This window comes from Ochotona princeps, chromosome 17, assembly GCF_030435755.1.
Source record: "Ochotona princeps isolate mOchPri1 chromosome 17, mOchPri1.hap1, whole genome shotgun sequence".
Classification (NCBI taxonomy): domain Eukaryota; kingdom Metazoa; phylum Chordata; class Mammalia; order Lagomorpha; family Ochotonidae; genus Ochotona; species Ochotona princeps.
The window spans coordinates 46,931,191-47,497,192 of NC_080848.1; the positions used below are offsets into that span (position 1 = coordinate 46,931,191).

General features: G+C 48.6%; 13 protein-coding genes and 11 non-coding genes across 44 annotated transcripts in view; 17 read left to right on the forward strand and 7 right to left on the reverse strand.

The window, feature by feature from the left end:
- Positions 1-5,185: 5,185 nt before the first annotated feature.
- On the forward strand, positions 5,186-27,957 carry ADORA2B (adenosine A2b receptor). The gene is made up of 2 exons (XM_004599304.4): positions 5,186-5,648; positions 27,107-27,957. The coding sequence occupies exons 1-2, from the start codon at positions 5,314-5,316 to the stop codon at positions 27,771-27,773; spliced, it is 1,002 nt and encodes a 333-aa protein (XP_004599361.2). The 5' UTR covers positions 5,186-5,313; the 3' UTR covers positions 27,774-27,957.
- A 3,402-nt stretch (positions 27,958-31,359) lies between these two features.
- On the reverse strand, positions 31,360-44,285 carry ZSWIM7 (zinc finger SWIM-type containing 7). Its single transcript, XM_004599303.4, has 5 exons — positions 44,163-44,285; positions 41,671-41,692; positions 38,106-38,208; positions 33,042-33,146; positions 31,360-31,639 (listed from the first exon to the last, which is right to left on the reverse strand). Exons 1-5 carry the CDS (start codon positions 44,236-44,238, stop codon positions 31,523-31,525), a joined length of 423 nt encoding a protein of 140 aa, XP_004599360.2. The 5' UTR covers positions 44,239-44,285; the 3' UTR covers positions 31,360-31,522.
- Positions 44,286-44,385: 100 nt separating this feature from the next.
- TTC19 (tetratricopeptide repeat domain 19) lies at positions 44,386-69,757 on the forward strand. The gene is made up of 10 exons (XM_004599312.2): positions 44,386-44,583; positions 44,728-44,858; positions 45,916-46,026; positions 46,893-46,931; positions 47,542-47,598; positions 48,172-48,233; positions 49,674-49,768; positions 67,685-67,839; positions 69,125-69,287; positions 69,600-69,757. Exons 1-10 carry the CDS (start codon positions 44,427-44,429, stop codon positions 69,731-69,733), a joined length of 1,104 nt encoding a protein of 367 aa, XP_004599369.2. The 5' UTR covers positions 44,386-44,426; the 3' UTR covers positions 69,734-69,757.
- A 2,519-nt stretch (positions 69,758-72,276) lies between these two features.
- NCOR1 (nuclear receptor corepressor 1) lies at positions 72,277-219,364 on the reverse strand. 20 transcript variants are annotated; one of them, XM_058676510.1, is made up of 48 exons: positions 219,232-219,364; positions 188,159-188,336; positions 182,522-182,649; positions 178,167-178,359; positions 172,838-173,020; positions 166,558-166,671; positions 159,363-159,419; positions 158,799-158,851; positions 158,438-158,464; positions 156,353-156,419; positions 154,083-154,255; positions 152,948-153,038; positions 148,120-148,298; positions 147,533-147,587; positions 146,525-146,626; positions 139,867-139,991; positions 136,410-136,627; positions 135,047-135,109; positions 132,924-133,063; positions 131,215-131,352; positions 130,380-130,506; positions 122,985-123,537; positions 117,255-117,384; positions 115,910-116,105; positions 107,613-107,773; positions 106,172-106,292; positions 105,992-106,093; positions 104,478-104,578; positions 102,591-102,759; positions 101,458-101,598; positions 99,002-99,085; positions 97,900-98,156; positions 97,254-97,611; positions 94,971-95,198; positions 92,264-92,473; positions 91,719-91,868; positions 91,251-91,400; positions 88,989-89,157; positions 88,300-88,793; positions 85,898-86,026; positions 85,323-85,480; positions 84,662-84,885; positions 82,224-82,364; positions 80,194-80,336; positions 76,162-76,215; positions 75,277-75,498; positions 74,011-74,190; positions 72,277-73,343 (listed from the first exon to the last, which is right to left on the reverse strand). In XM_058676510.1, the coding sequence occupies exons 2-48, from the start codon at positions 188,264-188,266 to the stop codon at positions 73,156-73,158; spliced, it is 7,554 nt and encodes a 2,517-aa protein (XP_058532493.1). In that variant the 5' UTR covers positions 188,267-188,336; positions 219,232-219,364; the 3' UTR covers positions 72,277-73,155. The 20 variants fall into 20 exon arrangements, with proteins under 20 accessions (XP_058532493.1, XP_058532501.1, XP_058532496.1 ...); XM_058676518.1 differs by lacking the exon at positions 219,232-219,364 and adding an exon at positions 218,599-218,803 and having other exon boundaries at positions 122,985-123,489; XM_058676513.1 differs by lacking the exon at positions 219,232-219,364 and adding an exon at positions 218,599-218,803 and having other exon boundaries at positions 92,264-92,470.
- A 456-nt stretch (positions 219,365-219,820) lies between these two features.
- PIGL (phosphatidylinositol glycan anchor biosynthesis class L) lies at positions 219,821-286,116 on the forward strand. Its single transcript, XM_004599302.2, has 7 exons — positions 219,821-220,180; positions 232,053-232,152; positions 270,360-270,450; positions 280,270-280,337; positions 282,210-282,241; positions 283,076-283,209; positions 285,577-286,116. Exons 1-7 carry the CDS (start codon positions 219,937-219,939, stop codon positions 285,673-285,675), a joined length of 768 nt encoding a protein of 255 aa, XP_004599359.2. The 5' UTR covers positions 219,821-219,936; the 3' UTR covers positions 285,676-286,116.
- Positions 286,117-297,211: 11,095 nt separating this feature from the next.
- CENPV (centromere protein V) lies at positions 297,212-308,467 on the reverse strand. The gene is made up of 5 exons (XM_036496130.2): positions 308,046-308,467; positions 305,184-305,282; positions 303,043-303,112; positions 299,373-299,487; positions 297,212-297,524 (listed from the first exon to the last, which is right to left on the reverse strand). Exons 1-5 carry the CDS (start codon positions 308,450-308,452, stop codon positions 297,400-297,402), a joined length of 816 nt encoding a protein of 271 aa, XP_036352023.2. The 5' UTR covers positions 308,453-308,467; the 3' UTR covers positions 297,212-297,399.
- Positions 308,468-329,561: 21,094 nt separating this feature from the next.
- Positions 329,562-332,195, forward strand: UBC (ubiquitin C). The gene is made up of 2 exons (XM_058675597.1): positions 329,562-329,682; positions 330,227-332,195. The coding sequence occupies exon 2, from the start codon at positions 330,233-330,235 to the stop codon at positions 332,060-332,062; it is 1,830 nt and encodes a 609-aa protein (XP_058531580.1). The 5' UTR covers positions 329,562-329,682; positions 330,227-330,232; the 3' UTR covers positions 332,063-332,195.
- A 20,881-nt stretch (positions 332,196-353,076) lies between these two features.
- Positions 353,077-373,283, forward strand: TRPV2 (transient receptor potential cation channel subfamily V member 2). Its single transcript, XM_058675973.1, has 15 exons — positions 353,077-353,119; positions 354,249-354,564; positions 355,981-356,114; positions 360,980-361,270; positions 361,631-361,929; positions 365,198-365,371; positions 365,831-365,986; positions 366,524-366,622; positions 367,187-367,257; positions 367,689-367,854; positions 370,088-370,154; positions 370,273-370,601; positions 371,537-371,664; positions 372,247-372,329; positions 373,144-373,283. Exons 2-15 carry the CDS (start codon positions 354,365-354,367, stop codon positions 373,233-373,235), a joined length of 2,289 nt encoding a protein of 762 aa, XP_058531956.1. The 5' UTR covers positions 353,077-353,119; positions 354,249-354,364; the 3' UTR covers positions 373,236-373,283.
- Positions 373,284-374,601: 1,318 nt separating this feature from the next.
- Positions 374,602-374,678, forward strand: LOC118759716 (small nucleolar RNA SNORD49). Its single transcript, XR_004996369.1, has one exon. It is a non-coding gene; the product is annotated as a small nucleolar RNA SNORD49 (small nucleolar RNA).
- A 555-nt stretch (positions 374,679-375,233) lies between these two features.
- Positions 375,234-375,304, forward strand: LOC118759715 (small nucleolar RNA SNORD49). The gene has a single exon (XR_004996368.1). It is a non-coding gene; the product is annotated as a small nucleolar RNA SNORD49 (small nucleolar RNA).
- A 395-nt stretch (positions 375,305-375,699) lies between these two features.
- LOC118759728 (small nucleolar RNA SNORD65) lies at positions 375,700-375,773 on the forward strand. Its single transcript, XR_004996381.1, has one exon. It is a non-coding gene; the product is annotated as a small nucleolar RNA SNORD65 (small nucleolar RNA).
- A 1,006-nt stretch (positions 375,774-376,779) lies between these two features.
- On the reverse strand, positions 376,780-412,567 carry LRRC75A (leucine rich repeat containing 75A). The gene is made up of 4 exons (XM_058676264.1): positions 412,154-412,567; positions 383,695-383,823; positions 378,865-378,983; positions 376,780-377,360 (listed from the first exon to the last, which is right to left on the reverse strand). The coding sequence occupies exons 1-4, from the start codon at positions 412,403-412,405 to the stop codon at positions 376,832-376,834; spliced, it is 1,029 nt and encodes a 342-aa protein (XP_058532247.1). The 5' UTR covers positions 412,406-412,567; the 3' UTR covers positions 376,780-376,831.
- Positions 412,568-434,874: 22,307 nt separating this feature from the next.
- Positions 434,875-444,642, reverse strand: ZNF287 (zinc finger protein 287). The gene is made up of 5 exons (XM_004599301.4): positions 444,066-444,642; positions 443,337-443,434; positions 441,563-441,689; positions 441,043-441,129; positions 434,875-436,440 (listed from the first exon to the last, which is right to left on the reverse strand). Exons 1-5 carry the CDS (start codon positions 444,466-444,468, stop codon positions 434,879-434,881), a joined length of 2,277 nt encoding a protein of 758 aa, XP_004599358.3. The 5' UTR covers positions 444,469-444,642; the 3' UTR covers positions 434,875-434,878.
- A 26,100-nt stretch (positions 444,643-470,742) lies between these two features.
- LOC105942558 (zinc finger protein 624) lies at positions 470,743-493,136 on the reverse strand. The gene is made up of 5 exons (XM_058676464.1): positions 493,088-493,136; positions 483,156-483,277; positions 472,263-473,019; positions 471,679-472,010; positions 470,743-470,802 (listed from the first exon to the last, which is right to left on the reverse strand). Exons 1-5 carry the CDS (start codon positions 493,134-493,136, stop codon positions 470,743-470,745), a joined length of 1,320 nt encoding a protein of 439 aa, XP_058532447.1.
- Positions 493,137-497,967: 4,831 nt separating this feature from the next.
- LOC101535086 (zinc finger protein 286A) lies at positions 497,968-516,220 on the reverse strand. 2 transcript variants are annotated; one of them, XM_004599300.4, is made up of 5 exons: positions 516,131-516,220; positions 515,208-515,296; positions 507,771-507,885; positions 506,839-506,931; positions 497,968-501,580 (listed from the first exon to the last, which is right to left on the reverse strand). In XM_004599300.4, the coding sequence occupies exons 1-5, from the start codon at positions 516,183-516,185 to the stop codon at positions 500,358-500,360; spliced, it is 1,575 nt and encodes a 524-aa protein (XP_004599357.4). In that variant the 5' UTR covers positions 516,186-516,220; the 3' UTR covers positions 497,968-500,357. The 2 variants fall into 2 exon arrangements, with proteins under 2 accessions (XP_004599357.4, XP_058532252.1); XM_058676269.1 differs by having other exon boundaries at positions 501,481-501,639.
- A 12,206-nt stretch (positions 516,221-528,426) lies between these two features.
- Positions 528,427-528,617, forward strand: LOC131482480 (U2 spliceosomal RNA). The gene has a single exon (XR_009247037.1). It is a non-coding gene; the product is annotated as a U2 spliceosomal RNA (small nuclear RNA).
- Positions 528,618-533,116: 4,499 nt separating this feature from the next.
- Positions 533,117-566,002, forward strand: part of LOC131482428 (spidroin-1) — a 65,067-nt gene continuing 32,181 nt past the window's right edge. The window contains exons 1-8 of the mRNA XM_058676466.1: positions 533,117-533,247; positions 537,982-538,173; positions 542,186-542,358; positions 543,147-543,201; positions 546,381-546,557; positions 551,292-551,468; positions 556,201-556,377; positions 561,110-561,282. Of these exons, the coding sequence (XP_058532449.1) occupies positions 533,117-533,247; positions 537,982-538,173; positions 542,186-542,358; positions 543,147-543,201; positions 546,381-546,557; positions 551,292-551,468; positions 556,201-556,377; positions 561,110-561,282 (1,255 nt within the window). The remainder of the gene's footprint in view (positions 533,248-537,981; positions 538,174-542,185; positions 542,359-543,146; positions 543,202-546,380; positions 546,558-551,291; positions 551,469-556,200; positions 556,378-561,109; positions 561,283-566,002) is intronic.
- On the forward strand, positions 533,350-533,540 carry LOC131482469 (U2 spliceosomal RNA). The gene has a single exon (XR_009247026.1). It is a non-coding gene; the product is annotated as a U2 spliceosomal RNA (small nuclear RNA).
- LOC131482470 (U2 spliceosomal RNA) lies at positions 538,276-538,466 on the forward strand. Its single transcript, XR_009247027.1, has one exon. It is a non-coding gene; the product is annotated as a U2 spliceosomal RNA (small nuclear RNA).
- LOC131482481 (U2 spliceosomal RNA) lies at positions 542,465-542,655 on the forward strand. The gene has a single exon (XR_009247038.1). It is a non-coding gene; the product is annotated as a U2 spliceosomal RNA (small nuclear RNA).
- Positions 546,660-546,850, forward strand: LOC131482482 (U2 spliceosomal RNA). Its single transcript, XR_009247039.1, has one exon. It is a non-coding gene; the product is annotated as a U2 spliceosomal RNA (small nuclear RNA).
- LOC131482471 (U2 spliceosomal RNA) lies at positions 551,571-551,761 on the forward strand. The gene has a single exon (XR_009247028.1). It is a non-coding gene; the product is annotated as a U2 spliceosomal RNA (small nuclear RNA).
- LOC131482472 (U2 spliceosomal RNA) lies at positions 556,480-556,670 on the forward strand. Its single transcript, XR_009247029.1, has one exon. It is a non-coding gene; the product is annotated as a U2 spliceosomal RNA (small nuclear RNA).
- On the forward strand, positions 561,389-561,579 carry LOC131482473 (U2 spliceosomal RNA). Its single transcript, XR_009247030.1, has one exon. It is a non-coding gene; the product is annotated as a U2 spliceosomal RNA (small nuclear RNA).

Consider the following 566,002-nt stretch of genomic DNA (forward strand, 5'->3'; position numbering starts at 1 on the left):
GGAAATTAAAACAGACTTCTCAAAGACTGGATGGGCAGGAGACCCACAGGTGGCAGAGTGAGATAGAAGTTGACCCGCCCTTGGCTTGAATGGTGACATCCTGGAGTAGCACCTTAGGAGATGCGTATTTCTTCTGTCTCTTGTTTGCTAAAAGACAGTTGGATTGCGGGTATATGATGGACCAAACCATGGGGTAGAATGAGCAGAATTCAGTACCATCTTGGGACCACATAGACAGGAAAGAGAAGAGGAGGTAGGCTGGTGTTCAGATTCAGTTTCTATGTTTTCTTCTCTGGAACTTCTACCATGTAGCCTCTGCCTCTGCTGAGGACTTGAGAGCACCTCTGTGGCAATTGTCAGTCTGATTCCGGGAGGATGAGGACTTCAGTTCTAACATCTTTATACGTGATGACAGATCTAGATGTCCTCAAAAGCTATCACCATTGAGAAGAAATAGCATGTCTAAAAAGGAGTTCCATGCCCTCCTGTGTACCAGAGAGCCACCAGCAAATCTGTTCCTGGGGTGGGTATGGGGACGGGGGCAGCTCCAGAGGGCCAACTAAAATGAAAACGGAAGAAGTTGATCCAACCCTTCCACTTCACCGCTCCATGTGGGGCTGAGAAAGTTATCTGGTTACTTTGAACCTCAGTTATTTTAGCTATCTACACAAAATCAAGTAACTATGTGACTTGTTTATCTTGTTTGGAGAAATGTCCACTTAGATCCCTTGTCCCTTTTAAGAATTGATTACATATATTTTTTTATCACTGAGTTGTAAAAGTCCCCAATTTTTGTGGATACTAGATACACTTGTGTTTGAAGGATGTCTTTTCACAGTCTTGGTAAGTGCCCTTTGTTGTAAAGTTTGAAAATTTTTTGATGAAATCTAATTTTATTTTTATTTGGTTGTTTGGGTTTATAGTGTTCTAGCCAGGAAATTGTTGTTTGAAGTGAGGCTGTAAAAATTTTACACCTGTATTCTGTTCTTTAAGCTTAAGTTTTTGATCAGTTTTGAGTTAATTTTTGTGTATGGGAGAGACCCTGTTTCTTTTGCTTATGGATATCCAAATCCCAGGACCATTTATTGGAGAGCCTGTTCTTTCCCCTGTTAAATTATATGGAAGTCTTGTGAAATATCAATTGACTATAAATATAAGGATTCATTCTAGAATTGTAGTTCATCAGCCTATATGTCTATTTTAAAATTAGGATCACATTGTCTTGATTGTCATAGCTTTGTAGTAAACATTTTCTAATTTACTTACTGATTTGATATTTGACCTTTTGGTTAATTTGCAAATATGTTGCTTAATTTTTAGATATTTGAGGATTCTCCTAAATACCTACTTATTCTTGATTTCTAATTTCATTCCATTATACTTTGTATGACTTCAAGTACTTTTAAATTGATTAAAGCTTGTTATATGGCCTATCTGTAGATACATAGATCTATATAGATATCTGTTTTGGATTCTGCTTCATATGCACATGAGAAAAATATGTATTCTGTGGTTGGATGTGATATTCTAAAGATGTCTGTTAGGTTCTTCAATTTTTTTTTTAAAGATTTGTTTATTTGAGAGGCAGAGTTACAGAGTGGAAGAGAATTTTCCATCTGCTGGTTCACTCCCCAAATGACCACAATGGCGAGAGCTGAGCTGGCCATGAACCAAGAACTGCTTTTGTGTCTCCCATGTGGGTACAAGGGACCAAGGACTTGGACCATTTGTTGCTAATTTCTCAGGCACTTTATCGGGGTGCTGAATTGGAGGTGGAGCTGACAGGACTCAAGCCGGCACCCCTATGGGATGCCAGTATTGCAGCTGGAAGCTGTATCCTCAAGTCTTCTATTTTCTTGGTCTGCTGTGTAATTAGTCACCTAGTTGTTGTATTCATTATTGAAAGTAGAAATTGACTTTCCAACTCTTTGTTTTTTTTTAAATTTCTCTTAATTGTTGAGTTATATATTTCTCCCTTCATTTCTTTCTCTCTTTTTAATGAGATATATTTATTTTTTTATTGAAAAGGCAGATTTACAGAGAAGGAGAAGCAGAAAGAGCTTCCATCCGCTGGTTCACTCCCTAAATGACTGCAATGGCCGAAGTTGAGCCAATCCAAAGCCAGGAGCTAGGAGCCTCTTCTGGGCCTCCCATGCTGGTATAGGGTCCCAAGGCTTTGGGCTATCCTCTCCTGCTTTCCTAGGTCACAAGCCAGGAGCTGGATGGGAAGTGGAGCAGCTGAGGCCTGAACCGGCACTCATATGGGATCCCAGCACTTGAAGGGGGAGAATTAGTTAATTGGGCCATTTTGGTGGACCCATATATTTCTCCCTTCATTTCTGGAAATTTTTATTTAATGCGCTTTGGAATTCTGTTATTAGCTACACTTACAACAGTGATTTTTTATTATTTCAAAATACTTATCTTTGCATTAATTTTTATCTTAAACTATTTTGTTTAATATTGTAACCTTTTCACTTTTGTCTTAGCTAGTTTTTTATGGTGTATATTTTTCCTTTTACTCTCAACCTATTTGTACCTTTAAATTCTTTTAAATTGTGTGTGTATTTGAAGAATAGAAAGATGGGCGAGAGTGAGAGATCCCCCACCTGCTGATTCACTCCCAGATGCCCATAACTAGGGCTTCGTGTGGCTGAAGCAAAGAAAGAGAAATTTGAGGTTTTCTGTTGAGAGACAGAGACCCAAACCCTTGGGCTGACAGGTGCTGCTTTGGGGTGTGTGATAGCAGGAGGTGGCAGAGGAGACTGGCCTTGACACTGGGCACTCTGATATGGGCTGTAGGAGTCACAGGCGGCAGTTAACTACTGCACTAAATACTTACCTATATTTGTGACTTTGAATCTAAAGTGTATTTCTTATGTACAATATATATTTAGTTCTGCAAAAGCCACCACCCCAGATGCCCTCTCCAGCTCTCTCAGCCCTCCCCCACCCTGTGCTAAGAAGTGCTTTTAGAGAGGGTCCTTGATCCCTGTAAGATTCCGGTTTGTGGCAACAAAAGTTTGGGTCAAGTGCTACAGGAACATGGCAGTCGAACAGGTGAATCAGAACTGAGGGGCCCAGAATGGTTGGGCCTACAAGTATTTTAATACACGAATCTAGTTTCTTTCAGTCTAGAGGTTAAAAAAAAAAAAGCATCATGAAAAAAAAGGTTTTTTTTAAATCCTGTATGGTAACATCACCCAGGGTCTCACTCCCTTTTCTATTGCTATAATCACAGACCGAGTACTTGCTATAGAATGAAGGCTTACTGCTCTCTGCTCCTGAGGCCGGCTCAGCATTGGGGTCCCCCTCCTGTGAGGTCCCTCTCGCTGCAGAAGACTCTGCCGAGTCTGAAGGCTTAGCGAGGGCAGCACGTGGCAGGGCAGAGACTCAGCTCGCTCTTCCTCTTACACAGCTGCAGTTCCCCAGGGTTATAAGGCTCCAGGCCAGGGCCCATTTAACTTGAATTGACTCCCAAGGGTTCCACTTCCACATACACTTGGCAGTTTAAGTGTCTGTCCTCCTTGTGTTTTCCAGTGGAGATGAAGTTTCAGCGTGATTGATGGGGGCCTAGACGGTGGGTGGTTCAGCCAATCAGGTTCTCTTTGGCACTCGTGCAGCCCAAGAGAGTCCTGGCTCCTCTGCTTCCCGCCAGCTCCCTACCAGTGTGCGCTCTGGGAGGCAGCACTTGATGGCTCGCATGGCCAGTCCCTGCCACCCAAGGGGGAGACCCAGACTGCGTGCCTGACTCCTGGCTTCAGCCTGGCCCAGCCCTGGGTGGTGGTGTCACCTCGGAGAGTAAACTCTGATTTTCAAATTAATTCAGTGAAGAATCCCGACTCCCAGCTAGAGGCTTCAGCAGGACTCTTGGTGGGGGCATTTGCATCATTGCCCCCAGCTAGAACATGGATTGCGAGTGACCTCTGCTTTGTTGTCCTTGTTGTTAGATGGGTACATGTTACTATGCAGGCCCGCTGGAGGCTGAGGGCTTTCTGTTGTTATAGCTACATCCATAAACCATGCAGTTCACCCACATGAAGCCTACAGCTCAGTGGTTTTCTGGTATATTCACAAAAACGCGTACCATATTTAGAATGTTTTGAGAAAAGAAATCCTGTACCCTGTTAGCGGTCACGCCCGTGTTTTGTTTTTTTTCCCTTAACATCATTTTGCAAGCATGTTTTCCTGTTGCCCAACAGTCTCCTTTAGCCATCCTGTTTGATGACTCCTAGCAAAAGGCTTTCGGGTGGAGAAATGGTACTGCCAAAAGTGCTCTAGAAAGATGGCGTTGGTGAGAAGCTTGAGGGATCAGTGAGGACCAGGGTGGCAAGAGCAGGTGGTGAGCCAGGGACCTGGGACACGGCTTCGCTTGGACTCAGGAGCATTTGGGCATGGGGCTGGCAGAAGCTGGGTGTAGTAAGCTTGTCAATCCCAGACGCAGTAGCACGGGTGTTGGGGGCATGAAATGGAGGGGGGGGGGGCAAGCTTTGGGGGATGTTCAGAAGCAATTAGGGCTGGAAGGAAGAGAATTGAGAGTTTAGGATGTGAAGACCGCAGTGGAAGCCTTTGCTGATCCAGGTCCTGTTAAGGATAAAGGGCGAGCCCCAGGAACACTGATATTTAAAGGAGGTAGGCAGGAAGTGAAGGACGGGGAGCGTGTCCTAAGGTCGGAGGGCGAGAGTAAGCCTTCTGGATTGTGGCCATAAGCAGCACCCGCTCCCCGGGATCCTTGCAATTTGGGTGCAGGCAGCCCGAGGGGAAAGTTGGTAAGTCAGTGTGTAACCGTCAGAGCAGAGCCCGGGTGCGTAGGCGGCGGCACCGGGCATCAGTGGCTTCGCGCACCGTGCCTGGTGGAAGAGCTGCTTTACTGGGGAGCTGCGTCGGGAGGCAGGCAGTGCGGATCTGTTGGGCATCCGAGTTCCAACTTGGGGGAAAAAGTTGGGGGTTTGTCCAGGTTAGACGTTCGCTACCGCAAGGACACCGCCCACTGCCAGATCAAGAGTGGTCATGTGTGGGCGTAGACTTGGGCTTCAGTTAAGCAAAGGCGTTTGGCTTGGGAGTCCGAGAGGAGCGGGCATGGCCACCAATGGGCGCCGCGGTCTTCTTGGGTCCCGCCCACCCTCCCGCCCCCTGCTTCCCCCGCCCCTCGCCCCTAGAACTTGGCAGTGAGCGCGGGAGCCGGCAGCTCACATCCTGAGTTGGAGAAGGCGCGGTCCGGGTTCTCCGGCCGTGCCCTGCGGGGCCCACGCGGCTGCCCTACGCCTGGCTCGGCACTGATAAGGCAACGTCCGAGGTTGGGGCTTTCCTGCCATGCAGCTGGAGACGCAGGACGCGCTGTACGTGGCGCTGGAGCTGGTCATCTCCGTGCTGGCGGTGGCGGGCAACTTGTTGGTATGTGCCGCGGTGGGCATATCGAGCGCACTGCAGACACCCACCAACTACTTTCTGGTGTCCCTGGCGGCGGCAGACGTGGCCGTGGGGCTGTTCGCCATCCCCGTTGCCATCACCATCAGCCTGGGCTTCTGCACCGACTTCCACAGCTGCCTCTTCCTCGCCTGCTTCGTGTTAATGCTCACCCAGAGCTCCATCTTCAGCCTCTTGGCCGTGGCCATTGACAGGTACCTGGCCATCTGCCTCCCGCTCAGGTGAGGCGTGCGTGTGGCGTCCCACAACCCTGAAGCCCCTCTCCTGGCCCAAGTTCCTGCCCTTGGGGACCCCCAGTGGGCAGGGTCCTAGGAGTTGCGCCTCCCAGCCTGGAGGTTGCTGACAGCCCTGCAGACCTTGTGACTGAGCTGTCCAGACCTTGTCGATGACCCAGAGCAGGATCCTGTTGGCTTCTGTGCTTCCCGGAGTGTGCTGACTGCACATCCCTCTAAGAGAACCGTAGGGATGCCTGGGAGGGCAGCACATGGCGCCAGGAGAGATGCCCCATGGGTTGTGGGTGGTGGGCATTGGTTGTATATCGCATCTCCACTCCTGTGCGGAAGGCTGTTTTCTCCTAGCCCACACTGGCCACTGCACAGCACAGGGTCAGGAGAGCCGCTGAACTGTGGCTCAAGTGCCGGGGGTCTGGGGAGGTGGAGGGAGGGAATCCCTCCAGTCGGAGTGAGTACTGCTGACAACCCAGCCTCGGGGTGTGCTGATCCGAGAGAAGGGCCTGGGTAGCTTTGAAGAACGCTACTGACTCCTTGCATGTTTAACGGTGACTTAAATCACCGTGTGCACAGGCTTTTAAAAGAGTTACAGCGCTTCTGGGTTTGCCAAACACTGTCCGCCAGCCTCAGTCCGCATGCTGTTGTGTGACTTAGTTTATCTCTGCTGCCCTGTCGCAGTGAGCTGAGAAGAACTGCCAGGATTTCCAAAGTTACCTGTCCACTCTTGCTCCGGCACTGAAGAACGTTAGTATTGGAGGTTGGAGCCAGCCAGCAACAGGGTGTGTGGATTCCCGGGCTTGGCTAACAAGTTAAGGGTTTGTTGAAAGCCTCCTAGGTGCCTGGTGCCTGGCACCCCTTTGGCATTTCAGAGGTGAGCTCGGGAGTCTTTAGATTTAGAGCTGAGACTGGGACAGTAATTCCTAGCAGCCGGAAGGAAGGGAAGGGCACTCACTGAATGCCAGCTAAGTGCCAGGCAGTTTATTGTAAATGATCGTGGCAGTAATCCCAGAGGGCAGGTGCCGTTACCTCTGTGTTTCAGATGTGGGAGTGGCAGCTCTAGGGAGATTAGTTTTGCTCAGCATGATACATCTGGAGTGAGTGGCAGATCTGGGACCTGAGCGAGGAGCTGACGCCTTGCGCCCACCTGTGCCACCAGCCATGCTACAGGGCTGTGTGTGGAAGTAGCATTTGGGGCTAGGGAGGAGCACCCTGCCTGTAGTCTTCTGGTGGCTGTGAGGGAAATGCGTTTGTTGGGAACTGAGCAAGGGAGTACTCCCACATGCCTTTTCCAGAGGCTGGTCTCTCGGCTTATGTTCTGAGTCCTGGTGAATAGGAACCTCCTGCATGGCCAGGCTGAGGGCCGTGTGGGCTGTTCTGCATCCTGCGGCCTCTGGCATCTGAACACCATTAGATGGCAAGTAACTTGTCAGGTATGCTGAGAACCCAGGGATTTCCAAGGGTTGGGGCATACAACACCCACCTCTCCTCTCTCCCCCATCCCTTCCCTGCTTATTGGATCCTAGTGGATACTTGTTGGCCTTTTGGCAGTCACCTGTTCCAGGATAGTTGCCCATCTAATGGTACCCCCTGGACCTTTTCCCTGGTAGAGACTCAGAGACACCCCGGCTCACTTACGAGTTCCTGGAAGGATCTGCCATGCTGTACGCAGCAGGAAATTTCATTAATATTTAAATCTGCCCTAACAGGACTGGGCGGGATCTTCAAACAACTGGTGTAGCAGTGGGGAAAGAGGAGAATCACAGACCCCTAACTTCTGCTTTGCGTTTGCTGGGAGGGAAGAATGCCCTCGGGGTGGCCAGGAGGCTGAGAGGTGTGGAAGAGGGGTGTGTGTGGTCAGGCCCCCGTGTCTGAGAGTAGGAACATGTGAGCTGCCCGTGGCACTACCACCCACTCTGTGGACCAGAGGAAGGCCTTCATAGCTTCGCCCTCCCGGGCTGGAGCCTGGGCAAGCCTTCTGCTCCCAGCGATTTCTCCCTTTCCAGTTTCCAGTTTGTGCGCCCCACGAGCCAAGATGAAGTGCAGAGCCTGCCTTGCCAGGTGCCAGGGATTCCCACCACACTAGTATCTCTAACCAAGGATTTGGGTTTCACTAAAGTTTGAGATCACTAAACTGTGACTTTGCACAGTGGGAGAAAAGTCAGTAGGGCCCCTTTTGGGATAAGTCATCTCCCGTCACAAAGCTTAGCAGAGAGAAGGGTGAGGCCTAGGGAATGAGGGTCCCAGGTGTGAGGCCCTGCATCTCCCCCAGGCAGAATCAACCCTAGAACTGGCCCTGTTCACTGACCCCATATGCCCAGGAGGCACCCCCAAGGCTCCCCTGTGATGCTCAAGATCACAGCTTGTACCTGCCACTCAGCTGACCAGGTGTCTGCTAACCTGGGGGAGGTGACAAGGTAGAAGGAAAAAGGAGCCCTCAGGTGATGCTGGGCACAAAAATGACATCCTGACTTGAAAAAGAAGGGTCCCTCTCCCATCAGGGTGATGGGGGGTCTGTTTATTCTGATCTTACGCACCGCTGGTCCCTGATGTGGGTGCTGGCAGAGAGTCCAGTTCCAGTCCTGTCACCAGGAGTGGATGGTATTAACGTGGAGCCCCGGGTGCAGGTGTCTGTCCCCCACAAGCACGCTCTCATGTCACTTTCTGGCTGGTCCAGACAGGAGCACGTGTTCCTGCCTCATCTGTCTGCTCCTCCCTCATTCCACGTCCACAGCTGAGCTGAGGGCTGACCTTGACTTGTTCTGTCCTGCCTTGCCTTACCTTGTCCCGTGGACTCAGTTTCCTTGGTGGTATGGTACTAAGTTTTCATTGGGGCTGAGGCTGGCTGCTGTCCCCTCTGGCAGGAGAAGGGAGTCTTGGGGAATGCGTGGCTGGCTGGGTCCATAGAAAGCAAAGACATGTCTGTGGACCTGGAGTGTCCCCCTCGCTTCCCGCAGGGCCTGCTTGTCCCCTCCTGGAGGTGCATGTTAGAGAGTTTTGAACAGACTCTAAAGTCAGTAAGCATGTGACCTCCACAGGGAGCTCTGTGTGTTTTTATAAAACCTTTTTTTTTTTTTTAAAGATTTATTCATTTTATTACAGCCAGATATACAGAGAGGAGGAGAGACAGAGAGGAAGATCTTCCATCCGATGATTCACTCCCCAAGTGAGCCGCAATGGGCCGATGCGCGCCGATCCGAAGCCAGGAACCTGGAACCTCTTCCGGGTCTCCCACGCAGGTGCAGGGTCCCAATGCATTGGGCCGTCCTCAACTGCTTTCCCAGGCCACAAGCAGGGAGCTGGATGGGGAGTGGAGCTACTGGGACCAGAACCGGCGCCCATATGGGATCCCGGGGCTTTCAAGGTGAGGACTTTAGCCGTTAGGCCACGCCGCCGGGCCCCAAAACCTATTTTTGAGCAGCAACCCCTATGCCATGAAACTCACCTTTAATGTTGTTTTAAAGGAAAGCTGGGTAAGAAAATGTTTAGTTCTGGATTCCCCCCACACACACCCAGCCTTCCGAGGACTCCCCTCCTTGAGTTCTGCCTTCCTGCCCCTGTGTCAATGGCCATTTTCCTCTTCCAGAGCCTTCCTGTTGCAGTGGGCTGAATGATGGCCCTGAAAGAAGGATGTACTGGTTTGAAATCCCAAAACCTGCAGAAAAGAGCGCAGCCTATGGATCCCCATGGGAGACGCTCTCCGGATTGTCTGGGCGGGCCCCTCCTCTCTGGGGCAGAGCCTGGGGTAGCCTCGAGATCAGCAGAAGCTGGCAGTGCTGCAGAAGGAATTCTGCCTGGAGCTTCTGGAGAGCGTGCATCCCTGTAGACTTCAGCCTTCAGAGCTTTCTGTGCGTGTGTTCATTTCTCTAAAGATTTACCTGTTTGGGCCCGGGGTTGGCCTAGTGGCTAAATCCTCACCTTGCATGCCAGGGATCCCATATGGGTGCTGGCTCTTATTCTAGCTGCTCTACTTCCCCTCCAGCTGCCTGCTTATGGCTTGGGAAAGCAGTGGAGGATGGCCAAAAGCCTTGGGACCCTGTACCCACATGGGAGACCCGGAAGAAGCTCCAGGCTCCTGACTTCGAATTGGCTTGGCTCTGGCCATTTTGGCTACTTGGCGAGTGAACCAGCGGAAGCAAGATCTTTCTCTCCTTCTCTGCTTCATTCTGTGAATCCAGCTTTTCAATATGTTTCAGTGTTTACCCGAAGGGCAGTTACAGGGAGAGAGGGAGAGCTTGATCTTCTAGCTATTGATTGCTTCACTATCCCAAATTGACTGCATCATCGCTGAAGCCAGGAGATAGAAACACCGTCTGGGTCTCCCATGTGAGTGGCAGAGATCCAAGCATGTGGGCCAACTTGCACTGCCATCCCAGGCACATTAGTAGGGAGCTGAATCAGAAGTGGAGGAGGGGCTAGCACTTGGCGTTGAACACGCTGGGATCCCATATGGGTGCCTGTTCTGATCCCAGCAGCCCCCATTTGTCATCCAGCTTCCAGCTTGTGGCCTGGGAAAGCAGTCAAGGATGGCCCAAAACCTTGGGACCCTGCACCTGTATGGGAGACCCATAAGAGGATCCTGGCTCCTGGCTTCTGGCTTTGGATTGGCACAGCTCTGGCCATTGCAGCTATTTGGGGAGTGAATCAGTGGACAGAAGATCTTTCTGTCTGACTCTCCTCCTCTCTGTATATCTGACTTTGTAATAAAATTAACAAATAAATTTTTAAAAGTGGAGGAGCTGAGACTTGAACCAGTGCTTATATAGGATGTCAACATTACACGTGGTGGTATAACTGCTGTGCCACAACACTAGGGTTTTGTTTTATTTTGTTTTAGGATCCAACACTTACCTCGATGCTTGGCTGGATGGTAGGGACCCACGCCAGGGATAAAAGCAGGAGCGACTAAATGAAGGAAGCATGCATCAGGGTGGGCATTCCAAAGGGCACAGCCAGGGTGGGGTGGGTGGACCATGTGGAAAAGGATATGGGGAGGGAGGGCCTGAGCTCTCTGGCGCATGATGGCAGAAGGAAAGCTCATCCAGTCAGTCTTAGATGAGGAAATGAGAACTTCTCAGAGTTCTGGGCGAGTTGAGGGAGGACGGGGCAGATAGGGGCCCGAAGGTATCCTGGGACTGCGAGCCAGCCAGCAGGGGCCAGGGCCGGGCTGAGGACAGGTGTCTGCAGATGCTCACGTCTGGCTCCTCCTGTCGTGTGCGGGTCCTGTTACTTCCATCAGGGAGTCACTCTGCTTGTCATTTGCCCTCTGCTGTTGGCACACAGTCCTCTCAACTCTGCCTCCTAGCCTGGAGCAACAACCTTAACCCTGGCACCAGGTGGCTCTCGGGTGTGGCCACGTTTATAACAAAAAACTTCAGCCTCCAGCCTGGCTGGGGGCTGTTGCTAGGCACGCAGCTTCCTTGGTGGGCATGTGCATGTCTGGGCAGGAGCGGAGATCCTGCTGTGGTCACTCGGGTCCTTTTGGACCTGCTGAGCTCTGACATCATCCACTGTGGAGGGCATCAAAGGTCCTGTCCCCTCCCTGGGGTAGAGTCAGCCCAGTCCTGGCTGGCTGCTGATTAGAAGCATGTGAGGACTGGGCAGGGGATAGCCTGGGGCGCATTCCCTCTGAAAGGTGAGGAAGGGGGACCTGGTCCAGAGCCCCCAGAGAGCAGGAGCCTGCTCTGTAGATGGGGCTGTACCCACAGCCACCCAGCGGGCCCAGCTGCCCTCAGTGTGAGCAGGGAGACGAAGGTGAATGGCATTTTTGTGACAGTAATCTGGGTCCAAGGGATCTCCGGCTACAGCGGGCTCTGCCTGCTGGGCACTAGGGGGACATCTGTGTACCTTGCTCTTCTGCTGGCATGGCTCTGCTTGCTAGGACAGGAATGGGGAAGGATCTTCTCAGACATTGGGTTTGCAGTGTGACTGTGAGTGGCTGCCGCTGTTTTTGAAGCCTTTTTGGTGTGTCTCACCCCTGCCAACCACTCATGGGGTCAGACGCTTCACAGACCCGAGGAGACAGAGGCTTGGGTATGGTTAGTCCCAGGCCACATGCACAGAGGCCAGGAGCAAAGACCCCTGTGTCTCCCCAGGAGCCCCCAGCAAGTGACACTCACCCCCTTCAGGAGTGGTCTGCCCTTCAGTGATGGCTGTATGAGTACATTGGCACTTTGGATGGGGGCCCTTTAAATGTTCGAAAGGACACAAACCAGTGCAGCTACCCCGTCATGGGCTCTGCCTCATGGGTGGTGGGATGTCCCTTGGACCTGACTGAGGGCAGCGGGGACCGCTGAGGCGCCCAGGCCTCCACCTCCCTGCTTGGACAGGGGTGGGAGGGCCCAACCCTGGAAGCTTCAGTTTGAGCCTTGCTTAAGCTCTTGATCTTGAAGTAGCAGGCTGGAGACACTGAGAGCCCTAGCAGGAACTTGGGGCAAGCCTGCTCAGTCTCTCACAGGCCCTGGAGGGCAGCTCCTCATGCAATCAGAAGGGGTGGCGCACCTTTTCTAGAGGGTCCATGGTGGGTGGGAGTGAGCCTGTACAAGGGAGCAGAGACTCCACGTGGGGTTCAGGGCCAGAGTGGATTAGATGGAGCAGCAGGTCCGCCCTGGAGGCTTGGAGCTTCGCTCTGGGGCTGGATTTTGTCCTCCTGGCAAATCTGTGAAGTATTGTATGTTTTTCTGAAGTAGAGGTCAGCCAGGAGGCACAGAGGTAAACTTTCCCAAACACCAAAGGGTGCAGGAGGAAGAGTGAGCTTCTCCCCCAGCCTCTCAGCAGCCTTGTGCTGGGGCATCCCCAGCATGAGCTTCTCCCGGTGGCCCCTGCCTTTGAACCGCCTCCTTGGAGCAGCAGCTACTGCCTGCCTGCCCTGAGTGAGCACTGGGCTCAGCCCTAGCTGCTCAGCACCAGTTCCTTCCGATTTCTGTCATAGTTTGATTTTTCCAGAGACTATTTCAGTCTGCTGTTCTGGTTGTAGATACCACTACTTACTGTCAAGAAAAATAGAAAAACATGTGTTCCCACCTTGCTGCCTTTCCAGGTCTCTACTTTTGGTTTTTAAAAATATATATACATTTTATTAAAAATTATATACTTAAATATTATATATTAAAATACACACAATCATATTTATATACTTGTGTAATATATTGAAATTATTAAATTTTAAAATTTTATGTTTATATTTGTATATGTATGTATATGAAATAAGTATATGTATATATATTAAACTTATATATGTTTGTTTGAAAGGCAGAGTTGAAGTGGACAGCCGGGACTTAAACTGGCACTCAAATGGGATGCCAACGTTCAGGTGGCAGTTTAACCTCCTGCACCACAGTGCCATCTCCTACTTCTGGTTTCTATCACCCTTACTGACTCTTTGCGTAATAGAGATTTACCTAATAGAGATCTTGCTTTCAAGAAGGTAACTCGTGGACTGGCATTTGACACCACAGTTACAGTACAGCTTAGATGCCTGCATCCTGTACTGGCCTGGTACGAGTCCTGGCTGTCTGCCTGACCCTACTTCCCATGCGCCCTTGGAGGCAACAGTCAGTGGCTCCCACAGTGGGGTTCCAGACTCCTGTCAGCAGCCTGGCCCAGCCCTGCTTACTGTGGGCATTTAGGAAGTAACCAGTGGATGGAGGTCACATTCCTCTCTTTCAAATAAAATGAAAGTAATCAAAATTTAACATCATAATTCATGATGTTTTAAAAAATTGAAACTCTATGTACAGACTAAGTTGTGGATGGAAAGTCGCCCGTGTCTGATTTCCGGGTTCCCAGTTTGCCTGTGAGAGGTGTTATCTGTTACTTCTTACATTATCTTCTGCAGTGTATTGAGCATGTACATATTCCTCTACTACTTTTTATATTGTCAAGGTTTATGTCATTTGCATTTATTTTGTAACTATTATAAAACTTTCTGAGCTGTATGTGGCGTTTCCAATAGCTAGAGCTTGGTTACCAGCATCTATGGTATCTTATTTCTGCACCTCTTAGGAGAATTTGCTCCAGAAAGGAACAGAGTGCTTGGTGGCCAGAAATGTGGTCCTGCTGCAATGTTCCCCAGGCTGCTGAAGGAGACAGCTCTGTTGTCCATGTCAAGTGGATTCTATTTCCAGAAGCAATCTGTTGCTGAAAAGTATACACAATTTAGTCTGCTTCCTGTCTAGATCACAAATTTTCTCTGAAAATTAAAATTAGAGATGGAAGAGACGTGACTTCCAATATCGTGTAGATCACCCAACTTTTAGAGCATGTTTAAGTTATTTATTTGTGGTGAGAATGACCAAGGGAAGGATGGAGGGAAGAACAAAGAGAGAGAGAGAAATATCTTCCATCCACTGGTTTATTCCCTGACGTTTCCACAACAACCAGTGGTCCCCCATGTCAGTTGTGGAGGCCCAAGTACTTGAGCCGTCACCTGCTGCCTCCTGGGATGATACTAGCAAGAAGGTGTGTCGGAAGTGGAATAGCCAGGACTTGACCAAGGCACCCCAGGTACCAGCATAAACTATACAAACATCTGCCATAGGCCTTTTAAAGTGGTCATTGTGGGCAGCTGGCAGGATGTTCTCCTTGGTTGTTGTCCAGGAGAGAGGGAAGAAAGTAAAGGCTGGGGTAAAGGTGGTGGGATAGAAGTGGAGTCTGGGGGCCTCTGAGATGGGGGCAATGTGACTTCTGCCCCCAAGGGCTGGTGTTTGATATCAGCCAAGAAGTCTGCTAGGGTCTGGAGCAGAGGGGCCTCCAGGAAAGCCACCCAGCCACCCAAAAGGCCAAGGCAGGAGTCTCAAGGAGCAGAGGTCAGTAGAACTCGTCAGTGGTGGGAATTTGGGGTGGGGTTTATTCCAGACCCTAAATAATTGTACCATAGAATTAAAAAAAAAAAACTAGTCAGTGAATTGACCCAAGAAGTGTGGCTGCCCAGGACCGGGCAGAGCAGGGATCAGTGGGCATAGGTCCGCCTCTGTTCGTCAGCTCAGGTGACTGGCCAGTAAGTGGGCATGCTGAGTGATGTGTTTCTGGCTGCTAGACATGATAGCAGGGCACACGTGGACCTGGTAACTTGGGTAGATGCTGGACTGAGGGAGAGGGAAGAGTCCAGGGTGAGTCCCTGAGTTGTGGGCAGCTGGGTGATACCATCATGAAGGCTGGGCATTTTGCACTAAGTGGGACCTGGGTTGTTTAAGGTCCCTGTGGGTGAGGACTATAGTAAGTTGTGGGGAGTTGGGATCAGTGCTTCCGCCTGGTTGCGGACCCAGCTCCTTTGGCCTCTGCACACACCTTCCCTTCCTTTTTCCATCTGAATGTGTTAGAGTGCCTGCGCCTCCCTCAAGCTCTGCTCTCTGCTTATCACCTGCTATGCTTGACGCCCGCCGCTGAGAGTCCTGCCTCCTAGAGCAGCTTCTGTCCATGTCTCAGTTTCCACTGCTGCAGTGTAGTATACAACTTTCTGGCGAGACCTACAGAACCAGGTTCTGTGAGGAGCACTTTGTAAACCGTCCCCACCCCATCTCTGTGGCTCCAAGCCCACCTCCACCCAGCACTGGGGAGCCACTCTTCTCTGAGCTGTCTGAATCCAGTTACCCTTGTAGCCTGCTCCTCAGGTACTTGCCATCTTTTTGTCTTCTTAAAGCTTTCTTTGATATTTTTCAAGAATTACAGAGTGCAAGGGAGACAGAGAGATCTTCTCTCTGCTGGTTAATTTCCCAAATGACTGCACTGACAGGGGCTGGGCTGGTCTAAAGCCAGGTACCAGCAGCTTCTTCTGGGTCCCCCACGTGGGTGCAGTGGCACAAGAACTTGGGCCATCCTCTGCTAGTTTCCTAGGTGTATCAGCAGGGAGCTGGATGGGAAGTAGAGCTGCTGGTACTTAAACCGACTTCCCTATGAGATGCTGGTGTTGCAGGTGGCAGCAGCCTTACCCGTCACACCATAGTGCTGAATCCCATCTTTCTTGAAGATGTATATATCTGTTTCTTTGAAAGGCAGAGTGATAGAGAAATATGGGTAATGGTGGAGGAGAGGGGAGAGAAAACAAGGGATGTGTACGTGGTGGAGTAGGGAGAGAGGTCTTCTGTCACTGGTTCATCCCACAGATGGCTCCACACTTGATCTTAGCCGAAAGGCCGAGAAGCGATCCCAGATGGCTTCAGGAGCTGGGGCTGTTGTATATATACGCACGCACACATGCACCACACTCATATATATTGTATATATATATATATATGCACACACATGTACCACAAACACTCATATATATGCACATACACACGCTTGTGTATATATATAAAACTTGACTAACTGAAGACAGTCTGTGGGTTTAAAGATGAGTCATTCTGAAGCAGTGTGTTTTTTTCACAACTTGTAAGTTGTAAAATGCGTGCAATGAATTCCTATAGATCTTTCATGTAAATTCACAATATTTGCTTTTTACTTTCTCAAAAATAGGAACATCCACTATGCAAAACTATCAGGCTCGTGACTTTTTCCGTTGAAAGGCACAGTGACAGATCTTTCCAAATGGCCGCAACAGCTGTTTCTGAGCCAGGCTAAAGCCAGGAGCCTACAGCACCAGCCTGGTTTCTCACAAGAGTGGCAGGGGTCCAAGTACTTGGCCATCTCCTGCAGCCTTCTTGGGTAATTCACAGAGAGCTGGGTGGGAAGTGGAACATCTAGGAAGTGTAAAATGAGGTGCTGGCATTGCATTCAGCAGGTGAATCCTCCACCACAAAGCCACCCCCCATGCTCAGGGGTCCCAGCAGACGCTACCGGCTACAGTCAGATGTCCCCAGTCATCCTAGTTATAGATTGGTTTTATTTTTTTAAAGATTATTTTAATTGAAAAGGCAGAAATACAGAGAGAAGCAAAGACCAAGATCTTCCATCTTCTGGTTCACTCCCTAAATGGCTGCGATGGCCAGGATTGTGTTGATCCCAAGCCAGGAGACAGGAGTTTTCTACATGGGTACAGGGGCCCAAGGACTTGGGCCATCCTCTACTGTTTTTCCAGCCATAAGGAGAGAGCTGATGGGAACTGGAGTATGAAGGACATGAATTGTTGCCCAGATGGGATGTTAACACTTGAAGGGGCAGGATTAGCCTGTTGAGCCACTGCGACAGGCCCTTAATTGGTCTTTTTTTTTTTTTTCCAATGCAGGTTCCAGCAAAAGACATGTTTGCATTTAACAAATCTCCTTAATTTCCTGAGGTCTGAAACAGAATCTTAGTTTTATGTGTGTGTTCTTTAGTTTTGGTCTTTAAAGACGTTGACTTCTTTTTTTATGTATTTCAAAGTCTGAATTATGGGGTCAGAATTTGGGAAGCCTGGGCTTGGCCCCTGCCCTTAGTCTGCTGGGTGAGTTAGCTTGGCCGTGCTAGCAACCGAGTGCATGCTGTCTCTGTGTCCAGCTGCCTGCGTTCTGCACCCGCTGTCCTCAGGTGGCTGCAAAGGACAGTGACTTTTTTGCTGCCTGCCTTTCCCTGTGGCAGTGGGCAGAGCAAAGTCCACCATGAGGTCTGACAACACCTGCATTTGTTGGAGTAGCTCAGAGTCCCTTAGGAACCAATGACCTCCCCAGAGGCACTCAACCTGACCTGAGAGGAGGTCCTGGCAATTCACCGTGGCCTCTGGTGGGGAGCAGAGAACACTTATAAAGACTTACATTGCACACTTGTAGAAGTTTGAAATAAATAATGTTTCATTGATATAATCGCAGAATTGAAAACTTGGGCCTTAATTGGTGAATTCTACTTCTTCATTAGAATACTAGTTTAAATTTTTTGTTTATTTTTCTGTTCATGAATATTTTTTTTAAAAATGAATGCTGTATCTTTGAACCCATGCACATTAGGCAGGAGAATCCACTTATGTGTGTCTTACACAATTTTTCATTAATGTCTTTTCATTGAAGTTCACTTCCTTGAATAAACTTACTCTCGCTTTATTTTTTGATTATTTTGATTTTTTTAAAGACAGGTTTCTTGTATTAGTTTCTCCTAAAATTACGTCATGTTTTCTGCATGTTTTACTTAGAGTGAGAATGTGAATAGGAGTCTTTAGGAAACCAGTTCATAATGCAGCCCCACTAGTCTTTGCCATTGGTGATAAAGTGACTTGTATTTAAGATCAGGGAGGTCTACTTTATGTCTGGTCAGTCAGTGAATGTCATTCATTTGGGGAATTTAGCTTGTTTAAAAAAAAAAAGAAATGAATGCTTTAAGAACATTCTGGTTAATAGTCTTACCTACTTTCTTTTTTTTTTTTTTAAAGATTTATTTTATTTTTATTACAAAGTCAGATATACTGAGAGGAGGACAGATAGAGAGGAAGTGGAGCTGCCGGGATTAGAATCAGCAGCCATATGGGATCAAGGCGAGGACCTTAGCCACTAGGCCACGCTGCCAAGCCCTTACCTACTTTCCTATAGCCCTTGACTGTTTGTGCCCTAATCAACTATGTAAGGATAATTATTATATATATTTATATATATGTATATATGTGTGTGTAAACCATAAACCTTCTGGTTTGGTTCCATGGAGAATCTGAACAGGAGGCAAGTGCTGATAGTAACGGTGTCCCCTTGTGCCCTGGGAGCATCAGGTAGTCTATGAACAGAAGCTCACACCAGACTCATCACGCCCCCATCCTCCACCGTATGTATCTTGCTGTGGTTAGAGCTGTTGAGAGGAGTGTTTAAAAGAATGACTTATTTTTATTGGAAAGGCATATTACAGCGAGAAGGAGAGAAAGCATAATCTTTATCCGCTGATTCACTCCCCAAGTGGCTGCAATGGCCGGAGCTGAGCCGATCTGAAGCCAGGAGCCAGGAGCTTTTTCCCATGCAGGTGCAGGGACCCAAGGCTTTCGGCTGTCCTCTACTGCTTTCCCAGGCCACAAACATGGAGCTTGATGGGAAGTGGAGCAGCTGAGACACAAAACAGTGCCCATGTGAGAGCCCAGTGCTTGCAAGGTGAGGATTTAGCCACTAGGCTGTCTTGCTGGGCCCATGCTGAGAGGATGTTTATGCTCAGCCACACAGTGTTCTGATCCTGTTTTATACATGCAGGCTTTCTTCCCCTGCCTGCTGGCTGGGCAGGAGTAGAGCAGTGAGCAAGGCATGGTCTTCTGTTGGCCTGCACATTGGGTGGCTTTTCCTTGGGCTCATTAACTGAAATACCTGAGGGGAGCTTCTTGGGCCAGAAAGGTTGAAAAAGTTGATTCCAGCTAATATGTGGGGGTTCCTAGTTCAGGGTGAGATGGCCCCATGCATCTGGTGACTGGCCATGGTGGAGCAGGTGCAAAGTTGCACGGCACCATGAACTAGGAAGCAGAGCAGAGGAGCTGGGCCATCCTCAGCTCAATGTAGCAGCTCCCTCATGAGAACCACCTTCCAAGGGCTCGCCCCCTAACACACACATTGCTCACCAGGCCCACCCCAGATGCCATCATTACATCAAGTGTCCACCCTAAACCAATCAACCAATAGCATTAATCAGTGAGCTGTTAACTTGGGGGTTAAACATTTGCATGAGTTTGGGGAGCTAAGTCCTATCTAAGTCATAACAGGGCTCACTGGTCATTCAGGGGGAAGAGACAGCATGGAGTTAGGTGATGGGTGGTAGGTGGGACAGGTGCTCTGGGCAGCCAACCTGGTGTACTTCAGTAGAGACTGCACTGCCTCCAAATGAATTCCTGTGGTGTGGACCAGATCATGAGTGGTGGGACCAGGGGAAGGGTGTTGGTACAAGGCAGGCGTTGCTTTTGCGTATCTGGTGTTGCCTAAGCAAATGAGGTGGAATAGGAGGAGTATAGTTCCAGTTTTCAACAGCAAAGGAAAAACCTTTGCTGTGACTGCTGTGCAAATGAGGTCCCGTGGGTTCCCAGGGACAGAGAAGACAAAAACAGCTCCCGTCCTCATGTTGGCACCCCTTCCACAGAAGCTGGGTCCAGCCTTTGGGGATCTTGGCTGCAGCAGGTTGCACTGCTGCTGTGCCCAGCATGGTGACAGCACCCTGGCTGTCAGCTCTCTTTGGTGGCACTGCTGTGGCACTTATTGCTGTTGGTAACATTTTGCCAGTATTTCTAGTAGATGTTTTGGGGGTATGGTTTGATATCCACTGGGACAGCATCTGTTCCATTGGACCACTTGCCTGGGTGACTTTGTTGGTGCTATAGTTACCAAATTATGTAGTTTTGAGTGATCTACCCTTGCCCCATTTTAACCCGAGTCTTGTTGTCTGTGTGCAGTTTTAAAGAACATGAGGTTTTTCTAAGAATGTATACTGTCCGCTGGCATGAGGGAAAGGCAGAATGAGTGCTGGCCAGCCAGGTTAGGCTGCAGCACCAGCTGGCAGGTGCCAAGACTGGGTGTGCATCATGTCAGTCTGGACCAGTATCCCCTGACAGGTGCAAGATCCAGGGCTAGGAGCATACCTGGCAGGGAAACTGTGGGCACTCTCCTGGTAAGCTGTACCCACCACTGGTGAGCAAGACAATCAGGGCCGGGAGTGGGCCAGGCTGGACAAGGCCATGGTACCTGTCAGCATATGTGAGGACTAGGTCTGGGGGCAGGTTGGGCTGAGCTAAGTTGCAGCACCCATGGGTGGGATGTGAGCTGGGCTGGACTAGGTTGCAGCAGTGAAAACTGGGGGTGGACCTATTGGGGGTTATTGGGGGTGACCCTGAGTAGATCATGACACCCACTGGTATATGTGAGAACCAGGTCTGTGGTGGTCTTGTTTTGCTGGGCTGCAGAACCCATTGGTTTACATGAGAGGAGAGGCTGGAGTAGAACTGACCAGGCAGCTTCATCTACCAGTATGTTTGTCAGCTCATGCAGGTGACAAACCAAACCTGATTGTGCACTGGCTTGCACATGCAAGAATCAAATCTCAGATCACCTCAGGCTACTGGACTCACACCCCAGCCACAGGAAAAATCACAAGATGTGTGATCCCCCCTTGAAGTGCATGTATCAGTATTGGGCCTCCTTAGTTGCTAATCCTGGGCAGTGGACAGCACGTCCAGTTGCACATGGGGGACATGATGGCCAGTTCATCTAGGCCAGCAGAGGACGTCATCTGCCTATGGTGCTGGCATCCCATATGAACGCCATTTTGAGTCCTGGGCTGCTCCACTTCTAATCCAGCTCCCTGCTAAGGCTCCTGGGAAAGCAGTGGATGCATGGCTCTGGTGCTTGGGTCCCTGCACCCATGGGAGACCTGGATGGAGTTTCAGGCTCCTGGCTTCCACGTGGTCTAGCACAGGCCATAGCAGCCATTTGGGGGAGTGAAACAGTAAATGGAAGATTTCTGTCTCTCTCCACCCCCACCCTGCCCACTCTCTCACTTTCCCTTTTTTCCTGCAACTCTGCATTTGAAAATCAGTAAAATCTTTTACAAGGGGAAAAAAGCAATCCCCAGCTTCAGTGAGCAGTGGCAGCTCCGTGTGTGGGTGCCACATGCCAGCCCTGCGCAGTTGTTAGCGGTGGCTGCTTGACGCTCTGGGTGTGAGGGGAGCTCAGCTCTTTGCAGGCCCTGGCTGAACAAGCCACGTTCAGTGTCCCTGCCCAGAGATTGCCCTCGTGAATCTTAACTGAGAGCTAGGAGTTAATTTCTGAGGCTGAGAAGGTGGCCTGGTTAGAGCAGGAGACCCTGCCTGGGCAACAGGCCAGCACTTGTGTGGCCCTTGGCCATAGCCCCTTGTATTATGTAATCCTAGCACTCACACTGTGCCTTTTGTTGATTCCCTCCGCATGACTGTTTTTCTGTTGATCTCCTTAGCTAACGAGCTCCTTATAAAGAGAATGGATGGATCAGAGTTCAGATACACATGCGTGTGTGGGCACACACACAGTGTATTGGGGCACTGCTACTTCCCAGAGCCCAGGTTTTCCCAGGACACCCCCTTTTGTGTAGACCTGCAAAGGCTTGGCTTCTTCTTGCCCTGGTTTTGTGTTCCCTTCTCTGCTGCCCGGCACTTAGTCCGTTGCATGCCCGGCAGGCGTCACGGCCAGGCTCAACACCCTCTGCAGTGGAGGCCTGTGTCTTTCAGGAGCCTTTGAGGATGTGGCCCCATGCATGCAGACAGCAGGATTTTGAGGGTACAGAGCCTGCATCAAGGGCGGAGCTGCGGGGGGCATGTATTTAGGCAAAGGGCTGAGCCTAACTTGGGGAGAGAGGTGGGAGGACACACGGCAGGGGCAATGGGGAGGAGAGAAGCAGAGCCTTCATGAAGTGCCAGGGATCTGCACCAAGGAACTGCTCAGTGCAGAGGCACCTGCCCACTTCCTGCTGCAGCCCTATCTCCTCCCATGCCCGGGGTCAGTGGCATGCACTCCATGGGCGCCAGCTGCCCTGTGACAGTAGAGCAGTGTCTCCAGTGTGGGTCCTGGAGTGAGTGAATTTGGTGTTCAGCAAATGCATTCCTGCGCAAGCCAGGCCCGCAGAATCTGGCTGTGTCCAGCAGCCAAAAGAGCCAGCACACGTCTCTCTTGGTCTGCCTCCCAAGAGAGTAGCAGGCAAGTCCCTTCCTCCAGTTCCCAGTTCCCATCCGGCTGCCTTCCAATTAGGGGCTCCCTGGAAGCGGCCAGCAACTCTGGCAAGAACAGATGTGTCTGAGGGGACAGCATGAAGCCCAGCCCATGGGCAGGTGACCAGGGGAGCTGGGATTTGTCAGATGGGCACTGGAGAGCCTATAGCTTCTTAAGCAGGGAAATGTCTGCTTGGGGCAAAGTGAGAGGATCTGTGTCTGACCGCAGGTGATGGGCAGCTGTCAAGTTCTAAATCTCTGGTGGTGGTGGGCAGCTGTTGTCTTGCGAGGCTTGGGCTGAATAGGAGAAGGCACACAGGCTGCAGCTTCCCAGAGTGGGGATGTAGGTGCTGGGGTGGCTGTGCTGCGAACGGTCTAACACGGGGACTGCAGTGTCTGTTTCTAAAACTTGGTGTTTGGGTCTGTGGCTCAAAGGCTGATAAGCGTGAACGCCCACCTGCCAGCTCGGGAGAGGTTAGAGAGCATAACTTATTCGCGATGGAGACCTGGGTCGTGAGCTCTGTTTTTATCCTTTACAGTTTGAAGAACCAAGAGTCTAGTGTTCAACCAGTTAAGGGGCCTGCGACTCACCCTGTGTGCCCTACCTCCTGACGACAGCTGCCTGCTAATGCAGACCCTAGGAGGTAGGGTGATCTCTTAGGAAATTGGGTCCCTGACACCCACATGGGAGACCTGGATTGAATTCCAGCTCTGGACTTTGGCCCAAGCCCAGCCCCAGCTGTTGCAGCCATTTGGGGAGTTGACCTGTGAACAGGAACACTGGCTCTCAGTTACCTAAAATGCTTTCAGTGTCACTGGGACAGTAGGACAGAGACATGGGTCTATGTATTTCAGCTTTGACTACAGATTGGGGTTCCCAGAGAATGATTTCCAGTGCTCTGCATGCTCCCCTGGCTCGTTAACCTTGAAGTCCCACCTCCACTTCCCGAGGCTGTGCTCTGGGGTGACCAGGACCTGTGTCCACAGCCTCCCCCCCCCCCCCCCCGTGGCCCTGGTGCCCAAGCTCTTCCTCGCCCCCAAACTCCCACCACTCCCTGCACCTCACGCTGCAGCCTGTCTCTTGGCTCCGTCCACCTCTCTTTCTAGTGTGTTTGCTCCTTCCCTCCCCCTGTCCCCAATCATGAAAGACCCTCATGTTTCAGGTTCTTGTTGGCACACACTGGCCGCCACCTCTGCTGAGCTGCTCTCATTTCCTTTGGCTTCTTTAGGGAGGGACCACAGACTGTCCTGCCTGCGCCTCAGCGTGTCCTGCCCACCAGCACTCCTCTCTCCTCCTCTTGGACTTTTCCACTTCCTATCCAGCAGCTTTTTGCTTCCTGCCATTCGGGATCGGAATCTCCTTGTTTCTCCCTCATTATTGCAACCTGCACATTTGGAGAATTCACGATTCATTTGCATGTGTTTGTTTTCCAAGAGGGCAATGACTAGGTGTCCGTGCCTCACAGAGCCTGTGGCACCAAAGACCTCTAGGTGTCGGGGGAGGAAGAGAGGGAGAAATGGAATTTCATTGTATTCTTAGAATTGTATTTATGAACCATATTGAACCTGCTAAAAACTAAAAAAACAGTGCAACAAAGAAAATGTATGTGAAATACAAAAACGAAGCAAGCAAAATAAGAAAGGAAGAAATCTGAATGAAAGCATGAAGCAGGGAAGTGAGCCGATGACGGTGTGCTAGCCAGAAGCAGGTGTCCACAAGTGCAGGATCCAGCTATTTTGAGATGTACAGATGTGGGTGGATTCCAGTTATGAGAGGCAGTGTGAAGCCAGCAGCCTGTATGTACAGGGCATGCAATGTTAAATAAGAGGTGGTGTTGGCTGGCCGTGTGGCATATCAGGTAAAGTGAGCACCAGTGACACCAGCATCCCATATGAGTAAGTTAGGTGCCTGGTTGCTCTGTTTCCAGTCCAGCTCCCTACTAATGCACCTGGGAGAGCAGAAGAAAAATGCCACAAATGTGTAGGCTCCTGCTTACCCACGTGGGAGACCCAGAGAAAGCTCCTGGCTTCATCCCGGGCCATCCCAGGCTGCTGCAGCCATCTGGAGAATGAACCAGCAGATGGGACATGTGTTTCTCCCCCACTCCCTCTAACTATAGCTTTCAAATAAATGAATTTTTTTTTGAGATTTATTTTATTTTTATTGCAAAGTCAGATACACAGAGAGGAGGAGAGACAGAAAGGAAGATCTTCCATCCGATGATTTACTCCCCAAGTGACTGCAACAGCCGGAGCAGAGCTGAGTTGATCCAAAGCCAGGAGCCAGGAGCCAGGAGCCAGGAGCTTCTTTTGGGTCTTCCACACTGGTGCAGGGTCCCAAGGCTTTGGGCCGTCCTCAACTGCTTTCCCAGGCCAAAAGCAGGGAGCTAGATGGGAAGCAGGGCTGCCAGGATTAGAACCGGAGTCCATATGGGATCCTGGTGCATGTAAGGCTAGGACTTCAGCCGCTAGGCTACCGTGCCAGGTCCTAAATGAATCTTTTAAATATGGTGTAGTGCAAGGATCACACCCCTGTGAGCGTGCACTCAGCTTCTGGTCTTTGAATTGTATGCTGACTTGGTTATGTGTCCTCCTCTGTGAAATAAGTTGATCAAGAAAATATAAAAGTGTCCACCCTTCCCGTCCACCCCCCCTCCCGTTGGTATGTTTTGGCTGGCAGATAACAAAGTACCTGACAGTGTCGTAAGCAGTCAAGATATGTAATTCTCCCTGGAAACGATAGTATGGAGCCATGGTGGCCACAGAGTTGGTACCTCAAAGATGTCATCAAGGACCTGGGCTGTTTCCTTCCTTCTGTCTTGTCCTTGGCCGTGTCTTCAGGCTTGTCCCTCAAGGTCACAGGATGGCTGCTGCAGCTCTAGGCAACACAACATTTGGAGCAGACACAGATCAGAGTGGGGCAGAGTTCCTGTGATGGATCTCTCTCCATTTATCATGAAGTAAAATCCTTCCTGGGGTCCACTAGGAGACTCCCGTTGAGGTCACACTGTCTAGAACCACCTCACATCACCACCCTGGACAGTCACACAAAGCGGCGATGTACCACTACTTGCCTGCTCCAGACAGAATCCATCTTCGAGGCCTGACGTGTAATCAGCCATTGTCCATGTGCTGAGCGCTGTGAGTGGTGCACGAGGGAACAGGGCCGGGCTGGGGGCAAGCAACCTCCTGGACCTGAAGTCCTGGGACTCTGCATGCTTGGCTGTGTGACAGACAACAACCTGTTGCTGACAAGAACCCAAATGGGGGCAGAGGAGATGCAGGGTCACTGAGTGATGTGGCAGGACCTCCATTAACTTCTGAGCAAACAGTCAGCTCTTCTGCCTGTCCCAACGACGGCATCATATACTCCTGACAAGTAGGACCTGGCTGTGAAGCTGCTAGACAAGTTGGGTGACTCATGAGGATGGAGGAATGTGTTCATGATGCCCACGGTGGTATCAGTAACCTCCTGGGTGCAGGCACTGTGCCAGTGTGAAGGGACGAGGCCCAGTCCTGAAGGGTTGATGTTGTGGGGGAGGGGAGGGGACATACGTAATTAGGATCCATGATACGTGTGTGCATGGGCCAGAGTGGGAGTGGTCACCTGTGCCTGAGAGGTGACCAGGAAATGTGACCCTTGAAGAGGAACAGGTGTCTGTGAGATGCGGCGCACAGCATGGGCACCCAGGGAGGCACTGGGCCTGTGGTCCATGCTGACAGACCTCATTCTGCAAGCAAAGGAGGACTCCACACAGACGGGATGTGTCCTAAGGTACATCAATCAGATTATATCCTGTCTTCCAGGAGACAACAGGAAGATTGATTTAATTCACTCAACGTCATATTAGATTGACTGCATTCATTTATACAGCACTTCATGTACCTGTGATGGGCCGGTTATTAATAGCAAAGTTTATACTCTGCCTTAAACATATGTAGACTAGTTCATAGTGAAATGTTAAAAAGGTACTTATGCTTTTTAGTGGTTTTAGATAATATTTCCTGGTTTAAAATATTTGCTATTGCCCAGTTTTGTTTTAAAGATTTATTTGAAAGGTGGAATGACAAAAACAAAAGGGAGCTCTCCCTGCTGACACTCCCCAAATGGCCGTGATAGCCGGAGTTGGGCCGGGCTGAAGCCAGAAGCCTGGAACTCCATCTGGGTCACCTGTGTGAATATCAGATGTTCGAGTACTTGGGGCATCTTCTACTGCCTTCCTAAATGCATTAACAGGGAGCTGGCTGGGAAATGGAGTGCCCAGGACTAACAGGAGTTCGAATAGGGATATTATAAGGGGTGGTTTCACCTGCGCACCCCAATGGCAGCCTCCTGTTTCTGGACTGTTACCCACTCTGCCACTGGCATTTCTCTACAGGCAGGGCACCTGCAGGATGACACTTCTGCAGCAATGCAGTTATTCAGAAATGACTGCCTGTGAGCCAAGCCACACCACGGCTGTTACCTGGGGCAGATGGGAAGACCACTGCCCAGAGCCCCGGGCAGTCTGCCTGACCCCAAGGGCCTCTGTCTGAAACCCGTCAGGCCTCTAACACTGCAATCTCTGCCAGTCCTGATGTTCCTCTGTTAACTTGTTCACTTGTCACACCATCCCTGTCTCCATGCTGTTTGCTAACTAAGGGACTGTTCTGATCTGAATCATTGTTCATCACTAAACAGAGAAGAGTTACCAAGTCAAGTCTTCCCAAGCCTGTTTGAGCAAAGCTGCTTGTATCTGCTCACACGTCCTCAGTGTGGAGGGTTAGGCCCTGGTGCCAGGGAGGGGATCTCCACGGCTGTTGGGGCTAACTGACTGTGAAACAAAAGCAGAGGTGGGCCATTGGACTGTGGCGGCAGGGTCTTCCTGACTGCACAGTGGACTGACTAAAGCTGTGGTGTTGTCCTTCTGAACAGGTACAATGGCTTGGTCACTGGGACTCGAGCAAGAGGAGTCATTGGCATCCTTTGGGTCCTTGCCTTTGGCATCGGACTGATTCCATTCCTGGGATGGAACAGTAGGGATAGTGCCACCGCCAACTGCACTGAGCCGCCTGGGGACAGGGCCACGAATGAAAGCTGCTGCCTCGTCAAGTGTCTCTTTGAGAACGTGATCCCCATGAGCTACATGGTCTATTTCAACTTCTTCGTGTGCGTCCTGCCTCCGCTGCTCATCATGCTGGCCATCTATATCAAGATCTTCATGGTGGCCTGCAGGCAGCTGCAGCGCACTGAGCTCATGGACCACTCGAGAACAACCCTGCAGCGGGAGATCCACGCGGCCAAGTCGCTGGCCATGATCGTGGGCATCTTTGCTCTCTGCTGGCTGCCAGTGCATGCCATCAATTGCATCACTCTCTTTCAGCCAGCTCGAGCTAAGGATAAGCCCAAGTGGGCAATTAACATGGCCATTCTCCTGTCCCACGCCAACTCGGTTGTCAACCCCATTGTGTATGCCTACCGGAACCGAGACTTCCGAGAAACTTTCCACAGAATTATCTCCAGGTACGTGCTGTGCCAGACAGATGCCAAGAGTGGGAATGGGCAGTCCAGAACCCAGCCCGTCCTCGGCATGGGCCTATGACCCAGGCTCCCGCCTCTCTGAGAAGGCGCGGATTCACAATAAACAGGACAGGATACGACTGGCTGATTCTCCTTGTGAAAGGACAGGCCAGCTTCATGAGCGTCTTCCTGGAGTTCCCATGTATCCAGTCATACGTACCTAGCAGACTTGAAGGGTGGACACGTACAGGGATATTTATACTTCTGTTCAGTTGCTGTTACTCTGTGGATGATGCCAGTGACTTGGATAGATTCTAAAAGACTCGTGAGCATCTGCCTCATTTGTGGTAGATAGCAGACCATTTTACTGTGAAACACTGTGAATTACTATAATGCATTTTTTTTTAGAAGCAATGGAAAAAGAAAAGTTGGCTGTACTCAAAAATCTTCTTCCTAGGACAACTAGGAAAATTAAATAATTCTTCAACCAAGAAACCGCTGTCTTAATTTAGGGAAATCCTATTCTTGGAAGTTACTGAGCAGAATTGTCATCAGGTAGCAATTTTAAGTACTAACCTCTCACAAATACAGTTAACTTACCCTAGAGAAAGACTGGGGAGATGGGCCCCTCCTCTACGAGCCTCCCTCTCAGAGAGCCTATGCAGTGAATTGTGAGTTTGGCCGAGCTGAGGGAATCAAGACTGTGAAAATTTTACGAAGTCAAATTTGGCTTAAATGTGTATATTAGGTGAAGAGAAAATGTTAAAAACAGAGCAGCTTAGGATATGGCACAGGCTGCATCTGCTTCCTGTATTTCAGTCTGCTCAGTCCAAGTTTGTTATGTAGCAGACACCTTGAAAGGTGTTACCTGCATTCAGGTTTTGGGATCACAAGAATGGGGACTCACTTCCCGAACTGGTCTCCTACTTCAGTTCCTTTTGTGGCACCCTTAGAGGGACCCCACTGGAGACAGGGGCTCCTGCCCCTCTGGGATGCTCTCCTGGCGGCGAGAAGCTCCTGTTCCGGGGTGAAGCCTCCCGGTTCCATCCTCTCGCCACACGCTCCCTTCTCTCTCGGGCTCCAGTGGAATCTCTGCTCAGTCCCTGCCAACATGATTGTCTTTTCTTCTTTAGACAGAAACTCCTTAACAGTACCCAGGACAGGATTTTCAGTCTGCTCCTTAATGTGTCCTATTACAAAACCCAGAAATGCATGCAGCGCAAAACCAGCCCTTGCTTTCTTCTAGGCATGATCTGAGCACACAGCCCATTTGAGCTGCGTGGCACCAGCATAGCACAGAAGACACCAGTATACTGACACCAGGAACCCAGCTTTTCCACACTTATGGCTGCTTAGCCACATGTTTGCTCTCATCTTTCATTACTGCAGAATAATTTTCTGAACCCAAGGAGAAGAATCTGTACCCATATAAGCTTTCCTTACTCATCTGGGCTATCATTCCATTCTTTAAAAAGAAAAATTAGTAATTCAGTCCCCTGAGAAATCTAATGGTTGGAGCAGTATTACGTTTTATTTGACCCCACAATGCTTCATTACTTCCAGGGATATTTAAAAACTTTTATTATTTTAGATGATGCTTACATAGTTGGTCAGGGTGGGAAGGATCTAAGGTTAGAGAAAAGTGGGTGTGATCATTGTTTCCAGCCTTTGTCTCTTCTTCCCATTTCTGGGGAGAGGGGGCAGATAAGTGGAGAGCCCATACCCAGCCTCCCAACCATCCCAGTACCTGAGGAAAGGGAGCGTCCACCCGATACCAACCCAGGGTCACCATGAGGAATGTGCTGCAAGGGTTCTTTCAGGTGGATGTGATAGTTCTGAAAAGCTGTCAATCTTGCCCATAGAATGGATGAGGAATCCCTTCCAATGTCCACTGGCTGGTCCAGTCGACCTCAGAGTCTCCATTCACCCAGATATCTGCTGTCAATGTCTGGTTGGGGTAGTTGTCCATATGCTCTGTTCTGCATTCTCTGCTATGGTACCAGCTGTCTTCTGCAGGTGGCAGTGGGCTACCATAACCTCTGTGTGTACAATGGTGGGCCATCCAGCACACCATCCTTTACACTGAAGAGGACCAGTTCTCAAATGTGGGCCCATGAACTTGGACCAGGCGACCCAGGCCCAGCCAGACCTCCCACCCTGGGGCTTATTGACTCTGCACCCACCATGCAGGTGGGCCCAAGAACCTGGGCCCCCCAGAACTCCACCCCTGGGGCTCACAGATCCAGCACCCACCACACAGGCAAACCTAAGGACCCAGGCCAGGTGACCCAGGTCCCCCTGGACCCGCACTCCTGGAGCTCTCGTACCCAGCACCCACTGCACAGTTGGGTCCAATGCCCCAGGCCATGTGACCTGGGACCAACCAACCCCCCCCCCCCCCGCCACCTGGGACTCACAGACTACCACTTGGGCAGATCCAGGGACATGGGCCAGGAGACCTAGGCCCCTTCTGATCCCCTGCCCCTGGGGCTCATGGACCCAACCCCCACCACACAGGTGGGTCCTAGGCCCCGTGGCCAGGCAACCCAGGCTCTGCCAGAGCCCTCCACCCCTGGGGTTCAAGGATCCAGCACCCATCAGGCAGGCAGGCAGGTCCAAGGACCCAGGCTAGGCAACCTGGGCACCGCCAAACCCCTCACACCTGGGGCTCAGAGACCCAGACCCCTCTGGACTCCCAATCCCTAGGGCTCATGGATCCAGAACCCACCATGTAGGCAGGCCCAAGAACCTGGGCCAGGTGACCCATGCCCTGCTGGAACCCCACCTCTGGGGCTCTTAGACCCAGCACCCATGATGCAGATGGGCCCAAGGACCTGGGCCAGGCGACCCAGGCCCCACCAGGACCCCCACCCCTGGGGCTCACAGACCCAGCACCCACCACACAGGTGAGCCCCAGGGCCTGACCAGGCGACCCAAGCCCTGCTGGACCCCACCCTGGAGCTCATGGGTCCAATACCCACCACACAGGCGGGCTCAAGGACATGGGCCAATGACATGGGCCATCATGGACATCCTGCCACTGGGGCTCACGAACCCAGTACCCACTGTGCAGGCAGAATGAAGATCCCAGGCCAGACTCCCCGGGATCCACTGGACCCCCTGCCATCGAATCTGGCACTGCACAACAGGCCCCAAGGGCCTGGGCCAGGTGATCTCCACCCCTGGGGCTCATGGATCCAGCACGCACCTTGGAGGTGGGCCCAAGGACCCTGGGCCCCCCTTCCAGGGACATTTTTCCCAGGAGGCTCAGAGATGTTTTTTAGGCTTTTCCTGACAAGATTGTTGGGACTTTTTTTTTTTTTTCCCCAAAGATAGAGTTACAGAGAGGAGGAGAGACAGAGAGCAAGAAAGGTATCTTCCATCTGCTGGTTCACCTTCCCCTAAGGCTGCATGGCTGGAGCTGGGTCAGTCTGAAGCCAGGGGCCAGGAGCTTCTTCCAGGGCTCTTCCACATCATTGCAGGGCTCGAGGACTTGGGGACCATCCTCCACTGCTTTCCCAGGTGCATCAGAAGGACGCTGGATGGGAAGGGGACTGTCTGGGACTCAAACTGGCACTCTTGAGATGTCGGCACCCACAGGCTGAGGCTTAACCTCTTAGGCCGCAGCACTGGTCCCATGGGCCGTCTAGCCATGTGCAGTAGCCATGTGCATAGTCCCACACTCACAGCCTGTCTTGCAGCCCACGAGGGACTGGACAGTAACAAGTCTTGAAGAGCCATGTCATGTCTCCTCTCCCGTGTGAATCAACGTATGTTAAACGCATTTCTTGGTAGCACTTCTATCTTGAAAAGCACAAATCTCAGTGCGTTTTAGGCTTCTTGTCTCTTCTCCATCAACAAGATGTCAGTGAGTTGCTTGTCAGAGACACTCAGTTGCTGACAGGTCCCCATAACCTGAGTAAGATAAACTGCCAGGAGATGTTTGCACTGGAATACAAAACATACAAAGCAGTTAGAAACAGGAGGCCTGTCTAACCAGCGCCCCTCGCTATTCTCTGCGGCAGGAAAGGATTGGGTGCACACATTCTGGGCCTTTGGCTCACTGCCTACACTGCAGACAGGCAGCTGAGACCGGTGTGTCTGGGGCACAGACTGGCTCACTTTGCCTTCTGCTCTGGGTGAAGCACACGGCTCCTGTTAGTTCTAGTGTTATGTTTTTCCTTCTGTGCCTCCAGAGGCGCTCACAGTGATGGTTTACACTCCAGGAAGGAGAATGGACGGACACCATTGTTTTTCTTCTTTTGCAGGATCTAAAAAGTAGCACCTGCCTGTTTGAATTCCAGCTGCTCCATTTTCTAATCCAGCTTCCTGCTAATGCACCTGGGAAGGCAATAGAGGATGGCCCAAATACTTGGGCCCCTGCCAACCACATGGGAGACCAGATGGAGTTCCAGACTGCTGGCTTCAGCCTGGCCCAGCCCCTGGCCTTTGCAGCCATCTCTCTCAAATAAATCTTTTTTAAAAATCGTTACTATTCTTAGGACAGTGCCTTTCCCTTTGGAATAAGGAATGTCTTGGTCCTGGCTCCGTGCTCTAGGTTTTGGCAAAATTAGCCAAGGCTTACAGGGCAGGCAGAATCACTCTTATCCCATGTGGAAGGTTGTCTTTTCCATGATGGGGAGGCACACCTCCTGGCTGTGGTTGGGGACAGGCATAGTTACCATTTAATTTAGTTACTATTTCTGTTGGGCATCTACCCAAGGTCAGCCTCTGTGGCTGCCCTGTTGTCCTCCCTTAAGTTTAATCCATGAAATGTTAGTTTTTTATTCCTAGGATTTTTAAGAAACTGATTTGAAAGGCAGAGCTACAGAAGAAAAGAGAGAGACTGTTCCATCTGCTGGTTCGCTCCCCAAACGGCCATAATGGCTGGAGCTGGGCCAATCCAAACTCAGGAGAATCCTCTGTGTCTCGCATGAGTACAGGGCCCAGGGACTTGGTCCCTCCTCCGCTGCTTTCCCAGGGCACGTGAGCAGGAAGCTGGATCATAAGCAGAGCAGCTGGGACACAGACTGGTGCCTCAAATGAGATGCCGGTGTCACAGGCAGAGGTTTAACCGGATCTGCCACAACACCAGCCTCAACCCATGACCTTTTTTTATTTAAAAGGAATCTGCTGTGGTTCTAAAGATGATGTTACATTTTGGGAGTTTAAACCCTGAGAGATGATCCATTGAAGGTAAGAACAGTTAAATTCTTGTCAGAGATAAGACTTGTTTGTTTTAAGACGTAGTACAACTTCCATTTTTCATAACTTTTAAATGATAAAAAAAAAAGGGCCATATCAGACTCTCTCCTGATTGGTTTGCAGGTGTAAGAGCCCTCTTGCTCACCAGTAGGCTGTCACTCTTCCGTAGCACCGAGAAGGCGAACGCAGGGCATGAGCAGTAATGACAAGAAGCCAAACAGGTGTAGGTTTTCCCAGAGCTTCCCAGGACCTAGGGAGAAGGACAGAGGTGGTCAGGCCTCACATGGGGTGCAGGAAAACCGCTTCTTTCCCTCATGACCGAGCCCTGCTCTGCAGTGTGCCTGGGGAAGAAAGGCAGTGATGTTTGACACAGAAGAGGAGACTCTCTTCCTCCCCGCGTCCCAGTGCTCTGCCCTCTAGGACTTCATACAACAGAACTCAAGAGTCACAGACTCCCTCCGCTGTCCGCACAAGTCGGTCTGTTCCTGACGGCAAGCATCTGTCATGTCCATTAACTGAGCATGTGTGAACTGCCTGAGCCGAAGGCTGGGTGAGAAGAGGCAGGAGTGGAGGGCAGGAGCAAGCCAGACAGCAGAACTCAGAGTGGGATGAGGCCCCTGAAGAGCCTCTGCGAGTGAGGCCGAGGGAACAGAGAGCGATGAGCTCTGCTGAGGGATGACTCAGCACTCGCTCAGAGTGGAGGTCTCAGGAAGAGAGGCGAGCCCAGATCTGCCAGCTCATCTCGCAGGACACAGCAGTGGGGGCTGGGGAGAGGCGCGGCCCAGGAACAAACGGTCTTGTGGCACTGGAGTGCGGTGAGGAGAGGTACCAGGAAGTGAGATGTGTCTGCAAGATAAGACTGTGACTACACACATTTTTTCAAGCCCTTCAGCCCTGCCACCAACTGCCAAGGTCTTTTTGCTGGAGGCTTCATTCTGAAGAGTTACTTTGCAAACTGCAAGTCTGAGGTTATTATTAGTTACCACGGGAAGCAGAAACATCCTGGGGTTATTTTATAAGGAACTGTCCTTTAGCGCCATCAAATGAGGTTTTGGCTCCAGGATGGTAATCTAAACTAAATAGCCAAGCCCCTTTTTGGGGGGGGCTTGTTTTTGGAATTACGATGTGTCGGCACCCCAGGATCCTTTCTTGTTTCCTACAGAGATTAAAGCAACAGATGAGCCATAAGCTTTAGCCAAAGCGGTAGCAGCAGAATTGAGGGGTGCTTCTGTGTGTATGTGTTTAGTGGGTCACATGACGGACCCACCTCACTATGTGTTTTTTTTTTTTTAATTGCAAAATCAGAATTTCTTGAGGTTGTGGGATTATCAGAAATGAGCAACCAGTGGGGTGAAAAGATGCCAACCCATTAAGCATTTCAGTCAGAGTTGTAAATTCGGCATTGAAAAGTCACATCTCATTTCCTATTTAGGGCAATGATGTGGAAATATCAATTGCCAATGAATATCAATGGGAAAATGTCCCAGGGGGTCCTGTTAACAACCAGAAGGAGCATGTTGCAAGACTGTTCTGCTTACTCCTGAAGGAAGCTGCAACAGCCAGCAGTTCCTAGGTTGTCACCAATGAATCAATCCCCACCTTTTTTTTTCCCTCCTCTGCTTACCTCCCACGTCTGTTCTCTCTAAATTCAGCCAAGCATAGTTCCCTGAGTGACTCACGGGTTCCCTCTCACCGTGGAGTCTCTCAATCCTACAGAATGTGCCATGGCCAGTGCTGAAATAATACCTGGTGACTCAGAATGGGGAGCAGTCCTATACAGCTTCTCTTGTCTGACCCTTTCAAAGGCTGGCTAAGACAGCAAGTAAAGTTGCAGTTGTCCAAGGCAGTAAAAAATACAAAGGGTACATTCCGAGGTTGCTTCTTCCTAATTTAGCAGTGGGTAACAGATATATCTAACCATCAGGCAATAATCTTGGAAGCTTCTGGAACTGGGAATTGACCGTAGAGACAATCTGGTTCAGATATCATTTCTTCATCCTTCAGTAGGGAAGTGGCCTCCCCTTACAGGAACTGCTCTATAGTCTGGAATTTTTATCCCCAGGAGGGAGGTTTTATGTGTGTGTTTTTAAAGAGACACACAGGAAGAGGCCAGTCTGACTGGGACTGCCTGTTAGGGATTCCACTGGCAGGTCTGTTAAGTTCCCCAGGGCTCCCCGCCTGGATGGTCACCCCTTCGCAAGTAGTTTTTTTCTGACCATTCCAAATCCTGGCAGCCTCATGCCAGTGATGCACTGTGTCATTTATTGCTCCTGTGTTAGTGGCTCTCTCTGCAAAGGATCCTGCATTCCTAGTTTATTAAAGCACAGGCTAGCTTGGGGCCTGAGGTAGCCAGCAGAGGTGACTAGCTAGGCAGAAATGTTACAACATACTGGGCATACCCTGCCCATTCCTCTCTGCTGACAGGTCCCTGGAGTCCCAGGTTGGGACTGCTGCCAAGTGGGAGCACCGAGGGAAGGCGGCAGGGGGACAGGGCTGCAGTTGTCTCCTGGGAGGTAAAGCTCAGCATCGGAGGTCACTGTCCCCACAGCCCAGCCCAGCCTCCCCTGAATGAATGACACCCGACCCGCAGAGAACCTGAGAACTCAGGTGACAGAAAAGGCAGCTGTGGGACACAACATCAGGGTGACTGCATTACCCCTGAAGGGCTGCAGGAGTACCAGGGTGGACCAGTGGAAGACTGGTCTATGGAAACACCAGCTGGGTATCAAGCCAGTGTCACGTTATACAACTCCTGAATCAAGCCAAATCCTTACCATAATACTAGATAGTGCACCCATTAAGGTTAATTTGAGGGCATGTAAGATTTCGATAGGCTCAATTCAAAGTCCAAGCTGGTGGCCACGGATCTATTTTTATTACTTATAAAGCAGTGCAATGTCTTACTGGACGTGAATGACAAAAACAAGGCACAGTGACCAATGGCAGAAACAAAGGTTAACAATAATTAAGATATTCCAAACAAGCTTTTTTCAAATTTTATAAGCTTTAGTTTTACATGAAGGGCGGAGTTACAGAGAGGAGAAACTGAGAGATCTTCCATCCACTGGTTTACTCCCTAAATGGCTGCAGCGACTCAGACTGGGCCAGGCTGAAGCCAGGAACCAGGAGCTTTCTTTCTGTGTCCTGTTGGTGCAGGGGCCCAAGGACTTGGGTCGTTTTGCACTGCTCTCCCAGGTACATTACCAGGAAGCTGAGCCAAAGTGGAGCAGCTGGGCCTTACAACTCATGCCTACATGAGATGCCAGCACTGCGTACTGTGGCTTGACTCCATGCACCACAGCACCATCCCTAAGTTTTTTTTGTTTTGTTTTTTGTTTTTTTTTAAGCAACAACTAGATTACAGAATAAGAGAACAGCTGGACTGTCTGCTTGCCTAGGTCAAGTGTTAATGTAAGGGTGGGACTGAGAATAAGAACCCAAGAGTAAAAAATCACAGGAAAAACTTGAAGGCCTCTTTGGTTTTGGGCATTTTCAGCTCATCAAAAATCAGGGATAGTGTTGTGGCACAGCTGGTAAAGCCACCACATGCAATGCTGGGATCTCCTGACACCAATTCCAAGTCCCAGCTGCTCCACTTTCAAACTAGTTCCTGCTGATGGCCTAGGAAAAGCCGTGGAAGACGACTCAAGTGCTTGGGCATCTGTCACCCAAGTTGGAGACCTAGAAGAAGCTCCTGCCTTCAGCTTGGCTCAGCTCTAGCCATCTTGTGGGCATCTGGGCAGTTAACCAGCAGATGGGAGAACTCTCTCCTCTCTTGGTTGCTGCTTTTCAAATAACAAATAAATTTTAGAATAATTAAAATAGGAAAGAAAACACTTCCTCGGGTTTACATAGTGAGTATCACCCTGAGTACAATTAAGTGAGTGAGAAAATTCTCCTAAAAGGCAGCACAGGAAAACACCATCTGCAGCATTCCACACCATGTCCTTAGTGAAGAAACACTTTGCCAGGTCAGCGAAGTTGGGCAACAATGTGGAATGGCACATTCCCTAAGCTCGGCTGGGGTCATTCATTCCCTGAGGATGAATTCACCTGGGGTCACTTCTGCTCAGTCCACTGACAGTAAAGCAGAATTACAAACAACCTCTCCTTTCCTGGTCCTTCAGCAGAGCCCGGATTACATACGACGGCTGATGGCTTATTTTTTAACCTTCCAAACTAGGCACAAAACCTTTGGCCAGGACTGCCAGCATTTCTGTTTCATCGCAAGACTCCCCTCAAGCCTGGTTGCACTTAGCAGCGTCTCAGATAACTCCACAGAGGGAGTGGGCGGCCAGAGCTGGCATGCAGTTCACACCCAGTCTCTAGTCAAGCATCGGAGGCGACTAGAGTCAGGCAGTGTGGGGCAGCCAGATGCCACTGTGGTTGCCACAAAACAGATGGCGCGCTACAGCCTGCTGGGCTTTCGGTGAGCATTTACCCATCAAACACAAAAGTAATTCAGAGTACCTCACAAACCTACCCGTCTCTGTTATAAGCGCTCAGGGGGCAAAAAACAAGCTCCAAGGAGACTGCCCGTGTTCAGCGCAGTCTGGCAATGAATGCTTGTCTTGCTGGTAGTTTAGGAAGATGGTTTCTGAGAGGTAAGCCTGAGCGTGTTGGAAGGCTCTCAGGACACATTCTGGCTGCTGTTGTGAGCATAAAGTAATGAACGGTGAAAATGACAAATGCCTCCCATCAAACAGCAAAGCAAAGTGGGGGGTAACTACACGTCAGACTGGTGACTTCACAGCACACACATGCACACACGCCTGGCATGGAATCCAGCAGAGGCAGAGAGCAGGGGGCTGGGGGAGGGTGAGGAGAAGCTGGCCAGAGCGCAGAGCGTCTCAGTGAGGCAGGAAATACAAGCTCAGGAGACCTACACACTGCACTGACAGCATGGTCACTCCGCTTATTCACAATGTATTGGAAACCTGCAGATTTCTGAAACAGCCAATTTTAAGTGTTGTCACCATAAATGTAACAGATGGTAATGAGCCTGATTTAGTCATTCCACGACATGTCTATATCAAAACATCATGTTGCACACCATTGATATACATGTCAATTTAAAATACAAAGAGCTTCTAAAAATTGTTCATAATCTTACTGTTGGGTAAGAAGCTTTTCAGTAGTTCAGAAACTGCTTGATGGAACGTTTTGTCCTAGGGGTTTCTGCTAAATGGGATCGTTTCTAGACATCTACCTGATAAACCCGCCTTCCGCTGGGTGATGAGATTAAGGTGACAGATTGTCGATCGACGAGGTCCAAGGCCTGGACAGCCGATGCACCAAAGACAAACTTCAGCCTGGGAAAAAGAAAGGTTTCTTATCAGAAGCACTCCAGGTTACCTCAATAACTTAACCCAAAGGACAACCGTTTCCCACCGCTTAAAAGAAAAGTTTTAGGAATGGTAAATAATACTTGGATAATTTTGAAAAATCATCTTAGGAACCGGCGTGGTGGCAGATCAGGCCCATCTTTCCCTGCTAGTGCACCAGTCCATGTCCCAAGTGATCCACTCCTGATCCAGCTCCCTGCTAATGTGCCTGGGAAAGCAGCAGAAGACAGGCCAAAGCCTGGGAACCCTGCACCCATTGGGAGACCCAGGAGAAGCTCCTGGCTTTGAATCGCCTCAGCTCCAACTGTTGCGGCCATTTGGGGAGCGAACCAGCAGATGGAAGATCTTTCTCCTCTCTGTTACTCTGCCTTTCAAATAAAAATATTTTAAAATTTTAATTGGAAACAAAATAAATAACATGTCAAAACTCATAGACTAAAAAAAGAAAGAAACATGAAAACCTTGTTCATTTACTTCAGATCTTGCATTTTGATGAAAAGGGAATAAACTATTCCAGATAAGCCCTCTCTGCAGTGTATTTCTCCCGACTTTTCCTTCGTCCTTGAGGGAAGCGCATGCATTCATGCTTTCCTGCCAGCTACTGTTGTCATGCTTGATGACGCGGAGTACTGTGCATGTTTTTCGTGCAGGTACGTGTGTACAACATGTCTTTAAGAAGTTTCTGAAAAATGTACATTTTAAAAATTTAAAAAAAAAAAAAAAAGCATTTGAGAGGGACGAAGGAAGAGAGAGTATGAACCGTGATTTGCTGATCTCATTCCCCAGTGGCCACAACAGCCAGGGCCAGATTCAGGTCTCCTTGGAGTGTGTGTGGCAGGAGCTGGGGCCTCCCAGGATGCGCGCTGGAGGAGGCTGGAACCGGAGCCAAGACGGACATGGCACGTGAGTGTCTTAATCAGGTCAAAAACCCACCTCAAAAGCATACTCTTTTAATTCCACTGTCTAGGAACCTTCTGAAGCCAGCATGTTTATACGTGTGAATTGTTATGAATTTTGAATACAAAGTATTCTTTCAGCGACTTGGATTTGTTTATACGACACATCTTTTAAGGCAGTGAATGCTGCTGTATTATATACATATTTTTACTTAACTTCACTGTATGTAAACATTATTTTAATTCAGTAAGCACCTACGTTTGGGCAGGCCAAGTGTTTCCATTTTATTCTATTGTAACAATGCTTGATGATCACTGTACACATCGATTGCTGTACATACATGGAAACTCCATTTCCTAACCCAGAATAGAACTGTCTGGTTTTAGAAATGTACACAGGTATTGCCAACAGCTTTCCAAAGAGGATATGGCCCTCCTACAAGCACTGCTTAAGAGCTATTTTCCTCCATTCTCTCGCCAACACCAATACTAATCAGATTTTTTTTTCATGTTTGAATGCTAAATTTGTACTTTCAGGTAAGGAGTAAGGATATCTAGCTGTGGAAATGGTGACTTCAGAAAATACTGGTATATGGGAAAATTCTTTTTTAAAAAAATCCACATTTATTTATTTGCAAGCCAGAGTTACAAAGAGGGGAGAGAGGTCCCTCATCCACTCACTGGGTCACTCCCAAGAGGGCCACAGTGACCGAGGCCGGACCAGGCTGAAGCCAGGGACCAGAAGTTTCTTCTGAATCCCCCATGTGGGCTGTGGAAGCACTTGGGCCAGCTTCTGCAGCTTTCCCAGGTGCGTGAGCAGGGAGCTGGATCGGAATCGGAAGAGGTCTTACCTCAGTGCCCAAGAGACACTGGTATCACAGCAGGCTTTACCTGCTACATCGCAATGCTGGCTCCAGGAGAAGTCTTATGATGGAAGTTTTTTCTTACGGATATCTACAATTATCTCAAAAGGCTAATTTAAAAGAAACTTCTGACCCAAACCTAAGAATAACTATCTCTGGGTGCTGACTGTTGTGGTTTATTTGTTAATGAAGGTTTTTTTTTTTTTAATGTATGAGAATGTGTTATTGTTATAAACTGAAAAGCAACTGGCTAGGTTGGGCTAAAAGTAAAAAGCTAATATTTTACGAAACTCACACGGCTTGACACACACACACGCAAAGACAGCAACTAGGAGGGCTTTTGAAATGTTCAACTTCCTCATTGTCCAACAACTAGCCTCGTGTGGGACAAACTATTGAGGGAATGGCAAAGAATACATTTGGTATTTTGCAGATTTAACGTTGGAAAATTTAGTCCACAAAAAAACTAAAATTTGGTAAACATTTTACCTGTTGGGTAATAATAGTTAACTATGAATTTCTTTTCAAATCTCTGTTCACTTAATGGCCTACAGTGAACATCGCTGGAATGCCTGAAGCATTTTTGGTCATTTTTTTAAATGGCTACAAAGAACTTCATAAACTAACTTTATTCTCTCCAAACATAGACAGTACTGGATGAACATGCTGACTACAATCTATATGAACACTCCTGATTCTTTCCTTGGGGTGTGCTTGTGTAAGTGGAATACCAGGGTAAAGCGTGTATGCTTTAAGTTCCTGCTGTCTGTGCCTTTTAATTCACATTTCTCCCAGCTGGGTATCTCTTATTCCTTTCCTCATATTCTTGCCAGTATATTTTCTGTGGCTGCTAGTTGTTTTTAAGATTTTATTTACTTTTATTGGAAAGTCAGATATACACAGAGGAGAGACAGAGAGAAGAAAGATCTTCTGTCTTTGGTTCACTCTCCAAGCGGCCACAACAGCTGGAGCTGAGCTGATCTGAAGCCAGGAGCCAGGAGCCTCTTCCGGGTCTCCCATGCAGGTGCAGGGTCCCAAGGCTTTGGGCTGTCCTGGACTGCTTTCCCAGGCCACAAGCAGGCAGCTGAATGGGAAGCAGGGCAGCTGGGATTAGAACCTGCGTCCATATGGGATCCCAGAACATGCAAGGTGAGGACTTTAGGCACTAGGTTACCATGCTGGGCCCCTATGGTTGCTAGTTTTACAGATGAAAAATTATTTTTGTAGTCACTAGTTGGAATTATCATTTTGCTCCCCAAATCTTAGCTGTCTCTATCCTGTTATTATTTATTCATTTTCTCTGTTTTTAAAGTAGTAATTGGCGGTGGAAACTTGGAGTGGTGGTTAAGCCACAGCGGGGACGCCAACACACTGTTTTCTGAGTGCCTGGCTGGTGTCCTGCCCTTCCACCTCTGATGCTGCTGATGTATTTAGAAGACAGCAGGTGGGGGCTCAGATGTCCAAGTCCCTGCCTGCGCCCCCAGCAACCCCGCGACATAGGAACCTGGACGGAGCTCCTGGCGTCTGGCTCAGCCTTGTCAGCCCAGCTGTTAACAGGCATTTGGGGAGTGAACAAGCAGCTGGCAAGTGTCTTTCTCTGCCTTTCCAATAGGTAATGGCCCAACACATTTAACAGTTAAAAAAAATGATACAATGGGATTTGTACTTACGATAATAGGTGCTCATCAGGAACTATAAAATAGAAATGGGGATAAAAATAATCATGTTAGACTGGTGACCATAACAAATTGTGTAAAATCTTCACAGCCCAAAGATTTCTGTGTAAGGTGATAAACTGAACCCCAGATCCCACCCTAGTTCTAGGTGATTGTCTCTCCCTGCCTGCCTTGGAAGTTTCTCATTTCAGACACAGTAGATCTGGACTGGGGGGAGTATCAGGCACAGAGGAGCAAAGCATCACACTGAAAACGAGGTGTCTGTGTGTGTGTGGCAGGGGTGCCTCCTGCTCTTGTATGGCAGGACATTAGAAGTCCAAGGACATTAGAAGTCTCCAGTGCTGAATCTGACCAGCCCAAGCTGGAATGACCTTTTCGACTAAACAGCTTAGAACAACTACAGTGACTGTCACGGTCCATAAGCTCTGTTACCAATTAGTTTCCATTTTTAAAAAAAGGCGAAATAATTAAAGGTGATGAGACATCAGAAGGACACAACAGAAGACATCTAATTAGAGCAAAAACTGCAGACAAGATAATTTCACACATCTGTCGTTTGTATCATCAGAGAACACGCAAGTCAGTGAAGGAGTTGTAAAAAGAACGCGTGACGGCAAAAATAAAAAGTTGAGTAGAAAAATCTAGAAGGTGAGGTGGAAGAAAATTTCCAAAGTTGAGAAATATAAGAGAGAGAAGTCCATTAGCAGAACAGAGGGAATTCAGAACTAAGTAACAGGAATACAAGGACAAACAATGGAGGGAACTCATCGAAGACATAAACCAAGAAAACATCCCAGGATCTAAGGACACGCATTTCCAGCCTGAATCGATCCACTGAATGCCCACGTGCTGGAGTGGAAAAACAAAGCAGACTGACAACCCTGGGCAATACAGCCTACCTCCCATGCCCATGGGTTCTGCATACTTGAATTCAGTGGATGAAAATATTTGGGGAAAAAAATGCTGCAACTGTACTAAATATGTACAGGGGTTTTTTCTCCTTGTCACTTCTTGAGCAATACAGTGAAACATTGTCTACACAGCTTTTAGATTATACTAGGTGTTGTAATCTACAAGTGATTTAAAATACTTGGAAGGATGTGTGTAGGTAAGTTTGTTCCAAGGGAGGCCCTGGGACTAACATCCCACAAGTTCCTCAGGAGTAACACTAGAAACTAGAGGTCATGGAATAGTGCTTTCAGTTCCCTGAAGAAATACTTCCAACATACAATTTCGTACCTATTCATCAATGGAGTGTGAGGGCAGGAAAAAGAACTATTTTGACATGTAAATTCTCCAACGGTACATCGTATCGCCCACTTTGGCAGAAAGCTGCTACTGGCGGGTGCACCATTCAATTATTACACTTGAGAAACAGGAACCCAAAACAGATAAAGAGAATTCCCAGAGTAAAGAACAATGAGAGAGTATTTCAGGAGACAACCGGAGGACCTGACAAGGAGGATGCAGTTGATAAAGCACTTTGTGTGTGTGTGTGTGTGTGTGTACCTTGTGCGGGGACACAGCACATTTGTAATGAGTCTGAGGTCGATGCAGTCAAAAACCTAAGACCATCACTACCCGAGGGAAACTCAGAGGTTACACAAGACAGGAAGAGGCCCCCTGCTTTTCCTGAATTGCTCATCTGTGACTAGTCTGCCCATCACACCAAAAATGAACTAGTCTAAAACTGTGGGTGGGTCTGGGCTGTGTGGCTACAACAAAGATCCTAGGGATGGCAAGAACAGTCCTGCTGAAAAAACCATGCAGCCGAGGCACAGTCTCTGTGTGAGTCATGGTTGGTCCCCAAGATGGTCAGCGGGCATGGCCACTCAACCGGAGAGAGCAGCCAACCGTGTCCACCGGCCCATCCTAACATCAGAACGCAGCGGAACAGCCGTCTGCCCTCCACCTTCGAAGCATATATATGTGGCGCCTTGGTTTTGACTTGCAAAAAAAAAAGTTTTGTTTTTTTTTAAGACTCCACAGTGGCCCTAACTTTCCTCCAACCTTTAAGAATAGTTCACTCAAAAACACTGTCAGGGCGCCTAAGTTCGGAGGCCTTACTGGCAGCCACTTTTATACCGAGTCGTGCTCACCGAGCCCAGCAGCAGCTGATCCTACCGCGCGCCAGGCAAGGTGCTGCGGACAAGCGGACACACAGCATCCTCTGCCGGCCCGAGAAGGAAAGCGGCTCCCTCCCACACAGGGTCTGGGTTTCCTCCAGCAACTCCATGCGTGAGCTCAGGCCAGCCACCCCAGCGACTGCAAAGGCGGGAATTCCAGCATTCCCCGCGAGCCACCCCGCACCCAGGGCCCCTTCCGTGCCACGCACGCTGCCCGTCTGTGCTGAAGGGAGCGTCTAGGATGACCGCCGTCCAGTTTACACACAGGGAGACAGGATGCAGGAAGAGAGAAGGGCGAGGGGCGCAGGGGCGGATCGGGAGCCCGCCAAGCAGCCGCCCCCACGCCCTCCGGGCCCGTACTTCGCGCGCTCTCCCGCACCGCCGCGGCCATCTCGCTCAGCAGCTCCTCCACCACAGCCGGCAGGCACACAGCCATGTCCTCCCACCGGCGGCCAGCCACACCTGAGGCGCAGTGGAAGGCCGGGCCGGGCTGGACGTCAGCGTGCGTCACGGCGCGTGCCCGGCAGCGCTCCTGGCCAATCCGGCGAGCGCTCGGCGCCGAGCGGGGCGGGCCGTGCGGGAGCTGGCCCGGCCTGCAGTGCGCAGAGGACGCGCGGCTGGACCATGTACCGGCTGCTCGGCCGGAGCCTCGGCCGGGGCCTGCTGCGGGCCGCGGGGCGGCGGGCTCGGGGCTGCTGCCCGCGCCTGCTGCCGGGGCCCGAGGCGGAGGCGGCGTCCGTGCCGCGCGCCAGGGCCCCGGGCCTGCTGCCGCTGCTGGCAGGTGAGGGGCGCGGGGCCGGGCGGGGGGTCGGCCGACAGGGACGCGCGCGGGCCGGGGACCCCCCGTGACTTCGGAGCTCCCCGTGACTTCGGAGCTCCCCGTGACCTCGGAGCCCCCCGTGACCTCGAAGCCCCCTTCCCGCAGTGCTCGCTTGGTTCTCGAAGCCCGCCGAGACCGAGGAGGAGGCGGCAGAGCAGCGGGAAGCGACGCTCGGCGCTGAGGACGCGAAGGACGGGACGGAGGCCCAGATCATCTGGCTGCTGAAGCGGGCTAAGGTGAGGAGGCTCCGGGGTTGCTGTCTGCGACGGGCTGGACACGGTCCAGGCGGCTCCGAGCCTGAGAGCCGCGGCAGAGGACGCGCACGGCTCCCCCTCCCCGGGCCTGGCCGTCTGCACCTGGGCCGCACTTGCTGTCATTCTTTGCAGCTGTGCCGGTGTGGCGTCCCTGCGGACGGGCTCTGCCTCAGACGTGGTCTGGTGTGTTCTCTGTCTCTGTCTCTCTGTCTCTCTGTCTCTCTCTCTCTCTGTCTCTCTCTCGCCCAGTTCCCGACCTGCCCTGCCCCCTCTTGACCCCGTCATCTCAGATGTCCTCGCGGACACATGGCTTTCCACCTTCGGTGTCTGGCTCGTCCCTTGCGTGTCGCCTGGCAGGCCTGCTTGGGCAGCCAGCGCGGCCACAGGATCCAGCTCTGCCCTCCCGCCGTCTCTGTGGGCTCTGGTCAGCAGCCTGGTGTGCAAGCCATTGGCTCCTGCTGCCCAGCTCCCCGGATACAGTGATTTAACAAAAATCCATGAGCTGGATGACTTGGCCTCCTTTGCTGGAGATCTTTGGAGCGGCATACCGCTGAGTTGATAAACCCCAAACGCCTTCCTGCGGCGTGCAGGACCCCAGCTGACCCATAGCAGCCTCATGGCACACCCGTTTGGCAGTAACCCTGTGGCTGGCCATCTTCCCTTCGTTTCTCCCAGAGAACATTCTGCTTGGCCTGAGAGGCGCCACTCATTTTTGCTCACTCATTTCTGGCTGGGTGATTCTCCCCCACACTGCTTGGTTTTGTTGACTCTGCCTCACTGCCCTTACCTCCCTAAGCCACTTACTTGCTTAGAAAGCTTCCCCTGACTGCCGGTGGAGGATACTTCCCCCCATCATGCCTTTCCCCGGCCTCCATTGCCCAGTTTTGTCACGTGGCTGTAGAGGAGCCGACCGGCCTGGGGAGAATCCAGGGAGTATCTGAGGAAGCAAGGACTTCCTTGGCTGTGTTGGGAACTGCAGCCAGGCCCCACTGGTGACGGCCGGCCCACTTGACATTCCGTGTTCTTGATCTTTGTCCAGCTGAGCATCATGAAAGACGAGCCGGAAGAGGCTGAGCTGCTTCTACACGATGCTCTCCGTCTTGCCTTTCAGAGCAACAACAAGAAGGCCATCACTTACACTTACGATTTGGTAAATTTCTAACCAATCTCAGCTGCTGATGGGGAAGGGTGGATGGAAGGGAAGAGCTAATTGTTTTTTTAATGTTCTTGACCTTCAAGATATCTTTCCTAAAACTCACTTCTTAACAACTAAGTTGTTTCTTTTCTTTCTTTTTAAAATAATGTGTTATCACTTATAAGATACTTGAGTGCCAGGCCAGAAAGAAACAGCTGCCATTATTATTTGCTTCTTCATTCATGGGTGTCTAGATCAGGTTTTATTATCAGCAAAGTAAACGCAACCAAATACTCACTTTAAAAAAAGATGTATTTATTTGAAACATGAAGCGACAGAGAGGGAGATACAGTGAGAGCTCATCCATCCACTGCTTTACTTCCCAAATGACTGCAGTAGCCTGGAACTCTAGGTGGGTCTCCCCTGTGAGTGGCAGTGGCCCGTGGCTTCCCGGGCACGGTAGCAGGGAGCTGGATTAGAAACGCAGCAGCTGAGACTGTTAACTGGCACTGTGGTGTGGGGTGCTGGCATTAGAGGTATAACTTGCTACATGACAGCACCCACCCCAGAATTCACTTTTTACGTCATTTCTGTACTATGCTTCTAGCTGATTAATTGTTAACACATTGTATTTATTCAGAGCAGGGGCAAGGACCCTTTTTGCTTATTAGGGCCATTGGATATCTATAACATCCCTGAGGCCATACAAAACTGGAAGCTGAGTCCAGCCTGCAGTTGCCTTGGCCCGCAGGCCTGGATGATTTCACAGGATGTGCCCCAGCCGCTGATTGAGAGAGCAAACATCTTTGACATAATGGTTTTGAAATGAGTAAGCGCCCGGTGTTCAAAACTGAAAAAAACAATGTGTAATTTGCTTTCAGATGGCCAACTTAGCATTTATACGGGGTCAGCTTGAAAACGTAAGTAACATCGTGTTGGGTTAACATTTTACACTTGAGAGGAACTAACTTAGGGAAGTGGGCTCAGCTGCTGTAACAGTGAGGCCTCAGAAGACAGTGGCCCGTGGAAAGGTTCATTTCTCCTTACTGCAGCAGCTCCAAGGTGCAGGCCAAGCCCTGAAGGCACGGCCGCTGGGCTGGGTGGGTGGGTGGCACGGTCCCCTGCAGGAAGGAAGGGAGGATGAAGGGTCAGCCGCTTTCCTCTGAGATGTGGCTTTAAAAAGTTGTTCCCGTACTTTGGGCCTCCACCTTGTAGCTAGAACTTTGTTGTCATGTGATGACACCTAGGTGCAGGGAAGGGTGATCTGCTAAAAACTGGGAGGGATTCTATAACTAAAAAGGCCGAAGACTGAGTATTAGACTGCTGGGATGAGAAATAAGTCTATGAAGCTGGGTTCGACTTGTCAGAAGTTGAAGGTGCACGCAGTGTGTGGTGTGCTGACACTTTGGTGTCTGTGTGAGTGTGTGTAACCGTCTCCTGAGGGAGGAGGCGTCCAAGCAGCGCTTAGCCCCCAGGCTCACACAGATAGTGAGGCCCAGGAAAAAGACAAAATTGTCCTTGTGCTTTTAGGCGGAACAGCTTTTTAAGGCGACCATGAGGTACCTGCTTGGAGAGGGCATGAAGCAGGTAGGAACACTGTCCTGTCGTTCACTGAACAGTTTTTCTTCTGTTGTTTTGGTTTATTGTGTTGGAAAGGCAGATGCAGAGAGGAGGAGAGATGGGGGTGGGGAAGGTCTTCCATCTGCTGGTTCATTCCCCACATGGCCGCAATGGCTGGAGCTGAGCCAATCCAAAGCCAGGAGCCTCTTCTGGGTCTTCCACGCGGGTGCAGGGTCCCAGGGCCTTGGATTAGAACTGGCGCCCATTTGGGATCATGGCACGTGCTGCGAGGCAAGGACTTTTGGCCACTAGGATACCACACTGGGCCCAGTTTTCAAAAATAGTTTTGCTTCTAGAAAATTTTTCCCAACTCTTAACGCACTTTGGCCAGAAAAAGTGGATTTCCCCCGCACCCCCACGTGTGTAAAGCCACCAGTCTTTTCACTAATGCATGAGCAGAGTTACTCAGGAGTTCACATTTGACCAGTTCCTCTGAACAGAAAATAGCCCTGAGACCTAAGTCAGATTAGGAGTTGGTTTTGAAATATTTTGTGCGGGCGTTTTGCTTGTCTTGAGTTTCCTTCGTTTCTCTTTCAACAGGAAGACAATGCAATCATCGAAATCTCCCTGAAGTTAGCCAGCATCTATGCTGCTCAGAATAGGTAAGCCTAGTCCGACGCCTTGGCGTGGCAGCAGCCAGCTTTGGGGCTACGGGTGGGAAGCTCTGACCCTGGGGTGTCCCAGCGCCTTCATTTGCCTAGAAGTCATCAGACTCTACCAACAATTGGATGGTCACACTCCAGCGTGCACCATCCCTCATCTTTGTAGTCTTCAGTTCGTTCATGCTTCTGCCTCTGCGCTTGCTGAGTGGAGCGCACGGCCCTCACACCTCGGGCTGCTCCGTGATAAAGCTGAGTTTTCTGTTCTTGGCGGTGGGAAGGGACGTTACAGTCCCGGTGCAGTTTAGCTTTTCCTGGTAGAGGAGGGGGCATATGGAAAAGCTGCTGGGGATAACCTGCCAGGGTATTAGGAAAGTTCCTGGGAAAATGGAAGGCAACATTTATTTTGAAATCCATGCATAGATTTTTTGTATAATTTTCTCCCCATGAAAGCTCTTCTTGTTTTTGAAGAAGCCACTTTCAGGGTGAGAGTTGGCACCCGAGGACTCACGTGGCTGCTTCAGGAGACCTTGCTTTTGGAGCAGATAGAGGCAGGAAGCTGGATCCAAGGCAGAGTCAAGGCTGCAAGCGAGTGCTCCCGACATGGGACGTGGGCTCCCAAGCAGTGTCCTAACTGCTGAGCCAAATGCTTGCTTCCTCACTTCTTGTTAAGAGAAGCATGCGACCAGAGAAGACAAGGCCAGGTTCTGAGTGTAGAAATGCTGATAGGAGTTAAAAGGGGAGTTGTTCATATACTTCTGGCTCTGGCAGCGAGTGTCTCGGTGGCCTCTCTCCCCGCCCCCTGTCCTGGCTTGAAAGTGTCCCTGCTGGCCAGGCTTGGGTGTGAGGGAAGGAGGGGAACATAGCAGAGCAGTGGAGCCGTCAGTTCTCCAGCAAAGCATGCGGGGAGGAGAGACGAGCTGTGTAGTGCCGCTGCTGCCAGGAACTGGGACCTACAGAGAACAGCAAATCTATGTAGCCAGAGAGGGAGAGTTTCTGGCATGTGCTGTCAGCAGTCAGTGTCCCTGCCCTGCTCCTTTGCTGTTGACTGCAGGTCCGTGAATGCCTTCCGGCTAGGAGCTGGCATTGGGGACTTTTGATCAGAGACCTGCAGCTGGGGAGAAGTGTGTCACAGCTCAGGTTTCTGGAAGGCGAGGTCTGGGCAGGAGTTGTCAGGGCAGGGTAGCTGAAGTCTCAGGGACATAGCTCAGCGTGTCAGGCTGTCACCACTCACTTGAGGAAGACTGCGGGGCTGTTGGTGATGGAGGTCATGGCAGTATGGATGACTTCAACATCTAAGAAGGAGCAGATTGACTCTGAGCAAACCCCTCTCCTTGTTTGCACTCCCTTCGCTGGTCTTGCTTAGACCTGTGCTGGAAGGACCAGGAGAGAAGAGGAGCTTGGGGAGAAGAAAATGACTAGCGGTGGACGTTTGCCTTACAGACAAGAATTTGCTCTTGCTGGCTATGAATTCTGCATCTCAACTCTGGAAGAGAAGATCGAACGAGAAAAGGAGTTGGCGGAAGGTGTCATGTCAGGTAGGAAGCCTGTCTCTCTCCTGCATGTGCCGTTCGTCTGAGGAGGGCTCTGCTGCTGCACCGCAGGACCAGAACATCTGTGCGGGCTGGGGAATGCCCAGGGAGAAGCAGAGGGTTAGGGTAGAAGTATGTGTGTGTATGTGTGAGATGGGGATGTTTAGCCTGTGGGTGGCATGTCCAGAATTTGTCAGTTAAGTTTAAATTACATATAACCTCTGGGAAATTGGGGAGCAGGAACTAAAGCCAGTCAGCATTCCAGGTAATAGCCTCTTGGCCCCAGGTGTAAAGTAAGTAAAGTGGTTGGTGTCCTGTTGTCCATCTTTACTCCCTATGGCAGACAGGGACAGGGAGCTCTTGACACTGGCATACTGGGAACCTTCCTATCTGACACTCAGGGAACTTGTTTTGGACCTGCCCAGTGTCAGGAGCCACCAAGGGCAGCAGGGTGGAGTGGTCCGCCTTGGGAACCTGGCATAATTCACGTGGGAAAGGCCCTTGTCTGCTGTTCCATCCTGTGCAAACATTGTTTTCTTCTCTGTTGCGTCCTTGAAACTACCTTTATCAAGTCCCCAAGTGCGGCGGTTGTTTCTTAGTCCTTACCTTACTCGTTGGCAGCTTTTGCTCAGGTGGGCATTGTTGCCGCTGGATGACTTGGGGCTGGCTTCTGGGCACTTCTCTGGGGCTCGTCTGGGCCAGCTGCTGTGTGTCAGTGGGCCCCAGGATGGCTTCAGCCCTCTTTCTCTGCCTTGCCTCCTAGGAGATGGCCTTGGGTTCAGTCTCCTTAAATATTAACACACCTTTCTGTGTCCCTGCACATCACAGATGGAGTTGGTTGCACACCTGGCATCTTGATATGCATGCCGTGCACAAACTTGGCTTCCACCACTTGTGTGACAGCAGCATCCATCCAGTTGCTGTGCCCCAATAACCTAATAGTGATCGCCCATCATTTCCAACGCATTTCTTGAATTGAATCCATCAGCTGCTCAAACTGGGTTAACTCTCAGTGTGATTTGTATCAGACCGAGTTCTATCGCCTCCTTGACCAGATTTGGCCCAGGCTGATGTGCAGCCTGGGTGCCCACAGGAATCTCACAGGTTCTCTTGCTCCTGTAACCTGTTAGCCATGCATCAGGTAGAGGCCTTTTTAGCACTGTGGTGTCTTTCCTTTATCTGTAGAATGAGCTCAGCATCCCCACGTGGACTGACCGTCTCCATGGTCTGGTTCCACTGACTTCCGTGTGACTCCTTGCTGCTTTCCCCTGGCTCCTCCCACTCGTCACATTTTTCTCTTGTTGTTTTTGCTCCTTAGCCACTCCAGATTCCAAGGCCATTTTACTCAGTATTCCTCTGCCAAGTTTCTTGAGCCAGATCTTCCCAAGGGCAGCTTCCTTCCTTCACTCGGGTCTCCGCTGGAAGGTTGTTTCCTCTTGGAGGCCTGCCCCAACTAGCCGATACATCTTCCATGCACTGGTTCATGCCCCAGATGCCTGCAGCAGTCAGGACTGGGCCAGACTGGAGTTTTGGAGTCAGAAACTCAATCCAAGTTGTTCACAAGGTGGCAGGAACCCATATACTTTGGTATCCTCTGCCTTCATGGCACGTTAGCAGGGAGCTGGACTGGAAGTGCAGGATCTGGGACTCAAACCGGACTGCACTGTGGGATGCCGGCGTCCCAGGTGCTGGCTTACCATGCTACGCTCCCGTTAATTCTGCACAAGTATCCAAGATCAGATTTATGTCGTTTTCATGGGCATGGACTGACTATCCCCATGAAAATATGACCTAAGATATAAGAACTTCACTTAGGGGATTTTGTTCCCTTTGTTGTGGATATGTGGATTTTCTTATGTGCCCTTAAAAAAAATTCAAATGTCAGTTAACAAAGCAATACAGTTGGGGTTGCCACATGGCTCAGCAGTCTAATCCTCTGTCTGCAGTACCATGTGTGCACTGGTTTGTGTCCCAGCTGTTCCACTTCCGATCCAGCTCCCTGCTTAGGGCCTGGGAAAGCAGTGGAGGATGGCCTACGTCCCTGAGCCCCTGTACCCATGTAGGAGACCTGGAGGAAGCTACTGGCTCTTGTCTTTGCACTACCCAACCCCTGCCTTTGCAGCCATTTGGGAAGTGAACCAGCAAATGGAAGATCGATCTCTCTCTCTCTCTCTCTCAGTCCTGCCTCTCAAAAATAAATCAATCTTTAAACAAACAAACAAACACAGTTAGGAGAAGCCTAATCTAGAATCTGCTGATTAAATATAGTCATCTTGTAAGGGTTAATGTCATATATCGGAATGTTACAACAGTTCTGTGGTACATTTATATTCACTTTTTATTTGTATTTTTTAGAATATGCTATAAATTTTTACAAGTTCACATTTGTATTTTTGTAATTAGTATCTAATATTACCTGTGTAGTATTAAAAATAACTAGTATTATATGAAATAGCATTTCCAATGGCTAAATCACCACTTTGGAATGCTCACATTTCATTATCAGTTTCATGGGTTCAAGTCCCCACTCTGCTTCCAGTCTAGCTTTCTGCTGATGCCTGTTCCGGGAGACAAGAAGATGGGTCAAGCCTTTGGGTTCCTGTCATTCTTATGGGAGATTCGGATGGACTCTGGGCTCCTGGCTTCAACCTGGGTGTTCATGAGCGTTTAGGAAGTGAACCCACCGGTGGAAGATCTCTCTCTCTGCCTTTCAAATAAGTAACATAAATAAACTTTTCAAAGAATTTATTATTTCTTTATTTGGAAGTCAGGGTTATAGTGAGAGTGTGAATAAATGAATGAATTGGGAGTATCTTCCATCCTTGGATCACTCCTCAGATAGCCAGAGCTGGGGTATTCCTGTTTTCATCTGGGTCCGTCATATGGGTGCGGGGGCCCAAGGCCTGTGCCATCTTCTGCTTTCCCAGGTTGTTAGCAGGGAGCTGGGTTGGAAGTGGAGCAGCCAGGACTCAAACCAGCACCCACATGACATTTCAGTGCCACAGGTGGAAAACTAGAATCCTACGCCACTATGCCAACCCCTCATAAATAATTTTTTTAAAAGTAATTGTAATACGTATTTGAAATATACTTAGTTATTTGAAAGGCAGAGTTAGGGGGCGAGTTCTTCCATCGCTGTTTCACTCCCCAAATGCTGTGATGGCTGGAGCAGGGCCCATCAAATCAGAAGCCAGAAGCTTCTAGGTCTCCCATGTGGTGCTATGCCACCACACTGGCCCCTCCCACAATTTTTTTTTTTAACATGTCTCACCTCTGTGTCCCTAGGAAGACAATGCTTAGTTTTACATGTGTCTCGCTCAGATGTATGCATGGGGCTAGTGTTGTGGTTCCAGGGTTGAGCATCCCTTGAGATGTGGTATGCCGTGTTACAGTACTGGTTCAAGTCCTGGGCTGGCTCTGCTTCTAATCCACTCCCTTACTAATGTGCCTGGGAAAACACCAGAAGATGACCCAAGTGCTGGGGCTCCCGGCTTTAACCTGGACCATTTGGAGAGCGAATCAGCAAATACAGTCTCTCTTCTTCTCCCCTCCCTACTCCCCGCTCCTCACCTCACCTCTGCTCTGCCTTTCAGATAGAAAGAAAAGTGAATAAAATGTTTAAAATTGTATAAATGAGTAAACACAGAATATATTTGTTTTCGGGCCCGCCTGAGCCTGTAGACCTTCCTGGGATTAGATTACTGTTGCTGGCCTTGCAGCTTTGTATACCTTCAGCGCCCAGCGTCCATGTTAGTGGTGTTCTGTGGGAGGAGTGGAGCTAAATGCCCAGGTACAGGACGGAACAGTGCATCACAGTTGTTGATTTGAAAGGCAGAGAGAGGACAGCCGCTCTGCGTTCACTGGGTCAACCCCCGAGTGTTGCCAGCGGCGGGGGTGGGGAGTTGCATCTGGCCCTGGCACTGTTTGGCAGGCCCCCCGTGCTCGAGCCTGCCGCCGTGCAGAGTGTGTAAGTCACACGAAGCTGGAGTTGGGAGTGGAGTGAGGTGTTGAACCCAGCTCTCCCGTATCGACTGTCAGCGTTGGCGATTGTGTCACACACTCACCCGGGACCTGTTTTTTTGTTTTGTTTTTGTTTGTTTGTTTGTTTTTTTAAGGTAGATTCTCAGTGTCCAAGTTGCTGGGTCAGAAGCAGCACACGTGTAGCTGCTGTTGAGTAGTGCCAGATGGCCCTTTGAAGGGACTGCCAACTGCGGCCTTGGCTTTGTGGCCTGGTCATGTCAGTTAGGGTGTGTCTGGGTCCTCAGTGTGGGAGTAGACACTCCAGTTGGGCCTTGCCGAGGGTCTGGTTTCTGTTTGAGATAAAGCACGGGGGACAGTGCCGTCTTCGGAGCAGCCGCCCAGAGCGTCACCTGTGGCGGGTTTTTACAACCAGGATAAGGCTGTGTGCCCCTTCCTCCCATAGCTCATTGACTTTCATAACCCTTCGCTTGTTAGTAATGATGTTATTATCTAGCATTGTTCTTGTTAAGCAACTGTTTATAAGAGACTATTTATTGGGGCTTTTTGTAAGAATCTTAACGCTTCGTGATCTCCTGGGTTTGTGTTCATACTGGTTTTCTGGGTTTGTTTTTTGTTTTTGAAGTGGCAGTGTGAGATGGACATGTGTGTAGTTTAAGCAGTTGGCAGAGGAGCAGGTAGGAACGGCCGTCCAGCCCTACTGCCCAATGCCTTGTGGACACTGTACATGTACCCCAGTCCCATTGTTATCAGTGAAGTTTCATGGGTTCAGTGCAGAATCTTCACTGGCAGCAAAGCGACAGGAAAGCTTGGCCCATGAAGAAGTAGGGCAGTGGGGATCCCGCCGACTAGCTTTAAGAGAAACGACTTAGGGCCCAACACCATGGCTCAGTGACTAAGCACCAGGATCCCATGCGGACACTGGTTGGTGTCCCAGCTGTTCCATTTCCCATCTAGCTCTCTGGGAAAGCAGCAGTGGATGGCCCAAAGCCTTGGGACCCTGCACCCGTGTGGGAGACCCAAATAAAGCTCCTGGCTCCTGGCTCCTGGCTTCAGGTTGGCTCAGCTTTGGCCATTGCAACCACTTGGGGAGTGAACAAGCAGATGGGAGATCTTTCTGTCTCTCCTCTCTGTAAATCTGATCTGCATTTCTAATAAAAATAAATCTTTTTTATTTTTATTTTTATTGGAAAGTCAGATTTACATAGAGGAGGAGAGACAGAGGAAGACCTTCCATCCAGTGATTCACTCCCCAAGAGGCTGCAACAGCTGGAGCTGAGCTGAGCTGAGCTGAAGCCAGGAGCCAGGAACTTTTCCCGGTCTCCCACGCAGGTGCAGGGTCCCAAGGCCTTGGGCCATCCTTGACTGCTTTCCCAGGCCACAAGCAGGGAGCTGGATGGGAAGCTAGGCTGCTGGGATTAGAGCTAGTGCATATATGGGATCCCGGCCTGTGCAAGGCAAGGACTTTAGCCATTAGACCACTGCACTGAGCCCTAAAAACTAAATATTTTTTTAAAAATTGGCTTGGGATTTAGGCTTTTGAAGAGATTTCCCCCCATCCTTTCTCACAGTTATGAGCATAGAGGAGCACAGAGGCACTCGGGTGTCTTCAGTGAGACACCTCGCCCTGCTCTGGGAGCGTGGCGTGCAGGCTCCCGCTCCACCGTTGATGGTAGGGTAGCAGGAGGGAAGCTTCCTTTGCCTTGGTTGTCTTTGCAACACCATGGTTTTCTTTGAACATCTGGCCTTGCCACTGCAGGCAGACGGTGGCCTGCGAGGCTGGGCCCCGGGGGCGGATGCTCCCTCTGCCTGCGGGCTCCTGGACCCAGCCTCGTCTTCTGCTCTCACACTCGGGATGTGCTGCCCTGTGTCTCCTCTCTCACTCTCTGCTCTGTCGTTTTACCTTTGTAGCCATTCAGAAGACACTGTTTCGTTTTTGCAGCTTTGTTATTAAAGTTGACGTGAGTTACACAGTAGGCATCCAGGGTTAGGGCATTTAATGAGTTGCCTGAATCTTTATCCTTATGAGAATTAGATCTGAATTCCTTTCTGTTTCTTTCCTTTGTTTTTATCATTCGTTAGTGTACGCTGATTGTCCAAGCTGTTCCGTGAGACATACTGATAGGTTTGGAAAGCTGCTCGGGGGTAGCCCCTGCTTCGAAGGATCTGGTCACTGTGCGAGTCAGAGACCACCAACCTTCCTTCTGGCTTTCTCTTTAGAATTTACTTTTCAAAGATTTATTTTTATTTCAAATACAGATTCATAGAGAGGAGATTCGGAGAGAAAAATCTTACGTATGCTGGTTCACTTCCCAAGTGGCTGCAACGGCTGAAACTGAGCCGATCTAAAGCCAGGAGCCACTTCCGGGTCTCCCATGCAGGTGCAGGGTCCCAAGGCTTTGGGCCGTCCTCGACTGCTTTCCCAGGCTACAAGCAGGGAGCTGGATGGGAAGCAGGGCCACTGGGACATGAACCGGTGCCCACATGGGATCCTGGTGCTTGCAAGGTGAGGATTTAGCCACTGAGCCATCATGTCAGGCCTTTTAGAATGTCTAAAGCAGTTTCAGTGTGCTGGGATTTTTTTGGTGTGATGTTGGTAACTATTAGAATGTAATCATTTTTTTTTTTTGTAAAGATTTATTATTATTGGAAAGCCGAATATACAGAGAGGAGGAGAGACAGAGAGGAAGATCTTCCATCCGATGTTTCACTCCCCAAGTGAGCCGCAACGGGCCGGTGTGTGCCGATCCGAAGCCGGGAACCAGGAACCTCTTCTGGGTCTCCCACGTGGGTGCAGGGTCCCAAAGCTTTGGGCCGTCCTCAACTGCTTTCCCATGCCACAAGCAGGGAGCTGGATGGGAAGTGGAGCTGCCAGGATTAAAACCGGTGCCCATTAGAATGTAATCATTAAGAAACTTGGGCTGGGCCCGGCGGGGTGGCCTAGTGGCTAAAGTCCTCTCCTTGAACTTACCGGGATCCCATATGGGCGCCGGTTCTAATCCCGGCAGCTCCACTTCCCATCCAGCTCCCTGCTTGTGGCCTGGAAAAGCAGTTGAGGACGGCCCAATGCATTGGGACCCTGCACCCACTTGGGAGACCTGGAAGAGGTTCCTGGTTCCCGGCATCGGATCGGCGCGCACCAGCCATTGTGGTCACTTGGGGAGTGAATCATCGGATGGAAGATCTTCCTCTCTGTCTCTCCTCCTCTCTGTATATCTGGCTTTCCAATAATAATAAATCTTTAAAAAAAGAAAGAAAGAAACTTGGGCTTCTTTTAGTGTTTTCCATGTGAATCTGTTCATCTGCTGAGTCTTAGCAACAATATATGTTTGAATCATGAGGACCAAATGTTCAGATTACAGAGTAATAATGCATAAACACCTTGTAAAATTTCTCTGCATTCTTCAATTTTCACTTGAATTTTATGTTTTCCACATGGATCCTAGTACCTCAGTCAGGTTCCCAGGGTGCTCAGAGACCACCTTACTAGATTTGCATTATGTTTGCATGTTAGTTGCCCACCTTAGTTAACACACCTTTGTCTGCAGACGTAGTGGGAATGTCGCCCAGGTGAGTTAGCAAGGACGCTTCTGCCTTGGAGCTGGCTGCTTGGCAGTAGGGGCCTGCTGTGGGGTGATGGCGGTATCGCCTCAATGGCCACATTATTTGAATTCTTCCCCACCGTCGCCTCAGTCTCTCCTTTGACTGAAAAGTACCAGAGTCAGTCGCCAGAATCTCATCTAGAAATGTCAGTGCCCAGCGGAAAAGGAAGCTTTAAAAAATCTGATTTCCATTTTTCCTTTGAGAAGCCAATAGAGATTTTCCATCTGCTGATGGACTGCTCGAAGGCCCTCCATCGGCAGGGTCAGGCCAGCTGGCTGCCAGGAGCTGAGGACCCTGTGGCAGGGACCCAGGACAGCCCTCACCTGCTGTGACCAGGGTCGGCCTCACCTAGCTGCCTGGGAAGTGGAGTACCTGGGATTCAGACCACGCCCACTGCTGGAGGGTCCAGTCAACTTAAGCCACAGTGCCAGAGGCCCACCCAAAAGGAGTCAGGTGTTACAGCATGAAGGTCATGTTTCCTGCAAGTCCCTGGGTGGATGCAGCCTTCCCCTCTTTTGGCTGGAATTGAATCGGGTGGTGTTTCTGAGTCCCTTGCCAAGTCCTTGGTCAGGATCTGTTCCTGAGGGTAGAGGTCCCCTCTGCCTGAGCGATGTGAGGAAAAATGGACAGAGGGCCATAACGGCTGCTCTGTTTGCCAGGGAAGAATCTGGAAGGTCTGGGTCTTCCCACTGGGCAGCCTGTGGCTCCAGCTGCCTGTGTTCATCATGTAGATGTGACAGTGATGTCATTCGGTTTGGTTCTAAGTAACTGTCGCTTTATATACTATTTTCATTACATCTGGGAAGTCAGGCAGTAATATTTCCTTTCAGATATTTCTTCAGCCTCTTTGTCCCTTTTATTAACTAGTTCATTGGCTGTAACTTCAGAACAACATTAAGTAATGGTGGTGACAGACAATTTATATATAAATATGTTCACTGTTATATGTTAGGCTCAAACCAGCATGCTTGTAGGTTATACTGCTGTGTAGTGTATATTGTTACACATTTATTTTTTTTTTATTGGAAAGGCAGATATACAGAGAAAAAAGAGAGAGCTTGAATCCACTGGCTCACTCCTCAAATGGCTGCAACAGCCAGAGCTGAGCCGATCTGAAGTCAGGAGCCAGGAGCTTCTTCCAGATCTCCCACATGGGAGCAGGGTCCCAAGCACACTGTCAGGGAGCAGATTCGAAGTGGAGTAGCTGGGACTCATGTAGGTATTGCAGGGGGCAGCTGAACTTGCTGTACTACAACCCCAACCCCATGCTGGATAATATTTGATGCTCAATTATTTCTAGAATTTGTGTTTTTTTAACATTTTTATTTGAAAGGCGGAGTCACAGAGGACTAAGATCCAGAGCTTCATCTCCTTGTTTATGCCCCGAGTGGTTGCAGTGGCTGAGCTGAGCTGACCAGGAGCCATGAGCTGCTTCTGGGTCTCCCGTATGGGTTCAGGGGCCAGTGGCCCAAGGCCCTGGACCATCCTGTCTCTTCCCAGGCCAGGGGAGCTGGATGGGAAGTGGAACAGCTGGGACATGAACCAGTGCCCACATCAGATGCTGGCACCACAGGTGGAATCCCAGCATGTAGTGCCATGTTGGCAGGCCCAAACTACTTCTGCATTTTTCAGTTCAAAAATTATGTCTGAGAAACTGCAACAGTATTCGTCAGTTTCTTCTTAAATGCCTGCAACATAATAGACTGGGCCAAGCTAAAGTGGGGAGCTAGGAACTCGGTCCAGGTCCAGGTGGGCGACAACAGCCCAGCTGCTGAGTCATCACTGTAGTTTTACAGGCTCGCTCGCTCGCTCGCTCACTCTTTTTTTTAAAGATTTACTTATTTGAAAGAGTTACAGGGGAGAAGGAGACAGTGAGATCTTCTACCCACCTACTGATGCACTCCCCAGATGACCACAGTGGCTAAAACTGAGCTAAGCCAGAGCCAAGTCAGGAGCTTCCTTCTCCAGGGCTCCCTCAGGGGTGCAGGGCCCCAGGTACTTGCCATCCTTGCCCGTTTTCACAGGCGAGCAGCAGAGAGCTGGGTTAGAAGAGGAGCAGCCGGGGCACCAGGCGGCACCATATGGGATGCTGGCCCCACTTCTTAGCCGCTAAACGGACCAAATGCTCCACTGGCTCTTTTTTCTTATGTGGAAGCCATAACTTGTTGTATCTACTTGTTGTTGCAGGATCGCATTGATGTCATCTAGTGAATTGGGAGACTCTTTGTGTTCTAAGTTGGGTGTGGAGCATTGCCTCCGGGTGACTTGTTGCCTGGAAGTGCCAGACTGCACGGAGCACTCAGAGGCCAGCTCTCCTTTGGAATTCATTCTCTGGCGCTTTTCTCTTAGCTGTTGACCCCTCAGACATTTAACTTTGATTCAGGCTTCCCGTGTGGGTGTCGGGGCTGAAGTGCTGGGGCCATCTTCCACTGCTTTTCCTAGTTCATTAGCAAGGAGCTGGATTGGAAGTTGGGCAGCTGAGACTCGAACCTACATCCAGATTGGATGCCAGGGCTGCAGGTGGCGGGTGCCCTGAACACCAGCCTTGAGGAGTTACAATGCAGTACTTTCTTCTGTGTCTGAAATCACATTTTTCTAAATTTGTAAATCTTTGAATTTATGGGGCCTGGCGAGGTGGCCTAGTGCCTAAAATCCTCACTTGCCTTCAACATGCCAGGATCCCTTATGGGCGCCGGTTCTAATCCCAGCAGCTCCACTTCCCATCCAGCTCCCTGCTTGTGGCCTGGGAAAGCAGTTGAGGATGGCCCAAAACCTTGGGACCCTGCACCCATGTGGGAAACCTGGAGGAATTTCCTGGCTCCTGGCTTCGGATCAGCATAGCACTGGCCGTTGCGGCTCACTTGGGGAGTGAATCATCGGATGGAAGATCTTCCTCTCTGTCTCTCCTCCTTTCCATATATATCTGCCTTTGCAAAAAAACAAAAAAAAACCCCTTTGAATTTACATATTCTATTGAAAGCAGTAGGTGTTTCACGTTGACTGCCCTGCTCCTCACTGAGTATTTCATCCATGGTGGGAGTTATTGGGGGTCGCCCCACTAGGCTGGAGCACCAGCTGGTGTGCGTGAAGACCAGGCCTATGGTGGGCTGGCTTTGCTGGGCCACAGCACCTGGCAATTCGCATGAAATACGGGACTGGGACACAACTGACCAGGCACCTCCATCTACTGGTACATACATTGGCTGGTGCAAGCGACAGACCAAGCCTGGCCCTGCACTGGCTGGCACACACAAGTCAAGTCTGAGGTCACCCCAGGTGAGGTTTCTTGGGGGACTCCCCAACTAGACCACTGGACTCAGACCCTGGCCCAGGAAAAAATTCAGGATGTGTAATTAGAGCGCATGTGTCAGGACCGGGCGCCCTCAGCTGCTGATGGCTGTGCAGCAGACAGCATGCCCGGATGCACACAGGGGACATGAGGCCAGCTCCTCTAGGCCAAGCTAGCAGCATGTTCCTGGGTCTGTGGGTGCACTGAGGTGGATTCTTGGCAACCAGTACCTTGGAAGTTGTCTCCACTTGGAGCAATGAAACTAACAACTTCTTTCAGAACTATCAAAACAATTCAAGCAACACTTTCGGAACACTCTTGGCCCACATTGGGGTCTTTAAGGAATCATGAGATGACTGTCCCCCATCCCTGGGTGCTAATACAGTTTGACAGCAAGGAGCAGGTCCCTCCCACTCCTCCCCTGGGGACACAGGAGACAAAGAAGGAAACATTTGTCCTACCCACTTTCCTCTGTACCTGGCCCCTCCGTTTCCTAATCAGAGGGCCACATGGGTGTGCATCCCTCTCAACTATGTAAACAGTGTTAAAAAGAAAATTTAAGAGCCTGGCATGATAGCCTAGTGGCTAAATCCTCCCCTTCCATGTGTCAGGATCCCATATGGGTGCAGGTTTGTGTCCATGCTGCTCCACTTCCCCTCCAGCTCCCTGCCTGTGACCTGGGAAAGCAGTCAAGAACAGCCCAAGGCGTTGGGACCCTGCACCCATGTGGGAGACCTGGAGGAAGCTCCTGGCTTCAGATCAGCTCAGCTCCAGCCATTGCAGTCATTTGGGGGTGGAATATCTATCTTTATCTCCTTTGATATAAATCTGACTTTCCAATAAAAATTAATCTTTAAAATAAATACATGAAAATTTTTAAATGTTAAAAAAAATCGAAGGTTTCATCCATTTTCATATTATAAAGAAAACATTTCTGGAAGGTTGAAGTGTTTTTGGCGGCATGACATCACAACTTGGTTCTCTGAGTGCCTGAACTCGAGAGCTGGAGTTGTGGTCCTGCTTCGGCTGCTTGCTGCCCATCTGCCCCGGACGGGTGTCCTCGTGTCTGTCACAGCTGCTTCTCCAGGGAAGTGAGAACAGTGGGCCTGCGTCACAGGGTTGTCAGGAGAGCCAGGGGCTCCGAGCTGTGCCCAGTGCTGTGCGGGCACTGAGCTCGCAGGCTGCAGTCTGACCCTGACGTGTTGAGCGGCGTGGTGCCTGTGTGACGTTCACCTCGCCATGTGTCCAAGCTGTTCTTCGCGATTCACAATTTCACCCTTTTGTCTTTCCTTTGGAAAAGGAGGGGATATTTTCGAAGTGCCAGCTTTTATTTGTTTTTCTCTAAATTCTGCTCTAATATATATATATATATATATATATATATATATATATATATATTTATATTGAAAAAAATCTGTTTAAAAAAGGCAGAAGGAGAAAGATCTTTCATGGGCTGGTTCACTCCCCAGGTGGCCACAACAGCCAGAGCTGAGCCAATCTGAAGCCAGGAGCTTCTTCCGGGTCTCCCACATGGGTGCAGGGTCCCAAGGCTTTGGCCCGTCCTCCACTGCTTTCCCAGGCTACAGGCAGGGAGCTGGATGGGAAGTGGAGCTGCCGGGGATTAGAACCGTTAACTCTGGGATGCTGGCCCTCTAGGTGGCAGATGAGCTCGCTGCACACCATGTGTTGGCTTCTCATTGTATTTTCCTGCTTTTCTTCTTAGACCCTTTTGGATTTGTAAGTGTGCTGATTAATTTCCAAGAATTTGTGAATATCCCATATTTCTGTTCTTGATTTCTAATTTTGTCTCACGGTTGAGTAACACGCTTTGTATGGCTTTAGTCCTTTTACATTCTGTGGCCTTGTGTGTGGTTTATCCTGGAGAATGCTGCCATGCTGTGGGAAGTGTCCATTCTGTTGGTGGCAGCACCGCTGCGGGTGCACCTGCTGGGCCCAGGGCTTGGCAGTGTTGTTCCGATCTTTTACCTGGTTATCCTGGGCAGAAGCTTGCGGTTAACTTTCCTGTGTCTCTAGCTCTCTTTGAATAGTCCAGATATTTGCCAACTGTCACTTCATTGAGAAAAATGATTTTGTCTCGAGGTATTTGTCACAAGTTTAAGTTTGACATTACACGCTCATTATGTACTATGGAGTTTTCAGTGTGCCTTTTCGAGAAAGCTGTGCTTGGGACTTTGAAAAGTTGGAGTGTATTTCCTTGTCTCTTGATAATTTTAAAGCTTTCTAAGATTAGCAGTCAAGGTGACAAGTTCTGTAATTCCTGTTATCGCTTCCCTTCTCAGTCCAACAGGCTGATTTCTGATGTGAGGGAAGGCTCTTCACACGTGGCGCTGTGCTGGCAGTCAGGCTGCCCTGGCAGCTCACGGCGTGGAGTGCCCAACTTTGCCATGGACGCAGCAGTGAGGGGACATGGGTGGGAAACCTGGGTGAATCCCGCCTCTTGGCTCCTGCCTGGCTGTCACGGACATCTGGGATTAAATCAGAGGATAGGTGATCTCTGCTCTCACTCTCTGTATCTGTGCCTTTTGAACAAATAAAGTTAATGATTCTGTTAAGAGTATACGTCCAGACAGATTGATTCATTAGAGGGAAAAAATTTCCACTTTGTTTCCTCTGCAGGATGAGTGCAGTTTCAGCCAGCTTAGTTGTTTGCTTTGTAAGTAGCCCATTTTCTTCTTCTTTTTTTTTTTTTTTTCAAGATTTTTTGTTTGAAATGAGAGCGATATCTTTTTCACCTGATGGGTGGTTCACTCCCCAAGTGGCTGCAGCAGCCAGAGCCGAGCTGAGCCAGTCCAGTGAGGAGCCAGGAGCCTGTTCTGGGTCTCCCATGTGAGTGCAAGGACCCAAGCTCTTAGGCCACTCTGCTGCTTTCCCAGGTCACAAGCAGGGAGCTGGATGGGAAGCAGGGCAGCCGGGACAGGAGCTGGTGCCCATATGGGATGTTGGCATGACAGGGTGGAGTAGTGGTCTGCTGAACCAGGGCGTGGCCCTGTGTCTTGTTTTCCTAAGTGTGAGTGTTCTCTGGTGTCTGAAGTGCCCGTGTGCCCCAGGGAGTGCCCTCTGGCACCGCCTTGTTTCAGGGCCTGGCTGTCCTCGTATGTCACTCCAGCTGCACCTGCTTGTGCCCTTCAGGGCTGCATTCACCCGTGTGGTCGCTTCCTTCTTCCTCACAGTCATCCTCTCTTCCCTTGGTTTTCCTGTCTATATTTGGGGGTATTTTTTTCAACATATTCCGCATTACTGCTTGGTTTTTTACAAAGTCAGCTATGTGCTTCTCCTGTTTTGTGTTAAGAGATTTCAAGCAAAAGGTTAAAAAAATTAATACCTGCTTATTTTCTCTTTCCCCTTGCAAGTTTCAGTATTCCACCATATTTATTTTTTGTAAGTTTGACCCCCAAAATACACTCCGCCTAACAACCACTTAAAGTTTGGTCTTGTTGGCCTGTTGATTGCACTTCTAGACATTAGTGAATGCACACAGTAGGGCTAATCTAATGCCACATTCTGTTGCGCATGAGAGGTTGTTCAAATTGTTTTTAAAGGTTTTTTTAGGATCTGTTTTTATTGGAAAAGTAGATTTACAAACAGAAAAAGAGGAACATCTTCTATTTGCTGGTTCATTCCCCAGTGGCCAGGACCAGGCCATTCTTAAGCCAGGAGCTTCTCCTGGGTCTCCCACAGGCCACAGGCAGGGAGCCAGAGGGCAGGTGGAGCAGCTGGGACATGCCCATATCAAGGTGGTTCAGATTGTGTGGTGAGAAATAATACTTCACTGATCATTTGTGGGTCTGTAGCTCTTTGCACATACAAAATATTTCCTGCTTGATAGAAACAAGGGTAGAATGGCTGGGTGCACACAGTAGACATTACCAACTGCATACCAATGTGGTCTTCTCAGTTCATGTCCCCGTTACTACTGTGGAGCATTCCCGGACCTCCCTGATGTATTATTATACTTAAATTCCTGGTAATGAAGAGGTGTCATTTGACTTAAATATGAGATTCGCCTTACTAGTGAAATAGAGCATTTTCATGTATACATTGACTAGATTTCTTGTTTTGAAAGTGATCTCTTCGTAGCCTTTGCTGAGTTTTTGAGGGGCTTTTTCTTAATGACTTAAGAATTCTTTGTATATCTTTTAAGGAAAAATATTTGAAAGAATCACAGGGCAGGTGGGTGAGAGAGATCAACTTGCTCACTGGTTCACTCCTCATATGGCCATGACATCTAGAGCTGGGCCAGGCTGCAGCCAGGAGCCAGGGCCTGGATGGGAGGGCCTGAGCACGTGGGCCGTCCTCTGTGCGTTCGCAGGGAGGCTGGCTGGGCAGTGGAGCCGCTGCAATTCAAGCTGGTGCCCGTATGAGACGAGATGCTGGTGTTGCCAGCGGTGCTTACTTGCACGCAACATTCAGGAATTAAATTTGGATATTAATCAGAATCTTCATGTTTTCCAGCTGATGTATTTTGTTAATAAAATCATTGCCTTTTTAGATAAAAATAGATGCCCTCTTCTAAACATTTGGATCTTTTACTGGTGGTCTTTATTTAAAGTTTGAAATGGCAGGAAGTAGCACACCACTCCCCCCAAACAGAGTTAAGTCCGTCCTTTTTGCCATTTGTAAAGTTTTCATAGACACATGCCGTGCTGTTAATTGTTTCTTTATATTGCTTTAGCTCAGCATTCTTAGTTCAGATATTGAGTGTCTATGTGCTGGGCATGCTGCTAGGTACGGAGCTGCAGCTCTAAGCAGTCACTGCCTCGTGGACAGAGCGACATTCCAGGAAGGACCCAGAGTGCAGCGTGGACACGCTGGACACGCTGGACGTGACATCCTGTAGTGGGTCTTATTTTCCTCACAGACTGACTGTCGGTAGCCCAGCTCTACAACTAGAACCAATTTATGACAAATAACTATAATTGAAGTTTGAATTAATATGTTTCACGTGGTTGAATGAATCTTTGAATGATTTGCAAAAATGACCCCTACTACTTAGCTTGTTTGTTTTTAAATATTCTTATTTGAAAGGCAGATTTTACAGAGAAGAAACAGAGGTCCTCTCTGCTAGTTTACTCCCCACATGGGCTGGTCCAAAGCCAGGAGTGTTCTCTGGGTCTAGTACATGGGTGCAGGAAGACTTGGGCTAGCACAGCTTTCCCAGGTGCACAAGCAGGGAGCTGGGCTGGAACTGGAGCAGCCGGGACTCAAACCGGCACTTACAGGGTAGCCAACGCCGTAGGTGGAGCATTAACATGCTTCCCCACTGTATGGGTCCCTAAGCTTTCTGATCTGTAAAAGTAACAATTTTTGTATTAATCTTTCAAAGACCAGTGTTTAAGCAGAGCAGAAATTCTCTGGTATTCCATAAAATCTAAGGTTTTGTCTTAGCTGGGTAGTGTGCTGGATCATTTTTCCATTGGTTTCTATAAGGTTTTTTTTAATCAGGACTGATTTTCTAAAAGTACTGTAGCAGTGTGTTTTTTCTCCTTTGGCCTTAATTTTGTAAGTTTTTCAAAGGATATTTTTCTTTCTTGTGGTCAGAAGGTACTGTGAATTTAAAACATTTTGAAATGCTTTATAATCAAGTTATTATAAGCAAGACTTGCATCTTACTAATCTTGTTTTCCGTGTTGCCTTCCACTCTGTTCTCCGCAGTTAGTCATGGGCGAGGATTCCCACTGGAATTTGTTACTTTATTCTCTGCTTCTTAAGTTATAGCATTGAGCATGTTTTCTGATTAGAAAAATGTTTTTAAAAGTTATTTTTCAAAGATATAGAAACATCTGCAGAAAATTAGCACAAATCCCAGAAATAAGCTTCAGGACTCGTTTTTAGAGCAGACAGGATCCGGGATTGGAATAATTGGAACATTGTTTTTCTGCGATGTTTTTGCCCGGGTAGACAGTGGTCCTTGGCTTTGAGTATCCTCGGAGAACAATGGATTTTAGCATCCTGTGTGGGATTCTAAGTCTCAAATTTATTGCAAGTTATCTTCTGGAACTTGTTTGTCCTTGAAAGGACAGAAAGCTCAGTTGTTCATTGTGTCTCAGCCTGTCTTCATTAGGTAATTATTAATTCATAATATTTTCAGTATTACATGGCTAGTTGATTTTACAGTTTTTGCTCAGCTTTTTGCTTAGTGAGCTTGTAGTTAAACCTGCCTACCTTTACCTGTGGTGCTTGGCTAGTGCCATCTTGTTTTGCCATTTTAAATGGGGTACAGCCACAAATTAACACTAAAAATTTATAATCTTTGTTGTAGTGCTTTGAAAACAAGCCTGTAAGTCAGTCTATTTTAGACTAAAATTAAAGATTTTTTAAATCTCAATTGTTTAGTCACAGTCCTTTAAAGGATTCTGTGTGCCATCTACATTCTTGGTACGTGGACAGTTTGGCAGGAATGCGGGATGGCCCGGGTGATGGGAGGGCTGCTGTTGAGCACTGTCTGCGGAAGCCTTTGTCCAGCCTTCCGTTTGCAGAATTTCCATCAAGTTTTGCTCCTTGCTGAGATTCAGATCATGTCCCAGAAGCTGTTACTTGTTGTGCAGGTTTATTGGTTCGTGTTCCCTAGACCTGGACCTCCTAACCTTCATGTTGCCTAGGTGTGGCTCAGACACTGTGTAGCTGATTCAGCAACATGTTTTAACAGGTGCAGAATCCCTCCAGTCTTCATTATTTTCCAAAGGAAAATAGAAGTGTTGTTTAAATTTGATGTCCGAGTCTGCATTTTAGGATTCTGAGTGTTGTTTCCCCACTGTCTTTTTGAGCCACATCTTCAAGATTTTCCATCAGCTTTTTGTTCATTGTCTGCTGCTGCTGGCTAGTGAGAGTTTCAACTAAAAATAACATTCCGCGTAACTGCTGCCTGGGCTGTTAATCTGCTTAAGATGTACGAGGAGGTTCCATGGCTCTGCTGGTGCAGAATGTCACTTGCATGGATCTGAAAGATCATTTAGGTGACCGAGGTGCCGGGAGTCTGTCCTGCCCCTGCCAAGTCCTGGTGACCCCCCCCCCCGCTGCTCTTTCCTTGGCAGGGGAGGAGAAGGCCAATACCCACCTGCTGCTGGGCATGTGCTTGGACGCCTGTGCCCGCTACCTGCTGTCCTCCAAGCAGCCCTCCCAGGCACAGAAGATGTATGAGAAAGCGCTGCAGATTTCCGAGGAAATTCAAGGAGAAAGACACCCACAGGTGAGGGAGCTGCGGCAGGAAAGCCCCGGACAGACTCCAGGCGTCCTCCCAGCTGACGGCGGAGAGCACGGGGTGGCCCTCAGGTGCGCCTCCTTGAGCCCCAGGTCACTCATGTTCTTGCACAAACCCCAGTGCTGGGTCGGCCCAGGACAGCCGGTTTCCCGCGAGCCCCCGTGTCTCCCTGCCAGCGTGCAGCTCAGTAGTACAGAGCGGGGCAGGAGATTCCCCTGGGAGCTCTGGGAGGACCAGGTTCCAATAGGATACCCTTGCCTCCTCAGCCCCAGTTAAGATGGCAGGGAGTGATGGTGGTGGCAGTAAACTAGAAACCCTTTTAAACATGTGTCTCCTCATTGAAAGCATGTTTTTAGGGGTGAGAAGTGGATCCCACAGGATACAAAAGCAAAACAATTTTAAAAGCTTTTATTTTTATTGGAAAGTCAGATATATAAAGAGGAGAGACCGAGAGATGAAGAGATCTTCCGTCCGCTGATTCATTCCCCAAGTAGCCACAACAGCCAGAGCTGAGCTGACTCTAAGCCAAGAGCCAGGAGTCTCTTCCTGGTCTCCCACACCGGTGCAGGGTCCTAAAGCTTTGGGCCATCCTAGAATGCTTTCCCAGGCCACAAGGGGAGCTGGATGGGAAGTGGAGCTGCTGGGATTAGAACTACTGCCCACATGGGATCCTGGAGCATGCAAGGTGAGGACTTTCGCTGCTAAGCTACTGCGACGGCCCAAAAGCAAAACCTCCCCCCTTCCAAGATATATTTTAAGGAGTCAGAGATTGATTTTTCATCTGCAGGTTCATCCCCCCCCCCCCAAATGGCACAATAGCCGATCCAAAACCAGGAACCAGGAGGTTCCTCTGGGTCTCCCACATGGGTATAGGAGCCCAAGAATTTGAGCCATCCTCCACTACTTTCCCAGGGCATAGAGAGCCTGGTTGGAAGTGGAGCAGCCAGGACATGAACTGGCACCCATACGGGATGCTGGCATCATAGGCAGAGGCTTAGCCTACTAAGCCATTGCACTGGCCCCAAAATAGCAAAACTTGGACTGAGCTGGGCACGGACGTAAGGTGGTCATGTTTTAGATGGAAAGGGAATTAACCAGAAGCGAGATGAGGCTTTATTCCAAAGGGTCTTTTAGCGAGGAATGTGGAGGCAAGCAGGAGTCCGTGTGACTGGGCACAACCTGCAGTTGACAGGCTCGTGTTGCTCACGTTTGGAATGCTAGCCGAGGACATGGGCACCCTGCACGTGGGGTCTGTCTCCTGTTTGCTTTGCAGACTGTTGTGCTCATGAGCGACTTGGCCACCGCCCTGGATGCCCAGGGCCGCTTTGACGAGGCGCATGCGTACATGCAGAGGGCGTCGGAGCTGGCCAGAGAGGTGGATCACCCCGAGCTGCACATGGTGCTCAGCAACCTAGCTGCGGTTCTGATGCACAGAGGTGGGCATCGTGGGCACGGGCAGAGGGATGGTGCTGGGCAATGCGGAGACTCATGAAGACGGCGAGGAAGGATAGAAGAAAGGTTAGGCCGAAGTAGCATCTGCTGTTCCGCTCACTTCTGGAGTCCCGTGGGGCTGGCGGGAAGCCAGGAGCGGCACCCCTGGTGGCTGCGTGACCGCCCACCTGCTGCCAGCGTGTCCCCCGGGGAGGAAGTGAAGCACCCCGGAAGTCACCTGGGTGTTTGAGTCTTCCCTTCAGGAACACTGTGAAATGTGCCTTTTCTTATTGTTCCTTCTCTCTGGGCTGTTTTAGAACGACATACACAAGCAAAGGAAATCTACCAGGAAGCACTGAAGCGAGCAGAACTGAAAAAAGACGAGGTCTCTGTACAACACATCCGGGAAGAGCTGGCTGGGCTGTCAGGGAAAAGCAGTCCTGTGCCTTGATTTGATTAAGCTCTGAGTCCGCGTTGTAGGGGAGGGTCCCAGGAACCAGGACGAGGTGTGCTTTCACTGCCACGGCTTTGACCTCCGGCTGGCTGTGGCCGCTGCGAGGACAGACGTCAGCCCGTGTGCTGCCCCTGACGCTGGCTTAGATTAAGACGGGGTGCAGGTGTGCGCTCAGCCCGGCACCACTGCTGCGAGGCTCGCTGCACTCACCCGTGCCCGCCCTCCTCACTTTATCGTTGTGGCCGACCAGCTACCTGGATCATGGCAGAGGGGGACAATGGTGAGTTGTTTTTCTTCTCCGTCTCATTGGAGCACACTGGGATTTAGTGCACGAAGGAAAAGTGTTGGCTTACAGTACTACCAAAATCACTTACGGAATTAGGCCCTTGTACGTAGAGCGCCGTTTAATCATCAACAGCAGTGGACCGTACACAGCTGATTATACGCAACTATTGAGAAATGAGGTAGAGACAAGCCATGCCGGGTGGTCCCACTCCTAGGCATGGCTGTGCAGTGGCTGTCCCCTATGGGGGTGAGTCGGCGCCGGGTGCTGTAGGACCCCTGACTGCATCTCTCTCACAGGAAGGGACTGCCATGTCGGCAAAGGTGTCACTTCCTCCAGGCCCTCGGTGCGCGTGCTGTAGTGCAGCAGGCTGGCACACTGCAGGGGGCTGGAGAAAAGGTTTCTTGGATCCCACGAGGAAGCACTGATGTTGGCTTTCCTGTGGGTGGAGGAAGGGACTGGGACTGATAGTGATATTTTTGGTTCATATGTACATACTGAAATAATCTTTTCTTAATAAACTAGAAATTACTCAACATGTACTGCACGTAGTCCAGTAATCTTTGAATTTCTCATTAAAAAATTCTTCCAGAAGAGTTGATGAAAATATAAGAAACTCCTAAAACTATACGTGTACATTTTACAGGTAAAGTTTCTTCCCCCTTTGTATCTAAGTTCATCTGTTACATTCCTTTAATCAGGTCTGAGAGCAGAGGAATAAATCAAACAGCTGCTGCCAGCCACTCACCTTCTGCATGGAGAATGCCCGCTCACTGCAAGGGTTAGTCCAAGTTAGGTTTTTCACTCCAAGTTTTATTTAAGGAAATGTAATCCTCCACAATGATTCAGTTCATGGTCCCACTCCTTGGGAAATTCAAGTGGTTTTCAGAACGGCAGCCTGGTCTCCTGGATGTTTCCCTTAAGGCTCATTCACACTGCTGTCTGACAAACTAGTGACGTCAAAGGGGAGCCGATGCCCTTCACTGTTGGTCTGAACTCTTTACAACAGTGCATTTTAAAATTTGGAAATGTGTTATCACTGGAGTTTTCAGGGAATAAAGAATTTAAAAACAGAATCACTGAGTATACCCAAATTAAAACATTACAAAATTTCCAATGAAACATGCACTGGAAAACTGGCTGTCAGAATACTTATTTTAACAGTTTCAGGAAGACTTGAATTCTGTTCTGGGTGTTAAAGTCCTAAAGCGGTAGCATCAGAACAGTGAAACCTGGGCCTGCAAAAAGTCCGTTAATGTGCAAGTGGCCGGCCCCCCTCAGTGCAGGCCTGCAGCGGGGGACACCTGCCCTGGAGGCTGGAGTCCTCCGGGGGGCTCCAAGAATAAGTTAGGATCTGTCTGTTCTGGAAACCATCCTGACTCAAGAGCATAGCACCCTCAGGCCACAGTTAAACAGTCATAATTCTAAAATAACTACCAGTACCTGGGGGGAAAAAAAAACCTTTCAGCTGAAAGCTGTTGAGTGGAACCTTTACTGTTTTTTGTTCTTATGGAAACTGCATGTGTATAAATAGTATTATAAAGATGCCAGCCTTTCAGATAAAGGGAACTGACCGTGACGCCTGATCTGAAGCATTCTGACAGGCTGGAGGCTTGCTCTGCAGGTAGACGTGGGCTTGTGGCGGATCCTTGTCACTTAGCTTTGAGCAAAGTATTAGAAACCTAGGGGTCAGACAGCAGCGGTGCGGGCATCTGGCCAGGGGTTAACTGAGCTGCTCTCAGTATGGAGCTTTCACAGAAAAGGCCAGGTCTGGTTTATAAAGTGCTAACTTCTGTCATCCTCAGAGACCTGTAATCTCTGCCCTGTCCAGTCAGTGGCGTTTTCCCCAGAACATCACTGGGTATATGCTATGGAAGGACGCTCATGTGTTATGATCAAGTTACATGTTCAACCCCAAAGTCTAGGAATTCAGTGAGTTCTTACTGAGGCATAAAACTGACCCTGTAGTGCCATACTTAGTTTGTAATTCATTCTTTTAAGTTATTTGCACCTTAAAATTTTATGAAATGAGAACATTCAACAATATTGTGGCCCTAAGGAAGCAAAATTAGAATAAGCTGTGGCAGGCACAGAGATGCAAAGAGAGGACCAGGTTCTATGTGAGAATTCTTCGGGATACAGCATGAAAGATGAAGACACTATGGATCGTGAGTACCAAACTAAAGAAAGCGTGTAGGTTTCTCCTCTGGAACCTGAGACCCCAAGAGCCTTAAGTCACAGATGCTGTGCGTAGCTGTGGACAAGCCGGTCAGATTTATTTCAAAACAGAAGCTTTGTTGGGCCGCATCAAATGCAGGAGAAAAGGAACACTTCCGGGGCGTGGTTAAGTTACCAGTGTGCATAACAGTGAGGTATGCCTCAAATAAGCCTTTAAAACTTTAAAAACTCAACTATAACATACCCATGCAGTCATTTTTTTTTTCAGTGCTACTAATGAAAGAAAAATTAAAGCTCGCACTGGAAATTTACATTACGGCAGAAGTCCATTGTTCCTACCTTTGACCCTAATGTACAGACTTTATGACAGGGTCCGTGTTAAAAACCTAAACATTTGCACAAGGTTTTAAACATCACTGGGAAGCTGAATTTAGAGGAAACAAAATCAGATAAAGTACAATGCCCGTGACAGCCAACATTATGTATCTGGGCTGTGTGAGGTTTTTTTTTAGAAGGCTAGGGTTAAAAAGATAGACAAAAAAATTTTTCAAAAATTACCCCCCAAGTTGATGTGCTGCTTTGAACATAAGTACACCAGATCTACAGCAAGGGGCTACACTGCAAAAAGGTCCTCTATTTACATAAGAGTGATTTAAAGAAATTATGGTTTTCTTTACAAACAGATGTAGCAACAGGAATTGTCCACTTTTTAAAAACTCTACAATTTCAGCCCTCTACAATTATAATCCACTCAATTGACCATATCAAAGGCGGTTTTGTTTTCTCCTATTTGACTCTCCAAATTTTTTTTTATCATTTCTCCGTCATCTGTGGCCCTGGCTCTCCTGAAAAGTCTCTGGGCACAAATCATAGGAGGGCAGGTTTCCGACCTGCACTTACAAACACAACACCAGAAGCGGGGCTCCTCCCTTCACCCCGTCCAGCCTCACGTCCGTGCTCACTCATCGCTGTCCGACAGCGTCTCGTACTGCGCCGAGAGCAGCGGGGCGGGCTCTCGCTCCCAGATCCTGTTCTGTTGGTGAGGAGCTGCCTGGCTCACGGCGGAGGGGGCGCATGCAATCGGAGTGGGTGGGGTGCTGCTTAGCATCCGCAGCGTCAGAGGGTTATACGGGAACTGCGTCGAACCTGACAAAAGAAAAATGAGGCGTCGGTGGGAGCTGTTTCACCCAGTCTGACTCTTTGGTTGGAGGACAGGATTTGTACAGTAGTCACGTGACACTACAACAGCAAATCGCATCGCAATGGAGAAGCCCAGGTTTCAGCACTCTAGCCTGACGCAGCCCGTGTGTGTGAGTCAACGACGCAGCTGCTCTGTCCGCTGGACTGTAACCCAGCCAGGAGCCGCACGGTTAGGTTAAGCCTGTGCCAAGTGTTTCTATGAAGAGTGAAGTGTTAATTGAACTAAAATCTGGTTACGCCAGGAACTCCTCAAGGCTCCCTGAGAATCTTCTCTAAGTATCTACATGGAGGCGTGGTGACCTCGGTAGTGGCACTGGAGTACAGCTCAAGAACTGAAACCACAGACTTGCAAACGGCAAAGTTTGCTACCAGCCAGCCAACATAGGAGTGGACGCCAGCTTTCTGCAGATCTTTGCTGATGCTAATCGTACTTACAAGATGATGTGCATTCAAGTTCCATTCTCGGAGGTAGAATCCTTTAATTTTAAAGCCATGGAAGTAGAGTTTTTCAAACCATAAATGTTTCTGATTTTCAAAGCAGTAGTAAACATGGCATTACTATAAACCGCTGGGGGCCTCAGGCACCTGTGCTGCGCAGGGCGGGGCAGCTCACCTGTTGAAGATGGCCTGTCTTCCCAGGCCCAGCCCGGCGTCTGCCTGTGGTAGTCCCCTTCCGAATGGACCGAGGACACGGACGAGGGCCGCTCGCCCCCCAGGTAGGCTTGCCCAGGGATGGGGGATTTAGATTTCCTGCTATTGGACTTGCTGATCAGCTTTGGTTTGCAGACGCCTGCTAGAAGTAAAGTTCAAGTGACAGGATTAATTACTGACATACAGTATTTGGTCTCAATATACTACATGAAAAAAATAATAGCAACATGAAGAAGCTAGATTTTAGTAGCTAGTGAAATAAATACTATTTAAAAGAAAGTCAGAATTTCACTTACAGTGACTAGAATAAGAATATTGATGTCATAAATATAAAATATGTGGTAACTGAAGAAACACAATTTCCAAACAGTGTGAAGAATTAAAAAAGCAGATTCACCGGCAGAAACCTTAAACCTCCACTCCCCTGAGCCCCATGGCCCCAGCACAGAGGGCAGCAAACGGCTGGGTCAGAACTCCCGGATGCACAGGCCCTTGGTGTCCCTGGTCCCTGGTCCCTGTGTTGGTGAACTCGGCAGAAGGTCGCAGCAGGGGCACAGTCAGACCTCAGCACAGCGGCAGGGGTGAGCGCCCAGGTCACAAGCAGAACCATAACCATCCCTGGCCCCGGAACTCGAAGTGCGTATTTCCAACATGAGCCGGACAGCAGGGGCAGGAAGGACAGGACGATGCTTGCTCTTCAGAACAGGAAATACTGTCATCTTCAGGTGAGTGCTAACCCGCACTTCTTCCTGAAGCACGGAGAGCCCTTTGCTTGAGGAAGGCGAGCTGAGAGGCACGGACCTTCAGCTACTATTTTAAGCATAAGAGACGCTGATTCTCAAAAGATTAACAGGTTGTTGCTCACAGACTTGTGTTTAAAGCAGCATCATGGTGATTTTTTGGGTACCCTCAGGTTAATGTGCAGAATGATCTGATGCCTGTCTTTCTGTCTGCAGAGGGGCTGCACCGTGCTACAGGAGTGACAGGAGTGGCTGCTTCCCAGAGGACGGGCACCGAAAGAACTCCGGGCTGTCCTGTGGCCTTTTCTGTGGTGTAGGCCAGTCCTTTTATACTGAAACTGTCATTTTGACCACAACAGTAAGTCACTTTTATTGAAAACCAAAATATGCAGTCATCGTAATTGCAGTGTGTGCAGACAAGGACTAGAATCAAACAAGAGAAGACACCTGACTGTTGCATCAGGACGTGGGGGGAGTGGCAACACTACCTGAGTGAGGTGACGGGTCCCCTTCCTCTCGCCGGGCCTCACTGCTGGTCACAACTGACGTGCTGGCGCTGCCAGGCACCACGCCGACAGCCTGGGACATGACCACTCCGTGATCCTCCACTTTGTCATCAAAGCTGCCCATGAGGGCCTTCCTGATGATGTCTTCCAGCCCGAGATTACTGGCAGGGTCAGCGTAGGAATGCCCGCGTGAGCTGACGGAGCCTGCAAGAGACCACCGGCATCGTTTCCGCCCGGTTCTGAGGCAGACCCAAGATGGAGAAAGGACAGGCCACACACAGCCCCCAAGCCGAGAGTCCACACAGGTCCCTGCGCCACACAAAGGACAGTGTTGGGAAATGTATTTCCCAAGTCATTCAGCCACTCAGACTTTTGCTAAAGTCACTCAGTTAACTGTTCCAAATTTTTTTTAAGATTTTTTAAAACTGAAAGGCAGAAGAGTGAGCAGTATTCCATCTGCTGGTTCACTCCTCAAATGGCTGAAAAAGTCAGGTTTGGGCCAGGTGGAAGCCAAGAGCCTGGAATTTCACTGCAGGTGGCAGGGTCCAAATTCTTAGGCCACTTTTTGCTGCCCCCCGGCCCCCCGCATTAGGAGGAAGCAGCCAGGACTTGAACTTGTGCTCCAAGAGCAGACAGCTACTATACAAGCAGCAGCTTAGCCCGGAATACCACAACACCAACGCCTGGCTCAGTAGTTCTTGATTCTTCAGTCCAGTGCTTGTTGAACCTTAGTTCCTTCTCCACGGTCTCTTCCCTGGCTGAACTATTACTTCACATGTGGGAGCAGTCCTGCTGGTCTCAATAAACAGTTGCTGAATTGACTGTTACTTTCCCACTACAGGATTGGTGATATGTTTTCATTCTTACCTGATGTTGTAACTGCTGGCAGATTAAAGATCTCTGTTCCTGGCTGAGCTGCTGCTATATTGAAACAAATATTGCAGTTAATTTGAGATGTGATAATCCAGTACATCAAAAGTTTTAAAAATCTGACAATAAAATTGACCTCTTATTTCCAATGAGTTCAGCTTATTTTACCTGTTAAATTGAGGATAACTACTTTTTTAAAGGAAATAAAAAATCAAATTAAGGCAAGATAATCGAAACAGGAGCACTATAACCCCAGAACGGAAGCTGCACTGCTACAGAGAAACGGGGAGAAGCCATTCTCCGAGCAGGAATCCAGGCTCCACAGCTAAGAAGCAACCTTGGACTTGGAAAGGACCAACAGGTCCGAGGCAGTCTGGTACACATTCAAGGAGAAGCTGCCTCAATGTGCTGCTGCCCTGGCCAGCTGGGACCTTAACCAAGGACCGCCTCTGCGCCACGCTCGCTGCGTCTCGTTCCTCTTCGTTATGCAGCACGAAACGATAGCAGAACCAGCAACCAGAAACCATTGTGCCAGAAGGGAAAGGAATTTGGAAACATAAATGCTTTTCTTTTTTTTTTTTTTAAAGGTTTATTTTTATTTTTATTACAAAGTCAGATATACTGAGAGGAGGAGAGATAGAGAGGAAGTGGAGCTGCCGGGATTAGAACCAGCGGCCATATGGGATCAAGGCAAGGACCTTAGCCACCAGGCCACACTGCCGAGCCCCATAAATGCTTTTCTATGACTTCTTTCCAAACAAATGACACCCCAAAGAAGAATGGGACATGCCGTGGGGGAGACCGCACAAGCAGAGGCTGTGGTGTGGGGGCGATGACCATCTGCAAAGACAGTGTGTGTGTGCCGGGGGGACTCTCCATCAGGAAGCTTTAACCCCCAACTGGAAGCCTTTTCTGAGCCAGAGGCCATCTGGATATTGATAATGAAATTCAAGGGCCATGTGTGTTCCATGCAGAACTTAGCCTGCTGGAAAGCAGTGCTGCCTGCAGCTCCTTGGCCAGGCCAGCCAAATGATCTTGGAAGCCCTACGTTGGCTGTGGGCCGGACGTCCCCCAGCCCAGCCAGGAAGAAGAGAACCTTCTCCATAAAGTTGTACAGAGGATGACCAGGGAACACAGTAAATAAAACGGCCCCATCGCTGCCCACAGAGCCTGGGACCGGAACACAGGCAGGAGAAGAGCCCGTGAGCTCAGTTTCCTGCTTGCTCGTGAACAGGTGCAGTCTGTAAGCGCATACTAAGGAGACCTCGGTGGAGAAAGGTCAGATCCACAGAGATTTGGGAGTCCTGGCATAAAAGTGATCGCAGATGGAGTAATGCAGGCAGTGAGGTAGAAGGCCCCGAGGAAAGCAGCACCCTCGGGCCACTCAGATGCTGCTGAGCTTTTAAGGAGATAGAGATGGCCGGAGGAGCAGAGAGGTGTGTGGAAGCCCAGAAAAGAGTATTTTGGGGAAAGGGTCAGAAGTGTCAGAGAGACCAAACAACATTTTAAAGCACTGTGGTTTTTGGACAAGCCACTCAGTGGTGGCCCCAGGGGGACCACAGAGGTGAAGCAGAGCTGTGCTGGCTGCTGGTGGCTTTATTTTCTGAGTTCTGCTGCATACTGAATGTCTGGCGGCAGGGGTGGTGCCCAGGAGCCTGTTATCAACTTCCTGCCAAAACTGCAACAATTGGGCCTGGCGGCATGGCCTAGCGGCTAAAGTCCTCGCCTGGAAAGCCCCGGGATCCCATATGGGCGCCAGTTCTAATCCCAGCTGCTCCACTTCCCATCCAGCTCCCTGCTTGTGGCCTGGGAAAGCAGTTGAGGACGGCCCAAAGCCTTGGGACACTGCACCCGCGTGGGAGACCCGGAAGAGGTTCCAGGTTCCCGGCTGCAGATCGGCGCGCATCGGCCCGTTGAGGCTCACTTGGGGAGTGAATCATTGGACGGAGGATCTTCCTCTCTGTCTCTCCTCCTCTCTGTATATCTGGCTGTAATAAAATGAATAAATCTTTAAAAAAAAAACTGCAACAATTCCAGGCACTGAAGCACTTGTACTGGTGCCTGCTTCAGAGGCTCACTGCACTTCTGCTTGGCTAGCGGCTTGCTGCAGAGCAGCAACATCTATTACACTACACATCCAACATGCACTCCACTGAGTGTTGAACTGAAGAAAGTGAGCTACCGCCTACAGACAACGTAAAACATGAGGTAAGAATGGACAGTGTAGACTGCAGCACAGACACAGTCCAAGTGTTTCACCAAGGCGTGGCTACCTAAGGCCAGTGTGTCTCCATGCTGTAGCAGACTCATCTCTGGGTTGTAAGAGAATATGAAAATGAGAGCACCCTATTTTTACTCTTGGTTTGAAGAGCTGTAAATAATAGATGAAATGGTTGTCGGCTGGGGAGAGAAAGCCAATGACAGTTTTGTAAAGGACTTCTGCAGATCTGACAGCAATTCTGGTTGGCATTCTAAAGTATTTATCTTCCAGATTTGTCACATGAAAAGGGCATTTGGCAGTGAAGAGCGAGGCAGACTGACACTGGGCTCATCCTTTCCCGAACTCATCACAAGCAGCCCTTTCACCTGGAGGTCCCTAGTTCCCAGCCCACCATCTGACAGAAACAGCAGTAGATGGTAAGCAGATGGCAGTGTCCCCAGTCTTCATCACTGGAGACAATGCAGGTCAAGACAAAAGGGGGTGGGGGGACAGTGAGGTGGGCGTGTGATGAATGCAGGCATATCAACCTAAGGAAGGGTTCTGCTCTAGAGCTTTCTACCAGTTTGGCTAGTGATATTTTAAGTTCAGAACTGTTAGAAACCAATGAAAGTCCTGGGTTTGGATGGTAGCCCCTTTATGTACGAGTTCTATAACCTGTGCCAACTATTAAACCCAAGTCTCAGTTCCTCATTGACAAAGCAGATGTAATTGTAATATGTAGTATAGTAGGCAGGGTGAATTTAGAACATTGTCTAGGCATATAGTGTTAACCTTTTACATTTTAATTTACTTTGAGGGGCAGACAGAGCTAGAGTGAGGTAGGTGGAATTGGGTTCACTCCCAGATGCCAACAGTAGCCAGGACTGGAAGCTAGGAACTCAAGGTCTCCCTTGTGGGGAGCAGAGATGCAGTCGGTTCCAGAGGGTGTGTATTAGTAAGAAGCCATTGAAAGTGGAAGCAGGGCCAAGGTCCAAGCTAAGGCCCTATAGTGTGGGATATCCTGGTGTTAGAAATTTAGGTGGTGGGTTTATCAGAGGCTGCATGTGTATATGACTACTGAATGGCTGAGTTTATATCTGGGCAGATACTGGCAGGGTAGCAAAAGTCGATGGAAGGAAGGAAATGCATCCTGTCCTACACTTGGGAGATGCCAATCACAGAAGTAGAGCAAGAGGAAGTGTTACAGATTAAGAGCAATTCTTGACCTGTAAGTGTTCATGCCATGTGCACAGAATCCTCATTGTGCCAACAAAACACAACCACCACAAACTGTAGGCTGCATTAATGACACATTCAAGGTAGGCCATTATCACACTATTCTGTACCACTCAGCCTACTAAAAACCCACAGTATATGTATGTTCCTGTAGGGAACGATTCAGACGGGAGGGGGCACTCACAATGGTCAAGTACTGGTGAAACAGACATTTACAAAGGTTAAGAAGACCAAGAAAGGATGAATATTCAAATATCTGAAAAGATGTAATATAGTGATGGCCCAGGGTTTAACAACAACAACAAAAAAGAGCTTAACACATGGAGAGTTGATCCAGTCCCACCTGAGCAAAAGGGTGTCCTAAACACAGCATTTATTCAAAGAGAAAATGGTCACTCTCAAAAAGAACAAGTTCCTAAATTTCTCCGTCCTAATTTGGAACAATTCATGACCTAGCAGATGCTTGACAAGGAATTTTAAGGTTGAATGTATTGGAAGGATGCCCTATACAAGCCTTCAAACTCAAGGATTACAAGACAAGCATAATATTAATGCATGTTTTATTTGGGGTTCACGAAAGAAATCCCACTTACCCATATCAGTGTCACCTCCACCAGAGGAGTTCAACTTACGAAAAATCTCCTGCTTCTTTGATTTAACCATGGGTGACGTGTTTTCAAGCTTGGTGAAGAATGAAGGCAAGTAGCTAATACTCCCTGGTGAGCGGGAGTCATTCCTATTAGAAAACAGGGAAGTCGATTACAATCATCAGCTCCTAACGCCGAGGACATTGTTACTGCTGACAGTACTGGTTCTAGAGTGCTTGGAAAACCGAAGCCTCTACATGCTGTGTTATATCCTCACAGCTCTGTGCGGACAGCCAACTCCAGGTGCCAGAGGTGAGATCATGAATTCTGATGAAATGAGAACTTGAGCTTATTATTATTATATTATTATTATTATTTAATTTGCGAGAACAGAGGGATAGAGTCACACACAGCTCCCATCTGAGGAGGGCTGATTCACTCCACAAAAACCTTCATGGGCCAGGAACTCAACGGGAGCTAGAAGTCAGCTCAGGTTCCCCCCAGTGCCATCCCAGGCCGGAATGCAACAGTTCTTAAGGATTGCAACGTGAGCAGCCATGGGCAGAGTCAAACGTCATGATGCTCTGCGATTAACAAACATGAACTCACACCATCATCATGCAAAATGGGAACCATTCTACTGACAGAAATACCTCTAAGTGCACTGAAACTACAATAGCACACTTGCCTGTAAAATAGCAAGAGCTCATATCTAAGCGACAGTTGGACTTGATGTGAATAAAGCAAGCTGCCTGTTAGTCATTTCAAGTCAACTAACAGTCAACTAACAGTATGAGTTTAAAGGACCTCACATTTCATTGGCAGCTTTCTATACTAATATACTTCTAAAAACAAGTTTCCTTAACAGCTCATGGATCCCAGCAGAAAAAGCATGGGCAGAGAAAGCTGTTGGTAACCAGATCTGGTCATGTGGATTCATAATTCAAGCACAGAGCCTTATGCCAAGAAAGACAAGGCAGTAGAAAGATGAGACATGGTCTTTGTTCTCAAAAAACTCAAACTCAGGGAAAACATGTAAATGTATCATTTAATATAAAAGCATTTGCTCTCAAGAGACAGATCTACTTACCTATTTGGCTAAGAATACATACAGTAAATACAAATAAGATATTCTAAGAAATGTACTAGCAATTGGAGTTGGATCGTGGTTTATAGCTGGACTCACCCTTACAACAAGGATGACCCACAGATTCACCTAAAAGGGCAGCAAAGGGAGGGTTCACAGCTTCAACATGGACAGAAAGGAGTTCACAGAGCACGGGAGAATGGGGTTATGGCACATCCAGCTAAGCAGCCACCTCCCATGCCAACATCCCAAACAGGTGAGAGTTCATGTTCCAGGACTCCACTTCTGATCCAGCCCACTGCTGATGTGCCTGGAAAAGCAATGGAAGGTGGACCAGAAACCTGGGGGCTGCCATTCATGTGGGAGACCCGGATGGAGAGCCAGGCTCCTAGTTCGGCTTGGCCTAGTCCTGGCCATTGCAGCCATTTGGGGAGTGACCCAACCGCTGGATGGTAGATGGGGCTCTGTCACTCTGCCTTTTAAACAAACAAAAACAAATCTGCATGTGAGAATGAAATGGAAGGAGTACAGTAAGCTGATTATGGAAATAACCAAATGCCTTGATTCTTTGAGTTTCAGAAAAAAATAATTCTGGTGGAAGGATGGCAACCGAATGGAAAAAGGCTAGAGCAAAAATCTCTCATCCACATGGGGGTCGAGATGCAGGAAGTCATAGGCTGGGACCAGGGCGAGAAACTGCGGCAGGAAAGTACAGTGCTTGGTGTCTGGTAAGCGCTCACTTGGTGGGGAAATCATGAGTGACACAACCAGCAGCACAAAAGTTTCCAAAGACTGAGGAGGACTGAATTTCAAGAATAATTACCACACCTTCTCTAATGTATTAAAATAGAACATTCACACTAGAGAAACAGATCCTCCTAGAGCCCCATCCTGACACAAACTCAAATCAGAGAAGGGCACTGGTTTCCAGCCCTCACACCCGCCTCACCTCTGCTCCGCAGGCTCTGCTCCCCTCTGAGACAAGAGCAGCATGCTGTCCTGTTTGTCATGCACAACCGGAACCTGGGGTGGGGAGATGGGCTCGTAGGGCTCTGAAGACACGTGACTCCTCTCTGGCGATTTTCCAGGCCTGCCATTGTGACATGGAAGACGTCAGATTGTGCTTCGATGACTCAGCAGGCTTAACCCAAACAGAAACTGGCTAGCTCAGGAGTCAGTCGCTTCAGCAGTCACTATGTACCCAGTGACTGGAGGTGGCCACAGTGAGAGCTCATGCCGGCTCCATCCTACCATGTGCCCAAGCGTAGTGCTTAGTGTGAGCCGTGACTTGCTAGTTTGCCCTCAATAAGGCAAACTGTGTACTAACTGAAGACAGGCCTCAGTCATACCACTCTGTGGAGTTCTGTTCAATGCCACTGTTCCTCTGGATTTCACATTGCTAAGGATAACGTGAGATGAACAGTTAAAACCATTTTTTTTAACTTAGCAATTTCACATATTAGCAACCACCTTCAACTTTCAATATTAAATGTTACTGTTAATACTACTTAAGTTCCATTGTACTCAAATGATATTATTTCCTTTCTTGGTCAACCTACTGCATTCTTAGAGGTAGTTGTTCATTTGATGTTTGCCTCTGAAATTCAAATAATCATATACTTTCATTGCCTGCTTTATCAAATTTGAAAGTTACCATCTTTCCCTTCCATGAAAAAGAACTTGATCTGCCTTCTCCACATGGTAACCCATTTTACTTTGTCTATTTTAACATCATATAGCACATGTCAAGCTCCAACATTTTTTTAAATGAAGCAGTTTAGCAACCCACACTGCTACTTCTACCAATTCTTGTCTACTCCCACCCCAACCTCCCAATATTTATAAGCCATTATTTTTGTGACTCAGGATGTGTATCATAATCTAGAACTGTTTTGCTTATAGATTAAAAATCAGTGGTATTTTATAGCACTGTGGATGATGCGAAGATTCTGAACTATTAAAACAAGACAATTTTACTAAGTCCAATAAGAGAATTTTAACCAGATGCTTAAGTGTAGTGATGCAGAAATCAGTAGTAAAGACAAATAGATGCTGTCAGTGGCTCAAAATCTGCTACCGGATACCTTACATTAGGAATGGGCCAGGACTGTCCTTTAAATAAACTTCCTGGTTTTCTTCATGATTGCATTTTCTTTTTCTTTTTTTGGTTAAAATATATTTGCACTTTTATCTGAAGTTCTCTCAGCTCTGGGGCCAGCATTTTGGCATTAGTGGGTTAAACTACATCCTGTGACACAGGCACCTCATCTGAGCACTGGTTCAAGTCGTGGCTGCTCCACCTGCAACCCTGCATCCTTGGAAATGAACCTCGGAAAGCAGCACAAGATGGCCTGAGCCATTAGGTCCCTGCTCCCTGCGTGGGAGACACAGACGGAATTTCAAGCTCCTGGTTTCAGCCTGACCCAACCGTGCTACTGAGGCCATTTGGGGATGAACCAGAAGACAGAAGATTAATTGAACTCTTTGTGTTTAACTAACTCTACATATCAAATAAATAAATTAGTGGATATTTTGAGAAAATTATCCAGCTTCTTGAAATGAATGTCACAATTCTGTTTCAAGATAATCCAATTGGTGGAAGAACATGAGGGGAAAAAATGAACTGGAACTGCCACTCGGCTTGTGTGTGTGTGCGCCACTCACTCGTGACTGCCAGAGCCAGGCAGATGGCGACGCGCTGTCCCAGGCGCCCTCCTTTTGCCTATTTACAATGTTTACAGCAGAGACCATGCAGCTTCTTGCACAGGAGGGCTGGGAGGCTGGAATCTTTCACTGGACGTGACTTTCTCACGCTGTGAGTGACAGCTCCCATTACGCGGGCTCATCGAAGTGCTGTGTGTCCCCAGACTCTGACCTGTTGCTGCCCCAGGCTCTCCTCCATGTTCTCAGGAGCTCCTGTTGTGTTCCATGACTGTGCCTTAACATACACTACTGCTTAATCTGCCACCCTGAACCCAAAACCTTACCTCTCCCCTTTTTAACCCAACCATCGGGTAAGATACACTGGTTACCAGCACTTTTGCCATATAATGCACCTCCTTCCTCCCATCCTGTTGCCATTAATTGTACTTTGCTTTCCTTAATGTCATCTTCCTAAATAATTATTGTTATAAACCCAGTAGCAGGGATCCCTAAACTGTCCTTTATAACTAGCAACATCAATCAACTGGGTGTTGTCAGTAAAAAGACAAGAATACCACTGCTCCAAGAGCAGACACCTCAAGCAGCATACCCGCTGAAGAAAGCTCACCTGCACCTCCTAGGGAATAAAGGCCAACAAACCCGAGGTGGTATGGGACAGGGATCCCTGCCTAGGCACAGTACAACTGGTGAAAATCTGCAAGTGGTTTGCAATAAAGACCGTACCTGCCCCGAGATTTGTCCACGAGATTTTCTGGAGAGACTCTAGGACCCGGTCTCTGATGGTGGACGGGAGGCGGCTGGGACTCGGGGCTGTAACGGCTTGATGATTTCGTCCTCACAGGTGTGGATACCAAAGCAGATGGCGAGTTTTGGAATGTAGAAGTGGGAGGCTGTGGGGGAGTCTGCGAGGGAACTTGATTTCTAGCAAAATCCTGTGTGATAATTTGCTGTGACACAGAAAAAAAAGGCTGTGATTAAGCTCATCAAGTACCTACACGGAAAGGTGCACTGGAGGCCAGCATCTGGCCTGGCATTGAGACGTTCCCATCTCAGTACACTGGGGTGCCCAGGTTCCCGTCCCAGATCTGATGCCAGCTTCCTGCTTACACAACCAGGAAGGCGGTGGGTGGCAACTCAAGGAGATGGGTTTGTGCAATTGATGAATTCCCGGCTCCCAACTGGGTGCTGGCCCAGTCCCCAGCAATTGCAGGTACTTGGGGACTGAACCCAGTAGTTAGATAAATAAATAAAAAGTAAATAATGTGGACTTTATAAATAGAAGTGCAAATCTACACATTATCTTCTTTATAGTTTTTTCTTTCTATATGGAATCTGCTTTCTGCGTGATCAGAAAAAGAAACTTTGAAAATAGTGCAAAGCTTACACAGATGTGATCGGCAAGCGTGATGAGCCGGTGGGTCCTGGGCACTTGGCCCACTGCCTCTGCCTGGGAGGAAGGGGGCAGCTGCTGCTGCGGAGAGGGAGGCTCCTGCTGGGCTCGGTAGTGATGCAACGCTCCTTCGTACTGTCTGCCCGGATCGTCTAACAGAGACACACAGCCGTCTTACTCCAGGGACGCTGTGATCTTTCACTGATTATCAAAGATTAAACAGTTCGAAAGAACACACAAAATGTATGTGATACATTTCTCAAAGTTCAAAATTAATACATCTTAATTTTGGGGGGAAAATGTCTTCACTGATAAGAATCGGAGACTAGCAAAATAAAATGTGAATACAGAAATGAGCAACCAGAATCAATATGTTGTTAAAATATAAGCAAAAGTGTGATCAATGATAGCGTAAAAGCTGACTCTGGTTGTAGTTTTAAATGTTTCTAGAATAGATGGATACAAGATTACCCTAAAACAAACCAAGTTATTTCTTCTTATGGTCTAGACAGGTTAGAAACACATAACTGTAAGCACGAACACACATAAGCAGGGGCTGAGAGACATACTTTCTGCTTGATTTGCTTTAACAATCTCTGGCTGACAGGCCTGCAGTTGCTCCTGGGGCGGCGCAGGTGAGCCGGCAGGACTTATCACCTCAATAGCATCACTAGTCGTCTCATACCTGTGAGAAGACACTTTAAGAAAAGAATCGTATTTTAAAACTAATCCTATGACAAGTTTCAAAAGCACAAGTTATTCAAGCTCCATATTTTAGTTTTCTTGTATTTTGCACAAATGCTCAACGGCATTCCAAAGTAATGATGAAAACTACTAAATTCAGTGAGTCCACCGGGTGCCCAGAAGCCAAGAAAGGAGCAGGTGTTCAGCCTAGTGATGAAGAGGCTCCCTCCTCATCAGGAGTTCAGTTCTCGGCTCCCGCTCCTGACTCCAGCTTTCTGCCAGTGCAGACCCTGGAAGGCAGGGGTGAACCATGTGGCAGGCCTGGACTGCATCCCTGGCTCCTGTATCTGGCCCGGAGAACTAAAAGATGGGAAGTCTCGCTCTCAATAAACATGTATGTTGGTAGGCTCCATGAGAAACAATGAGATAAGGCACGAGAGAGAACAGCTTTGTGATGTTCTGGGAGCTGGGAACTATTCATCAGGAGAGATGAGTAAACAAGGCAGTCGTTTGCAACAGCTAGTTCAGTCCAAGAACCCCAGTTCCAGGAGATAGTCCACTCCTGGATGTTTAAGGCTATAAAGCTGCTTCATCACCATGGTGATTTAGTTTTAAGTTATAGATAATAATTTTCTCCTGTAATACTATTGCTGACAGATATTAAACCAAATAGTTCTTCAGCACCATATTATACTGTGAAAACAACAGCCAGAGTGTGGTATGTATGAAGGGAAGCAAACTCAGACAAGGACTCTCATCCGACCGTGGGTGATGCCACACCAGCGAAGGGCTTATCAGGAGTCCTGCCGTAGCCTCGGCCGTGGATCCGGAAGGCAAATGTATCTTCCTGCTTGGGAATTTTCTGACTTGAGAAGAGTAAGAAAACTGTCGGAGGCTCCAACGACGTACGCCCGTAGCCAGACCCAGGTACGAGATGAGAACAGGACACAACTACTCAGCGATGGTCTGTGCGTCTTGTCCCCAACAACCCTTCCTCCTGCCACCAGCTCATGGAAAAATGCAATTACCAACTCCAGTCGACTGAGGATGGAGACTCTCACTGAGGAACTAATGGGAAACTTCTGTATCCACTGTGACTCATCACTCTTCATGTGCCAGCACCCCGAGTCTGCTCACTTCCTCCAATATTCAAGCTCTCAAAACATGTCCTCGTGCTCACGGAACCCCCCAAGAGGGGCAAGGCTGAGGCGACGCCCTCACCTCCAGGGTGAGCGAGGAAGGCTCTGCAAAGGAAGCTGGAAGCCACACTGAAGGATTACCGCCAGCCTGGGAAGCTCATGCAGCCCACTGCTACTCTGACTCGCAAAGAACCTGGGCTTTCTATTTTCAGACCTTCTGAAATGCAGACTCCCGGCTCGAGCTTTGGGGATGACAGGGGAAGCTGCATTACACAGCCTTCCATCAGCCTGGGGGCCACCTTGTATGCTGACTTCCTCCTACAATTCTTGCAGCTTTCTTCCCCAGTTTGCTACTTTCTTCATATCGAAAAGCTGCACTGCTTACACAACAAACTGCCTCTGGATCTCAACAACAGCTAAGCAGGTGGAGATTCGAGCAAAAAAGGCCTGGATAGGACTTCTGGTGCACAAAAATCTATTTTTAATGCCTCCAACTCTTTCAATTCCCATACAGATGTAACATGATACTATGTTTAGATCACTTTCACGTTTAGTAGGTTCTTGTTTAAATGCTTGTTCTTTCTGGAATTCCACACAGAATTTCAGCAATAGTTAAGAAGGAATTTTTAGCTTTTTTGTTTCTTTTGCCATTGTAGTGGAGGTTTGCAGGACCTGCCCTATCACAGTGACTAACAAAAGCTGAGCAAACTGTAATTTGTAAGAAAAGTACAATGCTAAGAACCAATGACGAAAGTGAGGTCGCGTCACTTTGTGCGAATCTATATCTTGCGTAAAGGATATAACAAAATTGGCTAGTAGCCGAAATCCTGAACAACATACTAGCAAATGCTTCCAGATGAAGTACACCCATCAGACGCCTCTGCGTGCGGACAGGCTGTCTTCTAGGGCTGTCTGCTTTCTCAGCTTGGTGTTCTAAAAGGTAGCTTTGTTTTGGAAACACACTGATAAACTTATACTTAGGACACTGAGATATTTAAATGTTCACACTGCCAACCCACAGCATCTTTTCTGTGACACTGACCATCAAACATTAGGATTTTTAAATGCCAGAAGGTTCTGCTTTACCTAGAGGAGAAAGTAATTCTTTACTCAGATATCACATTGTGAAACTAGATTGAGATACATACAGCTACTAGAAGAGTCTGAACTTTGAGAGCCACGTTCCCTCGCATCCTTGTCCGAGGCAATTTGCCGGGTGATGATCACGTCTATGAAGTTAGCTGCAGTAATGGTAGTCTTCCCTCGGGTCCTTAGCTCTTCCTCATATCTGGATTTTGGAGGAGGCCCTTTATCTTTCCCAGCCTCAGAATAAACTACTGAAGAATGAGGCTGGGGCTTGCCACTTGGAAAGGCTGAAGAAGTGTACAGACACTGAACAGATCTCTTCTCCACCTCCAGGGTTTTCTGCTCTAGCTGCTGCTGTTCACTAACTGCAGCTGACCTGCTTCTCAAATTGTCTTCTAACCTGGCAGCTTCATGCTTACTCTCTTTTGTTTTGGAAACATCCATCTGGGGTGCAGAAGCTGCAGCATCCACAAGAGCAGCCAGGGCGTCCGCAGCAGTGTTGTAGCGGGAGGCTGGCAGGCCTTGGCTTATGGAAGGGCCCCCAGCAGGCAGTGGCCTGTAAATAAAACCAAACCACAGCTCTGTGAAGGGAAGATCAACTACTGGGAATGGGGCGGGGAGATGAACTGCAAAACAAAGTCAGCAGAGAGAAAACTGGGACTGTATTTATACTACGGAATTACAAAATTTAAAATGTCTATGCAAGACTTTTTTTTTTCCCGGTAATCAAAATGTGTAACAAGGGACTGACATGACTCGTAGCTGAGCAGTTGGATCCAAAGGGGTGATCACGCTGGTTCCGTTGGTTCCCTGGAAGACGCTGGGTCTTTGCTGCAACATGGTCTCCTGAGCCCTCACGGAAGGGGACGGGGAGCGGACATACCCGTGGCTGCCAGGCCGGCCGGGCTGTTCTGAGCCTGCTGGGCACAAAAGGACAAAGAACAAGAGCAGCTGTGAGAAAGCAGCAGGACACGGAGGCGGCAGCACTTCCCGTTAGCTGCCCAGAGCTCCGTGTTCGAAAAGAACAATCTTACTTTCTGACCTCACTAGAAACTTGTTTTACATATTCTCAATGAAGATGCAATCAAACGTAAAGCATTTATTGGCGTTTCCATTTTTGGGACAAGTTTCGATCTTGATTCTAGGCAGAATTAGCACCAAAAGTGAAAAGCTAATAGCAACCAGAAAAGTTTACTCTCAGATTTATCTTCAAACTGTGGGGTGTGTGTGTGTGACTTCTGAGGATTTGGTACGGCGTTGCGCTTAGCCTAATAAAACGTGCAGCTTACTGTGCCAGGCCGTGAGGTTCCACGCCCTGCAGTCCTTGCCCCTCACAGGAGCCCTCCCACTGCCCATCCACAACTGGGCGGGCAGACACACTTTTCCAAGTGCAAAGACATTTTCCTCACTTTGTCCCTCCCATCTGGACAGGGCTAGCACCTCCTCAGAATCACTTACCTTGAGCATTTTGAACTCAAATTGCCCCTTAAATCACTCTCTTGCTCTGTAGCCTCCTATCAATCCCGCATTATTTATTGGCCCCATCAGATGAGTGTCTGGAGTGCACACTCCTGTTTTCATACCGAGTACCAACTCACAATCTGCTTCCTTCTGACCATTCATTAGTTTATATGAGTGTTTCTATGGAAAATATTCCTGCAAGTGGAACGCCGGATGAAATAGCATTTAAAGCCTTTTACCTCCAACAGGGATACTACAGTTGACATTGCCCTATGCTAATGTATCCATGTTTCTTTAGGCACTGCAACACACAATATTTGTCAATGTTTTCAACGTCTGATAGAGAAAACCAGTATTTTACTGTCTTAAATGTGAGCATTTGTTCACCAGTGCGTGGCCATGTGCATTTTAGAAACGTGTCCTGCTATAGTTACATGCCTGTGTGTAGCTCTGATTTTCAATGTTATGGTGCTATTCATTAAAACATTTCCTATGGACAGGCTTTCAGGGTTTGTTACTGTACTTGTGTATAGGTAACAGGTCACGGCTAAACGTGTCCAGCTTGTACAGGTACTGCCAGCCCCACGGGCTACCCAGGGTCTAAGTCCTATGGCACTCTCCTGCCCCAGGTTCTGCACCTTCCTCTGTCCTGTGTCCACCCAAGGTCAGCCCTGGCAGCACCCTGAACACTCCTTTCATACTACATGCCTTGGACATCCTAGAGTGACACCACAGTTTCAACTCCTTATCAACACCTCCAAACCTTGTCCTTTCTCCTGAGTGCCAGGGCTGTGTCTAGCATAATGCAGACATGGGAGATGATTTAACTGGAAAAAACTAAAAATGGAAAGTATATCAGGGATGGCAGATGGCTCAAAGACACATGAGACTAAGTATATCCAGAATAAAGATCATCATCTCTTTCCTTTCACTTATCATGTTCTATCTTAACTGAAGACCAAACCTTGTTTCTGATCTTTCCTTTAATCCGCATACTTGATTATTAAGCTTCTTTGGTTCTTCCTTCATATTCTTCCTGGTAGTTCCTTTCTGTCCATTTCAACTGTTGGAATAGTCCAGGCCACCATTGGTCCAGGCCGGTAGACCTCTGGCACCAGCCCATGGCCTCCTTGAGGATTCTAATCTGTCTACTGCCGCACGTGTGTAAATGTCCCTCTAACCACTCCCTTCCCACCCGAACAGAATGGCAGCACCAGGTTCTAACTCAAGATGCCACATCACCTCCTAACCATTTGCCAGCAACACTTCAGATATGGGAACCATGGCCTGGGCTTCTCAGACCTTTCAAAACTCTGCAATGAGGACCTCAGGCCTAGCTAGAAACAAATGCTCAGGTCAAATCAAAATAGGACCTTTATCATGGAAACTTAATTTTTCTAGGAAAAATTCACCCTTCTGTGATCTCAGTTTGAACCCTCTGATAATACTGTGTCTCAGAATTTTGTTTCCATCTCCCATGGCGTTATAATACCCCAGACCCCATAAGGCCAGGGTCCAGCTGCAGGCCACAGGAACACAGCCTTCCACTGACCTGGGCGCAGGTAGAGGTCCGAGGAGGCTGCTGCGATCCGCTCCCGCTCCCGCTCCCGTTCTTTCTCCCTTTCTCTCTCCCTCTCTCGCTCGCGTTCCCGCTCCCGCTCCCGCTCCGCGCTTGCAGCTGCTACAAGGTGTGTTGGGTGTCCTGTAAAACAAATGCATCTGCAATTTAATGACAAAAAAGTCAACCTATCAAGTTTATCAAGCAATTTTAAAATGCATATCAATTAAAAGAAAAAAAGGAAACCGCCAAATCTGGAGTGTAGGAAATTTATCTTACTACGAGTTTTGGAGTGTAACACAAGATTTGGGATATTTCTAGGGAGTCTAGCCACAGATGGTACAAAGCAACCGTTACTAAATGTCAACTGAAAACTAGAAAACTAAGTGGGGAAAAGCTGCCTAAAACATCTTAAAAAGCATGTTTGTCCCATGAGCGTGGTCCGAGACTGCGGGACCTTACCAGGAGACATGGACGCAGAGTTGTATGGCCTGGAAGGGAAAGTGATCTGTGTCCCAGGAATGTACGTGATTCTGTCCATGGGAGGCGTGCTCGTCCCCCCAGGGTGAGGCACTAAAATTGTTGGAGGCATATTGGTCAGGTCAATGATTCCTATGTAAAAGACAAATGCAATTTATGTTAAACGTTATTCTAAACTTACATGGCTGTTGATCTGGTCTCCCTGTAAACCAAAAATGTTGAAAGGTCACTATCACTTTTTAAGAATGTCCTCAACAATCTACAGAAAAACATGAAATATCTGTTCCCCGCCAATAACCTCAACACAAGACAGATTAAAGAGTGACAGCCAACCGGTCAGACATGGATTTCAAGTAACGGGCTCAATGACATGACTTGTTTCACGTGTTCAATGAAGCGCCTCTTGCTGACAGATGAGCTGATAATGTGAAAACACTGTAGTATTTTCTTTCCATCATTCACTCAAGAATCTAGACCCTCAGGTAAACATCAAAAACCGATGACATCAGAACTGCAAAGACACACACCTCTGGTTGCTGGGTACGGGAGGCCCAGGGGCTGTTCTCTTGGGGAGAGTCCTCTGGCTACATCTGGGCGCAAGTTCACTTGCATCTGCTGTGAGGTAATGTAATCATTTAAGATTGTCTGCCTTGTGTTCTCCATTGCATAGAGCTGATACTGACTTGGGTAGCCTGGAGTTGGTGAAAGCTGTCTCTGAAACAGGTAAGCAGCAGCTGCTGAGTGAGAGAATGAGAAAGAGGCACTGAGTTTCATACTGAGTGAAATCCACTCGCTAAAGCTCACCCAGCGTAAGGAAAAAGCCAGCCACTAAGGAGTGTATGCGCGACCTTTAGCTACACACTAGCTGTAAGGAGGGATTAAGAGAGATCTTTTTTTAATCTACTCCACACCTCAGTATTCTTAATAATCTACTCCATATCTGAATATTCTTAATAATCTACTTCACGCCTTAGTATTTCAACATTGTGCATTCTAACTCCTGCTAACATCTGAGACTTAATGGAAAGGGGGAAGGGGAAGCGTAGTTACAAATGTCTCAAGTGGTTTCGTTTCCAGTTCTTGATATGTCACTGTATTCACCTAAAGCATCTAAAGTTATGTCCGAAACTAAGACTATGTTTGTAGTGCTGACCATCCAATACAAGTGACAGCAATGCATATGAAAACTTCTTGTGACAAATAGCAAGTTTGCATTCCTGCAGGTAAAAAAGCAGTGAAGATACAAGCATCGATTCAGTGTTTGTGTTTGGAGCTGGGAATGGGAAACTTTTTCTGTAAATGGTAACATGGGAGATACTTCATGCCTTGTACGCCCATATGGTTTCTGTCAAGGCAATTTAGTTTTGCCATAGAAACAAAAAAGAAATCAGAGAAATAAGAGTTGGTGTGGCTGTGTTTTCATAAAATTTTTTTTGAAAGGCAAATTAATAGAGAGAGGGAGAGACAGAAAGATCTTCCATCTGCTGGTTCACTCCCCAAGTGGCTGCAATAGCCAGAGTTGAGCCAATCTAAAGCCAGGAGCCAGAGTCTCTTCCGGGTCTCCCAGGCGAGTGCAAGTTCCCAAGGCTTTGGGTCATCCTTGACTACTTTCCCAGGTCACAGCAGGGAGCTGGATGGGAAGTGGAAGAGCCAGGACACGAAACCGGCACCCATATGGGATCCCAGCAGACGCAAGGTGAGGATTCAGCAAATGAGCCATGGTGCCAGGCCCATAAATTTTCAATTTCTGAAAAAGGTGGCAACAGGAATTGGTCCACAAGCTACAGTTTGCCAATGCTGAGGTAATAGCATGACACAAATGCTAGGACGCAGCGGTATGCTAAAAAGTAGAACACAACACTTCTGACAACCAGGGGCCAGCATTGTGACTCAGCTTGGCAAACTGCCACTTCAGACCCAAGGATCCTTGGTCGGCTAGGAGTCCTGGCTGCTCTGCTCGTGACTGAGATTTCTGCCAATGTGCCTAGGAAACCAGAAGAGGAAAATCCAAGTACTTGGGTAACTATACTGTGTGGAAGACCTGGGTGGAGTTTCAGGACCTGCTTTTTTATGCTCAGAAGTGGCCACAACAGCCGGAGCTGCGCTGATCCAAAGCCAGGACCTGGAGCCTCTTCCGGGTCTCCCACATGGGTGCAGGATCCCAAGGCTTGGGCCGTCCACCACTGCTTTCCCAGGCCACAAGCAGGGAGCTGGATGGAAGGTAGAGCAGCCAGGACATGAACTGGTACCCATATGGGATCACGACACATGCAAAGTGAGGACCTCAGGCATTAGGGTACCATGCAGGGCCCAAAGCTAAGAATTTTGAGGTTGTTTATATTTCTATTAGCACAGCATCTTTAGAAAATATTGTACTGCAAATTTACATCAGTATGGGGCCCAGGCATTTGGGCCATCATCTGCAGCTTTCCAGGTACATCTGCTCTCTGCTGGATCAGAAGCAAAGCAGGCCGGACTTGAAGCTGACCTGGGATGCCGATGTCCCACACTTTGGCTTAATGTGGTGTGCTGTGCCAGAACACCAGACAGCATTATTCTTTTGTATAAGGAAGACAATGTGGGCCTGGCAGGATAGCCTAGCAACTAAAGTCCTCGCCTTGCATGCATCAGGATCCCATAGAGGCACTGGTTTGTAACCCCGGCTGCTCCACTTCCCATCCAGCTCCCTGCTTGTGGCCTGGGAAGGCAATGGAGGACGGCCCAAGGCATTGGGTGCCTACACGTGGGTGGGAAATTCAGAAGTTCCTGGCTTCAGAAAATCTCAGCTCTGGCCAGTGCAGCCACTTAGGGAGTGAACCAGAGGACAGAAGATCTTTCTCTCTGTAAATCTGCCTTTGCAATGAAATAAAAACCTGAAAAAAAAATAAGGTAAAGCTTACTAAACAAGACACTTTGACCTTATAAATACTGGTTAATCAATGTCTGTTATAAATTAATATGCTTAAGATGTGCCTGTTAATTTAAAGTAATTATTCATGTTAACCATTTTTTTTTTCCAATCAGCTTCACCAACTGCCATCAAAGAAGGCTTTTCTTATCTTTTCAGTTCTTTAAGGGCTGCTGGCAACATGCGGATGTTCAGTGAGTGCAAACCCACTGAGCTGCAGGCAGATAATATGTACAGTTATCTCAACAGTGTACTTTAACAGAACACGTTCAAGTGATATAGAAAATATTTTCTCTCCCTTCAGTTGTCACAAGTGCCATTCTTACCAGGATCCAGAGCCCTGTGGAATGGCATGGCTGGATCCAAATGCGTGGGCAGATGGCTCCGGTAAACCTCCCCTGCAGTGCTGCCCCTGTGATGGGGATCAAACGGGCTGTGGCTCACGACAGGGTCCACTCCAGGCACCGGAGACTTCGCTGGTATACTCTCCCTCTGGGTAGGGGTCAGTGTCGACTTCCTCTCATGATTGGTAGACTTGCTGGAAGAAATAGTAACTGGGAGGAAAAAAAAAAACATGTCACAAATTCTTAAGAAAACTTGCAATCTATCTAGAAACATTAATTCATTTTTGTGCTATTCAAACGCAGACTCTTATTATGTATTATTTTGATCTTCTCTCTTCCAGAAACTTTGGGAAAATACAAAGATGATGAACAGAAGCTCTGACATGTGGAGACCACTGCTACCTTCGAGCTACCTTACTTTAGGATTCATTAAAATCCCATAATGGATGATTTTGTTTTCTCTGTGACCTCAGGATTCTAAATTCTTTTGGTCCCACATGTCCCTAACCGCCCTCTGTCCTCTTTCTCTGTGCTTACCACCGGCCTCACGACCGCCTGTCACCAGCTTCACTCCATTTCTCCAGGCTCTTCTCTTCCCCGGTGGCTTTCCCGTGGCCCTCTCAGCAGCGACACGTCCGTCCTGCGGCCTCTCCTTTTCACCCTGGTTAGACTGGCCTACCGCGGCCTATCCCATTACCCTCTACCAGTCACCCCCCTCAGTTTTTAAAATTGTGGCCTCTCTCTGTGTCACTCTGTGACTGAGATCACCTCACACAGTCGGTGGCATCAGACACCAGCATGATGTAAAACTTCACCACCATCTAGTTACTACCATTTTTATATACAGACTTTGCTGTGACGATATTATGTCTGCGTGCCAAAGTCAAACACTGCTGCTTGCGGTTTGTCATTGCCCATCCCCACCCGTCCCCCGAAGCTGTTAACAGGTGGAGGGCCCCGGTGTACAGATATTCTCCATTACCAGGCACTTCCCTTCCCCCTTTCGCGACCACTCCACTAGCCCAAAAACCATTTTTTGAAACGAATTTACAGATGCACACCAAGTCTCTGCATGTGAGCTCTAAATATATATGGATTGCAATGTCATTAAAAGTAAGTGAATACACTTTTTCTGCTTCACTCCCCCAAGTGGCTGCAATAGCCAGAGCTGAGCCAATCTGAAGCCATGTGCAGGCACCCAAGGGTTTGTGGCATCTTCCACTGCTTTCCCAGGCAACAATGAGGGAACTGAATGGGAAGTGGAGTAGCCGGGACATGGACTGGTGCCCATATTGGATCCTGGCATATATGAGGCAAGGATTTAGCCACCAGGCTATCGCACTTTGCCCTCCACGTTATTTAACGATAACCTGTCACACTGGCTTCACGACAATCCTGTGCGGGTGGGCTTAATACTACATTATAGTTTTACCCAGAGCAAACAAAGGCACAAAAAAATTAGCTGCCTGAGTTTCTGCAGTAAGAACTTTAATTCACGTCTTAACAATCTTGCTTGCTTTACAATCTGATTTTCAACCCACCACATGACACCATTGCTGGACAATCACCTGGCAAAATGGACCTTCAGAAAGATCTTACATGAATAGCTGAAAATCCATTCTAGAGCACTGCTAGACTCTACCACACTGTCAGTTAAGCATTTTACCTAAAATTATGCCTACCTTTCAAATGACAGCTTTTTACGTTCCTGGCATCAAGCAAAACTGTAGATCTCGTGATAATCAAGAGCTAACAATTTGAAATTCACTGCTCGCCAAAGGTGGAAAAGTACAACAAAATGCTTGGACTGAGGTGGCTATCTGACACAGCGGTTTTCATGCCTCCTACAAGGTCCATGCCCTCTGTCAGAGGGCCCAAACCCCGGCTCTGCTTCCAGCGCGCAGCTGCTAACACGCTTGTTGGGAGGCGGCAGGCGGTAGCCCAGGTGCTCAGGCCCCGCGACCCAGGTGGCAGACTGAGTTCTGAGCACCGACCAGTTACCGCTGCTGCATTTGGGGACTGAACCAGCAGAGCAAAGATTTCTCTCCCTCTCTTCTTTTCAAATAAATAAAATAAACAGTAAATTTTAGAATAACGGGACCTCAAATCAGAGAGGCACTGAATGTCCGAGGTATTGACTATGTTAATTCCTAATTAATTCATTGTATAACATACACATGTATCAATGCAGCATCTTGTACCCCACCCAAAGGCAAATTATGATGTATTAAAGCTGATTCTGTGGGGCCCCAGAATTTAACGTACCATCAGAGGTTCTGCTCATCATGGGGGAGCCTCTGGAAATGGTGTTCTGGTAGCTCACAGGAGTCCTCCGGGCACTGGTGTCATCGTAGATCCCTGGGCTCAGCTGGGCCTTGGGAGCTTCGTGGAGGGTGGACCTGAGGACCGAGGGGCCCGAGCTCACCACAGACGTGTGCCGGGAACGCACGGGCTCTCCGGCTTTGACATCTTCATACTTCGCCCTTTCTACCACTTTGATGTTCTCCTGTACAATCTCCACAGGCATCGCGCGGGGAAGTTTACTAGGTCCTGTGATCAAGGACTTGACGTTGTGTTTGATGGCAGATTGACCTGAGTTGCTGTCAAACTTTATTGGTGTACCCTACAAGGAAAGAGAAACAGGACAAGAGAGCCAAGTCACCTGCAGATTGACACAGTGGCCCATGGCAGCTATGCCTGCCAGGTAACACTGTCTCAGTCCCAAGCCCACTGATCCCAGCTGCATGGTTTCCTACTAGATATACTCTGTGTATGAACACAAGAAAAACCAACGATAAAGAGTACAGAAGATTTTTCTGCCAAATCACAGGAACCTTTTATAGTTAAGTCATGGTTTTTAAGATGTCCCATGATTATCAATCTGAAGCAGAACTGCTCATTCTCTAGTCACCTGGGAAATGGATCCTTCAATGATGGGCCTCGTGCTCTGGACCACTTCTGGAGTCTTCCGGCTCTCCTGAGTTGAAATGTCTTGCCGTGGGATCTCATGAATGGAACGCCCCATCTCCTTTATGGTGGTAACGCCATCGTATGGTTTTCCTTTGGTAATGGCACCTTCATATGCCCTAATGGGAGGACTTTCCCTTTTAATTTGTTTGGGATACTTAAGGCCATCTTCAAAGCTTTCACTTGTTGTTCTTGGTGTGCCTTCAAAAAGGACACAAGAAACACTTTCATTAAAATAACATTGAGCTATATGTCTCTCTTTTAAATCTAAAGAAAAAACAGTTCGCTCCACAACAATGCTACAAATTTGTACACTTAAAACCGAGTAGAGGGCCCGGTGGCGTGGCCTAGTGGCTAAAGTCCTCGCCTTGAATGCCCCGGGATCCCATATGGGCGCCGGTTCTAATCCCGGCAGCTCCACTTCCCATCCAGCTCCCTGCTTGTGGCCTGGGAGGGCAGTCGAGGACGGCCCAAAGCCTTGGGACCCTGCACCCGCGTGGGAGGCCCGGAAGAGGTTCCTGGTTCCCAGCTTCGGATCGGATCAGCGCACCGACTCGTTGCGGCTCACTTGGGGAGTGAATCATCGGACGGAAGATCTTCCTCTCTGTCTCTCCTCCTCTCTGTATATCTGACTGTAATAAAATAAATAAATCTTTAAAAAAAAAACCGAGTAGAATTTTAATGTAGATTTACTATAATTTTAAAAATAATGCCTTACCCTCTTGCAGTTTCTGATGACCTGTTTACCATAAGTCCTCAAATATGTATTCAACAACCATTTATTAGAGTTGTTCAAGATGTTACATAGCATTCATCAGAGTCTCACAGAATGGATTTTTTTATATAAAAAGTTGTCTATATTAAAAGACCAGAGAACTACCATCATCTTCCAATAAACTGTAGCTCAGAAACAGGAAAAGTACAATCAAGTGCTTACTACTAAATACTTTAAAAGGGAAAAATATCTTGAAAGCAGGATTCACACACTAAATGACAATTAATCTCAAACTCTTGCCAGCAAGGCAGCTGTAAGTCAAGAAGTTTACCCTGCATTATGGAGCCTGACAGCACGGTCCTTTCCTTGAGGTCAGAGTGAGGGCTTCCCCTGGGCAAGGCTCGGCAGATCAGCCCTTTGGAACAAGAAAGCAAAACATGATTACCAAACACACTGCAAGACGGTTTAAGATATTCATGAAAATACTATGAAAAAGCTATGCAGATTTACAATTTTGTTCTCTAAGTAATCTTTTAATTCCATTTTCCCACAAACTTTTCCCTTTTATGTCAGTTTGAACACACGGATGGTCTGAGAATAGGCATTTTTGGTTAAAGTGCTTCAGTGGAAGGGATGTCATCTGGAATATGTGAGTCAACCAGAAGTACATCCTGCAGAAAATAAGAACACCTGCACGGTATCAAACAGTTCTTGTCAATGTTTTCCTACATACAAAACAGTCATGGAGGAAATCTAACTTTCAAACAAGACATTTTCAAAGCTGACTCTAAAATCGCAGAGCAGGGGGAAGGCACTGAGGCATGACAGATTAAGCTGCCACACTCATACAGCAGTGCCAGATCTGGTTCCTGGGAGCTCTGCTAATGCACTTGAGAAGTGACGGGGGATGGCCAACAGCCCGGAGCCCCTGCCAGTATGTGGGAAGACCAGGATGGTATTTCTGCCTTCTGGCTCCAATCCAACCCAGCCCCAACTCTTGTGGCTACTCTCAAGAGTGAACCATCAGATGGAATATCTTGATCTCTTTCTCTCCCTCTTTAAGAAAAAGTATGTTTTTAAATGTGGAAGGGAGAGATGGAGATAGAGATGAAGAGAGAGATAGAAAGAAACGTATGAAACATATCTGTTGGTTTACTCCCCAGCTGGGCGCTCAAGTCCCCACCTGGTAGCAGGGACCCCAAGCATTTGGGCCATCCTCCACTGCTTTCCCAGGTGTACTCAGCAGGGAGTCAAGTGAGAAGAGGAACAGGCAAAACTATGCCACAAGGCTGAACCCTCTTTTTGCATTTCAATTTGTAAATAAATTTTTAAGATTTTATTATTATTGGAAAGCCGGATATACAGAGAGGAGGACAGACAGAGAGGAAGATCTTCCATCTGATGTTTCACTCCCCAAGTGACCACAACGGGCCGGTGCCCGCCGATCTGAAGCCGGGAACCAGGAACCTCTTCCGGGCCTCCCACGCGGGTGCAGGGTCCCAAAGCTTTGGGCCGTCCTCGACTGCCCTCCCAGGCCACAAGCAGGGAGCTGGATGGGAAGTGGAGCTGCCGGGATTAGAACCGGCGCCAATATGGGATCCTGGGGCTTTCAAGGCGAGGACTTTAGCCGCTAGGCCACGCCGCCGGGCCCAATAAATGTTTTTTTAAAAAACAAATCTCAAAGTAGAGGATTAGAAATCATTACACAGCCTTGAAATATACCTTAAAAGGGGAAAAAAATGAAAAATAATTTCACAGAAATAAATATTCAAATCAAAATGAAGTAACTTAAATTCCACATTAATACTGCTGATAAATATGAATCAAGGTTTATAAACAACTGTATATAAATACCCAAGAGAAAATAAAAATGGTTTTGTTTTATGTAGAGAAAATTCAGTTCTTAGGAAACTATGTAGAAATGGCGCTGGCACAGTGGCAAAATAGGCTAATCCTCCACCTTGCTCTGCCAGCAGCCCAGTAGCATGCTGGTTCCTGTTCTGGGTGCTCCACTTCAGGTGCAGCTCCCTGGTTATGGCCTGGGAAATCAGTGGAGGGTGGCCCAAGCCCCTTGGACTCTGTATCCACAAAGAAGATCCAGAAGAAGCTCCCAGCTTCACATGAGTTTAGCTCTGGCTGTTGAGGTCATTTGAGGAGTGAACCAGAGGATGAAGGACCTCTCGACTTCCCCTCCTCTTTCTTTAAAAACTATCTTTCAAACAAAAATAAATAAATCTTTAAAAACTATGTAGAATTTAGATAAAGCACTAAAACCTGGGTAAACGTAGTTCGGATATATTAAGATGTAAAGGAGGTCCTTCATTAACACAAATCAAAGCAAAGCAAGGTGACGATTTGCTGAAAGGGCACCCCCAGATGCGTGCTGGTAACACTGGCCTGCACGCCTCACACAGGGGGAGTAGAGTCCCTTACTTCACAGAGGAAGAAACAGCTGGAGAGAAACTCACCAGTAAGGATAAGACTAAGATGCAGAGTCAGATCTTTGCTGTATGAATTACACAATTTCAAAACAAAGTTATAATAAAATTTCCATTTTTAAACTCATTTAAACAGAAGGTAATGTACAAACAGTGGAAGTATTTAAATATGAGCATTCTAACAGCTGCGTATGATATGAGCAATTTTTTTTTTTAATTCCTTCCTCTACATGATTTGCATGCAGATGAGCATAATTTTCAGCTCATTTCAGGAGACATGACAGAACACAATTCAGCAATCCTGACCAAACAGTTAAATCCATCTAAAGGACATGGCCGAAGCACTCACCCTCTAGTGGTGCTGAAACAGGAGGCTCCCTCATGGAGATCCCTTGCTTTATATTTCCTTCAACGGATTCATAGCTTCTTTTTAAACTCATTTCATGTGCTGTTCTCGGGCTCCTAGTCCCTTCTCGGGCATTTTTAATATCTGAAAAATACAGAAACAAGAATTGCTTAGAGTCCAAGATTTTTGCTAGACAGGATATAAATTCTCTTAATTTCAGCCTATTTTGTCAAACAATATCATCATCTGCATAGATGACATTCATGAAAATGTTCTCACTCATTCAGAAATACTGAATGCCTGTGGCGTGTGTCAGGGGTAAGGTATGCTTATAGGTAAGATTAACAAATTAAGTCCTTTTACATTTGTTAAAAGTAAATGGCTCCCATGGAGAGTGGAGTCAGGCAGAGATGGCAGCGGCAGTACAGAGGTGGGTCAAAAGGAGAACCGTGGGAAGGCGACTCTCTGAAGAGGCCCTGGAGTGGGCCGTGAAGAGCAGGGCTCCACAGCAACGGAACTCCCCTCACACAGACAGGACAAAATGCAGGGCAATCAGGGAGCAACTGAGTAACTGAGCTGACAGATGGCATTAGCAATGGGAAATACAGAATAATGGGTACACTCCAGAGACTTCAGGAAATAGAACAGAAACAAGTGATTTTTTGGGGGGATGTGAAAAAAAAAGCAGGACTCAGGAAAATGCCCAGAGTTTTGGCCTGAGCTGAAACACATTTAAGGAAGCAATGAGGGAGGAAACAAGAAAGCAATCATGCATTTTGCAGCATCAGGCACTGCATTCACATACATTATTTCTTTAATCTGAAGACAAAGAGAAACCAAAGATAAAGACTACACCAAGGTTACAGACAGTTGGTAGCAAATTTAGTCAGACCCTTGCCTAATGGACAAAAGTGATTTTATCTCAGTTGAACAGATTTTTTAGACTAAACTGTGTTCGATGATGACTTACATGAGACACTTCAGACCCACTCTGCACTTCCATTGACTGTCTCTCCGGATTTTCACAAAACACTTCAAAGCTGACAGACTTCCCCACTGCCAGAAGGCAGGAGAATCAGCCTGTGTTTCTGCCACCCACTACAATACTGACTTCAGGATGTCCACCCAGTACTTACTGTCATAGGATAGGATATGTCCACTCTTGCCTTCATAGATAACATGGCCTTTCGATGCAGCTTCTTCTCTGCCCTTCTCAGGACTGCTCTCTTCAATGGGCATTCGAGAAATGGACCCCTTCACCAGTGCCTCGGTGGGGATGCCAGCCTGGGACAGAGCCGGGGTACCCTGTCATCCAATCAAACACAAGCAGCAGAAGAGTCACTCAGTGTTCAGGAAAGGTAAAATGCTCAGAAAAGCCAGCCCACCACACCCAGAGTCACATGCCTCTGTATCTTCAGAGAACCCAGCAACAGTGCAGGAGAAGCGATCAGACATTACTTTCTGAAAACAAATTTTGTAAATTCAATTTCTTGGTATAGCAGTTAAGACGCTTCTTCAGATGCTTGCATGCCTGGGTTCAAATCTCTGCTGTGCTTCCCATACCAGCCTCCTAATGTGTATCGTCAGACACACCCGTGAGTTGGCTGGGCCCAAGATCCCCACATTCAAGACCAGGACTGAGTTCCAGGTTCCTAGGCCTGGCCCAGCCCTGGCTTTAGGGTGCAAACCTGCAAATAGTTGAACTATCTTTCAATTGAGTTGTTTTTGTAAACAAAGGACTGCTGTATCTTCAACCTCAAACACCTACCATATAAACCTTGTTCACATTAGGACAGGTATGTATTTTCATTTGTATATCCCATCTTGAAGTCTGAGAAAAGCCATTTGTTTACCTTAAGGTATAAGCCTTCAGAGCCACATGTTCATCCCAGATAGTAACTGGCTGTGACTCTCACAGCCCCTGTCCCCACTGTAGCATCTGCAGCCTCCAGCTCCTGACTCTAGCTGCTGCTAACATAGGCTCTGGGACAGAGGCACAATTAGATTTTCACCATCCCATACTGGTATTGGTTCTTATCCAGGCTGCTCCACTTCCAATTCAGCCTTCTGCTTATGCCTAGGAAAGCAGCAAAGGATATCTCAAGTGCTCAGACCCCTACACCCACATGGGAGATCCAGAACAATCTCCTGGCTGCTGGTTTCAGACAGGCTCAGGTTTAGCTGTTGCAGCCATTTGGGGGAATGAACCAGCAGATGGAAGACCTTTCTCTCTGTCTCTCTGCTCTGCAACACTACCTTTCAAACAAAAATAAATGTTTAAAAACAAAGAACTAATGTCAATGACCTGGGAACCATACCTGGGAATCACCACTAGAGGGGATGGCAACAAGAAAGAGAAAGCCTGTAAAATGTACAAAAACGTACACTCGCCTGCAACTGTGCAGGCTTCTATTCACAGTGACTTCCCAATACAGACTTTCTCTTCCTCCGCATCTCAATGAAGGTAAGGAGTGTTTTACATTCCACATTAACACCTGAATATAACATAGAAAGGCCATTCCTGAGTCAAGATGGGCAATTTATCTGCCTGCAAGTTGGAGGAAAATATTTAATACTTGTCACTTTTATTAATGCTGTACACATTTTATAATTTAGCATCCGATTCTGACAAAGCGGCTAACATACTGAGGCAACAGACCTGCAACTCTACAAGGAGCAAAGGGGAGCAAATAATTTGCAGTAATTCTTAAGTTCTGCTTAAGCTGAACATGTGGTGAGCATTCTGCTAGCCAAGCTGTGGAATTTTCATTACTTTGAGCATGTTTCTTCTTTTCAGGTGAATCAGAGGAGAACGAACAGTTTGTGGTTAAAATGATCTTTAAGTGCTTTGTAGACCTGAGTTTACTATCCCCGAAATCCAGTCCCAGGATCCAGAACAGTGAGCAACTTAGTCACAAAGCTTGGGCAGGGTGCTGGAACAAAGTTCATGAGCCTTGCAGTGTTTCTCTCTAGTCACCAAGTAGCATGCCATCTCCACTCACAGATGGGAGATGAGGACGAACCTGGGTGATGGAGCCCCGAAGGGAGGAGATGCTGTCCACAGAGATCTTGCTGCTTGGAGTTCCTCGAGTTATACTTCCCTCTTGGATGGCTCCTGCGGTACCTGAATAAAAACAAAATTAACATCAAATTACACTCCTTACTGCTATCTCCCAAACAAAAACTGACCTCTACTTTGGGGGAAGAGAATTAAAAAAAAGAAAAAATAGCACAGGCAGTTTCTATTGGTTGAAATGTACTTCTAAAAGAATATTGCAATTATTTTTTTAAACTACTGAAATATGAAACTGCAAAGTTTTAAAAATCACTTTTAAATGGGAAAAAGGTAAATTTGTAGCTTTCTTCTTAGTGTTTGACTTGAGGCTGGCATTGTGTTGCAATGGGTTAAGCCGCTAACACCCCCAACTCTGCCATCCTGGAGTCCTGGCTCCATTCTCAGCTGCTCTGTTCCTTATGCAGCTTCTGGCTAACATGCCTGAGACAGGAGCAGAAGACAGTCCAAGCCTGGGCCCTGCCTTCCATGTTGAGAACCAGGATGAAATTGAAATTCATGACTCCTATCTTTGACCTGGCAATTTTATTACCGGGGAGTGAACCAGCAGATGGCAAGCATCTGTCTCTCCCTTTGCCACTATGCCTTTCAAATAAATCAATAAATCTTTAGAAAGTCTTTTTTTTTTGTTTCACTTTATTGGAGAGGCAAAGACAGAAAGGGAAAATGAATGAATGCAAGCGCGAGTAAGAATCAAATGGGAAAAAAAGAGGAAGAGGATGGGAAGTGAAAAGAGACGGGGGGGTGGAGGGCGGAGAGAAGGAGAGTGGAAAATGAGAAAGGGAGAAAGATTTCATCTCATCTCACTTGGTTCACTTCCCAGACTGGGCTAGGTCAAAGCTGAGAGCCAGGAATGTAATCCAGGTATCCCTCGAGCTGGCTCAATCACAGTTATTGGATTAGTAACAAGTGCCACTCAGGGTCTAAATCAAGAGCCAGAGCCACAGATCAAACCCAGGAACTACATGTCCTAACTGGCACCCTGACCACTAGACCAAATGCCTGTCATTTGAATTAAGAATTTAAAGGCTGGGCCCAGCTCCGTGGCCTAGCGGCTAAAGTTCTCACCTTGAAGAAGCCAGGATCCCATATGGGCGCCGGTTCTAATCCCAGCAGCCCCGCTTCCCATCCAACTTTCTGCTTGTGGCCTTGGAAAGCAGTCCAGGACAGCCCAAAGCCTTAGGACCCTACACCTGTGTGGGAGACCCGAAAGAGCCCCTGGCTCCTGGCTTCGGATCGGCTCAGCACTGGCCATTGCGGTCACTTGGGGAGTGAATCATCGGACGGAAGACCTTTCTGTCTTTCCTTTTCTCTGCATATCTGACTTTGCGATAAAAATAAACAAATCTTTAAAAAAAAAAAAATTTAAAGCCTGTAACTTAAAAATTCCATATAAAAACATGTTAATGACTTACTTTAATCAGTTTACTGGGGCTCAAAGTTTAATGTTTCTGCTTACTTTACCTCTGACCACACCTTCATGTTGGGCCCTGACCAGTAAACCCTCGGGTTGGGAATTTTGGCTTCGAGGAGAAAATTCTTCTTGCTTGATATAGGGCAAAGCAGCTGTGGACAAAAGCAGAGAAGCATTAATCCATCAAGTCTTGAACCCCTCGCTGTAATGTTACGTGAATAACACCTAACCTGATTTGGAGGGTTCCTGCTGCCGTGGCAGCCCAAGAGAGATGGATCCCACGGAGGGCTTAGCTGTTTCTTGAGCGTAGGAAGCCTGATTGTGGGAAGTCAAATAGGTGCCGGGTGTTCCCTAAAAGCAAAATTTACAAGACTAAACTCTGTTTTTTTATAACTCAATTACAAAGTCAATATTCACACATTTGTCACAGAAGTTAATATTGGTCATGCAAAAATAAGAATTCATTTTTTGGGGCCATTATTCTGGCAAGTGGGTTAAGCTGCCCCCTGCAGAGCCAACATCCCAAACTCCCATGCAAGTGTAAGTGTTCAAGTACTTAGGCCATCATCTGCTGTTTTCTCTGGAACATCCAGCATGGAACCAGACTGAAAGTGAAGCAGTAAGGACATGAACCAGCACCCAAACTGGAAGCCATTATTGCAGGCAGCTGCTTAACTCACTATGCCACAATGACAGCCCCTACATTTGTGTTTTGACTGCAATATGTCATACAAGATCAGGCTTGGAACTCTCTACTTGTGTTATTAAACTCAAAAAGGTTTACATCTCAAACATTTCAGAGCCTCAAGTTTCAGTCACTTGTACAATCAGCAAGTGTACCAGGTACTCAGCATCCTCTGTTGTCAAGAAAATACAAAATGTAACTGCAATGAGACAGTGTTATACATTTACTCAGTACAGCTAAAATGAAAGACAAAAGAAAACAGAACAATTGCAAAACCAATAGAAAAGAGCTAAAAACACACATGTAATATTCTACCACCAGATAACTACAAAGAACCTACTGTGAGAACGTTCATAGCGGCTTATTTTTAGTAGCCAAATCCTAGACACAGCTCAGGTTTTATTTATTCAACAGAAGGGAAGATAGTACTTATTACACACAAATCTGATTGGCCCTAAAATCATTCTGCAAAGTTAAAAGCAGACAGACACCGAAGAATGCATACTCTGATTAATTTCACACGAAGTCTAGAAAAAGCAAGATGAACTTAGACCAACAGAAAGTGTAACACACAGAAGCACATGAGGAAGCTGGTGAGGTGCTGAAAATGTCCTGTAGCTTCACTCGAGTGTGGTTATACTGTACACATTAGTCAAAATCGTCTAAACTCAAACCATACCTCAACTGAAAAAGGGAAAACTACCAGGAAGATTTCACGGCCAAAGAAAAAAAATAAGAACAATTCAACATCGACAGTCTTAAGGCTAGCCAACAAATATTCTACTACTTGAAAGCACTCCACTCTAATTTGTGTTACACTAAACATCATGGTAAACACACACCTTTGGTAAGACAAGATAGTATGCCATGGCCAACCAAACCAGACAACAGATACAGAAGTAGCTGCATTTTCCAATCAACATCTCGGGAAGTGTCATAGTTAGATACATTCAAAGGAAATCTACTGTGAAGTGTAGCCATTTTACCTGTGAGATAGAGCCTCCCATGATAAACGACGGCTTTTCAGAAGCCACAGTGGTTTTGGAGGATGGGATGAGAGGTGGTGGCGGCCTGGTTGGTCGAGTGGTTGGAAGGCGGACCCCTTCAGGAAGATTAGTTATCACTTGATGTGGAGCAGGCTGGAGGACTTCAAAGAGGAAAAGGTGATTTAAAATAGTCCGTTTCTTCGTTTTAACCTGATAAAACTTATCTCAGTCAATTTCCAAAGTTGTAAATCACAAAATAAATTATAAATGTGAAATGAAGTCAGGGATGAACATTTCTATTTGAACTTCTTTCGCTTAAGCCTGTACACTTATTCACAGCACAAATGGAACACATGAGGCTGTATTCAACTCTCTCCAAAACAGTGTTCACGCCGATGCTCATTCAAATTCTCTGCTCAGTCTAGACAAATGTCAATCTGTAATCATTTTTGTCTCACCATCACTCTTTTGACTTCACAGATTAGGTGAGAAAAAAGGGGCTCAAGGACAACTGCTATCATTATGTCATCTACTGTGCAGACATAACTGACACCCAGTTAGATGCCCTCTGTACACTGCATAATTTGAAAGCACGTATTGTCTGTCTCAGAACAGCTGAATTTCGCTAGGCTGAAGAGGCATGGTGGAGCTCAAGAGTTTTACAAAATACACTTTTTTTTTTTTTTAAAGCAAAGCTAGTCAATGACACAGTATAAAGTCGTGAATATACACTTCCCCGTGGCCCAGTGAATCTGAACGGAATACAACTGATGATGGAATGCAGAGGAACAAGAAAGTCGTTCTGAAACAGCAAGGACATGTCTGGGAGAAGCAGCTCAGTCAGGAGAGTAATCCATCCACGTGGACCGTCTATGGGTAGATGGCCAGCAGCCACCGCACGGAGGTGGATATTTACCTGGCGGGACCCTAGAGCAGGCCGCACTCATACAGGCTGTGGAGCGGCTTTACTGGCTTCTCTCAGAGACAGCCTACACGGCGAGGCTGACCTTGCTGCGGGACTGTGCATCTGCGCTTCCTGTTCTACAGCATGTGTGACCTCAGCAAAGGCCATGTACGCGACTGATTTTCCTAAGAAAGTTAAAGTTATCAAAATAAGGGAAGAACCCCAATTAAAATAGTAAGTGTGAAAGGACCAAGCCCTCACTATCTAGGGGCAGATCCAGTCTAAATACTAACATCAAGGCCAAATTCCTTGGGCAAAGGGTCTACCACAGAGGGATTAAGGACTCCTATAAATCCAACTCTAAGTAAAGGACATTACTGTTCTCTTACCACAAAAAAGAGTCTCTTTTCTCTTAAGGAAAACGCAGTATTTCAGCATGCAAGAGAATCACAACAGGCAAACATCAGCTTATCAGGTGATTCAGTGATCTCAGGTCTAACCTGGATTACAACATGGCGAACATCTGGGCTCTAGTTAGCCAACTATCCTAGATCAAAGTAGTGCTCCTTATCAATATCCCATTCCAATGGTGCTTTGATCCTGGTGTCTTATCAGGTGATTCAGTGATCTCAGGTCTAACCTGGATTACAACAGGTATACGCCCTGAGGGTTTGTTTCAGTCTTATAACTAGCCTGTCAACACCTCCTACTCAACACTGAGAGGAAATAGTTTAAGAAATGGAAGATTTTTGAAGATGCAAACCAAGCTAATCCAAAAATCCTACAGAAGCTTATAAAACTATGATTATAACTGCAATATTAGTGCAGACTCTATAATACACAAGCTATCTCCAATCATAGTATAAAATAACTTGAAACACTTAAAGTGCATGTTAAAATCTAGACAGGCTGAGAACTTTAAATATATGCAATTTTTTCCTTAAATGAAACTAGCATATTCAAGTCTTTTTTTTTTTAAATCAAGTGCTGACCCGATTTAGTAATTTGCAGGTTAAGATTATTCACCTAGAAAGCCGAAAAGAATCAGTTGAAAAGTCATTTAGCGCTAAAAGGAAAACTGAAGTTTCTTAGAAAACATAGGAATGTAACCCATCTAGACATGTAGCATTTTTATGTGAGGAAAAAAAACCCAAAAAACAAAAACACATTCATTTCATTACTTTTACTTACCCACCTAGCCTTACAGATAAAACTACTAGATTCAAAATAATTTTCTGTACTTCCACTCCAAAGTATCACTGGAATTTTCATTAAACTTGAATTAAATTTATGAATAAATAGAAGAGGCTTTATAGTTTGAATTTTCTACGAGAGCTACTTGGTTTTTATCACAGGTTAGTGCATTACTTGTTTAAAATTATTCCTGCATACTTTTTATTCTAGTCCTAGGAAAATAACACTTGCATACACGTTTATACACATAACTCATTAAACTCATTACTTTAGATACATCATGATGATGTGAATTCCTGTGTTTTCTAAGTTTTCCTTTTAGCTCTAAGTGACTTTTCAACTGATACTTTTCAGCTGTCTAGGTGGATAACCTTAACCTGCAAATTACTATTTGTTTTCTCCTTTCAGATACTTAAACTTCTTTGGCCGTCAGTGTTAACAGATGGGACATCCTTTTAATACTTAGACAAGGCAAAGGCTTCTACTGTTTCACTATTGAGGTCCATAAAGTTGGTTTCAAATATACAAAGTCTGTCTACTCAGTTTTTTTTTTAAAGATTTATTTATTTTTATTGTAAAGTCAGATATATAGAGAAAGGAAGAGAGACAGAGAGGAAGATCTTCCTTCCGATGGTCACTCCCCAAGCGGCCGCAGCAGCTGGAGCTGCACCAATCCAAAGCGAGGAGCCTCTTCTGGGTCTCCCATGTGGGTGCAGGGTCCCAAGGCTTTTGGCCGTCCTTGACCGCTTTCCCACAGGCCACAAGCAGGGAGATGGATGGGAAGCAGGGCCGCCAGGATTAGAACAGGCACCCATATGGGATCCTGGCGTGCAAGGCGAGGATTTAACCACTACGCTAACATGCCAGGCCCTACTCAGTTTTTTTAAATCAGAAAAAAAAATTTTAACATCAACCAATATGCAAGTGTTGAGCACCATGTATTACATGAATTATCTCATTTAGATCTCACCACCAACTAGATGACTAGCGACATCGTACAAATTGCCCAAACTCATACTGCCAGGCTTTCTTAAAAGCCCTGTAATTTCAGACTCTTCTCTCTAAATTACAGAGTGGCAGTGTCTCACTACATTCACTGGATACCTCATTGCAGATGTGTCTTGGTTATTTACCAAGAGAGTGGCACTATATTTCCCTGTTGTATTAACAGGATGAATTACATTAAGTGTCCTAATACTGAGTCAAGATACATATGACACAAATCTATTTCAGAAGAAAAATCACTTCTTTCTTCCTGAAGAATTTAAATGACTGGAGAGACTGGCACATTGATTTAGCAAGCTAATCCACCACCTGCAACATAAGCAGCCCATAAAGGTGCCAGTCCCAATCCTGTGGGATCCTGTTGAGAAGAGGCTCCAGGAAGAGGCGGCGGAGGGCCTCTCACCCAGAGTGCACCCCTGACCCCAGTGAGTCCTGGGATGTGCTTTCATGCTTCCCTGATGCATGGCGAACATCTGGGCTCTAGTTAGCCAACTATCCTAGATCAAAGTAGTGCTCCTTATCAATATCCCATTCCAATGGTGCTTTGATCCTGGTGTCTTATCAGCTACCCTGGAATTCCCAGCTTATACACATATGACACCAGTTGTATATCAAACCTGATCATTGTAACTGACATCTGAGCTGAACTCTGTTTGAAGTGTTGCTTTGCGGAATGTATATAAACTGGAACCCTGGAAACAAACTTTGTCAGTTGCCCAAGAGAGCACTGTCCCTCATTGCTTTTCAGTGGCATCTCCTCCCCAGGAACCCGCAGGGTAAACTTGAACTGCTCCTGTTCCAAGACAGTTCCTTGCCTCTAGCCCGAAAGCACTGGAGGATGGCTCAATACTTGGGCCCCTACACCCACGTCACAGACCCAGAAGTTGTTCCTGGCTTCAAATCTGCTCAGTTCTCATTGTTGTGGTCATTTGGGGAGTGAACCAGCCAATGGAAGATTTATCTATCCTTTTTTCTTTGTAAAATCAAATCAAGATAAATAAATTTAAAAACAAACAAAACCTGATGACTGTTGAGGAATTCAGCGCCTGAGGTGCCTGTGGCAGCCAGTGATGCTGCCAGCTGCAGCACTCCCATCCCATGTGGGTGCTGGTCCCAATCCTGGCTGCTCCACATTCTTAAAAAGTAGTTTTAATATAAGATATATTTCTTTTTATTAGAAAGGCAGAGAGAAGAAGAGACAGAAAGCTCCTCCATCCACTAATTCTCTGTACAAACGGCAGCAACCAGCAGAGCTCAGCCATCTCCACAACGGAGCCAGGAGCTTCTTCCTGGGCTCCCATGTGCGTACAGGGTCCCGGGGTTATGAGCCATCCTCCCTTGCTTTCCCAGCCCACAAACAGGGAGCTGGAAGTGCCGCATTCCAGGACATCAACTCCTGCTCATATGCAATCCTGGTGCTTGCAAGTGGAGGACTAGCTAATTGAACCATCACACTAGGCTCTGCTCCATCTCTACATTTGATTTTAGCCAAAAGGCCGAGAAGTGATCTGTTCCATTTCTAGTACAGCTTGCTACTAATGTGCCTAGGAAGGCAGAGAAGGGTGGTCCAGGTGCTTTGGTCTTTGAACCCACAGGGGAGACTCTGAAGAAGCGCCTGGCTTCTAGCTTCAGAAGAGCCCAGGTCCAGCCAACTTCTTTCTCTCTAACTCTGCCTTCCAAATAAATGAATACATCTTTATAATAAAAAAAAATTCAGACACAAATGTGTCAAAAAATTAAAAATTAGAACCAAAAAAGAATCAGTGTCTTAGACTTCACAATTTCCATTAATGTGATAAAAAAAAAAAAATCTACTGCTCATATTGAAGTTTAAGAAAGGATAAAAATCCAGCTGGTTCTAAATATAACTATTTAGATCACCATGTACCCAGAACTAGAAAAAAAAAAAAACAAAGAACAAAATAAACACAGAATTGGATTCAGTTACACAGAAACATTAACTCTTTGAAAGCTTGTTCCAGAAACTCAATTCTAACTATTTCTACATGTGTAAGTCTGAATTACTTCAAAGTCAGAAAAACCAGACAATGCATGGAAATACTACTGGAAAATTGAAAACAATTCATTTTAAGCACTTCTCCAGAAGAGCAAAGGCATATCATTGATAATTATCTGTATCATTCACATTATGATCAATACACGCACATAGATGGACAACAGGTGCCACCATCACATATCAATTGAGACTAGGAAAGGAAAAATTAAATACGATTCAAACTCAGGCAGACTGTATCAATATTTGTTGGTATTCTGAACATAAATCCACATTCTTGTTATCTAACATTTGCACAAATGATTCAAGCTATTGCATTAAAACATCTGTGTCAAGCACTCTATGCATTTTTGCAACCTAAGTGTAAACATTAAATGTTATCTAAAAGACCATTCTACACATTGAGTGGCAGATAGCTATAACTTAAGGAGAGACATCAGAAAGCTGTTGATTAAATTACCGTATGAGTGTGCTTAGTATGCGAGGTAACTAGAACAAAACTTAATCTTTACCTGGATAAAATGTAACCAACTGTTCCACTTTGTAGAGAAACCTTAATGTCATACTAATCCAAAGTGATCACAGCTTGGTTTTAAAATCACTGCATTATGATTAAAAATTGGTATACCACTGAGTTCTAACCCAAGTGGATTACTGTGACTGACCACAAGGAAATAAAATTCAGCTTGGAATCTCAAAATGTTAGGTTCTAGCCTGGTTCAGTTATTCTAGCTTGTATATAACTCATTTTTAAAAGCTGACCAAGAGGGCCCGGCAGCGTGGCCTAGCGGCTAAAGTCCTCGCCTTGAACGCCCTGGGATCCCATATGGGCGCCAGTTCTAATCCCGGCAGCTCCACTTCACATCCAGCTCCCTGCTTGTGGCCTGAGAAAGCAGGAGAGGGCGGCCCAAGCGCAAAGCTTTAGGACCCTGCACCCGCGTGGGAGACCTGGAAGAGGTTCCTGGTCCCGGCATCGGATAGGCGCAGAACCGGCCCGTTGCGGCTCACTTGGGGAGTGAATCATCGGATGGAAGATCTTCCTCTCTGTCTCTCCTCCACTCTGTATATCCGGCTTTCCAATAATAATAAAATCTTTAAAAAAAAAAAAGTTAGCACATGAACAGTATTATGGTGCAGTAATTTGGATCACTGTTTGGGAACCCAAAACCCTGGAGTGTCTAGGACTCAAATTCACCTATGCTTTTTTTTTTTTTTTTAAGATTTATTGATTTATTTTTATATGGAGAAGAGGAGAAACAGAGAGGAAGATCCTCTGTCTGCTGCAACAACCAGAACTGAGCTGATCCGAAGCCAGAAGCCAGAACCCTTTTCTGGGTCTCCCATGCAGGTGCAGGGTCCCAAGTTTTTGAGTCGTCCTCAATGCTTTCCCAGGCGTCAAAGAGGGAGCTGGATGGGAAGTGGAGCTGCCAGGATACAAACTGGCGCCTATATGGGATCCCAGTATGTTCAAGGTGAGGACTTTAGTTGCTAGGCTACCACAATGGGCCCCCAACTATGCTTCTGATCCAGCTTCTGGCTAATGTGCCTGGAGACAGCAGATGGTGGCTCACATACTTGGGTTTCTGCTACCAACATGGGATGCTAGAATGGAGTTTCTGGCTCCTGGCTTCAGCCTGGCTGTTGTGGTCATTTCCAGGAATGAGCCAGCAGGTAAGGTGTCTGTCTCTGTCACTCCTGCTTTCAAAATAAATTAAGTTCTTTTTTTTTTTTTAAAGATTTATTCATTTTATTACAGCCAGATATACACAGAGGAGGAGAGACAGAGAGGAACATCTTCCGTCCGATGATTCACTCCCCAAGTGACTGCAACAGCCGATGCTATGCCGATCCAAAGCCAGGAGCCAGGAGCATCTTTCAGGTCTCCCTCGCGGGTGCAGGGTCCCAAAGCTTTGGGCCGCCCTCGACTGCTTTCCCAGGCCACAAGCAGGGAGCTGGATGGGAAGCGGGGCAGCCAGGATTAGAACCGGCGCCCATATGGGATCCCGGGGCTTTCAAGGCGAGGACTTCAGCCGCTAGGCCACACCGCCGGGCCCAAAATAAATAAAGTTCTTAAAAATATTAGAAGTTGGGACCAGCATAGTGGCATATCAGTCTAATCCTCTGCCTGCTATGGCAGTGTCTCATAGGTGTGCCAGTTCAAGTCCCAGATGCTCCGCTTTGGATCTATGGCCTGGGACAGCAACAGAGGGTAGTTCAAGTCCGTGGGCGCCTGTACACACGTGAGCTCCACAGGGAGCTTCTGGCTCCTGGCTTTGCTCAGCCCAGCTCTGGCCTTTGTGGCTACTTGCAGCGCGAACCAACAGATAGAGGATCTCTCTCTCTCTCTTTCTCTCTCTCCCTCTCTCCATAGATATAAAACTACGACTTTCAAATAAACTAAATACTTTAAAAAATATATATGTTAGGAATTACATTCGAAAAGAAAGCAAAGTATATTACAACTCAAACTACAACAGCACACATCAATTCAAAATCTGTCACTTGTAACAATAATGACATACTGACAAGTAGCCTGCACAGTAACTGTTAGGTGTACAACAGTGTATCTATTAGTAAGCTGTGAATACAATATTAATTAGCATATACATTTTTCATCAAAAAATGATCAGCCGTGTGCTATACATCAATGCTATATGCTCATTCTTTACTTCATAGTCCTAGGAAGGTCACTTTACAGATGGGAAGACCAATGTCATAAAAAGGTTAAGCAAGTCGACTATGGCCACACAACTAGCAAATGCCAGGGTGAAGTTCAACCAGGGTCTGAGGGTACAACCCACTAGACAAAGTTGAATCTATCTCAGAGTATTAGAACATTACACTGCAGTACCTCAAGGAAAACATAACAATTCTCACTGTAAATTCAGACAAATGGAGAATAAAACATGACCTCATAAAGTCTTCAACATAAAGGTGAGTACTAGAAAATTCACATGAACCAGAACAGTAAATGTTACTATCATCCAGCAGTAGTCGCTAACACTAACATTTCTTAATAGTTTACCTAAGGGCAAGTTAAGGAACTGTATGTGTTAGGGACAAACGTAGTAAACCAGCTAAGATGTCATTACCAGGCAAAGCACAAAAGACACTACTTTTGGGGTTAGTTTTCTTTCCCTTCAAGCCAAGTTCTTTCAGGCGGTAGCTCCGACGACCTACCTTCCCACTCTCTGCTGGGACTTTTGGCAGGACCACATGGACTTGTAGAACTCCTGCATTCCAAATCTGCCTGCTCCTGTCTCTGCCGCTGCTCTTCCAGGAGGGCAGACTCATGCATCGCTTTAATGTGCCGCTGGTAGAGGGCATAACCGCTCACTGGAGTTCCAATGGGTATACTGCATGGGGTGCAGGAAACCTACGCAAGAAAAACAAAAAAATCTAAATATACCAATCACCAGCGTGGCAATAATTGCCATCTATTGCAAGTAGGGCTTACTTCATTCACAACACTGCTTCAACCGATTTTACCATCTTTAATAATCAACAATAAAGCTTAAAATTGCTAGACAGTGCTTGTCAGAGCTGCATACGATGCAAATCACAAAAGGTGTGACACAAAAATCAAAATAAGCATGCTCTCCATCACTCACTCTTTTTAAGAAAAAGTGTCTGAATGCTAATGAGATAACTATTGGCTGGAGCCCGTCAATAGTTCAGGATATAAGCTGGTGGTCCAAGAGATGAAGGTAGGATTAGAGTTTGGAACTTTTGGCTCCACCTAACCCCCATTCAACTTGCGCAGAGCACAGAGGAGCCAGTGACATAATCACTTGCGTCTGTAGGCCGAGGCGTTCATAAAATCCATGGGGATTCAGAGAGCTTTCCTGTCGGAATGCAGAGCTGTTGCAAAGGTGATGAATGCTTGTATCCTTTACAGGATGCAATAACAGTGAGTAAGGCACTTTCCTAAGTTCTAGGAATCACTGAAGTAAAAAATATCAATGACAGAATGCTAAGATGCCCTGGCTTGTAACCTCACTGAATCCAAGCGTGGGTACCTGAGGCCCCAGTACACATAGGTGAAGGCAGTCTTGGGGAACTGAGCCCCTAGGTACAGTGTCTTACACTAACCCTATGCAGTGGGTGCTGGAATTGAGTTGTAGGACATCCAGTTTGTGTCCAGCCAATTGGAGAACTGGCTGAGTCAAGGATAAGATTAACATGTTTCAATCAACTGTTACAGGAAAAACAGTTCACTGGTATGTAAAATGGTCAAATTCACAGAAATGCAAAATAGAATTGATTATCATTGCCTAGGGGAGGGACTTGTGTAACTGGGACAGAATTTCAAATTTCAAACATGAAAAAGTTTCAGGAATCTGTTTCTAAACAACATGGATTCACTTAACACTACTGAATTGCACACTTAAAATTGTTTAGGGTGGCTAATTTTATGTTGTTTTATCACATTTTAAAAAAATCAAGAATTAACTGCAGCACAGAAAAATTATGTCTACAAAGGTCTTTACCGTTTCCATTTCACTTTTAGTATGTTGAAACTCACCATTGGTGGGATAACAGCAGCTCGATGCTGAAGCTGGGGCAGGTCTAATGCATTTGGTTTTATCGGGGAAGAGACGAGTATAGATCCAGTGGGGTTTAATAAAGAAGGCTTTGAGTCAAGAGGATATATTCTGCAGGTATCAATTAAAAAAAAAAAAAGATAAGTGAGTGTATTTTTAAGACTTCAAACATTAAACTTTCACTACTTCTAATACACACACAAGCACACATCACCTTAACCAGTAAATATATTTGAACAATACAGAAAAAGGTATCTATGATCTTAATTTTTCAAAAAAGAAGAAACACCTGATATTGACTTATAGGATGAAATTTATTTGACCTTCATCATCCACCTCTATGATGAACATGAAAACAATAGCCATTAAAATACACTCAGGTGCCAGCATGGTGACATAGCAGGCCAACTGCAACTGTGACACCAGCATTCCATATGGGTGCTGGTTCTAGTCCCAGCTGCTCAATGGTAATGGCCAGGGAAAGCAGCTGAGGATGGTACAAAAACCTCCTGGCTCCTGGGTTCAAACCAGTCCAGCTCTGGTCCTTGTGGCCATTTGGGGAGTAAACCAGTGGTAGGAATATCTTTCTCTCTGTGTCTCTAATTCAACTTTCAATTAAAATAGTTCAAAAACAAAAATGTTCAGTCCTATTGTACTACTAAGACAGGTTTAAAACTAGTTACCTGTTATGGGATGTTTGGCTAGCATCACAAAATATTCCTACAAGTGCTACCATTTTAAAATCTAGAGTTTCACTCAAAATAGCAGACTTCTGCCTTGCAGTGAGAGCTGGGAAGAACCCATAGGACTCCACCTGCGTCACTTGATGAGATACCTACACTTGAGAAAAACTGCGAAACTACATCCTAGTGTCACACCTTGTCATAACTACTGATGAGAGTAGTTTTAAATGTATTAATTTGTAAAAATAAAAAAAATTGATGGATAAAAAGGAACAATTTACATATTATTTGAAAAAATGGGGATAACACCAAAGATGTAGAAAATTGAACATGTTTTCAGTAGTTCGGAGGTGACACAGACTGCAGGGTATTGCTCAGAAATTATAATATTCTTACGAGGATCTTACGAAAGATGCTCTTTAAGATTACTACTGTACCAATTTTTTTCATTCATATTTACAGACACCAAAAACATGAGTAATCCTTATTTGACATAAGGAGTTTCATTAAGAAATGCTTTTTAAAAGGCTCTAGGGCCTGGCTTGGTGACCTGGTGGCTAAAGTCCTCGCCTTGAACACACAGGGATCCCATATGGGCGCAAGTTCTAATCCCAGCAGCTCCACTTCCCAACCAGCTCCCTGCTTGTGGCCTGGGAAAGCAGTTGAGGACAACCCAAAGCTTTGGGAACCCTGAACCCATGTGGGACACCTGGAGGAAGTTCCTGGTTCCCGGCATCGGATCGGCATAGCACCGGCCATTGTGGTCACTTGGGGAGTGAATCATCAGACAGAGGATCTTCCTCCCTGTCTCTCCTCCTCTCTATATATCTGACTTTACAATAAAAATAAAATAAATCTTTAAAAAAAAAAAAACACACTCCATAGTTTGGGTCCAAATGTGGCTTAAGAGCCTAATCTATCACCATCAAGCTCAGCTACTCCACTTCCCATCCAGCCCCCCATTTGAAACCCGAGAAAACAGCAGATGGCCCAAGTCCTTGGGACTGTGCACCCATGTGAGAGACCTAGTCAAAGCTCATTGTTCCTGGCTCCAGATTGGCTAAGCTCTGGATTTTGGGGAGTGAATCAGCAAATGGAAGATCTTTCTACCACTTCTTTACTTTGGAAATCTGACTTTGCAATAAAAATAAATTCTTAAAAAAAGCACTACACTGTTTAAATCTGCTTACATTTATTCCACTTAAAAATAAACCTCTAAAATTAAATTTATACTGTTGTGAAGAAAAAAGAATGACCTATCTAGGCAGAATATTCTGATAAGCCAACAGATAAGCAGAAATCCTGTTTTATGTCAATTTTGGTGGATGAGAAGTCTATCACCTATCGTGTCAAAATATCCTCTTGAGAAATTACCACTGATACTTATTATTATTTTAGTAGCCAATCTCACTGTAGAATACATAAAAAATAAAATACACTAAATGAGGGGCCCGGCGGCATGGCCTAGCGGCTAAAGTCCTCGCCTTGGAGGCCCCGGGATCCCATATGGGCGCCAGTTCTAATCCCGGCAGCTCCACTTCCCATCCAGCTCCCTGCTTGTGGCCTGGAAAAGCAGTTGAGGATGGCCCAAAGCATTGGGACCCTGCACCCGTGTGGGAGACCCAGAACAGGTTCCAGGTTCCCGGCTTTGGATCGGCGCAGCACCGGCCGTTGCGGCTCACTTTGGGAGTGAATCATCGGACGGAGGATCTTCCTCTCTGTCTCTCCTCCTCTCTGTACATCTGCCTTCCCAATACAAATGAATAAAATCTTTAAAAAAAAAAATACACTAAATGTGTATACAGACTCTAGACACATTATGAAAGGCAAGTCCCTGAATAGAATCAGGTTGCTGCATGGCTTATCAGCCGGTTTCTGATTAAAGATGAGGAGAAAGTTCAACAAAAGACAGGATACAGATTGTGGTTGAGTTTGATTAAATGATGTCTTAGCTAAACTCATTACTTTCTTTTTTAATTTATTCACTTTTATTGGAAAGGTAGATTTATAAGAGGAAGAGAGACAAAGAAAAAGATCTTCCATTTGCTGGCTCACTGCAAAGATGACCACAATGGTTGGAGCTGAGTAGATCTGAAGCCAGGAGCTTGTTTCTGGTCTCCCGGGTGAGTGCAGGGTCCCAAGCCTGTGGGTCATCCTGTTCTCTCCCAGGCCATAAGCAGGGAGCTGGAAGGGAAGTGGAGCAGCCAGGATACGAACCATTGCGCCTATGCAAGCTGGCATCTGGAGGTAGAGGATTAGCACGTTGAGACAATGTGCTGCCCCCACTACCAGAATTTCTATGAATCCATCATTCTCTATCATTCTGGGTGAGCCTATTTCCTTTAAGAAAAAAGACACAGCAGAAAAGACAGAATTGTCTCTCCATATTTGCGGAGGACTGGTTCCGTAACCAAAACTTGAGGATGTGTTTAGGTTCCTTATATTAAATGGCACAGCATTACATAAAACCTACATAAATTGCCTCATATACTCTAAGTCTCTAATGTACAGCACCTACCACAATGTGAAGTTGTTATTGCACTTGGAAAAACACAAGTAAAAAGATATGTGGATGTTCAGTACAGATGTAATCACTGCAGCCCTAACTAAAAACCACAGAAACAAGGGAAAGGTGAATGGGGCTCACACAGTGAAGGCAGAGACTGGATCTGTGAAACGCAGGCGCCTGTGGCAGGGTGCACCTACACAGTCACATCACTTCACATCATTTCAGGATTCAGGATGCTCCAAAGTACACAGCAGATTCAAGTCCTGTTTTTCTATTATCAAACATATTTGAAAATATAATTTTAAAAGAAAAAACCTTATCGGACTAGAGCTGGGGTATAGAAAGTAAAGCTGCCAATTAGTGGTGCCAGAATCCCATGGGGGCTGATTCAAGTCCCGGCTGCACCTCACACACAGCTTTCTGCTCATGCGCCTAGGAAAACAGAGAGGGATGGCCCGGCCCAAGGCCTTGGGCAACCGCATCCACAAGGGAGACTCAGAAGAAACTCCTGAATCCTGGTTTCAGACTGGCCCAGCTTTGGCCACTGTAGGCATTTTGGGAATGAATCACCAGACAGAAATCTTGTTCTGTTTTTCCTTTTTCTCTTTAACTCTGCCTTTCAAAGAAATAATCTTGCAAATAAAACTGAGTGGCAATTACTTAGCATAGTAGCTAAGATACAACTTGAGATGTCCGCTCTCATATCAAATTCCCTAGGCCTGAGTTCTGGCTCCACTTCTAATTCCAGCTTCCTGCTAATATGCACCCTCCACCATCTATACTGGAGACCTGGATTCAGCAGGAGGCTTCAGCCTGGCCCAACCGTGGCTGGTGTGGATATCTGAGGAGTGATTAAGCAAACAGAAGATCTCTCGGTCTCTTTCTTTGAAAACTTAAAAATTTTTCCAAAAACTTTATTTAGAGGCAGAGAGGCAATAGGTAGTAACAGCCCAATTATCGGCGCCACCATCAGTCCATCCCAGGGTCTACATTTGTGGGGAAGTAGAGTCAGGAGTCAGAGCTAAGAACTGAACCCAGGCATTCTAAAACATGGACAATATTTCTTTTTCACAGTTAACTGAATGCTTTGTACAGAACCTGCATGGAGGAATGACATTAGATATTAAATAAAGAAGCATCAATTCCTGTAAAATATGTATCTCTTCATTGTAGGAGAGACCGAGAGGAAGATCCTCCGTCCTATGATTCACTCCCCAAGTGACCACAATGGCCGGTGCTGCACCAATCCGAAGCTGGGAACCTGGAACCTCTTCCAGGTCTCCCACGCGGGTGCAGGGTCCCAAAGCTTTGGGCCATCCTCAACTGCTTTCCCAGGCCACAAGCAGGGAGATGGATGGGAAGTGGAGCTGCCGGGATTAGAACCGGCACCCATATGGGATCCCTGTGTGTTCAAGGCGAGGACTTTAGCTGCTAGGCCACGCCTCTGGGCCCCACTGCAGTATTTTCAAAAGTGATAAAGATGTGATAAACATTTCATGCTAATTTGCCTTTACAGACTAAAATTACTGAAAAATTTGTACTATCTATGAAATTTTACAAGGATACTTTTAAAAACTGCATGAGCAAAAGCAATTAAAAGGGGATGGCTATATGACTGTTTATGAGAACTAAACTATAGTAATACTATAGGGGAACTCAGTGGTAGTGGCGGGGAGGGGACTTGTGGAGAAGGGAAGGGAAATCCCAGGGACTATGGAACTGTCTCATAACATAGTAATAATAATTTTTTAAAAGGTGATGAATGGGAAGGACCAGCACCGCAGGCACTGCACACGGGCACCAGTTCATGACTTGATCCAGCTGCTGCCAACAGCCTGGAGAAGCAGTGGAAAACGGCCCAAGTGTTTGCGCCTCTGCCGCTCATGTGGGACCCGGATGAAGCCCCATGCCCCAGCCTGCACCAGCACTGGCTGGTCTCTCTCTCTCTCTGTTACTCGTTCAATGTAAAGATATATAGATATTCACAAAAACAAAAAAAAGTAAAGCAGATTTCCCCCAACCTTCTTTGAAACCCCTTAGTTATTCACAAATATGAACTAAAATTTCAACTGACACGTAAAGTTTGTATTTAAATCACGTTCTACAGTATTTTCAGAACGTTTAAGATGCTTCTCCTCTTGGCATTTTCTTACATCTCAGACAGCAAAGGTGGCCTTGCTGTGACGTCTATCACCTTAGAGAGAGAATCGTAGCTGAAGCCCACACCTTTCACCTCTCCTTCCAACACCACGTCCCATCCCATCATACAGTCAGCTGAAATCCCAGAGAAAAAAACAGACACAGAAAGATACAGACACAGAAAGATGATACATACATGAAGATACAGACAAGTAATAGAAAAAATTTACAGTCGATCTCTTTCAGCAAAGCAATGATGACACAGTTGTTCCTGGCATCATAAACCAATATGAAAATCGTAAAAGAAACTGTCACTTGTCTCTGCAGGAGACAGCGGCCGGCAAAGCACGGCCAGCTAACACCTAAGGAGCCAGTCTCACCTCTGCCGTTCTGGTTCGCCCTCCACGTCTTCATCAGCACTGCAGGTGGCACTGGAGTCATTGTCTGACTGGGGCTCAGGCCTTTGGGGAGTTATCTGCTGGGCCACCTCCAAGTCTTCATCTCTAGGCTCTGCCTTTTCACTGGCTCTCTCCAAGTCTCTTTCTTTGGTTTCACCTTCTGCTGTAGGAGCACCGTTTTCCGGCACCCGAACGTCAACATCTCCAGGGTCTGCTTTGGTAGTGACTGGGGTATCAAGCACAGAACCTGCTTTAGCGCTGCATTCCTGCTGCTCTATGTCCATCGGCTCTGCTGTCTCCACGCTGACGGTGGCACTCGTCTGGCTCTCCGCACTTTCACTCTCAGCTGGTTTGGCGCTTGGGGCCGCTGAGGAAGGAGACGCACCCGGTGCAGTTTCAGCTGTGGACTCGAGCTCAGCCACGGGTTCCGCGCTTCCTCGAGAAGCGGCATTTTCAGTGCTGTCTTCTCCGGGCTTGACAGCTTCAACTGGTGAAGGAGAAGGAGCACTTTCTGTATCAGAACTATTTTCAGCACCTTAAAGATAATGATACAGCATAAAAATCTGATAATGATACTCTTCAGATGGTGACAGAAACCATGCTTCAAAGTGCTCGTTTAGGATGGATTACACTCCGTGGATGACCTCATTGAAGTACTTACAGCCACTGGGAAAGCTAAAGTTTTCTACAAAGTGTGCAAGAGAAAGATTAAATTGTCTTGAACTTCTGCAATTGAAAGTACAAAAGCTTTTAATGTCCAAAAGTAACTTATACGATATTTGAAAAACAAAGACAGGAAAACAAAACACAACATGTTGCCATAATTGGTAACATTCTGCAACAATTCCATTGGCCCTTTTCTGTGTTTGTGTGTGTGTTTAAATCAGTAAAGACAGGCCAGGGTGTTGGTGTAGCAAGCTAATTCTGTCCATGGTGCCCTATCCCATCTGGAATGTCCGAAGGCAGCGGTCCCCGACATTCACCTAAGAGACTGAGAGGGAGTTCCTGGCTCCCAGGTTCAGACCAGTCCAGCTTCATACCTGGCGGTCACCTGGAGAGTGAACCAAGGAAGATGATCTGACTCTGTAACTGACTACCAAACACACATTATCAGTAAATAAATCTTAAGAAATAACAACAGGGCCCAGCATGGTAGTCTAGCAATTAAAGTCCTCACCTTGCACACGCCAGGATCCCATATGGGTGCCAGTTCTAATCCCAGTTGGCCCCACTTCCCAACCAGCTCCCTCCTTGTGGCCTGGGAAAGCAGTCGAGGACGGCCCAAAGCCTTGGGACCCTGCACCTGCGTGGAGACCCAGAAGAGGCTCCACTCCAGGCCCCTGGTTTCATATCAGCTTAGCTCTCCAGCCATTGTGGGCCACCTGGGCAGTGAATCATAGGACGGAAGATATTCCTCTCTATCTCTCCTCCTCTTTGACTTTGCAATAAATAAAGTAAGCAGTGTTCACATTCTAAAACGACCCCTGCCCCACAGGAATGTAAGCCAGATCACATCAGTGAATTAAGATTTTACCTTTTTAGAGTATTAGGTCTTAGAAGTCTGGTGTATACTTTATTTTCAGTATTATCTCAATTTGGACTAGTCACAGTTAAGTGCTCAAAAGCCAAAAGCAGATATCCAGAAATTATCACACTGGACAGCAAGGTTCTAGAATAGTACTTCATAGATTTTTTTTTTAATTCTAACAAAGGTCTTTCTCCATTTTGTCTTTTACCATTTCATACCTATAGTTTTAATACTTCTGGCATCTTTACCTAGTTATATTGAAAGTCCAGTGCCAATATGTCAATAATCTCAAGTTAACGAGCATTTTTTCCCTAGTGTTTACTATCCAATCACAAACCAGACACCTAGGGGGTCATCTTTTGAAGACTCCTTTCTGAGATCCCAGGAGTCTGCTTGGTAAACCTGGTTTTCTCTGGATATATCCCTGAATCCCCCGTCTGCTGAACTTCACAGCAACCACTCAAACCCCTGAGCAGCTCTTTGCATTCTCCACCTCACACCATCCTCCACATCAACTACAGAGCGAGCTTTTTTAAAGCCAAAACTTACCCTCACACATTCACTCTCTTTTTCTATCTTTTCAATGGAAACCCATCCCTCTGAAGGTGTCTGCATGGCCTGCAAAGCCTGGCAGGCAGGGCCGTACCAGCGTCTCCCGTTCATCTTGCTCACAGCTGTCGGTATTGCAGACTCACTGGCCTTTCCATTTTCCTAATGCCCCATTACACCTTGTATCACGGAGAAAGCGCACACCATCCACCCCTGCTAAAAGGCTCTGTCATCTGCTTGTCCTGTGGAGACAGCTCAAATATCACATGCACTATAAGCCTTCCATAGCATAACAAAGTCAGACGCTGTTCCTCACACTCTCCTAACACAATTTTGTATATGTACATAATTATTTGATGTCTGGTTATTTCTACCAGACCACAAATATCATAATGTGGGGCCTAGTATAACGGCAATGACAAGTTAATCCTCCATCTGCAGTGCTGACAGCCCAGGCAGGCACCACTTTGAGTCCTGGCTACTCAACTTCCAATCCTGCTCTCTGCTAATGAGCTGGAAAAGCACTGGAAGATGGCCCAAGGCCTTGAACCCTTGGACCCACTTGGGAGATGCAGAATAAGCTCCTGGTTCCTGGCTCTGGATCAGCTTAGCTCTGGCCATTGCAGCCATCTGGCAAGTGAACAGAATAGCGCTCTCTCTGTCCCTCTAACTCTGATTTTCAAGTAAAACAAATAAATCCCTTTTTAAAAAGTTCCATAGGGCCCGGCGGCATGGCCTAGCGGCTAAAGTCCTCGCCTTGAAAGCCCCGGGATCCCATATGGGCGCCGGTTCTAATCCCGGCAGCTCCACTTCCCATCCAGCTCCCTGCTTGTGGCCTGGGAAAGCAGTCGAGGACGGCCCAATGCATTGGGACCCTGCACCCGCGTGGGAGACCCGGAAGAGGTTCCAGGTTCCCGGCTTCGGATCGGCGCGCATCAGCCCGTTGCGGCTCACTTTGGGAGTGAATCATCGGACGGAAGATCTTCCTCTCTGTCTCTCCTCTGTGTATATCTGGCTGTAATAAAATGAATAAATCTTTAAAAAAAATAAAATAAAATAAAATAAAATAAAATAAAATAAAATAAAATAAAATAAAATAAAAAGTTCCATAAAGTGAAGATCCTACATTCTGGTTCTCTGAAACCTTAGTGACAAACACTGTGGCCGGCACATAGCCAACTCAAACACTAGATGAATCATGCACTGGATGGTTGGTCAGGAAAGGTCTAAATCAGGTGAATCTTTCCTCTGCTGAATTCTTGGGTTACTTCCAATTTGTCACTGCGACAAAGAGTATACAGAGATGTGCACACTTTTAATGAAAATCCAGTTTGTAAAAAAAAAATCTTCTAGATAACTCTTGGTATATGTTAAATTGAGTGAAGTCCTTGAGAAACTTCAAAAACTAAAAATTAGTGCAATGAGGGAAGACTTGTCACACAGTCGAAATGACAGCAGAGCCAGTGCCTCACAGCATGTTGAAAACTGCCCCAGAGATGGGTAACACACAGCAGCAGACAGTCCAGAAACAGATGCTAACAGGCCTGCAAAATTAACAGGTCAAAAGTGGTATTTTAAAGCAGTATTTATTCAGTAAAAACTTGTCAGAACCAGCTCCGTGAAACAAAAACATGGGCCCTACTAATATAGGAAATAATTCCAGATGGAATAAAGATTTTAAAAACATTAGGAGACAATTTGGGACAAGATATATGTAACTTTGGAAAACACATAGAAATCTATTCAGTAAACATGAAGCTTTGATGCTACAAAGTTATAAATATGCCATTTATATGGAAAAATATAATCAAAACTTTCATGACCATCTACTAAAAACATTTTTAGCATGTCAAAATATCCTAAACATTTCTACAAATTCATTCTTTCATTCACTCAACTATGTATAAAACACCCACTGTGTGTCGGAAACTCTTTGAGATTCTGGGTACAAAGCAGTGAAAACAAAATATCTGCTCTCATGGAGCGCATATTCTATGCTGAACAGACAACAGCACATGTGTGGAGTGTCAAACGATAGCAGAAACCGTAATGACTACATAAGAAAACCTAACAAGCAGGAGAGGGTACTGAGGGCTTGCACAGGGGCGCACACTGACATCTGAGCAGAAGCCTGCCAGATGTGAGAGTGAGCTACAGCCTAAGGAAGAGCGTTCACAGCTGAGGCCTTGACCAGGGGTAGGAGCAGGGAGTGTGCGGCTGGCTCTGAGCAGCACACAGAGCAGGGCGCTCCGAGCTGACGGAACAAGCAGAACAGGGGCTGGCAGAAGCTCAGAGGTTCAACTGTCAATTCAGGCAGGATGTCCTGAGTGCCTGTGAGGGTGTAGGGGAAGGTATATTGGAGTACAGATAACAAGTTCTAACTTATATGGTATGAAGAACAAGCTGCATGCTGAGTGAAAAAGTAGAATTTGAAAAAAAAAGAAAGAAAAACTTTTCAAAAAGATGCTGCATTGAAATGGCTCAAAACTTTGTAGCACAAAAGGAAGTGAGGAAGGGATCTATTATTGATAGATTTCAGACGGAGAACAAGAAAACATTATTAAAGGAACTTTATCTGATACTGGGAAAGACTGGAGGAAGAAACAGCGTGTAGGGGTAGTGAAACAAAAAGAATGTGGTGGTTCTAAGACATCTAGATAGAAATAACGCGTTAAATGTGGGGACTCTTGGAGTTCAAGTCTCAAAAACAAAACAAAAAGACCAACAAAAAGTCTGAATGGTATACCTCACACATAGGAAAAACTTCACTGAGAGTAAAAAATTACTGTTAGAGATGCTATCAAGCGATGGAAAGCAAGAAAAACACCTGAAGTTAGCCTTCACGTCTAATGGCACTGCAATGGCAAGCCTTAAATCCAAGGGCAAACGGACATGTCATCTGTCATTAAACCTAAGATAGGCCAGTGATTATGCAGCAGATACCACTTTAATGTAAGCAAAATTTTCAATTATTTTCTTCCAATATGCCAAAGGGCAGAGACATTTCCAATGCAAAATGTTTCACCAAATGCCAGCGAAACATGAGTTTTTTCCTAAAAATAAAAAGTCCTGAAGGAACAGCATAAAACAACAATAACAAAAAAAAATCCAAATTTTGATCAAGTTTCAGGTTTTCTGTTTTAACTCTTCTGACCGTGAAAGATGTAGAGTCAGATGTGCTTTAGGGACTGAATTCTCCCTTCAGCAACTGCCTTCATACTTCCACTGGCAAGAAATTTGCCACACAATAAGCAATGCACCTGCCGAGTGTCCCATTAACAAATGAATTAATTCATACAGTTTTTACATACTTTGACACTTTCCAAATGAAGTCAAAAAGAAATGAAGAGAGACCTCAGGATTCTACTGTTGAGTTCAGGTCCTATTAGTAGGAAACTAGTCTAGGTATCAAAAGGAAAACACATGCAGGAAACAGCCATGCTGCCTAACACCGACCAGGTGGACACGTTATTTTAATACCATTCTTGGCAACTTCAAGCAACCACATAAAAGACCAAACAACGGGAAATAAAAGGGAAAAAGTCACTCATTGTTGTTCAGTTTTTGAGAAACTGCAAGCCTACACACGGACAAGCTTTGATATGGCTTGAATTGCATTTTCCCAGTCCAAAATTTCTATGTTAAAGCTCTAACTCAGGTGTGACTGCATATGGAGACGGGGCTTCTAGGAGCTAATGCAGGCTAAATGAGGTCAGTGGGTGGGCTGCAATCCAGCAGGACTGCTGGGGAAAAGGAAGAGGCGGCAGGAGTGCACCAAGAGCAAAGGCCATGTGAGGACAACACAGAGGCAGCTGGCTATCTGCAAGGCAGGAAGAGACTGCTCATCAGAAGTCAACTCTGCCAGCACCTTGATCTCAGACCGCCAGCTTCCAGCAATCTTAGATGAGGAAATGCAGCAGAAACCACTCAGGCCAAGGGATTCTGTTAACGGCAGGTCATGGAGACTGATTAATACAGCTGTTCTTCCTTATCTGTGGCAAACGTACTTCGAGATTCCTCCAGAAGCCTGCCATGGCAGGCAGGAACGAATCCTACACAAATTCTTTTCTGCACGCGCATGCGCGCACACACACACACTCTTAAGAGTAATGTTTAATTTACCAACTAGGCACAATATAAGATTAAAAATAATAAATACTAAAACAGAACAGTTATTAATGATATACTACAACAAAAGTTAAGCAGTAAGGAGTCTCTAAGTATTTTCAGAGCATGGTTGAAGAGGATGACCGAAGATTTCATTTATGTTTATAATCCAAGAACACTAGCTACCAGATACAAACCTATTAACAGGAAAAATCCTAGTGGGCTCTTTGAAAGGCTCATAAACACACCAGGCTGCCTTCCTTGTTTGTGGCAATCTTAATCTAGCCCAGCTTGCTCCAATATTCTACTTATGCTTGCTTGCCACAACCACCTTCATTTCACAAAAAGACTCACAGAAAAAAAAAATACTTCTTATTCAAAAACAAAGCCCATTTCATGTAAGTCTGAAAAGCAGCAATAATAATCTGTAGAGAAAAAAATAACAGAATCTAACATTTCTAAACTGGAGGGAATAGAACTTCCTAACCTTATATAAAATAAAACACTTATAAAGAAAAGATAAACAATTACATATAGAATTTAAACTGCAGTAACTCAAAACTAAAAGGCAAATGAGATAGAGAAAATATTCACATACACAAAACACAAACTTGTTTGATATACTAGCATTATGAAAATCTCTGAATCAGAAGCAGTTCAATTCACAAAAGAAATGCATAGAAACTTGACACTGAAAATTGAAATAAATTAGCTGCCCTTCCATCTTTCAGCAAAAACTCAAGAAACAAAAAAACATTTTCAGCAAACTGTCAATGATTTAAGAAATATTATTTTTCTCCTTAAGCTTCTCAGGCTTGGTGTTTTTTCCTACTCATAGGGTTATTAATTCTTTTGCCATGAAAAATTTTGGGAACGGATGAAACAAATCAAACTGAAAGCACAGATAAGTAGGGAAATGTAACTTGACACCAAGGGACACAGCAACGCTCCCACTGTGCAGACATGTGGCTAACGCAGGACTGTCACCCCCAACAGCTTCCGGTTCCAGAACCTGCACAGTCTTAGGCATCACACAAACAATTGTTGGTTATGTAAACAAACACATTATGTTTAACAGCTGTATGACACAAAAATACATTTCCTTCAAGAGAAATTCTTACGCAAATAATGAAGCTAAACACGATGTGTCTGGGATAGCAGAGGCCAGGTTAAATCTACGACTTTTGAGATACCTTCGCTGTCCTCTGGATTCTCTTCCTCATTGGAGGCTTCAATGTCCTCGTCCTCCTGGGCAGAAACGGTGGAAGCAACACTTTCACACTGAGATACATCCCGCTCCTCACGAGGCTTCCGTGAAGTCTAACAAGTAAACAACAGCAAGTTCAACAACACCATGACGGACATAAGTAGAAGGAAAAAGTCAAGCCTTTTCATTTCTGACATAATACAGAACCCCGGGAGACATATACATAAATAGACAAAAAGGCTGTGTGTTCTGCTTAAACTGAAGCAACTAGCTCTGAGCCATCACTAACTGCTCTTCCATGCAGGTGAATTTGATCAAAAGTTGCATTTAACAAATTATTGCAACTGCAAGTCTCCATGCTCATCTCACATTTCAAATAATCTAATAAAAACATACACATTTTTTACTGAACATGTACATTGAAATGCAGAATAAAACACAATGAAAAATAACTGCTCACAATTCCAATTAGACATTATAAGTGCACTGATACACTCCTTTAAGTCCTTAAAGATGCACATAGTACATGTATGAGTGTATAAATCTTCATGCATACATTAAATACAGCCTGTGGACCATACGTAGCTGTATATTCTATTTTCTAAAATCTACTGTAGCCATGAACTGAACAGCCTCCCTACATTACAAACCCTTTAAAATGGGGGCAATTCCAATGGCTCAACTGACTATTCCCTTGCTTGCAAGCGCCGGCACCCATATGGCCACCAGTTCATTTACCAACTTTTCCACTTCCCATCCAACTCCCTGCTTATGGCCTGGAAAAGCAGTAGAGGATGACCCAAAGCCTTGGGACCCTGTACCCGCATGGGAGACCCGGAAGAGGCTCCCGGCTCCTGGCTTCGGATCGGCTCAGCTCCTGCCGTTGCGGCCATTTGGGGAGTGAACCAGCGGATGGAAGATCTTTCTCTCTCTGTTTCTCCTTCTCTCTGTAAATCTGCCTTTCCAATAAAAATAAATAAATCTTTAAACAAACAAACAAACAAAAAACAAAATTCTTCAAAATTATTTGAATTATTGAATCCAAAAAACTGTCTATTCATATACAAGAGTAAAAACTATTTTAAGGGCCCAGTGCAATGGCTCAATAGTTAAATCCTCGCCTTGCATGCACCAGGATCCCATATGGGGGTTGGTTCATGTCCCGGCTACTCCACTTCCCATCCAGCTCCCAGCTAATTGCCTGGGAAAGCAGTCGAGGACAGCCCAAAGCCTTGGGACCCTGCACCCACATGGGAGATCCTGAAGAAGCTCCTGGCTCCTGGCTTCGGATTGGCTCAGCTCTGGCCATTGTGGCCACCTGGGAAGTAAAACAGCAGACGCAAGATCTGTCTCTCTTTGTAAATCTGCCTTTCAAACAAAAATAAATATATCTTTTTAAAATTTTTTGTATTAAGTCATTTAAATATTTTTCCATTTTTGGTATTACTGTTAACAATAAGCTTCCTTTACAAGTTAACAATTACATAATTTTACACAGTGGTTACCATTGATATTATCAGTGAATTTCTCTTGCCTTTTATGAGCAGAAAAGTCTCTTCAAAAAAATGTTTTCTTCTATGAACTATATGTTCATGTAAAACTGCTAATTACTGGCACTGCATAGCTATAAGATTATGTACATAAATATTTCAACAGTAGACATTATCTACCTACACTGAATTTATATTCTCATGTTGCTGAAAGGTCTAGTTAAGGTCCCTTGTGTTTACAGACTTATGGCTCAGGAGGTCCCAGTGCTGGCAGCACTTTGTTCTGTGCCCTTCACAGAACCTATATTGCATTTTCCTTCAGTCATCTGCCCTCAGCAAGACTCTACAGAGAGAAGAAATTTTATCATTACAGCAGTTACTGCTCTAAGTGCTAAAAACCACCAGTACATCTAGTCCTTCTTGGTGCACATATGAAGACGCCATTTAAGTTCCAATCTAAAGAAACCTCATTTTCCAATGTTAGAGGACTAGCACTAGATAAAATCCTGAAAGTGAAACAACTAGTTGTAGTCTGAGTGTAAGAAGATAAGCCAAGTAAGACACTCACCACAGCTTTATTTATCTGAGAGACGCAGTCTGCTGATTAGCTTCCCAAATACGTGGAAGGGTCAAGACAAGCCTGTGCCAAAATCAGGAGCCAAGAACACAATCCAGGGCTCTCATATGGTGGAAGCCATTAATGCTGCTTCCCAGGGCCTATGCAAACTAGAAGACCAGCAGCAGCTGGAACTGGCAACTGCAGCCAGGAATCAAACTCAAACATTCCAACAGAGGACACAATTCTCTTAACCAGTAGGTCAGATGCCTATACTCCTGAAAATACATTTTTAACTCATTCAACATGATCAATACTTATTTTTCAAATCTAGTCTGCAGTAATTCAAAAGTACTGTATTCCCATTACCATAACAGGGACCTCCCCCGCCCCCCTGGACTGTAAATAATCAACCTGTACCAAGAAACTAACATGCCTCAAAAGCAAACTAAGTAAAAAAAAATCAACACTCAGATATACTCACTTTCTGTTTATGCTGTTGCAAGAGGTTGTCAAGATTATGTCGCCTTTTATAATTAAAATAGAAATTTTTACATTGAGCTTCACTTTTGGTTCCTACCATTTTGGCAATTGCTGCCCAGTTACGACCATGTTCTACTAGACCTGTATTTTAAAGAGAATAAGAATTAATTAAATGGTTGTCACATAAAGCGAGCAAGCAAAACAGTCGAAACAGCTGTTATATTCCAAATCATTAGCTGAAAGTATGCTTTCAGTGACTAGCTGGTACATTACACAGACAGGTACTGACCACAAAATCGTTTACAGCTCCCTACTTGCCCGTCCACTTAAAACACAGGACTCGGCCTTATCACTACCGAGTACCTTCCCAGCATTAGAGCAATGTTGGACCTGTAGTGATAAGCTCAAATACCTGCAAAGTGAATTATTAGATACTTCTAGATCCTTAAGCGCATCATTACAAAATTTAAAAGGCAGCCAAAAAAAAAAAAAAAAAAAAAAAACAGGAGCCAAATACTAGCAACAAATACTAGCAACAAAAACAAATTCATAGATATGTAAGAAAACTCTGCACCAGTAATATCAGGGTACACTTAAATAACAGACTGATGGAATTATATCTCCTTATGAAGGACTATACTACTGTAACAACATGGGGAAAATCAGTCAGGGGTAAGAATTAGGACGGTGGAATCCCAGACTTTACAGAATCATACCACAAAAATCAAATTTTCTAATAATTTTTTTAAAGAAAAAAATAGAACTGTGTCACTGAATTTAACACTAATTAAAAATAGTCAACTATAAAAAGTTATATATATAAAAAAGACAACTCGTGATCACCATTTGTCCTCAATTTATAATCAGTCAAAAATATTCAAAATGTTTTTGAAACTATAAATCTGTAATACATCACAGAAACCACATAAAAACACATCTCTAATCAAATAATACGTGTGGACAAACATGCAAAAATGGACATATAAATGCATCATAGAAAAATATGCATTAGATATCAGTATATCGAGGTACAAACTCTCACTTCAAATTTATAAGCAACTATCAGTTTTCCAGGTTTAATACAAGTTGGAAGATATATATAGTAATATAAAGAGCTAAGAGGTAGGTTTATTTGCCCAAAAAGAACATGATAATACCTTTAGCCATCACATTTTTGGTAGTTACGTAACAAATATGAGACTTTTTTAAAGTAATTCAAATTGGGCATTTGTTAATCATGGCATATAAATACTGAATAAAAATATTTGAAGATAATCACTTTAAACAGCTTTATTTCTGGTAAAGTTGAGCTTATGTATGATTGTAAAGTGTGCTATTCACTATCCATAATAGAAAATAAGTCTGAAACGTGACACTAAAAACATCAAGCTATTTATAAAAATTATAATAAGATATTACATATACTATTACTAGAACAGTAAATGCCTAACCTCTAAAGTTAATTTTTCTCAAAATTAACTGTCAGTTGATTTATTCTATCAGAAATCAAAGCTCAATTTCAAATTAAATTACATGAAAGAGCCAACAAAAGATAAACAAATTCTAGAAATTCTAGAGCAAGATGAAGGCCACAGCACGGAAGTGGCAGAGACAGGATTCAAACCTTTTTTGGCAGGATCCCATAGTCCATGCTCCCTCCTCTGAATCAGGGTATAATTTCTTAGCCACTATTTATCAGCAAACAAATCACTAAACACAAAGTGAGAAAGTACCTACCTTTCTGTTAAATCCAACTTTTAAATGATAGAAATAGACTTCCAAAATTTACTCCCAAACCATTTCAACAGCATATAATCACAACAGCACATAATCACAACAATTTTGAATAAGTGAAAACAGCTACTTGCTCTCTAATAAAATGACATTCAAATTTAAACTGTAGGGAGAATCTTAAATTTCTCAAATAGAAGCATGCTATAAACAGCACACTGGAGACACACCACCATCAAAAAGAATTGGTAAGTTTGCTCTAAATTCTAAATACCTTTCTGGTAGACCTCTCTTTTTTTAATTAAAAAAATAAATAAATGAAAAGAAAGAAAACATCTCTTGTATCACTCATCATCTCCTTCCCCCAAACAAACCGGAACTACTGTAATTCACCTTTTTTAGCAACCTCCATTTCTTCTTCTGTCCATCGAGAAGTTTCCACAGGCTCTGTGGGAACTGAAATAAAAAAGATCTCGATTAGGCAGACAAAAATAAAAGCTACACATGTCCAAGCATCTTTAGCTTCTTTCTGGAGGAGCCCTACTTTCTGCAGTGCCTTCCCACTGGCTAGGTGTCTACGCTTCCTCTCCTCCTGGCCGACAACATCAAAGGGAAAACCACCACCTTCTTCCTCCCAGGTCCCCGACACCACGCCTGGAAATGCCTCGGCCTGCATCTTGGATTCCTCAACATCTGTTACCGAGTAAGCACATGGATCAGCCAACTGAAACTTTCTTTTTTACTTTAAAAACAACACCAAAAATATCAGGCCTGAAATGAGCAGCTTGTTCAAATAATAGTATCGCCATCCACCCAGTCACTTTAATTATTGACAGGCTTCTCAGACTAATATTCTGATTCTTCCCTCCCATTTAATGGTACCTGTCAGCTTGAACCTTGTTTTATCTCCTGAGCCATCCCCTCCCTGCCTGAGCCACTGCATATAAACACAATGTTTTTTAACAAGGCCCCCGACTCCTGCCTTGGACCATCCAACATGACCTCCGCAATTGCCATTACACGCCTTCTCTGTTTAAGAACCATTTAAGCTTCCCACTTTGCAAGCAACAGGGTTCTGTTCAAAGCCCCACTCTATCCTTCACTGTCCCATCTAGTTCTCCAATATCATGCTTGCCATTGCCAGAAACCGCACTTTTCTAACCTTCACAGTGTGATACAATCAGCACCACTCAACTACAGAGTAGCACATCAGACCTAAAGGTGTTTGCACTTTTAGAATTTATTCTTATGAAAGCTAGAAAAAAAAAAGTTGATTCCTATGAAAACCAACCAAAACTGCCATGTGAGTAGACCATCACATTACAGTGCTATCTATACAGGATTAAAAGCAGTGAGCAGGCATCCTAATCTTCTGATGCTAACAGGAAAAACAATTAAGTCATGCCTGACGGACAACATCTACATCACACAACCATTAAAAAATGAAACTGGAGATCCCTTAACTACAGAGAACCTTTTTATGATAAACACCAAGTTTAAGCATCAGCAAGAAAGTGGCACCCAAGTTAGCATTACAACGAAGTGAAAAAGTAAATGCTATCTTGTAGCAGATTAGAAACATTGTGGCTGGATGGTAATAAAAAAAAAAAAAAAAACCTATCTAAAGTTCAAAAACTACACATCAGACTGCAGGATCATTTATAGGTTGTTAATAGTAACAGTCCCTCTTGCTAGGCCCAGCAACTGAAAGACGCCCAAGCGCACGACAGCCCGGCCAGTCCTTTCTTCCACTCACTGGGCTCTGGCGGAGGAGGCAGAGGCGGAGGAGGTTCCTCGGTGGCCGCAGCAGCCGCAGCACTGGCAGCTGCAGCTTCGTTTGTCATGGACCTGGTGATCCGGCCCTTCCGGCGACCCTGACTGTTGGCAGTCTTTCGCCCTCGAGGTGTGGCCTGCTCTCTCTCCTCAGTTTCCTCTGCTAGTCCTTCCGTCTTATCTTTTTCCTTGACATTTTCTCTAGAAAAAAAGTGAATAAAACTTGTGTGATTTCACAGTACACGTACATCAAAGAAAGGTACCATTTGAACATTTTTCAAGTGGAAACTGAATACATCTAATCTCTTAGTTTAGTTTCTCAAATTAAGATTTTTCCACCAAGATCTATTTTGCATATTAATAGGTTTAAATTTTAAACATTTCAAATAAATTGACTTGAAAACCAGAACATCAAAGTACATCAAAAACAAACGAACAAATGGCTACAGAAAACCTAGACCTGCAATCCAGAGGCTGTGGACCACACCAAAAGCCAAGAGACTTGGGTTTGGAACCTTTGTTCTAAATTGTATCATCTGTGAAATAAGATAGCAAAAAACAGGTGATCTTCATGACAGAATTTTCCAGTACTAATCCACAATACTGTTTTATTAAACTAAACCGTATTCTGATCTACCTCTGACAAGAATGACGTACAAGGAGGGCAGTGTGTCGTCAACCAGCTCCTAGATCCAGGCACCCGGAGTTCAGACCACTGCTATTCACCAGCCCTGTGAGGACACTGGGACACTGAAGCCAGCTGCCTCATCCGGGGATGCTCACAGTGTAGTTCAAGGGCAACTGTGAGGCTTCCAGCAGTCCACAGTGCCCATCACCCTTGCTCACGATTAGTAAGTTAACTTCTCTTAGGCCAAACATTGCTTATCATTTGTTATTTCAGGCAGTTAGGAAAAACTAAGAATGGTAGTTATATTACAGCAATACTACTGTAATACTGGAAGACTCCATAGTACTCACCTCCTGCGGTGGGTACATACAAAAACACGACTCGTAAGGTACATTTTCACAAATGAATGCATAGATATCAAGGATCAATTATTATTGTTTAATGGATGATGATAATTTTGAATGTTATCTATTTAAAGTAAAGACCTGTTATGGGTTTTCCAAATTATAGTGTTTCCCCACAAAATCAAAAACTGCTTAACTCCATGCCTCTAGTCCTAAATTAAAGTTACCGAAAAGCTCTTTCCCTTTGCTTCCTAATTATCATATCAATCTGGCTTCTATTCTACATTGTCCTGTTAACAACATTATGTCAGAAGTCACCATGACCTACAAACTGCAAAATCAAATGGCCTCTTCTCAGAACTTACCACTTTAATCCTGCTGCACTTGATGGCACTGTGGCTAACTCTCCTTTTTTATATCCTCTTCAACTTCGCATCTGAAATGTCTTTGCCGCTATACTGACTCTCCTCTTGTGCTTTCATCTAGGGTGTACTAAGAGTCCGTCCAGAGAGCTTCGTTACCCACTGGCACCAATTTTGCCGCAGCAACTGCCAATCTACAGCTTTAGACTCAGATTCTGTCTCCTAAGATCCAGACTCACTTTTCCAAATACCTACCAGAACCAATAATCACCGTCAGGACTCAACATGCGCAAACACGGACTCATTCACACTCCTGGGCTCCTTGCTGCACCTCACTGACTGGCTCATGTTAACAGTGCCAAGTGAATAACCACTGAGACACACAGAGGGAGCATCATCTGTATGTCTCTTCCTTTGCCTTTACTTCCTATATGTGATAAAAGGCCAAGTCTTGGGTATTTCATCTTAGCAATGTCCCTCTTACCAAGTTTTTCGTCTCTATTTCTACTAGCAGCTGTATTTAATCAATACCCTGTTTCTAATCTTTTCTAATAATCTCCTTGATTCTTGTCTCTAAATCCATTCATTTTACACTGTGAATGGATCAGGATAGTAGCAGGGCAACTTCAACAATAAATTACTCCATCCATTCTAATTCCTACCTATTTCCAGAAAGACCCACAGCATAGATGCCTAAGTTGAACATTTTAGCTTTTGATAAAATTCTACTCTAATCCAAATCCACTTTCCATTTCTACATGAACATTATATTAATCTAATGAAAAATTGTCTGTTGTTTTTCTAAAATGCCTACTTATTTATTTTGAAAGAGTTACAACAGAGAGAGGGAATGGGTTCAAAGTGGAGCAGCCAGAACACAGGAACCCATCAGGGCTGATCGCTCAGGAAGGCAGCAGAAAATGACCTTAGTTATTTAGATCCCCGCCAAACATGTGGAAGTCAGGATGGAGTTCCTGGCTCCTAACTTGGTCATGGCCCAGGTCTGCTTATTCTGATCATTCGGAAAAGCAATCGCAGATTGAGCATCAATAATGTCCCCGTCCTCTCTCTCCTTCCTTCTCTTTTTCCCTCTCCTTCCCTCCCTCTGTCAGTCTGCCCTTTAAATAATAAAAATCTATCTAAAAACAAAAAGTATTTTAGAAAAGATTTAGACAAACCTTCCAAATCAAAGATACAAATGATGTACTCAACGCATATTGGTGATAAGTGTATGTTATCGTGTCCTGTCCCTTCTCAATACTAATACCTCACACTTAGCAAGCAAGTCCACGACATTAACTAATGTATTAGAATATTGCATTCCTGGGCCCGGCGCTACAGCATAATGGTTAACGTCCTCGCCTTGAACACCCTGGGATCCCATATGGGCACTGGTTCTAATCCCAGCAGCTCCACTTCCCATCAAGTTCCCTGCTTCTGACCTGGGTAAGCAGTCTTGAGACCCTGCACCTGCGTGGGAGACCCGGAAAGAAGTTCCTGGTTCCCGGCTTCAGATCAGCAAGCGCCGGCCATTGCGCTTACTTGGGGAGTGAATCACTGGACGGAAGATCTTCCTCTCTGTCTCTCCTCCTCTCTGTATATCTGACTTTCCAATAAAATAAATCTTAAAAAAAAAAAATACTGCATTCCTTAATTACAGCAACTACTGATGATCACAGCACACATCCCACTAATTCATATCTTCAAGATTCAGTCTTTCTTTTCAATTATATACATATTTTAAAGACAGAATTACAGAGACAGAGGGAAAGAGATAGGTGGGGAGAGAGATACTGATCTTTCACCCACCAGTTCACTCCCTAAACAGTCATAAAAAGCCATAAAAAGCCAGGGCTGAGCCTAGTTGGAGCAAGAAGAGAACGAACTTCATTTGGGTCTTGCACATGGGTGGCAGGGGCCCAAGCACCATCTTCTCCTGCTTTACTAACAGCATTAGCAGTGAGCTGGCCCGGAAGTGGCACCTACAGGGGATACGAGCATCCCAGATGGTGGTTTAACCCACTGAGCAATAACGGCCCCACAGTTGAAAATATTTGAAAATAACTACTCCATTTAACTCATCATTTCACTAATTATTTTACTTACTTAGAATCCTCCTTTTCATCTTTTTCTTCTTCATCCTTCTTTTCTTCTTCTTTTTTTTCTGTTTTTTCTGTTTTATCCTCTTCTTTTTCTTCTACTTTTTCTTCTTGTGAGGGCCGGGCAATTTGCTATTAAAATGAACCAAAGCAAAATGATACAATGGAAACAAAAATAGCTCTTCAAACAGTAATGACAAATTATGATACCTATCTAAAACTTACTGATTATTACTCATTTACATGTGATGATACATTAAATATCAGTCCATGCTTTCTAACGTATTCTTAAGGTATTCCTTTTGCATTCTTATAAAACATTACTGAGATGTGGAAAAAAAGAAAGTTCACTGCTTTGGTACCCAGAGGTAAAAAAAAATTGATTCCACTTAGGAATCTGAGATTGCTTATCTCTTTCTGTAACTACACACATCTAAACTGTCATTCAAACATTCCACTTTTACTTTAAAAATTTAACCCCATACATTACTTTATCTAACTACCTTTCTATTGTTAAATACTTAATGTACTCTCATTTTTCCTCATTATTGTTAATGCTATGGGAAATATTTCTAAGCTGTTACATTTATCAAAGGGAGGTCCATTTAATGGAATACTAGATAGCTATACTAAGACTGAAATAACTCCAGAAAATTCTAAAAACATAATACAGTGAAAAAGACACTCATTTCTAAGGTACAATTACAACCATAAAAGATACACACGGACAACGTGCGGAACAGAACAACGAAGAGAACAGCAGATTATTAAGGATCTTTTTATACCTTTGATGTCCTCTTTGCTAACTCTGAGACTGAAAAAAGTAGTCAAATTGTTTGCCTTGAGCACTGTTGTTTAGCTCAGAAACCAAAACCACACAATCTAATCAGGATGAACTTCACAGCAAAGCCTCTGCACCCTGTGTATCCTCCCTCCAAACCCTACACATTTTGCTGCTCTGGACTCCTCTAGGTGTTTACCTAGTACCTTCCTGTATTTGCCTGGAACATTCTTCTTACCTTTCCCTGCCTGGTAAACTCCCACATGTCTGCTGAGATTCAGTTCAAAACGCTACATTTCCTAAGAGGCCTTTCTCTGGCTTCAAAAAAAAAAAAAAGAATACTGGGCCCCATCTTCCTCCCTCTTTGCCACATGTCCACACCCTGGGTGCACTATAAGCAGGCTGCCTGCCGCCGGGTGGTCAGCATCCATCCAGCTCTCGGCGCTACTGTTTCATCAAGGATAAGGACACAATCTTACTCGTTTAAGTATCTTCTGTTCCTAAATGAATGTGTGATCATAATCTGTATACATACTAGACAGAGCAAAAATGCAAGTCCTTTATTCCAGCCACCTGAAAAGTGCTTAGCCTCCCATTCCAATCCTTATTAAAGCTAACTTTAATTTTGCTTCGTAATAATTCCACATATCCTTGTGTCCCAGAACTTTCACCAATATGCCAATTTTTAAGGTAAAATTCACATTCATTCCTTTTTTTTTTTTTTTAATTAATGTGACAGGCAGAAAGAGAAAGTGGAGTACGCAAGCTTGGAAGCTAGCAAGCATGGAAGCTAGCTCGTATCTTCTGTTCACTCCCTAAATGCCTGTAACAGGCGGGGTCAGATCCAAGAACTCAATCCAGGTTTCTACTGTAGCTGACAAGGACCCAGCTACTTCAGCCATCACCATCACTTTCCAGTGAGTGCATTAGCATAATGCCAGAGCAGAAGCAGAGCCAGAACTCAAACCCTAGCACTTCAAAACGGGATGTGCACGTCTTAACTACTGGATCCTGTTTTCCCTCAATTAACAGCTCCCCGGTCAAATAAAGCCTTTCTTTTACATAACAAAAACCTGTCAGTCACTTCAAAAGATAAGTCACATTATACTTTCTTCTAATCCTGCAGTAGGAAACCTTTCATTTGCCAAGACCACCGGAAATTAATGCCATCATTCAAAGAGCATACAAAATTACCAACTTAAAAATTAACCTGCTACAGATTTACTGAATTTCAAATTTCACCTACAACTGCCATGGCAAGACCAGTCCAGAAGATTCATGGGCCTTGTACAGCCCACAAGCGGGATGTTCTCCACCATATCACAAGGAAGGAAAAACAATCAGTATCCTTCTTCATCCTTATTGCTACTTCCCATTGCTCAACTGTAACATCTTATTAACGTTTCCTTTTTCATATTTCACACCATCTACCCATGCCAGCTTTCTCTTGGTGTTATGAACTGACTTCATGAATTCCCTCCGAATTGTAAACATGATCTGTATTGCGTAAGCTTACGTCTCAGTAGTACTCTTCAGATTTTTTTTTTAAAGATTTATTATTTTTATTACAAAGTCAGATATACAGAGAGGAGGAGAGACAGAGAGGAAGATCCCCCGTCCGATGATTCACTCCCAAAGTGAGCCGCAACGGGCCGGTGCGCGCCGATCCGATGCCGGGAACCAGGAACCTCCTCTGGGTCTCCCACGCAGGTGCAGGGTCCCAAAGCTTTGGGCCATCCCCGACTGCTTTCCCAGGCCACAAGCAGGGAGCTGGATGGGAAGTGGAGCTGCCGGGATTAGAACCGGCGTCCATATGGGATCCCGGGGCTTTCAAGGTGAGGACTTTAGCCGCTAGGCCACGCCGCCGGGCCCTACTCTTCAGATTTTAAAATACATTTCATTCCCCTTTCTAATATTCCTCCCTAAATCAAAATAACATTCCACATTTAAAATGCTTCCAGAAGAAGTCCAAATTCCCAGCAGGTAAAAATCACAAAGGATTCATTATCAATGAGTACTGTTCCCAGACCTTTGGCAGAAAGTCTTCTGTTCAACCACCCATGTCACATTCTTTCCATACCTTCACAGTCACTGTCCTATCTGATCCTCTTCCTGGCGTCCCAAGTTTTCAATCAAATTTCAGCAGTTCAGATTGGGTGGGCATGTGGAGAAGCAGTGAGGATGCCATTCAGGACACCAGCATCCCAGGAGTGAAGTGCCTAAGCTCAAGGCCCTAGTGCTCTTCTGACTCGGCTTCCTGCTATTGTGAGCCCTGGAAACAGCAGGTTCTTTGGTTGCCCGTGGAGACCTGGATTCTAGGCGCCCAGCTTCTCCCTGGCCCAGCCAAAGCCGTTACAGGCAATCAGAGGAGTGAAGCAGCACATGGAAGAGCCACAACACTCTCTTTTCTGCTGTTCTAGCTTGCAAATAAAAATTCTTTTAAAAACAGAACAATACGTAAAAAGAGAACGAACTCTCACAATCCATATAATTCCACCTACTAACTTATTTCAACACCACAATTTCCTCATTTGTTTTTCTGACATACCCAATTTCTTACCCTGTCCATGTCAAATTTTCTGAGAATTTGTTATTAGAAAAAACAAACCTTAAAAATCAAAGTTATTTTCAGATTACTGAGTGTGCAAGATTTACAAATGGGAGGGCCTTACTGGCTCTGAGTCCCTTGCACTCCATGTCTCAAATGCTATAACTTCCCTCTGGAACAAACTCAGCATTCACTTGTCACTCAGAACCAGGGAAGGCAATCCGCTGTCACAGCCTGTCTTTTGTCCAACAAGTGAGCAAATAATCTGAAGACATGATGGGGACTTGTCAGTTTAACAAAATGCAAGCGGAAAAATGCACAGTTCCCATAGATTAGGACAATAATATACAGCTTTCTTTAAAAAGTTAAGAGGAAAGTGAAGTAAAAAGACAAATTTTGGGGCAAAACAAATTAAAATCTTTGCATAATATTTTTCATAATATGCATTTCCCATAGATGTTTGAAAATCCCCGGTTTTATCTAATACTTTCCTTCTTCTTCTGCCATCTAGAACTTAAAAAAGAAAAAGTAAGCAATCCCACACATTCCCTGCTGCTTGGAAGCCAGTCAATAGCTGACCTCATTCTCTGGCCCTGGCGGTGCTAGGATCTAAGGAACAACTGCACCACTGCCTTACACCTGTCCACGGGGAGAGGAAGGCGACTCTGCAGAAAGCTTGGAGAGGATCCAAAGAGCTCTGAAGGAGCTGCTGGATTAGTCAGCCCAAGGATGTGGCAGTTCTCCAGGAGGACTCTCACCACTCTACATGCTGCCAGCCGCAGGGAGCGGAGATGGACTGCTCCTAGTTGGAATCACATAAAGACCTATCCCAAGGACTGTCACTAACATTGAGGATGGAATTCTCTCGTGGTTAAATGGGGGTTGGCATTCATTCCTATCACGACAAATCCATGAAGCACCAATCTCTGCGCTCAGGATGAAGGTTGCAGGTGTCCTGCCTCCACTCTTCTCAGAACACTAGCTGCAGTAGGAGAGGTCAGCACTTTCCACAGGAGGCACCTCTAAAAGATAACCACCACCATTTACCATGGACTCCCTAGATGCTGACCCCCATACGCAAGGGATTTACGCATGTACCAGTTGTCATACTAACCCTGTAGGCCGAGTGCTGCTGCCACACACTCGCGGACACAGAGCTCTAGTCTAGACTAACCAAGTGAAAGGACCCAATGAGGATTACATTGGTAGAAAAGAGCATTTTGGGGAGTAAAGTTCTTTCCATCATATCTAATTTGTTAGCCTGTCCAAAACATCCGAACAGTAACAAGCTGATAGTTTAGACAAATTCTGCTATCACCCAAATTACTACATTTGTGCAAATATGTAACTCTCGGCAAAAACAAAAAACATGATACCATAAAAGACAGTATTAAAATGAAAGACGACCAGGACTTCCAATGGAAAGTAATCAAGATTTTTGGAAATGAATATGGTTCCCAACCACTGACGTGATGCTTTGCTACCTAGGTCACTAGCAGGTACCACAGACAGTCTGCAGACACAGACAGAATTGTTGGATGGGAGCTTATGCTGTGAAGTGCAGCACTCCACAGAGAGATTTTTTTTACTTCTAACAATATAAACAGACTCAGATTAAGCTGGCATGTAATTAGAGATCACCAATAATCATACCTGAGTGATTTTTGGTTTCCATTCTCTAGTGACTATGCAATGAAAATAGAAAGAACTATACTTCTTTGATATGAGACGCTAATATGTTGAACTTGTGTGAGGAGCAGCAGCTAAGAACAGGCAACCCATATTGATGTGCCTGAGACTCAGTCCCATTCCAAATTCCTGCTAACATTCACCATGGGATGAAGGGGATGGCTCAGAGACTTGTCTCCCTGTCACTCACATGGGTGACCTGGTCTGAATTTCAGCATCCAACTTCAGCCTCACCTAGCCCTGGCCATTGCAGGCATTTGAAGAATCAATCAGACAGGGGGAGCACTCCCTCAAATAAGTAAAAATTAGTAACGAGTGAAGAAATTAAAATGAGTGAAGCTGCCACTTGTCCATTTGAGCGCATCATTATGGATCCCGGCTGCTTGATTTCCCATCCAGCTCCCTTTTAAGGTGTCTGGGAAAGCAACTGCTTGGGCTTCTGCACCCACATGGGAGACTCAGAGAAGTTGTTCCTGGCTCCTGGTTTTAGATGGGCCGAGCTCTGGCCATTGAGGCCATTTGGGGAGTAAACAAGCACAAAAAGGGAAGACCTCCTTGTTTCTCCGTCTCCATAAAACTGCCTTTCAAATAAATAATTTTAAATTAAAAATCCAGCAGATAAATTAAAACAAATCTGCAGCTGTATCTTCTTTAAAAAGTGGATTGGGGTAGAGAAGAGGTGAGGGGGCATTTAATAGAGGCATTAAATTGCTGCCTTGGGATGCCTTCATCTTATTTCAGGGCACCTGCATTCATCCTATATTAGGGCTTCTAATTCTAGCTTTCTTCAAGAGTGCACCCTGGTAGTTGGCAGTAACCGCTCAAGTACTTGGGTTCCTCCCACCCATGAGCTTCTAATTTCAGCTTTGACAGTCCTAGCTATTGCGTACCTCTGGGGATCAGTCAATACATGGGAACCCTCTCTCTCTCTCTCTCTCTCTCTGCCTCTTAATACATTTTTTAAACACATTACCACATCTGTGTGGTAGAGTATTCCGTACTAAGCAACTACCCCGGAAACATGAACCAGTTGACACTGACCAAAGCCTCCTAGGGTAGAAAGGGCCTAAGGTTCTGCCACACGGCAGGTGTGCCTACTTGGGAAACCAGAAGAGACTGAGGTATGCTAGCAGCTCACATGTGCACAGCAGCCTCACTGCAAAGCATGCATATTAGAGCTGCGACAGCTGCTAATGGGTTATTTTGGGAGAAACAGTTTTCAAACCACTGAATGGCAACTGTGAAAACATACACTTGTAAAAAACTACCTTTTCAGGTCAAGTGCATCTTAAGGGTGAAACTAAGCTCCGCAAATGCAGTTAGCGTGTCATAAGATCAGATCCCAGGCATTTCAGTAAACAACTCTACACATGTTATAACCTCTCCCCTCACCCTGCTTCCTGCTCTCCTCAGGCAACAGAACTGAAAGGCATCACTGCTGACACTGAAGTGCAAGATTCAGCTAACATGAAAGCTTAAAATTAATTTCATTAGACTACAAAAGTAAAATATATTCAAGATAATCCTAACATGCTCACTAATTTAATAGAAACAGCAGTCTCTAAAGCAGGTGTTAAATGCAAAACTCTCATTATATTTTTTCTTTTCATATTTTCACCAACCCTTTCACACAAAAATAATACAAACCTGGTTTCTCCCTCTTCGTTTTCCATAATTCCTTCTTACTAGGGCTTTATAATTCTCATTTTTCTTGGTTAAATAGTAATATAAAACACAATCAGGAACACTCTGTAAGGAAACACGTTTTTAAATGTAATGAATCAAAGAATAAAGAAAAATTTCTGATGATCTTAAAATACAAACAAGAAAAACGTGGCTAGCACTTTAGGTCAATCTAGTTCTAAAAATAAACATCTCGCTCTCATACTCACATACAGAGCATGTTAATAAAACAGCTGTCAATGCAAATTAAGATACCAAGAAGTGTGAGAAATATTAACCAAAATTCTCTTTACCGCTATTTTTACATAAATATTAAATATCTAAATATGTAATTCAAAAACGAAACCTATGAAAATTCAAAGAAGTCAAAGGCCTGATATTTTAATTAGAAATTTAATGGGGTTCAAAATTCATTGCAATCTCCGTGATCTGGGGGATTTATACACAAAAGCATATGTCACAGCAGGTCTCTGACACAGTGGTGAACAGCAGGTGGGATGCCTCACTGCAAATCAGAGGAACTGGGTTCCAGTCTCAACTGATTCCAATTCCAGCTTTCTGCTAAAATGCACCCTGAGAGTCAGCAGGTGCTACATCAAGGACTTGGGTCCCCACCACCCATATAGGAGACCTGGACTGAGTCTCCAACACCTGACTTCAGCCTGGTCAAACACTGGCTGCTATAGGCATTCAGGAAATGAACCAGCAGACAGATCTCTATCATTTGAATAAGTAAAAAATTACTGAAAATCAGGGAAAAAAAGTGTCATTTTTCATTAAGCGTAACAGTTCTGACTTCTACACTTAGGATTTCTATCATAATAGTAATTAACACTTTACACATAATTATGTTTAATCATGAGAAGTTTTTATATCAATTTCTTTGCAAAAAAATCAATTTTAAGTACTTCTATATGTCAGAACATAAAAATTTCAAAGTAGCAATCAACACAAATCTTAAAACATTCTTACCTTCCTTTCCAAGTAAGATGCGATTAGTCCAAAATTTTTTGGATGCTGGATGAACCTGAGTGAAAAATGAAACATGCACAAACATTTAGCAATATAAAAACTAGAAAGAACTTGGGAAAAGACTAGTATATATGATTTGTATACTATACAATATCTATTATACATGTAACTTTCACATAATTCATATATAGTATATATAATTATGTGGCATGTATCATATATAATATAAATTATATATAAACTAATTTTTGTCCAACAGCCGACGTGAAGATCAGCTGCAGCATCATCAGAGACAATGCACACAGCAGGCACTGGCCACCAGAAACCGCCCGGATCTGCCGATGAAAGAGAACACAGACATGGACTTGGAAAAGGCTCCCCCCAAAGTGACAGCCACCTTCAGGAAACTGAGGCCAGTTCTGAACTGCTACCTATTTTTCCTCACCTAAAAACTTTGGGAAGATTAATTCATATGCCAAAATGCGGTCAAATTTTTTTATAACAGTTCGGTTTACAAGTAAATGCCTAATATTCTTTTGCCAATTTATATAAACTTCTATTAGAGAAACATTTATAATTTATCTTACTTGTCTTTGAAGATTTCCTTTTCATGGTCAGTCCAAACATTCATAAACTGCCTATCTTTATAAACCTTCATAGGGTCCTCCATCAGCCCATTCATGTTAATGAACTTGACCCGTCTTTGTTCTGCATCAAACATCATAGGGGGTATCACAGAGAGCTGCCGCATTTGTTTCTCATTATTCTGGAAGCAAAAAAAGAGAAGGAGGGGAAGATATATGCAATTTATTTACAGTAAAACTGAGTAGAGTTCTTTAAATAAAGCTGATGCTTATAGAACTTTTAGGTCTAGAAGATTTAAAATAATACAGCAAAGTTCACTGAAGTGATCAAATAGTTTGAACAGGGCTTTAAAGAACAAATCTTAATGTCAATTTAGAAAAATAATTAATGGAAAAATAAGTGAGCAGCCATCAAAAATTAGTCGCTTCCAACTATTTAAACTCACAAAGTAACTTCTTGCCAATTTCACATCATCTTTCCACTAAGAATGTAAAACTAGTATTCTTACTACACCAGCTGGTTTCATTTAAAGCTTTGCTTCATGCATACAACTTATCTTTCCCAGAACGTAATTTAGGAAGTTTGTAATAACAAGCTTACAACAAAAAACATTCACCCAAACATAAAGACAATGTTTTTTTCCTCAAAATTTCCTTCATCAAAGTACATATAGGTAATTGTCTAGTCTTTACAAAATCGGTAACAGGGCCAGGGCAGTAGCCTAGCGGTTAAAAGTCCTCGCCTTGAATGCGCTGGGATCCAATATGGACGCTGATTCTAATCCGGAGGCCCCAACTTCCCATCCAACTCCCTGCTTGTGACCTGGGAAAACAGTGGAGGATAGCCCAAGGATTGGGACCCTGCAACCTGCATGGCAGACCAGGAAAAAGTTCCTCCCTCTTTACTCCTGGCTTCGGATCAGCTCAGCTCCAGCCACTGTGGCCACTTGGGGAGTGAATTTTTGGACGAAAGATCTTTCTCTCTGTCTCTCCTCCTCTTTCACTATCTGACTTTCCAGTGAAAATAAATAAATCTTTTAAAAAATCTATAACATAAGCTGCTGTTAAATTAGCTTGAGCATCAAAGACTGACACATTAGTCTGAAATCACCTCAACTAACAAACTAGCTTTGGATGTTCACAGACATTCCCAATAATCATCAGTAAAAATGCAAGCAAAGAAATTCAACAGATTTAGTCATCAATGATGAGACTGACTCTACAAATTCTGAAGGAGAGCTGTCATTTCAAACATGCATTTCAGAGGTGATTTTAAATCACAGAGAATGTCATCTAGTACTTTTACATCTTTATTTATTTGAGAGGCAAACTGAGAAAAAGAGAATTCCCTTATGCTGGTTCATTCTTCCGACGCCCACAGCAACAGGGGAAGGAAGCAGAAAGCTGCAGACTCACTCCAGCCCTCCCACATTGATGGCGCACACCAATGACCTGATTCTAGCTAGCACCTCCCAAGATCTCTCCTAGCAGGAAGCTAGGGTCAAGAGAGAGAGTCAGAACTCAAACCTAGTCACCTGAATGTGAGGTGCAGGCATCTTAACTGCTGGGCCCAACGCCTGCCCCATGATTAAACTCTAAAACTTCTGAACATATTGCTTAAAGATAAATTAAAATCCACTTGTTCTATTAATATGCAAAGTTATGATATATACTATGTATCTGGAGCTTAGGCACAAACTTTTGAAAGCGCAACATAAAGTATTACAGAAGAAGGACATCTCACGCTGTGAGGACAGAAGGCAGACCAATGTGTTCTAGATCAAGCAGAGAAGACTAAGCATAGTTTCAGGGGCAGATGGGCCTCAACACTGACAGGGTGCCGAAATGTTGGAGTAAAACTGTCCCACAGTTCTGACTGAACTTTACAACTGCCCCTAAAAGAGCATATATTTAAGGATGGTGCTTGGTCTAACAGTTAAGACTTCCACATCCCATAATGGAGTACCAGGGTTAGATTTCAGGCTCCAGTGACCGTTCCTGTTCAGTTCCTGCTAATGCAGAGACAGTGGGAGACAGCGGTAATGGCGCACGTGCCCAGGTTCTTGCTACCCGGGTGGAAGACCTGAATTGAGATCCGGACTCCCAGTTTGGGTTTCCCACCTAAGGCAGGTATTTGGGGAGGGAACCAGAGGTTTTCTCTGCCTGCCTCTCTGAAAATGGTGAGAATGTTTATAGCGTAACAATAGCAATAACGTTCTGTTCTGAACAGTCCCCCAAAGCCACTTTAGATCCTTGGGAAAAAGCTACGAGAAGGGAGAAAAGAGAAATAAAACACCTGCAGATGTCTACTCTGTGTAACAACAATCCACAATTTGAGGCAGTTTGACCAACTTAGACACAGCTTCAATAATAGTTCACTCCCTCCAGGGACAGTGTGTCTAGAATTCTGAAATATAAAGTTGTAACAATGTGTGACATACTATTATTGATGAATACAAAATGTAGTCAAATTTAGATAGACTACTGCCACACATGATCGATAAACACAAATAGTTCATTTTCTCATGATGGAGAAACTGTTTTGTATAACACAGACTAAGTGAATACGACACAACCACCATACAAACTTTAACATCTTTATCTTCCTCTCCAGGAATTTAACTTCCTGAGACTCCACATCTGAAGACTGATTCACTATTGTATTCCCCATGCCAAGTTCGGCACCTAACAGAGTGGATGCAGATATTTGTTTGGAATGGCTTTGACCGGATGCAGATATGAAACAGAACCCAAGGATCCACAATCAGATTTCTGCCTCTGTTCCATATTAGTCTGTCTCAAATCCTTGGTCAAGTTATTTAATCGATAGCTGTGTCTGAATTTCTTCATTTGTAAAAGAGATAGTTACAACCTCAATCTCACAGAAGTATCAATGCTTACATAAGATAACAGATGGGTATCATAGTTAGCAAGCTTTACCTTTAAATATACTGAGTGGAACATAAGTAACAAATTTTACTTATCTAAATATTTCAGAATCATTCAACATTTCAGTTTAATACTTAAGTTTACAAAGTATTATATATATATATATATAGAAACCCTCTAAAACATACTGTATACATTTATTTATATTTAACATTTATCCTGAAATATATTGCTAAGTAACAGTCCTAAAAATGTTTATTTACTTATTTGTTGATTTATCTGAAGGCAGAATTGGAGAGGTAAGAGGAGAGACAGACTGATCTTCCATGCACTGGTTAACGCCCCAGATGGAGTGCAAACCAGGACTGGGTGAGGTTGAAGCCAGTGGTCAAGAACTCCATCAGTGCTCCCACACAGGCGGAAAGAACAAGCTCTTAGGCCATCATTGCTGATTCCCAGGAGAACTTGCAGGGAGGTGGAGTAGCCAGCACTTGAATGGGTACTCTATATGGGCTGCCCATGTCCCAGCAACAGCTGGATCATCATGCCAGCATTGTAATCATCCTGGATCATGACTTAAAGGAGTCAACACTTCAAATGACTACACTCCCAGAATTCTGAGATGAGGTTTAAGAAAAGCCATATACAAAACCAAAAGCTGTGAAAAAATAATCCAAAGCAGTAAATGGCTTTTGGATCAACCTTAAGATACAGTTGGAACACAGCTAAAGAGTCCCAAAATTCTGTAATCAAAATTTATTCTCGGGCCCAACACAATAGTGTAAGCAGTTAAAGTTCTCGCCTTAAAAGTGCCAGGATCCCATATGGGCGCCAGTTCTAATCCTGGCAGCTCCACTTCCCATCCAGCCCCCTGCTTGTGGCCTGGGAAAGCAGTTGAGGACGGCCCAAAGCTTTGGGACGCTGCACTTAGGTGGGAGACCCGAAGAAGCTCCTGGATCCTGGCTTTGGATTTGCTCAGCTCTAGCCATTGCAGTCACCTAGGGAGTGAGCCATCAGACGGAAGATCTTCCTCTCTGTCTCTCCTCCTCTCTGTATATCTGCTTTTAATTAAAAAAAAAAAAAATCACTCTGCATTTATTAATATGCTACTAAATGCAAAGATGGCTGCAAAATTACAAATAACCACACTCATGAAAGTAACATTCAAGCTGCTCATAAGCAATTATTAAAGAAAGATAAACACATGATGGACATAAATGTAAAGCAAGAATCAACAGATGTGACTAATTCTATTCTAGGAAAATGACTGAGAAACAATGTTGTTGGATCTAGATCATACAGGCAAGAACACTTTAAAAAGTTTAGTGGGAAATGGAATTAAAAGCATGAGTTTGTTTTGGTGCAAAATCTCTTTTGTATTCAATTTTAATACCTAAACGCTCATCCACCCATCCCTTTCACTGGGACCAATTCACCTACATACAGCTAACCTTGATATCTAGTGTCCCTAGTTCAACTGTGTCCCACCTAGAGCACACTGTCACATACAAAATATATTCTCCTCCAGTACTTCAGCAGCTCAGTCCCCTGAACTGGAAACCAGGGTTCTCTTTCCACTTTTCTTAATTCTCACCATAGATATCCAAACTATCCGTCCCATTTTGTCCATTCCACCTTCTTTTACATTTTCCTATCAGTCCCCTTCCCTACATCTCCATCAATGTTGGTCTGATCTAGATCCTTATTTATCCAAATAGTGTATTTGTGTCTCTGCAAGCTTCCCTGCTTCCAAGCACTAATTTGATCATGTGAATGTGCTGGCTAAAGCCCTTCAATGGTTGCCTAGTGTCTCTGGAACACTCCAAACTCCAGCATCTCGGGTTCCTTCACCCATGTGCAAATAAACCTTTAGAATCAAGGCTATGGCAATAAAATGCTGTAATAATCAGTCAACCTGCATTAAACCAATTCATTTTCTTACCTCCTGTTCAGAGAGACCATCAATAATTTCAGAAATCTCATGCTCACTCCTAGCAATAGTGGCTGAAAGACCAGCTCCCCTCTGCCCAACTCTATATGTGAGGGAGAAAACACAAATACATTTAAAACCTTACATAAAGAGTGCATAAATTAAGTTAATGTTCAGAATGGTTTCTAAACATCTGAAAAGTCTGAGAAGATGGCAGCATACTACTGAGAAACTACTTTTAATTAAGAACTTGAATGCTAAAATTGACTTACAGGCTACTTGGCCAAGATCCAAATGGTAAAACTACTTGATGTGTGTGTGTTTTTGCCTTGCAAACAACCAAAAAAACTAGTTTTGGAAAATTTCTAGAAAAAAAGGTTGATACACTTTCAACCTCAAACAGCAATCTTTGACTTCTGGCAAAGTAACAGACTAGAAAAATACATCAAATATTTCAAAGAGGAGAGAAACAACGCAGTATCCCTCACAGAAACTTAGTTGTGAGCAGAAGGGCTTATATTACTCTTAAATGAAAGTGTAAAGAAAACTAAAGTTTTAAAAAACTTCACAAAGAACATGCTATCTTAAAAATAAAAAGGAATCCAAAATCATCTATCAAAATTAATGAGTTGCTTAATTATTGATTAATTCATAGTGCTTAGTTAAACTGGAAATAAAAGAGTACAGAACTTTCAAGTCTGTTCTCAATGCCATTTCCAATGAAGTTAATGTTTTCAGAAACAACCTATTTCAAAGAATACACATATTTTTACAAAGTAAGATGATCAAACACAGCAAAAAAAATCAAGTTCACTAAAAATTATTCACCGTTGATAATAAAACTTTACATTACATAAAAGTGCTTTTAAAAGTTTCTTTTTAAATACTTATTTGAACAGCAGAGTTACAGAGGGAGAAAGGGTCCCAATGGCCCCAATGGCCAGGCTTGGGCAGACTGAAGCCAGAGACGAGCAATGCCCAAATGCAATGTCAGCAACACACATGGTGACTTAGTCCATTGTGCCACGCCATCTGTCCACTTATAATGTTTTTTAATGATCAGACTCAGCAAACAGTAAGTATTTTGAAAGAACAGAAATGCACTTAGAAGAAAAACATCAACGTCATTAAACATCAAACTACTTACCGTTGAAACCTTTCTTGCTGTTCTCTTTGTTTCCGAATTTCTGGAAATTGCTTTTCGTAGTACTCTCTTGTTTTGCTCTCTTTAGCTTTCCTCCGAGGGTTATTTTCTATTCTGTCCACCTTTTTCTCCCACGCCTCCATGAGCTGATCATAACGTTGGCAGATTTTTTGTTCCTATTAAATACCCGTAGCAAATTAATAATAATTAAATGAAATTATGACTCTGATAAACCTAATACTGCAAAGTATATGCTACCTCTTAAGGTTAACTCAAAAGTGCTTGTGGCCTATGGCTCAACTCTGAAAGAACATGTCTTCGCTCTAAAAGAGGGAGAGAGAAAGGGAGCTCGGATGCCTATGTAAAATCAGCATACAGAATGGGTTTACTGAGTAAACGACCAAGTACTAGTCGCTGATCAGCTTTGATTTTCCTGAGAACAATGTCTTTCTTTCATGTCGAAAAACAAAACCAGAAAGAAGCAGGCAGTTCACAATCTAACCAATCACCCAAAGGCAATCACATCAACATTTGCTTTTTTATGATCCTTCCAATTCACCAGAGCAAAATGCACATGCTTTAACCGCTCCTCTATTGCTGGAAATTCTGGTTGCTTGCAGACTTTTGCTATCAAACAAATGCTATGTAACAGATATTTTTGACAGTACAGAAAAAAGGCACATATATATGTTATGATTAAAAAATCAATCCAGTGAACTACATAAAACCAACTGCTTTTCAATAAGTGTATTGTGGACTTCGTTTTCTTAAATAGAGAAGACAGAAGAACTCTCCATTCTGAACATCACACTGTGAATGTACCTGATACCACATGGATACAGAAAAGGGCACAAGGACACAAAAACTGAGAACATTGGTCATCTCAACAAAGTGGCTTTGGAGAAGAGTATTCTCCTCACACTCGCTCACACAACACTCCCACTTCTTAGTCATCTTGTTCAACTCCCACATCTTCAGTGTACTGTTCACCTTTCCATCTCTATGGCTGCCTACCTCAACCAGGCCAAATCATCCTTTAAGCTGATTGAAATCCGTGCATTCAAGTCATAAAACGCAAACCTGAAGCACTCTGGAAGCCTGCAGAGCAGGGCGTGTGCCTCAGGCCTCCTTCCTCTGTTTTACATACTCCCAGCCTCGGAGGTTGGCTGCTTTCCTCTTTCACCATACTGCCAACCCGGTCTGAGCTCCAGCCACCTCTCAATCTGCCACCCTCTCTTGACGTCTACTTATGCCTGCAGACAGTGTCGGCCTTCCTGTAAAACTGGCCTTCCTGACTCATATCTGCACTAAGGATCCCTCTCTTCCAGGCGCTCCCAATCATCTGTGTGTCTATTATCTGTAGGATGATCACAGTACTATAATACCTGCTCAACTGTGCGCTCCCTACGGGCTAAAACCATCTGACAATCTTGCTCACCTGTGTACAAGATTGTGTAGGATTATATATATGATGCAGTACACAGCCATAAATATTCATTAAGCTTATTTGCTAAGTTTATTACGTGAACATAAACTTTATAATTACACACTGAAGTAGGAAAGTTTGTGCTCCTGAGTTTGAACAACAAACAGCTAAGAACAAAAGAACAATTTTAACAAAACTGTTAGGCAGAAAAAAACCTGTAAGTTGACTTCTTACTTCATTTTATTCTAGGCCCCCCAAAAAAAAAAAAAAAAAAAAATCAAGACCAGCAATTTGTAAAACTGGAATGAACATTATGAAAACAAAAACACTAATGTATTTTCTATAAATTAATTTTCAAGAAAATAACCACCAAACTTTTAAACAGATCATATAATCATATAATATGAAAAAGTATTTCAATTTTAAAAAGTGAACTCTGGCTGACACAATTTCTGATTAAGAAAAACAAAAACAAATCGAAACAATGTCTAATCAGCATGACCGTAACTTACCCACATTTTTTGAGGCTTAAGAAACTAAATGTAGAACATGTGTTTATCCTTTATATTTTGGAAACTACTCACCCATTTTCTTTAATTTTGGTTAGATGAAAACATTATACATAGATGACCAGTGAAATTAATTTGATAATGATACTAAATGTGATTTAGAGTATCAAAATGTTATTATATTAATATTTAAGTCACATGTACAGTTAGTGTCTAGATCAGCATTCATTTTTAGATAAAACTGAGTACTATTTTCACTAAATATGGGAAAGCGAATGCCTAAATGAGTATGAATGTGAAAACTGTACAAATTTCAGTTAACAAGGATAGGACCTCACCCTTTGTTTTCTTGCATGATTTCTTCTTTTAAAAAATAAAATGAGTTTTTTCCTCATCACCTGGTTTCTAGAAGAGAAAAATATGGTTGCATGACATTAAGAAAAAGCACAATTTAATGGTGTATCACTTTATTTTTCCAGAGACTGGAAAACAGGCAAAAAGAGCACTTAAGAATTTATGGTGTGACCAAAGCTACTCCTAATTTTTCACCTGCAAAATAAAACTTGGTAATTTTTGCAATATTTAGAGAAGACTAAAATTCCTCCCATTCTATAGCAAGACTTAATATGAATAATTTTCAACATGTCACATGATAAGGCATAAGCGGCATATGCTATTTCAAAATTGTAATTCTCCAGTTACTGATTCTTGTTAAGAACGCTGATGATCCCAGTATCTCTGAATGCCCCCTCTTCAGCAAGGTGCTCCCCTCTCTGAGGAGAGTACATGTCAACACGTTTAGGGAAGTGACTTCTGCATTAGCAGGAGATTTACTTCAGTCACAGAAGTGATACAACTCATGCCAAGCCACAGATGGCACTGTGACAAGACAGGAAGGTTTCTCGCATCTCCACATAACAGTTTCACTTTTCAAATGTGAAGCACTGTAACCTTCAAACACAATGACATGCAGGTTTAAATATAAATATTTATACCCCACCTATTTCCAGAAAGGATTTCAAGCTGATTATTCAAATACAAAGCCAAGCAAACAAGTAGAAGTAAATTTTTTTGGATTATCTGCCACTCAGGACTAAGAGTGACACTGGCTCCATTCAAATAAGCAAGGGCAATCAGAAGATGGCTATATGAAAAAGTAGCCCCCCCCCAAAAAAAATGAAAAGAATTATTAAAAGGTACATTTGCTATTTCATACAAAGCAAATGATAGTGATAAAAGAATCACTACTGAATGATTCATATGGGTGCATGCAGCTAAGTAGATCCACAAGAGGAGGTATACAGTGGGTACAGTGGGAGCATCACCATATATGCAGTTTGCTCTAAGTATAATTATGTACTATTCATAAGCAAATGACAATCAGTAAGTACAATCTCAAATGTCTACTAAGAATTTAAATGAAGTCATCTAGTCAACATGCCATCTCAGGAAAATGCGCTGAGTAATAAACAGACAATATAAACAAATTGAAGACATAGCTGCTCTCTAACTTATATTGGGGAAAAAAAGACAGAATACAAACATAACTGAGGCTTTTCTGGGGGAAATCAGTAAAAGTAACCAACTAAATTTAATCTATGAATCTTCTCTTTAAAAATGTTAAAACAGCTAAACAGGTTCAAAACAAAACATATCTTTACATAAGTTTTGCCTCTCCTGCTTAAGGGTTCTCAACACCACAGCAGCATCTCACCAAAAATCCACAAGTATATGACATCTATTATGAATCACTTAACAAAAGTTGAAATTATTCAAACTATTTTCATGCATACTACCATGCAAACTATATTTGCCACCAGTTCTGCAAAGTAGTCAACTATTGCACACACTCAATTAGAAATTTTTAAAAGAAAAAATATATATATAAATAGCAATGTGCTCATTAGTAACTATACCAGTCAATAATTATAATGGTTTGGATATACTTAATGAAACATATAAAATAGAAATATCACATTTTTGCAACAAACTAAAAATAATTCACCTAAAATTCTCTAAAAATATGATAACCAAAAAAAAAAAAAAGATACCTATCTAGCTTCCTCTCTTCCTTCAATCAGATTAAGAGATTAAGTTTTCTTTTCACTTATTTTCTTATTCCAAAATCTGCACCCGTAAAGGCCTGGTACTTGGATGAGCAAGGCTAATACGCAGACTACATTCTGGAGCAGCTTCCTCACCCATGTGAGGTGACTGAGCGCTTCCAAGGCACCAGGACATTTAAATGGCAGAAGGGTCTACAAATACCGTCATTAGCAAGAGTCATGGAAGGGATTTCCCTAGAATAGGATTTTGAATAATGATAAAATGATCCGTGGCACTTCTACTTTGCAATGGCAGATGTGGCTTGGTGGGGGACGGTGTCATCACTAGTCTTAAATGAAAAAGCTTCATTATCTTACTTCATCATGCGCCTTGCAGGTACTCCACTGAAAAAAAGACAAAACAGGAGGCAAAAAATTCAAGCCTCAAGGTAAGCCATTTCAATGTCAAGTATCCACCTTTTTTTTTTTACTAGCAGATTATAAAACCAGCTAGTTTTATGCAATATTTTATTTCATTTTTTGGCCTCGGAAACTCAAAGTTGTCACCCCAACCCCCAAAAAGCCAGAGGAAGATAACATATAGTAAAATGACAGCAAATTACACAAATCTAAAACACACCTATACTACATTAAATAATGCCAGAAAATAACATAAAAGTGATCTTTTTATAAAATATAGGTCTTTAACTGAAAAGCTCCAAAGACAGGAAATACTTACGTCTTGATGTTCTCATGGTACACCTTGGTATCCGATGGCTGGTTATAGAGTGGCTACAAAATAAACCAAATACATATGTATAAACTGTGTATATAGTTCTAAGAAGAGATGAAACAATTATTGTACGCCTCAGGAAAGTACTAATGGGTCTACAATGTTACATGAAGCATGAAAACTTTGACTTTTGATATCCCTAAAAAATTTTACTGGCCCCAACTCCTAATAATGTTGCCTCTTTAGGGAAGTTTGCAAATTCACTATATCCACATTAAATATATTTAGTCATAGATGTTGAACTTCAAAAGGAAGATGAAGTGCTGTTACTACTCTAACAGGACGAACTGATTCTTCCTCCTTCCAGAAGAAGTTACCAAATGGTTGCTCAAGCACATGCTCAGAATGAAGCCACTGTGAGGTAAATAGCTCATTCGCCATTATTTTAAATCTAATCATAAACATCCTGACCACCCACACTCCTCATTCCAAAATAAATGGACTGTACTGCACTTCATATCAAGAAAAGCGACAACCAAAAACACTAGAAAATAGAAACTTCTTACTTACCAGTTCAACTTTTGGGCCAAGGCCTTCAAAAATTTTATGAGCTTCTTCTGCTTTTTTCTAAAGATAAAGACATTGTTGCATTATGTAACTAAAAATTAGTGTACATAAGTGTAAAAGCAATATCTATTTAAAGATAGTTATCCAAGACTGATCTACAGCTAACCTTGTCCTAATTTCCAAAAATTCTGTGATGTGATAAGATTAACATGTATACTGAAAGCAATACCTAAGGAATTGCTAAGCGCCTAAAAGCAGAATCTGAAGAAAGGAAACCATGATTCTTCCACAAATATCTTACGTACTTTAACTTATATCATCTTTAACAAAATTTAGTGACAAAACATAACAGAATTGGCCTGGTCATCAGTACAGGAAACCACAACTGGTTTCTTTGAAGAAAAACCTAATGAGTTTACTTCTAGTGAAGAGGAAACACTGGTAATAACTGACCAACAGAGGAAACAGCTTGTCTGAGTCACCCTATAAACACTCAGTAACAAATAAATGTTAGCTTGTATGTTTTCTTACATGTCGTTTTCAAAAGCAAAATAAGATACCAATAGTTGGGGAGAAAATATTGTAACTTAAAACCATTATGTCTCCATGTCACTTTTATGTAAGTATATAGATAGAAGCAATTAATTCTTCAAACACATGTTGAGAACATTCTATGTGCCAGGCATTTGCTAGACACTAACGCAACAAGGGGGAAGATAAACCTTGCCACAAAGAGGGATAAGGCTTCAAAAGTATTTGATCAAAGGCATTTTTTTAATTTATTTTTATAGGAAAGCATGATTTACAGAGAGGAGACAGATCTTCCACCTGCTGGTTCACTCCCCAAATGGTCACATTATGATCCAAAGCCAGAAGCCAGAAACCTCTTCTGGGTTTCCCACGTGGGTATTGGGTCCAAAGGCTTTGGGGCCCTCCTGGATCAGAGGTGGCGCAGTCAGGACACAAACTGACAACCATATGGGATTGCGGCACTTGTGAGGGGAGGATAAGCCAATTAAGCCATCGTGCTTGGCCCTGACTGAACATGTGATCTAAATCTTCCAAGTGCGCATGTGCTGGACACACAGGAAAGACAGAAAACTAAACACCTGTAGGCACGGCCAATATTACAGAACAAAGGTGCCTAGGATTTCAGGTCAACATTCAGATCTGTTGTGGTAGGCTCTTAAGAGGTTGTGGCTACTCTATATAAAGTAGGATATCATGCAAATTATATTACATGATGAGGTACAAACATGAACGATGAACTGGAATGAAAAAGGACTGCAGAACAGAGATTCAACAGCTCTGAGAGATAAAGGCTCAAACTAAGCTAAATGGCAAAGGAGATCTTTAGAAATAAATAAATCTATCTTAAAAATAAAATCATCCACTTAAAACATAAAGAGTGCAAGTGTCACGTCTCCTGGTTACGACACCAGTTAGGATGTCCTTGTTCCACAATTAGCATCTGGTTCCGATCACAGCTCCACGTTCTGATTCCAGCTCTCTGCTAACAGACACTGGGAGACGACAGCAGCAACATCTCAAGTAGCTGGGTTCCTACGACCCATGTGGCAGACCTGAACCAAGCTCCTCACTTACAGCTTCAACTCAGTCCTGGACTCCAAAGACATCTAATGAATCAACCAATGGATGGGAATGTTGTCTCTCTTAAAAACAAAATGTAAAGCCTATGAGATGATTGTGTTTCTTGAATCCTATCTAACACTTCTTACAACTAAGCTTTGCATATGTGTTACTATTCTTACAGAATTTGCAAATGTTTTTGGAACCCAAAACTGAACATAATACCAAACCAAATTGTTAAAAACAGCTCATGACAGGGGAGGACCCCAGAGTGGAGCAGGTGGACAAGAGGAAGCTTGTATCCCAACCCTGAAGACTCCCAGATCCTCACCAAAGACTATGAGTATGGGCACCAAGGCCTACATCCCAACAGACAAGGAGAACAAGGGGAATTGGAGTGCCTTCGGAGGCTGAGAACTCCGAGGTCACCCAGCCCCGTTTGGATCTACCATTATGGGATGGAAGAGGCCCAAATCCTTCCTCACAGGACCCAAGGTCATTGGAACAACAGCCAGGAGCCCTGCGAGATCTGCAGAAACAAAGAACAGCAAACTTCCTTCACGACCAGGGAGAGAAGCTTCTTCTGGTCCTTACTTAGTTCCAGCTTTGGATCCCCACCCTCTCTCGCAATGACCATCAGGATCGCCCCAGAATTCCCGCCCCCCCCGAAATAATAGGATAGATAGTCAGAGAAATACAAGAAAAGCTTAAGGCCCGGCAGCGTGGCCTAACGGCTAAAGTCCTCACCTTGAACGCCCCAGGATCCCATATGGCTGCCGGTTCTAATCCCGGCAGCTCCACTTCCCATCCAGCTCCCTGCTTGTGGCCTGGGAAAGCAGTCGAGGACGGCCCAAAGCTTTGGGACCCTGCACCCGTGTGGGAGACCCGGAAGAGGTTCCAGGTTCCCGGCATCGGATTGGCGTGCATCGGCCCGCTGCGGCTCACTTGGGGAGTGAATCATCGGATGGAAGATCTTCCTCTCTGTCTCTCCTCCTCTCTGTATATCCGGCTTTCCAATAGTTTAAAAAAAAAAAAAAATCTTTAAAAAAAAAATACAAGGAAAGCTTATAACCAAACAGGAAACGATCAGAATGGATCCACAAATACCTAACTACCTAACTAGATAGGACACAAAGATTAGTTACTCCTCACTAAGGGATGGAAGATTTCTCTGCACACCCCTCCTAAAACTGTTCTGCACCTCAACTGTAGACAAAGGCCTGGTTAGTTTATAAGCCAGTTTAAGACTTTCCTAAAATCTACCAAGTTCAGCAAAATTATGTGTCAACACAATAAACAGCTAAATACTAAAATGAAAACAGACACGAGACAGCTGAATAGTACCCTACACCCACTTTAAGGTGTATAGCAGCCGGTGCTGAGAACAAACAAAAACTGAAGGGTCAATGAAGTAATCACAGGAGGTGGTTAGGAACTTGCACTGTTATAACGTACTGATTACTCAATACTATGTCAATTAATTCTAAAAATGTTGTAAAGTGTTGTTGATGTTGTGCTGGGGCTTCTAATTGATCGGGACGATATTCTGCCAGCTCTACCTTCAGACCAGAGAAGGTCTCCCTAAGAAACTGTTGAATTTATCTGGACAATAAGATGCTGCACTCTATGCTTGGTATATGATTGCAACGAAAGAATCTAGACTTAATTCAAACTGTAATACTGCAACTAGGTGGAGGAGTCCACCAAGGGGGGAAGGCACGGGGATGGGATGGGGGAATCCCAGAGCCTATGAATCTATGTTACATAATGCAACGTAATTAGCTTAAAAAAAAAAAAGCTCATGAGAACAGTCTGCTTACAGACTAAACAAATTTAGTCTGAAGTTTAAATATGACATAATTTTTCTCTTAGTAAGCCAAGTTTAAAATAAGCCACTTTGGGGCAGTTTTCCTCCTCTAACTTCCTAAATACGAGCAAGATGTCTTGTCCATAACAATTGTCCCACACTTGGCTTCATTCAGACCATAAAAGGACAGCACTATCCCATCTATCCTGCCCAGCAGCAAAGACAGGCAAGGTCATTCACAACGAAGACCTGAGGAGGCACTGAAGGTCTTGGAAAAAGTAGCACCAAAACGCACACCACAGCGAGAGAAAGGCGAGAAAGCCTTAAGTTCTGGGACTCCCACACAGGGGCCCTGTGCCTAGGTTCCAGAACTGCGCAGCACAGTCATCTACTAGTAGCAAAAGGTATTTTATAAATATATCCAAGACAAGTTTAATACCAAAACAGGCCTCAAATTTGGTTCTTATAATTAACACAAACCAAATACACAGAGATCTGAAAGGAGTTATCAAATTACATTACTGGATACAAACATTTAATACATTAACAAAAACATCTGTACACAATTGTTGAACACAAAGGGCCAGTATGATAGTTCAATTGGCTAATCCCCCTCTTGCAGCATCAGCATCTCATATGGGAACCAGTTTCTGTCTGAGCTGTTCAATTTCCCATCCAGCTTCATGCTTGTGGCCTGGGAAACCAAGCAGAGAATGACCCAGAGCCTTGGGACCCTGCACCCATGTGGGAGACACAGAGGAAGCTCCTGGCTTTGGATTGTGTCCGTTCCAGCTGTTGCAGTCATTTCAGGAGTAAACCAGGGGATGAATGATCTTTCTGTCTCTCTCCCCTGTATAAATCTGCCTTTCTGATAAAAAAATAATTAAAAAAAAAACACAAACTGGAATTTCCTATCAAATTCATACATCCCAATGAGGCAACCACAGAATTCACTAATACCAGAAGCACTTATTAAGCCTATATGATGAATCTCATTAAGAAATTCTCCCAATTAATAAATATCACTGAACCTAACTTACATAAGAATTAACACACTAGGGCCCAGCGCGGTAGTCTAGTGGCTTAAGTCATCATGTTGCATGTGCCAGGATCCCATATGAGTGCCGGTTTCTGTCCCGGCTGTTCCACTTCCAGTCCAGCTCCTTGCTTGTGACCTGGATAAGCAGTAGAGGACAGCCCACATCCTTGGGACCCTGCACCCACCCTGCTCCTAGCTTCAGAGGCCGTTGCAGCCATTTGGGAAGCAAACCAGGATGCTGTCTCTCCTCTCTGTAAATCTGACTTTCCAATTAAAAAAAAAAAATCTTAAAATAAATAAGTAAGTCTTAAATTTTAACACACTAAAGAAAGTCCACTTTTGATAAAACTGTAATATATACACATGACAAACACTGTGCGTACTACACTGCCTACACTGCCGGCATCCCACGTGGAGGCCAGTTTATAATGCAGTGCTTTACTTACAACCAAGCTCCCTGTTAACAGGCCAGGAAAACCAGAGGAGGAAGGCTCCTGCTACCTATGTGAGAACACTGAAGAAGCTCCTGGCTCCCAGCTGTGGTCTGGCCCAGCCCAGCTGTTGCGACCACCTGGGGAGTATATCCACTTATCAAAGAGCTCTCTGCCTCTCCCTCTATATACAACTTACTATCAAATAAATAAATCAGTAAGTCTTAAAATTTTTTCCTGTCAGTTCTACTTCCTATTTACAAACTGTCCATGAAGTCTAATAAACATGAAAACATTCTGAAGTTCTATGGAGTACTTTTTAAAATTCAGGCAATTTCAAATAAAACCTGTTAGTGGCTTCTCTGAAAGGAATGACTGCTCCGAGCCGCATGAATCCAAGGCATGGCACCATGCAGTACCTGTTACCTGCTTCCCATACTGTCTTCACCAGTCTACCTTCACCAGATTCATCCTATCATAGACTGAGCTAACAAGCTCAGCCAATTCTGAGCTCAAGCTAATAATAGTCTATTTTTTTAAATAAATTTTCAAAATCATGTGTCTGGTAACTCTGTTATCATTATATACACCTACATGTATACCTGAGTTCACAATTATTCTTACAAATGCTTACTTCATTACTAGTCCGCAGTTCCTGGCAGGCACTCAGCCCAGCAGGTAAGACACGCAGATCCCTCAGTGCTGTGGCCTGAGGGGGACACCCGGCTCCAGCTCCCAGGACGCAGTGGGGATGTCTCACTCAACTAGCTTCCCGATGTCCACATGGGAACCAGTGTTGCAGTCTCAGCTCCTGTCCCTCCCCAAGCTCAGCCCCTGCTGTACTGGGTATTTTGGAGAGTAAGCCAAATGATGGGAACTCTCTCTCTCTACCCATCAGGTAAATGTAAATATTTATAAATTTTAGAAGACAGGGGCTTTTATGATATTATAGACGGTCTGTGTAAGATTGACACTCATGAGTTGATCCATAATCAAGCAAACAAACAGAAACAACAATTACAATTTTCACGGTATGTTCTCTTGTAACTAAGACATTTTCTCTCCGATTGTATTAAAGGTATATTTTGCAGGATTGAGGATTTCTCGAAGCCTACTTAGTGAAGCAGTTCTGTTGAAATGTTTTCTTTATACTGAGGGTCAATCAGTTTCCCTTTAACTGCTGGTCCTTGAGTTAAAAGTCAACTTTAAGGAGCCGGCATTGGGCTACAGCGAGTTAAGCCTAGACAACTATAGTGGAATAGCATATGGTCAGTTCAAGTTCTGCATGTTTCACTTTCAATCCAGATCCCTGCTACTGGCTGGGAAAAGCAGCGAATGATGGCCCATGCTTGATCTGCCACTCCCCAAATGGGAGACCTAAAGAAGCTTTTGGCTCCTGATTTCAGCCTGGTGCCGTGAGGGTCATTATGGCCATGCAGGAAGTGAACCAATAGATGGAAGATAGCTCTCTGCCTGCCACTGTAAATCCTTCAAATACATATATCTTTACACATGCATGTGCACACGCACACACACACACTTTTAAGAGGCAAGCAATTGTGGTACAGCAGGTTAACTACAGCTTGGAATGCCCACATTCCACATCAGAGAACTGCTTTAAGCCTTGACTGCTCAGCTCTCACCCCAGCTTCCTGGGAAGCCACAGATGCCAGTGCAGGGATTTGAGTCCCCACAGAGGGATCCTACCACCTGGCTTTGGCACCACACAACCCCAGCAGCTGCAGCCATTTGGGCAGTAAATTAGCAGATGAAAAAGTTCTTTATCTAGTTTCCTCATCTTTGTCATACTGCTTTCCAAATAAATCATTAATCTTAACCTGTGATATCACAAAAGTGCTTCAGGAAATTGAGGCCTAGTTTTCGTAAAACCATGGGCATTACAAAATAAGAATATGGAACAAATTTTTAAATAAAACTTAGAGAAGAGTCTAACAAAATTCCAACCTTACTGTGAACTAAGTTCAAACACAGCCCAACTATGCATCTGAACCACTCCCACATCCAATAACCGACCTATTTCGACCAGAATTTAATAGATATTCACCATTACACGCCTTTATAAAGAGAAAACTACAGAACAGGTATTCGGTATTAGATGCTACCGAATTTGCCTGTCAATATTTCTATAATAGAGACTCAGCTGATAAAGCTGTACTCACTAAATCAGACTTACTTAATAGATGACCTAAACTGAAACCATTTCAAGCACAGTTGACAGCTTTTTTCAGTCCATAAGGCAAAACACCTATCTTCAGCAACAAAAGCTTCTGAACACTGAAGACAGCACAACCAGAGCCAGCACAAGCTTACCCGATTTTCATCATAAATGATCTGCACGATGCTCCGGTGCTTCTGCTCCACTGGAGGGGGAGACACGGGCTTCTCGGGCTCGGGAGGTTTGGCTGCTTCTTCCTCCAGCTGTTGCTAAGAGACCCAGAAAAGACGAATCAAGCATCCGCTCGACGTAACTCCAACCAGTACTTAGAGGTAAGGGATGACAGATGCTACTGGGCACTGCCTGCTAACTCTATAGGATAACCATGTAATGCAGAGGGTCTCCCAGGAGCAACGGTTCAAAGAAACCAGATTGATTTTCACCACTATACAACACAAACCACTTAATGACATACATACATACATGGACACATAGAAAACTAAAAGAAAACAGCCCTTAATAATTAAATACTGATAAAGCAAAACAGTGAGAAATTAAAACTTAATAAAAGTACACATTATACTTCTATCATAATGGCCAATAACAACACAGGAAAAACACTTTTTAAGATTTCTTTATTTTTATTGGAAAGGCAGATATGCAGAGAGAAGAAGATACAAAGAGAAAAATTTTTCATCCACTGGTCTGCTCGCCAAGTGGTCACAACAGCCAGAGCTGAGCCAATCCGAAGCCAGGAGCCAGGAGTTTCTTCCAGGTCTCCCATGCAGATGCAGGGTCCCAAGGCCTTAGGGAAGTGGAGCAGCTGGGATTAGAACCAGCGTACAAGGTGAGGACTTTAGCCACTAGGCAACTGTGCCAGACATAGGAAAAACACTTTTTTTAAGTGTTATAAACGCACAGTATATACTTGGCAGACTCAAGTACTTGGACCATCTTCCTACCGCCTTCTCAGTGTATTAGCAAGCAGCTGGACAGGAAGCAGAGCAACTGGGAACTCTACTATAAGATACTAGTGGTGCAAGCAGCAACAATTCCTACCCAACATAAGGTTATTAGCACTATGCTGCTGGGGCTGTAGTGTGACACAGTGAATAAAGCCCCTGCCTACAATGCTGACATCCCATGTAAGTAATAATTCAAGTCCTGGTCTACTCCACTTTCCATCCAGCTCCCTGCAAAATGCACATGAAGAAAGATGGCTGGGCTGAAACTCTCAACAGCAGGAACCAGAATGGATTGAAGAGCGGAGCTGGCCGAAGGACCTGCTGGAAATGTGTGAAGCCCGACACCAGGAAGGAGTTGGAGGGAGGAACCTGAACAGTTCCTCTGACAGGAAGCTGACTCTACAAATAAACGCAGGAAGCATGGAGGTAAATAACCCAGAAGAGGCTTTGGAATGTGACCCACTGGCATACACTTGGCTCGGGTTGGGGCAGACCAGGCTGAGTCGGTTCACATGTTCACGTCATCCACTGGCAAGCCCAAGTGCTGAAACTGTGTGGGGGCCTGGCCGGGTTTGGTTGCGATTAAAAAAAAAAAAAAAAAACAGTACAAAACACAAAATGCCAAGGTGAAATGGCCTGTGCTAGTAGGGAATGCAACACCCGACCAGCACTCCTCCCACTGGTTTAGGTGAGGGACGAGAGTGTGATGGGCAGAGCCGGGGAGAGATGTGATACTCATTGGTTCCAATAGAGGTCGGGGCTCAGAACAGAACCAACCCAGGGGATAAAACCATCAGCTGATCGGAGTGATGGACGGTGGCGAGCACGGTGCTTACTAGTAGTACATGTAAGAGCCTGGACTGGGAATGCCTCAAAGTTTTTTTTTTAGGGGGATTCCCCTGAACAAAATGGAGGAATCAAAGCATTAATCAAAAAAAGATGGAAAATGGAGTAGATGAATCAACCACCTCAGCTTTATGCTTCCAGAGGAAAACTGGACAAGGGGAAACCCTAAGATGGACTATGTCAATCGGTGGACTCTGCACCAGCCTCATCATACCTGGACTGTTGCTGATGATATGATGGAGCTTCTAACTGACCGAGGTGACGCTCTGCTGGATCTGCCTACAAACCTGAGAGGGCCTCCCTAAGAGGCCGTTGAACTTGAACTGGACAAGTGGGATGCTGGACTCTGTATGGTGTAAACTTTTAATTAGGGAATCTCAACGGAACTTGAGCTGTGGTTATGCATCAAGGTGAAGGAATTCATGATGGGGGAAGGGTTTGGGGTGAAGGGGGGGGGGGAAATCCCAGTACCTATGAAATTGTGTCATGTAATGCAATGTAATTAATGAATAAATGAATATTCAAAAAAATAATAATAATAAAAATTTAAAAAAAAAAAAAAGAAAGATGGCTGAAGCCCAAGAGCCCCTGGCTTCAGAACAGCCCAGCTCCAGCCCTGTGCCATCTGGGAATGAGCCAGCAAATGGAAGACTTCTCTTACCTCCTTCTCTAACTACCTTTCAAATAAATAAATCTTAAAAGAGGGTAGAGGGCAGCCACCATGGTGGCCTAACAGGCTTATCCTCCACTTGTAGCACTAGCTTCCTAGATGGGCACCAATTCAAGTCCTGGTTACTCCACTTCCAATCCAGCTTATGACTTCAGAAGGTAGGGACGGTTGTCCCAAGCCTTCAAACCCCTGCACCCACGTAGGAGACCATCAAGTTCCTGGCTCCTGACTTCCAATCACTTCAGCTGTGGCCACTGTGGCAATTTGGGGGATAAACCAGTGGATGGAAGTTCTGTCTCCCTCTCTGTAAAATTTTCCTTTTAAATTAAAATAAATAAATAAATGAAAAAGGAAAATGCACTTAAAATCATGGCACTGGGAAGAATCCTGATGGAGGAGCTTGGATGACTACTCTGGACACATTCCCTGCAGGTAAATGCAAGAAACAAGAAGGGGAGTAGCCCAGACCAGGCCAAAATACAGTACCCACCAGCATTCATTAGGCACCAGTCAGAGGCAGACCAGGCTAGATCAGTTCATATCACTCAGTAACGGATCCAAGTACCAGAATGGAGTGTGGGTCTGGTCAGGGTGCTACACCTTCCAGTCCACATGGGGGCCAGGAGTGGGGCCTGGCAGGGCTGGGCTAGGCTATAGCCCCCACCAGCATGAGCTGGAATTGGGGGTGGGCCAGGCCTGGACAAAATACAGCATCCACTGGAAAGTGCTGCAGTGAGGCAGGCTGGGCCAAACTGGGCCAAACTAGGCCACAGGACCTAACCAGCATATGTGAAACAGGGGGGATGGTGGGAACCTACTCACTGAGGGGGCGAAGGGGGCCACCATATTGGGTCACTATTCCCACTGGTGAGCATGAGTGCCAGGATGGGGGCAGACCAGGCCATGCAGGGCCACAACGTCTGATGGCCTACATGTGAGCTGGCTCAGGGAAAGGCCAAGCTAGGCTGACTGTACCTTCTGGTACATGCATAGGCCAGAGTGAGTATGGGTGGGCTGGGCTTTGCTGCAGCATCAGCTGGCAGATGCTGGCACAGAGGCAAACTCTGTCAGGTGCAGGCATGGCTAGACAGACGATGGCACCCGCTGGCACCAGTGTGGACTGGATAGTGGGGCTGGTTAAGAAGAACCGGGTTTTAATGTCCACTGACATGTATGAGAGCCAAATGGGATATGGGACAGACAGAACCAGTCATACTAGCAAGCATAAGAACCAGGGCAGGGAGCAGGCCTGGTGGGGTTATTGTGGGTCACTCTGACTAGGCTGCAGCTCCCACTGGTTAACGAGAAGGCCGAGTATGTGGTGGGCAGGATTGGGCTGCACTGCAACACCCATTGGTTTGCATAAAACACGGGGATGGAGACAGTACTGAGCCAGCAATGGCAAATACAAGTGTGTGTGTAGGCTGATTTGGGTGATGGACTGTGCTGGACCCTGTACTGGCAAACACACACAAGAATCATGTCTGGGATCAACTCAGATGAGGTTTCTTTCGCGATTCCATACAAACTAAACTGCTGGATTCAGAATCCCAACCAAAGAGAAAATTGCAGGTTCCATGGCCTGACTGTGGAATGCATGTGTCAGAGCTGGGCCTCCTTAGTTGCTCCTCAGTTGGAGCAGTGGACAGCATACTCAAATGCACATGAAGAATATGACAGTACATTAAGCCTCCACAGGACACCTGGTACCATGGCAGAGGACGGAAGACGGAATACATTGATCAAATACTCCAACCAAGCATTGGCAGTGAAGATCTGGGCAGACACTAATGTGGACTATAGCAGCCAGTGGATTATGGAGAGATTACATTGTGATTGGAGTAGGGGGATCGACAATAATTCTAGACTGTTGAACTATCAAAACCTCTTGAGAACTTTGTGGCATTGTAAATTTCTATTTTTCTTCCTGTTGTTGATTTTGTATTGTGGCTTTTCATTTAATAGTATGTATGGTAATGGAGACTATCATACCCAGATGTGAGGACATAACGCAGGTCAAAGATGGACTCCCAATGAAACTGTTAACTAGAGGAAACTGTTGACAATAGGATGCTGGACTCTGTCACTGCCCATGCCCACAATGATGGACACATGACGGTTTATGAAGGATAACATTATAGAGATAATATAGGAGAACTCAGTGGCGGGGACGGGATTTGTGGTGGGTAAGTCCAAGGTCTATGGAACTATATCATAAAATTATAATAAAAATTTTTTTAAAAAGAAAAAAAAACTAGAAGTGGAGAAAGAAAGCCCATATGGAATGCCAGCTTCTTGCTTTGGCCTGGCCCAGTGTTGGCTAAGGTTCCTATCTGGAGAATGAACCAACAGACAAAAGACTCTGTTGTGTGTATTTGTGTATCTGCATGTGTGTGTGTGTGTAACTCTGATTTCAAAATAAGTTATCTATTTTGGAAGGGAAAAAAGAATAACATAAGAAAAAAACTATTAATTTATAAAAAGGTCATATGTTAGGGTAGGTGATGTGGTAGAGCATGGTGAGCTGCCACCTGTGCTGTCACATACTGTATCAGGGTGCCTGGAACCAAGCCCCATGTCCACCTTCAACCCACATTCCTGCTCGTGCACACTATGAAAGGCAGCAGAGGATGGCACAAGTACGTGGGCACCTATCACCCATGTAGAAAGACCTCAATCACATCCTTAGATCTTGGATCAGCATGTCCTTTCCCCAACGGTTGTGCCATTTAGGAATCAGTCCCTGTCTTTCAAATAAACTTTAAAATTTTGTTATGTGAAGGGCAGATTTATAGAGAGAAGGAGAAACAGAGATATTCCATCTGTTGGATCATGCCCCAAAAGGCAGCAAAGGCTGGAGTTCAGCCTATCTGAAGCCAGGAGCTTCTTCCAGGTCTCCACTTCAGGTACAGGGACCTAAGAATTTAAGCAACTCTCTGCTGCTTTCCCAGTGACAAGCAGGAAGCTGGACTGGGACATGAATCATGTCCATATGGGAAGCCTGCAATTGTAGGCAATTAATCCGCCTGCTGTACCACCACACTGGCCCTTACTTTTCTGTTTTGTTTAAGATTTATTTGATCTCGGGCCCGACACGGTGGCCTAGAGGCTAAAGTGCCAGGGTCCCATATGGGCGCCAGTTCTAATCCCCACAGCTCCACTTCCCATCCAGCTCCCTGCTTGTGGCCTGGGAAAGCGGTCGAGGATGGCCCAATGCCTTGGGACCCTGCACCCGTGTGGGAGACCTGGAAGAAGCTCCTGGCTCCTGGCTTTGGATCGGTGCAGCACTGGCCATTGCGCTCACGGAAGATCTTCCTCTCTGTCTCTCCTCCTCTCTGTATATCTGACTTTGTAATGAAAATAAAATAAATCTTTAAACAAACAAAAAAAAAAGAGTAGTGAGCTCAACTGCTACCTACAATGCTGCCATCCTGTGAAGGCATGGGTGTGACTTACGGTTACCTCACTTCTGGTCCAGCTCCCTATCAACAATCTGGAAGTGTATGGGCCACTGTCACCTGGGTGGGCAATTTAGATCGACTTCTTGACTCCAGGCTTCAGCCTGGTCCAGCCCTGGCTGTTGTGGGCAGTAATCAATGAAACAGCAGATGAAGAACCTCCATGTTTCCCTCTTTGTATAACTCCACACTCCAAATAATCAGATAAATCTTTGAAAAACAATGAAAACAACTTGTGAAATAAAAACACCGCCACTCTACGGAAAGTAAAAAACTAAGAAAAAAAACATCTGAACATCAAGAACAGAATGAACAAATTTCACTAGGTATGATCACATAATCAGATACCAGGGGAAATAAACGGATCAAACAGGAAACGGATAGCAAAAAATCTAGTCTTAAAATATATAAGGCATGTAAAGTTGCCAAGTATGGAAAATTCCTTGTGGGCTCACACATCCTTAAGATGTCTGGAGTAGTAAATAGACACACTTACTTGCTTCTTCTTCAGTTTAAGGATCTGCTGTTCCACTTTCGCAATCTCCCTATCTACACGGTCCATGCTCTGTATTAACTCTTCCTTGGAAAGCTTGGACGGTGAGGCATTTTGATCATCTCCACAGGGCTGCCCAGAGATTGGAGAGGATGGGGCATCATGTTTGCCTCCAAATGCTGGATCCTTTAGAAGCAAATCAAGGACAATTAGTTCATCATCATTAATAGCCATGTTAGAGTCAAGACAGACTTAACTGTAAAAGCATAATTTAAAACACAGTGGGTACCAATGTTGGGACAGCGCAGGTTAAGCCACTGCCTGCAATGCAGCCATACCGTATGAACAGCACTTCACATCCATTCCAGCTCCTGGACAATGCTAGCAGTACAGAAAAGCCTAAGTATCTGCCCTTCCTTGGAAATCGGGAAAGCACCTGGAGTTCTAGGCCCCTGGCTTCAGCACTGCCAGTCTCGGCTGTTGCCAGCATTTGTGGAGTAAACCAGTGGATGCAGCACCTCTGCCTGTATCCCACTGCTCTACCTTTCAAATAAATTATCAAAAAAAAAAAGTGGAGATACATCATTTCTCTAATGTTAATTTTTAGTAACAATTTTCATCTTCACACATAAGAAACACATTCTTTCTCTAAGGTTAGACTTAGAGTAATAATTTTTGCATTTACACATAAACATACATTCACAAATCCCACACTTATTAATACCACTTTTACAGTTTAAGTATATTGTTCACTATCTGAAAAACTCCAAAAGCTATAGTGAGATGACCTATAGCGTAACAATACTAACACTACTGGAAACTGCTGCAATCATATCAAACTCTCAGGCATTTTCTCAGAAAAGTTTTTCAGAAAGGACTGAACAAAGCAGACTGGAGAATAATGTTACTCTGGTAAAGCCTGTGTCCACGAAACATTTCATGATACGGTGAAGAGTTTTGTGGGTTTTGTTTTTTTGAGATTTATTTTTATTTTTTATTAGAAAGTCAGATATACACAGAGGAGAGACAGAGAGAAAGATCTTCCATCTGATGATTCACTCCCCAAGTGAACTAAATGGCCAGTGCTGCACCAATCTGAAGCCAAGAGCCAGGAACTTCCTCCAGGTCTCTCACACGGGTGCAGGGTCCCAAGGCTTTGGGCCGTCCTTGACTGCTTTCCCAGGCCACAAACAGGGAGCTGGATGGGAAGCAGGGCTGCGAGGATTAGAACCCGTGCCTATATGGAATCCCCGCACGTTCAAGGCAAAGACTTTCACCACTAGGCCATGGTGCCGGGCCCAGTGAAGAGTTCTTTAACAAAACTTTTAGGCTTTCTAGAGACCTGAACTGAGATACAGAAGTCAAGAGAACTTGCGGAACTCTTTGCTGCAAAGGTTTCAGAGCCTATCTTCATAAAAGACAACTGAGCCTACCTAAGTTGCAGCACAAATGATCTCTTTACCAAAGCAAACATCAGCCGGGGGGTGATGGTGGCCTGGCAATGGACACACAGGTATCCAGTAGTGGAATGCCCAGGTTTAAATACCTGGCTCTACTGCCAACTGCAGCTCCCTGATGGAACACACCCTGGGAGGCAGTAGGTGATGGCTCGGGTGGTTGGTCCCTGTCACTTATGTGGCAAAACTGGACTGAGTTCCTGGCTCCCACTTCTGGACTGTTCCAGTCCTGACTGTTACAATTCTTAGAAGAATGAGACAGTGAATCTGAGCTTCGTCACTGCCTTTCTGCCTCTCAAATACATAATAAAGTAAGTGGTTTGCGTGTATGTAGGTATGTAAAGCTTAAAAAACATGATCCAATCCCACCTCAAATAAGTAGAGAACTGTCAGTGAATTAAAGCTCCACTACCAGAATCTACCACCCCTCGGCACACATACACACACAGACATAATTTCCACTCTGAGGCGAACACACAAGCAACATTATAAAATGGATGAATTTTAGGATAAATCACTAATTTCCTTGAGGCTATGAGAAGCCCAGATGAGGGTAACTGACAGTGTTATACAGAATCCTAAAGTGCATTATGTAAGACGTAGCTGAAAAGTAATTTGAGTCAAAAATGCACACAAGAAATACCTGAATGGTTGCTTCAAAACACCTTGACAAACAGATGATAGCTAAAACATGTACATTGCTGAGAAGCCTCATTCTGTGACAGTTTGCACCACAAACACATTAGAGTACTTCTGGGGAAAACAAAATGATCAGTATACCATCGCCTATTCAACTCTATTAGGAATGCAGCAAGGAAAGTAGTAATAATTCTAGTACAGCTAAGAACACAGGGAAAGCCTCATTTGCACTCAGTATTCCTTGGCAGGCTTAGACCCTGCAGTTCATCCTTCCATTATAGACCCTTGACGTCAATGGCTCTCAAAATACATGGTATGTTTCCTCAAAAGAAAAAATTAGGGTAGAAATATAACCATCTTCATCAACCTTGACAAACAAGAAATACAAGAGAAAATGTTTTCACAATGTCTTTTCAACTCTCAAAGTACAGCAGTTCTTGAACCCACTAAACCAGCTTTACACACACTAAATGAAGATTAAAGGCAGTACTTAAGAATATTGCTATGGTCAAATATTCTAATGATTCCAATAGTTCTTTAATTATGAGAGCTTGCGCCTGAGAACTTTGAAACGTTAATGTTCAGGGAAAAATCTTTTTGCGCCATCATAATGACCATGTTTTAATTAGTATCATTTTCCTACCATAAGCCAAGAGTTTGTTACAGAAATGTATCATAGTAAAACACACATTTTGATTCAACAAACTTATAGAATGCGCCCCAGCTGAAGACATATGCCTTAAAAATATTACAAATCAGCATATTCCATAGACGTCCCTAATGATTAAATATTTAACAAAAAAAAATCAAATTGCTTGAACATCTATTTAAGACAAAACTAGAAAGAGTAGTGATCAAACAGCCATATAATTCTCCAACTACACACTGAATACATTCTTGTACTGGAACATCCAGACAGCTATCTTAAAGAAAAACTCACTTCACATCTTATTGTAAAATAACAGCAAATTAAGAGCATCCATTTTTAAAAAACGTATCATTAGCAAATCCAGAATTGCCATGGACTAGGTCAACAGCAAAAAAATTTTCAAATCACACATTGAATAAAAAAATAATAAAATCTTCCACTTACTAAAGCAGGGAAACAATTCTGAAAAGGTACATGAAACAGAAATCATTTGCAAACTTTGAATTCTATAATTCAATACAAAGCAAACAGAAAAACAGTAACAAATGTGAAAAACACGTAAACAGATATTCAAATACCCAACAAGTGAAGCATTTCAATTTTACTTCAAAATTTAAAAAAAAAAAAAAATCAAAAGTTGTTTTTTCTTTTAAGCAATAAGTATACGATGGTGTCAGCAGGAATACACAGGTGGACGTCAATGGCCACCAAGTGGGGACCGGCAGGAACCCCAGTTGCTCCGCTCCTGACTCAGCTGCCTACCTAATACACTAGGAAAACAGCAGGGGAGTGCTCACATACTTGGTCTCCGCCTTCATGTGGGCAACTGAAATCAATTTCAAGGCTCCTGGCTTAAGTCCAGCCTGGAACACGCCAACTCTACACATCTTTCAAGTAAATAATTTTTTTTTAATGGGAGGGGGGTGGATATAAGCCTCTCTGACTCTTTTTCCATAAAACATGATCTTTCCAATATCTAAATAAATAAATACAGGGACCCAGCATGTTGGCCCAATGGCTAAATCCTCATCTTGCAAGTGCTGGGATCCCATATGGGTGTCAGTTCATGTGCCAACTGCCCATTCAGCTCCGAGCTTGTGGTCTGGGAAAGCAGTGGAGAATGGCCCAAAGCCCTGGGACCCGGCACTCACACAGGAACCCAAAAAAATTTCCTGGCTCCTGGGTTCAGAGTTGTGGCCATTTAAGGAGTGAACCAACACAGAAATGTCTTTCTGTTTCTCCTTCTCTTATTAAAATCTGATCTTCCTTTCCAGTTTAAAAAAAAAAAAAGAAAGAAAGAAAACCCAGTACGGTAGCCTAGTGGCTGAAGTAAGTCCTCACCTCACATCCACCAGGATCCCATATGGGCACCGGTTCTAATCCCGCAGCCCCACTTCCCATCCAGTTCCTTGCATGTGGCCTGGGAAAGCAGTCGAGGACTGCTTGGGACCCTGCACCCACATGGGAGACCCAGAAGAAGCTCCTGGCTTCAGATTGGCTCAACTCTGGCCATTGCGGCCACTTGGGGAGTGAACCAGAGGACAAAAGATCTTCCTCTCTGTTTATTTGACTTTCCAATAAAAATAAACAACAGAAAGCTAAGTATTTTTCTGTTTAAAAAATGTGTAACTTACAAATTAATAATACTTTACTTTTCAAGGAATTTACTTTACGCGGGCTGGTGCTATGGAGTAGTAAGTTCAGCTTCCACCTTAGGCACCCACATCTTATATGGGCATTGGTTTGAGTCTCAGCTGTTACACTTCAGATGCAGCTCCCTGCTATCATGCCTGAAAAAGCAGCAGAGGATGGCTCAAGTGCTTGGGTCCCTAAATCCACCTGGGAGACCTGGATGAAGCTCCTGGCTTAGGACTAAGCCAGCTCTGACGACTGCAGCCATCTGGAAGGTAATCAGTGGATGAAGGATCTCTGTGTCCCTCCTGCTCACTGTGGAAATCTGCCTTTTACATAAAACTAAATCTTCAAAAATAACTCACTTTATGGCACAATTAAACTTTACCTAAAAACAAACGCTTTCTCCTTATTCCAGGGAGTTTAAGAAACTCATTTAAAATTTAAATTTAATAAAACTGGAAATCGTTGAGTTCCTGTGCACTTCTTTCCAGAACAGCAAGCCTGTGCAAAATGCTTGGGGATTATTAAATCATCCACTTCACAATATACCCAATGTACTGACCTTGTAAGTTTGAAGCACTGAGTCTGCAGGGTTTTTTGGTTTGTTTTTGTTTTTCTGGTTTTTTGAATTTATTTATTTTCATTGGAAAGGCAGATATACAGAGCAAGAGATACACAGAGAAACAACCTCTGTCTCCTGGTTCACTCCCCAAGTAGCCACAATGGCCACAGCTCAGTCAATCTGAAGCCAGGAGCCAGAAGCCTCTTCCAGGTTTCCCACACGAGTGCAGGGTTGTAGGTTTTTTGTTTTAAAGAAATTTTTACTTTCCAATCACACAAACATTCTGAGATTGGCGTAACTGGATTGTCTTTTAGGCACTTCCTGCCCAAATATGGCTACATAAATGCTATACCACCTACAGCTCCACAGAGTAAGAGAACTAACACTTACCTTCTTGGCATCTGCAGAGGACCTCAAGCCTTCCGGCAGAGTGTGCACTAACGGTAGGACCGCAGCACTGACTCGCTGGAAATGGGAATCGGAAACCTGCTCCAGACGTGGGCGCTTGGACTCCAGTGGATCATGATCCACTGGGGATGGGCCTGGATGAAACTGCTCATATCCAGTTCTCCTTTCTTGAGGCCTAGTGCAAAGAAAAGAAACACTTGAAAATGCTTCAGTGCTAGACTTGAACTTCCTGCTAGCATCCCCGGGAGGCTCTGAAGTAAACACGTTATGCTTACTTTCAAGGAACCTTTGTGCCCCCATGTACACCCACTTCACAAAAAAACTAACTAGAGAGCTACTTAACTGAAAGGTTCTTACAGAGGTTGAATGATTTTTTTTTTAATCTAGAATTCAAAGACATAACAATTTCCACCTTCAAAAAAAATGGTAAGACAAAGAATATTCATAAAATGATATTTTTAAACTTGGTGCTGTTGAATTCAGAATAATGCAGACCAGAGATATTACCATTTTTCACTCAATAATAAAAGCACTCAACTGCTACTGTTCACAAGAAGATAAATGACTTGAATTCTGAGGTATCAGTAATAAGGTAGAAACCCAACACTTTGCAACACACCATCCTAACTTCGCAAACACGTATGGTAGTTCCCCCAAAAGTGTGTCCTGAAGGCCAGTGTCCTTTATTTCTTTGGATGATACACGGCATAATCTTGTTCACATGATCATTTCAAAGGCAGTCCACAAAGTTCAAAGTCTACAAACTCAACAGTTTTTACTCAGAAAACAGTTTTTACTCTTTATACCAAGACAGCAGTTTAGTGTGACTGCTAAGCTACAGCTCTGGGGGTCTGCCCTCCAAGTCAGGGTGCCTGGGTCAGAGTCCCAGAGATCTGCTCCAATTCCAGCTTCCAGGTAACACACACTCTGGGAGGCAGCAGAGGATGGCTCAAGCCACTCCTGTGCAAGACCTAGGTTACGTTACATGCTCTTAGCAGGCATTTGGGAGAGTGAAGCAGAGCACTTTCTAAACCAGATGAGAATATTCATTCTCTTACGCCTTCTAAATCAAATGAATAATTTTTTTAAAATACACAAAAACTGCCAGGGCCAGTTGCGTAGTGGGTTAAGCATCTGACCACAGCACGGGCACCCCATATGGGTGGCAGTTCCATTCCCAACTGCTCCAGTTCCAATCCAGCTGCTTGCTAACGTGCCAAGAAAGCAGTGAAAGATGGCCCATGTTCGTGAGTCCCCGCACCCACATGAAGACACGGAAGAAATCCAATCCTCAGGCCTGGCGCGATGGCCCAATGGCTAAATGCCTGCCTTGCATGATCCCATATGGGCGCTGGTTCATGTCCCAGCTGCTCTGGAGAGCAAGGAAAGAAGGCTCAAAACCTGGGGACCCCACAACCACGTGAGAGACCTGAAAGAGGAGCCTGGTTGCTGGCTTCGGATCGGCTCAGCTCTAGTCACTGCAGCCACTTGGGAGTGAACCAGTCAACACAAGATCTTTCTCTGTTCTTCTCTCCATAAATCTGCTTTTCCAATAAAAATCACTGAAGAAGAAGAAAAAGAAAAGGAAGAAAAAAAAAAAAAAGCTCAAGCCTCCTGGCTTCAAACCAGCCCAGCTCCAGTCTTTGGTGCCATTTGGGGAGTGAATCCGTAGACAGAAGATCTTTCTCTTCTCAACTGCCAACAAGGGCAACTGAAGAAAAGTCTGAAACACTTTTGGTAGAAATGTAGACTGCTATAGCCATTATGGAAAAACATACAGGTTTTTAAACAGATTAAAAATAGAATTACCACATGACCAGCAATCCCTCTTCTGGGCATACACCCAAAGGAAACGAAATCAATATCCCATAAAGGCATCCATAGCCCATGTTCATTGCAGCATTATTCACAAAAGCCAAGATAAGGAAATAGCCTCAATTTCTGTTGACAAAGGGTTATAGAAACTGTGAATGATTATACATATGTTATTTAGCTGTAAAAAAAAAAAAATGCAATCCTACTATCTGCCACAAAGTCATGGAGCCTGGAGGACATCATGCTAAATGAAATACATTAGACATAACAAATATTACATGATCTCACTGATATCTTGACATATAACATAACAAGAGGGCTGGTTTTGTGAACCAGTATAGTAAACCACCACTTCCCCATATCAGAACTCCAGTTCAAATCCCAATTCAGCTTCCAACTAAGGTGTCTGAGAAGGCAGAAGACACCTCAACTGTTCAGGCCCAAGTCATCTATGTGAGACACAAAGATGGATTGTATAGGTCTTTGGGGTCAGCCTGGCCCAGATCTGGCTGTTGCAGCTATCTGGAAAATGAGCTACAGGATGGAAGATGGTTCTCTGTCCCTCCTTTTCACTCTGTTGCTTTTTCAAATAAATAAATATGAGCGGAGAGAGAGAGACAGAGAAGGAAAGATGCAAATATATAAGCTATAACAAAAACACTTGATACCAGGGGCAGAGGAGAGAGGAGGGGGTGAAGTGTAGAAGGTAAGTAGGAAAGGAGACACAGATGAAAAGATGTACAGTTGGGGCCCGGCGGCGTGGCCTAGCAGCTAAAGTCCTCGCCTTGAACGCCCCGGGATCCCATATGGGCACCGGTTCTAATCCTGGCAGCTCCACTTCCCATCCAGCTCCCTGCTTGTGGCCTGGGAAAGCAGTCGAGGATGGCCCAAAGCTTTGGGACCCCGCAACCGCGTGGGAGACCCAGAAGAGTTTCCTGGTTCCCGGCTTCGGATCAGCGCACACCGGCCGTTGCGGCTCACTTGGGGAATGAATCATCGGACGGAAGATCTCTGTCTCTCCTCTCTGTATATCTGACTTTGCAATAAAAAAAAAAATCTTAAAAAAAAAAGCCTGGGGGCCAACCATGTCAGGCTGGGCCATACCACTAACATACATGAGATCTGGAGCTGGGAGCAGGAATGGTAGGAAAACTTCCTTGCTAGGCTGCAGCTCACACTGGTGAGCAGAACAGCTGGGGCTGGAGGCTGGGCTGCTGCACCCATGAGTATAGATGTGAGCCAGGTCTAGGGTTGGGCCGGATTGAGCAAGTTCACAGTATACACTGACATAAGCAAGAGCCAGAACAAGGCACAGAGCAGGGAGAGTTGAACTGTAACACCTGTCAGTTTACAAGGGGTCTGGGGATTAGCCAGGTGGAGCTAGGCTGCTGCACCCGCCAGCAAGAGCTCTTCTACAGAGTAAGATGGCTAAGCAATGTGGCAGCACGTGCCAGCAAGTATCGAGACAAGGGGTGGTCAAGCTCAGACTGGATTACAGCACCTACTTGTAAGACCCCAGGCTGAGAACAAGCCTGGCAGCGGAACTTTGGAACTCTCTTGCTGGGCCACTGCTTCCATTGGTAAGTGTGAGAGCTGAGACTGGGGGCAGGCCTGTCTGAGTGCAGGCCATAAGCATGTAACCATAACAGACTATCTGGCAAGTGGCAGGACTGGGTAGTAAGCTGGACTGCAGAACCCCTGGCAGATGCAAGATCCACGGCTGGCAGAACCCTGGTAGGGGAACTGTGGGCAACCCCCTACTGTGCTGCAGCTGCCACTGGTGATGAGAGCCAGGCCTGGGGTGAGGCGAAGCTGGTCTATGACACCATTCATCAGCACACATGTGGGCCAGATCCCGAGGGTCAGGCAGAGTCAAGCTGCAGCACCCATCGGTGTGTACGAGAGCCAGATGAGGTACAGGACAGACGGGGCTAGGTTGCAGTACATGTTACAATACACACAAAAACTGGGGCTGCGATGGGCCTGGTCGGAGTAATTAGGGGGTCACCCTGAAAGGCCACAGCACCCAATGTTGTGCATGAAGTCAGGATTTGTGGTAGGCAGAGTCTAAATTTATGATTTACATCTCTGGCTGCAAAGGAGAACACATGAGAAACTTTAGTCATTAAACCAATGCTTGGGCCTAATCCAAGAGATCGCTTCAGCCGCTCTGTCATGGGACTTCAGTATCTACAGTACGCTGAACTGCAGCCCAAGCTGAGACAAGAACACCAACAGTTTACAAAGCATGAACAAGGCCACAGAGTTGACAAGGATTAAATTCTATGTTGGCTGATTTCCCACTATATAGCATTAAATATGAAAAGATGCTTTAAGGTCTCGTTGACTATTATAACTACCCTAAAAGATCAACCAAATAAAAACAGGTCCACATACATAGAAGTTTCAACAGCCGCTCATAACTTCGTTAATAAAACAGTATAATCAAAAAATGGACACCATGCTGAAGTACACAGTTCACAGTTGCAATGCTGATGCTAAAATAAAAGAAACCTCGTTACCTGTCAGAACCTGGGTGAAACTCGGAAAGCAAGGAAGGCCGTCTGCGGAGCTGCTGCTGCTGCTGCAGGAGCTGTGACGCCTGGCTGACTTCAAGATGAGGCGAACGGTAGTCAGGGACTGCGAACTCCTAGCAACCAATCACCACAAGTTCATTACTAACCAAAAAGCCACCAGCGACAGGAATGCAAACCAAACACAAAGGCAGGGCAGCCACTAAGCATAGAAGGGAAACAACAATTCCGGACCTTCCCCAATTAAATCCTTCCCCACAAGCTAAAAGCACAAACATTTTAACACTACAGGATTTGAAATGACTCAACATTACATTTTTTTTATATAACATTGAGTCAACTTTTTTTTAATTTATTTACAAAATTACATTTCAAGTTCAATCTATATTTTATTACAATAACTACCTACATGTTTTACATAAGCAAAATTTCAAACTCAGTGGTTCATCAGGAGACCTTAACGAACATCCCAATTTCAATGATTAGGCTTTTTAAAAGGATCAGAGAAGCCATTTTAGTTAAGTTCATATTTACAAATGAAGAAACTGGAATCAGCCTGTTAGTGAAGAGAAACTGCTTTTCTATTATAACCAAATATTTTCTCTGTCTTGCTTTTGGCACAAGCTTATTTTAAAAACAAATCTAAAGTAATCACAGAATTAGTAAACGAGTCATGAATAAGAACCCCAGGTATAAACCCAAAAGTAGTAAAACATGTAACCATAGACAAAACGCTTGTCCAGGTTTTCACAGAACTGTTCAGAGCAGCTAACAGCCATCAATTAAGGAACAAACACAATGTGGCTGATCTATACTGCGGAGTATTATTCAGTCATTAAAATGAATAAAGTAATGGTACATGATAGAACCCAGAAGAACCCAGAAAACACTAAGTCACTAAAACACCAGATACTTTTCTAGATCACATAGCACTATTCCACTTATACACACTGTCTAGAACAGTAACTCCATAAGGACAGAAAATGGACTGGTAGCTGCCACAGAATGAAAAGAAGTGGAATTAACTGCTAGCAGGTATGCACTTCTGACTTGATGACAGATGTGTTCTGGAATTAATGGTGATGGTTGCATAATTCAATGCACATTAAAAAAGGCATTATAGGGCCTGGCGGCACGGCCTAGCGGCTTAAGTCCTCGCCTTGAACGCACCGGGATCCCATATGGGCACTGGTGCTGATCCCCGCAGCTCCACTTCCCATCCAGCTCCCTGCTTGTGGCCTGGGAAAGCAGTTGAGGACGGCCCAATGCATTGGGACACTGCACCCGCGTGGGAGACCCGGAGGAGGTTGCAGGTTCCCGGCTTCGGATCAGCGCACACCGGCCGTTGCGGCTCACTTGGGGAATGAATCATCAGACGGAAGATCTTCTCTGTCTCTCCTCCTCTCTGTATATCTGACTTTGTAATAAAAATAAATAAATCTTTAAAAAAAAAAAAAGAAGAAGAAGAATTATTCTGAGAGAGCAGAGTCAGAAAAAAAATTTGCTGGAATAGGATTTCGGGTTCCCTTCTTTCTTTGCCTGAATTCTTGCCTATGAACATGAATTGTTGTTTATCGCCAGCACTGTTGTTTATGATCATTCAATCGGCTAATCCTCCACTTGCAAGTTGGACCGTATGGGTCCGACTCCTGTCCAAATCCCTGTTTCTGGCTTGAGAAAGCAACAAAGGATGGCCCAAAATCTTGGGACCCTGTACTGGCATGGAAGACCTAGAGGCAGCTCCTGGCTCCCAGCTATGGATCAGCTCAGCTCCAGCTACTGTGACCATTTGGGCAGTGAACTAACAAATGGATGAGCTTTCTGTCTCTTCTTCTCTCTGAAGATACGTCTTTCCAATACAAACAAAAAAATCTTTAAAAAATTAAAAAAATAAATTTCCAGAGCTTACTCACATTTCCTCCAGTAAGAGTGGAGACAGTTCACTGGACATAAGGACACTGGGTGAATACCCAAGAAATAGAACTAAGCCTAGAATCAAGACTACTTTATACTTTAGATTCACATTAAGAATTCAGAAACCAATTCCCAGTTGTAGGCAACTGCCAAGGTTGTCTTGAATCTAGGCAAATGTTAACAATGCTGGGAGGAAAGCCACCAATAACTGGCAGGCCTTTCTGGGCCTCGTTAATGCCAAATCTGTGTTAACCATACCAGTGTGCCAGCAGCCACCTTTTCTTAAGATCTAGGGAAAAGGGCCTGGTGCAGTAGCCTAGTGACTAAAGTCCTCGCACCAGGATCCCATATGGGAGCACGGGTTCTAATCCCAGCAGCCCTGCTTTACATCCAGCTTTTATTTGTTTTCTAAGATTTATTTTATTTTTATTACAAAGTCAGATATACAGAGAGGAGGAGAGGAAGATCTTCCGTCCGATGATTCACTCCCCAAATGACCACAATGGCCAGTGCTGCGCCAATCCAAAGCCAGGAGCCAGGAACTTGTTCTAGGTCTCCCACGCGGGTGCAGGGTCCCAAGGCTTTGGGCCGTCCTTGACTGCTTTCCAAGGCCACAAGCAGGAAGCTGGATGGGAAGCAGGGCTGCTGGGATTAGAACCGGCGCCCATATGGGATCCCGGCGCATTCAAGGTGAGGACTTAAGCCGCTAGGCCACGCCACCGGACCCCCCATCCAGCTTTCTGCTTGTGCCCTGGGAAAGTAGTCAAGGACAGTGCAAAGCTTTGGGACCCTGCACCCACATGGGAGACTCAGGGAGGTTCTAGGCTCCTGGCTTTGGATCGGCACGTCTCCAGCCATTGTGGCCGGCCACTCAGCAGATGGAAGATCTTCCTCTTGTTTCTGCTCCTGTCTGTGTATCTGACTTTCCAATAATAAATAAATACAACTTTAAAAAAAAAATGAATCTGGGGGAAGGGCTTGGTGCAGTAACCTTGTGGCTAAAGTCCTCACCTTGAATGTGCCAATTTCCGATATGGGTGCAGGTTCTAATTCCAGCAGCCCTGCTTCCCATTCAGCGTCCTGCTTAAGATGTGGGAAAGCAGTCGAGGATGGCCCAAAGCTTTGGGACCCTGCATCCACGTGGGAGACCCAGAAAAAGCTCCTGGCTCTAGATCGGCGCAGCTCCAGATGTTGTGGCTCACTTGGGGAGTGAATCATCGAACAGAAGATCTTCCTCTCTATCTCTCCTCCTCTCTTTATATCTGACTTTCCATTAAAAATCAATCAATCAATCAATCAATAACAAGAAGAGAGGGGGAAAAAAAAGAAAACTGAAGAAAAGAGTACACAGATCAATCGACCTGGGGGGAAGGGGTAGAGTGCCTGCCACCGTGGGTACACACCAGCCAGGGCTATCATGTGCCATGGTCTCTGCCACAAGTGTACTGGTGCAGGTGGGGGGTGCTTGGGTGTGTACATTGCCAGGGTTCGGGGACTGGGAACAGGTCCAAATGCAAGCCACTGCAGGCTTGTTTGACACATGCAAAATGATTTCTAGGGCCCGGAGGCGTGGCCTAGCGGCTTAAGTCCTCTCCTTGAACGCACCGGGATCCCATATGGGCGCCGGTTCCGATCCCGGCTGCTCCACTTCCCATCCAACTCCCTGCTTGTGGCCTGGGAAAGCAGTCGAGGACAGCCCAAAGCTTTGGGACCCTGCACCCGCGTGGGAGACCCGGAAGAGGTTCCTGGTTCCCGGCTTCGGATCGGTGCGCATCGGCCCGTTGCGGCTCACTTGGGGAGTGAATCATCGGACGGAAGATCTTCTTCTCTGTCTCTCCTCTTCTCTGTATATCTGACTTTGTAATAAAATAAATAAATCTTTTTAAAAAAATGATTTCTAGAGGCTTCCACGGACTGGGTACTGCAAGGAGCAGAAAAACATCAGCCCCTCCCTTCACTCCCCTGATCACAATGGGGAGGGGCAGGGTCTTTTCCTTAACCCACCTTCTCCCCAATCCCTTCCCACTCCACCCAGAGACCTGAATGGATCTCCAATCACCTCACTTATGTAACAAACATTTAAAAATAAATAAATTTAAAAATCTATAAACATGCTTCAAGGAGCTGAGTACTAGGGCATAGATGGGTGAGTCATACCCACGTCCCAAATCCTGGCTGTTCCACTCTGATTCAGCTCCCTGCTACCGTATGTGAGAAGACACCAAGCTAGGCCAGGTACTGGGGTCCCTCCCATGTGGTAGACATAGCCTCCAGTACGCAGTTCCTGGCCCCCGTCTGGCCGAGCCCAAGTGTTGAGGCCATTTGAGAAGGGAAGCAAGGGAAGGAGGATAATTAGCTCTTTCTCTCCTTCCTGCCATCCCCCTTACCCCTGCACCCCTCACCCTGCCACTCACATGAATCTTGACAAAAAGTTTTACTGAAATTGATTCTAGGACGAGAGAAAGCATAACTCTTAAGGAAAACTGAGTTTATAATTTAAATTTTTCCCCCAAAGAAAGTTCTAGACTTAGAAGCTTCTTTTAACACCTAAGAAAGAAAAAAATGTATAAATTCTTTAAGAAAATACAGGCAAGGGCCAGTCTTTTCATACGGCAGGCTCGGGAGGCCTCTGTAATATCAGCATCCAATATCAGAGTGCAAGTTTGAATCCTCCACTTCCAATCCAGCTTCCTGCTTGTGTGCCTGGGAAGAAAGTGGAAAAGGGCCCAAGTCTCTAGGTACCTATCATACGGGCGAAGACCTGGCGGGAGATACTACCCCTGGCTACAGCCTGGTCCAGACCTAGCTATTGAGTCTATCTGGGAAGTGAGCCAAGAGTCTGAAGGGCTCTCTCCTCTCAATCTGGCATTCAAATAAATCCTTTTAAAAATTGCAACTAGAGGAAACATCTTCTAATGCTCAACCCTCAACTCAACGTAATATTAAGACTCTAAAACAGACTGTGGACCTGAAAGTAAATATGAAATTATAAAACTTTAAGAAAACATAGAAGATCTTAGTAATCTTGAGTTTCGCAGAACTTCTTACATAAAACAAAGCACAAAAAGACAAAAATAGTTGGATTTGATAAAGTTAAATATAACCTTCAAAGGTTAAACTGATTCCCTGCATGGAACATAGAATGCCCACGCATTCAGTAACCATGACCACACTTTCAAAGATTTTGCCAATAAATATGCTCTCTTATACTCCAGGATAACTATTTCACATTTTCCTTTCTTCTTTTTCTACAAATCTCATACCAATAGCGTCCACTTTAACCTGATCATTCCACTTTGTATTTCACCCAAAACGAAAAAAAAAAAAAAAATCATACAAACTCTCTTTCGCCTTCCTATCAAGAGATTTTTCAAGAAGGGCGAGGCCTTTATCCTCGCCACCACTCAAGGGAGGCAGAGTTAGCTGGTCCGCTGAAAATTCAACCCGAATTTGTAAAACAGAGAACCCCTAGGTAACTGATAGTCATCCAATTATCAGCAGCTATAATCAAATGCAGGAACATGAGCAACCTCTGAAAACTGGCAGAAGGTGATATTTTAACAGAAAATTCCTAACTTCTGGACCCCTATCTTCCAGAATTATTGCATTGTAACATAAAAAAAAGTATGTTTGGTCTCTGGTCAATAAGTACATTATACAGGAAAAGCAAAGCAAAGCGCAAGCTACATGTACACAGCATACAGAGCTTACCTGCTGGTGGCGGGTGCTGGGAAAGGTGTACTGGACAGAGTGGGGAGGATAGCGACTTTGTTCTGTGCTGAATGCTCCTTGGTTGGGAGGATAACCTGAACTTGACATTATCAGTAAAGACGTCCTCACTGGGCTGTGAGATCAAATCCAACAACCAACCATGTTTCTAGGAAACAACCTGCACAAAATAGGAAAATATACTCATAAGAATTAAAATGCCAAGTGCACTTCTAATAAATATAACTATTGCTATCCCATCTAAATAAAACCAGAATTATCTGTAAAAGCTTTCTTTCATGTTTTAGTATAAATTACTAAAATTTGAAAAACATTTAATGGCTCTTTTCCTTTACACTTAAAATGACAAATATAATTAGCAATATAGAGTGAAAACATATTCCGCCACACTAGTTTCAATTGCTAAACATCAACTATCACCTGAATGTCCAGAAATAAATAACCTTTAAATTTTCCACTGTGGGACAAGCTTGCCTGGCCCAGGTCCATGGGCCCGCCTGCACAGTTGGTACCGGGTCCATGAGCCCTGGCTGTGGGGGTCTGACTGGGCCTGCGTCACCTCGCCCGGGTCCTCAGGTTCGCCTTCGAGAACTGGTCCTCCTTAGTGGAAAAGATGGAGCAGTGGACGGCAGGCCCTGATGCACATGGAGGATATGGCAGCCCACTGGGGCCTGCAGAGGACATCTGGTACAGGGTCTCTAGGCCACTGTACACTGGCAGAGGAAGGAGAGCAGAACAAACGACAAGTATCCCAGCCAAACGACAGCAAAAATCTTGAATGGAGACTGTAAGAGCAACTGTGTCAGCCAATGGACATTGGAGAGGTTTCCTCCTTCTTGGATCAGAGAGACTGAGAGCATTTCAGAATTACTGAAATCACATAGGCAGAACCCTCAGCGTGTGCCGCATCAGGACCCCAGCTTGATATCAGGTTGCTGTTCCCCAGCCCCGGGCACTGTGTGGTTGGCAGGTTGGGTATGGCTCCTCCCCTTATCTCTCCCTTTCCCCCAGAAACTAGAGGAAAGAAAGAAAGTTTGGAAATAATGATCACACCCACTTTTCCCAAACCCTCAATCTTTCCCACCCTGATCAACTATGCAAACATCATCAAAAATAAAATTTCAACAAATTTTTAAGTTTTTGTTTTTAATTGGAAAGTCAGATATACAGAGAGGAGGACAGACAGGAAGGAAGATCTTCCATCGCCGATTCACTCCCCAAGTGGCTACAACGGCCAGAGATAAGCTCATTCGAAACCAGGAGTCTCTTCCGGGTCTCCCATGCGGTTGCAGATTCCCAAAGCATTGGGCCGTCCTTGACTGCTTTCCCAGGCCACAAGCAGGGAGCTGGATGGGAAGCAGGGCTGTCAGGATTAGAACTGGCACCCATATGGGATCCCGGTACATACAAGGTGAGGACTTTAACCGCTAGGCTACTGCGCCAGGCCCATAAATAAATAAATGTTAAATTGTGGAGGCCAGCAGGTGAGTGGCTGCCCTCACGGCACACAGGCCCATCCATGCTTGTGTGGACCTGAGGAATGGTGCCGACGGGGATGTGGGGTGACCTGGGGCCTCATGTCCAGGAAGGCAGAGTGAGCCTGGAGATTTCCCAATGTGTGTGGTCCATGGATTGATCAGCGAAGGGGAAAGGAGCTGTGTGGGGGAGATGAGCACTGAGGGAATATGTGGCAGGCAAGGAGTGACTTCTGAGGGCCTCTAGGCCACTGTACTTGCAGGTAAGTGAGGGGTCGAGACTGAGCAGCTTGGAGGGTAGAAGACACAACACAGGACTCTTACCGATCAGACAGATACCCCAGACCACTTAGGAGATCTCGCCCAACCACCATTCACTGGCACACTAAATCTAGAGCTTGATAGGTTGCGCCATGACACTAATCAGCACACCAGAGAACCAGGTCCAGTGGCAAATTCTGCAGGGGATATGTGGGCTCCTTGTGAAACTCCAATTTCTGATGGGGAAAGCTGAGTTAGGCATGACCAAGGAACCCTCTGCCATTCATAGGTACTAGGCTGGGAACAGGCCAGGAAGGTCCAGGCTACAGCACCCAAGAAACGAATGTGCGGCAGGCCAAGTAGCATTCACCAGCTCATATAAAGGCCAGGAAGGAGTGGGAAGACAGCCAGGAAAGGACCTCGTACTTGCCAGCACATGTCAGAACTGGGTCTGGGAGTGGACCTGGTAGAGGAACTTGGGGAACTCCCCTGGTGGTCGTAGCTCCCACTGGTGAGCCTATAATTCAAGCCTGGGTGCTGATCAGGCTGGGCAAGGTAGTTTCACTCACTGGCAAGTGTGTGGGTTGGCTCTGGAAAGGCGCAGATCAGGCAGGGCCACACCAACCTTAACTGTATGGCATGTGCAGGAGCCAAGCTGGAGTGCAGGTCATGCTGGGCTACACTATCACACCTACCAGTTCGTTTGAGTCAGGGATGGGAGCAGTCTGGGCAGGACTAAACTGCAGCACCTGCCATTGAGAGTTGAGACGGGAAGGGGTGGAGGGATGGAGGGATGGGCTGCGTCAGGTCAGGCTGCAGCAAAAGGTCAAGACAAGGGGTAGGCAATGCTGAGCTGCATCAGATCAGCTACTGACACGTCAAAGATCTGTGGCTGGGAACAGCCTTGGTTGGGGAGCTAACGGCATGCCCCAGCTGGGTTATGGTTCCCAATACTGAGCACAAGAGCTGGAATGGGGGCAGCGTTCTGGGCCGGACATGATTGCAGTATCCCTCAACATGGGTGCAGACTGGATCTGGGGTGCACAAACTAGGCTAAACTCCAGCACCCACTGGTGCCCATGAGAACCAGGGTAGGTATGAAGGACAAGCTGGGCTAGGTCTTGGCACCCGTTGAATCACAAGAGAGCTGTATCTGGGTGTGGACCAGGTGTGACTGGGCTATAATACCCAACAGTAAGAACTGGAACAGGTGTGTGGCGGTTGGGCAAGGCCACTGTTCCTGCCAGGACAGGAAGTGGACTAAGTCAGGCTGGATCAAAGACCCACCAATGTGTGTGAGATCTGCCACTGGGAGGAGGCCAGAAATCCAACCAAGGGGAAAACTGTAGGATCTGTGGTATGACTGTGGAGTGCATGTGTCATAACCGAACCTCCTCAGTGACTGACGGCGCAGTCCACAGCATGCCCAGATATACATGGAGGAAATGGCAGTTCAGTGGGGCCTGCAAAGGACGTTTGGTACCAAAGCAAAGGAAGGTGAGCAGAACAAATCGCTCGACTGCCCCAGCCAAGTGTTGACAGCAAAGATTAGAGGGAATGGAGACTCTGGGGCGGACTGTGTCAGCAGATGAATCGTGGAAGGTTCTCCTCATCCTTGGGTGGCAAGATCAACAGCATTTCAGAACTATCCAAACCTCTCAAGCGGAATCCTCACAGCAGGCCCCACATCAGGGACCCTGGTACAGAATCGGGTAGCTGTTCCCCATCCCGGGTACTAGGGCAGCAGGGAGACTGGTTGTGGCTTCTCTCCTAATTTTCCCCCTCTCCCTACATAGAGGAAGAGCAGGAAGATTTAGAAACAATGGTCTCACCCACCCTCCCCTATTCCTCCATCCTTCCCACCCTGGTCAACTATGTAAACATCATCAAAACTAAAAAAATAAAATAATAAAATAGGGCCCAGCACAACAGCCTAGTGGTTAAAGTCCTCATCTTGCATCCACCAGAATCCAATACAGGTGCCAGTGGGTATCCTGGCTGCTCCACTTCCATTCCAACTCCCTGCTTACGACCTAGGAAAGCAGTCAAGGACAGCGCAAAGCCTTGGGACCCCACACCCATGTGGGAGACCCGGAAGAAGCTCCTGGCTCCTATATGTTGGCAGTAAAAAACTGGGCAAACAGAAACACTAAGGTGGACTATGTCAACCAGTGGATTCTGCAGCAACTTCATTGTGCTTGGAGTGGCGAGACTGGCAGCAATTCATAACTTCTGAACTATCAAAACCACTTAAGCAAGACCCTCGGACCATGCCCCATATCAGGGACCTGGGATCGGTGGGAGACTGGGTGGGGCCCCTTTACCCCAGATGCAGGAAAAAAATCAATGTGGAAATAATAGTCTTACCCACTTTCCTGTAGCCTCTGAACCCTTTTTGCCCTAATTAACTATGTAAAGATTGTCAAAAATAAAGAAAAAAAATTAAAAAAAAAAAAACTTCCTGGCTCCTGGCTTCAGATTAGCTCAGCTCCAATCACTACAGCCACTTGGGGAGTGAACCACGGATAGGGGATCTGTCTGTCTCTCCTCCTGTCTATCTACCTTTCCAATAAAAATAAATAAAACTTTGAGAAGAATTTAGATTGTACAGATGAATGTTGTGATGCGGCAGGTTACGTGGCTGTTTGCAAAGCCCACATCCCATATCAGAGTACAAGTTAGAGTCCTGTCTGCTCCACTTCCAGTGAGGACCAGGATGAAGTTTCTACCTTCTGATTTTGGCCTAGTCCAGAACTGGCTATTATGGTTATTTGGGATACACACACACACACATATACCCTCTCACACTTCCCTCTTTCATTATCACTCTCCCTTTCAGACCAGGGATGGTCTCCCAATGAAACGGTTGAAACTATCTGGACAATAAGATGCTGGACTCTAAGCATGGTACATGCTTGCAATGACGGAATCATGACTGGATATGAACTGTACTACTGCAACAAAGTGGAGGAATCCAACATGGGGGGAGGGCATGGGGGAATGCCAGAGCCTATGAAACCATGTCATAAAGCGCAATTTTAAAGAAAGTATTGTAAACAAAAAAGAGAGAGAAAAAAGAAGGAAGGAAGGGAGAGAGGGGGAGAGGAGGAGAGGAGGAGAGGAGGGAGGGAGGACAAGAAAGCAATAAAGAAAAGAAGAAAGAAAAAAAGAAGAAAGCCAACTGTGGGCCACCATGTGGTGCACTGGGTTAGGGTGCAGCCCGCAACACCAGTATATCATACTGGCATGTCAGTTTGAGTTTTAGCTGCTTGGTTTCTGATCCAGCTCCCTGCTAAAACACCTTGGGAAAGCAGTGGAACTTGACCAAAGCGAGCTCTTAGGCTCCTGACACTCACTCGGGAGGGAGAAGTAAGAGACGCTCCAGGCTCCTGGCTTCATGGGGAATGAACCAGGGGATGGAAGGACTAGATCTCTTTCTCTGTCTCCACCATTCAAGTAAATAAAATCTCTTTGTAAAAGCCAATTAAAAAAAGAACTTAAGGCCAGTGCTGCAACACAGTGATGCAAGCTCTCAGCTGCAATACTAGCATCCCACACCTGAGTGCCAGCTTGAGTGCCTGCTACTCCACTTTTGGTGTAGGTTGCGGTTAATGCATCTGGGAAGGCAATGGAAAACGTCCCCAGCACCTGCGCTCCAACTGCGCGCTTGGCAGGATAGAGACAGGAGTTCCTGCTTCTGGCCTGGCCTAGCCTTGACTCTGCCTTTCAAATACATTAAGTTTTTTTTTTAACAAAGGTAATTGGTTCATAATGACGGATGCTGATATACTGTAACCAGGGCTCAAAACTAAAAATTGAAAATTAGGGCCTGGAGTGGTGGCCTAGCAGCTAAAGTCCTCACCTTGCATGCGCCAGGATCCCATATGGGTGTTGGTTTGTGTTCTGGGGGCTCCACTTTCCTTCCAGCTCCCTGCTTGTAGCCTGGGAAAGCAGTCGAGGATGGCCCAAAGCCTTGGGACCCTGTACCCATGTGGGAGACCCGGAAGAGTTCCTGGCTCCTGGCTTCGGATTGGCTCAGCTCCAGCCATTGCAATCACTTGGAGTGTGAATCAGCAAATGGAAGATCTTCCTTTCTGTCTCTCATCCTCTATATATCTGACTTTCCAATAAAAATAAATAAGTCTTTTAAAAAAATTGAAAATTACAAAAATACTTGACTATGTATAAGGTAAGCATTTTTGCAGAGGAAATATTGCATTTATTGAATAATTCTGCCCCGAAGTGACTGCGTAAGACAGCATTGGGATGAGAATACTAACAAGTCAAGGAAAAGAATACCCATTGTTTGTGAAAACCAAAATCCTGCGTAAGTTTGACTGTTTTCCTGTGTTTAAAAACTTCTGGAGGAACTGGTGGTGAAATTAACAAGCATAGAGGCCGGCACAGTGGTGTAGGCTTCCATCTTTGACACTGTAATCCCATATGGGCACCATCCTGAGTCCTGGTTGCTGCACTTCTCATCCTTTCCCTGCTAATGTACCTTGAGAAGCAGCAGCAGACGACCTACGTACTTGTACCTTCCTATCCCAGAGTCATGTGGAAGATGCGGAAGAAACTCCAGGTTTCAGCCTGGCCCAGCCTGGCAGTTAAGGCAATTTGGGAAGCAAACCAGCTGACAGAAGATTCTCTGTCTCTCCCTGTATGTAACTTTGCCTTTCAAATAAAAGAAAATCTTAGAGAGAGAAATTGGGCCCAGCACAATAGCCTAGTGACTAAAGTACTTGTCTTGCACATGCCAGGATCCCATATGGGCGCCAGTTCTAATCCCGGCTGTTCCATTTCCCATCCAGCTCCCTGCTTGTGGCCTGGGAAAGCAGTAGAGTATGGCTCAAAATCTTGGGCTCCTGCACCCATGGCAGATCCAGAAGAGGGTTCTGGCTCCTAGCTCAGCTTAGCTCCGGTCTTTGAAGCCACTTGGGGAGTGAACCACTAGATAAAGATCTTTCTGTCTCTCCTCTGTCAAATCTGCCTTTCTAATAAATAAATAAATAAACCTTTTTTAAAAAAAGAAAAACAGGGCCCGGAGGCGTGGCCTAGCAGCTAAAGTCCTCACCTTGAACGCACCAGGATCCCATATGGGCGCCGGTTCTGATCCCGGCTGCTCCACTTCCCATCCAGCTCCCTGCTTGTGGCCTGGGAAAGCAGTTGAGGACGGCCCAATGCTTTGGGACACTGCACCCGCGTGGGAGACCCGGAAGAGGTTCCAGGTTCCCGGCTTCGGATCGGTGCGCATCGGCCCGTTGCGGCTCACTTGGGGAGTGAATCATCGGATGGAAGATCTTCCTCTCTGTCTCTCCTCCTCTGTGTATTTCTGACTGTAATAGAATGAATAAATCTTTAAAAAAAAAAAAAAAAGAAAAACAACTGACAAACTAAAGGGTTGATTTAGATTAATTTTTGAAATTTGAGAGGCAGAGATAGATTTTCATTGTTGTCTTCAAATAACCACAATACCCAGTGTTAGGTCAAATCAAAGCCAAGAACAAGAATTTAAAACTAGTGTTCCACAAGGGAGGCAGAAGTCCAGATACTTGAGCCAGTACCTGCTGCCTCCAGGGGTACGCATCAACACAAGGCTGAATTTGGGAGCTAAACCCACACTCAAATCCAAGTTGTCTAACATGCCCCTCAGGCATCTCAAGTAGACTGTCTATCTCCAACCCAAACATCAACCCAGAGTTTTTTACTGTATAGTAAAACCTATCAACATTTAAATTGTGCACAAAATTTAATCCACAAATGCTTTCCAAATGACCAATACAAAATATTACATACGTATGCTTAAATAAAAGATGAATTTAAAATAAATCAGTAAAATTATATGTAATAGTTTCTCAGCTAACCTTTCAAAAAATTACCACCTGCCATTTTTTGGTACAATATCAGAGAATATCCATATTTATCTTAAAATACTTATATCAGGCCCAGCACAATGGCTCAATTAATTCTCCCTTTGCAAGTGCCAAGATCCCTTACGATGCTGGTTCATGTCCCAGCTACTCCACTTCCCATCCAGCTCCCTGCTTGTGGCCTGGGAAAGCAGTCGAGGATGGCCCAAAGCCTTGGGACCCTGCACCCATGCGAAACACCTGAAAAGCTCCTGGCTTCAGACCAGCTCACCTCTGGCCATGGCTGTCTTTTGGGGAGTAAAGCAACAGTTGGAAGAGCTGGCTGTCTGACTCTCCTTCTCTAACTAAAATCTACCTGTCCAATAAAAATGAATACAACTAAAAATTACGTATTCACCAAATTTTAATGAGACATGTTCCCTTGAAAGGAGTGTGTGTGTGTGCGCGCGTGCGCCTGTTGTAGGTATGGCTGGCATCTCTAGACTCGGACACAGTAGCCCTGGTTCTTTCAGCCACTGACCAACATTTTGGTCTCAGTACTCTGATTTTAAGATCCCCAGGAACTGTTTGTTATAAAGATTCTATATGTTTATTTTCATTATGTGAAAAATAAACCTAGTATCTTTTAATATAAAATTTCTATAGGTAACTTTTCCAAGAATAAAATGAGAATTGTTTTACATTTCTGTAAATTTGTTTAATGCTTACCGAAAAGAAGCTAGCTTCTCAGACCTTATACATTTGATTTCTTGCAATACCTTTTTTGATGTAAGTTTATAAGGAAAAACACTAATAAGGAAAAACACTAATCTCATGTTCATATGATATAAATATTTTTTGAAGATTTACTTGTTTTTATTGGAAAGTCAAATTTACAGAGAGAATGAGAGACAAAGATCTTCCATCCACTGCGTCACTGCCCAAATGGCTGCAATGACTGGAGCCCAGCTGATCCGAAGCCAGGAGCTTTTTCTGGGTCTCCCACGCAGATGCAGGGTCTTAGACCATCCTCTGCTGCTTTTTTAGACCACAAGCAGGAAGGTGGATCAGATGTGGAGCAGCTGGGACATAAATCCGCACCCAAATGAGGTGCCAGCACTTGCAGCCATCACACTAGCCCCCTAACATGTAATTTTCAAAGCACACGGAACTACCCTAATTCAACTAGGGATAAACCAAACACCTCTCCAGGAGAATCGGACGGAGAAGGTCAGGTACAGGGAAGGGAGCTGCAAAGCAGAGCACAGGAGAGTATCAAGCTGAGAAGAGGCATGGGAGAAGCAAAGGCCCAGCTACAGCCCAGAGCAGGCATGCAAACAAGCAGGAGAGAGAAGGTGCAACCCCCAAGACACAGCAGTGCAGGCTTCACTCCACACTCGTCCTGCCAGGGTCATTCCTCAAGAAAAGCAAATGGACTTCTCCCCTCGTCCTTGGACACCTGCTAAACTGCCTACATAGTTTTACATTAAGTTCTCCTTTACTTAAACAGGCCAGGCAGGTTTTTATTTCTCAGATCTCAGGTTAAGTCCCAACTAATATAAAAACCTTGGAAAGAACCCAAATGCCATGTGCATCAACAGATGAATGAACCAATAAAATATGGTATGCCCATAAAAAGGAAGTACTAGAACTTGAAAAACTTTGAAAATATTGTTGAGTAAAGTTAGTCCATCGTAAAGTAAACCTACTAAAAGGAGCCTTTCATAGAGAAGTCAGAAACGGGCAAACCTATAACCAGCAAAAAGTGCACTCACGGCTGTTATGAGATAGTGGCATAGAAATGGAAAACAAAGGATACAACGTTTCCTTTCTCTCTTACTGTGGTAAAGTGTATGTTAAATGTAATATTCTAATCTTTTTAAAAATGTATCAATCGGGCCTGGCGGCGTGGCCTAGCGGCTAAAGTCCTCGCCTTGAAAGCCCCGGGATCCCATATGGGTGCCGGTTCTGATCCCGGAAGCTCCACTTCCCATCCAGCTCCCTGCTTGTGGCCTGGGAAAATAGTCCAGGACGGCCCAAAGCCTTGGGACCCTGCACCCACGTGGGAGACCTGGAAGAGGTTCCTGGTTCCCGGCTTCAGATCGGCGCACACCAGCCCGTTGCAGCTCACTTGGGGAGTGAATCATCAGACGGAAGATCTTCCTCTCTGTCTCTCCTCCTCTCTGTATATCTGACTTTGTAATAAAAATCAATCTAGGGCCCAGCGGCGTGGCCTAGTGGCTAAAGTCCTCACCTTGAAAGCCCCACCGGGATCCCATATGGGCGCTGGTTCTAATCCCGGCAGCTCCACTTCCCAGCCAGCTCCCTGCTTGTGGCCTGGGAAAGCAGGAGAGCACGGCCCAATGCATTGGGACCCTGCACCCGTGTGGGAGACCCGGAAGAGGTTCCAGGTTCCCGGCTTTGGATCGGCGTGCACCGGCCCGTTGCGGCTCACTTGGGGAGTGAAACATCGGATGGAAGATCTTCCTCTCTGTCTCTCCTGCTCTGTGTATATCTGGCTGTAATAAAATGAATAAATCTAAGAAAAAAAATAAATAAATCTAAGAAAAAAACATGTATCACTCTAAGAGCCAGAGAGAGCTCCCATCCCCAGGCTCCCTCCCACCCCTAATGCCTGAAATGGTAAGGACAGAGAAAGGCCAAAGCTAGCCATCAGTAACTCAGTCTAGCGTTGGCTTCTACTGGGACCCAACCTCTTGAGCCATCACCACCGCCTACCAAGGCTACATTAACAAGCTAGAAGTAGGCACTAAACCCAGGTACTCCATTATGGAATGCAGGTAACTGAACCAGGGTCCTCTGTACTTGGCTAAATACCAAGGCTAACCACCACCACTATCCAGCCCCAGAACTTCTTTAACCTTTCCCAATTCAAACACTTGTACCCACTCTCCCATTCTTCTCTTTCTAGTTCCTGGTAATCACAGTTATATTTTCTACATCTGACTTTCCTAGGAAACTTCACAAGAGTAGGATCACAGAATATTCTTTGCTGAATTAGTATTTGGAAAAGAGCCGATGTTAAGAGACAGAAACAGAGAACTTCCATCCTCTGGTTCACTCCCCAAATGGCCACCATGACTGGAGCCAGACCAATCCAAAGCCAACAACCAGAAGCTTCCTCGTGATACAGAGGTCCAAGCACTGGAGCCATCCTTCATTGCTTTCCCAAGTGCATTAGCCAGGAGCTGGACGTGAGCTGGTGCCCACAAGGGATGCCAGCACCACAGATGGCGGCTTTGCCCCCTAAGGCCACAGCACCAACCCCTATGACTCAGTTCTCTGACTTCTTCCATTTAGCATGTTTTCTTCCACGAGTAAGGTGGAAGAATTTTTTAAAAATTTTGGAGTAGATGAAAATGTTCCAAAATTGCTGTGGGAAATATTAAACATACAAAACACATAGCTCTGAATGTATTTTAAAAATTTACTGAACTACATGATTTTAAAGTTTTGGATTTGTATTTTATTTAGTTAAGACAGAAAAAGAGAGCTCCCATTCCCTAGTTCACTCCCCAAGCGCTGAAGGAATCAAAAGGAAAGGGGGCACAGCTGCTTGTGCCTCCCATGTGCACTCAGCAGGAATTGGGAAACAGAAGCAGAAAAGGAGGCTCGAACAAGGCACTTCAATGAGAAACGTGGGCATCCCATACAGCATCCTCACCAATGTAGCAAATGTCTGTATTTTTTATCTTATTTGTCTTTAAATCAATACATAGTAACTGCCCATATTTATGGAGCACAGTACAGCATTTCAATACATGTAGGCCAAATGTGACGACCAGACCAGCAGGACTGACGTATTCATCACCTCCAACATTACCATTTCTCTGTGTGTACACATTCAAAAGCCTCAACTACAGCTATCCATCTGTACTACACATTAGAAGTTATTCCCAGGACTGGCACTTTAAGCCACTGCCTAAAGTGCCGGCATCTAATATGGGCAGCAGTTCGAGTCCCAGCTGCTCCATGTCCAGTCCAGCTCTCTGTTAATGTGTCTGGCAGAACACTGGAAGATGATCCAAGTGCTTGGGACCCTGCATCTACATGGGAGGCTTAGAAGATGCTCCTGACTTCAGACTAGCCCAGCTGTACCACAGCTCCAGTCATTGCAGCCATTTGAGGAGTTGACCAACAGACAGCAGAACTCACCCGCCCTCTCCACCTATAATTCGACCTTCCAACAAAATAAACAAATCTTTAAGAAAATTAATTAACCTTATAGGGCCCACTGTTGTGGCAAGGCCAGTTAAGTCACCAACTGTGACTTCAGCATACCATATCAGAATGCCAATTCATGTCTCAGCTGCTCCAGTTTCTTCTCTAGGCTCCTAGAAAAGCAGCTGATAACAGCCCAAATATTTGGGTCCCTGCCACCCACATGGCAGACCTGAATGGAATTCAGAAATTAGCTTTGGCCTGGTTCACTTCTGACTGCTGTGACAACTCAGGAAGCAAGCCAGCACAGAGACCATCTCTTTTCCTCACTTGGTCTTCTTCAAATAAACAAATTTTTTTAAGATTTTTTTTTTTTTATTGCAAAGTCATACAGAGAAAGAGAGGAGTATCTTCTGTCCAATGATTCACTCTCCAAGTGAGCCACAACGGCCGGAGCTAAGAGAATCTGAAGCCAGGAGCCAGGAGCTCTTCCTGGTCTCCCACACAGCTGCAGGGTTCCAAGGCATTGGGCCGTCCTCGACTGCTTTCCCAGGCCATAGGCAGGGAGCTGGATGGGAAGCGGAGCTGCCGGAACTAGAACCGGTGCACCTGTGAGATCCCAGCACATTCAAGGTGAGGACTTTAGCTGCCAGGCCACCACACCAGGCCCCAAACAAATAAATCTTAAAACAAAAAGAAAGTATTGCTCCTACCCAACTGCACTCCTCCTACCCAATCTCTCTCCTCCCTCTCCCATATTCCACCCAATATTCTCTTCTTTACTTCTGTAAAACCAACTTTTTAGTTTCTACACATAAAGAAAATACACCATGCTTCCAGGGCCCAACATCCTACTTAACATACTGTCCTCCAGTGTTGGGACAAGTGACACAATTTTTGTCTTTACAACTAAATAATAGCCACTGTTTACATTTTCTTCCATTCATCAACCAGAAGAAAATTTTACAGGGTAGATGTATTTCTAGTTTAAATATTTTTTACATGTTTATCTGAAAGAGAAAAATTCTCCATCTGCTGGCTTGCACCCAAAATAACCCTCAACAAGCCAAGGTTGGAACAGGACAAAGCTAGGATTTGTGCGAAATTCTAGCTGGATCCTCTGTTAAGTGCCACAGACCCACATGCTTGAGCCATCATCTGCTGCTTCCTAGAACACGGAGCTGAGATTGCAAGCGGAAATGGATAGAGGGCTTAAACCAGGCAACCAGATGAGCCAACCTGACAGGCCAAGAAGGGAAAGTAATGAGGAAGGGAGCAATCGCAGAAAACCAACCTCAGCAAGGATGGCCACATGCCCTGGTTTCCTAAAATAGTACAAATTTACACCTTTTGTCCCACTGTAGTGATTAATGATGTTCCACTTCATTCTCTCCATTGTCCTGGTTTGGATAATTAATTTCTGAGAGGACTCTCATGCTGAAGCCTAAGAGACAAGCCGGGCAGAGCAGTCCGGGCCAGTGGGGCCGGGGGCGGCTGCTGGTGAGAGTACAGGGCAGCAGACCCTGAACGGACACGTGGGCCTCTGCAGGCTGTCTCTTTGAAAATGAGGCCTCTCTCTTTCTTCCTGTGTATATAATGATTAACCTCTATATCATAAATGTTCTGAAATTTCCAAAGTGTTTCATCTTTTAAAATATAATTTCCATCCCCAAATTGTAACAATAATTCTACATCTCCCTCTTAGATTTCTTAAAGGCTTAATCCTTTCATACTTAACTCCTTAATAAGCTATTTTTTTTTTCTAAAACGGGGTCTTTGTTTTCTTTCGTAACCGATAATTATCTCAACAAAACACTTACTGAACATGACCGTCTCTCTGCACTGATCTAAAATGTCATCTCACTGCAACCCAGCAATTTCAGTAATTAGGTATAGACCCTAGAGAAACTGGCATACACAGATAACAAGGGATATCTACTACAGCATTACAACAGGAAAATTTGAATATAACTCACAAAATGAATAAACTGGTATACAGACAATACCACACAGCAGATACAATGAATAAAGCAGTGCTACCTGTTTTAAAACGCATACACCTCAAAAAATGACAATTTGCACCATGTTAACATGTTAGAAAGCACACCAACAATAAAAGCATGAATACGTGCTAAGCCAGCACCTCATGTCAGCACACGTGAGTTACACTCCAGGATGCTCTGCTTCCAGGGTAGCTTCCTGCAAGTGCACCTGGGGAAGCAGCAGACGATGACCCAAGTGCTTGGGCCCCTTCACTACATTGGGAGATCCAGAGAGAATCCCGAGCTCCTGGCTTCAACCTGGCCCAGACCTGGCCACCAGGACCATGTGACCAGTGAATCAGAGCTTTCTCTGTCTCTCCCTATTTTTTGTCTTTCAAAAAATTAAATCTTGGGCACAACACAGTAGCTTAATGGCTGATGTCCTCATCTTACAAGTGCTAGGAGTGCATACGGACAATCGGTTTGTATCCCAGTTCTCTTCCCTTCCAGCTCCCTGCCTGTGGCCTGGGAAAGCAGCAGAGGACGGCCCACAGCCTTGGGAGTCTGCACCTGCGTGGGAGACTGGGAAGAAGCTCATGGCTTCAGCTCGGCTCGGCTCGGCTCAACTCAGCTCTGGCTGTTGCAGCCATTTGGGGAGTAAACCAGCAGATGGAAAATCTTTGTCTCTCCTCTCTATAAATCTGACTTTGCATTAAAAATAAATCTTTTTTGTTAAAATAAATCTTTTTTTTTTTAAAGATTTATTTATTTCATTACAAAGTCAGATATACAGAGAGGAGGAGGAGACAGAGAGGAAGATCTTCCATCCAATGATTCACTCCCCAAGTGAGCCGCAACGGCCGGTGCTGTGCCAATCTGAAGCCGGGAACCTGGAACCTCTTCCAGGTCTGCCACACGGGTGCAGGTTCCCAATGCATTGGGCCATGCTCTCCTGCTTTCCCAGGCCACAAGCAGGGAGCTGGATGGGAAGTGGAGCTGCCGGGATTAGAACCGGCGCCCATATGGGATCCTGGCGCGTTTAAGGCGAGGACTTTAGCCGCTAGGCCACGCCGCCAGGCCCTAAAATAAATCTTTAAAATGTTTTTTTCTTTTGTTTATTTGAAAGTCAGAGTTACAGGGAGAGGAGACAGAGTAAGAAATCTTTGATCACCTGATTCACTCCCCAGATGGTCACAACTGGCCAGAGCTGGGTCAGCCTAAAGCCAGGTTTTCTTCCAGATCTTTCACAAGGGTGCAGATACACAAAGCCTTCGGCCATCTTGCACTGCTTTCCCATGTCATAAGAAAGGAGCTGGATCAGAAATGGAGCAGCCAGGACTCAAAACTGTTGCCTAAATGGGATGCCAATACTGGTGGCAGAGTATTAGTGCGCTACACCACAGCTCTGGCTTCAACATTTTTTTAAATTAAGACTGAAGCAATTAGAATAAAATACTAAGTTTTCTTACACAGAGATGGCAGACAGGTCAATATCGCTGCATTTCCTTCAGAATGTTTCTAAGGGTCTCAAACAGTAGATAAAGAATAAAAAGGACCTATATTATTTGGTAGTATTCCCTTTTGTGTATGATCCTAGCCTCACTAGTTTCATTCACCTTTTCCTGTGTCAATACCACACTTTTAAATTACTAAAATATTCAGCGATTTCTATATCTGGCAGGGCAAGTTTCTCCTCACCTTGCTTTGTAGTTGCTACTACTTTCAAATCCTTCCCAGCTATTCTCGCACATTTCCTCTTTCTCAGGAATAGCAACTTGTCAGCACTCCTAAGAACTCTAGAAGAGAACTTAGCAGCATGACTCACCGGCTGACTGAAGGGGAGGCAAGCCTTCGTATCAGCCTAAAACATGGTCAGCTCATGTTTGAGTACAGTAATTGAAGAGCTATGTATAGGAACGTGTTACACAAACGAAATGGAGAGTATTATAGCCATGCAATGGAAAAATAAACACAGAATGCATATACATCACTCCGATCTAAATTATACATACAATAACGTATAAGTTCCATGATGAAGATTTCATATATATAAATATATGAGGGATGCACGCACACTCTTGGGAATTATTTGTAAGATGTAGACTATATCACAAGTATATATATATATATATATATATATACACACACACGTATATAATAAAGTATATATTGCCCAGAGTTAAATAATTCTTGATGTTATATAATGTAATACACACACACAACTTCTGCCATCTATATTTTGTGTTCCTTAGTTTCAATTTTGTTTCCGTCATTTCAAGGAATTTAGAAAGAGCAAACACACACAAAATTCAATGTTTCGATCTGATCAAGCTTCCCTATTAATTCTTTCCCAGTTAGCTTTAGGGGGTCAGCATCGTGACACAGCAGATTAAGTCTGCCCCTACAGCACTAGCATCCCATACAGATGCTGCATCAAGTGCCACTTCTGATCCAGCTCCCTGTTATTGTGATGGGGAGAGCAACAGAAAATGGTCTAAGTGTGTGGGCCCCTGTGCCCACATGGGAGATCTGGGTGAAGCTGCTGGCTTTGGCTGGCCCTGTCCTGGCTGTTTCAGTCATTCGGGAAGTAAAGCAGCAAGGAAAAGATTCTCCCTCTCTGCCCCCACATGCTTACTCCCCACCCTGTAACTCTGCCTCTGAAATAAATAAATCCTAAAAACTAATACTTTTCAGTAATTCTGAATGTTGGGTTCAAGGCTTGCACTCAGGTCCAGGACATTGGCTCAATGGCTAAATCCTCACTTTACAAGTGCCAGGATCCTATAGGGGCAGCCAGTTCTCAACCCAGCTGCTCCACTTCCCATCCAGCTCCCTGTTTATGCTCTGGGAAGGCAGTGGAGGATGGCCCAAAGCCTTGAAATGCTGTACCCACAGGGGAGACCCAGAAGTTGTTTTTGGTTCCTGGCTTCAGATCGACTCAGCTTTGGCCATTGCGACTATTTAAGGTAAGCAAACCAGTAGATGGAAGATCGTTCTGTCTCCTTCCCTCTGTAAATCTGCCTTTCCAATAAATATAAATATATAAAAAAAAAAAAAAGGATTCCACTCACTGTCACAAATATGAGTTAGTTGATTTGCTGTTCATTTTTTCCCTTTTGTCAGTAATCCATAATGACCTCACTTTGTGTGTGATTTTACTAATTTTTTTAAGATTTATTCACTTTTATCTAAGAGGCAGATTTACAGAGAGGAAAAGCAACAGATAGATTGTCCATCTGCTGGTTCACTCCCTAATGGCCACAGCAATCAGAGCTACACCTGTCCAGAGCTGGGAGCCAGGAACTTCTTCCAGGTCTCCCACATAGGGGCAGGGGCCAAAGGCCTTGGGACCCCCTCCCTCACTTTTCCAGGCCTTCGGAAGGGAGCCAGATCAGAAGCGGAGCAGCCAGGACACAAACCAGTGCCCTTATGGGATGCTGGCACTGCAGGCAGAGGATTAACTTCCTACTGAATGTTAACTTTAATATCCTAAGAATAAAAAGAAGTCACATTATTTAAAAGTACGATCAAGCCAACTCAGGAAGCAACAAAGCGGAGGCCTGCAACATCTACATCCCATATGAAGAGAGTCAAGTCCAGGCTTCTCACTTTCTGATCCAGCTGTTAATGTGCCTAGGAAAGCAGCAAAAGATGGCCTAAGTGCTTGGCCCTGCCACCCAGATAGGACACCCAGACGGAATTCCTGGCTTCTGGTTTCAGTTTGGCCCCACCCCAACCATTGCAACAATCTGGGGAGTGAAACAACAGAAGGAAAATTAACCTCCCTCCCTTTCTCTTTCCCTCTTCTCTAACTCTGCCTTTCAAATAACCAAACAAATCTTTCTAAAAAAGAAAAAGTTGCCCAGGAGTCAAACAAGAACAATATTCAGAACTTTTTCTTCCCTTGGTCAGTATTCCTTCTTCAAACATCTTACACGGAAGCAAAATCAGAACTATTCCAGTTGAGAATGGAGAGCCTGGAATGCACCTCTTGAGGACAGCTGCCCTGGGATCCTGCTCTCCGCTTCACCCCTCACTGCAGGCCCTGCTCGCCAAGACACCTCCGCCAGAGGGAAGCCAGCTGAAACCAGACTCCAGCTCAAAGGTAAGGCTCACCGAGAAGGGACCACTTTAAATAGCAGTGTCAGATTGTAAACTTAGTTCTTGGCACCAAAACATTATTATCTCAGGATTAGCATTACAGGCTTGACTCATGAAATGTGAAACTTCTGTGAACTGTTTAAGAACACCAGTCAAGAGTTTACGAGCAACTAACTGCCTTACACATCATGAACATTAGCAAACATAACCATGCTTTAGGATGGGAACAAAACACTAAAATGGATGACATTGTTGTGACACCACATCATTTTATCTGAATTCTGCGGACAGGTTCAGAATTAGTCTCTCACATCTTGAAAAATGAGCAATAAAATAAGGGGAAGTAAAATTGGTTTAAGTTCTTTTCCACATTTTCTTATTTTAACTACAAACACACATATGCACATGCACAAATTTACTCAACAGTAGACCAACAAAATTTTAAATATATTCCTCCTCACCGTCCCTCAAAAAGCTTCTCACCAGGAACTCCTTGGCTTTTGGCCTACAATTTCTGCATTACCAAAATGTACTCGGATAGGTTTTCAAGGTAGCCTAAGCTATCTTGGAAAACAGCTAAAAATATACTGTGACAGGACTCCAGACGCCTCTTCCGAGGAACAAACATGCATCTACCAGCAGTCACAAGAGAGACAAAGACTGTTTTTTCACCAAAGTAGAATAAGAATCCCACAAAGACGCCATCTAACTGAACTAGCCAAATAACAAATCTTTTTGATAAAGTGTGGAATGCCCCCGTTGTAGGCAACTGCCTAGGTTGCCTTGCACCTAGGTATTATATTGCTGGGAGAAAAGCACCCAGTGGCTGGCAGGCTTTTGGGGCCTGGTTAATGCCAAATTCATATTAACTGTACCAATATGCCAGCATAGTTGCTTACTTTTTTTGTTGTTGTTGTTTTAAGATAAGTGGGGAAGACGGGGAACTGTGGCTGAAAACAGGCCACCCTGGATCTGGAGGAGAGGGGCTACAGATTCCTAGGGAAGGGGGCCTAGAGATGTATTGGGGTGGGTACAGCTGAAGGCGTTTGACAGGGAAGGAGTGACTCTTTGGGTTTTCCACAGACCGGGCCACTGCACTGGCAGGTAAGTGACGGAACAGAGACAGAGTTAGGGGGCAGGGAGAATCTGACAGCACCCCTGGGTCAAGTCAAAGTATCCGCCCACATGGAGACCCAAACTGGGCTAAATAGCATCACCTTGAAAGAAAAACTTCAATCAGCACATAATTACGTAAAGAACCTACACAGTAGTCACTAAATAATTCTTAAATGCAAATTACTTTGGTTTGCCCTTTTGCAGAGCAAGGAAAAAAAAGGTTTCCCAAGACAGTGGGGTACCAGGAAACAACCCAGCTGAGAACTCTGTTATATTTTGACTATATCCAGGTAATTCTCCGACCTGGGCAACTCAGTGCACTATAAAACCAAATATATTTTGCAGCCAGATGTATGACTATTTGTCAATTCTTCCCTTAACTGACACACAAAAAGAGCAGTATGTTGAGATGCTTGATGTGAATTAACAGAAATACCTGAGAAGAGTCAAAGCATCAGGCAGCTCGCGAGCCCCTGACAGACACTAGGTGGTGCAGTAGGGCTTCGGAGGCTCCACGCACCACCTCTGAGCAATGCTGCAGGGCAGCTTTACTTCAAAGCACAAACAGGTGTCCTAAAGTGCCCAGTGCTGACTCCCCTTGAACCAACAGCTGGCTGCACCTGCTGCTGCACAAAACAAGGCTCAATGAACAGACTCTGAGGTATACACCAAAACAAATGAGAGGGCCCTGCGGCGTGGCCTAGCGGCTAAAGTCCTCACCTTGAACGCCCCGGGATCCCATATGGGCGCTGGTTCTAATCCCGACAGGCCCACTTCCCATCCAGCTCCCTGCTTGTGGCCTGGGAAAGCAGTTGAGGACGACCCAATGCATTGGGACCCTGCACCCACGTGGGAGACCCGGAAGAGGTTCCTGGTTCCCGGCTTCGGATCACGGCGCACATCGGCCCATTGCGGCTCACTTGGGGAGTGCATCATTGGACGTAAGATCTTCCTCTCTGTCTCTCCTCCTCTGTGTATATCTGACTTTGTAATAAAAATGAATAAATCTTTAAAAAAAAACACAAATGAGAAAGGCATTGGACTTCAAATAATGCTGAGTTCTACACGGAAAAAAAGTCAGGGACCAAAAGAAACGAGAAACGAGAAAACAAACAAACAAAACACACCAAACCTGTGAGGCCTCCTAGCACCCACAGCAGCTACAGCACTCAGCTGTGCATAACACACACTGCTCCACGGCAAGTTCCTTCCACACTCGCTCTACAGCCTCGCCACCTCAACTACCAACATCTTCACTCTGACTGTACAAGAAAACCCCTCTTACACTCAGACAGCTTCTCCTCTCAAACAGCCGGTGTTCCTTCTAAACAACACCAAAGCAGGTCCCTCTGCTACTTACCATTTCACAAAGGCTTCCTAAGTGCTTACACAGAAAGACCAAACTGTGCAGGGTGATACACAAGACTGGACTAGATGTCGAGGCAATTCCGGCTTCCTTTCAGCTTCTCCAGCAGCAGGAGCCAAGCCCTTCCTAGCCTGGGGCCTTTGTCCTGTTTTATCCCAACCTTGGAATGCAGCTCACTCCTGTTGCTGCAGGGCCTCGTCTGCCCCGAGGGCCTTTCTGAGCACCCTTTTGAAGGGAGACATTCACCAGTTATTCTCAATCTTATCATCTTTTTTGCACTTTTACAGCTTTACCATAATCTAAAGTGCAAAAGTTTATTTGACCTGGTTATATTTTATCTTCTCCCACTACAATGTAAACTCTCTGATTTGGTTCCCTACCATATTTGTTGAAAAAAGAAATAAACAAATAAAATTCCGAAAGCAGGTTCAGTGACCCACCAGCATCCCATGTGAGCACTGCTTTGAGTCACAGCTGTTCCACTTTCAATCCAGTTCCCAGCTAATGGTCTGGGAAAAGCACCATAAAGTGGCCCAGCTATTTGGGCCTCTACATCCACATGGGAGAGACAGATCCTTAAGAAGTCACTAGATGACAGAAAATCTCTCTCCTCTTCTCTCTTCCTCTCCTTCTTTCCCTAAACTGCCATTCAAGTAAGTAGAATAAATCTTCAATTTAAAAGTACATGGAGGGCCCGGCGCCATGGCCTAGCAGCTAAGATCCTCGCTTTGACGCCCCGGGATCCCATATGGGCGCCGGTTCTAATCCCAGCTGCTCCACTTCCCATCCAGCTCCCTGCTTGTGGCCTGGGAAAGCAGTCGAGGATGGCCCAAAGCTTTGGGACCCTGCATCCACGTGTGGGAGACCCGGAAGACGTTCCAGGTTCCCAGCATCGGATCATCGCAGCACCGGCCTGTTGCGGCTCACTTGGGGAGTGAATCATCGGACGGAAGATCTTCCCCTCTGTCTCTCCTCCTCTCTGTATATCTGACTTTGTAATAAAAATAAATCATAAAAAGAAAAAAAAAAGTACATGGAGGGCTCGGCAGCGTGGCCTAGTGGCTAAGGTCCTCGCCTTGATCCCATATGGCCGCTGGTTCTAACCCCGGCAGCTCCACTTCCTCTCTATCTCTCCTCCTCTCAGTATATCTGACTTTGTAATAAAAATAAAATAAATCTTTAAAAAAAAAAAAAAAAGTACATGGAGGGTCCCGGTGCAATGACCTAGTGGCTAAATCCTAGTCTTGCATGTGCCAATATCCCATACTGGCATCACTTCATGTCCCAGCTACTCCACTTCCCATCCAGCTCCCTGCTTGTGGCCTGGGAAAGCAGTGGAGGATGGCCCAAAACCTTGGGATCCTGCACCTGCATTGGGAGACCCGGAAGAAGCTCCAGGCTCCTGGCTTTGGATCAGCTCAGCTCTGGCCATTGTGGACATTTGAGGAGTGAATCAGCTGGACATTTGAGGAGTGAATCAGCGTATGGAAGATCTGTCTCTCTGTAAATCTGCCTTTTCAACATCATCTTGAAAAATGTCAATTTTCCCACAGTTAACTATAATTTCAGTATTCCAAATATTCAGTATTTTCAATTAAAATTTCAGCAAGCTTTTAAAACTTCACAGAATTGGGCCCGGCAGCGTGGCCTAGCGGCTAAAGTCCTCACCTTGAATGCCCCGGGATCCCATATGGGTTTATAAGATCCCCTGTATAAAAAAATTATAGAGAAAAAAGATCTAGAAGAATCTGCAACCCTCAGCAGAGTACATCTAAAAAAACAATTTCTTCTTCTTAAGGTTATTAACTTACTGGGCCTGGCATGACAAGCGACTGCCTCGGGACTCTGAACCCACGTGGGGGACCCACACACAAGAAGCTCAGCTCCTGGCTTCAGATCGGTTCAGCATCGGCCACAGGGGCCACTCGGGGAATGAACCAACAGATGGAAGATCTTTCTGCCATCTCCTTTCTGTATTTCTGCCTTTCTGATAAAATGAATCTTGGGAAAAAAAATCTCTGTACGTTGCTATACTGCACTTCCTCGAGATGATATATTACTTATAATAAATGAAAGACAAGACTTAAAATAGCATATCCTCCTTCACACATTCAAATGGTTTTCTATGAATATAAAATAACTTCTCCCTCCCCACTGCACCACACAGAGTGTGTATAATACTGCATCTGGTGGATTTACACTGTGCATATTTTCAGCAACAACTCCTAGAAAGCACAAGTTTTGGTTTCATTCCAAACACTTTCAAACACTATTACTATTATGTAAAAATTAATGGAAAGTACTTAATCAAAAGTAAAGCAAAGGGCTTGGTGCAGTAGCCTAGTGGCTAAAGTCCCCGCCCTGCATGCGCTGGGATCCCATATGAGCACCTGTTCATATCCTGACTGTCCCACTTCCCATCCAGCTCCCTGCTTGCAGCCTAGGAAGTAGTAAAGGAGGCCCAAAGCCTTGGCACCCTGTACCTGTGTGGGAGATCTGTAAGAAGCTTCTGGCTTCAGATCAACTCAGCTTTGTTGCAGCCACTTGGGGAGCAAACCAGCAAATAGACAATCTGTCTCTCCTCTCTGTATAGCTGCCTTTCCAATAAAAATAAATCTTTAAAAAAATAATAATGCAAAATTACAGGAATTCAAACACTTGAGACAGCAAGGGCATGATGGCACAGTGGGTCAATTGGCTAATCTTCCCCCTTGGAAGCGCCAGGATCCCATATGGGTGTCTACTTTAATCCCAGCAGCTCCACTTCCCATCCAGCTCCCTGTTTGTGGCCTGGGAAAGCAGTTGAGGACGGCCCAAAGCCTTGGGATCCTGCACCTGCGTGGGAGACACAGAGGAGGTTCCTGGTTCCCGGCTTCAGATCGGCACAGCACCGGCCCTTTGTGCTCACTTGGGGAGTGATTCATCGGACAGAGGATCTTCCTCTCTGTCTCTCCTCCTCTCCGTATATCTGACTTTATAATAAAAAAAATAAATCTTTAAAAAATAGATAAATAAATCTTTTTCTAAAAAAGTCTTTCAAACAAAAGTATGGGGCAAGTGACAACCTATAACCATGACAGTGACCTCATCACAAATCTAAAAGTTAGCAAAGTTTAATCATGATCTGCAGGTCACTTCCACAAAGAAAAAAGGCCCGAATTATAAGTAGATAAGCACCAAATTGCGGTTGGGATCAAGATCATGTGGTATTCTTAACTTTATTCTTCCTTTGCTCCTGACTAATCCTAGTTATGAATTTAATTTTTCACATAAAATTAATCACTATTATGTTTTCAAAAGCATTCTCAAATTCGATTATAATCACATCAATCAGCCATTCCATTTTTCTAGCACTGGAACGTCTCCAAAATCCCCTGCTTCTATAAATTAAAGCATTCTTGTATTCTAACAGTACCTGAAACTACACATGCTGCCTGGGATGAACCAATTCCGGGTCTATTAGCCTGTCCTCTGAACATCCCAGAAATGTAACACACACACAAACAATTTACAGAGAAATGCTTTGATAATGCACTGCTTATAGATGTTATGTCACTGCCACTGGTGGCATTTCTACCAGTTTTTCAGTTTCAAAAACTGTTTCACATCAAAATGTTGCACGTGTGTCAGATAGCATCACAGCCACGCCAGTTCAAGCTGTCAGGTTCTTTTCATCACGTGCTCTGCAAATATTGACCACACTAGAACAGGAAAGAGGAAGAAGAATAAAAACTAACTCAGATACATGCAAGGGCATTCCAAAAAACATATGGAAACATACATTAGGGAAAATAAAGCAGGGGTCTCAAACATTTTTGTACCAAAATAAACTTACCATCTAGATTTTTTTTCCCTAACAAGAACTTCATGAAGCGCTCTCACACATGCCTACAACAAAGGACTCTATGTGAAGGCCTGCTGTGAATAAATGGACATATGCATAACTATGATGGTAAGAACATCAAGAAACTCCAGGATAAAAATACCAATTCTGGAGAAGGAAAAGGGGGGAGAATTTCTGAATAAAGCAATACATGGCCAACCACTTGAAAAACAGGCAGATTTAAATGTAACACAGTTAAATGGGTAAGGGAATCAAAAAAGAATACGAGAAAACAACCTTTTTTTTAAGGTGCTAGTTTTGTTTGTTTTGTTCTGTTTCAACTTGAATGACAGAAATCTCACAGCAGCCAAGGATGGGACAAGCCAAGCCAGGATCCCACAACCCAATCTGCATCTCCCACATGGTTAACAGGGACCCAATCACTTGAGCCATCACCTGCCAGCTCACGGGTCTGCGTGAGCAGGAAGCCAGAATGGAGAGAAGAGATGGGACTTGAACCCAAGCACTCAGACATGGGACACAGGCACCCCAGGCAACATCTTCAACACTATGCCAAACGTCTGCCCTGAACAACTACTTCTCATACAACTCAAAATAATCATACCATTTAATACAGAAATACACCACGGAGTGGTCGCCGTGTGAAAACCACCACAGTTTAAAAAAAATCATGGGGGGGTGGGGGTGGAGAGGGGCTGATAAAGTGTTACGTGGGTCAAGCTGTCACCTACAACACCAGCATCCCATGTGAACACCAGTTCAAGTCCCAACTGCTCCACTTCAGATCTGGCTCCTTGCTGACGCGCCAGGAGAAGCAACAGAAGACAGCCCAGGTCTATCTCTGTGGCTCTCCTCCTTTCTCTATAACGCTGCCTTTCAAATAAATAAATCTTTCAAAAGAAACCTGCAGCTTTAAGCCACTGTGCCAAAACCCTCTGAAATAAACATTACAGCATGAGTACCTACAGAACACCAACGTTTCAAGCGAGCCTTCCAGGGACGGCACCTAGCAGTTGTGATGCCCCACCCCAAGCTACAGTACCTGGGCCCAAGTCCCTGCCATACTCTCAATTCTAGCTTTCTGTTGCTGTGCACCCCGGGAGGCAGCAGATCCCCAACCCTCACATGTGAGACAACAGAGTTCTTGGGAGCTGCAGCCTGGTCCAGCCCTGGTTACTGTAGGCGCTGGAAGAATGAGTCATTGAATGGATTCTCTCTCCCGCTTTCACATAAATCAAAACAAGGGACACTGTAAATAAGCTTTTCAATGTAACATTAAAGATACAGTTTGGGACCTGCAGAGTGGCCTAACGGCTAAAGTCCTCGCCTTGAAAGCCCCGGGATCCCATATGGGCACCAGTTCTAATCCCGGCAGACCCACTTCCCATCCAGCTCCCTGCTTGTGGCCTGGGAAAACAGTCGAGGACAGCCCAATGCATTGGGACCCTGCACCCACGTGGGAGACCCGGAAAAGGTTCCTGGTTCCCAGCATCGGATCGGCGCGCACCGGCCCGGCGCACACCGGCCCATTGCGGCTCACTTGGGGAGTGAAACATGGGATGGAAGATCTTCCTCTCTGTCTCTCCTCCTCTCTGTACATCCGGCTTTCCAATAATAATAATATCTTTAAAAAAAAAAAAGATACAGTTCATATATTTACTGGTCGTCTAACCTATAGAACTGAAATCCCTCATACTTAAAAATTTTTTTTTAAATTTATAAGACAGAGTCAGTTAAGAAAGCAACAGCTAAATTTGTAAAATAATTAACCTATTTGTTTCAATCTCAGAAGAACCTGACATCGGCAAAACAAAATTTTCACTACTGTAACACGTTTTAAAACTAACACTAGGTCCTCAAAGACTTTTTTTAAAGATATTAATCTATTCAAAACCAAAATCAGGCAAGTTAAATAATTCCCAGTGACCACTGTGTCTGATCACTGGTGTTGATCAAAGACATTTTTTTTGCATACTGTATTTGAATTGCATAAATATCTTAAATTCCACACTTCAGTTGAGTATCCAAACTGATTTCATTTCCTATCCACTCCAATTTTTAAGTAAGTGTCAACCATTATGTGAAATCCCATGGAAGATGGACGACAGAGAACGTGGCATGCATGCCCAACTGGATGTGGGAAGAGCTGGACTCCGCTCCATCCAGGCACAACAGTCGCCCCTCCATCTACCCCAAGGAAGCACAGGTGAGACCAGATCCCCTACAGCTTGGCCAGCATCTTCATTTAACCAGTTCCGTTTGCTTTAGAGAACACTGCTAAGTCAAAGTAATGGCAGCACCCAGGGAAGAAACCAAAGGGCCTCAGAACACTGGGTGTTTTGTGTGGTCTCCGACTTTCAAATGCAGAGGAGGAGGTTGGTGAGAGCAGGTTCTATCTGAAGACCCTCCAAGAAATATTCTGACCACACAAAAAATGGTGGGAAGAACGGTATTAATGTTCACAGAAGACCACCACCACAAGCACACCAAAACAAACAGCTGTTTCACATACAATTGTTGCTAATTTACAGACGTATTCATTGTTTCATACTCTTAAGACGTCCTGATGAAAAAGAAATGAAGGGCCCGGCGGCGTGGCCTAGCGGCTAAAGTCCTCGCCTTGAAAGCCCCGGGATCCCATATGGGCGCCGGTTCTAATCCCGGCTGCTCCACTTCCCATCCAGCTCCCTGCTTGTGGCCTGGGAAAGCAGTCGAGGACAGCCCAATGCTTTGGGACACTGCACCCGCGTGGGAGACCTGGAAGAGGTTCCAGGTTCCCGGCATCGGATCGGCGCGCACCGGCCCGTTGCGGCTCACTTGGGGAGTGAATCATCGGACGGAAGATCGTCCTCTCTGTCTCTCCTCCTCTGTGTGTATCTGGCTGTAATAAAATGAATAAATCTTTAAAAAAAAAAAAAAAGAAAAGAAATGAAGCAGCTTCTTAACTATGTAAATGCTCGTCTTTGTTTCCTCACACCTGAAAATGACAAAACAGCAGGCAATCTAGATGACACTATTTGTGCTTAACTATGCTTACTAATGTGCCCTGCAAGTAACTGAACAAAATATATGAATATCTAATCTATACGAAAGTGTGTACATGACAATTCTGGCCAACCTTTGTTCTGCTTTGTACCATATTCAAAATAAAATCCGCCATCTAAAATAACAGAACAGATGGAAGTGAGGAAATATGCGAGAGCTCTATCATTCGCAGGCTTAAACAGGAAAACTGAGTAATGTGTGGCGACAGTCACCTACATCCAAAGGCCACAATGGCAAGGCAGTCCCACTTCACAAGCTTATTTTATTAACGCTTTTTAAAAACAGGACTAATTGGTGCATCACAGTGGCTCAACAGGCAAATCCTCTCCTGCAGTTGGCATCCCAAACTAGCACGAGTTCTGATCCCAGCTGCTCTACTTCCTACCTAGCTTTCTGCTTCTATCCTGGAAAAACAGTGAAAGTCCTTGAACCCCTGCACCCATGTGGGAGACCCAGATGCAGCTTCTTACTCCCAGAGCAGCTCAGCTCCCACAGCTGTGGCCTTCTGAGCAGTGACCCAGCACACGGAGGACCTCTCCCTTTCCCTGTCTCTCCTGAATCTGCCTTTTAAATATAAATAAATAAATCTTAAAAAAAAATCTAAAATTATATAACCATGGGACAAACTTTTACTCAACTCCACAGAACATATATTCACCATCAACATTTCATGCTTTTCTTTAAATTATGATTATAGGCCAAATACTTTGCCTAATTTTGTTTTCTAAACCTGACATTCAGTTAAAAAAAACACATATTCCTCTAGAGGTAATGGGACAGAATCACAACCATACAGATATGTCACAGCAAATAACAGGTGTGTGCTGGTTAACCTGTAATGTGCATATATTTTTTTAATGAGAATTCTGTTTATTCATTCAACAAAAAATTGCAGTGTCAATAACACACACACACACACACACACTCCTACCTAAAAGATAAAATCAGAAGAGGGTCTAGCCAGCTCTAAAAAGGAGATAAACAGGTGCATGGGTACCTATAACACTCGGTAGAAAGTATAAGCACTATGGGCCCAGCGGCGTGGCCTAGCGGCTAAAAGTCCTCGCCTTGAAAGCCCAGGGATCCCATATGGGCGCCGGTTCTAATCCCGGCAGCTCCACTTCCCATCCAGCTCCCTGCTTGTGGCCTGGGAAAGCAGTTGAGGATGGCCCAATGCACTGGGACCCTGCACCCGTGTGGGAGACCCGGAAGAGGTTCCTGGTTCCCGGCTTCGGATCGGCGTGCACCGGCCCGTTGCGGCTCACTTGGGGAGTGAAACATCGGATGGAAGATCTTCCTCTCTGTCTCTCCTCCTCTCTGTATATCCAGCTTTCCAATAATAATAAAATCTTAAAAAAAAAAAAAAGAAAGAAAGTATAAGCACTGTGGGAGATGAGCTGATAAGGCACCACAGAAAGCTCAGACACGACCCTTTCAATCAGGTAAAAGCAATTTCAAGACAACCAACTCCCTTCAGGCGCACAACAGGAAACCCAAGGAGAACAGGTGGTTTCCTAATAATATGGTCAAGGAAACTAAAGAAAGGTTGCTCATGTTCCAAAATGCCACAGATAGTTACAGGAAGCCCCAGGAATCTTCATATTAGACATATTTCCTCCGGGGGAGTAGCCCAACATATGGAAAGCCTTTTGTAAAGGAATATTTTGGTACTACCAGCAATCACTTTGTAGTGTGTCACATGTTAGATACACATCTATAATCGATCTAGCTTGATTTTCATAAACAGGTGTGCACAAAAAATGCAAAACAGCTGAGGACTATAAATATTAAATAAACTTCCCACATGGACATCAACAAGATGAGAAAATAACACACAGGGCTGGTCTCTCCAGCAACGTGCGGTCATTCTGTTTCACTCATGTCTAAATAATGCTGACTGTAAAACGGATCTGATCCTGAGCCCAGGCAGGTACAAAAGTTGATCCAACCAATAAACATCATTATGAAAGGGCACAGCAAAACACCTTCAACAAAACTATTAGAAATTAAACACTGTAACAACGCCATCAACTTCAGGTACTTATCCAAAGAACAATCACATGGGAACCAGCACCAGCCCTACAGATCTAGTCCTGATGAACGAAACAATTCGCAGGCATTAAAAAAAAAAAAAAAAAAAAAAACACAGGCCTGTTGCTTTTTCCCCCACACTGCCATGTTCTGTGCCTCCCATCATTTGCTTCGCCAGGCTGCACACAAGGAATGTAAATTTCGGGATAATTAGGAGATAATGAGGCAAGCAAATCTGAGGCAGGTGAACACACTATTCCTAAAGATTAGAATTACCCATACCACTACTCCATAAGGTTAACTCGGTGGGAGACGCACCAGGGCTTGAAACATCTGACACTTGGCAAACCGACTTTTTGCGAATACCCCGTAATTCCCATCCGTTCCTCTAATCCGTAACTAACCCACTCCCCGCTCCGGCTACGTGGACAAAGTCGGTCTTCTCTCTCCGTTTCAGACGGATTGTTCTCAATTCCAGTTTCTCAAAAAACAAAAAAAAAAAAAACAAAAAAAAACGAGGTGCCCTCTCCGACTTGGCCTCCCGAAAACATCAATAATACAACGGCGGAAGGCACGGGGTTCGGATGCTTGCCGCCTCCACCACTAACCCACCCCTTCGCCATTACACCCGAGAGCGGTCGGCTTAGGAAGGTGAAACTAGCCGGCGCTCCACGCACTTGTCCATCGCTGTCACCCTCCCTAGTCCTTTCCACACTGCCCCCGAGACGGCCGCCAAGTCCGCCTCGGGGTGCGCCCACCAGGCCCGCCACCTGCGCCGGCCCCACCCGGGCGCCCAGCTCGGCCGCCTCGGTCCGCCCTGCAGGCTCCGCACGCCCCCCTTCCCCGCAGGACACCTCGGCACCGGCCGGGCCGCACTCCATTCTTCCTCTCAAACTCCATAAACCTCTCCACTCGCCCAGCCCGAGTTCTCCGCCGCGCCCGACGCGTCCCTGCACGGCTCAGGAGTGTGTACGGGTGGGGGGAGGCTTGGAAGCAGCTGCGGCCCGGGGATGGTCCTCGATCTGGCCGGGGACCCCGAGCACAACCCTCCCCACCTCGCTAAGGACCATTCAAGCCCGCCCCGAGGCCGGTATGCAGGGAGTCCTCGGAAGCCTCGGGGCGAGCCAGGGGCCCCGAGGCCGGGCTGCGGGCGCCAAGGGGCCTACTCACCGGGAGCTGGCGGAGCGTAGGAGCCGGCGCGCCACCCGCTCCCCTGCCCCCGGCCTGAGGAACGGGACGCGCGTCCCCTCCGCCGGGACCTCGTTCGGCGCGGCCGAGCCCTGAGCTCACTCCAGCCGCCGCCACCTCCGCCGCCGCTGCTGCCGCTGCTGCTTCGCCACCTTGGCCGCCATCTTGACTCAACCCCTCTCCCTCCCCCTCCACCCCCCAGGCCGGGCGACCGCGGCTAAGGCGGCTCCGACACCGGCTCCTCCTCCTTCCGGAGGCCTGGGAGGACCGACTCCCTCCGCCGGCCGAGCGCCCCTGCTGCCTCGGCCGAGCTTTCTGGGTCACGTCTCTTCTCCCCCCCGCCCGCCATGGGCTTGGCGGCGGCGGCGGCGACCCCCCCATCCCTCAGGCCGCCCTCCGTCCGCCGGGCCCGGCGCGGCAGCCATCGCGGAGCCGGGCTGCTGGGGGCGCCGGGCGGCTGCCGCGCGCGCTCGGGGGCCTTCCTTCTTGCCCGCATCCCCGGGCGTGGGAAAGGGAAGCGCGCCAGGCCGTGCGCGGGCCCCGGCATCGGGCCGGCCGACCTGCGAGGCGGCAAGTCGGCGGCTCTGAGACCCTCAGGAAGGGGGTCCACCTTACCCGAGACACTTTCCAGAGCCCTGCTCTAGCTCATTCGTAAGTGCAGGCCGCGGAAGAGGTGTCCACCATGTTTCTCGGTAGTAACTGAGAAACTGTGGCCTCTCAACCCTGCCCTAACATGACCTGTCTGAACCGAGAGGGGGAGGGGGAGTTCTCGTAACCGTAGGCTTTTCTTGAGGGAAAAAAAAAAAAAAAGACCGCAGGTCCGTAGACCCCAAGCGTAAGAAGAAAAAAGTTAACGTGTATGCCACTTTGAGAAAACTTCCCTCGAGATCATGGATTGTCTAACCAGAGTGACAAGAAAACCTAAAGATTGGGGGGGCGGGGGGAAGTAGAAAACAAAAGTAGAAGACTGGAGGCAACTCTTCCTGCAATATGTGGCAAGTGTGTTTTACAGTTATTCCCTTTGAACCCAAGGGCAAAAGTTACAAAAACAAACCACTGGATGGTCAGGGATTCGATTCGGTTCAGTAACCAAGCAGCAGACACTTAATTCTTAAATGCCGAAGGGGAAGTGGGGAAAAAAATGGAGACATCTCGGAAGAGACGTGCTTGGCTGCAGGCGCCAAGCCTGACCTGTGCAGAGTCGCGTCAGAGCGGCCTTTTAAACGCGGAACGCAATTGCAGCGGGTGCGGTGTTCCCGGCGGAGTCGGGGTCCGCGGCAGCTTTTCCTGCTGCGCAAGCGCAATGCCACTCACCCCGGCATGGACGCGCTGGGTCTCCTGTGTGCGGTGGCCGCGGTGCTGGCCGCCCTGGCCTGGGGTGTCCCCTGGCTCTGGGAGTCGGCGGGAGGAGTGGAGCGTCGGGAGCAGGCGGGCCTGCCGGGAGGCGGAAGCCGAAGCCTCGTGGTGATCGCGCACCCGGACGATGAAGCCATGTTCTTTGCTCCCACCGTGCTGGGCTTGGCCCGCTTGAGGCACCGGGTGTCCCTGCTTTGCTTTTCTGCAGGTAGGAGGCCGGTGGAGAGGGATGTGGGGGCTAAGCGGGCTCCGTCGCCTTCCCCTCGCAGCATTTGTAGAGCGAGCTAAGCCTGCAGAGAGCCTTTCTCTGCACGCCTCCTCCTCCTCCTCCCCTCCCAGGCTGGAGGGCCCCGGGGCGGCCGGCTTCCCAGGTGGGTTGTGGAGACGCTAGCAGGATTGAGGATCCACGAAAAAAAGGCGGCTGCTCGCGATTGGTTCCTGCGCTTCCGTTAGGATATGCGACGAGCGTCGTCGCCATCCTATGGAACCCGTTTGACTTAAAGATAATGAAGAAGGGTGATCCCACACTGCCCAGTGCCTTGAACACCATCAGTGCCGGATGGGGCCTGCTCCGGCCCTGCAGGCAAAGTGTCACTTGAAACCATCGCAAAGGAACCCTCCTGCTGCTGTGAAAACCCATTTCGTGCTGGAAGGATGTGAGCGTCCAATGAAATCTCTGACTTAGATGATTGAGATAGGAGGTGACACACACAGAAAGACAGGACATTTTGTAGCTGTTTTGAATGATTCAGCTGCCTGCCTACCCCTCCCCCACACACACACCCAATTATCAGTGAAAGGAGCTTTTATTTATAATGCAGCAAAGACCAAGGACAAAAAAAAAATCCCTGAGATTGGTTTATGGTGATAGTTGCACAGCTGTGTAATGAATTGAATTCAACACATAAAACAGGTGAATTTTCCACTGTGTCATATTGTACCTCAATAAAACTGTTTCATAAAATGGCCCATGCATCCTCCCATTTGGTTATGTGTCATTACACGCTAATCACATTGTAATATTCTTTTGATATTTATCATTTATTGAACACGTGCATATTAAACAGATGCTAGACCTTCTACACATATCTTGTTGGGATTGGCTTCTGAAACTGTCAGGACCCCCAAAACCTTATGCTAATTTGCATTCTCACTGGCAGTAATGAAAATACCTTTGTTGATTTATTACCCACGCACAGCATTGGCTAGTATTTTTAAATGACATATGCACACATATATATGATACACAAAGGTGCAGACAAATATCAAATGTCCACAACAACCCAGACTCAGCCATGACTAAGACAGGAAGCCAGAACAATCTAAATCACCTACAGAGTTGGTAGGGGCTCTGATATTTGAACCATCACCTTTTTTTTTTTTCCTTAGAGATTTTTACTTTAATTTTATCTGAACGGCAGAATTAGAGCAGGAAAGAGATCTTCCCTCTGCTGTTCACTCCCAAAATGGCCCCAATGACCAGAACTGAGCTGTTCTGAAGCCTGGAGCTTCTTCCGGGTCTCTCACATAGGTGCGGAGGCCCATGGCTTTTCCAGATCACTAGCAGAGAGCTGAATCCCCAGGAGAGTGGCAGAGATCCATATAGAATGTCAGCACTGCGGCTGAAAACTGACTGTGCGACACCACCCAGGCCTGAACCGTCCTCTCTTCTCTCATAGGATGTGCATTAGCAGGAGGTTGAAATTACAAGGCATTCCAACATGGCATGCCAAGCAGCATCCTAACTGCTAGGCCAGAAACACATCTCTGACTAGTATTTTTTTAAGTTACTTTTTTAAAAAAATATTTTTATTGGCAAGGCAGAATTATGGAGAAAGAAGGAGTGGCAGAAAAAAATCATCTTCCATCCACTGGTCACTCTCCAACAGGCCACAACAGCCAGAGCTGAGCCAATCCGAAGCCAGGAGCCAGAAGCTTCTTCTGAGTCTCCCACACAGGTGCAGAGTCCCAAGGCTTTGGGCCATCTTCGACTGCTTTCCCAGGCCACAAGCAGGGAGCTGGATGGGAAGTGGAGCTACCGGAACTAGAACTGGCGCCCATATAGGATCCCGGTGCATTCAAGGCAAGGACTTTAGCCACTAGGCTACGCCGCTGGGCCCTGTGATACATTTTAACACAATTAAAGCTTTGTTACATTCTAGTATAAATTATTCCACTATTTTTTCATGTTAGGATAGCAAGTGAAGAGTTATGGAGAATTTTTAATTCAGTGCTTAAAAAAACAATTTGGGGTCCAGTGTGATGGCTCAGTGGCTAAATCCTTGCCTTGCATGTGTTGGGATCCCATATGGGCACTGGTTCTAGTCCTGGCAGCTCCACTTCCCATCCAGCTCCCTGCTTGTGGCCTGGGAAAGCAGTCGAGGACAGCCCAAAGCCTTGGGCCTCTGCACCCGTGTGGGAGACTTGGAAGAAGTTCCTGGCTCCTGGCTTTGGAATGGCATAGCATCGGCCGTTGCACTCACTTGGGGAGTGAATCATCGAGCGGAAGATCTTCCTCTCTGTCTCTCCTCCTCTCTGTATATCTGACTTTGCAATAAAAATAAATAAATCTTTTACAAAAAATGTATAGCAAATGTGAAGTACAGGGGGAAAAATTCCATTTTCAGGGGCTTAGATTAAAGAAAGCACCTCCAATTAGGCTGTCTGCAGTTGGGCTTTATAAGTAGGAATATATGGGCCCAGCACAATAGGCTAGAAGCTAAATTCTTGCCTTGCATCCACCTGGAGCCTTGTGTCCTGGCTGCTCTAATTCCCATCCAGCTCCCTGCTTGTGGCCTGGGAAAGCAGTCAAGGACGGCCCGAAGCCTTAGGACCCTTCAACCACATGGGAGACCCAGAGGAAGCTCCTCGCTCCTGGCTTCGGATCAGCTGAGCTTCAGCCGTTGCAGCCACTTGGGGAGTGAATTAGCTATGGAAGTTCTTTCTCTCCTTCTTTCTATAAATCTGCCTTTCCAATTAAAAAAATAGGCAAATCTTTATATAAAAATAAAGATGTGTAAGAAGTGAGGCAATTTATTCTAAAAGATAGTGAAGACTTAGCTGAGTAATTCTAAATAGGGAAAAAAATTATTTTTCTTATTGCTGGTTTATTTAATGCTCTCAGCAGCGCTGTGAGGGAACTACTGATGCTCTTCCCATTTTACAAATATACAAACAACCACAGGTTCAATAGTAAAGTGGCCAACTGCAGTTTGAAGTAGACTCTGCCCCATGGCTCCTGTGGTCCAGGCCCATGGCCAGTTCCTGTCCTGATTCCCAGTTTATGTTCTAAGAAAGACTGGTGCATGAAACAGGAAACCAAGAAGAGTACTTTGGCCTGGGAATTCTGGGAAAATCAGCCGATGAGCTGTCTCCTATTCAGAGGCTCACAGTGATAATGACATCTTTGAGAACTAATGTAAAAAAATCCTACTGAATTTGGTTTATCATTTCCTCAATGTATGTAACCATTGCAATACATGTTCGTGCACCCCCTGTCGTAGAGATCATTGAATGCATTTGCTGGCCAAGTAGGAGTCAGTTCCAGGTTAACTCATTCTGCTTGCGATGTAACGAAAGAAGCCATAACTGGAGTTGGAAAAACCCAACCTTTTTCACGTTTCCATGGAGTTTCATTCTGTGTACTGTCTGTAATCGGTTTGACATCCCAGTCTTAATGATGCAGCCCTCCTAACACTGTTATCTTGGCTAATCAGCCCTTTGTCTCTCAGGGTATGCTTGCTAGTTCTGGCCTTTTTTCTTCTGAATATTGGGCAGATTCAAGGAACAATCTTACTGGCATTTATATTGAAATTTCATTGATTCTGCTGATCAGTATATAAAGAGAATTGGATTTACAAGATTTAAAAAAATCTGTTTCATGCGATGTTGTTCCACTTACGTTGTCTTCTTTTAATATCTATTGATAAATTTGTAATTGAGTTCTTAGAAATAATATTGAGATGATTATATGATTTTGTCCTTTAATCTGTTTGCAATATCTAGAGTTTCCCGATGCAAATATTGCAATGTATGATAGCTTTCTTGTACATTAAAATCTTCTTTTATACCTTAAATATGTATTTTTTTAATTTTTTAAAAGATTTAGATTTATTTTCTTTGAAAGGCAGAGGTACAGAGAGGAGAGACAGAGAAATAGCTTCCATCTGCTGGCCCACTACCCAAGTAGCTGCAATTGCTGGAGCTGTGACAATCCAAAGCCAGGAGCCAGGAGCTTTTTCTGGGTCTCCCCTGCCTATGCCCTGGAAAGCGGCAGAGGATGGCCCAGGTGTTTGGGTCCCTGTACCCATGTGGGAGACCCAGAAGGATCTCCTGGCTCCTGGCTTCAGACCTGCCCAGCTCTAGCCATTACCGCCATTTGGGAAATAAACTGGTAGATGAAACATCTCTGTCTCTCTGTAATTCTGACTTTCAAGTAAACTAAGCAAATTAAAAAAAAAAGTTTTGTTTTTAATTTTTATTAGAAAGGCAGATTTACAGAGAAAAGGAGAGATCTTCCATCTGCTAGTTCACTCCCCAAGTGGCTGCAGCAGCAGAGCCAGGAGCTTCTTCCAGGCCTCCCACATGGGTGCAGGGTCCCAAGGCTTTGGGCTATTCTCTACCTGCTCCCCAAGTCCCAGGCAGGGAGTTTGAAGGGAAGTGGAACAGCCGGGACATGAATTGGTGCTTACATTGGGATCCCTGTGGATGCAAGGCGAGGATTTAACCACTAGGCCATCATGCTGGGCCCAGTAAATAAATCTTCAAAAAAAAAAAAAAGAAGAGGAAAGGAAGAAAAGAAAGAAACAAGAAGGAAGAAATGTCCAACCTGAATTGTAAAGCCAAGTCCGATGAATTAGTTGTCTGATGCAAAATAACATTATCTCACAACCTACTGAAAACAGTAATATTTTTTCTTCCGTTATTTCAGGCAGAGTGCAGTTCTCTGCCCTAATGATGATTGGAACCTTCCAGGCTCGGGACTGGAATTATTTGGAGACTCATTCATTTATACCTGGACTGTCACCTGGAAAGTCAGCTGGGGCTGTTAGCCAGAACATCCGTATGGCTTAGGCTTCCTGCCAAACTAGTAACTGGGTTCCTGGACAATGCTCTGAGCGAGAGCCCGTACAGGGAATAGCGTATTGCCTTTGATGACCTAGCCTTAGACTGGGATCTACAAGTCTCCTCCAGAAGTGGAGTCCTCCTCCTGGGAGGGAGGGGTCCTCAAAGTTCTGGAAATGCATGTGGGATTAGTAATGCTGGTGAAACTAGCCTTCCAGAAAGTACCATCCCTCCTACCAAATGAAAGCAAGGATGTGGGTTACAGTTCTTATGATTTCCCCCTCTGAATGGAACCAGGGCCTGAGGAAGGGGTGTACCAACCCACCATCCGTATCTTGAGTGAGGTTTTTTTTTCCCCTAGTTCATTCATGCAAGGTATTACCAGAAGTATCTTTATTTGTACACAAACCTTGTCTTCCGTTTCCCTAATTTTGGCCACCAAGGATATGCAAATACCATCATCATGATAACACTAGGATTAGCCTTGATTCATGCTTACCTATTGTTTTGGTCCTTGAAAATAGAAGAAAGAAGCCCTTGCTTTCTTCTTAGTGTGGCCAAAAAATCTAGAATGTTTACCTTGTATCCTGTGCTAACAGGTATCCTATGCTAACTGGATTCTCCAGGCTTCGAAGTCACCATATAGCTTTTAGATTATCTTTAGTCATTCTCTGTAACTCAGAGCTATTTAGAATTTTCCTTCTTGAGATATATTTAGACCCAGGCTCAACTGTTAGTCTCATCTGTCTGTCTTTTCTAGCCCAATATAGGTGAGATTCCTTAAAAAAACAAGTGTTGAGTGTATCCTCCTAAAAATGAAATAAATTAGCAATGTTTGAAGGTGTAAATTGTAGCCCTTTAAGGGAGTTGTGGAGATTTCAGAATGTGGCTCAAGGGTCCCACCTCCCTGTTTGTGTGTAATGGTGTACACCTAAATGCTTGGGTACTCTTCTCTAGGTCGATAGAATTACTACCCAGTCACACTAGCCAAAGAGTGCATAAGCAATGATTGAGTAACTGGAAGCAGCACCTCTTCATAAGTGATGATGCTGATTTGTGACCCGGCAGGTTAAGTGTTTACTAGAATGTTATGTCTTTCTAAACGTCTGTTTACTCACCTTCTCCCCATGACTACGATTTTAATTTATATGCCAGATAACCTTACATGCACCCCGTGTTTTTGCAGTGAAGAAGTGCTTGTAAAAGTGTTGATGTCTTGCCAACTGCTTGCTTAATTGGAGTTTCTTATACTTCCCAGAGCTTTTATTAACAAGTTCCAGAGGTTTAAGTCTAAAAAATAGGGGGGACTTGATTCTCTATGAGATGCCATAAAAGAAGAAATGAACCTTTAGGGACCAACTAAAGAGAAAGTCCTTCAGTGACAAAGATTTCTCCTTGAGACTCTGCACCCATGTGGGAGACCCAGAGGAAGCTCCTGGCTCCTGGCTTTAAATCGGCTCAGCTCTGGCTGTTGTAGCCACCCTCCAACCAGTAGATGGAGAATCTTCTCTCTCTCTCCTTCTCTCTGTACATCTGCCTTTCCAAGGAAAATAAATAAATCTTTTAAAAAGAGAGAGAGAGAGAATAAAAAGGAAAGCTCAGCAATATTAATATGACAGGATGGTGGAGTAGGTCTTTGCGCAGTAATTAAGCTGCTACATGGGTCAATCTAGAGAGCCTGGGGCTGAGTCCAGGCTATAGTTGCATTCAGACTTCCTGCTGATTTGTGGCCTGGGAGGGAGCAGGTGGTTGGATGAAGCCAGCCAAGTGGGAGACCTGAATCCACTTTCTGGCTGCTAGCCTTGGCCTGGCCCAACCTCCTTAGCTGTTGCTTGCAAGTTATTAAGGAATGACTCAGCAAATGGGAGATTTCCCCCCAGCCCTGTCTCCATTGTGTATGTATAATGTGTCTCTGTCTTTGAAATAAAAATATATTACTTTTTTTTTTAAAGAAGTGTGGAAAGGGAATAATCAAATGTAATACAATTTAAAAGGCTTGATATTTGTGTAGCAACTTCCCTGTAGCAAGCCAGATATGGTACCCATTTGTGCTGTTTTCCCATGTGATTCAGATACGTACCTGTCATATTTGAAAAAACATTGTCATATGTTTGGTCTTGTGAAGGACCATCTGTGTGTCACAAATCGGAAAAAAGTAACAAAGTAACTTTTCAATTTAGTGAAAGTCAGTATGAGTGCAATGTTTGGGGAATAATGAATAACTATTATTCATAAGACTAGGCATTGACTCTGGAAGTGTTTCTTGAGTTTGGCTATACAGAGATGGTGCTCCATACTTCTTTTTCATTGTTTTAATTTTAGTGATTCTTTTAAAAATTACGAATTTTAAAAGTACAATTTCTATTTCACAGTAGTAACTGATGAATGAAAGATTTTGTCCAGTGAAAATATATTGTAGTTGTGATCAAATATACCTAACAAAAATACCATTTTAAACATGTTTAATTATGGTAAAAATATATATATATAACAAAATTTATCATTTTCAGCATTTGTATGTGTTTGATTTAGTGACAGTAAGTAGGTTCACAACATTGTGTAACTATGACCACTATTTCATCATCCCAAACAGAAACTCTATATGCCTATTAAGCAATAAGTCCCCTTTCCACCTCACCCCCAGCCTGTCTCTATGAATTGGACTTTTCCGGGCTCCTCCTATACAAGCGATCTCCTAAGAATTGTCACTGTGTGTCAGGCTTATATCAATGACACAGTGTTTCAGAGCCTCCCCATGTGGTAGCATGTGCCAGAATTTACTCCTTTTTATGGCTGAATAATCCATTTTGTGTATGCCTATATGCCACACTTCACTTACTCAGCCCTCTTTGTTTTGATGCACACTTGAGTGGTTTACACTTTTTGATTATTGTGAATAATGCGTCTGTGAACACTAGTTGTATGTGTGCCTGAGTACTCATTTTCAGTTCCTTTGAACTAAATCGTGAGTATAATTTCTGACTTACACATGGTGGCATTGTATATTAATTTTTTTTTTAAGATTTAGTCATTGAGATTGCTGCTATGGGACAGCCGGAAAAGCTGCTGCCTGTGGTGTGAGGTACTCTACTTCAAACCCAGCTCCTTGCTAACATGCCTGAAAACGCAGCAGACAATGGCCCAAGTGGTTGGGACCCTGCATCCACATGGGAAACGCAGAAGATGCTCCTGGCAACCAGCCCAACTGCCTCCGTGGCAGCCATTGGGGAATGAGCCAGCAGATAAAAGACTCTCTGTCTCTCCCACTCCCTCCCTCCCTCTCCATCTCTCTTATGTTTCATTTATTATGATCTTTTTTTGGAAGATTTATTTATTTTTATTACAAAGTCAGATATACAGAGAGGAGGAAGATCTTCCGTCCGATGATTCACTCCCCAAGTAACCGTAGTGGCCGGTGCTGTGCCGATCCAAAGCCAGGAGCCAGGAACTTCCTGCAGGTCTCCCATGCAGGTGCAGGGTCCCAAGGCTTTGGGCCATCCCTGACTGCTTTCCCAAGCCACAAGCAGGGAGCTGGATGGGAAGTGGAGCAGCTGGAATTAGAACCTGCACCCATATGGGATCCCGGGGCTTTCAAGGCAAGGACTTTAGCCGCTAGGCCACAGCGCTGCGCCCTATCTATGATTTTTATTTATTCATTTGAAAGGCAGAGTTAGAGAGAGGCAGCTTCACTCTTCTGATTCACTCTCAGTTGGTCACAGCTGGAGGCACTGTCTGCTGCTTTCTCAGGCACGTTAGCAAGGAGCTGGGTTTGAAGCCAGAAGCCAAGAAAATTCAGGTGGGTCTCCCAGGTGGGTGCAGGGGCTCAAGCACATGACCCATCTAGTGCTTCGCTCTCAGACCCCTTACCCGAGAGTTGGACCAAAAATGGAGCAAGTGGCTCTTGAACCAGCACTCAGATGGTATGCCCGCATTGCAAGCTGCTGCTCAACTTGCAGCACCACCATGCCAGCACCATTTTATGTTTTGATTTTTGAGATGTGACCAGGCTGCCCTCCTCAGCAGCTGTGCCATGCTGTTCTCACCAGCACAGTGCTCTAGAGCTTCGGTTTATCCAAATCCTCTCAACACTGTGATTTTTCCTTGTTTTCCCCACTATTGCTATCTTAATTGGATATATAATGAGTGTCTTCCTGTGGTTTTTATTTACATTTTCCTAACAAGTAACAATGGATAGCATCTTTTCACATGCTTGTTAGCCAACTGTATTTGAAAATTTATATTCAAAGGCCCATTGCGATAGCCTAGTGGCTAAATCCTCACCTTGCATGTGCTGGGATTCCATATGGGTGCCAATTCATGTCCTACCTGCTCCACTTCCCATCCTGCTCCCTGCTTGTGGCCTGGAAAGGCAGTCGAGGACGGCCCAAAGTGTTGGGACCCTGCACCTGCATGGGAGACTTGGAAGAAGCTCCTGGCTCCTGGCTTCAGCTTAGCTCCAGTCATTGTGGCCACTTGGGTATTGAACCAATGGACAGGAGATCCTTCTACATCTCCTTCTCTGAAAAATCTTTTCCAATTTAAAAAATATGTGTCTTTAAAAAAACTAGAAAATTTATATGCAAGTCCTATGCTCATTTGAAGGATTTTTTTTCCCATTTTAGTTGAATGGTAGAGAGACAGGGAGATGAGTGGTCAACCTCCTGGTTCACTCCCCAGTTACTTACAACAGCTGCATGTCAGCCAGGTTCAAGGCAGGGGTCCAGAACTCAACGTGGGGCTCCCACATGAGTGACAAGGATTCAAAACTTGAGCCATCATCTGCCTCCTGTCTGGCTGGCCTTCAACAGGAAGCTAAAAGTGGAAGTGGAGCCAGCACTCAAACCCAGACGCTGCAACACTGAATACAGACATCTCAAGCACAGCTGTAACCTCTGCACCAATTAGTCAAACCTCTCTCTTCCCATTTTTTTAAAGATTTATTTTTATTGCAAAGTCAGATATACAGAGAGGAAGATCTTCCATCCAATGATTCATTTCCCAAATGACTGCAGCAGCAGAGCTGAGCCAATCCAAACCCAGGAGCTTCTTGCCGGTCTCCCACGCAGGTGCAGGGTCCCAAGGCTTTGGGCCATCGTCGAGTTCTTGACTGCTTTCCCAAGCCACAAGCAGGGAGCTGGATGGGACGCGGGGCTGCCAGGATTAGAACCAGTGGCCATTTGGGATCCTGACACATACAAGGTGAGGACTTTAACCATTAGGATACCACGCCGGGCTCCTCTTCCCATTTTTTAAATTCTATTTTTTAATGGGAAATCCCCTACTTTCATTTTGTATGAAAGAAAGAGAGAGATTATCTTCTGATTCACTCCCCAAATGCCTAGGGCCAGACCAGACTAAAGCCAGGAGCCTAGAACCAACTGAAGTCTTCCCCAACCTGGGTGGCAGGGACTCACTTACTGGAACCATCATCTGCTGCCTCCCAGGGTACACATTAGCAGGAAGATGAAGTTCAAGGCAGACCTAGGACTTGAACCAAAGCTTTCTGATATGATATGTGGACATCCCAAGCAGCATCTTTACCACTGTGCCAGACACCTGCCCCTCGTTTCTTTTCTAAACACTTTCTCAGGATCATCATCACTGATGGGCAAACCTCCCCAAGACCAAGTAATCTTTAAAATAATACTAATAATCATAAATAAGGAAGCACGGAAATGTGGTATATGTTTATGTGTGTGGTGTATGGCTCCCAGAACAAAATGACTTTCACAAACCTGACTATAGTTTTTAATCCAATTTGAAAATAATTGAAAACCAAAAAGTACTATGGATACAATTTGAAATTAAACTCGCCATCTGCAGTATTTTTAGTGGTGGCTTGTAGGTGCAATGCAATCACTACGGAGTTCAAAATAGTTCCATGTCAGCACTAGAGGAAGGCTTGCCAACGGTTAAAGTTTCTCTTGGGAGGTTTGTTTTGTTTTTAAAGATTTATTTATTGATTTATTTGAAAGTCAGAATTAGAGAAATGGAGTGACAGGCAGATTTTTCTATCTTTTTCATTCATTCCCCAAGTAACCATAATCACCAAGACTGGCCCAGGCCAAGGTCAGGAGCCAGGAGGTTCATCCCGGATTCCCATATGAGTGCAGGGGCCCAAGCAATTGGGCCATCCTTCATTGCATTCCCAGGCGCATTCGCAGGGAGCTGGATCAGAAGTGGAACAACCCAGACATGAGCCAGTACTGATATGGGCTGTTGGTGCTTAGAAATGACTGCTTAACCCACTGCACCACAGAGCCAGACCCCTGGTGTGGGTTTTGTTTGTTTGTTTGTTTGTTTGGTCTGAGTGACCTGCATCTCTGAGCAGAGCCTCTCCATTCTGTCTTTCATGAACAGCTGCAGTATACTGGAGAGTGAAGACAAAACAGAGCGAAAGGAAGCCATGAATATACAAGTCAATGACATTTAAAAAATTAATCCCGGAGAACGATTCTTGCTGACAAGCAGAACACTGGGAAGGATTTTCCTGCCAGGAGAGGGCCTTGCAAAAGCAGGGAGATTTGATCTGGGTGGCCAAGATGGAGTGTAAATGAGGAAGCAGAGGACAGGGAAGATAAAGGAGGGGTCAAGGAAGGAAAAAGACAGTCCCTCCTTGGGTGCTCTGACCCGTGGTGTCTAACCCCTCCGCAAACTTTCTGAGGTTGTCCCCACTCGTAAGGGAGGACGAACCTGGGCCTCACTGGTTAGTGAACGTGGAACAAACACACAGGCTGGAGCAGGTGACCACAAACGCAGAGGTGAGAGGTGGGGAAGGGCCAGCAGTGGTGACCTGGAAAGCCTGCTGTCTCTGCTGGTCTTCTGTCACAGAGCATCACATAGCAATCTTTGAACTGTCTTTCCTTCAAATTGTTCTTTTTTAAAAATTGTAACCACACATCGTGTTTTCAGCTATCTTAAAAACCTTTAGTGCTAAGATGGTATAAGAATGAATGAATAGGCACATCCCCATGATTAGTTAAAGAAATCTACCACTATGTATTTGTTATCCTCAGGAAATTACTACAATCAAGGGGAGATTCGTAAGGAAGAACTCTTGCAGAGCTGTGGTGTTTTGGGAATTCCACCCTCCCATGTAATGATTATTGACAACAGGTAATTTTTCACTTAATTCACTGGTAGTCAATTCACCAGCAATCAGCATACAGGGGTACATTCAAAAGACGTACTAAATGAATGTGGGTGGAAGAGAACAGCTTATTTGAGAAGTCTAAAGTAGCTTCATACTTGCTTTTAAATGACAGCAGAATGGAAATTATTTTTTCTACTACTGTTCAGGCGCTTTGGTCTTAAGATAGCCATGTTACATTTTTCTTATTATGTTTTTCAAAATTATGCAGAAGTATTAACGGTAGTTTCATGCACCTCCACGTGCCTGTTAACCAACCCTGATAATCACCGAGACTTTACTATCCTTGCTTCCTCTGTGCCCACCTGACATCTCTTGTGTGTTTGAAGTATTGAAAACAAACCTCAGCCATCAGGTTATTTCGCTCTCTATAAGTGGATGTGCATCTCTTAAATTTGGTTGAACTTGTTTCCAATAGCCGCAATATCATGAACATAACATCCCAAAAAATTAACAAGCAGGAATTCTTTGGGAGACCTTCAATACCCAGTGCATATTGAAACTTTTTTCCACGTCACTCAAATGTATTTCTGTGGTTGGTCTGTCCATTTAGGATCTAATATAAATCCCATACATTATTGTGGGATGATAGTCTGTGTTCAATTCCCCTGTCTGCCATTGATCTATGAATGTGATAAAGGAACTGAGTTTGTCATATAGCATGTCCCGTGCTGTGGATTTATCTGTTTCCTCATATAGTGGTATGTATCTGCTTGTTCTTAAGTCCTCTCTTTTCTCCCATACCGGAAGTTAAATATAAAGCATTAACTCCATGGAATTCTTAGTTTTTCAGGGCAAGAATACTTTGTAGCTGTGCTGTTACTTTGTGTTACTGTGGTGGGCTATCTGATACACTGTTTCTACAGCTCTTGCTCCTTGTTACTGTCACGAACTATCAGATACACTGTTTCTGCAATCAGTGAGCTCAGGTGACAGTGGCTGTTCCCTTTATGGTTTGATTTTGTTTTAAGATTTATTTACTTGAAAGGCTGAGTTACAGAGAGGGGAAAAAAGAAAGACGGTGATCTTCCATCCTATGATTCACTCTCCAAATGCTGTAACAGCAGGGGGCTGAGCCAGGCGAAAGCCAAGATCCAGGAACATCATCTGGGTCTCCCACACATGTGTAGGGACCAAGAACTTGGGCCAACTTCCACTGCTCTCCATGTGCATTAGCAGGGAGCTGGACTGGAAGTAGAGCAGCTAGTCATGCATCCTTCTTAACTATGTAAACATCATCAAAAATAAAATAATTGGGTCCAGCATAGTAGCCTAGCGGCTAAAGTCCTCACCTTGCATGTACCGGCTTCTCACATCGACGCTGGTTCTAATTCTAGCAGCCCCACTTCCCATCCAGATCCCTGCTTGTGGCCTGGGAAAGCAGTTGAGGACAGCCCAAAGCTTTGGGATCCTGCACCCACGTGGGAGACCCGGAAGAGATTCCAGGTTCCCAGCTTCAGATCAGCGCAGCACTGGCAGTTGCGCTCACTTGGGGAGTGAATCATCGGACGGAAGATCTTCCTCTCTGTCTCTCCTCCTCTCTGTATATCTGCCTTTCCAGTAAAAATGAAATCTTTCCAAAAAGTATGTATTTGAAAGGCAGAGACCGTTTGCAAAATGACCACAGCAGCCCCAGATGTCGCATGCACAGCTGTGATGTTCCATGAAGGGAATATTTTCCTTCTACATATTTCTACTACAAGGTCCAGGGTTCTCTAGCAGACTCTGTACCCCGCGTAGATTACCTCTACTTCCTCTACTACTTTCTGAACTACTTCTGTGCCTAAGTCATGAGAAAAGCAGTATCAATTTTTTTCAGCCTTAATAGCAGCAAATAACTTTGGCCAACCGAATGCAATCTGCTGATAGCAATAGGTAGTGAAAAACAAAATAAAAATGCTTGTTTTGTTCACTGTGTTGAAAAGCTGTTATGCCCAGGTAGACTTTTTATTTTTGTGTTGTTCAGTGTAACCAGTGAAGGTCTACAAGGTTGATCTATGCTGGCTTCTAGATACAGAACCAGCAGGATACAGAGCAAGGGGATGGTGTCATGTCTACAGTCAAGTCGATGTGAAGGTTACCTAAAGCAAAAGAAAACAAAGAAAAACGGGCTGAAAAGATAGTCTTGGGTAGCACGTAGAATACTGCCGCCTATAGTGATCTAAGCCCTGAGCTGTGGAGCCTGTCCGGCACCTTGAAAAGAGCCACAGCACACTAGGGATGGAGAAGAAACTGCATGACTGTTAAGCTGATCTGGCAGGAAAAATCCCGTGGATGGTTAGGCTTAGAGTGTTCCTCTCCTTGTCTAACAGCTGTCATTCTCTCTAAGGTTCCTTTTCAACTTCAACATCTGCATTAGCTACTGTAAAAATATAATAATAATGATTATTTTTTTAAGGTTTATTTATTTTTATTGAAAAGGCAGATAGACAGAGAAGAGGAGAGACAGAGAGGAAGATCTTCCATCCAATGATTCACTCCCCAAGTGACCACATCAGCCGGTGCTGGCTGATCTGAAGCCGGGAGCCAGGAACTTCCTCAGGGTCTCCCACAGGGGTCAGGGTCCCAAGGCTTTGGGCCGTCCTCAACTGCTTTCCCAGGCCACAAGCAGGAAGGTAGATGGGAAGTGGAGCTGCTGGTATTAGAACCGGCGCCCATATCGGATGCTGGTGCGTTCAAGGCGAGGACTTTAGCCGCTAGGCCACAGCGCCAGGGCCCATAATGATGATTTTTGTTTATTTTTCATGTATTTGAAAGACAGAGTGACAGAGACAAGAGAAGTCTTCCATCCGCTCCTCGAGTGCCTGCAACAGGCCAAAGTCAGGGAACTCAGAACTCAGTCTCCCAGGTGGATGGGTGGGTATGAGGGATCCAGGCACTTGAGCTATTATTCATTGCCCTCCGGGGTGCATATTAGCAGGAAACTGGATCTGAAGCAGAGCCAAGACTCAAACCATGGCATTCTGGTGTGAAATGTTGCATGTGGCCCCAACAGCAGATTCACCAAGGTGCACAAAGCCCCCCCAGGTACTTCTGGTTTATTTGTTTCCCCTGAAAACAGCCGTACAGGTGAGCTGGGAACAGTTCCCCCATGGTGGAACCTAGGTCTCTTCCTGTTTGATCTTCATGACATGACATAACAAAAAACTATCAGGAGTGGGGAGGGATGATGACTTCTGCACTGCGTAGCAACCACTTCGATGACAAAAAGGCTTTAAGAGATTGAGATTGCTGACCGCTTAATCAGTTCCATTTGTCCTGGTAGAAGGGGTATGTCGCCATTTGGAGCCGTATTGGCCAAGACAGAGATAAGGAGATGAATTCAAGTCTTATGTAAGAGGTTGAAGTGGCAGGATTTCAAGGAACAGAATTTGAGATAATGTAAATCCACCTAGTTGCTGGTAACTAAAGATTAGCTTTGGATAGTTTACAGAAGAAAAGTGATTTACGAGCAAGTGACAGATGAGGGATCCTTAGCATATGAGAGCGGGTGAGATCACCCAAAGTCTAACTGGAGTGATGAAAAGAGTAGGGGTGATTCAGAGAAACAGACAAGCACAAAAGAACAGGCATCTTGACCTGGGTATATGCTTTGATCGAGATTATGTCATCGTTCGACCATTAACAGTATTGCTTGCTGGTTATGAAAGACATTCTTCATCATGTGGGGCATTGTTGGGAATTGATGTCCATTGTACTAGATCTGGGATAGCTCTTGTTCATTTCAAGACACCCCCCCCACCACCACCACCAAGAGATACAGAGTTTAGATTTGTTACTGATCTTCCTTGGCTTGGAGCACACTATAGGATCATCATGGGGAAATTTCTTCTAGGCCGGTAGGTTCTGCAATCTAGACACAGCCAGCCTCCAGGGATAGATATCTCAGCTTCTTCACATTTCTTTTCCTAAATTTCCTCTTTCTGTAGACTTGAAAGAGGCACGGTGTCATGTTGGTTAGTGACATCCTTAATCCCTTCGTTTTTGGAGCACGTGTTCTGCCCTTATACACTGTGGGTGTAACTAGGATAAGTGGTAACACCCGTGGATCTTGGCTCAGGCACCCCGTTTACACAGACCCCTTCCTGTTCAGTGTCTACTTTGGCTCAGAAACACAAGTGGTTTTCTCAGGACCAGATCTGGTTTGTGAGAACCGTCATCAAACCAAAAACTCTGGTTGTCCAGATCTCTGATTTCAGCATCTTATTCCATTCTGGGTATGTCCTGTGAAGATTGCGCACCCCTCCACCCCGCTTGTAAAAGGTTGCAGTGAAGGGCTAGTAAACTTAAAAATAAGAAGCCAATATGAAGATTCAAGTAAAGTGCATCTTAGGCTGCTTAAGCTGCCCTAACAAAATTCCATGCACCTGACAGCTCGAACAACAAAGAACAGATGTTCTCACCCTTCCACAGCCTTCAAGTCCCAGATTAAGTTGCTGGTGAGTGTGCTGTTGTGGTTTCAGCAGATTGTCCCCACCCCCCACTTTCCTTACAAGGCGGGAAGACAGAGATCTCACTCTTCTCAAAGACCATCAAGTCTGTCTGATTTGACAGACATGACTTCATCTCCTACAAACTCTCTCTTTAAGTGCAGCCCCTCCAGGGGGTAGGGCTTCCACAGAACAGGAATTTGAGGTGCCACAGGATTAAATCCACAGCAACATGCAGCCCTCGGTCAGTCTTTCAGCCTCTCTTCAAAACCTAGAAAAAAAAAAGTACAGCCTGGGCTCTTACTTCAAGTTATTTAAATGGTGTTTGTTGTTGTTAAATAAATTTATCTGAAAGTCGGAGTTACAGAGTGAGAGGCAGATACTGAGCGATCTGTCCATGGATTCACTTCTCACAGGGCTGCAACAGCCAGGACTGGGCCCACCGGAAGCAAGGATCCAGGAACTTCACAGGTGGGAGGGACCCAAACACTTGCTCCATCTTCTGCTAAAATGGGAAAAGTCTTTTTTAGAGAACCTCACCCTAAAACAGTAATTGTAAATGCTCAAAATTACATAATGTTACATAATCTTCAGCATCATCCAATTTCTCCTCCTCCCTCCCCCACTCCCCAATTTAAGAAAGTGACACATGGCAAGAGGGTTGAGTAATTAGCCCCAGGTCATCCACTTAGTAAGTGATTGAACTGAGGCCATCTAGCTGCAGAGCAAGTACTTCAAGTACTTCCATCAATGTATTTTGATTTTCAACTTTTTAAACTGGCCGAGGGGTACAGCACTATGGCACAATGAGTTAACCCACCAGCTGCAGCACTATGACGTCACATGTAAGTGCTCATTAGAGTCCTGGCTGCTCTACTTCTGACCCAGCTCATGGTTAATGTGCGGGGGAAAGCAGTGGAAGAAGGCCCAAGCGCTTAGGCCCCTGCACCCATGTGGCAGACCTGGATGAAGTTCCTGGCTCCTGGTCCACTTGGCTGTTACAACCATTTGGGTAGTGAACAGTAGATTTTTCTTTTCTGTCTCTCCTACTCTCACTCTCTTTCTCTGTGATTCTGGCTTTCAAATGAATTGTTTTTTAGGATTTTTTTTTTTTTATCAGAAAATAAGATACACAGAGAGGAGGAAAGACAGAGAGGAAGATCTTCCGTCCGATGATTCACTCCAGAAGTGACCGCAACCACTGGAGCTGAGCCAATCCAAAGCCAGGAGTCAGGAGCTTCTTCCAGGTCTCCCACGCGGGTGCAGGGTCCCAAGGCTTTGAGCCGTCCTCCACTGCTTTCCCAGGGCACAAGCAGGGAACTGGATGGGAAGTGGAGCTGCCGGGATTAGAACTGGCGTCCATATGGATCCTGGCTCATTCAAGGCGAGGACTTTAGCCACTAGGCCACGGCGCCTGGCCTGAGGCTCCACTGCTGTAGCATTTCTGATCCAGCTCCCTGATACGCCTGGGAAAGCAGCTGAAGGTGACTCAGGTCCTTGGGTCTCTGCACCCACATGACAGACCCAGATGAAGATCTTAGCTTCAGCCCAGCCCGTCCTGGGCCACTGGGGAGTTAGTAGATGGAATGTCCCTTTCTGACTCTGCCTCTCCTCTGTCACTCTGCTTGTCAAAAAAAAATAAATAGATCTTCCATCCGATGATTCGTTCCCCGACGCCCATATGGGATCCCGGCATGTGCAAGGCAAGGATTTTAGCCACTAGGCTACCATGCCAGGTCAAAAATGAGTTAATTTAAAAATTTTTTGAGGGCCTGGTGCCATGGCCTAGCAGCTGAAGTCTTCGTCTTGAATGCACCAGGATCCCATATGGGCGCCGGTTCTTGGACATTCGCTGCGCCTACTATGCAGGCTCAGTGGAAGAATTCTAATCTGTCCAGGCATTTTTGCTACTGTGAGACTGGCTTTTTACACAATGTGAGCTTGGAGGTTAATGTCAATAATAATGTCTTACAAAAGGGCCTTCTATTATTCCTACTGTCTTGGTTGTCTCCATTGACCTTATGTTAATCAAGGGACCTGTAATTAGGGTTTCATTCTTTTCTTAATCTTTAGGTTCTCCTTTTCTTTGTGACACAAGATTAGGTTGTAGGGTAAGAATGGTAGCAGGAATTTCTATTGTTTTTGGATAAAGCAGATGGCAGGGTTGTTCTTAGAAACACCCATTTAATCATGACGTAAAAAGTCTGAGCCAGAGTTTAACTGATTCTGTATAAATAAAGCGGACGGTTTTATTGCTATGTCCACTATCATCATGGAATCCTAGTGGTCTGTCTCTTTCTGCGCCTCATCCACACACCCTTCCCAAGTTCCGAAACCCAGGCTGGAGCTGGACTGCGGCATATATATATATATATATATATATATTTTTTTTTTTTTTTTTTAAAGCAGAGTTACAGAGAGAGAGGGAAAGACAGATCTTCCATCCTCTGGTTTGCAGGTGCCTGCAACAGCCAGCACTGGGCCAGGCCAAAGCCAGGAGCCTCCTTCGGATCGACCACGTGGATGGCAGAGATCCCGGTAGTCAGCCGCGTCATCATCTTTTGCCTTCTCAGTCCACCCGCAGGGAGCTGGATCAAAGGTGGAGTGGAGGGACCAGCACCTTGTGGCGTAACAGTCCAAGATGCCACTTGTGACATCCCATGGGGACACCGGTTCCAGTCCCAGCTGCTCCATCTTCCCTCCAGCTCCCTGCTAAGGTGCCTGGCAATGCAACAGGAAGCGGTCCAAGGGCTTGGATCACTGTATTCATGTGGGAGACCCAGAAGAAGCTCCTGGCTCCTGACTGTCAGAGCTTCTCAGCACTGATGGTTGCAGCCATTTGGGGAATGAACCAGTGGACGGAAGATCTCTCTCTTTCCTCTCTGTAACTGCCTTTCAAATAAATAAATAAATAAATAAATCTAAAAAAAAAATGAAATGTCCAGTCAGGACACAAACCACCTGCCACATTGGATGCCGGCATCACACTAATTTGAAATGATGCCGACTTCATATATTATTTTTAAATTACATAGTTTAAAGTATCCCACAAATTTAGTAGAACATTCCTCCCTCTCTGCTCAGCTCTCATCCATTCAAGTGAATTTTAGATTAGAAATAATTCTGTATGTTTAGGGATTGTGGCACCCTGGGAATTGTGCTACAGGACAGTCACCATTTGGGACCAACTCTGTATGCATATGCAAGTGCTTGGTCAAGCCAGGACCCCTCCGCCTCCAATCCCACTTCCTGTTAATGTACCTGGAGGGCAGCAGATGGTGGCTCAATACTTGGATTCCTACCACCCACATGGAAGACCCAGACAGAGTCGCTGGCTCCAGGCTGACCCCCAGTTGTTGCAGGACATTTGGGTTATGAACCAGCATAGAAGAGCTCTCTGTGTTTCTCTGGCATTGTCAATCTACCTTTCCAATGAGTAAGTAAGCTCTTTTTTAAAAAAGAAAAAAAAAATGTTCTGTGTATAGTTTTATAGTATCTTGTTTAAAAAAAAAAATCCAGAACATGGATCACAGTATCTTGCCAAGGTAGCAGTGCCTACGTGCTTTTTCATAAACCCTGTGGTCTTGCCATGGGACTCATTCTCAGGCTGGAGGTGCTATAGATTCAGGAGAATCCTCAGCATAATGGAATAGAACAGATTTCCCCAGTTATAACCCATGCCCACTAATGTCCTGTTGTCCAGTGATGCTTAACAAGGCCTCAGACCTCTTTGTGTTCAAAGAAACAATGGTTAGTAAGGTGGATGTATGTTAATCTGATTTCGCCTTTCCACAACGTATACATCTGTGAGCCATCATGTTGTATTCTGCAAAGGAATACAGTTATTTGTCAGTGAAAAACAAGATAGTACTTAACAAATGTATTAGGAAAAGATAGATCAGTGGTCTCTGCTCAGCCTCCCTGCTTAGTGTCATCATCCAATATCTGCTCACATGCACATCGCCTCTACTTCCATAACAAAAATAGACCCGACTTCACAGCTCCAAAAGTCATGCTTTGTTTCCACATTCCCAGGCTTCTATTTAAGTTGTGGTTTAAACACACCATGGTTTTTCTTTTCCCTCTATTTTCTTTTTAATGTTACGGTACAATTCCATAGGCTCTGGGATTGTCCTTACCGCTTCTCCGCATTTCCTCCCCCAAACTGACTTCCCCCATGTTACTACAATAGTACAGTCCTTCATAAGCAGTCAGAAGTTCATCATTCTGCTCTTCAAGTGCACCCTGGCATTGTGGGTACAAACAATGGCAGACAATCCAGCATCCTGTTGTCAAGATATGTCCAGCAGTCTCATTGGGAGTCCATCTTTGATTTGGAGGTAGAGAGGCATACAGCGTTATATCCTCACATCTGGAATATGAGAGTCTCCATTACACAGTTACTATATATTCCCTTAAATGAAAAGCCATAAAACAAAATCAACCACAGAAATAAAGTTAAAGATTTGCCAAGCCATGGAGTTACACTCTGTGCTTTCTTACATACCCACAGCTGTGTGTGTGTGTGTGTGTGTGTGTGTGTGTGTGTTTGTCCCTCTCTCTGGCATCCTTCCCCCACATAACACAGCACTCCTCACCTTGTACCTCTAGCAAACTCCTGTTCATCCTTCAAACCTCAACTCAAGAACTACCTTAGTCTCTGTATCACCATTGCTGATATGCCCAGGTTCTTGCCAATATTTTGATTACATTCCCATTACCCTACTATGTCCTAGGTTACACGCTAATTTTTTTTTTTTAAGATTTGTTTATTTTTATTGGAAAGGCAAATTTTAGAGAGGAGAAACAGAGAGAAAGATCTTCGGTCTGCTGGTTAATTCCCTAAGTAGCCGCAATGGACAGAACTGAGCCAATCTGAATCTAGGAACCAGAAGACTCTTCTGGGTCTCCCACTTGGGTGCAGGGTCCCAAGGCTTTGGGTCATCCTCAACTGCTTTCCCAGGCCACAAGCGGGGAGCTGAATTCCCATATGGAATCCCGATGCAGTGCAAGGCAAGGAATTTAGCCACTAGGCTACCTGCCCGGCCCTACGTGCTAATTTTATTCTCTAAGACCCAAATCCCTCTGTATCATTTTTTACAAGTTTTATTTCATTTTTATCGTTAAGTCAGATATGCAGAGAGAGCGAAGAAGACAGAGAGGAAGATCTTCCGTCCAATCATTCACTCCCCAAGTGACCGTTGCGGCTACTTGGGGAATGAACAAGCAGACGGAAGCCAGGAACCTCCTCCGGGTCTCCCACGCGGGTGAAGAAACTCAAGGTTTTGGGCCATCCTCGACTGCTTTCCCAGGCCACAAGCAGGGAGCTGGATGGGAAGCAGGGCTGCAGGAATTAGAACCAGCGCCCATATGGGATCCCAATGTGTTCAAGGCGAGGACTTTAGCCGCTAGGCCACCATGTCAGGCCCAGTCCCTCTTCATGCTTACCCACCACTGCTGGTGTAACCCTTGACACATGGAACTGGTTGCTCAATCATGTTTCTTAAATAAATGAATGGCTCCACTGTTACTGTTAGCTTTCTTCCCATGGGCAGAACACAAACTGTGGTCTCTGAAAACTCAAACAATGCCTATGCTGCCCTACCCCTTTTCCCTACTGCTTCTCTATTTATCAAGAAATGGAGACTAGCCAGCTGCATTCTGAGATTTTGGCGAAATTATTTTCACTTTCTTGAACTTAAGTCTATCTAGGTCCTTAACATAGTAGTTATTCTTAACCTCCTGGACAGTTCTAAGTGACTACTTTGGTAGGAAACATTTTTCTACATGTGTTTATTTTTCTGTGATGTAATTTGGCCTCCATTGTCCTAAGATCTAAGTCTGATTCTCTGGGAGAGATGTTTGGGAAAGTGGTTGAGACACCACCACCTGGGATGTCTACAACTCATAGCTAAGAGCCTGGGTTTGAGTCCTAGTGCTGTTTCCAGCTCAAGCGTCCTGCAGGTGCATATGCTGAGAGGAAACCGATGAGGACCCTTGACACTCAAGGAAGAAACCTCAATTGCCCCGGACTGGTCCCTGCTGTTGTGGGGATACAGGGAGTAAACCAGTAGATGCAGAATCTTTTGTCTCTGGCTCTCTCTCTCTCTCTGCCTTTCGAATGAAATAAATAAATAAACAAAAATTCAAACAAACAAATATCATTTCTTCAAGTGCTTGTCTTAATATCAGTGTGCTATTAATTAAAAAGCCCCAGGTTTTTATGAACTACTTCTAGCTGAACCAGGAAATAGAACCCAACACCTACTAGGAAACATAAGGGAGCCTGGATTGCTAACCTTTCCTGGAAGTCTTTTATGTTTTCCAAGAAATCCATGTGAACTTTATCATGAAAGTAAAGCCACACAGCCGACTCTGGGACTCTTAGGATCTTGCCAAATGAAACCCTGTCCCCTCCTGAGACCCAATAAGAGCCGTCTCCTCCTGACAGACGTCCAGAGGGACACCAGGTGCCTGCTGAGAAAGTGCATCTGACCAAGTATCCTCCTGCAGTCTTTTCTTTGCTTTCCCCAGCTACACAAAGAAGAAACTGGGCTGAGGTTCAAGGGCCCCATTGCAGTCCCTGTTGGCAGGAGCGAGGCAGGCTCCAGTCCTCCCAGGGGGTGCAAAGCACAAGACTCTTTCCTAGAAAAGAAACCAGCAAAGGAGCCCATGTGGGAAGTAGCTTCAGTGTTGTTTCAAAGCCGGTGTTCTGGGAGCTAAAGGGAGGCTTGCTGGGGGGGACTTCAAGTGTCGTGATGGGGGGAGCCATTGCAAGGAACCTGGAGTGGAGCCAGGGAGGGGTAATGTCAATGAAGATGCATGTGTAGGTAGCATTACTCATTGGAGAAGGTTTGCAAATACCACAGAAACAGGGCTCAAGGTGACTGTCTATTGTAATATTTTTTTTATCAAGGTTTATGGCATATTCTGTTCAAGAAACCATGATTCTCACAATTGTTTAACCTCATCCTGTATTGAATCATCCAAAGTACAGTTGGTCTGTTAAACCTTGTTCAATCGGTGCCTCGGCATCTTGTTTGGTCTGTTTCATTCATAAAGCAGAGATAGGGCAGACTGACACAGGGAAAGAGCTTCCATTTGCTGGCCCACTCCCCAAATGTCCTCAACAGTCAGAACTAGGCCTCACCCAAGTCAGGAAATCAGTCGGAGTCTCCCATGTGGATGGCAGGGACCCAACCACAGGAGCCATCACCCACTGCTTTACCAGAAAGCTGGAATTGGCAGCCAGAATCAACTGTCAAATCCAGACTCTGATATGGGATAACAAGCATCTTAAGGGCCCGGCGGCGTGGCCTAGCGGCTAAAGTCCTCACCTTGGAAGCCCCGGGATCCCATATGGGTGCCGGTTCTAATCCCGGCAGCTCCACTTCCCATCCAGCTCCCTGCTTGTGGCCTGGGAAAGCAGTTGAGGACGGCCCAATGCATTGGGACCCTGCACCCGTGTGGGAGACCCGGAAGAGGTTCCTGGTTCCCGGCTTTGGATCGGCGCACACCAGCCGTTGCGGCTCACTTGGGGAGTGAATCATTGGATGGAAGATCTTCCTCTCTGTCTCTCCTCCTCTCTGTATATCTGACTTTGTAATAAAATAAATAAATCTTTTAAAAAAAAAAACCAAGCATCTTAACCCACAGATCAAACACCCATCACCACCACTACCCCATGGTCTAGACTTTTGTTCTAGCAGGTACATTACCAGGAAGCTGGGACAGAAGCACTGACTAGAGTCCAGCGTTGTGACGCAGCAGGTTAGGCTGCCACTTGGCCATGCCAGCATCCCATATCATAATGCCAGTTCAAGTCCCAGCCAGTTCCCTGGTGATGTGCCTGGAAAACAGCTTGGACCCCTGCACCCATGTGGAAGATCAGGGTGGAATTCCAGGGTCTGCTTTAGCCTGGTCCAGCCATGACTGTTCTATAGCCATTTGGACAATAACCTAGCAAATGGAAAAAAATCTGTCTGTCTCTCTTTCTCTATCATTCTGCCTTTCAAGTAAATAAGTCTTCAAAAATATATAATAAATATGAATATATATATATAGGTATTTTATTGTTTCATGTAATAAGTAAGTACCTCTATATACTTAGTTGTCTTTATATTTTCAGGAAACCTGGTGAAAATACAAGCTTATGTTATATTTCTTTTTCTCTTTTGTACACATTGCTTCATTGCCTTATAGTAATAAGTGCAGACATCTAAACCAAGTTGACTTGTCTGTCCTGTAGAAATTCTTTTCAACTTGAATACCAATTGATTTTCTTTCTTCTTGAGGTTTCCAAATGTCTCTGTATCATATTCTGATATTGACTAATCTAAATCTGTTTTTCTTAGGACGTGGTAGACCTGTAGATTGTGGTATATTTTTTCTGTTCCATTGGCTTTGTCCTTTTTTTGCCTTGTCCAACTTTCATCTCACCCAAACCTTATATGTCGGTGTCCTTTCCCATTTTGAGATTCCTTCAGATATTTCTATCGTGTCTCTTGCTTGTATCTAATTTCATTGGTTTGGTTTGGTTTGGTTTGGTTCTGACAGACAGAGACACACAGACAGACAGAAAGAGCTCCCATCTGCTGGTTTACTCCTGAAATGCCCAGAACAGTTGGGGCTGGGCCAGGTTGAAGCCAGAAGCTAGGAACTCTGTCTGAGCCTCCCATGGATGGGGTGATAGGGACCTCCCTCCTTGAGCAATTAGCTGCTGCCTCAGAGTCCACATTAGCAGGAAGCTCAAGTCAGGGGCTGGAACCCCCAACCTTAACCCCAAGCTTAACTGCTGTACCACGGCTCACTTCCCCTCCCATTACACAAGATACTCTTTGTAGGGGGTTGGGGGGGGGAGGGGAATGGTGTTTATCCTAGTGGTTAGGACACTGGTTGGAACATCCAAATCTCAGAGCACCTAGATTCTAGTTCTGATTGCACTTCCCATTCTGAGTTCCACCTAAGGCAGATCCAAGGAGGCTGCAAAAAAGTTAGATGAGTTTCCAGTTCCTAACTCTGGCCCAGCCCCGCCCTGGCTACCACAGCCTTTGGGTAGTGAAACAGCACTTGGGCGTGATCTGTTTCTCTTGCTCTCATTCTTCAAATGAATGAAAGTTGAGCCAAACAGAAACTCTTTGTACAACCCTTAAATCTCTTCTTGAAAACTCCCCGCTGTCTCGCCTTTTGTTTTAAGAAATATCAGGCTCCAGTAATGAGACCCCAGAAGATGTTTTGAAGCTTCGTAGGGGGGCTGGTGGTTACCTTAGTGGCTAAGACATCCCTCCCCTGAGATGCCTGCATCTCATGCCAGAGTCCCTGGGTGTGAGTCCTGCCTCTGTTGTCTGCGCATGCGCAGCCTGGGAGACAGCAGGTGATGGCTGGAGAACTTGGGTCCTGCCGCTTCCTGGCTTCTGGCTTCAGCCTGGCCCAGGTCTGACTGTCGCAGGCATTTGGGGAGTAAGCCAGCAAATGCAAGACCTTTCTGTCCACCTGTCTTTTAAGGAAATAAAAGTAAACACAACTGGGGATAAAAGTGATATTTTTAAGAAAAAAAAATCATTAGCCTTTTCGTCTTCTCTTTTGCGTATGTTATTTCTTCCTGGATTCCTTTCTTTTATATGTTTATGAGGTGCATGCTAATGTCCCCTGTTGGCTGGCTGGTTTTTAGACTGTATCTCATGTTTTAATGGGGCTAACTTACCTCCTGAAGAACACTTTGGAAGGACAAGGGGAAAGGTCTAAGTATTGAGCTGCAACCATCTGAAGTCTTACTGCATCTTACTGCTTTCGACAACAACGCATCAAATCTCTGTCCTACACCTGCTGAGGCAACTTTATTTTTGGTATGTTGCTAGCCTCTTGGTACAAAGAGGCTTAACAGAGACTTTGGAAATAGCTTCCCGCAAAGTATGTTTCTCCTTGGCTGTTTGCTGCCTGTGGATATCATGGTGCTAATGAAAGAGCTCACCGGATGCGCCAGAGGATGGTGACGTTCAGTTTGAAGGTCCTTCCGTACCCTGGGGGGAAGTATGAGGTAGTGGCATGCAGCGGAGGGCTCTGTGCCTCATCTCTCTGATTTCCAGGCTGCACAGTACAGTCTCCCCTCCATAGCCATCCATGGTTTCAGAGCCAACTGAAGCATTCAGAAAACAATAGCACATCTGGACTGAACATGCAGACGCTTTGTTCCCCTGTCATTATTTCCTCCACGACACAGCATCGGAACGAATTCTAGGACATTTACATGGTACTAGGTATTGTAAGTCATCTAGCAATGATTTAAAGCATATGAGAGCATGCGCACAGTATTGAATACAAATACTACTCCATTTTCTATAAAAGCCTTGAGCACCTGAGATGTTAGGGTCTCAGGGGTCCCAGAGCCAGTGTCCCCTGGATTTCAAGGTACAGCTCTCTCAGGAAGGTATATCACATGTTTGGGAGGGGGTGTTCAGTCAATGTGCTGTTCTTGCCTCATTGAAGTTAGAACAATTTAATTTTTACTGCTTTTGTTGTTGTTTTCAGTGAAAATGTCAGCAGCACTAGAGTTAGTAATCCACATTTCCATTTCAGACAGGTTGCCACTGTTGGTGGAAGAAAGGATGGGTGTGAAGGAGATGTGCTCAAAGAGAAGCAGGAAAATGTATTGAAAGCACACATGCAGGAGTCGCGGAATGTGGATTCAGGTTATGGCTCTGCGGCGTACCTGCCGTGTGTCCCTGGGCAGATGATGTGCCCTCTTGCCTTTTCTTTGCCACCTTGGATAATGCCTCAGGGAGGAGACTCCAAGGTCTCCTTCAAGACACAGTGGAACACGTGCCACTGTGATCCGTCTTGCACTCAGATGAATGGAGGCTCATGTGCTCTGCTCAGCAGCACATCTAAACATTTTTAAGCATGTTCCATTTATTGTCAGAGCTACACTAGAAATGCATCCATAATACCAAAACAGGACTTAGAGAGAAAACTCAGAAACTTAAAAATAAATAGATTGGGCCTAGTGCGATGGCTTAGTGGCTAAAGTCCTTGCCTTGAATGCACCAGGATCCCATATGGGCGCCGGTTCTAATCCCGGCAGACCTGCTTCCCATCCAGCTCCCTGCTTGTGGCCTGGGAAAGCAGTCGAGGATGGCCCAAAGCCTTGGGACCCTGCACCCGCGTGGGAAACCTAGAAGAGGTTCCTGGGTCCTGGCTTCAGATCAGCGCAGCACTGGCCGTTGCGGTCACTTGGGGAGTGAATCATCAGATGGAAGATTTTCCTTCCTGTCTGTCCCTCCTGCTATATATCTGACTTTGCGATAAAAAAATAATAAAATAAATCTTTATAAATCAATAAATCAATAAACTGACTTGAAAAGCAGAGTGGCAGGAAACTTGAATGTAGTAGAGCTGGGACTCAAACCCTACACCACAACACCCACCTCGGTACACTTTAACATTCATTCATTTATTTATTTAAAAGGCGCAGTTACAGAGAGAGAAAGAGAGACAGATGTTTTGCATCCTGCAATTTACTCCCCAGATGGCCATAACTATACAGAACAGAGCCGAGAGCTGCTGCCAGGACCCCTACATGTGTGGCAGCACCCCAAGCCCTTAAGCCATCTCCCACTGCTCTTCCTGGACACATGAGCACAGAGCTATACTGAAAGTGGAGCAGCGGGACATAACGGACACTGGAGTCACAGGCCAGTGGGTCTGTCCACTCACACCACGGTGCCTGTTCCTCTGGAAACACAGCCTTAGGAACCACAATAAGTTCAGTCAGCTAGCTCTTGCCCCTACAGAAAATGTACTGGGAAACACACCAACAAACAAACAAACAAAAAAATGTTTATGAGGCAAATGGTTTTCTAAAGTATATGTCTCAGAGATAATCTTCCAGATTATTTCCCCTTAGTATTAAGTCCTAATAAATAATTCTTAGTTACTGGGGGATGTTCCAGAGAACACTTGGGGTGAGAAAAGTTGCAGCTGCCTCTGTGTTGCAATTTAAGATGAAGTGTTGCTCCATGTACTGATTTGGTAAAAGGACCAGATATGAGAAGGTAGGTTCAAGGTGAGACACAACTTAACTGGCGAGGTTTGCAGGTAAAGGCCTGACAGTTTTTCGGTGGTATATAAAAAGGTTTTATTTCTCTTGAAAAGCAGAGTTGAGAGAGGGAGTGAGTGTGCGCTTCTATGTTTACTCCCCAGATGGCAACAGTGGTCAGGGCTGGGCCAGGCTTGAATTCCATCCGGGTCTCCCATGAGGGTGGCAGAGTCCAAGGGCTTGGACCACCTTCTGTTGCTGTCCCAGATGCCATTAACAGGGAGCTGGGTCAGAAATGAGGTAATTGGAACCTTGCATGCGACCACTTGAACTGCTATGCTGTGATGCCAACCCTAGAACTTAACCTTTAAAGAAACAATGTAGTAGTCAATTAAATATATGTATATTTACATATATATATACATATATATATATGTTGGAAAGGTACATTTGTTTAAAGGTTTATTTTTATTGGAAAGGCAGACATACAGAGAGGAGGAGAGACAGAGAGGAAGATCTTCCATCCAATGTTTCACTCCCCAAGTGGCCACAACGGCTGGAGCTGAGCCAATCTGAAGCCAGGAACCAGGAACCTCTTCCAGGTCTCCCATGCAGGTGCAGGGTCCCAAGGCTTTGGGCTGTCCTTGACTGCTTTCCCAGGCCACAAGCAGGGAGCTGGATGGGAAGCAGAGCAGCTGGAATTAGAACCGGCACTTATATGGGGTCCCAGCGCATTCAAGGCAAGGACTTTAGCCGCTATGCTGTCACACCGGGCCCTGGAAAGGCACATTTTGCAGAGAGAAGGAAAGACAAAAAGACCTTCCATCTGCTGATTCACTCCCTAAATGGCTGCAATGGCCAGAGCTGAGCCAATCTGAAGCCATTCTGAGCCTGAAGCTTCTTCTGAGTCTCCCACACGGGTGCAGGGTCCCAAGGACTTGAGCCATTCTCTACTGCTCTCCCAGACCATAAGCAGGGAGCTGGAGCAGACGGGACAGGGCCAGGAGCTGGGTCAGAAATGAAGTAATCTATGAGCATCCATTTTGGGATCCTCATGTTGCAGGTCGAACCTTAGCCTATTATCCCACAGTGCCAACCTCAATGTGGGAGTAAATCTTGACCTTAGATTTGGCAGTGATTTCTTGGATCTAATAACAAAATCATGACTAGCAAAAGAAAAGAAAATAGGTAAGTTGGACTTTTGTCAAAATTGAAATGTTTTGTACATCATAGGACACTATCAAGAAAGTAAGGGACCTGGCGTGGTAGCCTAGTGGCTAGTCCATACCTCACATCCGTCGGGATCCCATATGGGTGCCAGTTCTAATCCTGGCAGACCCACTTCCCATCCAGCTCCCCCCATGTGGCCTGGGAGACCAGTCACGGACAGCCTGAGGCCTTGGGACCCTGTACCCACATGGGAGACCTGAAGAGGCTCCTGGCTTCGGATCGGCTCAGCTCCAGCCGTTGTGGCCACTTGGGGAGTGAAGCAGCGGATGGAAGATCCTCTCTGTCTCTTCTCTCTGGATATCTGCCTTTCCAATAAAAATAAGTAAATCTTTAAAAAAGATAAGTAAGTTAATAATAATAATCAGGGTTCACATTCTATGTTTGTTGTTTGTTTTAGTTTTTATTTATTTGACAAGCAAAGGCAGACACGGTCACTTCCTTCCCCCAAGGACCACAATGGCTAGAGCTGACCCAAGAGCCGGGGACTCAATCCAGGTCTCCCAGGTGGAGTGTCAGGGTCCCAGCTGCTGGAGCCCTTAGCTGCTGCCTCCCACACTGCACAGTAGCAGAAAGCTGTCCCGTGAGTAGAGCCAGCACTTGAACCCAAGCATTCCAATATGATGTGCAGGCTTCCTGAACGGTGGCTTAGCCAGAAGGTCAAATGCATGCTCACAGTCTTGGCATTTAGGTTCATCTCATATAGTTTAGCATGTATTTATCAGAAAGGCAGAGCCACAGAAAGGGAGAAACAGAGATCTTCCACTTACTGGTTCATTCCCCCCAAATTCCCAGTACAGCTAGTGCTGATCCAAGGCAGGTCCCGGAGCCAGGAACTCTACCCCACATGAATAGCAAGGGCTCAAGCTCACGAGCCAGCCTCTGTAGCCTCCCAGATACCCAGGCAGGAAGCTGGGCAACATTGTACATTTTGAATTCTTCTTTGTTTTTTTTTCAAGGTTTATTTGTTTATTTGAAAGTCAGAATTATGGAGAGAAAGAAACAGAGAAATCTTCTATTCACGGATTTACTCCTGCCCCAGTGGTCACGGCAGGGCTGGGCTGGGCTGGGCTGCCTGAGGCCAGGAATCAGGAGTTTCATATGGATCTCCCACATGGGTGACAGAAGCCCAAGCACTTGGGCCAATCTCCCCTGCTTTCCCAGACACGCTATTAGGAAGCTGGATTAGAAGCGGAGCACCCAGGGCTTGAGCTGTTACCCATAAGGGACACTGGCAGCAGGTTGGTGGCTTTACCTGCTTGGCGTCACTGTCAGCCCCCGAATTCATCTTTACAACCTCACTGTTGACCAAGGCCCATTTAGAATTAGATGCTAACGCTAGGATCATTCACCCTTGCCCAAGAAAAGCCTGAAGTATTTTTTTCAATTGCTGTGAAACATCAGCTGCTTGATATTACGAGAGACTTTTAATAAACAGTGTCATCCCATCTGTGAGAACACGCTTGTTAGCTACAAATCTGGAGGGAATGAACATTCACAATAGCCGAGTTCTCGCCAGCAAATGTGGTTTTATTTCTGGTTTTAAATAACTGTACCACAGTTGAGAATGTCTTTGAAGTGATTAGTATTCTTGTCTATTTTCCCTATAAAATCCTAACCTAATAGACGTGTGTGTTTTCTGCTATTATATGTGTTGTTTAGTTTTTTTTTTTTGCCTGTATCTATGAAATACTACTTTTAGAAGTATTTAATTGCTGAGATTGGCAAATGTTTGTATGACTGGCTAAAGGAGAAGAAGAAAGAAAAAGGAGACCCATAATAGAATTTTCAGTGACATGGTGGAAACCCTGGCCAGGATCTGGCGCAGGAGAGCGAGCAGATAATCTGGGATCCTGGAGTGACACCCGGTGATACGTCTTCCACGTGACAGGAAGCAAGCAGCCTGTTGTGAACTAGTGCAATGGAAACCTTTCCACACTCGTCCAAAGAAATTCTAGTCTTGAGACCAGCATTGTGGCCTAACAGGTCAAGCATACCTCTGATACCAGCATCCCATCTGGGCACCAATTCAAGTCCCAGCTGCTCCACTTTCTATCCAGCTCCCTATGAATGGCCTGGGAAAAACAGCAGTGGATGGCCCAAGTGCTTGGCACCCTGCACCTGTGTGGGGGACCAGGAAGAAGCTCCCGGTTCCTGCTAGCTTTGGCCTGGCACAACTCTAGCCATTGTGGCCATGTGGGGAATGAACCAGAGCCAGGAAGACCTCTCCCTCTGACTCCTCCTGCCTCTCTCTCTTTCTCTGTGTGTGTGTGTGTGTGTGTGTGTGTGTGTGTGTGTAAAACTCTGCCTTTCATATAAATAAAACAGATCTTTTAAAAAAAGAGAAAAAGAAAGCCTGGTGTTGCCTCAGACGGTTGAAGAAGGAAGGGACAGGTATGTCTGGAGGGTCTATGATTGAGTTGGTCAGCTAATTGGGACTGAAACTCACGTTAGTGCAAACTGAAGCTGCCAACTGCCCAACAGCACACACGATCATCCCGGGCAGACACGGTCCCCAGAACGCCCTGTCTTGAGTCCCTTGCTTGGTCTCCTTGCCCCACAGAGAGTACGGAAAGAAGGCAGAACACATCCATGACGCTTTCATTGTTGTTCTAAAAGGCAGCTTGTTAGGGAGAGTTGAACTTGGCTGTGCCACAATGCCAGGGCAAGTCACTCTGGACATTTTTATCAGAGACCCCTGCAGTTCAGTTAGTACCACTAGTTGCTGCAGGCCAGCCACTCAATTCACCATGGACTTTCTAGCTCAGCTCCCTTCTTCCCTGCTGCTAGGTCCCCCAGGGAAAGGACTACATTTCGCATCTACCTCATATGGACTTAGATAATAGCCACCAGGACCTGTTTTTTTCAACCGTCAGGCCCCGTACTCACAGCGTTCAGTCATCAGCCTGCTAGGTCACCAGCCTAGCCCTTGGTGTGTGGTTGGTGTCTGCTCACTGTTTACGAACGATCCAGAGCCAGCCAGACAGGCAGACTCCAGCTGCTGCTTCCCAGGCTCCCAGCCAGCTCCTCTTCTTGCTATTGCTTTCTCAGACCTTGAAGTCCTCTCTCAGCCCTGCTCTCCCATCTGCGCTGCCAGCACTCCCTGCCAAGGCCCCCCATGCCTCCCCACCCCCTCGGCCCCTCCGGCCGACAGATGCCTCAGCCCTGCTCCCCTACCTCTAGTCAGCCTTCTAGGCAAAAACGATTCGAATTCTGTGTCATTCTCATGTTTCCTCACTGTATTTGCAGCATCATAATTCAGGCCCTAGTCATTTCTTGTGTGGATGACTGGTATAAAGAATTGTCTTTCCTGCAGTCTGCTCCAGGTACACCTTCGTAAAACATAGATTGAACCCTTTATTTAAAATACAAAGAAAAAATTTATTTGAAAAACAGAGAGACAGATAAGTGGAGAGACAGAGGAGCAAGAGAGGTTCCTTCTGCTGACTCATTCCCCTAATGGCCACAACAACTAGGGGCAGGCAGGTCAAAGACAAGAGCCTGCAGCCCCATTTGGATCTCCCAAATGGGTTCTTGGGCCATCACTTGCTGTATTCCAGGGAGCTGGATCAAAAGTGGAGTAGCCAGGAGTGGAACTGATACTCATGTGGGATACCTGTATGACAGGCAACAGTTTAGCCTGCTGAACCATAATGCTGGACTCTCTCATAAATATATTTTTTTTTAACTTTCATTGGAAGGGCAGATTTTGTAAGGAGAGATAGAGGTCTTCCATCTACTGGTTCACTTCCCAAATGACCCCAACAGCCTGAGCTGAGCCAATCCAAAGCCAGAAGTTCTCTAGGTTTCCCACACAGCTGTAGGGTCCTAAGGCTTTGGACCATCCTCCACTGTTTTCCCAGACCACAAGTAGGGAGCTGGATAGCAAGTGAAACAGCCAGTACTTGAACCAACACCTATATGGGATACCGGTGCTAGAAGGGAGAGGATTAGCCAATTGAGCCATCACACCAGGTCCCCAAACCACCCAATAAAGGGGTCCCCCATCTTGCAGCCAGCAATTGATTCGTCACTTTATCAGAGTACTGCAGGCCCATCCTGGCCTGGGACTGCTTTCTCACTGCCCCTGACTCCAGTCCTCATCCTTGAGCTTCTAGCTGCCCAAATTCACTGCCACTTCAGAGACCACTGGTGAGGCCCCAAGGTTAACAACCAGTGGCCTTGGGCCTGGCGGCGTGGCCTAGCGGCTAAAGTCCTCGCCTTGAATGCGCCGGGATCCCATATGGGCGCCGGTTCTAATCCCGGCAGCTCCACTTCCCATCCAGCTCCCTGCTTGTGGCCTGGGAAAGCAGTCGAGGACGGCCCAAAGCTTTGGGACCCTGCACCCACGTGGGAGACCTGGAAGAGGTTCCTGGTTCCCAGCATCGGATCGGCGCGCGTTGCGGCTCACTTGGGGAGTGAAACATCGGATGGAGGATCTTCCTCTCTGTCTTTCCTCCTCTCTGTATATCCGGCTTTCCAATAATAACAAATCTTTCAAAAAACAAAAACAGTGGCCTTGCTTAGTATCCCTTTACCTCTACTTCCTTTAGGCAGTGTTCATCCTGTTGACTGCTCTCTATTTACGCTCAACTTACTTTTTAAATAATTATGTATTTAATGGTCAAAGTGCCCCCATGCCTGCAAAGGTCCCGAATGCCTGCAAAGACCAGGATCAGGCTGTGGCCAGGAACTCAATCCGGGTTTCCCACGTGGGTGGCAGGAACCCAGCTACTCTAGCCAGCACCTCCACCTTTCAGAAGTTAGAGAGAGAGGCAGATAAACAGGGAAGTCTTCCCTCCCCAGATGTAGCCACAGCCAGAGCTGGACTAGTCCCAAGACAGGAGCTAGAAGTTTCTCCCGGGTCTCCCGTGAGGGTGTAGGGGACCAGTTGCCTGGGCCATCCTTCACTGCCTTACCAGGTACATTAGCAGGGAGGTACATAGGAAGTAGAGCAGTTGGAATTCAAACCAGAAGCCATACGGGATGCTGGCACACTGCAGGGAGAGGATTAGCCTGCCTACTGCACTGGCCCCAAGAGTCTTGCACTCTTTGAAGCAGTCTCTGGACGGCCTCTCTGTGACCACACCATCGGCACGAGAATTTACTTACTTGCTTATTTATTTATTTATTTACTTATTTATTTATTTTAGCATGCGGAAACCAAAAACATAAGCACCCTTTACATGAACCCTTTACAGTGGAGCAGCACCAATCCCAGTGTCCATGCTGGCCCTTGGGAGCGGGCCCACAAATGATCACTAAATAAACAGCATTTGCTCTTCAAGGGATGGTGTATTCCTCAAGCAGGACTTCCCTCCTGTTGACATCTGGAGTCTTCTTTTGATGTTGGTTCCTTTCTGGTTCCTACCATCCAGTTAGCTGCTCCAGGTACAGCCTCAGGTAATTATAGCTGCCAGCCCTCTGCCCTCTTGCAGCCCTCCCCCACAAGGAACCCAAGCACTTGAGCCTCTGGGCTGGGCTGCTGGAGCTCCCCCATTGTTCTCCACTGTCCCCAGGGTGCTCCTCAAACTTTCCAGCTGTCACTTCCTGATCCAGCCAGGCCCACTGTTCAAACTTCTCCCATGCCACCTCATTGCACACCTGTCCTCTATAAGGTGGCAGGTGCCACGTGCCTTCCTGAGTTCAAACCACAGCTGTGCCTTCGTCTCTTGGCTTAGTCTGTTCCTAGCCACCTGTTGCCCCAGCTGCAGACTTGTTCACCCCCAGTTCAGTCCCAGCGCCTCCTCCTTTATGGATGCCTACCATTAAAACCTTATGTTTGCCTTCTCTGAAGCTCCTGCAGCAATGCGCCTTACTTTTCTGTCCACCCTTTTGAGATTGAATTTATTTTGTTGGAAGTTCGCTTGACCCCTCCTCCCACTTGCATCCCTTTCATCAGCCTGCACAGGCCTCCTCTCCCCTTCCCTCCCCTCCACTTCCTCCCCTCCCCTCCCTCCCCTCCCTCCCCTCCCTCCCCTCCCTCTCCTCTTCTCCTCCTCTCCTCTCCCCTCTCCCCTCCTCTCCTCTCCCCTCCTCTCCTCTCCCCTCCATAGGACCTGACTGCTAAACACCATCTCCACCTTAAAAGCTTCCCCACACCATTCTCTCCATGCACTCAGTCTTGTTCGGGATTCCAGCGGGTGCTTAGCAACCAGAACATGTGGTGCCTGTCACGAGCAGTTGGTGGCTTAGAGGGATCCTGGGCTCCAGCCCTCTAGCTTGCTGTCTAATCTATTGGGTTAGCAATGATCTTTCAAGTGTTTGCCTGAATCGGAAATTAACCCCTTCTCTAGAAGGAGCCCTGATTTGGATTCCTTTCAAAAATAAAGAATGAAGCAGAAATTTCAGATTGTAGAGACAGATTATGGTACAGCCATCTGCCTAAGAAGTCTTCCCCACACCACCTCGCCCCTCCATTTTACGTATCCAAGAATCTTTGCAAACTGATTTTTGCCACTATTCTATTCCTTGTATGTGAGAGAAGAGTGGGAGAGGGGCTTAGAGACCTGGGGCCTCACACACTACCCCTTTCTGGCTGCCAAGCTGACCTCTGTGACTTCCTTAACGTGAGTTGAGTTAACAGGTGTTTTTTCTGGCTTTTCAAGTAGGCACACTGAATTGACCATTTAAAGGGGAAGGGGGAAAAAAGTTCTTTTTAAACTTTTTCGAGAGAAAGATTGGAGAGACAGAGAGTTCCTATGACTGGTTCACGCCCCCCAAATACCTGCTCTGTGACCAGCTCTGAGTCAGCTGAAGCGAAGAGAAGCTAGGAGCTGAGAGCCCAAGCCAGGTCTCCCACAGGATGGCAGGGACCCAGCTACCAAGCCATCACACTGCCTCCCACAGGCTGCGCTAGCAGGAAGCTGCAACGTGGGGTTCAGACATCTTCACCTTTATCTTAACCACCTAGGCCCGTCCCCCAGTTGGCAACTTCCGAAGACCTCTCCCAAGAAGATTGCAAGCTTTACACCTTTTATTTGTTGCAATCACTGGGAAGGTATGTTTCTGAGAAAGGGGAACACAGGTGACTGGTTTCATATGCTACCTAACACCCCTAATGGGCCGTTGCCCTTTGTGTCCTCGGGGAAGGGAAAAATTGGGGTTGGCGCTGTGGCATAGTGGGTAAAGTTGCCACCTGCCACATTGGCATCCAGGTAGGCACCAGTTCATGTCCCAGGTGCTGCATTTCCTTTCCAGCTCCCTGCTAATGGCCTGGGAAAAGCAGCAGAAGACGGCCCAAGTATTTGGGTTCCTACAGCCACATGGCAGACCCAGAAGAACCTCCTGGTTCCTGGCTTCAGCCTGGCTCAAAACTGGCCATTATGACCCCATGGGGAGAGAACCAGTATATGGAAGATTTCTTAATGTCCCATCCCTCTTTCTTTGTAATTCTGACTTTCAAATAATCCTTAAAAAAATAATAATAATAATAAAAAAAAAATAATAATAATAATAAATTGGGCCCGGCGGTGTGGCCTAGCGGCTAAAGTCCTCACCTTGAATGCCCCGGGATCCCATATAGGTGCCAGTTCTAATCCCGGCGGCTCCACTTCCCATCCAGCTCCCTGCTTGTGGCCTGGGAAAGCAGTTAAGCGCGGCCTGAAGCCTTGGGACACTGCACCCACATGGGAGACCCAGAGGAAGCTCCTGGCTCCTGGCTTTGGACCAGCTAAGCTCTTGAGGAGTGAATCAGCAGATGGAAGATCTTCCTCTCTGTCTCTCCTCCTCTCTGTATATCTGACTTTGTGATAAAATAAATAAATATTTAAAATAATAAAATAGGAAGAATCCATTCCAGGATTAGGTTTGGGGGTTCCAAGCCTTAGATGGGTGGAGCTTTAAAATTAGGCCATTGTCAGAATATTCATCCTATGCAAGGAAGCTTTTTTTTTATGTCCCCTTTCTTTTACCCAGATCACGCTTTCCTTTCTCCTGCTACTCATCTCTCCTCCCCTCCCCCTCCCTCCGCCCCCCTTCTTTTCCTTCTTTGTGTCAGCCTGGCACCCCAGGGCATCCTTTAAGCCTTAACCAGATTCACTCCCAGTTCGCTGGTTTCACTGGTGCCTGACCTGGAGTTAATCTCTGCCTCCCAGAGTGGCCCCCCCTGAGGCCACGTATTAGCAGAACGAGGCCCCTTTAGGTTCAGGGCCCCAGGGAACTGGGTGCGCCTGAGCGAGCTAGGGAGCCAGCATTTGGCTTGCCTAAGAGCTCCTACTGAACTCCGCTGACCTTTGCCCGCCTTGGATGACAAAGGAAGTCGTCGAGTTTAGAAATGTACCGGAGGTAGGTGGAGGAGGGGCAGCTGAACCTCCCAGCTCCGGCTGTGCAAGCCACCAGACCAAATAAGGGTGTGTGCGCCGCCTCCGTCTGTAATAGAGTTCAGAGTGCAGTGTGCAAAAGTGGGGCTGCGTTTCCAGGGAGATAAGCGGTTACCCAACCCTGGTGGAGTTCCAGCTGCCGACCTTGCAGTCTGCCTCCTGTGCTTAGGGCTGAGACTGCGGGAGGGCAGAGCAGGACCCCTGGGCTTGCCCAGCAGGGGAAAGGAGGGGAGGGAGCGCCCCTCGCCAGCGCCTGCAGACTGAAAGGGACCGACCTCCCCCTCTCTGCCAGCGCGACTCTCCTGGCTCGCAAGCGTGCGGGCCAGCGTGAGTCATTCGAATGTGTAGGAAAGGTCAGAGTTGGAGGATCTGCAGCCAGGAGGAAAACAAACGTTATTTTTATGAACTCTCACAGGCTTCGAGACCGCGGCTTGTTTACTGAACCCTAAGGTCCGGGGCGGGGCTGAAGATTTGGGGCATTTCCCAGCAGTACTCACAGCTGCATCTCCCAGCTCCCCTCCTGGGCAGGGGGTCCTCAAACCTGGGGTGGGGGGTGGGGTGTCATTCCAAAACACCAGTCCTTCTCCTAGGGGAGCGGAGACGGCCCTGAACCACAGGCAGTGAGGCTGTGCTTAGGCCACCACGGACAGAGTGGGAGATCAGCCCCACTGCTCCCTATCCCGACCCCTGCGGCAGTTGCCTTTGGATCCTGCAGGAGCTCCCTCCTGCTCTCCCCCTCCCCCAAACCCAGCCCTAAATCTCCCCAGGGGAAGGGACCCCAGGATCCCAAGAATTAGGTATTTTTAAACCCTAAAGGGTAGCCCTCTGGTGCCTGGGGTGGTTTTAATCCACAACACTGCAGCCTTCTCTGCTTTCACTGTCTTTGAACCTTGCACTGGCAGCGAGGGGACCCAGGCACCCTCCCTTCCCAGCGCCTTGTGGGGCCCCTGCCAACCTCAGGCCCTCAAATTCTGCACTACTTGCTTTCCTTGCCGGGTTTCTCTGCCACTCCCCCAGAATCCCAGGTGTCCAGGCACACACATCCCAGAAGCCAGCCCTCAACGGAGACAAGACTTCCCACTTCCTCCTCCTGGACAGATGCTGACAAGGCGTCCCTCCGTCCCTGTCACCTGCTCCTGCTCCTGGGGTCACACTGTCCCAGAAAAATACACGCTCAGCTCAAGCCTTCTGCCCAGGCTCTCTGCTTTCTGGGAAACCCGGGGCTAAGCTCTCTGGGGACTTGAATACACTACAGAGCCTTTTAAAGGAAGTTCTCTCACAGATCTGTTTACACGATTGAGTTCCCTGAAATACATTTCGATTTCTCTTTCGTTTGAGTTCCATTCTCTTTGAGAAGTCACAAGCAACATGAAAAGTGCAGCGACACTGTAACCGCCCCTGTCGTACATGGCCATTCCTCGCCTCGGGTGTTTCTGTGCTTGCTTTGCTCAGGAGTGCCCTAGATCCTCCGTGTTATCTTGAGCGTTTTTCATCTGCCGCATTTCAGGAAGTTAGAGAATTGCCCCCCTAGTGGCAGGACGGCAGAACTGCAGCCTGCTTCCCAGGGCAATCTCAGCCAGCAAGCACTCTAGGTGTGCGCTCTTTCTCCTCTCCTCTCCTCTCTTTCTTTCTCTCTCTCTCTGCCCCGTGCTGACTTGGGCCTTCGGACTCCTCTACTCATTTCCTTAGGACAAATCTAGAAGTGCAGGATCAGAGGACACGAGTAATCACCTCTGGTCAAACTGCCCGGCTCTTGCAGATGTAGCAGTTTCCACACATTCCCCTTTCCCCTCAGCTCTTCATTTGCGTAGCTCGCCTGCATCTTGCACTGGCTTTGCAAAGAATACACTGCATGCTTGCATCTCTTCCTTTACAAACTGCCTGATTTTTGTAACTGTCCAATCAGGACATCTTAGCTTTCTAAACTATTTGCTTACTTTGTTTAGTTGAAAGGCAAACAAACAAACAAAAATCCCCCATGTACTAGTTCACTGCCTGAAAGTTCTGCCACAGTTGGGGCAGGGCCAGGCCAGCGCCAGCCACCGGTACTCATCCAGGCCTCCCACCAACCTGGCAGGAACCCAAAGGCTTGAGCCATCACCTGTGCCTCCCAGGAGGGCTTGGCAGGGAACTGGACCAGAAGCGGAGTGGCTGGGCCTTGAACCAAGCACTCTGACACTACGATGTGGGTGTCCCCAAGGGAAGATATAACCTACTGCACTATAAGCATCTGCTGCCTTCCCAGATAACTTAGAACTTGGCACCTTACCATTACTGGGCTGAGAGGGTTGGGCGAGATGAACTGAATGGCTAGAATTTTCCTGAAAGCTATGTGTCAGGAAGAAAGAGCAGCAATCCCTTCCTACCCTCGTCCTCGACCTGACCAGGTGGTGTGGGAGGCTCCCTGTGCCCCTCAGTGGACACCTCTGCCTTGCAGGGCTGGGGTCCCGAAAAGCCCTTGCTAATCATTAAAAAAAAAGCGCCTAGGAACTCTGAGCACGGTACCTTTTTTTTTTTAATGTCTTCATAGGCCTGCTAAGGCCTCATTTTGGAGTGTAGGGAGCAGTGAAGGAGTTGCCTTGGAATTCCTGTCTGTGGCTGGAACTGACACCTCATCCCGGAGCACCTGTGCGGGTCAGGTAATTTTGGAGTGTTTCAGCCAGAAGCTTGACAAGTCTCAGAGGCTTTGCTCCTGCTTTCACATGGCCTCCTACACAGGAGATTTCCAGAAGGGGAGTGTTGGTTAACAAGATGAAACTGTGGACTTCCGATGTAGGTATTCTGTCCTACTCCCTGCTGACCCTTTAGTGCCTCTGAAATTTCCCATATGATGGAGGGATTTGCTTCTTTTTTTTAAGATTTTATTTTATTTTTATTGGAAAAGCAGATATACAGAGAGGAGGAGAGACAGAGAGGAAGATCTTCCATCCACTGATTCATTCCCCAAGGGGCCACAGCGGTCGGAGCTGAGCCAATCTGAAGCCAGGAACTAGGAGCTTCTTCCGGGACTCCCATGCCTGTGCAGGGTCCCAAGGCTTTGGGCCATCCTCAACTGCTTTCCCAGGCCACAAGCAGGAAGCTGGATGGGAAGTGGAACTGCTGGGATTAAAGATTAAAACCAGCATCCATATGGGATCCCAGCACGTGCAGGCATGGACTTTAGCTGCTAAGCCACTGAGCGGGGCCCTGAGGGATTCACTTCTTGCCAGATCATTCACACTGTAGAAGGAAGTGAGTTTATGTTATGGGGTGCAGCCAGTGAGAACCAGCACCCCCATTGACAGTGGGCAAATGAAATTTGGCTGTGTTCTCTACCCTCTGTCCTGAAGGTGGGTCCTAACAGCAATGGAATGTTAATTCCATCCTCAATCACTTCCCCCACATCCTAAATGAGCCAGGTTATTGGAAGTCCAATTAGTCCAGGTGTTTTTAGCTACAAACCCAGTTCCTGTTCCTGTCCATCCTAACGAGCACTAATCACCTCCTTAGCCCACAGCACTTAAGTATTTACTCCTGCCCACCTGTGACTCACCTATCAACTGAGAGGGGACGGTATTGCATTGTTGTGCAACCACTCCCCTCGCAAGCCCCTTTAAAAGGCCCATGCAGCAGGGGCTCTCACTCTTTCTGGCCAGGTGCTTCCATTACTCTGGCACCTCCACTCTTGGCTGACCCTGCATCCGCGTGGGAGACCTGGAAGAGGTTGTTCCTGGTTCCCGGCTGCAGATCAGCGCAGCACCGGCCGTTGTGGTCATTTGGGGAGTGAATCATCGGACGGAAGATCTTCCTCTCTGTCTATCCTCCTGTGTATCTGACTTTGTAATGAAAATAAAATAAACCTAAAAAAAAAAAATAAATAAATATTAAAAAAATTTTTTTTATATTTATAAAGAGAGAGTACAAGACACAGAAAGAAAAAGAGCGCTTCACCCCCTATATGGCTGTAATGGCCTCGCTGGGACAGCTGAAAACAGGTGTCCGGAACTTCTACCAAGTTGCCCACGTGGTTGCAGAGATCACATGTTTGCCATCCTCCACTGCTTTCTCAGACACATTAACAGGGAGCCGGGTCAGAAGCGGAGCAGCTGGGACTCGAACTGGTGTCTATATGGGATGCTGGCACTGCAGGCAGTCTTAGCCTCATGTGCCACAGCATTGGATCCAGATAGAACTCTTAATATGACTTGTACTTATTTTTCCTTTCAAGAAAGGCAGATATATAGAGAGAAGCAGTTGAAGAGGAAGATCTTCCGACTGCTGATTCACTCCCCAAGTGGCCACAATGGCCAGAGCTGAGCTGATTCGAAGCTAGGAGCCAGGAATCAGGAGCTCTTCCGGGTCTTCTACGCAGGTGCAGGGTCCCAAGGTGTTGGGCCGTCCTTGACTGCTTTCCCAGGCCACAAGCAGGGAGCTGGATGGAAAGCAGGGCTGCCGGGATTAGAACCAACGCCCATGTGGGATCCCAGTGCGTTTAAGGTGAGGACTTGAGCCGTTAGGCCACGGTGCCTGTTGGCCCGGAAAAAACAATTTTTTTTTGGCAAGTCAAAAAAATTAGAGAGAGGGAGTGACAAAATAGTCTTCTGTCTGAAAGTTCACTCACCAGTGGCCACAATAGCCTGGAGCCAGGAGCTTCCCCCCAGAGTGCAGACCCCAAGCGCTTGAGCCGGCTTCCCCTGCAGGCCAGACTCCAGCGGCACTCCTATGGGATGCTGACACTGCAGGTGGCTCAAACCATGATGCGGTTCCCACCAGAGAGACATACACCTGCTTCTCTCCACCTTTGACTCCAAAAGTACACTTCGATGATTTGCTAACACAGCAACATAGAGAGATTCCTGCAAACATGCTCCTTACAACCTCATTACAATAACAAAAATTGCGAACAAACCAGCTGAAGGAAAATTTTCTCTCTCTCTCTCTCTCTCTCTGCCTTCCAAATAGATAAAAATAAACTTTTTATAAAACTGAACACAACCTAACTGATTGTGCCAGAAGCTTTTCAAAAATCACCGCATCCATGAGTCAGGAGTTGATTCTACGACGAGTCCCCGGAAGTGCACAGGAACAGGGGTGGGGTAGGGACACTGTTCAGAGCAGCCTTTGAGAGCGCTCAGGGCTTGGACGCCTCCTCTCAGGCTGGTCTTCCCCGGGTCTCCTGCCCTGAGGTGGCTACTGGAGCTCCAGTCACAGTAAGCAAGTCCCAGCCGGCCAAGCCAAGCTCGGAGCAAGGGAGGAAAACGGGCAGAGGTCACTCAGCAATTGTCTCTGAGGGAGACGTCCAAAGGCTGAGTCACAAACAAGCCGTCTTAGTTACATCCTGCAGAGGTTATCTGAGGCAGAACCGCTCATCTGCCTGCCAAACCAGACAGAAGTTCCCAGGCCTCTGAGCCGACCAGGATTGAACTTTAGGTAAAGGTTAACTCGGGCAGTTGATCTTTGAAAGGAATTGCTGTATCTGTATTGATCTGCTTGCAATTTCCCAGCCTCGGTTACATCCACCTGTGTTAAAGGCCAGAGGGGATCTTTGAGGTGGAGCGGCGGGTTATGCCTTGTTTCCCTGCGGAAATCATACCCTGGTCTTGTCCAGTGTAAGGTCACCATGTTCTCAACTTCCTGCTTGAAGTCACAATCCCCCAGGGACTTGACTGGGCAGTTTGTGACTTCACAGAAGGGGACGAGTTCTGTCCTCTTCCTCAAGCGCCTCACACGACGCCTTACACGCCGCCGCAGCACAATTGCTTTGAGTTGCTGTTCATTGAAGTAGATCATTCTCTTTGACTTTGAATTATACCACGGACCACAGGAGAAATAGAAGAAATGAGAAAACAGGTCATTTTGTTTAACTTTAGGTAAGGAGACACACAACACAATAGAAAATTGTAGAACATTGGCCCTAATGGAGTGCTAAAGGGACTCCATGGGGCCACAGTCCAACGTAGGCTCTGAAATATAAAGAAGACATGTTCTAAGAACTTGAACTTGGGGCCAGTATTGTGGCCTAGTGGGTAAAGCCCCCACCAGTGATACTGTCACCCCATATGGGCGCCAGTTCAAATCCTGGCTGCTTCACTTCCAATCCAGCTCCCTGTTAATGAACCCGGGAAATGGGCAGAGAATGGCCCAAGTCCTTGAGCCCCTGCACCTATGTGGGAGACCCAAAAGAAGCTCCTGGCTCCAATCTTTAGTATGTCCCAGCCCGGGCTGTCGCAATTGTTTAGGGGAGTGAATGGCCTCATTTTCTCTCTCTGTAACAGTGCCTTTAAAATAAACAAAATAAATCTTTTTTAAAAAAATACAAACATACAGACAAAATCAACTTGGCCTTGCCTTGATAGAGATCTGGCCTCTGCCCCTGGCTCCTGGGAGCCAATCTGGGTCATACTGATATGGCAGGCAGTGTCTTTGCTTAGGGTGGGTGGTGGCTCTTGGCCGTGCACTCTGGAAAGCTGCAATCAACCTCTGGGCAGCTAACCGATCCATGAATCGACCAAGGGCTACGGGAAGAGTCCCAGTGGAAACTCGGAGCCAGAGCTTTGCTAGGCTTCCCCGACCGACCGGCAGCACCCAGCATGCACTGCCACACCCAGATGCCCAGGGAGTGGGTACTGTGGGTCCTTCTAGCAAATTGTCCAACCCAAGGGCAGCTTGGAGAAGAACCTCTAAACCTGGTAGATGGTGTGTCAGAAACGGGGAGTTGAGGAGGGGGTTGTGCCCTCTAAATTTCACAGCTGGCCCCAAAACTCCTTGCAGAAATCTTCCTGGAGGAAATAGCATGAAAGCTAGGCCCTAGAGGATGTGTTCCTATGCAGGAAGGAACCTAGAGGCATTGGATCCTGTACAAGGTTCTGTTCTCCCTGCTTCTGGAAATACTGTCTGTGTTAGAGTGCTATCAGTCAGACTGAGAGCTAGATAACACAAGGAGTTTTGGAACGAATATATACGTTCCTCTGCTATTTACAGTCACAAATCAGGAGCTGCTTAGCAACACTAGTGTCAAAATCAATGAATAGGGCCTGGCATGATGATGGCTCAGTGGCTAAATTCTCACCTTCAAAGTGCTGGGATCTCATATGGCCACCAGTTCATGTACTGGCTGTGCCGCTTCTCATCCGCCTCCCTGCTTGTGGCCTGGGAAGGCACTGGAAGGTGGCCCAAAGCCTTGGGACCCTGCACCCACGTAGGAGACCTGGAGGAGGTTGCTGGCTTCAGATTGGGTTGAGGATGTGGTCATTGTGGCCATTTGGGGAGTGACCCAGCGGATGGGAGAGCTTCCTCTCAGTCTCTCCTTCTGTCCATAAATCTGATCTGCCACCTTTCCAGTAAAAATAAATAAATTTTTTTAAGAGATCAATATTATTCCTAATAATAAATAAATAATAATTTCTCTTACTCTTGACTTACCAGAAAGAAACAGTGAAGAAAACATAAAATAGTAAGAAGGAAACAGTATGTAACAAATGCCTATCATGTGCCAGGTTCTATTCTAAGTGCAGGGTGCACAGTAATGGGAAAATACTTAAATATGAATAGGTCATCTATAAATATTGGAAGCTTAGGCGTGGATGTTTGGCTCAGCAGTTAAGGCACCATATCACAGTGCCTCAGTTTGTGTCTCAGCTTCAAACTCCATCTTCCAGCTAATGTTACGGCCCGGGAAGCAGCAGATGACGGCTCCAGTGTTCGGATCCCTGCCACCCAAGTGGGAAACCCGGGTTGAATTCCAGGCTTTGGCCTGACCCAGGCTCAAGCTGGTGCTGGTATTTGGGCAGTAGACCAACAGATGGAAGATATTTGCCTTGTCTGTCTGTCTGTCTCTCCTGGTCTCCCTTCCTTATCTCTCTCTGCCTTTCAAACAGAATGAAATTTTAAAAAATTATGAGAGTCCAGCGTGTTGGTAGAGCAAGGCAGAACTCTACCTGCAGCATTGGCATCCCATTTGAACAGTGGTTCGAGTCCTGGCTGCTCCACTTGCGATACCGCTCGCTGCTTGTGGCCTGCAGGAGCAGTGGAGGATGGCTCAAGGTCTTGGGTCCCGGAACCCACATGGGAGACATGGATGCAGATCTTGGTTCCTGGCTTCAGCCTGATCTCTCTCTCCTTCCCTCACTCTTTTCTTTTCTCTCTCGTCTTCCTGTATCATCCATAATATCATAGTAGCATAGATGAACCTCAAAGACTTAGGCTAGGTGAGCTAAGCCAGACGTAGGAATTTAAATACTACACATTCTCACTCATATGTAAAATCTAAAGCAGACACAGAGTAAAGAGGAGATGGCCCAGGGTGGAGGGAGGAGAGGAGTTGAGGAGGATTCATCGTTCCTTTCAAAGATTTGGATTTTTACTTCTGAGATGAGTAACTTTTAAATATGCCGTATGGTAACTATAGTTAATGTATGTACAGTAGATTCAAAATTGACTAAGTTTTATTTATTTCTTTCTTTGAAAATCATGGTTAGAGAAATGGAGAGACAGAAACCTTCCCTCTGCTGGTTCTGTCCCCAGCTGGCTGCAACAGCCAGGCCTGGCTCAGGCTAAAGCCAGCAACAGGAGCTTCCGCCACGTCTCATTAAGTGGGTGGCAGGGAGCCAAACCTGGGCCCCCCCATCCTCCCCTGTTTTCCCAGGCCACAGCAGGGGGCTGGCTGGGAAGTGGAGCTGCTGGGATGCCATTGTTACAGGCAACAGTTTTACACCTGCCCAGTACTGCCCCATCTGCAATTTTTTTTTTATTTGCCAGTTCTACCTCACCGAAGCTGCAAAGAGGGGAGAAAAAGCAATTGTTTAGGGCCCGGCGGCATGGCCTAGCGGCTAAAGTCCTCGCCTTGAACGCCCCGGGATCCCAAATGGGCGCCGGTTCTAATCCCGGCGGCTCCACTTCCCATCCAGCTCCCTGCTTGTGGCCTGGGAAGGCAGTCGAGGATGGCCCAAAGCTTTGGGACACTGCACCCAAAATGGGAGACCCGGAAGAGGTTCCTGGTTCCCGGCTTCGGATCGGCACGCACTGGCCCGTTGCGGCTCACTTGGGGAGTGAATCATCGGACGGAAGATCTTCCTCTCTGTCTCTCCTCCTCTCTGTATATCTGACTTTGTAATAAAATAAATAAATCTTTAAAAAAAAAACCAATAAAAAGCAATTGTTTAAGCAGAAAGTCCTAGATGGCAGAGCCAGAAGGGTCAGCCAAGCCAAGGTCATCAAGGTACGAGCTGGAGCTCTCCCAGCCTTGTTGACGACACAGCCCATGCCTGTGTTCACGTGGCGAGCAGGGGAGCTGGAACTTGGGCGTTCTGTCTGCCACATCACACCACATCCTGATGACCCCATGTGCACTCTGTGTCTATAACCCGAGGGGAGAGCTGGCTGTTAACCCCTGCCTGAGCCTGAGCATGCTTGCCTTGGAGTGCCCCACTACTGCCACCCGACTGCTCACTACATCATTCTACATGGAATGAACTGGCCGATCACCTTGCTCCCGTAGATCTTCTTCTTTGTATAAGATTGATCTATTTTTATTGGAAAGTCAGATATACAGAGAGGAGAGACAGAGAGGAAGATCTTCTGTCCGATGATTCACTCCCCAAGTGGCACAACGGCTGGAGCTGAGCCGATCTGAAGCCAGGAGCAAGGAACCTCCTCCAGGTCTCCCACACAGGTGCAGGGTCCCAAGGCTTTGGGCCATCCTCCACTGCCTCGCCAGGCCACAAGCAGGGAGCTGGATGGGAAGCGGGGCCTCCAGGATTAGAAATGGCACCCATATGGCATCCTGGGGCACGTGCAAGGTGAGACTTTAACCACTATGGTATTGCGCCAAGCCCATTCCCATAGATCTTAGAAAGAGGCAGGTGGCTATACCACTGTGCTTTTTGCAACTTTTGGACCCAGAAAGAGCAGGCATGAGAAGTAAGTAGTCCTTTGAGCATTGGCAGTAAGCGAGACATTGCCAGTATGCTATGTTGCTGTTTTTGTACTGATGGAAGCGACAGTCTCCAGAGCCCCTTACTAGTTGCCTTCTGGGTAGTTGGACAGATAGGTGGTAACGATGGAGGACTTGAGGCAGAAGAGAGAAAAGCAGGGCAATTCCCCTTCCTTTTTCATAAGTGACTCTGGATCCTGGCACTCTGTTCTCCACTGTCACCCTGGTCCGTGGCTCCTTGAGGCCTGCTGGGGCTTCCTGCTGCTGTCACTCCCTGAGTTGTTTTATCGTTCTCTGCCTGACCCTTCACCTCTCCCATCCAGCGGGTTAACCAAGTCCCTGTGTAAGATTCCTCTTGGTTCCATCATCCTTGCTGGGCCTTGACTGATAAATGACTAATGTAGCATTAGTCTGCTAGAATGCAGAATCAAGAATCAAATCTATGCAAAACACCAGTAAAAATAAGATACACATTCTGAACATTTGCTAAAAATTGCTAAGTTGCATGTTTAAAATGAATGAGTTTTAGATTATGGAAATTTTGCCTTAGTCAAGTAGTATTTTAAAAATCCAGGAAAATATGAGTAAAATACGGAGTGAGCCAGATTAGAACAGTGATCTCCAAATATTTTTTATTTGCACTCCCCAGATGGCAAAACCAAACTTTGGATAACGTACTTCCATTAGGGAAAGGGGGGGGATCTTATTTGTGTTTATGTAAAATGCTGTTAGAATGCAGTACTTCATTATAGCTACAAAACGCACCAACACGGTAGCTCAACAGGCTTATCCTCCACCCTGTGGTGCCAGCATCCCCTATGGGCACCAGTTGTCCCAGCTGCTCCACTTCTTATCCAGCTCCTTGCCTATGGCCTGGGAAAGCAGTGGAGGATGGCCCAAGTCCTTGGGCACCTGTGCCCATGTGGGACACCCAAATAAAATTCCTGACTCCAGGCTTCAGATGAGCTCAGCTGTGGTCCTTGCAGCAATCTGGAGAGAAAACAGTGGATGCAAGATCTTTCCCTGTCCATCTGTCCTTCTCTCTGTAAATCTACCTTTCCGGTAAAAGTAAATAAATCTTTCAAAAGAAAGGAAGTTCAAAGCTTCCCTGTACCGAAAACAACCTGAGGGCCCAGAGCAGGTGGCCGAGGAAGCAAAGCGAAATGGCACTTTAATTTACCCAAAGTCCCAAAGGGTCCCTGATTGGCATTTTTGTCTGCAGGGAGGCGGGGCAGGTAGCGAAACCTGCCTGGCCAGGAGCAGGGAGCCCATCCCTTCCCAAGTAGCCTTAGAGGTCAGGCAGCATTGGCCCGGGCCAGGGAGGGATGAGGCTCTGCTTAGAAGATGGATGTTTTCCAAAGAGGACCAGGTGGGGGTCTTGTCTCCTTCCAGGTGACATCACAGCCCCAGATGCGAAAAAAAGAAAAAAGAAAGGACCCAAAAGATCTGTGCAAAGCTAGATGTGGCCAGGGAGAGACTGGTCAAGCTGTAGATGCTCTAACAGACAGATCTCTATTCCTGAAATGTGGAAATGGGGATGTCAACTGCTCCTCTCCACTTCGCAGCTAGAAACCAGGGCTCCAGTCCGAGTCCAGCAGCCTCTCTAGCAAGCCGCTGACTACTGTGCGAGGCAGCAAGGCCCTGGCACTGTTGTTCCTGTGCAGGGCCTGTCCTGCTGTGTGTGTCCAGGTTCCACCCGACTCGTGGACGGCCTTGGGTCATTGACGCCTGCTGGCTTCTCCTTGGCCCGTGGCTCAGAACCCCCCCCCAGCTGTGTGTATGGATCATCCACTGATTTCTAGTTGCTTGTCTTTATAAATCTCATCTTTTTCTTTTTCACTGAATCTACATACCTAAAGGGCAGGACCCCCCAGCTCTGCCTGTCACTCATCTCCTGGAGCCAAGGGGTGTTCAGCAGCAGGTGTGTGTCACAGCAGTTTAAGCCACCCCTTGGGCCATCCGTATCCCATCTTGCAGTAGCTGGGTTCGGGTCCCCTCTCTGTTCCCAATTCCAACTTCTTACTCATGTGCACCCTGGGAGGCAGAAGGTGGTGGGTCATGCACTTGGGTCCATGTCACCTACATGGGAGATCCTGATGGCATTCTGGACTGCTGGCTTCAGCGTGGCCCAGGCCTGGCTGTTATAGGCATCTGGGTATTTGACCCAGCACATAGAAGATTTCCGTCTCCCTGTCTCCCCATTTCTCTCTCTGTACATAAACCATGATCAGGTGACACTTCTCCCTTGCAGGAATTTCCCAGATGACCCCGCAGTGCAGTGGGACACAGAGCTTGTGGCCAGCGCTCTACTCCGGCATGTGGAGATGAATGACATCAACTTGGTAAGGGAACGCTTCCCTGCGTGGGAAGCCCAGGTCCCTCCATCAGGGTCTGTAACCTCACCTACGGCCACCTTCCCCAATCAGTCCTGCTGCAGGGCCGCTCTATAGACAAGAGGCCATGAGCCCCAGTCCGCTCTCCTAAACCTACCTAGTCAGTGTTCTCTTTACCCGCCCCCTCCACCACCTGTCAGTCACCTGACTCATGAGTACCAACCTTCATCTTTGCCCTGAGCATCTTCACATTGGCAGGGATGTGCATTTGACCTCCAGGAAGCAGAGGCCTCCAGGGACCAAGCAGCTTGCTTGAGATGGGCAAATGGTGAAGCTGACAGCATGACAAGCTTTCATTTTACACTTGCAAATGAAGGATGGATCCATGCATACCCCTTAGGGGAAGAAGGCCCAGGTCTCAGGGCAATGGCACACACTGGGGTTCATGTCTCAGATCTGCTAGGATCAGCAGGACTGGACTTAGCCTGGGGTCAAGCTCAAAACTGCCTAACAGGTTTACTTTTCACACAATAGATAATTGATAATCCTTCATGGGTTAATATCTAAATCTCCACCACATATGTGGAAAGCCCCACTTGTTTGGGTTTTGGGTTGTTTATGGTTTTGGTGTGTGTTTGTGTTTGTGTTTTTGGTTTTTTTTTTAATTTTAAAATTTTATATTAAAAAGTCAGATTTACAGAGAAGACAGAAAAATCTTTCATCCGTTGATTCTCTCTCCAAGTGGCCGCAATGGCTGGAGCTATGCTGATCTGAGATCAGGAGCCAAGAGACTCTTCCGAGTCTCCCACGTAGGTGCAGGGTCCCAAGGCTTTGGGCCATTTTCCACTGCTTTCCCAGGCCACAAGCAGGGAGCTGGAAAGTGGGGCTGCCGGGGTTAGAACTGATGCCCATATGGGATCCCGACGTGTGCAATGCAAAGACTTTGACTATGAGGCTACCATGCCAGACTCCCCCCCTTTATTATTATTTTTTAAGAGGCAAAGAGAGAGAGAGAGAGAGCTATCATATTCTGGCTCATTTCCCAAATGCCCTTGATGGCCAGGGCTAGATAGAGTGGGAAACTGAGGAGTAGAAAAGCCAGGAGTGGCGAGCTCAGTCCAGGTCTCCTTGCCTGGATGGCTGGAAGCCAGCTACCTGAACCATCAAAGCTTCCCCTGAGGGGCTACAGCAGCGAGAACCTGGAGACCAGAGCTAAAAGCTGGGAATGAATCCCGACATTCTGAGATGGATTGCAGCATCTTGACCACTTAGTTTGCCCCGGGTTAACTTTTGAATAATCCTCCTTAAAAGAAGAATCTAGGGAAAGTGTTCGGTGCAGGGGTTAAGGTGTTACTCAGGTAAGGGGGGCAGCACAGTGGCTCAACAGGCTAATCCTATGCCTCCTAGTGCCGGCATCCCATATGGACACCAGTTCTAGTCCCAACTGCTCCACTTCTGATCTAGCTCTCTGATGATGGCTTGAGAAAACAACAGAGAATGGCCCAAGCCCTTGGCCCCCTGCACCCGCATGGGAGACCTGGAAGAAGCTCCTGGCTCCTGGCTTTGAATTGACTCAACTTCAGTTGGTGTGGACTCTGTAGCTCTGCCTTCCAAATACAATTAAACAGATCTTTAACAACAATAATAAGCTGTCACAGAAAAGTGACACAGAAGAAGCTCCTGGCTCAGCTCCGACCATTGCAGCTATTAGATTGATCATGTTTCCTGCCCTTTTTAGTAGACAGAACTGGGACATTGCCTCTTAAAAAATAACTAACTTCTAGACAAAAATATTTTTATCTCATTTTGTGTTAAAATTAACTTCTGAAAACATCTATTTCCCTGTTGCCTGTAGAGCAAGTCGGGTATCATCGCTGTGGGTTTGCTGAGGCTTGGGGCCGGCATCCATGCGTGACACCACTGAAGGGTTTCTTTTTCTTTCTTTTTTATTTTTTTGGAAAGGCAGATATATGGAGAGAAGGAGATACAGAGAGAAAGATCCTGTGTCCTCTGATTCCCTCCCCAAGTGGCTACAGCAGCCAGAGCTGAGCTGATCCGAAGCCAGGAGCTTCTTATGGGTCTCCCACGCGGGTACAGGGTCCTAAGGCTTTGGGCCGTCCTCTGCTGCTTTCCCAGGCCACAGGCAGGGAGCTGGATGGGAAGTGGACTGGCTGGGACACTAGTAGTGCCCATATGGGATCCAGGACATGCAAGGCAAGGACTTAAGCCACTAGGCTAAAGTCACATATACAGAGAGGAGGAGAGACAGAGAGGAGGATCCTCTGTCCGATGATTCACTCCCCAAGGGGCCGCAGCGGTCAAAACTGCGCTGTTCCAAAAGCAGGAACCCAGAGCCTCTTCTAGGTCTCCCACGTGGGCGAAGGGTCCCAAGGCCTTGGGTCATCCTCGACTGCTTTCCCAGGCCACAAGCAGGAAGCCTGATGAGAAGTGGAGCTGCAGGGATTAGAACCGGTGCCCATATGGGATCCTGGCACGTTGAAGATGAGGACTTTAGCCGCTAAGCCACGCCGCCAGGCCCCCTCCTTGACTTTTTAAAAGTTATTTTTGTATGCATTCTAAGTGGTCCATTAACTGTGAAAAGTTGTACAGAGTATGAATTTCTGAACCCCAGTTTACCCAGTTATTTTTTTTCAGCCAGTGTGTATGTGTAATGCGTCTCCTGTTGGGGTAGGGAAGAAAGGCTGAAAGACAAGATCGGGGTGGGGTGGGAAATAGGGTGGCTGAATGAGTCCCATTCACTAGTCAGTCCCTGGGTTCTCCACATGGGTGTTAGGTCCCCAGTCATCATGTCATCACTTGGTGCCTCCCAGGGCCTATAGTAGGAGCCAAGCGAGGACCCAGGAATCAGCCCCAAGCATTGAGATCTGACACGGGCATCCATCCCCCAGCGGCACCTTAACTGCTGCTAGGCCAAACGCCTGCCCCTTGGACTGGCGCGCTGTAAGCCCTTGCTTAATATCATCCGCCCTGCCCTACCTCGTTGGCTCATTCTGAGAAGCAAGGTGGGGTGCTGGGTGGACAGAGTTCTGCCTCCCCACCCCACCGCACCCACCTACACACACACACACACACACACACACACACACACGGCCTCATTGTGCTTCCTGGCAGAGGACTCGGAAGGCCCGGATGTAGTTGTGACGTGGATGGGCCTGCAATCCAAGAGGAAGCAGAATGGTGGGATGAAAGCCAGGCAGGACGAGTGAATTGCAAAATGGAAGTCCAAACATTCGTGTGTGTTTGTGCCTATGGCTTTGAAATTATGTCAGGGATGGAGAGCCTGGGAAGCCTCCAATGTTGTTGAACAGGAGGATCAGACAGGACAAGCAAACCACAAAGGGTGTGAAACGTTGGTGTGAGAGCGCCTGCAGAAGCAGGAAGGGGGCCAAGTTTAGACCAGCTTGCAAGGCACACAACACTGATGCATCCCAAACCTTCCCCGCAGGGTGTTTTCCCCCTTAATGTCAGCTTCCCATGACTGTTGCAACACAGTCAATGGCGTAACACACTCATTCCTTCACATTGCTGGAGTCCACTGGGGTACAAGCCTGCTTCCTTCTGGGTGCTCCTGGGCATTTTGAGGGTTGGGAAAGGGGAGAGCTCTGATCCCTTCCCGTTTCCGGCTTCTCACGGCCACCTGGATTCCTTGGCTCGTGGCCCCTTCCTCTGTCCTCAAATTGTTTCACTCCAGTTTCTTGCTCTTGTTGCCATAGACCTTTGTCCTCTGCTCCTCCAACTCCATCTTAGAAAGAGCTGAGGCTGCCCCAGGCCCACCAGCCAACTCAAGATGACCCTATGTGTAAATTCTACGGCGAATCATGCTTGCAAAGGTCCTTTGTGCTGAGGCAGGTAACACTCACAGGTTCTGGCATCAGGATCTAGGGAACAACCAGTCTTTTTTTTTTTTTTTAAGATTTATTTATTTGTTTTTGGAAAGGCAGATACACAGAGAGAAGGAAAGACAGAGAGAAAGACCCTTCATCCACTGGTTCACTCCCTAAGTGACCACAATGGCCAGAGCTGAGCTGATCCAAAACCAGGACCCTAGAGCTTTCTCTGGGTCTCCCACACAGGTGCAGGATCCCAAGGCTTTGGGCCATCCTCGACTGCTTTCCCAGGCCACAGGCAAGGAGCTGGATGAGCAGCTGGGATTAGAACCAGTACCTATATGGGATCCCGGCCCGTGCAAGGTGAGGACTTTAGCCACTAGGCTACTGCACTGGGTCCAACAACCAGTCTTAATTGCGGTGCCCTCATATACAGCAAGGTGTCAGAGACCAGCAGTCCTTCAAAGGTGCTGTGCCCTGGGGTCCCAGTTTTACCTTGGCAGGATGGACAGGTCTCTGGGGAGGTGGAACACGCCCTACCAATGGTAAGAATCAGCGTGAAGTGATTTGCCTATGGAAAGCCTTGCTGTGCACAACCCTGATCCCATGCGGACCGTACAATAATGACGTGAGGCTAATAAAGCAGGCATGGTCACAGCTTCTGTCAGAGAGCTTCACGTTCTGTTGTTATTATCTATTATTTAACTGAATTTATTGGAAAGGCAGATACAGGCAGGCAGAGATAATCCCCCACCACCTGCCCTGGTTCACTCCGCCCGCAAATGCCCACAGCAGCCAGCATTAGGCTCACCTGAAGTCAGGGACACCAAATTCAACCCGGGTCACCCACATAGGTGGCAGGGACCCAATGCTGCCTCCAGGGTGCACTTCCCCAGGAAGCTGGAATCTGGAGCCGAGGCGGGACTTGAACCCAAGCCCTCTGACACAGCAGGACGTATGTGCCCCAAGTGACGTCTTAAACCACCCTGCCTGCCCCTGGCTTCCAGGCCATCACACAGGAAGCCTTTGCCATGTGGAAGTTAGCTCAAGATGACTTGTGAAATAATCCTCAACTCTCACAAAACTCCTGGACAGTCTCGGATGTCGCAATGGCCGGATTCCTGCAGGCCTCCCCGGGACGCGGCATGCCAGGGCCCAGTCAATGCCTGGTGACCAGACGTGGTATTTTGTGGTTGTTTTCCCCCATCTCTGCCCCTCTGGTGTGGTTCTCTGGCTAGGCCATAAGGTGTGAGCCTGGCCCAGGGCACCAGAGGCCCAGGCACCATGACCCCAAAGGCAGCCTCATCGTAGCTGCATGATTTTGGCCTGTGCTGTGCAGGAAAGGGGTGCTGTGAATGAGAAATCCAACAGGGCTGCCAAAAACCTTCCTTTACTACTTTAGAGGAAACCACATTTAAAAGAAGTGCGTCCCCAGGGCTTGTGGCACAATGGGTTATGCTGCAGCCTCTAATGCTGGCGTCCCATAGGAATGCCAGTTTATCTCCCAGCTGTTCCACTTCCAATCCAACTCCCTGCTAATTTGCCTGGGAAAGCAGTGAATGATGGCATGAATGTTTGGGCCCTTGCCACTCACATGGGAGATCCTGATGAAATTCCAGGTTCCTGACTTTTGGAGTGACCCAGAATCTGGGGAATGAAGCAGGGGTTCTGGAAGGTTCTCTCTCTGGCTTCTGCTTTCTCTCTCTTTCATTCTGCCTTTACAATAAATAAACAAATATTTGAAAGATAATATATAGTCTGGGTGTTGCATAAGCTCTCATTAAAGATGAGAACAGTTTGTACTCCAGATATCTGTTATCTTGACTGCACCACACCCTTCGAAGAAACGCTTAACCACCTCATGGAAGCCTCTAGAACAGTCCCCTCAGGGCCCTGCTGAGTAAACTGGCAACCTGAACTTAAAGTCAGTTTGAAACACCAGAAGTGAGAGGAGCATGAAAAAATGTCATTTATTAATCAATAATAGATAATGACAGATAGTTCCCCCCCTCTGACTGTTGGATGAACACATAGCGTCAGTGTGGGTCAGGACAGAAACCCAGTGGCAGTAACCATTCAAAGACTGGAGTTCTGGTATTCTCTTAGAAGTCTCCCATTACTTACCAGTTTCGTGAACTTTGTCAGTGTGGTGGAAAATAGCTCTTGAGCGTGATGGCAGGATCCTGAAATGCCGTCTGAGTTACCATAGCACATGTGCAGGCAGGCAGGTGTGTGTGTGTGTGTGTGTGCACATGTGTGCGCATATATATTCGGTACCAAGCACAATGGAGTGAACTCCATTCACGCACTGGGACCCTCTGGTGACCCTGGTTATAAGCCCGGGCACTGGGCTGCCCAGAACACCACGTTCCTTCCCCAATGACAATATCGGGTCCCAGGAGGAGAAGACGGCCGTGTGCAGTCACACACGGCAGGTGACTGTAGTTAGCGACAGCCTGTGCTTCCTGCACTTGCTCAGGTGTTAGGGGTTGCTCATACTGTACCCGTGGCTGGCTGTCAGCTGCTCCTGTTGTAACCAAGAGTTCAGCTACACACAGTCATCATGTTCTGCAGTTTCAGGCCAAGACCACAGCCCTTTCCAGCCGCCCCCTGCAGGTCCCTTCAGCTGTGCCATGGGGTCACCTTCCTCCCCTTTCTTTACCAAAGCACGTCTCACCTCTTTCCCTGTCTGGCCATCCTTTTTTTTTTCTTAATATATTTTATTGTATTGTTGTTGACAATCTTTACCTAGTTAATCACGGTTAAAAAACAAAAAAGGTTCAGGGGGATAGGGAAGTGGGTAATACTATTATGTCCATATTGTTTCCATCATGTATCTGAGGTAAAGGGGGATATTGAGGGAGAAGCCCCACCCGGTTTCCCGCCCACCCCAAGTCCCGGATGTGGGGCATGCTCTGAGATATGTGCTCAAGTGGTTTTATTTTTTTAAAGATTTATTCATTTTATTACAGCCAGATATACACAGAGCAGGAGAGACAGAGAGGAAGATCTTCCATCCAATGTTTCAATCCCCAAGTGAGCCACAATGGGCCGGTGCGCGCCGATCTGATGCCGGGAACCTGGAACCTCCTCCAGGTCTCCCACGCGGGTGCAGGGTCCCAATGCATTGGGCCATCCTCAACTGCTTTCCCAGGCCACAAACAGGGAGCTGGATGGGAAGTGGAGCTGCCGGGATTAGAACCGGAGCCCATATGGGATCCCGGGGCCTCCAAGGCGAGGACTTTAGCCACTAGGCCACGCCACCGGGCCCTCAAGTGGTTTTAATAGTTCTCTAGTTATGAATTGCTGCCAGGTTCGCTCGATGAGTTCGTCCACTGATTGATATGGTCCATCATAAGGTCTTTGTTTGCCCCATATTTGGCTGCCAACATATAGCTGAAATGAATGTTTGACCTGTTCTGTCTTCTGTCTTTTCTTGGTTAGAGTTCTGAGTCCAGCAGTTCGATTGGGGAGATCTCTAAAGAAACTTTGAGGTATTCCCAGACCAGATTCTTTTTTTTTTTTTTTTTTTTTTTTTTTAATTTTATTTTAAATTCATTAATTACATTGTATTATGTGACACAGTTTCATAGGTACTGGGATTCTCCCCACCCCTCCCCAAACCCTCCCACCATGGTGGATTCCTCCACCTTGTTGCATAACCACAGTTCAAGTTCAGTTGAGATTCCCCCATTGCAAGCATATACCAAACATAGAGTCCAGCATCTTATTGTCCAGATAAGTTCAACGGCTTCTTAGGTATACACTCTCTGGCCCAGACCAGATTCTTGTATGTTCTAGCAAGCACAGGGCCCGGCACAGTCCATCACCCCGATCAGCTGGTGGTTGCAATTGCTGGGTTGGTTCTGTTTTCAGTCCCGAGTTGCACTGGAACCAATGGGTGTTGCAGTCCAGTCTGGTTCTGCCCAGCACATACTCGGCCCTTACATCAACCAGTGGGAGCTGCAGCCTAGTTAGGGCGACCCACAATAACCCCCACCAGGCCCGCCCCCTACCCTGATTTGCCAGTATGTATAGCAGTAGACCAGTCTGTCCCCCATCCCATTTGGCTCTTGTACTTGTCATTGGGTATTAAAGCTTAGTTCTATCTAACCAACTCAACCATCCAGCCCTCACGGATGTTGTTGAGTGCCTCTCTATCTAGCTACCCCAGCCCCCGTCCTAGTTTTCATGCCCTCCCGCGGGAGTAGTGACCCAAGAAGGGGGAACCCACTTTTTCCCTCCCAGTTCTCTCAGTCCCGGTTTATGCACTCTTCGGGTGGTTCTGTGATTTGACTTGACAGAATTAGTCCCCAGTGCCAGCTTCTGCCAGTTGATGCTGTGGCTAAGCCCAAACATCCCTCACCCACTCTAATTTATGCTTGCACCCGCAGGAATAATCAGCCCAGCCTGGCTTTTCCCTGATCTAGTCCACATGCAGCACACAGGTGTTGCAGCCTTGCTTAGTCTGGTCTGTCCCCATCCCAGTCCACGCTCTCCAGTGGGAGTAGCTGTCTGGCGAGGGGATCAGCCCCTTAATCCCCCTGCCAGCTCTGCCCCTCCCTTCCTGGATCTCATGTGTGCTGGTTGGGTGCTGCAGTCACATCCAGTACAGGCAACCTCACCCTGGCATTCCATAATGTGTACTGGTTTTGTCGCGACCAAACCCGGCTCAACCCATACTCTGTTCTGGTGATCGGATTTGCCAGTGGATGACATGAACTGATTCAGCCTGGTCTGCCCCTGACCTATGCCAGATGTATGCCAGTGGGAAACTTTCCATGGCCTATTCTGGACTGTTTCCTATCATGCTTCTTGCGCTTACCTGCAGGGACTGTGTCCTGCCAGAGGAGTTGCCCAGGCTCCTCAGTCAGAATGTCTGGCCATCCTATTCCTTTTCCTGAGTCCTTGATTTCTGTTTTCTATCCCTTTTATTATTCACCCTAGCCTTATCATCATCATCATTATTATTCCAACTCTGCCTTTCATTTTGTAGCCACACAGAGATAACGTGCCGTCACCTGCTCCGGACTTGTAGTGGAGCAACAGCCATAGATGTGTCTGTGAACATGGAAGCAGAGGCGGACTGAACACATGCTCTTCCTCGATGCAGAGCCCCCGTGTTAGGAGAGGGACAGAGCACAGAGAAGGAGAGGTGGGGTAGAAATCCACAGGCGGGTGGAGTTCATTGTTAAAGATGGATACATTCGGCAGAGGTAGCTAGCTGCAGGTGTATAGATGGAGTGGACACATGGAAGCCCAGTCCTTCAGCAGGCCAGGCCTTTCTGGGCCTGAGGGTCTTGGGGTGTTCAGAGGAGCCGGGGGATTCAGAGAGATGGTAGGGTAGTCGGAGCTGAGGAAGCTTCGCACGAGTGTTCAAAGTCGGTAGCTCCCCAGGGGCTAGGTGGCTGGACGGGAAAGCAGAGGACGGGGCAGGGAACCACACCAGGCACTGGCTAGCCTGGTCTTTGGAAATACAGTGCAAGGGTCCCTGAGGGCGCTGCTCTGGTTTCTGTCTGGGAGTTCTAAGGGCTGTAGAACCACAGTGGTGCCCGGGGCATGGCATGGTGCGTTCATGCTCATTGACCCTCCAGGACCCTTCTTTGCCCTTCATGTGGTCCCTAGGAAAAGGCACCCAGTAAAGCAGCCAGCATCTGCATGACCAGTGGTCACCCAACTGCCAGCCAGGAAAATGCCACTTTCTAACACACAGGCAAAACAGGTACACAACAAGGAAATCCTGAACCTGGGTTTCTCATGTGGCTGATTTTCCGCTTAGATCCACCAGCCAGGAATGACTGCACAATGTAGCCTGCCGCGGGGCAGTACCCACACAGCCAGCCCAGCGGTGGACAGACCAGTCCTGTGGACAAAGCACTCCTCTCCTGTCCCTCCCAAGGGACCGGAGACAGCGGCTGCAGTGGCTAAGCTGAGGAACCTGGCCCAGACACCCTGAGTGCAACCCTGTCTTTCTCTGCAGGTGGTGACATTCGACGCAGGAGGTGTAAGTGGTCACAGAAACCACATTGCTCTGAACATGGCCGTGAGGTGCGACTTGGGGTGGTGGAGAGGGGCAGAGGGGTGCCAGGTTCTAAAGCGCTTTCCACCCCCCCGATTCCCTGGGCCCCATAATCAATCACCAAAAGCCACTGATGACCGTGCTGCTCACTGCTTGTCACCACATGCCCTCCCTGTCAGAGATCTCTCTCAAGACAGCAGGAATGCTAGCCACTCAGAGGCATGCTTTTGTTTGTTTGTTTGAAAAATGTGTTTATGGGGGTCGGCACAGTCCTCTGCCCTGTGGCGCCAGCATCCCGTACGGGTGCTGGTTCATGTCCCAATTGCTCCACTTTTATCCAGCTCCCTGCTTGTATTCTGGGAAAGCATTGGGGGATGCTCCAAACCCTTGGGCTCCTGCACCCATGTATGAGATCCAGAGGAAACTCCTGGCTGCTGGCTTTGGCTCAGCTCAGTTCTGGCCATTGTGGCCATTTGGGAAGTGAACCAGCACATGGAAGACCTCTCTATTCTCTGTCTCTCTTTCTATAACATCTGCCTTTGAAATAAAACAAGTAAGATATTTTTAAAAATATTTCTGTGTTTTGAGAAACAGATAATTCCCATCTGCTGATTCACTCCCCCGAATGCCCACAATGACCAGTACTCAGCTGAAGCTGGGAACTAGGAATTATATCCAGGTCTCCCACAGTGGTGTCAGGGACCCTGTCACTTAAGCCTTCACCTGCGACCTCCAAGGGTCTGTGCTAGCAAGAGGCTGGAAATGGGAGCCAGAACCGGGTATTGAACCCAGGAACTCAAATGCAGGATGTGGGCGTTTTAACCTACCTACCTCCACCACTGCATTTAAGAAAAAAAAAAAAAAAAAACTGTTGCAAAAGGAATGACTGATTTTCTTTTTCTTTGCCCATTGGCAGTGAGCAAACCTTCTCCCTGATATATTTTGTCATCTTCTCAGATGGGTTTTTTTGCACTTCCTGCAGTCTGCCTGTGTAGCAGGTGGAGATAACTATAATTGGACATGACCTTCACAATCATTGAGTCTGTCCGCCACCTCCCACTAAGGCAGTGCAGTGGTTTGCCCAGTGCCACAAGGGCTGTGCCAGAACCCACGGGTCCCAGTTCCCCATCCATGATTCCACCACAGACACACAGAGGTCAGTCCAGCCCAGGGACCCTCCAACTATGTCCTTGAGTTGTCTGTCACTTAGTGGAAGCTGCTAGAAATTACTGCCTGTACCCTCAGACAGCCCTCACTAGACACTGGATGGTGGAATGAGGAGCAGCCAGACTGCCATCGCTTCCTGCAAAGACAGAGGCCATGGCTAATGGTTGTATTAGGTTCTTTCAGATTCAGGAAAGACACATGCCCTTGTTAACAGCCAGAGAGAGTTTTTGGTGAAGTTCATGAAAAGCGAGGTAGACTCAGGAGTGGCCTTTCAAGCCACCTGGCAACCCTGAGGCCTTGAACTCCCAAGGCTGATGTGGACCCAGAAGCCTCGTGGAGAGCTGCAGCAACGTGCCCAACTCATTCTAGATGCACGCTAAGCCGTGTGGGCTTTTGCCCAAGTGCATAAACTGAGCCAGAGAAAGGATCCACTCAGGGCTGCTGCAAGCAAACGGACAGTGTCTCCAGTGCAGGGGCCAGCGCTGTGCGCCAAGGGTCAAGTCACCACTTGAGACACCCGCTTGCCATATCAGTGGAGTGCGTAGGCCCCCTCTGCGCATGTGCACCCTGGGAGGCAAGAGCTGGTGCCCACCTTGGACCCTTCCATTTGAGTCAGAGGCATGCAATCCAAGAAACCCTTCTCCAGGACACCCTGGGAGTGGGGTAGGGCCCACAGCCTGGTAGCTTTTGCTTCTAGGCCCCTCCTCTCACTCCTGTCCCTGTCTTCCTTCCAGGGCTCTGCACTCCAAAGGAAAGTTGCCTAAAGGTAAGGCTCTTCGCCCATCTCCAAACAGCTTATTGGAGATTGATTTGCAAGCACAGAACTACACTGGACAAAGCCTACTCCGAGATGGAAGAGGACCACCGGGTTGTTAGGGTTCAAGCTGTGTCCATCAGTAGGTGCTTGTCCCACACCTGTCCAGCTCTCTCTCAGGTTAAGTCTGTCTGTCTCTCTCTGTCTCGCTCTCTCACACACACATACACTTTCATTCTGTCCTCCAAACCCACATCACATCTCCATCATTAGTTACGCAAGTTGTAAATGACAGGTAGGCATGCAATGGACCAGCCAGCCCAAGCTGGGGAACTCTACATCACATCGGCCTCTCCGTGCCAATTGCCGGCCCCGGCCCCGCCATGGGAGCAGCGTGACCATGCGCTGGACGCAAGCACACCCAACGTGTGCCCTTCTCACGTGGGCTGATGGGGCTCGCCGAGCTGGGAGATCTCATCAAGACATCCACGGTCCATTGGAGTCTTTAGACCAACCCTCCGTGAGAGTCAGGTTTCATACCCTCCAAACCCTGTCACAGATGAGAAAGCTGGGAGTGACAGAGGGAGTTTGCCAAGTGTGTCAGCGCTGGACGGACCAGACCTTGCACCTCGCAGCCTGTAGGGGGCAGCGGGGAGTCGGCAGCCCCTTCAGAGACCCTGCCAGTGAGGGGCAGAAAGCACAGCTTTGGTGCCACAGAAAGCCCTTGGCAACCCCGGAGCCTCTCGGGCGGCGGGGAGGTGAGGGGTGGGGTGGTTGTTGCTCAGGTGACAGCCTGGCTGACAGGTTGTCAGCAGCATGGCCCACACTTCCGGCTCGTGCCTGCAGGGTGCTCCGTGCTCACCCTGGAATCCGTGAATGTGCTGCGCAAGTACCTGGGCTTCCTGGACCTGCCCTGTTCGCTGCTCCGGCCCCGGGATGTTCTCTTCGCGCTCACCCGTGAGGAAGTAGCTCAGGCGAAGGTGAGGAACGGGACTCCCAGCCCCCACCCCAGCCACGCCCACACGCCCCCACTCCTCACCTCCGTGGGGGCCCTAACCAAGAGACCTTCTACAGGGGTTCGCCCTCTGTCCTGAATTGCTTTTGTTTTCTTTTAAGATTTTAAAATTATATTATTTATTTCAAAGGCAGAGTTCGAGAAAGAGACAGATCTTTCACTGACTGGTTCACTCCCCCAAATGGCTGCAAAGCCAGAGCTGGGCCGATCCAAAGCCAGGAACCAGGAGTTTCTTCCAGGTCTCCCACACGGGTGCAGGGTCCCAAGGCTCTGGACCGTCCTCGACTGCTTTCCCAGGCCACAAACAGGGATGGCCTGGATGGGAAGTGGAGCAGACAGAACACAAACCAACATCCATCGGGGATACTGGCACCGCAGGCAGAGGCTTAGTGCATGATGCCAATTCGCCAGCCCCATCTTCCACCCTTCATCTGTGTGTCTGTGTGAGTTTCAGTTGGATCAGTGTACTGGCAAGAAGCTGTATCTGAAATAACCAGGACTCAAAGCAGCTGGCACTGGCAAGGGGACAATTAACCTTCTATACCACAGTGCTGACCCCCCAATAATTTATTTAAAAGATTTGCTTATTAATTTCAAAAGTAGAGTGACACACAGAAAAATCTTGGCTTCTGGTTTAGTCCTTTAAAATGGCCACGAGAGACAGGCCTAGCCCAGGCGCAAACCCAGGAGCCCAGAACTCCATCGGAGCTGTCCCCTGGGTGGCAGAGACCCAAGCATTTGAGCCACCATCTGCTACTTCCCAGGAGGCAGTCTTCCAGTTCCAGCTTCTCGCTAAGGCATTCTGGGAGGCGGTCAACAACACCACCCACGCAGGAGAAACTCATGGAGCTCAGGACCCCTGGCTTCAGCCTGACCCAGCCCTGACTGTCATGGGCACTTGGGAAGTTGTGTAGAAGATACCTGTCTCACTATGCCTGAAATAGTGCTCGCTTCGGCAGCACATATACTAAAATTGGAATTATGCCTGAAATAAATTTGTTTAAAAACTTTGCAGTGGGGCCCGGTGCAGTAGCCTAGCAGCTAAAGTTCTCACCTTGTATCCACCGGGATTCCATATGGGCCCTGATTCATATCCTTGCTGCTCCATTTCCATCCAGCTCCCTGCTTGTGGCCTGGGAAAGCAGTCAAGGACGGCCCAAAGAATTGGTACCCTGCACCTATGTGGGGGGGACTCAGAAGTTCCTGGCTCCTGGCTTCAGATCGGCACAGCTCTGGTCATTGCGGCTGCTTAAGAAGTGAACCAGCTGACAGAAGATCTCTCTCTGTATCTCCTTCATTCTGTAACTCTGACTTTCCAGTAAAACAAGTAAATAAATAAATAAATCTTTTATACAAAGTTTGCAATGAGACAACTTGGGTAATGAGCTTGGGTAATGAGCAGATGGTATTTCGAGAAGAATCTGCAGCAACTTTTATGTATATTTTGTCTAGTTATATCAATTACTATGATTCCATTTAAAAACCAAACTATAGCAGGTGAGATAGTAAGACAGTCTGCATGTCCCTCACCAGCTGGAGAAGGCTAACCCATGTCTTTACTAGAGTTTTGGAGTTTTTTTTATCCTTTAAAAAATTTTTTTAAAGATTTATTTTTGTTGGAAAGGCAAATATACAAAGAGAAGGAGATACAGAGAAAAAGATCTCCATCCGCTGGTTCACTCCCCAAGTGGTCGTAGTGGCCAGAGCTAAGCCAGTATGAAGCCAGGAGTCAGGAGCTGCTTCTGGGTCTCCCACATGGGTGCAGGGTCCCAAGGCTTCGGGCCACCCTCCACTGCTTTCCCAGGCCACAGGCAGGGAGCTGGATGGGAAGTGGAGCTGCAGCTGGGACATGAATCGGTGCCCATATGGGATTCTGGCGCTTGCAAGGCGAGGATTTAGCCACTAGGCCAAGGCGCCAAGCCCTGATCCCTCTTGTAATAGTGATTCTATCTTCCCATCTCATATATTTCAGAGGAATTTGGGCATAATGCTCTAGCTTGCTCTCCATAAAACATGCCTGCTGGTGTCATATTTGTGACGGAGTAAAACCACCTGATGGGCAACGGGGGGCGCTAGAGCAAGGCACTTCTGGCTTCTGACCTCGCTCCACTACCTGCTCACAGTTGGAGACCCAGTGGTTCAACTGAGGTGGGGCTTGCAGCCCGTCCTGCCAGCCTGTTGGCATCAGAGGGGAGGCCGCGGGGCTTGGGGGAGGAGAGATCAACCTGGAGGGGTTCTTGGGTTCCGGGCTGAAGCCTGGGGGAGGAGGTGAGGTGGGAGAGGGCCAGGAACAGTGCGCATGCTCCGTGAGCGCTCCCTGTGCCTCTTGCAGAGAGCCATGACCTGCCACCGCAGCCAGCTCCTGTGGTTCCGCCGCCTCTACCTCCTCTTCTCCCGCTATGTGAGGATCAACACGCTGCATTTCCTCTGAAGCCTCTGAGTGCGTTCAGATCCAAGGAGTCTGAATAACCCCAGCCAGTCCACAGAGAGCCCGGCCTGGACCTGGCTGACATCCGCTAGCCAAAGGAGGGCCCCGCCGGAGCAGCCTCTGCGAAAAGGCAGCCTTGCAGGCACTGTGGGGTCGGCCAGGTGTCAGCAGGTGCCTGGCAGGGAGGGAAAGCTACCACCAAGGATGCTACAGCAAAACCCCAGGGCAGGGGAAGAGTCCTCCTAAGGGCACCGTGTGTGACAAGACCCTAGAACACAGCCCTGGCAGGTGGCTGTTGCCATAAACAAATGTAAGCCTGTGCTCGGAACACCTCACCCCTGGGATGGCCACGTGGTTTCCAAAGCTGCTGTGTTGATCTGTTGTCTGTCCGCACCTGTGAGGGTATTGGCACGTGTACCAGCAGACGTCTCCAGAGGCCCAGAGCCTGTGTTCGTTCCGTCTGCCGCCATCCCGGAGCAGGCCAGAAAGTCCCACAATGGCTGTGTCCAAGGTGGAGAGTCAGCGACGCTGTTGGCAGCTCAGGCCAGGAACTGGAAACATCAGGACAACAGAAATCAGGAGTGCAATGCTAGTCCAGGCCCAAAGGTGGGAGAGACACCGCCCGCCCCCTACATCACCCCACCCCTCCCAGCCTCCTCACCCCCTACATCACCCCACCCCTCCCAGCCTCCTCACCCCCCTACATCACCCCACCCCTGCACAGGGCTACTGGCTTCAGTCCTGGGGTCCAAAGGCCAAAGAACCTGAACTGTGCTATTGAGCAACGTCAGCAGCCCACTGGCAGTTTCTAATAAAATTCTACACCCTGATTGATTGATTAAAGTGTGTGTGTGTGTGTGTGTGTGAGAGAGACAGACATGAGAGAATGAGAGAGACAGATCCTCTATCCACTGGGTCACTCCCCAAATGGCTACAACAGCCGGGACTGGGCCAGACCTAAACAAGGAGCCAGGAACTTTTCCCGCATGCATGCCAGGGGCTCAAGCACTTGGACCACCATCAGCAGCTTCGCAGGCCCCTCAGCTAGGAGCTGGATTGGAAATAGAGCAGCTACAGACTCCAGCTCAGATGTGGACATGCCTAATGCATGGCAGCTTAGCCCACTGTGTCACATTGCTTGCCCCCAAATAGTACACTCTTGGATACAATATTTTCACTTCCTCTCATTGGTACTGTGAATTCACCTGCCACAAGAGATATGTCAAGGTGTAGACATGGAAACACTTAAAAGAATACTGAGCCTGTGCACATGTCCATCAATGAAGAATTAGTCCAATAATTAATGGGTGTGCTAATAAAATATAATATTACAGGACAGTTTTTTAAAGTTTATGTATTTGATTTCAAAGAGTTACAGATCTTCCATCTGCTGGTTCACTCCCCAAATGGCCACAGTGGCCCAAACTGGGCCAGTTCGAAATTGTGAGCCAGGAGCTTCTTCCGGGTCTCCCACATGGGTGCAGGATCCCAAGGCTTTGGGCCATCCTCCACTGCTTTCCCAGGCCACAGGCAGGGAGCTGGATGGGAAGTGGAGACGTTCCATATTGGATGTCACTGCTGCAGGTGGAAGATTAGCCTGTTGGACCACCGTAACAGCCCCAGCCGATGCAGCCACTTGAGTGAAACATCAGATGGAAGATCTTTCTGTCTCTCCTCCTCTCTGTATATCTGATTTTCCAGTTAAAAAAAAAGATAAGTCTTTTTAAAAATTCTGTAAAAATAATTTTATATAGGGTGGGGACAGCTTAGTTTTTTACATATGTATATTTTGGTGCTGTGCTGGGTGAAGGACCGAGCACCTCAGGCCACCTGCCAAGCAGTGTCGCTGCGAATAAAGGTTTGTCTGATTTGAAGAATGACAAAAGAAATAAGAATTATTATAATTATATATCTTATTTTATATAATTATAGTATATAAGCTATATAAAATGTATTTTATTATAAATATGTATTAATATACACAACATATTATGTGTACTATATTTGCATATTGATATAGCTAAATATTCCTAAATAAATTTATAAATATTTGAATATGATTATTTGTGTCATATATTAATGTAGATTCTTGATGTTTTTATTATTTTAGATGATGCTTACATAGTTGGTCAGGGTGGGAAGGATCTAAGGTTAGAGAAAAGTGGGTGTGATCATTGTTTCCAGCCTTTGTCTCTTCTTCCCATTTCTGGGGAGAGGGGGCAGATAAGTGGAGAGCCCATACCCAGCCTCCCAACCATCCCAGTACCTGAGGAAAGGGAGCGTCCACCCGATACCAACCCAGGGTCACCATGAGGAATGTGCTGCAAGGGTTCTTTCAGGTGGATGTGATAGTTCTGAGAAGCCGTCAATCTTGCCCATAGAATGGATGAGGAACCCCTTCCAATGTCCACTGGCTGGTCCAGTCGACCTCAGAGTCTCCATTCACCCAGGTATCTGCTGTCAATGTCTGGCTGGGGTATTTGTCCATATGCTCTGTTCTGCATTCTGTGCTGTGGTTCCAGATGTCCCCTGCAGGCCCCAGTGGGCTACCATGTCCTCTGTGTGCACCATGCTCTGCTGTCCAGCACTCCATCCTTTACACTGAGAAGGACCGGTTCTCAAATGTGGGCCCATGGACCTGGGCCGGGCGACCGAGGCCCCACAGGACCCTCCAACCCCCGGGACTCACAGACCCGGCACTCACCACGCAGGGGGGCCCAAGGATAATTATATAAATAGAATTATAAAATACATTTATAATGAAATATATAAAATTATACGTTATAATTTTAATGCAACTTAAAAGTAATTTTTAAAATAGTACAATATACGTTGACATGCAAAAATCTCCAAAATATATTATTAAGTGGAAAACACAAGACACGGGACATTGGTAGCAAATGCGACCATTTATAAGGAAAAATCATACACGTTAAGGATGCATAAACATACGGGATTTCTCTGGAAAAACAGAGCTTATCACTAAAAAAGGGAATTGAGTGAGAGGAATGGACTTGGGACGCATTGTCCACCTTTTGCATATACTATTTTATACAAAGACATATTTAGATCTTAGAGTTTAAAATGATGTGCGAGTGACATGAGTGTTGTGGTGCAGTGGGTTAAGCCACTGCTGGGGATGCTTGCACCCTGTATGTGAGTTCAAGTTACAGTCCACTTTCCTGCCAATACGCCTTGGAAGGCAGCAGATGACGGCTGAAATTCCTGCGCTCCCACCACCCAGGTGGGAGACCTAGATGGAGTTTCAGGTTCTTAAGTTGGAGCTGGCCCAACCCTGGCAGTTGAGGACATTTGGGGAGTGAACCAGAGGATAGAAGATTTCTCTCTCACACTCTTCTCAAGCAGATGATCAATGAATAAGCATTTTAAAAAACTGATAACAATACTTCAAAAGCTTATGGAATGAGACACGGCCATATGGCCGCTGGTTCTAATCCCGGCAGCTCCACTTCCTCTCTATCTCTCCTCCTCTCAGTATATCTGACTTTGTAATAAAAATAAAATAAATCTAAAAAAAAAAAGCTTATGGAAAAAGGAATTAAGAGATAACCTTATTTTGATGTAAAAAAAACTTAAAACCATTCACTTTGTCACAACAGTTTCCAGAAACTTTCAGAAGAACCCCTAATATATAACATTTCAAATTCTTTTTGCATCAAAAGAAAACTTTAAAAAAAAGCCTATTTTTAAAAATAGATTTGTTTTTATTTAAAAGGGAGATTTATAGGGAGGAGAGATTGAGAAGACCTTCCATCTGCTCATTTACCGCTGTTCCCCAACACCCCAAGTAGTCGCAATGCCCAGAACTGAGCTGATAAAAGCAGGAACCAGGAGCTTCTTCTGGGTCTCCCATGCCAGTGCAGGGCCCCAAGGCGTTGGGCCGTCCTCAACTGCTTTCCCAGGCCACAAGCAGGGAGCTGGATCAGTAGTGCAGCGGCTGGGACATGAATTGGCACTCATTTGGGATGCCGACTTAGCAGGTGGAAGATGAGCCTGTTATGCAATACTTCGTCCCCAAACCTGTTTTAATCACTCAAATTATTTAAGAGGTAGAGAGACAGAGATCTCCCATCTGCTGGTTCGCTCCACAAGCACTCAAAATAGGCAGCGCTGGAGCCAGGAGCTGGGAGCACAAGGCAGGAAGCCCAACCAGCTGAACGGACACCTGCTGCCTTCCAGGGTGTGCACTGGCAGGAAACTGGAATCAAAAACGGAGTCAGGATGCCCTCAAACCCCAGAACCCCAGTACCTGATAACAGGTATATGATCTAGGCTTGTTAATATCTTTGCCAAACTCCCAATTCTTCTTCTTTTTTTAAGATATATTTATTTTATTGCAAAGTCAGATATACAGAGAGGGGAACAGACAGAGAGAGGAAGATCTTCCATCTGATCATTCACTCCCCAAGTGAGCGCAACGGCTGGTGCTTTGCCGATCCAAAGCCAGGAGCCAGGAACTTCCTCCAGGTCTCCCAGGATTCCAAGGTTTTGGGCCTTCCTCAACTGCTTTCCCAGGCCACCAGCAGGGAGCTGGATGGGAAGTGGAGCTGCCGGGACTAGAACCAGTGCCCATATGGGATCCCAGCGCCTTAAGGACTTTAACCGCTAGGTCACCGCACTGGGTCCCAAGTTCCCACCTCTTAATTACTTTATTACAGGACCTTTGGACGTACCTGCTGATAAACAGTCATTGGTAACTGCTTCTTGGTGGTGAGTTCCTTATTGCCTCTTTGGTCTCCCCCTACCTTCCAACATTTTTTTCTTCTTAATAAAATGAAGTGAAACTCTAGGAGGGAAATTAAAAACAAACTACTGCTTCTCCAAGTGCCTAGTTGATGCCACCCAAGGTGTAACACCCAGCACCCCTCGCCCTCCATGCACCTGTCCCTGAATGTGACCGCTGCTAGGCACACCCCAGGGCACAGGTTTCCACGGAGAGGACAGGAGCAGGGTGAAGCTTTGATGCTTGGGGGCAGGAGATAGACCAGGCACAGGAGCAACAAAAAAAACAAATCCCCTCCAGGTGCCATGCTGGGAAAGACCCTGCGGGTCTCCAAGGGAGGCCACTCTGGGACTTTCCTGTTCTCCAGGAGAAAGCCTGAGAGACATCCCCCACCACCCCAAAGCGGCCCTGCCTCCAGCCGCCCACGCTTCATCCCCAGGGCACGAGCAGGGGACAAGCATGTCCTTGGCCAGATGCCCTTGTGTTGTGCAACTCTGAAGCCTGTGGGCACAGAACAGACTTGCTGGGGACTTTGAAGGAACTCAGAGGAATCGGGGAGAGGCAGAGTCCCTTCTCCAACACTTCCCACCAAACAGAAACACCGTATTCAACCGAGAATACATTTAGGAGCACCCAGGTGAGGGAGGGAGGCCACCCCCACTGGCAGCAAGGGCTGATGGCAGCCACTTCTCACCCTGCCCCCGGAGGAATGGGACCTGCTGCCCCTCACCACCAGCCGCTCCCCTGGACACCTCACCCAGGAGCTATCAGAGGTGTGACCCCATGGGGGACTCCTCACTTGGGCGTCCTCACAGGTGGGTCTCCATGAAGCAGTAGTTAGTGGAATTGACCAGGTCCACCTTCACGACAGCACCAGCCCTGGCTCAGATGGAAGGACAATGCAGCTCAGCCAGGGCCGACTCGATAAGCTGGCACAGCAAGCAGACGGCAAAGTCCTGCCTCAGAACGCAAATGCAGAAAGGCCAAGGAAAACACAAGCATGGCCACAAGAGGGTTGAAAACAAGGAAAGTCCTGCCTCAGAACGCAAATGCAGAAAGGCCAAGGAAAGCACAAGCATGGCCACAAGAGGGTTGACCTGAAGTGAATGAGAGATGGAGACCTGAAGATTTCTTTATCTATTTGAAGAGTTGCGGAGCAAGATGGAGAGACAGAGAGAGAGATCTTCCATCTGCTGATTCACTGCCCAAATGGCTGCAATGGTGAGACAGGCTGGAGCCAGGAGCTTCATCCGGGTCTCCCATGGCAGGTGCAGTGTCCTTCTACTGCTTTCCCAAGCACATCAGCAGAGAGCTGGATCAGAAGTGGAACAGCCAGGACACGAACCAAGGTCCCAGGCCCCTGTGCAGGTGCCTTACACTGTGGTTCTATGGGACCATGACTCAGCATCTTCTTGAGTTGAAACCCTCTTGCAACAGATATTCTACTATGCTTCCCCAGCTGTGGGTGGGCCACAGGAGGTGAGGGGTTCCTGGGTCCTCCAGGTCAACGATGGCTGCTGAGGCAAAGGACAGGGAAAGCCAGAACAGTGCAGAAGGACTGGCCTCGGCCCGGCACCCTCAGCCGGCTCAGGAAAATGGCAGCTTTGACAGTCTTCAAAAACTGTACAAGGGACCAGTGCTGTGACATAGTGGGTAAAGCCTCATCACCTGCAGCACTGGCATCCTATGTGGGCACTGATTTAAGTACCAGCTGCTCCGCTTCCAGCCCAGCCCCTTACTGATGCACAGGAGAAAACAGCACAAAATGGCCCAACTGCTTGGGTTCCTACACCCACGTGGGAGACCTGGAGGAAGTTCTTAGCTTTGGACCAGCCCAGCTCTGATCACTGCAGCCGTTTACGAAATGAATCAGTAGGTGGAAGCTCTCTCTCTCTCCCTCTGTCTCTCCTTCTGTGTGTGTGTGTGTGTGTGTGTGTATGTAACTCTGTCTTTCAAGCAAATAATTTAACAAACAAGCAAATAAATAAATGTTTTAAAAGTTGCACAGGGCCCGGCGTGATAGTGTAGTGGTTAAAGTCCTCGCCTTGCACGTCCGGGATCCCATATGGGCGCCGGTTCTAATCCTGGCAGCCCCACTTCTCATCCAGCTCCCTGTTTGTGGCCTGGGAAAGCATTGAGAACAGCCCAAAGATTTGGGACCCTGCACCCATGTGGGAGACCCAGAAGAAGTTCCTGGCTCCTGGCTTCAGATCAGCTCAGCTCAGCTGTTGCGGCCTCTTTGGGAGTGAGTCATTGGACAGATCTTCCTCTCTGTCTCTCCTCCTCTCTGTATTTCTGACTTTGCAAAAAAAAAAAAAAAAAAAAAAAGTTGCACAAACAGAGGCACATTGTTGCACATAGAGTTAAGTTATCCCATTTGGGAATGCTGATGCCCCAGCCACCCGTGTTGGAAGACCTGAATGGAGTTCCTGGCTTGTGGCTTCCACCTGGAAGAGACCCAACTGCTGTAGGAATTCGGGAAGTGATCCAGGGTAGACAGTAGATCTGTATCTCTATTTCTCTACCTTTCATACTTTAAAATAAGCTTACTGGAGCCAGGTGCGGTGGCCAAGCAGCTAGAGTCCTTGCCTTGCATGCCAGGGATCCCATGTGGTCACTGGTTTGTGTCCCAACTGCTTTGCTTCCTTTTCCGCTCCCTGCCTGTGGTCTGGGAAAGCAGTCAAGGGTGGCCCAAGGCCTTGGTTCCTGCACTCCCAGAAGAAGCTTCTGGTTCCTGGCTTCAGATTGTCTCAGCTGACTGTTGCAACAATGTAGGGATTGGACCAGTGAATGGAAGATCTTTGTCTCTCCTTCTCTCTGATAACTCTGTTTGTCGAATAAAGTAAAATAGATCTTAAACAACATAAGTAAATATTTCTTTATTTGAAAGACAGAATTAGCAAGAGAGAGGGGAAGAGACAGGTCCACTTCCCCAGTCACTGGAAATTCAACAAGGGCCCTAATACAAGTTTTCCATTCCATAAATACTATTTGCCTCCATCAGCAATAAAACCCAAAACAAACTATAAAAACAAATTGACAATTCTGCTCACAAGAACAACAAAAACAGCAAACAAGATAGCTAGGGGCCAGTGCCATGGCTCACAGGCCAATCATCCATCTTCAAGAACCAGCATTCCCATATGGGCGCCGGCTCGTGTGTGTTCCAGCTGCTTCACTTCCGATCCAGCTCTCTGGGACATCAGCTGAGGATGGTCCAAATGGACCCCTGGCTCCAAGTGGAAGATCTGGACGGAGCTCCTGGCTCCTGAGTAGCCTCATCCTGCCCGTTACAGCCATTTGGAGAGTGAACCAGTAGATGAAAGATCTTTTTCTTTGTCTCTCCTTCTCTATGTAAATTGCCTTTCAAATAAATATTCATCAATCAAAAAAAAAAAAAAATACTGGGCCCGACGGCATGGTCTAGTAGCTAAAGTCCTTGCCTTGAACACGAAGGATCCCATATGGGCGCCTGTTCTAGTCCCAGTAGCTCCACTTCCCATCCAGCTCCCTGCTGGTGGCCTGGGAAAGCAGTCGAGGAAGGCCCAAAGCTTTGGAATCCTGCCCCCACATGGGAGACCTGGAGGAAGTTCCTGGCTCCTGGCTTTGGATCGGCAAAGCACTGGCCATTGCGCTCACTTGGGGAGTGAATGATCAGACGGAAGATCTTCCTCTGTCTCTCCCCCACTCTGTATATGACTTTGTAATAAAAATAAATAAATCTTTAAAAAAAAATAGAAGATAGCTAGGGAAAACCTACCACAAACATTTGCAATTTTTCTATACAGAAAAAAAGCATAAAAGAACCAACCAGGGCCCGGCGCCATGGTTTAGTGGCTAAAGTCCTCGCCTTGAATACGCCGAGATCCCATATGGGCGCCGGTTCTAATCCCAGTGGCCCCACTTCCCATCCAACTCCCTGCTTGTGGCCTGGGAAGGCAGTCGAGGACGGCCCAAAGCTTTGGGACCCTGCACTGGCGTGGGAGACCCAGAAGAGGTTCCTGGTTCCCAGCTTTGGATCGGCGCAGCACCGGCCACTGCGGTTACCTGGGTAGTGAATCATCAGACGGAGGATATTCCTCTCTGCCTCTCCTCCTCTCTGTATATCTGACTTTGTAATGAAAATAAATAAATCTTAAAAAAAAAAAAAGAACCAATCAATGAGATGTGCCATTTTCCCAGATGGTAAAACTGAGTGACATAAGGAAGGTAAATTCTCCCTCCATTAATTTCTAAACGCAATACAATTACAAATCAAAGTTCAAATCTGATTTTTAGGTGGCACTTCACTCTGAAAGTTATCTACAGTACAAGGCACAATAAAAAACAATTCAAGGATAACAACTTCAAAATGTGGGTAAGAGGGAATAAAAGGGAAAGTTTATTTTGGACACAAAGAATTTGGGGGCTGGTAGCACAGCACGTGAGGCTCCAGCCTGGTATGCCCATAGCTTACCCTGGAGTGCCTGCTTCGAGTCAGGCCTGCTGGGATGCATTTTCTTGTGAATGCAGCTGGGAGGCAGTGGATGATGGCCCAAGTGTTTGGGCTCCAGGGACAGACCTGCGAGCTTCTGGCCGAAGCCCAACTGTTGTGGATGCTTGGAGAATGTGCCAGTGGGTGGAAATCTCTCACTCGGTCTATGCTCTTCAAATTAATCTTATAATAAAATTTTTAATCCATTTTTTCCATACATTTTCATGAATTTTTTGAAGACCAAACTCATGCTGGGGGCAGTATTTTATTAGATTGTTGAAATCATATTAATAGTCTAAGGATTTATTTATTTGAAAGACAGAGGTACCTGGAGAGTGAGAGATATTTTCCATTTGCTGGTTCACTCCCCAAGTGGCTCCCACAGCCGAGGCTGGGCCAGGCTGAGGCCAGGAGCCTGCAACACCATTCAGGTGACTGCAGGCCCCAAGCACATGCGCCACCCTTCTCTACTTTCCCAGTGCATTAGCAGGGAGCCTGATCTGAAATGGGCCTTGAACTAGCTCCCACATGGTATTCCAGCACTGTAGGCAGCAGCTTAATTTGTAATACCACAGTGCCAGTACACCAGCTTATACACTTTTTTAAAAGTTGGATTATTTTTTTTTAAGATTTATTTATTTTTAATAGAAAGTCAGGTATACAGAGAGGAAAATCTTCTGTTTGATGATTTACTCCCCAAGTGACCGCAACGGCTAGGGTCCAAGCAGGGAGCTGGATGGGAAACAGGGCTGCCGGGATTAGAACTGTCACCCATTTGGGATCCTGGTGCGTTCAAGGCGAGGACTTTAGCTGCTATACCACCGCACCGGGCCCAAAAAATTGAATTATTTTTTTTGAAAGAAAGGGCACTCCCACCCACTGATTCACTCTCCCACACTCACGAAATGACTAGGACCAGCCCAACGGAACCGAAGCACTGGGAACTCAATCTAGGTCTTTTATGAGAGTGGCCATCGCCCGTTGCCTGCCCGGGTCCACATGGGTGGAGAGCCAGAATGAGGAGCTGGGACCCAAACCCAAGGCCTAGGGTGTGGGATGTGGGTATCTCAGGCACTATGTTAAACGCCTGCTCCTTCTTAATTCACTTTAACGATGAAAAAACAAAATCCCTACCTCACACCACTCACAAACCTCAGAGGGAAGAAATATTCACACACCAACACACAACTCCAGCGAGAGTAAACTACTACATTTCATAACAACAAAAACAACCCATGAAAGTCACAGAAGAAAATGCAGATTGTTTAAACACATGAGGTAGGCTAGGAGACAACAGGTGATAGCTTATGGACTTGGGTCTCTTCCACCCAGATGGGAAAGCAGGGTGGAGCTCCTGGCTGCTGGCTTCAGCCTGGTCCAGCTCTGGTTGTTGTGGACATTTGGAGGAGTAAAACAGAGGCTGCAGGATCTCTATCTGTCTCTGAAATCAATAAAATCTACAAAAGTCATTAATATTAGACTCAGCAAGGTAGCCTAGTGGCCCATATGGGTGCTGGTTCATGTCCTGGTGGCCCCGCTTCCCATCCAGCTCCCTGCTTGTGGCCTGGGAAAGCAGTAGAAGACAGCCCAAAGCCTTGGGACCCTGCAGCGGCATGGAAGACCCGGGAAGAGGCATCTAGCTCCTGGCTTCAGATTGGCGCGGCACCAGCCATTACGGCCGTTTGGGGAGTCAATCGGCAGACAGATGATCTTCCTCTCTGTATATCTAACTTTCCAAATAATAAGTAAATCTTTAAAAAAACAAAACAAAACAAAACAAAAAACCAAACCATGACCCAGTCACACTCTCAAGTCTTCCTTCACCATCAGCCCCCCTTCTCCTTTGAATGCCTCACACCCACAGGCTCAAAAACCTTTTTTGGTTTAGAGAGAGATCTCCCATATTCTAGCTTATTCCCCCAAATCGTTGCAACAGCTACGCCTGGGGACAGGCCAAAGCCGAGAGCCAGGGTCTCCATCGGGTCTCTGCCATGAGCGACAGGGCCCCGGGTGTCACCTCTTGCCTGCCCAGGTACAGGGGCCAGCTGGGGACTCAGGCCCTGCTCTGAGAACAGGGTGCTGGCGGGCAGCTGCACCTCATGTGGGCCCCAATCTTTCCCCCTTACTCGCTGCTTACTTATCTTACCTGTTCTTCCCAGTTTGGTTACAAACATCTTGATGATCCTCAAAACACCTGCTACTAACTCGGTGGCCCCACAGGCGTGGGAAAATTATCAGAAGTGGAAAGGCAGTAAGAACTGCTTTGATGTTAAAAATATTTATTTTCTAAAAGATCACACAAAAGTTGGTTGGGGGGTGGGGGAGATGGAGAGGGGCAGGGAAAGAATGGCAACTAGCCTACGTCAAAATCCACACTGAGGAAGGGAAAGAGCTGCCTAAGAAACTAGTGCCTGGGGCCGGAGCCTGGCGCGGGAGCCAGTGGCCCGGGGTTGGCCATAGGGCCCGGCCGGCCCAGCGCGGCACTGGCCCGGGGAGGCCGAGGGGCGCTTCACTCCTTGGACATGTTCTTGATGGTCTTGTGCTCCTTCATAGCCTTTTCCCAGTCACTGCCGTTGAAGTTCTCCGTGACCACGCTCCGCACGGTTCCCTCGTCCAGGCAGTGTGGGGCGATGCCTAGGGGGGAACAGGGCACGGAATTGGGGTGATGGCAACACAATGCACTGCCCCCTTGGCCTACCTCACCCCCCACCCCCCACCCCCCCCGCAAGCATGGCATCGCTACACACCCAGGGTTCATGATGTCACCTATGGGGACCCAGGCCCCGCTAGGAAGGCCGTGGCTGCAGCTGACACCCTCAGCCTTCTGGCTCCCAGTCCCCTGTCCTCACACAGGGATCAGATGCCCTTGAATGATGGATGGCCATGCCAGACAGCACCCAGTACCAAGCAGAGTTTTCTAAGAGAGTGGCAAGACTGCAACCTACAGCGATCCCTGGCAGGTGGGCAGCCTGAGGAGCCCACGGGCCACTCCTGCCACTGAGTGCATGGGACCACGGCCCAGGCTCCTAGTATTTTCTTCTCGCTCTTTATTATTATTATTATTTTATTTGAAAGGTAGATTTATAGACAGAAGGAGAGATGGAGAGGGGGAAAGAGAGATCTTCCATCCACTGGCTCATTCTCCAAATGGTCTCAATGCCTAGAGCTGAGCTAAGGCAAAGCCAGGAGCCAGAAGCTTCAGAGCAACAGAGGGAAAGACAGACAGAGAGATCTTCCATCTGTTACTTCAGTCCCCACAGGCCCACAAGAGCCGGGGCTGAGCCAGGTGCAAAATGAGGAGCCTGGAATCCCATCCCGGTCTCCCAAGTGGGTCACAAGAAGCCAAGGACTTGAGCCATCACTTGCTGCTCCCAGGATGTGCAGGAGCAGGGAGCTGGACCAGAGCAGAGCACCCAGACGTGGGCACTCTCAGCAGGATGTGGACATCCTAAGCAGCATCAGACTCATGGCAGGAGACACCTGTCGCGGCCGGTGTGGCGCCAGCTGGGCCTCCACCTGCTGCCCTGTTCTCCCCTATGGGTGCTAGGTAATCTCGGCTACTCCACTTCTGATCCAGCTCCCTGCTTGTGGCCTGGGAAAGGGGCAGAGAATGGCCCAAGTCTTTGCATCCCTATACCCATGTGCGAGAACAAGAAGCAGCTTCTGGCTCCCAGCTGCAGACTGGCCTCGCTTAGGCTGTAGTGGCCATTTGGAGAAACCACTCCCCCTCTCTCTAATTCTTTCAAGCAAAAAATAAATCACACCTAAGCCATACTCTATTATCTGGTTTTTGGTTTGTTTTTACTTGAAAGACAGAATGACAAAGACAGAGTGAAAGAGAGATCTTCCACCTGCCAATTCACTCCCCAACCGGCCTCAGTGGTTAGGGCAGACCACACCACAGCCAACAACTCCATCCGGGCCTCTCACAGCAGGGCAAGGCCATCGAATGTTGTCTTCCCAAGTGCTTCAGCAGGCAGCTAGGTCAGAAGAAGTAGGGAAAGTGGCAGCTGATCCTACTGAGCCACAATGCTGGCCTCTATTATTTTCATCTGAGAGACACACAGAGGGAGAGCGAGGCAGAGAGAGAGAGAGAGAGGCAGAAAGAGCCCTCACTTATCAGCTAGGCTGGAGGCCGACATTCTGGAGCCGAGTACAAGTCTCCCACATGGGTGGAAGCAACCCAGTTAGCTGAGCCATTGCTGCTGCCCTCCAGGGTCTGCGTCAGCAGGCCGTCAGGTCAGGAGCCAGAGCCGGGCATCTAGCCCAGATGCTCAGATGGGGGACCTGGCTGGTCCAAGCAGCCAGGCCGTTCCCATCTGCTGTCACCTGCAAGGGCCATTCTGAAGAGCGCCTTTCCTCTAACACAAGCCCGCAGAAGGTTCTCGACACACCAGTGCCCAACCGTCCAACCAGCGCCTGCACCCAGGCACCCCCGGCCTCCCTGAGCTCTCTACCCTGCAGCCCCTCCTGTTTACTCACCGAAACCCCCGGGGTTGGAGCGGGGCGTGTAGAAGCTCTGGACACCGCACTTTTTGCAGAAAGTGTGCTGGGCTTTGTGCGTGTTGAACGTGTATGTAGTCAGGCTGTCGGCTCCCTAGCAACAGACAGACAACAGGGGTTTCTGTTTTTCCAAAGGAGTTGTGTAAAAGGCAAAAGGATGGAAGAGAGAGAGAATCTTCCATCCTCTGATTCACTCCCAAGATGGTTACAATAGCCAGGACCAGGCTAGGCTGAAGCCAGGAGTCAGGAGTTTCATCTGGGTCTCTCATGCGGGTGCAGGGGCCCAAGAACTTGGGCCATAAAGTATAGGATTAGCCTACTGAGCCATGACGCTAGCACTCAAAAAAGGATTAAGTGGGGGAAGGGCTCTCATGGTTATGAAACCTGCAGAATCATTTACAAAAGACTAGAAGCTTCTTGGGGATACGGACCCATCTACATTGCCTGGGGACGCAGCAGTCACAGCTTCTCTCAGGGCAGCCGTGGCCTCACACCCTCCGTGAGGCAGGCCTGCCCAGAACGACAGCACTCCTGAGCCACAGCTCACCACGTCCCCAAACCCCACGGCTCGGGTCCCAGGGAACCCCCTCACTGCCCTGGAACTCACCTAGCAGGAGTGAACACATGCCTGACAGACATCGCAGAGGGCCGAGCAGGGACAAAGATGAGGAAAGCCAATCCCTCCATGACCCGGGAAGTGCAACGGGAAGCTTGTCACCATTAGGTGAGAAAATGTGAGCTCCACAGCTGGCTGACAGGGTGCCAGCCCTCCCGCACCAGCAGGCCCGGGGAGCACACGTTCGTCAGACCTCACTACGTGGGCTGCAACATGACAGTCTACACATTCTTACGCACAGAAGTCCACTTCTAGAAACTGCTCCAGGTAAAGTCACTTTATTCCCTAACACTTAAGTATACAGAGTATTGCAGCCTCAGCCATAAAGGCTAAAAACTGTCCCTCAAGAGAGGGTTCAGGTAATTAGGGACACTTGCAACGTGCAATATTCTGCAACTTTTCAAAAGAATGAGGTTCAAGGTTAAATTAAAAAAAAAAATAAAGGCAAAGAATACAACCAGCCGTGTAGGGCGCTATCATTTCAGATTTTTCTTTCTGAAGGATAGATCTCTACATGTAAGAGTGTATTTAGAGAGTTATGCAACACTGGTCTACTCTCAGGAAGAGAAGCTGGGTGGTTGCAGGGCAGGACAAGGGGGTGCAGGAAGGCTTCTCATCACGGTCTCACTTTTTTTTTTGAAGATTTATTTATTTTTATTGAAAAGTCAGATATACAGAGAGGAGGAGAGACAAAGAAGATCTTCTGTCAGCTGATTCACTCCCCAAGCGGCCTCAATGGCTGGAGATGAGCTAATCCAAAGCCAGGAGTCAGGAGCCTCCTCTGGGTCTCCCACACGGGTGCAGGGTCCCAAGGCTTTTGGCCGTCCTTGACTGCTTTCCCAGGTCATAGGCAGGGAGCTGGATGGGAAGTGGAGCTGCCAGGATTAGAACCAGAGTCCATATGGGATCCCAGCGTGTGCAAGGCGAGGACTTTAGCCACTAGGCTACACCTCTTTGCACTCCTTCCCCAAACACCAGGAGACAAAGGCCCTCATGTAGGGCCTGCGTGGTGGCACAGAGGGCTAAGCCACCAGCTGTGATGCCATTGTCCCATATGAATGCCAAGGCCAAATCTGGGCCACTCACCTCTGATCCAGCTCCTGCCTATTTGCCTCGGAAGGCAGCAGAAGATGGTCCCACTACACGGGTCCTTGCACCCACCTGAGTGACCTGGACGAAGCTCGGCTCCTGGCTTTACCCTGGACAAGGTAGACGGAAGACTCCTCTGTCTCCCCCCTCTGAAACTCTTGCAAATAAAGCATAAGTCTTAGAATGAAAAATAAAACAGGGCCCGGCGGTGTGGCCTAGCAGCTAAAGTCCTCGCCTTGAACGCGCCAGGATCCCATATGGTCGCCAGTTCTAATCCCGGCAGCCCTGCTTCCCATCCAGCTTGTGGTCTGAGAAAGTAGTTGAGGACGGCCCAATGCTTTGGGACCCTGCACCCGCATGGGAGACCCGGAAGAGGTTCCTGGTTCCCCGCTTTGGATAGGCGCAGCACCGGCTGTTGCGGCTCACTTGGGGAGTCAATCATCGGATGGAAGATCTTCCTCTCTGTCTCTCCTCCTCTATGTATATCTGACTTTGTAATAAAAATAAATAAATCTTTAAAAGGCCCTCCCAGAGCTGCCAGCTCCCTTCCTGCCCTCCCTCTGGAATGTCAGAGTTACTGCTGTACTGCTGCCCCCCACCCCTGGGGCTCCGTGTGAATGTTCAGACTCCCTGAGTGTCTTCGGAGCAGAGAGGTTCCCCTCTCCCCAGCTGTAGCTGCTCCCCTAGCACCTGCTGTCCTGTTCAACTGGGTGCTCAGGCCCAGCACGTGGGATCTACACTGACTGTGATTACACGGTCTCCTCTCTCTGTCCCTCACCCCCGACCCGGCACCACCACCACCAAGATTTATTGTGTATTTGAAAGGCAGAGTTACACAGAGAGGAGACACAACAGAGAAGATCCTCCATCTGCTGGTTCACTTCCAAATGGCTGCGGTAGCTGAGGGCTGGGTCGGGCTGAAGCCGGAAGCCTAGAATTCCATCTGGGTCTCCCAAGCACTTGGGCCACCTGCTGCTGCTTTCACAGGCACATCAGCAGAAGCAGAGAAGCAGCTGGCACCCTCTGGCATGCTGGCGTCCCAGGTAGCAGCTTAACCCTTTTTATCGCTAAGCTGGCCTGCTCTTTTCCTCCTTTTTAAAAATTATTTTTAATAATTTTCCTTTTCCTCATTTTTAAAACACCAATCTTTTCAAGAGTTCAGTCGACTCTGCCTCTAAAACAGTGCTTCTCCCCCGTGGACACATCTTGAGGCCGGCACGGTGGTGTAGCAGGCTAGGCCTTCGTCTCTGGCACCACGTCCCGTGTGGGTGCTTCTTCGGGCCCAGCTGTCCGACTTCTCATGGAGCTCCCTGCAGGCAGCCTGGGCTCAGCTCTGGCCATTGCAGCCATTTAAGCGGTGAACTGACAGAGGGAAGATCTCTCTGTCTCTCCTTCTCTCTGTAACTCTAGCTTCCTAAAAAAATAATAAATAAGTATTTTGCAAGAAAAGTAGAAACATCTCCCACCTTTTCCCCCCTCTGCTTACTCTATCCCTGAATGTGTTCCTGTGATTTTCTCACCTTTTAGGTAAGCTTGACTAAATAAACAAATAAGTAATTAAAAATAAAATTAAAACAGAGTACGGCCCGGCGCAATAGCATAGCAGTTAAAGTCCTAGCCTTGAATGCGCGAGGATCCCATATGGGCGCTGGTTCTAATCCCAGCAGCTCCACTTCCCATCCAGCTCCCTGCTCATGGCCTGGGAAAGCAAGGGAGGATGGCTCAGGCCCTTGGGACCCTGCACCCACATGGGAGACCCAGAGGAAGCTCCTGGCTCCTGGCTTCAGATTGGTTTAGCCATGTCTACTGCAGTCATTTGGAGAGTGAACCAGAGGCAGATCTCTTTCTCTCTCAGTCTCTCCTTCTCTCTGGGAATCTGCCTTTCCGATAAAAATAATATTTAAAAAATGGGGTTCCCACTCAACCCCACTGGGATGTACTCACCTTCAGGAGCTTGAAGCGAGACGCTGGCACGATGAAGTGTCTATTCTGCTTCTTCTTGCATATGCTGCAGCTACAAATGGACAACAGCAAATTCCAGATCACCAACAGGGCCCTGCAGCTTGGCTGCCTCGGCTCCCAGCCCGCAGGGGAGGCCCATCCTGCCCTCTCCGCAAAGGACGCCAGCTCTGCCACCCAAGGCCCCACCCAATTCTTCACAGCAAAGGGAAACCCCGGATTCCGGTGACGTTTGGAAAAGCAGCATCGGCCAATGCGGGTGTCTCATGACTCTGAACCACACCAAAAACAGACACCCTGCCTCATCTCCACATCACACAGGGTCTAGCTCCAGGTAAAAACGTCACAAAAAATATTAGTCCTGGGGCCAGCACCATGCACAGCAGTGCCGGCATCCCATACGGGCTCCAGTTCCTGTCCTAGCTGGTCCACTTCCCATCCAGCTTCCTCCGAATGGCCTGGAAAAGTTAGTAGGGAGACCGGGAAGAAGCTCTTGGCTCCTGGCTTCAGCCCAGTTCCAGCCATTGTGGTCATCTGGAGAGTAAACTGGAGGATGGAATCTCTCTCTCTCTCTCTCTCTCTCTCTCTCTCTCTCTCTCTCTCTCTCTCCTTCTCTCGCTGTAACTGTTTTTCAAATTAAAAAAAAACCTTTTTTTAAAAATAAAGTCAATAAAAATCATTTAAAAAAATGATTCCATCATGCTTCTTTCGCATTTGGACTCTACTGGCAGCAGCCAGGCCAGTTCTCTGTTGGAGGTGCTGCCCAGATGCCATGAGGTGGCGGCGTGCAGGGGACACCGCCCAAGAACTGCCTGTGTGTGAAGTCAGAGCTTGCCGCCCTCGCTGCAGCGTAACATCAAGCCAGGGCCTGGGAAGCAGCGCCTCTCCCCAGCCTGGCAGGTCCATCTGCCCCACACATTACACAGAACAAGAAGGCTGTGGTACATGGGAGCTTCCTGATGCTTGGCCTGCTGCTACTGCCAACTGTCCCCAGCGCTTAGCTCCTTCCAAGACTCTGCCCAAGGCTTTCAGCTCAGTGCCCAGGCTGATCCAACTGAGACCCAGTAGAAGCTGAGTCTGTGGGGTGACCCTGCCCAATGGGACCAGAGGCTACACTTGCTAAAGTCCTTGCCTCGCATGCCCCAGCATCCCATATGGGCACTGGTTTGTATCCCAGCTGCTACACTTCCCATCCAGCTCCCTGCTTGTGGTCTAGGAAAGCAGTCGAGGACGGCCCAAAGCCTTGGGAACCTGCACCCACATGAGGGACCCAGAAAGAAGTTCCTGGCTTTGGATCAGCTCAGCTCTGGCCACACTGGCTACTTATGGAGTGGACCAGTAGACAGAAGATCTTCCTGTCTCTCCTTCTCTCTGTAAAATTTGACTTTCCAATAAATAAATTTTAAAAACTAAAACAAAACAAAACAAAAGAGTAAGAAACCCAGGGTTGGCATCATACCATAGTAGGGTAAGTCTCCGCCTTACCAACCTCCAGCCAACCTCCCACGTGGGTGCTGGTTCAAGTTCCAGCTATTCCACTTCCAATCCCTGTCTCTGCTGATAAGCTGTAAAAACAGTGGAGGACGGCCCAAAGCCTTGGGACCCTGCAAGCACGTGGGAGACCTGGAAGAAGCTCCTGGCTCTTAGCTTTGGACTGGCCCAGCTCCATCTGTTGTAGCCATGTGGGGAGTGAACCAGCAAATGGAAGATTTTTCTGTCTCTCTCTCTCTCTCTGTAAATATGCCTTTCCATTAAAAATGACAAATCTTTAAAAAAAGAGTTCTATGGCATGCGTACACACACACCCATGCGCATATACATACACTCCCATAGCTCTGTATGTACACACAGACATAACAGGCAAGCTGGTGTTTTTTTTTTTTTTCTTTTAGACTCCTCCCATCCTTGTAAAAGAAATTTATTATTGCTGAAAATTTCCAGATGTACCGAAAATCTGCAACAATGAGCCCTTTTGTAAATCAGCACCGGGCTTCCACCACCACCAGCTCCCCGCCAGAGCTGTTTCCTCTACAATGAAACTCCCCAGATGGGTTGTAAGCATCCCCTTTAAAGCGCGGTGTGAGCCGACCCTGTATTTAAACAAACAAACAAACAAAAAGACTCACTTGCAGTCAAAGATGTGCAGGTCCGCCGAGGCCCAAACTTCAAAACGGACGGCTCCACAGTGGCAACCTCCCGTGTGCTTCACCAGGCCCTGGTATTCGCTGAATGTAGCCAAAATCAGAAAAAATGGTCAGAATGTCTGAGTCTGGATAGCCCGGCTCCCCCTTTGTCTCTTTGTTTAGCAAAGAGGCAGGATGTCTTCTTTAAGGACAAAGCCCAGATTCATGCTTTGGGGGCAAGGAGTGGGTTAGGGTAGCGACAACATCAAGTTTACCAAAGAATAGATTTAATGCCTCTCTTTGTTTAAGAAGACCCCCTTTCTACCCACCGTCACCAACCCAGCGACCGCCCACTTCTTAATCTTTGTGAAAGGATAAAACATTCCCAAAATTTGCAAAAAAGTAAAGTGACAAGAAGAGGAGGTTCTTAACCGCACCCTACCACCAAATACGACGAACAACTGTTCATGAGTTCAGGCACCAAGGAGACTGTGATCAATCAGACACCAAACGCGGCAGACCCCCAAGCAGCCACCAAATTCCTCACATATTCCACTGCAATTATGATGGCAGGTGCTACAGGCTGCTCAGGGAAAAGCAGGGTCCCCAGCGTGGCACTTGAGGAAAGCCCTTGGAGAAAGCTGGGAAGACTCCAATAGCCCTGAAACCGTTCGCAGCGGCACATTTCTTCATGTGACTACACACACACACACACACACACACTAAATAACTATCATCGTTTTAAAATGTGAAGACCGGACGCTGTATCCTAGTGGCTAAATTCCTCACCTTGCACGTGCCAGGATCCCATATGGGCGCTGGTTCTAATCCCACCGGCCCCACTTCCCATCCAGCTCCCTGTTTGTGGCCTGGGAAAGCAGTTGAGGACAGCCCAAAGCCTTGGGACCCTGTACCTGTGTGAGAGACCCAGAGGAGGCTCCTGGCTTCAGATCAGCTCAGCTCCGGCCACTGTGGCCACCTGGGGAATGAATCAATGGAGGGAAGATTTTCCTCTCTGTCTCTCCTCCTCCTCCCTGTATATCTGACTTTCCAATGGAAATAAATAAAATCTTTTTAAAAAAATGTACAGGGACCATCACTGGATGACAAGACTTGAAAACTGACTTGCTTTGCCAAAGGACTGAACATTCTCACCCACACTGCATGAAAACACACAGCACTGTGCCTCACGGAGCTGTCGATACAGAAAAACAGCTCATTGTAGTCTTTTATTTAATTAAGACTGAATGCTAAAAAAAAAAAAAAAAAAAAAGACTGACTGCTTTTCCACGTCTCTTTAAAAAGCAGTTATGTTTCTTTCTTTGCATGTACAAGGAAGTGCTGGCTATAAAACCTCAAATATCCCATCTGACAGCATCCTGCAGCTTTAGATCAAGAGGGATCCCAGGAACTATTTATGTATATGCTCCCCAAAACATTTTTATACAACAAGTTTAATACAAATGACACTTTCTATACATAATTTAATAGACTGGAGTGCAGGGGATGGAGAAAAGTCCCAATTGATGCCAATTAACCTGGGTTAAAAAATATAGACGACCTGTTTTTTTTTTTTTAAATGTCAACTATTTGAAAGTCTTTTTCTTGGCCATGTATCAGTTTTAAGGTAAAAGAAATTAACTTCAATTTGGCATTTCTAGAGATCTTTCTTTTATTATTATTATTATTTTCACCCCCCCATACCCAGCAGCAAGTGGCTGGCAGGATCATGAATACATATTTTTTTTAATGTTGGTTGGATGAATGGCTTTCTAAAAGTTCAGAGTAGACTCTGAAGTGATAAAATGCAAAAAATAAAACGTACACACGAAAACTCAGGATCCGGTCTCGGAGAAGACCCATCCTAAATAAGAGAAACGCCTTCTGGGACAAGGACAAAGCGCGCTGTTTTGTTCCAGAAAAACCGTGATTCTCAGATTTGTTACGAAACTGTAAGGATCCTCTGGTGGTGCTGGTATGTTGTTCAACTTTTTCCCTGGCGTTTTTAACCGTTACAACTCCTCAAATAATCGAGAGGGACTGTGATGGATGTTTGAGGTATTTCCGGGGGCTGCGGACCCCATGAGGGAGGCGTGGTGGTGTGGAGGGGGGTACCGAAGCCAGTTCAAGGCTTTCGCCTGAACCGCTCTCCGGTCATCTTGGGGGAAAGCGAAAAGGGGGAGCCTCACCCCTCCAAACACACTCACTGCCATTGGGGGGAGCGTCCCAAGCTCCATCTCCCGGGGTTCCCTCAACACATCCCCGGTCCTGTTCCCGCCCCGCCAGCGCCGGTAACAATGACAAGGGATCCTGGTGGGGAAGGTTACCAAAAACTGTCGGGAGCTCCTACCCCCAAGCTACCCCCTCCATCGACCGCACCCCCTCCCCAGCCCCCACCAGCACCTCAGAAAATGTGAATAATAATAATAAAAACAAAACACCACAGACCCACGTGCAAAACCAACAAAGACGCACACACGGGAGGAGGGAAAGTCGTGCGAGCCACGGGACAACAGGCACCACCGCGCCGGTGGCCAAGCAAAAGCCCCTTTGTGTGTCGGGCCTGGCGGGCCGGCGGCGGCGCGCGGATGCGCGGATGCGCGCGCTTTCTCAGACAAGCTCGGGGGTCCCCCAGCGCCCCCCAACTCCGGACCCCGGGCCGCCCACGCCGTCCCTTTCGAACCTACGCGGGCCGAGGCCAGCGCCCACCGGGCTTCACGCGGCGGCCGCGGCGGCTCCGTTACGTGGCAGGCGCGCGATCCAACCGTGCCACGGGGCCCCCACCCGGTGCCACCCACCCGGGCCCCCCGGCTGCGCGGGTGGGCGTCCGCGCGGTGCCCATCGCCGGCCCCGGCCCGCACTCACAAGGTGTCCAGCAGGAGCTTGGCGGCGCCCTCGAAGCTCAGCCGCTGCCGCTTCTGGAACGTCTCCCAGCGCTCCCGCTGCTCGCCCAGGTCCAGCGTGGACACCGAGGACGTCTGGGTCGCCGGGGTCGGGGGCGGCGACGGCGACGACGACAGCGGCAGCGCCGGTTCGGCCGGCTGCTGCTCGGGGCCCGCCTCCTGGGCCCGCGGCGGAGAGCGCCTCGGCCCCCGCCTCGCCGACGGCTGCTTCTTGGCCGCCTGGCTCTTGCCGCTGCTGCCCTGGCTCGCGGAGCGCCGTGGGCGGTGGTCGTTGGAGGTCGAGGCGGCGGCGGCTCCGGGCCCGCTGGAGGGGCCCGACCGTTTCTGCCCGCGCGGAGCGGCGGCCGCGGAGCTCCTTGCCCGCCGCATGGCTCCCGCAGCCTGGCGCGCAGGCCTCGCAGCGACGCGCGTCCCCGGCGCCCCGCGCGCGCCCCCGCCGCCCGCCAACCCGCAGGCCCAGGAGGCGCTGCGTGGGGTTGCCCCGGCCCTCAGGGTCCTGCACCTGCCCCGCGCCGGCCCACGGGTCTAACGGGACCGCGCGTCGCACAGCCTGAACCCCGATTGACCCATGCGAAGCACCCCCTCAGAATCCTAGGGGGCTCCTGTATCGTGCCTCTGAGGCTTGGGGCAGGCCTGATGACTCTCACAGCGGGGAAGGGGGTGGCCATAGCAGCCTCGGGTCCAGGATGCAGACATTACCCTGCCTTGTTGACACTGTCCTGTGCCCGGAGTGTGCTGATGTGGGCCAAGCCAGCCCGCACCTGCTGCACCTGCTGTGTAAACTTGGTACTTGCTGTCATATCGTAAAACAAGCATCCTAAGGATACCGATGGCTGGCTGATTTGGATGTAATGTTGATGACCTACACGAACGAACCACGTTCAGTTCCATGAGCATGGAGTCCCTCGATCCAACTCCAAAGCTTTAACACAAAAATCTCGGTGATGATTGCCTAGGCCTAAACAGTTGCTCTTTTTGATTAATAGATTCCAAGAAAAAAAATTTTCCACGTTTTTTTCTACTTTAATTACAATTTTTTTTTTTTAAGCAATTCCCTATGTTATTCCTCTTAGTTTTATAGATGACTGAATTACATGCATAGTTCATTTGCTTTGCCATTTGGGGAGGAGATGGTAACAGACCAGATACCAATGACTGCATTTCCTAGGGAGGGTGGCTCTATCTGTATCCATTTGACATTTATATGGAATTTCCACTGTTCTTGAAATTTTCTAGGAAATCATTTTTTTTTCCATTTTTTTCATTGGACTTAGTGTTTACAGCAAAGTGCACATGTCTTAAATATATAGTTATGTAACCACCACCAGTTCCCTGGTTTGGTTTCACCTTTTTATTTTTCCTAAGATTTACTTGTTTCAAGGCAGAGTTACAGAGAGGGGCAGAGAGAGAAAGAAAGGGAGAGAGACAGAGACAGAGACAGAGAGAGAGAGAGAGAGAGAAATCTTCCATTGGCTGGCTCACTGTCCAAACCACCACAGCAGCCAAGCTAGGTCAGGCAGAAACAGGAGCCTAGAAGCCCATCCGACTCTGTCACGCGGGTGGCAGCGGATCAGACATGCGGGCCGTCTTCTGCTGCTTTTCCAGATGTGTTAGCAGGGAGCTGGATCACAAACAGAACAGCTGGGACTCAGACTGGAACGCCAGCTTCACAGACGATGGCTTAGCCCGCTGTGCCACAGTGCTGCCCCGTTTTGTCCTTTCTTTCTCTTTCTTTCTTTCTTTTCCTTTCTTTTTTTTTTTTAGAAAGATATACAGAGAGGAGGAGAGACAGAGAGGAAGATCTTCCCTCTGCTGATTCACTCCCCAAGTGACCGCAATGGCTGAAGCTGTGCCAATCCAAAGCCAGGAGCCAGGAGCCTCCTCTGGGTCTCCCACATGGGTGCAGGGTCCCAAGGCTTTGGGCCGTCCTCCACTGCTTTCCCAGGCCACAAGCAGGGAGCTGGATGGGAAGCGGGGCCACCGGGATTAGAACCAGTGCCCACATGGGATCCCAATGCAGGCAAGGCAAGGATTTTAGCTGCTAGGCTACTGCGCCAGGCCCTTTTTTGTCTGTTCTTGAACGACACTTAGAAACATCAGGAATGTTGTTGGAGATGACATCCTCCGGTCAGCACATGTTTGAGAACTCCTGCTGTTGTGCTGAGGGAGTTTCACTGCTGTGATATTTGGTTGATGAATATATCCAAGTTTCTTTGCCGGTTTCCAACTTGTGGCCCTAATAGATAAAGCTGTTTTTTACACGGACATCTGTGCACAGGTGTTTCTGTAGATTCTTCTCCTTGGTATAGAGGAGTGGAATTTCTGGGTCATAGGGCCTGGCGGCGTGGCCTAGTGGCTAAAGTCCTCGCCTTGAACATGCTGGGATCCCATATGGGCACCGGTTCTAATCCCGGCAGCTCCATTTCCCATCCAGCTCCCTGCTTGTGGCCTGGGTAAGCAGTTGAGGAATTTCTAGGTCATAAATGAGCACTGTTTTTGTAAGAACTATTTTTTTTTAGGTTTAAAAATTAATTTTTATTGGAAAGGCAGATTTACGGAGAGAAGGAGAGACAGAAAGTTCCATATGCTGGCTCAGTGCCCAAATGGCTGCAACAGTGCCAATCCAAAGCCAGGAGCAAAGAGCCTCCTCCAGATCTTCTATGCAGGTGCAGGGCCCCAGACCTTGGACCGACCATCTTCCACTGCTTTCCCATACCACAAGGAGGGAGCTGGATTGGAGCAGCCAGTACCCTTATGGGATCTTGTGCTTGCAATGGAAGGATTAGCCAAGGTTTGCGTTCTGGCTGCCCTGCTTCCAGCTCCCTGCTTGTGGCCTGGGAAAGCAGTGGAGGACAGCCCAAAGCCTTGGGATCCTGCACCCGCGTGGGAGACCCAGAAGAGGCTCCTGGCTCCTAGCTTCTGATCACCTGAGCTCTGGCTGTTGTGGTCACTTGGGGAGTGAATCAGTGAACAGAAGATCTTCCTCCCTGTCTCTCTTCCTCTCTGTATTTCTGACTTTCCAATAAAGATAAATAAACCTTTAGATATATGCCTTGCTTTTTCAATTAAAAAATATTTGAAAGATAGAGTGATAGCAAAGCAGAGACTGAGAGAGAGAGAATTGGTATAATTTCCAAATGGCTGCGGTGGCCAGGCCTGGTCCAGCGGAACCCAGGGCCCTATCCATGTCTCCCACGTGAGTAACAGAGGCCCGGCTTCCTGGACCATCTTCTGCTGCTTTCCAGGACTCACACTGGCAATCCAATACAGGATGCCGGCCTTATAGAAGATAGCTTAACTCAGTGTGCCAAAAAGTCTGCCCCGGCCTATGCCTAAATAACCACCTTCTTGAGCTATGGGTTTGCAGTGATTTCACTCAGTTTTTTTCTCTACCTCAAACAAGTGTAATGACGTAACGTCCATCGACTAAAAGACTGGCATTGTGGCACAGCATTTTAAGTGGCCACTTGCCAACACGGACATCCCATACTGGAATGCTTGTGTGAGTCCAGGTTGTTCTTCTTCCCATCCAGCTCCCTGCTACTGTACCTGGGAAGGCAGCAGATAGACAGTCCGAGTCCTCGGGCCTCCACACCGACCATGAGAGACCTGGCTGGAGTTCCTAGCTCCAGGCTTCAGCTTGGCCCAGACCTGACTGTTGCAGTCATTTGGGCGAGTGAACCAGCCAATCTCTATTGCCACCTACTGAAACAGAATTTCAATTTCACGAATCTTAAAAAAAAAAAAAAAAAAAAAAAAAAAAGTAGGACCCAGCACAATAGCCTAGTGGCTAAAACCTCACCTTGTATGTGCTGGAATCCCATATGGTCACAGGTTCACATCCCAGCTGCTACGCTTTCCATGTAGCTTCCTGCTTGTGGCAGCTGGGAAAGCTGTAGAGGATGGCTCAAAGCCCTGAGACCTTGCACCCATGTGGGAGACCCAGACAAAGCCCCTGGCTTCAGATTAGCTCAACTCCAGCTCGCAATTAAGGAGTGAATCAGCAAATGAAAGATATTTCTGTCTCTCCTCTCTGTAAATCTGCCTTTTAATAATAAATATGTAGGGCCGGCGGCGTGGCCTAGCGGCTAAGGTCCTCGCCTTGGAAGCCCCGGGATCCCATATGGGCGCCGGTTCTGGTCCCGGCGGCTCCACTTCCCATCCAGCTCCCTGCTTGTGGCCTGGGAAAGCGGTTGAGGACGGCCCAATGCATTGGGACACTGCACCTGCGTGGGAGACCCGGGGGAGGGGGTTCCGGGTTCCCGACTTCGGATCGGCGCGCATCAGCCCGTTGCGGCTGACTTGGGGAGTGAATCATCGGACGGAAGATCTTCCTCTCTGTCTCTCCTCCTCTCTGTATTTCTGGCTGTAATAAAATAAATAAATCTTTCAGAAATTTGTTTAAAGATATATAAAGATGTGCACATCTGGCCAAATTCCAGAAATGTCTGAAATTTCACAATGAAAGAAGAGGGTATTTATTTATTTACATATTTATTATTGTTATTATTTTTAAAGATTTATTGATTTTATTACAGCCAGATATACACAGAGGAGGAGAGACAGAGAGGAGGATCCTCCGTCCGATGATTCACTCCCCAAGTCAGCCGCAATGGGCCGGTGCGCCGATCTGATGCCGGGAACCTGGAACCTCTTCCAGGTCTCTCATGGGGGTGCAGGGTCCCAATGCATTGGGCCGTCCTCAACTGCTTTCCCAGGCCACAAGCAGGGAGCCAGATGGGAAGCGGAGCTGCCGGGATTAGAACCGGCACCCATATGGGATCCCGGGGCGTTCAAGGCGAGGACTTTAGCCGCTAGGCCACACCGCCGGGCCCTAAACAAATTATTTCTGAGGGGGCGGGCATTGTGGTGCGGCACGTTAAGCTGCAGCCTGCAATGCCAGCGTTCCATACGATCCAGTTTGATTCCCAGCTGCCCCACTTCTGATCCAGCTCCCTACTAATATTCCTGGGAAAGCAGCGGACAGCGGCCCAAGTGCTTAGGATCCTGCCGTCCACAGGGGAGATCTGAAAGGAGTTCCGGGATTCTGACTTCAGCTTGGCCAAGTCCCAGGCACTGCCGCATTTCGAGAGTGAGTGAGCTGATGGAAGCTAGTGTTTTCGCTCACTCTGTTCGTGTGTGTGTGCTTCCTGCCTCTGTGTCTCTCCTCCTTCATTTATAACTCTTCCAAATAAAACAAAATGAAACTACCTGAGTGACAATGATACGCACATGCCAAGTTAAGATAAAAAAGAAAACATGTCAGAAATGAGAAAGAAAGCAACAGACACAAAACACACTCAGACATCCGTTATTCGATATTATTTGGGCTTTTGATTGGAAAATATTCCCATTATCTCGGATACTTTTCCTTTTAACGGCATCTATGACCTTGGGTACATATTTTTTTAAAAAAAATATTTATTTTGTTTTTTATTGGAAAGTCAGATATACAGAGAGGAGAAGAGACAGAGAGGAAGATCTTCCGTCCGATGATTCACTCCCCAAGTGAGCCGCAACGGCCGGTGCTGCGCCGATCCGAAGGCCGGAGACAGCAGTCTCCTCCAAGTCTCCCACCTGGGTGCAGGGTCCCAAGGCTTTGGGCCGTCCTCCACTGCTTTCCCAGGCCACAGGCAGGGAGCTGGATGGGAAGTGGAGCTGCCAGGACATGAACTAATATGCATATGGGTGTGTGAGACAAGGACTTTAGCTGCTAGGCTACCGTGCCGGGCCCCTATAGGTACCTGTTGCTACTAAATCTCAATTTCTATTGTATCATAGACTGTTTTCTGAACTAGTTATTCAGACATGGGTAACCTATGCTATTCAAAGTGTAAGTAAATATTAGAAAAAGTCCATTCTTTTCTTGATTTTTTTTTTTTTTTTTTTTTTTTTTTTTTTTTTTTTTTAGAAATGACTGCTCTTGTACCCAGGGTAGTTAAATTCAGAGACGGAAAGTAGAATGGCAGGTAGCAGGGCCTGGAGGGCTTCGGGCCTCCTGGTCAGTTTCAACTGAGGAAGGTGATAAACTCCTGGAGGTGCATGATGATAAAGAGCACATTCACAATAATAGGAATGCGCCTCACGCCACTGAGCTGTGCATTAGAGATTGTTTATGTACATTTCACTAAGATTAAAAAAATTTGGGCCCAGCTCAATGGCCTAACAGTTGAAGTCCTCACCTTGAACGTGCTGGGATCCCATATGGGTACCTGTTCTAATCCCAGCAGCTCCACTTCCCATCCAGCTCCCTGCCTGTGGCCTGGGAAAGCAGTCGAGGACGGCCCAGAGTCTTGGGACCTTGCACCCGCGTGGGAGACCTGGAGGAGGTTCCTGGCTCCTGGCTTCAGATCGGCGCAGCACCGGCCATTGCGGTCACTTGGGGAGTGAGTGAATCATCGGACGCAAGATCTTCCTCTCTGTCTCTGCTCCTCTCTGTATATATCTGACTTTGCAATAAAAATAAATCTTTAAAAAAAGGAAAGAAGAAGGAATCTGAAAATAGTGAAAATCTGACCAAATTTATTTTCCTTTACACCACTGCTCTGTGGGCTTTCCTTCTGGAATGCAGGAATGCTGTAAAAGCAGACACATAAAAGATGAACACTTGTATCCTTACATGCCTACGTGCTTTTCGGGTAAGATGTGAATGGGACCCCGCTAAGCCAAGCATCCATCCTTCGCACTGTTGTTTCGCTCATGGGAATGGGAAGAATCCCCCCTAGTAGCCACTAGGGGGCAGGAGACCCCGTATCACGCAGTTGCGGCTTAGCGCAGTGGCAAGTTTAAGGCAAGTCCTGCAGGCTGTGAGGTACTTGCAAGGGAATCCAGCTAGGGGCAAAAGACCTTTCTAAAGCTTGGGGTGTGCAGGGGGGGTCCTCTCTAAACCATAGCAAGATCACTTCCATTTCTCAGCCCCACCTCTCTCCCTTATGAATCATTTCCCTGGACACTCACACCTCTGCTGTCCACACACCTGTGGGAAATGCTGCATATCTTCAAGGATACCACAAGCCTTTGTGCCAAGTAGAAAAAACAACCTGTGGGCTAACACAACTGAGTAAGCTGGTGGCCTGGCATTGTGGCAGAGCAGCTTAAGCCAAGGCATGCATTTCATATGACTACTGGTTCGGGTCCTGCCTGCTCCATTTCTGCTAAAGCGCCTAGGAAAACAGCAGAGGATGGCCCAAGTACTTGGTCCCCTGTCACCCGTATAGAAGACCTGGATGGAGACCCTGGCTCTTAGTTTCAGACTGGCCCAGCCCGGGCTGCTGTCGCCATTTCAGGATTGAACCAGCAGATGGAAGATCTGTCTTTTCGTCTCCTTTGTGACTCTGCCTTCCAGGTAACTAAATTTTAAGTGAATGATTAAAAACGACCCCCTGACACCTGCTGAAGCACAGGAGACTTATTCAGGACTTCCTGACAGATACAGAGCTCTAGACAGCAGAGGGCCGCAGTGGGAGGGAGTGCCGCTTTCAGAAGGGGAAGTGGCAATCACTGCCGGTCACAGGGATGGAAAATTACTGGCAGGAGACATCAGGAGGGAGAGGGATTGTGGGTAAAACGACCGGGGCAGGAGTCTTGCTGCAGACAGGCGGGGGTGAGCAGACATGACCTGGGTGGAGGCTGAGGGAGTTGGGCCGGTATCAAGCATGAGGCCGGTATCAAGGATGAGGCGGGGTGGACACGGGCTGGGGGGACACTCTAGCTGAACTGATTCAGCAGCATCTTGGTTACAACCGGATTTTACAAGTTTTATACTCTGTGCAAGGAAGAACACAGATGGAATTTGCAAAGCGAGAAGGTCCAGAACTGAAGTTTGGCCAAACCAAAGAATCTTCGTCAAGGCTTCAGAGTGAACTAGAAGCAAAGACCACTCTCCACCTGGGCAGCCCTAAGAGTGGTCTGAAGGGCACTTCGCCTTCTGCTACTCTCGTCTCACATTCCTCACCAGGCAGGTGCCCCTGCTGGCCGCAGGAGAGTGAGTGCCACTCACTTACTCACGGTCAGCAGCCAGCCGGTGGCCTAGCACGTGACAAAGGGATGGGCATTGACCTTGGGCACCGTAAACTTCCCACACCCAATGGACTCAGCATTCTCCCGCCCTACCTCTTATTCTACTTCCTCATAGCAGCAAGAAGTCTTTAAAACAACTCTAAATGGTTATATTAATAATTCATATGATATGTGCACAGAGTTTAAGGAATGACTCCAACCATGTCGGGCAAGAAGCTTTACCAGAGTTCTTAGCATTCCTCTCTCCACCTCCCATCCCAACTTTTCTGCTCATCTGTATCCAAGACATACGCATTTATAAGCATTCTTGTTCGTGTCTCCTGGTGCACACACGCCAAGAGATATCCAGGGATCGGAAGTGCTTAAAAATCTTTCAAACTAATTATGAACGTGTGCCGATATTTTATGCTACTCCTGATGTAAGAACGAACATCTGGGGACAGGTGGCATCGTGGAGAGGACTGAACTGCCTCCCGTTCTGCCAGTCCCACCTACAGTGCCAACCTAGCTTCCTTCTGATGTGCACTCTGACAGACAGAAGACAAGGAGCCAAGTTCTTGAGTCAGCTGCTGCAGGCATTTGAAGAATGAACCCACAGATGGAAGATCTTTCTCTCTCTCAATAAATAAAACAAAGGCTTTTGACAGATCAAAGTTTTGTCTGCAGGGTGTCAGCACTATGGCACAGCAGGTTGGACCGCTGCCTGCATTGGCACCCATGTAGACTCTGGTTTGAGTCCCAACTGCTCCACTTCTGATCCAGCTCCGTTAACATGCCTGGAAGACAGCTAAGAACGGCTCAACTGCTTTCCCAAGCAACACATGTGGGAGACCCAGAAGAAGCTCCTGGCTTCAGACCAGCTTAGCTCTGGCCATCATAGTCATTTGGGGCATAAACCAGTAGATGAAAGATATCTCTCTCTTTCTCTGTAACTCTGCCTTTCAGAGTTTGAAAGAATTTTTTTTTTTTAACAGAAAAAGGCGAGTTAGAAAGATCTTTTCCATGAACCCTGGCAGCGGGGATGGGGGTGTCCTTGGGCCTGCCTGCACGGTGGGTGTCTGATCCATGAGTCCCACATGCAGAGGGTCTGGCATGGCCTGGGTCGGGTAACTCAGAGCATACTCCTTAGTGGAAAGAACAGAACAGTGGACGCAGGCCGGATGCACATGGAGGACATGGCAGCCCATTGGGGCCTGTGCAGGACAGCTGGTACCAGAGCAGAGGAAGAAGAACAGCAAATGGAGACTCTAAGGTTGACAATATCAGCCAGTGGACGTCGGAAGGATTTCCTCATCCTTGGATCAGTGAGATCGGCGGCATTTCAGAACTATTCAAACCACTTGAGCAGAACCCTTGGCACCACAGTAACACCCTGGGATGACATTGGGTGGCCGTTCCCCAAACCCAGGTATTGGGGAGGTTGGGAGGCTGTGTATGGCTTCTCCCCTCATATCTTTGTCTTTCCCCCAGAAATAGGAAGAAATAGAAAATTTGGAAACAATGATCACATCTGCTTTTCCCTAACCTCCATCCTTCTAACCCTGATCAATTAAGCATGCATCATCAAAAATTTTAGAATTTTTATAAAGAGGAAGAAGATCTTCCATTGGCTGGTTCACTCCCCTAATGGTCACAATGGTCAGAGCTGAGCTGATCTAAAGCAGTAGCTTCTTCCAGGTCTCCCATGTGAGTACGGGGTTCCAATGAGTTGGGCCATCCTTTGCTGTTTTCCCAGGCCATAAGCAGGGAGCTGTATGGAAGTGGAGCAGCTGGGACATGACAGCACCCAGATGGGATGCTGGTGCCACAGGGTAGGGAACTAGCCTGCTGTACCACCATGCTGCTCCCTAAATAAATAAATCTTATTTAAAAAAAGGCGGGGAGGGGGCAGAGAAAGAAAGCCAAGGCAAGACCTCTTTAGAAACCCCTGGTTGCTTCTTCTCTATTACAATAAAAGCTCATTCCAAATTGGCCACAATTCTGGTAGGTTCTCCAGCACCTGATGTAGCTGGGGTTCTGCCTGCTGCTAAATACAACTCCAGGAGGGCATTGCTTTGGATTGAGTGCCTACGAGGCCCAACAGAACAAACCAAAACAGTACTGTGCTTATCAATGTTCCACATCAGCAGACTCAAGCCAGGTTTGTTGATTTGGCCTTGGGAGAAGCCCGGGGAGTCCAGGAGCAGTTCAGTCCCCAAGCCAGTCAGTCAGTGTTTCCAAGCGTCATAGGGAAGTCCACGTTGACCCGTCTTGGGAATGCAGCTTTGGAATGACTCACCTGCTCTATGCGCTACTTCCCTCTGCCCTTTCCTTTCCACTAACCAACTCCCTCCGTTCAGCCCTCAACAACACTCACTCCACGTGATAGAATGAGGTGTTTGATTTGAAAATCAACAAGAGGGCCTGGCGGCGTGGCCTAGCGGCTAAAAGTCCTTACCTTGAATGCGCCGGGATCCCATATGGGCGCCGGTTCTAATCCCAGCTGCTCCACTTCCCATCCAGCTCCCTGCTTGTGGCCTGGGAAAGCAGTCGAGGACGGCCCAAAGCTTTGGGACCCTGCACCCGTGTGGGAGACCCGGAGGAGGTTCCTGGTTCCTGGCATCGGATCAGCGCACACCGGCCCTTTGCGGCTCACTTGGGGAGTGAAACATCGGATGGAAGATCTTCCTCTCTGTCTCTCCTCCTCTCTGTATATCCGGCTTTCCAATAATAATAAATCTTAAAAAAAAAAAAATAAGAAAGAAAGAAAATCAACAAGAAAATCTAACATTGCAATTTTGTCTCTCAACAGTTCAAATGTGTCCCTCATCATGTTTCCTTAGGATGGTTTCGGATGACTGGTGTTAACTCATTCCATTTTATCAAAACTGCCTTTTATGGGCTTACATTTTGTAGGGTCATAACAGAAGGCTTTACCTAAATAAGTCAGGTTTACAGTTTTTCTTTACATTTAGGTCTATTTGTCATCTTACTTTTGTGCATGGTGTAAGGTAAAGGTTTTAGTTTATTATTTACTTATCATTAATTGCTTCAAAGCTATTAAAACTATTCTTAGGACCGATGGTGTAGTGCAGTACGTTAAACTTCTGCCTGTGGCACTGGCATGCCATAAGGGCACTGATTCAAGTCCCAGCTGCTCCATTTTTTTAAAGATTTATTTGTTTTTATTTTTATTGCAAAGTCAGACATACAGAGAAGAGGAGAGGCAGAGAGGGAGTTCTTCCATCTACTGATTCACTCCCCAAGTGGCCGCAATGGGCAGAGTTGTGCCGATCCAATGTCAGGAGCTTCTTCTGGGTTTCCCACATGGGTGCAGGGTCCCAAGGCTTTGGACCATTCTCTACTGCTTCCCCAGGCCACAAGCAGGGAGCTGGATGGGAAGCGAGGGGCCATCAGGATGTGAACCGACTCTCATATAGGATCCTGGTGAGTGCAAAGTGAAGACTTTAGCCACTAGGCTATTGTGCCAGGCCCAGCTGCTCCACTTCTGATCTTGGTTCCTGCTAATGCTGGGAAAGCACTGGAGGGTACTCAAGTGTTTGGGCTCCTGAACTCACGTAGGAGACCTGGAAGAAGCTCCTGACTTCAAATCAGACCAGCTCCAGCCAATGCAACCATCAGGAGAGTGAACAGGAGGAGGAAACATCTCTCCCTGTCTCTCTCTAACTCTTCCAGATAAATATAAACAAATCTTTTTAAAAACGTATATTTTACAGAAAGAGAAGAGGTCACAAAAGATAGGCTGATCTGTTGCAAAGAACCAAGAGTCTCCCCTGAGCCTCCCATGTGGGTGCAGGGGCCCAAATTCTTGAGCCACTTTTGTTGCTTTCCCAGGCCATAGAGATCAGAAGTGGAGAAGGCAGGACTTGAACCTGTGTCCATATGGAACACAGGCACTTACAGGTGGAGGATTAGTTTATTGAGCCATTGTGTCAGCTCCCATATTTTAAATTGTTAAATTTTATGTTTAAAAACACATTTTAGGGCTTGGCAGCATGGCCTAGTGGCTAAGGTCCTCGCCTTGATCCCATATGGCCGCTGGTTCTAATCCCGGCAGCTCCACTTCCTCTCTATCTCTCCTCCTCTCAGTATATCTGACTTTGCAATAAAAATAAAGTAAATCTTAAAAAAAAAAAAACATTTTACTTGAAAGGGAGAAAAAGAAATGGGAAATCTGACCATCATTGATTCACTCCCCAAATGGCAGCCAAGTCTGGGCCAGGCTGCAGCCAAGAGCCAGGAGTGCAATACAGGTGTGCACATTGGGGGCAGGGACCTGGTTACCAAGCCATCACCTGTGGCCTTCTAGTATACACGTTAATAGGAAAATGGAAACTGGAGTGGGACCAGGACTCAAACCTAGGGATTTCAGTGTGGAATGCAAAGATCCCAAGCTGTAGTTAACCTATTTGCCAAGTACCTGCCCTGATCATCTTCAAAGACCAGTTATGCTAGGACCTTTCCAACTTCATATAAATGTTGGGATCAAATTGTCAGCTTCTATTAAAAACAAAAGCCTTGGCATTTGGGAAAGCAGGTAGGGCATCCATTGGAATGGCCACATCCCATCTCTGAGTGTCTGGGTTCAAGTCCCAGCTCAATCTTTGATTCTGGCTTCCTGCTGATGCACAGCAGGTGATGTCCAAGTTCTTGGGTCCCTAAAACCCACAATGCAGACAAGATGAAGTTCTGAACTGCTAACTTGGCCCTGGCCGAGTCATGGCTGGTGCAACAACTTACACAGTGAGTGAATGTTGAGGATTAGCTTCTCTGCCTTTTAAAATAAAATTTAAAAAAATTTTTTAAAGCTTGTGGAGATTTCACAGTGATTGCAATGAATCCGTAGAACAAATTACCACTGTTTCTTTCTTTTTTTTTTTTTTTCTAAAATTTATTTATGAGCTTGGTGCAAAGGCTCAATTGACTAACCAATCCTCTCCTTGCAAGTGCCAACATCCAAGATGGGTGCCGGTTTGTGTCCCACCTGTGTTACTTCCCATTCAGCTTCCTGCTTGTGGCCTAGGAAAGCAGTAGGGGATGACCCAACGCCTTGGGATCCTGTATTCACATAAAAGACTAAAAGTAAGCTCCTGGCTCATGGCTTCAGATTGGCTCAGCTCCAGCTGTGGCAGCCCAAACAGAGGTTCAAATGGAAGTGAACCTGTAAATGGAAGATCCTTCTCTCTCTCTCTCCTATAAAACTGCCTTTCCAATAAAAATGAATCTTGGACCTGGCTTGGTGGTCTAGTAGCTAAAAGTCCTCACCTTGAACGTGCCAGGATCCCATATGGGCACCAGTTCTAATTCCGGTGGCCTTGCTTCCCATCCAGCTCCCTGCTTGTGGCCTGGGAAAGCAGTCGAGGACAGCCCAAAGCTTTGAGACCCTGTACCCGCATGGGAGACCTGGAAGAGGTTCCTGGCTTCTGGCTTCTGATCAGCTCAGCTCAGCTGTTGTGGACACTTGGGGAGTGAATCATTGGACAGAAAATTTTCTTCTGTCTCTCCTCTTCTGTGTATATCTGCCTTTCCAACAAAAATGAATAAATCTTTTAAAAAATGAATATTAAAAAAAAGACACATTTACTTTACTTGAAAGTCAGAGTTACAGAAAATTGAAATCAGAGTACAGTTTGTTCACGGTCTGACTTGGCCATTCTCCCACTGCTTTTCCGCACCACTGGCAGGCAGCTGGATCAGAAGTGGAACAGCCAGGACTTGAACTGGTCCCATTACACTACAACACCGCCCTGCAACGTCTTCCAGCGCCTGACAGAATCTGCCTCTCCACCTGTGTGGGTTTGTTTCCTTGTTGTAGCTTATTTGGGGACTGGTGGTTTATTGTGCTGCAAAAGGAGGGAAAAATACCTTCCTTTAACCTATTTTAGAATCTCCAGTTAAGGTCCTGTAATCTAAACTGACAGAAGGCAAATTAACACGGGGGAGCTCAAAGGAGTGTTTAGAACGGCTTTATATGCCAGTGTTTGGGGCCTCTGAGCAGGGACGGTGACCAGCAATGGGGTGGCCAGGGTTGTCTGGCAAGGTTTGATTTGCAGATACAATCCTGTGCTTTGCTTCTGCGGTAGTTAACAGTTACTGAGTCTTATTTCTTGGTACGAGACAAAAACACAACTGTTTCAAAGTCAATTCCCTTGATGAAAAACATGCACCCCGCTTTTTACGGCTTTATCTGTTTCTGGTGGGTCCCAGTGGCCTTCAGCTGCAAAAGGCACACTGTGGTGTGGAATATTCTGGCATCCTTCAAGGCCAAAACTGTTCTGTTCTCAGCCTCCAGTCACTGGCTTTAAGGGACGTTTGGTGCTATGTATTTTTTTAATGGTAAAAATAAAACAGGAACCTTTGAAAGAAGTTCAAATTTCTGTTTCCTCTGGGAACTTTATATACATATATATATAATTTATTGGAAATGTAGAGCAAAACGAGGGGGGGAGAAGAAGAGAAACTGACAAAAGACTGATCCATTTTTTCATCTTTTTTAAAAATTATTAATTCTTTCCTTTAATTTTCTAAAGATTTTTAAAATGTATTTTTATTGGGAAGGCAGATATGCAGAGAGGAGGAGATACAGCAAGAAAGAGCTTTCATCTGCTGGTTCACCCCCCAAGCGCCCAGACCTGAGCTGATCCGAAGCCAGGAGCCAGGAGCTTCTTCCTGGTTTCCCACGTGGGTGCAGGGTTCCAAGGATTTGGGCCGCCCTTGACTGCTTTCCCAGGCCACAAGCAGGGAGCTGGTTGGGAATAGCATCCCTGTGGCCACATGGGATCCTGTCGTGCATGGAAAAGTGAAGACTTTAGCCACTAGGCCACTGCACCTGGCCGGGAACGATCTTCTGTTTGTTCGATGTCCACACCAGCGCCAGTAGACCAGGCCGGGCTGAAGCCTGGAGCCCGGAACGCGATCAGCCTCCGGTGTGGGTGCAAGGGTTCAAGCACTTGAGCCACATGCTGCTGTTTTCCCAGGTGAATTAGCAGCGAGCTGGATTGGAGTAGATGGGATGTGGGCATCCTGGGAGGTGGCTGGACCCCCTCACCACAGCACCCACCCTGCACTGTCCCTCGCTTCCTCCTGCTTCACCTCACATTATCTCAGTGAGTCAGCAAGGCCTTTGATGCCCTCAGGACTCTGGACAGAGTGCTACAAGTCCAAGCCCCTGCCCATCCACCCTGCTGACGCACTCACTTTTCCCCTGTGCCAGGGACTTGCCTGAGGGCAGGAAGCAGAACTGAGGCCTCCAGGGAGCCAGGTAGGTGCAGGACAGAGCAGGGGAGGCTCACCTGTAACTGTGTGGAGGGAGAGAGGGGCTGCCCCTCTGCTGTGTGAAGCATTGTGAGCACGGCACATAGTGGCACGTTACGCCTGGAAATACAGAGTGGACTAAAATGATGTCTGTGAAGGGGAGGGAGGGAAGAGAATGGAGGGGGGAGTATGATTGCCTTCTTGAAACATTTAAAATCTGTTCTCTTTACAGTAATACAAATAGGTACGTAACAACAAACAAGTAAGAAGCCAGTTTACCTGGGAGAGGCAGGAGGCTGCAGCTCAGGATATGAACAAGCATGCACTGTGAACAGAGAGGGACAGGCAGTGCAGCAGAGAAGCTTAATCCACTGCCACATGATGGCTAAAGCTTTGGGCCTGTGGGAAGTGAGGCACAAGAGGAAAGACGGCTGATGTCACTGCAAGTAAACGAAAGAAATCTTTCAAAAATTTGATTTTGATGAATAAAACTGAAGGGAGTAATGGAGTTATATATATTCAATATATATAAGCTACATATATTTAAAGTATGTAAATTGACGTTTCTAAGCACATGTATACCCATGAAACCCATTACTACTACTAATAAACATTTCCATCACTCCCAAAAGCTTTCCCTTGCTTTATTCATCCTACAAGATGTCATCTTCTTGCCTTCATTTCCAAGTGATCACTAAATCTGTCTTTCCTCTTTTTTAAAAGATTTATCTGAAGAGTAATTTTTAAAAAAAGGAAAAACAAGAGTAAAAAAGAAAAAAAAAGATTTATCTGGGGTCCAGTGCAGTAGCCTAGCAGCTAAAGTCCTCACCTTAAATGTGCCAGGATCCCATATGGGTACCAGTTCTAATCCTGCCGGCCCCGTTTCCCATCCAGCTCCCTGCTTGTGGCCTGGGAAAGCAGTCCAGGACGGCCCAAAGCCTTAGGACCCTGCACCTGCATGGGAGACCAGGAGGCGGCTCTGGGCTCCTGGCTTCGGATTGGTTCAGCTCCAGCCATTGCGGCTGCTTGTTGAGTGAATCGGCAGATGAAGATCTTCCTTCCCGTCTCTCCTCCTCTCTGTATATCTGCCTTTCCAATGAAAACAAAGTAAATCTTAAAAAAAAAAAAAAACTTATTTGAGGAGTTGGCATTGTGGCTCAACACGCTAGACCTCCACTGACAAGTGCTGGCATCCCATATGGACACTGGTTCATGTCCTGGCTGCTCCACCTCCAATCCAGCTCCCTGCTAATGACTTGAGAAAACAGAGGAAGATGGCCAAGTCTTTCGGCCCCAGCACATACATGGGGGACCCGGAAGAAGCTCATGGCTCCTCCTCCTTTCTTTAGGGACACTGGTGTTGTTCACTTGTCTAGGTACAGATGGCTCGTTGTCATCTCACTTGGACAGTAGCCAGTCTCAGAAGTGCCTTCACCTGCTGAGATGTCAGCAAGTTATCGTACAATAGAAATGATGAGAAGGTCACTCCCACACAACTGTAGAAACAAGTCTAAAGTCCCTGGCGCAGCAAGGTGGGCCCTCATTCGTCATTCACTCACTCCCTGAGTAAACACGACGAGCTGATTACGTGACAGGAACTAAGCCAGGTGGCTGTGGGTATCTAGGGTTGAATTAACAGACATAGGCTTGTATCTTCATGGAGTTTACATTCTATTGGGCGCTGTGGGGGCGGGGGAGGGAACCACAGAGAGATTAAACACAAAATAAGCAATAAAATTCTAGACTGGATAAACATAAGGCTGTTGTGAAAGTAGTAAACGGGGCATTGTGTTTGCCAAGGTGGCATTAATGCAGTCTAATACACGGACTGGAAATGGCCAGGCAGCGGAGGGCAGCTTGGTATCTGTTTGCCTAAGAACTGCAGGGCTCCGAGTAGCTGGAGGCAGTGAGGCTGCAGGAAGCTCAGCTGTGGCTGCTCCAGCCCTAGCCTGTTATTGCGCAAACCACATGGGCAGGCTACCCCCAATTCCAGCCATAAACAGCCACCCAACACCCTCGGTCTCCTCAACTTTCTCCTATCTCCGCCTGCTCTCCCGATCAGGACAGTCCCATTTACCCCTTGATGATGGAACCTTCTCTGCCGTTCCTGCCCCCCCTCCTCTGGCCCACCACTAAAGTCTGCACCCACGGCACCTTCTCTTTATTTATTTAGCATTTATTTATTTGAGCAAAATGACAGAGTACTTCTTCTACCTGTTGGTTCACTCCTCAAGTGGCCCCAATATCTGAGTTTGAGACAAGTTGAATCCGGGAATTCCATCTCGGCCACCCAGGCGGGTGACAGAGGCCCAAGCACTTGAGCCATCTGCTGCTGCTTTTGCAGGTACATTAGCCATTAGCAGGGAGGTGGACTGGGAGCAGAACAGCCAGGGCTTGAAGTGGCATTCCAACATTGGATGCCAGCGTTACAAGCAGAGGCTGCACCAGAATGCCAGCCCTTTCCTTTTTTTTTTTTTTTTTTTTTAATATTTATTTTATTTTGGGCCCAGCGGCGTGGCCTAGCAGCTAAAGTCCTCGCCTTGAAAGCCCCAGGATCCCATATGGGCGCCGGTTCTAATCCCGGCAGCTCCACTTCCCATCCAGCTCCCTGCTTGTGGCCTGGGAAAGCAGCTGAGGACAGCCCAAAGCCTTGGGTTCCTGCACCCGCATGGGAGACCTGGAAGAAGTTCCTGGCTCCTGGCTTCGGATCGGCACAAGCACCGGCCATTGCGGTCACTTGCGGAGTGAATCATTGGACGGAAGATCTTCGTCTCTATATCTCCTCCTCTGTGTATATCCAACTTTGTAATAAGATTTATTTTATTTTTATTGCAAAGTCAGATATACAGAGGGGAGCAGAAACAGAGAGGAAGATCTTCCATCCAATGATTCACTCCCCAAGTGACGACAACGGCAGGTGCTACGCTGATCCGAAGCCAGGAGCCAGGAACTTCTTCCAGGTCTCCCATGCGGGTGCAGGAACCCAAGGCTTTGGGCTGTCCTCAGCTGCTTTCCCAGGCCACAAGCAGGGAGCTGGATGGGAAGTGGAGCTGCCGGGATTAGAACCGGCACTCATACGGGGTCCCAGCGCATTCAAGGCAAGGATGTTAACCGCTATGCTGTCAAGCCAGGCCCTGGAAAGGCACATTTTACAGAGGGAAGGAAAGACAAAAAGACCTTCCATCTGCTGATTCACTCCCTAAATGGCTGCAATGGCCAGAGCTGTGACAATCTAAAGCCAGGAGCCTGATGCTTCTTCTGAGTCTCCCACGCCGGTGCAGGGTCCCAAGGACTTGAGCCAGGACACTCAGAGCATGCCCCCACACTGGGGACCCTGGGATGGTTGAGAGACTGGGTGTGGCTTCTCCCCTCACATCTCCTATCCCTCCAGATAAAGGAAGGACAAAAAGAGAATGTGTCTCATCCATTTTCTCACCCATTTTCCTCTAGCCCTTGACCCCTCGCACCCTAATCAAATATGTAAAAATTATCAAATATGAAATTTAAACAATTAAAAAATAACTAAATAGCTAAAATAATTAAAGCTTAAGCAAATTGATTCTATGGCGTTTGTATTACTCCAGTTTTCATAAATACATGTGATATTTCATAATAGAAACATGTTAAAGAAGTTATTTCTAAAAGGACAGATTTTTCAAAGTTTGAATTTCAATACAAAAAGAGTACATGATTTTGCTGTGTTCTTTTAGGCATTCAATATCAAAGTTTCTAATTTGCCTGTAATAAATTAGTTACTCTCATAACTATGCTGAGATAAACAGTCCAAATAGGAAACATAAAATCCACATTTGAAGAATCATCTGGTAATGTCTAGAAAACAACTGTGATTTTAAAACTGGAACCATAATTCTCACATGTATATATGTATTTTTAATTGAAAGACATATTTCTAAGTCAAAAAAAAACAAACTTTCAGGAAAAACCACACAACAACAACAACAACAACCACCTTTCCTTCAAAGGAACTGCACAGGCAACACCCACTTCCCCAGGTGCTTTTGGCTTTGTGTTTTATGGCTGTGAGGAAGGTCCCCTTCCACCCACTCCCTAGTAAAACAAAACGGGGGGAAAAAAACACCTTTTAGTCAGTGAACAACCCCAACTCAACAAAAGGCCCAACAGCTAGACTACTCAATTCCTGATCTCAGAACTTTCTTGCTACTGTTCAATTCATTTACAAATCACCTTCCACAACTGAAAACTCATCTTGTTTACAGCACACGCCCTTCGGAAAACATTTTGCTGTGTTATCTCCAAGTGACTTGCCACTCTGAGGAAAACACTAAACAGGGAGGGTTTCTAACTTAGTTCTGGCAACTTCTGGAACCCGGTGAAGTCAGCACAGCAGCGTTCTAGCGCAATCTGTGACAGGAGCATGACTCAGGAGGTGTGTGTGCACACCCACTGCTGGGCTTAGAAAAACAAAAATCCATACGGTGGGAAAAACTTTCTAAATTACTCCCAAATCGTCTCACATTGCTTCCCAAACGCTTCCCCCCACCTTTTTAAACAACTACATTCCTATCTACTGTTGATTCAACTCATTAGGTTTGACCATAATTACCACTTAAAACCGTGCAGGTGTCCACTCATTATCTGTGCGTTTATCGCTATAGTTTCTTTACATATGGGAGTTTTAAGCTTGGAGACCCCTTTCTAAGTGATGTTTTTGCCGAATCTGCGTCAGTATGGAAACGTCCAGAAGGTTGGAGAAACATCCAAGGTCACCTTTGCCGGCGCTCCCACCCCATCCCCCCCGACACGGAGCCGCCTCGACTCACGTTCCTGGGGTTCCCTCCTCGACCCCAAAAGGGGACAAGGGGACAAGGGGCGGCGCCCGCCTGCTTCCCGCACCCTTGATCACGGGGCACTCAGCCATCTCATCCGCATGTCCCGTTCCCCACCGAGAGAAACGGCGGGGAGCTAGGGGGTTAGGATTAGGGTTAAAATTAGGGTTAGGATTAGGGTTAGTCGGGGCAATTTAAGGCTCTGGCCGAACACCCTGAGCCGGACAGAGGACACCCCTCCCCCCAACACACACACACACACTCCTAAAACCCAGTTACGGTTAAGACAAAGCAGCCTGACGACAGAAACGCAAGTAAAAACGCCACAACCCCTGCTGCTACTAATCGAAAACAAAAATAAAAACGGGCCAAGGCGAGGGAGCCCCGAGTTTCGGTGTGTCAGAGGCCAGGCCGAGCGGGGGCGGGGAGAGTGGTGCTTCCCTCACAGACGGTGAGGGGAGGCGGGTAACCCCGTTCCCGGGCACCTCCACCCTCGCCACGGAGCCCGCGCTTTCTCCGCTAACATCCAAAAAAGGCGGGATTTCAGAGACAAGAAACCCAGCTCCGAAGAAAGGCGCGAAAAGACCCCCCTATTCCACCCTCAGCCGGAACCCACCCCCTCTTTCCGGAAGGAGCCCCTTCGCGGCGCCCGCGCGCCCGGGAACTTAGCAACGTCAGCGCTCCGCGGACAGGCGCCGCCCAGCAACAGCCGAGCCGCCGCGTCCTCCGACCAATCAGCGCCGACTTTGCCCTCATGGCTGACCAATGAACGCTGTCTCCTCAAGGAAGTTTCCAGAGCTTTCCAGTCCGGGCCCTTTCACTCGAATTCATCCGCTGGAAATTTTTCCTATATTTTTCTAAAGGAGTGAAAGGAACGCTTGGAGAGTTAGGGGATAGATCTGTTTCTATCCCTGTTTTCGGTAGGGAGCAATCTGGAGAGCCACTGGAAAGTCTCACTGCGATGTGAGTGGCGGGACCGAGCGAACTACTTTCTCCGGCGCACGGAGACGCCGGCTGCGTAGCGGTGCTCAGCGACGCAGCCGGCGTTGTATAAAAGGCAGCGCCGCCGCCTCAGCTCGTACGGAGGCGAGCAGCTTTGTCCAGTCGCCGTCGGAGGTGGTTGTGCCGTTTCACCCTAACCGCTGTTCCAGGACTTTCCAGCGTTCGCTGAGAGGTACTGTGGTCATTCGCCTGTGAGACCTGCGGGCGCCGGGGCAGGGGATTGAGCGAGGTCGGGCTGGCGGGGTCTGGGTGCTGAGGGGGCCCCGCTGGGGGGCTGGGGTGAGGGAGGGGAAGGCCTGACGCGGCGCCGGGCCTTGCGAGGGGACGCTGGCGCGTGACGGGGCTTTATGAGGGGACGTGGGCGCGTGACGGGGCTGCGCGCTGGTGCCTTGTTGGCGTGACGGGGCCGCGCGAGGGGCGTTGGGGCGGCGGGCGCGCGCCCCGGCGGACGCCAACCGACGCCTAACCGATGGCGAGCCCGACGCGTCCGTTTCCGAGGGGGCAGGCGGAAGAGAGGTAGCGGGGTGGGTGTGTGTGTGTGAGAGAGAGACTGGAAAAGCTGGACCGGCGATTTCCCAGCGTGACGAACGCGTCCTGCCTCTGTTCTGACGGCGGTTCCCCCCCACCCCCCGCCATTAGGGTTTTACTCAACACTTGGCTTCCCGTTGGCTCGCGGTGGGGGTGGGGAATGAACAGGGTGGGAGAGCATCACGGAACAACGTGTGGGGTGCTAGTTTAAAGGACGTTTTTACTTTTTAGCACTAGTAACTTGAAATTTAAACCAGCGGTAAGAACCGGAGGTTTTAAAGAGCCGGGAACAAGGTTTTTTATCTTTGAAGGTTTAACAGCGGACAAACCTTTCGTGTGCAGGTTCACTCCTCCGTAGGCCACAACAGCCGGTGCCTTTTGTAGGGTGCTGGTACCAGAGGGGCAGGTGCCACTGCATTGCGGCGCCAGTCTGCTGATCACAGATTAACAGTTCTAAAGGCAGTTTTCAAGGGAGAGTTACTGAAGTAATGTACTGATCATGAGATGCTGTTATCTCACTTCAAATTTTTAGATCAAGATGCAGATCTTCGTGAAGACCCTGACTGGCAAGACCATCACCCTGGAGGTTGAGCCCAGCGACACCATCGAGAATGTCAAGGCCAAGATCCAGGATAAGGAAGGCATCCCTCCCGACCAGCAGAGGCTGATCTTTGCAGGCAAGCAGCTGGAAGATGGCCGCACCCTGTCTGACTACAACATCCAGAAGGAGTCCACCCTGCACCTGGTCCTGCGCCTGCGCGGTGGCATGCAGATCTTCGTGAAGACCCTGACTGGCAAGACCATCACCCTGGAGGTTGAGCCCAGCGACACCATCGAGAATGTCAAGGCCAAGATCCAGGATAAGGAAGGCATCCCTCCCGACCAGCAGAGGCTGATCTTTGCAGGCAAGCAGCTGGAAGATGGCCGCACCCTGTCTGACTACAACATCCAGAAGGAGTCCACCCTGCACCTGGTCCTGCGCCTGCGCGGTGGCATGCAGATCTTCGTGAAGACCCTGACTGGCAAGACCATCACCCTGGAGGTCGAGCCCAGCGACACCATCGAGAATGTCAAGGCCAAGATCCAGGATAAGGAAGGCATCCCTCCCGACCAGCAGAGGCTGATCTTTGCAGGCAAGCAGCTGGAAGATGGCCGCACCCTGTCTGACTACAACATCCAGAAGGAGTCCACCCTGCACCTGGTCCTGCGCCTGCGTGGTGGCATGCAGATCTTCGTGAAGACCCTGACTGGCAAGACCATCACCCTGGAGGTCGAGCCCAGCGACACCATCGAGAATGTCAAGGCCAAGATCCAGGATAAGGAAGGCATCCCTCCCGACCAGCAGAGGCTGATCTTTGCAGGCAAGCAGCTGGAAGATGGCCGCACCCTGTCTGACTACAACATCCAGAAGGAGTCCACCCTGCACCTGGTCCTGCGCCTGCGCGGTGGCATGCAGATCTTCGTGAAGACCCTGACTGGCAAGACCATCACCCTGGAGGTCGAGCCCAGCGACACCATCGAGAATGTCAAGGCCAAGATCCAGGATAAGGAAGGCATCCCTCCCGACCAGCAGAGGCTGATCTTTGCAGGCAAGCAGCTGGAAGATGGCCGCACCCTGTCTGACTACAACATCCAGAAGGAGTCCACCCTGCACCTGGTCCTGCGCCTGCGTGGTGGCATGCAGATCTTCGTGAAGACCCTGACCGGCAAGACCATCACCCTGGAGGTCGAGCCCAGCGACACCATCGAGAATGTCAAGGCCAAGATCCAGGATAAGGAAGGCATCCCTCCCGACCAGCAGAGGCTGATCTTTGCAGGCAAGCAGCTGGAAGATGGCCGCACCCTGTCTGACTACAACATCCAGAAGGAGTCCACCCTGCACCTGGTCCTGCGCCTGCGTGGTGGCATGCAGATCTTCGTGAAGACCCTGACTGGCAAGACCATCACCCTGGAGGTCGAGCCCAGCGACACCATCGAGAATGTCAAGGCCAAGATCCAGGATAAGGAAGGCATCCCTCCCGACCAGCAGAGGCTGATCTTTGCAGGCAAGCAGCTGGAAGATGGCCGCACCCTGTCTGACTACAACATCCAGAAGGAGTCCACCCTGCACCTGGTCCTGCGCCTGCGCGGTGGCATGCAGATCTTCGTGAAGACCCTGACTGGCAAGACCATCACCCTGGAGGTTGAACCCAGCGACACCATCGAGAATGTCAAGGCCAAGATCCAGGATAAAGAAGGCATCCCTCCCGACCAGCAGAGGCTGATCTTTGCAGGCAAGCAGCTGGAAGATGGCCGCACCCTGTCTGACTACAACATCCAGAAGGAGTCCACCCTGCACCTGGTCCTCCGTCTTAGGGGTGGCTATTAATTCATCTCATTGCCTAATAATGGCATTATTCGACCATAGCCTTTGCCCACCCCCAATTTAAGTTTAGAAGTTACCAGCTTCAATAATGGCTGAATCTGTTCAAAATACTAATAAAGGTTTTGTTGCATGATAATCTCTTTGGTGTCTTGTCAATTCTGTAATGTGGGTTTGCTGTAGGGGGTGGTGTGGTAGTTTCAACTGAATCTTCGTAACTTAAGTCATTTTATGGTGCTTTGTCCTTTGCTCCAAGCTACAGGTAATGGCAATGGGAAATTTATTAAAGGTTAACTATTTGAGGTATGAGATTTTGTGTGCTTGGTAAGCCAAGAAGTAAATGGAGCAGTAGTCACAAGGGTGGTAGGTTGTGTTCTGATACTTAAGTGACCAAGTTTGAAAGGGGAATGGTTCTGGGAAGAAGTTGTGTGAAAGCACAAATAACTTCAAAAGCAGTTTCCACCTGCTTAGTGATTTAGTGACCATGCCAGCCTGGACCAGATGGAGCTGAAGGCAAGACCTCCATCTTATCCTGGTTTCCCAAGGGCCCAAATTTGGGGTATTAGTGCTCCGAGCGCCTTAGTGACAGTGGGAAGTTCAAGCAGTGCTGCTCCTGCGTGTTGGTGTCATAGCTGGCTTAACCTGTCCCAATGCAGGGTGCAAAAATGGCCTGGTGGGTTCAAATGGGACTCAAGGATAACCCAATTCACATCAGATTGGAAAATACACAAAAGCAACAGGTCAAGAATTGTATAGATAGGGTTCTCGCACAGATTGTGAAAGGCACATTAAAAAATGGGAACTGAAAGGGTTTTTGAAAGTTAAGATTTTTGTTGGAAATGCAGGTACATAGGAGGAGAGACAAATACCTTCCATCTGCTGATCAGCTGCGCTGATCTGAAGCCAGGAACTTCCTCCAGGTCTCCAAGGCTTTGGACAGTCCTCAGGCCACGAGGTAAGCAGAGCTGGGTGGGGCTGCCAGGATTAGAAATGGCTCCCCTGTGGGATCTGGCATATTCCAGGCTAGGACTTTAGGCCACTAGGCCACTGTGCCAGGTCCTTGAAAGGTTTCTTAGTTCGAAATTGGGAGGGAAATCAACCCTGTGTCCTGGGTTGGGGTCAGTATAGGTAAGGTTGACCTCAAGGCCAGGTCTTCCGCAAGGGTGCAGGGTCCCAAGGTGTGGAATCATCTGCTTTCCCAGGCCACAAGCAGAGAGCTCGATGGCAAGTGGAGCAGTCGGGACATGAACTGGTGCCCGTATGGTGTACCTGTGTGTGCAAGGTGAGGATTGAGCCATTACAAGTGCCCCCCAAATGGTGATTAATTGGAAAGGCAGGTACACAGGAGGAGAGCTGGGAAGAGCTTGATCCGCCTAAAGTGGCTGCAACAGCTGAAGATGCATGGATCTGAAGCCAGGAACCAGGAGCTTCTTCCAGGTCTGGTGCTCCAGTGCAGGGTCCCAAGGCTTTGGGCCATCTACTACTGCTTTTCCAGGCCAGAAGCAGAGAGCTGGAGGGCAAGAGGAGAGACGACAAATTTAGTCACTAGGCCCCAGCCCCACATTTTAAGTAACAGCTGTGCTTCTACACTTTCAGGACAGCTTTCCATCTAGCATCAGCATTTTTTCTCAAACACCACATGTCTAAGAACACAGAATGTCTTGTGCTGTGAAATCAGACTGATCAACTGAATAGACCTAATGTTACCCAAGTCTGCTTCAACCCGAGTCCCACAGGGCCTCTAGAGAACCTCAATATGTTTTGTTTTCGACTTCATTCCTTGAGAAATGGAGGGCAAGTGTGGGTGCCTTGTAATTGGGCCTAAACTAAATGCAAACAGATGTTGATTTCTAGGAAAAGGATGGTAGGTTGAGATGAGTTGTACATAATTTATTCACATTGCCGGCTTCTACTGGGTCATAGTTGGGGTAGAGAATTTGTTCTCCAGCCAGTAAGTAGCCAGGAGTTTCCAGACAGCCCTTGAAATTTATTCTGGTACTTCCTGTAACCAGGTGATACCATTTAGGGTCTCATTTTTTTCTCTAGTTTTAAATTGAGAGGCTGACCAAGCTCCCTAAATGCCTGCAACACCCAGAAGCCGAATGCAGATAGCACCTGTAGGTGGCACTTGCTGCCTAGCAGGTGCACAGCAGCCAGAAATTGGGATGAGCAGCCAAGTTAGGGCTTAAACTGTACCACCTTAACAATATAGGTGTCCCAACCCAGGATCTCAACTGTTAGGCTGAACAGTTGCCCCAAGTGTCCTTTGCTTGTTTTCTTTTTAAAGATTTATTTATTATTGAACAGTCAGATATACAGAGGAGGAGAGAGAGGATCTTCCATCTGATGATTTGCTCCCCAAGCGATGTCAATGGCTGGTGCTGAGCCGATCCGAAGCCAGGGGCCGGGAGCTCTTCCGGGTGCAGGGTCCCAAGGCTTTGGGCCGTCCTCCACTGCTTTCCCAGGCCACAAGCAGGGAGCTGGATGGGAAGTGGGGGCCTCTGGGATTAGAACTGATGCCCATTTGGGATTCTGGCGCATTCAAGGCGAGGACTTTAGCTGTTAGGCTACCACGCTGGGCCCAGGGAAGGAATCAGTTTGAGGTTTTCCACAGACTGGGCCACTGCACTTGCAGGTAGGTGATGGGGCAGAGACTGCGTTTAGATGGGGGAGACATGGGGACATAACTGAGGCCACATCACCACCCACATGGAAGACCTGGGCTATGCTGCATAGCATTGCCTGCTGCCTGCTGCACATGCAAAAGCTCAGGCTGGAGGCATGCCTGGCTGGCTAGGCTAGGCCAAGAAGCCACCTGTGAGTGTTGGAGCAGGGGTGGGACATGATAGGATGGGCCGCAGCACTTACCAGAATATGGGAGAACTGAATCTGAGAGCAAATTCTAGGGAGTTTGTGGGCTCACCACTGTGGGACTGCAGCACCCACTGGCCAGGTTGGACCACACAACTCCCCTGAGAGGAATTCACCTAACACTTCTGGGAGCTTGGGCTAGGAGGAGGCTGAGCTGGGCCAGGTAATAGCTAACACCTGCACATGAAATGGCCAGGACTGAGGGCAGACCATGCCAAGCGTGGTTGCTCCTAATCTACTGGCATACACGGGTTCAAGGTTAGGAGCAGGCCTGGTATGAAGAATTGGGGAACTCTGCTAGGCTGCAGCATATCTGGTATGGATGAGGACCAGGTCTGGGGGCAGGCAGCTGGGCTGGGCTGCAGCACCTGTCGGTTTGTATGAGATGAGGGCCTGGGGCAGAACTGATCAGGCAGCTGTATCAACGACAGTCTATGCACTGGCTGGCACACACAAGAGTCAAGTCGGATGTCGCTCCAGGGGAGGTTTCTTGGGGGACTCCCCAGCTAGACCACTGGGAAGATCACAGGCTATTAGGACTGGAACTCCTTGGTTACTGATGTCTGTGCAGCGGGCAGTGGGCAGATGCACACGGGGGACATGATAGCCGGCCCATCTAGACCTGCCTCATTGGAGGAGCAAAAGCAAAATGGGTTGAACAGTTCTCCTGGTCAAATTTGCAGCATGTGCCTGGCTCTGTGGATGCACTAAGGTGGGTTTTGTCAACCGACAGACCTTGGAAAGATTTTCTTAACCCTGGAGCAGCAAAATAAACAACTTCTCAGAACTATGAAAGAAACAACACTGAGGTAACACCCTTGGAACATTCTTCCCCCTCCTTCTCAACAGACACAAGAGAAAAAAATTGAACCATTTGTACCAAACATCTTCCTCCACATCCCCCTCATAGGCATGAGAGGGCTTTAAGAGTCAGGTAGGGAGAGATTTTGCAGCACTGCTAGCTAGCTGTGCAGCTACTGCAAACCGCACAACAGGGTGGCTGGCTGAACATTGTGGTTGTGTCAACACGGCCTGAGTGACCCGTTGGAAGTGGGACACGCTTCTCAACACACCTCATTCCCCTCCTATTGGGCTGTGAACATGCTTGTGGCCAAATAAATTCTGTATTTTTGCCCTTTTCCACGAACAGGGAGCGCAGAAAGTTGTTTCCCTCCTGAATGATGTAATTCTAGCATTGGCTATGCAGCAGTGAACCAGACTGTCCTCGAGCTCATACGGGAGCGGAAACAGACAATAGATTTTCATGAGAAGCATTGTAGAGAAAAGCAGAATTGGACCTGGAGAGTGCAAGGTCAGGGAGTGGAAGTGGGCCCAGTAGGGAAACAGTGGGCATCTCCCTCTAGGGTTGCCACTCTGATTGGTGAGCATGAGAACCAGGACTGGGGCAGGCAGAGTAGCACCTGCCAGCATGTATGTGGGCTGGAGAGTGGAGCTGGTTGGATTAAACTAGGCTTCAATGCCCACTGACATATAGGAGAGCTGAATGGGATGTGGGACAGAATGGACCAGTCAGTTGTACATACTGGCAAGCATGGGAGCCAGGGTAGGGGGCGGGCCTGGTGGGGGTTATTGTGGGTCACTCTGAATAGGCTGCAACTCCCACTAGTGTACGTGAAGGCTGAGTGTGTGATGGGCAGATTGTGCTGGACTGCAACACTCATTGGTTTTGTTTTTTTAAAGATTTATTTATTTTATTACAAAGTCAGATATACAGAGAGGAGGAGAGACAGAGAGGAAGATCTTCCGTCCAATGATTCACTCCCCAAGTGAGCCTCAACGGCCGGTGCTGCACCGATCCGAAGCCGGGAACCAGGAACCTCTTCCAGGTGTCCCACGCGGGTGCAGGGTCCCAAAGCTTTGGGCCGTCCTCAACTGCTTTCCCAGGCCACAAGCAGGGAGCTGGATGGGAAGTGGAGCTGCCGGGATTAGAACCGGCGCCCATATGGGATCCTGGGGCGTTCAAGGCGAGGACTTTAGCCGCTAGGCCACACTGCCGGGCCCAACACTCATTGGTTTTTGTAAAAGACAGGGCCAGAGACAGAACTGACCTAGCAATTCCAACCACCAGCATGTGCATAAACTGATTGGGATGATGGACTATGCCAGACCCTGTATTGGCAAACACACATAAGAATTAGGTCTGGGATCACCTCAGATGAAGTTTCTACGAGGATCCCCCCAGATGAATTGCAGGACTCAGAACCCCAACTATGGAGAGAATTGCAGATTCCATGGTCTAACCATGGAGTGCATGTGTCAGACCTGGGCCTCCTCAGTGGCTCAGACGGAGCAGTGGACAGCACAGCCAGGTGCACATGGAGAATATGGCAGTACCTTGGAGTCTGCAGAGGACACCTGGTACCACAACACAGGACAGAAGACAGAACAAACCAATCAACTACCTCAGCCAAGTGTTGGCAGTGAATAACTGGGCAAACGGAGACTGTAAGGTGAACTATGTCAGCCAGAGGATTCTAGAGAGATTTTATCATGCCTGGAGTAGTGAGATCAGCAGCAATTCGGAACTCTTGAACTATTAAAACTTCATGAGCAGGACCCTCAGAGCATGCCCTGCATTGGGGACCCTGGGGTGGTGTCGGGGAGCTATCCTCCATTCCAGGGTCTAGAAGCATTTGGGAGGCTGGGTGTGGCTTCTCTCCTTGTCTCCCCCCTTCCTCCAGATACAGGAAGGAAAAAAAGAATGTGGAAATGGTGATCGCACCTACCTTCCTGTAGCCCTTGACCCTAACCACCCTAATCAACTGTGTAGCAATCATCAAAAATAAAAATAAATAATAGTTCGTTTGTTTTTTTTTTTTAAGAGCAGAATTGGGACTGAGCTGTGGCAAAGCCAGTCAAGCCACTGTCTGCAGTGCCAACATCCCATTTGGGTGCTGGTTTGTGTCTTAGGTCCTCCACTTCTGATCCAGCTTCGTGCTAATGAGCCTGGGAAAGCAGCAGAGGATGATCCAAGTGTTTGGGTCCCTGCACCCAAATAGGAGACCTGGAAGAAGCTCCTGGCTTCGGCTTGGCTTGGTCTGGCCATTGGGGAATGAAAAAATGGATAGGGGGCCCGGCGGCGTGGTCTAGCGGCTAAAGTCCTCGCCTTGAAAGCCCCGGGATCCCATATGGGCGCCGGTTCTAATCCCGGCAGCTCCACTTCCCATCCAGCTCCCTGCTTGTGGCCTGGGAAAGCAGTTGAGGACGGCCCAATGCATTGGGACCCTGCACCCGCGTGGGAGACCCGGAGGAGGTTCCAGGTTCCCGGCTTCGGATCGGCGCGCATCGGTCCGTTGCGGCTCACTTGGGGAGTGAATCATCGGACGGAAGATCTTCCTCTCTGTCTCTCCTCCTCTGTGTATATCTGGCTGTAATAAAAAATGAATAAATCTTTAAAAAAAAAAAAAAAGAAAAAATGGATAGAAGATAATTATCTCTCCCTTTCTCCCTGTAGCTCTGACTGTTTTTGTTTTTTTAGAAGCAGAGTTGCTTATTATTATTATTTTACTTGAAGGACAGAGTTACAGAGAGAGAGGGAGAACCAAAGAGAGATCCTTCACCCACATGTTTACTCCTCCAAGGCCGCAGTAGCCAGGGCAAGGTGAGTCTGAAGCTGGGAGCTAGGAGCTTCTTTGGGATTTTGCATGCTTGTGCAGGAGTCCAAGGAACTTGGACCCTCCTCCACTGTGTTAGCATGGAGGTGAATTTAAGTTGAGAAGCCAGGATTCGAACCTGGCAGAGGAAGGATTAGCTTGCTCTGTTACTGTGTTGGTCACTCAGATAAATAAATCTTCAGAAAAGATAAACATTGCAGATGGACATCCCTGACAACACAAATATGTATATATATGTATATATATATACACATTCATATATATGTCACTCTATGCATACTTGTTCTATTTAAGAGTAATTCACAAATATAGCATTTTAGCCCTTTTTGTTATTATTATTATTTTTAAAGATTTATTTATTTTATTGGAAAGGCGGATATACATAGAGGAGTAGACAGAGAGGAAGATCTTCCATCTGATGATTTACTCCCCAAGTGAGCGCAACAGCTGGTGCTGTGCTGATCCGAAGCCAGGAGCCAGGAACCTCCTCCAGGTCTCCCACACAGGTGCAGGGTACCAAGGCATTGGGCCGTCCTCGACTGCTTTCCCAGGCCACAAGCAGGGAGCAAGATGAGAAGAGGGGCCGGCAGAATTAGAACTGGCGCCCATATGGGATCCCAGTGCGTTCAAGGTGAGGATCTTAACCGCTATGCTATCGCACTGGGCCTTATTATTTTTTCTTTACAAAGGTCAACAAATCGGGCCTGGCGTGATAACGTAGTGGTTAAAGTCCTCGCCATGAATGCGCTGGGATCCCATATGGGCATCAGTTCTAATCCCGGCAGCTCCACTTCCCATCCATCTCCCTGCTTGTGGCCTGGGAATGCAGCTGAGCAGAGCCCAAAGCCTTGGACGCTGCACCCTCATGGGAGACCCAGAAGAAGCTCCTGGCTCCTGACTTCGGATTGGCTCAGCTCCAGCCATTGTGGCTGCTTGGGGTGTAAACCCACGGATGGAGGATCTTCTTCTCTTGTCTCTCTCCTCCTGTCTGTATATCTGTCTTTACAATAAAAAATAAATAAATTTTTAAAAAACAGAAAAAACAAAGGTCAATAAATCAATGAGAGAGACTTCTGAGCCACTGAATTCTAATGGTTAGGGCCCGGCCTTGTGGCCTAACAGCTAAGTCCTCTCCTTTAACGCTCTGGGATCTCATATGGGCACTGGTTCTAATCCCTACAGCTCCACTTCCCATCCAGCTCCCTGCTTGTGGCCTGGGAAAACAGTCGAGGATGGCCCAGTGCTTTGGAACCCTGCACCCGAAAGAGCTCCTGGTTCCCGGCTTCAGATCAGTGCAGCACTGGCCGTTGCACTCACTTGGGGAATAAATCAGCAGAGGGAAGATCTTCCTCTCTGTCTTACCTGCTCTCTGTATATTTGAATTTGCAATAAAAATAAAATAAAATAAATAATTCTAATGGTTAATGCCTGTCTAAATCCAGTACCAATCCAATAGCTTTGAAAAATGCACTTCGTATCATATGCCTCGCAAGCGTACTGAGCACAAATGTAATTGTTTCTTACTTGCCCATGTGATAACTCCATGCTTTTTATAATGTACCTAAAAATAGTCTGACCTTGAAACACTTATAATTACATTACAGAAATGGAGGACAGATGAAGGTACTACAACCAAAATAGGACTCACAATAGTCATTCAGTATTTTACAGGGCAAATATAATTCTTTGTTGACGAAACAAATAAAATTTGTCCTCATTTCAATGCCTTCAGGTGGAGGTGGAATTTTTTTTTTAACTTTTTTAACTTTTTTTTTTTTTTAAAGATTTACTTTGTTTATCTGAAAAACACAGTCACAAAGAGAGATCTTTCAGCTGTTCGTTCCGTCCCCAACAGGCTGCAAAGGCTAGAGCTGGGCCAGGTCAAAGCCAGAAGTTCCATCTGTTTTTTTTTTTTTAAAGATTTATTTATTTTATTACAGTCAGATATACAGAGAGGAGGAGAGACAGAGAGGAAGATCTTCCGTCCGATGATTCACTCCCCAAGTGAGCCTCAACGGGCCGGTGCTGCGCCGATTCGAAGCCAGGAACCAGGAACCTCTTCCGGGTCTCCCACGTGGGTGCAGGGTCCAAAGCTTTGGGCCGTCCTCAACTGCTTTCCCAGGCCACAAGCAGGGAGCTGGCTGGGAAGTGGAGCTGCTGGGATTAGAACTGGCGCCCATATGGGATCCTGGGGCATTGAAGGCGAGGACTTTAGCCGCTAGGCCACCTTGCCGGGCCCCAGAAATTCCATCTTGATCTCCTCTGTGGGTGTAGGAGCCCAGGCATGTGGACCAGCTTCTGCTCTTTTCCCAGGTCATTAGCAGGGAGCTGGATGGGAAGTGCGGCAGCTGGGACTTGAACTGGCACTCAAACGGGATGTTGATGTCAAAGGTGGCAGCTCTGCTTTGCCACAATACTCCCAAAACATCTTTTTAAAGATTCATTTATTTTATTACAAAGTTGGATATACAGAGAGGAGGAGAGACAGAGAGGAAGATCTTCTGTCCGATGTTTCACTCCCCAAGTGAGCGCAACAGCTGGTGCTGTGCTGATCTGGAGCCAGGAGCCAGGAGCTTCCCCCAGGTCTCCCACGTGGGTGCAGGGTCCCAAAGCTTTGGGCCATCCTTGACTGCTTTCCCAGGCCACAAGCAGAAAGCTGGATGGGGAATGGGGCTGCTGGGATTAGAACCGGCACCCATATGGGATCCTGGCACGTTCAACGTGAGGACTGTAGCCGCTAGGCCATGCAGCCGGGCCCCCAAACTTTTTTTTTTTTTAACTCTCTTCTTATTAAAGTGTTATTTATTTTTATTGGAAAGGCAGATTTACAGAGAGAAGGACAGAGAAAGATCTTCTGTCTGCTGGTACACTTCGCAAGTGGCTGTCATGATCCACAGTCAGGAGCCAGAAACTTCGTCTAGGTCACCCAGACAGGTGCAAAGTCCCAAGGCCCTGGACCATCCTGCTTCCCCAGAGCAACTGGGACATCAACTGGCACTCATATGGGATCCTGGCATGTGCAAGGCAAGGATTTTAGCCACTGAGTCATTGCACCACGGCCCCCTCAAACTTTTTTTTTTTTAAATGTGCCTGCAGGGCCCAGCGGCGTGGCCTAGCGGCTAAAGTCCTCGCCTTCAACGCCCCAGGATCCCATATGGGTGCTGGTTCTAATCCCGGCAGCTCCACTTCCCATCCAGCTCCCTGCTTGTGGCCTGGGAAAGCAGTCGAGGACGGCCCAATGCATTGGGACCCTGCACCCGCGTGGGAGACCTGGAAGAGGTTCCAGGTTCCTGGCTTCGGATCGGTACAGCACCGGCCCGTTGCGGCTCACTTGGGGAGTGAATCATCGGATGGAAGATCTTCCTCTCTGTCTCTCCTCCTCTGTGTATATCTGACTTTGTAATAAAATAAATAAATCTTTAAAAAAAAATGTACCTGCAGCACCAACATCCTATACTAATTCAGGTCCCGACTGATCCACTTGGGACCCAACTTGATGCTAATGTGCCCCTGCTCTCATATGGAAAATCTGGTGAAGTTCCAGGCTCCTGGCTTTGGACCAGACAAACTCTGGCCACTGCAGTTGTTTGGGGAATGAAGTGGAAGGTGTAATATCTGTCTCTTGTTCTGTTTCTCTTGTTCTATAACTCTACCTTTTAAATAAACATAAAAGAAGCCATTTTTGAAAACTAAATTGATTTATTAGTGTACTAGTAAAATAATACATGTTCATTAGAAAGCAAAATTCAGATAATTAAGAATGAAAAGAAGAGGAACATATAATTACCTAAATATATTAACTGAATACGCACTATGCAGTGTAACTATAACTTAAAATAGTTATAATTGAGTCCAGCACATTGACTGAACTGGCTAATCCTTCACCTCTAATTGCCAGATCCCACATGGGTGCTGGTTCTAACCCTGGCAGCCCCTCTTCCCATCTAGCTCCCTGATTGTGGCCTGGGAAAGCAGTTGAGGATGGCCCAAAGATTGGGACCCTGCAACCGCGCGGGAGACAGAAGAGTTCCTGGCTCCTGGCTTTGGAGAGGCCTAGCTGTGGCCATTGCAGCTATTTGGAGAGTCAAGTAATAGGTGGAAGATTTTTATCCCTTCTTCTTTCTGTAAATCTGCCTTTGTAATAAAAATAAAATTTTTAAATTTTTACTATTTACTTATTTATTCATTTATTTGCCTATCTGTAAAGCAGAGAGAGAGATGTTCCATCTGCTTGTTCACTCCCTAAATGGCTGAAAGGGGTGGATCTGGGCCAGGCTGAAGCCAGAATCTTCCATGCAGTTTTCCCATGTGCTTGCAGGGGTCCAGGTACCTCAGCTGTAGTCTGAAGCCTGTCCAGGTGAACTACCAAAGAACCGGTTCAGAAGTAGAGCAACTGGGACTTGAACTTGTTCTCTGACGTGGAATGCCAGCATCACAAGGAGAGGTTTAACTTGTGGCTGCACTCTGCTCGTCCCAGGATAACTATGTTTTCAAAAAATATTTATTTCTTTATTTTTATTTTATTTGAAACACAGAGAGACAGGGATACTGAGAGAGATGCCGCATCTACTGGTTCACTCCCCAAATGCCAGCAGCATCAAGGGCTGGGCTAGGCCCAGCCAGGAGCCAGGAATCTATAAGGTCTTCCACATGGGTGACAGAGATGCAGGTGCTCCAGCCATCTTACGATACCTCCTAGGACAGACATTGGCAGGAAGCCAAAGGGGAAGTGAAATAGTGAAGACTCAACCAGGCACTGCAACCTGAGATGCTGGCATCCAGATGTTCCAAGCAGTGACTTAAGTCTCAGTACCAAGTGCCCACCTCCAGGAATAACTACAGATAATACAGATTTTTTTTTTAAGATTTATTTATTTTTATTGGAAAGGCAGATATACAGAGAGGAGGAGAGACAGAGAGGAAGATCTTCCATCTGCTGAATCACTTCCCAAGAGCTTAGCTGGTCCAAAGCCAGGAGCCAGGGTCTCCCGTATGGGTGCAGGGTCCCAAGGCATAGGGCCATCCTCGACTGCTTTCCCAGGCTACAAACAGGGAGCTGGCTGGGAAGTGGAGCTGCCAGGATTAGAACTGGCCCCCATTTGGGATCCTGGTGTGTGCAAAAGCGAAGACTTTAGCCACTAGGCTATTGTGCTGACCCCTGGCATCTTAATTTTTATGCCTAATGTATTTTTGATTCTATTTTCCATGAACATTTGGATGTATCCTACTCCTTGCTGGTATCTCCAGCAAGGGGAGTGTCGCGCCTTGCTACCTGCAGTACCTGCTGTGGGAAGCGGTCTGGTGAGAGTGGTTTGACCACCAGGCCTGTGCACTATGTCTTTTTAGAAGCTGCAGTGGCCTTTCCTTTTACTGACAACTCTTTAATGCAGGAATTCTGAGTATAGTTGACGTTGAACCTGCCCTTCTCTCTCTCCCCCAGCGTGTTTCCTGGAAGCTGCCTGGCCAGCATTACTGGAACAATAGAGCTCAACGTTCCAGGAGAAGATGCTGAGTCACCCAAGGGTGCAGCCAGGGGAGGTTAGAAACCCAGGGTTCTCCATGGGACAGAAGATGGTTAATGCGCACAGGGGTGCAGGTGGGTAAGAGGAACAGTTTCGAATGTTTTAGACAAAATAATTCACTGTGTATTTCAAAGCAGCTGATTGGATTGGGCATTTGTCAACACAAAGAAATTATAAATATTCAAGGGGCTGGATATGCCATTATACAATTGTACAAACATTAAAAAAAAATGACACAGCCTCCTATAAATATACATGCTTCTGTTTCAATAAAAAAATTAGATGAAAAATCTGGACTTTGAGGTAAGGAGGGAGGGGTTGAGGGGATGCAGGGGGTACCAGCAGCCTCTGGAGATGTGAAGCCACAGCATGCCTCATCCTCCTCACCTTTCTGGTCCTCAGCCATTGCCAGACTGCTGCCGCTGATTCTGCCATGGAAACCACAAGATCTCACGGATGTGGCTGCCCAAAAGCTTCCAGTAAAAGCCCAGTTCCTCTAAGCGCCTCTTGCTCTGCAGGCTGACTGCACGCCCTGACGTAACCTTCCAACTTGACTTTCAACTCTAGACCCTCCACTCATAGTTTAGATTGGAGCAGCATCCCAGGCCTCCAGCTCAAGTGAGCAGGCCCTGAGACAGTTCTCACACCACAGGGAATTGATAAGGAAGTAACGGACATGCCATGCTCTCCATGAAACCTCCGTGCAGGCTCTCTGGGGGTGGGCCCAAGCTATAGCACGTGAAAGGCAGAAGGTAGAGACACAAGCGCTCTGTAGGGCAAGGTTGGGATGTGTTCAAATATAGGGGATTATCTTCTCAGGGAGCAAGCTTCTACAGAACCCAGGTCTGAATATGTTGCTTTTTAGCTTTACTCTTCATACCTTTCATTTGTAGGAAAGGAATTAGTCTTACCCTAAGCAAACTGTGCAGGCTTAACCAGACAAAGACTGCAAGGTCTAGGAGCCAGGGAAGGATAGTTCAACTCTTTGTGTGATACAGCACAGTGTAGTTAAGGCAGGGTCAGGACCAAGTGTGGTGCTAAGCTGGTACATCATGTGGCCTTTGTGATAGGGGTGGGACTTGGGAACAAAAGCTCTTGGGGTCATAGGGAGTGGAAGTACAGTTTGGATTTGGGGACTTGAAATGCATGGGCGGGAGTTTTATACCATGGCTCTAGGACACACTATCTGCTTCCATACCTGGAATGGTTCAGATTTCTGCTTTGGGTCAAATCAGGACCTCCCAGGCATCCTGTGTTGTTTTTTTTTTTTTTTAAGATTTATTCATTTTTTATTACAGCAAGATATACACAGAGGAGGAGAGACAGAGAGGAAGATCTTCCATCCGATGATTCACTCCCCAAGTGAGCCGCAACGGGCCGATGCGCGCCAATCTGAAGCCGGGAACCAGGAACCTCTTCCAGGTCTCCCACGCGGGTACAGGGTCCCAATGCATTGGGCTGTCCTCAACTGCTTTCCCAGGCCACAAGCAGGGAGCTGGATGGGAAGTGGAGCTGCCGGGATTAGAACCGGCGCCCATATGGGATCCTGGGGCTTTCAAGGCGAGGACTTTAGCTGCTAGGCCACGCCGCCGGGCCCGGCATCCTGTGTTTGTAAGAAGTTGATAAAAAAGGCCCGACAAGGTGGATGCAAGATCTTTCTCCCACTGTTTCTCCTTCTCTCTGTGAACCTGCCTTTCCAATGAAAACATATTTTTAAAAGATTTATTTATTTTCATTGGAAAGGCAGATTCACGAGAGGAGAGACAGAGAGAGACTGATCTTGCACCCAGTTGATTTACTCCCTACATGGCTGCAATGACCTGAGCTGACCCAGGCCAAAACCAGAATCCAGGAGCTTCTTCAAGACTTCACACAGTTCTTCCATTGCTTTAATAGGTCATTAATAAGGAGCTGGATTGGAAGTAGAGCAGCTGGAACTTGAACTGGCACCCTTATGAGCATCACAGGCAATAGCCTTACCTGCCTTCCATTGAAAGAATTTTGACAAAGGTTGGGCCCGGCGCAGTGGCCTAGTGGCTAAAGTCCTCATTTTGAATGCTCTGGGATCCCATATGGGCATCAGTTCTAATCCCGGTAGCTCCACTTCCCATCCAGCTCACTGCTTGTAGCCTGGGAAAGCAGTAGAGGACGGCTCAAAGCCTTGGTACCCTGCACCCATGTGGGAGACCTGGAAAGATGTTCCTGGCTCCAAGCTTTGGATTGGCGCAGCACCGGCCATTGTGGTCACTAGGGGAGTGAATCATTGGATGGAAGATCTTTTTCTCTGTCTCTCCTCCTCTCTATATATCCACGTTTGTAATAAAAATAAATAAATCTTAAAAAAAAGGAATCTCCATCTCTAACTTTTTCAAAATAAGTAAAAATTCTTTAAAGATTTATTTATTTTTATTTGAAAGACATTTACAGAGAGAAGGAGACAAAGATCTTCCACCTGCTGGTTCACTCCCCAAGTGATTGCAACAGCCAGAGATGCGCAGATCCGGAGCAAGGAACTTCTTCCAGGGCTCCCACTTAGGTGCAGGGTCCCAAGGTTTTGGGCTGTCCTCTACTACTTTCCCAGGCCATAGGTAAGGAGCTGGATGGGAAGTGGAGCAGCTGGGATATGAACTGGCACCCATATAGTATCACTGTATATGCAACGCAAGGATTTTAGCCATTAGGCTATTGTGCCGGGCCCCAGTTAAAAAAACTTTTCAATTTATTTCTTTTTATTGGAAAGGCAGATTTACAGAGAGGAGAGAAAGATCTCCCATTCACTGGATCCCTCTCCAAATGGTCACACCTGCAGGAGCTTCCTCTGGGTTTCTCACGTGGGTGCAGGGCTCCAAGGACTTGAGCCATCCTCCATTGCTCTCCCCAGGCTGTAAGCAGAGAGCTGCATTGCAAGTGGAACAGCTGGGACTCGAACTGGTGCCCATATGGGATGCCAGCACTGCAGCTGGAGGATTAACTTGCTCTGCCACCTTAAAATAACTCTATCTTAAACATTTTCTTTTAATTGTACACTTACAATAGTTGTAGGCTCCAAAGAGTGAAAAAAAACTGAAAAAAAATGTGTAAGTATAAATTACATCACAATATACCTGAGCTTAACAAAAAAGACAGCAACTGGAGTTGTGTCATAGTAGGTTACACCACCATCTGCCGTGCCACGGTCCCATGTCAGAGTCCCAGTGGCATCTCAACTGCTCCCTGCTCACGCATCTGAGGTGGGCACACCGATGGCCCAAATTACTTAAGCACCTGCCACCCACATGGGAGTCCCAGTGGAGTTTCAGGCGCATGCCTTCAGTTGGGCCCTACTGACTCCCACTCCAGCAAGCCCGCTGACACAGAATCCTACAAACCGAGGTCTTTTTTTTTTTTTTAAAGATTTATTTATTTTATTACAAAGTCAGATATACAGAGAGGAAGAGAGACAGAGAGGAAGATCTTCCGTCCGATGATTCACTCCCTAAGTGGCCGCACTGGCCGGTGCTGAGTCGATCCGAAGCCAGGAGCCAGCAGCTTCTTCCAGATCTCCTATGTGGGTGCAGGGTCCCAATGCTTTGGGCCGTCCTCGACTGCTTTCCCAGGCCACAAGCAGGGAGCTGGATGGGAAGTGGAGCTGCCGGGATTAGAACCGGCGCCCATATGGGATCCCGGGGCATTCAAGGTGAGGACTTAAGCCGCTAGGCCACGCCGCCGGGCCCCAAACCGAGGTCTTAACAGCTCAAGCAAGTGGGTTCCTGCCCCCACTGTGGGGGACCTAGATGAGCTCCAGGATCCCCATTTACAGTATCTGGGGAGTGAATCAGCATGGGGGAGCTGGCTGTTTTTCAAATTAAAACACACACTAAGCCAACAAGACAGGGATGCAAAGGTCAAAAGGGTGAAACCCTGGTGTGGCGGAGTTGATTCGGGTTCAAATCCCATTGCCTTCATTTGGGAACTATGATCAGCCTTTACACAGAGGGAATGCCCGGGGCGGGGCGAGAGAACGCTTACGTCAGGGGGAGGACTTCACTGGGGCGGGGCTTCGCCGAGGGGCGGGGCTTCGCTGAGGGGAACGGGGCGGGGGAGGGGCAACATGGCGGTTATTCTGCACTGTTTCCTGGGGGACGTAACCTTAGATGGAAGAATGGTGGGGGTAGGGACGCGCCTGGAAAGGGGTTGGGGACGACCCGGGATGGGAATGAAGTCCTCCCTGAGGAGCCGTTTGGGAGGAGGCTCTAATGTAGGGGAGGAGGTGCCTGAGGAACTGTTAGGGGCAGGAGTGGGGGGTATGGCTGAGGAGAGTTGCGGGGAGGTCGCAGGACACCGGGGAAGGGGGCTCGGCTCCAGTCGGGTGTCTGGAGGAAGGAGGGGGTCGGAGGGGCGTGTTGGGTGGAGGCTTGGGACGTGGGTCCGGGTGAGTGGGGGGCGCGACCGGCGCTTTGGGGTCTGCAGGAAGCCCTCCTGCCTGCGTCCCCGGTCGCAGCCTCGAACCCCGGGCTCTCACGTGTCGTCGGACTGGTCGGGCTGTCCGTGCCTCTCAGCACCTCAGTCTTGTCCCTTCTCAGTCCCGCGGCCCGTTGCTTCCTTTCTCTGCACTGTCTTGCCCCTTGGTGTGGAACATCCCCCTCTCTAGGTCTTTCCCCTTCCCCCCCAGGAAATAATACGCCCGGGGCTGTGGGAACAGAAATTCCCCTGAGGGGTAGGGATTTGAGGCTTGGCCCCCCACGCTTGGCCCTGTGCCTGGTTAGAGCTATTCTGGGTCCTGGGAGAGATTATGCACATCCAAGGCCTGGCCAAGCTGTGGCTTCCCTGGGGAACGTGGGGGAAGGGGCAGGCACCCCCCTTGTGAGAATTCTCCCAGGGCGGGCTGACCAGGCTGCATTTTTGGCCTGAGGAGCTAAGTTCTCTAAGAGACCCAATTAGGCCCCAGCGTGGGTGGCCTACTGCGAAAGAACTGGTCTTGAACTTGCTGGGATCCAATATGGGCTCCGGTTCTTCTGGCTTTGGATAGGCTCAGCTCCTGCCGTTGCGACTCACTTGGGGAGTGAATCATCGGACGGAAGATCTTTCTCTCTGTCTCTCCTCCTCTCTGTATATCTGACTTTTCAATAAAAATAAATAAATCTTTAAAAAGACCCAGCTAGTATTTTTCTCTCTCCACTGCCTTGGTCTTCCTTGTTCAAGTGCAACAATTTAGTGTAGCCTACCAGATTGCCTTATTTCTGCTTTTTCCTCTTTCTAAAAGATTTCTTTTTATTAGACAGATCTTCAGAGAGAAGGAGAGACAGACAGATTTTCCATCTACTGGTTTACCCCTGCCAAGTGGCCACAATAGCTGGAGCTGAGCTGATATGAAGCCAGGAGACAGGAGTTTCTTCCAGGTCTCTCATGCAGGTGCAGGGTCTCAAGGCTTTGGGCCATCCTCTGCTGTTTTCCCAACTGGATGGGAAGTGGAGCAGCCAGGACATAAATCAGAGCCCATAAAGGATTTTGTTGCGTGGAGGATTAGCCAGTTGAACCATCACATTGGCCCAAGATACATCTTTTAAGAAGTATATAATCTGGGGTCCGGCACGGTGACTTAGCGGCTAAAGTCCTCGCTTTGAACACACCAGGATCCCATATGGGTGCTGGTTCTAATCCTGGCAGCTCCACTTCCCATCCAGCTCCCTGCTTGTGGCCTGGGAAAGCAGTCGAGGATGGCCCAATGCTTTGGGATCCTGCACCCATGTGGGAGACCTGGAGGAAGTTCTTGGCTCCTGGCTCCGGATTGGCACAGCACCAGCTGTTGCACTCATTTGGGGAGTGAATCATCAGACGGAAGATATTTCTATCTCTCACTGCTCCTCTCTGTATATCTGATTTTGTAATAAAAATAAATAAATCTTCAGAAAAAAAAAAAAAAAGGTATATAATCCAGGCCAGTTCGGTAGCCTAGCAGCTGAAGTCCTCACCTTGCATGCACTGGGATCCCATATGGGCACCAGTTCATATCCTGGCGGCACCACTTCCCACCCAGCTCCCTGTTTGTGGCTTAGGAAAGCCGTCAAGGATGGCCCAAAACCTTGGACTGTGCACCCAAGTGGGAAACCTGAAAGAAACTCCTGGCTCCTGGGTTCAAATTGGCTTAGCTCCAGCCATTGCGGCCACTTGGGAAGTAAATCATTGGACGGAAGATCTTCTCTGTTTCTCCACTCTATGTATCTGACTTTGCAAAAAAAGTAATCTTAAAAAAAGAAAAAAACAAAAAGAAGATGACTCAAGTGCTTGGTTTTCTGCCCACCCTCATGGAAGACCTGGATGGAGTTCCAGGCTCCAGGCCCAGCTCTGGCTGTCAGAGCCATTTGGGAAGTGAATCAGCAGATGGAAGATTCTTTTTCTTTCTGTCCTCTGCAACTCTGTCTTTCAATAAGTAAAAAACAAATCTCAAAAAGTCTGCCCGATTGTCATGTGAGTGTGCTTGGATATTATTGCAATGGCTCCGTGATACTTCCTGCACTGTGACTACGGTTACCCATCTGTCCTTCAAAGCTCTGCTGAATGTCACCACAGGAATGCAACATTTCACTATGTGGAGGGTATGGTGGTAAGGCTGTGGCTCTGGGTTCTGAAGCTTCTCTTCTCCCAGCCATGTGACCCTGGATGAGGGCCTCTTTCCTGTCTGTGAGATAAAGATGCTCTGATAAAAGATACGTGGAAAGCCAGTACCTGACACATTGTGAGTTCTCAATAAGTCTCTGTGTAAAGACACATCAAATTAATGTACATGCACAGTATCATAGGAACATGTTATGGTGACCCCAACCTAGCCCAGGGTCTAGGGGAGTCTACACAGAGAAAGCAGTGATTATTCCAAGAGCCAGCAGATGAGCAAGAATTGGCTAGAGCCAATCGTGTGTGTGTGTGAGTGTGTGCAGTGTGCCTGGCAGGCAGAGCTGCTTTTACAATGTAAGAGGCATGCCTGGAATGTTAGGGAGACTGAAGAGACAGAAATGTATTCAACATGTGTAGAGAGGGCTGGCCAACAGTGTCCTCTGTGTTGATGGAAGGTTCTACATCTGGGCTGTCCAGGAGGGGAGCAGCTAACCATGTGACTATTAAGCCTTTTTTTTTTTAAAGATTTATTTATTTTTATTGGAAAGGCAGATGTACAGAGGGGAGGAGAGACGGAGAGGAAGATCTTCCGTCCGATGGTTCACTCCACAAATGGCCGCAATGGCTGGAGCTGAGCCCATCTGAAACATGGAGCCAGGAGCTTCTTCCAGGTCTCCCACATGGGTGCAGGGTCCCAAAGCTTTGGGCCATCCTCGACTGCTTTCCCAGGTCACAGGCAGGGAGCTGGATGGGAAGCGGACAGTCGCGATTAGAACCAGTGTTCATATGGGATCCCGGTGTTCAAGGTGAGGACTTTAACTGCTATTCTATCACGCCGGGCCCGCTATTAAGCCTATAAATGTGAGTCACTGGGATAAATGGGGTAGCGCAGCATGCTAAGCTTCCTCCTCTGGTGCCAGCATCCCATATGGACACAGGTTCATGTCCTGGCTGCTCCACCTCTCATGCAGCTCCCTGCTTATGGGCTAGGAAAAGCAGCAGAAGATGGCTCAGGTCCTTGGGCCCTTGGATCCATGTGGGAGACCTGGAAGAGGCTCCTGGTTTCCAGCTTAGGATCAGCTCAAACTCTGCCCGTTGCAGCCATTTGGGGAGTGAATCAGGAGATGGAAGATTTTTCTCTGAATTCTTTCCTTTTCAGTAAAATTAAATAAATCTTAAAAATAAAATGTGAATCATCGTTTAGTTAGAATTGTAAATCTAATTTTGTTTTGTGATGATTGATTCCAATGTTAATAACCACCATGGCTATCAGGCTGTGCAAGGCAGTGTCAATGAAGGATGGAGGCGGAGGCACGGAGAAGGACATCTGGACCCCGCCTGGGGTCGTGTGAAGGAGCTTGCATCTCATTCCCACCACCCTGGAAAGCCGTGCCTGGGCGGAAGTGGGTTTTGTGCAAGAAGCGTGAGGATGTCTGGCTTTCCTACTGAAGACCTCACTTCAGTTGCTGTAAGGAGACTGAATTATGAGAGTGGAAGTGTGGCAGGAGTGAAGCAGGGAGTGAACTACAGTGGCTTTGGGGGAGTTGATAGTGGCTTGGACCGGGTGGAGAGAGTGAAAATTCTGGATGTAGAGCTGGGACAGAGGGCTAAGGGTGAGGGATCTATCCTAGGGACTCCTCGTGTGGGATGTGTGTCCCCAAACTCCAAAGTGGACCCAGGCAATGGATTTCAGCCTACTGTTACACACTGGCCTCTCCGTCCCCACCTGCTGGCCGGTGCTGGAAGTGCATTTAACTAGGGAAAATCTAAAGCCATCAAAGGACCCCTGCCCCCAGGGTCAGGTGATCAGGCAGGTGGGAAATTCTCCTTAAAGCTACTGGGTGGATGTTGGCGTGAGGGTTTCTCAGGAAGATTTGATGGGCGTGGCCTCTCTTGTCCCTGGGGGTCGCCACCATTAGCAGTCTCCCTGTTTCTGGATGCTGGGTCAGCCAGGATTCAGTCACTGTCAGCCCCCACGGCAGCTGGGAGGTATGCGGAGATGGGGAGAGGGGAGGGATTCCCTCACGCCCTGCCAGCTCCCACCAGAGGCCTTTCATCGCCCCCATCATCTTTCCCTGCCCCCACGCAGGCCTTCAGGGGCTGAACGAGGAGCGGGGGGAGGGTGGAAAGGGAGGCTGGCGGGGGTGGGCCGTGCCTCCCGAGGAGCAGGGTGTGGCCAGCGTCCAGATGCTCAGGAGCTGGTGGCCAGCCTGCTCCTGACCCCCTCCTTACTCACCACCGCACCGCTGGCCACCGGTTGAGGGCGGCGAGCAACCCAGACGCCACAACCCGCCAGCTCTCTGCGAGCCCAGCCGAGCCGGGTGGGGAGGTGCCTGAGGCTCCTGAGCTATCAGCCCCTCCCAGCTTCACTTCCTCCTGCAGCCCCCGGCGCCCGCGGCCGGAGAAAGGCTCTGCAGCGGCTCGTGCTGGTCTCCCGCCTGGGGGTAAGTCGGTAGACATCTGGGGGTAGAGGACCGGGTCCCCCGAGCCTGACAGTGAGTGATGGGCCTGAGGAGTCCTAGAGGGCTCCCTTGTTTTTCTAGCTCAAGCCAAGGGTCTGCGTGGGGTTCTGTTCCTCTCGGCCTTGGTGAGTGGGGTTGGGGCTGGGATAGCCAGCTGTGGCGGTGATGGATTGGGTGGTGCGCAGGGAAGCAGATGCGGTCAGGGTTTGGTTGGGGACATAAGCCAGGCTAGGTGGACACCGGGATCTCATGGTGGATACAGTGGTGGTGGTCGTTGGGGGTTGCTGTCACAGGTGGTGGCCACCCAGCAGGTCCAACCTCCCCTGCTTTCACGGGAAAATTCTCTCTCCCAAGGTTTTTTGAGAGTGGGCTCAGGCCCTGCTGGCAGCCCACCCTCTGTGTTCCGTGCTGCGTGGCCTATAACCCTTGTCTCCTAACCCATCTCTTAACTCCTTTTCCTTGCCCTCGCTGGAGCCCAGGGGGTTCCTCGGAGCTACCCCGTTTGGGCCCTGCCTACCTCCTGCCACGTGATGAAGGTTGTGGTTTCAGTTTGTCTTGTGAGCATGAGCAAGTGCTGTCCGCCCAGCTCCCTATACCTAGGCTAGGGTCTGACTTGGGTTCCGGGGGAGCTGGCCGGCCGGCCGTGAGGGGCCTCCCTTCCTCTTGACTGGCTCTGAGGCCCCTGGAGACCCCCAGGAGGTGCTGAGGGGAGGAAGTGGCATGCAATGTTGGCCAGCAGCCGGGCCCTGAGGGACTTTGGAGAACTCAAGAGGAACGGGTGGTGGAGTGGGAAGAGAGCTGGTTTTGGTGGGCTTGGCTAAGTCACTTTCCCTTTGCCCGTTTCAGTTGTCCTGATGACAAAATGAGGATTTGGTAAATCCAGAGGTTTCCTTGGGGTTTCTCCTTCTGTGAAGAGGGGGCAGTGGTGGCCTGCACCTTTGTGTTTCTTTTCTGTTGTAAATTTTTGGCCACTGGGCGAGATGTGGTGTATAAAGGTTGTGGTGCTAGGTCTCCCTTGGCTCCGTATGTGGGGCTGAACTCAACGAGTGCCCAGGCTCACTGTCCCTTCCAGCTCACTTCCCCTCCTGCTCTTAAACATCTCCTGCTGCAGGCCACTCACCCCGTCCTGGGAGCCACGAGGAGGGAGGCGCCTGACGGCTCCATCTCCAGAGAGATTCCCAGGAGAAGCCCAGGAGAAGCCCAGGAGAAGCCGCGTCCTCCCTCAAGATGACCTCACCCTCCAGCCCTCCGGCCTTCAGGCTGGAGACGTCAGACGGAGAGGGCCTCGATGGTGCAGAGGCCGACCAGGGAAGACCCGGCCGTGGGGAGGGGCCGCCTCCCATGGAGTCGCCATTCCAGGGCGAGGACCGCAACTTCTCTCCTCAGATCAGAGTGAACCTCAACTACAGAAAGGCTGCGGGTGCCAGGTGAGGAGGCCAGTGGGCGTGGGACAAGAGAAGGCCCTCCCACCCCACCGACCAACTCCGGCAGAGCAGGCCATCCCAGCCCCCAAGGAACCTTGCCCACTGTCTGTGGTGACCCAGGTCAGCTCTCATGGCCCGCTGATCCCGACAGCTTCACCTCTGACACCATCCCCATTCTTGACCTTTTACAATCTGAGGTCTCTTCATGATACTCAGCTGACCCTCGATCCTCGCTTGTTTCTGCTCTGACCCTCACGTGCCTTGGATTTTTTCTGCCATCTCGGACTGTGGGAGCCTGCTATGCCCCATGGGAGTCCTGCTGGGGGAGTACTGAGCTGCGCCTGCCCTGCCTCCCCACCCACCTGTACCTATTACAGAACCTCAATCTGTGTCCTCCTTGGGCCTCCCTCCCGCCAACCGGAAGTATGTGCCAACCGTGATGGCCAGGAAGTAACTTCATCCAGCTAGATGACCACAGGGCTCTCCCAAGTTGGCAGCTGAGCCCTGGTGCTCATGCAGTGCCCACGTGGTCTGTTCAGTGGATGATACCCACGTGTCTGGGCAGGGCATAGGCGGCTCTGGTGTTGAGGCAGCAGGGGCCACCTCTCCTCTTCCTGGTCCCAAACAAATGACATAAAACGTGACTTTGTGATCTTACCATTCATCCTGACTTTTATGTGTTGGCTCATTTTTCCCAGGCACCATTAAGCTGATGACCCTCCCAGAGCATTAGTTAGCCCCCCTTCCCGCTTTGTCTGTTGCTTCACACCTGCTGGTCGTGGTGCCAGGGGACCCCAGAGGTGAGCTGTCTTTTGTGATAAGTGACACAGCCCCTCCTCTCCCTGTCACCAGACACTGCTGGCGCATCTCAGCACTGGGCCCCCACGTGGTCTGCTCAGCCCACAATCTCCTCTGTGGGTCTGGAGTCAGCATGGAGCGTTAGCTCGTGAGAGTGTCCCTGATCTGCCCGTTGTGACTTCCGGCTTTGCCTCTTGGATTGCTGGAGAAGAGAGTGGTTGCTGACCCAGTCGGGGCTGAAGAGAGGATGGAAGAGGCAGTGTGCCTCTGTTGCGAGTCAGCACAGGCTCTCAGAGAACAAGTCGGCGTCCCTCCCCCATCCACTCCTTCAAGGCTAGTGACTCAGTTCCTCAGGCTTCCCCTGCAGCACTGTGCAGACCCAGGCTTTCAAGTTCCCTGAACTGACCACCTGTGTCATAGACTGTTGTCAGGTTGCTGTATCAGGGATCCCACCAGCTAGCGAGCATTTTCTGAGGAGTGTTAGACACGCCCCTCTTCTTCCTACTGAGGTCTCCTTGGTTGGCCTTAGGAGAACAGACACTCCCAGATGGGGCTACCTAAGATACAGGGGGACTTCCTGGGTCATCCTCCAATGCGTATCACAGACCACATCCTCCACAGCCAGCCGGACCCAAACCGCTTTGACCGTGACCGGCTCTTCAGTGTGGTCGCCCGGGGTGTCCCAGAGGAACTGTCCGGGCTGCCGGAGTACCTGAGCCGGACCAGCAAGTACCTCACCGACACTGAGTACACAGGTACACCTGCCCCGTGGCCGTCCTTCCTGTGGCCTGAGAGCTGGGCTGGCTGGGCGGGCCTGGACCGTGGTCAGGGTTGAGGGGGAATGTCCTTGGCATGCCTCCTGCCGGAATGGAGGCTGGGGATGTTGGGCATGGAGGGATCGGGGGACAGCCCCCAGACTACCAGGGCTGTGGCTCCCACCTTCGCCTACCCTGCTGGGTGCCCAGTCTACCTCTGTTACCCTGACCCATTTCAGTGAATGAGTGGATATTCAAAGGGTTCTTTCCTTTTTTTTTTTTCTTATTCATCTATTTATTTAAGTAATAGCAGCATTGTTGGCATATAATATAACATACACATGGTCAACACTTCTCCCATTTAGAGCATTCCTTGCCCAAATTCTCAATGTGTATGTGCTGGACCAGTCAAACAGTAGAGAAATTGATAAAATTCTGTCATTCTTAGCCCCCTATTAATGGTTTGGAATACTTATTTCTGGACATTTAAAAAAATACATTTATTCATCTTAAAGAGTTATATACATAGAAAGATGGGGAGACAGAAAGATCTTTCATCTGCTGGTTTACTCCCTAGAGGGGCCAGTCCAAAGCCAGGAGCCAGGAGCTTCTTTCTGGTTGCCCACATGGGCGCAGAGGCCCAAGGACTTGAGCCATCCTTTGCTGTTTTCCCGGCCACAGTCGGAGCTGGATGGGAAGTACAGTAGCTGGAATTTAAACAGTATGAGATGTGGGCTCCACAGGCCCTGCTATGCCATGGTGCTGGCCCCTGGACTTTCTGAATAAATTAGGTTTATCGGAGAACTTAGCGAAGCTTGTGGAAGGAGTGGGTCTCCAGCTTAGTGGTAAGAGGCCCACTGATTTTTTTAATTAATTAATTAATTAATTAATTTTTATTTTTAAAAGATTTATTTGTTTTTATTACAAAGTCAGATATACAGAGAGGAGGAGAGACAGAGAGGAAGATCTTCCGTCCGATGATTCACTCACTCCCCAAGTGACCGCAATGGCCGGTGCTGCGCCAGTCCAAAGCCAGGAGCCAGGAACTTCCTCCAGATCTCCCACACGGATGCAGGATCCCAAAGCATTAGGCCGTCCTTGATTGCTTTCCCAGGCCACACGTAGGGAGCTGGATGGGAAGTGGAGCTGCCGGGATTAGAATCAGTGCCCATATGAGATCCTGGCGCGTTCAAGGTGAGGACCTTAGCCGCTAGGCCACGCCTTCAGGCCCAATTAATTAATTTTTAAAGATTTATTCATTTTGTTGGAAAGTCAGATACAAAGAGAGAGGGTGAGACAAAGAGAGATCTGTCTTGTGGTTCAGTCTCCAAATGGCCGTAACAGCCAGAGCTGAGCAGGTCCAAAGCCAAGAGCCAGGGGATTCTGCCAGGTCTTCCATGTGGGTGCAGGGGTCTAAGCATGTGGCTGCTTTCGCAGGTCATAAACTCGGAGCTAGATTGGAAGTGGAGCAGCTGGGACACGAGTCGGCACCCACATGCATTGCCAGCATTCAGGTGAAGGATTAGTTTGATATACTGCACCAACCCATCTCAGTCATTTATCTTATTTTATTTTTGAAGATTTATTATTTTTTTATTTGAAAGGCAGATTTGCAGAGAGAAGGAGAGACCATTTGCTGATCCATTCCCCAAACGGGTTGCAACAGCTAGATCTGTGTTGATCTGAAGCCAGGAACCAGGAGTTGCCTCCGGATCTCCCACATGGGAGCAGGGGCCTAAAGATCTGAGCCATTCTCTCTCTACTTTCCCAAGCCATAACAAAGAGTGGGACTGGAAGGAAGTGGACCAGCCGGGACTAGAACTAATAACCATATGGGATGCCAGCACTATGAGGCAACAGATTAGTTTGTTGAGCTACCATACAGGCCCCCCTCAGTGATGAAATACCCTAATTAATATTTTATTGCCCGTTTCCCAGAGCCTCAGTCATTTATTTTTTTTATTATTTTTTAAAGATTTATTCATTTTATTACAGCCAGATATACACAGAGGAGGAGAGACAGAGAGGAAGATCTTCCGTCTGATGATTCAATCCCCAAGTGAGCCGCAACGGGCCGATGCGCACCGATCCGAAGCCGGGAACCTGGAACCTCTTCCGGGTCTCCCACGCGGGTGCAGGGTCCCAATGCATTGGGCCGTCCTCGACTGCTTTCCCAGGCCACAAGCAGGGAGCTGGGTGGGAAGTGGAGCAGCTGGGATTAGAACCGGCGCCCATATGGGATCCCGGGGCGTTCAAGGCTAGGCCATGCAGCCGCTAGGCCACGCCGCTGGGCCCAGTCATTTATTTTTTAAAAACAATTGTCTAGGGCCTGGCACGGTGGCCTAGTGGCCAAAGTCCTCGCCTTGAACGCGCCGGGATCCCATATGGGTGCCAGTTCTAATCCCGGTAGCTCCACTTCCCATCCAGCTCCCTGCTTGTGGCCTGGGAAAGCCTTGGGACCCTGCACCCGCGTGGGAGAACTGGAGGAGGTTCCTGGCTCCTGGCTTCGGATTGACACAGCACTGGCCATTGCAGTTACTTGGGGAGTAAATCACTGGACGGAAGATCTTGCTCTGTGTCTCTCCTCCTCTCTGTATTTCTGACTTTGCAATAAGAAATAACTAAATCTTTTTTTAAAAAAAGAAACGGTTGTCTTTTTTTTTTTTTTTTTGAGAGAGAGAGCTTCCATTTGCTGGTTCAGTCCCCAAATCCATGCAATGGCTGGAACTGAGTCAGGCTGAAGCCAGGAGCAGTAGGGTCTTTGGGGTCTCTGACATGATTGGCAGGGGCTTAAGCGATTGAACCATTCTCCACTACTTTCCTATGCACATTGGCAAGGAGCTGGAATGGAAGTGGAGCAGCTGGGATTCTAACCCGCAGCTCTGATAAGGTACACTGGTATTGTAAGCAGTGGCTTAACTTGCTGCAACAGCAACCCCAGCTCAGTCATTTCAACTACTTTTCCACTGGGTGAGATAAATCGTAATTTAGTTAACCCAATCCCTGTCAGTGGCCATTTAGGTTGTAGTTTTTGGTCTTAGCTTGCTGTGTGTCAAGTCCTCTGTACTAAACACTGCGTTTATATTTCTCCACTGTATTCTATGATAACATTGAAATATTCCCATTTTACATCAAGGAAAACAGGTTTAGGCAAGCCAAGAGTCTTGCTGGAGAAGGCAGAGCCATGTGGTGGGGAACCCACTTACAGACACTACTCTGTTTCATGTAAGCTTTGTTGCTTGTAGGACAGAAATTACAGTCATACCTGCTGTTATATAATTTGAATTTTTGTTTGTTTATTTGAGAGGCATAGAGATATAAGGGTTCCAGTCTGCTGATTTATTCTTGAAAGGCTCACGTTGTCCAGGACTCATTCAGGGCAGGAGCCAGGAACTCAATCCAGGCGTGTGTGTGGATGACAGAGATCCAACTGCTTGAGCCCTCCCTGCTCCCTCCTGGAGTCTGTGTTTGCACGAAGTCAGAGTCAGAGCCAGAGCTGGGTCTTGAGCCCAGATATTCCTCGCAGGACTTGGGTATCATTTTTTTGTTATTTTGTTTTTGATGATGTTTACATAGTTGAGAAGGATATATGTACATGTGGACCACTGATTAGGGAGGGAAAGGTCGAGGAATAGGGGAAAGTGGATGAGACCATTGTTTCTAAATTTTCTTTTTCTTCTTCCTGTATCTGGGGGAAGAGGGGAGGGTAGGGGAGAAGCTGCAGCCAGCATCTTAACCGCATCAGCACCCGGGGATGGCGGACAGCCACCCGATGTCATCCCAGGGTGCCCAACGTGGAGCATGCTCTGAGGGTTCTGCTCAAGTGCTTTCAGTAATTCTGAAATGCTGTTGATTTCGTTGCTCCAAGGATGGAGGAAATCCTTCCAAGGTCCATTGATTGATGTAGTCCACCTTAAGCGTCTCCATTCACCTAGATACTTGCTGTCAAACTTTGGCTGAGGTAGTTGTCCAACCTGTTCTGACACTAGATGTCCTCTGCAGGCCCCAGTGGACTGCCATATCCCGCATGTGCATCTGGGCGTGCTGTCTATTACACTGTCTTCAGTAACTGAGGAGGCCCAGTTCTGATACATGCACTCCACAGATCCTCCACGTCCACAGATCCTGCGATTCTCCCCATGGTTGGAGTTCTGAGTCCAGCGGTCCCCAAAGAAATGTAGTCTGAAGTGACCCCAGACCTGACTCCTGTATGTGCTTGCCAGTACAGGGTCCGGCTCAATCTGTCATTCACATGAGCCTACACACACACACACACACTGGTGGTTGCAGTTGCTGGGTCAGTCCTGTCTAGCTCCATCTCTTACAGAAAGCAATGGATGCTCCTGCCCACCACACACTTGGCCCTCGTGTATACCAGCGGGAACTGCAGCCCAGTTGGAGCAACCCCTAATAACCCCCACCAGGCCTGCTCCCAGCCCCAGTTTCTGTGTATGATGGTGTGTGCAGCAGACTGGTCCAGTCTGTCCCTGCATCCCATTCAGCTTCTGTACACACCAATGGGTGCTGTAGTCTAACTCCACCTGAGCACTGCCACAATCCAGCCCATATTTATGCTGGTGGGTGCTACTGCCTAGGACTCTGGTATTTTAGCCAGGTATTAACCACTGGGCTTAATGCCTACCCTGGTTGGTTTTTAATACCTATTGCCTGGAGCCTTAATTCCCTGTAGCATGGTTGTATTCCTATCAGCATCTGTAGCAATCTCTATATTTATTTTTTAATCCTCCCAAGGGGTACTCTGGAGTCTGGGCTTGCTATACGAGCTGGCAGGCAGCCCAGCTGCTCTGGGTCTGTACCAATCATGCCCCTTCCTCCCCACCTCCCATTTCTTTTTTCCCCCGTAGAGGGTTCCACAGGGAAGACATGTCTGATGAAGGCAGTGCTGAATCTTCAGGATGGTGTCAACGCCTGCATCCAGCCATTACTGCAGATCGACCGGGATTCTGGTAACCCCAAGCCACTTGTCAATGCCCAGTGCATGGATGAGTACTACCGAGGCCACAGTGCCTTGCACATCGCCATCGAGAAGAGGAGCCTGCCGTGCGTGAAGCTCCTGGTGGAGAACGGGGCTGATGTACATGCCAAGGCCTGTGGTCACTTCTTCCAGAAACGTCAAGGGACCTGCTTCTATTTTGGTGAGTGAGCACAGAAGGAGAAGGCCTTGTTCGAGGTCACATGATTAGTGTGTGGCCAAATTGGCACTTAAACCCAGGTCTGTGTCTCCCTGATGCCTGGCTTTTAAGCCAAATAAGAGGTGTCTTATTTCCATCTGGCCTAGAGGGTTCTGGGTATCTCCAAGCTCCAATTCTGGAGAGTATGTGGGCACTGATATTGAGGTAGAGCCTCAGTTGAGGGGTGGGCTGAGAAGAGTGAGGCAGACAAGATAGAAACCTGGATTGGCTGGCCCCTGCTCTGCACCCAATCTGAGGAGCTGAGAGAGCTGGCAGGGGTTAAGCTGGGAGGCCTGAGGCTCAAGCTGTCCTCGCGGCTTGCAGGTGAGCTGCCCCTTTCTCTGGCCGCATGCACCAAGCAGTGGGACGTGGTGACCTACCTCCTGGAGAACCCACACCAGCCTGCCAGCCTGCAGGCCCAGGATTCCTTGGGCAATACGGTACTGCATGCCCTGGTGATGATCGCAGACGACTCGGCTGAGAACAGCGCCCTGGTAACCCGCATGTACGACGGGCTGCTCCAGGCAGGGGCCCGGCTCTGCCCCAGCGTGCAGCTGGAGGACATCCCCAACCTCGAGGGCCTCACCCCCCTGAAGCTGGCCGCCAAGGAAGGCAAAATTGAGGTGAATGGCTCACCCCTCTCCCTTCCCCGCCTCTCCTGGAAGGAGCAGGACTCACCCCAACATTTCTCCAGATAGAGATCTCCCCGTTTATTGAGAGAATTCTTGGTAAGGAACTTTTTCATGGGCACTTCTAGTAGGTGAGTACTTGGAAAAGTTTCCGAAAGGGGCCAGCATGGTAGTGCAGGGGGTTCAGCTGCCACTTATGCCAGCAGCATCCTATATGGTTTGGATCCTTGTTACTGTGCTGTTAGTCAAGCACCCTGCTGATGCTCTGGGGAAGGAGGCAGAGGATTGGCACAAGCACGTAGAGCCCTGCCACCCTTGTGGGAGACCTGGATGGAGTTCCTGGCTCCTGGCTTCAGCCTGGCCCAGATCTGGCTGTTGTGACCATTTGCAAAGTGATGCCGCATACGGCAGATCTCTGTTTCCTTCTGTCTCTGGAGCTCTGCCTTTCAAAGAAACAAATCTCTTGAAAAACAAAGTCATGAAAAATAACCTAGTGAAAGAACTATGCCTGGGCTCTTCTTTTTGTACCAACATAAACTTATTTTTAAAAATAAGTTTACTTATTCATTTTCACTGTATTTGAAAGGCAAAGAGACAGAGAGCTTCAGAGAGAAGCAGATAGATACAGAAAGAGCTCTCATCCGCTGGTTTAGTCCTCAAATGCCAGTGACAAACCTAGGGCCGAGCGAGGCCAAAGGTAGAAGTCCAGAACTCAGTCTGGGTCTCTCACAGGGGTTGCAGGGAGTCAAGAACTTGAGCTATTGTCTTCTCCTTCAGAGGGGGTGCATTAGCCAAATGGACATCAGAAGCCAAGTGGAGGCTGGCACTGTGCAATGGTTCAACGGGTTCATTCTTCATCTGCTTGCACCAGCATCCCATACGAGTGCCAGTTTTAGCCCTGACTGCTCCTCCTCATCCCATCCAGCTCCCTGCTCGTAGCCTGGGAAAGCAGTGGAAAATGGCTCGAGTCCTTGAGACCCTGCACCCACATGGGCGACCTGGAGGAAGCTCCTGGTTTGGGATCAGTTCAGCTCTGGCTGTTGTGACCATTTGGGGGAGTGAACCAGCAGATGGAAGAGCTCTCTCTCTGTCTCTCCTTCTGTCTTTAAATCTGTCTTTTCGATAAAAATTAAAAAAAAAAAATCTTAAAAAAATCATGATGTCTCAAGCTGCATCTTCTCTCTCTCCTTCTTTCTCTTTTTCTCTCTTTCTATTTGAAAGGCAGATGTACAGAGAGGAGGACACACACACACACACACACACACACACACACACACACTCTCTTCCATCCACTGATTCACTCCTCAAATGGCCACGAACTGCTGGAGCTGGCTGATCTCAAACCAAGAACCAGGAACTTCCTCCGGGTCTCCCACATGGGAACAGGGTCCCTAGGCTTTGGGCCATCCTCTAATGCTTTCCCAGGCCACAAGCAGGGAGCTGGATGGGAAGTGGGGCAGCTAAAACACAAACTGGTGCCCATATGAGATTCTACCACTTGCAGGTGGAGGATTAACCAGTTGAGCCATTGTCTTAGCCCCTTAATTACATTTTTTCCCATGAACTGTTGGATGCATTTTTATGTAATATAATCATTCTGAATTATGTATAATTATATATGTTCTTATCTATATTACCTTCTTGGCTTTCAAAGGTTTATTTTTTTAATTTATCTTTTAAAGGTTTATTTATTTTTACTTGAAAGTTAAGAGTTACAGAGAGTGAGGGAGAGAGAGAGAGAGAGATCTTCCATCTGCTTGTGATAGCTGGACGAGCGCCAATCCGAAGCTGGGAGGCATCAGCTTCCTCCTGGTCCCCCACCTGGGTGCAGGGACCCAAGGATTGGGGCCATGTTTTGCTGCTTTCCCAGTCCATAAGCAGAGAGCTGGATTAGAAGTGTTTCCAGATGGTTTTCAGTGCATGTTTGCAGCTGGCTATGTACAGTTACAGAGGGTCGGTGCTTAGAGTGCAGCAATAAAAATAAACAGAGACGAATGGTTTTTGTTTAAAGATCTGTTTTATTTATATGCAAATCAGAATTATATATATATATGTGTGTGTGTGTGTGTGTGTGTGTGTGTGTTATATAAAGATATTTTATCCACTGGGTTCACTCCCCAAATGGCTGGAGTAGCCGTGGCTGGGCCAGTCTAAAGCCAGGAGCCTCTTCCAACTCTGCCATGTGGGTGCAAGGGCCCAAGCACTTGGGCTATCCTTTGCTGCTTTCCCAGGCCATAAACAAGGAGCTGAATGGGAAGTGGAGCAAGTGGAACCTGAACTAGCACCCATATGGTATGTCGGTGATGTAGGCAGTAGCTTAACTTGCTATGCCATGGCACTGGCCCCAAGATTTGTGTTTTAATAGAAGTTTCACTCCTCCCCTACCCAATTGGTATGTGTGAAATTAAATTGCTTCAGGTCCAGCACAGTAACCTAGTGACTAAAGTCCTTGCCTTGCAAGTGCTGGGATCTCATATAGACACCGGTTCTAATCCCGGCAGCTCCACTTCCCATCCAGCTCCCTGCTTGTGGCCTGGGAAAGCAGTCGAGGATGACCCAGTCTTGGGACCCTGCACTCACGTGGGAAACTCCAAGGAAGAGGTTCCTAGTTGCTGGCTTTTTTTTTTTTCCAAAGGTTTATTTTTATTACAAAGTCAGATATACAGAGAGGAGGAGAGATAGAGAGGAAGTAGAGCTGCTGGGATTAGAACCAGCGACCATATGGGATCCCGGCGAGGACCTTAGCCACTAGGCCACGCCACCGGGGTTGCTGGCTTTTGATCAACTCAGCTCTGGCTGTTGCAGCCACTTGGGGAGTGAACCAGTAGATGGAGGATCTTCCTCTCTGACTTTCAAATAAAAATAATAAATAAATCTTTTTCAAAAGAAAAAAAAAAGAAATTAAGTTGTTTCCTCATCCACTTGCGCTCAGGGTCTAACCACAGCAGCCTGCCTACTGTGTCACTGCTGGGTGATCTTCAGGGTCCTGGAGGACCCTGGGCTGGGGCAGGGGCGGGGAGTTCCTGTGCCAGCTGAAGAATTCAGGCAAGAGGACCGCAGGGCTGGCGGGCAGGGCAGTAAGGCAGGCTGGTTGGATGCTGATGGGAGGTGAGCCTGCCCTGTGCTGAGCATGCGTGGATGTGCACTGGGGTGTGTGTCCTTGTGCCGCCACCCTGGGCAGCTCTTGGCAGTTTCCTACCTCAGCCCAGCATCAGTGCCGGGATGGTCCTGGCAGGGCAGCTCACACAGGCTCACCTGGCAGATTTTCAGGCACATCCTGCAGCGGGAATTCCCAGCACCGTGCCAATCCCTTTCCCGAAAGTTCACTGAGTGGTGCTATGGACCTGTCCGAGTGTCGCTGTATGACCTGGCCTCTGTGGACAGCTGGGAGGAGAACTCAGTGCTGGAGATCATTGCCTTTCATTCAAGGAGCCCGGTGGGTATGCACACGGGGGCTTGCAGGCCTCCCTCCTGCCCCCAGAACTCCCACAAGGTCAAGGTTGCTTGCCGGTCCACAGCTGCTCCTGGGCCAATGGGGGTGTGGCTGCACATCCCAGCAGGTGTGACCTTGACCCTGACCTGATCTCTAAGTGCCTCACATTCTTTTTCTACTCCCCTCTCTCCCGACTTGAGGACATTCCTTCTCACTCCCTCCCAATTTGGGCATCGATGCCAGGGGCTCCCAGGACAACTAATGAGGGCTCTCACCTTTGTCATTGAGGCTCTGGGTCACCCCAGAGCCATGGGGATCTGGGGTGGAGGCAGGTGGTGAGGGGGTCCCCATCCTCTGCCCTCTCCCCTGGTTTTGCCCCGGCCCCTGCGTTAGGCCTCACATGAAGCAGGGATCTCATCTTTCCGTGCTGAACTGTCCGTGGCTCTCCCCTTCCCATGCCAGCACCGACACCGCATGGTGGTCTTGGAGCCCCTCAACAAACTGCTGCAAGCAAAATGGGATCTGCTCATCCCCAGGTTCTTCTTCAACTTTCTGTGTTACCTGGTCTACATGCTTATCTTCACCGCAGTGGCCTACCACCAGCCCGCCCTGGAGAAGGCAAGGACGCGGGACAGCCGGGACAGGCGAGGGCGGATCCCCAGCCCCATCCTCCCAGGGTCCAAACGGAGGCCTAGGCTGCGTGAGCTGCAGCTATGGCCCCCAGCTCACGTAGACTGCTAGCAGCACCGAGAGGAGTGAATGACTCCTTTCTGAGTCTTCCCCTTAAGTGACAACGCGCTCTAAGTGGCATGTCTTGATTCATCAGTGCCCCTGGCGACTCTGAGAGGACGGGCTGTGGGCAGTTTCTGGTTTGCACAGAGAGGTGGAGCAATTTCCCCCGGGCCGCATAGACTCTCACTTGTAGGGGACAAGAGCTAATGCCCCCGCCCCTCCCCCAAACAGACCCCCTGCTACATGACAAGCCCCTCCAAGGTCTGGCCTCCAGGGGTCCTTCCTCTTGGTGCATCATCCCCCTTCTCCCCTCAGCTGCTCCCAGCGGCCTCTCCGTAGCACAGGCTCATAATGGACCCTTGGGCCTAGCTCTTGGAGAGGGTGACCTATACCCTGGGAGGTTCACGTGAGTGTGTTTTTTAGCAGGGTTTCCCGCCCTTGAAAGCCACGCCTGGGAACTCCATGCTGTTGCTGGGCCACATCCTGATCCTGCTGGGGGGCATCTACCTCCTCCTAGGACAGGTGAGGGTGCCCTGCCCTGGCTCCCAGTCGACAACAGGGATTGGCGCGAGTTAGCCATGTGTGCTCCCACGTGCGGTCCCAGGCAGAGCGGGCAGCACCACAAAAATTGAGGACCAAGGGGTCTGGTCTTGCCTTCCAGACCCCAGACCCTCCCTGCCTCTAGTAGGAGGAATGGCAGACAGCATGCCAGGGCTTGGGGAGGAGGCAGGGCTTCTGGAACATCTCCAGTAGGGCGTCTTCACGGGGAGGTGCTGCCAGTTTGCGTGAGCCAGGCTGGACCCCAGTGCACTGGAGTGGGCAGAACTGGGGCACCAAATCCAGGCTGGCTGGGGCGGTGGGTGCATCCTGCAAGGCCAGGGGGAGGTGGAGGGAGAGGAGTGTTAAGCTGTGGAGAAAAAGGTTCAGACCTCTCTCAGCTGTGGGTAGAATTCATAAGCTCCCTAACCCCTGTGCTAGCCTAGCAGCCCACCTGGAAGTTGACCAGCTGCTTTGGCACAGCGGGCAGGGAGCGGGCCGGGGAGCCGTCCTTGTTTCTCAGCCTCTTCTCTCCTCCCTGCTCTGCAGCTCTGGTACTTCTGGCGCCGCCGCCTGTTCATCTGGATCTCGTTCATGGACAGCTACTTTGAAATCCTTTTGTACGTGGGGTCCCACCTCCTCCTCACCTCCCCCCAAAAGCCCCCGTCTGCTGTCTCCTGAAGCCTCGGGAGGCAGGTGTGATGGAGGGCTCCAGGCTGACCTTGGGCGATGAGAGTCCAGGGGCTCAGGCCCGGAGCAAAGGCCAGACCTGCTCCCACCCGTGTAGATGGTGACCGTGACAGTCCGTGGAGCCTGCACTCTTGGCATGTACCGGCTCATTTTACAGAGGAAAGACCGAGGTTAAAAAAATCTGCCTAGCATGGAGTTAGGCCTCACTGTAGGTTAGGAGGGTCCCGGGCCCAGATAGTTGAAGGGCATCTTAAGTCACCACACTGCAGTGGGAGAGGCTGGGCAGTTGAGCTGGCGAGTGGGGGCTTGGGGGACACTGCCCGTGACCTGGAAGCCGACTCAGACGGTGATCCTCCAACAGCCTGCTCCAAGCCCTGCTCACAGTGCTGTCACAGGTGCTGTGCTTCCTGGCCATTGAGTGGTACCTGCCCCTGCTGGTGTCCTCACTGGTGCTGGGCTGGCTGAACCTGCTCTACTACACGCGTGGCTTCCAGCACACGGGCATCTACAGCGTCATGATCCAGAAGGTGAGAGACCATTGAGAGCGATAGAACAACACTTCCCATGGCCTCAGCAGGCAGGCGGCACCCTACACAACTAAACCTGGGCAGGAGAGGGCGTGCACCAGCCTGCCCATGTGTCCTCGTTCCTGGACACTCCGTGGAGGCTGCTCCAGTGTGAGCATGTGACGATACTTTTTTTAAAAAAGATTTATTTAAAAAAATATTTATTTATTTGTATTGGAAAGGCAGAGTTAAAACACAGAGAGAAGGAGAGACAGAAAGATCTTCTACCCGCTGTTTCACTGTCCGCCACCTCCCCCCTGAGCCAAAGTGGCTGCAATGGCCGGAGCTGAGCCAATCCAAAGCCAGGAGCCAAGAGCTTCTCTGGGTTTCCTACGCGGGTGCAGGGTCCCAAGGCTTTGGGCCATCCTTGACTGCTTTCCCAGGCCACAAGCAGGGAGCTGAGGGGAAGTGGAGCCGCTAGGATTAGAATCAGTGCTCATATGGGATCCTGGCACATGCAAGGTGAGGACTTTAGCTACTAGCTACCATGTTGGGCAGATATCTTTTTAATGAAATAAAGTATGCATTTGAAAGAGTTAAGAGAGAGAGAGAGCACACTTCCATCTGTTTGTTCACTACTCAAATGACCACAATGGCCAGGCTGAAGCCAGGAGCCAGAAGTTTCATGCTGATCTCCCACATGTGTTCAGGGCCCCAAGCACTTGGACCGTACTCCACTGCTCTCCCAGGTGTATTAGCAGGGAGCTGGGTGGGAAGTGGAGCAGCTGGGTCTCAAATTGTCACCCATGTAGGGTGTGGGCATTGCAGGTGGTAGCTTTGTCCTCTGTGCCCACTGAGGGGACTTCAAAAGATTAGTAGGCAGACTGGTGGTGTGGGCGGCGAGTTAAATAGAGATCCCATTTTTGAGATCCAAGCACTTTGCTTTGTATCTGGTTCCTTCCTAATATGTGAGGGAAAGCAGCAAATGATGACCCAAGTGCTTGAGTCCCTGCTACTCACGTGGGACACCCAGATGGAATTCTGGGCTTTGGCCTGGCTCAGCTTCAGCTGTTGTGGTCACTGGGGAGTTTATTTTGGTACAAGGAATTTTTTTGAATCTATGCATAATTTTTTTTATAAGTATGCTTTAAAGAAAAAAAAAAAGTCTATTTTATTTATTTAGAAAAGCAGAGTGACAGAGGAGAGGTAGAGAGAGAAAGAGACATTCCATCTACTGATGAACTCCCCAGTGGCCCAGGCTGGGCTAGGCTGAAGCTAAGATCTCCATCTGGGCCTTTCTTGTGGCTGCAGAAATCCAAGGACTTGAGTTGCCTTCAGCTGCTTTCCCAGGCATATCAGCAGGCAGCTGGATCAGAAGTGCAGCAGCGGGCCCGGTGCAGTGGCCTAGTAGCTAAAGTCCTCGCCTTGAACATACCGGGATCCCATATGGGCGACGGTTCTAATCCCAGCCGCTCCACTTTCCATCCAGCTCCCTGCTTGTGGCCTGGGAAAGCAGTCGAGGATGGCCCAAAGCCTTGGAATCCTGCCCCCTGCATGGGATACCTGGAGGAAGTTCTTGGCTGCTGGCTTCAGATTGGTGCAGCCCTGGCCGTTGTGGTCATGTGGGGAGTGAATCATTGGACGGAAGATCTTCCTCTCTGTCTCTCCTTCTCTCTGTACATCTGACTTTGTAATAAAAATAAATAAATCTTTTTTTTTTTTTTAAAAAAAGAAAGGCAGCAGAACTGGTGCCCACATGTATGCCAGTGAGCTGCTGTGCCCCAACGCTGGCTCCGAGTCCCTGCTTTCTAGTCTATTAGTACCCAGCGGTAGAATTGCTGGATCATATGGTCATTCTATACGATTTTTTTATCCTCATGGATTTTAAGCAGAAAATTATGTGTCCTATTTTTCTAGAAGGTTTACTTCATTGAGGCTGGCACTGTAGCATACCAGCCTAATAAACCTCTGCCTACAGCATCAGCCTCTCATATGGGCATCAGTTTGAATCCCAGCAACGTCAGTTCCAATCTAGCTCCTTCCAAATATATGTCAAACTATTGCTCTTAAGGGATGCCAGTGTCATGAGCAGTAGCTTAACCTGTTGTCTGATTTCTCTTAGTGTGACTCCATAGGGCCTGTGTATGCAGTGTGTGTGTACACGTGTGTGTGTGTGCTATGTGCAGGAACCATGTTCTGGAGGTTGCCTAGTAACCTCGTCACCCACTCTGGCTCCTGGGCCTGTGTGTTCCAGGTCATCCTACGGGACCTGCTACGCTTCCTTCTCGTCTACTTAGTCTTCCTCTTTGGCTTCGCTGTAGGTAAAGCCTCCCTCCAGCCCCCTGCCCTCCCACATTGTCCCCGTCCAATCCTGCAGGCCATCAAGGCCACCCACTGGTCACCCCACCCCTGAAGACCTTTCCCTGCCTCTTTCCACAGCGCTGGTGAGCCTGAGCCGGGAAGCCCGGAACCCTGGGATCACCCCAGACCCCAATGCCACAGAGGTGGCCCAGCCTGGGGTAGGACAGGAGAATGAGGCCACGCCTTACCGAGGCATCCTGGACGCGTCCTTGGAGCTCTTCAAGTTCACCATAGGCATGGGCGAGTTGGCCTTCCAGGAGCAGCTGCGCTTCCGGGGAGTGGTGCTGCTGCTGCTGCTGGCCTACGTGCTGCTCACCTACGTGCTGCTGCTCAACATGCTCATCGCCCTCATGAGTGAGACCGTCAACAGCGTCGCCACGGACAGCTGGAGCATCTGGAAGTTACAGGTGCCACCTTGCGGGGCTCCCTGCCCTCATCCCGTCCCGAGTCTTGGGGCCCAATTAGGTGTGTGTTCAGGTCCTGTGGGCTGGGCTCACTGAAGCAGGTGCTGGGTCCAGCACCCAGTGGGACTGGGGCCCCACTCAGCAGCCCCACCCCTAGGCTCCCTCCTCCACTCCTTCCTTTGTGGGGCCTGTGGGGAGAGAGGGGAAAGCCTTCTGTGGCAGGCAGCAGAGTCTCATGCCAGCCTCAGGAGGCTGGATCTCCATCTTGGTTTCTGATGTGAATGCAGGGACCCAAGCCCTTGGGCCATCTTCTTCTGCCTTCCTGGGCACTTTAGCAGGAAGCTGAGTTGCAAGCAGAGCCGCGGGCACTCGAACCTGTGGATGCTAGTGTGGCATCTACTGCATTAAGCCACTGCACCACAGCATAGTCCATTCCCCTCACCCCATGTCCCCCATGCTGCTGCCTGACCAGAGCAGGGTCGGGTAGATCTGGGGCAGTCGGTGAAGGGCTAAGCCTTGCCTGGGGGAGGCTGGACTTGGTTGCTGATTCATTGCTGACCCAGGGGCCCAGTCCCTTATCTTCTCTGACCATCTGCTAAGTGCTGGACCTCACCTGACTCACTTGTGTGCAGATGGGTAGGCACTGACGCATGGTGGGGCAGACAGAGTTGTTACTGGTGTTGTGGGATTCTGGAGTCTGTGTCGGGATAACAGGAAGTCATCGTCAAGTGCTTGTCACCTGCTGAGGTACCTAACCCTCAGTCTCCCGATGGGGAGATAGGCTCAGCAAACTGAGATCCTGGAGCCAGATTCAAAGCCACGTGCTGTGCAGACTTGGGGTATCGCTATTAGGTGCTGTGGTGCCTCTTTCTGTGTGTGTCTACCCCCGGGGTGGGGGCCCAGGCACCCCCCGTCTCTGATGTGTTCTTTGTCCCCAGAAAGCCATCTCTGTCCTGGAGATGGAGAAAGGCTACTGGTGGTGTAGGAGGAAGAGGCAGCGGGCAGGTGTGCTGCTCACAGTGGGCACCAAGCCGGATGGTAGCCCGGATGAGCGCTGGTGCTTCAGGTCAGTCAGGTGGGCGGGGAGGGCGGCTGGGCGTGTTCCTGGCCTGACTGTGCTAGGGGCCAGGGTAGATGGGAAAGAAACTGCCCTGGGCAGTTGAGGCCCAGGATGCTGTCACCGCCTGTTCTGTTGGCGTACTCTGAAGGTCCCCTCCCTGGTGGTCCCTGACCCCTCCCTCTGGCCAAGCAGGTTGCTAGCATCCCACCCCACCCCCAACTGTTCCCCCAGCCTGACCTCAGCGCTCTAACCCCTTCCATGCCAGGGACAGCTGGGCTTGGCAAAGGAGAGAAGGTAGCAGTTGAGCCAGACACAGGGAGTCTTAGGCACATGGCATGGCACAGACATGGCACATCAGAAGGGATGGGAGTCCTCTGTTCTGGGTGGGCGCCTTTCTGAGGGCCACAGTCTGGGCTCCAGGTGGGACATCAGGTGTCCAGGTGCCCCACAGAGGACCCAGGCATCCTGCCTCTGTGGGCATGGTGTCGCTGGCACTGCCTGCTGCTTGGGAGGCTTCGTCCTTCATCCTGGACCAAAGCAGGCTGGGAGTGGCTCCCCGGAGTCTTAGGGTTGCTCTGTGGCCCACAGGGTGGATGAAGTGAACTGGGCGACGTGGGAGCAGACGCTGCCGAGGACCCTGTGTGAGGAGCCGTCGGGGGCAGCCGTGCCCGGTGAGTAGCCGTGGTGGCTGCAGTGTGTGTGTGTGTGTGTGTGTGTGTGGTCTGGGTAGCGGGGATGCACCCAAGGGCTCCACGTTGCAGTCCCGACCTAGGTCAGCTCTTCTTCCAGGCATCGCCCCCAAAGTCACTTCCTGCTTTCTTCCTTTCCTGTCCCCACCCCTTGTGCATTACCTGGGAAGATGTTCCAGAGCCACCGCTTCTTCCAGCCCAGCCTTCCCGCTCTGTCCCTTGCTCTTGTCCTGTTCTGGTCAGGCAGTTGAACCCTTGGCCCATTCAGCTGGGTACTGAGAGCCTGTATCCCTCCCAAAGCCCCTATCTCCACCCGGTGACGCAGCAGCAGAACCAAGGGCCCTCCCCAGCCCACAGCCCAGGTGCCATCTTCCTGGGTCCTCAGGCCAGACTGGCTGATCCCTCGAACGCAGACACCTGTTGTGCCTGTAGCCTTCAGGTAGATCTACGTCCCAGGCCTCTCATGGCTCTGAGGGCCCCTCATCTCCCTCCTGGCTGCCATCCTCCCACATTGGGGGCCCCATTTATAGGATCAGCTCACTCCCCCCAGCAGCCCCTTTCTTTCTGGAAAGCCCACCCCTCCCCTTCCCCACCTGTCTTCTGTTGGCTCTGTTTCCTGACCTATGTCACCTGTTTGTGGTCCAGACCCCACCCCAAAGGAGTCCCTGTGACCCCCTGTTGTAGGGTGGCTCCTGGCTCTCAGGTCCCTGGCCCTGGGCCTTCTATAGGTTTTTTTCCCTCCCCTGTCTTTGCATCCCTTCTCTGCTTTTTGAAAAGTCACCTTGTTCATCTATAGGCGTCTCCAAGAACCCCTTTCGGGCCTCCCAACAAGAGGACGGCGCCCCGGAGGAAGACCATCTGCCCCTCCAGCTGCTGCAGTCCCGCTGACGGCCAAGGTCAGCAGGAAGCCGGCAGGACCCAGAACCTTCTGGAACACTGACCCCCCCTCCCGCCCCCCCTCTCCCCATGCACTCACTCCACAGGGAATCTTGGTAGCAAATAGAAATATAATTTTCACAACTAACTCTCCTGGAAACTTTATTTGGGCCAGGTTGCTGGGTTGTTGTGTGTCAGGGGTGCGGGTGCTCCCACCTCACCTGGACACAGAGATCCCCACCCCCCAGAGCTGCTGGCCCCCGCCTCCTGTCCCCAGAGCGGTTCCCTTCCTCAGGTGTCCGCAGCTGGCTCAGGTTGCCACCAACAGGGCAGTGTCCACCACGTGTCATGTTAAAACCACCTGCTGCTCGTCTCAAATCTCCTTCCTCCCTGGATTTGCTTGGTGTGGGTGGAGGTGCCCACTGGGCTTCCAGGTCACCTTGCCCCCCTCTCCAGACTCCTTGGCCCTCTCCCCAAAGAGCAGCCTGAGACCTCTGACCCCTTGCCCCAACCCTTCACGAACATTCTGCGCTTCCCTCTGGGGCTTGTCCTAACGATGGCTTTTCAGGTCTCAGGGACCTGCTCACCCACTTTGGACCCCAACGGAAGTAGGAGAGCATCAGCTGGGGTTAGGGCCAAGGTCTCCGGGGTGCAACTGAGCTAGGGGCCTGGCTGAGGGAGTCCCCGGGCAGTCAGGGGAGAAAATGGGGCGGAGGCCAGTGGTCAGGTGAGGGCCATCCGCTCGCTCGCCAGGCTCGGCTGTCGGGAGAGAGCAGAGGACTGAACACACTGAGGGAAACCATCGTCTCACAGAGGCTGGGAGTCCGGTAATTGTTCTAACCGGCCGCAGCTGAAGTGCGGCGGAGGCGGGACCCGAACTCACGGACTAGCCTGGCCTCTCCCGTCAGCCCGCCCTAGCTCTTCGCGCGCAAGCGCACTGCAACTCCCTGTAACCCAGAATTCCTCGGGGCGTGGAAGAGACCACAATCTAAAACGGCGGGGGGAAGTCCCTCGGTGACCCCGCGCGGTGAATGGTTACACGGGCCGAGTTCCCGAGAGTCTTTGCGAGTCCTACCCTCTGCTCAGTGAGCGATGGGATGTTCCGGTGCCTTAAAGGCGCGCGGCGCGGGCAGGACGGCCTTTGCGGAGTGCGTGCAGGTCCCTGCGGACGTGTGGAAGGGCGGCTTCCCGGGGAGTTTGTGAAGATGCTTGCAGTAGGCTGGGCTTGCGGGCGCGGGGCAGCTGCCGGGACGGCGTCCCCGCGTGTCCGTGGGGCCGGCTGAGCCGCGGCCGTGGAGCCTGGAGCCCGGGTAGGTTGGGGGGTCGGCCCCGCGGTTCGGGGTGCCCGGAGGGAGGCGGCGAGGGGGCCTCGGCCCATTGCTCTGATGACACAGGTAGCAAATAGGAAGTGCCGTCAGAGCGAGAACTGACGATCCTGGAGACGCGTGTCTGAGCGCGGGGGCCGAGCCCTGGGGTTCCTCGGACACACCGAGGGGCGCTCGGGGCCGGACCTCAAGGCGCGCCTCTGCCCCACTTTGCAGGTTTGCGGATGAGAACTGGAGACAGGTGTAGCCCCCGCCAGGAGTGAGGTGAGCCCTCGTGTGGGTGGATGACTTTTATTACTTACTGTTAATTAAAAACGTTACTGAAATGGAAGCCAGAAGTACAAAGAAGAGGGGCTGGGCTGGGGGAGCTGCTCCCGGGTCGGCCACGTGGGCGCAGGGGCCCAAGCGGAGCTCGGTGGGTCCTAACTATGGGCAGGGTTTGGGGGGCCGGCGCAGGGCCCTTCCTGCTAAAACACTGCCCGCAGCCTTCCCACGTGGCACCGGTTAGAGTCCGGGCTACTCCGCCTGCCAGCCAGCTCCCTGCCCATGGCCGGGGAAAGCCGCAGAGAGGGTGGCCCAAGTGCAGGGGTCCCCGTACCCGCGTGGGGATTGGAGCAGTGTGTGCATCGCTGTGGGATGCTTAGCAGGGCTGAACTTGTACAAGGATCCGGGTCTGGGCCTGGACTGCCGTGATGAGATCACTCCATAGGAAGTGCCGTCAGAAGCGAGAACTGACGAGAACTGTCGCAGCTGACTGCGGTCCAGGCCTCAGTGGCCGTGGCCAGGAGGTGTGACTGCCCGCACTCCCTGATCAATCGCTGTGTTCACTCAGGTTGCAGGAACCGCGGGCTGCTGACGGCCGGGACCTGCAGCAGCGGTGACCTGGGAGGTGAGTGTCCACAAACAGGTTTGGAACGCCCACCGGCGTTTCTGCTGACCGCTCTGACTGGGAGGGGGCCGCGTGGCAGGGATGGCCAGAAGAGGGTGGCTCCGTTTTGTGCTTGTCGTCTTTGACACACCGGTCTCTTGTGTTCTAGGTGTCCGTCCTTCCAGGCCCCGAGTTTTGGAGTCCTCCCCGAGTGTGGAGCTGTGACTGATCACAAGGTCAGTGTGGACCGTGACCCTGGTGGTAGAGGGAGGCACTGGATATCCCATGATGAAATTGCCAAAAAATAGCTGGAATTACCGGCAGATTGTATGGTGGTGAGCCTGTGGTTTTCTGAAGGTATCTGTCAGGCTGTGAGAGACTGCTGGTGGCGGCAGGAGGTGAGACTGAAATTAGCTTCTTTGCAGGATGTGCCAAGGACGAGATGCCGGAGACCTGACGATCTGGGCATGTGGCGTTGGAACCTGTTCACCTGCTGGTATACCAGCCAGCAGGTGTGCCTGACCCGTTTAAGACACCTTGGGTGTTGCTTTGTAAACTTCCCAACAGGAGCACTCCCTGTACCTTTTAATAAATGCATTTTCATCAGTTGGCTGTGGTTATATTTTTCCTGAAAATGCTTTGTACAGTTCATTACTATTAACTAGTACCATAATAAAGGGTGGTCTTTGGTGTCAGTTCTTAAAAATGTGTATTTGAAGAATAGATCTGATGACTGCTATCAGGCGGTAACAGTCCAGTTAGCATGTAAACTTGTGGTCAGTCCAAGCTCTTCTCCCCCCTTAACTTGGAGGGCAAAAATCCCAAGGCAATTAAGGCCGCTACACCCTGTCCCCGTCCTGGACTGCTGCTACATCAGGTGGCAGTTAGTCATCCCCCCCACTCCCACCTGTGGCTGGTGTGGGTCTGAGCTGCTCCTGAACATCATGCTGGGCTGATGGTCCTGGTTTCTAAGCCCCTGCCTGGGGAAGTACTCCAGGGGATGCTGGGAGAAGGGGCTGAGGACAGGCTGTGTGTCCTGTTTGAAGGCCTGGGGCTTGTCCCATGTGTTTTCAGGTGCCTCACTGCACCGGGGCTGGCCATGGGTCACCCTCAAGAGGTGTGATGAAGGGCCGTGTGCAGGCTCCTCCCAGAAGCCAAGGGCTTGTGTGGCAGGCTTTAGGTTGTAGTTGGGTGTCCTAGTGTCCCCAAACCACAGTGTGGCCTTCAGAGTCTGGGTGTGGTGTGGGGCGGAGGCTGAGCTGAAGGGCTTCTGGAACCTTCTGAGCCAGGCATGATACCTAAGAAGCCAGAAGGCAGAGCCAAGGCTGCCCATCACATGATTTCTCCTGGCCCAGATGCTGCAGGCTGCCCTTCCTGGCCCCCACAGGGACTGTGGCATGACCCCCTGTGTGCGCTCATGTCTGAGCCACAGACTCGCTGCCCTCTTTGGCTGGGGTCACAGGCTCCCCTCCAGGGTCTTCCTGGCCCACTGTCTCCTCCCGGACCTCCTCCCCAGCACCTGGGCCCTCACCCAGTTCCAGGATGGTGGGCAGGTGGCCCTGTTTAGGGGAGCGCTTGCGGAGGCTGAGCAGGAAGGTCTGGGGCAGGGAGAAGATGTCCACGTTGTTGCCCAGGTCAATCCATGTGACGCTGGGGAACTTGCTGGGGTCCTTGAGGGCATCGGTGAGGTCCCGCAGCAGGGCCCGGGTGAGCCGGTTGCCGTTGAGTGCCAGTGTGGTGAGGCGGGGCAGGGTGCTGAGCACCGGCAGCAGCTGCAGGACCATGTCGTCCGTGAGGCCAGTGAAGCCCAGCTCCACGCTGTCCACCTGCTCCCCGCAGCGCTGCAGGTAGTTGGTCACACGCTCCAGGTCACGAGGGCTCAGTGGGATGCCCGACAGGTCCACCGTGCTGTCTGTGGGGCTCCCAGCCAGGATGGCTTTGAGGCTAAGTGGGGGTTGCAGGGGAAAAAAAACCACAAGAAGCTGCAGGGAGTGGAGGTAGACAGGTCCTCTCCCCAAGCTCACACCTTGACCTGAGGGATCATTTTTGTAAAAATCTACAGATGGAATTCTGAAACACAGGGGTGGGATATTTAGGGCCAAAGCCAGCAGCCAGAAGTTTCTTCTGGGTCTCCCATGTGGTTACAGTGGTCCAAGGACTTGAGCCATCTTCTGTTGCTGTCCCAGGCCATAAGCAGGGAGCTGGATTGAAACTGGAGCAGCTGGGATTTGAACCTGTGTCTGTGGGTTTGCCAGTGCCACACTCCAGGTTTCGTTGGTGTTTGGTCAGTTATTTCCCTGGACTGAGTTGCTTGTTGAGTTTTTGAGCTGAACTGTCCTTCCCTACCTCCTTCAAGGAATCTCCGAGTCCCTCTCCAAGCCCATCCTTCCCAGCAACTGGACGCTCAGGCTGGAGGGGAGGGAAGGGCTGCCTCCTGGGAGCCGAGTGTGGGTCTCACCCTTGTTGCCGCCCCAGCACCTGCGGGGGGCTACTCTCTAGCCTCATTCCTGGCTCTGGGGCCTGAGCCCAGGCTGTGCACACTGTCACAGTACAGCTTTGGAATGGCGAGGTGGTGTACTTGGGAGTGCTGGAAACAGCAGCGGACATCCGTTCAACAGAAGTGCTGGCGGCCACCGCCAAGGTCATTCATGACAGCAAGCTGGTTCACAAGCCGACGTGGCCCTCAGGGGAGCCCCCCAGCTGGGTGACCTTGGCCTGCCGGTGGCTGACAGGGATTGTTCCTCTCTCCTGCCTCTCACAGATGTTTGGTGAGTAAGGACGGACTGCAAGAGACCCCCAGATTACAACGGAGCTCAGATCGCCACCTGGTAGCCCTCAGGAATAGCTGACCTGTGGAGGCCAGCACCCTGGCGTAGTGGGCTAAGCCTTTTCCAGTAGTGCTGGCATCCATATGGGCGCCAGTTCACGTCCCAGCTGCTCCACCCCCAATCCAGCTCCCTGCTGTGGCCTGGGAAAGCAGTGGTCCTGGGGTCACTGCACCTATGTGGGAGACCCGAAAGAAGCTCCTGGCTCCTGGTGTTGAACTGGCTCAGCTTCGGCTGCTTTGAGGCCATTTGAGGAGTGAACCAGTGGATGGAAGATCTCTCTATAGGGGGTTACAGAGAGGAGAGAATCTTTGATCTGTTGTGCCCAGTGCCTGGGCCACAGCCTATACCCCCATCTGGAGAACATCTCACTGGGCATGCCCACTTGTATGGCTTCCTTAGCACCCAGCTCCTGGCCCAGGCCATGCAAAGGGGCTCATTCTCTCCACATCCCACTCCACCGACCAGGGGTTCCCTCTGTCCCTCAGAGCCCCTCTCATGCAGATACCTACCAAGCCATGTCCTCCTAGCATGAATTTTCTTTCAGCCTTCTCCTCCTCCAGGAAGCCCTCCAGGACAGCCTCTTCTATCCCTCCCCTCCCCGCAGTCCAGCCCCCACTCACCAGGCTTGTGGTTTCCTCTTCACCAGCCCCCGGTGGTGCCGCCTCCACTGGGAGTGTGGGCTGAGGTGGTAGGTCAGCTGCCGGCACAGCTTCTCCATGGCGCCCAGGGCGTCGCCTTCCTGCAGGCACAGTTGCAGGCATGGATCCTTGAGTGGTACAGCCCCCCCATCTCTGGGCTTCCTGTATCCCCAGGAAGGGCACAGCGTCCCAAGGCTGAGCCTGGGGTGTGGTGGGGTTGGGAGGGGCAGCCTGCTCCACTGGGCACGGGTGGGCATGGTAGCGGGGAGGGCAGCAGTGGCTGCTGACTTGACCTGAGCCCTGGGATTCATTTTTGTGGATTAGTTCTCTCACTGAGAACTTGAGATTTACATAAAAGTTCAGCTCCCAGGCAATCAGATGAACTACTGGCTGCAGCTGAGCCCAGCTGCCTCCGTCACCAGCATTTTTTATAAAGACTTATTTGAAAGGCAGAGTTACAGAGAGAGAGAGCTTCCATCTGCTGCTTCACTCCACAAATGGCTGCAGTGGTCAGGACTGTGCCAGGACAAAGCCAGGAGCTCCACTGGGCCTGCCACGTGGGCTTCAGAGGCCCAAGCACTTGTGCCACCCTCCACTGCTTTGCTAGGCACATAAGCAGGGAGCTGCCCTGGAAGTGGAGCACAGCCAAGACTGGAACTGGTGCCCATATGGGATGCAAACATGGCAGGCGGCTTCTTAGTATGCTGTACCACAGTGCCAGCCCCTGGTTCTGTTGTTTCAGAAACTACTCTGCAGAATTATAATGAGCAGTCCAGGCTGACTATTAAACCTGTGAAAGGAGAGAGAGACTCCAGCTCCATCCCAAGTCAGGTCAGCGCACAGCTTCCTCCACGACACCCCTGCTGGGTGCAGGGGGTGTGAGTGGCTGAGCGTGCGCTCTTGCCCAGTTGGGCCAGGGCCAGGACCAGTCAAGAGCCAACAAGCACTGGGGCATGAGTGAAAACCCACAAGTGGACAGCACTGTGGGTGTAGTCAATTTCCACACATCCTCCCCTGCCCAGAGTGAGCCGGTGCTTCGGTCGGCTTTAACGTGGTGCCCACCGCCACTGTATTCATGCCGAGGCAGCAGACAGAGCAGCAGGTCAAAGCATGGACTTGGAGCCCAACATTGTGACTTGAGTTCTCCTGTGTGGCCCTGGCTAAGTCGTGGACCTCTCTGATCCCTGTGATGGGATAGTAGCAGCACCAGTAATGGGGAAGATTAGATGAGTATGTGGTGACAGGTGTGTGACAGACACAGGGACAGGGTTGGAGCCCACTCGGGCCGAACCACCAGATGCAGTCCACTGGACTGCGTGCTGGAAATGGGTGTCATTGTTGCACAGCAAGTTAAGCTGCCACTTGCCACCAGCATCCCATTTCAGTGCCAGCTTGAGTCCAGGCTGCTCTGCTTCTAACCCAGTTCCCTGTCACCGTGCCTGGGAAGGCAGCAGAGGACGGCTCAAGTTCTGGCTCCCGGCTTTGGGCTGACTCAGCTCCGGCTGTTGCAGTCACTTGGGGAATGAACTAGCGGGTGGAAGATCTCTTCAATTATGCCTTTCAAACAAATAGAACTCTCTCTCTTTTTTTTCTCATTAAAAAAACCCTCGGGCCCGGCGGCGTGGCCTAGCGGCTAAAGTCCTCGCCTTGAAAGCCCCGGGATCCCATATGGGCGCCGGTTCTAATCCCGGCAGCTCCACTTCCCATCCAGCTCCCTGCTTGTGGCCTGGGAAAGCAGTTGAGGACGGCCCAATGCATTGGGACCCTGCACCCGCGTGGGAGACCCGAAAGAGGTTCCAGGTTCCCAGCTTCAGATCGGCCCGTTGCGGCTCACTTGGGGAGTGAATCATGGGACGGAAGATCTTCCTCTCTGTCTCTCCTCCTCTGTGTATATCTGGCTGCAATAAAATGAATAAATCTTTAAAAAAAACCCTCAAAAAATACATGTGGTCCCCCACTCGTGTCATCCCCACACTACAGAGGACATGGAGGCCCAGCAGGCCAGAGTCTCATGGAAAGGCAGGAGGAACAGCAGGTGGTCTTGAGCAAGCGGGCGGGGAGGAGGTGAGAGGACGGAGGTTGGTGTCTGAGGGTGTGACACGGAGCACCTGGGTAGGGACCCAGGCTCTGGAGGAGGGCTCGAGGTTGGCGGGTGGAACTTGCTTACATGACACGCGTGTGGTCGCCAGTTCTCCACGAGCCTTACGTCTTCCTATTGCCTCTCAACAAGCTCTCACCTGCCACGCCAGGCAGCTGCGCTGGCTGACAGCTGATTCTGACTAGAGTTCCTGCTTAGTCCAGTCTCACCGTGGGGGTGGAGGCAGGTGAAACGGGGGGGGTCACACGGAGGGGGCTTGCCTCGAGGGGAGACCAGCAGGACCAACTTGGCACTCCACGACCATGTCTCTGGCCAGAAGATGAGAGGCGTGGATGGATGGGAGGCTGAGATGGCGGCTCAGGGCTAGACGCTGAAGCCGATAGAGACCTTCTATCCCAGGTGACAGAGATGGGTACGTGCTGGAGGAGCGTTGCAGGGCCAGGGAACATCGAGGGCCAGGTCTTTGGGCCTGGGGAGGGGGCTTGATGGGGCCAGCAGAAGCAGGTGCAAGACAGGGTGGGCTGATGTGGAGGCGCGTTGGGTCTGAGGGGCCCGTGGGACGTCAGGCTTGGGTGTGGCTGCATTGATGAGGCTGGGGCTCCGGATAGGTGCGGGCTGGATGCATTTCTCAGCATCCCCAGATCAGGGATGACTAGGGAGAACGGTGGGGGGAAGGCACAGGAAGAGGAAGTAAGAGGAAGCGGGGTCAGCTGCACATGCTCAGAGTCCACTGTGCAGCAGTAGGGAGGCCTGGGCCAGCCCAGGGTTGGGGGAGAGGAGGGAGACTGTCCGCACAGACATTAAAAAAAAAGTATCCATTTGGGGTGGGTGCTGTGGCTTAGTAGGTTAAGCTTCCCTACCTGCAGTGCTGGCATCCCAAACGGGCGTCAGTTCAAGTCCTGGCTGCTCCACTTCTGATTCAGCTCTCTGTTTATGGCCTGAGAAGGCAACGAAGCATGCACCAAAGCCTTGGGGCCCTGCCTTCAAACGGGGGGACCAGAAGAAGCTCCTGGCTCGCAGCTGTGGACCAGCCCAGCTTCAGCTGTTGCAGCCATTTGGGAAGTAACCCAGGGGCTGGACGACTGTTTGGTCTCCTCTCTCTGTAACTCTACCTTTCAAATAATAAAACAATCACTTTACAAAGCATTCATCTGATTTCTTTGAAAGACCTAGAGATGTAGGCAGAGGGAGACAGGAAACACATAAGATGAAGCCAGGTGCTGGGAACTGAGCCTGGTCTCCCACATGGCAGGCAGGGACCCACGCACTTGAGCCAACACCTGCTGCCTCCCAGGGTCTGCATTAGCAGGAAGCTGGGATGTAAAGCGGAGCAGGACTTAAACCCAGGCTGGGATTTTAACTCTGACTGGGATGGGGGTGGAGGGTAGTAGTGGCAAAGTGTGGGCGCAGGGGTTCTGGCTGGCAGCACTCAGAGAGCAAGGAATATTCAGGACGTGGCCTGGGGTTTCTAAAATCCTGGTGCCAAGGCCTCTCCCTCCATTCTCTCCAAGTCTGAGTCTGAAAGCAAGAAAAAACCAAGCGGGAACAAGGAGGGGCGCAAAGCACCGCCACAGCCACTAGGTGGCGGAAGCGCGCAGGGCGAGGCGCCGCACTGAGCAGTGACCCAGCCTTTGCTACAGCGTGAGCAGGCTCGCCCGTGATGGCATGAAAAGCTAAGCCGATTCCGATGCAAAAATTTGTTTGCAATCCATACTGACAAGGAATTCACAAAACAAAACAACCCCCCCCCAAAAAACACCTGTATGTTAGGAAAAAGTTAAGAATTTCAACTTTTTTGCATCCCTTCAGGGACTCTCACATGGGTGGCACTTAAGTCACCTTCTGTTGCCTTCCCAGGTGTGTTAGCAGGGAGCTGGATTGGAAGCAGAGCCGCCGGGATTCAACGCCAACCCCTGTCTTTTAAAGATGTATTTATTCATTTCAAAAGAATCATAGAGAGAGGAGGAGAAACAGAAGAGAGAGAGATCTTCCATCTGCTGGCTCACTCCCCAAGTGGTCGCCAAAGCCAGGGCTAGACCAGAATGAACCGGGAGCTTCTCCTGGGTCACCTCCTGTTGCCTTCCCAAGCACATCAGCGGGGAGCTGGACTGGAAGTGGAGCAGCTGGGACTCTGCAGGTACCCTATGGGATGCCAGCATCGTAGGCAGTGACATTAGCAACTTGCAACAACAGAACGCTGGCCCTTCTGCCTCCCTTTCACTCTGCCTTTCAAATAAATACATAAATCTTACGAACACAGTCTTATACCAGGACTTGGTGGGCAAGCTGAGAGCTGGACTTGAAATGTCCTCCATCATTTGCCCCATGGCCCACAGTCCTGGCTGTGTCTCTCAACGTATATGTGTGTGTGTGTGTGTGTGTGTGTGTGTGTGTGTGCATGCGCAGTGCACAACCTGCTCAACTGTACATGCTGGCCCCATATTATGGGGGAGAGCCTCTGGTGCCTGGGGTTTCTGACTTTTTTCCAGGGCAGCTGAACACAGGGATGAAGTATCAATTTCTGACTATTTGTTGGCAATGAATTCACTGCGTGGGGCCACTGAAGTCACCTGCGTGGCAGGTGCCACTAAGAGGGCACCTCAGCCCGATGCCTCTTGGCGCTTCAAGAGGCCAGGGGAAGACGGAGGGACCCTGTCCTACTGGGACCCCCTGGGAAGTGGTCACTCCACACCCCCGGGACCCTGCCCGCCTACCGGCTTGGGGCAGTGGATGTATCGGGCCAGGCTGATGACAAGGTCGTGTGTGATGGGGTCCACCAGGTTCCGGAAGCTGGCATAGCGATACAATACATCGTCCAGCGAGGTCGACTCCATGCCCAGGTCCTGCAAGAGTACAAAGGATACCAAGAGGTCAGGAGGGACAGGGTGGGGCGGGGGCCACCTGGCTCAGCCCCTCCAGGCCTGTGCCCAGCCTGCCAGCTGCTATCTCCTGCACCCAGGCCTGCGGGCTGTGCAGCCCCTGCTTTGTGGCCCTCCTGAGACGGACCTGAACTTGGCCACTGGAGGGTGGTGAGCTCTAGCTGGCAGCGACTTACTGATCCCCTGGGGGCGGATCCTATAGCGTACAGCCCCGCCTTGCGCCAGGCTCACCTGTCTGTGTCTGCCTCCTGTCCCTGGGCTCATCTCGCAGCTTCCTCTGCAAATGATGTAGCCTCCTGACCGCCTTGACCTTGAGTCGGCGGGAGGAGGGTGCGGGGGTTGTAGGAGAAGCTGTCAGGCAGCCCCACCTGCCCCAGCAAGGGTCTGAAGGGGTTCCTCTGAATGGGAGGTGGGCAGGGTGGAGGCAGGGAGTGGCGTTTAGGTCACTTCCGGAAGCTACCTGCCTGTGACCTCCATGGAGGCAGCCGCCAAGGATCTGCCACAGGGGCCCTCTCCACACCCAGGCGGAAGGAGCGGCAATGCCCACGAGGACACAGCGACACCCAGGAGAACCCTGGGCTGACTCGCACCGGGTCACATCCTGCCACCCACCCCCCTTCTGCACCAGTGGGCATAAACACACACGGGTTTTCCTGCTTGTCTAAGGTTCCATTTCTGCAGGCTCCTGTGCCCCTTCAATTTGCTTTTCTTTTTTCTTTCCTTTTTTCTTTAAGACATTCATTCCCAGGACTGGATTCTGATTTTTTTCTCTCTCTTTAAAAAAAAAAATGTATTTATTTTTGTTGGAACGTCAGATATACAGAGAAGCGAGACAGAGAGGAAGATCTTCCATCCGATGATTCACTCCCCAAGTGGCCGCAACGGCCAGAGCTGCACCGATCCGAAGCCAGGAGCCCAGTGCCTCTTCTGGATCTCCCACATGGGTGCAGGTTCCTAAGGCTTTGGGCCATCCTCGACTGCTTTCCCAGGCCACAAGCAAGGAGCTGGATGGGAAGCAGGGCTGCCGGGATATGAATCGGTACCCATATGGGATACCTGGCACATTCAAGGCGAGGACTTTAGCCACTAGGCTATCACTCTGGCCTTTTTTTTAAGATTCACTAGAAAGCTGGAATTACAGATAGAGCAAGAGAGAGATCTTCCATCCACTGGCTCACTTCCCAGATGGCTGCAACAGCTGAGACCCAGCCAGCCCAAAGCCAAGAGCTTCTTCTGTTCTCTCCCACTTGGGTCCGCCTCTGATACATCAGCAGCAGGGAGCCGGATCAGAAGTGAGCAGTGGGACTTGAACAGGCACTCAGGTATGGGCTGCCAACACTGCAGGCAGCAGCACAGCTCACTGTGCCACAGTCCTGGAAATGGTACAGGATGCGTCCGTAGGCTCGCGAACTGCGTACCCTCGGTGTCTCAGCCAGGAGCCACCTCACTTCTTTTTCTCTACAAGAAAACAGCTCCCCCCGCTGGAGGCCTCTGCTGAGACCCCTGTCAGCTAGCCAGGACCACCGAAGGCTTGACCAAGAGTAGTGACCAGGTGCTCTGGGTTCAGGACATGTGCCACTCACGCACAACACCAGGGACAAGATCAGCTGCCCAATTCCCAACCATGACCAAGCTGGGATATGCCAGCAGCAGGGCTCCTGGGGGCTGGGACGGGAGAGAGCTGCGTGCTTAGTGCACAGAGAAGGGTGATTTGTCAACCCTGGGGTTTGGACACTTCCTCACAGCTATCTGTGCAAAGGTGTGGGAGTGTTCCCCCCGCCAGGCCCTCCTCCTCCAACCCCAAGGTCTGCTGTTTGGAGGGATGGAGGGTGGTTTCTGCCCCACCCAAGGCCCGAGTGGCTGATGGCCTGCTTTCTTTCTTGCTCTTTTTTAAGATTTATTTTCTATGGGAAAGTGGAATTCACAGAAAGGAGATGCAGAAAACTCTTCCATCTGCTGGTCATTCCCCAGTGGCCGGAGTTGCACTACTCTGAAGCCAGGGACCAGGAGTCTCCTCCGGTCTCCCACGCAGGTGCAGGGTCCCGAGGCTTTGGGCCGTCCTCCACTGCTTTCCCAGGCCACAGGCAGGGAGCTGGATGGGAAACGGAGCTGCTGGGACACGAGCTGGCGCACATATGGGATACCTGGCTCATGCAAGGCGAGGCCTTTAGCTTCAAGGCTACTGCGCCAGGCCCAGATGGAAGATCTTTCTCTGTTGCCTCTCCTCTCCGCCTTTCCAATAAAATAAATAAATCTTAAAAAAAAAAAGAAAGAAAAAGAAAAACACAAGAGCCAGGCAAGATGGTGTATGGGCCTGGGTGGCCACGTGGGCTCAATTTGTTACCAGTAATGAGTGGGTGGGGGGCAGGGCAGCTGGGAACCGGAGCAGGAAGGCAGCTGGGGGAAGGGCTTGTGTCCTGGCGCCTGGGGCCCATCCCACCTGCCAGCTGGTTCCTCTTCCTGGAGCAGGGAGGGGACGGGGAGGAGGGCAGAAGAGGGCAGGCACCCAGTGCTTATTTTTCTTTGGCTGCCAGTCATGCAAAGTGGGCTGGTCATCTGTGGGCGACACAAATCTGCTTCTTGGGCTCTGTTTATTCATCCGTGCAATGGGCACAAGCGCCACATGTGTTACTGCATTGTGTACCAGGATCTTGTGGGAAGAGCAAGGAGGAGGCCAGGGAGCTGGCATTGTAGGAGAGAGAGAGAGAGAGAGAGAGAGAGAGAGAGAGAGAGAGAGAGAGGCCAGAGATGCTAATGGTTGCTGGGCCCTGTTCTTGTTTCTAAAGACACAGATGTAGCTGTACTGCCAAGGACAAAGTTTGGGAACCCTGGACCACGTGGCTGTTACAGTATTGATGTTCCCACCAGCCAGCCCCCACCTCAGACACCTAGGCCAGTTAAGCTGTCCCACACTCGAAGGACCAAGAAAAACCCCAAAGGCTGACCCAGGAGGATGGGGCAGGCCTGAGAAGATGCCAGGGTGGCCCAGAGTTTAAAACTGAGATGCGAAGTCTTCCATCAGGGTACCTGGGGGAGTCGGCAGGTGATGGCTCAAGTACTTGGGTCCTTGCCATCCACGTGCCCAGCTAAGGAACGAACTGGCAGGTGGGAGCGGTTTCCCTGAGTCCACCTGCCCACCCCGTCACCCTGCGCTGACTGGCCCAGCAGCTGTCTGGAACAGGGAGGGTCTCCTGGGCAGGCAGGCTCTGAGTCACAGCCAACGCCCTCCCTGTCAGTTCCAGCTTCCGGAACTCCTGTGGTGGAGGGAAGAAGCAGAGAGACGCTGCCCATTTGATTGCTCTGTGTATTGATTCCGATGCCCACCTGCTGCAGTTTATTTGGGGTGAGGGTGCCACCACCCACAGGGCGGGCTCCCTCTCTGCCTCTTTAACCTGTGGTCCGCACCTACACTGCCCGCTGCGGGCCTCTCTCTGCTGTTTGGCTCTGCTGCAGCCGGCCACCTATGCATGCATGGATGGGAAGTGCAAGCAATCAGACCCAGCCGTGGCGCAGCGTGAAGCTGGGGTGGCCGGGGGACACCGTGAGGCAGAATTCCACGGTCCTCAGGGTGGGACTGCACGGGACCCTCAATGAGAACCGCGTGTGGGGACAGTCGCTCATCAGCAAGTCTGGGAGCTGACTCATCAGCAGGTGATCCTGAGTCACAATTCAGTGCAGTGTCCCCCAAGTCAAGGGGGGGTCAAGGGTCTCTTAGAATCCACAGGAAGAGAGGGAGGGTGGGCCCCGGGGCAGGGGTCCTGGGTTACAGAAATCATGAATGCCTCTTTCCCAATCTGTGCGAAGCTGGGTATTCCTTAAACCACGGGGCAAGAGCCCCCACCCTGCATGCAGAACAGCAGGTGTGATGGTCCTGCCTCCCCACAGCCAGCATTCCGGAGGCCTGCGGGAATGGGAACCAGGGCCGCTTTTACCTACACTGTTTTTTCTTTTTAGGAAACAGTTATTGTCCTAATCATGTACTTTCCTACAAACACATTTTTTTCATTTAAAAAAAAATAATGATTGATTTAAATTGAGACAGTGTCACACAGGGTGGCTGGAGCCCAACTATTTTTTTTTAAAGATTTATTTATTTTTATTGCAAAGTCAGATATACAGAGAGGAGAGACAGAGAGGAAGATCTTTCATCCGATGATTCACTCCCCAAGTGAGCCGTAACGGCCGGTGCTGCGCCAATTCGAAGCCGGGAACCTGGAACCTCTTCCGGGTCTCCCACGCGGAGACCCTGGGTCCCAAAGCTTTGGGCCGTCCTCGACTGCTTTCCCAGGCTACAAGCAGGGAGCTGGATGGGAAGTGGAGCTGCCGGGATTAGAACCGGCGCCCATATGGGATCCTGGCACGTTCAAGTTGAGAACTTTAGCCGCTAGGCCACGCCACTGGGCCCGAGCCCAACTATTTTGAGTCATGACTTGCTCATCAGCAGCAAGCTGAGGAAAGGAATTAGGTACCCTGCTGTGCGACAGAGGCACTTTAACCACTGGGCTAAATGGCTGTTTCTAACTAAATCTTTAAAAATCTCTTTGTTTCGGAGCAGGTGAAGCTACCCCTTGGGATGATGGCGTCCCATAACTGGAGTTCTGGCTCCATACTGGGATTCTGGCTGCTCCACTTCCTATCCAGCTCCCTGCTAATGCACCTGGGAAGGCAGCAGAGGATGGCCCAAGTCCCTAGGCCCCTGTGCCCACGTGGGAGACCTGCATGAGGCTCCTGGCTCCTGGCTTCAGCCTGGCCCAATCTCGGGAATTGTGGGCACTTGGGGGGAGTGAACCAAGATACTTTTTCTCTCTCTCATGATTTGCCTTTCAAAGAAATAATGTTTAAAAAAAATCGTTGTTTTCATTTTTTACTAGTATACCTGGTCTTAAATATTATCCACAGAAAGTAAACTTTTTTGTGGTCTTTGATCATTTTATGGAATATAGAGGGATCCCGATACCAGAGAGAGATGGAACAGCAAGAACTGAGCTGATCCAAAGCTAGGACCCTAGAGCTTCTTCCTCGTGGCCACATGGGTGCAGGGGCCCAGGACACTGAGCCATTCTCCCCTGCTTTCCTAGGCCATAAACAGGCAGCTGGATCACAAGTGTAGCAGTCGGGACATGAACCTGTGCCCATTTAGGATGCTGACACTGTAGGTGGAGGCTTAACCTGCTAAGCCACAGTACTGACCCTGGATTTCAAATTTTTTTTTCCCACCAAAATAAACTCAGTTTTTCCATTTTTCTGATTTTTGTCCCCCAGTGTCTTCATGGCTTTTCAGCCCTCAGCAAGGACTGTAACTATTGTGTGATTCCCTTACAATGTGTATTTTGCCCACACCTGTCTCTCTCTCCTCTCTCCATCTCAGCTTGGTCACTTTCTTGCTTTTAATTTCTTTCAAGATTTTCTGCTTATTTCAAAAGCAGAGTTACCGAGAGAGGCAGAGAATCTTCCATTCACTGATTCATTCCCCAAATAGCTGCAATATGCAGGGCTGCGCCAGGCTGAAGCCAGGAGCCTGGCACTCTATCGGGATCTCCCACATGAGTGCAGGAGCCCAAGCACTCGGGCCATCTTCTGCTGTTTTTTCCAGGCACATGAGCAGGAACTCAAACTTGTCCACAGGTGGCCACTGAACCTGCCGTAACTTTTGCTTGGCCTCATTCTGAGGTCATTGGGCCTTTTCCCAGCGAGTTCAATGTTTCTACAAGATTGTCTTCAGTAACCTGGCTTCATTGGCCTTCTGCTTGCTTGTCATTTGAGATGTTCCATCTACCAGAATCCTCAAGGCCGCCTTCCTGGGTGGGACTGGAGTCCTACTAACTGCAGCCTTGCAGGTGAGCCTTACCCCAGGCATGGTGCTGACCCAACAGTGACCTTGAAACCAGACGCCTTCTCTCACCTCAGCCCATTCCCGGCTGGGTCTCCTTGATTTGTCAACAGTGGAGTCTGTGGGAGCTTCATAGCCAGGACACTTCCTGACCCCGGCCAAGTCCAGGCTGAACTCCAGGCTGCCCTCTCTGCCTGGACGCAGAGGCGGGAGAGCGTGCAGCGGGGGGCAGGCTAGGAGCAGCGTTCTGTCCATCCCGGGTCACCGCCCACGTGGGACTGTGAGAGCTGCCCGTCCTCAGCTGGCCAGAGGATGGGGGCTTCCTCTGGAGGTTTCTGGTTCCCAAGCGGAAGCCCGGATGGTGTCTCTTGGGTCCGCTCCGCGTATATGTCAGGCAGTGACCTGCCTGCTGTCCACCTGTCGCCTGTTTCCGTCACCTCAGATGGCTCATCTCTTTTTCCTGTCTTGGGCGGTTTTACAGGGGAAAGTGGCTGTGGGTGGGTAGGTGGGTGAGGACTGGGGGGGTGCCTCCAAGGAGACTGCCAGGCATGCTCTATTTTAAGCCTCAGCTCCCGGGAAGGGGCGTTTTTTGACAGCCATTCCCACAAGGCAGACCCTGCAGGAAATTAGCCGGCACTCTTTCCTGCAGGCAACTGTTCTTGCAGCACCACGGGCAGAGGAACCACCGGGCGGAGGCAGCTGGCTTCAATCCCCAGCTCGCCGTGCCCAAGGGTGCGAGGCCGCTTAATGAAGTTGCATCCAACAGAATCCACCAGAAGGAAATGAATTAGAGTCCAACGGGCATGCGGAGAGCAGAGCAGGGCTGACTCTGCCCCCTGCTTGCCTGCAGCCTCGCACGTGACCAAGGGTGGGCACAGCCTGGGGGACCAGCGAGCCCCTTCCCTAGGACATTGTGGCTGGCTTTGGGGGTGAGTTGGGGCTGGGGGGGCTCTCTGGGGGAAGAAAAGGGAAATGTCAGGGGGTGATTAGGGCAGGGAGAAAAGCCAGGACATCTCAGTGCCCAAGATCCTGGCAGGCAGACAGTGGTGTCATGGCAGAAGGGCAGAGTCCTGGGAGCAGCGGGGAGCCGGACAGGGCGTGCAGAGGGAGTACCAGCAGCAGCTACAGGAGGCAGTAAGCTACAGGGCGGCCCCCCAAAAGGCACATCCACGCCCTTGACCCCCTCCCCCGACCTGTAACTGGTCTTAATGGACAAAAAGCATCCGTCGCAATTGGGATGATTTAAGGGATCCTGCTGTAGGAGCATTCTGGCTCCTAGAGGGACCTCCATCCAGTCCTCACAGGAGACACAAGAGATGGCACCTGGGTAGGGGTCAAGGTGAAGGAAGAGCAGCAGAGGATGGAAGTCCTTGGTGTCCCTGCACCCATGTGGGAAACCCGGAAGCAGCTCCTAGATCCTGTTCGGTTCAAGTCCAGCCATTGTGGCCACGTGCAGAACGAACCATCGGATGTAAGATCTTTCTGTCTCTCCTTTACTCTATAACTTTGCTTTTCCAATAAAAATAAGTAAATCTCAAAAAGAAAAAGAACAGAAAAACAGCAGACAGGATTTCTGGGATGGTGGGGGCTGGTCACCCGGAGAGGGCCTGGTAAGAACGGGGTGGGGAAGCACCTGGGCAGAGTCTGGACTCCCCCCACCCTGACTGCAGACCCTAGGTGGGGCACAGCTGTGGCCAAGCCAGGACCTCATTACCAGGGGCCACTCACTGTCCCCCCCAACTCCATCCTGGGTCCCAAGGCTGCCTCACCCACACACCAAGCAGACATGCACTCAGAGTTCTGAAATCCATATACGGTTATTTTATGATGTGCATTTGTTCATGAATTAAAAGAAATTTTTCCTTTTATTTATTTATTTTTTACCTCTGCAAGGACCCAATACCCGCCCCGGGTACTGCACACTCCAGGTGGCTCTGCAGTCTAGCTTGACAGCACTTGCCACCAGTCCCAGCACCTGCTAGCTGATGCTGTGGCAAAGCCCAACCCACTTGCCCTTATTCTGGCTCATTCCTGTTACAGTGGATATGATCAGATACTCCAACCTGGCTCACTTCTTAACCCAGTTCGCATATAAGCCAACAGGTATTGTGGCCCTGCCCAGCTTGATCTGCCCCCAGTGCCAGCTCTCATGTTTGCCAGGCTCAGCAGTGGAGTCCCCACTACCCCTCTTCCAGGCTCACACCCCTTCCCCAAACCCCGGTCTCACGTGTTTTGGTGGGTGTAGCAGTCTGGTCTAGCATGGTCTGTCTCACCTGGGTATTTGCTGATGGGTGCTGCAGCCTGCCGCCCAACCCAGTGCTATCAGCCCCTACTCCTGGCCCTAATGTGAACTGGCTGGTGATGGCCTGCACCCCATCCTGGTCCTCAGATCTGCCAGTGGGTGTTATGAATTGGCCCAGCCTGGCCTGACCTCATACCTGAGCCACACATATACTGGCAGGTGCTGTAACCTGGTCTGCTCTGGGCTACTCCTCGCTTTGGCTTTTGCGCTCACCTGCAGGGACCCAAGCACCCTATCAGTCTCCTCAGTGGCAGATCTCACGCACATCGGTGGGTCCTTGGCTGGGCCTGACTTAGTCCACCTCCTGTCCTGGGAGGAGCAGTGACCTTGCCCAACTGGGCCATACCCAACTTGGTTCTTACTGTTGCATGTTACAGCCCAGCAATCCTGGTCCCTGCCCTGATACCAGCTTTCATGTGGACCAATGGGAACAGAAACCCAGCCCAGCCCGTCCTACAGTCACTCAGGCTCTCACGAGCACCAATAGATGCTGGAGTCTAGTCTAGTCTGGCACACCCCAGACTCTGTCCACACCCATGCCAAGGGAGACTGCAGCCTGCAGCCCAGACCACCACCCTCATTCCGGTTCTACTGTTCACCAGTGGGAACCACAACCTAGCCAGATGTCTCCTTAGCTGCTCAACCAGGCCTGTTCCCAGTCCGAGATTTTGCGTATGTCAGTGGTTGCTCTGACCCAGCTCTGCAGAGCCCATCCCCTATCCTGACCTTGGCCATTGGATGCTGCAGCCTGGCCTGACCTGGCCCACCCTCTCTTGCTGGCAAGTGCTATAGACTGGCCCTACCCAGTCTGCTCCCATCCATGACTCATGCAAACCAGCAGGTGTTATAGCCTAGCCCGGCATGCCCCATATTTCAGCCTGGCTCCTGCACTTGCCAGTGAGCTAAGGTTGGCCTGGCCCTGCCTGGCCCACTCCCTTCCAAAACCACTCCACACACGTGCAGATGTGTGGAAGTACCCTGCGTGGTCTGACCAACACCCAGGCCTGACTCACCTGCTCACCAGCCCATCAGGGGAGTTTCCCGAGTCCCCCCACCAGACCCACTCCCAGACCCTGATCTTGCCCATGCCAGTGGGTGCTAGGCCCTTACCTGTCACAGGCCATCCCCTCCGTCCTACATATGTATGAGTGGTGGGTGTTGTGGGCCAGCCCACCCCACACTGTATTCTTGGGTGTAGCTGTGGGTGCTGCAGCCTAGACCAACCCGCTTGTACCCAACCCTAGTGCCCATGAGTGTCCAGGGGTTTCATGATCATGTCTAGTTCAGCCTGTCACCACCCCCAACTCAAAGCAAACCAGCCCACACATCCCCACACAGTCTGCCCCTAGACTCAGTTCTCCTGTGTGCCAGTTAGTGCCATGGCACAGTCTAATATTATCTGTCCCCTGTTTTTGACTCTCGTTGGCAAATTGTGATTTAGCCCTGCCAGATAGGCCCCCAGCCCTAGCTTTAGTGTACACTGGTGAGTGGTATTCAGTGTTGGTCAATACTAACTACCCCAGCTCTGCTCTCCCATAGTGGCTGGTGCTTGGGTAGGAGCCCTAGGTCCTTGCATTCCTCCCTCAAGTTCCTACCGCAGGCCGGCCCGGGCACCAATGGCACTAGGTGAAGCCCTTGGGCCACCTGGCTCGAGCCCTGCTGCCTGGCAGCTCAGAGCTGGGACTAGCCAGTCCCCTCCAGCTGCAAACACCTGGTAGTCCGACTGGCTAGGGTCTGAAGACCCAAGCCACACCCTTGATACTGAAGGCACCCACCTGGGCCCAAGCACGCAGCAGGCCGATGGGCCTAGGCCTCCCTCCAGACCTGAGCTGCATCCAGGGATAATCCGACCCAACTTGTTCATGAATTTGGAAAAGATATTTGACAGGCAGAGGGACAAAGAACAGAGAGAACATTTCCGTTTTCTGATCACTCCCTCCAACACCCACAGTAGCAGAAGCTGAGCCAGGCTGAAGCCAGGCGCTCAGGACTCAATATGTGCCTCCCCATGAGTGATAGGGACCCAAGTGCCTCCCAGGGTGCACGTGGAGGTCAGAACTGGACACAGGGCCCGGCGCGGTAGCCTAGTGGGTAAAGTCCTCGCCTTGAATGCGCCAGGATCCCATATGGGTGCTGTTTCTAATCCCAGCAGACCCACTTCCCATCCAGCTCCCTGCTTGTGGCCTGGGAAAGCAGCTGAGGATGGCCCAAAGCCCTGGGACCCTGTACCCGTGTGGGAGACCCAGAAGAGGCTCCTGGCTCCTGGCTTGGGATTGGCACAGCACTGGCCGTTGCGCTCACTTGGGGAGTGAATTATCGGACTGAAGATCTTCCTCTCTGTCTCTCCTCCTCTCTGTATATCTGTCTTTGCAACAAAAATAAATAAATCTTTTTTTTAAAAAAAAGAACTGGACATGGGGAGGACCCTGGCACCCCAATATGGGATTGCGGGCATCCCAAGGGGCATCTGACCCACTCTGTTGGATACTTTGTCCCCTCCATTTTTAAACTTTTCAGTACCTAGATAAACCTGTCTTTTAAATTCCATGTCCATGAATGCTTGAAGGATATTTGCACACAGGGAATCTAGACTACCCAAAGATTCGAAGGAGTGGGAGAGAAGCCAAGGGAAGACTCGTGGATGCCAGGGGCCATAGCGGGGCTGGGAGCTAGGGTCTATCAGGCCTGGAGTTTCTGTCTGGGAAGATGAGAAAGCTATTTATCTGGAACTCCATCTGGTTTGCCTATGCTGTTGGCAGGGTTCCAAACACTTCAGCCACCTTCTGTAGCTTTCCCAGATGTGTTAGCAGGGAGCCGGAACAAAATGGAGCAGCCAGGACTCATACGGAATGCTGGGGTTGTAGGTGGCGGCTTAACCAGCTATGCCACAATGTTGGCCCTGCGCGGAACTTCTCAAGATTCCTTGTATGTGTGCAGGGGTGCAAACCTCACCAGCTGGCACTGCTATGGCAAGATATCCATACCACATAGGTGATACGACTAAGGACTTCTCTCTGGCCCTCAGGGACTCTTCATTAGCTTGGCCAGTGTGCCAAGATCCTGACATCTCATTAAATAGCTGCAGGAGGTGGGCCCTGGCCCATGGGAAGAATTGGGGAAAAAACTGAAGAATAGAATCAAATCAGTCTGGTGCCATGGCTCAATATGCTAATCTACAACCCACAAGCTTCGGCATCTCATATAGGTGCTGGTTCATATCCCAGCTGCTCTGCTTCTCATCCAGCTTCCTATTTGTGGCATGGGAAAGCAATAGAAGACGGCCCAAAGCCTTGGGACCCTGAACCCATGTGGGAGACCTGGAAGAAGCTCCTGTATTCAGGTTGGCTTGGCTTTGGCCATTGGGGGAGTGAACTAGCAGATGGAAGATCTTTTTATTTTATTTATTTATTTTTAATTGGAAAAGCAGATATGCAGAGAGAAGGATCTTCTGTCTGCTGGCTCACTCCACAAGTGGCCACAACAACCAGAGCTGAGCTGATCTGAAGCCAGAAGTCAGGAGGCCATTCTGGGTCTGCCATGTGGGTGCAGGGTCCCAAGGTTTTGGGCCATCCTCTACTGCTGTCCCAGGCCACAAGCAAGGAGCTGGATGGAAATTAGAGCAGCCAGGACATGAACTTACGCCTACATGGAACCCAGTAGATGCAAGGCGAGGATTCAGCCACTAGGCTATCAGACCCTGGATGGAGATCTTTCTATCTCTCCTTCTCTCTGTAAATCTGTTGTTTTAACAAAACTAAACAAATCTTTAAAAAATAATCGAATCGAATCTACCAGGAAGTCATCTACATGGGCAGGAGTCTGGTTGGGGACAGGGGAGTTTAGAGGCTGGAGAAAGAGGAAACCAACCACTTACCCCAGATTACGTGGGCTGAGACCAACTTCTTGGGGGGATGCAAGAATATGGGTGGGCATTTGGCCTGGGGGTTAGCACACCAGTAAAGATGCTTGTGTTAGTGGAAGTGGGCTGGGAGGGGTCTATAGCACCTGCCAGCACATACCATAGACAGATGTGGCGTGTGCTGGGAGGGGTTCTGGAGGATCACCTTGATCAGGCCTGGCACCCACTGGTGGATGTGATGAGTTAAGTCTGGGCTGTTATATCTGCAAGTGCACACGGGAGCCAGGTCTGGGGAATGGCCTAGTAGGGAGTTTGAGGTGTTGCCCCAACTGGGCCACTGTATTCACTTGTGCATGTGAGAGCCGGGGCTGGGGGCGGGCCAGGGATGCTGACCTAGTTGGAAGTGGGCCCCCTGAACCACATGAGTGCTTTAGACAGACAGGATCCCCAGCCTCAGGGAGCAGCCCAGGGGTGTGTGGTCTGGCCATAGAGCACATGTTGGGGACTGGGCCATCCCCCATTGCTGACTCTAGAGAAAGGATGAAGAACACACCCAGACACACATGAAAGACAACCAGATCCTCTAATCCAACAGAAGACCCCAAGTATCTCTTCAAAGGGAGGAAAGAACAGCAAGTGGCATAATACTTCAGGCCAAGTGGACACTCTGAGGCAGACATGGACAGCCAGCAGGCTTCAGAACTCACACAGAGAACAGAGACAGCCCCATGAGGACACAGGGAGTATGTCACCTTACACCCTGTTTAAGTAACACTCCCAGGACATTTTCCCTCCTGGGAAATTAGCAGAGGCCCACATGGGTCTGTAATCCTCATCCCCTTGCCTCTGTAAGAAACATTTGAAAACTAACGGTTTTGTTACGAAAAATGAAGGAACAAACAAAGATGCCTTGTTCCTGGGACTGTGGATGCACTATGGTGCACTTTGTCCATCAAGAGACTTTGGAAAGATTTCTTTGAACCCTGGAGAAACAAAACCAACGATGTCTCAAAACTATCAAGACCACTCAAATAACACCCTTGGAACGCTCTTCCTCACATCAGGGTCTCTAGGGCGACATCAAAGGACCGTCCCCCACCCCTGGGTGCTGATGCAATTTGACAGCAGGGAGCAGCCACCAATCCCTCCTGAAGCATCTGTCCCACTCACCTTCCTTGGTACCTGACCCTCCCCATCCTCATCAGAGGCCCACGTGGGCATGCATCCCTCTCAATGATGTAAACGACATTAAAAAAAAATGTTAAAAAAGAAAGATGCCTGTGTTGGGTGCATTCTCTGAGTGCCTGGGGTTGTGTGCCAAGTCCCCTGTCTGCTTCCAATCCAGCTCCCCACTGCCAATGCACACGCTGGGAAGTAGCCGATGATGGCTCAAGGACGTTGGGCCCTGCCACCTGCTTGGGAGACAAGATGTGATGGAGCTCGAAGCTCCTGGCTCTCGCCCAGCCCTGGCTGTTGTCGGCATCTGGGGTGTGAAGCAGCAGATGGATCTCATTTTTTCTTAAAAAAAAAAATAGGCAAGTGCAGTTATATAGAGGGAGGGGGTCTCATTTGCCTATTTGCCTTTTTTTTTTTAAGATTTATTTTTATTGAACAGGCAGATTTACAGAAAGAAAAAGAGATACAAAGATCTTACATCCACTGGTTCAATCACCAAATGTCTGCATGAGCTGGAGCTAGGCCGGAGCTTCTTCTAGGTCTCCCATGTGGGTTCAGGGGTCTAACGACCTGAGCCGTCTTCTGCTGCTTTCCCAGACCATAAGCAGGGAGCTGGATGCAAACTGGAGCAGCCGGGACACCAACTGGTGCCCACGTGAGATACTGGTGCTGCCAAGGCAGGGGATTAACCAGTTGAGCCATTGCACCAGCCCCCAAAAGAGAGACTTAAAAAACATCTTTATTAAAGAACTACTGATGAATCTGAGAAAGTCTTGCCTTTTTTTTTTTTTTTTTTTTTTGGATGGGTATCTATAAATGGAATGCAGTGAATTTAGAAAACCACTTCAAGATATTTAAAGAAATTTCATGACCGAAGTCATAAACCCCCTACCCTCGCACTTGATGGTTTAAAAGCACTAGATGCCTGATGAGAAGAAAGACATGGCTATTCTAAATGTAGAAGCTTGGGGAAACAGTTTTGGCCCCTGCCACCCCCATGGGAGACCTGGAGGAAGCTCCCTGGCTCCTGATTTTGCCAGGTCCAACTCCAGCTGTTATTATGGCCTTCTGGAGGAAGAACCAGTGGATGGAAGATCATTCTCTCTGTGTCTCCTCCTCTCTGTAACTATTTCCAATATGCAAATCTGGGAAATAATAAAAAATGTCCATTTTTTCTCAACTGAATTTGAACAAGGTGGAGGAATCCACCATGGGGGGGGGAGGAGTGGGGGCAGGAAACCCAGTGCCTATAAAACTGTGTCACATAATGCAACGTAATCAATACAAAATAAATTAATTTAAAAAAAATGTCCATTTTCATGTGCTGAAAACCCAATGATAAAATCCAATGTTCCTGGTTTCTGTTTTTACCTTACTCTACCCTTCATCACTATCCCAGAGCACAGCCCAGAAGAGGTTGAGGTGTAGGCATCGTGGTGCAGTGGGTTAAACTGCTGCATGGGATGCCTGCAACTCATGCTGGTTGGCACCCCCGCTGCTTCTGATCCAACATCCCGCTAATGTTGCCAGGGAGGAAGATGCCGGCTCAAACGCCTGAGTCCCTGCTGTCCTGCATGGAAGACCCGGGTCTGTGTGGAGGTCCTGACTCCTGGCTTTGGCCTACCCAGCCCTTGCTGCTGGGGAGTGAACTAGTGGACAAAGATTCCTCTCTTTCTCTCTCTCTCTCTGCCTTCCAAATAAAGTTAAAGAAAAAAAAAAGTCAGCTACCTGGATTAAGCAGGCTCTCGTTACAAGCTCCTGTTGCAATGATTGCATAGACAGAAGTTGCCTAAAAGTGTATTTCTCAAAACACAGGCCACCAGTACATGGTGCGTGACAGTAGTGGGAAATCACCTCTGCCCGTGTGTGTGTGTGTGTGTGTGTAGCAGATGTGTACCGGGACACCAAGGCCACGGCCCAGAGGAGGAACCCTGTGAGTCCAGCAAGGCACCTTCTTGAATAACCATCTTACTGGAAACGCACAGTGACAGAGATAGAGATCTTCCATCCCATCGTTCACTCTCCCAGTGACTGCGGCAGCCAGGCCTGGGGTCAGGCCAAACACAAGAGCCTGGAACTCCAACCAGGTCAAGCACCTGGGCCATCCGCTGCTGCCTTCCTAGGTGTATTAGCAGGGAGCCAGATTGCAAGGGGAGCCGCTGGGATGCTCTGATATGGGAATGCTGGTGTTGCAACAGGCAGCAACCACCGTGCCCAGCCCCCCGTCCCCATCTCCCTCAAGGGGATGCCCAGGGCGGGTTCGCGGAGGAGATGCCCCGGTGCCCCCTCACCCCCACCACCGGGCCTGTGTGCCCCTGCAGCAGCTCGAGCCACTGCTCAGCCTCCAAGGCCATCCGCTCCCTGACAAGCTGGCCCTCCCTCCTGGTGACAAGTGCCACCCTCCTGGCTGGACGGACGGACAGATGATGGTTGGGAGCTTGGCTGTTTGTGTTTTCACTTCCAAAATCCTTAAAAATGACACCCTCGGCACGAAACAGACCTCTGGAAATAGATGCCCGGCCAGTGCCAAGTGTAATTATGTTATAACCTAAGCCACGGAGGCAGCGGCAACGAATACCAAAAAGGATGTGTTCGTTCTCTTTGGAAAGAGCTAAAGTGAAGTGGGGAGTGCAGGTCACGGCTCCCTGCAGATGTGGCTCGGGGCGGGGACAGGAAATCCAGCGAATTCAACTCTGTGGCCGTGGGGGTCGTCACCCACCCTATACTGCCCAACCCTCCTCCCCAATACACAAGGGTGGCGGCTGCCCCTTCATCCCAAGAGTGACAAGAGGGCAGGAGTAGGAACCAAAACATTTCAGCCCTGGCCCCTTTTTCTGTCTCCCACGGGACACTGCAGCTGTAGGCACGGTGGCTTTCTGCACAGTCTTTCCCAAGCTAATGTCCCCAGCTTTTCTGGTGGGGACTGGGATTCTGTAGAAAGGATGGCTGCCTGCTGGAGCCGGATGGTCCCTGGGGGAGGGACTGGTGTGTGTGTGGCAGGGATGGGGGGGCTCCAGCAGCTCACACATTCCAGGAATTCTCAAGACTCGGTCATCCATCCCGGCGCCTTCCTCATCTCTCTCCTTGTGCCCCCAGAAATACTCAGCATCAGCGTGCCGGCACATGTGTGTAAGTCCATCCCACCCTCTCTCTGGGAGACTTCAGCCAAGGGGAGTCAGCCAAAGGCTGGGCAGGGAGGCAGAGGAGTGACTGAGGGCGCCCCACCCTCCACTCCACTGCTTTCCAAGGAAGAAGGACTTGGTGGGAGTTGGGACAAGCTAAGGATGGGTGCAGGATGGGTGTTGGATACAGGGAGCACTCAGCAGGGGCCGGAGGGGCTCAGAGCACCCAGGGGAGCCCCAACTTCCACCCTGCCTGACTAGCAGCCTTTGGAGGTCAAGGTAAAGTTCTTTAAAGAAACAGAACCAGTAAGAGGTGTGTGTACAGACTGACTGATGGGTTTTCAGGAGCTGGCTCACACGCCGGACTGGCTGGGAGGCTAGAGACCCAGCCAGGAGTTTTATCTTGGGTTTGCAGGTGGAAATATCCTTCCTTAGGACTTTCAACTGATGAGACGTGGCCCACCCAACGGATTCTGAAGGTTTCCAAATTTTTCCCAACCAAGGTCTAAATGAACTACATGTTAATCGTATCTTTTTTTTTTTTTTTTAAAAAAGAAAGTTACCTTCACAACAACATCCCGGTTAGAGTATGAGCACCCCCCAAACTAAATGGGTCCCTGGGCTAAGCTTGTTGGACACCCGAAGCATTCACCATCACCCCCAGAAAAGGGTCTCTTCCACTTTAAGTCTCTAGGTCTGAGGCAAAGCTAAGGCCATGGCCAAGGCGGAACCTCCAAGAATTTGGACTAGACGCTGCCCTCCCCCTGGGCCAGCCAGATGAGTCACCCTGGATGAGGAATCAGGCTCACTCCCAACTCGAGCAGGAAGTGAGGAAGAGGAGGAGGAGAGGAAGGAGGAGGGGTGGAGGGGCTAGATGCAGCTCACAGGATGTCTGGGCCTGGAGCTTGGCAGCCTGAGGCTTAGGGGCTGCTGGGCTGCCCTCCGTACAGCGGGGATGGCCATTCCCTCTACACGGGAGGGAGAAGAGACCACCCAGGTCCCCCTGGCCAAGAGCAGCCACCATCCCCAGTCGTTCTTTTTAAGATTAATTTATTTTTATTGGAAAGGCAGAGCTACAGAAAAAAGGAGATGCAGAGAGAAAGATTTTCCATCCACTGGTTCACTCTCCAAGTGGCTGCAATGGCAGGAGCTGAGCTGATCTGGAGCCAGAAGCCAGGAACTTTTGGGTCTCCTATGCAGGATGCAGGGTCCCAAGGCTTTGGGCCGTCCTCGACTGCTTTCCCAGGCCACAAGCAGGAGCTGGATGGGAAGTGGAGCAGCTGGGACATGAACCAGCACCCATATGGGATGCCAGTGTGGCAAGCAGAGGATTAGCTGGGACACGAACCGGCGCCCATATGGGATGTTGGTACTTGCAGGCAGAGGATTAGCCAGTTGAGCCTTCATGTTGTCTTCTACCACCCAGGCTCTACTTCTGAGAGTTCGATTCGGGTGCCCCCATAGGTGTGGGGAACAGGTAGCCCACCCCCCAGGAGCATCGAGGAGGAATCTAGGAGCTTTTAAGGGTTTCAGAGCACAGGGTAGAGGGAGGTGGCCTTTGCCTGAGGAAGCCACTGAGACATTCACACGGTTTCCAGGGACACTGTGGTGCCAGGGAAGGGGGTTAGGATATACCTGCTTTACCCCTGATGCCCCCCTACCCGCACAGGCCACCCCTCACTGCCTTCACTGTCTTGGGGTTCCCTGACTATTCTGCAGAAGTTTTCTATCCTGACTGTTCTTTCTCTCTCCTTTAAAAAAAAATCACCTTATCTGATAGACAGAGAGGGACAGAGAGAGATCTTGCATCTTGCATGGTGATTCACTCCACAAATGCCCACAACAGCCAGGGCTGGACCAGGCCAAAGCCAGGAGCCACAGAGCTGGCAGGCAACCCATACGCTGTGCCATCATCTGCTGCCTTCTAGGCACATTTGCAGGAAGCTGGATCCAAAGTAGGAGTTAACTCAGACACAGGATGCGGGCACTGCAAGTGCCACAATACCTTCCCTTTAGAATGGCATTTCTGCACCTGGTGCGGTAGCCTAGTGGCTAAAGTCCTTGCCCTGCATGCGCTGGGATCCCATATGGATGTTGGCTTGTGTCCTGGGAACGCAGCAGGGTGCCTTGGGATCCTGCTCCTGTGTGGGAGACCCGGAAGAAGCTCCTGGCTTTCGGCTTTGGATCAGCTCAGCTTTGGCTGTTGCGGCCACTTGTGGAGAAAACTAGCAAGCGGATGTCTCTCCTCTCTGTAAATCTGACTTTCCAATAAATAAATAAAGGAGTGTCAGACGGCTTCTAAATCCTCCCACTCCCACCCTCCCGAGCCCCCTTTCAGGCCTATCTCACTCCCCCTCTCCCTCATCATAACCGCTTCCTGCTGTGGCACCTGACCCGTACTCACTCTCTTGAGGTGCCCCACCCCGCAAACCATTCCTCTTCCTCTCACCCTGACCACATTTCAGGGCGGGAGGAGGAGGGAGGGCAGGAGGAAAGCCAGGAATTCTTGGAGCAGATCTCAGTTTTCACATTCAGGATCGAGGGTGTCCATGACGGTGTCTGGAAACAAAGGCCCTCATCTTCTCCATACTCCTCGTGCCAGGCTAGGGCGCCATCCAACGTGGGACATACAGGTTAGCAGTACTCAGGAGCTTGGGAGGCGGGTGCATCCCAGAATAAGCTGGAATTCCTGAGTCGGGTTGGGGGCAGGGGTGGGGGGGGAGGGAGCACTCAGAGGCGGCAGTGGGAAATTGGGGAAGCTGGAAGCTCGAGGGGAATTCCTGCCTCTCTTCCCCCTTCCTGGGAGCTCAGGACAAGCCCGCTCTTGCCCTGGGTGGCCCTGATGGAGTGGGACTCCAGCTCCCTCTGCAGTGTCTTCTAGAACCTTCTAGAAGATGCTCCAGGGTTGACACTAGGGCGTAGCTAGCTAAGCTACCAATTGCAGTGCTAGCATTCCACACAGGCACTGGTTCAAGTCCCAGCTGCTCCACTTCGGATCCAGCAGCTCCCTGCTAATGTACTTGGGAAGAGCAGCAGAGGGCGGGTCCCTGCACCCACATGGGAAACTCAGGTAAAGCTCCTGACTCCAGCCTGGCCCAGCCCTAGCTGCTGGCAGGCGTATCTCCTTCCAACTGCCTTTGAGACAAAAATAAATAAATCTTAAAAAAAAAAAAAAAGATGCCCCATTGTCAGCTCCCTGAGTCGTCAGGAGAAAGAGGGCCAAGAGACAGAAGTTAAGAGAAGGGCCCAGCATCGAGGCCTAGTGGCTAAAGTCCTTGCTTTGCACATGCTGTAATCCCATATGGCTGCCGGTTCTAATCCCGGCAGCTCCACTTCCCATTCAGCTCCCTGCTTGTGGCCTGGGGAAGCAGTTGAGGATGGCCCAAAGCTTTGGGACCCTGCACCCGTGTGGGAGACCTGCAGGAAGTTCCTGGCTCCTGGCTCTGGATCAGCACAGCACCGGCCAGTGCGGTCACTTGGGGAATGATTCATCGGACGGAAGATCTTCCTCTCTGTCTCTCCTCCTCTCTGTATATCTGACTTTGTAATAAAAATAAATAAATCTTGAAAAAAAGAACTTTAAAAAACAGTTAAGAGTTGCACATTCTCACTGAGGCTGTCCTACACAACTGCCCAGGGTGGGCACTGCCCAGGGAAGTCTGGCTGGGTAGAACTGAATCTACCAAGCCTCCCAGAGGTCTCCTGGGGGTGAGACTCACTGAAGAGCTTCTCTCCCTACCACCCCGAGGGCTGGGTTTTCTCCCTCTCCTGGGCTGCCAGGGGCAAAGGCGTAGCCAAGCTCTAATGCGGAAGCGGCAAGCTCATGAGATTCACCCCCTCTTGGGGAAACCATCCTCTCCTGCCTTCCTCTGTTGGGCACCTTAGCCACCTCCTCTTCATACTGTACTTAAGAAAACAAATTGCGACCTGGAGCGATGGCTCAGTGACTAAATCCTTGCATTCTACAACCCGGGATTCCATATGGGTGCCGGTTAGTATACCAGCTGTTCCACTTCCCACCCAGCTCCCTGCTTGTGGCCTGGGAAAGCAGCTGGGGACAGCCCAAAGCCTTAGGGGACCCAGAAGAAGCTCCTGGCTCCTGGTTTCAGATTAGCTCAGCTCCAGCTATTGGGCCTTCTGGAGAATGAGCCAGTGGCTGGAGGATCTCTTTCTCTGTCCCCCCCTCCCACCCTCAAACTACAACTCTACATTTCAAATCAACCAATCAATCAACCTTTAAAAACTGTCACTCAAAGAACGTGCTCTGAGCAACAATGCCATCTTCCACAAGGCCTCGCCGCCCTTCCCGCCCACCCTGCCTCTGGGAACAGTGAAGGGGCCCTAGGTCCTCTGTGGCCCAGAACCCTTCTGGTCCCTTTGGAGCGGGTCTGAGTTTTTCGGTGGGACAGACCCAGGCTCTGCTTGTGGTCCTTTCTCAGGGATCACTCAGCAAGCAGGTGCAGGTTGCTCGGTCACCTCACTGTGACAGCCTCTCTCCAGGAGCCCTAACTCCCTCCCCTCCCTCTGACTCAGGGTGGTATGGGGAGGGCAGAGGCCCTCAGCCCCGTAAAGCACCCACCCCACACCCATGTTCTAGTGGCAATGGACCCAGGGTCACTGCCAGGAGTGTGGGTGAGGCCCCAGTGGACAAGAAGTCAAGGCCAGGCCTGGTGCGATAGCGTAGTGGTTAAAGTCCTCGCCTTGAACGCACCGGGATCCCATATGGGCGCCGGTTCTAATCCCAGCAGCTCCACTTCCCATCCAGCTCCCTGCTTGTGGCCTGGGAAAGCAGTGGAGGACGGCCCAAAGCTTTGGGACCCTGCAGTCATGTGGGAGACCTGGAGGAGGTTACTGGATCCTGGCTTTGGATCGGCTCAGCACCGGCCGTTGTGGTCACTTGGGGAGTGAATCATCAGATGGAAGATCGTCCTCTCTGTCTCTCCTCCTCTCTGTATGAGTTTCCAATAAAAACAAATAAATCTTTAAAAAAAAAAAAGTCAAGGCCAGCAGGTTGTACCTGGTGCCCACACCTACCTGGTGCCAGGGAGGGCCAGAGCCCCTCCTACACACCCTGGCGAGAAAGTGGGTGTGTGTGTATGGCAGCAGGGGCTTCCCTGGGTGACCAGTTGGCCGCAACGCAGCAGGTAGTAGGTGCAGGCTGTTCTCCAGCCCATAGTGTCATTCATGTCACCTGGGGCCTGAGCCCAGAGCTCCAGGAGGCTGTGACCTCATGGAGGAAATATGGGAACGTGTGTGTGTGTGTGTGTGTGTGTGTGTGTGTGTGTGTGTGAGAGAGAGAGAGAGAGAGAGAGAGAGGAGAGAGGGATGTGGGGGGGAGGGTATAGATTTCTATCCCAGGTGGGGAGTGTTGGCTTCCTGTTGCTGGAGGGTGTGCTGGAGTGGAGAGGCAGGAGGGGTATTCTGTGAGCCTCCTCTGGCGGCAGCCCCGGGGGCGGAGCAGCTGCAGGGTGGGGACAGGGCAGGGTGCTCCTGAAGAGCTCTGATACGTGCTGGGACAATCCAGAGCAGCAGGGATGCCCCAGTGGGTAAGACATGGACCCCCTTGAACACCAGGGCTGTTGGCAGCGGCCTGGCAGGGCAGGTGGGGTCCAGCCTGGAGCTGGGGACCACATCCCAGCAGACTGGAGAGGAGCGCTTTGCACTGTAGCCAGTACGGGCCCTGTGCCTGGCACCTGCGTCCACTCCCCACGACCATGGCTGCAGGACTCCTGGCTCCGCCTCCGGGTTCTGAGTCAGGAACTGAGCCTGACCGGTTGCAGCCGGCTCTGACAACCACTAAGAAGCCACCAACAGCAGCGGCGCTGCCAGCTGTACCTCCGATCTCTCCTAGGAGTGAGTGCTATGGGGGCACCAGGCTGAGTCCTTAGCTTGCACTTGGGACCCCATAAGCCCTTATGAGGGCAGGACCCAAGTGTTACCTGAGAGAAACCTGGATGGGGCCACCTGGGGCAGGAGGGGGTGCGGGTAAAACAGTGGATGGAAGGTTTCTATGTGTCTTTCTCTCTGTAACTGTCAAGTAAAAAAATCGTTTTTTTTTTTTTAATCTGCTTTCCACCCAGGAAGGGAGAAGCAACCAGCAGAAGAGAGACACAGAGAGAAGCCATAGAGAGAGGAAGGCAGAGAGGCAGGAAGCCTCGCTGGGACCCCAAGCGCACAGCGGGCGTGCGCCCTGCAGCAGGCCAGGGTTTAGCCCGTTTTCTGCCTTAACAGATAGCTGGGCCTGAGCAGAGGTTAATCTAGTCTCAGCCTGGAACCTAGGAAGGTCAAGAGCAAGGTGCAGCCTCTGCTGAGACCTCCTGCTGAGCCCGAACAGGGAGGGCCAGAGGGACCTGGAGCAAGCTGGTGCCAGGCCAGACCCCACCCAGACCTAATCACTGCCCTTCCACCTCCAAACCCCAATAGCAGAGGGACCTGGGGATTCCGTTTCCAATGGATGAACTTTGGGGGAATGTGTTGCACCCCCAGCACAGGGGCCCCTGGTTGGGCCTCGTGTGCCCCCCACCCCAATGAGGACTGAGTTAGAAAGGCCACGGTCCTTGGAGAGCTGCTGGCGGCACCAGCAGCCAGCCGACTGAGCTAATAAAAGTTATTTATTTATTTATTTTTAAAGCAAGCTGGGAAACGCTCCCAGGCGCCACGTGGGCCCTGCTTGGGCCGGCCGGGTGGGAGGAGAGCGGGTGCTGCAAGAGGGGTCTCCGCCCTGCCTCACCCTACTCGGTTTCCGTTCTCCTCTAGGGCTGTGAGCCCCACAAACAGCAACAGGATTTGCTTTTTTTTTTTCAGATCCCAGTTTCTCTCTAAAATCTGTGTTTTTATTTGAAAGGCAGGGTTAGAGAGAAAAGAAACACTTTCTGTTTGCTGGTTTGCTCCCCAACTGGCTGCAACACCCAGATACCTGGAACTTCCCCTGGGTCTCTCACCAGGGTGCAGGGACCCAAGCATTTGGGGCCATCTTCTGTTGCTTTCCCAGGTGCATTAGCAGGGAGCTGGATCAGAAGTAGAATACCTGGGACTCGAACCAGTGCCCACTTGGGATGGCAGCACCTTAGGCAGAAGTTAAGCCTGCTACGCCACAACACTAGTCTCAACAGCATTTACTTAGAGGAGACTCATAGGACGAAGATGTGACAGCCAGGAGTGTGTGTGTGTGTGTGTGTGTGTGATTTTTCTTATCTGATACCTGCAGGCTGCATTCGCTGGGGGTGGAGTGGGGCAGAAGACAGGCTAGGGAGCCCTTACCTCTCCACTCCACACCTGGGACATCTTTATGGGGATGCTGTGGTACAGCAGGTAATGCCACTTCCTGCAACACTGGCATCCCATATGGGTGCCAGTTCAAGTCCCAGCCACTCCACTTCCAATCTAGTTCCCTGTTGATGCACCTGGAAGAAGCAGCAGAAGGTGGCTCAAATCTTTGGACCCCTGGACCCCCTTGGTAGACCCAGAGGAAGCTCCTGGCTCCTGGCTTTGGGTTGGCTCAGCCTTGGCTGCTATGGTCATCCGGGGAGTGAATCAGTAAATGTAACACATTTCTCTCTTTCTCTGATTTTCAAATACATAAATACGCTTTTACAAAACAAAGACACTGGTCACCTGGGCAACCCTTTTGCCAGGTGCCTCTCACCTGCAAGAGGTAACGGGGTGCAGGCGGCAGGCACTGTGTCTGTGGGGGAGGCAATCCGATGGGCCTCGCAGGTCATGGGGTTATAACCCGGCCATGCTTGGACCGGAGACACCTGAGAAGTTGGAGCCAACGCCTGCTGGCTCCTGGAGCAGCTCCCTGGGCCAGGGGCCAGCAGCACTCTCCCTGATGAGACGTTCCAACCCCTCCTGTAAAGGCTTTTGAAAAGTGACCACGTGTCCTGTCTGTGGCCTGCGGTCTCAGCTTCGGAAGGGCGGTACCCCTGGACACAACTGAAATTGGGCTGCATCCACCCTGTTCATCCCCAGCCAGAGGCCGGGGATCCTGTGTGAGTGCCCCCATTCCTGTCCCATCAGACCCCTGAAGTCAAGACAATGGGCTCAGCCACAGGCCCTGCAGTCATCCTGCCCGGCTGACTGGCAACTGCCGAGTCCCTGGCTGGCGTCCCTGGCAGCCTTGCAAAGCCGCCACGCAGGCCCTGGCATCGGAACCCTCCTGCCTCTTGCCTTGTCCCGGCGCACGCCGGACACAGCTCAGTCGGGAGAGCAGAGCAGGCAGGCTGCTCTTGGTGGAAGGAGAAGCCGTGATTCAGCACAAGGGTGAATCAGGGAGGTGGAGGCCTGGGGCTCTCCCGGACAGACTGGCTTGTTCCCTCTCCCGCCATCTCGGCTGGGGCCTCAGGATGGAATCCCGCAGAGCCGCTGCCGTGAAGAGGACCCGGGCAGCACGCCACTTCTCTATCCAAGAAAACACCACCAGCTGGCAGGCTGCCAGGAGTGCAGCCCAGCCCCGCCAACATCACTCCCAGAGAACCTGCTGCTCGCTGGCTTGCCTGGAAAAGCAAAGGCTCCAGGGCTCTGGGATGAGCTTGGTAATCTGTGCCCTGTGGGGCAGGCGGGCAGGCGGGTGGTGGAGATACGTGCAGAGTGTATGCACAGCCTCATGGCACCCGGGCTCCCGAGGAAGGGCACAGGCTTGCAGGTTTCCAATGCCATTACCATAGATGACCGCCGCACAGGGTTTCTAGCCTTGAGGAAGCACCTGACCTTGCCAGTATGCAGGAGCAAATGCCACCGTGCCTGGTGGGACTTCTAACATTTCCACGGAGCCTGGGAGGAGAGGGCAGAGATGGTGTGCCAGTGATACCCCAGTTATCAACTGGGTGAGTCCTTTTTTTTTAACAGCTCTTGCTCACTCCCAGTGTTGCCAACCTGAACCACACAGACAGGACCAGGACACCACCCTCTGGGTGAGGCAGGACGGCTCTCTGGCCAGCAGAAGTGCGCCATGCTGGATGGGGGTCCACCAACCCTCTTAGACCTTCTCTAGGAGAAAGGGGGCAATACAGGTGCCCACAAAGAGAGCTATGAGGTGACACCTCCTCCTTCCATGGCAGCAGCTCCTGCCTTGCCATGGGAGGTCACTTTTCCACCCAGTGTGCCTTAAACGCTTAGCAAAGGCACCTGCGCCCCCACCTTCACACTTGGGTTCTCTGCCTGGCCCTAGCTCCTGCTTTGGCTTCCTGGGGAGACGGACCACGGGAAGTAGTGGTGATGGCACAAGTGACTGAATCCCTGCCACTCCCCTCAACCCGACTGGGAGACTTGGAGGGAGTTTGTGGCTCCCAGCTTCAGCCTGGTCCATCTGTGGGCATCTGGGGAGGGAACCGGAGAGTGGAAGGTCTCTCTCTCTCTCTCTCTAAAAAAAGGTGGCAAACCTGAACTCGGGCTGAATTTGCAGCAAGCTTTCAATTCACACAGCGGGGCCCAGGCCAGGCGCAAAGAAATTCCCCTTCAGCTATGATTGTGAAGGGACACCACGGACTGCCACCAGACATGGCCACACCCCACGTAGGACACCCATGCTCTGGAGTTCTTATCAGGGTCACGATGGGAACCTGTTTGCACTAGTAGCGCCTGTACAAAATTCACAAACTTTGTAGCATTTGTTCCTTCGCTCTTGGGGAAAAGGAGGGAACACGACTCAGATGGGTTATCTGCCAGGGTCCAAGGTCACCCGTGACCATGGCCCAAGGGCTCCCCCAGCACACCACAGGCAGGCGCAAAGGAGGGCATTCAGACACAGCCCACTCTGAATACACACACACACACACACACACACGGTCTCTGTTTACCCTTATCTATAGGAACTCTCACAGCACGGGCAGGGGCAGTGTCCCACTGCAGCAGAATGCTGGCTTCGGTCTCAGTGGCAACTTTGGTGCAGCCTGAGATTTTTGCAAAAACACCTGGAGATGCATGTGTGTGTGTGTGTGTGTGTGTGTGTGTGTCTGTCTGTCTGTCTAAGCTCTCAAGGTCTCTGCTCGATCAAGGACTCCAGGAGGCATTAAGCACCTGGCTCTGGACATGCATGAACTCCCACAGCCCAACACGGGACCCAATAGCCCCAGCATCTATGCATGGGGGCCGGCACTTTTCCTGGGCTGTGACCCCTCCCTGGCCAAGGCCCTGCCTCAGCCTGTGGGGCTGACCCTGGTGGCCAGCAAGCCCTGCGTGTTTTTACCTCTTTCTACTGCCTGCTCTTGCTCCCCCCAGACCAGAGGAGGAAGCTGGCAAGGAGGAGAGGACTGGGAAGACAGAGACACTTGAGGGCACAGCAGCCATCCAGTTCGACCTCCCTCCGGTTAGCCGCAGGGTCCTAGACAACCCCTGCCTTGTGTGTGCCCAGGCTTCTTGTTCACAAGGCCTAGGACCCAGGACCATCGTGATGGGGGGAGGGGTGGGACTGGGGAGGTGGAAGGAGGCCTCCCTCTTCTACGCCAGCCCCCAAAACCCTCCTCCTAGGACCAAGGGGAGCAGCTTGTGAAACCTCCCCCTGTCTGTCTGTCTGCCTGGTGTGCAAATGGGATGTATAAGGCTCTGGAAAACCCATTATCCTACTTGAAAGTGGAAAAAAAAAAGAAACAAAAGAAAAAAGGAAAGTTACCACAGTGGCAGGGTGTGTGTGTGTGTGTGTGTGTGTGTGTGTGTGTGTGTCTGTACGTGTGTGTGTGTGTTTGGACTCCGATTCTTGCAAAGACCAAAGAGAAACACACACGGCCAAACTTGCCCTGGTATGGAATGTCATCTGTTCTCTGATATTGAATTCAGAGGCTGCACCTGGGGACCCCGAGGGGGCGACGGCGTCTCCAGCACTGTTGGGGAAAGCAGAGGCAAAAGCCCCAGCTCCTGGGTGCCTTCCTGGGTCCCCCAAGGCCCCCTGGGGCTTCCCTGGGGGGGGGCATTATCCTCCTGGGGCCCCTTTCTGCAGGGGAACAGCGGCACACCAGGTACAGAGGTGGGGGTGAGTGAGGCAGTGGGAGGTGGGGCCCCTTAGATTTTGGAAGCTCCTCCCAGGAAGGTCCTCCTACAAGCCTCTTTCATCAGCTTTGGGAAAACCTCAAAGAGGTCAGCCGAGGTTCCCCCGCCCCCTTCTGCCACATTTTGCACGGTTAACGTAGGGAGTAGGGGGGCAATCCATCCTGAATGTGGGGGCCCAGGAGCCTAGGCTGAGCCAACCCCTGTCTGGTCACCCAGGAAGAAATCCTTGCAACCCGGTTCTTTCTCCCACTCAACAAAAATGCACGGTATAGGTCACTCCCTCCCCCCAAAGAAACCGAGACAGGAAAAGGAGCAGCCTCAGGGTAGCTCCCAATCAGAGGAAACCTGGCCCCTTCTGCAAAGTCCGGCCACCACAGGCGGGCGGTGGGCACGCACCGGGAGTTCCCGCAGGCCAGGAAACCAAACCCACTCCCCTCTCTCCAGGCTTTGTGCAGGAGCCAAACTTAGGCTCCTGCTGGAACCACCGCTCAGGGCGCCTCCCAGGTGAAAGGGGTGGGGACTGGCGGCTCCAGGGTCGGGGTCCACATCCGCCTTGGATGGCTACGCATTCCATGTGGACCCTGGGTAGGGAGTGACAAGCAACCAAGCAAGGAGAGGAAGACAGGAGAGCTCTGTGGCCCAGACCGGACTTGCAGCCCTGCGTCCCCTCCCACCAGCCATCCCTGGAGACCAACCTCCTCTGCCAGAGAAGAGGGACAGGAGCGACATTATTCCAACAGGTTCCCCCTCCCCGGGCCCCACTGGGGCCAGCCTCCGTCCGGGTGCCCGCCCTGCCCCGAGGCCCCACATTCAGCGGGAGCGCGGAGGCACCTGCTGCCATCCAGGGCTCCATCACACCCCCTCGCCTTTCCCCCCAAGGAAAGGGGCCCTGGGCGGTGCCCCTTGGCGCTCCGAGCCTCCCCGGGCCAGAGGCGGGGCGCTCCCGCACGCGCGCGCGCTCTCGCGGGCGCAACGCGTCCCCTCCACCAACCCCCCCCCCCGACCCCTTTGCTCGCGCTCACCTGGCGCAGGTGCTGCAGCAGCGTCCCCGCCTCCTCCCGCCGGCCCTGGCGCACCATCCGCAGCAGCTCCTGGACCATGCCGACACGCCGGTGGTAGGGGGGCAGCCCCGCGCCGGCGCCCGCGCGCCCCGCCTTGTCCCCGGCGCGCAGCAGCAGCGACGCCCAGAAGTCCGGCCGTTCGCGGCGGGGGCCGGGCGCCGCGCCGGGGCTGGCTCTCTCCGCCAGGCTGCCCTTGGTCTGCCGGGTGCCCATGCCGCCGCCTCCCCGCCGGGACTGTCCGCGTTGGGCCCGAGGCCGCGGCCCCGGCCGGCTGCGCCCCCGGTCGCGCCCGCCTCCCGGGATGCAACTTTGGGGGAACTGTTGCGCGCGCGGGCGGCGCGGGGGCGGGGGCGGCCGGCGGCCCGCGTTCCCCTCGCTCCTCCCTCCCCGCTCCCGAGCGCGCTCCCCGGCCGCTCGCCGCCAGCCTGCGGCCCCGCCCCGGTCTGCCCGCCCCGCCCCGCGGCTCCCGCCCCCGCGCTGGGCTCTGCACCGCCGCCGCCGGCGCCCGCCCTTCCCGCTCCCGCCCCCCGCGCCTCCGGGCCGCGCGGAGAGGGTGGGGGAGAACCTGGCGGGCGCCCCCTCCTTCGCCGGGCCACCGCACTGCGCCTCCTCCCCGGGGTGCGTGCGTGGAACGGTGGCGAGGCCGGGCGGGCAGGCCCTAGGGACCTTGGCTCGGGGTCCCGCCGGGTTCACCAGCCGCGGGCACGCGGGAGGGTCAGGCCTGCCGAGGTGATGGGAGGCGACCGATGCACCTGTGTGTGTGTGTGTGTGTGCGCGTGTGTGTAGGGGGAAGCCGTTTGGAGTGTGATTGTGGAAAGGGGGGGTGTGGGGAGGTGTCGGGATTTCCCCAAGGCAGGCTCCCCTGAGCATCCTCGCTGAAGTCATCCAAGGCTCTGACTCAGAATAAACGATTCACAGGCGTCCTCCTCATCTGTGGAGTGGGCCGGTTCCTCCCTGTGGCCTGGAGATAGACAGCATCCCCTTTTGGAGCCCCGGGCTGGTGGGAAGGCCTGGCTGGTGCTGGTGTCTAAACCCTAGGACTTCATTCTGAGTGTCGGTGTTGTGCGCGTGCCCCTCTGTGGCGATGGTGTTTGGCTTCCATCGGGAAGGTGTGAGGTGCCCCTGTTTGCTCCTCGTTCTCTATTCTCCCGGTCCTACACACAGGGCCCTTGGCTGCACGCACGCACGCGCGCCCTCACGCTCCTGCTGGCCACCTCCCTCCTCACTCAGCCTGACTTAGGCCCAGACCCAAAAAACTGGTGGTGCTTGGAAAAGCTCACCAAGCCCTCTGCCAGACAGGAAGAAAGGCAAGCCAGGCACATGGGGTGGGGGTACTTCGTCTATCATGGGCAGCTGTTTATCCTGGTAGGCTGGGGTAAGCTGCCCTTGGTCTGTAGCCTTATGCCAGCTCCCTGGTTCTAGCCAGGTACTGCTGGGGAGGTGGGTCGGAGGGGAGGAGGACGGGGAGAGGAGTCTGAAAATTACAGCTGTAGGGGCAGGAGAGCTGGAGCCCAGATCCTAGAGAGCTTGAGTGCCACCTACCCAGTGCTGGGTACCAGGCTGGTCCGGAGCAGGGAGTCTAGGATCCGCCTCTGCCGTGTTGGGACAGGAGAGGTCGCTGTTGGGCACAGATGTTAGCGTTCTGCTCGCAGCTCCACTTCCTATCTAGGTTCCGCACACCAGGCTGAGAGAGGCGGTGGGGGAAGGCTCAAGTCCCTGGGTCCTGGCCATCCATGGGAGGGGCACCCTGAGTAAGTTCCCTGGTACCCTGGGCTGTGGCAGGGATTTGGAACAGCCAATGGAAGATCTCTCTGACTCCCTTTCAACTTATTAATTCGAAAGCATAATTTATTCCTTCTTTTTAAAACACTCAGATTTTTTAAAAAAAGATTTGTTTTCATTGGAAAGGCAGATTTGCAGAGAGAAGGAGATATGGAGCGAAAGATCGTCCATTTGCTGGTTCACTCCCCAAATGGCTTCAATGACCAGAGCTGAGCCAATCCTAAGCCAGGAGCCAGGAGCCAGGAGCTTCCTCCAGGTCCCCCATGTGGGTGCAGGGTCCCAAGACCTTGGGCCATCCTCTATTGCCTTCCCAGGCTACAAGCAGTCAGCTGGATGGGAAGTGAAGCAGCTGGGATACGAACTGGCACTCATATGGGATCCCTGGCTTGCAAGTGGAGGACTGATCCATGGAAGCCATTGTGCCAGACCCTGTTTTGATTTTTATTGGGGAGGCAGAGTTACAGAGTGGAATCTTCCATCTGCAATGGCTGGAGCTGAGCTGAACTCAAAGCAGGATCTAGGAGCTTTCTCTGGGTGCAGGGGCCCAAAGACTGCTTCCCTAGGCCATCAGCAGGGAGTTTGATCAGAAGTGGAGCAGCCAGGATTGGAACCCGTGTCCACATAAAATGCCGGCACCACAGGCAAAAGTCTAGCCTAATACGTCATGGCACTGGTCCCTTGTTGCTCTGTTGCTCCTTTTTGAAAGAGACCCTTTCTTTGGAAAGGCAGAAGGAGGGAGAGAGAGAGGTCTTCCATCTGCTGGTTCACGCCTGAAATGCCCACTGCAGGTGTGGTTGGGCCTGACGGCAGCTCGGAGCCAGTAACCTCGCTCAGGTCTCTCATGTGATGGGTGGCAGAGATCCGACTACTCAAGGCGTCACCTGCCACCTCAAACCAGGCTGTGCCCAAACTAAGGCCGTCCAGGGTGGGACACGAGGGTCCAGACACCCACCGCTTGCCATGCCTGTATTTCACCCACTTCAGTTTGGCTTCAAGCCACACCAGGTCATTGAAGTGCCTCTCGCCAGTGACCTAGTTGCTAAATCCAGTGGCCACTTTTGGGCTTCATCGGACTGGACTTTCAAACAGCATCTGGGGCCAGTGCCAGCTCAGTTCTCACTGAGACTCTGTTTCCCGGGCATGGCCAGTCTTCTTCCCCAGTTCTCTTGCAAGCTCCTACCCCATCCTTTGTTTGTAGAGGACTCCAAGCCTCCTGTGTGCAAGCTAGTCCCCAAAAGCCTGAACTTCAGAGCTTGGTCCTACTTTTGATTTGATTCTGATTTATTTCAAATTTTTTTAAAATTATTTTTTTAAAGATTTATTTTCAGTGCAGAGAGGGAGGGACAGTGAGGATGATCTTCCATCTGCTGGTTTAATCCCCAAGTGGCTGCAATGGCCGGAGATGAGCTAATCCTAAGCCAGGAGCTTCTTCCGGGTCTCCTACACAGGTGCAGGGTCCCAAGGCTTTGGGCCGTCCTCCACAGCTTTCCCAGGTCACAGCAGGGAGCTGGATGGGAAGTGGAGTAGCTGGGACACAAACTAGTGCCCACATGGGATGCTGGCACTTGAAGTGGAGGGTTAGCCAGCTGAGCCATTGCACCAGCCCCTCTTTTTTTATGATTTGTTTTTATTTGAAAGATAGGTATGCAGACAGAAGGAGAGACAAAGATCTTTCATTTGCTAACTCATTCCCCCAAGTGACCACAATGGCCAATCCAAAGCCAGAAACCAGGAATCTCCTCTGGGTCTCCCACGAGGGTGTGAGGTCCCAAGGACCTGGGCCATCCTCTGCTGCTTTCCCAGGTCATAAGCAGGGAGCTGAGTCACAGAAGTGGAGCAGCTGGGACTTAAACCATCACCAATATGGGGTGCTGACACTTGCAGGTGGACGATTAGCCTGTTGAGCCACCACACTGAACTCCATTGTGGGATTTGGGGGACATGAACCCACAGGTAGGAATTCTCTGTTTCTGATTCTAAAATGAAACAAACAGAACCTCAAAGCAAAACCCAAGACAGCGCCCCCTCACCTCTAAATCCATGATCACCTCCAGGGTGTTAGCTTTGTGCCAGGAAGTGACTGTAGGGTAGACAATCAAAGTGATTGAATGACTAAATGCTGCTTGTATTGGCAGACCCGGAAGGTATTGGTGATCCTTGGGGAAATCAGCTTCGGAGGATTAAGCAGACGACAGGAGAGAAGAAAGTGGAAAGAATTTTGTTCTTTCAAAAAAGCTTGTTGTGATGAAGCCATAACCAGAGGCAGGGCTGCTGTTTGCAAGGAGATGGCCATTAAAACAAAATTGATTTAATTGGAACAGCAATTTACAGACAGAGAGAGGGAGAGAGATCTTCTGTCTGTTGGCTCAATGCCCAAAGGGCTGCAGCAGCCAGCACTTGACCAAGATGGAAGCCGGGAGCCAGGATCCTCCTCTGAGTCTCCCACATGGGTGCAGGGGCTCAAGGCCCAGGGCCATCCTCCCCTGCTTTCCCAAGCCAGTAGCAATGAGCTGAATTCGAAGTGGAGCAGCCAGGACTCGAACTGATGACTATATGGCGTGCCAGCGCTGCGGTATGAAGATTACCTTTCTACACCACCATGCCAGCCCCAGCAGGGAGATCATTTTACTGAGAGCTAGTCATCCTGGAAGTTATCCTCATACGTGTTCTCTTTTAGGTAGATCATTTTTTTGTCACACGGTGGCCTGGATTTTTCCCACCATGCAACCTAGAATTAAGAAATGAGCGTTGCTATGACTTTTCTTTGAAGATTCACTTTACTTTAGCATTGACTCGGTTCTAGAATGTAAAGGTTATCTGTGCAATGTAAATGTCTAAATAAAAACCTCGAATGCATGGGCCAAATAGTAAATATGTCTACCGTGTCAAACTCTTACAGTGTTTTTACTTGCATGCTGCTTAACTGTTTTCTTTTTTCTTCAAAAATTGATTTTTACTTGTTCGAAAGAGTTGCAGGGCCAAGTGCGGTAGCCTACTGGCTGAAGTCCTCACCTTGCAGGCCCAGGATTCTATACGGGCACCGATTCATATCCCAGCTGCTCCATTTCCCTTCCAGCTCCCTGCCTGTGACCTGGGAAAGCAGGCAAGGACGGCCCAAAGCCTTGGGACCCTGCACCTGCATGGGAGATCTAGAAGAGGCTCCTGGCTCCTGGCTTGGGATCAGCTCAGCTCTGGCCATTGTGGCCACTTGGGGAGCTACTGGGATTAGAACCAGCGCCCCCCATATGGGATACCTGGTGCATTCAAGGCGAGGACTTTAGTAACTAGGCTACTGTGCTGGGCCCACCCTGGGCTGTCTTTAGCAAGCATCTGGTTTAGTTGATTTTGTCATTGGAGGAGACAGGAACCCCGTGTTAAAGAGAAAATTACGTAGGATGCTTGTGTTTTGTTTGTTTTTCTGTTTTCGTGTTTTTTTTTTTTTTCCAAGGATGCTTGTTGAAACGTTGTGCCTTAGAGTCTGTTCAAACCCCGGCTTTGGGATAGGAACCACTTGCAGGTGGTCAGAAGGGCTGGGAGAGAGGTGAGCGCGGAGGCAAGCATCCGGGTCTCCGTGGCATCTGAGCTCTCCTTGCAGACGGAGACAGGAAGAGGGCACGTGGTGGGGTGCGCCCACCTCGCGTCCCTGAGGACTGTGCCAGGCACGTGTTACATTTCTCCTCTCCTTCCCTAATGACTTCCTCATTTGCTTCATGCATGGCTTACTTTAATTGAGTTATTGGCTCTGTTATATAACAGGTGCCCGTGAACTTGCCATCCCAAACAACAAAACACAAGGCGAGCCAGAACCTTGGCAGTAACTGACACCGAATCCCCGGCTTCTCTTTCATCCCACGGCTCAGCTTCGCTCCGCTTGAATCAGAACCCAGTCGCGTCATTCTTTGCTCTCTTTATATTCTTCGGCAGCTTCTCTCTGAAGAGTGGAAATTTTCAGACAGAAAGCCAGGGAGCAGACGCAGGGGTACCTAGGGTCCAGATTGGAGATTGTTGCTTGTAAAATCATACCCACTCTTGCTTAATCATGCCCCCTTTTGCAATTGTATTGCGTTTGTTTGTAACTCAAAAGGCTACTTTTTTTTTTTTTATATCTGAATGAGAGAGGAGAGCAGCCAGTAGCTGGATGCATCTGGGCCTGGGTGCTGGGTGCTTAGTCTCTCTCCCATGAGCAGCAGGGGCCCCGCCCGTCGAGCCCCCAGCACTGCCTGCCGGCAAGCAACGAACCCAGAAGCTGGATTTGGAAGCAGAGCTGCACCTGGCTGTCTTAACTCCTCTGCCCAGGCTGCTTCTTTTTTACTTGGACTGTTTTGAACTTTATATTTTTCCTTTTTGAAAAATGCTTCTTGTTCTACGTGTGTTTTTCAGGGAATCTTTTTTTTTTTTAATTTTTCCCCCAATATTTAGTTATTTTTACCTGAAAGTGAAATTTACAGAGAAGGACAGAGAGAGAGAGAGAGAGCTTGAGCTGCAGACAAGGCCTGGACCAGCAGCGGATGGGACTGGAGACAACAGAGCTGGATCACCAAAGACCACATGGTCATGCGAGGTGTTGGGCCACTCCTGGCAGGCAGTGCCGAGTGACAGAAAGGCCCTGAGTGGGTGGGGACAGGGACACACATTGGAGAAACGAGGAGCCCACGAAAATTGTTATTCTGGTTTGCTGATGGTGGTTTTGGGGCTAATGGCAGAAGCCCAGTGCTTCCAGGCCTGGGCACTGACGTGGGTGTAGTTGGCGTTGTGGACCACCTAATGACGTTGAGGCCCAGGCTGCTCCTAAGCTGGGTTCGTGCCCGCCAATCGCTTTCTGACCTGCACCTGTCAGTTTGGGTAACTCCAGCTGCCCACAGCAGCTCGCTACTCCTTTTTCCTAGCTGTATTACAAATTGAACTTCCTTTTCTTTTTTTTTCCCCGCAGAATTATTTATTTGAAAGGCAGAGAGAGAGAGAGAGAGAGAGAGAGAGAGAGAGAGTGAGTTTCCATCTGTTAGTCCACCGCCTGCTATGCCGTCAACAGCTGGGGCTGGAGCCAGGAGTGGAGAACACAGCTCAGGGCTCTCAGTGAGTGGCAGGGACACACCTGGCCATGATGTCATTGCTGCCTCCCAGGGTCTACATTGGCAGAAAGTTGGAGTATCTCACTCAAAAGCTCGAATATGGGATGCAGGCACCTTAATCCGTTTTAGTTTCAACTTCAAGACTAAGTGCCTGTTCCTCTAATTGTGCTTTTTTGGATATGACCTTGTGTTTCAGCTCAGTCAAGTAGCTTTCAAATAATAATAATAATGAAAAAGACTTATGTAATCCTCTTCATTTACTATTCCAGATCTGTGCAGTGCTCTCCAGGGGTCAGGAAATGGATACTGTATTCTGGCAGCTTGCATAAACCTGGAGTTTCTTGTCTGGGATCACGAGCCGGATGCTGCCGTTGGTCCCTCGGCTCTCCGTGGGGTGTGCGGGAGTTCCCAGCAGCGGTGGCCAGAACATCTGCTTCCAGTGGGGTCACAACACTATGCAAGGGGCCTAGGATGGCCAACAAATGCTTGGCATCCCAAGTTTTTGCTGGATGGTGGCACTTCCTAGTTTCCACTGGGCTGCCCATTCTCTCCAATCCACTACTTTCAAAAAGAACAGAAAGTTCTCAAGTGTTCGCAACATTGTGTTATGGGAAGCAAAGTGTCCAAATTAACCAACAACTAAATCATCTTGTTTCTCTTAGGTATCTCGGGAAATCTGTCTATGGTTTGGACAAGGCTGAACTTTATAACATTTTCCTTTTTTTTTTTTGTATGTGAGAGACAAAGCAGATTGGAGAAAGAGAGCTTCCACCTGCTGGTTCACCGCCCGCCCCCCCAAAAAAACCACCTCCAACAGCCCAGGCGTGCAATGCGGCTGGGCTTGAGCCAAGGCTGGGAGCTGGGAGCTTGACCTAGGTCTCCCATATGGGAGGCAGGTGCTCCCTGTGCCATCACCTGCTACCTCCCAGCGTGAACATCAGTAGGAAGCTGCAGTCAGATGCTATGGCTGACTGCAGTGTTGGAGTCAGGTGCTGGGGCCGGGTAGGAACGGGCCCTGGGTGCTCTGAGGGGAAACAGGAGTGTCTTCATTGCTAGGCTAAATGCTTGCCCTCGGTTTGGAGTTTTGCATCAAGTGATGTGAAAAATCTGACGTCATCTCTCGATGCAGGCTGGAGTGGCTGGCAGAAGCCCAGGACCAGTGAGTCTGAGGGCTCCAGGCTCTCTGTCATTTCAGGTGGGCACGTTGGCTGTTCTGTTGGGCAACTTTGCAAGCAAACAGTAACAGGAACCTCACCAGCTTCCCAATTGGCAGTGAGTTATGTTATTTTATTACATTGCGTCTCTGGTTGAAGGAAGATTCTGGCCATTCCTCTCCTTATCTAGGACAATGGTTCTCAATTTCGTGTGATTTTTTGGCCCAAAGGACACCTGGCACTGTTCGGAGACATTTTTGATGAACATGACTGGGACTGGGAATGTACTACCATCACGTAAGGCAGAGGGCATGGAGGTTGCTAAGCATCCCGCAACAGCCTCCTTTCCCTTCAAAAAACTGCATTTTTACCATCTAAAATGCCCATGATGTTGAAGGAAGCCAAAATGTTTCACTTAAAATATTGAGGATTGTTGAACTGAGAACAATAAAGATGTGTGGGGGGGGTTGGGGTGGTGGGTAGGTGGGCAGTTAGCCTAGGGGTTAGTTAAGATGCTGATTAAGATGTTCCTTCTCTGGGCTGAGACAGTGCTGCAGTATGTAACCCTCTACTTCAGGTACCAATATCCCATATGGACACAGGTTCTAGTCCCGGTGCTCCACTTCCCATCCAGCTTCCTACTTATGGCCTAAAAAAGCAGTCGAGGACGGCCCAAAGCCTTGGGACCCTGTGCCCATGTGGGAGACCTGGAGGAGGCGCCTGGCTTTGGCTTCAGATCTGCTCAGGTCTGGCCATTGCAGCCACTTGGGGAGTGAGCCAGCAGATGGAATATCTTGCTCTGTGTCTCTCCTTCTCTCTGTAAATCTACCTTTCTAATGAAAATAAATAAATCTTTAAAAAGAAAAAAAGATGGAAGTTCTTTCTGTTCTTCCCTCCTAGAGACAGGGTCCAAAGTTTTTTCTGGATTGGAAGCAGAGCAGTTGGGACTTGAACCAGCCTTCCCATATGGACTTTGATGGCTTAACCTGCACACCACAGCACCTGCCCCTAAATACATTTAAACAGCAGTTAATCAAACCCATGGAGTTTGTGGTGTTATGGTTAGCGTAGTAGTTTGACTTCCCTACAAATGCTCAGGTCTTGGGGGGGCTTGGTCCCCAAAGTCTTAGGTTAACATTTCAGGGATTAATAGTAGAGACTTATTTATTCATTTTTTATTATTATTTTACAATTTGTTTATTTGAAAGGTCAAGTTTCAGGGAGGGAGGGAGAAAGAGGTGAGAAGCTTTGCGTCCTCTGGTTCACTCCCCAGATGGCTGAAACAGCTGGGGGTGGACCAATCTGAAGCCAGCAGCCAGAACTTTCTTCTGCCTAGGAGAGCTCATTCATGTTTGGCAACACGGAGCCACAAACTCCACGCGGGCAGGGAGGAAGGAATTTTCTGCCCACTCTCTCGGTCCTCTGGCTTTGCCCCTTCCTCTCCGCCTTTTCCTGCCCCTCAGCCAGCTTGGAACCAGGTCCTGTTGGTCCACAGCTGCAGCCTCTCCTTGAATGACCACGGTGCTCTTTGCTTCCAGCCTGGGACATTTCGTAAGCACGTCACACAGCTCTCGGCCTGCAGCCTCTCCAAGCCTCACGACCTTGAAGTTGGATCAAGTCCAGCGTCCTTGTTATCACCTCCACGCTGGGCCTTCTTGCACCTTTCACTTCAACTCGGCAGAGCCATTTGCAGGGGCCAAGCTGCTGCTTTGTCACACACTGGGGCTGGCATTCTGCTGTTAAAGACACTTCCCCGGGTGCCCATGTTCTGTATTACAGTGTCTGGGTGAGTCTCGTGGCCTCACGCCACCTGCCAGCCTTCCGCTATTGTGCCTCCTGGGTGATAACTCAGATAGTTGGGTCCCTGTTACCTAGGAGGGGGACCCGAATGGAGCGCCTGGCTCTTGGTTCCAATCAGGCACAGGCTGTTGCAGCCAGTCCTTGTCTTTTTCTCTATGTCTTTCTGCCACTCAAATAACTAAAACTAATTTTCTTTTTTTTTTTTTTTAAGTTTTTTTTTTTTTAATTGGAAAGTTAGATTTACAGAGAAAAGAAGAGACACAGAGAAAGATCCGAAGCCAGGAGCCAGGAGCTTCTTCCAGGTCTCCCACACGAGTGCAGGGTCCCAAGGCTTTGGGCCATCCTCGACTGCTTTCCCAGGCCACAAGCAGGGAGCTGGATGGGAAGTGGGACAGCCAGGATATGAACTGACACCCATATGAGATCCCTGGCATGCAAGGTGAGGATTCAGCCATGAGGCTTTTGTGCAAGGCCCTAATCTTTCTTTTTAAAGATTTATTTTATTTACTTGAAGGTCAGAATTGCAGAGAGAGATAGAAAGAAAGATTTTCCATCTGTTGATTCAGCCTCAAGTGGCTGTAAGCTGGGATGAGCCAAAGCCAGGAACCAGAACTTCTTCCAGGTCTCCCAGGCCTTGGTCCATCTTCTGCTGCTTTCCTAGGCACGTTAGCAGGGAGCTGGACTGAAAGTGGAGCAGCTATGAACTTGAGTTGGCATGGTGACAAGGGATGCTGCCATCCTAAGCAGTGGCTCCAGCCTTGGCGGCCCAGCCTGGTCCCCTGGGATGCCACTCCTGTTGGCCCAGCTGTGAGACTGTCACACACATGGTCTGTGTTCTCTCGTGAAGCCGCCACGATGGCCGAATCTAACCTAGTCATGGCTTGAAAATTCCTCTGAACCCCACAAAGTCTCTACCCTCTTAGGACCATGACATAAGGTGACGGGAACCCAGGAAGACAGATATTGGAATCACACCTGGGGACTATGACATGCGACTGCCACGCACACACTCCACAAATGCATGCTTTGCGTGGGGTCCACCGCTTTGTCCTCAGAGCCTAACACAATGGCTAATTTGGATGTCAGTCAAAACACACAGATACACACACACACACACCCCCTTGGTGAATCCCTGCTTGGGTGCAGATCAACAGGCACCCCCCACCAAAATACCCAAAACCCCCCATGGGGGATTCTGGCTGCCTCAGAGCCAGTGGGGTTTCCTTCCAGGCAAGCCCTCCGGGACAGCTGTGGTCTGTTTGCCGCTCAGATGGCAGCTGAAGCCACCAAGCGGCCGACACATCAGGCCTCTCCCGAGGACAGTGACTCATAGCCTTCCCGGGAGGAGCAGGAGGAGGTGACGGGTGACAAAAATAACCGCGGGACAGGCACTCGAAGCTGCCTTGAGCCTCCTCTGGGGGTGGCCAGAGCAAGCCGGGGCGGGGATGGGGTGACTCTGAGAATCCTGCCCGTCCCCCGCCCCCGGTAGGGCCCACGCAGGCCTGAGCTCTTCCAGCACTGTGACTACCAGACGCTGATGGAGCCAGAGAGGCAGGCAGCTGGAAGTCGAGGAGGTAAGGAAGCCTTCGCTCCCTAGCCAGCAGCCAACAGCTGGAGTTCTGGCCCAGCATTTCTTCATCAATTCAGGTGGAAGCCTGCGGCTGGCTGGCCAGGTTCTGTGTCAACACCATGGAACCCATACGGCCCTTTGTCTTGTATTATTATTATTAAAATCTTGGCCAAGGGCTTTTTGGAAAACAGATTTTACTATTTATTTTTATTGGAAAGTTAGATATATATAGAGAAGGAGAGACAGAGAGGAAGATCTTCCGTCCGATGATTCACTCCCTAAGTGGCCACAATGGCCGGAGTTGTGCCAAACAGAAGTCAGGAGCCCAGAGCCTCTTCTGGGTCTGCCACGTGGGTGCAGGATCCCAAGGCTTTGAGCCGTCTTCGCCTGCTTTCCCAGGCCACAAGCAGGGAGCTGGATGGGAAGCATATGGGGCCTCCCTGGCGTGTGCAAGGTAAGGACTTTAGCCACTAGGCTATTGTACCGGGCCCAGTCAAGGACTTTCTTAAGTCTTTATATCCCCTGTGATGATCGCATCCGTCAGAATGCTGAGGTTAGTTTTGCCCAGGAAGAGGAACAAGGGTCTTGGAGAGTAAGCCCAGCCTTTGTAAGAGCGGGACTCTCGGGGTGTACTCTTAGGGCCACCTCCTGCGGCCACCGTCGCCACAGCTGTACCTGTGGGGGGACTTGCTGGCTGCACCAACTCTGGACTTTTCCAAGGTCTACAGAAAGCAGAGCTGGCACGGCAGGGCTGGGACCCCCGGGGTCCAGCTACAAGCCTCCAGGTGATCCTGATTGCAAGCTCAGGGTGGAAAACGGCTGGCACAGACCCTGAGCTTACCTGCTAAGAGTGGGCACCCCATGTTTTGACATCTGTTCGACATACAACATTTCCATTTGACTTTGGGTGCCCTGCACCTCCCATTTATGGCCGCTTCTCCTCCTCACTCTGCTCTCCCACCTGCTCCTTAGATGTTGGCACACTTGTTCCTGCCCCGGCACCTTGGCACATAAAACGCCTTCTACTTGGAAAGCTGAATCACCTACCCTCCTGCCCATGACACCCAAGACTCCTCACCAACACTTGTAATTTTCAGTTTGCTTGAAAGGGAGGGAGAGTGACATCTTCCTCCCACTGGTTCACCCCTCAATTGGCCACAGTGGCCTGAGCTGGGCCAGTCTGAAGCCAGGAGCTTGTTCCAGGTTTGCACCCACGTGGCTGCAGGGTCCCAAGCACCTGAGCCTCTGCTCCTTTTTTTCCGGTGCCTTGGCAGGGAATGGGATCTGGGGTGGAGCAGCCGGGGCTCGAACCTGGGCTCTTATGGAAGGTCGGCATCGCAGCAGACTTAGGAAGAAGTAGCAGAATTAGGAAGTCCTGGCGATTCAGCCTGCTGGCTTTGTAGGAGATGCAGTGGCGCCGGACGTCTCTGCCCTGCCATCTGGTGGCCGGATAAGGGGACTGCATGGAGTTCCTTGAGACAGAGGCCGGTCCGTTTTGCTTTGGAGGCCGAGAGGGAGAGAGACCCATTGGGTAGATGCAGTGTTAGTCTAAGTCCCGGCGTGAAGCAGGGCAGCTGCTCCCGTGGCCGGGGTGGTTGGGTATTTGTCTGTCCATGTCTTCTGCTTCTCCGGGAGCATGCCCGCAGCGGTGTGATCAGGGCTGGACAGGGGCTGACGTGCAATTGAGAAAATAAGAACGGAGACAAACACAAGATGAAGACTACGAAAGTGGGCAGCCAGAGGGAAGCCCCCTGTTCTGAGGCAGGAAGTGGACCTAGAAAGGCCTGCCTCGATCTTTTATTGAACTGCTTGGAGAGTCAACAGTTGAGAAGTTGATGCGACACAAATGTTGATAGCTACGTCCCGTATTGATGTCTACCAGCCAAGGTTTGATGACCAGGAAGCAGCAGTGTGACCCAGGTACAGAAGTCAGCGCACTGTCTCACAGATCTTACAGCACACAGCCCTGTGGCCTTGGACCCTCATCTGTGGGCCTCGGCCTTGGTCTGACCTTGACCCTCTCACAGATCCTGCCTGTAGAGGCTGACCTTGGTCTCTGGCATCAGCAGTCTGTGAACTCCAGATTTCAGGCACTGTCTGTCCTGTTCTTCTTTATCAAGTCATGCTTTTTTTTTTTCCCCAAAAGATTTTATTTATTTTTATTGGAAATTCAGATATACAGAGAGAAGGAAAGACAGAGAGGAAGATCTTCTGTCTTCTTGATGCACTCCCCAAGTGGCTGCAATGGCCAGAGCTGAGCCAATTTGAAGCCAGGAGCCAGGAGCTTCCTCTGGGTCTTCCTAGCAGGTGCAGGGTCCCAAGGCTTTGGGCTGTCCTTGTCTGCTTTCCCAGGCCACAAGCAGGGAGCTGGATGGGAAGCAGGGCTGCTGGGATATGAACTGGCGCCCATATGGAATCCTGATGTGTGCAACGCAAGGACTTCAGCCACTAGGCTACTGCGCAGGCCTCACTCTGTGATATTTTACAAGCTGCCTGCAGCAGTTGAGGGTAGCAGTGGTGGTGAGGTGGAGGTCGGTTCCACAGGCCATTGGAGCTGTGCTTTAGGAACGGTGCCATTTCACGCTTCCAGACAGGACTGCCCCCTCTGCCCCATGGCTTGGCTTCCTCAGGTGTCAGTTACCTGTGGTCATCTGTGGCCCTAAAATATCAAATGGAACATTCTAGGGCTCAACACAGCTTAAAGTTGTATTTACTAAATGGAGGCAGGGATACAGAGCAAGAGAGAGAAAGCTCTTATCCACTGGCATGCCCTTGGATGGGGACATGGGAGACGTAACTGGTGTCTTAGCTGCCGGGCTGAACTCCCACCAAGTCGTGCATACATTGTATTTTTTTTGAAGGTTTATTTATTTTTATTGGAAAGGCAGATCAGATTTAGGAAGAGGAGAGACAGAGAAAAGGATCTTCCATCTGCTGGTTCACTTCCCAGATGAGGAGCTGAGCCAATCCGAAGGCAGGAGCCAGGAGCCACTCCTGAATCTTCCACGTGGATGTAGGGACTCAGGAACTTGAACCACCCTCCTCCACTATTTCCCAGACCATCAGCAGGTAGCTGGATCAGAAGTGGAGTAGCTGGGACTCAAAGTCTGACCCAGGATGTTGGCTTTACCTGTTTCTGTGCCCCTGGAACATCCTTCCTTTTTTCTTTTTTTTAAAGATTTATTGTTATTTTTTATTGGGAAGTCAGATATACCGAGAGGATGACAGACAGAGAGGAAGATACTTCCATCTGCTGGTTCACTCCCCAAGTGCCTGTAATGGCCATAGTTGAGCTGAGCCAAAGCCAGGAGCTTCCTTGGAGTTTCCCACATGGGTGCAGGGTCCCAAGGCTTTGGGCCGTCCTACATTGCTTTCCTAGGTCATAAGCAGGGAGCTAGCTGGATGGGAAGTGGAGCAGCTGGAACAGGAACCAGCATCCATATAGGATCTTGGTGCTTGCAAGTGAATGAGTTGGCCATTGAGCCATCATGTTGGGCCCTAAATAAATAAATCTTAAAAAAAAAAAAAAAAAAAAAAAAAAAAGGAAGCTGGCATTGGGAACAGAACTGACATTGGAAGCCAGGCACTCTGACGTGGGATGTGGTTATCCCAAACTGCATCTTAACTATTAGCCCATTGCTTACTCTTAAACTCACACTCCCGGTTCCATTATCCTCCCAGTATTTTGAAGCACCCTCCTACTGCAGGGACAGATAAAATATTGAAACAGAAAAAATCAAACATGCGAGGTAGACTCCAAGGTGAGCTGCGCAGCTGGAGAACAGGAAGGGAAAGTTACCGCTGTGCTCTGGCCCGGAAATCTGCACGCGTGGCTGGAAGCTGGAAGCTCTCCGAGGCTCTCACAGCAGGCTCCCCGCTGGACGCAGGGAGGGCCTGGGAGGACGCTGGAGGAGAGCAAAGGACAGCTGCTCCTGCTCCTGGCCACCTGGGGAGGCGCATCTCACAGATGAGCGTGTGGCCAAGTCTGCCTGTCCCCCACTGGCGTGGGGTCCAGACTGTGTCCACGGTGGCAGGGACGGTTCCCACACAGAGAAGGAAGGCGCGCCAGTGTCCCGCAGTGCTGGGTGGTGGATGCAGTCCTCCTCGTCCTGTTAGGTGCTCTTGGAGCCCACGGAGGAGAGGAGCTCTGAGCACACAGCGATGACAGGGAGAGGGACCTGTTTGCTTCAAACATGCGGAGGACACTTGTTGAAATGTCACACTGTACCCTGTAGGGAAGTGTAGTTAATCAGTTTTTTTTTTAAATTTATGGGCCCGACACGGTGGCCTAGTGGCTAAAGTCCTCTCCTTGAACTCGCTCCGGGATCCCATATGACCGCTGGTTCTAATCCCGGCAGCTCCACTTCCCATCCAGCTCCCTGCTTGTGGCCTGAGAAAGCAGTCAAGGATGGCCCAAAGCCTTGGGATCCTGCACCCTCGTGGGAGACCTGGAAGAGCTCCTGGCTTCAAATTGGCTTTGGATCGGCTCAACTCCAGCCATTGCCCTCATGTGGGGAGTGAACCATCAGATGGAAGATCTTCCTCTCTGTCTCTCCTCTTCTCTGTACATCTGCCTTTCCAATAAAAATAAATAAATCTTTGGAAAAAAAATTTTTGTGCAATTTTCATGTGTCATGAAATAGTCTTAGCTCTTAAAAAGCATCTAAAAGTATAAAAATAATGTTCAGCTTGGGCCGACTGCCAGTCCTGGTGAAGAAATGGAGTGATGGCCTTGCGGGTCTCCTGGGAACTCAGTGAGTGAAGTACTGGCCAGAGGCAGGTCACCTGCAGCAGCCTTTCTCAGCACCGCTTCCAGGCTCTGGCGGTTCTGGGGCGGCCGAGAGTGGGCGGCTTCGCTCTGTCCCCAGCGCCTGGCAGTCCGGCTTGTGTCTGAGGGGCCCGGAATGGAGCCTTTTCTCTTTTATGGTGTCTAGTTGTTACCCTCAGGCCTTTTTCTTTCTTTGCTGTATCTCCTTTTGCAAGTTCATCCTCTCCGGTCTGTGTTCTGGGGGACAGAAGGTGCCTGGATCAAACTTGCTCCCCCCACGCCATCCCATAGGTTAGGAAGAAACGAATGTGGTATCAGGGCACTCCCGAAAAGCTCAGGCCAAAACGTAATTCAGAAAATTTATGTCAGTGCTAATAAATTGATAATCGTAGTTGCTTCATAATCTGTATTTTCCCCGAGCCTTCTGAGGAACTCTTATATGTGGTTTGTGATCGTAGGGCGCTCAACAAGTGTTGCCGTGAAAACATGGCGCTCAGATGAAACATGAGTGTGGGGTATCCGTTTTTCAAAGACTGTTCTGTGAGGTAATCAAACTGTGGAATGCAGATCTGATGTTGGGATTAGGCCATCCTTCGAAAAGCCTTCTGAAAGCATGGGAGAGGCGAGCGAACACTGGCTTCCAGCTTCTCAAAGGGGCAGTGACTTTAAGTTTTAAAGAGACAGTTTTGAGGTTAAAACAACCCCGTTTTATATTAAAACCTCTGTGAGGTACCTCCAGCAGATTATTGGTGATGAAGTTCTGAACTTGGGTAGGAGACCAAAACCCTGCAGGAGGATTCTCATTTAAAGACTTGACTTTAAGACAGAAAAAGATTTAAAAAATGTATTTATTTATTTATTTATTTATTTATTTATTTATTCTTTTTTAAATTGGAAAGGCAGAAATACAGAGAGAAGGAGATACAGAGAGAAAGATCTTTTGTTTACTGACTCACTTTCCAAGTGGCCACAATGGCCAGAGTTGAGCTGATCTGAAACCAGGAGCCAGGAGCCAGGAACTTCTTCCAGGTCTCCTACATGAATAGAGGGCTCCAAGGCTTTGGGTCATCTTCTACTGCTTTCCCAGGCCAGAAGCAGGGAGCTGGATGGGAAGTGGAGCAGCCAGGACATGAACCGGTGTCCATATGGGATCCCGGTGCACACAAGGCGAGGATTTAGCCACTAGGCTATCATGCCAGGCCCAACCGATTTAAAACAAAACAACAAGCAAACAAGCCCAAACCAAACAATGAAACAAACAAAAACCACCACAGTGCAGGAATCGCGGGTTCCAGTCCTTACTCTGTCACTGCGAGACGTTGTGAGCACCCAGGGTGGGTGCACACATGTTGCTGCCAAGCTCCCACACACGTTTTCATGTACACCATCACACACATGCTTCCTGTGTTAATGGTGACACTATTCCACAGGGCCAACAACGAGCGTGACTCAGAGAGGCCTGCTGGGGGGGTGGGGAGATGACAGCGATACACTTGCAAGTGAGCAAAGAGGATAGAATGAGCCAGCACTCTTCCGATTTTGAAGACCAAAGGTCCAGCAAGAAAAACTGGTGACTTGAGTTTGCATGAAACAGAACCTCACCAGAAAGCTGGCTTCAGACCTGTGACGGGACAGGGCGAGGCTCCACCCCTTTTAAGTACGTTAGCGAGGCGTGTGTGAGTTACAGCAACATAGTAGGTACCACGCATCAGTTGCTTCATAAGACCTGGGTAAAATGTGCTGAGGGCCTCGGCCACAAGACCCCCGTGACATCGGCTGCTTTCTAGTCAATTTCTAATTTAGCCGACAGCAAAACAAGACTCTGTTGTTTGTGCCTAGAATTTTATCCCAGTGATATAGTTAGATTTCTTCCCGAGATGACGTAGCCGAGGAGTACAAAGCTGTCTTTAGGGGTGCGTGAATGGTTGCAGAGCCTGGTTCAGGCCACTGCAACAGCAGTAAGCAGAGTTACCTATGAAAAGGAGCCAGGAAGTCTACAGAAATGTTTGTTTGTATGTCTGGGGCAAAGTGCAAGATGACTTTGGGATGGGTTGAGTGAAGGCAATGAACTCCCCGTGCCCCCAACCAGACAGGCAGTGCCGAAGGGATGTGTGAGTTACTATGAGGGTTCCAACTGACCAAACCTGGGCAGCTTGAATCTCAGAAACAATGACCACAAAGGACGTTCGTTTTGATCTTTGTAAATGTCACCAAACACTGTACTAGCAATTACACTCCCAAACTGGCAATTAAAGGAACAGGATGGAGGAAATTCCGCTCCAGTGCGCCCCTAGCTCATGAGGGAAAGTTGTTCAGGCTGTAAGTCAATGGATGCTGAAGGAAAGGAGAATTAGAAGAAACTCTGGCAAGATCATCATCACGTACTGAAATGACCAGGGGACGTTACTGGTTAACATGGCATCCTTGTACTGTCCCCCAACGTGTCAGCCCATGGATTACTTGCTAGTTACAACAGCAGAGAAAACGCTGCCACATTGGGGCATCTGGCGGGCATCACTGGTCACATCCCAGCTGCTGGGACAACCTGATGCTGAGACTCTTGGTCACAATGCCAAGTGGGTAACCTGAATCCAATCAAGTCTTTGGCCCTTTCACTTTACTGACGCGACAGGGGATACGAAACAATCTAATCAGTGAAATCTCGACTCTGTGACTCTACAAGAAAACCGGCCTGCCCTTGTAGAAAAAAACCACGGGCTGGTGTTGGGACTAGTTTAAGGTGAAGCTGCGCCCTCTATTGGAGGGCCTGAGGTCAAGCCCTGGCCTAAGTCCTGATCCCAGCTGTGTGCTAATGCCCGCTCTGGAGGCAGTGGGGATGGCTTAAGGACTTGCCACCCACGAGGAAGGGCTGGGTTGAGTTGCCAGCTCCCCGTTTCAGCCTGGCCCACTCCTGGAGGTGGTGTAGGCACGTGGGAGTCAGCCAGCAGATGGCAGCTCTGCTCTTTTCCTCTCAAACAAAAACCCAAAAACAATAACAAAAACACCGTAAAACACCAAGGGGAGGTTGTTCTAAATAGATGAGACAGGTGTAGCACTCAAATACAACTGCAGTGTGTGAAGACCAGATCAGCAGGGAGGTTTTTGTTGTTGTTTTCACCGCCCAGGTGGCCACAATGGCTGGAGCCGAGCCAATCCAAAGCCAGGAGCCAGGAGCTTCTTTTGAGTCTCCCATACAAATGCAGTTTTCCAACGCTTTGGGCCGTCCTCCACTGCTTTCCCAGGCCACAAGCAGGGAGCTGGATGGGAGGTGGAGCACCCGGGACACGCACTGGTGCCCATAGGGATCCCGGCGGATGCAAGGCGAGGACTTTAGCCACTAGGCTACTGTGCTGGGCCTTCATCAGGAAACAATTAAACACGGCCTCAATAGTCAAGCGTTATGGTAGTGTTTTTAAGGTATATAATGGAATTGTGGTTATGTAAAAGATTGCTTTCATTTTTATGGCGTGCACGCGTGAGTATTTGGAGGTAAAATGTCATCTGTATAAGCTATTTTCCAATTACTCAGTAAGAAATACAGAAAATGTTAATTTTTAAACCTAGGAGGCGAACAGTTTGTTATTTAAGCTTTTCCATTTATTTGATAATGTTCATAAGACTGTGGTAAATTAAGATTTGCTTAAAAAAACTTGAATTACTCAAGGATCAGACAACTTGTGAACAGTGGGAAAAAAAGACAAAGATTTAGACTGTCCCCACTATTACTAGCCTGTTATTTTATAAGGACAACACTTGCCTCAGGGCCTGGAGCAGTAGCCTAGTGGCTCAAGTCCTTGCCTTGCATGTACCAGGATCCCATATGGGCACCAGTTTGTGTTCTGGGAGCCCCAGCAGCCCCGCTTCCCTTCCAGCTCCCTGCTTGTGGCCTGGGAAAGCAGTCAAGGATGGCCCATAAGCCTTGGGACCCTGCACCTGCATGGGAGACCCTTAAGAAGCTTTTGGCTCCTGGCTCCTGGCTCAGCTCTGGCCTTTGTAGCCACTTGGGGAGTGAATCATCAGATGGAAAATCTTCCTGTCTCTTCTCCTCTCTGCATATACTTTCCAGTAAAAATAAACATGTAATAAATATATCTTAAAAAAACCCAGCAGCTCTAGTCTCCTGGTTGTGGCATATCCCAACTGAGGCTGTTGTGGCCATGCGGGGAATGAATCAGTGGATGGAAGATGTCTCTGTCTTTGTGTGACCGTTTCAATTAATAATTAATTATTAATTATATGTTAATAAAGCCTTTCTTTAATGGAAAAATTAATAATTAAATGTTGAAACAATAAACACTAGCAGGTGCTTTGTGAAGGGTGCAGTGGCATTAAACAGCTTCAACACAACTGAATTTATTCATTATGCAGGAAGCAAACTGTGAATGCCTTGCAGCCTGTCCCTTGTGAAGGACCCTATGTAATCACAGCTGGCCAATTCAAAGAGAAGCAACGCTTTCCTAAAACCCTTAGCAGCGGAGCCTTGACGATGCCGGCACTTCAGGTCCCCCTTCAGCACCCGTTGGTTCCACGTTGACAGCGACGCTCTCAAGTGAAGCTGCCTGACCAATGCCATGATTCACTTGGGCATTTACGGTACTAGAATTTGCTCTTACCCATTTTGCTCAAGCAAATCTCCTGTGCAAAGATGCCTCATGCTTTCTCACTTTCAGGTTATTCTGAAAACCCAATCAGCATTTGGGTAAACATTTCTCCAACACATGCGCATGGGGTGGGTCACTGGCTTAGTGTTGAAGATACCTGCGCTCGATTCCTGGCTCCAGCTCCCTGCTTAAGTGCACCCTGGGAGGCAGAAGCGACCCGGAGTGACTGGACCCCTGCCTTTCATGTGGGAGACATGGTTCAGTGCCCATCTAAGCCCAGTCCTGTCTGTCCACTTGCAGGCCCTGCGGAAGTGAACCAGGAGATGGTAGTTTTCTCTATTTTTTCAAACAAATAAAATATTTTTTAAAAAAGCACAAAGAAGTATTTTTTGGTTCTACCATTTTTTTTACTTCATGCCAGTCAATTCTACTTGATTACTCGACTCTATATAAATTTATTCATCAATTCATTCATCAATTCAACCAATTATGTATTGACCACGTGCTATATGCAAGGCACTGGAGAAACAAAAATGAGCATGAACTCAGTTGGAATATGGCCTTCGATCTCGACAGCAGAATGCCGGGGACACTACGTACAAAGGTGTGCTTATCTACTGCTCAGGACCCACGGGCTCAGTTATCATGACTTAATGAGCACTGCATATTTTCTTTTTTCGAATGCAATGTTTTATCTACTTTGACGTATGAAGGAGTAACTGGGCTGCCAACTACTCCTTTAAAAAAGAAGTCACCCAACTTCCACTGTTTTCTTCTAATGAGGTGGATTTAACTTAGGTGAAGCAAGTCCTGCTGTGTTGTATGTGACACTGGCTACCTGCGTGTTCTTCCCTCACTCCAGTCGGTCTGGAATTTCCCCCGCCCCCACCACACTCTCTGGGCTGAACTTGCATCTACTTTCCATTATGTACCTGCTATAATGTTTACAGAGCTACTTTTATCCTGGCCTTGTGTTGGAGGTGGGGTGACGGACGTGTGGCAGACCAAGGTGGCAGGGTCCCCATGTTCACGCTCAAAGGATCCAGTCTAGGAGTCTGGGATCTGAGCATGGGAGACACTCAAGAAATGGACTCCTCTGCGTGAGGCTGTTGCAGGGAAACCGTACGTCACAAATTTAGAAATCAAGCAGAAATAACGGGAACTGTGTGCCTGCTTCTCTTCCCTTCAGGATGATTTTAGATGTGAAAACCCAATGAAGCCAAGGTTGATATGGCTTAAAGATTAACTGAAGTTTAGGATGTTAAATTTTTCCTGTTTACATCTGTACACATCCAAGGATTATATACACATTAGTTTCTCTATCTTAATAGATCACCGTTCATTCAGCTTATCTGTAGTATTTCCATATCTGTGGGAAAATGTAATTACCAGTGGTCACAAACAAATCCTTAAGCTACTTCCCTTTGACTTTCTTGGACCCCAAACCTACTGGCTTCACATGGCAGTTATTGCATAACAGGACAAGGGGAGTTAGAAAAGGGGGAGGAACCCTTGATGGATTTTAAGGCTTCAAAGAGCTGAGAAGAAGCAAAAGTCCCACGAGAACTCCTCTGTGGTCCCAGGATCGCACTCTAGCACGACATCTGTCTACTTGGTGGACGCTTTCCTAAGGCCTCATCAAGTACTTGAAATACACTCAGAGACGTGACGTTACAGGTTTCTGAAAACCCACTCTCTTTCTGGAATCAATTTGACCGATATAATAAGAAAGGTTAAGAAGCCAATCAAGTTTCCTTCTTAAATTTCATACTGAGTTTACACAGGTTCTCTCCACACTACGGATTCTGATATTTCTGCAGAGTAGCATCTAACATGTATTGCACTTCCGATTGTTTCTGAATTCTATTTTAACACAGGGAGCACACGCCATCAGACGTCCGTGACCAAGTTGTGAAAGTCTCAGTGGGGTTTCCCACGTCCGTTAGTTCCGGTGTTTGGCGCCCGTGTGAACACGCTGATGCTGAATAAGGTTTGTGCTCTGAGTGAAGGTTTTAGCACATATACGGCAGGCGTAGGGCTTCTCCCCCGTGTGAATTCTCTGGTGTTGAATAAGGCATGTTCTCTGGCTAAAATCTTTATCACATTCATTGCATTTATAAGGTCTCTCCCCAGTATGAGTTCTCTGGTGCTGATTAAGGGATGAGGAGTATATAAAAGCTTTGCCGCACTCATTGCATTTGTACGGCTTCTCTCCGGTGTGAATCCTTTGGTGCTGGGTGAGGTTTGCCCCCTGTCTATAGGCCTTCCCACACACGTTGCATTTAAAGGGTTTTTCTCCGTTATGAATTCGCTGGTGCTGCGTGAGGTGCACGCTCTGGCTGAACGCTTTGCCGCACACGCTGCATTTGTAGGGTTTCTCCCCCGTGTGTGTCCTATGATGCTGAGTGAGGTTTGCGCTCTGGCTGAAGGCCTTCCCACAGATGTTACATATGTAGGACTTCTCCCCAGTGTGAGTGGTCTGGTGCTGTATGAGAGTTGAGGAATGAGCGAAGGCCTTGCCACACTCGTTGCATTTATAACACTTCTCTCCAGAGTGGATCCTCTGGTGCCGGATGAGGTAAGTGCTCTGGCTGAACACCTTCCAACACTCGTTGCATTTATAGGGTTTCTTCCCAGTGTGTATCTTTTGATGCTGAAGAAGGTGTGTGCTCTGACTGAACGTCTTCCCACATTCGTTGCATATATAGGGTTTCTCTCCAGTGTGCACTCTCTGATGGTTAATGAGCGACGAGCTGTGGCTGAAGGTCTTGCCGCATTCCAAGCACCGGTAAGGCTTCTCGCCGGTGTGCGTCCTCTGGTGGATGGTGAGGTGTGCGCGCTGACTGAAATCCTTCCCGCAGTCATCACATTTGTAGGGTTTCTCTCCCGTATGGATTCTCTGATGGATGGTGAGGTGTGCACGCTGGCTGAAGGCTTTGCCACACTGGTGGCACTCGTACGGCTTTTCCCCAGTATGCATTCTCTGGTGTGCGATGAGGGATGAGACATGTCGAAACTCTTTCCCGCATTCTTCACATTCGTAGGACTTCTCTTTGGCATGGCTGTTTTGGTGCTTCAGGAGGGATGGGTATTTTCTGAATTTTTTCCCACACACGTTACACTTGTACGGCTTCTCTCCAGGAAGTATTTTCCTATGTACAAGAGCATATGAGACATGGTTGAAGGCTGTCTTGCTTTCATTATACACAGCAGTTTTATTATCGGATTGGGTATCAAACTGTACATCTAGGTTTGAATGCTTTTCAAAATTATTTCTGTATATATCATATTTACTAAGATATTCTTCCGTAGGATCATCTTCTTGTGAACAGACTGACTTGAAATGGAAATCAATCCCATTCGGGGGAATTTTCCCGAAGGCTTCTGTCTCTATGGTGATATCATAATCATAGGGTTTCTCCACTTTGATGGTCTGGGTTCTCTCCTTTTTGAGTCTGGAAGGACCCTGTACTGGGGTACATGGCTTGGCTTCAGTTTCCCATTCTGAAATAAAAAGAATACTGTAAATTTTCCTCTACTTAGCAAAGGAAACTGCCAAAACAGAAGCAAAAGGACAAACGCAAGATGCTAACAGTATAGCTGCAGAAAAGAGACTGAAAAGGGCGGAGAAGCAGAAGTTAACACAGTTAAGAACGAAGAGGTTCCTCACTGCTCAGCACAGGCTCTGGGACGTGTGACAGGAGATGAACCAAACCAGCTCACAGCACACCCGCAGGAATCGCCTGTCCCTCGAGTCTCTTGCTCAAGCCGACAGTCAGAGAGCTGACAGACAGCTAGCTTTACCATCACCCAGGGGAGGTGTGATGTTCCTGGGTCCCACCCAGACATTCCGACCCAGGAACTGTGGCAGCGGGGTGCAGCAGCCTTGCTGTACACGAAAGTCTGAGGATAAAACATCTCTAGTTGACACTCAATCCCATAAGAATCCATCCTTCTCTATGATGTCCTCTATACCTAATACTCAACTACCTTAGAGTTAAACATTTTAGCCACTGACTCCTCACAGGCAACAGGGGCCACGCCCTTCCCAGTCTCTTGACCCTCTCTCTGTTTTTTTTTTCAATTATTGGAAAGCCTTAAGGGAGACGCACGGTTTCAGCTGACCCTGAAACAATGACCAGGTCTTGTAGAAACACTCAGAATTATGACACTCTGGAGATGGTACCGGTCATTGGAGACTGTGAATTACACATGGTTCCATTTCTTGAAATACGGCTGTTTAGATATCCTAACAAAAGGCTTACAGATCTCTGAGTTGCCAAGACAGTAAAATCCTCAGAGGACAAAAGTCGAGCCATAGCAGGATGGCAGGAAGACGTTAACAGCTAAACGGGACTCGGTGACAGCGCTTCAAACCTGTTGATGGCTTTTACCTTCTGCCCTGAAGTATGGTGCAACGGACCTACTGGGCAGAAGACGGAGCCCAGGGCCGACTCAGGAGCAGGGTGGACAGCAGCTCCTTGCACAGAAAATTCCACCTGTGTAAGGACAGGCTAGAAGAACAAGACCCCCCAAATCCTCACTTCCTCTGAAGGAAAAAGGGAATTTAGCTTGGTACTCTGGAAGCAGCAAAATCTCCCAAGATGCATGACCATAAACCTTATAGCCCTAATCCTGCTGCCTGGATGACTTCAAGTACTCCCCATGACACAAACAGCTCGCAGCAGCCCCCGGCGGGCAGCATCTCCCCAGAAGACTGGTTCATGCTTATTCCAGGTGTGTTTTTCACTACCATGTTGAAAGTTTATTCCTCTAAGAATTCCACGTGCTCAGCCTTATTTTGTACCTTTCTACCAACAAAGACAAACAGCACCAGAAATTATGGAGAAGGATTTAGTTATTCAACTTGTATCAATGAATCTTAAACTACTTAATGACTAAAGTTGAGTTTATGGAAAAGAATTTACTCAAAACAGCATATTCTGTCACTCTGTTTAACTCGTTGTTAATGTTATACCATAATATCAATATTGTTAGATATGTTAGAATTAAGTGCCTTAAGCTAAAAAAGGAACAGGAAAGCAAGATTCAAGGGTGTATGTATTGTATTTCTCTTCCTTGAGGGTGTTTCAGAAAGCTCACAGACAATGGAATTAAAAAGTACATTTATTTTAGTATGACAAGGTCTGAAATCCATTATTTAAGGAGCCTTCAAAAAGCTCACGAAAATGCAAATTGTGAGAAAACTATGCGAGGATTTCAATTTTATCACTCAACGTTACTTTAAAATTCCATTTCCATCATGTAGTCAAAGTAAATATGAGGCTATAGTCATGACTTATTTTTGCAAAGAGGAACATGGGAAGTAAAAATAAAACTGAATAAAATCTACAAAAATAAAGGCAACATCCGCTAACTGGGATACGATCTAACAATGACAAGGACTTCAAAGAAATACTGACCTTTCTGGATGGTCTGTTATTGGCGGTGACAGTCGTTAATTCTGAACCTTTTTGTGTGTAACACATGACAGAGCAAATACATAAATACATGAATCTTGTTTGGAACTGGGTTATTCATGGTGCAGGAAGAAGATACAGAATGGAGCACCCCTGTGCTGTTGGATTTGAGTTCTAGGTACTGCTATGAACTCAGCATACGTACATATCTCTGGGTTCTGTCTACTGCCCAGATCTTGGGTTCAGGAGAACCAAGGTCGAAGGAAAGCCTTATGCCAGAAGGCCAGGAGATGCTTAGAGACCAATGGGGACATGTCAGAAGGATGCTGGAATTGGTCTGAAAGGTTCTTCCTGCCCCAATTTGGGATAATTGAGCTCCAAAACCAAAACCACAGAATAAACATCTGGGAACCCACACACTGTCAGCACACTTTGACTTCTGAAACACCCACTGCCCACTGCAGCACTCACACGCAAACATGGGGTAGGAAGAAGGAGAGGTATTTTTCATAGAGAATGTATTAACCATCTGGAAGGGAGGAACAGATTAGAAAAATCACCACTTTGCAAACAGCAATACAGTAAAATGCGGATCATCAATGCATGCTGTGCAGTTACTGAGGAGTGGAAGAGTAACGTGGCCTCACGGTCACCACTCCGTAGACGACATATCAACTACAAAGAGAAACGCAGTTCTAAGGAAGCAGCGATCCTGCAGCAGACGCCACGTGACCCCAGGGGCAGAACTGGCGACGAGAGAAATCCCTGCTCTGTGCCTCTGAGAGCCTGCACTGGGAACCGCACGGCCCCTCTGCAACAGGCCTGGGCACACCAGAGCTCCGGTGAAATAACCAGGCAAAATGTGGGTTGCGGGTCATTGTTCAGAAACTAGATCGTTTGAGAATGGCAATATGACGGAAGATCAACAAGAGATGAAGAAGAAAAGGTGTGAGAGTTAACTGTTCTGAGAAGATCTGAAGACATAAGGAAGTGGAGCAAGCAGGTGAAATGTGAGTGCTTGCCAGCGCATCTGGCGACATGCTTGCATCCAGGTAGAACACCTGCAGTGAGGGACCGGTACTACGCTGAGAAGGTCACGTTCTTACGGGATAGCTAGGGTTGAGACGTCACCATGCCCGTGGGAATAGTTTTCAATGTTTCACTGCAAAAATGAAGTGTGTGTATGTGTAATGAGATAAAACAAAGTGGTTAAGAGATAATTAATTATTGCAAGTGAAAGTTACATAGGGGTTCAACGCATTGTGATTCCAAGTTTTCTACAGGTTTGAAATTCTTCAAAATGGAGTTGTTGTGGAAGAGGGAGAAAGGGATGAGAAGGGGGCCCGCGTTGTGGTGTTACGGGTTAAGCTACTGCCTGCAGTGCCAGCTTCCACATGGGAACTGGTTCCAGTCCTGGCTACCGCACTTGTGATCCAGCTCCCTGCTACTGTTCCTTGGAAAGCAGCCAAAGATGGCACAAAGACTGGGGGCTTCCGAAAGACCTGGATGGAACTCCTGGGCCTGGCCCGCACCAGCCTGGTCTTAATTCTGCCACAGCAGCCAGTGAAACAGACCATGGAAGTTCTCACTCTCTTTCTCCCCCCTCTAACTTTGTCTTTCAAATAAAAAGTAATAATAAAAAAAATGAAATAAGAATAACCAAATAGGCCCTTAAAATAAACTGAAACACAATAAAATATGTTGCATATATGAAAAAAATGAGAAAGCTTTTTACGTAGACATTTGGAATACTTCTGCAAAATATAGTAAAAAGTACCTTGAAAACACAAAACACAGTAACATTTCTAATTAAAATAGACAAGGTATAACATGGCATGCATGACATGCTACCACTTAATTTTAAAAAATGGAGAAAATAATTATATTTTATATTCAAAAACAAAAGATCCCACAAAAAACAATCCCCCCCCCAATAAAACTACGCCCAAATACAGCCTGGCTCAGCTGGCGACATGGTTGCTGTGTACTGTCTGACTGCTACTTACCCGACGGGACGGGCCTCTACGGGGGGATCCAGCGCGGGGCTGCCTTTTGGGAAGGGTCAGGGACCGGGCTGAATGGGGTTGGCAGGTAGGCGACCCCTCACTATGTTCAGACTTTCTCAGTCTTGTGTAGGGAATGGGTTAGGAGGTGGAGGAGGGGGCACAGGGACTTTCAGTGAAGAAACGAAACTCAAGGGGCAGATGTTGTGGCACAGAGGGTTAAGCCATTGCTTGGGAGGTCTGCACTCCGATGATCAGAGTGCCGGATCAAGTCCTGAGTGACCCACGTCCCATCCAGCTCCCTGCTAATGCCCCTGGGAAAACAGCAGAAACTGGCCCGAGTACTGGGATCCTGCCACCCATGTGTGAGAGCCGGAAGGAGCTCCTGGCTTGTGTCTTTACACTGGTCCAGACTTGGCTAAGGCGGGCGTTTGGAGGGTGAGCCAGTGGATGGAAAAAAATCTCTTTGTCATTCTTTCAAATAACTAAATGTTATAAAAAAGCTCAAAAAAAGCAGGTGGTCTGAAATGTCAAGTTTTGAAGAGGAGATACCGGCACAGTCCCTGATGAAGCTCTGGGAGCCGCTTGGGGGGTCCGGCTCAGCCATCTGTGCGGTGAGGCCCTTGGCCAGACCCCACCACAGCCGGGAGTTAGAGAGGCTCACGCGCTGGTTTTTCTCTCACCTTGGCTGGGGCCTTCTAAAATTTCTTTGATCACCATCCATGGTTCTTCCAGAATGGGAATCACAGTTGGTCTGTACACGGTGAGGCCTGTTCAGGAGGAAGGCAATGCATTTTATCCCGGGGATGAATAGCTGTCCAGCGTTTACTAGCCAACTTCTGCTAAGGCTTCTGCATGAGAACAATGGCTCGTGGACATGACCTAGTCAGAGTTCAGTGCTAGGACAAAAACTTCCTGCTGCCCAAGACGGCAAGTGCCTGAGCTGCCTGGAGGGAGAGTCCTCCCCTGGATGCAGTAGAGGTGCATGGATATCATGGTTTCAAGTGACCTTCCGCTCAGGTCACTTCATCTGGGCCACAAGTGGAGAACACAGCCATTTTTGTGCCCGGGGGAACTGGGACACTCATCTCTAGGATCCCATTCCAGCCAGATATTTCCAAGATCCAACCATTTTTGACTACTAGGAAAAGAAAAGTACTGAGGTGACACGCTGGGAGGAGGCGGGCTAGGAACACTTCTTACCCAGAGAGACCATGTTCCAGTAGTTCTGTAAGGTCACGGTCTTGTACAACTCCTTCTGCACAGGGCGCATCAGTGCCCAGTCCTCCTGGGTAATATCCACCGCCACATCTGTGAATGTCACTGATTCCTACAACGGCAGATGAGACTGGTTCGAGAACTAGTGGCAAGGGAGGAGTGTTAGCACGGGACACAGGTGTGGCAGGAGGAAGACTCAGCGAGTTGTCTACTCAAAACCTTCACGCGGAAATAGGCATCCGGCTCAGCCACGTCGGAGTGGCTGGGCGGGATTCCTGGCTTGGGATCCCGTCTGCACCTTCCCGCCATGTGGACACTAGGAGTCAGCAGTGACGGCTTGTCATCGGGGCCCTGCCTCCCTCATGGGAGACCTGGATTGTCCGAGGCTCTTGCCTCTAGCCTACTGCCGGCATCGAGAGAGCGAAGCAGCAGATGACGGTCCTCTTGGCCTGCTGTGGTCTCTCTACCTTCCAAAATAAAACAGAAACCCTCATCCACATATGGGTGTTTTTATAATATCTCTTAGTGCTCCTGAAGGGAAATTTGATGATAGGGTTTATCGCTTTCAATTGGTATAGCTGCAAAGGCAGCTCCGACTTAAAGAAGGAGCCGTAGTCACAGCTGAAATCCAACACGTTATAACTTACATCTTCTTTTTACATGCTATATAGTGAAATGCAGAGTCACTCATGTCTAAAATAACACTGGAATCGGGCCCAGCGTGGTAGCTCAGTGGCTAAGGTCCTTGCCTTGCATGTGCCAGGATCCCATATGGGCGCCGGTTTGTACCCCAGTTGCTCCACTCCCCCTCCAGCTCCCTGCTTGTGGCCTGGGAAAGCATTCTAGGACGGCCCAAAGCCTTGGGGCCCTGCACCCGTGTGGGAAACTCCAAGGAAGCTCCTGGCTCCTGATCAGCTCAGCTCTGACTGTTGTAGCCGCTTGGGGAGTGAATCAGTGGATAGAAGATCTTCCTCTCTTTTTCTCAGTATATCTGCCTTTCCAATAAAAATAAATAAAGCTTAAAAAAAAAACTGGAATCAATACCCACACTATTTACCTGTCACAGTTTAAGGCGCATTATGTTCTCTGCTAATGTTAGCATTGCTTTTTGCTCTTTTTCTTCATCTAGTTAAAAAAAATTCTTGATTATTCTTAAATTTTTCCCATGTAATTGTCACTAATTTTTTTTAAAGATTTATTTATTTTTATTGGAAATGCAGATCAGATTTACCCAGAGGAGGAGAGACAAACAAAGATCTTCCATATTCTGGTTCACTCCCTAAGTGACTGCAATGATCAGAGCTGAGCTGACAAGAAGCCAGGAGCCACTTCCGGGTCTCCCACACAGTGCAGGATCCCAAGGCTTTGGGACATCCTCCACTGCTTTCCCAGGCCACAAGCAAGGAGCTGGATGGGAAGCAGGGCTGCCAGGATTAGAACTGATACCCGTATGGGATGCAAGGTGAGGACTTCAGTCACTAGGCCATTTAGCTAGGTCCCATTTTTGGATCTTAAAGTCCAATTGGGTCTGTAAGGAGAACTGATAACTTTATAATATTCAAGGTTTTCACAAAAAGACAAACCGACATACCTATGGCATGTACCTCAATGGGCCATGGTAACTCAAGAGAAACTGGGGCTCAGGTTTTAAGCAATCCTGGGGTGGGGTGGGGGCTAGTGGCTGCAAGGTTAACACAGGGAATGTCCTCCACACTGTGAGGAGACATTTTCAGAACACAGAAGAGACATGCAAACTCACTTTGGTCACCAGGTCATCCAGCCATCCTGCCTGGAAAGCACATCTTCCTTCGGGGTCTTCTTCGGGGGTCTTGTGGGAAAGGCCCGAGTTCTGAGGAGCTGCCAAGAGAACGAGACTGTGGAGCCGAACCTTGCTGGAGAGGCTTAGGAAACCACCCGCTGCACAGACGCCCGCGCCCTCTTCAAGGATGGTCAGAAAGGAAGCAGAAACAGCACCCCTACCTCCCACAAGCCCCAGGGGGAAGGCACCGTGACCTGCCCTCACACTGCAATGCCAACATCTGAAACACATCTGCTAGGAGACCTTTCATGATACGTACGACACTCACTATTTTCTACTAGATTTTTATGTGGCATAAATTTTGTGATATCTTTTTTGGTTTGAAAGAGAATCTCTTTTGAACCCTGGACCCCTTCCTCCACCTTTCTGGAAACAGTTCACAGAGCAAATGGTTAGTAGCAGAACAGTGCCAAGCTTTCCAGGCTAACTTTCTGAGGACTCCCCCAGGGCTACTGTGGCCACTCTCTTACATGACATTTCTCCTTGGGGTTGAGGTGAAGCCCTGGGTTTCCAGCAGTCCGCACTGGGAACCCCACCCAGGATGGAGAGCTTAGGTTCTCACTCACACCCTGGCTTCCGCCCTCTCGGGTTCTCTCAAAGGGGCTGTTCTTTGGATGTACCACGCCTGGCCACCCAGGAATGCCTCCTCTCTCCTCTTACAGGGCTCACCTTCCTCTTCCAGGATCTGAGTCAAGTCCTCCACCAGCGTCACGGCCTCCTCGCTGCTCTCTGGATACTGGGATCGCACCCAGGTCCTCACCTCCCCGGGCAGGATGCTCAGGAACTGCTCCAACACCAGCAGCTCCAGGATCTGCTCCTTGGAGTGGATCTCGGGTCTCAGCCACTTCAGGCAGAGCTCGCGGAGCTGACTCAGGGCCTTCCGAGGACCAGCCACGTCTGGGTAGGGAAAATTCCGGAAATTCTGTCGACAGGTCTCGGTGTCCCGCAGGAGCCGTGAGGTGAGCACCTGCTTTTCCCCGTGGCGGAGACTGCCCTGCACCTTGTCTGGCGTCCACATGAGAAGGATCTGGGAGCGAGAGGAAGTGGTCATCTTCTTGCTGGAGGCCAGCATGGCTGCAGGTAGGACGTTCGAGCTGCAAATACTCCTCAGTTCTCCAGAAGCAAGCCAACTTTAAGTCTCACATGAGTGCCATGAAGGACGTTCTGTCTGCCAGGGGCAGAACAAAGTCAAGGCCACGTTAGTGGCTTTGTGGACGAGTTCTGAGTCCAGAATTGGGACGGGCAAGGGACCTGAAACACAAGAATGGAACCCACGGTTGAGAATTCCGGGTGCATCCTGCTGTACAGCTAGACAAACAGCAAGACCCTCCAGAGTGCACAAACACACTCAGCTGTACCCTGGTTTCCCACCCCTAAATCCTTACAGGGCAATCTGCTTAGTTATGGCACTGGAGGGATACAGCTACTGTACAGATAACAGAAGAAATTTTATTTATTCATTAATTCATATTGGAAAGGCAGATCAGATTTACAGAGAGCAGAGACAGAAAGATCTTCCATTCATTGGTTCACTCCCCAAGTGGCCACAATGACTGGCAGATCCAAAGCCAGGAGCCTCTTCTAGGTCTCCCACGTGGGTGCAGGGTCCCAAGGCTTTGGGTTGTTCTCGACTGCCTTCCCAGGCTACAGGAAGGGAGCTGGATGGGAAGCAGAGCATCTGGGACACGAACCAGCGTCCATATGAAATCCTGGTGCTTGCAAAGCAAGGATTTAGCCTTTGAGCCATCACTGCAGCCTCTGATAGAAATTTTTAAAGAATACTGAGCAAGGAGTCCTGCTAATCCCCCTGCAGCGCTAACACCCCATGTGGGTATTGGTTCCTGTCCTGGCAGCTCCACTTCCCATCCAGCTCCCTGCTTCTGGCCTGGGAAAGCAGTCGAGGATGGACCAAAGTCTAGGGTCCCTGCACCCGTGTGGAAGATACAAAGGAAGTTTCCTGGCTCGTGGCTTTAGATCGGCTTAGTTCCTGCCACTGCGGCCACTTGGAAAGTGAATCAGCAGATGGAAGAACTTTGTTCTGTCCTTCTCTCCATAAATCTGCCTTTCCAATAAAATGATCCTTTTATATACGTAAAAAAAGAATCCTGAGCAAAAATGACAGATTAAAAGTTCTGCAGGAAAAGAATCATTTCAGTATTTTGAGTCACTTTGGTGACTCACGTTGCAAAGCCTTGAGTTAGCTCTCAACAACAGCGTAGCCCATCTTCCTTTACTTGGAACACAAGGCGAGAATTTCTTCTAAACAAAGTGCTCCAGGTTTCCACGGAGGTGGGGAGGCAACAGGGTTGATCCATTCACCGGCTTTGCAAGTTGAGGTCGGGTGTGCCAGCCTTGCACTAGGTAAGAGAGTGGGGAGGACTGGCCAGGTGGATGCAGAGGCCGGTGGGATTTCAGAAGTCACTGAGGGGCTTCCACGGCGGACAATCCCTCCAGGATTCTAGAAGAAATCCTCAGAATCCGGGAGAAGCGACACCACCTGTCCTCTGGCTCCAGCCCCTGCCTGGCCCTGCTCAACCAGTCGTGCCAACTGACCCAAAGGTTTGCAAAGGCCCTGGAGGGAGATGCAGAGGTCTGGCCTCGTCCCCACAGGCCCCACTCCTTCCCTTTCTGGTCAGTTCCTCTTACTTTTCTCCCGCCGGATGGCCCAGGGCAGCAAAGGGACAGTCAGGGACACCCAGGACGTGCCACTGCTGGGACCAGCCCCCCAACTCCATTGCGGTCCCCACCCTGTCCTCGCCCTCGGCGCAGGCCGCGAGCACGAGCTGCCGCGGGTAGCCGGGCTCGGGTGCTGACCGCTCGGACACTGGCGCCCGCCGCCCGGGGACACGGTTACCTGTCGCCGGGACCCGGCCCCCGCTCGGCCGAGAAGCCCTGGGCCACAATGGCGGCGGCGTCGCGGTGGCCTGCGTGGCGGGCTCAGTCCCGCTCCGCAGAGGGGGGCCTCCGGCTGCGCCCCGTCCCTTCCCCGCACGGCGCAGGGTGGCCCGGCCACTGGCCGCACAGCCCCGCCGCGTCCTCGGGAGCCCGCCCGGAACCCAGCCCGCGCCTCAGCCGGGCAGCGACCTCGCCTCGCCGCCACCGCGCATGTGCGCCGAGAGAACGCTGCGCGCCCGCTCGGCCAATCGGAGCCCGAGCTCCGGCCTCTCTCCACCTCCCTGCCAGAGCCGCTGGCCCTGGACCCGTCTCCATGGCAACCTCCTCCACCCATCCCTGGGATTCGCTCTTGGAGCCTGCTGCAAGGTCTGAAAACAAGCAAACAAAGCCAAAAAACGTTATAAAGTTTCTCCGGCACCAAGACGGTCTGGTAGACAGCTTGGAGGAGATTCTGAGGCGGCTCTTGGGAACTGAACCCAGCGCCAACTTAGCAGAGTAAATTGGATGTCAGACTTACTTGGCATTTAAAGGCAGAAAGTCTTACAGTGCTGCTTCAGGATTTACTGTGCGTCGACATTCATCGTTAAATTTTCTGCGAGTCTTCTCCGACTCGGATGAGAGAAAAAGTAACGTTCTTTCTAATTTATTTTTATTGGAAAGACAAATGTACAGAGAGAAAGAGAGAAATATTTTCTGTCCACTGGTTCACTCCCCAAGTGGCCCCAAAGGCCAGACAGAGCTGAGCGATCCGAAGTCAGGAACCAGAAGCTTCTTCCGGGTCTCCCATGTGGGTGCAGGGTCCCAAGTATTTGGGCCATCCTCGACTGCTTTCCCAGGCCGCAGCAGGGAGCTGGATGGGAAGTGGAGCAGCCAGGACAGGAACCAACACCTATATGGGATCCTGGCGGTTGCAAGATGAGGATTTAGCCATTAGGCTACCACGCCGGACCGAGTAACGTTATTTCCAAGAAACACAGAAATACATGAAGTTCTGGAAAACACAAGAGTAAAAAAAAAAAAATCAGTTGTTTCTAGTATCTATTTGCCGGAGTCCAGCTCCAGCCTGGGTTTCGGAACTCGGGAAGGGTGCGTGGATGAGGCGCAGAAAGAAAGAGACAGACCACTAGGATTCCATGATGATAGTGGACTATGCAATAAAGCCATCCGCTTTATTTTATACAGAATCAGTCAAACTCTGGCTCGGACTTTTTACGTCATGATCAAATGGGTGTTGCTAAAGATAATTCTGCCATCTGTTTCACCTAAGGCAAGCTCAATCAGTAACACATACCTCTTGAATCAGCTAAGGGCGGAAATGTAATGCAGGAGGCAGGACCCAAAGATCAAAGGAAGAGGGAAAGAATGGGTTTCCCCTTTACCTGGAGACTAGCACCCTTGATTAGCATATCGTCAATGGGAGAGGAAAGGCTGTAAACAAGTCCCGACACCTGGGGACGGAACACCTTTGATTAACATATCAATGGTGGCAGCCGTAGCAGCAGTAGGTAAAAACCTTTATGCCGGAAGCGAATATCAGTAACATCAACTTCCAAGCTCGCACAGATACCACACGTCAACTGTTAACTCCGCAGGGGCAGACAGTGCCTAGGCAGATTACTGAAAACTCAGTGGGGAAGTCCGGTGTCCGGCGATGGAAAGCGGGCTGCATTCATGTGATTAAAGCAACATCCCACCGAAGCCTTGCTCGGCGGGGAGTTCCTTCGAGGCCTTGCCTGCAGTGGAAGCAATGCTCTTCACACCTTCCTGTTTTCCACATCCATCACACGGACCCCGGCATCTATTGCCCTGCTAACATCACCTCAGAACCAAGTGGATTTTCAAGACCAACTTGTTGGGCCTGGCGCCGTGGCCTAGTGGCTAAAGTCCTCGCCTTGAACGAGCCAGGATCCCATATGGGTGCAAGTTCTAACCCTAGTGGCCCCGCTTCCCATCCAGCTCCCTGCTTGTGGCCTGGGAAAGCAGTCCAGGACAGCCCAAAGCCTTGGGATCCTGCACCAGTGTGGGAGACCCAGAGAAGGTTCCAGGCTCCTGGCTTTGGATCGGCGTAGCACCGGCCATCACGGTCATTTGGGGAGTGAATCAACGGACGGAGGATCTTCCTCTCTGTCTCTCCTTTCTGTACATCTGGCTTTGCAATAAAAATAAAGAAATCTTTAAAAAAAAAAAAAAAAAAGAACAACTTGTTTATTATGTGCTTGGATTCTTTGGGGGAGGAGCTCTCTTCTGCCCCTTTGTATCTGCAGCCTCTGTTGAGATTACTTTATTTAAAATATTTATTTATTTGAAAAGCACTTGGGCCATACCTTCATTGTTTGCCCAGGCACATTAGCAGGGCGTTGGATCAGAAGTGGAGCAACCAGGATTCAAACTGGCAGAGGCTTAGCCTGCAAACCATGGCAATGGCCCCAGCAGTTTAAAGTCTTCTGAAAATCTTGTAGTGATTTCTCATTGGTGGCCTTTCCTTGCATTTTCCTAATAATGATGTTGACTTTTGTGTGTGTGTTTTGCTCTGTGTGAGTCTGAGATAGCTCTCAAATCCATAACTTATTTTGTGTTACTGACACAGAAAAGGAAGCAAAAGTTAAACTCAAGTTAGAAGAAAATAATAAAAAGTGAAGTGGACATAAAAGATGTAGATAATAGAAATACAGTGAGCTAATTCCTAAACCAAAAGTTTTTTTTTTTTTGCAAAGATGACAAAATTGAACAACCTTGATCTAGACAAAGAGGAGGAAAGACTCACAATCATAAAATTAGACTAAACTGATTTTTAATTAATTTATATTGCTGAAGCACTGGTGCTCATTGTGATGGGTGATGTTTAAAAATAGTATATATACAAGGGGCCAGAGCATTGGCCTAACCGGTTAATCCTCCACCTGCAAGTGCTGCATCCCATATGGGCACCAGTTTGTGTCCCGGTTGCTCCACTTCCCATCCAGCTCCCTGCTTATGGCCTGGGAAGTCAGTTGAGGACGACCCAAATCCTTGGGACCCTGCACCCACATGGGAGACCTGGGAGAAGCTTTGGCTCCTGGCTTCGGATCACCTTAGGTGGCAACAAGCACAATGGAGGTGTGTCTGGGCTAGCTTGTGGTGATGCTGTAAGCAAAGCTTATAGGGGCTAGTGCTGTAGCATAGGAGGGAGAGCTGCCACTTGCAGTGCAGCCACACAGGCAGGTGTGCATGTTCCTGGGATGTCCTGTGTTCCCTCACACTGCCTGGGACAGGCAGTACTGGTAAGCAGAGGGCCAGTACTGGGGTGAAGCTAGTTCAATCATCACCTGTGACAACAGCAATTGGTGTGGGTACCCATGCAAGTCCCAGCTGCTCCACTTTTCAATTAACTCCCTGTTAATACACCTGGGAAAGCAACAAAAGATAACCAAAGTGCCTGGGCTCCTGCCACCCATGTGGGAGACTCAGAAGTAGCTCCTGTTACCAGAAATGCCCGGTGGGTTCTTTCCTCAGCTTAGTATAGAAATAAAAAGCCGGGAATCTGTTGCAAACAGATAAGTTTATTTGTGAAGGGACCAGGTGAGCAGGGAAGGGAGAGGAAGGGGAAAGCACCTCCGAAGAGCCGGAGGTGGGGTGCCTCTCGAAAGAGGAGGGAGAGAGAGACACCAAAGGTTTGAGGAAGGGTCTTGGGATTTTATGCCTTCCCTGACCCCTCCTTGTTGGGTGGGGAACCTACAGGTAAGATGTTCCCCATTGGTGGTCTCTAAGTTAATTAGAAAATGGGTGGGCAATGCTGGTGCCGCCCATCTGAAGGTGTGGCCAAGACCTCAGCAGGCCTGGATGGCCTCAGTCCCCCCTCTTGAAATCCCACATCCTACTTCTGTAGGGGTAAGGGGCGACGATGTCCTCTGGCTACTTCCTGCTGAATCGGGTCGTGGTTTGGGTAAGGGGCCCCTAGAGGTGTGGGATTCAGAGAGATGGTCTGGGTCATCCAAGTTGCCACGGCAGAAGTTGGTCTGGTTGCCATACAAGTTTGCATGTTTCAAGGCCACCTGGATTCTGAAGACCCCTAATCAAGAAACAAACATTAGACAATTGAGAAGTCAGTTGTGTGCTCCATGTGAGCAGGAGCAGCACAGGTGAAAAGAGGGCCCACAGGCTAATTCTTGCCATTCAAAAGCTCAAAGTAGGCAGGCAGGCTGTGGTGTAGTAAATTTGTTCAGTCTCCCATTTCCTGCGCCATGCTAGTTCTGGGACTCCTGCCAGTTCAAGTATATCCTGGTTTTGCACTTGGACACACTCGTCAGAATAGCATGTGCTGGGAGTACAGAAATGATACCTGTGGCTAGCCTGTGGCATCCAGGTGTGCACTGAAGACCACAGTCAGAGGAAGGAGGTGAGGGTGAGATCAGCACGCTTGACTCACATTTGATCGGCCTTCCATGCCTTTGGGATGTCTCCATCAGAACAGCTTGTGTCCAGGAGTGAAAAATCCGCTCCTGTTCCCTGCGCTGTTAGACCTAAGCTTTTTTTCTGGTAACCAAGTTGATAAGCCTGCTCAACAATTGCCTGATTCTATAAGCCCGCAAGATAATGTTCTTAGTTAGGGCCCATCCTGCTAGCTGCAATGATGGTATCAGTGACAAGATGTGGGGAGCACATAGAAAGCATTTGAAAAGCAGCTTTAAATCCTCTAGTGCTTCCCAGGTTGGTTCTGCAGAATCTGGTTGACGGGGGTGTTGACCTTAGATCATAGAGTCAGTATCTACCCCAGGAGGGAAAACAACCTTGTACATCAGGGGCCAAGACTAAGCCTACAAGAACCTTCATTAATATATTTCATCCCCAATAAAGGCGTCGGTTTCTCTGGAATAACAAGGATGGAGTGCCAGAAGTGGAGATATCCCCAAGTACAAGCCCATGGCCAGAGATGTCTCAGTCACTTTAAATGGATCTTGGCCCAGGAGAGAAGGGCAAGGCAGAAAATCGAGTACCAGTGTCCAGTAAGAAATTGACCTTTTGAGAGCTCACCATCAGGGAGACCCGAAGCTCCTCAGTATGAACCCAGGTGGTGGAAGCCTAGATAGGAGTCCCTGGGACCCGTCACTGGGCGTCCTGGTCAGCAGACCCCTGCTCCCTCCGGAGCTGGGGGCAGCCCATTTTCCAGTGATCCCCTTTGCAGATGGGACATGGACCCAGGGGAAACTCCTGGCCTGTGGTTCGAGGGCACTCCCTCCGAAAATGGCCTGGCTTCCCACAGTTGTAGCAACACCTTGAGGTCCTTTTCCCTGGGGTGGATGCACTCATAGCGGCCAGCATTTCACTGTGGCGCCTGTCCTTCCACCTTTCCTTCTCCAAGTCTCGATTATAGTAAACAGCATTGGCTGCCTGGATCAGCTGGTCCAAGGAGGACTTATCAGGGTCTGCCATAAGCTTTTGAAGCTTTCTCCTGATATCTGGGGCAGACTGCACAAGGAACTTGTCCTTGAGGATCGCTCCACCCTCCGCTGTATCTGGGTCTAAATTAGTGAACCTCACAATTGCCCCTTTGAGGCATTCTAGAAAGGTCATTGGTGGCTCATTCTCCCCCTGATGAACAGTGGTGAGTTGGCTATAGTTTAGAGGCTTAACTTTTGCCCTTCTTAGTCCTTCCAGAATGTAATAAATGAAGTGATTTCGTTCCCACTCATGTCTTTCATCCTCTGGATCCCAGTTGGGATTCTTTATGGGGATTGCCTCTGCTCCAATGGGGATGTTTGCCTTGTCTCTGATACTTTTCCCCTGAGCTGCATAATAACTGTTTCCAGCCTCACGAGCCTTTTCCAGTACCCTCTTTCTTTCTAAGGAGGTCAGGGTGTTGTCTAACAGTAACATTACATCCTTCCAAGCTAAGTCATATACTGACTGGAGTCGTTCAAAGGTTTGTACATATTGATCAGGGTTGTCAGTGTAACTGCCCAAATCACTTTTTATTTCCTTGAGTTCTCCAAGTGAGAAAGGCTTATAACCAATCTGTATCCCAAATTCTCCTACCCCCACAGCTTGAAGAGGAAGCATGGCTTCTCCTTCCGCTCTAGGATAAGGCCTAGGAGTCTTTTCCTTTGATGCCTGCGGATAAGGAGGACAGGGCTCCTCCGGATGAGATAAGCAGAGACTAGGTCCCTGTGGAGGAGGGGCTGAGGGAATCACTTCAGGTGATTCCTTCAATAAGGGAGGAGACTCTTTATTCACTTGCAAATTACCTTCTTCCTTTGAATCTGAGATGGCCAACTCCCCAGTTGCCTGACTTAGGTTTTTTCCTATTCTGCCATTCTTAAGGCGATCCCGGAGGTGGAGAAACATTCGAATATAGGAGATTTCTACCCACCTTCCCCAACGTCTACAATAATTGTCTAATTCTAAAATAGTATGGTAATTAAGACTCCCTGTGGGAGGCCAAGCTTCACCATTAGCAAGGGAATATTTGGGCCAAGCCTTCATGCAGAAAAAGATCAAATCCTTCTTGCTCACAATCCGCGAGCCAAATATGTCCCAATTTTTAAGGATACAACCAAGAGGTGTCCGGGAGTCCACTCGCGAAGTTTGAGATCCCATCTGAACAACAAAGAGACAATGAACAGACTAGAGAGGGAGACTTGCCCCCCTTCTCCCTCGTCTAGCCTATGCCCAAAGTGTATGTCAGAGCTGGGGGCAAGTCCAGTCTGACCCCGTGCGCAGTCATTACAGGAGTGGTCCTGCTGTCTGCCGGGACAGGATCCACGAGCTTGGGGACTACCACTATTACCCCTGCCTCGCCCCACCTGTCCGTGCCCATTGCCATTGTCTCATACCCTGTGTGCGGTCATTACAGGAGTGGTCCTGCTGTCCGCCGGGACAGGATCCACGAGCTTGGGGACTACCACTATTACCCCTGCCTCGCCCCACCTGCCCGTGACTATCTCATCTTCCGTGGAGGCTCCGTAACCTTTGGTAACTATTTCTGCACCGTGATCCTTTTCCTGAAAATCTAAAGTGGCCCCTGGAGTTGAGGGACATGACTGCTAATGTATATTGCTTGATCTTTCTTCTCGGCCTGATCAAAATAAAAGCCCACAGAAATGTGCGTGATCTCAGTATGGCTGAAGGTTGGCCAGACATGGAGCCTGCCTTAAAATAGGCTTACCCCAAAACAAACTGGGAAGCAGCAAGTTTCTCAAATTACCTTGAACTAGCTCTAGCTGATTTCGGAAACTTTCCCCATCTCAAAAGGAGGCAGATAAGAATCACAATAGAAATGCAAACAGAACTTTGGTCCTAAATTCCTCAACAGCATTCTCCAAGCCTGCCCCTCCCTTTTCTATGGCTGGTTCTGGCTTCAAAGGTGGTAAGATTACTACCTGGCTCAGGTTCCCTGGATTCCTGAAAGACTCCCTGTGGCTATCGGAGCTTCTAAGGGAAGAATCTCCTAACAGCGCAGCTCCGAATGCGCTCTCCCATTCTAAGGCTGTTTGGGTTTCAGAGGCGAGAAACTGCTTGGGTGATAGAATGGAGACGGGGGACAGAACAAAGGGACTGGCCTTTTCTCAACTCATCTGGGGGAGTATAGAGGGGGTCGTCCAAAGCTCCGCACGAGTCACTGTAAGGGATCAGCCCAAGTCGCACACTCGTGGGGGTGGCCAGGAGTCTCACCCCTCCTCCACCGAGGAGAGACCAGCCCGAAACGTGGCTGGGAGCTTGGCACTAGGGTACCCATTCGGGCGGTCGGCGTTCAGAATCCACCTGGGGAGTTTCTAGTCACGCAGAAGTGTTGCCTCTGCCAGAGACTGTCAGTCCTCCTCCAGGTTTCCTCCGAACACACGCACCCACGGCCTTGCTCCCGAAAGGAAATGGAAGGTGATAGAAAAGGGCAAAGAAGTGGTTAGGGTTTAGAGCCTCTGAAGGCCTAAACAGCCGCCCTTCCTTACACCACCCCCCTAATAATACAATCCCTCTGAAGGTTCGACCGTAGCTACGCCGTGGCCGGGGGTCCTTCGTGTTCGTGCAGAGCCATGGGGTGCCAAGGGTCACTTCCACGGGTGCAGTCCCACTTGAGGGAAGGCATACAGACCTTATGAAGTCTTCTCTCGGTTGAGTTGGGCCACGTGGCTCCCGTCTAAGTCTCTTTTTTCACGCCCCACGTTGGGCGCCAGGGAAAATATGTTACCAGAAATGCCCGGTGGGTTCTTTCCTCAGCTTAGTATAGAAATAAAAAGCCGGGAATCTGTTGCAAACAGATAAGTTTATTTGTGAAGGGACCAGGTGAGCAGGGAAGGGAGAGGAAGGGGAAAGCACCTCCGAAGAGCCGGAGGTGGGGTGCCTCTCGAAAGAGGAGGGAGAGAGAGACACCAAAGGTTTGAGGAAGGGTCTTGGGATTTTATGCCTTCCCTGACCCCTCCTTGTTGGGTGGGGAACCTACAGGTAAGATGTTCCCCATTGGTGGTCTCTAAGTTAATTAGAAAATGGGTGGGCAATGCTGGTGCCGCCCATCTGAAGGTGTGGCCAAGACCTCAGCAGGCCTGGATGGCCTCAGCTCCTGTCCCGGCTCCCACCTGACTCAAGTCCTGGCTGTTGCGGCCATTTGAGGAGTGAACCAGCAGGTGGAAGACTTCTCTCTTCCTGTCTTCCCCCAACTTTGCTCTGTAACTGTGCTTTCCAAAGAATAAATGAAAATACATCTTTAAAACTACAACAAGTCAGAAAGAAAAAGGAGCTATTGCAACAGATGCAGTAGAAATACAGAGGATGTGGAAAGACTATGATGAATGGTTACATATGCACAGATTGAATGACCTAGAAGTCAGAATGAGTCCTATACACTCCAACCAGCCAGGAGGGAATGAGTGGGGGAAAGCTTGCTCACACCCTATGCTGGAGCTATTTCCGAGCCTCAGGGGATGGAAGCTTCTAACACAGTTTGGGATCTTAGTTTTAGCCAATCAGATGCTCAAAGACAGATCTCCACGGGCCTCGTCCGCTATTCCACTTTCCACACCTTGTTCCTTGGGCTGCCTTCCTGGGAGATGTTGTCACATCAGTTTGCCTTTCTTTGTCTCCTCTCTGTCCCACGCACTGCTCTCCACGTATCTTTCACCTGTGAAACATCTGTTGGGCCCAGGCTGGGGTTGCCACAAGAAGGGCTGAAGGCGGGTCCGAGTGGCCCTTCAGAGGACTTGTCACCTGGATGTTGAAGTGGGGGATGAGAAAGTAGGAGACTACACGAGTGTGTGTGTGTGGGGGGGGGGGTCCTCTGTGACGAGCGAACAGCTGATTGGGTGAGGCTTTGTGACGACAGAGCAGCTGATTGGGTGAGAGAGAGGGTTGCTAAGGTGACCCACTGGAGTCTTAGCAGCCCTCAGGGTGGTCCTGACGGGAGCTAACCTTGTGCTTGTCGCTGGCTCTTGGTTGGACAGTGGCCTCTGCAGGGTACACACCACAGGTTTCTTACCCGACCTGGCTTCGTCGTGGCCTCTCCCTCCCAGAGATCGGAGTCCTGTCAGCGCTGATTGTCCCACATTAGAGATAAGTGAGAAATGTCAGAAAATGCGAAGTGTGTAGGTAAGGGATTCCTGCCACAGAAAGTGGGGAGGTGGGAGTGAGAGGCTAGGGGTGGAGAGGGACGACGGGAGGGATGGTGTTTAAGTGAGTTTTTAAAATTTTATTTGAAAGAGAGTAAAAAAGAGGTAAGGAAGATCTTTCATCTATGAATTCATCCCCCAAATGGCCACAACCTTCAGGACTGGGCCAGGTTGAAGCCAGGAGCCAGAAACCCTATCCGGGTCTCCCATGTGAGTGTCAGTGGCTGCCTTCCCAGCTGTATTAGCAAGGAGCTGGATGGGCAGTGGAGCAGCTGGGACTTGAACAGGCTCTTATTGTGAATTGCCAGCTGCAATCTGCCACACTATACCACCAACCTCAAGTTTAAAATCTGAACAGAAGAAAAGTGTCCTGGACACCAATAGTGGTGACAGCGGTTACAGTTAAACACTCCATGGGAAAGGAAGAAGGAATTCAATATTTCATAGACATCAGGGATCCAAATTGGAAAGTCACAAACTTCCCAATGACATGATCTTATAAGTATAAAACCCTGGTTTCTGCTTGTACACAGGTATACAAAATCCATTATATTTAGCAAATGAAAGTGCAGTGATTGGACACAAATGTAGATTGCAAAAATCAGTTCCATTTCTATTTACTAAATGAACAAAGTACATTAAAAGTTTCTTTTACAATAACATCAGACATTGAAATATGTAGCAATTGACTTCATTAAGGAGGAAAAAGACTTGCAGGCATAACAAGAAAATATTGCTGAAAGAAATATGATAAAAGCAAATTAAAACACACATTTTTTATAATAAATTTATCCTTTCTGTGATGATGTTTGCATAGTTAAGAAGGATGCATGCCCATGTGGACCACCGACTAGGGTGGGAGGGGTTGAGGAGTGGGGAAAAGTGGATGAGACAACTGTTTCCAATCTCCTTTTTCCTTCCTGTATCTTGGGAAAGTGGAAAGGGGAGAGGGTGGCTCCCAGCAGCCCAGCCACATCAGTATCTGGGACAGGGAGGGCCACCTGATCTCATCTCATATTCCCAGATGTGGATCATGATCTGAGGACACTGCTCAAGTGGTTTTGATAATTCTGAGATGCTGTTGATTTTGTTGCTCCAAGGTTGAGCAAGTCTTTCCAAGTTCCATTGGCTGACACAGTCCCCTTTAGAGCCTCGATTTGTCCAGATACTCACTTGGCCAGAAGAGTTGTCCTATTTGTTCTGCCCTCCATGGTACTAGATGCCCTCTGCAGACCTCAATGAACTTGTCATGTACGCCTTGTGCATCTGGGCATGCTGTTCACTGTACAGGCTTCAACAACTGAGGAACCCACTTCTGACACATGTACTCCATGGTCAGCCCACAGATCCTGTGGTTTTCACTGTGCTTGGAGTTCTGAGTCTAGTGATCCAGTTGTGTGTGCCAGCTAGTGTAAGTTTTGGCTCAGTCTTCCCCTCATATCAGCCTATACACACACTAGTGGTTGTAGTCACCTGGTCAATTCTATCCGCAGCGCCATCTCATATGCAAACCATTGGATGCCGTAGCCCAGCCCATCACACTCTTGCACACCACACGCTTAACCCTCATGTACACTAGCAGGAGCTTCAGCCTAGTCAGAGTGACCTTCAGAAATCCCCATCAAGCTTGTCCCAAGCCTTGGTTCCTGTACATGCCATTATATGCAGCAGACTGGTTTGGTGTGTCCCGTATCCCATTCGGCCTTTATACATATCAATGGGTGTTGGAACCTAAGTCAGCCTGAGCAACCCCACATTCCAGCCCACACTCATGCCAGTGAATGCCACTGCCTGTCCAGCCAGGCCCATCCCCAGCCCTGGTTCCCATCCTCACTGATGGGAGCTGCAGCCCAGCAGTGAGGGACCCACAGTTTCCCTATCGGACCCACTCCCAGCCCCAGATCTTGTGCTTTCTAGGTGGTTCTGCAGTCTAGCTTGACAGGACTTGTTCCCAGTCCCAGCACCTGCTAACCAATGCTGTGGCAAAGCCAGATCAACGTGTACTTACTCTGGCTCAAGCATGCACCAGTGGATATGGTGGCTTAGCCCTGCCTGGCTCTCACCGTAACCCAACTCACATGCAGGTCAATGGGTTTTGTAGCTCTGCCCAGTCTGGCCTGCCCCCAATCCCAGCTTTTGCATGCACTAGCACAGCAGGAGCAGTAGGCCAGCAGTAGCCCAGTAGGGCAGTCCTCGCAGCACCCTTAACTAGACTTGCTTCCCTGGTATGCAATTCCCCCCCCGCCCCAACGTGTCTTATGTGTGCTGGTGGGAGCTACCATCCAGTCTGGCATGGCCCGCCTTGGCTCAGTATTCACTGGTGGGTGCTGAAGTCTGGTTCAGACTGGTCTGCCTCTAGTCCCAGGTCATGCTACAGCCTAGGCTGGTCTGGACTAGCCCCAGTCCTGGCCATAATGTGGACTGGCTGGTGTTGTGGCCCAACCCAGCCAGTCCTGCACCCTATTCTGGTTCTCACATCTGTCAGTGGATGTTATGAACTGGCCCAGCCTGGCCTACCCCCAGACCTGACCCACAAGTATGCCAGCAGGTACTGTGACCTGGCCTGGTCTGGGCTGCTTACAGACTTGGTTCTTGCACTCAGCTGCAAGGACAGTGTCTTAACAGATGGGTTCCCAAGCTCCTCTATCTGGTCACCTCCCAGTGGCAGATCTTGCAAACTGGTGGATTCTTAGCCTAACCTGACTTGCCCCATTTCGTGTCCTGTCAGGCACAGTGGCCTTGCCAGATCAGCCCACACCAACTCTGGCTCTTATTGTTGGGTACTATAGCCCACCCATGCCTTGCCCACCCTTAGACCCATCTCTCCCATGGTTCAACGGGTGCAAAGACCTAGCTCAGCCTGTCCTACACCTACCCTGGCTCTTAGGAGCACTAGCAGGTGCTGGAGCCTAACCCAGTTTGGCACACCCCAGATCAAATCCACACCTATGCCGAGGGATGCTGCAGCCATGTCCAGCCCACATTCCACCTCTCCCACTTACAACTAGGAACTGTAACTCAGATGGGGCATCTCTTAGCTCTATGACCAGACTCGTTTCTAATCACAGATCCTGCTTGTGCTGTTGGTTACTACAACACAGCTTGGAATAACCCATCACCCAACTTGGCCTTTGCCATTGGATGCTGCAGCCTGGCCTGGCCTGGCCTGGTTCATCCCTAGTCCAAATTCTTGCATGAATGAAGGCCCACCAGGGTAGTTCCCCAAGTTCCCTCACCAGACCCACTCCCAAACCCAGATCTCACACATACCAGTGGATGCTAGGCCCTTACCTAGCAGTCTGCCCCCCGATGTTGGCCTTTGTGTGGATGTTGTGGCTGGGCCCGCCCCACATCCAATTCTTGGGTGCACCTGCAGGTGCTGTAACCTGGACCAGCCTGACCTGTTCCCCACCCCAGTACCCATGAGTATTGTTGAGTTCCATGATCATGCCTAGCTTGGCCTGTCACCATTTCAGCCCTCAAGGAAACCAGCTCGTATGGCAGACCTAGGGGTGAGCCCACAAATCTGCTCCCAGACCCAGTTCTCTCATGTGCTGATTACTGTCATGGCCCAGCTGACATGACCCATCCCCTTCCCTGATACTCATTAGCAGTGGTATTGTATTTGAGCCCTGCTAGGCAGCCCCACGCCCCCAGCTATGGCTTTCGTGTGCTGGTATGCAGTGGTCAATACCGACTAGCCCAGCTCAGGTCTCCCACATGGGTGGGTGTATTGGTTTGGCCCTGAAAGGTATTCCAGTTTCCCTCCACCAAACCACCTGGTCTCAGCCCCTCATTTACCTGCAACTGCTATAGCCTGGTTGGAGGAAGTCCCCAGAAGTCACTCCTCATCTGTTACATTTCTCTCAGCAGCCCTTCCTCCCACACGTCCCCAGACCCCCTTCCCTAAGTAATCCACAGTCCTCCATGCCTGCAAGTACACAGATCCCCAAGTTCAGTCCTCTGGTGGTGTGCCTGCTGCCCTGGAGCCCTGTCTGCCTGCCCTGGAGCCCTGTCTGCCTGCCCTGGAGCCCTGCATGCTTGGGCACTAGCCCCAGACGCTCTTTACCTGTGTGCCAGCATCTGCTCCCAACATATCTTAAAAAAAAAAAAATAGGCCACTATACTGGTGTACTGGTGTAGTTAACACAAATTTGGCAATAACCAGACCCAGAATGCCTTCTGGCTGTTAGCTGCTTTTCTCCCAGCAGTGTAACACTTGCCTAGGTACAATGCAACCTAGGCAGTTGCCTACAACTGGGAACCTCTGGTATTCATGGTATGAATGTTATGATGCCAACACTGCTGAAAGTCATTTACACACTCCAAAGACTTTTTCCTAGGAATACCAAATGTTACAAATAGATATTACAAACAGATGTTACAACTTCAAAAGGTGTTTGTTTTTTTTCCCTCAGAAATAGCAAAACTCATTCTAAAGTTTGTATGGAATCTCTAGACACTCAGATGGTCAAAATAAATCTTGAAAAAGAAGTGAGGGAGAACTCAGACACGCTGATGACAAACCTATAGCAACCCAAAACGGCTGTGTGGTCCTGGCACAAAGACAGTTGTGGAGTGATTGAATCCAATGGAACAGAGCAGACAACTCAGGCATCAAGCCATACCTAACTGGTCAGATGATTTTCTACAAAGGGGCCACGGTTCTTCAACAGCATTGGAGAAAATTCTATATCCACGTGGAAACTATTGAAATTGAGTCATTGTCTAAAACTATTAAAGAACTTAATTGAAAATGTACTCAAGACCTAAACAAAAGCGTGAACACTATACAAAATGTGGCAGAAAACATGGAAGAAAACCTTTGCAATGTGGCAGATTTCTTGGTCATGACACTAAGGCCTACGCAAGACTAAAACACCCCAGACAAACAGGACTTCATTAAAATTAAAAAACATTTGACCATACAATAATACTAAACAGCACAAAGGCAACTCACCAAATGGGAGAGAACACTTAGCAAAAGACAAATATGCTAAGGGATTAGTATCTAGAATACATGAAGAACATCTTCAGCTCTATAGCAGGAAAATGACCAATTGAAAGTAAGCAAGGGACCAGTGCTGCGGTGTAGCTGGTAAAACCAGCACCTGGGACATGGCATCCCATATGTGTTCTGTCTGAGTCCCCAATGCTCCAGTTCCAATCCTGCTCCCTGCTGATGTACCCAGGAAAGCAGCGGAAGATGACCCAAAGTGCTTGGGCCCCTAGACCTACCAGAAGATCCTGGCTCTCTGCTTGAACTGACCCAGCTCTGGCCATTTGGGGAGTGAACCAGCAGACATAAGACATCTCTCATTCTCTCTCTATGTAACTCTGCCTTTCATGTAAATCTTTTTTTTAAAGTAAGCAAAAGTTCTTGAATATACATTGTTCTAAGGAAAAGACACACATGGCCATCAAACATATTATTAGCGAAATGGAATATGAAATCACCATGAGATACCACTTCACACCTGTTAGGATGGCTGTTATCAAATGAATTGATACACAAAATGAGTGAAATTCTCTTATTATACATAGAATTATGTAAAATTATGTTCTTAAAAGAAATTATCTATGTGTGCTACAACATGAATGAATTTTAACATTTTAAGCGGAATAAGCCAGATGCTGACTTATTCCACTTTTATGATATATCTTTTAAATATTTATTTATTTATTAAAGATTTATTTATTTCTATTGCAAAGTCAGATATACAGAGAGGAGGAGAGACAGAGATCTTCTGTCCGATGATTCACTCCCCAAGTGAGCTTACCGGCTGGTTGCAATCGTGGGAGTGAACCAGCGGATGAAAGACCTCTCTTTCTGTCTCTTCCTTTCTCTGTAACTCTGCCTTTCAAATAAATAAGTTAATCTCTCTGTGTCTCCCCTTAAAAGAAGGCTTTGGGAAGTAACTGGTTGAGTTTAAAAGAGAGGAGAGCAAAGGAAGAAATCTACAGTTGCCACAACAGGTTGTGGTGCATTAGGTTTAAACACCAGAGCCAAAGTCGAAAAAATGGGCATCAGACGCGAGAAAGAGGCCCACCAAAAAGGCAGGGAACATAACGTGTCAACCAACAAGGCACAGTGTTAGGGAGATGACAGATGCTAGGTAGACAGCGGGGTACATGGGAGGGTAAAGTGGCAATGCTGGGCAAGTCCACCACGAAAGGGAAGAGAAGCAAGATGGATCGAAAAACACACCCAGAACTTTCCTAAACAGCCAGTCTGAAAGAGCTTTCCTGCACTTTGCTCTGTTCCTGCCGCCTCTTCCTCGCTCCAGCTTTGAGGCTGCAATAACCTAACTCACTCGAAACTTCTTGACATGTGCCAATCCTTACTTCGATCTAGCTGAATTTTCATTAGTATTTCTGTTACAAACAGTAAGAGTGAGAGAATTTCATCCATTCATTTACATGTGACTTTGTGTGAGAAGTTTAGGTCCTTATTTTCATTGTGTGTGATATTTCTTCCCTGATTTCGATGGTGCAGGGCAGAACAAGGATCAGGGTAGACCAAAGACAAAGATCTTAGAAAAAGACACCCTCCAAGGTATCAGCTATGACCTCGACGTGACTTGAACACGCAGCCTTCTGGAGTCAGACCCGCTACCATTGCGCCACGAGGTCAGTCAATAAAGAATTGTAGCTTTTTGATGCTTGAAGGTTCTTTCATAATGAAACCCTGGTCGCTGCCAGCATGCATTTCAAATGAAACAGAAAGGAAGCCGAGAAAGGAGGCGCAGAGCTCGAATGTGCCGCACGGAGAGGCCATCACGGGGCTCCAGCACCTGCGCGGCCGGGCGCTGCAGCGCCAGCACCGGGGAGTGGCCGCGGTAGGGCCGGGCGCCCGGGATCGACCCAGGGCTCAGCGGTACCGGACGGCGCCCAGCCACGAGGAGCTCCGGTGCCCACGACCGGAGTTGCAGGAGGCAGCTTCAGACCCCGCGGCTTCAGAGACAGCAAAACTAGCAAATCCCATCGCCGCTCTGGATGCATTGACTTTGGAAGCATCCCCTCCCGGTTTTCCCTCGCTCCTCCAAGTGCGGCCAGCGGAGGTGCAAAAAGCCGCCCTGCGGCCGTGCGGGTTGAGGCCGGAGGCGTGCACCTGTCAGCCAGGTCGGGAAGCCACTTCCCCCGCTGTAATTAACCCCCTCACCTCATGTCTCGGGATAAATGCTGTTGGACGAAGCGAAAAATCAGCTTTGCGAATGATCTGAGCACTCATCCCGACCCTAAAGATTTTTCTCTATTTGCCATTTTCCTTCTGCGGTTGTCAAAGTCATTCTCCCGAAAGAGAAGCTCAGCCTCATTTACGTCTATGTATTTGTATATTCAATATTTATGTGCTCAAATATTTATTTTACAGCGAGACAAACTCGTGGACTTTTAAAAAATTATGAAGAATTAAAAATTTCCCCCCTCCTGTTTTTTGCGGAAGAGTTCAGCTTCGGTTGTCCAAAGTGCCTTTGACTTGGCTCATGGATCTGTTTGGCACGCTGCAGTCTGCTATTTTTTTAAAAAGACTTATTTTCTTTTCATTGGAAAGGCAGATTTACAGAGAGAGGAGAGACGAAGATCTTTCATCCCACGGTTCATTCCTCAGATGGTCGCAACGGCCAGAGCTGAGCTCAAGTGGCCAGATCTGAGTTGAGCTGGTCAGAAGCCAGGAGCTTCTTTGCGGTCTCCCAAGGCTTTGGGCCATCCTCCACTGCTTTCCCAGGCCACAAGCAGGGAGCTGGATGGGAAACAGGGCTGCCGGGATTAGAACTGGCGCCCATAAGGGATGCTAGTGTGTGCAGGTGGAAGATTAGCTATTTGAGCCATCACGAAAGTCTCTCTCATCCTTTTTTTTTAAACTTTTTTTTTCCTTCATGCTGTTAGATGGTTTAGATAGGTTTGTGTTTCTCTTACTTCAGACCTATGAGCCACTACTCCATCAGATTTATTTCTTGTTAAACTGTGTATGTTTGTAATCTTGCAATGTGCTGTCATTTCCCTCTTTCTTACCACAGTGGCCACAACGGCCAGAGCTGAGCTAGCTGATCCAAAACTAGGAGCCAGGAGCCTCTTCCATGTTTCCCACGTGGGTGCAGGGTCCCAAGGCTTTGGGCCGTCCTCAACTGCTTTTCCAGGCCACAAGCAGGGAGCTGGATGGGAAGCAGGGCTGCCGGGATTAGAACTGGCGCCCATAGGGATCCTGGTGTGTTCAAGGTGAGGACTTTAGCTGCTAGGCCACCGCACCGGGCCCTAAAAACAAATCTTAGAAAAACAACTCACTATATGATATTGTAAGGACAGATTCATTTTATTTGAAAGGTGTAGTTACAGTGAAAAGGGGTGCTGGAGAGAGAGGAAGGAAGGGAGTTAATCTTCCACCTGCTGGTTCATTTCCCAAATGACTGCGAGAGCTGGGGGTGGGCAAGGCAAAGGCCTGGAGCCAGAAGCTTCATCCGTGTCTCTGACGTGGTTGCAGGGGCCCAAGGACTTGGGTCTTGTTCCACTGTTTCACAGGAGCATTAGCAGAGCTCTGGATGGGAAGTAGAGCAGAACAGATTCAAACATGCCCTGCCTACATGGGATGCTGCTGTGGGAGGTATTAGCTTAACCCATTATTTCACAGTGTGGCTCCCAATAAAAATACTTTTAGGATAAAAAATAAATGCAAAGAGTGGTAATATTTTACATTTTAAAGATTTATTTATTTTTATTGCAAAGTCAGAGATATATAGAAAGGAGGAGAGACAGAGAGGAAGATCTTCCATCCGATGATTCACTCCCCAAGTGGCCACAACGGCCAAAACTGAACCGATCTAAGAAGCCAGGAACCAGGAGATCTTCTGGGTCTCCCACATGGGTACAGGGCTCCAAGATTTTGGACTGCAGGGATTAGAACTGGCGCCCACATGGGATCCCAACACATTCCAGGTGAGGACTTTAGTCACTATGTCAATGGTGGTCCATGCGCTGGACCCATATTTTACATTTTTAAAAGTAAATTTATTTAAGGTGTTAGTTTGTAATGAGCTATGGTAATAAGACAGCACAGATTAGATGGCTTAAATGATGGTTTTCTCAAGTCCTGGATGTCGGCAGTCCACCGTCACAATGCCTGAAGAGCTGGTTTCTCTCGAGGTGCCTCTCTGGGTCGCTGACTGCCTCTTTTGCTGGCTTTTTCACAGGTCACCCTTTGAGCCTACCTCAAACACACTGCTGTCGTCAGTCTCTGAGTCCCCATGTCCTCTTCTTAGGAGGGAAGCAGACAGATTGGGTTAGGGTGGCCTCTGAAGAGCTCATCTTTACCTAACCCCGTCTTCAAGGAGTTTAGATCCAAATGCTGAGTGTCCTGGGTGTTAGGGCAATGGTGGTGGTGGGGGAGGCATAGTTCGGTTTGTAGCAATAGCTTAAGACAGATATAATTTATATATAGATATATTTCCTTCTGCACTAAATCTTCTGCAATACCAGACATCATGAGGTTTCTGGAAAATGTTAACTATGTAGACCTGAGAAACAGAGTGAAAAAGGCAAATATATCTTACAATTTATCTTTTAGAATCATTGTGTTAATAATTAGTGAATGTCTTACAAACCCCCTTCACAAAGCACCAGTTTTATGTTTGAATAAATCAGAACTTGGGGACTATTTTAGAATTATGCTTACCACATCATGGAAGTGCTAATCAAAGAAAAATTATTTTAGATGGGCTCGGTGAGGTAGCCTAGTGGCTAAAATCCTCGCTTTGCATGTGTTGGGATCCCATATGGATACCGGTTCGTGTCCTGGCTGCTCTACTTCCCACCCATCTCTCTGCTTGTGGCCGGGGAAAGCAGTCGAGGATGGCCCAAAGCCTTGGGACCCTGCACCCACGTGGGAGACCCGGAAGAACCTCCTGGCTTCTGGCTTTGGTCGGCTGGCTCAGCTCTGGCTGTTGCAGCTATTTGGGGAGAGAACCAGCAGACAAAAGATTTTTCTGTAAGTCTGCCTGTCCAATAAAAAATAAATAAATCTTTTAAAAATAGCAATAAAAAACTTAGTGAAACAGAGATAGAAATTTAATTAATTTCAAGTTAATAACATCTATAATCAAAATATCCTTCAAAGAAAACTAGCCCAGAAAGCTTTGCAGGTGATTTTATAGGAAACATTTACGGCAAAAACAGCACAAGTGCCAGTAATACCACTCCCACAAGCTCCTCCTGAGGATTCTGCTCACCACAACACTCTGGGTACAAAACAAAATGAAAATGATTTTCTGTCCGTCTTATGAGCAAACAAACCCATGGAGTTTGGAAAGGACAGGAAACATATGGTACAATACAGGGATAGGCATAACATTCTATATAAGGTTTAAAATTTGATCATTCCAATTCAATAATACATAAAAAAACATCATATACAAATGGAATTCATCCCAGGAATGCAAAAATAACTCTAACATCCCCAGATCAATCGGTATGCATTGAGTATACACTAAGTGAAATAAACCGGTCACAAAGGAGCAAATGGCTCATGATCACACTTTGGTTAGATAGCTAGAACAAACTCATAAACATGGAAAATACAGCAGTGGTTTCCAGGTGGCAGGAAGTGGGGTGGAGAACATGGCGTTGTTGTTGGTTACTGAGCTTCAGCTTTGCAAGGTGAGGCGTTCGGAGATGAATGGCAGTGATGGTTGCATGACAGTGTGAATACTGATGGTTAGTGGACAAGTCTGGGGTCAGCATTGTGGCACAGCATATTATGCTACCACCTGCCATGCCTGCATCCCATAGCACCACTGGTTTGAGTCCTGACTGCTCCACTTCTGATTCAGCTTTCTGTTGATGTGACCAGGGAAAGCAGCAATAGATGGTCCAAGTACTTGGGGGTTCCTGCCATCCACCTGGGAGACCTAGACGTTCAAGTTCCTGGCTTCAGCCAGGCCCTGCCCCAGCCATTGTAGCCATTTGGGGAGTGAACTAGTGGATGGAAGATCTGTCCCCCAACCCCATGGCTACTCTGTACCTGCCATTCAAGTAAATAAGTAAGTCTTCAAAGAAGAAAAACACCCTAAACATCTACATTCTGAGAAATCCCATGGGTGTGTCTCAATAATATTAGGATTCTCATCCTTCTAAGATCAACTGTATATTTGATGTAACACCAATTTAATATGTTTTTGATGTGTAGTAACTTAAAAAAACATGCTTAGGGCTGGGCATTTGGCCTGGTGGTTAGTGTTGGTCAGGGCGCCTTTGCACTCTGCTCTGCTCCTCATTCCAGCTTCCTGCTGGCGTGCACCTTGGGAGGCAGGAGATATTGCAAGTTGTGGAGATCTGGATTGAATTCCTGATTCCCTGCTTCAATGGCAGGCGTTTGCGGACTGAACCAGAACACAGAAACTCACCCTCTCTGCCTCTCAAATACATTAAAAAAGAAAAATGTGCATGAAAGGGGCAAGTGTGGTGGCATAGCCTGCTAATCTGCCTGTGGCACCACCATCAGATATGGGCACTGGTTCGAGTCCTGGTTGCTCCACTTTCAATCCAGTTCCCTGCTAATGACTTGCGAAAGCAGGGAGCATGGCCCAAGTGCATGGGGGCACTGTAATCCCGTGGGAGACCCAGATGAAGCTCCTGTATCCCATCTTTGGATTGGCTCAGCTTCAGCTGTTGCAGCCATTTGGGAAATGAACCAGTGGATGGAAAATTTTTATGTCTCCCTTTCTTGCTCTGTAACTCAACTAAAATAAATAAATCTTAAAATAATTGTGCATGAAAAAACCAAGGACCTAGAACAGAAGCAGCAGTTTCGAACAAGGAGAGGGGCAAGCTGTCCTTTTTTCTTCATTGCCTACATTATGTATTTTCTTTTTCCATTATTTGATCATTTATTTTACTTGCCATTTTAAATGTTGTGCTACCAATCCATCACATTTCTTACCAGATATGGTAGGCTTTTTTTTTTTTGATAAATTTAGTCATACAAATATCTAAAATGTCATACAAATATCTAAAAGTATCTTGTGTTTGGAATATACAGAGAATCTTACAAATTAACAGAGCTCCTAATTTCAAAAAGGCAACACCCTGGGCCCGGCGGCATGGCCTAGCGGCTAAAGTCCTCACCTTGAAAGCCCCGGGATCCCATATGGGCGCCGGTTCTAATCCCGGCTGCTCCACTTCCCATCCAGCTCCCTGCTTGTGGCCTGGGAAAGCAGTCGAGGACGGCCCAATGCATTGGGACACTGCACCCACGTAGGAGACCCGGAAGAGGTTCCAGGTTCCCGGCTTTGGATCGGCGCGCATCGGCCCGTTGCGGCTCACTTGGGGAGTGAATCATCGGACGGAAGATCTTCCTCTCTGTCTCTCTTCCTCTGTGTATATCTGACTGTAATAAAATGAATAAATCTTTAAAAAAAAAAAAAAGGCAACACCCTTAAACAGCCTTTCTCAAGCAAAGATTCAAAAAAACCAATACATACCTCTCAGAGGCTTCACAATCATTACCCTTGTGGAAATGCAAACGAGGCCCATAATGAGATGCCAGTGCATGACACAGCCAGGTGTTGGCATCAAACCACTCGGCTGAAGCTAGCCAGGCTGGCCCACACTGTGCTCATGTCTAACCCCAGGGGCGCTTCAATGGTGTTTGGATCTGCTGACAGTTCAGTGTCGGTCCTCCTGTTGTAATGCTGGCCTCAAAGGGTTTTACAAGGCAAAAAAAAGAATGATTCAGAGCCGACACCATGTTAACTGTTTGACAATAGGACTTAAAAAAAATAGTTTCTGGGTCTTTTCACTCAGAAAATATTTATACAAAGATGTCGCTCAGTAATTGCTTGTAAATTTCACTATTAAAATATAATCAGAGAGGCCAGCAGTGTGCTATAGGGGATAAAGCCATCTCCTTCAACGTTGGCATTCCACATGGGCACTGGTTTGAGTCCCAGCTGCTCCTTTTCGGACCCAGTTCCCTGCAAGTGTGCCTGGGAAAGCAGCAGAAAGTGGCCTAATTGGGCCTCTGCACCCACATGGAGGGGACCCAGATGAAGTCCCTGGCTCCTGGTTTTGGCTTGGGTCAGCCCTTAGAAATAAACAAACAAATAAAGAAACAAGTCAAAAAATACAGTCAGAAGGGCTGGCCTGGTGGCTCAAAAGGCTGATCCTCCGCCTGCAAGCACTGGAACCCCATATGGGTGGTGTTTCTGTCCCTGCTGCCCTGCTTCCAATTCAGTTATCTGCCTGCGGCCTGGGAAGGCAGCAGGTGATGACCTGGGTCCCTAGGACCCGGCGCCCGTGTAGGAGATTCAAAGGAAGCTCCTGGCTCCAGATCAGCTCAGCCCCAGCCATTGCTGCCATTTGGAGAGTGAACCAGTGGATGGGAGATCTTTCTGTCTCTTCTCTCTCTGTAGATCTACATTTCTAATAAAAATAAATATTTAAAAATCTAATCAGAAAGAATAATTTTAACACTAACTATTCACTTATAATGGAAGATTGATATCATAATCTAATATCACCTTTCCAATATCAAATATCTACTTATTCAGCGACGCTGAAGGGGCATTTGCTCCCTAACCTCCACAAAAGTGTACCTCAACATGATTTATTATTTATTTATTTATTTATTTGAAAGTCAGATATACAGAGAGGAGGGGAGACAGACAGGAAGACCTTCTGTCTGATGATTCATTCCCTAAGTAGCCACAAAGGCCAGAGCTGAGCTGATCCAAAGCCAGGAGGTCAGAGCCTTTTCTGGGTCTTCCACGCGGGTACAGTGTCCCAAGGCTTTGGGCCATCCTTCTCTGTTTCCTCAGGCCACAAGCAGGGAGCTGGATGGGAAGCGTGGCTGCCAGGACATGAACCAGCGGCCGTATGAGATCCTGGCGAGGACTTTGCCATTGGGCCATTGCGTCGGGCCCTAAAACTTGCATAGACAGAAAAACACCTCATCGTCCACAAATCCTGAAGCAAACGTCATTACCTTCCTGGGGACAACTCCATTTGTCACGTACAAGTTCACATAAATATATAATACTACACACAGTGTTATAGCATATATGTTGCAGTTCCATTTTCCTACTTTCCAATCTTTCCCTCTTCTCCACATCTCCTTCTCACCATCCTTTCAAGGTAACCAGTGTTATCTGGTGCACAGTCTACCTCTCCCCATGTACATGTAATCACACACAGACACACACACAACACATGCACATGTAATCACACACACAACACATAATACGCATACATAACACATGGCAAGATGACTACTTGAGCGGAAATGGAACCTAGTATAGAAACAGTTACTAAAAAGCAACCATTTACCAAAGCCCTGTGGAAACATCACAAGTTCTCTAGAGCAGACACAGCTTACTTTAATGCTCATGCTGTCTCAGAATAAGGGTTTACCCAAATTTACCTTCCCACGCCTCTAGTAATGAGCAGTTGCCTTGTTTCCAAATGGGTCCTTTTCTCTCTCAATACGAACAATGCTTTAAGAAGCATTCTTAGTTAATTGTATTCTTATGCTTTGATACTCTGTTAATTCCTATAGGAAAAATCCCCAAAAGTGAGATTGTTAGGTCCAAAGAGAAATACATATATTTTAAATAGTATACATTGCCGGACTGTTGGTAGACATACAAGCTATAAAAACTTTAGGTGAGAATAGATGGTTATTCGTATGGGCTGATTTCTTAATATTATGAAAACACCTTAAATACGTACTTTTTAAATGACATTTAAAGCAAAGATCCTCACAAATAAAACGTGTTTCCCAAATACCAATAGCAACAGACCTCTAGGTTTTTTTCCATTTTCATAAATGGCAGAGGTGTGCTCTAACTGGTTGTTTAGTTTGTATTCCCCCGAGTACTACTTAAGTTCAAATCTCACAGGTTAATGGCAATCTTGAAGAGCAGTTTCATGTACAGCACACCTGGTCCAGGCGCCTTAGAGATTTAAATGTAAGAAAAGAATCAAAAGCTTATAAGCTTAGGAACACCATGTATAACCTAGGAATTAAGGAGACCTTCTTAATGAAAAAAGCGAACCAAGGATCTAAAAAGGAGAATCTGTGAATTTTACTACAAAAATTGTGACTTCACTGAAAAGTACAAAGACGAATGCCAGACGCCAAAAGAAGGTCTGTTACACCCAACAGAAGATGAACTTCAAAATACATAAACAGCGTCCCCAGGGGTACAGAAAAAGGAATCAAACCAAAAGAAAAAAAAATCCAGTGCATGCTGAGGCAACTAATTGAAGACACTTATTGCATCAGTGAGAATACGCTGATGTGAAATTAGGAGGAAGGCTTGGATTTGTCCATTATTTTTCTCTAGAGTGAATTTTCTCACAATTTCTCTAATACAATAGGCTCAATGCTTCTCCACATTTGGTTGATTAATAATATTTCTCCACTGAGTGTGTCTTTGTGATTTCTCCTGCAGAGTCCTAGGCTCCTAAAATGTATTTCACAATTCTTTCATGCGGTTGACATCTGGATAAATGAGTTACTGTCTCCTATATTAGTTGAATCTCTCTCTGTCTCTCTGACATATTCTTTGATGCACAGCGAGGCTTGAGCTACTCCGGAACGCTTTTCCACACTCACTGCATCTATAGGGTTTTTCTCCAGTATGCATCCTCAGGTGTACAGTAAAGTCTGAGTTAGTTCAGAAAGCTTTTCCACATTCTTCACATTTATAGGGCCTCTCCCCAGTGTGCATTCTCTGATGCAGAGTGAGCTGGGACAGAGTAACACAACCCTTCCCATATTCCCTGCAGGTATAGGGTTTCTCTCCAGTGTGTGTCCTCCAATGCACTGTAAGGTATGAACCCCTCCTGAAGGCCTTCCCGCAGACATCACACTTGTAGGGCTTCTCTCCGCTGTGGATTTTCTGATGTTCTGTGACGTGTACCATCTGGCTAAATGCTTTCCCGCAGTCATTACATCTAAACGGTTTCTCTCCAGTATGTGTTCTCTGATGGGTATTAAAGCCCGAGTTACTTGTGAAAACCTTCCCACATTCGTGACATTGGTAGGGTTTCTCTCCAGTGTGCTGCCTTTGATGCACAGTCAGCTGAGATGTGTTAGTGAAAGCCTTCTCACATTCAGCGCACTTGTAGGGTTTTTCGCCAGTGTGGGTTCTTTGATGTACAATAAGGTACGACTTGGTCTGGAATGTCTTCCCATAGTCGCCACATCCGTGTTGTTTCACTCCAGTATGGATTTTCTGGTGCTCTTTGAGATTGACCAGCTTGGTGAACGCCCTGTCACAGTCAATACATTTATATGGTTTCTCCCCAGCATGAATCCTCTGATGTACAGTTAAGTGGGACTTAATTCTGAAAGGTTCCCCGCATTCAGTACAAAGATAAGGCTTCTCTTCAGTGTGAATACGCTGATGTATAATGAGAGATGAAGAACGCATGAAGGCCTTTCCGCATTCATTACATTTATATGGTTTCTCCCCTGTATGCATCCGGTGGTGTACGGTAAGGCATGCGTAATTAATGAACGCTTTCCCACACTGGCTACACTTGTAGGGTTTTTCTCCTGTATGAATTCTCTGATGTTCTGTGAAGTTTGCTATGCGGTTGAACGCCTTCCCACACTCACTACATTCGTAGGGCTTTTCCCCAGTGTGAGTTCTGAGATGTACAATCAGGCTGGAATTGCTTCTGTAGGCTTTCCCACATTCATTACAGCGGAAGGGCTTTTCTCCAGTATGAATTCTCTGATGGACATTAAAAATGGTGGTATTCTTGAAGGACTTCCCACACTCACTGCATTTATACGGTTTCTCCTCAGTGTGGGTCTTCTGATGGACACTGAGATAGGACTTGTTCCTAAAAGCTTTCCCACAGTCGCTGCACTTACAGGGCTTCTCCCCACTGTGAGTGTCCTGACGTCTGGCCAGTTTGGATTTGTCACTAAAAGCTTTCCCACATTCGCTACACTTACAGGGCTTCTCTGAAGTTTGAAGCCTCTGGTGCTGCTTCAGGCGGGCACACTGGCTAAAGGATTTCCCACAGACATTGCACTGGTACGGCTTCTCCTGTGTGTGAATTCTCTGGTGAACCGTAAGTGATGAGGAAGCAATGAAGGCCTTTCCACACTCATTACACTTATAGGGCTTCTCGCCAGTGTGGATTTTCTTATGCTAAGATACGAAGGCTGGCTGAATGTCTTCCCACACTCACTACGTTGATAAGGTTTTTCTTTAGTGTGAGTTCTCTGATGCTGAAGCAGCAATGACCTATAACGAAAGGCTTTTTCACGTGTACCACATTTATAGGGTTTTTCTTTATTATTCATTTTTCCTCCCAAAGTAAGTTCTGACGTCTGCCTTAACGCCTTGTTGTCTTTCAGGTCTTTGCCAATTATCTCCCCCAAATGGCTATCTGTAATCAAGTCTAAATTTTTCGTAAAATTTGCCGCCGGTGTTTGGAACTTTCTGTGGAGTTCTTTCTGTGGAGTTCTTACCAGAACTCCTGGTTCTGATAAAAGAACAGATCCAAATCGAAAACTTCTTTGGCCAGCGGGAGTTTTCCTGTGTGTACCAATTCTTTGGCTCACATGACCCTCCTGACTGTTACGTAGTCTCAAAATCCTATCACTCCATTTCCATAATCTTCCCCCTCTGGAACCCCAGAGGCCATTTTCTGGGAGTTTCTCTACTTTGGCCTCCTCCAACACATCTTCAGAAATCTCTTCTGTCTGTACAGCACTCCTGGTTGTAGGTTTAGTTTCTAGGTCTAGGAAAGAGAAAAACATAAAATCAAATAGCTTCTATTTCCTAAGCTGAAGGAATCTCACTAAAAGGGATAATGAATATAAAACACAGACCGGTAGGGAACACTTGGTCTTAATTTCTGGTGAACTGACCTTACTTTCGGGGAAGGAGGTAGGACTGAGGGAAGATGGCTGAAAAAAGCAGCATCTTTAACAATATTTTCCCTTAGGGAAAATAGTCCTTGGGGCAGGCACTTGGCCCAGTGGTTAAGATGCTGATTATGACACCCACATCCCACAGCAGAGCACCTGCAATCTGATACCCAGCTCCAGCTTCCAGCTCATGCAGACTCGGGGGCAGTGGTGATGGCACATGACTGTTGTTTTTTTTTTTTAAGATTTATTTTTATTACAAAGTCAGATATACAGAGAGAAGGAGAGATAGAGAGGAAGATCTTCTGTCCGATGATTCACTCCCCAAGTGAGCCGCAACGGGCCGGTGCGCGCTGATCCCAAGCCAGGAACCAGGAACCTCTTCCGGGTCTCCCATGCGGATGCAGGGTCCCAAAGCTTTGGGCCGTCCTCGACTGCTTTCCCAGGCCACAAGCAGGGAGCTGGATGGGAAGTGGAGCAGCCGGGATTAGAACCGGCGTCCATATGGGATCCTGGGGCGTTCAAGGCGAGGACTTTAGCCGCTAGGCCACGCCGCCGGGCCCGCATGACTGTCTTTTTAATGGACTCTTCCAGCAAGACAGATTTGAAATTATGACAACCAAAGAGGTTTTCCCTTGGACCCACAGGGTTTGGGTGGAACCTCAAGATGTTATGCTCCAAGGATAGGATGAACTAAAAAATAGATCAGTTTGTTCAAGTAATAAAATCCAGTGCAGTTAATTTTTCAGAAGAGTCAGGTTAGAAGACTGTTAGAACCCTTTGGAGGATGGCCCAAGGCCTTCGGATCCTGCACAGACATGGGAGACCCAGAGGAAGCTCCTGGCTTCCAATTGGCTCAGCTCTGGTTGTTGTGGCCCTATGGGGAGTGAATACTGGATGAAGGACCTTTCTCTGTATCCCCCATCTACGTAAATCTGCCTTTCCAATAAAAATACGTAAATATTGAAAAAAAGATTGCTAGAGCCCTAATACGGCACCCCACCAAAGGTAAACATTAATCCTTGGTGGAAAAAGTACAGAGTCTGGTACTTGAAATTACTGCTTTAGATTTTAATATTCAGTGCCTGACAGTCAAAAATAATAGGCACACACAAGGAGACAAAAGTCACATGAGAAAAAGTAAAAACAAAACAAAACAAAACAAAAAACCCCAAGCCAAAAATTAATCCACATATTGAGACATAAACATTAAAACAACCATAACGATATTCAGGAAAATTAAGGCATGTTTAGTTATTTCATCAGAGAATTATTAACCACAGGCAGATGTACCTGGGAAGGGTGGCGGTGGACGGCTTGGGGGTCCGGGCCCTGCCATCTGGGAGACCAGAAAGGAGTTCTGGTTTCTGACTTCAGTGTGACATAGACCTGGCTGTCGCAGTCATTCTGGGGAGTGGTCCAGCAGAAGTAAGATCTTTCTATCACTCCCTCTCTTTCTGCTGCTGTTTTTCAAAACAGTAAATAAATCTTAGACATAAAGTTAAAAAGTTATATAAAATAAAAATCAAAGGGAAATTCTTTTTTTTTAAAGATTTATTTATTTTATTGGAAAGGCAGATGTAGAGAGAGGAGGAGAGACGGAGAGGAAGATCTTCCGTCCGATGATTCAAACCCAAGTGGCCACAATGGCTGGAGCTGAGTCAATCTGAAACCAGGAGCTCTTCCGGGTCTCCCACGCGGGTGCAGGGTCCCAAGGCTTTGGGCCGTCCTCAACTGCTTTCCCAGGCCACAAGCAGGGAGCTGGATGGGAAGTGGGGCTGCCGGGATTAGAACCGGTGCCCATACGGGATCCCGGCGCATTCAAGGTGAGGACCTTAACCATTACACTATCACGCATGGCCCAAGGGGAAATTCTAAAGTCAAAAAGTAAGAGCTCGAAGTGTGCAGTAGAGACAGCACACAAAAGAGCAGAAACAGACGGCGAGTCAGTAAAAACATCTGCCCTGAAGCCTGGAACGGAGTAAAAACCCGAAAACACATCTTAAGAGCTCAGGAGACATACAGGATATAACCAAAAGGGAAATCACAGGTATAATCAGAATCCCAGAAGGCTAGAAAAATGAGGGGAAAAAAAACAAAAACATAAAAAAAGCAATCCCCAAGTATTTAAAAGACAGATAAAAAGAAACCAAAGTCACACTTCAGAAGCAAAATGAATCCTACATATGGGAAATAAAAAGAAACTATTTTAGGAAACTGAAGCACATAGTAAAGTGTGGAAAAATAAAAATGTTTTTCCTTTTTCTGTTTTCTAAAGATGGATTCACTTGTATTTGAAAGCCAGATTTACAGAGACGAGAGACAGAGAGAGATCTTCCAGCTGACGGTTCAGTCTCCAATCAGGCACTAACATCTGGAGCTGAGCTGTTCCAAAGCCAGGAGCCAGGAACTTTTTCCAGGTCTCCCATGTGAGTCCAGGGTCCAAGACTTGGGGCCATCCTCTGCTCCTCTTCCAGACCACAAGCAGAGAACTGGATTACAAGGGGAACAGCTGGGATGCCAGTGCTGCTGGTGGAGCATTAGTGTGCTGAGCCACCAACCCAGCCTCCAAAACTAAAATCTTAAGAAGAGGCAGGGAAAGATTTCCTTCACAGAAAGGTCATTAGGTCACAGGTTGCAAAACACGGCCAAATCTCATCCAACACCTGTTTTTGTGTGGTCAGTGAGATAAGAATAGTTTTTATAATTTTAAATGGCTAAGAACATATCAAATGAATGATTATAGTGACACAGTAAAATTTTACCAAATTCAACTTCATTGTCCATACTGGAAGTTTAGGGGCTGGTGCATTGGCTCAATTGGCTAATTCTCCACCTCCAAGCACTGGCATCCCATAGGGTTGTCCCAGCTGCTCCACTTCCCATCCAGCTTTGTTCGTGGCCTGGGAAAGCAGCGGGGAGGATGGCCCAAAGTCTTGGGAACCTGCACCCACATGGGAGACCCAGAGAAGTTCCTGGCTCCTGGCTGCTGGCTTCGGATTGGCTCAGTTCCAGCCACTGCGGCTATTTGAAGAGTGAAGCAGCACATTGAGGATCTTTCTCTCTGTCTCTCCTTTTCTCTGTAAATGTGCCTTTCTAGAAAAAAAAAAAAAAGAATGAATACATCTTTAAAGAAAAAAGGAAGTTTTCGAGGACACAACACTCGTATTGGCTAATGTGCTGTTTATGGATACTCTTGTACTACAACGGCACAGCAAAGAAACTTTGACAGAGACCTAACAATATCAGAAAGCCTATTTTTTCTCTCTTGCCTTTTATACACAAAATTCACTGACTTCTATATTTGGCAGATGGTTGATTTCTTAGCAGGTTCTACATGAACCCCCCACACACACACCCAAAAGAAAAAAAAACCCGCAAAGAATAGCACCTTCAAAATACTGAAAAACATAGCCTACAGGGCCTGGCACGATAGCATAGTGGTTTAAATCCTCACTTTGCATGCCCGGGATCTCATATGGGTGCTGGTTCTAATCCCAGCAGCTCTGCTTCCCATCCAGCCCTCTGCTTGTGGCCTGGGAAAGCAGTCGAGGACAGCCCAAAGCCTTGGGACCCTGCACCCATGTGGGAGATCTGTAGGAAGCTCCTGGCTCCTAGCTTCGGATTGGCTCGGCTCCAGCCATTGTGGTCACTTGGGGAGTGAACCACAGGACGGAAGATCTTCCTTTCTGTCTCTCCTCCTCTCTGTATATCTGACTCTCCAATAAAAGTAAATAATCTTTAAAACAAAAAACATAGCCTACAGAGCATTCATGGAGGAACCAATGTTAGTGGTGTAGCAAGCTAATTAACCAGCAGCAGTGCCAACATCCCATACGGGTGCTGGTTTGTGTCCCAGCTGCTCCACTTCTGATCCAGCTCCCTGCCTGTGCCCTGGGAAGGCAGCAGTGGACGGTTCAAAGCCTTGGGCCCCTGCACCCACGTGGGAGATCTGCATGAAGCTCCTGGATAATGGCCTTGGCCTGGTCTGGTCCTGGATGTTGCAGTCATTTGCAAAGTGAACTAACTCTCTCTCTCTCTGTTAACTCGGTCTTTTAAATAAATACATGAATAAATAAATAAATCTATAAAGAAAATAAAGTTGATTAGAAATGCATATTATTTAAAAATAAGTTTATCTCCAAATAAGCTTATCTTTTAACTCTATTTTTAAAGATATTTGTTAATTTTTATTGGAAAGTCAGATACACAGAGAGGAACAGAAACAGACAGGAAGATCTTCCTTCCACTGATTCACTCCATAAGTGAGCTGAGCTGATCTGAAACCAGGAGCTTCTTCCTGGTCTCCCACACGGATGCAGGGTCCCAAGGCTATGGGCTGTTCTCCTTTTACCCAGTCACAAGCGGGGAGTTAGATGGGAAGTGGGGGTGCCAGGATGTGAACTGGCGCTCATATGGGATTCCGGCGTATGCAAGGCTAGGACTTTAATCACTAGGGTACTGTACTGAGCCCTAATTCTAATTTTCTACAAAGCAAAATACCTTGTTACACTTATGAACACAGAATTCTTACCAAGCATATATATAAAAAATGAAAGTCAAATAAAGACTGTTTTGGACAAAACCCAAACAACAACAAAACTAGAATATACAACAGAAGAATGCCTGCTCATTTGGCAGTTTTTCATTCAGATAAAGCTCAGATATGAAGAGAAAAGCAAGCAGAAAGGAACAACACAAACCTATATACAGAAATACTGATACACGTGACAAGATCTGGAATTCACAGAATTAAAATATGTAAAGTCAATAATATGTAAGTGACATTAATAGAGTAAGCTGTTATAATTTCCTTCTACAAGAGGAGCAAACCCTGTACTGTACTGTTGACTGAAGAAGGCATACTAATACCTGTTTTAACTACTAAACATTAAATTATGATTTTATAACTATCAAATTATTACAAAAGGAACATAATAATAAGATAATAGATACAAAGGAAGGCACGAATGGGAAGAAAAATTACATGGAAGAGGAAAGACGCATTCACAGATAGACGGTAGAGTTGGGTAACAGTATACTATATGCAACTCGACTAAACACTCCAAAAGACACAGACTGTCAGACTGCTTTAAAAATTAACAAATGCAAGGCTGGCATGTTGGCTCACTGGCTAATCCTCCACCTCCAAGCACTGCATACCATACGAGTGCAGGTTCACATTCCGGCTGCTCCACTTCACATCCAGCTCCCTGCTTGTGGCCTGGGAAAGCAGTTGAGGATGGCCCAAAGCCTTGGGACCCTGCACCTGCGTAGGAGACCCGGAGGAAGCTCCTGGCTCCCAGCTTTGGATTGGCTCAGCTCCCGCTGCAGCCATTTGGGGAGTGAACCAGCGGAGGGAAGATCTTTGCCTTTCTTTTACTCTGTACATCTGCCTTTCCAATAAAATAAATCTTTTTTAAAAATTAACAAATGTTATTTATAAAAGAAATGCATAAAAGCTAGAAGCGAACAGATGAAAGAAAGGTGTAGCGTAAAAACAACCACCACCTAGAGGATACTTTAGTGATGTTACTCTCAGACAAAACAGACTTAAGGCAAAAAGCATTAATAAAGATAAGACAACTAGACAGCTCCAGGACCATAACTCACAGTTACTATGGTCTCTTGCCTGTGCTGTAGGAATAGCCTCTCAGCATGTCCTTCCATAGGATGGTCTTCTAATCTCTCCCCGCTATGCTCTGCACTCACTCAGGTTGAAATCCAAGCTCCCCCTCATCATCCACCTGCCCTGCACTGGCAGGTCTGTCCAACTCTAACCTGACTCCATCCATAACCTGACTCGCCCCCTCCCTTGTGCTTCAGTAGCAGCAAATTCCTCTTGATTTCTAAAATGCGTTATACTCTGTTTCCTATCAGGTGCTTGGTGTTGCTACTCCCTTTGCCTGGAAAGGTGATCTTCTCCTCTTGCTTGGGGTGGCTTCTTCTGACCCCCCCAGAGCTGAGCTGAAACGGCCCCACTCCAGGAGCCACCCCAGTCTACTTGATGCCCTCATGCCCTCCAGCTGACTCGAAGGTAAAGGGTAGTACCAGCACTACATGGCTGACTCAGTAGTTACATATCTTCAAAAGGTAATCACCATGAGGGCAGACACTTAGCTTATTCACTAGTGCCTAATTCATTGCACAGGATATAGGTGTATACTCAGTAGATTAAATGAGTACTGCATATTCTCAGCTGATTCAGTCCTGGTACTCTCAATGAGTTAAAAAACTTTGGGGAGAAACTTTTCTTCAATGTTTCAGCTGTCCTGCAAGCGCAAATTACATCACAAGTTTTATGTAAAATCAGTTTGCCTTAAAAACAAATGTTTAACCCTTTAAGAAAGCATTTTCAGGGCCCGGCGGCGTGTCCTAGCGGCTAAAGTCCTCGCCTTGAAAGCCCCGGGATCCCATATGGGTGCCGGTTCTAATCCCGGCAGCTCTACTTCCCATCCAGCTCCCTGCTTGTGGCCTGGGAAAGCAGTTGAGGACGGCCCAATGCATTGGGACCCTGCACCCGCGTGGGAGACCCGGAAGAGGTTCCAGGTTCCCGGCTTTGGATCGGCGCGCATCGGCCCGTTGCGGCTCACTTGGGGAGTGAAACATCGGACGGAAGATCTTCCTCTGTGTCTCTCCTCCTCTGTGTATATCTGGCTGTAATAAAATTGAATAAAATCTTTAAAAAAAAAAAAAAGAAAGCATTTTCAGGAAATGAATTAAGAAAGTAGGATAATGGTGACAATTGAGAAAAAACAGAGTTAATCAGAAAGAACAGAACTGTTGGGGGAAATTCTGTGCATGGCTGAATAGATAAAGAAGAAACAAGTATGAAAATGTACAAAATGGAGTAGGATAGGAACAGGAAACTCAGAGTGGAGAACGGGGGGGCTGGGAAGAGGGGAAGATTGGAGGTGGGGGAGTTGGATCTTTTTCTCTGACACAACTTGGAGCAGAGAGAGCTCCCATTAACTGTTTCAGATATTCCAATGAACATTCCCCCATGATCTGTTATTTGAAATAACCCCTTCTTGGTTCTGATTCATTCACCTGCATAGGGGACTCGTGAAATTCCTCTCACCACTGCCCAGGGTCCTTTTCCATTCTCCAAACGAGGTATCACGTCTGGTTTGGAAACTGCAGGCCCTGTTCAGAAAACAATAAACCAGATTTGACTGATGCTGTGAGAACTACTGCCAAATGCAGTCTCAATTCTGAATGTTCTATGTAGAGATGTGATCACAGGAAGGTGTAGTGGTGCGCTGTCCGACACGCCTACAGTAGCCACATGGGATTGCTTCAACTTGAATTTAAATAAAAAAAAAAAAATCAGTTTTTAGGTGGATCAAATTTTAGTTGCTCCAAAGCCACAAGTGGCTAGTGTATGCCAGAGTGGACAGCACAGAAGAAGTGGCTAGGCAGTGCTGATATGGAAGACTTCTATCTTAGTAGAATATTCTCTTGTACAGTGACGAGCTAGAGAAATGCAAAAATATCTACCTCAAGGGATATGGTTTTGTGGGATAATAGGTCATTTGAATTAATTGAATTTAAAAACAGAATAGCGGTAGGTGTTTGACCATGGTCAAGAAGCCTCTTGGGACCCTCCTGTATCCTGTCTCAGAGTGCTTTGGGATTGAATCCTATTTCCATTTTCAAGGCACTCAAACCTGGGAGACAGCAGGTGATGGACAGAATAGTTGGGTCTCTGTCATTCATGAGGGAGACCTGGGCTAAGTTCTATACTTCCAGCTTCTGCCTGCCCCAGTTCTTACTATTACAGACAACAGGGGTGTGAGCTAGTGGATAGCTCTCCCTCCCTCTTTCTGCTTCTCTAATTAATTATGAATTGAAAAGAAAACTGACCCCATCGACTCCTTTCTTTTTAGAGTCACTGATGTTTCCCAGTTATGGGAGAGACCAGAACAAACTTTGGAACTAAATCTGTGGGCTTGTCAACAATCTCCAAGAGTCCAATGGGGCATGTGTGAAGCAATGATACAAAGCTCATGGATGAGGGGGACTACAAGACATAAACACAAAACAACGTGAGCTCAGAAGTTGAAGAAACTTGTCAGCAATGGTCCAGGCACTTAGTCCCTCCCCGAAACCTGCAGACTCCGGGAATTTCACCATATTAACAGGAAAAACGGGAGCCCTTTAAGGACCATTTAAGATCAGAAAACAAAACAGGAAGTCAGGGAGACAAATCAGGACTGTAAATAAGGACTGAAGGAAAGCCTGTGCTTTAAGACTCACAAAACGTCCCTTGTTTGTTGAGAGGCACAAGCCAGAACATGGTTGTGGTGAAAGAAGTCATTTGGGTAGTTTTCTTGGGTGTTTTTTTCTGCTAAAGCTTTGGCCCACTCCTTAAAAACATTCTCCTGAGAAGCAGGTGTTACTGTTCTTTAGCCTTTCAGAAAGTCAACGAGCAAAGCGTTGCAAGCATCCCCTTAACCTGCTGCCACCATCTCTGTTCCGATGGGCTCATTTCCATGCGAGTGAGCGGCCACCATGTTGACTGTGCCCTCTCTTCTGGATTCTACAGGGAAAGCCTTGCTTCACCTCCTGTTACAATCCTTGAAGGAAATGACTCAGGGTTCTCCACTCCACTTGTTCAAACCGTCCACTGCGGTCTCTGTTCTTATCTGCACCTGATCTGGGAGAATCATGCATGAAGTCTGCTCCACTTTAATTTTCAGAGATCTGCATACTGAGCCAGTTGAGGTGTGTATGTTTGGCTACTGTTTCTGCTATTAACCATCAGCCTTCTTCAAGTCACAGGACTGATTTTTCCTTGTAAACTGATGTGGATGGTCTGCCGCTATGAGCTGCCTCTTGAACATCATCCTATCCCTTCTGAAAATGAGCTACCCATCAATACCCAATATCCAATGAGGGCATTGTCCCCATAAACTTTTTGTAGGCATCAATGATTTCACCACTCTTCCACCCATGCTTCACTATAAATTTGGTGCTCATTCTTCAATTTTAGCAGAATTCAGAATTCATGTGTCACTGATAGGGGCTCCTTTCAAACTGATGTCTTATCATTCTTGGTGCCTCTAACCCAAACCTATGCAGACATATTATAACAACATATCATAAGTTGGGTTGGCTTTATTTTGGTGCAAAAGATGTAAAATCCATGCAGGCTTTTTTTTTTTTTGGTCATAATATACATTTTCATGAACTTTTGGAAGACTCCTTGCATTTCTTATTCTACAATGAATAGATCATTGAATTAGGAACTAAGAATGGCATAGGTTCCAGCAAAGCACTTTAAAGATTCAGAGGTTTTAGCATCTAAACTTAAAACTCAGATTAAGGTAGGTATTTTAGAAGTTCAGTATCCTCAGGAAACTTGGTCAAAGGGGCCAGCTCATCAACACAGAGATGCTGCTTACCCACGGAGACAAGATTCCTGTAATTCTCCAGCATCTCGTCCTTGTACGGGTTCCTCTGTGCGGGTCCATCAGCCTCCATTCCTCCAGAGTGGAGTCGATAGCCACGTCCTTGAATGTCACGGATTCCTAAGAGAAGCACACTGCCATCACTCAGATTGTTACCGTCACACCTGTGAGGCCACTGTGCCCTGTCTTCTGGATTCTACTGGGAAAGCCTTGCTTCATCTCCTGTTACAATTCTTAAAGGAAATGACTTAGGGTCTCGACCCCACTTGTTCACACCGTCCACTGCGGTCTCTGTTCTTATCTGCAGCTGATCTGGGAGAATCATGACACAGACAAAACGGAAAAACTCCAGGAATGTGAATCACCAATTATACAGGCCAACAAGCTAAATCCTTACAGGATATATATAAATCTATTAGGGGCTTTGAACAGGCATTATGTATCTTCTGTGCTATACAATAGTAATATGAATTGACACTGTTAAAAAGATTCTAGGCAATAAAAACCCAACTATGATCATGAATGTAATTAGTAAAAAGAACAAGTTAGAGGGACATGTTCAGCAATTCCATGGGGATGTAATCAATAAGTTCATATTATGTAGAATTCTATGTCAGTGCTATTTAAATAATAATGCGAGCTTATGATGTGATTTTTAAAGAGATTTTTTAAAGATTATTATTATTTTTTTAAAGATTTATTTATTTTCATTGGAAAGGAAGATTTACAGAGAGAAGAGATAGAGAGAGATCTTTTATTCACTGGCTCACTGCCCAAGTGGCTGCAATGGCTGGAGCTGAGCTAATCCAAAGCCAGGGGCCAGGAGATTCTTCCGGGACTCTCATGTGGGTGCAACATCCTAATGCTTTGAGCCACCCTCTACTGTTTTCTCAGGCCACAAGCAGGGAGCTGGATGAGAAGTGAAGAAGCTGGGACACAAACTGGAACCCATATGGGATCCTAGTGCTTGGAGGTAGGATTAGCCAATTGAGCAATGTGTGGCACCTGGTTTATAGATTTTCTAGTGGTTAGGAGCTGTTTTACCCCCAGCTGTAGGCAACGGCTTAGGTTGCATTGTACCTAGGCAAGTATTACACTGCTGGGAAAAAAGCAGCTAATAGCTGGTGGGCATTCTGGGCCTGGTTAATAGCAAATTTGTGTTAACTACACCTCTGTGCCAGCATAGTGGCCTATTCTATTTTTTTTTTTTTAAAGATGTGTGGGTGGTGGGGAGATGCCGGCATGCCAACAGACAAGGTTTGGGGACCCATGCATGAATGTGCACGGGCCCTGGGTGGCACACTGCCAGAGGACAAGGCATGGGGAGGCTGTCAATTGCTCATGGAAGTGGGTCTGGAGATGTGTGGGAAGGAGAACTACTGAAGCAGAACATGACAGGTGAGAAGTGACTGCTGGGGGACTTCCACCAACCTGGCTACTGTACTTGCAGATAAATGAGGGGTCTGAGACTGGGTGATTCACCGGAGGGAAAGGGGAGGACCTTTTGGAACCAAATCAATACACCCACCTATGTGGGAGACCTCAGCTGGGATTGTTGGTATCAACTACCGCCTAACACCATACACAAAAGCCATGGCTGAGGAGCCTTTCTGGCAGCACTCCACCACAGTCCCTGCCACTGAGTGTTGGGGCATAGCCAGCTCATGAGAGAAATGTGTTTGGGAGAGGATTCTGAGGAGGAATTATGGGCTCACCCCTGTGGGACTGCCATGTCAACTGGTCTGCTCAAGGGCTAGGGGTGGTGATGGGCCACCCTTAGGCATGACCATGGAATTCACTAACATTCATGGGTATTGGGGTTGGGCACAGGCTGGGTTGGTCCAGGCTACAGCATCTTCAGGTACACCCAAGAACTGGGTGTGAGGCAGGACTAAGCACAACATCGACCAGCACACATTGGGGGGACAGATTGCTAGGTAAGGACCTAGCATTCACTGGCATGCATGAAATTTGGCTGTGGCAGTGGGCCTGGTGGGGGAACTTAGGGGAACTCCCCTTGTGGGCTGTAGCACCCACTGGTAAGCAAGTGTCAGGGCTGGATGTTGGTCAGGCTGGGCAGGGCTGCTTTACTTGTTGGCAGGTGTGAATTGGTTCTGTAAGGGATGAGCCAGGCAGGGCCAGGCCAAACCGTGACACACTGACACATGCAGGTGCCAGGATGGGGTGTGAGCCATTGCCAGGCTAGGCTAGGCTATCATACTTACTGGCTTGCATGAAAGCCAGAATGGGGGGCAGGCTTGGCAGGGCTAGGCTGCATTATTTACCAGCAAGTGTTTTGGTCTGGGGTTGGGCCAGGCCAGGCCAGGCTGCAGCATTCAATGGCAAAGGCCAGGTTGGGTGATAGGTTATGTTGGGCTGGGTTGGAACAATCACTGGCATGTGCAAGATCTGTGATTGGGAGCAAACTCGATCAGGGAACTAAGGGGATGCCTTGGCATAGGTGTAGTCCCTAATTGAGCTTGAGAGGTGGAATGCGGGTGGTGAACTGGGCTGGACATGGCTGCACCATCCCTTGGCATGAGTGTGGAGTGGGTCAGGGGTATGTCAGATTGGGCTCCAGCACCTGCTAGTGCTCCTAAGAGCCAGGGTAGGTGTAGGACAGGCTGAGCTAGGTCTCTGCATTCGTTGAACCATGCAAGAGCTGGGTCTGGGGATGGACTAGGCATGGCTGGGCTATAGCCTCCAACAGTAAGAGCCGAAATTGGGTGTAGGACGATCAGGCAAGGCCACTGTGCCTGCCAGGACACAAAGCAGGGCAAGTCAGGTTAGGCTAAGAATCCACCAGTTTGCGCAAGATCTGCCACTGGGAGGTGACCAGATAGAGGAGCTTGGGAACCCATCTGTCAGGACACTGTCCTTGCAGCTGAGTGCAAGAACCAAGTCTGTAAGCAGCCCAGACCAGGCCAGGTCACAGTGCCTGCTGGCATACTTGTGAGTCAGAACTTCAACCACAGTGAAAAATCACAGGATGCTGGTCTGACTGTGGAGTGCATGTGTCACAACTGGGTCTCCATGGTTGCTGGGGCCTGTGCAGTAGACGGCATGCCCAGATGCTCATGGGGCCAGGACAGAACACTGAGGCCTGCTGAGGGCATCTAGTACCATGGAGGGCAGAATAAATTGGACAACTCTCCCAGACAAGTATCTGGGCAAATCGAGGCTCTAAGGTGGGCTGTGTCAACCAATGGACCTGGGAAGGATCTCCCCAACCTTGAAGCAACAAAATCAACAGCATCTCAGAACTATCAAAACCACTTAAGCAGTGTCCTCAGAACATGCTCCGCACTGGGGACCGTGGGGTGGCATCGCATGGCCTTCCCCCATCCCTGGTACTGATGCAGTTGGACTGCTGGGAGTGGTGTGCTCCCCTTCTCTCTCCACCTTCCCCAGGTACCAGAAGATTGGAGGCACTTCCCCCATTCCTCAACCTTCCACGCCCTAACTGGAGTCCACATGGGCATGCATCCCTCTCAGATATGTAAACATCATCAAAAATAAAATGAATGTATTATTAAAAATAAAAGATGCTCTTTGAGATGCCCGCACTGCAAAGGTGCCTGGGTTTTGGTTCCACCTCCCATTATGATTCCCCCTTCCTACTAAGGAGGCTCCTGGAGGCAGTAGCTATTGGCTCAAGTACTTGGATCATTGCCACTCTGCTGGGGAATCCAGACTGACCCGACCCCAGCTGTTGTAGGCATTTGGGGGGGTGAACCAATTGATGGAAAATTTTGCTCAATGTTTCCCTGATTTCTAAATAAATAAAAAGAAGCATTATAAAAAATAAAAGTAGGTGAAATTAGCATTAAAAGGGTCTGGCACAATAGCCGAGCAGCTAAAGTCCTCACCTTGCATGTGCTGGGATCCCATATGGGTACCAGTTCATATCCCGGGTGCTCCACTTTCCTTGCAGCTCCCTGCTTGTGGCTTGGGAAAGCAGTCGGGGACGGCCCAAAGCCTTGGGACCCTGTATCCATGTGGGAGACCCAGAAGAAGCTCCTGGCTCCTAGCTTTGGATTGGCTCAGCTCCAGCAGCTGTGGCCAATTAGGGAGTGACCCAGCAGATGGGAGATCTTTCTGTCTCCTTCTCTCTAAATTTGCCTTGCCAATAGAAACAAATGTGTGTTTTTTTTTTTTTTTAAAAGTCAATTTACAAGACTGCCTTTTGCATCTAAAGGTAGCCCAGGAATTTTTGGAAAGACCATGTGTTCTGATATTTGGTTTAGAATCTTCCTACAGTTTGTATCTTTTTCCACGAGGAAGCCCAATTTTCCCTTGCCAAACAATTGGAGTCAATTTCCAAAGATGCTACAGGCACGCGGAGAAAGCCCAAGACTTCACGAGAAGTCGAGCATGCTCTCAGATCAGCACTGCAGGTTGGAAACAGAGGACACCGGGACTTACCAGAGTTCCAAGAGGGAAAACCAAGGTAGCCATCATCTCCGCTCCTGTGTGGCCCTGTCTGGGAAGAGCGGATTCTGGCAACAACACACCTGCGGAAAAGAAGTCAGTCACGTGAGGAATTTCAGGTACAGAGTGTGATCTCACTCAGGGAACACAAGGGTGACCTTCGAGAAGAAGGAAGACAAAGGCTCTTGTTCCAAAAAAGATCTTGAAACTTGCAGTGATAATTTTTTTTTCTGTAATGTTTTAAACTTATTCTAAAGGCAGAAAAGTGGAGAGGGAGCGGGGCAGGGACAGTGAGGAAGGGAGAAGGAGGGTGGAAGGTCTGGTCAATGGTTCCCTCCTAAATGCCTGCAATGGGGCAGGTCAAGGTTGGGAGCAGGAACTCAACCTGCATCTCCCCCAGGAGCGGCAGAGACCTACTGCCTGAAGCATCCCTGGCTGCCTCCTAGGAAGCCAATTAGCAGGAAGCTGAGATCTGGAAGAGCCAGTACTGTATTCCAGGGACTTGGGAGCAGACATCTCGGATGGCATTGCAATTGTTACACCAAATTCAGATCTTGAGGCTCTTTTTAAAAAGGTTGGTTTGTTTGTATTGGAAAGGCAGATTTACATGGAGAAGGAGAAATGGAGAGAAAGAGCTTCTATCTGCTGGTTCACTCCATGAGTGGCTGCAACAGCTAGAGCTGAGCTGACTGGAAGCCAGGAGCCAGGAACTTCTTCTGGGTCTCCCATATGGGTGCAGGGACCCAAAGCGTTGGCCCGTCCCCCACTGCTTTCCCAGGCCACAAGCAGGGAGCTGGATGGGAAGCGGGGCCACCAGGATTAGAACTGGCACCCATATGGGATCCCAGAGCGTTCAAGGCAAGGACTTTAACTGCTGTTCTATAGTGCCGGGCCTGCTTCAAAAATTTTAAGAAATTGTTTCTCCAGGAAGATAGAAGTAAAAAGATTCTTAGACTGTGCCAAGGAAAGATTGGATTACTTTTTCTCACTTTACACAGCAAGTTGATTTAGTGGCAGGTCTATTGATCAGGAATCGTGTATCTGCATAACTTTAAAGTGGTAATTTATTGGATCTGGCACAGTAGCCTAGTGGTTGAAGTCCTAACCTTGAACAAGCAGGAATCTCATATGGGTGCCAGTTCTAATCCTGGTGGCCCCGCTTCCCATCCAGCTCCCTGCTTGTGGCCTAGGAAAGCAGTCGAGGACAGCCCAAAGCTTTGGGACCCTGCACCCATGTGGGAGACCTGGAGGAGGTTCCAGGCTCCTGGCTTCGGACCGGCTTAGCTCCACTCATTGCGGCCACTTGGGGAGTGAACCATTGGATGGAAGATCTTCCTCTCTATCTCTCCTCCTCTCTGTATATCTGGCTTTCCAATACAAAAATAAATAAATCTTGAAATAATTTTTTTCCAGAGACCTCAGTTTCCATATAAAGTGAATACTACAATTTCAAAATTTAAATATTAGATACCTTGACATGCCTCTCTCAACCTCATGTTCAAATAGTCTTATCTATATTTTCTATTTCAGGGAAATAGAAATAAAAAGCAAGTAGGGATAACAACAGTAGAAATAAAGTATACTTCGGGGGGAGGATTTGAGGAGGGGTGGGGAGAATCCCAGTATGTATGAAACTGTGTCACGTAATACAATGTAATTAATGAATAAATTGAAAAAAGAGAAAAAAAACAGAAATAAAGTGTACTTCAATCATAAGTGTTAAATAGTAGTCCTTTTTATTTAAAAAAAAAAAAAAGGCCCAAAGTTCTGTAGTATAGAAATTAGGCCCCAGTGTAAGCAACTGCAGAGGTTGCCTTGTACCTGGGCAAGTGTTACACTGTTGGGAGAAAGGCAGCCAGTAGCTGGCAGGCAATCTGAGTCTGGTTAATGTCAGTTCTGTGATAACTATACCACTGTGCCAGCATAGCTGCCTATTCTAACTTTTTAAAATTTTTAAAAATGATCTGAGGGGAAGGGAGGTAGAGGCCTGCCGTGCTACAATGGGCAGACACAAGCTGGGGCCACCGGGATGCCATCACCACCACCATGATCATGTGTGTGTGGGAGGTACACATTGCTAGGGGCTGGGGGACTTGGGAGGGTCAGAACAGACACCACTGAGGGCTTGTTTGACATGTATAAAATGATTTCTGGGGGCTTCTATGGACTAGGTCACTGTACCCATAGGTAATCAAGGGATCTGGGATGGGGTGGACCAGAGGAGGGAATTTGCAGGACTTCCCTGGGTCAGGCCAAAGCATCCACCTGTCTGCATGAGAGCCAGGTCTGGGGGCAGGATGGCCAGTCTAGGATTCAGTACTTTCCAGGACACTTGAGAGCGGGTTCCAGGTGCAGCCCTGGAAGGAGTCCTTAGGGATCTCCCAATTAGGCTACAGCACCTGCCAGTACAAGTAAGAATCAGGTCTAGAGGTGGGCCGGGCCAGGCTGCAGTGGTTTGTGGGGTGGGAATTAGAAGGTCAGGCCTGGGAAACTATCTGCTTATGATTACTGAGGGTCACCCCAACCAGGCAGCAGTGCCTGCTGGGTCCGGTGGTGGGTTGGGTTGGGCCAGACTGCAACACCCGCTGACACACGCAGGAGTTGGATCTGGAAACCAACTCAGTAGGGACTCTCAGTAGTTGGCCTGATGGGTCTACTCCATCTGATCCCAATATTAGGGTATACCACATGGACCTCTGATCGGGCCTCAGAGCACATGTTGTGGGACTGGGCCACTGTGCTACAGACTCTGCTTAGGGAGAGAAAACATATTGGGATGCACATGAAAGACAGGATAGTCAGGTCCTCTGATCCAACAGAGGAACTTGAACGCTCATCAACAGATGGAAAGAACAGGCTGAATAACACTGCAGGCCAAATACTTTGCCAAGCATCTAAGGCTATGAACATACTAAAATATAGACAGCCAGCAGATATGGGAAGTGGTTTCTCACACCTGGTGCAAAGAAGCCAACACCACCTCGGAACAACTGAGATGACTCAAGTAGCACCCATCAAAGGACAATCTTCCCCAATGACAGTCCCTGGGATGAAACCAGGATGAACATGTCTGTCCCCTGACGCAGCAAAACCTCTCCCCCTTCCCGCACACTCAGGAGGGAGGCTGGGTTTTTCCCTCCCCCGCATTTCACCCAGAGACCTGTAAGGATCTGCAATCCCCTTACCTATGTAACAAACATTTAAAAATAAGTTAAAAAAGAGAGAGAAATAGGGGTGGCAGAGGTCTTGTCCATGTATGCCTGGCATTAATTTGCTTTTCCACCTACATAAAAGAGATGAACTTGCTGCTGTTGAGTTTGGTTCAAGAACCAGAACTACCTATTATTTCCTTATACCATCGGGTCTTCTAGGATGGTTTGGTGAGCCTCAGGAGTGAAAGGTCAAACTCCACCGAGTAGGGTTAAATGACCCTCCACGTAGGGAGTCCGTTATGCTGCAACATGCTGAATATGCACCTGCTCTGAAAAAAACACTTGCTTCCCACGGAACCAACAGGACTTGCCCAGGAAACACAGCAGAACTTCATCTGACCTTACTCCAGCCAAACCGAATTAAAAGACAAAAGCATCAAAATATATAAAGCGAGACTTGCACATAAATGCAAAGAACATTGGAGATGAAGAAGTTGGATGTGGATATAATGAAACTCACACCCAAAAGTCATTTTCAGGCATTCTGGGAACGTTAGCTAAGATTTGCCACAGACCACAAAGAGAAAGAATCACAATCAAAAAGAAAAGACTGTACAGTGTACATTCTCTCCACATGATGCCACAGAAAGCAAGTGCAAATGGAAGTCTGGATGAGAGGGACATGTTTTCTGGCCTGAAAATTACGAAGGTATTCGTTAGCAGCCTTTAAGTCAAAGAGAAAACTGAAACAGAATTGCCAGTGAGTTGGAAAATGAATATTATAGATTACAAATGCATGGGTTGTTGCCAAAGTTTTCAAGACTGAATGTATAACCCTAAATAATACTTCCAAGGAGGCTTTTGGGAAAGAGTTCAAAATTAAAAAAAAAAAAAAAGGCCACTTTAAAAAGTGAATCAGAAGAAAACTAAGAGAGGTAAAAACGATAACCTAATGAATAATGAAAAAAAATAACAAAGCCCAAATCCCAGCTTGAACAAAAAGCCATGAACTGATTCTCTAAAGAATGACATACACATTGTCAAAGCAGGAAAAAAACAAAATAATAATAATAATAATAATAATAATAATAATAATAATAATAAAAGAGAAGACAGAGGCTATGACAAACATTTAAAAATCGCATACAAATGAAAATAAGATTCCCAAGAGAACAATGTGTTTCAAATGATCTGTAACCGTGGGCAGATGTTTGGCACCGCATCTGAGGTGCTGCTTGAATGCCCGCAACCCACATTCGCGTGTTTGGATCTGAGTCTTGGCTCCTGACTCCAGTGCTCCCTGACAAACTCTTACTTGGCAAAACGTCGGGTAGATCATGCTAGTCAAATATGTTTCCCAGCCCAACCGGGCACATTCTACATTTTGTCAACATAATGAACAATACTAGTTAAAGCTCAACGACGTTCAGCTTGATGCTAACTGCGCACATACGCAGCAGGAGAGTCAGCTCAGCCAAAACTCTAAGACACCTCGGACACATGGTGCTGCGGTCTTCTTAGTCTTAACCTTCTTCCGACTTTTCTGGAACCGTTCCGGCGGACAACGAACAGGCGGCCATACACGGGAAATGGGTTTAGGAGTAAGACCCCCGAGTGATGGTTCTAACCTCCACCCAGCCATTGCGACAATAATGCGCCTGGTGTGGGCGCAGTGAACCAATGTTTGGAAAGGGAGTGTAAAAACCACGAGTTCTTCTCACTTCGACATCATGCACAAGTTCCCGAAGCTAATATTTTCCTAAAGTCATAACTTCCCTGGTTAACTTTTTTTTTTCTAGATGCTGTGACCTCACCCAAAGCGGTCCCTTGGGGGTCGCCCTTAAGCAAGCATTGACCTTTCCAAGGAACGAAGAAGGGTCCACTTTCTGGCTGACACTTTGGGCGGTGCAAAGGGTTAGACAATCACAAGTGATTGAGATATGTACCGCCGCAGGTCGCCATCACGGGAGACCCACGTCCAAGCCTGGACAGCGGCTCACCAGCCCTGACGGACACTGCCCCGCCGGCCTCGTCCTCTTAACGACCCTTCTCGGCCACGCTCCTCAGGCCGGGGCCGAGAAGACCCGGGATGTCCGATCCCAGCCCTGACCCCACGTCCGGAGCCCGGGTACCCCGGGCCTCCATGTCCCCGCCCTGGGGAGGAGGACCCCGCGCGCGGGGGGTGAGGCCGACCCGGCGGAGGGCGAGCCAGCTCACATCCAGGAGGGAGGCCCAGCCCGACCGGCCCTCAAACGTGGGCAGGAGCTCCGGAGGGGACGGACATGCCCCGGACGCCGAGGGAAGAGCCAAGGGGAACCGAGGCCCGGCGCCCTCGGGGCACGCGTACCTGGCGGCCGCTCAAAGGACCGGACAGGGCGGGAACGCGGCCAAGCCATGGCGCCGGACCAGCCAAGCGTGCCTGCGCGCAGGCGCGGCGCCAGAACTACAACGCCCAGAATCCTCAGCTCCCGCGGCCCCGCCCCCCTCTGTCAGCCATTGTGAGGGAATTGGCCTACCTGAAAGCATCCTGTCGCGTTGGACAAGCTGGTGGGCGGGGGGGGGGCTCTGGCTGTGTGTCACTGGGCGTGTGGGGACACGAGCAATGGCTTTAACGGCTTCCTTGGGACATTTCGGTGCGAGTGAAGAAAGCCAGTGAGAGAACTGACCGGCCTGTGGTAAATGAAGACTCCAGACACTGGCATGGTTGACAGGCGGGTGTGCAAGCTTTTGCTTGTCCTTTAAAAGCAAGTTCTGGACTAAACTTGTTGAAAATCTACAATGCCTTCATTATAATTTCTGGGTCTTTTTTTGTGTGACTCACATAAATAATAATGTTTGTAATCCATGGTTTTTTAAAAATTAATTTTGTTGGGGGCCCGGTGGCGTAGCTTAGCGGCTAAAGTCCTCACCTTGAAAGCCCCGGGATCCCATATGGGCGCCGGTTCTAATCCAGGCACCTCCACTTCCCATCCAGCTCCCTGCTTGTGGCCTGGGAAAGCAGTCGAGGACGGCCCAAAGCTTTGGGATCCTGCACCCACGTGGGAGACGTGAAAGAGGTTCCTGGTTCCCGGCATCTGATCGGCGCAGCACCGGCCAGTTGCGGCTCACTTGGGGAGTGAATCATCGGATGGAAGAGCTTCCTCTCTGTCTCCCCTCCTCTCTGTATCTCTGACTTTGTAATAAAATAAGTAAATCTTTAAAAAAATTTTGTTTTTATTGGAAAATCAAATATACAGAGAGGTAAAAGTCGGCTTGCTGTACAGAGGATCTGCAGAGAAATAGGAACATAGTGGCTGAACTGAACTCTAAGTCGCGTTCTCAGTGGAGACCTTTAGGAGAAAGTACAGGGCAACCTGGTGACCTCTGAACCATCAGAGGGGGCAATATAAGTGGGAAATGGAGTTTCTGGACAGAGATAACAAATACAGTATTTGAAATGAACACATCCTGAATTGGATTGAGGACAGATCAGATACTGCAAAAGAAAAGATAAGTGAATATGAAGATGTAACAGAAACTCCAAAATGAAATCAGAGAAAAAAAGATGGAAAAATGAACCAAATACCTCTATTGTGTTGTGGAACAATATCAAGCAATCTAATTGAGAGTAATAAAAATCTAACAGGCAGGAGAGACAGGGCATAGAAGAATATTTGGAGTAAAAATATCCAAGAGGCTCAATAAAATTCAAACAAAACACATGAAGAAAATTGTATCAATTCACATATTCAAGTTTCTTATAAACCAGTATAAAGGAAAATCTCTAAAAAGAGAAAAAGGATATTTACATACCAAGGAACAAAGATAATTACTTCTCCCTCCAAAAAAAAAGTTCCATGAAACAACACTTTTTTTTTTTCTAAAGATTTATTTATTTTTATTGGAAAGGCAGATATACAGAGAGGAGGAGAGATGGAGAGGAAGATCTTCTGTCTGATAAGTCACTCCCCAAATGGCCGCAACGGCTGGTGCTGCGCTGATCTGAAGCCAGGAGCCTCCTCTGGGTGTCTCATGTGGGTGCAGAGTCCCAAGGCTTTGGGCCATCCTCGACTGCTTTCCCAAGTCACAAGCAGGGAGCTGGATGGGAACAGGGGCTGTCAGGATTAGAACCAGTGCCCATATGGGATCCTGATGCATTCAAGGTGAGGACTTTAGCCACTGGGCTGTCACGCTGGACCCGGAACACCACTTTTAAAGTACTGAAGTACTAAAGAAATAAACAACCTGGAAATTTACACCTGTCAAAACATTTTCCATAAATGATAATGACCCAGCAACGGGAGGGAACGAGTTGACATACTTCTTTCTATACACCCATATATAGCTTAAAAACCGTTGATTATGTATTTTTTAAAGATTTGCTTATTTGGAAGGCTGACATACAAAGAGGGGGAAAATAAAGTGGTTTTCTTCCCATTTATTCACTCCCCCCAAATGGTCTCAACAACTGGGGTTGGATCCAGATGAAGCCAGGAGCCAAGAACTTTATCCAGGTCTCCCACATAGATTGGCAAGGGCCCAAGTACTTAGATTATCTTCTGCTGTTTTTATAGGTGCATTAGCAAGGGACTGGATTGGAAATGGAACAGCTGGAACTTGAACCTGCACCCATGTGAGATGCCAGCATCGTGGAGCCCTACATCCTTGATATTGTATGATCTGACTGTTGAATAGGAAGCATCCTGAGCAAAGTCACGGAGGAGCTTCCTCTGTGCTTCACGAATCAGCTCTGGCCATTGTGGCCATCCGGGGAATGAACTAGCACGTGGAAGATTCTCTCTCTCTCTCTCTCAATGTGTTTTTCTATGCTTCTCCCCATAATTTTATAGCTGTGAACCAAGATGAGCAATGGGAGAAGGGGGAAAGGAAGAAGCTTCAGCTCAGACGCCACTGTCTCTTGCCTACTTGTTGATGGACAACCTCCAGACTTGCTCTCGGTCAATGATTTTGATTCTCTCCAGTCCCTTCTCTGCAACGCAAAAACTCAATTGTGCATTACACTCATTTGCTAAAAATGACCATACAAATCTAGTTCCTTGCTTCTGTATCTTCCTGATGATCACTACTCCTTAAACTATTTTCTTCTGCTCTAGTTCTCTATGCTCTAAGCCAATGAAACCATATAACGTGCAGTTTCTGAAAATCACCACCCTTCATCACACAGCTCCCTCTGCCTGGAGAAACAGGCCCATGTCTTACGCCTGTATACATAATGCCTTCCATTTAGAATGCTGCTCTTCCTGACTTTTTAAAATGCCAACTTATTGGCCATGAAACAAAAATGAATGAAAAAAGTGGGCAGGGGGGAAACCCATACAGGCACCAGAGTTCATATAATTTCCAACCTTCCTGTTAATACTTATTTTCATGCACATGAAATTCTCTTGAAATAATTTCCCTGAAAATAAACACAAATTCTTCAATTCTTTGTGATTGTGATAAATCCAATGTAAACTACAATTTGTGAACAAGTAGTCATGTTCACAGCACTTATAGTCTCACTCTACTGCCATCCACATCTATTGAAGACCAGTGTCTGCCTTCGGTATTAGTAAGTCATGTCTGTCCCTTAACTGTCTAGGCATTGGTATGATGCTATTTTTTCTGTTCTTTCCTGCTGGTAGCAAACTCTGTGGGAAACTCATGTAGTGTGCTTTGGATAGGGCTAAATTTCACTCTTCCTCTCCTATATCAGAAATACCTAATTCTCTTGGCCATTGTGATTGGTTCATGGATGGGCATGCATGCCAGGCTATTTAAACAGAATCCTGCACACAACTTTTAATGGCACCGTGAACAATGAAGTATTCTTTTCTCTGGAAATAGCAGTTGTCAGAATAACAAGCTGAGATACAGAGAATGATCTGATAATAGCTTCTGAACACCTAAATTCATTTATATCTGAAGCTAGATCTCACTCTTTAACTGTCTTATCATGGCAGCCTTTTGTTTAAGCTAGCTGGAAACAGGTTTTCACAAGTCAAAGTCCTGGATAACTCAGCAGATTTAAGTCACTATAACATGAGTTGCATGGGCTATAAAACTGAGAATTGAGGCAATCATACAAATTATAGAATTGGTATGCTGAAATGAAGTTTCAGACTGTAGCTGTGCTATATTATTTTGTATTCCTAAAGAACTGTTAATGAGCAGATTCCCAACCAGCTCACAATAGATAGGCAACATGAATTAGTATTACATGGTCACTCTGGTGAGAGTTTCTAATTCTTGTATAAATATGAAAGCTTGGTATTGAAGAATAGGAAATTGTCAAATGCACCTCTGTAAAGTGCTTACAAAGCACTAACACATACCTAATATCATATAACTGACATAGAAACCCTATGAAGTTGATGCTGTGACTATTTCCTTAGGTTCTGTTGTCTAATCCATGCACCACTGATCTCTGGGAAAAACATCTTTTCACAGAAACACATGGGAAGGAGAATGACTCAGGGTGAAGTTTGCTTTCTAATTGCAGTATTTGATTTGCCTACTCAGTGTCTTTAGGTCTCTTTTGGGGAAAAGCCAAGTCCCTAACCTGCAGTGAAACTTGAGGGAGTGGGATGGCTCTACCCTTCTTGTCCTGTGACCTTATGGGGACGCAGCCTCATAAATGAGGCGACCCTGCCTATGAGGCTGAAATACTAAGGGATTTGCATGGATCAAGCCCAGCTAGAAAATAGTCTTGAGGATGTTCCTGAGGTTTTTTTGGAAGTAGGTATGCTCCTTGGAGTTGTGAATAACTCCAGTAACTTGGAAATGCCAATAGTTGTATTTGTCATCACAGGAGACAACGTATTTATAGTCCCCCAAAATTTAGCAAAGAGGAAATCTGAACATGGACAAAATTAATTGGCTTGGTATAGGGGGTTGGTGGTGTGGGTAAGCAATAGCCTGTAACAGTGGCATCCCATATGAACAGTACTTTGAGTACTACCTGCTCAACATTTGACTCAGCTCCCTGATTATGGCCTGGGAAATCAGTGGAAGGATAGCTTAAGGCCTTGGGGCCCTGCACTCACGTGGGAGACCTGGAAAGAGCTCCTGGCTCTTGGCTTCGGATCAGCTCGGCCCAGCCATTGCAGCTGCTTGGGGAGTGAATCATCAGATGGAAGATCTTCTTCTCTCTCTCCTCCTCTCTGTATATTTGATTTTCCAATAAAAATAAAATAAATCTTAAAAAAAAGCAACTTACAAAAGTTTCTGACAATAAATATACAAACATCATCTTTATTGACAATGAATAATAAGAACACACTGTTTATAGGTAAGCAAAAACATGTGAAATGTACAGCATTAAAACTTCCAATATTCGTGTTGGAATGCAGACATGTAATCAAGTTGAACCTCACGCATAAAGCGGGCATAGGATTGAGACGCAAAGGGCCAGATTTCCCAGTAAAACCAATGTAGTGTAAATCCCTTCACACTACACTGCAAACTCAAGTCTCTGGAACCAGCAAATAGCTCCTATTTAAATCATACTCATGAGTAAAAAAAGCATATTCCAGGTCTCAAAGACGCTATGTGGAAAACACCAGACAGAAGCAAGAAGACAAAGAAGTATGGGTTTGTCTCTAGGAGAGGCCAGACAGCAGAACAGCCATGGTCCGCAACAGATAAATCAAAGGTATGGCAAAAATTCACTTCTAACTTCCACTGGTTCTTAGCCATAGCATTAGAAAAATATATTTGTATATATGTGTGTGTATGTAAATATGTGCAGGGGCTTCAAAAAGCTCATGAGAATTCACAGTACAGAAATACATCACACATGAAATTTCAAAATTCAGCAAAACACACATTTCTTAATCAAATTTCCCATGGATTTTTTGAGTTACTCTCATACACAAGTGTTTACACCCACTCACGTATATAATCCATACATATACACAGAGTACTGACTGAAGCTTAACTATTTCATTTTCAATTGTATGTAGACGGTAAAGGGGGAGTTGGGAGTATATGTTCTCCTAAGTAGGTCCTTTGTACGTACTCTTATTTAATCCTCATGACAACTTATGAGAAAGGGATGATTTATTTTCATTTTACATATAAAGAAAATTAAGACCAGAATTAGTAGCATTTCAAAGTCCCACAAGTGCTAACTGGGAGTAGCAGATTTTTAAACTAAACTTTGGAATGCCCATTTTGAGCATTTTTATTTCGTTAGTTTAAATCTGGCCCCCAAATGAATTTCTTTTCACTGAAGTATGTGGTTTAGTGAAAGCATTTTAATAGCTGTAAGTGACAATGTACAGTGACACCCTAAGGTTTGAACATTTTGTTGTGTTGACAAGAGATCATGGATAAGATGCAGGAGAGAAGTAGAAATCTTATTATATTTTTCCATCATTATATAATTTTATGTAACACACATAATATATAGAATATCCTACACTAGGTAGAATAATAAAAAAATGACATTTGTGTAGTGTTTTATTAAACCTTTATTTGAATTTTTGCTTTTGTGTTTCCAATCATACCACCTTTCTGGTCCCCTTGCAACTTATGCTAATTTATTATTGTGATGTCATGCCTTGTCTTCTTTCAGGCTGCTCTAGGATAGAGACTAATTAGCATATGGAGAACAACAGCAGCAGCAGCAATATGAGTAAACCTTAAGGGCAGCGAAATGGTAATTTCTTCATGGAGACCTGCTCATCCTCAAGTGAGCTGCTTGAGGACTGTCCTGTGAACTGGTTTCCATACCTGACAGGAATGTATGCCCAGGTGTCTCAGTGGCTTCACTTCTTCTTGACAGGAACCCTAGATACAATAACACACTGATCCAATCCACCAGCTTTCTAGACCCTCAGTATCTATGGAATCTTTCCTTAAGGTGATACAGCACAATTTACAGAAAGCTGAGTGATGTAGATAAAGTTTCTTACACAGTTGTTCACAATAGAAAACCAAGGATTAATTCAATGCCAAGGATAAGCAAATAGGGACCTGATTAACAGTTCAGATTCTGGCTAACTCTACCTCAGGTGAACTCCAGGAAAAACAACAAAAAAGGGAAACTTAGGTAGGGTTCCACACAACAGGGGTAACAAATACCACAACTCTGCGAGTAATATCATTCCTATGACCATAACTAAATACAGCCTGGTTATGCTCATCACATTAAGTGGTAGCTTTACATTCTCTGGAGAGCTGATGTCATGCATATGTCTGATGACTCAAAGACAAGTAACTTTGTGTCCTCCTCACAAGAAGGGCATATTATGAGCCATCAAGCTAACCTACCAAGTAAGAATTCCTTTTGCAAACTGAGGGGCTACAATAGGGCTCTAACAAGATCAGGAGAGGGGAAAACAACTTCTCAGTCTATAAGGCCACCCTCTCTGGGACTGTATGACTTTTAGTGAATGAGTATTTGGGAGACTGAGACTTAAAATTCTGAGATCCCTGAATGGAAGTTTTAATAATTATCAAATCAACAGATGTAAGCACCAGCCTGTCTGTGGCTCAAAAACTACATATTATGCAAATGAAATTAGATGCTTATATATTTGGGTCTCAAGGCATACAATGAGTTTCCATTTAAACACTCAGGTACCTCATACAGTGATATACCCAACTTACATTACTTCATACTCAGTAATTTTTCAGGGTTGATCTTCAACATGAATTCTTTGATGTCTGATGAGGGATGAACTGCACTTAAAGCTTTTCCCACATTCATTACATCTAAAGGGCTTCTCTCCAGTATGAGTTCTCTGGTGTTGAATAAGAGCTGACGAATGAATGAAGGCTTTCCCACACTCACCACATTTGTAGGGTTTCTTTCCGATATGAATTCTTTGATGTTTAGCAAAATTTGAACTCCGACTGAATGTTTTCCCACATTCATTACACTCGTAGGGTTTCTCTCCAGTATGAATTCTCTGATGCTGGACAAGATGTGTGCTTTGACTAAATGTTTTCCCACATTCACTACATTCATATGGCTTTTCCCCAGTATGAACCCTCTGGTGCTTAGTAAGGGATGAGCAGTGGCTAAAGGCTTTCCCGCAATCCTGACATTTGTAGGGTTTCTCTCCAGTATGAGTTCTTTGATGTTTAATTAGTGCTGACGAGTGAATGAAGGCCTTATCACATTCATTGCACTCATAGGGCTTCACTCCAGTATGAATCAACTGATGCTGCACAAGATGTGTGCTTCGATTGAAACCTTTCCCACATTCACTGCATTCGTAAGGTCTCTCTCCAATGTGAATTCTCTGGTGGATCGCAAGGGATGAGCTTTCTGTGAAAGTTTTCTTGCATTGGTTGCATCCGAAGAGGATTCTAGTATGAGTTCTCTGATGCTTCGTTAGGTTCGCCCTGTGGCTAAAAGATTTCCCACATTCGTCACAGGAATAGGGTTTCTCTCCAGTGTGGACTCTCCGGTGTCGAATAAGCACTGAATGGTAAGTGAAGAGTTCACCACAATCGTTACACTTATGAGGCTTCTTCTCTTTGTTATAAGTTCTCTGCTTTTTCACTAAGTTTGATTTCTGTTTCAATCGCTTTTCCAGTGTCTGGAAGGAATAGGATCCTCTGAGCACTCTGTCTTGAGTGGCATGGACGGGCTTTTGACTATAGTTTTCCCAGGGAATATCACATTCAAGATCTCTTTCCTCAGGTAAGGCATTCATGTGAGTGAACACCTCTTTCAAATGTCTCTCCTGACTTTCTTGCTGACTTTCCAACCAACTTTCACATTCCACAGCTGCATCTGAGCCATTATTCTTCGTCAGTCTCTCGATGATTGCAACCTGGCAGGACGATTCTTTGGAAAAATCTTGCACTGAAGCGTAATCCTTGCTCTTGGCTCTTGGCTCCATGTCTGAAAGACATTGGAAATGCAAATTCCCTTTGTTTTCTGTGTTCAACAGAAAGGCAATTCTGTAACAGGTAAAAAGTTAATGAACGTGAAAAGCATGCCCTCACGCAGTAAGGGATGTGACTCGTCAGATGATTTGTAAAGAGAACGATAGAGGAAAACATTCAGTATATGCAGAGAGAATGAACAGACTCCATCCAGGGTCAAAAGATGGAAAAAATATACAGAAATACAGGAAAAGGAGGACTGAACCTGAAGCAACATATCTGTTTATGAGCAGACATAGGACTGTATCAGGTCAGAATGAGAGAATTAACTCATATAACCCACCTTGCTGCAATGAAAACCTGCAGGATTATCTCAGGGTATAGTTATGAGTCCTAAGTTCCCAGTCTTTCAGTCAGTCCTGTGCACAGCAAAACACACAACCCACTGGCAGTGTCATCTTCCTAACAATGCCTTTCTACTATGTGTCTCATCTGAAGCCTCCTACAGTCTCCCAAGATACGCTGGTAAATATATGAAATGATATGCACATGATTTTTATTGCAACACTAACTCAGGTAGCGAAAGACTGGGAACACTTCAAATGTTCCATTACAGATAAATGACTGAATAGACTGCAGCACATACATACAACAGAATACTGTAAAACTTTCTAAAATGAAAAAGCTATGCATATTGGTATGAAGCAATATCTAAATGAAAGAAGTGTAAATGAGCATCCATAGATGTGTGTGTGCGTGCGCGCGTGTGTGTGTAGAAAGAAAAGGGAAGGAGAGACATAAGACTCTTCAAAAAGTTCGTAGAAAATATGTATTATGCAAAAGCCAACATATAGTTTTCAAATCTTGCTGCACTAAAATACTCCTGAAATGTTTGATGTATCCTGTATATATAACATTTGGTTATATTTTCAGAAACCAAGGACATTTAAATGAAAATGATTATCTACAGAGAAAATATTAGCCCATAAGCAAGGGGGCAGAAATAAAGGTTAACCTACTCTAAATGTCTCTAATATCAATATGCTGCAATTTTTTTTATCTAACACAAAATGTTTATAAAGATGAAATAGTTTAAAAATTGTGATTCCAAGGAGTAGCAGAAGGGCAAATTCAGGAATAAATTGATGTATGTGTAAGAATTAAGGCTAATATGAAGGTGATATTTCAGTGAACAAAAGATTTGTTTTTCCAACAAATGGTGCATGACAATGAAACAAAGAAGAAAATTACGTTAGATTTAGGCATATCTGTCCTTTTATTCAACCTAAATAAATTCTATTCACTCGTCTATTTATTGACTGATTTTATCCAAATGTTCTAATTGCTACTGAACAGTACTAACACACATCCACACCAAATGGGAGAGCCACACACAGCTTCAGGCTTCAGCCTGGCTCAGTTCCAGCCACTGTGGCCACTGGTGTAGCGAACCAGTAGATGGAAGATCTTTCCCTCTCTCTCCTTCAACTAAATAAGTAAGTGAGTTAACAAATCTTAAAAAACTCCAAATTGTAGCAAACTGCATTCAGGGGCAAGCGTGAGAAAAGCCATTTTTGATGAAGTTGTATTTTTTCGGTTTTGTTTTGTTGAGTAGGTATACAATAGCCATTGTTAAAATATCATTGTATGACACAGTTTCATAGGCTCTGGGATTCCTCCAGCTCCTCCCCAGTCTCTCCCCCCCACCCATATTGAATTCCTCCATACTGTTACAGTAGTACAGTTCATAACCACTCATGATTCCTTCATTGTGGGCATGGACCATGTGGAAGGTCCAGCATCTTATTGTCCAGATAAATTCAACAGTTTCATTGGGAGACCATCTCTGGTGTGAAAGTGGAGCTGTCAGAGTATCATCCCTTCCAATGAGATGTCACTACACAACAACTTGCAGAAACATTAAAAAAAAAACATTCTCTTAAGTATAATATTTTTGTTTAGGAAATTTCCATAAAATTATAATGAATTCACATACATTCTTGCACAGCTTTAATTTCTGATATGGTAAATACTGGTAGCTATCACCTGTATAAATAAAAGCTCATTTTGCAGTCTTCAATAATTTTTAGTTACAGTAGGTCCTTGGATGTCAAAACATTCAAGAACTGCTATGACACAACCCAGAGGAGGAGGAAGAATAGGTGAGGAATAAGGCTACAATGAGGAAAAGCTAGAGTTCTACAGGAGTTCGTAAGCCTCAAGGACTGTGGCTGTTAATCCAAAGGCTGTGAAAAGTTATCATCACGTTTTATGCAAAGGGATGACTCGATTCAATTTGATTTTGAAAACATCACTCTGAGGACGATGTAGATAATGGAGTGCATGGGGCAAAGATGGAAGAGGAGAGATTTTCATCCTAACAGTCTGGGTAAAGAAAAGGCATTTCGAGGGATGTTAACTGTGAAGGAGCATTTACAATGTATTTCGCTAAATGTGTGGGTGAAGAAAGGGGCAGGGGCAGTGGAGGGACTGTTGATAGATTTCTGGCGTGTGTCAGTAGGACAGCTACTGGGAAAGGATCCAGCTGGACTACAGGGGAATTTGGGCATGTTTGAGGTGCTCAGTTTTCGCTCTGTGGTACTTGAGGTATTGTTGACATAAGCAAATGAAGACACCAAAGAGTCACACTACACAGCTGGTCAGGCTGGCTTTGAGGAGAGGCTTAGGTTGGCAAGAGAAGGTTGGGACTGAGCCGGGTAGATGACAACGGGTTGTGGGAAGGAAGAGATTAATGGAGGAGGCAGACGCTGCAGGCGCCTCATCACTCAAGTCTGACTGATGTTTTCTCTGCCCCATATTGTTTACGCAAATTTAAAAGGTTTGTTGCCAACATTTAGAAATAATGAGATCTTACCAAGTAATCTAAATTTCGGGCATCTCTTGAAAACTATCATAAATGTCTACTTGGTGATAACCAGCGAGGGCAGGAATTGCCAAGAGTAGCTTGCTACCTATTTTTCTAAACAAAGCTGTACTGCAACACAGTCATAGGCGTGTGTTTATTTACATGTTGTGGAAGCTGCTGGCACATTACCATGGCAGGTTGAATGGCTGGGGAGACCACATGTTCTACAAAATCTTATTTGCCATTCGCCTTTTACATAGAAGTTCGTCTGCCCTCGGGTTTGGCGCAATGGCTCAGGGGCTAAATCCTCACCTTGAATGTACCATGATCCACATGGGCACCAGTTCATGGCCTGGCTATTCCACATCCCTTCCAGCTCCCTGCTTGTGGGCTGGGAAAACATGGCCCAAAGCCTTGGGACCCTGCACCCGTCTGGGAGACCCAGCAGAAGCTCCTGGCTCCTGGTTTTGGATTGGCTCAGCTCCACATGGTGTGGCCATTTGGAGAGTGAGTCAGTGGATACAAGATCTTTTTCTCTGTCTCTCCTTCTCTTTGTAAATCTGCCTTTCCAATGAGAATAAGCAAATCTTAAAAAGAAAAGTAAAAATGTTTGTCTGCCCTTGAGCTACAGCCAACTGAGTAAAGGCTGTTACTTTCAGCTGAGGCATGTGTTTCTCTAGTTTACCAATTCCCACTCAACTTGCTCTGTGCAGTGACGTTACCTCCTAGTCATGGTAAGCACTCAAGTTTATGTAGGTATACAGAGCATAGGAAACTAAAACCAAACCTTGGCCAATTCAAATATGTTACTGTTCTAAAAAGAAGGCTACAAGGACAGTCCCAGAGGCAGAGCCAAATGGATGAGGAGTTTAAGGAAAAATTCAAGGATAAATGGACCAGAAACCAAATGCAAATATGTATGTAAGTTGGAGGTAAGAAAAGCAGGGAGTACTAAAAAGGCAAACTGTATACCAAAGTGCTTAGGTGAAACAGAAGGCAAAACCTAGGAAAACATTTGTAACATAACAAAGGGGAAATATCTCCTCCGGCTCTTAGAAATCATTGGGAAATCCCACAAAAAGAAAGGGTGGTGAGTGGGCAATCCCAAACTGACAGATCTAAAGGAGAAACAGATAGAGCTATGCTTATGGGGGAAAATGTAACTTTCTCAGTATTCAAAAGCATAAATTTAACAATAATGCTCAAGAAGGCTTTTCATTAAGACAATACAGACAAGAGATAGTATAGTACAGCTGGGCCTGGTGCAGTAGCCTAGCAGTTAAAGTCCTCACCTTGCACGCACCATGATCCCTAACCGGTACTGGTTCTAATCCTGGCTGCTCCACTTCCCATCCAGCTCCCTACTTCTGGCCTGGGAAAGCAGTCGAGGATGGCCCAAAGTATTGGGACACTGCACCCCTGTGGGAGATCTGGAGTAAGTTTCTGGCTCCTGGCTTTGGATTGGCGCAGCAGCGGCCATTGCAGCCACTTGGGGAGTGAACCAGCAGACAGAAGATCTTTGTGTCTCCTCCTCTCTGTATCTCTGACTTTGTAATAAAAATAAATAAATGTTTAGAAAAAAATGTCTCAAATGAAGGCAGTGTTGGTAAATGTGGAGCAACTGGAATCAACATATTGTGGTGATGGGAACATAACTGAAGTGATGACTTTTAAAATCTTTGGTGATGTTGACTAAAAATGAATACACACCTACCTTATCACTCAAAAATTCTAAGTGTATACATGCAATAGGAGTACGTGTTCATCAAGACATAAGCAAAGAATGCACAGGGCAGTACTGTTAGCCACCAACAGGAAAGCATTCAAATGGCCATCTTCCAATGTATAAGTTGCTATACCGACATAAGGGAAACTTGTATAACAATGAGAATGTGTGATTTGCACAGCAAGAATGGGTTTCATAGTTTAATGCTCTGCAAAGGAAGCCAGACACAAGAAAATATGTAATACGGCTTAAGTTCAAGAGCACATAAAACTAATCTGTGGTGTTCCAAATTAGGCTAAGGCCACTCCTGGGAGAGGAGAGATAATAACGATCACAGATGTTTGTAGGGATGTTGTTTTCTTGTTCTGGCCACTGGATACCTCAATGTGTTTAGTCTGTAAAAACTCATCGCACTGTAGAGTTATTGTAACATTGCAGAAGAAAGGGAAGAAAGAGGCAAGTGAGGTGAAATATTAACATGTCTTTAATCTTGGTGATGGGTACAAGAGTGTTTCTCTATTTTCTGAACTTCTGCATGCATTTAAAATAATTTGCAATTTAAAATATTTTTAAAAATAAGGGCACGTTTATCGTTCTAGTGTTGTTCCTCGGGCAGTGACAATGTCACTTTCCCACTGAGCTGCTGGGCTGCCGTTTCTGGAGACTCTCATCTCTCACTCACCTGGACAGCTGTCCCCAGAGGCCTTCCTCTCCAGCTTCAGCACTTCCCTTCCATTCTCCAAACTGTAGCTCTCAGGTCTGGAAATCGGAAGCCCTGTTCATGACAAAAGGAAAGGAAAGAAATGGGTTCTAACCGTCTGTGGTACACACACACACACACACACACACACACCCCTACACCTGCAGCGTAAGCTCCAACCCTGGACATGCAGAGGACACATTATCACGGAAAGATCTGCAGTAACTGGCCTCGTTAAGAAGGCACTAAACTAGGTTTGCACAAGTGTTTCACCAGTGAAAAGAGAAGAACGCCTTTTAACTGTGTGAGGAAATTCCAGAGAGAGTATTGATCCTTATCTCAGGAAAGAAAATGGAAAAAGTGGGACCCCATTGATAGCACGACAGAATGCAACTGCCATAGAGGTGGTACAAGTTCCTGAGGGGATTTGCTACAGGAGGCTTGGGAGGGGCTAGCCCTCATGTAAACATATGCATATATGTGCATACACACACACACAGAGCATCCATGGGCCAGAGATTTTCCAGCTTTTCTGGCCCCAGTGGTGGGCACTGACCCCACTTGCAGGTAATTTTGTGTTTCTGTTCAGCTAACAGGTGGAATAACATAGAGCCCTGTGGCCGCCAATGAGGCCACCAATGACCATCTGTCTGCCACATGGGGCGACAGAACTCAAGAATAAAACTGGGTGAAGCCCGGTCAAATCACTACAAACAGATAAAAGAAATCCTAATGAAATGTTCCACTCCCTGAATTTCAGATGTGAATTTCGTTTCTGTCACCTGAATCCTGATTTAGAACAAGCAAACCCATTTCGCTAAGAAGCTAAGGTGGAAACAGATCTCTCTGGAAGTTCGCGAGAACTTTCTGGCTGCTGAGTGAAGAGGCGAGGGCGCCGTTGGACGTGTTCTTACACAGCGAGACCAGGTTCCTGTAGTTCTCCAGCATCACGGCTCTCTGCACCGGATCTAGCTTCCCCCACTCTTCGGGCGTGAAGTCCATGGCCACGTCCTTGAATGTCACCGTTGCCTGGGACACAAACCATACCTTTGCTCACCAACTTTCACGGGAAGGCCTCTCTTTCATCCCCCCACCTCCGTTTCTTCTGGCCCGTGGTACAAAGACACTCAACAGGGAAAGCAGCTGTGGAAGGTGATGGGTCTTGTAACAGTTACTCAGATTACAAATCTGAAGTCACCCTGCTATACTCACTTAGAGGCAAAATTTCATGCTTTTAACAATGAAAGATGACAGTTTTTCCTGGAGAATAAAGTATTTCTTCTTTAAGGATTTATTAATTTTTATTGGAAAGGCAGATTTACAGAGAGAAGGAGAGACAGAAAGAACTCCGTCTGCTGGCTCACTCCCCAAGTGGCCACAACAACCGGAGCTGAGCTGAGCTGATCTGAAGCCAGGAGCCAGAAGCTTCTCCCAGGTCTCCCACACAGGCACAGGTTCCCAAGATTTTAGGTCATTCTCTACTGCTTTCCGAGGCCAGAAGCACAGAGCTGATGGGAAGTGGAGCTGCTGGGACATAAACCTGGATTCACGTGGGATCCTGGCATGTGTGAGTTAGGGACTTAGCCACTGAGCCATCATGCTGGAGAGTAAAGCATTAAGGTCGGAGTTGGGGTGGCCTTTAGTCCAGCCATTAAGCTCCTGGTTGGGATGCTTGCCTTCCTGCTCAGAATGCCTCAGTTCAAATCCTGTTTCTGTTCCCAATTCTAGCTTCTTCTTAATGTCCACTCTGGGAGACAGCACATGATTGCCAAGCTAGCTGGATCCCTGCTACCCACTGAGCTCTTGGCTCAGGCCTGGCTTAGCCCATCCAGAGAACAGGGTGATGGGATGGAGACCTCAGCCTCTCAAACAACATTAAAGCAAACAAACGCTGCCAAAACCTCACCACAATGTGGTTTGGTAAACTGGACGAAATATAAGCAGAGTGTGTGTGTATATGGGGTGGGGACTAAACTATATTTGCATGATTCCCGTAAATCGCCAATAAAAGGCTGAAGATGCAGCCTCAATCCAACCAGAAGATGAACTGCAATACACAAGCTGTGAATGGAGAAGTAAAGGAGCAAAAAGGGCAAGGAGGGCCAAATTCAGCTGAACTTGGAATTCAAGGCAAAAAAGCAGCAAACTGGACAATGACTGCAACAGATCAAGAGCAAAGATACAAGTAAATGTTTATGCACCATGTATCATAATACTGCACGTCTACAAGACATGCTTATTACAAAAGCTATAAGGATTTAGACACACAGCAGTATCAAATACGCCATTTAAATAAAGCCATAAAAACAGGAATAATAATCCAAGGCTGATGGAATAAATATATATCAAATGCTGTAACTGGATAAACAAATCTCTCTGTTTAAATATTCAAGAGGCATTTGCAAAAAAGCAACAAAGTAAATTTCAATAAAATCCAAAAGAATGAATAACTTAAAAATTAAAATGAAGCAAAAATACAAAAATTAATGTTAAGCGACTAAAACTATATTGAGTGACTTGCACAGCTTTAAGCACTCCAATGTTACTAAACAAGTGCATAAACAAGCAAGCTGAGCAAATGAATCAAGTTAGAAAAAGAACAAGGACACAGAAAGCAGAAATTTCAAAAATAGAAAAATAAGACAGCTAGAAATTCTGAATAGGGTCCACAGGTTATAGCATCTTGGTATGTTTTGATTTTGGAAAAACAGAATAAGTAAATCTTAGAAGCAAGTAAAATGCCAACTTTTGGAAAAGCTGGATGAGTCATATACAGAAATGTTTGTATTATTTGCAGCATTTCTTTTGCCTAAAATTATTTCATAGTCATGTTTACAAAAACGGAAATAACCCGTGATTTGACCTTAAAAAATGCATCCTTTGGCCTGGGCCCAGGAAGCTCTGGGGTATTGGTTGTCTGAATTGTTGCTTAGTTAGCTCCAGGCTGACTGCACTGTTTCTGGGATCTGAGTCAATTCTAAAGATTCCCAATGCCAGTAACTCTTCCTTTGAAGAACTTCTAATCACTTAACAATGCTGAGCTGTGAAATTGGTAATGGAACGGAATGTACTGGGCAGGACTGAGCAAACCTTAGCCTACAAGCAAAACTAGAAACCAGCATGGAGCACAGGTCATACCGAGCTAGGCTCTTGCACCCACTGGTCCTCAGAGCAACCACGGGCAGGTGCGCGATTTATGGCTAGGAATAGGCCCAAATGGGGAGGTAAGAGGACATTCTAACTGGGTTGAGGTTCCCACCAAGGGGTGCGTGTGCTGGAATGGGGGCTGCGTTCTATCTAGGAAACAGTCGTAGTCACCCAAGGCACTAGTGTGTGCTGGGATTGGATGCACCAGGCCAGTTCAGACCCCAACACCATCTGGTGTCATGGAGAACCAGGGTAGACGTGGGACTGACTAGGCTGGGTCTCAACCCCCTACTAAGTCATGTGTGAGCTGTATGTGGGTATGGACGAGCCATGGCTGGGCTGAAACATCCAACAACAAGAACCAGAATGGGGTGAAAGCCAGCCAGGAAAAGCCACTTTCCTGCTAGGACAGGAGGTGAACTGAATAGAGTTGGCTCAAGGACCCCCTGGTATGCACAAAATCTGACATTGGGAGGGATTCTGATGGAGGAGCCTGGGCAATCCTCTGGCAGGACACAGTCGCTGCAGGTAAGCGCAAGAAGCATGACAGGAAACAGTCTGGAATAGACCATGGAAAGTTTCCCACTGGCACACATTCAGCATGGGTCAGGGGCAGACCAGGCTGAATCAGTTCATGTCATCCACTGGCAAATCCGATCACCAGGACAGAGTGTGGGTTGAGCCGGGTTTGGTCGCGACAAAACCAGTACACATTATGGAATGCCAGGGCGTAGTTGCCTGTACTGGATTTGACTGCAGCACCCACCCAGCACATATGAGATCCAGGAAGGGAGGGGCAGAGCTGGCAGGGGGATTAAGGGGCTTGTCCCCTCGCCGGACAGCTACTCCCACTGGAGAGCGTGGACTGGGATGGGGACAGACCAGACTAAGAAAGGCTGCAACACCTGTGGGCCTCATGTGGACTAGATCAGGGAAAAGCCAGGCTGGGCTGATTATTCCTGCGGGTGCAAGCATAAATTAGAGTGGGTGAGGGATGCTTGGGCTTAGCCTCACCTCAGCATCAGCTGGCACTGGGGACTAATTCTGTCAAGTCAAATCACAGAACCACCCAAAGAGTGCATAAACCGGGACTGAGAGAGACCTGGGAGGGAAAAAGTGGGTTCCCCCTTCTTGGGTCACTAGTCCCGCGGGAGGGCATGAAAATTAGGACGGGGGATGGGGTGGCTAGAAAGAGAGGCACTCAACAACATCCGTGAGAGCTGGATGGTTGAGTTGGTTAGATGGAACTAAGCTTTAATACCCAGTGACAAGTACAAGAGCCAAATGGGATGGTGGACAGACTGGTCTTCTGCTACACATACTGGCAAATCAGGGTAGGGGGTGGGCCTGATGGGGGTTATTGTGGGTCGCCCCGACTAGGCTGCAGCTCCCACTGGTTGATGTAAGGGCCGAGTATGTGCTGGGCAGAACCAGGCTGGACTGCAACACCCATTGGTTCCAGTGCAACTCGGGACTGAAAATAGAACCAACCCAGCAATTGAAACCACCAGCTGATCGGGGTGATGGACTGTGCTGGGCCCTGTGCTTGCTAGAACACAAGAATCTGGTCTGGGAATACCTCAAAGTTTCTTTCTCCCCAATCGAACTGCTGGACTCAGAACTCTGACCAAGAAAAGAAAGAAGACAGAACAGGTCAATCATTCATCTCAGCTATATGTTGTCAATGAAATATGGGGCAAATGGAGACTTTATGGTGGACCATACCAATCAGTGGACGACCTCATCGAGTGAACCTGGCAGCGATTCATAACTGGAGAACTATTAAAACCACTTGAGCAAATATCTCAGAGCATGCCCCACATCCGGGACTTGGGGTGGGCGGGAAACCGGGTGAGGCTTCTCCCTCAATATTCCCCTTTACCTCGGATACATGATGGAAACAATATGGACATAATAGTATTACCCACTTCCCTATACCCCCCCCAAACCTTTTTCTTTTAACCGTAATTAACTATGTAACCATTGTCAACAACAATACAATAAAATAAATTAACAACAAAAAAAGAAACATTAAAAAAAAAATGCATCCTTTAAAAGTCAAATGAGGGGCTCGGCGGCGTGGCCTAGTGGCTAAGGTCCTCGCCTTGATCCCATATGGCCGCTGGTTCTAATCCCGGCAGCTCCACTTCCTCTCTGTCTCTCCTCCTCTCAGTGTATCTGACTTTGTAATAAGAATAAAATAAATCTTAAAAAAAAAAAAAAAAAAAAAAAAAAAAAAAAAAAGTCAAATGAAACGTGAAGTCACTAAGTAGCCACCTCATAGAAAAGATGTTTTAAGGTAAAAAGATCTTGATTCTGGGCCCAGCGGCGTGGCCTAGCGGCTAAAGTCCTCGCCTTGAAAGCCCCGGGATCCCATATGGGCGCCGGTTCTTATCCCGGCAGCTCCACTTCCCATCCAGCTCCCTGCTTGTGGCCTGGGAAAGCAGTCGAGGACGGCCCAATGCATTGGGTCACTGCACCCACGTGGGAGACCCGGAAGAGGTTCCAGGTTCCCGGCTTCGGATCGGCGCGCATCGGTCCGTTGCGACTCACTTGGGGAGTGAATCATCGGATGGAAGATCTTCCTCTCTGTCTCTCCTCCTCTCTGTATATCTGGCTGTAATAAAATGAATAAATAAAAAAAAATTAAAATAAAAAAAGATCTTGATTCTGGGATCCACACACATAACTAAACCAACACTCAGTGGGGATTAACTGCTGGACACACAGCAAAGAATCAGGACCAGAAAGATACAAGCCATTGCATAGTAATTAGGAAAAATAGTCAAGGAGAAACAGTGAAAGATAGGGAAACAGAATGCTGAAAACCACATGGCTAGAAGAACTTGAAACACACATATTAAATATGAATCAGTAAATTTCCTTATTAAAAGGTTGGCTTTGTTTTTTTTAAAGTTATATCCTGTTTACATGAGTCACCCAAACAAGTTTTTACTGCAAAGTTGGGGATTGGAAGGGAATGGAAGAAAATATAATATAATATATGCCTGAATGCAGTAGCGCATGCTCAACCCAAACTATTAGAAACACACGTCAAACTGTTAGCCTTGGTGGGCAGAAGTGGGGAATTAACGCTAGGATAGATTAACATTAGCTCTGTAGTTCCATGTCAGTGCTGTGTGCCTTATTAGTGGGCCAGACTGACACTTTCAATAAACAAAATCTAATGGAATATTAAAAACAGAGGCATTTCCATTTCCTTAAGAGTTTCCACCCATCCTGATGGTACAATAATTTTGCATCCAGTATTAAAGAGTCAAAATGTATGAAGTAATCACCATTCTGATTCACTCTGACTTTTCCTGTAGCCCTTGTGCCTGGCCACGGTCACTGAGTTGCTATAGTCCGGGTAGTACCAACTCTTGGTCTAACCCATAGAGAATTCCACTTAAGATCTGGTCAATAATTGGCCCAGCTACGGGCAAATTAGCCTGATAGAATTAACCCTGGTGAGAAGTCCCAAGCAAGAAACTTCTCCATTTTCTCTGGCCCTCACCATGGGAAGATGTAAGTAACCCTAAACTTGTTTGTAGACAGTGCTACAGGACAAATATTGCTTGAAGGTAAAACAAGCCGAGAAAAAGACAATCTCTGAAATGAAGAGAATAGGCTTTTTAACACTACTTCTTGGGACCCAGACCTGAATTTTTCAATTACATTTTGGTCAATAAAAATTCTGTTGGCTTAAGACAGTTTCAGTTTGCAAGTGACTAATAATTGAAACAAATGAATAAAATATTTATTTTGCGGGCTAGTGTAGTGGCATCAAAGCTAATCCTCTACCTGCAGTGCTAGCATCCCATACGGATGCTGGTTTGAATCCCGGCTGCTCCACTTCTAATTCCAGCTTCCTGCTAATCACCTGGGAAAGCAGTGGAGGATGGTCTAAGTCTTGGGACCCTAGTACCCGTGAGGGATACCCAGAAAGAAGATAGCCGAAATCAGCTCAGCTCTCACCTTTATGGCCATCTGGGGAGTGAACCAGCGGATGAAGACCCCTTTCTGTGTTTTTCTTTCTCTTTCTAAAAGGTATACCTTTCAAGTAAAAATAATTTGCATAAAAATCTTACTACGTTTTTTAATCTGAAAGACAAAGCCACAGAGAATGAGCAGGAGAGAAGAGACTAAGCGAACATGCATGAGACCTCCCACGCACTGGTTAACTTCTGAAATGGTTACAGTGGTCAGTGCTGAGCCAGGAATTCTATCCAGGTCAGCCACGTGGGTTGCGGGGGGGGCGGGACAAGCACAGGACAGGAAGTCAGGCTGGAAATGGAACAGCCTGGACTCTGACTAGCACTCAGATACGCTGACGTCACGAGTAGACGCTTCACCTGCTGTGTCACAAGGTGAGCCCCGACAATTGTGAATATTGGCGACACCTGCCTCCTGTTGGGGAGCACACCAACACTGCAGACACTCTCCTTGAGCATCCTGCATCTCACAGGGCTGGATTCTGGCTGGCTGAAGCCTCTGACTCCTCCCAGGCCCTCCTCTCCCAGCATTCTTTTCAACTAGCTGAACAATCACTTTTATAATCCCATCAGCAGTTGAGGTACCTTCCTAAATTCCCACAAAGTCATTCGGAGGTTGTTTCCCTATAGAGAAACCAGACTTTTTTTTTTAAAGATTTATTGATTTTTATTGGAAAGGCAGATATACAGAGGAGGAGAGACAGAGAGGAAGATCTTCCATCCACTGGTTCACTCCCCAAGCAGCCCCAACGGCCAGAGGGCAGAAGCCAGGAGCTTTTTTCGGGTTTCCCACATGGGTGCAGGGTCCCAAGGCTTTGGGCTGTCCTCCACTGCTTTCCCAGGCCACGAGCAGGGAGCTGGATGGGAAGCAAGGCCACTGGGATTAGAATTGGCGCCCATATAGGATCCCGGCACGTTCAAGGCAAGGACTTTAGCCGCTAGGCTACCGCATTGGGCTGGAGAAACCCGTCTTAAGTGACATGCCCCGTTTCCCACACGACCAAACAGAAAAAGGAGCAGAATAGGCAAGAAGAGGAAAATGCTGCCTACCTGCCTGCCAAAGCCTAACAAATACAGATGCATGAGAAAAGTACTAGGATATGTAGGAAGCATCTTCTCTTGAGCTTTTTGTCGTGTTCCGAGTGGGCTCTCAGAACTCAGGAAATGTCGTGTCATGCAGCGCACCTGCCCCCTAGACGCGCAGCTCACCTGGGACGTGGCAGTGAGGCGTAGGGCTGCCACCTCGCCCTCTTCGGAACTCTCCTCCTGGGAAAGGGGAGACCCCTGGGGACACAGACCTGCAGGCAAGAAAGCAGTGACCACCTCGTCCTCAGGTCTGCAAATCTAAGAACCGTGCTTCCACAAAACACACTGCTAGGGGCCCAAATCACCCCACTGCCTCCCAGGAACCACGGGAGATGTCCCTCTGTGGGGTTTATAGTTAACACATCCTGCAAGGTGGTACTATTCTCCGGAAATTTGAATACATTAGCTCCTTCCCAAGGGTAACTCCACTGTAAATACTGGAGAAGTCTGGCTCTCAAAAATTATTGTACGTGCTTACCTAAAACACAGACTGCTGAATCCCAGCAACCATTTTTAATGGCCGAGTCTGAGGTGCAATCTAGCAGTTTATCAAATATAGAAGATGGGAGAGAAATACAGTGTAGAGGTCACACACCAAACGTCAAGCAACGTTGGCCTAGGCCGATCAGGCAAATTCAAAGTTAGTGACCAACTTTCAAGTCTCTTTTCTTGTATGTTCAACAACAACAAAATTTAGAATGGAACTCACAGGGCGATTGCAGGGATAAAGCGGAGAACAGGCGTGGGGCAGTATTTCTGCCAAGCACGAAGCTGAATTCTGAGACCAAGAAATGGAGATGAGGATGGGACTCCCCCCAACTGAGGAAAACGCTAAGAAGTCTAACTGAGGATCCTGGGCTCATGCCTCTGCAGCTCAACCTTTGGTTTTTGGGTGGTTTTCAAGGGTCGACCTACACCCGGAAGGGGGTGACTAAGTGACAGCCCATTCAGCCAAGAACCACCTCCCTGCCCCACGCAACCATTTTTCCCCCTTTACACAGCAGAATTGTGCCCTTGCACAAATTCAACATGGCCAGCAATCTTACCTCCTGGCTCCGGCATTTCGGCCACTTCTGGCTCCATGATCACCACCTCCTCCATGTCTTGAGGATTTTGCTCTTCACTCCCTCCCCTACTGCCCCCCCCAACAAACAAACTCAGGATTCTCTGGGTCCAAGTCCACGGGGGTCTCGCGGTCCTGCCCGCCTGCCTTCCGTCTGAAGGATGTGCAGAAAAGGTCACGGTCAGGTCCGGACAGTGCCCGCCTCACCGGGGAGCTTGCCTCGGTCCCCCGCAGCGGAAGCCTGGACACCAGAGGAGAATGCATGGCTTGGGATGGGTCCCTCCGCCCGTCCCCACCGTTCTAGAGCTGGCTGTGGGGGCACAAGTGGGAACCCGAGTGCCTGGAAGAAGCGGGGTGCAAGGGGCGTAAGGCCCATGTTGCCCTGCTCCGGGCACTCGCCCAAGACCCGCGACGCCCCCGCCCTGGCACCCCGAGGTTCCGGAGTTGGGGTGCGAGGTGTGTGTGTGTGTTGGGGGAGGGGATGCGGCTCGGGGCTTGTCCTCTAGCCCCTTTCCCAAGATGTCAGCTCCAGTCCCGACTCCTGACAGAGCTACCCGCTGTCCAGTCCACCGCGAAACCCGCCCCACCAACTCACCTCCCATCCCCGGCCTGACAAAGGCTACCAACTTCTGGGAGCCAGTTCCGACTCGCGCATGCGTGAGGAGCCGCGGCGCGGGGCTGGCGGCCCTTTCACCGAGTCGAACTACAGTTCCCAGAAGGCCCTGCGTGCCCCGCCCAGACTCCCGTTCCTCCGCAGGCGGGCGCGGGTGGGAGCTTCGCAGGGCCCCGGAAGGAGCGCTGTGTCTCGCGAGAGTGATGGTCGGCGTAGGGAACCCGGAGACGTGGTCTTGTTTCTTGGGCTTCGAACGCGAGCTCGCAACACAGCTCTTAGCACTGCGGAATTCGACCCGAATTACTCGGAAGCGGTGCGTTTTTAGGTACAGAGATCGTGGCTACAGACCTAATCCGATGTCCTTGCATCCGTAGGCGACCCGAAACGCTAAAAATTTCACCTAGGTGAGCTTAGCTGAAGAGGTGGGACCATTGTACAGTATGCTCTTTGGAGGCATAAAAAATTAGTTTAAAGCGATTTAAAACCGTTGTTTTCTCAAGGGAGCCGCGTCTCTGATTGCCTCACTTGCCCTTTGGTCTCAGTGAACGGTACTGCCCGCCCACACTCTGGTTACACAAACCAGAACCAGAATATTCTGTTTTGCCTCACTGACTTTTTCTAAACCACCGAAGCCCTAATTATTTTAAATCTTGAATAACTCTTCAGTTTGCCCACCTCTGGTTTTCTGGGGCCACCACCATCATCTCATTAGGATTCTAGACCCAGTCTGCAAAATGGGTTCCTTGAAGTCCGGTTTTCTCTCCCATGCTTTTTGGATGCCGAGCACGCTCAGGTAGGAGTGTGACAGCGCTTTCCTGCTCAAACCCTTCAGTGGCATCCAAAACTTCCCAGGAAGGATGCGTTGCAGTCCCCTCAGGCAGGGACCTGGGACTCCCGTGGAACAAGTCTCCCGCTGGTCCCGTCCTTGTGTGGTGCCTCACCCCTTCCCAGTGCTTGGGACTGCGACCTGCTCCCAATGAGGAGAGTAGAACAAACGTGGCCCAGAGCCTAATACTTGTCCTGCTGGTAAACTCTTCTCCTGCTGGTTTAGCTCAAGTGGGTAGTGATGCTGTGGAGACGAAAGGGACAAGGACCTGGGAAAGTGGGTTATTCTTTGCATCTTCTCGTGAGAACCACGACAGCAGATGGCAGGGGACTGCATGGGCTGTGCCCAGACCCTCTCCTGCAGGAACTCGGAGTTGATAAATGTGTGCTGTTATTACAGTGTATGGTACCATATTGCAGAAAAAGACAACACAGCAGTCTATATATATATATATAATTTATATTTGAAAGATTTACGGAGAGAAGGAAAGAGAAAGAGAGATTCCATCCTCTGATTCATTCCCCAAATGGCTACAATGGCCAGAGCTGAGACGATCCAAAGCTATGAGTTCAGGAGCTTCCTTATGGTCTCCCACTTGTGTGTAGGGGGCCCAAAGTCTTGGTAAATTCTATGTAGCCTTCCCAGGCCACAAGCAGGGAGCTGGATGGGAAGTGGAGCAGCTGGGACTGGAACCCATGTGGGATGCTGGCGGCGCAGGCTGAGGCTTAATTTCCATAGCGGCCTGCTCCAGTGACACAGCATTCCAACATGAAATAACGACCTTCTTTTCTGTAGCTGCAATGGAACGTGCATGAGGAGATGGGGTGCATTTTAGGGTTTTATTGTGCTGCTCCCTGTTCACCTGAATGACCTGTAGTTTATATCCTTCCTCATGAGTTGAAGGAGGAGCGAGAAGCCTCTCAGGGCTTGGAGCTGATGAGTTCACAAGGGAGAATATCTGAGAATTCTGCTGCTATGAGGGAAAACAGTAAACGGAACAACCCCTAACAGGTTCAGCTAGTTAAGAAGCTATCCTAGAGGCCAACACAATAAATCAACCAACTGCTCTTCCACCTTGCATCCCATCTGGGCATCCATTCATGTCCTGGCTGTTCCACTTACCTGCCAGGTCTCTGCTTATGGCATGGAAAAGTAGAGGACAGTAGAGAGTCTTGGGACCCTACACCCATGTGGGAGACCTTGAGGAGACTCCTGGCTCCCAGATTCAGATCAGCTCAGCTCCGGCCATTGTGGCCGTTTGGGGAGTGAACCAGCAGCTGGAAGATCTTTCTGTCTCTCCTTTCTGTAAACCTGCCTTTCCAATAACTCTAAAAATAGGTATTTTTAAAAAGCTGTCCTAGAAGTGAAAATATAAGATCATGTCATAAAAGCAAATGGCTAACACCGAGGAACAGTGGGTAAGATCGCCACTTGCTATGTGGGTGTCATTTTGTGGCCCAGCTGCACCACTTCCAGTCCAATTCCCAGATGATGCAGCTTGGTGGAAATGCAGCCGAAAATGGCCCAAGTGCTTGGGCTGCTCCTGTCCTTATATGGGAGACCTGAATGAAGTTCCTGGCTTTGGCAGATGGAAAATTTCTTTCTCTCTCTCTTTGAATTTCAAATAAAATCTTTACAAAACTACACAAAAACACAACACAATCACATATGAGAAATATGATGGTTGAAATAAAGGATTCAATAGGTGGGTTGAATAGAAGAATGTATAAAACAAGAGTTAAGTCTGAAGTTGACTATCAAGTCAAGGAACTCTACCTGTCCATAAGGAGGAAGGGGGCATCCTCTGCAACCTCCAAGGCCTGTTAGCAGGAAGCTGGACTGACAGTGGAGTTAGGGCACGATGCCAGGTTCTTTGGTATAGCAGACAGGTGTTCCAAGCAGCAGCTTAAACCACTATGCACAATGCCTGCCCTATTGTGACATTTTTATGTGCCAGGAATGATATTGCCGAAAAGGAAATCAAAGAAACAATCTTGTTCACAATAGCTACAAAACTCCTAAATTCTCCTCCTCTCTGTATATGGGACTTTGTAATGAAAATAAATCTTTAAAAAAAAAAACAAAACCCCTAAATTGGAGCAAATTTAACCAAAGTGACAATTATAAAACATTCGTGAAAGAGATAATCAGGGACACAGGAGAATGGAAAAATAGTCTGTGTTCACAGATTGAAATAATTAATATTGTCAGATATCTATGCTGCCTAAAGCTATTTACAGATTCAATGGAATACCAATAAAAACACCATTGATATTATTTACAAAATTGAAGCAAAGATAAATTCTAAAGTTCACATAGAATGATGAAAGACCAAGAGCAATCAAAGCAATCCTAAGCAAGAAAGGAAGAAAAAAAGTTAGAGACATCATAAGACCTGAGCTCAAAACATACTACAAAGTAATAGTGATTAAAGCAATGTGGTACCAGGACAAAAATAGACATGCAATGGACAATGCTGGGGTACAATGGGTAAAGCCCCCGGCTGTAATGGTGCCATCCCATATTGGAACTCAACTTTGAGTTCCACTCGCTCCATTTCTGATCTATCTTCCTGCTAATGGTCCCAGGAATGTTCTGGAAGCTCACCCAAGTACTTGAGTTCCTGAAATAATGTGGGAGACAAGGATAATATCCCTGCCTCCTGACTTCAACCTGGCCCAACCTCAGTGGTTTGTGACCATCTGGGGAGTGAGCCAGCAGATGGAAGATGTCTCCCTCTCTCTCCTTCTCTCTAACTCTACCTTTCCAATAAATAATCTTTAAAAAAAGGCAAACACAGGGATTAATGGAATAGAATAGAGAAACCAAAAATTGATCTATGCACATATATAACCAATTGATTTTTTGTAAAGGTACCAAGAACATATGATGAAGGAAGATTGGTGCTTTCAATAAATGTTGCTGGCAAAACTGGAAATATTTAAGTAGAAACATTAAATTGCATCCCTACCTCTTACCACATACACAAATCAATGCAAGATGGATCAGAGATCTAACTGTATGCCCTGAATTAGACTGATAGAAAAAAACATGGGGGGGAGTCCGGCATGGTGGCCTAGCAGCTAAAGTCCTCACCTTATGGACACCGGTTCTAATCCCAGCAGCCCCACTTCCCATCCAGCTCCCTGCTTGTAACCTGGGAAAGCAGTGGAGGACAGCCCAAAGCCTTGGAACCCTGCACCTGTGTGGGAGACTCAGAAGAAACTCCTGGGTCCTGGCTTCGGATTGGCCCAGCATCGGCCGTTGCGGTCACTAGGGGAGTGAATCATTGGATGGAAGGTCTTCCTCTCTGTCTCTCTTCCTCTCTGTATATCTGACTTTGCAATAAAAAAAAAAGAATTTGTTGTTTACTTAGCATTATAATTTTTAAGATTATTTTTACAGATTTACAGAGAGAAGGAAAGAGCATAAGAGAGAGTGAGTCCTTCTATTGGCTGATTCCCTCCCCAAATAGCTGCAATGGCCAGAGCTGAGCTGATCCGAAGCCAGGAGCCAGGAGCTTCTTCTGAGTATCCCACCTGGCTGCAGGATGAGGATGAAGGCCATCTTTGACTGCTTTCCCAGACACAAGCAGGGAGCTGGAAGGGAAAGCGAAGCAGCCAGGATACAAACTGGATCCCATATGAGATGCCAACTGCAGCCAGAGAATTAGCCTCCTATGCCACTGTGCTGGTCCCTTCAGCATCCTAATTTTTATAGACTCCCTTCACAAGCCAATATTTGAAGAAAAGTGTGGATTGGCAGAATGGTGCTACAGTGAGTTAAGTTGCTGCTGGTGATATTGGAGTGCTGGGTCAAGTCCTGACTGCTCCAACTCGAATTCAGCTCCCAGATAAAGTGCATCCCTCCTAAAGTACCTTGGAGAGCAGCTGATGAGGGCCCAAGGACCTGGACTGCAATCTCCCTTGAGAGAGCCCTGGGTGGAGTTTCATGCTCTTGGGTTGGACCTGCTCCAGCCCCAGCCATTGAGGCTATTTTGGGAGTGGACCAGCAAACTCAAGATCTGTTTCTCTCATTTTTCACCCACCTCTTCTGTTGCTGTTCCTTTCAGATCAAATAAATTTTTTAAAAAAGTTCCAGTAACACCTATCTAATGATTGGGATAAAACTTTCTGGAGAAAGACCTTACCTTGTAATAGGCATGAAAAGCTTACTATGGATCATTTCTAAGTGTTCTTAATCATAGATTTAGAATGCAAAGGGTACGTTAAATATCTATCGTAGGTCTTTGTTGTACAAACTGGAAGACAGAGGCCTGGAGGAGCCATGGAATGGCACTGCTAAGTCTTTTGGGGGGGTCGGGAATCATCCGTAGGAGAGCTGAACTTCTACAGATTTGTTTTCTAGAAAAAAAAAAAAAAAAGAAAACTTCTCAGTGACGTGTAGGCCTTACCAGAACAATGCTGGGGGAGCAACAGAAGGAATGCTTCTAGATGGGGCGGATCCGTGGCTGCAGCAGGTGCAGAAGAGAACAGGCTTAGGAGTTAGTTAATGGTAGTTTCTAACCAGAATGGTGATCCGGCTTTCAGCCCTGGTGCCAGGAAGTCTGGGAGTGTCAGGGAGGTGAGTGAGCTAGGGCCTGCATCCCTCTTGAATCTCCTTGGGGCAATGGGGATGAGCATGGATTTTCTTGTTACTCAGTGGAAACCTTGGATTGGTTGGAAGTTGTGCTGTGTGAAAGCACCCGAAGTTGGAGGTCACACACACCAGCCGACATCAGAAAAGAGTCTTCGCAGAGACTTTGTCCAGGGTGATGTTTTCATGAGTGAAGGAATGAACACTGTTTGTGTACTTTGCTTAGATCAGTGGCTCTCAACGCAGCGTTTAGCACTGGTGGTGGGTGGTTGATTGCCAGTGGTGGGCAACATGTCATAAATTGGGAAGCTCCAGCTGCCCTCCGGGAGATGGAAATAGGGGAAAGACAAATACATGGCAGTATGTGGCCACAAGATGGCACCAATGCCTCCTGCTGAGATGCCAGGCCCCAGGATGGGTTTATCAAGAACAGCTGTTCTCTTTGAAACAACACACAGTTAAATGTTTCTACATGACAAAAGTCAAGCACTTTGGGGGGCAGATTCAAATCACATAGAAATGTACAAAGTAAAACGGAAGAGTTCTCCCTTTGAATCTTAGAGTTGTTTGCATCTATTTTGACACTTTCCTTGTGTATCTATTTGGATATTTTTGCACATATGTATGTATATACACACGCTAGCTAGTATGATACTGGTCTTTGTTTCTCAATTCAGTTTAACTTTTGATGCTATAATGCAGAAGTTTAATAATCTAGATCCACCTCACTTTAAAAATAGCAATGTTGCATTCTGACAACTGAATGGACCATAATTTATATATAGTCTCATGGATGGATATTTGGATTCCTTCCATTTATATATGGATACAAAAAATTGTTTGGATACAAACAGTTCTACGATCATAGTGTTCTTTCTGTAGGATAAATTCCTGGAAATCAGGGTTAGAGTACACACGCATTTAAATATTGATAATTGACCGTGTGAATCTGTACTCTAATATTTAGGAGAGTTCCTGTTCCCCCATGATCTCCCCCACGTTTGATAATACTCATGTTATATTAATCTACATTTATTCTTAATGAGGTTGAATACCTTCCTATATGTTTGTCATCTATTTGCGCTTTTCCCATGAACTGTCTATTTCCGTTTTATTTTGGATTGCTATCTTTATATCAGCTTGGCTCTTTATATCTTGTTTACTAATAGTCTGGACTTTCTCCTTGAATATGGGGTGAATTGAACAATTTATTAGCATTTAACATATTCTCCCATTGGTAAACAATGAAATTAAAAGCCTTTCTTTTTAAAGATTTATTTATCTATTTTTTTTAACGCAAAGTCAGATATACAGAGAGAAGGAGAGACAGAGAGAAAGATCTTCTGTCCAATGATTCACTCCCCAAGTGACCGCAACAGCCGGTGCTGGGCCAATCCGAAGCCAGGACCCAGGAGCTTCTTCTGAGTCTCCCATGTGGGTGCAGGGTCCCAAGGCTTTGGGCCATCTTTGACTGCTTCCCCAGGCTGCAAGCAGGGAGCTGGATGGGAAGTGGAGCTGCTGGGATTAGAATTGGTGCTCACATGGAATCCCGGTGTGTGCAAGGCAAGGATTTTAGCTGCTAGGCCACTGACTGGGCCCCATGGAAGGCTCTTAACCGGATCAGGAATAGCAGCAGGTCTACATTCTGAAAGCTTTCTTTTCATTTCTTCTTCTATCTGTGATGGAGGAGCGGGTACTAAGCCAGGCCTTCCCACTGCACGCTGCCATGAAACATAATCAAACATTAAGATGTGTGGGGCCTTATGTGGTCACTAGCATCACGCATCTAATGAATGCAGAATGCAGATTAAAAGCTGAAAGAATCCTTGGGTGGAAATGGTTTCTAGCTTATTGATCCGGCTCTGGGACAAAGGAACGCACTTCAGAGGGTGGTTTTGAAAGAGTTAACATGAGGATTTCTCATTCAGGAAGAAGAAGTCCCAGTTACAGAGTGTTGCGTCTCTCCATGGACAGACAGACCAGAAGGGCATAAAAGGACAACTCTGCTGTTGTACTATCAACCAAGTTGAAAGAAGTTTCCACAAACCTCTAGGGAGGGGCCACTTCACTCTGTGCCAAGTACTCTGTCCCCTAAAGTACGGACCTGGGATGGGACACTTTCCGCCTTTGGAATACCGCATGCACATTTAAATTCCAGCTCCATCGTATGTAAAATGTATGGCTTCGGGGCCCTTACTCAGTCTTACTAAACGATGCTTTTCTCATCTGTCAAGTGCTTTTGCTTAGACATACATTCACAGCACAGTCCCTGCAGAGGGTGTGTTGTGACAGTGACAGTGGTGGCAGGTTTCAAAGACAGATCTGTTCCCTGGCTCTGGATGACCCATTGAAGCCGATCCATGCTTTGGGCTAGAAATGTTCTGAGACTGGCGGGTCAGCAGAAGGATCCCAAGGGCTCAGGTCTGTGACAGGTGAAGTTTGACAGCGGGGAAACTAAGGGATTCAAAATAGAACGGATGCACTCTATCAGAAGCAGAGATGAATATGAACCAAGAATTTTAGAGAAGAGTGTCATATTGGAATGTCTGCGTTTGAGTGCCCCCTGCACCCTCTGATCCAGCTGCCTGCTGATACACCTGGAGGCAACAGGAAAAAGTTCAGAGTACTTGCCTCCCTGCCTCCCATATGGGAGACCAAGATGGGCTCCTGGCTGCGCCCTTGGCCTGCCCTTGCCTGTTGCAGCAATTTAGGGAGCGGGCCAGCAGATGCAAGAAGTCTGCTGTCTCCCCCTCTCTGTTGTTCATCCTTCCAAATAAATAAAATAAATATTTAACATGGAAAAATAAAGGAAGCGCAAAGAAACAACAGGGCCGTGTTAAGGAGTTAGGGACTGATGTGAGCACCAGGGAGAGACAGGACAAATGGAGGAGGAAGGAAATGACTCCTTTTACCTGACAGCCTGTGCTCAGAAGGTGTCGTCCTGTCCACCCATCTGTCTGCCTCCTGCCAGCAAGCCAGACTTAGCCTGTCCAGGTCTTACAGGGCTGCCAAGTGAGCATCTTAGCACCTCCATGTGACAGCCACACCCAACGAGGCTAGGCTGACCTGAGAAAATTCTCTCCTTCATAAAGGTGAGTCACATTCTCTGGAATGTGTGCTTTCTCAACAAACAGCAAGATTAGATTCTTGGGGGTGGGGGTTGGGCAGCTGCTCCAGTTCCAGGATATCAGAAAAACCTTGGTTGACTGAGAATTTCTGGGGTGACCTCGCTTTGGAAACCGTCTTCTGTGCCTGGGCAAAGAGAACAACTTTTGTTGTGTAATTTAAATGCTTTATTTTCTTTGTTATAATTTTTTTTTTTTTGAAAAGACGTAGGATAAACAAACCTTGCTCTGTAATTCCTTTGGCATTTATTATAGTGTGGCTCTTAGAGCTGTTACAGAGGCTGACATGGAGACTGATAAACACTGGGCACAAATGTTCTAACCATGTGTGTCAGGACTCTGGTCTGGAATTGATCAGGAATGATCAGTGCATGTGGTCAGACTTCTGAGTTTCCTATTTCCAGGGCATTGCAGATTCCCCATAGTAGGTCCCGCCTGCTAATTTTGATCCAGTGGGATTTGGGTGGTTTGCAATGAAGTCAAGGTTGTACCTGGGGCCCCATGGCTATGCCTCATTGGCAAACAAAAGGGAACCTGAGGGCCAAGTGTGATAGCGTAGTGGTTAGGGTCCTCGCCTTGCACGCGCCGGGATCCTATGTGGGCACCAATTCTATGTGGGCACCAATTCTAGCCCTGCTTCCCATCCAGCTCCCTGCTTGTGGCCTGGGAAGGCAGTTGAGGACAGCTCAAAGCCTTGGGACCCTGTACTCGCATGGGAGACCCGAAGGCGCTCCTGGCTCCTGGCTTCAGATTGGTTCAGCTCTGGCCACTGTGGCAGCTGGGGGAGTGAACCATCAGATGGAGGATCTTTCTCTCTCTCTCTCTCTTCCTCTCTCTATATCTGCCTTTCCAATAAAAATAAATAAATCTTTTTTTTTTTTTTTTTTTTTTTTAAGGAGCCTAAGAGGAATCCAGGGCTGAACCTTGTACGTCTCATGAGAAAATAACCCCTGTGTATCTCCTCAGGAGGTAGGTGCCTACAGCTGCAGGCACAGTTGAAGGGGGTTTGGCCAGTGCTCTTGGTCCAATTGCAGTTATCCTTGCTCTGGGCTGAGCAAGACAGGGTACGCCCATCTTCCTGTGGCACCAGCCATCTTATCTTCCGCATCGTGTGTGTCCTTCTGTCTCTGAGAAGGCAAGGCACAAGCTGTGGGCTTTCAGAGTTGCTGGGAGGCTGGGGAGGTGGGGCTCACAGCAACCACGGTGTTCAGCAGTTAGCAAGAGCCATGCCTTGTCCTCCTCCTCTTCATGTTGATACAGTCATTGATTGCCAAAGCAATCCAAGAGTCCATCATCTGATTTTAGAGGAACAGTTAGGGCTGGGCATTAGTTGCCTGGCAGTGAACCCAAATCAGGAAGTCCATGATGAATCTAGAAAGTCAAGATGAATCTAGAAAATTCTGGGCTGGTTTCTGGAAGGGTGGAGGCAACTTCTGGCACCTCTCAGAGCTTGGGATTTCACCAGAAAAACTACAAAGTGAGTTTGAAAAACTGACTCACCTGTGACTCTCCTAGACACTCCTGAATTATCCCCATTGTGTCATAAAAGGTGAGGCTTTTAGTTCCCGAAAAGGAGAAAGGTTATGGTTTCAACAAAGTAGAATCCTTAAATCCATCAAATTCAATGTTAAGGCTGGTTTATGACATTATTGTTACGTTCTTCAGCCTGATTAACGGGGAAATATCTTTATTTGTGAGTCACAGCTCTGCCTGACTTAGCAGAGGCACAAATTAAAAAAAAAAAGTCTAGGGAGATTTTGAAAAGACAAATTGATGGGTTTTGGTGTGGGAGAAAAGCTTTGGGGAACTTCTTCAGCCAGGAATTGCAGGGTAGAGTTTTGGGATTAAGAAAGTTCTTTCCCTAAGTTACTCTACATTCTTTAAAATTTTATTTTTTTATCTTTGAAAGTCAGAGTTGCAGAGAAAGAAGGAGAGGGAGAGACCGAGGGCTGTTTCCATCTGCTGGTTTACTCTCTGGAGGGCCACAGCCTTCAGCGTTGAGCCAGAGGTCAAAGCCAGGAACTGGAAAATTCTTCCGGGTCTCCCATGTGGGTTAATGGAGCCCACTCTGCTGCTTTCCCAGGTCATGAGCAGGCAGCTGGATAGGAAGTGGAGCAGCTGGGACATGAACTGGCACCCATACGGGATGCTAATGGCCAGATGGTAGCTTCACTTGCTATGCTACAATGCTGGCCCCTAATCTAGATTCTTAGAGTGATGGCCTTACATTTCTAAGTCAGAGGTGGATCTGGTAAGGTGTATTTTCTATAAAGGCCAACTGAAAAAAAATCAACAATAAAAAATTGAGAGACAGAAAGCTAGTCAGAGAGACATAGAGAGACAGAACTCCTACCACCCTCTGTTTCACTCAACACCTGCAATGGCTCAGGCTAGGCCAGGCCAGGCACTCTGTCCAGATTTCTCACATAGGTGGCAGGAATCCAATTGCCTGAGTCATCCCTGCATGCTTCCAGGGTCTGCACAAGCAGCAGCAAAACAACAGTGAGGCGACAGAGCTGATGCAGGTGCCCTGTGGCATCTTAATCATCCCTTGTCACGCCCACTCAGGCTTGTACTGGTAATACATGACTCTGTTAACCTATTGTTACTGCAACTAAATCTCTTAAGTTGCTCATGAGGAGGCTTCCTGAGGCTCGTGGCTCTGGAGGTTCACAGATGAAAGTCAGGTGGATCCAGAAGTTGTACATTACTGGTCAGTCTTCAGGAGGGCAGGGGCAGAATGGGTGTAGAGGAAAAATCACATGGGCGGTGGGCGGAGCATGCAGATATCGGGGCCTCGGGCCCGCCCCCCAGCGAGCCCCGCCTGCACCGCCCAGCCTGGCCGCGAGAGCGGGGCGGGGCGGGGCGACGGCGGCGGTGGGCGGGACATGCAGATGTCGGGGCTCGGGCCCCGCCCAGCAGCGCGTCCGAGCCGCGCGCGAGTGGAGACGAGCTTGGGCGGCGGCGGCCGAGGAGGAGCAGGGGGAGCAGGAGGAGGTGGCGCGGCAGGCGCGTGGGCCGGCGGGGCGGGGCGGCGGGTCCGGGGTGTGGCGTGGGGTGGGCGTGAGTGTGAGGGGCAGGGTGTGTTTGGGTGGAGTGCGCGTGTTGGTTGTTTGGGCATCGCTTCTCGGCCTTTTGGCTAAGATCAAGTGTAGTATCTGTTCTTACCAGTTTAATATCTGATACGTCCTCTATCCGAGGACAATATATTAAATGGATTTTTGGACGCTGGAGTTGGACTAGGAGCTTGCTCCATCCACTCCGCGCATCGACCTGGTATTGCAGTACCTCCAGGAACGGTGCACCCCGTTTGGGGAAAGAGTTGTGGTTGCAACAACAGGCCTTGCTTTCCCGCTCTCTGCATGTTGGCTTTTGCCTTCTCAGTCTTGCTTCTCCACCGTCTCTTCCTGCCACTTGTCTTGCTGCTGCTTTTCCTACGCGCTTTTCGCTCACCAGCAAGCCACGCTTGTCATGTAAACTTGCTAGCACACCTTGCTAGTTGACACCTTGCTAGTTGCTTTCAACAGTGGGATTGCGCCAAGATGTCTTCCATTCACTCTTTCGCTTCCCCCAGGACCACCATGCCTGCCACTGGCTCAGGCCAAAGCCCAGCACTCCATCTGGGTCACCCCTGTGGATATGGGGACCTCACTTCTTGCTTAGACCCGCATTGCACTGCCTGAACAGGCGCGGTAGCAGGCAGCTGTGTCCCAAGTGGGGGACCTGGCTTGGTCGGGGCATTATTAGCCTTTTATCCCACCACAAAGGCTTGCCCCCCCCCCCCACACACACACAGGTGGGACCTTGGGGTCCTCCCAGCCCCTGGTCAAGGCTGAATCCTGGTGGACAGGGTAAACCAGTGTAGAAATGGCCAGGCATGGCAGCCTAGCCCTCATTTCCTTCTGCTTAGAAAGACTAGAGGCCCTGCAGCGTGTGGGAGGGCCTGTTCACCCCCCAGCACCTGTTGCTTCCCAAACCAGAATGAAAGGGAAAGCGGTCTGTTAACACGGGTGGGGGTGCTGAGGCTGGGCTGGCAGCAGGAGCCAGCTCCTTTCTGTCCTGCCTGGAGAAGCCAGAGCCATGAGAGCAAGCACGCTGATGTCGCCCCTTACTGAGAAGGGGTGCTTTTAGCCAGCCCCGGTGTGGGGGCTCTGTGCATAGCTAAGATTAGACGGAGCTGTATCTAGACGGGTTCCCCGCCCTCCTGCTCTGAGCAGCGTCTAGGGGGTCAGCAATATCCTGTTCAGAGACAGGACAGGTCCCTGGGTTTGTCTGTTTCCCCCACACCCCCCTCCAAAAATGCACGGCTCCTTCATAGCATTGCCTGGGAAGACAGCCAAGAGGCAGTGCCGGGATTCCTCAAACCTACAAGAAGATGCTTAACAGAGAAACGATTGGATTCATCTGCATTGCGCCCATCATCCACACTTTTTTTTTTTTTTTTAAGATTTCTTATTATTGGAAAGCCAGAAATACAGAGAGGAGGAGAGACAGAGAGGAAGATCTTCCATCCGATGTTTCACTGCCCAAGTGAGCCGCAACGGGCCGGCGCGAGCCTGTCCGATGCCGGGAACCAGAAACCTCCTCCGGGTCTCCCACGCGGGTGGGATTGGGCCGTCCTCGACTGCTTTCCCAGGCCACAAGCAGGGAGCTGGATGGGAAGTGGAGCTGCCGGGATTAGAACCGGCAGCCGTACGGGATCCCGGGGCGTTCAAGGCGAGGGCTGTAGCCGCTAGGCCACGCCGCCGGGCCCCATCATCCACACTTTCAAGACGACGCCCTTGGTGAAGGAAACACAGCCTCTTACACCCAGGAAGAGCCGAGTGTCATACAAAGCTTTCATTCAATCCTTGTCTTGTGGGAAGCTAGCAGTTCTTAGGACAGGGAGAAGACATTCACGCGGAGCCGTGGTGTGCTTTGCTTCCTTCCTTGTGACTCATGGAAAACAACCAGAGAAGATAGTATTGAGGCCAGGGATGCTCTCTTCTGTTTGTTTTTCAAGATTTACTTATATTTTATTGGAAAGGCAGAGCTACAGAGAGCAGGAGAGACAGAGGAAGATCTTTCACTTCCCAAGTGATCAACGTGGCCGGTGCTGCACCTTTCCACAGCCAGGAGCCAGGAACTCCCGCCAGGTCTCCCACACGGGTGCAGGGTCCCAAGGCTTTGGGCCGGCCTCCACTGCTTTCCCAGGCCACAAGCAGGGAGCTGGATGGGAAGTGGAGGTGCCGGGACGACAGTGGGCACACATTTGGGATGCCAGCGTATTCAAGGTGAGGACTTTAGCCGCTAAGCCACCATGCCGCGCCCTCTTCTGCTACTTTTAACCAGGAGAGCGGGGGGAGGCACAAAGGACAGATGACACCAGGGAATTGGGTCTGCTGCTTGGTGTTCCAAGGTTTGACACGAGCCCAGGTGTTCCCGGCTTGCGAATAGCTCCCTTGTCCACCGATGTACTCAGCTCCTTCATGAGAGGCCGAGATGAAGCCCAGACTTGACTATTGGGAATCAACCAGTAGATGGAAGACCTTTCTGTATTTCTTCCTCAGTCATCATAAAATAAACAAATATGGCCCGGCGTGATAGCCTAGTGGCTGAAGTCTTCGCCTTGAATGCGCCGGATTCCCATGTGGGCGCCGGTTCTGATCCCGGCTGCCCGGCTTCCCATCTAGCTCCCTGCTGGTGGCCTGGGAAAGTAGTCGAGGACGCTCCAGCACTGGGACCCTGCACCCGTGTGGGAGATCCGGAGGAAGCTCCTGGCTCCTGGGTTTGGATGGTCTCAGCTCCAGCTGTTGCAGTCACTTGGGGAGTGAACCATTAGAGGGAAGATCTTCTACTCTGTGTCTCCTCCCTGTAGATCTACCTTACCAATAAAAATAAATAAATCTTCAAAAAAAGAAAAAAACCCAGATAATCCCATGAATCTTTCTTTAAAATTGCACATGCAGAACATTACTCAGTGGGAGATACCACTCATTCTGCAAAACAGTTACCATGTGGTTGTTAGGCCAAAACTGTGGGAAACAGGATCTGGGTGGGACTACATGGAAGCTCCTGGCTCCTGGCCTCAGATTCACTCAGCTTTAACCGTTGAAGCCACTTGGGGAGTGAAACAGCAGATGGGACATCCTCTCATGCTCTGTGAATCTGTCTTTGCAATTAAAAAAAAAATATATATATATATATGTATGTGTGTATATATATATATATATATATCTTTTACATTTGCGCACACACACACACACACACACACACGTACGTATGTATGTGATACACCCATGCCAGGCTGCAGTCCCTGCAGGTAGGCACCAGGACCAAGATAAGAAGCAGTCCAAGCCAGTCCAGGTTGCCGTGGGTCAGGTCTGGATGTGCACGGACCAGGCGGGCCAGCTCGTGACATCCGTTGGCAGATTGAGAGCCAGAATGGGGTACAGGAGGGGCTGGGTCAGGCCCCAAAACCGGCCAGTTCACACTGGAACCGGGATGGTGATCTGACTGTGCAAAGCTGGGTGATAGCACCAACCAACATAAGCTCGAACCGGGAGCGGGCTGGACCAAACCGGGCTGAAGCTCCCCTGGTAGATGCCATGGTGAGATGAGCCATGTCAGTATGGGGGTTGTGAGTGCTGTGTCCATGAGCAACGGGGGTGGAGGGGTCCGATGGCCCTGACTGGCCGGCCAGGACACTTCCGTCCATCTGCAAGGTGGGTGCTGGCTCCGTGAGCCCTGGAGGTGGGGAATCCAACAAGGCCTGTGCGATCTGGCCCAGGTCCTTGAGCCTGCCTGCACAGTGGGTGCTGTGTCCGTGAACTTCAGAGGCAGGGGCTCCACTGGGCCCAGGTTGCCTGGCCCCGGACATTTGGCCCCGCCTGCACGGTGGATGCCAGATTTCTGATCCCTGGGGGTAGCCATTGCGGTGGGCCGTGGGGTCATTTGGGCTGGGACTTTGACTCTGCCTGTGTGGTGGGTGCTAGCTCCGCGAGCCCCAGGGGTCAGAAGTGCTCTGGGGCACAGGTTGCCGGGCCCACAGGTGAGGTGGGTGCCAGGCCCATGAAGCCCAGGAGTGGGCTTCTGGCAGGTCCTTGGTTTGGTTGCCTGGCCTGGATCCTTGGGCCCATCTGCATCGTGAACCCCAGGGTTCTGTGGACCCCAGGGATGGAGAGTCTGGCATGACGGCTCTCTGGTCACTTGGCCTAGGTTCTCGAACTCACCTGCATGGTCGGTGCCAAGTCCATGAGCCCCAGGGTTGGGGATGTGGCAGGGCACAGGACCTTGACTGGGCACATGTTCCACCTGTGAGAACTGGTCTTCCTCGGTGTGGAGGATGGAGTGCTGGACCGCAGGCCATGGTGAACACTGCCCATTGTTCCTGCAGAGGCTGTCTGGTCCCATACAGAGAATCAAGAACAGAACCCCAGCCAAACGATAACGGGAACTATCTGGACAAAATGGAGACTCTCAGGTTGACCATGCCAGCCAATGGACATTGGAAGGGATTTCTCATCCACAGATCGGCCGGACCGACAGCATTTCAGAACTGTCACACAACAACAGCGCTGATGGTGTATATCCACACTCGTCCCCTGGGCGGGCACGTGGGGGGCAGGCTAGCCTTTCTCTCCGCACTCCACATCCCTCTGCCCGCCCGCTCAGGACACCCCGTCGCAGTCGTCAGGATGGCGTCCCTCCCGGCGTGGGCAGCCGAGACCCTCCCCCTCCCCCCCTCCCCCGACCCCGTGGGAACCCAGCCGGCTGCTCGGGGCGGGGCTGGGCGGGGCGGGGCGGGGCGACGGCGGCGGTGGGCGGGACATGCAGATGTCGGGGCTCGGGCCCCGCCCCCAGCAGCGCGTCCGAGCCGCGCGCGAGTGGAGACGAGCTTGGGCGGCGGCGGCCGAGGAGGAGCAGGGGGAGCAGGAGGAGGTGGCGCGGCAGGCGCGTGGGCCGGCGGGGCGGGGCGGCGGGTCCGGGGTGTGGCGTGGGGTGGGCGTGAGTGTGAGGGGCAGGGTGTGTTTGGGTGGAGTGCGCGTGTTGGTTGTTTGGGCATCGCTTCTCGGCCTTTTGGCTAAGATCAAGTGTAGTATCTGTTCTTATCAGTTTAATATCTGATACGTCCTCTATCCGAGGACAATATATTAAATGGATTTTTGGACGCTGGAGTTGGACTAGGAGCTTGCTCCATCCACTCCGCGCATCGACCTGGTATTGCAGTACCTCCAGGAACGGTGCACCCCGTTTGGGGAAAGAGTTGTGGTTGCAACAACAGGCCTTGCTTTCCCGCTCTCTGCATGTTGGCTTTTACCTTCTCAGTCTTGCTTCTCCACCGTCTCTTCCTGCCACTTGTCTTGCTGCTGCTTTTCCTACGCGCTTTTCGCTCACCAGCAAGCCACGCTTGTCATGTAAACTTGCTAGCACACCTTGCTAGTTGACACCTTGCTAGTTGCTTTCAACAGTGGGATTGCGCCAAGATGTCTTCCATTCACTCTTTCGCTTCCCCCAGGACCACCATGCCTGCCACTGGCTCAGGCCAAAGCCCAGCACTCCATCTGGGTCACCCCTGTGGATATGGGGACCTCACTTCTTGCTTAGACCCGCATTGCACTGCCTGAACAGGCGCGGTAGCAGGCAGCTGTGTCCCAAGTGGGGGACCTGGCTTGGTCGGGGCATTATTAGCCTTTTATCCCACCACAAAGGCTTGCCCCCCCCCCACACACACACACACAGGTGGGACCTTGGGGTCCTCCCAGCCCCTGGTCAAGGCTGAATCCTGGTGGACAGGGTAAACCAGTGTAGAAATGGCCAGGCGTTGCAGCCTAGCCCTCATTTCCTTCTGCTTAGAAAGACTAGAGGCCCTGCAGCGTGTGGGAGGGCCTGTTCACCCCCCAGCACCTGTTGCTTCCCAAACCAGAATGAAAGGGAAAGCGGTCTGTTAACACGGGTGGGGGTGCTGAGGCTGGGCTGGCAGCAGGAGCCAGCTCCTTTCTGTCCTGCCTGGAGAAGCCAGAGCCATGAGAGCAAGCACGCTGATGTCGCCCCTTACTGAGAAGGGGTGCTTTTAGCCAGCCCCGGTGTGGGGGCTCTGTGCATAGCTAAGATTAGACGGAGCTGTATCTAGACGGGTTCCCCGCCCTCCTGCTCTGAGCAGCGTCTAGGGGGTCAGCAATATCCTGTTCAGAGACAGGACAGGTCCCTGGGTTTGTCTGTTTCCCCCACACCCCCCTCCAAAAATGCACGGCTCCTTCATAGCATTGCCTGGGAAGACAGCCAAGAGGCAGTGCCGGGATTCCTCAAACCTACAAGAAGATGCTTAACAGAGAAACGATTGGATTCATCTGCATTGCGCCCATCATCCACACTTTTTTTTTTTTTTTTAAGATTTCTTATTATTGGAAAGCCAGAAATACAGAGAGGAGGAGAGACAGAGAGGAAGATCTTCCATCCGATGTTTCACTGCCCAAGTGAGCCGCAACGGGCCGGCGCGAGCCTGTCCGATGCCGGGAACCAGAAACCTCCTCCGGGTCTCCCACGCGGGTGGGATTGGGCCGTCCTCGACTGCTTTCCCAGGCCACAAGCAGGGAGCTGGATGGGAAGTGGAGCTGCCGGGATTAGAACCGGCAGCCGTACGGGATCCCGGGGCGTTCAAGGCGAGGGCTGTAGCCGCTAGGCCACGCCGCCGGGCCCCATCATCCACACTTTCAAGACGACGCCCTTGGTGAAGGAAACACAGCCTCTTACACCCAGGAAGAGCCGAGTGTCATACAAAGCTTTCATTCAATCCTTGTCTTGTGGGAAGCTAGCAGTTCTTAGGACAGGGAGAAGACATTCACGCGGAGCCGTGGTGTGCTTTGCTTCCTTCCTTGTGACTCATGGAAAACAACCAGAGAAGATAGTATTGAGGCCAGGGATGCTCTCTTCTGTTTGTTTTTCAAGATTTACTTATATTTTATTGGAAAGGCAGAGCTACAGAGAGCAGGAGAGACAGAGGAAGATCTTTCACTTCCCAAGTGATCAACGTGGCCGGTGCTGCACCTATCCACAGCCAGGAGCCAGGAACTCCCGCCAGGTCTCCCACACGGGTGCAGGGTCCCAAGGCTTTGGGCCGGCCTCCACTGCTTTCCCAGGCCACAAGCAGGGAGCTGGATGGGAAGTGGAGGTGCCGGGACGACAGTGGGCACACATTTGGGATGCCAGCGTATTCAAGGTGAGGACTTTAGCCGCTAAGCCACCATGCCGCGCCCTCTTCTGCTACTTTTAACCAGGAGAGCGGGGGGAGGCACAAAGGACAGATGACACCAGGGAATTGGGTCTGCTGCTTGGTGTTCCAAGGTTTGACACGAGCCCAGGTGTTCCCGGCTTGCGAATAGCTCCCTTGTCCACCGATGTACTCAGCTCCTTCATGAGAGGCCGAGATGAAGCCCAGACTTGACTATTGGGAATCAACCAGTAGATGGAAGACCTTTCTGTATTTCTTCCTCAGTCATCATAAAATAAACAAATATGGCCCGGCGTGATAGCCTAGTGGCTGAAGTCTTCGCCTTGAATGCGCCGGATTCCCATGTGGGCGCCGGTTCTGATCCCGGCTGCCCGGCTTCCCATCTAGCTCCCTGCTGGTGGCCTGGGAAAGTAGTCGAGGACGCTCCAGCACTGGGACCCTGCACCCGTGTGGGAGATCCGGAGGAAGCTCCTGGCTCCTGGGTTTGGATGGTCTCAGCTCCAGCTGTTGCAGTCACTTGGGGAGTGAACCATTAGAGGGAAGATCTTCTACTCTGTGTCTCCTCCCTGTAGATCTACCTTACCAATAAAAATAAATAAATCTTCAAAAAAAGAAAAAAACCCAGATAATCCCATGAATCTTTCTTTAAAATTGCACATGCAGAACATTACTCAGTGGGAGATACCACTCATTCTGCAAAACAGTTACCATGTGGTTGTTAGGCCAAAACTGTGGGAAACAGGATCTGGGTGGGACTACATGGAAGCTCCTGGCTCCTGGCCTCAGATTCACTCAGCTTTAACCGTTGAAGCCACTTGGGGAGTGAAACAGCAGATGGGACATCCTCTCATGCTCTGTGAATCTGTCTTTGCAATTAAAAAAAAAAAAATATATATATATGTATGTGTGTATATATATATATATATATATCTTTTACATTTGCGCACACACACACACACACACACACACACGTACGTATGTATGTGATACACCCATGCCAGGCTGCAGTCCCTGCAGGTAGGCACCAGGACCAAGATAAGAAGCAGTCCAAGCCAGTCCAGGTTGCCGTGGGTCAGGTCTGGATGTGCACGGACCAGGCGGGCCAGCTCGTGACATCCGTTGGCAGATTGAGAGCCAGAATGGGGTACAGGAGGGGCTGGGTCAGGCCCCAAAACCGGCCAGTTCACACTGGAACCGGGATGGTGATCTGACTGTGCAAAGCTGGGTGATAGCACCAACCAACATAAGCTCGAACCGGGAGCGGGCTGGACCAAACCGGGCTGAAGCTCCCCTGGTAGATGCCATGGTGAGATGAGCCATGTCAGTATGGGGGTTGTGAGTGCTGTGTCCATGAGCAACGGGGGTGGAGGGGTCCGATGGCCCTGACTGGCCGGCCAGGACACTTCCGTCCATCTGCAAGGTGGGTGCTGGCTCCGTGAGCCCTGGAGGTGGGGAATCCAACAAGGCCTGTGCGATCTGGCCCAGGTCCTTGAGCCTGCCTGCACAGTGGGTGCTGTGTCCGTGAACTTCAGAGGCAGGGGCTCCACTGGGCCCAGGTTGCCTGGCCCCGGACATTTGGCCCCGCCTGCACGGTGGATGCCAGATTTCTGATCCCTGGGGGTAGCCATTGCGGTGGGCCGTGGGGTCATTTGGGCTGGGACTTTGACTCTGCCTGTGTGGTGGGTGCTAGCTCCGCGAGCCCCAGGGGTCAGAAGTGCTCTGGGGCACAGGTTGCCGGGCCCACAGGTGAGGTGGGTGCCAGGCCCATGAAGCCCAGGAGTGGGCTTCTGGCAGGTCCTTGGTTTGGTTGCCTGGCCTGGATCCTTGGGCCCATCTGCATCGTGAACCCCAGGGTTCTGTGGACCCCAGGGATGGAGAGTCTGGCATGACGGCTCTCTGGTCACTTGGCCTAGGTTCTCGAACTCACCTGCATGGTCGGTGCCAAGTCCATGAGCCCCAGGGTTGGGGATGTGGCAGGGCACAGGACCTTGACTGGGCACATGTTCCACCTGTGAGAACTGGTCTTCCTCGGTGTGGAGGATGGAGTGCTGGACCGCAGGCCATGGTGAACACTGCCCATTGTTCCTGCAGAGGCTGTCTGGTCCCATACAGAGAATCAAGAACAGAACCCCAGCCAAACGATAACGGGAACTATCTGGACAAAATGGAGACTCTCAGGTTGACCATGCCAGCCAATGGACATTGGAAGGGATTTCTCATCCACAGATCGGCCGGACCGACAGCATTTCAGAACTGTCACACAACAACAGCGCTGATGGTGTATATCCACACTCGTCCCCTGGGCGGGCACGTGGGGGGCAGGCTAGCCTTTCTCTCCGCACTCCACATCCCTCTGCCCGCCCGCTCAGGACACCCCGTCGCAGTCGTCAGGATGGCGTCCCTCCCGGCGTGGGCAGCCGAGACCCTCCCCCTCCCCCCCTCCCCCTCCCCCGTGGGAACCCAGCCGGCTGCTCGGGGCGGGGCTGGGCGGGGCGGGGCGGGGCGACGGCGGCGGTGGGCGGGACATGCAGATGTCGGGGCTCGGGCCCCGCCCCCAGCAGCGCGTCCGAGCCGCGCGCGAGTGGAGACGAGCTTGGGCGGCGGCGGCCGAGGAGGAGCAGGGGGAGCAGGAGGAGGTGGCGCGGCAGGCGCGTGGGCCGGCGGGGCGGGGCGGCGGGTCCGGGGTGTGGCGTGGGGTGGGCGTGAGTGTGAGGGGCAGGGTGTGTTTGGGTGGAGTGCGCGTGTTGGTTGTTTGGGCATCGCTTCTCGGCCTTTTGGCTAAGATCAAGTGTAGTATCTGTTCTTATCAGTTTAATATCTGATACGTCCTCTATCCGAGGACAATATATTAAATGGATTTTTGGACGCTGGAGTTGGACTAGGAGCTTGCTCCATCCACTCCGCGCATCGACCTGGTATTGCAGTACCTCCAGGAACGGTGCACCCCGTTTGGGGAAAGAGTTGTGGTTGCAACAACAGGCCTTGCTTTCCCGCTCTCTGCATGTTGGCTTTTACCTTCTCAGTCTTGCTTCTCCACCGTCTCTTCCTGCCACTTGTCTTGCTGCTGCTTTTCCTACGCGCTTTTCGCTCACCAGCAAGCCACGCTTGTCATGTAAACTTGCTAGCACACCTTGCTAGTTGACACCTTGCTAGTTGCTTTCAACAGTGGGATTGCGCCAAGATGTCTTCCATTCACTCTTTCGCTTCCCCCAGGACCACCATGCCTGCCACTGGCTCAGGCCAAAGCCCAGCACTCCATCTGGGTCACCCCTGTGGATATGGGGACCTCACTTCTTGCTTAGACCCGCATTGCACTGCCTGAACAGGCGCGGTAGCAGGCAGCTGTGTCCCAAGTGGGGGACCTGGCTTGGTCGGGGCATTATTAGCCTTTTATCCCACCACAAAGGCTTGCCCCCCCCCCACACACACACACAGGTGGGACCTTGGGGTCCTCCCAGCCCCTGGTCAAGGCTGAATCCTGGTGGACAGGGTAAACCAGTGTAGAAATGGCCAGGCATGGCAGCCTAGCCCTCATTTCCTTCTGCTTAGAAAGACTAGAGGCCCTGCAGCGTGTGGGAGGGCCTGTTCACCCCCCAGCACCTGTTGCTTCCCAAACCAGAATGAAAGGGAAAGCGGTCTGTTAACACGGGTGGGGGTGCTGAGGCTGGGCTGGCAGCAGGAGCCAGCTCCTTTCTGTCCTGCCTGGAGAAGCCAGAGCCATGAGAGCAAGCACGCTGATGTCGCCCCTTACTGAGAAGGGGTGCTTTTAGCCAGCCCCGGTGTGGGGGCTCTGTGCATAGCTAAGATTAGACGGAGCTGTATCTAGACGGGTTCCCCGCCCTCCTGCTCTGAGCAGCGTCTAAGGGGTCAGCAATATCCTGTTCAGAGACAGGACAGGTCCCTGGGTTTGTCTGTTTCCCCCACACCCCCCTCCAAAAATGCACGGCTCCTTCATAGCATTGCCTGGGAAGACAGCCAAGAGGCAGTGCCGGGATTCCTCAAACCTACAAGAAGATGCTTAACAGAGAAACGATTGGATTCATCTGCATTGCGCCCATCATCCACACTTTTTTTTTTTTTTTAAGATTTCTTATTATTGGAAAGCCAGAAATACAGAGAGGAGGAGAGACAGAGAGGAAGATCTTCCATCCGATGTTTCACTGCCCAAGTGAGCCGCAACGGGCCGGCGCGAGCCTGTCCGATGCCGGGAACCAGAAACCTCCTCCGGGTCTCCCACGCGGGTGGGATTGGGCCGTCCTCGACTGCTTTCCCAGGCCACAAGCAGGGAGCTGGATGGGAAGTGGAGCTGCCGGGATTAGAACCGGCAGCCGTACGGGATCCCGGGGCGTTCAAGGCGAGGGCTGTAGCCGCTAGGCCACGCCGCCGGGCCCCATCATCCACACTTTCAAGACGACGCCCTTGGTGAAGGAAACACAGCCTCTTACACCCAGGAAGAGCCGAGTGTCATACAAAGCTTTCATTCAATCCTTGTCTTGTGGGAAGCTAGCAGTTCTTAGGACAGGGAGAAGACATTCACGCGGAGCCGTGGTGTGCTTTGCTTCCTTCCTTGTGACTCATGGAAAACAACCAGAGAAGATAGTATTGAGGCCAGGGATGCTCTCTTCTGTTTGTTTTTCAAGATTTACTTATATTTTATTGGAAAGGCAGAGCTACAGAGAGCAGGAGAGACAGAGGAAGATCTTTCACTTCCCAAGTGATTAACGTGGCCGGTGCTGCACCTATCCACAGCCAGGAGCCAGGAACTCCCGCCAGGTCTCCCACACGGGTGCAGGGTCCCAAGGCTTTGGGCCGGCCTCCACTGCTTTCCCAGGCCACAAGCAGGGAGCTGGATGGGAAGTGGAGGTGCCGGGACGACAGTGGGCACACATTTGGGATGCCAGCGTATTCAAGGTGAGGACTTTAGCCGCTAAGCCACCATGCCGCGCCCTCTTCTGCTACTTTTAACCAGGAGAGCGGGGGGAGGCACAAAGGACAGATGACACCAGGGAATTGGGTCTGCTGCTTGGTGTTCCAAGGTTTGACACGAGCCCAGGTGTTCCCGGCTTGCGAATAGCTCCCTTGTCCACCGATGTACTCAGCTCCTTCATGAGAGGCCGAGATGAAGCCCAGACTTGACTATTGGGAATCAACCAGTAGATGGAAGACCTTTCTGTATTTCTTCCTCAGTCATCATAAAATAAACAAATATGGCCCGGCGTGATAGCCTAGTGGCTGAAGTCTTCGCCTTGAATGCGCCGGATTCCCATGTGGGCGCCGGTTCTGATCCCGGCTGCCCGGCTTCCCATCTAGCTCCCTGCTGGTGGCCTGGGAAAGTAGTCGAGGACGCTCCAGCACTGGGACCCTGCACCCGTGTGGGAGATCCGGAGGAAGCTCCTGGCTCCTGGGTTTGGATGGTCTCAGCTCCAGCTGTTGCAGTCACTTGGGGAGTGAACCATTAGAGGGAAGATCTTCTACTCTGTGTCTCCTCCCTGTAGATCTACCTTACCAATAAAAATAAATAAATCTTCAAAAAAAGAAAAAAACCCAGATAATCCCATGAATCTTTCTTTAAAATTGCACATGGCCCTGACTGGCCGGCCAGGACACTTCCGTCCATCTGCAAGGTGGGTGCTGGCTCCGTGAGCCCTGGAGGTGGGGAATCCAACAAGGCCTGTGCGATCTGGCCCAGGTCCTTGAGCCTGCCTGCACAGTGGGTGCTGTGTCCGTGAACTTCAGAGGCAGGGGCTCCACTGGGCCCAGGTTGCCTGGCCCCGGACATTTGGCCCCGCCTGCACGGTGGATGCCAGATTTCTGATCCCTGGGGGTAGCCATTGCGGTGGGCCGTGGGGTCATTTGGGCTGGGACTTTGACTCTGCCTGTGTGGTGGGTGCTAGCTCCGCGAGCCCCAGGGGTCAGAAGTGCTCTGGGGCACAGGTTGCCGGGCCCACAGGTGAGGTGGGTGCCAGGCCCATGAAGCCCAGGAGTGGGCTTCTGGCAGGTCCTTGGTTTGGTTGCCTGGCCTGGATCCTTGGGCCCATCTGCATCGTGAACCCCAGGGTTCTGTGGACCCCAGGGATGGAGAGTCTGGCATGACGGCTCTCTGGTCACTTGGCCTAGGTTCTCGAACTCACCTGCATGGTCGGTGCCAAGTCCATGAGCCCCAGGGTTGGGGATGTGGCAGGGCACAGGACCTTGACTGGGCACATGTTCCACCTGTGAGAACTGGTCTTCCTCGGTGTGGAGGATGGAGTGCTGGACCGCAGGCCATGGTGAACACTGCCCATTGTTCCTGCAGAGGCTGTCTGGTCCCATACAGAGAATCAAGAACAGAACCCCAGCCAAACGATAACGGGAACTATCTGGACAAAATGGAGACTCTCAGGTTGACCATGCCAGCCAATGGACATTGGAAGGGATTTCTCATCCACAGATCGGCCGGACCGACAGCATTTCAGAACTGTCACACAACAACAGCGCTGATGGTGTATATCCACACTCGTCCCCTGGGCGGGCACGTGGGGGGCAGGCTAGCCTTTCTCTCCGCACTCCACATCCCTCTGCCCGCCCGCTCAGGACACCCCGTCGCAGTCGTCAGGATGGCGTCCCTCCCGGCGTGGGCAGCCGAGACCCTCCCCCTGCCCCCCTCCCCCTCCCCCGTGGGAACCCAGCCGGCTGCTCGGGGCGGGGCGGGGCGACGGCGGCGGTGGGCGGGACATGCAGATGTCGGGGCTCGGGCCCCGCCCCCAGCAGCGCGTCCGAGCCGCGCGCGAGTGGAGACGAGCTTGGGCGGCGGCGGCCGAGGAGGAGCAGGGGGAGCAGGAGGAGGTGGCGCGGCAGGCGCGTGGGCCGGCGGGGCGGGGCGGCGGGTCCGGGGTGTGGCGTGGGGTGGGCGTGAGTGTGAGGGGCAGGGTGTGTTTGGGTGGAGTGCGCGTGTTGGTTGTTTGGGCATCGCTTCTCGGCCTTTTGGCTAAGATCAAGTGTAGTATCTGTTCTTATCAGTTTAATATCTGATACGTCCTCTATCCGAGGACAATATATTAAATGGATTTTTGGACGCTGGAGTTGGACTAGGAGCTTGCTCCATCCACTCCGCGCATCGACCTCGTATTGCAGTACCTCCAGGAACGGTGCACCCCGTTTGGGGAAAGAGTTGTGGTTGCAACAACAGGCCTTGCTTTCCCGCTCTCTGCATGTTGGCTTTTGCCTTCTCAGTCTTGCTTCTCCACCGTCTCTTCCTGCCACTTGTCTTGCTGCTGCTTTTCCTACGCGCTTTTCGCTCACCAGCAAGCCACGCTTGTCATGTAAACTTGCTAGCACACCTTGCTAGTTGACACCTTGCTAGTTGCTTTCAACAGTGGGATTGCGCCAAGATGTCTTCCATTCACTCTTTCGCTTCCCCCAGGACCACCATGCCTGCCACTGGCTCAGGCCAAAGCCCAGCACTCCATCTGGGTCACCCCTGTGGATATGGGGACCTCACTTCTTGCTTAGACCCGCATTGCACTGCCTGAACAGGCGCGGTAGCAGGCAGCTGTGTCCCAAGTGGGGGACCTGGCTTGGTCGGGGCATTATTAGCCTTTTATCCCACCACAAAGGCTTGCCCCCCCCCCCCCCCCCCCACACACACAGGTGGGACCTTGGGGTCCTCCCAGCCCCTGGTCAAGGCTGAATCCTGGTGGACAGGGTAAACCAGTGTAGAAATGGCCAGGCATGGCAGCCTAGCCCTCATTTCCTTCTGCTTAGAAAGACTAGAGGCCCTGCAGCGTGTGGGAGGGCCTGTTCACCCCCCAGCACCTGTTGCTTCCCAAACCAGAATGAAAGGGAAAGCGGTCTGTTAACACGGGTGGGGGTGCTGAGGCTGGGCTGGCAGCAGGAGCCAGCTCCTTTCTGTCCTGCCTGGAGAAGCCAGAGCCATGAGAGCAAGCACGCTGATGTCGCCCCTTACTGAGAAGGGGTGCTTTTAGCCAGCCCCGGTGTGGGGGCTCTGTGCATAGCTAAGATTAGACGGAGCTGTATCTAGACGGGTTCCCCGCCCTCCTGCTCTGAGCAGCGTCTAGGGGGTCAGCAATATCCTGTTCAGAGACAGGACAGGTCCCTGGGTTTGTCTGTTTCCCCCACACCCCCCTCCAAAAATGCACGGCTCCTTCATAGCATTGCCTGGGAAGACAGCCAAGAGGCAGTGCCGGGATTCCTCAAACCTACAAGAAGATGCTTAACAGAGAAACGATTGGATTCATCTGCATTGCGCCCATCATCCACACTTTTTTTTTTTTTTTTAAGATTTCTTATTATTGGAAAGCCAGAAATACAGAGAGGAGGAGAGACAGAGAGGAAGATCTTCCATCCGATGTTTCACTGCCCAAGTGAGCCGCAACGGGCCGGCGCGAGCCTGTCCGATGCCGGGAACCAGAAACCTCCTCCGGGTCTCCCACGCGGGTGGGATTGGGCCGTCCTCGACTGCTTTCCCAGGCCACAAGCAGGGAGCTGGATGGGAAGTGGAGCTGCCGGGATTAGAACCGGCAGCCGTACGGGATCCCGGGGCGTTCAAGGCGAGGGCTGTAGCCGCTAGGCCACGCCGCCGGGCCCCATCATCCACACTTTCAAGACGACGCCCTTGGTGAAGGAAACACAGCCTCTTACACCCAGGAAGAGCCGAGTGTCATACAAAGCTTTCATTCAATCCTTGTCTTGTGGGAAGCTAGCAGTTCTTAGGACAGGGAGAAGACATTCACGCGGAGCCGTGGTGTGCTTTGCTTCCTTCCTTGTGACTCATGGAAAACAACCAGAGAAGATAGTATTGAGGCCAGGGATGCTCTCTTCTGTTTGTTTTTCAAGATTTACTTATATTTTATTGGAAAGGCAGAGCTACAGAGAGCAGGAGAGACAGAGGAAGATCTTTCACTTCCCAAGTGATCAACGTGGCCGGTGCTGCACCTATCCACAGCCAGGAGCCAGGAACTCCCGCCAGGTCTCCCACACGGGTGCAGGGTCCCAAGGCTTTGGGCCGGCCTCCACTGCTTTCCCAGGCCACAAGCAGGGAGCTGGATGGGAAGTGGAGGTGCCGGGACGACAGTGGGCACACATTTGGGATGCCAGCGTATTCAAGGTGAGGACTTTAGCCGCTAAGCCACCATGCCGCGCCCTCTTCTGCTACTTTTAACCAGGAGAGCGGGGGGAGGCACAAAGGACAGATGACACCAGGGAATTGGGTCTGCTGCTTGGTGTTCCAAGGTTTGACACGAGCCCAGGTGTTCCCGGCTTGCGAATAGCTCCCTTGTCCACCGATGTACTCAGCTCCTTCATGAGAGGCCGAGATGAAGCCCAGACTTGACTATTGGGAATCAACCAGTAGATGGAAGACCTTTCTGTATTTCTTCCTCAGTCATCATAAAATAAACAAATATGGCCCGGCGTGATAGCCTAGTGGCTGAAGTCTTCGCCTTGAATGCGCCGGATTCCCATGTGGGCGCCGGTTCTGATCCCGGCTGCCCGGCTTCCCATCTAGCTCCCTGCTGGTGGCCTGGGAAAGTAGTCGAGGACGCTCCAGCACTGGGACCCTGCACCCGTGTGGGAGATCCGGAGGAAGCTCCTGGCTCCTGGGTTTGGATGGTCTCAGCTCCAGCTGTTGCAGTCACTTGGGGAGTGAACCATTAGAGGGAAGATCTTCTACTCTGTGTCTCCTCCCTGTAGATCTACCTTACCAATAAAAATAAATAAATCTTCAAAAAAAGAAAAAAACCCAGATAATCCCATGAATCTTTCTTTAAAATTGCACATGGCCCTGACTGGCCGGCCAGGACACTTCCGTCCATCTGCAAGGTGGGTGCTGGCTCCGTGAGCCCTGGAGGTGGGGAATCCAACAAGGCCTGTGCGATCTGGCCCAGGTCCTTGAGCCTGCCTGCACAGTGGGTGCTGTGTCCGTGAACTTCAGAGGCAGGGGCTCCACTGGGCCCAGGTTGCCTGGCCCCGGACATTTGGCCCCGCCTGCACGGTGGATGCCAGATTTCTGATCCCTGGGGGTAGCCATTGCGGTGGGCCGTGGGGTCATTTGGGCTGGGACTTTGACTCTGCCTGTGTGGTGGGTGCTAGCTCCGCGAGCCCCAGGGGTCAGAAGTGCTCTGGGGCACAGGTTGCCGGGCCCACAGGTGAGGTGGGTGCCAGGCCCATGAAGCCCAGGAGTGGGCTTCTGGCAGGTCCTTGGTTTGGTTGCCTGGCCTGGATCCTTGGGCCCATCTGCATCGTGAACCCCAGGGTTCTGTGGACCCCAGGGATGGAGAGTCTGGCATGACGGCTCTCTGGTCACTTGGCCTAGGTTCTCGAACTCACCTGCATGGTCGGTGCCAAGTCCATGAGCCCCAGGGTTGGGGATGTGGCAGGGCACAGGACCTTGACTGGGCACATGTTCCACCTGTGAGAACTGGTCTTCCTCGGTGTGGAGGATGGAGTGCTGGACCGCAGGCCATGGTGAACACTGCCCATTGTTCCTGCAGAGGCTGTCTGGTCCCATACAGAGAATCAAGAACAGAACCCCAGCCAAACGATAACGGGAACTATCTGGACAAAATGGAGACTCTCAGGTTGACCATGCCAGCCAATGGACATTGGAAGGGATTTCTCATCCACAGATCGGCCGGACCGACAGCATTTCAGAACTGTCACACAACAACAGCGCTGATGGTGTATATCCACACTCGTCCCCTGGGCGGGCACGTGGGGGGCAGGCTAGCCTTTCTCTCCGCACTCCACATCCCTCTGCCCGCCCGCTCAGGACACCCCGTCGCAGTCGTCAGGATGGCGTCCCTCCCGGCGTGGGCAGCCGAGACCCTCCCCCTGCCCCCCTCCCCCTCCCCCGTGGGAACCCAGCCGGCTGCTCGGGGCGGGGCGGGGCGACGGCGGCGGTGGGCGGGACATGCAGATGTCGGGGCTCGGGCCCCGCCCCCAGCAGCGCGTCCGAGCCGCGCGCGAGTGGAGACGAGCTTGGGCGGCGGCGGCCGAGGAGGAGCAGGGGGAGCAGGAGGAGGTGGCGCGGCAGGCGCGTGGGCCGGCGGGGCGGGGCGGCGGGTCCGGGGTGTGGCGTGGGGTGGGCGTGAGTGTGAGGGGCAGGGTGTGTTTGGGTGGAGTGCGCGTGTTGGTTGTTTGGGCATCGCTTCTCGGCCTTTTGGCTAAGATCAAGTGTAGTATCTGTTCTTATCAGTTTAATATCTGATACGTCCTCTATCCGAGGACAATATATTAAATGGATTTTTGGACGCTGGAGTTGGACTAGGAGCTTGCTCCATCCACTCCGCGCATCGACCTCGTATTGCAGTACCTCCAGGAACGGTGCACCCCGTTTGGGGAAAGAGTTGTGGTTGCAACAACAGGCCTTGCTTTCCCGCTCTCTGCATGTTGGCTTTTGCCTTCTCAGTCTTGCTTCTCCACCGTCTCTTCCTGCCACTTGTCTTGCTGCTGCTTTTCCTACGCGCTTTTCGCTCACCAGCAAGCCACGCTTGTCATGTAAACTTGCTAGCACACCTTGCTAGTTGACACCTTGCTAGTTGCTTTCAACAGTGGGATTGCGCCAAGATGTCTTCCATTCACTCTTTCGCTTCCCCCAGGACCACCATGCCTGCCACTGGCTCAGGCCAAAGCCCAGCACTCCATCTGGGTCACCCCTGTGGATATGGGGACCTCACTTCTTGCTTAGACCCGCATTGCACTGCCTGAACAGGCGCGGTAGCAGGCAGCTGTGTCCCAAGTGGGGGACCTGGCTTGGTCGGGGCATTATTAGCCTTTTATCCCACCACAAAGGCTTGCCCCCCCCCCCCCCCCCCACACACACAGGTGGGACCTTGGGGTCCTCCCAGCCCCTGGTCAAGGCTGAATCCTGGTGGACAGGGTAAACCAGTGTAGAAATGGCCAGGCATGGCAGCCTAGCCCTCATTTCCTTCTGCTTAGAAAGACTAGAGGCCCTGCAGCGTGTGGGAGGGCCTGTTCACCCCCCAGCACCTGTTGCTTCCCAAACCAGAATGAAAGGGAAAGCGGTCTGTTAACACGGGTGGGGGTGCTGAGGCTGGGCTGGCAGCAGGAGCCAGCTCCTTTCTGTCCTGCCTGGAGAAGCCAGAGCCATGAGAGCAAGCACGCTGATGTCGCCCCTTACTGAGAAGGGGTGCTTTTAGCCAGCCCCGGTGTGGGGGCTCTGTGCATAGCTAAGATTAGACGGAGCTGTATCTAGACGGGTTCCCCGCCCTCCTGCTCTGAGCAGCGTCTAGGGGGTCAGCAATATCCTGTTCAGAGACAGGACAGGTCCCTGGGTTTGTCTGTTTCCCCCACACCCCCCTCCAAAAATGCACGGCTCCTTCATAGCATTGCCTGGGAAGACAGCCAAGAGGCAGTGCCGGGATTCCTCAAACCTACAAGAAGATGCTTAACAGAGAAACGATTGGATTCATCTGCATTGCGCCCATCATCCACACTTTTTTTTTTTTTTTTAAGATTTCTTATTATTGGAAAGCCAGAAATACAGAGAGGAGGAGAGACAGAGAGGAAGATCTTCCATCCGATGTTTCACTGCCCAAGTGAGCCGCAACGGGCCGGCGCGAGCCTGTCCGATGCCGGGAACCAGAAACCTCCTCCGGGTCTCCCACGCGGGTGGGATTGGGCCGTCCTCGACTGCTTTCCCAGGCCACAAGCAGGGAGCTGGATGGGAAGTGGAGCTGCCGGGATTAGAACCGGCAGCCGTACGGGATCCCGGGGCGTTCAAGGCGAGGGCTGTAGCCGCTAGGCCACGCCGCCGGGCCCCATCATCCACACTTTCAAGACGACGCCCTTGGTGAAGGAAACACAGCCTCTTACACCCAGGAAGAGCCGAGTGTCATACAAAGCTTTCATTCAATCCTTGTCTTGTGGGAAGCTAGCAGTTCTTAGGACAGGGAGAAGACATTCACGCGGAGCCGTGGTGTGCTTTGCTTCCTTCCTTGTGACTCATGGAAAACAACCAGAGAAGATAGTATTGAGGCCAGGGATGCTCTCTTCTGTTTGTTTTTCAAGATTTACTTATATTTTATTGGAAAGGCAGAGCTACAGAGAGCAGGAGAGACAGAGGAAGATCTTTCACTTCCCAAGTGATCAACGTGGCCGGTGCTGCACCTATCCACAGCCAGGAGCCAGGAACTCCCGCCAGGTCTCCCACACGGGTGCAGGGTCCCAAGGCTTTGGGCCGGCCTCCACTGCTTTCCCAGGCCACAAGCAGGGAGCTGGATGGGAAGTGGAGGTGCCGGGACGACAGTGGGCACACATTTGGGATGCCAGCGTATTCAAGGTGAGGACTTTAGCCGCTAAGCCACCATGCCGCGCCCTCTTCTGCTACTTTTAACCAGGAGAGCGGGGGGAGGCACAAAGGACAGATGACACCAGGGAATTGGGTCTGCTGCTTGGTGTTCCAAGGTTTGACACGAGCCCAGGTGTTCCCGGCTTGCGAATAGCTCCCTTGTCCACCGATGTACTCAGCTCCTTCATGAGAGGCCGAGATGAAGCCCAGACTTGACTATTGGGAATCAACCAGTAGATGGAAGACCTTTCTGTATTTCTTCCTCAGTCATCATAAAATAAACAAATATGGCCCGGCGTGATAGCCTAGTGGCTGAAGTCTTCGCCTTGAATGCGCCGGATTCCCATGTGGGCGCCGGTTCTGATCCCGGCTGCCCGGCTTCCCATCTAGCTCCCTGCTGGTGGCCTGGGAAAGTAGTCGAGGACGCTCCAGCACTGGGACCCTGCACCCGTGTGGGAGATCCGGAGGAAGCTCCTGGCTCCTGGGTTTGGATGGTCTCAGCTCCAGCTGTTGCAGTCACTTGGGGAGTGAACCATTAGAGGGAAGATCTTCTACTCTGTGTCTCCTCCCTGTAGATCTACCTTACCAATAAAAATAAATAAATCTTCAAAAAAAGAAAAAAACCCAGATAATCCCATGAATCTTTCTTTAAAATTGCACATGCAGAACATTACTCAGTGGGAGATACCACTCATTCTGCAAAACAGTTACCATGTGGTTGTTAGGCCAAAACTGTGGGAAACAGGATCTGGGTGGGACTACATGGAAGCTCCTGGCTCCTGGCCTCAGATTCACTCAGCTTTAACCGTTGAAGCCACTTGGGGAGTGAAACAGCAGATGGGACATCCTCTCATGCTCTGTGAATCTGTCTTTGCAATTAAAAAAAAAAATATATATATATATGTATGTGTGTATATATATATATATATATATCTTTTACATTTGCGCACACACACACACACACACACACACGTACGTATGTATGTGATACACCCATGCCAGGCTGCAGTCCCTGCAGGTAGGCACCAGGACCAAGATAAGAAGCAGTCCAAGCCAGTCCAGGTTGCCGTGGGTCAGGTCTGGATGTGCACGGACCAGGCGGGCCAGCTCGTGACATCCGTTGGCAGATTGAGAGCCAGAATGGGGTACAGGAGGGGCTGGGTCAGGCCCCAAAACCGGCCAGTTCACACTGGAACCGGGATGGTGATCTGACTGTGCAAAGCTGGGTGATAGCACCAACCAACATAAGCTCGAACCGGGAGCGGGCTGGACCAAACCGGGCTGAAGCTCCCCTGGTAGATGCCATGGTGAGATGAGCCATGTCAGTATGGGGGTTGTGAGTGCTGTGTCCATGAGCAACGGGGGTGGAGGGGTCCGATGGCCCTGACTGGCCGGCCAGGACACTTCCGTCCATCTGCAAGGTGGGTGCTGGCTCCGTGAGCCCTGGAGGTGGGGAATCCAACAAGGCCTGTGCGATCTGGCCCAGGTCCTTGAGCCTGCCTGCACAGTGGGTGCTGTGTCCGTGAACTTCAGAGGCAGGGGCTCCACTGGGCCCAGGTTGCCTGGCCCCGGACATTTGGCCCCGCCTGCACGGTGGATGCCAGATTTCTGATCCCTGGGGGTAGCCATTGCGGTGGGCCGTGGGGTCATTTGGGCTGGGACTTTGACTCTGCCTGTGTGGTGGGTGCTAGCTCCGCGAGCCCCAGGGGTCAGAAGTGCTCTGGGGCACAGGTTGCCGGGCCCACAGGTGAGGTGGGTGCCAGGCCCATGAAGCCCAGGAGTGGGCTTCTGGCAGGTCCTTGGTTTGGTTGCCTGGCCTGGATCCTTGGGCCCATCTGCATCGTGAACCCCAGGGTTCTGTGGACCCCAGGGATGGAGAGTCTGGCATGACGGCTCTCTGGTCACTTGGCCTAGGTTCTCGAACTCACCTGCATGGTCGGTGCCAAGTCCATGAGCCCCAGGGTTGGGGATGTGGCAGGGCACAGGACCTTGACTGGGCACATGTTCCACCTGTGAGAACTGGTCTTCCTCGGTGTGGAGGATGGAGTGCTGGACCGCAGGCCATGGTGAACACTGCCCATTGTTCCTGCAGAGGCTGTCTGGTCCCATACAGAGAATCAAGAACAGAACCCCAGCCAAACGATAACGGGAACTATCTGGACAAAATGGAGACTCTCAGGTTGACCATGCCAGCCAATGGACATTGGAAGGGATTTCTCATCCACAGATCGGCCGGACCGACAGCATTTCAGAACTGTCACACAACAACAGCGCTGATGGTGTATATCCACACTCGTCCCCTGGGCGGGCACGTGGGGGGCAGGCTAGCCTTTCTCTCCGCACTCCACATCCCTCTGCCCGCCCGCTCAGGACACCCCGTCGCAGTCGTCAGGATGGCGTCCCTCCCGGCGTGGGCAGCCGAGACCCTCCCCCTGCCCCCCTCCCCCTCCCCCGTGGGAACCCAGCCGGCTGCTCGGGGCGGGGCGGGGCGACGGCGGCGGTGGGCGGGACATGCAGATGTCGGGGCTCGGGCCCCGCCCCCAGCAGCGCGTCCGAGCCGCGCGCGAGTGGAGACGAGCTTGGGCGGCGGCGGCCGAGGAGGAGCAGGGGGAGCAGGAGGAGGTGGCGCGGCAGGCGCGTGGGCCGGCGGGGCGGGGCGGCGGGTCCGGGGTGTGGCGTGGGGTGGGCGTGAGTGTGAGGGGCAGGGTGTGTTTGGGTGGAGTGCGCGTGTTGGTTGTTTGGGCATCGCTTCTCGGCCTTTTGGCTAAGATCAAGTGTAGTATCTGTTCTTATCAGTTTAATATCTGATACGTCCTCTATCCGAGGACAATATATTAAATGGATTTTTGGACGCTGGAGTTGGACTAGGAGCTTGCTCCATCCACTCCGCGCATCGACCTGGTATTGCAGTACCTCCAGGAACGGTGCACCCCGTTTGGGGAAAGAGTTGTGGTTGCAACAACAGGCCTTGCTTTCCCGCTCTCTGCATGTTGGCTTTTGCCTTCTCAGTCTTGCTTCTCCACCGTCTCTTCCTGCCACTTGTCTTGCTGCTGCTTTTCCTACGCGCTTTTCGCTCACCAGCAAGCCACGCTTGTCATGTAAACTTGCTAGCACACCTTGCTAGTTGACACCTTGCTAGTTGCTTTCAACAGTGGGATTGCGCCAAGATGTCTTCCATTCACTCTTTCGCTTCCCCCAGGACCACCATGCCTGCCACTGGCTCAGGCCAAAGCCCAGCACTCCATCTGGGTCACCCCTGTGGATATGGGGACCTCACTTCTTGCTTAGACCCGCATTGCACTGCCTGAACAGGCGCGGTAGCAGGCAGCTGTGTCCCAAGTGGGGGACCTGGCTTGGTCGGGGCATTATTAGCCTTTTATCCCACCACAAAGGCTTGCCCCCCCCCCCCCCACACACACACAGGTGGGACCTTGGGGTCCTCCCAGCCCCTGGTCAAGGCTGAATCCTGGTGGACAGGGTAAACCAGTGTAGAAATGGCCAGGCATGGCAGCCTAGCCCTCATTTCCTTCTGCTTAGAAAGACTAGAGGCCCTGCAGCGTGTGGGAGGGCCTGTTCACCCCCCAGCACCTGTTGCTTCCCAAACCAGAATGAAAGGGAAAGCGGTCTGTTAACACGGGTGGGGGTGCTGAGGCTGGGCTGGCAGCAGGAGCCAGCTCCTTTCTGTCCTGCCTGGAGAAGCCAGAGCCATGAGAGCAAGCACGCTGATGTCGCCCCTTACTGAGAAGGGGTGCTTTTAGCCAGCCCCGGTGTGGGGGCTCTGTGCATAGCTAAGATTAGACGGAGCTGTATCTAGACGGGTTCCCCGCCCTCCTGCTCTGAGCAGCGTCTAGGGGGTCAGCAATATCCTGTTCAGAGACAGGACAGGTCCCTGGGTTTGTCTGTTTCCCCCACACCCCCCTCCAAAAATGCACGGCTCCTTCATAGCATTGCCTGGGAAGACAGCCAAGAGGCAGTGCCGGGATTCCTCAAACCTACAAGAAGATGCTTAACAGAGAAACGATTGGATTCATCTGCATTGCGCCCATCATCCACACTTTTTTTTTTTTTTTTAAGATTTCTTATTATTGGAAAGCCAGAAATACAGAGAGGAGGAGAGACAGAGAGGAAGATCTTCCATCCGATGTTTCACTGCCCAAGTGAGCCGCAACGGGCCGGCGCGAGCCTGTCCGATGCCGGGAACCAGAAACCTCCTCCGGGTCTCCCACGCGGGTGGGATTGGGCCGTCCTCGACTGCTTTCCCAGGCCACAAGCAGGGAGCTGGATGGGAAGTGGAGCTGCCGGGATTAGAACCGGCAGCCGTACGGGATCCCGGGGCGTTCAAGGCGAGGGCTGTAGCCGCTAGGCCACGCCGCCGGGCCCCATCATCCACACTTTCAAGACGACGCCCTTGGTGAAGGAAACACAGCCTCTTACACCCAGGAAGAGCCGAGTGTCATACAAAGCTTTCATTCAATCCTTGTCTTGTGGGAAGCTAGCAGTTCTTAGGACAGGGAGAAGACATTCACGCGGAGCCGTGGTGTGCTTTGCTTCCTTCCTTGTGACTCATGGAAAACAACCAGAGAAGATAGTATTGAGGCCAGGGATGCTCTCTTCTGTTTGTTTTTCAAGATTTACTTATATTTTATTGGAAAGGCAGAGCTACAGAGAGCAGGAGAGACAGAGGAAGATCTTTCACTTCCCAAGTGATCAACGTGGCCGGTGCTGCACCTATCCACAGCCAGGAGCCAGGAACTCCCGCCAGGTCTCCCACACGGGTGCAGGGTCCCAAGGCTTTGGGCCGGCCTCCACTGCTTTCCCAGGCCACAAGCAGGGAGCTGGATGGGAAGTGGAGGTGCCGGGACGACAGTGGGCACACATTTGGGATGCCAGCGTATTCAAGGTGAGGACTTTAGCCGCTAAGCCACCATGCCGCGCCCTCTTCTGCTACTTTTAACCAGGAGAGCGGGGGGAGGCACAAAGGACAGATGACACCAGGGAATTGGGTCTGCTGCTTGGTGTTCCAAGGTTTGACACGAGCCCAGGTGTTCCCGGCTTGCGAATAGCTCCCTTGTCCACCGATGTACTCAGCTCCTTCATGAGAGGCCGAGATGAAGCCCAGACTTGACTATTGGGAATCAACCAGTAGATGGAAGACCTTTCTGTATTTCTTCCTCAGTCATCATAAAATAAACAAATATGGCCCGGCGTGATAGCCTAGTGGCTGAAGTCTTCGCCTTGAATGCGCCGGATTCCCATGTGGGCGCCGGTTCTGATCCCGGCTGCCCGGCTTCCCATCTAGCTCCCTGCTGGTGGCCTGGGAAAGTAGTCGAGGACGCTCCAGCACTGGGACCCTGCACCCGTGTGGGAGATCCGGAGGAAGCTCCTGGCTCCTGGGTTTGGATGGTCTCAGCTCCAGCTGTTGCAGTCACTTGGGGAGTGAACCATTAGAGGGAAGATCTTCTACTCTGTGTCTCCTCCCTGTAGATCTACCTTACCAATAAAAATAAATAAATCTTCAAAAAAAGAAAAAAACCCAGATAATCCCATGAATCTTTCTTTAAAATTGCACATGCAGAACATTACTCAGTGGGAGATACCACTCATTCTGCAAAACAGTTACCATGTGGTTGTTAGGCCAAAACTGTGGGAAACAGGATCTGGGTGGGACTACATGGAAGCTCCTGGCTCCTGGCCTCAGATTCACTCAGCTTTAACCGTTGAAGCCACTTGGGGAGTGAAACAGCAGATGGGACATCCTCTCATGCTCTGTGAATCTGTCTTTGCAATTAAAAAAAAAAATATATATATATATGTATGTGTGTATATATATATATATATATATCTTTTACATTTGCGCACACACACACACACACACACACACGTACGTATGTATGTGATACACCCATGCCAGGCTGCAGTCCCTGCAGGTAGGCACCAGGACCAAGATAAGAAGCAGTCCAAGCCAGTCCAGGTTGCCGTGGGTCAGGTCTGGATGTGCACGGACCAGGCGGGCCAGCTCGTGACATCCGTTGGCAGATTGAGAGCCAGAATGGGGTACAGGAGGGGCTGGGTCAGGCCCCAAAACCGGCCAGTTCACACTGGAACCGGGATGGTGATCTGACTGTGCAAAGCTGGGTGATAGCACCAACCAACATAAGCTCGAACCGGGAGCGGGCTGGACCAAACCGGGCTGAAGCTCCCCTGGTAGATGCCATGGTGAGATGAGCCATGTCAGTATGGGGGTTGTGAGTGCTGTGTCCATGAGCAACGGGGGTGGAGGGGTCCGATGGCCCTGACTGGCCGGCCAGGACACTTCCGTCCATCTGCAAGGTGGGTGCTGGCTCCGTGAGCCCTGGAGGTGGGGAATCCAACAAGGCCTGTGCGATCTGGCCCAGGTCCTTGAGCCTGCCTGCACAGTGGGTGCTGTGTCCGTGAACTTCAGAGGCAGGGGCTCCACTGGGCCCAGGTTGCCTGGCCCCGGACATTTGGCCCCGCCTGCACGGTGGATGCCAGATTTCTGATCCCTGGGGGTAGCCATTGCGGTGGGCCGTGGGGTCATTTGGGCTGGGACTTTGACTCTGCCTGTGTGGTGGGTGCTAGCTCCGCGAGCCCCAGGGGTCAGAAGTGCTCTGGGGCACAGGTTGCCGGGCCCACAGGTGAGGTGGGTGCCAGGCCCATGAAGCCCAGGAGTGGGCTTCTGGCAGGTCCTTGGTTTGGTTGCCTGGCCTGGATCCTTGGGCCCATCTGCATCGTGAACCCCAGGGTTCTGTGGACCCCAGGGATGGAGAGTCTGGCATGACGGCTCTCTGGTCACTTGGCCTAGGTTCTCGAACTCACCTGCATGGTCGGTGCCAAGTCCATGAGCCCCAGGGTTGGGGATGTGGCAGGGCACAGGACCTTGACTGGGCACATGTTCCACCTGTGAGAACTGGTCTTCCTCGGTGTGGAGGATGGAGTGCTGGACCGCAGGCCATGGTGAACACTGCCCATTGTTCCTGCAGAGGCTGTCTGGTCCCATACAGAGAATCAAGAACAGAACCCCAGCCAAACGATAACGGGAACTATCTGGACAAAATGGAGACTCTCAGGTTGACCATGCCAGCCAATGGACATTGGAAGGGATTTCTCATCCACAGATCGGCCGGACCGACAGCATTTCAGAACTGTCACACAACAACAGCGCTGATGGTGTATATCCACACTCGTCCCCTGGGCGGGCACGTGGGGGGCAGGCTAGCCTTTCTCTCCGCACTCCACATCCCTCTGCCCGCCCGCTCAGGACACCCCGTCGCAGTCGTCAGGATGGCGTCCCTCCCGGCGTGGGCAGCCGAGACCCTCCCCCTGCCCCCCTCCCCCTCCCCCGTGGGAACCCAGCCGGCTGCTCGGGGCGGGGCGGGGCGACGGCGGCGGTGGGCGGGACATGCAGATGTCGGGGCTCGGGCCCCGCCCCCAGCAGCGCGTCCGAGCCGCGCGCGAGTGGAGACGAGCTTGGGCGGCGGCGGCCGAGGAGGAGCAGGGGGAGCAGGAGGAGGTGGCGCGGCAGGCGCGTGGGCCGGCGGGGCGGGGCGGCGGGTCCGGGGTGTGGCGTGGGGTGGGCGTGAGTGTGAGGGGCAGGGTGTGTTTGGGTGGAGTGCGCGTGTTGGTTGTTTGGGCATCGCTTCTCGGCCTTTTGGCTAAGATCAAGTGTAGTATCTGTTCTTATCAGTTTAATATCTGATACGTCCTCTATCCGAGGACAATATATTAAATGGATTTTTGGACGCTGGAGTTGGACTAGGAGCTTGCTCCATCCACTCCGCGCATCGACCTGGTATTGCAGTACCTCCAGGAACGGTGCACCCCGTTTGGGGAAAGAGTTGTGGTTGCAACAACAGGCCTTGCTTTCCCGCTCTCTGCATGTTGGCTTTTGCCTTCTCAGTCTTGCTTCTCCACCGTCTCTTCCTGCCACTTGTCTTGCTGCTGCTTTTCCTACGCGCTTTTCGCTCACCAGCAAGCCACGCTTGTCATGTAAACTTGCTAGCACACCTTGCTAGTTGACACCTTGCTAGTTGCTTTCAACAGTGGGATTGCGCCAAGATGTCTTCCATTCACTCTTTCGCTTCCCCCAGGACCACCATGCCTGCCACTGGCTCAGGCCAAAGCCCAGCACTCCATCTGGGTCACCCCTGTGGATATGGGGACCTCACTTCTTGCTTAGACCCGCATTGCACTGCCTGAACAGGCGCGGTAGCAGGCAGCTGTGTCCCAAGTGGGGGACCTGGCTTGGTCGGGGCATTATTAGCCTTTTATCCCACCACAAAGGCTTGCCCCCCCCCCCCCCCACACACACACAGGTGGGACCTTGGGGTCCTCCCAGCCCCTGGTCAAGGCTGAATCCTGGTGGACAGGGTAAACCAGTGTAGAAATGGCCAGGCATGGCAGCCTAGCCCTCATTTCCTTCTGCTTAGAAAGACTAGAGGCCCTGCAGCGTGTGGGAGGGCCTGTTCACCCCCCAGCACCTGTTGCTTCCCAAACCAGAATGAAAGGGAAAGCGGTCTGTTAACACGGGTGGGGGTGCTGAGGCTGGGCTGGCAGCAGGAGCCAGCTCCTTTCTGTCCTGCCTGGAGAAGCCAGAGCCATGAGAGCAAGCACGCTGATGTCGCCCCTTACTGAGAAGGGGTGCTTTTAGCCAGCCCCGGTGTGGGGGCTCTGTGCATAGCTAAGATTAGACGGAGCTGTATCTAGACGGGTTCCCCGCCCTCCTGCTCTGAGCAGCGTCTAGGGGGTCAGCAATATCCTGTTCAGAGACAGGACAGGTCCCTGGGTTTGTCTGTTTCCCCCACACCCCCCTCCAAAAATGCACGGCTCCTTCATAGCATTGCCTGGGAAGACAGCCAAGAGGCAGTGCCGGGATTCCTCAAACCTACAAGAAGATGCTTAACAGAGAAACGATTGGATTCATCTGCATTGCGCCCATCATCCACACTTTTTTTTTTTTTTTAAGATTTCTTATTATTGGAAAGCCAGAAATACAGAGAGGAGGAGAGACAGAGAGGAAGATCTTCCATCCGATGTTTCACTGCCCAAGTGAGCCGCAACGGGCCGGCGCGAGCCTGTCCGATGCCGGGAACCAGAAACCTCCTCCGGGTCTCCCACGCGGGTGGGATTGGGCCGTCCTCGACTGCTTTCCCAGGCCACAAGCAGGGAGCTGGATGGGAAGTGGAGCTGCCGGGATTAGAACCGGCAGCCGTACAGGATCCCGGGGCGTTCAAGGCGAGGGCTGTAGCCGCTAGGCCACGCCGCCGGGCCCCATCATCCACACTTTCAAGACGACGCCCTTGGTGAAGGAAACACAGCCTCTTACACCCAGGAAGAGCCGAGTGTCATACAAAGCTTTCATTCAATCCTTGTCTTGTGGGAAGCTAGCAGTTCTTAGGACAGGGAGAAGACATTCACGCGGAGCCGTGGTGTGCTTTGCTTCCTTCCTTGTGACTCATGGAAAACAACCAGAGAAGATAGTATTGAGGCCAGGGATGCTCTCTTCTGTTTGTTTTTCAAGATTTACTTATATTTTATTGGAAAGGCAGAGCTACAGAGAGCAGGAGAGACAGAGGAAGATCTTTCACTTCCCAAGTGATCAACGTGGCCGGTGCTGCACCTATCCACAGCCAGGAGCCAGGAACTCCCGCCAGGTCTCCCACACGGGTGCAGGGTCCCAAGGCTTTGGGCCGGCCTCCACTGCTTTCCCAGGCCACAAGCAGGGAGCTGGATGGGAAGTGGAGGTGCCGGGACGACAGTGGGCACACATTTGGGATGCCAGCGTATTCAAGGTGAGGACTTTAGCCGCTAAGCCACCATGCCGCGCCCTCTTCTGCTACTTTTAACCAGGAGAGCGGGGGGAGGCACAAAGGACAGATGACACCAGGGAATTGGGTCTGCTGCTTGGTGTTCCAAGGTTTGACACGAGCCCAGGTGTTCCCGGCTTGCGAATAGCTCCCTTGTCCACCGATGTACTCAGCTCCTTCATGAGAGGCCGAGATGAAGCCCAGACTTGACTATTGGGAATCAACCAGTAGATGGAAGACCTTTCTGTATTTCTTCCTCAGTCATCATAAAATAAACAAATATGGCCCGGCGTGATAGCCTAGTGGCTGAAGTCTTCGCCTTGAATGCGCCGGATTCCCATGTGGGCGCCGGTTCTGATCCCGGCTGCCCGGCTTCCCATCTAGCTCCCTGCTGGTGGCCTGGGAAAGTAGTCGAGGACGCTCCAGCACTGGGACCCTGCACCCGTGTGGGAGATCCGGAGGAAGCTCCTGGCTCCTGGGTTTGGATGGTCTCAGCTCCAGCTGTTGCAGTCACTTGGGGAGTGAACCATTAGAGGGAAGATCTTCTACTCTGTGTCTCCTCCCTGTAGATCTACCTTACCAATAAAAATAAATAAATCTTCAAAAAAAGAAAAAAACCCAGATAATCCCATGAATCTTTCTTTAAAATTGCACATGCAGAACATTACTCAGTGGGAGATACCACTCATTCTGCAAAACAGTTACCATGTGGTTGTTAGGCCAAAACTGTGGGAAACAGGATCTGGGTGGGACTACATGGAAGCTCCTGGCTCCTGGCCTCAGATTCACTCAGCTTTAACCGTTGAAGCCACTTGGGGAGTGAAACAGCAGATGGGACATCCTCTCATGCTCTGTGAATCTGTCTTTGCAATTAAAAAAAAAAATATATATATATATGTATGTGTGTATATATATATATATATATATCTTTTACATTTGCGCACACACACACACACACACACACACGTACGTATGTATGTGATACACCCATGCCAGGCTGCAGTCCCTGCAGGTAGGCACCAGGACCAAGATAAGAAGCAGTCCAAGCCAGTCCAGGTTGCCGTGGGTCAGGTCTGGATGTGCACGGACCAGGCGGGCCAGCTCGTGACATCCGTTGGCAGATTGAGAGCCAGAATGGGGTACAGGAGGGGCTGGGTCAGGCCCCAAAACCGGCCAGTTCACACTGGAACCGGGATGGTGATCTGACTGTGCAAAGCTGGGTGATAGCACCAACCAACATAAGCTCGAACCGGGAGCGGGCTGGACCAAACCGGGCTGAAGCTCCCCTGGTAGATGCCATGGTGAGATGAGCCATGTCAGTATGGGGGTTGTGAGTGCTGTGTCCATGAGCAACGGGGGTGGAGGGGTCCGATGGCCCTGACTGGCCGGCCAGGACACTTCCGTCCATCTGCAAGGTGGGTGCTGGCTCCGTGAGCCCTGGAGGTGGGGAATCCAACAAGGCCTGTGCGATCTGGCCCAGGTCCTTGAGCCTGCCTGCACAGTGGGTGCTGTGTCCGTGAACTTCAGAGGCAGGGGCTCCACTGGGCCCAGGTTGCCTGGCCCCGGACATTTGGCCCCGCCTGCACGGTGGATGCCAGATTTCTGATCCCTGGGGGTAGCCATTGCGGTGGGCCGTGGGGTCATTTGGGCTGGGACTTTGACTCTGCCTGTGTGGTGGGTGCTAGCTCCGCGAGCCCCAGGGGTCAGAAGTGCTCTGGGGCACAGGTTGCCGGGCCCACAGGTGAGGTGGGTGCCAGGCCCATGAAGCCCAGGAGTGGGCTTCTGGCAGGTCCTTGGTTTGGTTGCCTGGCCTGGATCCTTGGGCCCATCTGCATCGTGAACCCCAGGGTTCTGTGGACCCCAGGGATGGAGAGTCTGGCATGACGGCTCTCTGGTCACTTGGCCTAGGTTCTCGAACTCACCTGCATGGTCGGTGCCAAGTCCATGAGCCCCAGGGTTGGGGATGTGGCAGGGCACAGGACCTTGACTGGGCACATGTTCCACCTGTGAGAACTGGTCTTCCTCGGTGTGGAGGATGGAGTGCTGGACCGCAGGCCATGGTGAACACTGCCCATTGTTCCTGCAGAGGCTGTCTGGTCCCATACAGAGAATCAAGAACAGAACCCCAGCCAAACGATAACGGGAACTATCTGGACAAAATGGAGACTCTCAGGTTGACCATGCCAGCCAATGGACATTGGAAGGGATTTCTCATCCACAGATCGGCCGGACCGACAGCATTTCAGAACTGTCACACAACAACAGCGCTGATGGTGTATATCCACACTCGTCCCCTGGGCGGGCACGTGGGGGGCAGGCTAGCCTTTCTCTCCGCACTCCACATCCCTCTGCCCGCCCGCTCAGGACACCCCGTCGCAGTCGTCAGGATGGCGTCCCTCCCGGCGTGGGCAGCCGAGACCCTCCCCCTGCCCCCCTCCCCCTCCCCCGTGGGAACCCAGCCGGCTGCTCGGGGCGGGGCGGGGCGACGGCGGCGGTGGGCGGGACATGCAGATGTCGGGGCTCGGGCCCCGCCCCCAGCAGCGCGTCCGAGCCGCGCGCGAGTGGAGACGAGCTTGGGCGGCGGCGGCCGAGGAGGAGCAGGGGGAGCAGGAGGAGGTGGCGCGGCAGGCGCGTGGGCCGGCGGGGCGGGGCGGCGGGTCCGGGGTGTGGCGTGGGGTGGGCGTGAGTGTGAGGGGCAGGGTGTGTTTGGGTGGAGTGCGCGTGTTGGTTGTTTGGGCATCGCTTCTCGGCCTTTTGGCTAAGATCAAGTGTAGTATCTGTTCTTATCAGTTTAATATCTGATACGTCCTCTATCCGAGGACAATATATTAAATGGATTTTTGGACGCTGGAGTTGGACTAGGAGCTTGCTCCATCCACTCCGCGCATCGACCTGGTATTGCAGTACCTCCAGGAACGGTGCACCCCGTTTGGGGAAAGAGTTGTGGTTGCAACAACAGGCCTTGCTTTCCCGCTCTCTGCATGTTGGCTTTTGCCTTCTCAGTCTTGCTTCTCCACCGTCTCTTCCTGCCACTTGTCTTGCTGCTGCTTTTTCTACGCGCTTTTCGCTCACCAGCAAGCCACGCTTGTCATGTAAACTTGCTAGCACACCTTGCTAGTTGACACCTTGCTAGTTGCTTTCAACAGTGGGATTGCGCCAAGATGTCTTCCATTCACTCTTTCGCTTCCCCCAGGACCACCATGCCTGCCACTGGCTCAGGCCAAAGCCCAGCACTCCATCTGGGTCACCCCTGTGGATATGGGGACCTCACTTCTTGCTTAGACCCGCATTGCACTGCCTGAACAGGCGCGGTAGCAGGCAGCTGTGTCCCAAGTGGGGGACCTGGCTTGGTCGGGGCATTATTAGCCTTTTATCCCACCACAAAGGCTTGCCCCCCCCCCCCCCACACACACACAGGTGGGACCTTGGGGTCCTCCCAGCCCCTGGTCAAGGCTGAATCCTGGTGGACAGGGTAAACCAGTGTAGAAATGGCCAGGCATGGCAGCCTAGCCCTCATTTCCTTCTGCTTAGAAAGACTAGAGGCCCTGCAGCGTGTGGGAGGGCCTGTTCACCCCCCAGCACCTGTTGCTTCCCAAACCAGAATGAAAGGGAAAGCGGTCTGTTAACACGGGTGGGGGTGCTGAGGCTGGGCTGGCAGCAGGAGCCAGCTCCTTTCTGTCCTGCCTGGAGAAGCCAGAGCCATGAGAGCAAGCACGCTGATGTCGCCCCTTACTGAGAAGGGGTGCTTTTAGCCAGCCCCGGTGTGGGGGCTCTGTGCATAGCTAAGATTAGACGGAGCTGTATCTAGACGGGTTCCCCGCCCTCCTGCTCTGAGCAGCGTCTAGGGGGTCAGCAATATCCTGTTCAGAGACAGGACAGGTCCCTGGGTTTGTCTGTTTCCCCCACACCCCCCTCCAAAAATGCACGGCTCCTTCATAGCATTGCCTGGGAAGACAGCCAAGAGGCAGTGCCGGGATTCCTCAAACCTACAAGAAGATGCTTAACAGAGAAACGATTGGATTCATCTGCATTGCGCCCATCATCCACACTTTTTTTTTTTTTTTTAAGATTTCTTATTATTGGAAAGCCAGAAATACAGAGAGGAGGAGAGACAGAGAGGAAGATCTTCCATCCGATGTTTCACTGCCCAAGTGAGCCGCAACGGGCCGGCGCGAGCCTGTCCGATGCCGGGAACCAGAAACCTCCTCCGGGTCTCCCACGCGGGTGGGATTGGGCCGTCCTCGACTGCTTTCCCAGGCCACAAGCAGGGAGCTGGATGGGAAGTGGAGCTGCCGGGATTAGAACCGGCAGCCGTACGGGATCCCGGGGCGTTCAAGGCGAGGGCTGTAGCCGCTAGGCCACGCCGCCGGGCCCCATCATCCACACTTTCAAGACGACGCCCTTGGTGAAGGAAACACAGCCTCTTACACCCAGGAAGAGCCGAGTGTCATACAAAGCTTTCATTCAATCCTTGTCTTGTGGGAAGCTAGCAGTTCTTAGGACAGGGAGAAGACATTCACGCGGAGCCGTGGTGTGCTTTGCTTCCTTCCTTGTGACTCATGGAAAACAACCAGAGAAGATAGTATTGAGGCCAGGGATGCTCTCTTCTGTTTGTTTTTCAAGATTTACTTATATTTTATTGGAAAGGCAGAGCTACAGAGAGCAGGAGAGACAGAGGAAGATCTTTCACTTCCCAAGTGATCAACGTGGCCGGTGCTGCACCTATCCACAGCCAGGAGCCAGGAACTCCCGCCAGGTCTCCCACACGGGTGCAGGGTCCCAAGGGCTTTGGGCCGGCCTCCACTGCTTTCCCAGGCCACAAGCAGGGAGCTGGATGGGAAGTGGAGGTGCCGGGACGACAGTGGGCACACATTTGGGATGCCAGCGTATTCAAGGTGAGGACTTTAGCCGCTAAGCCACCATGCCGCGCCCTCTTCTGCTACTTTTAACCAGGAGAGCGGGGGGGAGGCACAAAGGACAGATGACACCAGGGAATTGGGTCTGCTGCTTGGTGTTCCAAGGTTTGACACGAGCCCAGGTGTTCCCGGCTTGCGAATAGCTCCCTTGTCCACCGATGTACTCAGCTCCTTCATGAGAGGCCGAGATGAAGCCCAGACTTGACTATTGGGAATCAACCAGTAGATGGAAGACCTTTCTGTATTTCTTCCTCAGTCATCATAAAATAAACAAATATGGCCCGGCGTGATAGCCTAGTGGCTGAAGTCTTCGCCTTGAATGCGCCGGATTCCCATGTGGGCGCCGGTTCTGATCCCGGCTGCCCGGCTTCCCATCTAGCTCCCTGCTGGTGGCCTGGGAAAGTAGTCGAGGACGCTCCAGCACTGGGACCCTGCACCCGTGTGGGAGATCCGGAGGAAGCTCCTGGCTCCTGGGTTTGGATGGTCTCAGCTCCAGCTGTTGCAGTCACTTGGGGAGTGAACCATTAGAGGGAAGATCTTCTACTCTGTGTCTCCTCCCTGTAGATCTACCTTACCAATAAAAATAAATAAATCTTCAAAAAAGAAAAAAAACCCAGATAATCCCATGAATCTTTCTTTAAAATTGCACATGCAGAACATTACTCAGTGGGAGATACCACTCATTCTGCAAAACAGTTACCATGTGGTTGTTAGGCCAAAACTGTGGGAAACAGGATCTGGGTGGGACTACATGGAAGCTCCTGGCTCCTGGCCTCAGATTCACTCAGCTTTAACCGTTGAAGCCACTTGGGGAGTGAAACAGCAGATGGGACATCCTCTCATGCTCTGTGAATCTGTCTTTGCAATTAAAAAAAAAATATATATATATATATGTATGTGTGTATATATATATATATATATATATCTTTTACATTTGCGCACACACACACACACACACACACACGTACGTATGTATGTGATACACCCATGCCAGGCTGCAGTCCCTGCAGGTAGGCACCAGGACCAAGATAAGAAGCAGTCCAAGCCAGTCCAGGTTGCCGTGGGTCAGGTCTGGATGTGCACGGACCAGGCGGGCCAGCTCGTGACATCCGTTGGCAGATTGAGAGCCAGAATGGGGTACAGGAGGGGCTGGGTCAGGCCCCAAAACCGGCCAGTTCACACTGGAACCGGGATGGTGATCTGACTGTGCAAAGCTGGGTGATAGCACCAACCAACATAAGCTCGAACCGGGAGCGGGCTGGACCAAACCGGGCTGAAGCTCCCCTGGTAGATGCCATGGTGAGATGAGCCATGTCAGTATGGGGGTTGTGAGTGCTGTGTCCATGAGCAACGGGGGTGGAGGGGGTCCGATGGCCCTGACTGGCCGGCCAGGACACTTCCGTCCATCTGCAAGGTGGGTGCTGGCTCCGTGAGCCCTGGAGGTGGGGAATCCAACAAGGCCTGTGCGATCTGGCCCAGGTCCTTGAGCCTGCCTGCACAGTGGGTGCTGTGTCCGTGAACTTCAGAGGCAGGGGCTCCACTGGGCCCAGGTTGCCTGGCCCCGGACATTTGGCCCCGCCTGCACGGTGGATGCCAGATTTCTGATCCCTGGGGGTAGCCATTGCGGTGGGCCGTGGGGTCATTTGGGCTGGGACTTTGACTCTGCCTGTGTGGTGGGTGCTAGCTCCGCGAGCCCCAGGGGTCAGAAGTGCTCTGGGGCACAGGTTGCCGGGCCCACAGGTGAGGTGGGTGCCAGGCCCATGAAGCCCAGGAGTGGGCTTCTGGCAGGTCCTTGGTTTGGTTGCCTGGCCTGGATCCTTGGGCCCATCTGCATCGTGAACCCCAGGGTTCTGTGGACCCCAGGGATGGAGAGTCTGGCATGACGGCTCTCTGGTCACTTGGCCTAGGTTCTCGAACTCACCTGCATGGTCGGTGCCAAGTCCATGAGCCCCAGGGTTGGGGATGTGGCAGGGCACAGGACCTTGACTGGGCACATGTTCCACCTGTGAGAACTGGTCTTCCTCGGTGTGGAGGATGGAGTGCTGGACCGCAGGCCATGGTGAACACTGCCCATTGTTCCTGCAGAGGCTGTCTGGTCCCATACAGAGAATCAAGAACAGAACCCCAGCCAAACGATAACGGGAACTATCTGGACAAAATGGGAGACTCTCAGGTTGACCATGCCAGCCAATGGACATTGGAAGGGATTTCTCATCCACAGATCGGCCGGACCGACAGCATTTCAGAACTGTCACACAACAACAGCGCTGATGGTGTATATCCACACTCGTCCCCTGGGCGGGCACGTGGGGGGCAGGCTAGCCTTTCTCTCCGCACTCCACATCCCTCTGCCCGCCCGCTCAGGACACCCCGTCGCAGTCGTCAGGATGGCGTCCCTCCCGGCGTGGGCAGCCGAGACCCCTCCCCCTCCCCCCC

Coding starts and splice junctions, on each gene's coding strand:
- ADORA2B (XM_004599304.4), top strand. CDS start 5,314: ATGCAGCTGGAGACGCAGGACGCGCTGTACGTGGCGCTGGAGCTGGTC. Junction 5,649..27,106: donor GCCATCTGCCTCCCGCTCAG/GTGAGGCGTGCG, acceptor CCTTCTGAACAG/GTACAATGGCTTGGTCACTG.
- ZSWIM7 (XM_004599303.4), bottom strand. CDS start 44,238: ATGGCTGTGTGCCTGCCGGCTGTGGTGGAGGAGCTGCTGAGCGAGATG. Junction 38,209..41,670: donor CCTGATGAGCACCTATTATC/GTAAGTACAAAT, acceptor TCTTTTTCCCAG/GCTGAAGTTTGTCTTTGGTG. Junction 31,640..33,041: donor GGAAGAGTGACAGCCTACTG/GTGAGCAAGAGG, acceptor TTTGTATTCCAG/TGCAAACATCTCCTGGCAGT.
- TTC19 (XM_004599312.2), top strand. CDS start 44,427: ATGTACCGGCTGCTCGGCCGGAGCCTCGGCCGGGGCCTGCTGCGGGCC. Junction 44,859..45,915: donor GGCTGCTGAAGCGGGCTAAG/GTGAGGAGGCTC, acceptor ATCTTTGTCCAG/CTGAGCATCATGAAAGACGA. Junction 67,840..69,124: donor AAGGAGAAAGACACCCACAG/GTGAGGGAGCTG, acceptor TTTGCTTTGCAG/ACTGTTGTGCTCATGAGCGA.
- NCOR1 (XM_058676510.1), bottom strand. CDS start 188,266: ATGTCAAGTTCAGGTTATCCTCCCAACCAAGGAGCATTCAGCACAGAA. Junction 147,588..148,119: donor AAGGAAATCTTCAAAGACAA/GTAAGATAAATT, acceptor TTTTTCACTCAG/GTTCATCCAGCATCCAAAAA. Junction 92,474..94,970: donor CCACAGGGCTCTGGATCCTG/GTAAGAATGGCA, acceptor TCTCTCACTCAG/CAGCTGCTGCTTACCTGTTT.
- PIGL (XM_004599302.2), top strand. CDS start 219,937: ATGGACGCGCTGGGTCTCCTGTGTGCGGTGGCCGCGGTGCTGGCCGCC. Junction 270,451..280,269: donor AGATGAATGACATCAACTTG/GTAAGGGAACGC, acceptor CTTTCTCTGCAG/GTGGTGACATTCGACGCAGG. Junction 280,338..282,209: donor GCTCTGAACATGGCCGTGAG/GTGCGACTTGGG, acceptor TCTTCCTTCCAG/GGCTCTGCACTCCAAAGGAA.
- CENPV (XM_036496130.2), bottom strand. CDS start 308,452: ATGCGGCGGGCAAGGAGCTCCGCGGCCGCCGCTCCGCGCGGGCAGAAA. Junction 305,283..308,045: donor AAGCTCCTGCTGGACACCTT/GTGAGTGCGGGC, acceptor GGCTACATTCAG/CGAATACCAGGGCCTGGTGA. Junction 297,525..299,372: donor CTCCAACCCCGGGGGTTTCG/GTGAGTAAACAG, acceptor GTTCCCCCCTAG/GCATCGCCCCACACTGCCTG.
- UBC (XM_058675597.1), top strand. CDS start 330,233: ATGCAGATCTTCGTGAAGACCCTGACTGGCAAGACCATCACCCTGGAG.
- TRPV2 (XM_058675973.1), top strand. CDS start 354,365: ATGACCTCACCCTCCAGCCCTCCGGCCTTCAGGCTGGAGACGTCAGAC. Junction 361,930..365,197: donor CCAAGGAAGGCAAAATTGAG/GTGAATGGCTCA, acceptor CTCACCTGGCAG/ATTTTCAGGCACATCCTGCA. Junction 367,258..367,688: donor AGCTACTTTGAAATCCTTTT/GTACGTGGGGTC, acceptor ATCCTCCAACAG/CCTGCTCCAAGCCCTGCTCA.
- LRRC75A (XM_058676264.1), bottom strand. CDS start 412,405: ATGGGCACCCGGCAGACCAAGGGCAGCCTGGCGGAGAGAGCCAGCCCC. Junction 383,824..412,153: donor TGCTGCAGCACCTGCGCCAG/GTGAGCGCGAGC, acceptor GTACTCTTGCAG/GACCTGGGCATGGAGTCGAC. Junction 378,984..383,694: donor ACATCCACTGCCCCAAGCCG/GTAGGCGGGCAG, acceptor CTGTGCCTGCAG/GAAGGCGACGCCCTGGGCGC.
- ZNF287 (XM_004599301.4), bottom strand. CDS start 444,468: ATGCTGGCCTCCAGCAAGAAGATGACCACTTCCTCTCGCTCCCAGATC. Junction 441,690..443,336: donor TGGATGACCTGGTGACCAAA/GTGAGTTTGCAT, acceptor CTGCCGTTGTAG/GAATCAGTGACATTCACAGA. Junction 441,130..441,562: donor CTGGAACATGGTCTCTCTGG/GTAAGAAGTGTT, acceptor CCTCCTGAACAG/GCCTCACCGTGTACAGACCA.
- LOC105942558 (XM_058676464.1), bottom strand. CDS start 493,136: ATGGCTTGGCCGCGTTCCCGCCCTGTCCGGTCCTTTGAGCGGCCGCCA. Junction 473,020..483,155: donor ATTACAGGAATCTTGTCTCC/GTGGGTAAGCAG, acceptor TTCGTATCTTAG/CATAAGAAAATCCACACTGG. Junction 470,803..471,678: donor GGAGGGGTTCATACCTTACA/GTGCATTGGAGG, acceptor TAAATCTCTAAG/GCGCCTGGACCAGGTGTGCT.
- LOC101535086 (XM_004599300.4), bottom strand. CDS start 516,185: ATGGAGGAGGTGGTGATCATGGAGCCAGAAGTGGCCGAAATGCCGGAG. Junction 507,886..515,207: donor GCCTCACTGCCACGTCCCAG/GTGAGCTGCGCG, acceptor TTTGTGTCCCAG/GCAACGGTGACATTCAAGGA. Junction 506,932..507,770: donor CAGGAACCTGGTCTCGCTGT/GTAAGAACACGT, acceptor TGTCATGAACAG/GGCTTCCGATTTCCAGACCT.